Source organism: Macaca mulatta, chromosome 20 (assembly GCF_049350105.2).
Source record: "Macaca mulatta isolate MMU2019108-1 chromosome 20, T2T-MMU8v2.0, whole genome shotgun sequence".
Lineage (NCBI taxonomy): Eukaryota > Metazoa > Chordata > Mammalia > Primates > Cercopithecidae > Macaca > Macaca mulatta.
Genome location: NC_133425.1, coordinates 59,811,420 through 60,388,135, shown reverse-complemented (window position 1 = coordinate 60,388,135; position 576,716 = coordinate 59,811,420).

Below are 576,716 nucleotides of genomic sequence, written 5' to 3'. Positions count from 1 at the left end.
ACTAGGTACTGACTGAAGTCTTCCTCTGTGTCCTCATCAGGGTTATCAATTTCAGTTTCCTATGTTTACTAGGTACTGACTGAAGTCTTCCTCTGTGTCCTCATCAGGGTTATCAATTTCAGTTTCCTATGTTTACTAGGTACTGACTGAAGTCTTCCTCTGTGTCCTCATCAGGGTTATCAATTTCAGTTTCCTATGTTTACTAGGTACTGACTGAAGTCTTCCTCTGTGTCCTCATCAGGGTTATCAATTTCAGTTTCCTATGTTTACTAGGTACTGACTGAAGTCTTCCTCTGTGTCCTCATCAGGGTTATTAATTTCAGTTTCCTATGTTTACTAGGTACTGACTGAAGTCTTCCTCTGTGTCCTCATCAGGGTTATTAATTTCAGTTTCCTATGTTTACTAGGTACTGACTGAAGTCTTCCTCTGTGTCCTCATCAGGGTTATTAATTTCAGTTTCCTATGTTTACTGGGTACTGACTGAAGTCTTCCTCTGTGTCCTCATCAGGGTTATTAATTTCAGTTTCCTATGTTTACTGGGTACTGACTGAAGTCTTCCTCTGTGTCCTCATCAGGGTTATTAATTTCAGTTTCCTATGTTTACTGGGTACTGACTGAAGTCTTCCTCTGTCCTCATCAGGGTTATTAATTTCAGTTTCCTATGTTTACTGGGTACTGACTGAAGTCTTCCTCTGTGTCCTCATCAGGGTTAATAATTTCAGTTTCCTATGTTTACTGGGTACTGACTGAAGTCTTCCTCTGTATCCTCATCAGGGTTATTAATTTCAGTTTCCTATGTTTACTAGGTACTGACTGAAGTCTTCCTCTGTGTCCTCATCAGGGTTATTAATTTCAGTTTCCTATGTTTACTAGGTACTGACTGAAGTCTTCCTCTGTGTCATCATCAGGGTTATTAATTTCAGTTTCGTATGTTTACTAGGTACGGACTTAAGTCTTCCTCTGTGTCCTCATCAGGGTTATTAATTTCAGTTTCCTATGTTTACTAGGTACTGACTGAAGTCTTCCTCTGTGTCCTCATCAGGGTTATCAATTTCAGTTTCCTATGTTTACTAGGTACTGACTGAAGTCTTCCTCTGTGTCCTCATCAGGGTTATCAATTTCAGTTTCCTATGTTTACTAGGTACTGACTGAAGTCTTCCTCTGTGTCCTCATCAGGGTTATCAATTTCAGTTTCCTATGTTTACTAGGTACTGACTGAAGTCTTCCTCTGTGTCCTCATCAGGGTTATCAATTTCAGTTTCCGATGTTTACTAGGTACTGACTGAAGTCTTCCTCTGTGTCCTCATCAGGGTTATTAATTTCAGTTTCCGATGTTTACTAGGTACTGACTGAAGTCTTCCTCTGTGTCCTCATCAGGGTTATTAATTTCAGTTTCCGATGTTTACTGGGTACTGACTGAAGTCTTCCTCTGTGTCCTCATCAGGGTTATTAATTTCAGTTTCCTATGTTTACTGGGTACTGACTGAAGTCTTCCTCTGTGTCCTCATCAGGGTTATTAATTTCAGTTTCCTATGTTTACTGGGTACTGACTGAAGTCTTCCTCTGTGTCCTCATCAGGGTTATTAATTTCAGTTTCCTATGTTTACTGGGTACTGACTGAAGTCTTCCTCTGTGTCCTCATCAGGGTTATTAATTTCAGTTTCCTATGTTTACTGGGTACTGACTGAAGTCTTCCTCTGTGTCCTCATCAGGGTTATTAATTTCAGTTTCCTATGTTTACTGGGTACTGACTGAAGTCTTCCTCTGTGTCCTCATCAGGGTTATTAATTTCAGTTTCCTATGCTTACTAGGTACTGACTGAAGTCTTCCTCTGTATCCTCATCAGGGTTATTAATTTCAGTTTCCTATGCTTACTAGGTACTGACTGAAGTCTTCCTCTGTGTCCTCATCAGGGTTATTAATTTCAGTTTCCTATGTTTACTAGGTACTGACTGAAGTCTTCCTCTGTGTCCTCATCAGGGTTATTAATTTCAGTTTCCTATGTTTACTAGGTACTGACTGAAGTCTTCCTCTGTATCCTCATCAGGGTTATTAATTTCAGTTTCCTATGTTTACTAGGTACTGACTGAAGTCTTCCTCTGTGTCCTCATCAGGGTTATTAATTTCAGTTTCCTATGTTTACTAGGTACTGACTGAAGTCTTCCTCTGTATCCTCATCAGGGTTATTAATTTCAGTTTCCTATGTTTACTAGGTACTGACTGAAGTCTTCCTCTGTGTCCTCATCAGGGTCATTAATTTCAGTTTCCTATGTTTACTAGGTACTGACTGAAGTCTTCCTCTGTATCCTCATCAGGGTGCAGGTACAGTGTTCTGCTCTCCAAGTTAACACGGCCTTAGTTAGCTTAGACGGGAACAGATGTTTTTTCTCATTTCTCATATTCCTTTTAACACTTGAAAATCTCCTTCTCTACCAGACTTAGTTTCTTTTTTAGGTATGACACTCTTTATGGTGCTGCTGACCTTGATATAGACTAATTATGGCAAGACAGATGTTTCTCCTGAGGATATATGAATTAAGCATAGAACATCTTTCTGCAAACATGAATGTAGCATCTTATGAAATCCTCCAGCTCTGCCTATGAAAGGCTGTGTGACCTTGGCAAGTGGCCTGGCTTCTCTGAGCAGCATTTCCTTCCTCTCCTACCCCAAACTTAAATCAGACCTGATATTATTCCCCTTCTTCAGGATTCTGTGAAATAATCTCAAAGGAACCTTTTGGCCATGGAATCTCAAACTGAGTATATCATCAATGTTATCATTCTCCCTTCATTCATCTTTAAAGTTGATTGTTCTCAATTCAGTTTGTCAGAGTGTCCAATGTCACAGGTATAAGACAAAGTTGAGTCTGTTCCTAGCTTTGCTGCTAACCAGCTATGTGACAATGAGCAATTTGAGGATGCTGAGACTCAATTTTCTTTTCTACAAAATAGGTATATAAACAGTACGTTCCATTGAGGAATCGTGAGCTAATGGCTCTAAAACATTCATCTGTATCTCCTGACAATAAAAACAACAAATGAAAAGATTTTTATCATCATCAATTTCATCTTCAAAATTATTATGAAAAAGGCAAGTCCTTCAATAACCTTGGTTAGTGACAGCTAAATGGAATGAAGAAGCCCCCTTTTCACCAAAGAAAAGATTACTGGAGAACCATCAAGTAAAGAATAGTTTTCATGGCCAGGCGTGGTGGCTCACGACTGTAATCCCAACACATTGGGAGGCTGAGGCAGGTGGATCATGAAATTGGGAGTTCAAGATCAGCCTGGCCAATGTGGTGAAACCCTGTCTCTACTAAAAATACAAAATCTTAGCCAGGCGTGGTGGCATGCACCTGTAATCCCAGCTACTTTGAAGGCTGAGGCAAGAGAATTGCTTCAGTCCTGGAGATGGAGGCTGCAGTGAGCCGAGATTGTGCCACTGCACTCCAGCTGCTTGGGTGACAGAGTGAGACTCTGTCTTGGGGCGGGGAATAGTTTTCACAAGAAGACTGGAATGACTTGCAATTCAGTTTTTTAATGTGACTTCTCACCTCTCATCCTGTTCTTTGCTTAAATTTCCCAATGCCCAGTGATATAGTTTGCTTCTCTGTACCCACCCAAATCTCATCTCAAGTTGTAATCCCCACATCAGGGGAGGGGCCTGGAGGGAGGTCGTTGAACCATGGGGGCGGACTCCCCCTTGCTGTTCTCTTGATAGTGAGTGAGTTCTTAGGCGATTTGATAGTTTAAAAGCGTGCAGCAGTCCCCCTCACCATCCACCACCCTCCAGCCATCATGGTAAGACATGCTTGCTTCCCCTTCGCCTTCCACCATGATTGTAAGTTTCCTGAGGCTTTCCAGTTGTGTTTCCCATTAAGCCTGCAAAACTGTGAATTAGTTAAATCTCCTTTCTTCATAAATTACCCAGTCTCAGGTAGTTCTCTACAGCAGTGTGAAAGTGGATTAATACACCCATAAAAGCACCCATAGAAAACCTCCCTGCTACACAAATGGTGTATGTCAGCTGCATAAATTATTCTCCTGATCTGCTGTTTGGGTAGTAGTCAATTTAGACAGTCAGTGTCTGTAAGGAACACGAACTTATGGATGTCTACCAAAGACGCATTGGACAGATATTTTTGTCATGTGCACTCAGACGTACTGACACTGAGAGCCAGTGCAAATTATCCAAGAACCACTTTTTGTGTGATCACTGTGTGCTTCAGAGCAGGAATTCTACATACATCATCCCTTTGAATACTTAGAATGAAACTGTAAACTAGATAATATTCTCATTTTGCATATGAATAGACTGAGCCTTACAAAGGTAAATTAACTTGGTAATTTCAGTTTCCATCACTTTTATAGGAGGATCTGGGATTTGGTTGTAGCTCTGTTTAAGGCTAATCCTTTCTCTATTCTGCTCTTCTTCCTCTAGGACAAGTCAGAAAATGTTGGGGAGAGATTTTCTGTTGAATGCCTGTATATTTCATAGTGAACTGATGAACAGGAGGCATTAAGTATGGCTTTTTGGGGGAACTGAGAATTTAAAGTGAATTCTGCTCTTTCCATGTGATAGACAAAGGGTTATATTCCCAGTGCTAGTGTTAAAGTTAATGGACTGGATCATAAATGAATTAGACAGATGAATAACAAAATAAAAAATAAAAGAGCCTGCGCTCTAGTATGTGGTATTCTCCTAATCTTCACAGTAAAAATATACCCCTCTCTGAAGCTGTAAGTAAAACGCTCTGACATTTGTAAGAGTGATGTGCAGAAGCTTCAAGAATCTTGCATTGTTTAAACGCCTCTCGAATACATCTTCTTATTCCCACGTTATAGATGAGGGAACCGAGGCTGAGAAACGAGTTGCCTGAATGTCAGCCAGAAGGAAAGTGGGAGATCCATTTGGGGATCAGGGTGATCTTTCTGGAGCTCAGTGCATGTGACATATCCTTTTCTAAGCTGTCTTCACTCCATAGGACTTAGTGAGCGGCAAGACTACGAGCTTTCTTCTTACACGGATAGGACCTTGCTAAGCCCTGTCCCCGCACCCACCCTTCGGACTTCCGGTTTCCCGTCTGGAAGGCAGAAATGACACTGTTTGTCCCATGAGGCTGTTGTGACTATTAGATTTAGTAATAGCTGTAAAGTGTGTTTTGTCAGGTTTAGCACACTCTTTATGCTTTTAACAAATGCTACTTCCACTTCTTTCCCTTTGAATAGTCCTTTGGATAAATAAAATAAACATTACTCCATTTCTCAGATTAGGAAGCCCAGATCACAGCTGCTGACAGCTTGCATGGCTTTATGTTCAATAAAGAGGCACACAGAAGATTTATCACCCAGATGTGACAAGTGGGCCCTTTCCCTTTTCATTAACTTGTGTCAGGCCATATATTGACATTACAGTGTGTCATCATTCTTGATGACCTTTGAGCTATTGATTCTTCCAATTTTCATAAATGAATATTCCGTCCATAGGACATGTATCTGCCAATTTCGGAGATCAATACCATCTTTTGCGGTGATCATTACAGGAACTTGTAATGTAACCTCTCAAATAGATGCTTGAGTCAGAAGGAAGCAATTCATTCTATCCAGTATAAACAGACCTCAGCATTTTTGTTGGGAAATGCAACAATCTCAGACAATCACTGTCTCTAATGCACAATTCTTATTGGAAAGGATCCCACGCTCCAGGGGAATTTGAGTCTGTTATTTACACAGTCATTAAATACCTTTTTAATTTTTTTAAACACCAACAATGTGTCATACTCAGTACTAAGCACAGTGTCTATAATCGGTACTACAGGATGTGCATACACAAACATACACATTATGTACATTATGAACATATGTATATGGTAGAACCTCTGATTTGCAGAGATGACATGAAGATAAATAACTAACAAATGACCAAATGTATTATATTTGGAAAGAGAGACATAGCTAATAGGCTATAAGAGTTTAGAAGAAAAAAGAAAACACCAGTTCCACAGTAGATATATCAGAGATGATGTCATAGATAGTGAAGTTTAGATAAGATTGGACAAATGTACACCAGGAAACGGAGGGTTTTGAGGACAGAAAAACAATACAAACTGAAAGAGTGACTATGAAATAGTGAACATATTGTGCTCATTATAAATTAAGTGTAATCACTGTTTCTCACGGATCCTTGTTTTCGTGGCACCTGTGTCAGCATGGAGTTGGTGAACATTAACAGTGTGTTGAATGAGAGTAGCTGTGGACAAATTAAACAAGGCTTGTGGATGACTAATTTTCTGCAATAATGTAAGTATTACAGAGATGATCCCCAAGGTTTAGAACAAAAAGGGGAGATGATATAAACATGAATATGGATATAGAAATTAATCACATACATATTTCTCCCCCCAGTGCTAAAATGCATTCTTGTCACATTTCACACTATGATAATGATTGACCTTAGAAATATGTGGTATTTGAATAACAAATATTACTTCATTCCATTTAAAATATGGCTCAAAATTCATTCTTAGATTGTGGAGAGGAAATTGCCAAGAAGGTCTACCTACCTCTGGAGAAAGAAGCCCATTTCTGATCTGTGAATCTGACTTGTGGGGTTCACTGGCTTGGAAAAGCTTCAATTGTTTCTGGCTGTCCTTTGAATTAGTAAAGATCTCAGAGCTAAAAGGTGCTGAGATCCTCTGTGGCTGACTTCATCAGAATTCATCAATGAGTACGCACTGGACTCCTGAAACAATGTCCTTCCTGGTGTGCTAAGGATGTATGTGGACTGGAGGCGGGGGTGAGAGCAAACACCATTCATGGGCCCTCATGTTTCACCTATAGTCTCACAAAACTGCACACTGATAGTAGCCCTGATCCTTGGAGTTGGGCATGTTATTACTGAAGAGATGTCAAGAATTTGAAAGAAGGCAAGAAGAAAGCTGTCTTTAAATAATCCAAGTGGGAAACAGGTATTTACTTTTTCACATAATTAGAAAGTCTGAGCTTGGAACCAAATATCTCCATTGACTTCAAGAATATCATGTCCCTCTCTTTCCATCTACTTCCCTCTACCTTCTCCTTTCTTTCCCTTTCCCCTGTCTTAGTTCCGCTTCTCTCAATAAGTTGTCCGTGGCCTGTCCTCCTATAGTAAGGCATCCTCCATATAGCTAGCAGAAAAAGGCACAGGCATATCCAGCTCTAGGCTTCCATTAGCTTAACTTTCTGAGCATGAAATAAATAGAAACTTACTTAGCCTACACACAATCCAGAGAAGGTATCTAGTCTAGGTTGGTGACAGACTCATCATTGTGCAGTCACTGTGGCCAGAGGGATGGGGTACCCTGAGTGACCTGACCTGGATCACATGCCCACATTTAGTGGGACAGAACACTGTGATTTGCAGCCTGTGTAGAACCACGTTATGTGGAGGAGGGGCAGTTTCCTATTGACATGTCTGGAGTGGGGAACCAGGACGAAATAGGAGATGAGAAGGAGACCACTGGACCATTTTAGAAATGGGGGAAAGGCTCTTCTCTGCAGTTCACCACAGTGAGCAGTGGAGTGAAAAATAACTTTTGCAGAGTCTTCCTTAATTAACGGGGGTAAAAGAATAGACACAGAGAAAATACAGTAAAGCTCTGGGCGTATCTACAATATTCCACCATGAAGTAGAGTAGCCCATTCTATAATTAAGGGGAAGTGGGACCTTTTGAAATGTTGCAGGCTATCCTCATTATCAGCCTTAAAAAAATCCAAATAATAGAAACAGCTTCCGCTGGATGCCTAGTCTTATGTTCATCACACAAGGAATAATAATGATGACAATGATATCCTCAGGTCAAAGATATGCCGTAAGTCAGCTGGGTTTAGTGATTGATAGATCTGTGCATTTTCAAATTATGTGGTGGCTCAGGGAAGGAGGTAATGGAATTAGGCTTGATAGGCTCAGGGTGGAGGGAAGTGATGTGACTCTTGGAAGCGATACACATAATAGAGTTCCGAGTATCAACTCCATGTCAAACCTCCTCCCTTGCTTTATTTTACCGTCTCATTCAATCCTTCAGCAACTTCCGCTAGAGAGGCAATTATTCATTTTTTTCATTTAAAGAAGAGATTGAAACACAAAGAAGATTTCCTTGTACCAGGTCAGTGTCAAGGTGAACACCTGTTTTTGCTACAGCATCACAAACAAACGAAGGCAGGCCAGCAGCAGCCGCAACACACTATGTCACGATACTTTCTTCCAACGCGGTTAGAATTATTGGAATAGGAAGACAAAGGAGTTTAGAATCACAAAAGAATGAATAAGAAATGTGCTGGTCTTGTATAATGTCAGCCAGAATGAGCAGGGGAAAGGAAAGCTACACATTGGGATTGACACTGCAAAGGACTGAGGCTTTTAAAGATTGAGTATTTCCATTGTGAGCCCTTGACACAATAAAATGGTCTTCCAGAAATGCACATTAAAAGAGTAAATAGATGATACGTGAATGAATGAATGGATGGGTGTTCATTCATTCAGCATTTTTTACTTATAAATTTTCATTATTAATTCACATGATATATTATGTCTGCTTGAGTCTTTGCGGAATTGAACAAATCAATATATTCCTCATCTCATTTCCACAAAGCTTTCCACAAGAATGAAGGTTAGAGGAGGTGTCTATTCCCTGCTCCCTTCCCACTTATTCTCACCCCCAGATATCCTTTCTTAAAGCGTTTGTAAATCTCTGCCTTAGCAACAAACTGCACTGATGTCTGACAAATAAAAATTTCATGTGAATTACAATTAAAAAAAATATATAGGACAGTGAAAATGAAGCTTTGTGGTGGCCGCTTAATTTGGAGGGCATTATTTTTAGCCTTGCAAAGGACCAGTGGCACGAAAACAATTAGGATCTTTTGTCAAGTTAATTAAATTTTACTAAGTGTAGTAATCTCAGTGGGCTTCATACACCAGAGGTAAAACTAATTAAAACGCAAATTCTTCCTAGCCTAATAAGGAGTTCTAAGTTGGATAGCTGAGGAATGTTGTGCATACTGAGAGATATTCAAAACTAATTTATAATGAGATGAGGGCAAACCCTTAAATGGCTCAGTTCTGTTGAAGGCTCACTTGAGAACACCAATAAGTTAAACTGGAGGCTGCCACTTCAGGTAAAAAAAAAAAAAAAAAAAAAAAAAAGGCAGACTGGCAAGCTTTGCTGGGTACAGGAGAAAAATGGATCCAGCTTAGACAAGTAAGGATGGGGAGGCCAGTAGAAATGAGATATCCAAGTTTTCTCTAAAGAGTGCTATTTTCTCCCCAGGTTTCTTCTCTTCATTAAATTCTCCAAGGGCAGGCTGAGCTAATGGCAATTGCTTTTCTTGTAGTAGTCTTTTCTTAGAAAGCTACCTGGAGCAAGATTATTTAGTTCACAAGGAATAAGATCAGTAGTTAATCCACACCGCATCTCCTGTGTGGCACTGACAGCCCCATTTTTAAGATAAAGCCACTGAACAACTAAAAAAAATAAAAAATAAAAAACTCACTCTAGCTAGACATTAGCAGGGTATTAAGATGACAATCCAAAACGGTTCAGTCTTAGCCCTTTCCTAAGAACCCACTGACACCAGTCAAATGTGTATGAATATCTGCAGTTGAGAAACTTGAAATGATTGTTTAATTGCAATGGGCAACCTTCATATAAACTTGGGCACACTTCAATTGACATGCTATTACTCCACCATTTATTGAAAGTGGCATGTGCCTACTGACATTTTCACCGTTTCTCTGTCTCATTTCACACCCTGTGGTCTGGCTCCGGCCCCTGATAGCCCACTGACTTTGGCAGGTGCTGCCAATACCTTTCTAATCACCATACCAAATATGTTTTCTTTGTTGCAACTCTCTTCAACCAGATTGGATTATTTGTCACATTGTCCACCCAGTCCTTCTGACCACCACTCTGTTTTGTTTTGTCCAATAATGTTATAAATGCAACAAGACGTGCTGGGGGAAAAAAAGCAATATTAAAGTTTCTTTCTGAGAAGGCTTCTTGCCTAGTTTTGCTTAATAGGTGTACCAGGGTTCTGCTGGAAACAAAAGATAGCTTCCTTCAAATTTTGTACCTATAATAAAACTAGAATATTCTCCTTTCCTACATTATTTCAATATCTGCATTATGTAAGTAATGTATGCTCACTGTAGAAAAACAAAAGGAAAGTCGGGCGCAGTGGCTCACGCCTGTAATTCCCAGCACTGAGGGAGGCTGAGGCGGGTGGATCACCTGAGGTCAGGAGTTCAAGACAAGCCTGGTCAACACGGTGAAACCCCATCTCTACTAAAAATACAAAAATTAGCCAGGGGTGGTGGCACACACCTGTAACCCCAGTCACTCCAGAAGCTGAGACAGGAGAATCATTTGAACCTGGGAAGCGGAGGCTGCAGTGAGCCAAGATTGCGCCACTGCACTCCAGCCTGAGTGACAGAGCAAGACTCTGTCTCAAAAAAGAAAAAAAAAAAAAAGAAAAAGGAAACCATAAGGAAAAGAAAAAGATGCATATAATCAAATCACAACTTCACTTTTTTCCTTCTTCTTCTCCTCCTCCCATTCCTCTTCCTCCTCCTTCTTTTTCTGTTTTGCCTTCAAGGTCTTGATACAATGCATGCATCTATGATTACCTTTGTTATGTTAACACTCTAGCCTGAGCGTTTTCTTATGTCGCTAAAAGTATTCATAAGCTATTATATATACTGGAAAGAACATGAACTTTTAAGTTTGTCACATCTGACTTGAAGTCCCAGCTCTTACTAGCAGTGATGTGATGTAAACAAGACTACCTGTTCTTTTAGCCTAGATTCCTTGTCTATAAACTAGGGATGATAATAACTATAACATAAACATGGTAAAAGGATAAAACTGTTTACTCTTTAAAACTTGTTTAGCTGTGGCTTTTGTTTTTGGTATTATTAGAAGTATTATTTTAAATTAATAAATACAGTAGTTAGTATTTCCACAGTATTTCATCATGTAGATGTCTTATAATTTGTTTATCTCTAGTATTACATATTTAGTTTCTTCATTAGTTTCCCAATTTCAATAATTCTAGAATAAGCATCTTTTCATCTTTATTAACAACATTTTCTATACACTCAGAAGTTACTTTCTAGAAAGTTTGCATCATGTCCTTGTCTAGCGTCCTGTGCTTGAGGAGGAGGTGTCTCCTCAGCTCCCCCAGCTGCTTTGGTAAGTTCAGCAGGAAGATGGCTGGCCACTCCCCCACCGCAGCCATCTTTAACACACCAATGGTCTCACCAGAAGGCTTCTATCTCGGGCTTCTGCCCAAGATTCAAAGGTCTCTACCTCCATCAGGGTTGATTTACCAGCTTATAATTTTGAGGAAACAACTTTCACTCAAAGCCCCTTTTTAAGATTCTACAAGCAACTCTGATTAATTTTTCTGAGTTCTTCAGTATCACTTCTCTCCTTTCACTCTCAGTACTGAATTCATAAGAGAGAGAGGGATCACATGACTTCATCAGTCTGAAATCGTGCCTGAAATTACATATAGGTAAATAGATTTCAACTCATGTGTGATGTATTTAATAAGATGTAGGCTCTTGGCTATGGAAGGATAAGGAGGCTCAACCCGAAAGAGGGCAACTAAAATAAGAAAATACTTCAACCACTGTTGAAATAGAAGGAGATCAAATTCTCTCTACTCTGTACTCCTCAGCTTTTTTTTTCATTGAACATTACTAAGCAGCAGTGTCCCAGGTGCCATATTAGTCTCTGGGAATACATGATCAATAATAAAAAGTTTTTTTTTTAAGAACTCACTGTCTGATTGGGTGGGGATCCCCAGAAATGGGGTCACCAATAATTACACTCTAAGTTGACAAGTTTCATGGTGGGGAAAACGCTGGAACATGAGGAAAAGAGGTCAAAACTGATGAAACAGAAAAAGTTCTCACTTGAGCTGGGTCTTCAATATTGAGTGTACATTCACCAAGTTGACTACAACGGATAACAAGACATGCTAAGAAATGGATACCCTGCAGTTTGTGTGTCTGGTTTGGACACTGTTTGGAGGAGAGAGGATGGGAGATGAAGCTGAACAAATGGGGAAATCACGTCACAGGGAAAATGCAAATGTTATTCTTAAGACTCTAGATTTTGCCATTGATGTGTGCAAGGATCATTGCAGATTTTTGTGGAATTTGTTTTGCCAATTAATGGCTTTAATTTACCAAGATATTTCTCTCAATCATGATGATTGTGGTGAAGCTAAGAGACTCAGTTCGTACATTTAAAACTAAGAGGAGGGATGTTTTTGGAGAGGCATGTAACTTTCCATGAAAAAAGTGAATGCAAAGCTAAGTATAAGGTAAGATTTCCTTCCAAGAGAGTTACCCAAGGGGGAGATTCCTGTGGAGACTGCCACTGTAGCTTTTTAATAATTGCAGGGCAACAAGCTAATTATTGTGTTTCATCTTCTTCCTTTGTAGACTCTAAACTGAATGAATAAACTTGAAAAATTAATTTAGGGCTATGAACAAACAAAACCACTATCCCCCAGAAGGAAACTAATAGAAGAGACATATTACAGTGTTCAGACTTTGCATGTAAACTCTGCTTTCCCTCCACAAACCCAAAGCTCCTTCTGTTTGTCTCCATGGTTTGGATTGCATCCCTGTGAAAGCCAGTGTGGGGAAAGCTTGTCTGGACTTAAGGTTCTAATATGGTTTATATTTCTACAGCGCAGTCTGACTATGAGATCCTGGCTCTGTAACCTTCGCAAATTGTCTGTCTTCTCTTAGACTCAGTTTCCCTTTCTGGCTTTCGACAGCTTGGATTCAATTTCACTGGTCCAACAGTTGACCTTTTACTCACATGTAGCTTTTCTAATCCTAGGAGCACTGAAAACTGTAGTTATTGGGAATTCTATTGATTTAATGCCTTCTTTTACAAAAAGTATTTTAAAACATTTCCTTTATTATCCTGAAATAAAACCCATTGATAATATAAGTTATCTACATCAATAATTTTAAAAATCAATGCAATGCCCTGATTGTAATGCAGAAAAGAAATTAAAGAAAATAGATTATAATAAAATAACTACTTCCCATAAGTTAAGAATTCTGACATGACATTATAAGAAGATATAATGAAGTAGCAAGATACCTACATTCATATAAAAAAGTCATGAAAAATGAGACTGCCTAAAATATAGACAAACAGATGTACTGTAATGGAAGCATAAACACAAATAGGGATATTTCTGTAACTATGATTTTTCTAAAAGGTAAACAACTTTTGGCAAAAGTTTAAAAAATCTAGTGGTTCCTAATTTAGACTGAAGTTGTATTCCTGGAAATTTCAAAAATTTTCAAACAATGAAATAAATTCCCCATGTTCATATTTAAAATGAACGTAAATCTAGGTACCAACGATTTTAAAGAGTTTCTAGTCTACCTGACTTCCTGATAAAGACTCTCAAAAGTCATGTGGAATGCAGGGTAGGTTTCTTGAACAGGACTGTTCTTTCATGGAAACCGTAATCTCCACCCATTAAAAAAACCAGGATCCCCTCATCCCCACAATTTTTAAAACACATACACCACCTGGGCACGGTGGCTCATGCCTATAATCCCAGCAATTTGGGAGGCCAAGGTGGGAGGATAACTTGAGTCCAGGAGTTCAAGACCAACCTAGGCAACTTGGTGAGACCCTGTGTCTACAAAAAAAAAAAAAAAAGAAAAGAAAGAAAAGAAAAAAAATTAGCCAGGCATGGTGAAGTGTGCCTGTGGTCCCAGCTATCCAGGAGACTGAGGCAAGAGAATCGCATGAGCCTAGAAGTTGCAGGCTGCAGTGAGCTGTGATCATGCCACTGCATTCCAGCTTAGGTAACAGAGGGAGATCCTGTCTCTAAAATAAACACAACACAACACACACACACACGTACACACACACACACACCCCAATCCCTTATGGATTTTCTTAGCATTCACACTAAAGAGGTGATACTCTCTTGGTGGAAGACCACAGGTCCAGTGTCTTGCTCAAACCATTGCACAGGTCATTACTTCTGAAATTGACTGTCCTAAATTCCATGTAAAGTATTCTAAAGGATCCCTGACCCATGGGAAATTCTTATGTGGAACGCCTAATATTAGGAGGTGAACTGTTTTCCCCCGCAAACTCATATGTTGCAGTTCTAACCCCTAGCACCTCAGAATGTTACTACTATTTGGAAATAGGGTCTTAAAAATGAAATTAAGCTAAAATGAAGTCAATAGGGTGGTCCCTAATCCAATAAGACTGGTGTCCTTATTTAAAAAAAAAAGGAGATAAAGATAGATATTCAAAGAGGAAAGACCACATGCAGACACAGGGAGAAGATGGCCGTCAACAAGACAGGAAGAGAGGGCTCAAAATAAATGAACCCTGCAGATACATTAATGTTGGACATTCAGCTTCCAGACTTTTTGGAGAAAATAAATTTCCATTGTTTAAGCCACATAGTCTGTGGTGCATTGTTATAGAATTCCTACAAAATGAATACATTTACTTTTCTACTACGATTGCAACTATAGCTCTTAATACTATTACAACCACTACTGTGATCCTCCCATTACAATTAGTAATATCTCTTGAGCTTCAACTGTGTTATTTTTGTGGTGTTTATTATTCCCTGTGACAAGCAGAAGAGCAGTATAAGCCCCTGCATGGGGCACTCAGCTAACCAAGTGGCAAAATGGGCTTCAGACTCCAAAGTCCATGTTCTCTATTTCTAGTGTATATTTCCCCTCATTTCCAGGTGAATCATGCTTGAGGCATATTATGTGTTTAAATCACAAGTCTAAAACCTCTTGGGCCACCATTAGAGATCAAATTTATGTGTATTTTGATTGTTACTGGCTTGTTAAGAGAACATGGTCAACTCTGCAACCAACAATAATGAGATAGTAGTCATTTACAAATTAGTTATGTTATGATATATTAAAAGCAGTATTGCATAATTGCGAATAACATTGATTTCAGAGTCAAGTTGTCAAGTTACCTTAGATCAAATCCCAGCTATGTCACTTACAAGCCAGATGTGTTAACCTCTCTGAAACTCGGTTTCCTCATTTGTGTAATGATATTTCCTAACTGATACAATTGTGTGGATAAAATGAGTTAGTTCACATAAAGAACTTAGAATAGTGTGTTATGAAATGGCCAATATAAACCACCCAATGTTAGTAAGAACTTTACCTACGCTACCTCATTAGACTTAATAGCAGTGGAGAGCATTTCAGCCTCTCTGATACTCACATGAAAGCTCAGAGAAGGTTAGTAATTTTATCAAGGTCACACTTGTAAATGGAAGCTCTGTGTGACTGTTGAGTATAGCAAAACTCACGTGGGCTAGTTTATCCATACAAACCAGAAATAGATTCCTATGGCATGCCATTTGATATATCCCATAAAAATGTGTAGATGTAAAAGGAAATATGAAATATATCACCTCGTTATTTTTTTTTAACTGTTAGGTGCCAAATGCCTGAAGATATGGAAACATGTATATGCTCAACAAGGAGAACATGTCTGGAAAAATAATCATATTTTTCACTTTCTTTTCAGATGCTGTAGAATCACATGGACATAATCATGGTCCTTAAAGAATTTTAAATGTTTTTTTTTTTTCTTAATCTAATGGCTCCATTGCAGACAGACTTGGCTGTGTCCATACCACAGCATGAGACCCTCACTGCTTTTTGGTTATGTCAGTGAACTGTCTTCACTACCTCTCACCAAGAAGCATAGGAATGTATTCTCCACCAGATTAAAACAGCATCAATTTGACTCTCTGCTCTACTGCACTCTATGTTCTGTGAATATTAATAGAAATTTCTTCGTTGGATGGTTGACTGCTTAAATTCATCTGCCGTTCCTTGGTTGGAGTCATTCGGGCCATTAATGTTGAGCATGCACCCACACAAGTAGGGGCCAAGTGTAGGTCACAGGCAGGCAATCAGTGTGTGTAACTAAAGGTCAGACTTGTAAAATCCAGCACATAAGAGATGGTGTAATATCGCCTAAATTGAAGATTTTGAATATATTTTAGGTGCAAAGTGATATAGCAGCAGCTGATTTTTCATTCACATTCAATAACCTTCAAGCCCCAGGTCTAACAACCACCTTCCTGTGAGTTTCACCTACTGCTCCTATGCTTTCCATGCAGTGCAGGCACCTCTCATGGGTTCCATCATGTCATCTGCAATGGGAGGTGAGGTGCTACCAGGAACATCACTGCAGAAGGGTGTGTAGTTATCTGGTGACAGACTTAACTATCCCATGCAGTCACTGTGCAGTCATAGACCAATTACATAACTTTTCAGGGCCTGTGCTTACTCATTTGTAAGATGGGGATAATAATAACCTTGTAGAGCTGTTTTAGGTGAAATGACTTCAAAGGAAGAGGTAAAGTTTTGGAAAAGTGCCTGGAAGAGTGTAAACGCTGAGTTATCAATTATTGTTTTCAAAAGGGGTTGGACAAACTAAATCACTTCAGCGAGAGCATCAACGATAAATAATCAGGCCAGGTGCAGTGGCTCACGCCTGTAATCCCAGCACTTTGGGAGGCCAAGGTGGGTGAATAACTTGGGGTCAGGAGTTCCAGACCAGCCTGGCCAACATGGTAAAGCCCCATCTCTACTAAAAATACAAAAATTAACCGGGCACGGTGGCATGTGCCTATAATCCCAGCTATTCAGGAGACCGAGGTAGGTAGGAGAATCACTTGAACTTGGGAGGAGGAGGTTGCAGTGAGCCGAGATTACACTACTGCATTCCAGCCTGTGTGACAGACTGAGAGTCCATCTCAAAAAAAAATTAATAAATAAATAAAAAATAAACAAGTAATTTCAAAACAGCACCAAGATCAGAAGTGTTAAAAATATCTGTTTGGTAAGTCTAATATCCATATAAGTTTGCCGGGAGCCAAAGGTACTTTAGCAGAGAGGAGAATGTTGCAGAAAGAGGACAGTCACTGGGTCAGCCTTGGGGTTGAATCTCAGCCTGGTCTTTCATTAGTTGATTGCTCTGGGGGAACTTGCTGAACTTCTGTGGCTCAAATTTCTCATCTATTATGAGAATAATGTCACTTGTCCAAGTGATCATTCTATTTACTTATTTATTTTTGTTATACTTTAAGTTCTAGGGTAAGTGTGCACAATGTGCAGATTTGTTACATTTGTATACATGTGCCATGTTGGTGTGCTGCACCCATTAACTCGTCATTTACATTAGGTATATCTCCTAATGCTATCCCTTCCCGCTCCCCCGCCGCACGACAGGCCCCAGTGTGTGATGTTTCCCATCCTGTGTCCAAGTGTTCTCATTGTTCAATTCCCACATATGAGTGAGAACACGCAGTGTTTGGTTTTCTCTCCTTGCGACAATTTGCTCAGAATAATGGTTTCCAGCTTCATCCATGTCCCTACAAAGGACATGAACTCATCCTTTTTTATGACTGTATAGTATTCCATGGTGTATATGTGCCACATTTTCTTAATCCAGTCTATCATTGATGGACATTTGGGTTGGTTACAAGTCTTTGCTATCATGAATAGTGCCACAATAAGCAAAGCAGCATGATTTATAATCCTTTGGATATATACCCAATAATGGGATGGCTGGGTCAAATGGTATTTCTAGTTCTAGATCCTTGAGGAATCGCCACACTGTCTTCCACAATGGCAGAACTAGTTTACAGTCCCACCAACAATGTAAAAGTGTTCCTATTTCTCCACATCCTCTCCGGCACCTGTTGTTTCCTGACTTTTTAATGATCGCCATTCTAACTGATGTGAGATGGTCTTGATTTGCATTTCTCTGATGGCCAGTGATGATGAGCATTTTTTCATGTGTCTATTGGCTGCATAAACGTCTTCTTTTGAGAAGCAACTGTTCATATCCTTTGCCCACTTTTTGATGGGGCTGTTTGACTTTTTTTTTTTTTTGTAAATTTGTTCTTTGTAGATTCTGGATATTAGCGCTTTGTCAGATGGGTAGATTGCAAAATTTTTCTCCCATTCTGTAGGTTGCCTGTTCACTCTCTGATGGTAGTTTCTTTTGCTGTGTAGAAGCTCTTTAGTTTAATTAGATCCCATTTCTCAATTTTGACTCTTGTTGCCACTGCTTTTGGTGTCTTAGACACGAGTCCTTGCCCATGCCTATGTCCTGAAGGTTTTCTTCTAGGGTTTTTATGGTTTTAGGTCTGACATTTCAGTTTTTAATCCATCTTGAATTAATTTTTGTGTAAAGTGTAAGGAGGGGATCCAGTTTCAGCTCTCTGCATATGGCTAGCCAGTTTTCCCAGCACCATTTGTTAAATAAGGAATCCTTTCCCCATTTCTTGTTTTTGTCAGGTTTGTCAAGATAAGATGGTTGTAGATGTGTGGTATTATTTCTGAGGGCTCTGTTCTGTTCCATTGATCTATATATCTGTTTTGGTACCAGTACCATGCTGTTTTGGTTACTGTAGCCTAGTTAGAAATCAGGTAGCGTGATACCTCCAGCTTTGTTCTTTTGGCTTAGGATTGTCTTGGCAATGCAGACTGTTCTTTGGAACCAAGTGAGCGTTCTTAATTCAATAAGAATTAAGGAAGTAAAATATATGTCCTTAATAAATAGTAACTTAAATAAAGAGCCCAGACCAACCTTTTCAACAATTTTCTCAGTACTCCTAGAGTTGTAGAACGTACTGTTCCCATATTTAACCAATTTCCAGAAACTTCTTGCCCCCTTTTCCAGCTGCACAAACAAGGTCAACTTCCTATAATGCCTTTCCTCTTGATTTGTGCTCAACAGAGCCTAATCACTCTTAAAGACTGTACAGAGTGTGCTTTTTAGAGAGGAAGGGATAATCAGAGAATGCCCCAACCTTCAGCCAGATCCTGTGATATTATAGCCCCAACTATAGAACACAAGGTAGAGCTAACAAAGAGAGGAAAATACCCTGCTAGGAGCAGAATAGTCATCACAGGCATAAAAGGTTTGCTTGTGACTAAATAGCTTAAGGCCAAGTCTGTTGCCTCAACCACCACCCACTGTAGACAAATGTCCTGTGATATGTACACTGTACACCCAGCTGTAGGAAATCTGAATTGGTACAACTTCTCCAGAAAGACATTCAACAATTAGCATAGGAAGCCATGGAAATGCTTATGATGATTGATGCATAATTCAACTTATAAATATTAAAATAAACATATGGATTGATCAATGCAGACCAGATATTCATCAAATTACATGTTTCAGATCCACCTGCAAATCCAACAATGTAAAATTCATCAGATATGTTAGATCTATGAAATGATCTACTTCTCAACCATTAAAACTGAGGAACATTTCATGATGAGACATAACAGTCATAGCACAATATTATGTAAAGATATGAAAGAGAAACCTTTATTTGCAATGCCAATCCATGTTATGTGAGAGTGTGTTTAATAGAGGAAAAAGTTATCTCAAAAATCAGCAGTGACTCTGTTGTGGACTGTTGGGTTGTTCTTGTTTTATATTAAATATTAAATTTATTATCTAAAATTAACTCAAATAAGCAGGAAAGGTATCTCAAATGTTACTTTGGAATTCCTTTGCTTTTGTTTGGGTGGCTCCTTGTACAGTGTAATGGACTGGTTTACTCTCCCCTAGAAGCCCACCAGGTTGCTGTTTGATCTGGGTCTCAGCAGTCCTGCTGGGCCATCAATGGTTGCTTTCTTATGGGTCACTAGGTGGTCATGGACACCCACCCCACCATAACATGGAAGGGAGCCAGGCATAACATCTGGATGTGGTTCTGGCTGCACCAGGCACTTGTGCTTGTGAAATTTGCTGATTAAAGGCCAGCATGGCCCAGGTGCAGTGGCTCACAGCTATAATCCCAACACTTTGGGAGGCTGAGGCAGGCAGATCACCAGAGGTCGGGAGTTCGAGACCAGTCTGACCAACATGGAGAAACCCTGTCTATACTAAGAATACAAAATTAGCTGGGTGTGGTGGTGCATGCCTGTAATCCCAGTTACTCAGGAGGCTGAGACAGGAGAATTGCTTGAATCTGGGAAGCGGAGGTTGTGGTGAGCTGTAATCATGTCATTGCACTCCAGCCTGGGCAAGAGCGAGACTCCATCTCAAAACAAGCTAACAAACAAAAAAACCCAAGCATTTACTAAGTGGCTGTGCTATGTTGTGCAGTAGGTGCTTTAAATGTGTCTATTCCTATGATTCTGAGGCCCAGAGACAGGGACAGTGTGAGGGTGAGGCGAACAAGATGCTTTGGGTACAAAAGTTGAGGATACTCTCAGGGTCCTGCTTGTCTCTTTAAATTTTGCACCCTAGATGCTTCTTTAACACCACCTTAGTCCTGGTACTGCTTAGAGAAACGAAATAATTTGCTCAAAGTCATGGGGTTGATAAGAATTTGAGTTTAGAATCAATGCCAAATCCAGCTTATTCTGAACCCTATGTCTTCTCCATTATACCAACCAGTAGATTTTTAAAAGCTCAGTATATTGTAAAGTACATAGGGCACTTAGATTTGTGGATATGCATGTGTTTACCATAATGCAGTAAAATTCTTCATTTTTCAAAGTATAAAGAGAGTATATAATTGCTCAAACAGCAAGCTCCGTAGTTAAGTGTGATCATCTCCTCCATTTCAAAGATGGATACTGTCAGGCATTTCTCAGACTCCAGCCAGAAACTGACACACATGGCAAGCGCCATACGGTCATCGAGATAGGACACACAAATGGTTCTCCCAGCAGCTCATGGATTCTGTCATTCTGTCACTGGCAGTCAAGACTAATGTAATTAGACAGCACATCCTCCCCAGCTGAGTGGAGCTCTGGGTTCACAGAACAGTCCCAGGCCACTGGAAAGCCAACTGGCAATTAACTAATGGGCCAAATCACCGTGCCGCAGAAACAGAGGGAAAAAGGCTTCTAGCCAATTTCATTTTGTTATGAAAATATAATCATTCTAGCAGAGTCTCCCAGTGCCTGGGAAAGGCAGGTCATTGTTGTCTCCTCCCTGTTTGGGATGGTGTTCTAACACCTGGGAAAACCTAGCCCAGCCTCTCCACTCCACTTCATAGTCTCCAGGGGCTATTTTATAGTGATGGAATCATTTGCTTTACCACAGGAATAGATGGATTCTGGTTTGCACAGTTTCCCAAGTAGAGAAATAACCAAAGTATCTGTTCAGAAACAGATATAATCATTAAAAGGAAAAAGAGTGTTTATTTCAGTTACTCATGCATTAGAAAATACATTTTTTTATTTTTTAGGAAACATTTATTAAACACTTATGTGCCAGGCACCGGACATCGCATGACTTCATTTACTCTTTCCCGCACAAAGCAAAGTCATTATAATTAGTCCTCCTTCTTTTACTGATGAGGAAACTGAGACTCATGGGGTCAGTAAGTACTGAAACCGTGATTCAATATTGCATCGGATGTTCTTTTCTCTTGCTTCCCTTCAAATACTTGTAAAAATGAATTGATTTTAATTGAATTATGGCATGATACGCGCAAGTGATTAATACATGCTGGCAGAATGAGTGGTTGGTGACTATATTTATACCTTGTATCCATAAATGTAATATATGTTGTGCTGAAGGAGATGCCTCAATGGGAAGATGACAGTTAACAAGATCATTTTCTGATATGGAAAATACATAAATGTGTGTGTGTCTCCTGCATTTAATTTTCCCACTGCTTCTGAAATGGATATTTGCCAGTCTTCTGAGAGCTGTTGCTCTTTGTTATCTGAAGGTACCATACCATCTTGGTTGCATATTGTGCAGAATGAAGAGGGGAGATTAGTTCCCTGGAAATTTACTCACGTCTCCCTAGAAATGGAAAATGCCAAGGCAGCCAGAGAAATCACTTCTCTGACTCTCACTTGCTCTGTGAATTTTGATAACTCAATTCCTAACCCTCAGTTTCCCTGCCTGAACAGTAAAAGGTTAAGACTCAAACTTTTCTCCAATTATCTCCACTCTTGAAATTATGTCAAATTTTTAGGATCCTAATATTTAGGGGTTGATTATAAATATTGTGGCCTTACTCTAACCTTTTTGTACCATGAAATTATGTTCTTGTTAAAAAAACAAAAGGGACGGTTTTCAATTTTTTTTTTTTCGAGACTGTGTCTTGCTCTGTTGCCCAGTCTGGAGTGCAGTGGCACAATCTCAGCTCACTATGACCTCCACTCCTTGGGCTCAAGCACCTTCTGGGTTCAAGCGATTCTCATGCCTCAGGCTCCTGAGTGACTAGCTTCCCGAGTGACTAGACATGTGCCATCATGCCTGGCTAATTTTTGCATTTTTAGTAGAAATAGGGTTTTGCCATATTGGCAAGGCTGGTCTCGAACTCCTGGCCTCAAGTGATCTGGCTGCGTCAGCTTCCCAAAGTGCCAGGATAACCTTTTAGACACTGGCTTAGGCAAGAACTTGATGACCACGAACCCAAAAGCAAATGCAACAAAAACAAAGGTAAACAGATGGAACTTAATTAAATTAAAAAGTTTCTGCACAGCAAAAGAAATAATCAGCAGAGTAAACAGGCAACCCACAGAGTGGGGGAAAATTCTTGACACTCTACACATCCTACAAAGGACTAATATCCAGAATCTACAAGGAACTCAAACAAGTCAGCAAGAACAAAACAAAAAATTCCATCAAAAAGTGGGCTAAGGACACAAATAGACAAATCTCAAAAGAAGATATACAAATGTCCAACAAATATATGAAAAAATGCCCAACAACACTCATTATCAGGGAACTGCAAATCAAAACCACAATGCGATACTACCTTACTCCTGTAAGAATGGCCATAATAAACAAAAAAAAAATAGACACTGGTGTAGATGTGGTGAAAAGAGAACACTTTTACACTGTTGGTGGGAATGTAAACTAGTACAACCACTATGGAAATTAGTGTGGAGACTCCTTAAAGAACTAAAAGTATATCTACCATTTGATCCAGATCCAGACTCCTGGGTATATATCCAGAGGAAAAGAGGTCATTATATGAAATAAATATTGGAAACACATGTTTATAGCAGCACAATTAGCAATTGCAAAAATATGGAACCAGTCCAAATGTCCATAAATCGATCAATATGTATGTATACCATGGAATAGTACTCAGCCATCAAAGGGAAAGAAATAATGGCATTTGCAGCAACCTGGATGGAATCGAAGACCATTATTCTTAGTGAAGTAATTCAGGAATGAAAACCCAAAGGTAGTATGCCCTCACTTCTAAGTGGGAGCTAAGCTATGAGAACGCAAAGGCATAAGAATGATACAGCGGACTTTGTAGACTCAAGGGAAAAGGTGGGAGAGCAGTGAGGGAAAAAAGACTACACATTGGGTGCAGTGTACACTGCTCAGGTGATGGGTGCACCAAAATCTCACAAATCAACACTAAAGAACTTATTCACGTAACCAAACACTACCTGTTCCCCAGAAACCTACTGAAATAAAGAAAGAAAGAATATATTCTAATTATGGTAAAGAATATTGCTTCATTATAATCTACACAATATTCAAAGAGACTTGCACAATTTTTTAAAGCATACACATGAATTATTGTTATTTCATTTGTAATTAGCAAAAATGATGATTATAATAGTAAGCGAGGTCTGACAGTCTAAATCATACTCTGTCATCTTAAAATATTGGTCCAATATGTTTCCATACACTTGCATAGAAATATATTATGAAATTATAAAATTGATAATATGCTTTGTCAGTTTTCTATAATCCCAACAGAATTAACATTTTAAGAATTAAATATTTTAAATATTAAATATTTTAAGAATTAAATATTTTAAATATCAAATATTTTAAATATTAAATATTTTAGCAATCAAAAACGGAAGATAAAGTGAAGTAGGAGAAAGAAGAAAATAGTTACATTTGTTCAGTTTAAAATAATTTAAGAATTGCCGATCACCACTTCAACTTTTTGTAACCAGGTTATTGTCATCCCTTCAACCCAGAAGAAGAAAAGATCTTCTTTAGTTAGAAATGGCAACAAACAAAAAAGGATTTCCACATTTTTTTAAAAAAGGTCATGATATTTGATTTAGGGATGTTTAATTTCACAGTGCAAATTTTAGTTGAGAATGTGGTGGAGATATCGTTTGCTACCTTCAGAGGATCCCAACTTGGTAGAGTTTTCTTAAGATTGCCAGCTGCCATGTAGTCACATCACTATCTCTCTGTCCAAGATGGAAAAACCTTTGGGTTTCTTCCCACTGATTTTAGAGGCATGCTAAACCTTGATGGCCTAAAGGCTTAGTTACAATCTGAAGAACTCCACCTGCTTCTCCATCCTTGCTGGTATTATTTACATGGCAGGGCCTTTGTACTTCTGGGCCTTTGACCTAACACACACTGAATCATCCACACCACAGACATGTTTATGCCTGCTCGCTCTTCAGATACTCACTAAATTGTTCTTTCTTCTTTCTTCATTAGAAATGTCTTCTATGGAGATCGAGACCATCCTGGCTAACACGGTGAAACCCCGTCTCTACTAAAAAATACAAAAACCTAGCTGGGCGAGGTGGCAGGCGCCTGTAGTCCCAGCTACTCGGGAGGCTGAAGCAGGAGAATGGCGTAAACCCGGGAGGCGGAGCTTGCAGTGAGCTGAGATCCGGCCACTGTACTCCAGCCCGGGCGACAGAGCGAGACTCCGTCACACACACAAAAAAAAAAAAAAAAAAAAGAAAGAAATGTCTTCTATGAACCTTTGGTCAGCTTTTTACCTGAGTATCTTTCTATTATAGTCAGTTTCTATACATTTGCTTTTGACGTTGTATTGCTTACTACTCCCCTGCACCTTGAAACTCTGACAGTTTTTGCTCAATATAGTATTCCCAGTGCCCAGCACCATTCTAAACAAGTAGTAGGCACTGGCTCCTTTGCTTAGTAAATGAATAAGTGATATATAGAACTATGGTCCAGTACGAGGTAAAGGAATTAAAATGTTGGTGCTGTCTGTGGGCAGTTTTGGTATGAAGTTGTGGCATTTGGCTTCGTGTCAGAAGCTGAGAGTATTGTAAGTCACTATCAGCATCAAACTAGGCAGTCAGTGTAAGTCCCTGGGCCTCTGTTTCATTCTCTAGAGAAGGACAATTATGACCCTTCCTGTGATTTTTGTGGGGACTAATGAAACAGTGAACCCTTAAAAATAAGAAAGCGCTGTAGGAATTTCAGGCATTTCTACTCCACTTCCTAAGGATAACTGTGATTCTGCTTGGTTTTTACAAGCAATTTACATAGAGTACCCTGCTGGAGTAGGGACAATGAGAATCTTATTAAGTGTTTACCAGGTGACTCAGTGCTCAAAAACCACTACAATCACAGGATGGTGATGCAGCCTTTTTTTCTGATTTCCGTAAGTATTTTAGTTCTTTTGGAATTTCATTTATATGTTTCTAGAGTGCTATGAAGTTCTGCCCCAGAGAAAAATAATCTCCCTTATAAATGGATGATTGGTTCCCATATACTTAGGAACTTAAAAGTGGCATCCATAGTAGTATAAAGTTTCTCTGCATTTTGAAAGAATAAATAAGATTTTATTATATTCCAAATCAAAACAAATAATTTAATAGTGTTATCTTGTTAACTAATAACCCTACTATTAGCAGTAAAAGGAAGGAAAAGAAAAAAAGAAAGAGGAAAGAAAGAAAGAAAGAAAGAAAGAAAGAAAGAAAGAAAGAAAGAAAGAAAGAAAGAGAAAGAAAGAAAGAAAGAAAGAAAGAAAGAAAGAAAGAAAGAAAGAAAGAAAGAAAGAAAGAAAGAAAGAGAAAGAAAGAAATAAATGGTGAATATATAATCTTTCTTCCCCATAGTAAATTTGAACTGGCATTTAAGGAGGAATGTCAGACCCTCTTGTTTTAGAAACAAACATTATATATTTATAATGCATACATCCTCAAAACAATAAGTTTACTGAAGAAAGGCATATGTCAAATATTAATAAAATATGAATTATATTAATCCAATGCATTATAGTTTCCTATTTAAAAAGAAGGGCAAGGTTGTTTGTAATATTTCATAAGAAATTATTTATGGAATTAAATTTATGTCTATCAGATTCTGGGTGTACACATTATTAAGTGTTTGCATTGTACTTTTTCTAAATTTCTTTAATTTGTTCCTTTACTGGGAAAGATTATGCCTGAGGAAGCAGGCACTGAATTCCTAAGTCAGAAGTTTAACTCCTAGGCCTTCCTCTTTTTAGGTTTATACGTTACGTACACTTATCCAAATATAGGTCACTCACCTGGAAAACCAGATAAAACTAGGACCTCCCTCATGGAGGTCTTGAGATGATAATAAATGATTAATTCTATTAAACACGGGACACAATATTTGGGACAGAGTAGGTACTCAATAAATGTTGATGTCTTTCAACTAAACATTGCCTCACTCTCTAAAGTATTACAGAGTATTAAAGAAGAGGTTAAACATTCCCCATCCTCATTCTCTTGGCTTCACTTAAAATCATGATTTTTTGTGGATGACCTTTTCCTAAACTATATTATTGCTGGCAAGAAAAGATTTAATTAAAAATTAAAGTCAGGAAAGTTCCCCCTGAGATTCAAAGTGCTCTTGCCCTCTTCAGCATAAAACGCTGGCTTTTAGACAAGAGTATTGATGAAAAGAATTTGTTCTTACTGTTAGAACAACCCAGTCAGGGCAATTCTTCAAGAGCTGGGCTGTAGCCTTTTATTCGTGATTAGATATTTTGGTTTTAAAGTTTCTACTTTGAAATGTACAATTCTGGACTTCTGAAAAATAAAGGAAATGATTGGGAATTTAGGGACATTTCCATTTCCTTAGAAGATGTTATCTGAATGCACTTGACGAAGCCCCTTGAAATCTAGAATTGCCGCTCTGACCCCTGGCATCTTAAAAGAGCAATGGCCAATTAAGATTCCTCCTCTTCCATATATCTGCAGATGGTGCCAGCCTGTGTCTCTCTGGCTCACGTTTTCTAGGTCTCATTGACAGGTCACCTCCTTTTACTTTTTTGGATGGACACACACTGCCTTTGGCATAAGTTATTCCTCTCAACCAGGCAATAATCGTGTCATCTTGCCCAGAGAGCCAGAGGTCTAAATTCTCATGAGTCAGAGAGCCATGCTTAGCTTCTTCCTCGAGATCAGCTCATTTACTTTATTAGTTAGTTCGAAAGCACCTGTGTGTAGTCCCAAGAACTGGTAACAAATAGCAAAACCACTGTACACATCTGTATTAATCTGCCTTCTATTTCTAGGTTCTTTTCATGCCCCAAGCTACCTCTTCGGAGCTCAGAGAAAAAATGAGGGTGTGATCCTTCTTTCGGGACCTATGTAAGACTTTTGGGCCTATGTGAGAAACTGTGGGCTTGGGTGCACCAGGTGGTGGATCCTGAAGTCTGTCTGTTGACCCATTAACACACTCGTACACCAGGTTTCTTTTTAATCTAACACCTACTGCCTTGATAACATTATTATTAATCCTTCTAGATACTAAAAATAATTCTTCAGTCTCTGAATGAGATTTTCTCAGCTGAGAATTTTCTCAGGTCTTTATCTGTTAACAAAGTCAGGACAAAGGGTGTTGCAGTAGTTACATCTAAAGAGAGAATTGCAGAAATTACTCAATTTTCTGAGCACTGCTTCATGGCTTAGCATGCTTTCCTCTTTAAGAGTTTGCAGAAACATTTATTGTTTCCGATTTACATGAGGGATATACCTTTATGGAAAGGTGTTTGTTTCTTTTGCAATAGGATAGATATTGTACCACTTGGATGGAATGTAAGTTTCATCTTAGGTGGCAACTCTAGTTAGTAATGGCTGCTGAAGTTCTGTGTTGTTGAGAAGGGTCCTATTTCAATTCTGGTTCAGAGAGACAGAGTCATAATTAGGATAGTGTGAAATGGATGGTGACGTAAAGAGTTTCACAAATGATCAGCCTGTTATAGCAAATACAGTTCTATTAAACCATTGAATCTTTAAAAAAAGGTTTTAAAAACTATTTTGTATAATTTTTTTTTTCATTTCTCATATCAGAAACCCAAGGTTTCAATTGTGGAGACTGTATCTTCATGTAATACTGAAAGTTTGAAGCAGAAACAAAATTTATACCCACTTTTCCTCACTTTGTATTCCCTCTGTCCTCCTGTCTCCTAAGGTTAATGGACTAATTTGGAGTCATACCCTAGGTCTAAGTTCACAATGATAAATTTTTCCTTAACAAGCAACTTCTTGATGCAAGATTTTTTATGTAAAATAAGCTGGTCTTATCCAACATAAAATGCTAGTAATAGTACTTACCCCCAAAAATTGCTGCCAGGATTAAATAGGTTAATCTATATAAAGTAACACAATGGTTCTGCCACATAAAATTTAGCTATAAAGATCATTACTAGTACTGAAAATTAAGTATTTTTGTGTGTTTTTTGTTTTTTTACTACAAGTATAATATACAGGTAATTTCCACACTCCCAAATATGAATTGGCAGATCTATTCGGGCCAAGAATAAAACATTTTTTGAACAATAAGGCAGGAACTTCCCTACGTATTTTCAAAAACCTATGAGCATGTCCCATACTTTGCTAATAAGAAGAATGATAGCAGCCTGGCTTCTCATCTACACTGGTTTTAGTGGGCTTGTTCTTATTTCTACATAAATATGCTTTCTCACAGATAACACTACCTTTAAGAATTCCTGACAAGGGATGGGACAAGAAAACGATGCAGGAGAGCTTACAGGTATTGTTACCAACCAGATGTATTGATACAATTGTTTTTCCATTATGCCTGAATCCCGAGTCCCATACTTGGCTGTTCAATAAGTCCAATAGTGTTTACCTCCTTCATATGTTTTAAATCTTCTGTCTTCTCCATCTATATTCTTGTCTGTGATTCTGAAAAATGCCTTGTTACTGACCTTTCTATTCTTCCTCCTCTCTGTCTAAGCCATGGTGCCCACGGTCTAATCATCAGGGTGCTATTTCTAAGACACACACTGAACCACATCAATGCTTAAATCTTCAGTTGTTTACCTTACGCTCACATTATGACATGATAAGGCTCCTGATGCCAGCTGCTGTCTGTCATTCTTGCCTCAGATATCTCCATGCACAGCTGGTGTGATCAGATACACAGAACAATTTAGGGTTTTTCAAACACTTCAAACACATGGGATGCAGGGATTGGACGACCAGCTCTGGTTTCAGGTTTTCCACATTCTAGCATCTGAGAAAGTTTAATTACCAGAAACATCAGAGAATAATATATACCACATGTGTGTTACTCTGGGGAGTGCAATGATATAAGTAAAACAGAATAGTACATCATACATCTATGATTAGTAAAAAAAAGTATAGGCAGTAGTAGGTAATACTTGATACAGTGTGAAAGATCTCTTCATTTTTCTTTGCCTGTCTGACCATTTATATTTTCTAGTACTTGTTATTTCTCAGAATGTCAGTTACATGGCTGTTAAAAAAATAAGAGCAAGAGAAAAAAGGAGGTGCTTACTTGTTTGTGCACGTTAGCACAAAAGTACAATAGAACGTTGGATATTTTTAGATGAGGAATTTAATAGATTATTTAACACATTGCATTGGAATGTGTTGTTCTCAGAAAGTAATTAAATATGGAATAGGGCATTAAGTAACCTGAATGAATGTTTGTTAGTGTGTCTACGAAAATATGGTTTCTGTATATTGTATGAATGGGAGCCTTTATAAAACCAACACACATATATGCAAATCACTCACATCAAAACATTTTATAACCTGCTTTATATTTAATTTTGCAAAAATCTTTCCCTCCCAACAAATCACGAACTCTCACTATTTTTATCTCTGCAGTACCCACATCATCTGACATCTTTATTTGTTCACTCAGGCACTTTGAAAATGCTTGGTGAATTGATCTGTTCACTGATTATCAAAAAACCATAGCACTGGGAACAATGGGAATAAAATGGCCCTGGTGGATACCACTGATTAAATCGTGAAATCCCTACATATACAATGTATGTGTGATTAAACCAGGAATTTAGAAGTTTAGAAGTAAAAGTCTGTGAGCTGTTTTGTTCTGACCAGAATAATGTCCCTCGCACCCATCTTAGTGGCATACCGTTTCCATATCTCAACCCTCTTTACATGCTCACAACAAGGCATCGCTTGCCATTTTCCTCCAGAAAACAGAAGCGCATTTTAATGGCAGGAGCAATTATAGAAAGGAAACAAATGTAGTCATTATTAAACATTTATTAAGATCCCACTGGGTAGGAGTCACTGATGCATTTAAAAAAATAGCTTTCTCACCATAACACTTGCACCGTAACCTAGCTTACTTTGCTTTTAATTTTTAAATGTGTATAAAAAATTATAATTGTTAAGTTTCTGCAGTTCCCATGGTGGTCAGAGCACAGGGAAAGAAAAAGACCAAAGTAATATTCTATTAGTCTTAAGAACGAATCCTCTATAGCGGTCATGGATATCAGGCTTCTTCTGACTTTGTGGTGATGGAATGCAAACCTGAGATACCTAGGGATTTGGAGTGGAGGCCCATATCAACTGCTTAGTGTAGGAGAGGTGGACAGTTATTGTTCCAGTAGTAAAAATTCCTATTGGCATAATGAGTGCAGTGTTGTAATGACCACTACATATCTAAGTACTTTCAGAAAATATCTGTTGTTTGTTTCTGTCCTGGTCCATTGAGAGCTACACCTGCCCACTCCGTGTGGTTTATCAGAGACTCTTGTATGCTTTTTCTTGCATGCACATTGTCTTGCATGATTTGTCTGTTGACAGAGATAGGTACAAATAGTGAACACCTGACTCAAGCAGGTTTTTCCATGAAATTAGGAACAGATATGGGAATACAAGGTTGTTGTTTTTTCCCTCCTACATCATAAATTTGTGGATATGGGTTTGTTGCTGGCAACAGCCATCTTTTCAGCTATAGGAAAATGCTATACATGAAGCAGAAAAGAACCAGTCTGTTAGGTAACTAAAAGTAGGGACACATAGAACAGCAAAAGGGAAAAAGAGAGGTGAGAGGGAGAGAGGGTGGCAAAAAAGAATGAGAAGAGGATGAGGATGATGACATCTTTGCATCTCCTGAGTTCATATACACCTACAATCTTCCCAGTTATAGGAGTCAATAAACTTGCTTTCTTGCTTAGTCTTGACTTTTCTTTCCATTGGTCATATCCAAGAATCTCAATGCATTTCACTTCAAAGGTTTTAATTGACAAAAGTGTTATGATTCTACAGCATTATGATTAATTTAAAAAATGCTAAAATAAGTTCCAGGTACTAAGCAACTGAGTTGAATTTATTCAATTATTTCTTTACCCCATGTATTAATTCTACTACTATCATTAGCACGTTATAGATGAAAACACAGAATTGAAAAATGGTGAAGTGACTTGCTGAGTGAGAGATATTCAGCTATGAAGAGATAACATTGTCAAAATTAGGATTCATTTGGGCAAGAGAAACCCAAGTGTTAGGTTCAGCTCTTGAAACTCTGACTTACAGCAGTTACTTCCCAGTCAAGAGGACTTGCCTATTTCCTTCCCTTCTCCATGGGAGATATACATTTCTTACCTTATAAAAGTTGGACTCAGACATATGATCTGCGTTGGCCAATGCAATGTGATTGAGCATAACATATGCCACATCGAGGAGGAGATTTTTAAGTGTGTGTGTGTGTCTGTGTGTGTGTGTGTGTTTTGACTTGCTTCTTGCATATCTGCCTTCTTCCACGGGAAGAGTGCACACTAAACACATTCAGTTTTTGCAGCCTAGGTATTGGAATTAGAAACACAGCGAGAAGACTGACACCCAAGCACAAACTACCTGCAGATTTATTAGTAAATACTTATCATGATAAGTCACTTAGATTTTTAGGGGGATACTTGTTACGTGGCACTGCTTTTTTTTTTTTTTTTTTTTTTTTTTTTTCTGAGACAGAGTGTCATTCTGTTGCCCAGGCTGGAGTGCAGTGGCATGATCTTGGCTCACTGCAACCTCTGCCTCCTGGATTCAACAATTCTGCTGCCTCAGCCTCCCGAGTAGCTGGGACTACAGGTGCCTGCCACCACACCTGGCTAATTTTTTTGTATTTTTAGTACAGATGGGGTTTCATCATGTTGGCCAGGACGGTCTCGATCTCCTAACCTCGTGATTTGCCCTCCCTGGCCTCCCAAAGTGCTGGGATTCCAGACATGAGCCACCACGCCCTGCCCCCATGGCATTGTTTAAGCAGAAGTTGAACCATACAAGCCTGAAAAATTCTGAAAGAAACCACAGTTGGCTTGATTCAAACATATTTGTATGTGCCTACTTTGAGGCAGATGATATTCTAGTCGTTAAGAAATAGATCAGTGAACAACAAAAGTCTCTATCCTCATGGAATTTACATTTATGTGTGTGTGTGTGTGTGTGTGTATGTATACACTATCCACATGCAGGATGATTATTTTCTGTAACATTTTCACAAAAGTCATCGTTTAAGGTAACATCTAAATAGAGAATTGAAGGCTATGAGGCCACTCATGCTAACCAACAGGGTAGAAGTGTTCTAGGCAGAAAGAACAAAAATCAGTCCTGAAAGAATCCTCAGGCTGACTGAGTGGGGAGTGTGTTCTAGAGACGGGTTCTCAGGACTTTGTGCGACCAATTTTCTTTTTCTTTTTCTTTTTGAGGTGGAGTCTCACCCTGTCATCCAGGCTGGAATGCAGTGGCACTATCTCGGCTCACTGCAACATCTGCCTCCCGGGTTCAAGCGATTATCCTGTCTCAGCCTCCTGAATAGCTGGGATTGCAGGCACCTGCCACCATGCTCAGCTGATTTTTGTATTTTTTAGTAGAGATGGGGTTTTGCTATGTTGGCCAGAGTGGTGTTATACTCCTGACCTCAGTCGATCTGCCTGCCTCTGCCTCCTACAGGCGTGAGCCATAGCCTCCTGTCGTGCAACCAAATTTCTATGAGTTTTCCTTGCCTCATCAGCTCTGCAGATGGAAGGATTGAGTGCTATAGTGTATCTACTTAAAATTGTTCACAATTAAATGTGTATAATGATGAATATGGCTGTAGGTTAGTGATCTTTAGCAAATACTTTTGTTATCTTCACTCTACTCTGAATTTTTTTAGGTCATTTATGTAGGACACTGTAGAGTAAATTAGTAGACAAATTACCTACCAGTTGATGGCCAGGTAGATGGAATGCTAGATTGTTTGATTGGTCTTGGGCCAATGTACCATGATTACTGTTCACATGAGAAAAACCTAAGAAATAGACAACCCCTAAAAGAACATTTCTTTAATTGTTATTTCTGTCATCATTTTATGATTTATCCTTTTATGTCCATTATCTCACTGAAACTAATGAGATGCACTTACATGAATTATTATTGTTTATAATCAAGTAACAAGGGCTCATTGAGACCCAGAGTCTAATCCAAGATGTCACAGTGATTGACATATGGAATGTGTGAACCCTGGTTTTCAGTAAGAATGTGCTATTAACACTTGTGTTATCAAATACAGCATCTTCTTTACTAACCCTGGTGACAGAATTCTCATTAATGATGTTTTAGTCTTTCTTTTTCACCTTTTCACTCCTAATTGCCTTTTACTCTAATTTCTGCTCCCCCCCAGCAAAAAAAAATTCTTCATCCTCCATTCTGTCCCTATTGATTTTATTGCAGATGAATTCTTTCTTTCTAGGCTATTTCATGATAGCTATTTAAGAACTTCATATAAGGAAGAGAAGAAAGAATTTTGAGGAGTTTTTATTCTTGTGGTTTTTAAATATTACAGCTAGTAACCAGGAAACATTTCCCAGAGACTTGGCTGGGTCAAATTCCACCTGGAGACGTATGTTTGCATTACTTGTTGAAGATATTCAATAGTCCTCTCTACTAGGTCCCTCTCATAGGACCCTTCCATAGGGCTCCTTCCCGTTGAGTGTACACTTTTAATTGATATCAGGTTTGGTGATGTGAATTGTTTTGGCTTTCAAATCTAAGCAGAAGTGACATGCACCACATTTGGGCAGAAGGTTCAAGAAGTATCATGAGGTTCTACTATTGCTTTTTCTCTCTACTATGAGGTAGTAATATCCAAGGTAGAGGGTTAGGCTTGATCCTGGAATGAAGAAGAAGACATTCGGTGCAGAGTGGCATGCAGCCACAAGGTGTAGCATGAATGAGAGACAGTATTGTGGTTGCAAACCATTGAGATTGGAGGATTCTCTGTTCTGCCCGCAAAAACCCCAGTTCATTAATGCAAACAGTAAGGGCATTTTTTTCAGGGTCTTGCCTGCTTTCTTATGCATTACATTAATATCATTTGGGCCCCATATCCATATTCTAAGCAAGTCAGATTTGTTAGTATTCTCATTTTAGATATAGAGAAGCTCAAGCTTACGTGGCTTACTAAAAAGAAAAAAATTCTCATTCAGGAAATGGAAAAAATAGTCTTAGTGAAGTTCTCTTGATTCCTCTTTTAGCTCTCTGTCCTTAATCATATCCTGCTACATAAATGAGCTAAGTCCAGGCAGTTCCTGGACTCTTTGGAAGCTACATTAAACCATTTGGGATACTAAGTGCACTTACTATGAGAAAGACATGAATTATTGAACATTATCCGAGTGACCTGGAAAGTTCATGCAAAGGGCTTTTCTTATACCACGCTGCAGTTTATGCACCCAAGAGGCCGCCTCTCAAAGTGGTGTTAGGTATGGTGCATCTTGTGTTGCAGAAATGGAGAGGGTCCTTTTCAGCTGTCAGCCTGGTGACAAACGGGACCAGCTGTGTCAAATGCTGGGGAGGGGAGGGCAGTTCAGCAAATTCCTATTTATGAAGAAACAGCAGAGTCAGAGAGATGATAGAGGTGGACCCTGAACTGACTCAAACATGGACAAGCCCAATTTTGGGTAGAGGAAAATTTGAGAGTAGGGTATAGGGAAATAGAGAAAAGCCAAGCTGGGGTGGGACAGAGAAACATACTACCAAGGAAATTGAGAGGTATCTATTCCAAATCCAGAGTACAGGGACCAGAGAGTGTAATCACCAACCCCACAGACATGATTATGACTCTTTCAGCTTAAATTTGATGGTAAGAAAATTGGACTGAGGATTTAGATTTTAGATGTTTTAGTTAAGCTATAATTCTGCTTTTTGCTTTTTATAAAAGCTAATTTTTTTTTTTACTCTCTTAATGTTACCTCAGACAACCACTTCTCTTTTGCTCTCCGAAATGAGATACTATATGAATTCTTGCCAGAAATATCAAGTTAATGCCCAAGCCAGCTCTATGTTCTGATTTATCTTCCACGTTGACTCAGAGTAACAGAGCCATACATTAAGGAACAAAGCTCGCTGCTGGAGTATTTATAACCTTGTCTTTTAAAACATTTGGCAGACGTTCAGACCCTCCATATGTTCACAGTATTAAACTTCACCATAAAAGGAATGGAAGAGTTACATTTGAAGAAAGCTGGTATTGTATGGTCTGAAAGTCTGGCGGTTTAAAAAAAAAATAATCAAGTCCAACTTGAAATAACAGACGTTCTGTGATCCTGCTGAAAGTTTAAATCCCACACAACAAAGTCCTGCTCTCCCTAACACTGAAGATGTCATATTTCAGGAGCATTGTCGGTGACTCAGAGTAGACACACTGAGCTTCTGAGCCTGGTTTAATAAGGATACATTCCTGAGTGATGAGGACTAGAAAGAAAAGCTATGGGGTGGGAGCACAGCAGGCCAGCCCCAGTGTGCACTACTACTTCCTCCCAGCATCATGAAAGTCTTGCAGGAGTAGGGAAGTCTCCTAGGGGGTCAAGGTCCTTCTGGTGGGTACACAAGCAAATCTACGGGGATATGGGCTGGACATGCTAGAACTTACATTTATATTCATGCATATACATGGAACTTATATCCATTTATCCAACAATATGTTGTTGTTGTTGTTTTTTCTGATGTTTAGTCATTAATTGAAACTGGCACCATTAGTCTGTCCATCTTTAAGAGAGTTGCAGATCTTGAACAATCTTTGATGCATCCTGGAAAAGGGTGAAGGTTCCCTAGCCTCACTAGTTTAACAATCATTCTACTGCTTGTGCTGTGAAGTTCTGCTATTTAGAGCTGCTCACTTAAGTGAATTTATGGATTATATAATGGGGGTTTGATTAAATTAACTAATTTAAAAAGAAATGAATTTTATAAATACATGGAAAGAGAATATGGATTGAAAATAATACTAATAAGACATGCAAAATGGAGCCGTAGACAAGAAAAGAAACTGCTCTGAGTATGAGCCTTCATCAGCCACAATTCAAATTAACGTAACAACAACCTAGGCTGACTTATAATGAATGAGATAAATTCCAAAATGGACTAATCTCAATGTAGTACTCCGAATTGGATTCCAGAACAGAAAAAGGGCATTGGTGGAAAAACTAGTGAAATCCAAATAAAATCTATAATTTAGTGAGTAGTATTGCATGGATGTTAATTTTGTAGTTTTAACAAATACTTAAGTATTTAACATTAGAGGGAAGTGGGTGAAGGCTATACAGGAACAGTCTATGTTATCTTTTAAACTTTTTTTGTAAACTTAAAATTATTTCAAAAATAAAAAGCTTATTAAAAGAATTCAAGGTGAATTGAGGACAAATAATTATAGAAGAAACTGAAAATCCTGGCAATGAAGAAAAAAATGCCAATTAACTATTAAAAAAACTTGAGATGATAACCAAAGAAAGCTATTTTAAAGACATATTTTCATTCCCTACATCCATAATAAACCTTATCCTAAGTATATAATTATTAATTCATGAAGAAATAAAAATAGCTTTTTTTTGAAAGAAACATGCTATGGAGAAAACATTTTGCGGATGTTCCCATTGCTGTATGATTTCTTGCTAAAAATGATTTACCTTACCTAAAGATGTGTTAATACACAAAATAATTTAAAATAAATATGGGTTCACAATTTAAGAAAAAAAATAGAGTTTAGTTCTCATCGATTTATAGCAATTCTGTTTCTTGAAATAGGATTCACTCTTCTAAGGCAGCATTACGATTTGGTGATGAGGAGGAGAAAAGGCCAATTCAATCAGCATGAAATGTAACTGACTGCATTACCAGCTCTTTCTTCATTAAGCAAGTAACTTCCTCTAAACCTTGTTTTAAAATTACGATTGTCCACAATATCACGAGTTGCCTCGTTGTGTTTGGAAACTTCTCAAAATTTGGAAAAAGATGTTATGACTAAGACATGTTCATAGTACTATATCTACATCTAGGAATTCATTGAAGGGGATGACCAGATATCCATCCTTTTATATTAAGGGTATTTATAATAGCATTGTTTGCAATACCAGAAAAAAGTGGAAGTGACTTAAATGCCCCCAAAAGAAATGATGATCCATTAATTTGACTGAATATTACTTAATCCTTATAATCTGGTTCCAAATATTATATAAAGAATTGGAAACATCTTCAGCACCTTTTTTTCTTCAAACTAATGTGTATATACAAAATGAATTTAGTATACAAAAACTAACAAACAAAATCCCTACCTGAATGTGAACTTCTCCTAAGTCAGAATTTTGTCATTCATAAAATAGAGATAAATGTATACTGCCGTCTCGTAGGCTATTGTGAGAACTGTACAAGGTTAATGCCTGCAAAGTGCTTAGAAGGGCAGTCTGGCCCAGCCTCTTGCCCATAACAAATGCATGTTAAGTGAAGATAATGATAATAGCCTTTTGAAAACCTCCGTGGAGTCTGAACTCATAGATGGATTATGGATATGTTATTTCAGCTTAAAAACTATTGCTGGTCAGTACTTTCAGGAAAGACTTGCTTAAAGTGGATAAGGCATCCCCAAGATGTAGGTGATTCTTCCCACGAGCTACTTCAAAAACAATGCCTGCCACTAAAACTCTCCACCAAAATGTGTGCCACTTGGGTGCACCTGGTTCAAGTTCCCCCAGAGCCACTTGACTCTGGCAAGTTGGGCTGCATTTGTGGAGATAATTAAAGAGTAAAATTATTTCTCCCTTTATTTTCACACAGCCTTCCATCATCTCTCTGATCTCCTTCTTCCCTCCCGTGTCTCTTACTCCTTCTTCTTCTCACCCTAATTACAACTGCCCTATGTGTCTTGTCATCTCTCTCGGTCTGTTATTGTATCATTCATGTTTATACCCTATGTCTAGCCTATTTATGCTCCAGTCACCATCAAGTCTCTCTACTTACTGTCGAATGCCTCTTCCAAATTCAAATCTGAGAACTTCAGTTCTTGTTTGAAAAACTTTTCTTAGTTTCCTATTTTTCTCAGGGTAAAATTGATCAGCATAGCATAAACATTTATCTATCACTGAGGGCTGGGCGCGGTGGCTCACGCCTGTAATCCCAGCACTTTGGGATGCCCAGGCAGGTGGATAACTTGAGGTCAGGAGTTCGAGACCAGCCTGGCCAACACGGCGAAACCATGTTTTGACTGAAAATACAAAAATTAGCTGGATATGGTGGCATACACCTGTAATTCCAGCTACTCGGGAGGCTGAGGCATGAGAATTGCTTGAGCCTGGGAGGCAGAAGTTGCAATGAGCCAAGGTTCCACCACTGCACTCCGGCCTGTGCGGCAGAGTGAGAATTTTTCTTAAAAAAAAAAAAATAAGAATAATAACAATAAATTCTCTATCATTGAACTTCAACATGCTTCTCAGATACATTTCAAACCAACCTTGCCAGTCCACATTTTGCTCTTCTACTACAGAAAAACTTCCTCTTGACGAAACACACTATTTCCTAAGTCTCTCTCTTGGTTTTTTTTTTTTTTCTTTTTCTTTTTTTTTCTTTTCTGGAGACAGAGTCTCACTCCTTCACCCAGGCTGCAGTGCAGTGGTGTGATCTCAGCTCACTGCAACCTCTGCCTCCCAGGTTCAAGCGATTCTCCAGCCTCAACCTCCTGAGTAGCTGGGATTACAGGTGTGTGCCACCACGCCTGGCTAATTTTTGTATGTTTTTTAGTTGAGATGGGGTTTCACCATGTTGGCCAGGCTGTTCTCAAACTCCTGACCTCAAGTGATCCACCCACCTCAATCTCCCAAAGTGTTGGGATTACAGGCGTGAGCCATAGAGCCTGGCCTTTATTTTATTTTATTTTATTTTATTTTATTTATTTATTTATTTATTTATTTATCTCTAAGTCTCTTGGCTAAAGAACATGGTGATCCTGTCTCTGGAAAATGTTAACCCTGTTTGTCTACGTGGTTGACCTCTTGTTTCCTCTTCCGTTGCCAGAGATGTGTTTTCCTTCAGGAAGCTTTCCGTCTTATCTAGAAAGATGATTTTTCTTTCCTTTTTACCATGACTGCACTTTATGTTATCTTATTATGCAGTCCTACAAGTGATTGCTTTACGTGTGTCTCCAGCACTGGACTGTAGGCCTCTTGAAGGGTTCACTATTATCTATCTATAGCTTCAGGCTAAGGGTATTTCATACAGAGTAGACCCACAGTAAGCAGTTGATGATTTGATCAACCAATACTTTTTGAATGTCTACTATGTTTTAAAGAATCTTATCTTACCATTAATATGCATAAGAAATACATCTAGGCCAGATTCAGTGGCTCACACCTGTAATCCCAGCACTTTGTGAGGCTGAGATGGGTGGATTGCTTAAGCCCAGGAGTTTGAGACCAGCCTGGGAAACATGGTGAGACCCTCCCTCTACAAAAAATATAAAAATTATCTGGGCATGGTGGTGCATGCCTGTAGTCCCAACTACTCAGGAAGCTGAAGTGGGAGGACTGCTTGAGTCCGGGAGTTGGAGGTTGCAGTGAACCATGCTTGCACCACTGCACTACAGCCTGGGTGACAGAGTGAGAACCTGTCTCTCTAGAAGGTCCCAGATAAAATGCAAATAAGTTACTTAAGTAGCATTCACCGTATTAGTGAGGCATATCTATCAAGTTAGAATTTTATTGGTGAGTTTACCTATGGAATATAGATGTATTACTGGTACTGATAGATTCAGATATTTAAAAAGTCATCAAAACTTTCTTTTGTGTTTTCTCTAATCGACTTCATTCTTAGGTGAACCCTCCCTGTATACTGGCACATTGGAACAATGGGCCTTACAAACTTACATCCTCCTAGATAACAAACCCTGAGAAAGTCCTCACTGTCTGACGAATAATGAATACAAAAATGATGGGTGTGATTCTTAGTTGGTCAAACTTGGGCAAGTATAAATCTCTAAATGAATCAATGCCCTACTCTGATTTACTAGGCAGGGGTCAAACACAAATATAATTTATGGAATGAGAGAAGAGGGGTGGTTTTTCTAAAGGATATTTTTATATTAAAATAGGAGAGAGAGAGAAACAGACAGTCATTATATTGGACAAACAAAACAATAATTTCACACCACAGAGAGGTTAACAAAAAAGAAAAGAAAGAAGAGAAAGAAAGAAAGAAAGAAAGAAAAAGGAAAGAAAGAAAGAAAAGAAATTCTTTTAGCACTATAAATTCGTAAAAGGTTCTCTTTTTTTTTTTCCATCTGTCAAAACCCTTCACATCCCATCTCAACTATAATTTGTTTTGTGAAGTTTTATCCCAAACTTCTGGGAAGAGCATGTCATTTTTACATCTGTATTTCCCAATTCTTTGGAGATACTTCCATTTTTTCAAACGCCATATTGTACTGCAATTGTTTGTTTACCACATCTTCTCCAATACACTCTACCTTCCTCAAGGGAGGACCACTCAGTATCTTCTTGTGTATCCTCACATTGAACACATAGGAAACATCTTTAGAAATGTTTACTAATTGCAGGCATGGCTATAAAAGAAGATGCAAACTGAGTGAAAGGGTAGGAACAGTTCAAGACATAAGATGTCCAGGAACTTTCTGTTCACCTCATGAGATTGAGGCCATTCATAGAGAAAATAGATGGCCACTATCTCCTACTACCCCACAGTGGTACAGTAAAGAATGTAGGCCCAGTGTGCTGGCTCACGCCTATAATCCCACCACTTTGGGAGGCCAAAGCAGGAGGATCTCCTGAGGTCAGGAGTTCGAGACCAGCCTGATCAACATGTAGAAATCCCCTCTCTACTAAAAATACAAAATTAGCCGGGTGTGGTGGCGCATGCCTGTAATCCCAGCTACTCGGGAGGCTGAGGCAGGAGAATCGCTTGAACCCGGGAGGCGAAGGTTGTGGTGAGCAGAGATCATGCCATTGCACTCCAGCCTGGGTAAGAAGAGTGAGACTCTATGTAAAAAAAAAAAAAAAAAAAAAAAAATGCACTGGTTATAATTCAGACAAATAAGATCAAATATTATTGATAGAAACTCTTATTGACAGGGGAAGCTATTTAAATTTTCACAGCCTCCAGTTCATCACATGTAAAACAGGGATTATAACATCCATAAAAAAAGCAACTTAAAAATACAATTTAAAAGTATATTTGAAAGGAAACAGTGTCAGGCTTTCAGTGTGTGTTAGTTTTGCTTGCCTTCCATGCATCTTCTTCACCTCATTACCCTTTATTTAGTGACATCTGTCCCTTGAAAGGCTCTTTAAAATTATGCAGCCAACTGCTAGGCTAACTTCTTTTCTAAGTCAGGCTATGATTTCATGACATTGTTTTATTTGAATTCTCTATTTTGACTTTCGGAGCATCACTGTGATTTGCTTCTGATGTAGTAACAGCATTCTTTTGTTTGTTCAACCTGTAAATTTGAAAATTTCTCCTGAACCTGTCTTCTCAGCAGGTTTCCTCCACTTTGCTGGAAACAGAAGTTGGTGACTGTTCTGAGTGCAGAATGCTGGAATGAAATTAGACAGCAGTCCATGCAGATATCTTAGACATGGGAAGAGTTTGGGTAATGATGCACCCAGGGAATATGTACCACCCACTGTATTGCTAGGATTACTGCAGATGACAGAAATACACATCTAGACAGTAACAGACAAAAAAGAGCTCCATGGGCTAATGTGATTTTTAAAATTCAGGGTGATAAAATCATTTTATTTCTTTTTTTTTCTCCCAACACCTCTCTTCTTCCTTTCTCATTCCCCTCCATCCTTTGCCTCTTTTATTAGCTTTATTTATTCAGATAGTCTGTATGAGTAGAAAAAAATGAATGGAGTTGGTAACTCCTTGCTTTCAATATTCTTGCAGCTTTTTAATCTCAGGAAGAGAGCTCCCTCTTCTCCTCTCCCTCATTTCTGCTCCCTGTTTTCTCCCTGTATCCCACTACTCTCAGCTTTCTATATTAAATCTTATAGAAGAGCTATGACTGGCCCTGCTTGGGTCAATGTCTAGCCCCCTGATGAATTCTGTTGCATACAGAAGGAAGGAATGAAGTGCCATGATTGACCAGGCCTGGGTCAATGGCCTTTCTTTGCTGCCAAAGGCTCTATGACAGACAGATCTATTGGAATTCCATGGCATGAGGGAGGACACTGGAGAGAGACATGTATCAGACATCCACTTACCAATGAGAACGCTCAGTGTCCTTGGTGAGGTCACCACACTCATGGGGATTTTTACATAACTGTATTAAGGAATTCAGACCTCTGACAATCTGAGATCTTTCGAGACATACTTCTACTCCAACACAATTCAGCAGCACTCATGGGATGGATCCCTTCATGAGAAGGGTGGTTTAGCCTAAGATGATGCTGCAAGGAAGCCTGATACTTCATAAAAAATCTTTATTATTATTATTATTATTATTATTATTATTATTATTATTATTTTTGAGACAGAGTTTTGCTCTTGTTGCCCAGGCTGGAGTGCAATGGCGCAATCTTGGCTCACTGCAACTTCTGCCTCCCAGGTTCAAGCAATTCTCCTGCCTTAGCCTCCCGAGTCGCTGGGATTACAAGCATGTGCCACCACGCCCGGCTAATATTGTATTTTTAGTAGAGATGGGGTTTTTCCATGTTGGTCAGGCTGGTCTCGAACTCCTGACCTCAGGCCATCTGCCCCCCTCGGCCTCCCAAAGTGCTGGGATTACAGGCATGAGCCACTGCGCCCAGCCAATTCAATGTTTATTTTCACAAATGTATAGACTTTAATTTTTTAGAGCAATAATAGGCTTACAGAAAAATTAAGTGGAAAGTGCAGACAATTGCCATATGCCATCTCAGTCCCTCCCATCCCCAACAGTTTTCCCCGTTATTAACATCTTGCATCACGTAGTACATTGGCTACAATTGCTGAGTCGATATTGTTATATAATATTATTAACTAAATCTGTAGTTTACATTGGGGTTCACTCTTTTTGTTGTATATTCAGTGGGTTTTGACAAATACAGGATGATGGGTATCTACCACCATGGTATCATAGATTTCACTGTCCTAAAAATCCTCTGTGTTCCACCTATTCATACCTCCTTCCTCCACCCCCAAGGCCCTGGCACTGATCTTATTACTGTCTCCCTAGTTTTGCCTTTTCTTAAATGTCATGTAGTTGAAATTATACAGCATGTAGCCTTTTCAGATTGATTTCAGTTAGTAATAGCATTTAATATTCCTCCAAGTCTTTTGGTAGCTTGACAGCTCATTTTTTATTATCATTGAGTGATATTCCATTTTATGGCTATACTACAGTTTGTTCACTTATTGAAGGATGTCTTGGTTACTTTTGCATTTTGACAATTGGGAATAAAGCTACTATACAAATTTTTACACAGGTTTTTGCATGGCTATTAGTTTGCAACTCATTTGGGTAAATACCTAGAGGCATGACTGCTTGATTACATGGTAAATGTATGTTTACTTTTGTAAAAAAAACCTGTTATACTATTTTTCAAAGTAGATGTAATATTTTGCATTCCCAATGGCCGTGAAAGAGAATTTCTTTTGCTCCACATTCCTTCACCATTTGATGTTGTCAGTGTTTTAGATTTTAGCCATTGTAATTGGTGTATAATTGTGAAGACATTTTATTCCAAGTTTTGTCTGTTTTCATTCCCCGTGACTCTGAATGACTAGCTTATCACTTTCTTCAGTGAGACACAATTATTACCTGTGACCTGGCTAAATGGATTCTTCACCTTCATCCCAAATAGTACATCTTGCAACAAGGTAATGTACAACCCTAGACTTCATTACATTCTTATTGCCCCAAAATATCTTATAGGGGCCTTGGAATCTTCATATTTCACAAGCTCCCTCAGTGATTTTTGGGAACATCGGATGCTATTGTGACTTTTGTTTCAAATCATTCAGCTTCATTTCTTGTCCATGGGCTTTCCTGGGAGAGCCCTACATTCTCATCTTTGTGTTCTGAGGCAGCACCACTCTCCCTGGACATAGATTTAAAGCAGTAACTTCAAGACTCTGAGCCCCCAGTTCTTAGTTTGCACAATAGCACTGACACTACCTACCCCGAAGAGCATCTGATAGGATTGAATGAAATAGCTGATATGAAGGCCTTTGGGGCAGAGGGCAGCAGAAATAGCTGCTCAACCAACTGGCTTGTTCCTTCCCAATTCCTTGGTTTTCATAAAACTCTGTTTGTGCAGCTGATCACACCAGTGCCTAATTCTAACAGTTGCATTACCAAGCCCTGATTGAACCTGTTTAAAGCCCTTTTGAGTCCATATGCCTTACCTGACACTTCCAAAATTAAATAAAATGGCATGGAGAGGAGGGCAAAAACTAATCACAACTGGACTTATGTTAAACCTGCCTGGCTTTTTACGTCTCTGTTTGCTTCATAGAGTGAAATTAAAGCAGGCCGAAGACTGCAAAACAAATGAGGAGATACTTTTTTTCAATCACAAAGACTTTCATATGTGTATTTTAACAATGCTTAGGCATAACGTGTACATTAGACAATCCTTATAAAGGGAGATTCAGACTTGTTCTTTGAGTTTACGTGATGTTCTCAACGAGAAGAGACCAGGATAATGATCCACCCCAGTCTTCCTATTTGGGTAATGAATGAAAAAACTGTAGTCGAGAGAGAATAAGCAAGCTCACACTGCCATTAGTGCAAAGCTGGGAGCTAGAACTCCTTAATTTGAGGACACGGCACACATTTACTTATGTAACAAACTGCACATTGTACACATGTACCCCGGAACTTAAAATAACAACAATAAAAGGTAAAAACAAATAGAATAAAGCAAAGTCTTCCCTGACATCTTTTAATTGTGGGTTTAGGTCTAGGCTCTGCATCTGAGGTCTTCCGCTTCCATCTGACCATGCTCCTTTTTGATGTCCCTGTTGTCTGTGCCACCTTTACCCTATCTCTTTGCTTAGAGAATCAACTGTTGACAGTTCAGGTGTCCAGCTCTGCTTCCTGGCTTCTGATTTGATCTACCTTGGTTACCCAAGGGCTGACGGTGGGCAAAGGTATCTTGTTGATGATATGACCACAACATACCTGTGTACTTCTCTCCATTAAGACCCTTGTCTCTCTGAGTCCCACCCAAAATGTTCTCTTCTACCTTGTTGCCTTGGAAGAAAGCACTTCGTCCTCCATCTATGAAAGTGACTTCTCAGGATCATATCCCAACACCGAAGCTTTCCTGTATTACTCCTACTTTATTTTGCAGTTATTCACTTAACATATTTTTATATCTATGTACGATTGAAATATACTCTTTTTGGTGTACAGGTTGTTATGTTGACAAACTCCTAGACATTTGTAACCACCACTGCAATAAAGACAGAATACTGAGGACTGACTTTTAAACTAAGTCTGTTAAATGATATTTAATTCATTTCCACATTTTTTATTACTAGAATTTATCTTCCAATCATGGTTTCTGAACTGAGTGCAATGAAAATGATTTGTTAAAAATTTCCAATAGTAAAGGGATGTGTAATTTTATTTGCCATGGGCAGCCTGTTTGCCCATAAGATATCATTTTTTTTCTATAGGCAATTTAAAATAGTCAAAGCATCTCATGGATTCCTAATACTACCTCAATAATATCTAGATCAGGTCTTAGAGCTTTTAGTGTGTCTGTTCTAGAACTGGATAAAAATGCTTTCTTTAAATACCTCGAGGTTATTCCAAGGGATCTCCCTGTGGGGGCACTTGCAAATTGTCAAAAAGTTTATATCATGGGTCTTGAAGATATGAGGTATTATTCCTGGCACAATATTAGAGTGTTTCTTCTATCAAGTCATTTTGACAGCTAAGTCGGTATTGATCTCTACATTCTCAAATATCAAAACCAACTTGTCAGTGATAAAAAGAAAGTGGCCAGAGACCTCCCAGGAATTTCCTGCTAGAAAAAAGAAAAAAATCTTGCTCTTTGCTGTCCAAATGCTCAGCATGTTAAACCTCACTTTGAATCAGTCTTTCAGACAGATAATGAGGTGGTAACACAATACAAGACTGTAATAAAAACGGATGGAGTGAAAAAGAATTCCTCAGGATATGAACTGAGATATGTATACAAACCAGGCTGTAATCATTAATAAAACTCTTTTTTTTTTTTTTTTTTGATCTCACTCTCAATCTTTCTTTCCTGCGCAGTTGGATACTGGGATTTTTAGGAAGGAATAACACATCAAACAACACATCTGCATGGTTTATGAAGGTGTCAGACTAGAGTTGGGTTTTAAAATGGAACTCCTTTGGCATACTGCAATAAGGAGATAAGATACTTTTTATAGATTGCAAGAATTTAAATACTTTGAGTTGCTTTCACAGAATGCTCTTCAGTTTTAATAACATCCAGTCATTCTTATTTTGCAATGAATGAAGAAGAAGAAAATGAATGTGTCATGCATTGCAATAATTACAGAGAGACTATTTTCAAAATAAAATAAAGAATAAAATCATAGTTTTTCTTATGTTTTTAAATGAGAGGCAATGTGGGGCCAATCTCATCCTATGTCTTCATTTTACAAATGAGAAAACAAAGGTCAATTTATTTGTTCTCTGTAGATATATGACCCATATATTAGGGGGCTGAGCGTCTTTTGACAACCTTGTTTTACCCTAAATGTAAAGAATATGGAAGTTAGTGGTTGTTTAGATCAGAATGGTGGTCAGGAAATAGAACCTTAAATATAACCATAAGTTTGTGAGGCTGTTTTTCCTAGAGAAATTAATGCTGAGAGCAAAAATAATCGCATGAATAGACAGAAAGTAGTAGCAAGTCACTTCTAACATAACCAAGCTCCTCCATACCAGGTGGGCAATCTTGGGCAGGTTTGGCCCTCTTTAGGTTTCTTCTTTTTCTTTTCTTTTATAAAACTAAGGGGAGATATTTACTACACACCATACAAAAATTATTTTATAAAATCTATTCTATTTGAATAGGTTAGCTTTAATATAAAACACTAAAGTTTTTGGAAAAATAAGGGGAATATCTTCATGAACCTAAGGTAGACAAATAATTAAGAGACACAAAATGATGAATGACATACTTGAACACACTAAAATTAAGAACTTCTATTGAAAATGATAACACTTTAGAGAGTGAAAATCCGAGATACACAACTGGAGACTATATTTACATCACATATATCTAACAGGACTTGAATCCAGAATATATAAATGACTGCTACAATGAGGAAAAAGCAGACAAACCAATTAAAAAAAAAATAGGTGAAAGATTTGAACAGGCACTTTGTAAAGCAGGATACTAAAACGTCCAATTAATACAACAAAGAGTGCTTAATTACTCATTAGGGAAATACAATTAAAATCATAATGTGATATTGGTATACCCAATTACAATGGGTAAAATGAAAAAGACAAATGACACCAAGTGAGGGTGTGGAGGATATGGAGCAGCTAGATCCTGATACCCTGCTGGTTGGACTTTAACTTGGTACAATCTTTTTGAAATATAAAAGTCCAGAAAACTAAAGCTGAACAAAAAGATATGTCTTATGACCTAGTAATTCTATCCCTAGTCATATTACCCAACAGAAATATGCACCTATGTGTGCCAAAGGCATGTATAAAAATGTTCGTAGCAGCCTTATTTGCAATAGGCAAAAACCGGAGATAATCTAAATGTCTATGTACAATAGAAAGGATAATGACATGGTATATCCATGCAGTAGACTATTGCACAGTAAAGAACAGACACAAACTACAACTAAACAGAACAGTATGAATGAATCATACAAAATAGCATTGAGGAGAATAAGTCACTTTTCCCAAAGTACCTATTACTTTATTTTACTTATATAGAGTTCAAAAATAGTCAAAACAAACTGATGAAATTATACATCAGAAGAGTGGTTAATCCTTCTTAGGATGCAGCGGCTGGAAGGGGGTGTAAAGGGATTTCTAGGGTTCACGTCTGGTTCATGTTCTGATACAGGCACTAGTTATGGAGATATATTCATTTTCTTAAAATTCATGGATTTGTGTTCTTTTCTGCATGTTACATCTCAACAAATTTGAAAAATAGTGAGGTAAATCAGATTAGAGACTTTCTGACCCAGTAATTATCAGACTTTTTACAAAAAAATTCGAGGGAATTTACTAGAAAGACAGATTTCAGGACTTCGGGGAATATTATTAAGATCACAGTTGCTTGTTTTAAAATATGCAACCTAGATAATTCTAACTCAAGTGGGTTCTTGGACACATTTTGAGAAATGGTGTGATAAGAAGTCTTTCAACTTTGGTATTTCTAAAGTTCTGTGGGCAACTAGCAGATGAAGCTAATCAGAAAGCCATGACATTGTCTTCACTAAAATATTTGACTGTAGAAGTGACCATGGAAAATATCTCGTCTCCGCCACTGCAGAGTTTGCTGTTTTCAAGGGGGCCACCCTTCTTGGGCTGTGCTTAGTTTAACATTTTATAGAGATCTTGGAAGCAGATCTTTAGGGATGGGTAAAGTTCTGACAATGAGTATGAAACACTTTTTTAAAAACATTTTTGGCATTTTATACTTTTAAAATTTTTAATTGGTGCATAAAAATTGTACATATATATGGGGTTCATTAGATATTTCAGTACATGCAAAAAATGTGTAACGATCACATCGCGGTAATTTTAATATTCATCACCTCAAGCATTGATCATTTCTTTTTGAGAACATTCAAAATCCTCTCTTCTAGCTCATTGAAATATGCAATACATTATTGTTAACTATAGTCACCCTACTGTATTATAGAATACTAGACATTATTCTTCCTTATTTAACTGTAATTTTTGTACCCATTAACCATCCTCTCTGTATTTCCCCCTCACCACTCCTCTTTCCAGGCCCTGGTAACCACTATTCTATTCTACACTTCAATGGGATCAGCTTTTTTAGCTACCATATTTGAGTGAGAACATGCAATATTTGTCTTTCTGTGCCCAGTTTATTTCACTTAACATAATGTCCTCTAGGCTCATCCATGTTGTTGCAAATTACAAAATTTTATTCTTTTTTTGTGGCTGAATATTTCATTGTGTATATATACCACAAGTGTTAAGATACGGAACCCATCCACGTGTCCGTCGATGAATTAATGGATGATGAAGCACTTGTTTTTTAAGAGAAGCTTTAGGTTTATAACCAAATTGAACAGAAAGTGCAGATAATTCTCAAATCAAAAGTGCAGATACTTTCCATATACCCCCTGCTGTCACACGTGAATAGCCTCCTCCACTACCAATATCCTCAGGCAAAGTGGTACATTTGTTATAATCAATAAGCTTACATTAGCACATCATTATCAATAAAAGTTCATAGTTTTGGGAATCACTCTTGATGCTGACAGCCTATGAGTTTAGACAAATGTATAATGGCAGGTATCCACCATTATAGTATCATACAAAGTAGTTCCACTTCCTTAAAATTCCTTTATGATCCTCCTATTCATCCCTCCCTCTCTTGTATCCCCTGGCAATTACAATCACTGATGTTTTTACTACCTTCATAGTTTTCCCTTTCCCAGAAGGTTGTATTGTGAAAAACATATAATATATAGCCTTTTAAGATTGGCTTCTTTCACTTTTGTAATATTCATTTAGTTTTTGTAATATATTTTCATGGCTTGATAGCTTATTTTGTGTTTGCAATGAATAGTATTCTATTGTCTGGATGAACCACAGTTTAAGTATCAATTCACCCATTAAAGGACATCTTGACTGCTTCCAAGCTTTGGCAATTACAAATAAAGCTGTTATAAACATCAGGATGCAGGTTTTGTACGGCCATAAGTTTGTAGCTCCCTCAGGTAAACATCAATTAGTGCAATTAATGAATTCTATGGTAGGAATATGTTTAGTTTTATAAGAAACTGCCAAATATCCTTCTAAGGTGGCTTCATCATTTTATATTCCCACCAGCAATGAATAAGAGTTCCTGTTGTTCTGCATCCTTGTCAGCATTTGGCATTGTCTGCGTTTTAGATTTCAGCCATTGTAATAGTGAAGGTATGGATAATTTTTCAGGCGCAAATCATTTTTTCCAATCCAGTCGTTGAAAAGAATGTTACAATTCATTTCAACACAAAAAATTTTATGATATTTTTGAGAAATACGTTTGGAGTCTGGGGGAATACAACATCACTGGGACTGTCTTCACTAAAAAAGCCCCAGAAAGTGTGACACCTTGCATGACTTTCTACAGAGGCAGCAACTGCAGCATCAAAGGATGCTGCCAAGAACATTTATCAATTATGATTACCACTAATAAAAACCTCTACAGTCTAGTGATGGTAGGGAACACTGCATTTTGTTTACTTCTCTTGAGACAATAAGAAGACCTTCAATATATTTTGCAGTAAAGAAAAGCATTTTATGTTGTTTAACATAGAACTATTTTCATTTAATTCCTTAATATGTACATCATGGAATCTACTGGTTTAATACAAATGCTAGCAAAACAAATTTCTCTGCCCTACGTTGGCCAGATAGAAAGGATGGAGACAGGCAAGATGAGAGAAGTAGTAACGGGAAGTGACTTCATCCACCAGGCAGTAATGGGAAGATTCCTTCTTTGGCTGGAATTATATTAAATCAGTGAGATAGCCAGACTCGGTGGCTCGCGCCTGTAATCCCAGCACTTTTGGAGGTCAAGGCAGGTGGATCGCCTGAGGTCAGGAGTTTGAGACCAGTCTGGTGGTCTCAACATGGTGTAACCCTGTCTCTACTAAAAATACAAAAATTAGCTGGGCTTGGTGGCAGGAGCCTGTAATCCCAGCTACTCGGGAGGCTGAGGCAGGAGAGTCACTTGAACCCAGGAGGCAGAGGTTGCAGTGAGCCAAAATCGCACCACTGCACTCCAGCCTGGGCAACAAGAGCGAAACTCCATCAAATAAATAAATAAATACACACATACATAAAATTAAAAATTAAAAATTTAAAAATTTAAATCAGTGAGATAACAGATTATGTATAACTTATCAAGCTCTTTGACCACAGTAATATGTATGCCATAAATTAATTTAAGAAGGAAAATGATTTTTGATGTTTAAAGGAATTAACCAAATTGGTTTCTGTCTCTACCAATCTCTTCTCACTTTCTTGTCTCGGGAGAATAAAATTTCTTCCTTCTATAATTCATCTATCCACAAAATCTTGCATTGTTTTATCTCTTGGCCCCTGAGTGTTCCTGCTTCATTAATAGATCTTTCCCTCTACTTCAACATTTCTTTTTCAATGGCTCTTTCCAGTCAGCATGTAAATATACACAAGTATTTCTTATTGACAAAAAAAGTCCTGTCTATTCTTCTTTTCATTCTTTTGTTCATGTTTGTCTATCCTTCCCTGCTAAACTGCTTGAAAGAACTATGTAGCCACACTGGAATCACTTCCTTGCAATTCAATTCCCAAGTTATTGGCATTTGGTTAATACCACCATTATACCTCTGAAGTTTCTCATTAAAACTCATCAAAGACTTTCTAGTTGAAGAATCCAATAACTAATCTGCAATTGCTATTTTAACTTGAGGTTTCTGGGATATTTAATTTTATTGATCTTGCCCTCTTGTTAAAATTCACTTTCTCTTTGGACTCAGCCACACCAGTTTTTCCTGGTTCCCTAGTTACTTGCAGTAAGGGATTAATTTTCCAGGCCATAACTTTCAATAGAGAAAATGTGCTAGTCACTTTATTTCTTTGAAGATAGTGTGGAGAGAAGGATCATGCAAATGTCCCCCTTATCTTGTGTCTTAGATATTCATAAGGAAAGCACAAAGAACTAATCTACTCACATTGGGGATGACTTGTCTTATTGATGAGAGAGTAAAGATCCCTGATTTTATTGGCCAGAAGGTAAGTTCTTAGTCCTGAAAGGAAGTTCATGGATCCTTCTTTTTCTGCCCCCAGAATTGAGTCTCGTCGACTCAAATTGTGCTCCTTGTCTTTGGGTAGGAAATAGACCTATTCTCTCTGCTCCTTTCCTTCAGTTTCTCACTTTTCTACTACATAAGTACGGCAGATCAAGCCTGTTTAAAATAGAGAAAAATTGACTCTTTTCATTTTTTTTTTTTGGTAGGGAGGTGGTTATTGTCTGAGACTCCTACATAGCTAGTAGGAGGTTTTTAATATTTTGGCTTTAATTTCTAAATAGGTTTTAAAAATATATGGGTGAACATCATCACATCAATTCAAGAAAACAGGGACCATTCTAGGTAATTCAAATTTAGTACAGGTAATTAATTGGTGATGCAAGGGCTGAGAAGCCAACTAAAGCATGGTGAAAAACAAACAAACAAACAAACAAAAAACAACACAAAAGAGACTTTAATAATGTTGAGAAGTTGCTAATCCTCTGGGAATGGAGGGACAAAGGGAGGAAGGAGGTGGTGTTAACAGAACCCATGGGCTAGGTCTGTTTAGCAGGAGGCAGAATCAGAAAGAAGGCTGCCCCATTCCAAAGAGAAAGAGAGCATCCAGTTAGAACCTGGAACCTTGATGGAGACTCAGCCAATATAATAACATGACTACAAGCCATAGAAAAAGACGAAGAAAAATTTGGCTTCTTTCTTTGTTCCTATGCCCTCCGTCTTCCACCAGGGTAACTCATTGACCAAATATAGCCAGAAGCTCATTGGTGTGGTAGCACAGAATCATTGTTTGTAGGAAATATTCAGGGATAGTACTTTAGGTAGACTGAACTTGCTGAGTAGTGTGTTTTAAGCATCATTGGCACATGAATAATGGAATCCATTGATCCCCATGTAGCTGCCTGTGTCTTTTCTCCACTGGCAATAACTTGGAGATCAGAAGGTGATGAATTTGCACTTTAAACTTCTATACCTTCTTCTTGTCAATTTTGAGTGTGTGATTCTCTAGTTCTGCTATATCTAAATATTGATATTCCGAAGACTATCTTCGTGATTTAAATTTCCATTTTGAATTAAATTGTCATGCTGAATCCTGTTAAATAAGCAGGAGGGTATTAGCCTATGGCTGTCTATGAACTTTGAGTTCTTACATAACAAACCATATTCTAAGTATGCAAACAAACTGAAGTTTAACTTAGGAATGTAACAAAGAGCAGAGTTTCCTCCAATCACATGCACCTGGGTTTCAACCAATCACAGGGACCAACTCATCACATCATGCCCACCTAGTTGTAGCCAATCAAGTGTTTCTCTACTTTGCTTCTGTGTTTGACCCATAAAAGCTTGAGGCTCACACTACTGGATGGAGCTCTCTGCACCTCTTTGCTCTGAGTGCTGCCAAATTCATAAATCTGTTTGCTAAAGTAATCGCTGCTAAATTTATCTAAAGTTTCTTTTTTTAACACTCCCAATATTGACATGCCCATCTTTGATCTATTTTCTGAATTTCAGTTCTATAATTTCTACCGTCTGGTTGACTTCTTTCTACAATATCTCACTTATGGGATAAGTTGGTATATTCAACTTAACATATCTCAAACAGAAAGCATGTTGTTCTCTATTTTGTGTCTTTTCTTTTGCTGCTCATCTTAATAATGGCACTCACATTATCCCACTTGTGTGATCCAGGATCTTGGAAATCTCTTTTACTTATCTTCTTTTCAAATTATTCAATTCCTCAAAGGAATTGAATTATATACTCTCTATATACTTATATAATCATAATATATATATGAATTATATAAACAATTATATATAAATTATAAACAATTATATACTCTCAAAGTATCATTTAAGCTCTGACCACTCTACATTCTCATCGTCTCTCCTATCTCTGTTGTTGATGCCCTTTTTCAAGCTCTCATCTTCTTTCATCCATGTTATTGCAATACCTCTAACTCTCTTTTGTATTTCCTATGTTCCCCTCCTTAGTCCAGCCTTGATATGAGCTATCAGCTTATCTTTTCAAACAAATCTTTTCCATGACTTATCTAGTCATTTTCCTTTCATTGTTGAAAGCCTTCTTCAAAGTTTTTCTGTGATTCTTAAAGAGAAAATGTCCAGTCATGTTGCCGTATCATATAGTGCTTTTCCTTCTCTGCTCCCTCAGCAGTAGTTTCATTTCTCATGATTGCTCCATACATGGAATATACGAATCTATGTGCTAGAAGCAGAGCAAGGATGTGAAAAGATAGATCACTGGGAAAGGTTTTAATTTGTGCCATAGTGAAATAAGAAGCCAATGAGGGTTTTGATTATAAAGTTATTACTGTTATAAATAATCAAGGATAGAATCAAAGAGGCCTGTAGTAATCCAGGTGAGATATAAGGGTGGCTCAGACCAGGGCTCTGGTATTAGATATGGTGAGAGATGATTATATTTTTGCTACATTTTGAAGATGGTGCCAACATGACTTCATGAAGGATTAGATGTAGGGCATAAAACAAGGATTAGATGTGGGACATAAAATAAAGATAAAACAAGGATGGGGCATGAAACAAGAGCCATTCCAAAGATTTTGACCTGAACAATTAGTAGGTGGAGTTGCTATTACTGAGATGAGGAAGAGGAAAGGACTGAATCTAAATATGTTAAGCTTGAGATATCAATATCTGCGTGGTGATAGTGGTGATGCTGTGTAGGCTTCTTGTCCTTGAAGACATAGCTGAATTGTCAACTCATCTCAGAAACTACAAGCTAAAATGCATCCTTTTCCACAGGCTCTCGACACCTAAGATAGTTTCACAAATTTTAAATTTTTGAATAATTGTAGATGAATGAAAAAAAATAAGTGAAAGGGAAATGTTTACATTTAATATGAGAATAAATGAGGTAAAGCAACCAGCATAATGTCTGCAGAGAACCACTTTGCCCATAGTTCCACTGTTCCTTAAGTGGCTCAAATCCAGCGATAGTTGAGAATATAACAGTTAGGCTATCTCATTCTTATGTGAGACAACTTTGATGTGCCATTTTAACTACAGAGATCCCCATCCAATCTATCAAGGCTGTCACTGGGTCCGCATTTCAGTTTGAATTTTCCCTCAGCCCAACCCTGCTTCCTTTCTTGTCCTGCCACAGGTGTTAATCCCAAGACTCCCTAACAAAAGTCTGCTTCCAAAAGAAACAAACCTCTGGAGTTGACACTAGGAGTGATCTGGGACAGTAGTTCTTCAGGTAGCACTTTTGGCCTGGGCCATTTACTGGCTAGCTGGTAGTGAACATGAAAGGGTTGTAGGTGGAGAACAGACAGCCCCTGGCAAAATATAGTGGTCCAACTGTTAAACTTTTACTCACTGTGAATTGGGATGTATTGGACAGAAATACAGTAGCTCCTGCAGTGTACTGAATCACCGATTAAAATGGAGGATATAGTAACTACAAAAACAATAGAAGATGTGGCTATTTTAGGATCCTGCCACTCTCTAAATAAATACAGTAAAGGGCTGAGAGTGATTAATGAACGACTGAAAGTCTGTAGGGAAGCCAGAGGGCATCTTTGGCAGCAGACAAATAAGTTCTCCTCTCCTGTGCAAGACAGCAGAGAACGCTAAGCCACAGGACCAGGATTTACTAGTCAGATTAACTTAAAACTAAAGCAGATCTGCTATGCCAAGATCAGAGTCTAGGTTGGATAGAGGAAGATTAGATGTTAAACTTGTAAGAGCAGATTCTGTATGACAGGAAAAACATGGAATGGGAACAGCTAAGTTGATGAACCTGAAAATCTTGATTTTATATATTTTCCTGAATCTACTGAGCCTACAGCAGTGGCCCACACTGCACAGTTGAAAAGCTAGGAAGTTCCTCTTGCTGGAAAGCAATTCCGACATTTCTCCTCTGAAAGATAACAAGTTTCCTCTGGTTGTCACTTCACTCTCATCCTGGACACTAGACCTATAAGAGCTTGAGATGTGCTGAAACTGATAAGAGAGTCAAAAGTCCATTCCCTAAAGGAACTACATGCAAAAAGGAACTACACACAAAGAATAATAGCAAAATTTTTACAGGATGTGTAGAGTTGGATTCTAAGTTTACTCAATCAAGTAAACTGTTTGATTTTAACTGCAGAGCCCCTTGTGGGGTTAGTTTTGTACAAGCAGTACTTCTTGACTTCCTCCTCTTCCTAACCTTTTCCCACTCTCCAACAGGCATTGATTCTAAGAGCATTCCTTAACAAACACTCTGCACCCTAAACTCCATCTCTGAGTCAGGGTTCCATGGAAAACCAATCGATAACACGCATAAGGAAATACTTGTAATGACTCCAAATGACTCCAAACATTACATGCAAGTACAGAATGCACACTGTAGAGATACATATTTGTGTCCAAATCAGAAAAGACCTATTTGAGACCTGTCAAAAAAAAATAGAATTGACAGCCTCAAAAGTAGAAAGAGCCATATCATGTGAGTAACACAGGCAAGGACAAGAGGATCATGTAGAGAGTTGGCTTTGCATTAATATGTATTTCAAAAATTAAATTACAAGCTCATACCTGCAATCCCAGAACTTTAAAAGGCAGAGGTGAGAGGATCACTGGAGTCTAGGAGTTCAAGACCAGCCTGGGAAAAATAGAGAGATACTGTGTTTACAAAAAATTAAAAAATTAGCTGGGCATAGTGGCGCATGTCTGTAGTCTCAGCTACTGGAGAGATGGGAGGATCTCTTAAGCCCAGGAGTTGAAGGCTGCATTGAATTGTAATCATGCCACTGCACTCCAGATGGAGTGTCAAAGTAAGACCCTGTCTCAAAAAAAAAAATTTTTTTTGGAGAAAAATTGAGCTTCTTTAGTAGCTCCACTAGATTTCAAATTCTGTAAAAGGTTTTGCTCAGGTTGAAGTAGGTCAGAGGACTTGTAGCTCTTCTTTCTTGGTCTTCCTTTTCCTTTTTGTGGATCCTTCAGTCATTTTGTTGGAGCCCTAGGGTTCCATGGAACACACTGAAAATTGCTGGTGTAGATGTTCTCACTGCTTCTTTCTAATTCGGTATTCTTTCAACTTATGATTTAATGATTTAGTGGGAAGTAATTCATCAGAAAGATGTGAAACAAAAAGATATCACTCGGGTGTATGTGTTATGTCCTAAGCATTGCAGTTGTCCTAATTAGTAATTCATATATTCAGCATATGAACTATGATATAATCACACGTTTAAATATGCAATCATTTCTCGACTTGATTGTAATAACCTGTCTATCAGAAAAAGACTTTTCCCTTCATTGCTATGTTGACTAAATGTTAAATTAATCATGGACCCTTGCCAAATCTGCTTTTTTAAAAAAAGAACAGCAAATAAATTGCTTTTCCAAGACTGAATCATGCTGCTTCTCTTCCAAGAGCATTTTTGTAATTACTTCTTTGATTACCCAAGTGATAATATCAAGATAGATTCTTAACCTTTATACTAGGCCTTTGTGTGCAAATACATTGGAAAAGATGGCCAATGATTTAACACTCCATGCAAGGGGGCAGCTATAAGTACTCCTCCAGTTCTCTAACAGACTGAATGGCTTCTGATGGAACGAGGAGATAACAAAGGGAGAAATCTTGGCAGGAAAATTACTTTGCTTTGAATCCTAATTGCAAGATATCTTGAAACAGCTAAAATTTCACATTGAGGTGGTTTCAAATGTGCAGAGATTCAAAGTAAGACAAAAATCACTACAACATGTAGCTATAAAGAAATAAAATATGGGAGCCGGGTGCAATGGCTCACACCTGTAATCCCAGCACTTTGGGAGGCGTAGGTGGGTAGATCACCTGAGATCAGGAGTTTAACACCAACCTGACCAACATGGTGAAACCCTGTCTCTACAGAAATACAAAAACAAGCAAGCAAGCAAACAAACAAACAAAAACATTAGCCAGGGATGTGGTGGCAGGTGTCTCTAATCCCAGCTACTTGGGAGGCTGAGCCAGAAGAATCACTTGAACCTAGAAGACGGAGGTTGCAGTGAGTGAGCTGAGATCGCACCATTGCACTCCAGCCTGGGCAACAAGAACAAAACTCTGTCTCTAAATAAATACATACAATACAATAAAATAAAATATGTGGATCTACACCAGGTGCATGAAAACTTATTAAAATCACACTATTTTAGAGACCTCGCAAATTTTTGAAACTTTCATAAAGAAGTTATTGAACATCATTGAGAAATGGAGTTGTAGGTTTTGGAGGAGAATAAGAACTTGTTTTTTAATTTTACTTTAAGTTCTGGGGTACATGTGCAGAATGTACAGGTTAGTTACATAGGTATACATGTGCCATGGTGATTTGCTGCACCCATCAACCCATCATCTACATTAGGTATTTGTCCTAATGCTATCCCTTCCCTAGCCCCCCGATCCCGTCAGGCCCTGGTGTGTGATGTTTCCCTCCCTGTGTCCATGTGTTCTCCCTGTTCAACTCCCATTTATGAGTGAGAACACAGGGTATTTGGTTTTTTATGTAATTGAGTCCATCTACCTATTTTTACAGATGAGAAGACAATTTTATTAAGAAGATAAGTGACTTATCCATGGTTCTCTATCAAGAATAGCAGAACCACACACAACCATCCTTTAAAACTAGTTTAACCCATGTGTTACATTGCAATTTTGGGTGAAAATTGACTTAAATGTATGATTTTGGAATTAAAGACACTTTAACTGTGCTTTTGCTTCAAAATTCTTCACTTTTATTTTCTTTCGAGACTTTTACATTTCCCACAATTGGATTTACTTAAGAAGTGTGCTCAGGATATGAAAAGAATAAGCTGATCTCCCTGGGATGAGGCCCTCACCTTTCGGGTGAGTCAGACATCAGTAATTTCCATATTGTGGTTTGAGGCTTGAACATGGTATCCTGATAACTCAGACAAGAAAGAAACAATTCTGTTCCCCCTGTAACCTAAAAGAAGACACACTAAGAAGGTGTTGAAGACTAAGACAGAACAAGGATCTCATTCTATGCAATGGGGAGGTGATTCTTAGCAAAAGCAGCAGCAAGGACAAAGAAAATTCAGTCCCCTGCCAACATGTTTAGTTCTACTCCAAAGGAGGAGGGTGACTTATCCAATCAGGTGGGAGTTTCAGACACCTCTCAGATGGATTTTCAAGAAAGGACTGTGTACCCAGCTGTGTGGAGTGGGCATTCTTGAGAGGGTCCCTCTGCTAGCCCCTTTAGGATCAACCTCTCCACTTTTAAGCCAAAACCATGCTTTTCTCAAGGTGGTCCTTGGTCAATGACTGAGTGAGGTAGTGGTAGCCTATGACATGCCATTCTTGAGGTAGTCCCCTAAAAATGACTGTGCAAGGTGATGATATAAGGGCTTGTTTCTGCCCCACACAGGACTTTTATACCAGCCATTCCTTGCCACAGAGATCTCCATTGAGCTGGTAGAGAGTTTGTAAGTTCTGCGTCTGATCTGATCACTTTGCCAGAACAAACCTTCCTTACCACATTTTCTTTTATAGATGTTAGTCCCCAATAAGGCTTTCCTTCTTAGCTTTGTCCACTGTCTGCTTCCTGCGGAATCTGATCTGCGACAGTTGATAAAAGTAGGAGGAAGATGAGGTTTTGTACGGGGCCACTGCACCTGTCTGGCAGTGAGGATAGCTTCTTGGGTAGCAGGCGGAGCACAAATAGCCCCTGGTGCAAGGTGACAATCACATTTTTTAAATCTTACTGGTGATGATTTAGGAGAATGTGGCAGTGGAGGAAGTAAACTATCCAGTGTGATGATTCAGACTTTGGGGGTGATAACAACCATGAAGATAATTAATGAATTTGTATAGTTGTTACTAAGTTGCATTGCTCCCATATACATGGATAATAAGATGATGACAAGTAAAACCAAACCAAACCAAACAACAACAACATAAAAACATTTGAAAACTAAGTGTGAGAGTGAGATAGTCTCTTCGGTAGCTTTTAAAGAGGCCCTCCTCTCACACGATGACAGAGCAATAAAAACAGAACAGTATGTACTGCATTGAATAGTTAGCATAGCTTAACATCAAAGAGGGCTGAATGTTCAACCAAAGCAGGCCAGTTATGACAAAATTGGAGGCTCTAGTTGGGAAAACATGCGACCCTGACACATGAGATGGAGAGATCTGAGTAGGAGCCATGTCCCAAGGAATTAACATTTCAAACTTCTCTGAATCTTATGAGTTTGCAGAACTGCCTTCTCTGCACCATCATCCACTAAGAGCTACCACTTCACCTGTGCAGGGAGATAACGCAGAGAGGCATTTCCTCCTCAAGCCAACAGGTGCCTGCTTCTGTCAAGAAATGCCCTTACCACCTCCACTGGCCATCAGGGTTACTACTCACGGTTAAACAGCAACCACAACCCCAACCACTGAGGTGCTGGGATTCCTAAGGGAGGAAAGAGACCATAACCCAAAGGAGCTCAAAGACATAAACAGCATGAACTGACAGTGGCCACAGGAGTACCCAAGAGACTAGATTCTAAGGGTATTAGATCAAATTCAAGGGGCAGGAGCATAGGATTTAATAAAAGAGAGTTTATTGATTAGAAGCCATTCTCTCAGGATTCCAAATCTTGGTAAGCATCCCAGAGGATGTATCAAACTTGCAGCAGACATGGCTTCTATAACCTTGAAAAAGTGATATGCGTACTGAGCAACATTGAAACACTTGAGTTTCTGTAACAGATGGTAGGAAAAGGGATGAAAAGGCTCAAGGAAGAGGGCATGCATGAACGGTTATATTTAGATGATGACAGAAGACTTATCTGAGGATTTTATTTCATAGGAACACACAAGAACAGACTGGTAAGTGAACACCAGCATCATTAAGTTCAATGGTGGCTCTCTCCTCAGGCAAGAGCTGGTAGCAGGGAGATTGTCATCCAGTTTGGCTTATTGGTAGCCATGGAGATGAGAGAGATACAACAATAGATGTCAAGTTAGATGGCTCTTAACTACCAAATCCAGTAGACTGCAATTATCATAAACTTCAACAAGGACAGAGTGGCAGCCAGGGTGAAGTACAGAATTATGGTAATGGCAAATGGAACACAACATCTCTAGAAGCAAAACAGAGGGGTAGACAGCAAAGCAGCAAAAATACTTCTCTCTCCTTCTTTCTCTGTCTTCATTTTATTAATATCTGTATATGTTAAGTATATAGCAATAGCAAGAGAAGGGGGCTGAAGGTGGTTTCTCTGATAAAACATCATAATCTTTTGTTTAAATTTCAGGGCAAGTTTGTAGACCTGAAACCCACTGACTGAAGAAATGCCCAGGTTCCCAGAGGGAAGGCTGCTGTAGGAAAATGACATGCATACATTACAGTAATTACCCTGAAAGAAATCTATGAGTGTTTATCTAAGTGACCGTAGACTTGGTAAAGGGGACTCAGGCATTTCAATGACAAATGTACAAAAACTCCAACTTGACATTGATACTAAGAAACCCAAGGAATCATCATAGCTTCTCTTTTTAAGAGTGAAGTCATTTGAGAATCAAGTAATAGATTAAGTCTCGTAAAAAACTGGACTTGCAGTGAACAGTGGGTCCATTGATTTTTGAACCAGCCTGTGGTCTTTTATTCCAGTCCTCTAATGTATGATGGGATTGACATTCTTGGAAGGTTCAGCAACCATACATTATGGCTTTGGGCTGTGAGATAAGAGCTATCATGCTGGAGAAGGCCAAGTGGAAGACTTTAAAATCGAGTAAAATCAAGACAATGTCTTTATTGAGGAGTGTATATGGTCAATCATGGAGATTATTGTCACTCTTAAATATCTCAATTGATTGGATATTCTGGCTCCTGGATGAATTCTGGATAACATCTGTACACAACTCAATCTTACCCTTGCAGAAACTAGGTGAATTCTATAGAATATTTGTGGACAACTCAATCAAGTAGTAGTCCCAATTGCAATTGCTATGCTGAATGATGTACCTTCTAGAGAAGATCAATAAGGCTTTATGGTATGCAGACATTATTTGGTAAATACCTTCTTTCTTATACTAATTGGGAAAGAGGATAGGAAACAGTTCTCACTCATATTCATTCCTATGGAATGGATACAATGTATATTTATAATTTTTCTACTTGGTAAGTTGAATGACCTATGGACTATTACACTAGTCTAAGGAGATCTGAATCTTCTGGATATCCCCCCAAAATTGTGTTGATTTAGTCAACAGATAACATTATTCTAATTGAACAAGATGAGCAAGAGGTGGCTGGATGGTGGAGATAAACTCTACTAATATTCAGGAACCAGCTGCAGCCACTGTGCAAGGTGGCAACAGAAGGGCTTAATCGTTTCTGCCCAACACAGGACTTTTGTATCAGCTAATCTTTGCTCCAGAGATCCTCATTGGACCTGTAGAGACATTGTCAGATCTGCATCTGATCTGATCATCTTCCAATTAGGTTTTTATCATCCAGTAGTCAGGGATATGCAGGACATCTCCTCCTGCATAAAAGACAAGTTGCATCCCCTACATCAGATATTACATCACCTACATCAGAGAAGCTATCATAGTATCTAACATCCTGTTCTAATTGTGGAGGGAATAATTTCCACAACTAGTAAAATACAAGTATGATCTATATTCTTGATGAAATAGAAGTCTTTGAATAGGGTTAGGATCAGGAAAGGGCTGTAGCAAGTCAGACTAATCATGATCATAGCAAGCCATGGAGTTTGATAGACTCTACAATACTGGACATGTAAATGGTGGAAAAAGATGTGGTGTGAATCAGATGGCAAGCTCCAATGGGAGAATCCAATGTAGACCACTGGAGTTATGGAGAATAGCCATGTCATCTATTGCAGAAAATTAAATTAAACCCATTTTGAAAAACAGCTTCCGAAATGCTACAGAGCCATGGTAGGAACATAATGTTTGACCATGCAACACCAAGTGATCATGGACCCAGAATTGCCCATTAAGAGGTAGTTTCTAGTAAAAAAATTGGCTTGGTTTGGAAAAAATCCATCATGAGATGGAAATGTAGAAATGGTAGGTTAAGGTCCAATCGTAAGCATGAACAGAGGGCATCAGTAACCCAGGCTCCCATGTCACTCACCACTATTGCACCAGTGCCCCTCCCTCACCTCACTCCCATTGTCATCTTCACTTAAGAAAAGTTTGGCTTGGTGACTAAAAATAAATGGCAGCTGCATTATAGCCTCAGACAGAGGTGACTTTGAAAGAGGGGAAGGGCAGATCTTCATGGAGCAGAAGGTGATGACATCAGTCATCTGCCTTGTCGGAAAGGAAATGTGGCACAAGGTAAGAAAATATATGGATTTATAAGCAATGAAAAGGCATATGAAAGTGGGTACAAAGTGTGAACAGTAGATCTCATGTTCATGGCACCACTTTTGCGTGTCCCTCACTGTAAAGTGTCTCTCTCTCAGTCAAATGCTGTATTTTGTGGGAGCCAATGACTGTGGATCAGGTACTCCACAAGCCCTGGAATAATGGTGATGGCTGAGACCCTATGAGTAGAAACACCAAACTCATATCCAGAATATGTGTCTCGCCTGTGTAAATAAATAAACAAACCATCCAGGAAGGAAGCGTCCCAATGCTGCCAACTTTTCTTTCTTTCTTAATTTCTTTCCTTCTTTCTCTCTCTCTCTCTTTCTTTCTTCTTTCTTTCTCTTTTTCTTTCTTTCTTTTCTTTCTTTCTTTCTCTCTCTCTCTTCTTCCTTCCTGCCTGCCTGCCTTCCTTCCCTCTTTCCTTCCTTCCTTCCTTCCTTCCTTCCTTCCTTCCTTCCTTCCTTCCTTCCTTTCTCTCTCTCTTTCTTTGTTCCTCCCTCCCTCCCTCCCTCCCTCCCTTCCTTCCGTTCTTTTCTTCCGGGACAAATTAGCCTCTTTAGGAACTAGAACTCTGCCAAGTGCTCAGAATTGGTCTCTCTTGCTGGCAAATTAGGAACTGAGGCAGCAGTAGATCAGCCTTGGCAAGCAGGAGTCCATGCAGTTGAACCCGTTACTAACCTCTGTCTCTTCCATCACAACCATTTCCTTCATATGTCCATCCTGCCAGTGTTGGGGTGGACATCAGCAATAGCTGTTTAACATTAACTGGCCAAGTCATACTGTCTCCTTAGTTGCTTGTTGCATTTTCAGTGCTGGAAACATGCTAGTTGATGTTCATATGTGATGGGGATACTGACCATGTCGATCACACTTTCCAGAAGCAGCTAGCCTCCTATAGCTTTGAAATGGTCTGTTGAAAGTTTAGTCAAAGTGCCAACTCAAAATGATACTTTAAATAATAATAATAATAATACTCTGCAAAGATAGATTGTCATCTGGAATGTGGTATATCTAAAGCCATTTGTACGGTGCTATGCTTTCTATATGAACATGCCAGGGGTTTGTGAATAAGGAATAGAAGCAATAGTAGATCCACTTATCATCATTTGCAGTGACTCACTGGGGAATTCTGTGCTTCCTATCCAAGAAACTCAGGGTTCTACGAGATCAGAGTTCCCCACGATACCCAGCAAATGTCACATCATTCACAAATTATGACTGTCACCAGGGTACTTTGGGCGAATTGTATCCAGGGACCATCAGGCAATAAGAAAAAGCAATCATCTTGTTAGAGGTAACTCACCCTGATCAGCAGGAAGAGGTGGGCTGCTGATACACAGTGGAGGTGGGAGGGCTATCTGTGGGACTTGGACAACCTGCTTAGGTTTCTCTTGGTTCTCTCCTGCCTATCAGAAACTGTGAATGGGTAGAGAGAAATGATGCTGCATAAGAAGAGTATGGTCAACAGGAGCTCAGTGTCCTCAGGAATGATGTTCAGATTATCAGGTAGCTGAGATTTAGAGTAGATAATTAGGGAAGGAGAGGTGAGAATGAAGTCCAATTATAGCCTTGAGACTAGTTATACCAACAAAGACAGTAATTCATCCTCCTATCTTCCATCTTCTAAATTTCTCCTGAGGAAGACAGGCCCCCAGATCCTTGGATATTGGTGCAGATTTGCTCCATGCAGTACCAGGAACATACAGTGGCAATGACAAAAATGCACTGTTCTGATCCCCTTCAAGAAAGGATTTCCTCCCAGCTGTGAGATGTGTGGCTAGCTGACAGCCCCAACATGTAAAGTCTTGCATTATAAAGATGACCTGTGCATTTGAGTCAAAGCCACACTACATTTGGATTGGCCACCAGGCCATGACTGAGTGGCTGGGGTCATAGGAGCCTAGGCATTTCTGTCCAGTGCAGGAATGCAATCAGTAATTGTTTCACACCTGGGCTTTGGGTTGTTAGGTCCCTATCTTGGTGTAAGGACGCCTCCTGCCCAATCTTGCTTCCTTCTTTTTTCAATCACAGGTGTTACTTCTGAACAAAATATCTGTTACTGGTCCAATAAGTTAGATATGGAGCTATGCTGCAGAACTAAATGTCTTAGAGTCAGCAAACAAAGGATAAGTTTGGAAACCTCAAACGCTATCATCCATTTTGCCTCCATCAGAGTTCTGTCCTGGGGTATATTAGGCACTGCCTAGCCTTCACCAAGGAGATATTTTAAAAGTGGAGCAGAATGAGGGTCAGGATAGATGTGGCAGGATAATAGTACTAAAGCTAAACAAGAACCCACAGAATGTTACACAACTGACTATTACTGGAGAAGAGAGCATAAAGAGAAGTTGCAAGATGTGGTCAGATACTGGGGTAGGCAAGGTTCAGATTATACAGGGCCTTAAGTGGTTTTCTAAAATGCACAGGTAGCTATTGCGTTATGACAGGTCATAAACTGTGGGGGCCTGGTGAGAGAGAAAGAGTGGCAGTGAAAATAGGAGAAAGGGCTGGGTCTGAGAAACGCTTTAAAAAAAAAAAAAAGGTCAATTAGCAAGAATAATGGTTTATTGGATAGGGTAGGAGGGAAGCACAAGAGTATATTCCAGGTTCAAATTTGAAGAGTGGCTTAGATGCTGTTTTCTGTGACGAGGAAACAGAAGAGAAGACTGAATGGAGCGATACTCAGTTTGATTTTATCAGTTAATTTTGAGGGGCTCCTGATATATCTTGGTGGAGATCACCAATGGGTAGAGTGGATCAATCTATAGTTGGGTAACTGCTGGCTCCTCTAAATCCAGAGCAATTTGGTATTCCTTGGGCCCACACCTGGCTGTAGTGTAATATGTGTAGGATTCTCCTGCATAATTAGATCAACATTGTTATTCTGTGTGCATATGTGTATTCCCCATGACCTGGAACACATTTTCTAGCCTTGATTATGAACTCCATAAAATGTGGTGAATTGAAGCAGTTCTCAGAGGTGATGGGGGGAAAAATAAATCTATTTTGTTTATAAGGAGGCCCAAATTCCTTCGTAGAATTAAGGCCAATTTTCTATGCATTTTAGTGTAATGAACCATTGTATATGTTGGCTTCTGGACAGCTGTCTGATCAATTAAAACTCTCATGCATGCTTTTTGAATTGAACTGGACTTTTAGACACCTTAAAAGGAGTGTGAGGTTTTTTTAGCTCATAGATGAAATAATTCTAATTTAAAGGATTGCTACGCTGCCTTTTTGTCCATTTGAAGGATCTCTTAAACATCATTATCAAAAGTGGTTGATCTGAATTCTTTTGAGCTAGTCTGTTGAGGTTTACCACCACACAGGGTAGCCCATTCCACTGGACAGCTATAGTTATTACAAAGTTTCTTTATGTGAAATCCAGGTCGCTATCTTATGGTCTGTGAAATGTTTGCTCCTCCTTCCCTGTTACATATAACCTTGTGTCTGATATTTGAAGTCAGTCCAATTCTTCTCTTGAGTCATGTATTTTAAAGGTCAAATATCTCTCATTTCTTCATTATTGCCTTTGTTAATTTACTTGCAATTATCAACACTTTCATCCTCAAACCAGCCAATCTTTATTTTTAATGTTTAAATTTTCCTAGTTTTAATACAAAATTTGTTTTTTTGACTTTTTAATCAATTCTATTAAAATATATTTTACATAAATTAAAATGTATCCATTTTATTTTATTTTTGAGACGAGTCTCTCTCTGTCGCCCAGGCTGGAGTGCAGTAGTGCAATCTTGGCTCACTGCAACCTCCACTTCCTGGGTTCAAGTGATTCTCCTGCCTCAGCCTCCCGAGTAGCTGCGATTACAGGCATCCACCACCATGTCTGGCTAATTTTTGTATTTTTAGTAGAGACCAGGTTTCTCCATGTTGGCCAGGCTGGTCGAACTCCTGACCTCAGGTGATCTGCTTGCCTCAGCATCCCAAAGTGCTGGAATTACAGGTGTGAGCCACTGTACCCAGCCAACATGTACCCATTTTAAATGTTCATTAGAGAGAGTTTTTACAAGTACACACAGCCAAGGAAGAAATTACCACAAGCAAAATATAGAATATTCTTATTGTTTCCCAAAGTTTCCTAGGGCTTGCTTCTTTGCAATCCACCTCAACCATTAGCCCAGGGAATAACTGTTTTACTTTCATCCCTGTAGGTTAGTTTTGCCTGTTCTTGAACTTCATATACAAGGAATCACTCATTGTACACTCTTTTGCACTTGCTTCTTTTGCTCAACATGTTTCTCTGATACATCTATGCTGTTACATGTATCAAGAGTTCTTTCCTTTTTATTTCTGAATGCTATTTCATTGTACTGGAACAGAATTTGTTAAACAATTCGCCCGTTGGTAGGTATTTGGGTAGTTTCTATTTTAGAACTATTATGAAGAAAGCTGCTGTATTAGACTATTGTCATACTGTTAATTAAGACATACCCAAGAGTGCATAATTTATAAAGAAAAAAGAGGTTTAATGGACTTAGAGTTTCACATGGCTGGGGTGGCTTCACAATCATGGAGTAAAGCAAAAGAGGAGCAAGCACATCTTACATGGCGGCACATAAGAGAGAAGTGCAGGGGGACTGCCCTTTTATAAAACCATTATTTCTCATGAGACTTATTCACCATCACAACAACAGCACAGGAAAAACACACCACATGATTCAATTACTTCCTACTGGGTCCCTCCCATGACACAGGGATTATGGGAGCTACAATTCAAGATGAGATTTAGGTGGGGACACAGCCAAACCATATTATTTCATTCCTAGCCCCTCTCAAATCTCATGTCCCCACATTTCAAAACCAAGTATGCCTTCCCAATACTCTACCAAAGTCTTAACTCATTTCAGCATTAACTACAAAGTCCACAGTCCAAAGTCTCATCGGAGACAAGGCAAGTCTCTTCCACCTATGAGCCTGTAAAATCAAAAGCAAGTTAGTTACTTCCTAGATACAATGATCTCCTTTTACTCCATGTCTCATATCCAAGTCATGCTGATACAAGAAGTGGGTTCCCATGGCCTTGGGCAGCTCCACTCCTGTGGTTTTGCAGGGTATAGCCCCCTCCTTGCTGCCTTCATGGGCTGGTGTTGAGTGTCTGCAGTTTTTTCAGGCACACAGTGCAAGCTGTTGGTGGATCTACTATTCTAGGGTCTGGAGGATAGTGGCCTTCTTCTCACAACTCCACTAAGCAGTGCCCCAGTGGGGACTCTGTGTGGGGGCTCCTACCCCACATTTCCCTTCCACATTGCCCTAGCAGAGGTGCTTCATGAGGACCCCACCCCTGCAGCAAACTTCTGCCTAGACATCCGAGCATTTCCATGCATCCTCTGAAATCTAGGCAGAGGTTCCCAAACCTCAATTCTTAACTTCTGTGTGTCTGCAGGCTCAACACTATGGGGAAACTGCCAAGGCTTGGGACTTGCACCCTCTGAAGCCACCACCCGAGCTGTACTGTGGCTCCTTTTAGCCACGGCTACAGCAGCTGGGAAACAGGGCACCAAGTCTTGAGATGGCACACAGCAGGGGGGCCCAGGACTGACCTATAAAACCATTTTTCTCTCCTAGGCCTCTGGGCCTGTGATGGGAGGGGTTGCCATGAAAGTCTCTGAGATGCTCTAAAGACATTATTCCCATCATCTTGGCAATTAATATTTGGATGCTCGTTACTTATGCAAATTTCTGCAGCCAACTTGAATTTCTCCCCAGAGAATGTGTTTTTCTTTTCTATTGCATCATCAGGCTGCAAATTTTCCAAACTCTTGTGCTTTGCTGCCTCTTAAATGCTTTGCCACTTAGAAATTTCTTCCTCCAGATACCCTAAATCATTTCTCTCAGGTTCAAAGTTCCACAGGTTTCTAGGTCAGGGGGAAAATGTCACCAGCCTCTTTGCATAGCAAGAATGACCTTTACTCCAGTTCCCAACAAGTTCCTCATCCCCATATAAGACCACCTAAGCCTGGACTTCACTATCCATATCACGGTCAACATTTTAGTCAAAGTCAGTTCAACAAGTCTCTAGGAAGTTCCAAACCTTCCCACATTTTCCTATCTTCTTCTGAGCCCTCCAAACTCTTCAAACCTCTGCCTGTTACCCAATTCCAAAGTTGCTTCCACATTTTTAGGTATCTGTACAGCAGTACCCCTACTCCTGGTACCAATCTACTGTATTAGTCTGTTCTTATGCTGCTAATAATACATACCTGAGAATGGGTAATTCATAAAGAAAATAAGGTTTAATGGACTCACAATTTCACATGGCTGGGGAGGCCTCAAAATCATGGTGGAAAGTGAAGGAGAAGCAAAGGCACATCTTACATGGTGGCAGCCAAGAGAGAAGTGCAGGGGAACTGCCCTTTCAAAAAACCATCAGTTCTGGTGAGACTTATTCACTATCACAAGAACAGCACAGGAAAAACCCACACCCATGATTCAATTACTTCCCACCAGGTGCCTCCCACAACATGTGGGGAACTTCAATTCAAGATGAGATTTGGGTAGGGACACAGCCAAACCATATTATCTGCCAAGAGCCAGTATGTATGTTTTTGTGTCAACATATGTTTTTATTTATCCGATTTCAACACCTAAAGTGAAATTGTGAGGCCATCCTTCTTTGGTTTTTGAAAAACAGAAACAGAGGGCAATTGAGTTATACCATTCCAAACTACAAAACAATCTTTCTCTTTCTAAGAAAATCTAAAACTGCTTCTTCTATAAACCTAATAGGACTGCTTATATACACTATATTCAAATAAACAAGTAAAATTCTGGAATCAGATAGATCCGAGTTTGAGGCTCAAGTGTCACTGATTGGGTTTGTGATATTTGACAGGTTACTGGATTTCTCTGAGCCTTAGTTTTTCTCATCTGCAATGTGAAGGGAATAGAAATATCACAATAAATAGTTGTGAGTGTCTAGTGAGATTTGAAAAATGAATGAGAGGCATTAATTTCAATTCTTGAAAAATAGCAAGTACTACACAGATGACTACGTGCACTTCAGCAAGCTACAGAATGGTTTATAAAACGGGTTGTTTATAAAGCAGAGTTGCAAAAGATAGAGACTGGCCTCAGTATTACAAAGAAATTGCTTGTTAAAGGCACAGGAGAGCATAATGACATTTATGCAATGAACCATAAATGAATACATAGGAAGTTAAGGCTTTTCCCCTAGTACACATCACCCCCACTGGAAAATATTCATATTTTTGAGTGTAAATAAAAGATCTCACATTACAAAGCACTTTCTCAATCACTGTATATTGAACAAAGTACTGCATATTGGCCTGAGAGGACCTCAATCAATACTAGTTTGGATTGCTTAAAGAGGTCAGTGGCAGAATCAGTGAAAAAACAAACAAACAAAAAATACAAGGAAATGTAACACAATTTAGTAATTATTGCTGGGGCTCTGACCTCACAACTGCAAGTTTAGATGATGTTGTAAACAAGCCTTCTAAAGATGACTTTTAAAATAAAATACTTACATTGTGGAGGTCACAAAGTTGTGCTTACAAGATGAATTGAGAAGCATAGAAAACAGTAGAGCTTATTATAAGAATGGTTAATTTGGAGAGAGTGGCATCATTGTATAGGATTCAAAGCCTCTCTCACTTAGATAGCTTCGATGGAAATGAAAATGATGTGCTTCAAAGAACAGTGTTATATGACCCAAAGACATTTATCTTAAGGATGAAAAAAGTTTGATGTTTCATTTGAATAATAAAAGAGTCTACAATTAAATTTGTAAATTTAATAAATTAGGTTGATGAGAGACTTTTAAAAAAATTTCCATATTGAGAAAACAGAAGATCGACTTATATTTAGGCATTTATAGTACTTGCTACTCTAGGGAAAGGTAAATATTTATATCTTGGTAGATAGGAGCCTGTGAATTAGAGACCACTGAGACTTGTTTCAAAGGGATAGGAGCTGTCTGTCCGAAGGCTGTGACTTTGATCACATGAAACCCATTGCCAATTGAAGTGAGTAATGCCAGACAGTGTGTTTTCTAGTTTAAAGAAAGTATCCATTTTGTTAGCAGCAGGAAGTAGTGGGAAATTACCCATGAACAATGCTGCATTTTACAGCCTGGGGCAGAAGTAGTGGATAAAGTGGGGATTAAATTGACAGCAGCATCACTATTTCAAGGCTTCAGAAATTACTTCAGTCCTTTGATAATACTGTACATTCAAAATGTAAACCACTGTAAATATCAAAGGCATTTCCCGCATTGCTGGGACGTGTGTGTGTGTGTGTGCGTGTGTGTGTGTATTTATGTCTATATGTAGACACAATTGTGTCTGTATATTATATATCTATATATTTGTATACATGCTTTTATATGTATTTATATGCATTTACTTTGTATAGTCTTCAAGATTACAAAGAAGAAAATAGCACAATATTGGTGTAACTTAAGGTATTTTGTATCATCACCTGAAATCATAATTTAAAATGGTTTGCCCAGATATAAATGTTTTTAAAGTATTAACATATCCAAAACTGATAAAGGTGTAGTGTTTTTGGTGGAGTCAGTAAAATTATTATCAAATATGAACATGAGTATAAACTCTTTTATGGTATAATCTAAATTTGGGAGCCTGAGTTTTATATTAAGTTTGAAAATATGTACCAGATACTGTATTAGATGATTGGAACATGTTATCTCAGTCCTTAGAAGATGCTCAGATCAAACATTCTCGGATATTATTCTCTTTGAATTATAAATAAGGAACCTCAGTATCAGAAAGGTAACTTGTTCAAGGCCACACAGCTGGAATTAAAAGTCGTATATCTGGGTCTGGAAAACCCTGCATTCTTTTTAACAAATTTAAATTTTGAAGGAGAGAAAAAGAAAACGAGAGAGAGAGAAGCAGACAGGCAGAGACAGAAGGAAACAGGGAGAGGCCTAATTTGTTTCATTTCGTCTTTCTATTATATCCCAGAGGGTGGGGGAGTGCTGACCATGTAGTAGATGTTTAATAAATAGTCTCAGTAAATACTTATTTAGTGAATAAATGCCTTCCAAAATGTGTATTTCTCTCCTGTCCACTCCACTTCTCTTCAAGGACATTTTTATTTTACAAACTAGGATATACCTATACACACATCTTTGACTTTAAAAGTAATTCATCGGTTCAGCTTCTTCTTTAACAGTTGTAATCAATGAAATGTGCCCTAACTGTAGAGAGAGTTTTACGGGGTAGAAATAGGACACACATTTTCAAATAAGATACACGCACTGAGCAGTCGTATAAAAATGAAATAGCAATTAGTTTTTATTTCAAATAAATGCAGGCTAATAATGTCTACCAACGTGAAATCATCTAATAGAAGAGCAGGAAAAAATCCTTAGAGATCTGTTGTCAATAGCTTTCTATTGCACTGCATTTGGTCTCCCCAGATCCACCCTGGCTCCCTCCAGTTCTCTCCTGAAGTTGCAGCCAAAGTGATTTTTTTTAATGCAATTTAGTTCATTTCATTTTTCCGCTTGGGACTTCCAGTGGCACCCAACTGTTTTCATAGTAAGATCCTGTTCTTAGCCTATGTGTATCTAAATGGAAAGAGATATATGAATAAGATCATGTTATTTTCTGTTAGCTGCACTACTCAGCATCTACTCCTCAGAGTCTGAGCTTCAATGCACCCTTGGGTCCTTGCTGTTGCTGCCCCCCTTTCCCTCCTTTGGCATGTTGCATACTTCCACCTTGACTTGTCCTTCAGATGTCAACCATAGGATCCTTCTCTCAAACAGGATTTCTCTCTCCTACTAAAGAAAATCATGTTCCTTTGGTTTACAGGCTCCTGGATGCCTGTTCCTTTATTTCAGGCTGTTTATCTCAGTTGTATTTATAAACCCACTTGCGTGGGTATGGCACTGACACTGGTCTCCCCTGCTAGACTGTCAGTTTCATTGCTCACCCTGTATTCCCAGCACAGTGCTCATTATATAGAAGTTCAACATATACTTGTTGAGTTAATCACTTAGCACTGACTCTCAACCTTGTTTCCATGGCAGTGTGAATTAATGTCATGGTGTGCTACGTGAAACACGATACAGGAACCCCTAGGGGGTTTGGAACACAAATGGTATTTGTAGGCTACATTGGACCCAAACCATGACACCTTCATGGACAGCCAGCCCTGAGAGGAAGTGTCCTGTGGCTGGGATGGATCAGATGTAGGTATTAGCGCTGCAAAATGCTATATTAAAAGAGAATGAGTTTAAATTCTATGAGAAAGGAAGCCAGAACTGAAGCTAGAAAAGTGGCATCAAAAGTCAGGTTTTAGAGCGAACACCATAATAAAAATAAATAATAAATTGATCACAATAAAATAGTAAATAATAAAATAAGCTATCATCATTATCAGTAGTAACAGCAGTGGCGGCCGCAGTAGAATCAAGCTCAGAGGGCCACAGTCTGAGAAGGTTGGAAATAGGTAAGGAATTGGAGAGCAAGGTGAGCTGGAACGTGGGATCAGTTACAATTATAATAATGTGAGTAATCTGTAGACTGCGCTGGCCCATTATTTTTGTAGTGGTAACTGTGTGACAGAAACGCAAGACTGCTGGGTGTTAGCATAATTCATTGCACTTCTCAAGATCTGATTTCAAATCTTGCCTCTCCCCTTTATCTGTGATCTTTGACAAGTTCCTTAATATCTCCAAGCCTGAGTTTCATCATCCGGAAATACGATGCTGATACTTCTAATTAACAGTTGTAATCAATGAAATGTGCCCTAACTGTAGAGCTAATTTTTAGAGTCTTTACGATAATTCAATGAAGAATACATGGAACATGTTAAAATTGTTGCTGAACTGTAACAAGGGCTGGATAACAAAAAATAGTAACTGTTATTACTAAGCAGCAAGGTTGGGAAAACGCCACCTCAAAATTGATTTTAAAAGAGGAAGATGTTAACGGGTGCCAAAATAATTAAAAATAAATAAGGAAATTAACATGTAAAATTGAATAAATTCTCTTCATTTGTTCCTCTGTGTCCTTTGGGGCAATGATTACCATTCTTGTTTATGTTGAACACTGTGTCCTACAGAAACACAAATTAAGAATGGCTTGCCCATCCCAGTAGGTTTCAAAGTTTGGTCCAGGGAGGATTTTCAGTCCCTTAAAGTGATCTTGCAAATGAAGTCCATGATCAAAAAAGGGTTTGAGGAAAATCTTAAAGCATCTTAGAAATCCTACAACAACAAAAAAATCTGTCATACTCAAATTACTCAATCAAAAGACTTTTTTCTATGTTATCCTAAGTAGCATGCCAATGAGTGTACTTTGTGAATTGCTTATCTTTTTCATTTTACAGATGAGGAAATTGGGCCAAAGAGAGGCCAGTTACATATTTTCCTTAAGAATTATGTTTGAATTAGAAAGAAAAACATAGTTGTAAATTTCCAAACACAAGGGAGAATGAGGAAATGCATATCATGCAAAAAACCTTAGTGATTCATCAAGGATTTATTACACTTGCTTAATAAAAATCCACTCTTTTATTTTCTAATTTTTAAGGTTAGTCTTGTATATGACATCGAAATTGGAATCAATGAAGATCTATTTCTAACTGAATCTCCCTTTAAAATTTCAGAACATAATTTTGTCAAAATTTAGATGTGCTGGAATACTGGTAAGAGATTAACATAAAAAAAGTTATTTTCCTAGCTTCTTTTTGTAACAAATAGATGGGTTGTATCCATAGGGATTTGGATGTCAGAAAGTGTGGCAGATTATATTCTCCAAAAGTGGCCACAGTAATATTTGCCATCTCTTAGGCTCTTCAAGAGCCTTGCCACCCCGCTTCAAGAGGTGGAGATATTTCTCTTTTCCTTGAATCTGACTGAGAAATGACTGCTCTGACCAACAGAGTAAGCTATGGGACTCTGAAGCAAAGTTATAATACAGCTTCAGCTTCTATCTCTCTCTCAGGATGCTTGCCTATGCAATGCAACCACCATATTGTAAGGAAGCTCAGGTCACATGAAGAGTCTATGTATAGATGGTCGGACTGGCAATCTCTGCTAGATTCTCAAGCTACAGCCAGCATTAACTGCTAGATGGGTGATTTATGGAGCCTCTAGATGAGTCCAGCCCCTGGTCTCCAAGGTTCTAGATACTGTTGAGTAGAAACAACCCATTGCAGCATTGACCCATCCAAGTCTGTGAATCACATATCAAAGAGTATAAAAAATTATAGTTTTATGCCCCTAAGCTTTCCGAGGTAGTTGAAGTAACTGGAACAGGGGGCCAATTGAATATGAAAAGGAGAGAAGAAACCCAACTTGAATTCAACCCTACTATGTTTCTTTGGAGCTACTCATGTGCTTTATTAATTCTTTCAAACTCTACACATCCTACTTCCTTCATATCAGTCGTGTTCCTAAGTGTATTTTATGTAACTATCACAGCTCTGTGAATATCATGCATTATCTCTATTTTTTTTTCAGGTAAGAAATTCCATACATTTGCCTTCCATTTGCCAGTGTTTGTACAAATTCAGTGCCCAGACTATATAGGGAAAGAGCTCATATTTCTTTATTATAATGATGATAGATTTCGTTAGAATTTCCTTCTGTTGGCAATAATTGTCATGTACCTGGTGTGTCCTGTAATATACATACCACGTTAATCACTAGCTTTCAAGGAAAGGCATGAGTGTTCTGTTCCTTTCACCTCTGTGCCCATGCTCCTGACCTGATCTGATAGTTGATGATTATAGGGTCCATCCAAAGTTGATACTTTCGTGTTACCACACTGGCACCTGCAGTAAACACTTGATGGTAAGTGGAAGGAGTGATCCAAGTTGCAGCCACATTTCACTCCTAAATGAATCCATCTAAGAACACCTTGGACTTGGCTTAACTTAAACACATAATCTATCCTCGTAATTCACTCTGCACTAGGTACCATATGTTACCATGACTTTCTCTTTTTCTGATTTGGCAGTTGAACAATAGGTCTTATCCTCTCTCCAATGGCTTTACTTTTCTTAGTTTGATTCATTCTATTCAATCAGTAACCATTCATAAAATGTATCCCATGTCTCACGTAAACATGGACCGCCCTTAACCTGTGGGCATCATTGTATGATGCATACTCTCACCAGACTCAGGCCAATTTCAATGTGGTGCCAAAATAGACTGTACTTCTCCTCTGGGTCAATCCGGCACCCTTAGAACTAGATGCGAAATGTCCTGTGACATTTTGGAACACAAAATCAGCTCCTTGGCACTTAGATCATTAATAATGTTTGAGTTTCTGGGTTCAAATCTCAGAATTGCCTTTTAACTACGGTGGTACCTGGAGCAGGATAAGTCATTCACTCTTAGGCTCTCCATCTATAAACCAGGGATAAGTTTTCTTAGACAAATGATAGAATTTGTGTAATGGGCATAAGTTAGTCTCTGGCACACAATAAAAAACCAATATAGTATTGGTTGACAGTATCTCCAGATGACAGTATCTCCCCTGTATGTCCAACTTCATACTGGCTACTCACAATTCCTACGGTGAGTCTAGAGTCAGACATTACTTTCTCTCACTTTGCACCCTCATCTGGCTCCATTCCACACTTGGCTTCAATTCTCCATGTTATCTTGGCTATATACATCCTTTTTGGTGTCAGTTTCAATTTTCTGCTCACCAGTTTTACATGCCATGCCATAGCAGGGAAATATACTGGGTCACTGATCTGTAAATGAGGGTAGTACATCAGCTGGCAACTGCTCAGATTTGGGCATATCTGAGCTGGTGCAAAGTGAGATTGGATGCTATGGAGACTGGATAAGAGAGCTAAAAATTTCTTGGCATGAGATACATGCAGCATCAGCTAGTGCAGTCTAAAATCAAAGACTCAGGAAAAAGAACTGCTTCTGTTCAAACACAAGTTCTGCAGGTTACTGGTTTTATGACCTTTGGTAAGCTACTCAACCTTTCTAAGCCTTGGTCCCTCCCTGTATAAAATGAGCGTGAGAATAACACCATCCACATGATAATATTGTGAACGTTGAGTTAATGCCTGCAAAGTGCTTAGCACAGTGCCTGGCACACCCTGAGCATTTTTATTCTTTGGGTGTATTTGAAGCCCTGCCACACAACCTCGGGTCCTTAACCAGTCCCACAGAAGCGTATTTGGTGCCAACAGCAGACATCTACTCAGCTGTGAATTCAGCTGTGGCCATCTGGCAGGCAGTATCTGGGAGGGCTGAAGAGTGAGGTGGCTTCTTTGTGGGGATCAGCAGCATCTGCTTCTGGGAGAGAAGCTCTCCATGCCCCCTGGCATGTGCTCCACTCATAAATTCCCAGAAATGGGGACACAGCTGAGACCCACTGCTTGTGGAAGCAGACACACTCCCTCCTTCTCTGCTTTATCTATTTGGAGCTGGGGCTATGGTACCACTTGGATTGACATTCAGCTGCTGCTTTATAATGGCTTTCCCAGCAGAGTCCCTGCAGGCTTCACTGCCATAGTTCCTAGAGAAGAAAAGCCTATTGCTAACAAATACCCACAGAGAAACAAAAACTTATTTAAATGGATTTAGGCAATGTGTTTTAGTTCTTTTAAAATATTCAATGACTCCCACGGTAGGCAGATTGGCTGCCCAAAGGTGTCCCAGTCCTTCATTCTTGAAACCTGTGACATTAAACAGAACAAAGGACATTGCTGATGTAGTTAAGGTTACAAACTTTAAAGCAGTGAGAATAACCTGAATTATCCAGGTGGCCCCAAACTAATTATGCAGGTCTTTAAAAGCAGAGAACTTTCTCTAGTTGGAGTTAGTGTTGTGGCAGAAGAAGCCAGAGAAATTCAAAGCACGAGAGGGACTCCACCTTCTCTTGCTTGGAGAGCATGACCAAATTTGTGGGCAGCACCTAAGAGCAAAGTCAGGCCCCTCATTGATGGTACCAAGGAAACAGACCTAAGTTTTGTAGCCTCAAAGAACCAAATTCAATCAACAACCTGTGGAGCTTAGAAATGAATTCTTCTCCAGAGCCTCTAGATAAGAGCATGGCTTGATTTTGGTCATGCAAGACCCTGTACAGAGAACTCAACTGGATCCACCTGGACTTCTGACTGACAGATCTATAGGATTACACATTTGTGTTATTTTAAGCCACTAACTTTATGGTCATGTATCATGGCAGCAATGGAAAATGAATACAACTTCCAAAATAAATTTCCAGTTCCTTATGATGGTGTTCAGAAGGCCTGTCCTGGTCTAATCCTGATTTTTCCCTAGTGCTGTATTCCACATGACTCCCTGTAATGTCATGTTTCTTCCGACATCACCACCCCTAAGTGCCATTCTGTAGCCCAGGTTTTTAAAATGGAATTATGGGAATCTGGGGCAGGACCATTCTTCATTGGATGGGACAGTACTCCATGCTTCGCAAGACTTTTGGTATCTATGACTCCTTGGGTTCTAAATGCCAGTGACACAGTCTGGTCGTTGTGAGGACAATAAATACAGTTCGCTGGGGTTTGTGAAGTTAGAGCACCACTGTAAGTGAACAGTAAATTGTCAGCCAGTATGTTCTGAATGACTACTAATCCCCAACAAGTCTTTTAATACTGAATAACCTGAGTGAACAAGACAGAATTCCCTGACTTTAAGGGATTCACACTGTAATATAGCAGACTAAAAATATGTAAAGAAACCGATGAATAGTTTTAAAATGCTAAGAAGATAAAACAGAATAATATGGTGGAGAGTGGAGAGAGTGTGCTGTATAATTTATCTGCAGTGATCAGAGAAGTTCTCTCTATGGAGGTTGCTTTGAGGTGAGACCTCATTTGAGAGGAAATGGACACCTCAAGGTTAAGAGAAAGAAATCCCAAACAGAAGGATGAGTGGGTTCAAAGCTCTTGAGATAGGAAGAGTTTGGCATTTTCAAAGTCCAGAAAGGTCAGTGAATCAGGAGCAGAGGGAACAATGGGGTGAAAGAAGCATCAAGAGGCAAGCATGGGCCAGATCACACATGGCTTTGTAGGCTATGGGTGGGAATTTGTGTTGTATTAGGGTTTCAATGGAAGTCCACCAGTTTATTTATTTTTTACTTTTTAAATAAACAACTTGAAATATGAGTTGATAACATAGTATAAGTTGCCTTGTGTTAATGTCATTAATCACCTGAGCTTTTTACAATCAATTTTGTATATTCATATCTGCATCCACTTCTTCCACCCCCTCTGAAGCAAATCCCAGATATTATAAAATGTCATCTCTAAATATTCCTACTTTCAGTATTCTAAATACAACAACTCTTTTTTAAGCACAACTTTAATGCCACTGTTACACCTAAAATGAACAAAACTTACATAATATCTTCAACTATACTGGAGGGTTTTAAGGAAAAGGGTAATGTTGTCTGGGTTACCTGTTAGAAACCTCACCCCACAACCCTACAGAGGGCAAAGTGTGAGGTGAGGTGGTGAAAGCAGAAGAGGGAGACTGTCAGGAGGCTGCACATTCTTGGAAGCCAGAAAGGATTGTAGGTTTGCCAGTGGATTTATGGTGGGTGGCAATGGCTTAAATACAGACTCAAAAGAAAAAAGGAGAAATTGAGAATGACTCCTAAAGTTTTGGTCTGGATGACAAGGCAAATGATTGTGACATCCATAGACGAAGAAAGCTGGTTTGGGGCGAGGATAACAATAATATTATAAACTCCAGCAACACAGGCTTCTTTGTATATGTCAAGCACATTCTTGCCTTTAATCATCACTTCCAATGTCTCCACAGCGTGACTCACAGAAATTCTCCCTGGTGATCAAACCAAGCTCATGTGCTTTCTCTTCCTGGAGGCTTTCTAGATACCCTGTTTAATAGTTTATGTTGTTTCTGTCAATATCTAATTAAATCAAGCATTGTAATGAATGGATTTGGTTAAAGATCTTAAGTGATGGCGAACGACTTCTTACAGGAAACAATGGCATACACACCCTGGATCTGCTATGCTTTTGCTCCCTGGCCTTGGGCAAGTTACTTCCACTCTCTGAACATTACTTTTCTCATCTACAAACCAAGATCATTTCTCATTACCTTATTTACAGTTGGATGACATAAGGATTAATTAATAAAAGGCTTTCTGCTACCTATTTGGCACTAGTCAAAGATGACGAGTCACAATCCTCATTGTTGTTGCAGTTATTATTATCATTGTTGTTGCTGTTCATCATCCTCACTGAAGAAGAAAAAATGATGGTGCCCAACTGGGATTATGCCATTCGTGCTGGGCTCACAAGTTGATATATCAGACTCAGGAATCAGAGGTGAGGATAATACTGAGGAAGACAAACTGCAAAGGTCCAGACACGGTGAATGGCTCTTTGAGGATACTGGGTGGAAAGCTTGAAGAAAAGCCACTTCAGGTTTGAATTGGCAAAAACAGACATTATTTAAAGCTGTAGACTTTCATATTAGTCTAATTTGTATAAACAACCTTTCTCTCCTGCCCCCAACACACACACACTTGCAATTGGATGCATGTTTGACCCATCTATTCAGTCATTGAAGCTATGTTTGGTCATTATTTAAGAGTTCAAGAGAAACCTCAGGATTCTATTATGCAGAAATTTTATCATGGGCACCCATAAATCCCAATTAGGTAGCTTGTAGCAGAGCCATATGAGAAAGAACAATTTCTGTTTGTTCCTGGTGTCTCATTAATGACATGGCTTCACAATGGGGCACAGATTGAAGCAATGTATCCAAGCAGGATGGTTAGCGGACACAGGGTGGGAGGGTGGGAGCACAGGCTGTTCTTTTCTCTGCTACAAAGTTATGTGAAGGCACCAATCTAAGGCTGGAAGTTAGGAGGCATAGATGTCAGCTCACTTCACCTCTCTCAGCATTGATTTCGGACCAAGACAGACCTGATTTTGAATCCAGCTTCCTCTGATCTCTCCAAGTTCTCCAGACTTTCTTTATGCAAAACATGAGGATGGGCAGTGCATTAAGAGCCTGAATATAACGTGCCTAGCACAGTGTTTGAAAAATGGTTTTGTAATTAAAAATAGAAGTAAATTCTATTCTTTCTTCTACTTTCCTCCGTTTTCTTATCTATAAACAGAGGAGCCTGGTTTCAGTAGGATATTATTTTATAAGAAAATCATGGTATGAACAAATGAAATCACACACACACACAGAAAGAGAGAGAGAGCGAGAGAGAGAGAGAGAGAGAGAGAGAGAGAGAGACTCTGTTTCTGAAACAAAGTTTGCTATTTGGTCATCTAAAAAGTCAGTTTAGAACACCAACTTTTTGAAGACGCATAATTAAAAATCTGTCAAATGAGTACTAATGAGTTAATTTAGAAGTTAAAAATCAAAGACAAAGCCTATGAAAAAAGACAATAAACTATTTCCTAAATTGAATATGAGCTTGAAAATAACATTTCCCCAGAATACTGTAATTTCTTACTATGTGTCAAACAATTCGCTCCTGGTATTTATAACATTCTCACCACTATCACACAGTCAATTTTCATAGGAGGAATTTAGGTCACCAAGGGTATAAGCAACTGGCCTATGGTCGCACAGATAGAGGCAGGGATAGGCTCATGGCCCAGCTGTGTCAGATTCAAGACGGTGGATTGGATTTTTAAAATGTGGTACATGTACAGCGTGCAATACTACACATAAAAAAGAATGAAATCATGTCCTTTGCAGCAACATGGATGCAGCTGAAGGCCATTATCCTAAGCGAATTAACACAGAAACAGAAAACCAAACACTGCATAGTCTTACTGATTAGTGGGAGTTAAATATTGGGTACTCATGGGCATAAAGATGGAAACAGTAAACACCGGGGAATTGAAAAGGGCCGAGAGAGAGAGGGACGGCAAGTGTTGAAAAGCTCCCTATTGGGTACTACACTCACTACCTAGGCGATGAGATCAGTCGAAGTCCAAACCTCAGCATCACCCAATATACGCTTGTAACAAACCTGCACATGTACTCCATGAATCTGAAATAAAAGTTGAAAAAAAAAAAAAAAGCAGAATGGCCTCTCTTTTAATGATGTGCTATTTTGTGTTAGTCACCAGAGTTTTCTTACTTTTTATTTTGTATATATTTAATTATGACCTAATTAGCTAATCACTAATTCTGTAAATTCTGAGTCCCAACTATGACTTGGATGCTTGCATGCTCTTTAAGCACTCACAGTAGAATAGGGGAGAGTTAAGAGCAAACTGACTAATATTAAAACGTGATGCAGTAAACCGTGTGATGAATGAAGGGGAGGATGCTGGAGAAACTGTGAAGTGAGGGGACCTGATTGTGTCTGGGAGGGAGAAATCTCAGAGGGATGAGTTGCTGGCCAATGAGCTGGGTAAGAAATGGACTTCTCATTTCCAAACAGACGCAGAAACTTAACAGCCTTGGGACAGAAAAGTTTGGTGGACAATCTACATAAACACCTTTTTTAGTTGAATTTTATGGTGTTAATAGTATTATTTTCCTGAGTAATCTATCTGTGTGTTTCATAGTGGAAAACTTAGAGTAGAAAAAGGAAAATAAAAATTTTTAAATTTCCACTTCCTGTATAGTCACCATTAACATTTTGGTAATTTCCTATCTGTGGTTTTCTTTGTCTATATGTATGTTTATGTATTTATATGTATCATATGTTATCTGTTATATGCAAACACAAACTCATTTACTATCTAACTTCATTGCTGTCTTTTTCCACAGGTTCTTAATCAATGTTATCTAAATATTATTTAAATGTCATTACTTAAAAATTATGCTCTTGTAATGGCAGTGTTCAATTCAGTGAGAAGACCTGACTATCTTAAATATATATGCAGCCAACACAGGAGCACCTGGATTCACAAAGCAAGTTCTAAGAGACTTCAAAGATACTTAGACTCCCACACAATAATAATGGGGACTTCAACACTCCACTGACAATATTAAACAAATCATCAGTCAGAAAATTACAAAGACATTCAGGACCGGAACTCAGCACTGGATCAATTGGAGCTGACAGACATCTACAGAACCCTCCACCCAAAAGCAACAGGATATATATTCTTCTCATCACCACATGGTACATACTTTAAAGTCGACCACATAATTGGACACGCCTCAGCAAATGCAAATACTCATCAGCAAATGCAAAATAACTGAAATCATACAATCACTCTCTTGGACCACAGCACCATCAAATTAGAAATCAAGACTGAGAAATTCACTCAAAACCACAACATTTATATGGACATTGAATAACCTCTGGAATGACTTTTGGCTAAATAGTGACATAAAGCAGAAATAAAGAAGTTCTTTGAAACTAATGAGAACAAAGATACAACATACCAGAATCTCTGGGACACAGTTAAGGCAATGCAGAGGGAAATTAATAGCTCAAAATGCCCACATCAAAAAGTTAGAAAGATTTCAATTTAACAACCTAATATCACAGCTAAAAAAACAAAAGAAGTAAGAGCAAACTAATCCCAAAGCTAGCATAAGACGAGAAATAAGCACAGAGCTGAATTGAAGGAGATTGAGATACAAAAACAACCCAAAAGATCAATGAATTCATGAATTGGATTTTTGAAAAAATAAAAAGATCACTAGCTAAATTAATAAAGATGAAAAGAAGAAGATCCAAATAAATATAATTAGAAAAGGTAAAAAGGATATTGCCACTGACCCAAAGAGTACAAATAATTTTCAGAAAACATTATGAACATCTCTTTGCATATAAACTAGAAAATCTAAAAGAAAAGGATAAATGCCTTGATACATACGCATTCCCAAGTCTGAGCTGGGAGGAAATTGAATCCCTGAACAGACCAACAATGAGCTCCAAAATTGAAACAGTAATAAATAGCCTACCAACAAAAAAAAAGTCTAGGACCAGACAGATTCACAGTCGAATTCTACCAGATATACAAAGAAGAGCTGGTACCATTCCTTCTGAAACTATTTCAAATAATTGAGGAGGAGGGACCCCTTCCTAACTCATTCTATGAGGTCAGCATCATCCTGATACCAAAGCCTGGCAGAGACACAAAACAGCAACAAAACTTCAGGCTAACATCCTTGATGAACACTGATGCAAAAATCCTCAACAAAATACTGGAAAACTGAATCCAGCAACACATCAAAAAGATTATCTATCATGATCAAGTAGGCTTTATTCCAGGGATGCAAGGTTGGTTCAGTGTACACAAATCAATAAATGTGATTCGTCACATAAATAGAACTAAAGACAAAGTCCACATGATTCTCTCAATAGATGCAGAAAAGGTTTTCAATAAGATTCAACTCCCTTCATGTTAAAAACTTTCAATAAACTAGGTATTGAAGGAACATATCTCAAAATAATAAGAGCCCTCTATAACAAACCCACAGCCAGCATCACACTAAATGGGCAAAAGCTGGAAGCATTTTCCTTGAAAATCGACACAAGCGAAGAAGGCCCTCTCTCACTACTCCTATTCAGCATAGTATTGGAAGTCCTGGCCAGAGCAATTAGTCAGAGAAAGAAAGAAAACACATCCAAATAGAAAAAGAGGAAGTCAAATTATCCCTGTTGGCAGACAACATGATCTTAAATCAAGAAAACCACAGAGGTGTGGCCCAAAGCTCCTTAAGCTAATAAACAATTCCAGCAAAATCTCAGGATACAAAATAAACATAAAAAATCACTAGCACTCCTGTACACTAACAACAGTCAAGGTAAGAGACAAATTAGGAATGAAACCAAATTCACAATTGCCACAAAAAGTATAAAATACCTAGGAACACAGCTAACACGGGAAGTGAAAGATCTCTACAAAGATTATTACAAAATAATGTGCAAAGAAATAAAAAATGACACAAATGGAAAAACATCCCATGCTCACGGATAGAATCAATATTGCTAAAATAGCCGTACTGTCCAAAGCAATTTATAGATTAAGTGCTATTCCTATTGAACTACCAATGACATTCTTCACAAAACTAGAAAAAAACTATTTCAAAATTTATATGGAATCAAAGAAGAGCCCTAATAGCCAAGGCAATCCTAACTAAAAAGAACAATGCTGGAGGCATCACGCTACACAACTTCAAACTATACTAAAAGACTATAATAACCAGAATAGCATGGTACTGGTACAAAAACAAACACATAGACTAATGGAATAGAATAGAGAGCCCAGAAATAAGGTTGTACCACCTACTACTATCTGATCTTCTACAAAGCTGACAAAAACAAGCAATGGGGAAAGTATCTCTATTCAATAAATGGTGCTGGGATAAATGACTAGTCATTTGCAGAAGATTGAAACTGGACCCCTTCCTTACACAACATACAAAAATTAACTCAAGATGGATTAAAGACTTAAACGTAAAATCCAAAACTATAAAAATCCTGAAAGATAACCTATGCAATACCATTCTGGACATAGGAATGGGTAAAGATTTCATGATGAAGACACCAAAAGCAATTGCAACAAAAGCAAAAAATTGACAAATGCAGTCTAATTAAACTAAAGAGCTTCTGCACAACAAAAGAAACTATCAATAGAGTAAACAAAACCTATAGAACGGGAGAAAATTTTTGCAAACTATGCTTCTGACAAAGGTCTAATATCCAGAATCTTTAGGAAATGTAAACTAATTTACAATAAAAAATTAAAAAGTAGGCAATGGACATGAACAGACACTTTTCAAAAGAAGACATACATGTGGCCAACAATCATATGAAAAAAAGCTCAACATCACTGATCATTAGAGAAATGCAAATCAAAATCACAAAGAGATAACATCTCACACCAGTCAGAATGGCTACTATTAAAAAGTCAAAAAATAACAGGTACTAGTGAGGTTGTAGAGAAAAAGGAATTCTTATACACTGCTGGCGGGAGTGTAAATTAGTTCAACCATTGTGGAAAACAATGTGATGTTTCCTCAAATACCGAAAAGCAGAACCGCCATTTGACTCAGCAATCTCATTACTGGTATATAGCCAAAGGAATATAAATAATTTTATCATAAAGACATATGCACATGTATGTTCATCATAGCACTGCTCAAACTAACAAAGACATGGAATCAACCTAAGTGCCGATCAATGGCAGGGTGGGTTAAAAATATGTTCCATATATACCTTAGAGCATAAGAAAGAGTGAGATCATGTCTTTTGCAGGAATATGGATGGAGCTGAAGTCCATTATCCTTTGCAAACTAACACAGGAAGAAAACCAAATATCACATGTTTTCACTTACAAGTGGGAGCTGAAATATGAGAAGACATGGACACATACAGGCAAACAACAGATACTGGGACATCCAGGGGGTGGAAAGTGGGAGGAGGGAGAGATCAGGAAAAATAACTAATGGGTACTAGGCTTAATACCTGGGTGGTGAAATAATTTGTACAACAAACCCCTGTGACATGAGTTTACCTGTATAACAAACCTGCACGTGTACCACTGAACTTAAAAGTTAAAAAAATTATGCTCTTGAAAGTCTTCTTTATAATGTGATAGCCATAGTTATCATTCCACATTGTGGGTTTAACAGTACTTACTTGATCAATTTCAAGAGGTACTGTACCCCAAAAAGGTAATGACTACCCTCCTACCTCACTCACTCATTACCACATCCCCAGTACCTACTTTGGGTCTAACACATAGTAAGCATCCAGTAATGCTCAAATGACTAACTGGCTACAGTTGGATATTTACATGATTGTTATCATTTTATTTCACTTATGAATACACACACACAGTCCTACCATGAAAATTTCTCAATCCAGGTCTTAGTCTGACTCTTTACTTTTTTTAGAAAGTACTAATTTACTAGAAATAAATTTTTTTTGCATCCAAGGCCAAGGTAAACTTGCAATTCTTGGTTACATGTTGCCAAATTTGCATTGCACTAAAGGTTGTCAACATTTTTTCCTCCCACCACTAATCTATGACAAAGTCCTTTCCCTGTACTCCTGCCAACAGTGCATATTATTTATTTTTACATCCTTGCTAATTAGAGAGGTAGGAAATTGTATCTTATTTCATTAATGAGTACTAAGGCTGAACATTTGCTTATGGGTCTATAGTAATTTGTAGCTCTTCAATGAATTATGTCCTTTAGTTTTTGTTTGTTTGTTTGTTTGTTTTAACAAAACCTGCCTTTCAGTTCTGGATTATAAATATTAACACAAACAGAACCATGCCTGATATGCAGTAAGTTATGTGTTAGTTATTGGTTAGCAGATGTATTTCGGCTATGGGGAAAAGCTAAATTTGTGAAACGTTGTGTTGATGTGTGCGTTTTAAATAAAAATACAATGACATAATGCATTCATGTATGATAATCCCTAAAATTTTCAATTTAAGTTGTGAGAGAGAAATAATATACAGGGCAAACAGGCATACAGGATTGTAATTAAGAGAAAAGACTCTGGATTGAGACTTCCTAGGTTCAAATCTAGGCCCTTCTACTTACTATCTAGTTATGAGTAATTAACTTCAATGTGTCTCATTTTCTTGGTAAAAAATATGGAGGTTAATTATGTTACCTACTCTATGTTAGTATAATGAAGATCAAAGGTTTTAATAACTGTAAATACTCAGAAATTGGCTGACACATAATAAGTGTTCAATCAGTTTTAACTAGTTAGAAAGTAAACAGATCAACTCATCTTATATAGCAATAATTATACAGAGGAAATGTACAGGGTTGTGTGTAATAGAGTAATTGTTCGATACAGTGGGGCAAGGATTGGGAGAAATGCTCAGGCAGAGGAAGTAATATATGTAAAAGTCCTGCAATAGAAAAAAATAAAAGGAAATCAGTGTTGCTGAGGGAGAATGTTGCTGAGAAGGCAAGTGGAACAACATGACATAGAAAAAGTCACTGAAGGCCAGACTATTCAACGCCTTATGGACCATGGAAAAAGAGAGTTTGATTCAATTTTACCTAGTAGCAGGGTCATATTAACCCTTTCAACAAGAAAGTTAGAATTAAAGTGAAAATAAATGGGAGATAATTTGAATGACATTTATTTTACATCTTTGAAGCAAAATAAAATATTGCATTTCAACACAAAGACCTATGCATGTCTATCAAGCCTTAATGGTGCTACAATCTTGTTGGTAAACTCTCTTTGCAGAGAAAAACTTAAGCCATTTATAAGCAAAATACAAGCAGGAAGCCCCCCAGACTCCATATCCTCTAGGAGAGTGCTCCCAGTCCCCCCAACCCCCAGACAGGCTTGGATTCGTCCCTGTTCTCCTCTATGACACTAAGGGATTGCAAATATTTTACATCCTGTCCATAAATTGGTCCATCTTATTATCCTCTTTCCTCATAGTTTGGCATTTGGGATAACAGCTATTTTATATTGATTGTTTTATATCTTTAGGACCCAAAGGAAACAGCAAGAATGTTTGGCCACCATCAAAGTTAATACTAATAAAAAGAAGACGGTAAAACAAAACAAAACAAAACAAAAACATTGTTCAGTAATAGATGTCTGTATGAGGAGGATCAACTCTAACCAACTTCCTTAACTAAACCCACTCATTAAGCCTGGAGGGAGAGCTTCTCATTTGTTCTCTAATCTAATTTTTGTGTTAGTCATCAAGTAGATAATATAATACACTCATTTTTTATCCCAGGATTTGGGGGAGGTATTAATCAGCATATTTCTTCTTCAATCCTGGAACATCTGTATAACAAAATGTTAATTGACATTGGAACACGTTGCTATTCCAATATACAATGCATCCACTCAGCTTACCATGTAATATTACAAAAGCTTATATCATGTTAAAAACCCCAAGTGACCTCAGAGATATGTATAATATATAGTTCCTTGACCAGAACACTGATATTATGAACTAATATTTAAATGATGGCAATTGGTAGGTCTTTGTGAAATGTTAGATTATAAAATTTAAGAATTCACTTCACTGACCCAAATGTGGAGAGCAGCAGAAAAGAGCACAGGCTTTCACTCACATCCACATGGATCTCAATGTTAGCTTTGCCATTTGCTAGCTGCAAAGAACTTGACTAAGTCTCATTCCCTCTGATTCCCATTCTTCTTCACTGATCTCCTTATATGACATAAAATGAAGATATTGTCAATGCCATTTTTAGTATTGCTTTAAGAATTATATAATATTTAGTTAATGTTTACTAAATGGGAGTTGCTTATGGAAATCTCAAACTTCACAAAAATCCTACGGTGTTGGATTTTTTAGACCCATTTTTAAGGAAGGAAATAATAGTAGATGACTAGCCCCCAAAACTTGGGATTGAACTCAAGTCAGACTAACTCCAAATTTCCAGAACTTTCCAATCCAAAGCATTAACTTGCTGATGTAGCAGTCCTGTACTCCCCTGGAAATCAATCTCAAGAAAACCACTGCTTATAAACAATGTAGAGATGTTCACTCCCAAACACATTTTCCTTGAGTAAATAGCACTCAAAGGTCCATGCTTTTTGCTATCATAAAAGGTGGAGAGTGAACTCAACTTTTACTCCCCCTGGCCAGGACTGCCCTCATCTAAGGAACTGCTAGGCTATCTATCACCTCTGTGTCTGACGTCACTTTCACAACCACTCCGTTTTTCATCTCTGCTACAGCTGTAAAATATATGCTCATAGTCCCTTGTATGGATTAATAACTTACCCTACTCTCAGATTTCCCCCTTAAGTCCAATATTGCCTGGTAGATTTCCTGTTGTACAGCTGAACTTACTCTTTACCAACACCACAGAAGCCTGGCATTCCGTACACTGGCCCCTCCCTTTGGGGATCTTTCTCCTTCTCACACTGTCCCTCTGCAGTAGCAAATGTTTCAGCCTCCTGCTTCTCCCCTACATTGCCATATTTGTTCAATCTACGTAGATTCATCACATGGAAAAATGTATGTCTTCCCACCACATCCAAATCCTACCTAAGCGGAAAGGTTTGGTTTGAACTTTATATATTCTGCCTTCCACAATTTACCCCAGATAAAAGAATGAATTTTACGTAGTAGTTTTTCTCATTAAATTTAAAGTTATTAATGATGTGCATGGTGTTTTTTTTTTTTTTTCTGATGTTAGACTGCAAAGAATGCTTGCGTTTTCTTCAGAGATCTCTCCTGGTGTTCAACACCTGAAACTGTATGTAGAACACACACGCAGAGTAACTGCTACATGATTGACCCTACATTGTAAGTTTTTCAAGGTTAAAGTATCCTGCCCTAGAGTTCCTATCACAGAACGGAGCCTGAACTTCTAAAATCTAGGATCCATTGAGACTTCTGGTAACTGTTTCCTCATATTTATTTCTGTGGGATAAGGATGGGAATACACCTTAGTTCAATCTAATGTCCTTATGTGGAGCTCCATCAATCATCATATCACATTGCATAGCCACAGTGATTATGTGATTGGTTTAGGGATGGGCATTCAAAGTCAATGATACTCAGTTAGAATGGAAGATAATCAAAGCTAGGGGCTGCTTCGGTAATCCTGTTGTCACCACTAGGGGAGATCATCTCCGAGAGTGGATTCAATATCCAGGAAGCAGAGCTGAAACATGGTAGCAGAGAATTCCCAATCTGATTCTATCATTTGTGCCCAGCTATGCTGAAACCTGAGGCTAGCTAGCTCTCCTCCTCATTCTTAATTTACTTGAAAGGATAGGATTCTTCTCTCTGTTTAAACTAGTTTCAATCTAGTTTTCTGTCACTTGCTACCAACTGGGTCTTATGTATTACGTTGGTATTGGTTAATTTTTTGAAGAGATTCTTAAGGCAGTAAACAAAGCTGCCATTGAAAGCCCCTGGAAGAGCCCTTAACAAGGAGCCTTTGAAATTGGAGAGAGGATGTGAATATTAATGGCATTTCTGCAGTGAGGGCAGTGAATCTTGGTTCTGACCTTCAGTAAGAGCTAAACAAACAAGACTCTATCAACTCCTCACGAGTTCCCGTCAGAGAGCATTAAAAACGCAACACTGCAGAGCAATTCATGCAAAGATCTTTTACAGTGCAGAACTGCTTATCAATAATCTACTTAGGACATCATGGGGTAAAGGTCGGGATGAGGAGTGCCAGGTTAGCAGCTCAGGTTGTTTAAATGGCATACAGAGATGGTGAATCAGGACCTAAGCAGACCAAACAATGAGACGATGTTTACTTTCTCTCTGGTCCTCTGTCTTTAGCCTATTGGACCTTGTGGTTAGAATACTTTAGAGTCCTCATTGTACCACTGCATCTCAGCCTCAGTCTTCCCATCTGTACAATGGGAACTGTAAGTAAATACATGTAAACTTTTAACAGTTTGGTACTCTAGGTTCCCTAGTTCAATGATTATCAAACTTTTTTGACTCCAACCCACAGAAAGAAATACACAGAACTTCTTAACCCAGGATGCACCCACAATATACATCTGAAACAGAACTTTCAGACAAAAATTCTTATTCTTGCAATGCAAAATGTTCCTGATATTTTCATTCTATTATTATTTTAACATTATTTTTCTTTTAAGATGGCTATGGTTCACTAAACTAATTTCATGGCCACAATGGGTCTTGACCTGAAGACTGAAAAATTTTACTTTAGGTCAACCTATGGTGCAAAATGCACTTTAGGTCAATATACATTAAATCTGAGAAGAGCTTTAGTTCTAAATCCCTGGGGAGTCACCTGCCCTCATAAACAAGGCTGTGCTACTACTGATTTTTAAGTGCTCCTTTGGTCCCAGGCTTAGACTAGGAGTTGAGGATGCAGCCTGTCCCATACCCCCTTCCCCCGGACACACCTCTTATTCTCATTCTGCTTCTTAAGTGGTTTCCTCCACCTGTTTTGCTTTGTGAGCAAACACCCAAAATGAAAAAAAAAATGCAGAGGAATGAGAGGTTAAGGTTCTCACACTTTTGTTTTTAAAATAATTTTCCAGGGAGTTTTCAAATAGTTTAAGATGCTCAAAGATTATATTTCAGTAGGTTTGGCGTGGGCTCCTGGAGTCTGGATATTTAATAAGCACCCAGGGATTTTGGATGAAAGTGGAGAGACATATTATCCTTGGATAAACACTCATATTAACAGAGAACATAAGGTTTTTCTAAACTCCATTAGAAGCTGGAGATATGGAATCATGCTCTTAGCGGTTAGCAGCAACAATGTGAAGGTTTTCTTCAAACTGAGAGTTGAGCACAGGGATGGAGAAGAAGCAAGTTGCCTCTATCTTCAGCATAATCAGAAAGTCCAGTGGGAGAGACCACACACAGAGTAGTTCCCTGTCTACACTCCCCCTCCAACACCCTTCCACTTTAGACAGGTAGGCTTAAGTTCTTGAGCCAAACAGGTGGCGGTCTTTATTAAATGATAAGGGGATTTAGGGTTGAGGAGGTGGGTGTGATGGGGTAAGTAAAATCAATGCAGCATCTTCAGTCTGTTATTTTTAAATGTGATATTCTATATGTCAGATCCTAGTGAGCACCGGCTTCCTTGTGTCCAGGGGAGCCATGTTCCCATGTTTGCATAGGGGAAGAAGCTTCATGTTCTTTCATTATTTCTCTATCCTCCAGCAACTCTATTCAAGGAGAGCCTGTTAGGCATTTGTTAGAGTCATGTTTAGAGAAAAAACTTGAGTAGTCAGAGTAGTAAGTCAGTCAGCAGAGAACAGAGAAGAGAGGCCATGGTTTTCCACCTTACTTTCTTCAATAGGAATGGTTACTTAACCATAGTTCTCTGGACATGTATTTTAGACTTCATGGCTCTTAAGGTTCCTTCCAGCTGTAGAATGTCTAGAAGTCTATGAGTCAATGGCATACAAATGTTATTTTGTTCAAAGTCTCAAGTAAAAGATTGAAGAACAGAATTGTTGGAAACAAAATGTGGCCAATGAGTCTCAATGGTTTGGGTTTCTGTGAGCTGGCTTTGGAAATAGCAACAGCTTGCAGAAGACAAAGTTGTGGGAGACTGGCAGGAAAAGGCAACATGGGTCCAGAGGTAATTGAGATAAAACCTCAGATTTCTAAACTTTTAGCTGCAAGGTCTCAGGTAAGATATTCACTTCTCCAGATCAGTTTTATTATTGGTAAAATGGGAATAAAACAGTTATAAGTGAAAAGTTCATTTTTTCAGCCAAGCATACATTTATTTATTTATTCTTTGAGAAAGAAATGACTGTTTTCTATTACATATTTGTTATTGAAGCAAGCATTGTTTGGTCTACTGAGGGATAGTATGTGAGAATCTCAGGTTTAGTGAAATGCACTATAAATTACTGGCTGAATACTATATGCAGTTTTCCTTCCTCAATAGCTTTCTTTGTATATTCCATCATGAATCCCCCTTATACTGGATCTCTTCCTGAGACACCTATTATTTTAGCATTTCTAGTCTTATACCCTACTTCTCTTCTTACTACTTCTTCTTCTTCCAAGAACACCACTTTTCTTTGAGAAACTATTCTGCCATCATTCCGGGTGGTTCTGGTAAGACTGTCGATCTCAGCACCCATCTCCTCATCGTAAAGCTGGGCATACAAACCAAGCTGTTCAATGAGTACTCCATCGTTCCTGGCCATAGCAATTGGTCTGAGAAGAACAATTAACCAAAGCAGGGCAAATTATAGTTTTCCCTACGGTGTACCATGTACCTTTTGGGAAATGCTATCTTTTCCTTTAGATATGAGTCATACAATTTTATGCTTGAATACGTCATGATTCTCCCAACACACAGAGGGATTTATAACTCGGAAACAAAAAAGGTATCAGGGTCCTTAAAGCTTCATTTGAATAGCTGGATCCAATTGTGCCTGAAGCCAGATGTGAACCAATATATTCCTTTTTTCAGTTTAACATATTTAGAGTTCAGTTTCTGTCCCTTGCAAATCAAAGAGCCCCGAATAACTATCCTTCAAAGTCTGCCTCAATCTATACTTCCTCACAAGACGTCCTTTGATCTCTTTGGCTAGAGGTCACCAGCAGAGTACATATATTTTTTCTCCTTGTATTGAGATTTTCTATTTTACAGCCTGGTTTTAAAGTTAATTGCATACATATTAGTGACCCTTTTTTCTCCAATATTAGACATCTATTTGTAAAGGAAGTTACTTCAAATATTGATCATTAATATTTTCATAATTAATAATTTAAAATTCATAATAACTATTCGGTGCCAGGACTTACACTAGTAGCTTTAAAAGTGTTATTGAATCATCGTAACGTTTCTAACAGACAGGTTTTATTATTTTTTTATAGAGTAAACATAAAACAGATTCAAGGAAGTGACGTCATTGGCTTGCCCAATTTCCTATAGCAGAAAGCAAGATTAGAACCAGGTCAGCCTTCCTCAATAAGTTGTGATTAATAGTGTGTGTGTGTGTGTGTGTGTGTACATACACATATGTATGCATGTATGTGTGCATATATACACACACTTATATGTTTTATTTTAGATCACGATAAGTGTTATTGTGATCTGTACTCCTCAGTGTTATCCTGTACCCCACATCCTCCTCTCCCAGTTTACTGCTCCTGGGGATATGCCTAATGCAATCACATCAGTAAGTGAATGAATTGATTGCATAAAATTGATACCCAGAGTGGTAAAATTACATGTAAAGGACATTTCCTGCATCATTCCTGGAAAAACATAGATCTGAATATAGATGGCATGGTCTTCTGATCTCACAAGTTAGTGCTTGGCAAAAACTCTATAAGGCTACCAATTTCTGAAAGACAAGCCCATTTAGAGAGGAACAAGTTATGATGGATGCGTAGTCCCAGAAAATGAACAATAAAAGATAGAAACATTGCTACGCATGATTTTTTAATAACTACAAAAATATCCCATGTACAGGATTTCTGAAAATTGATAGCGTTGCCAATGCCGCTCATCTCTTTAAACAAGCAAACTCATCTTCCCTGGTGCTGTTACATCTGTAATAAATTGGCTCCTCAGACATATCTGCTTGCAGGTTAGAACTGAGATTGAATAGATAATAACTTTTGGGGTAGCAACACCTGCCAGGGCAAATAATAAAGAAATTTATGACCTGAGAAGTGCAGGGTGATAGTGTTCCAAAAATATATTTCACCTGGTCCCAAAGTAGGTTCATTAGGTATCCAGGAAGCTGCCGAAAAATATTCAGTACCTAAAGGGAGGTGACTAAAAAAGAACAATCTCTAACGTAGATGAGCCACTAGTTATAAAAACATTTAGGTCAAAGAAAAGCTTGCTGCTAAATGCCTTTTAAAATCAAGACACGAGGGCTGGGAGTTTGGCTGGGGCATGCCTAAATCCTGCGCAGGGAATCAAGCTGGGCTTTTTTGGTGACCTTATGTAGTGTGGCAGCTTTTGCAAATATCACACTGAATACAGATGGCTTTGATAGAGCTTCAGTAAGTGGGTTCTCTGTTTTGGGTAATCATTTTTCTCCCTTACAAAAATAATTAAATCTCACCATTGAGCTGAGTCTACCAACATCATGCAAACACAATTAAACTGAATGAGGGAGGAAATTCCACAGAAAGGTGGCCATGTCAAGTGGACAGAAGCCTACCTGGGAGTTAAGGTCTTCATTAAAGTTCTGACTCTAATATCATAGTTTGTGTGACCCAGATCATAGCACTTAACTGCTTTGAAAGGCAGTTATTCATCCTTAAATATTAGGAAGTTGTAACAGCAAATACTTTTACTCATGAGAAGTGATGATTAAGATATTGTAAGTTGAGGAGGACTTGAAAGTGGAAGTCTTCACACTTGAAGCAGCAGTGGATTACATTTTATTCTTATTATCAAGTAGGCTACTGACCTTTTCTTTGAACGCTAAAAGTCCTAAGGCTGGGTGCGGTGGCTTACATTTGTAATCCTAGCACTTTGGGAGGCCGAGGTGGGTGGATCATCTGAGGTCAGGAGTTCAAGACCCCCTTGGCCAAAATAGTGAGACCCCATCTCTACTAAAAATACAAAGATTAGCTGGGCGTGGTGGTGTGCACCCGTAATCCCAGCTACTCAGGGAGGCCGAGGTGGGCAGATCATTTGAGGTCAGGAGTTCAAGATCCCCTTGGCCAAAATGGTGAAACCCCATCTCTACTAAAAATTCAAAGATTAGCTGGACATAGTGGTGTACACCTGTAATCCCAGCTACTCAGAAGGCTGAGGCAGGAGAATGGTTTAAACCCGGGAGGTGGAAGTTGCAGTGAGCCAAGATGGTGCTGCTGCACTCCAGCCTGGGTGACAGAGCAAGACCCTCTCTCAAAAAAACAAAACAAAACAAAAATACTAAGGCAATAACAGATATTACATGTCTACAAAAATATTAGTGCTTCTCCAACACTGGTAGTGAGTTTTTCCATTGAGTGCCTATTTTGGGACCCACCAGAAAGCCCTGCCCCATGCTATTTATAAGACAACACTAATCAAGGAAGGAGGTACATGAACAAATTCTATGCTTTCAGTGTGTGATCCTTGATACCAGCATTTTTTGTGTCTTTGATTGTTTTCCTCCATGGACCTGAGGTAGGCTGGTTAATGATGAGCCTGCACCACTATTGCGGCTCCCCAAGATAACGACACATGCCCTCTGCTATATTGGCCAAATAAGACAGCCCTTGGAACACCAATTGTGTTCGTCCTGTTCCATGAACAGTTTCTGTCTTCTGTCTTTCATTTGCCACAATCCGAACTCTTCACCCGCTTCCTGTCTGCTCCCTTGCCCTGGTCTGGATCCTGCTGTTGTTCAACTCACCCAGAACTCTGCTTTCCCCACTGACTTTGAGAGTGGTCCAGGAGGACTGTAATTTCTTACTGATGAGCCCCTTCCTTCACATTAGGCAACTGTGGTACTTTTCCCTGGTCTTTGCATATAGGACTAGGACATTGGCCATCTCCGCATTTCTATCCAGGTTCCATTCGTGGGGAAGAATGGATTTGTTTCCCCAGCCCTGATCCCCAGGTTACACATCCCCTCTCCTGAACCCATCACCCATGTTGCTAAGGTCATAGGGGGTTCAGGTTTGAACCTCCTTAACTGTGCCCAAGCCTATCTTTTTTTTTATTTTTATTTTATTTTATTTATTTATTTATTTTAGACAGAGTCTCGCTCTGTTGCCCAGGCTGGAGTACAGTGGCACCATCTCAGCTCACTGCAAGCTCCACTTCCCGGGTTCACACCATTCTCCTGCCTCAGCCTCCTGAGTAGTAGAGACGGGGTCTCATCATGTTGGCCAGGATGGTCTCGATCTCCTGACCTTGTGATCCACCTGCCTCGGCCTCCCGAAGTGCATCATTTTAAAAAATTACATTAGGTGCTTACTTCTATAAATAAGTGAAGAACTCTATTAAAAATATAAACAAGGAAACCTCTTAGCACAACGACTTGAACCTTTGGACTCCTGTATATAGGATGAGTTTTGAAACACATGATGTCAATGTGCATATAAGGTTTTATATAAGAATAAACATCTTTAAATTGGTAAATTAAACATCATGTTAAGCTGCCACATTCTAGTCCCAGAGGATTTTTTCGTTTGCTAAAACAAATGTGTTGATATTTTTATCCATGAGGACCCTGGTGCAGACACACTCACAACAATAACACATAGTACACAACAATAACACATAGTACACAACAATAACACATAGTACACAACAATAACACATAGTACACAACAAAAAAGATTTAATATTCCCATTATTTTTCTTAATAGTCATTAAAAATATTTTTAACATTCTCTCATATTTAAAAGATGAAGTAAGCACTTCTGGGCCATTATGCCTGAAAATTATTCTTCAATTGGCATTTATTATTTTGATGAAAACTCTAGTTATCAAGGTTTATGTTTTATTTTCACCCATGTCCATATTGTGGAAAATTAAACAAAAAAGAGAAAAAATGTCAGCAGGCACAGACCTCAGAGTAACTTCATATTCTCTTTTTAGCTTCTATCTTAGAACGCCGAAGTGAAAACTCACCACAAAATGATTTTGTTCTCCATATATGGAGCAGTGAGGATGGGAGGAAGAAGAAAGCAAAACAAAGCAAACCATAAAGCAGGAAATTTGTGGTGTACTTGCTTGTTTCTTTTCAAAATATGTTTTGGATTAGTTTTAATTACATTAGAAGTATTCATCCATTATCATAATTAAGCAAAATATTAAGATAGAAAGACAGGGTTAGGTCACCCTTTTCTAAGCCTCTTCTAAGAGGTAACTTCTATAATCAGGGAGGTGTCTTCCCAATATATTTACAGGCATTATATAAATATGTGTATATAGAGAAATATAAAGTTTTGTTTTAGATGTGCACTGCAACTTTTGTTTCACTTAACACATATATGGTATGATTGTGTGTGTGTGTATATATAAATATACAGATATATATACAACATATTTTACATTTCATAGGAATGCTAGTTATATTCCTATGAAATATACCTATTAAATTGTGTAAATTTACATACATATATTTATAAAATTAAATATTTATATATCGTATCTTGATACACATATTACATATATTTTTATACTCATATATGTAATATCTACATTATTTTCATAGAATACAATACATTATAGCAGTAAAAGAAAATATGTTAGATACTATATGGAAGATACCATGTTATCCTTTATTACCATAACGTATTTGAGAGAAAGTGAAGGCCAGAGTTTATATAACTTTTCTTTTCTTTTTTTTTTTTTTTTTTTTTTGAGACGGAGTCTGGCTCTGTAGCCCAGGCTGGAGTGCAGTGGCGCGATCTCAGCTCACTGCAAGCTCCACCTCCCAGGTTCACGCCATTCTCCTGCCTCAGCCTCCCGAGTAGCTGGGACTACAGGAGCCTGCCACCACGCCCAGCTAATTTTTTGTATTTTTAGTAGAGACAGGGTTTCACCGTGTTAGCCAGGATGGTCTCGATCTCCTGACCTTGTGATCAGCCTGCCTCGGCCTCCGAAGATGCTGGGATTACAGGCGTGAGCCACCGTGCCCCGCCGTTTGTGACTAACTTGTTAATGATCATTTAAGTTGTTTCGTTTTAACAATGTTAAAATAGTGCTGCAATAAGCACAAATAAAAAATTTGTTATTTTGCTGGTAAGAAACTGAAAATCAGTCAAGTTACCTCATATAATGGGTGGAGGTGTGAAATGAAGCATATGCAAGTGGGAAAACCCAACAAGAGCTGAAAAACCAGGTCCCAGACAGTGAAGAAAAACCCCTCCAGTACAATGATTTCTGGACCGAAATCTGCTCATAGGACTAGGTGGGTAGAAGACATTGCACTTCCCTTTGGGGCTCTTCTTTTAGCCCAGCCTCTCCTTTCACCTCACAATGGATTCCTCACTTTCATGTGTCTCTTCCCCCAGAGGTGCTGTTCACACTCCAGGCCTCTCGGTCCATAGCCTGGTCTCTCAACCTCAGTGCTCATGGACAACTATTTGATTCCTGAATTTCTCAGCTTGGATTCTCTAAGGCAGAAGTTGGTTGGTTGTCCTGGTGTGTGTGTGCGGCGCTGGGGGTGGTGTGTGCACGTGCATTCATTGTTAGGTCATGGCCTAGACAGGACTTTCCTTAATGTAGAGAGGAATGAGAAGAAACATCTCCCTTGTGAAAATAGAAACTACACCTGGTGAACTTCATTCTCAATGTCTGGTGCAGTGCTTGGATCAACATGGATCCTTGTTTACTATACTAGATTCCAGGGGATCATGGAATTGTATTTCCCATATACAGGATGTAAACAGTTATCAGTGGTGCTAGATGATGAGTCCAAAGATCAGATCTAGCTGCTGCATGCACACTGGGCCTCACATTGCAATGTATAAAATGAATCCAATAATGCACACTTTACACAAATGTGAAGATTAAATGAGACAATGTCTAAATAGTCTTTGTAAACTTAAAGCACAACCAATATATAAAGTCAGCTCTAAGAAAAACAGAGTAAATCAAGAACCAGGAGAACTTATGACTTATGACTTATTCGTACATGCAGTAATTTTTATTCACCGTGATGACAAATACCAAGAAGGAGAAAGTGATGGTGACTTGATAATTTCCTGTCTCAAGTACACCACAGCACAATCGTTTTGTTCAGACTCCATCCCTGCTTTGAATAGCCACCTCTCTGCTTGTTAAAGTCCATCTCTTCTTTAGAGACTTAGACGTAAGCTTGACTCAAGAGTTCCTGGTTTAAGCCACTTTGGGACATGAGTGAGACTCAGAAAAGCTTCCTGTTTGCGTGTGACACTTTTGCAGGCTAAAGTACCTTAGAAAATCTCAACACCTATGTGAAGTCAATCTAACTGAGCATTGGATTTATGACATATAGTTTGAGGGATTTTTCTTTGTTTATTAAATTTAACTGTTTTAAGTTTCTTCTGAAAAAAAAACACGGATACATGTGCAGAACATGCAGATCTGTTACATAGGTATATGTGTACCATGGTGGTTTGCTGCACATACTGACCAATCCTCTAATTTCCCTCCCCTCATTCCCCAACCCCAGCAGGCCCTGGTGTATGTTGTTCCCTTCTCTGTGTTCATGTGTTCTCAGTGTTCAATTCCCACTTATGAGTGAGAACATTTGGTGTTTGGTTTTCTGTTTCTGTGTTAGTTTGCTGAGGATGATGGTTCCCAGCTTCATCCATGTCCCTGAAAAGGACATGATCTCATTTCGTTTTATGGCTGCATAGTATTCCATGGTGTATATGTGCCACATTTTCTTTATCCAGTCTATCGTTGATGGGCATTTGGTTTGGTTCCATGTCTTTGCTATTGTAAATAGAACTGCCATATGGTGATTCCTCAAGGATCTAGAACCAGAAATAACAGCTGACCTAGCCTTCCCATTACTGGGTATATACCTAAAGAATGTAAATCATTCTAGTATAAAGACACATGAACACGATGTTTAAATTTAACTTTTGCCAAAAGTTTTACTACATGCATTGCATTAGTTCTCCTTAGGAACATCAGAAAATGTGGACAAAGCAATATATAATTAAATAGCCTTGAAAAATTCAATCAGTCTTACCCACAGTCCTTCTCTCATGATCTGCCCAATAATTTCACAAGAACAAACGATTAATATTCCCATTTGATAGATCTGGAAATGAAGCTTTGGGGAGGCTAAATCACATACCCTAGGTCACAGAGTTAACAATAACTGGTTTCCTGTACTCAAAGCCAGGTGTCCTTTTCCCAGCTGCTTTATTCTAGGTTGAGTCCTGCGACTTGATTAATGAGCCCTGCATTAGGTGAGCTGAAATCTTGCAAGCATCAGCTGCTAGGTAGCACCTGAGCTTTTAGAAACCTTTTCCGTTCACTAAGTAGTGCCATTTATAACCTTCCATTAGAGGTGAATAGGAGAAGACTGTTTTACTGGCATTCTGGAAGTAACACAAGGGCAATCATATAGTGAAACCTCATTTTCCAGGAAAATTAAGAAGTCCACATCATGAAAGTGTAAAACTGGAGATAACCTAAATATCCACCAATAGGGGATTGATTATATGTTATATTCACACCACGGAATATTGTATAATTAATTAAAGTGGTGATGTGGGCACATATTAACTGGCTTGGAAAAAAATATAGGTGATATTGATTAGATATACAAAGCAGGTCTCCAAATATTTTATGTAATATAATCTCATATTTATAATAAATGCATTTATGCATATTAAAATATTGCTAGTGATTATACATTTTTTGCAGTAAAGTTAAATATATATTAGTTTATATTGATATGAATGATTAGTTTGAAAAAAGGGAGTCCTCCTCGTACCCTAAGAACTAAGGAACATGAACTGAGCATGTGACAGTTCTTTCTAATATAGAAGGTACACCAAAAATAATTGTAATTAAGTTCCTGTAATGCATGTAGCAGGAGCAACTTGCATGCCTGCTTGCCATGAAGGAACTGTTTCGTGACTATTACATGTTTTTAACCAATATTAATGAATACATTTTGTGCTGGTCCCAACTCAATATATGAAAGTCTTATCTCATTCTTCTCCCTCATTTCTCCCAGAGTTTGGTTTAGATCCCTCTGTTTACTGCCTTCACCCAGATTCTCATCCCATGGATATATATATGCCTCTCCCATATATATATGATTATGTGTGATTTACTTCTATCTTGCTGACACCTAGCTTAAGAACTCAGTGTAGGCCGGGCGCGGTGGCTCATGCCTGTAATCCCAGCACTTTGGGAGGCAGACGTGGGTGGATCACTTGAGGTCAGGAGATCGAGACCAGCCTGGCCAACATGGTGAAACCCCATCTCTACTAAAAATACAAACATTAACCAGGCGTGGTGGTGGGCACCTGTAGTCCCAGCTACTCGGGAGGCTGAGGCAGGGGAATTGCTTGAACCCGGGAGGCGGAGGTTGCAGTGAGCCCAGATCGACCACTGCACTCCAGCCTGGGCAACAGAGCGAGACTCTGTCTCAAAAAAAACAAAAAACAAAAAAAAAAAGAACTCAGTGTATATATGCAGCCATAAAAAAGGATGAGTTTATGTCCTTTTCAGGGACATGGATGAAACTGGAAACCATCATTCTCAGCAAACTAACACAGGAACAGAAAACCAAACACCACCTGTTCTCACTCATAAGTCGGAGTTGAACAATGAGAACACATGGACACAGGGAGGGGAACATCACTCACAGGGACCTGTCGGGGGGTGGGAGTCAAGGGGAGGGATAACATTGGGAGAAATACCTAATGTAGATGATAGGTTGATGGGTGCAGCAAACCACCATGGCACATGTATACCTATGCAACAAACCTCCACGTTTTGCACATGTACCCCAGAACTTAAAGTATAATGAAAAAAGAAAAGAATACAGTGCATAATGAGAACCTAATGAATGCTCTGAAATGTATATCTTTGTAAACTTGTTGGTGCCTGAGACAGAAATGACCAAGATGCATCAACATATACTCTCTGGAAATTAGCATGTGTGTTTCAGGTCAATGAATAAAGGTACTGGGTAAAGGTTTGAGAGGGAGTAAAAGGCAGTGTGTATAAGTACTGTCTCAAGGGTTTCAGATTGGAGAATTGCTGTCAACAAATGTTAGAAGGTAGGCTCACTTCAGAGAGTCCCATCTTTAGAGAAAGATTCCTTAGATCTCAGGTCTTTTTATTCAGCTCTTCATTTACTCATTCCACAATTACTGAACTCTGTACTTTAGAATCGAGGAAGTTAGGGCAAATTCAGGAAGCTTTCTCTTGCCTTCATTCATCTGGAGTGAAGTTTGTTCTGCCCAAAGCAGGTAAAGGATCCTTTAAAGCTGAATTCTCATTTATTTCTTATATACTTATTTAACCAGGAGTTAGTTTTTCCTGCTCTTGAACTTCACATGAAAGGAAATAGACAGTATGTATACGCTTTTGTGTCTGGTTTCTTTTATGGAGTAAAATGTGTTTGAGATTCATCCATATTATTCTGTGCTTCAGTAGTTTGTTGCTTTTAGTGCTGTGAGAATTCCACGGTATGAATATACCACTTTTTAAATTGATTTACCTGTTGATGGATAACTGGGCTGTTTTCTGTTCGAGGCATTATCAGTAAAACTGCTATAAACTTTGTTGAACAAGTCTTTTCATGGCTATGTTTTCATTTTCTTGGATATATACCTGGAAGTAGAATTACAGGGCCACAGGTTGCCTCTAAAAGTGGTTGGGGAGGACGGACTGAGAAAGAGAATGAGAAAACTCTTGGGGGTGATGTGTTATTCTATATCTTATTAAGGGTTTGATTACACAGGTGTGTACATTTGTCAAAGCTCTTAGAATTGATACACTTACCTTTGTGCATTTTAATATATAGAAATTCTATCTTAAATAAAAAGAACAGTAAACAAATGCTGAACTTTGTTTAATGATATTGTGCTAAAGTATTTGATAGGAATTGGACTACTTTCTGAAATTTAATTTGGAATGCCTCAAAAAATAACATATATTGATAGATGAACAAACAGATGAATAGATATGTTCTAAAATAACTACAGCAAAACAATTACAGAATGTAAGTGATGGATACATGAGGCTATTCACTGTATAATTTATTCAATTTTTTTGTATGCTCGAAATTTTTCATAATAAAATGCTAAGAAATAGAAATATTATTTCTTTTTTCTCTTCCACAAAAATCCTCCAATGGCTTTTTAACCTACCTAGAGCAAAATCTAAGGTAGTTATTTTGGATGATAAGGCACTGCCCAGTATAGTGACGGGAGCCTCTCTGGCTTCATCTGCTCCCACGCTTACCCTCTCTAACTTGTTTCCAGTGATGGTGACTTTCTTGCTTTTCCTAGTGCACCCCTAGCCTGTGCTGGTCTCAGAGGTCTCACACTTACTGGGACCTCTGCATAGGATGCTCCCACCCCAGATTTTGGCATGGCCACCCTCTCTCTGTACCGCTGATTCATGTCTCCTCTGACCCCTCCCCCAAGAGATCTCCTCTTTCTACTTTGTAAATATCTCCTCCTCACTGTTATGCTGTGTTTCTTTGTTCATACAGCATTTAGCAGTACAAGATATCATTTAAAATATATTTACATTTTATTTATCTTCATTTCCTTACTGGTGTACAAACTATCTAACAACCAGGACTTTGTTTTTACTAATTATTATTTTTAATTATTTTATTTTTGTATTTTTACGTTTATTTTTACATGTAGAAATGTATGGGGTACAAGTGCAATTTCATTACACACCCAGATTCCATAGTGGTAAACTCAGGGCTTTTAGGGTATTCCTCACTCAAATAACATACATGGAACCCATTAAGTGACCTCTCATCATTTTATCTTGTTCATTGCTGTATCACCAGCTCCTAGAACAGTGCCTGGCACATGCAGCAGCTACTCAATGCATATGTGTTGGCTAAATACATAAATGGTACTTTATAATGCCATTCAGCAAAATTAGATACACTTTTCACTTTAGAACAGTTTAGATATACAGAAAAGTTGTGAAGATATAGAGTTCTCACATACTCTGTAACTATCATCCCCTGTTGTTAACATCTTACATAATATGGTATATATGCTAAACTTAACGAACCGACATTGATACATTTTTGTTAACTGAAGTCTGTACTTAATTCATATTTCCTTACTTTTTATCTAATGTTGCTTTTCTGTTTCACAATGCCACCCAGAATGCCGCAATGCCACATTGCATTCAGCTGTCACATCTCCTGAGGCTGTTGACTGTGACAGTTTATCACATTTTCCTTGATTTGATGATCTTGACAATTTTGAGAAGTACTGGTTAGGTCTTTCGTGGAATGCCTCAATTGAGAACTGTCCATAGGCTTTTTTTCAAGCTTGAGAAAATCTTGTTCCCTCAGGAATTGTGACATGTACCCAATATCCCAAAACATTTGTACTACTTTAGAATATAGATGTATCATACAGGTCTTTCTTGCTTGGTGTTCCTACAAACCCTGTGATGAGGAATATATTTCTATGTGCATCCTGCATATGAGATAACAGAGCTTCCAAAACGGTATCTGTGCCAGATCACACAGAATCCATGGCCGAGAAGAACCCTAACCTGGGCTTTCTAAGTACAGGTCCGGCTCACTCTCTCTCTGCCTCTCACATCAGCCTAGTCCAGAGCCCACATGCTGTTGACACCATCACAAACTGCCCTTTGCAGACAGCTACCCAAATCTGAAACTCTTCAAAGGCATGCAGTATCATGATTCCTTGCTCTGTTGCTTTCAATCAAAAGACTAGCACTGACTCTAACAATACTGTTAGCCAGAGAAACTAATGCTCTGGAATAATATTTAAATTTAAGCTGGTAGAACTTATCAAAATATCATGTTCTGGGCTTATCAATAGGTGCAATGTTTCTGAGACACTTTCATTTGAAAAGAACCAACGGTCGTTGGGTTGATAGCACCTGTTCCTGCATCTCATTCTGTGCAAGAGCAGAATGATCAGGAACAGATTGAACATGGAGCACTTCCCCCATCACAGTTTACTTCGGGAATCTTGTGGGGAGAGGAACCATCCTGGGGAATTCTCCACAGTGCTAACCAGTGTTATCAGTTGCAAAAATCTTACTTTCCTTATAAATACAGACTCTAAATTGACTTGTTTTATTCCATTATAAAATGCCTCATTCTGCAGCTTACAGGTAACTTATTATGCTGAGTCCAGAAGAAGGAAAAGTACATCAGCTTCATTAATTCCAGTTTCACCCCCCAGGGAGATTTCCTTCACATTGCCATATAGACTCATCACCCCTGGGCTTTGGCTATCATGTCTTTTATGAAAATCTATTATCCATCTTCTCATAATTGTCTGTTTTAAGAGTGGAGCTATGCTCACCTTGTTCATTCACTGAAGCCCACAGCAGGATTACTCCATCATATGTACCCAAAAATTACACCTGAAATAAAATGTATTTGTATGAATGACAGTTGATATTTATAATATTTTTTTCTTTGTGCACAATTGAAATAGTTTATAATTTATATATTTTACAATAAAACAATTTCTCTTAGGACATGGGAATGGAAACTATGTATACTGGTGAGAAATAAGCAGTTTTGAACAAATAGGTGAACGTTATACTCTGAAGAGTGCAATATTCTCAAGGTTAGATGAAAGCAAACCAACATGCAGGTCCATCTTACTGTGGGAACAACTTCCTACAAGCATGGGAGAATCCAGAGGTTCTTTTTAAATACTTACCTTTACTAGAGAAGAAATTACATCATGTACTTTACTTAACAATAAGTATCCCTGTTAAGAGTAGTCCTATTTCTGAACAGGAAATAAAGCTAGTTTCTGACTAGAAAAAAAGGTAACTGTAAGTGAGTATAAAATATATGCCCGTGAAGAAACTGATTGGGGCCATAAATTAGAAACTTTGAATCTTTAAGTCTTCCCCACAAGAGAACATCTCCATGTCTCCACTGGATTCACTTCTAAAGTGAACCCGAAAGAGTCATGTGGAATTGGTCCAGTTGGGGAAGGGGATATCTGCAGAGGTCGTGACTGACATCAATTGGGGTCTTATTTTTGCTGCTACACAGATGTGTCTTTTTGGTTAAAAGCCATGTTTCCTTTATTTTTTCTTTTTTTTGTAAATGACATGCAGTTAGGTAAAAGGCCACTCACCTAGGATTTAATATCTTAATCATTGGTTAACAACCAGAACAGACTTGTGATTTTGAATAGGGGTGCACCTATGGGCTCCCAAACAGACCCAAATAGGTCACATTTGCAAGCTTGCTTTCCATAACCAATGAATGGTTCATGCATTTTCTGAGGACTTTTTCCTCTCTAAATCTAGATCTTCCTTGAAAACCTCTTTAAAGTCTCCTGAGGCTGATTCTGCTATTATATTCTATACCAATCTCTGTTGTTTTGTGGCATCTGTAACAGCTGGGACACTATCTCGTGCAATATTTTTTTTAAATTTTAATTCCATTTTCTTCCCATCTTATATAGTTTGTTGTTTTCTCTGTTTAACTCTTTCTTCCATCTGGATCATAAGCACATTAGAATTTTACTATCCTTCTATGCCATAAATTATACATTAATAGAATAGTTATGTCTTGAGAGAAAAAGTTATTTGTAATTTGCAATTAGAGAGATTTTAATCAAGTTTACCATTCTCAAGAAGTCTGTTTTGCATATAAATAAGGACCCCTAAAAATCGATCTGTTTTGCTCAATTATAAAATGCTTCATTTAGAAGCCTAAGGGTAATTTATTATACTGAATGGGAGGAAAGGAAGATGTATTGCATTATGTTTAATCTTATCAAATGGCTGCTATATTTAATGACAATGTCTGTTTATCATAATTATTATAAGTTGTCTAGGTTAATAAAATCAGAAGACCTATGTGAGATTTTTAAATGCTAAATTTATTATTTACACACTGTCTCGAATACCAGCTGTCCCTCACGGATGTGCCGTCATCCCGTGTGTTTGATTTCTCTGAGGTAGCTGGAGGACTTTGTGTCAGTCAGACAAAGTAGACTATAAATCCAGGCCCTTAGAACCTTCTACAATAAAATATGTAGAAAATAAAAATGTAGAAGAGGAAGAAAATAATACATGTAGGCTTCCAGGTATTTAATATATGCATTACAAATTCCATTCTTTCATCATTGAAGATGTTATTTCCAGACAGACTCAACAGAAACCAAAGCAAAAAGTCTGCTCTCTTATAATCTCATAAGCAATGATGTATGTGTGTATAAGTGATGGGGACAGAGAGTAGCATCATATATCTTACTGTTTCTCCAAAATATTCTGCACATGTGGATCTCAGGCAAATTTAACCTTGAGGAAACTGAAGCTCTGAGAGGTGTGTAAGGAACTGTAGGTCACACTGTTGGAAGAGCTTTGTGTTAAACTCCTCTGCTTTCAAAGCTCACTTTTCCCACAATAAGTTGATGACTCAACACTGATGACTCTAGTGCTGGAGATATAGGGCAGGTGATGAAAAGTTTTTAAGACTCAGAATTAGAAATCTGTAGTTGGGTTCTTGGCTTCCCAGCCTTGTGATCCTGCATAAGGCAAAGTTTTTTGCTTTTTGCTGTTACACCTATGAGTCTTTTTGGTTAAATGCCATGTTTCCTTTTTTGTAAATGACATGCAGTGGAATGCATGTACATGACATTCTAAAAAGACAACTGTTTGTTCTTTGTCTCTGTCATGAGCTTATTGCAAGAATGAAAGTTGACAAAATTACACCTGTAGGTCTACCCAAATCCACTGCTTCTGTGGAAACACACACACAACTATTGAAAGCACCATCCATGAAAATGGGAAAATCCAGTTCAGTTTTTGCAAATGCCATAGTTATAATTACAAGACAATGGAGGTGCATCCTTTTTTCCCCTATACCTTTACACTGGCAGACATCAGTTTACAAAAGGGGAGAAATTTGTTCACTCTTGGTTGTTTAAAACTCCCTTCAGAGACATTGTCTTTTGAGTGGGCCGGTTCCCCATTTCCCAGAAACAATGTTGGTTTGTGCTAGGTGTTTGGCAGCTGACATTTTGATAAATGGAAGTATTAGACCATGCATTAAATTACAGTTAAAACTTTACCTGCTATTTTTCCCCAGATGTAAATGTACTTTAAAATAGAAGGGAAAAGAATCACCATGGTAGCTTCACTTTTAAGTACATGCTTTTTTTTTTTTTTTTTTTTTTTTTTTTGCCAAATGTGCTTCATTATTTGCCATAAAAATATTCTAGTTTTAAACTGGAAGGAAAATTCTATGACACATTGCTCAGGACCTTGATGTTAAGATGATTGCTCTGCAGAGATAACCAGGCCTAGAATACAGGAAAGTAATGTCTTGCTCAATTTGTATCTAGTAAGCAGAACTTGTCCAGCAAAACACTATGGAATTGAAAATAAGGGAAAGCTAAATGAGGTATGGCCAAGGCAGTGACTTGGGGATTCAGTTAGTCCCCTCCATATTCCTCCTCCAACAGTTTCCATCAGAAACCATACTCTGTAAACCCTACTTCTTTGACATCCTGCCTAAAGTTCATTCTTCCCCATTACCACTGAAACTACCAAGTTCAGGATGTATCATCTTTCCAGACCCCATGCAATAACTTCCTAATTGCTCTTCCTGCGTTCAGTTGTGTCCATTCCAATCTATCCTTGAACCTGGATGCCAGAACCATTTTGACTATTAGCAAATATGGTGCTGTAATTCATCCATTCTCACCCATGGCTGAATATAAGAATTACCAGGAAAGTCTCTAAAAATATTGATGCCTTGGGCCCATCTTTAGACATTCCAACTGCATAAATTTGGACGAGAGAGCGGGTATTGTTATGGTATTGTTTTACAACTTCCCAGATGATTCTTTTCTTTTTCGTTTTGAGACATGGTCATTATCTGTAACTCAGGCTGGAGTGCAGTGGTGTAATCATAGCTAACTGAATCTTTGACCTCTAAGGTTCAAGCAATCTTCCTGCCTCAGCCTCCCAAGTAGCTAGGACTACAAGCATGCGCCACCAAACCCAGCTAATTCCCCCAGCTATTGTAACATTAGGACTAGGAACCGCTAATATAAATCCCTGCACGTGGTCTTGTGATATCTGCTTAGCACTTTCACATGGCCCATGAATACCTCCAAGGTAGGGCCTCTGCCTACCTCCTTCATGTCTTCTTTCTATTCATCAAGAAGCATCAGTTTTTGCTGGTTGACCATAGATTTCTCTTCATTCTATGACTTTGCATGTCCTGCTGTTTTCTGGGAGTATTCCCTTTATCTGGCTTATCGACTTATACAACTTTAAGTGTTCATGTTTATAAAGGCTTCTCTGACCTGCCAACATACCCTATGTCTCTATATAGTATAGTGAAAACTCCTTTATTTATATTTCATTGTACTGTTACATAAATATATGGGTATACCAAATAAATGTGTGTGTATATAGGTGATACCATCTGAAACACCAAATCTCTTATTTTTATGTTTGTTTTCTCAGAGTTCAGCAAAGCACATGATCAACGTTTCAAGCATTTCTGATAAATGGGAAATATAATGATTTATGATCATTAATTTAATTTAATGATTTACGATAATTTAATGAATGTCTGGGCAGTAAGAGAAACTCTCCTTAAATATTTGGAAAGAGATACTATGATGAATGTTCAAAGCACTGGTTATCTCTCAGAAAAATATAGGATTTTGAACTAGGATTCATTTCAAAATAAATTTGTCAAATATTGGCAAAACCAACTATGTGAGGTCAAATTAAGGCATGCCAGGTCAGAGGCTGTGGGCTCAATAATGCCCCATAGTGTGCTGTAGAATTGCATTTTTAATATGCATATGCCATTTTCTTTTGCATGAACCTTGCACCTCTCACCCTGCTCTGAAGTAGCTCTCCATTAATGGCTTTCCTCTAGGACAACTGCCATGGATTCTATTGTAGAAGCCTTTTGCAATCAGCGTTTTTATGGGAGAATAAGCTCTAATCCTTTAAGAGTATGGTTCTCAAAGTGTGGTTCCTGGACCAGCAGTACCAGTATCACCAGTATACTCAAAAATGCTAGTTCTTGGGCCCCAATTCAGACCTACTGAACCAGAAACCACTAAGGTGGAGCCCAGCAATCTCCAGCTTCACAAGTCTTCCAGGTGATTCTGATGCATACTCAAGTTTGAGAACTACTGGCCTAGAGTCATCATAGTCAAGCATTTCAACTTTAGAACTACAGAGCCAGCGCAGATGTGCCTCTGTGAGAACCACCTGAAGAGAGTTGTAGTAATACAAGTTCCACGATTTTTACACATTCCGTGGGTCTAAAATAGGACTTTGCAATCTAGATTTTAGCACAGATTTCCTTGGTTATTCTGACCTGCACCAAAATATAGGAATAAAGTGCCTGGATAGTTTCTGAGCTCTTTGTCAATCAGTGGATGTTGCCTTGTTACATTCATTGCTTCCTTCCTTTTTACTTAACTTCTGCTGGAGGCAACAATCTTCTTCCCCATAGATTCTATAATTTGGTTGCACATTAGAATCATTTAAAAAGTAAAGCATAAAAACAAACAAACAAACAGGGCTCACCTCTATTCAGAGTAACTTATTTAGTATCTAGGAGTAGGGTCTGACTACTGGTATTTTTTAAAAGCTCCTCAAATGATGCTCATGTCAGCAAAGACAATATGAGTAGAAAACCAGGCAATATGAACACTGATTTGTGAGCCACAGTTGAGTATGAGATTCTTCAATATTTTGCCAGAGGCTGTGGCTGTGCAAACTCCAAACCATAGTCTTTAGATCCCTGGGTCTCTGATGCAAGCTCAACCAGTCAGATTTTCTTCAGTGGGAATTTGAACCCTGAGTGTGGAGTTGACCACATCAGTAGATGGTGTCCGAGTAGAGTCTCCCTTGGCCATGTTCTAGAAAGGAGGCCTGACAATGACTGTCCCTATACTACACTGGTTTCTCCCCACCTGAGGCTTGGTTGTTAACCTTTTGTTTTTATTCTGTGAGCTACCCTAGCATTTTTCTGACGAGTCCTTACTTTTTCTTGAAAAAGTTGAAGTTGGTTTCTTTAGCTTGCAGCTCAGAAGACTTTAAGGAACACACTCTGCCACTAATTGATGGTAGAACCTTGGGCAAGTCATCTTACATTTTTAGACCTCCATTTCCTTCAGCTGTGCAATGAAGCTAGTGATATAGATCCACATTTATTAACCACTTATAAAATAACACTCATTCTTTAAAAAAATGACTGCAGGAAACTTGGATAAATAAAATGAAGGAAAGTGATAATTGATTTTCCCACGTCAAATCTTTCTTTACTGTTTGACAAAACTTATTTCACTCTGAGCAGAGGCCTGAAGAATCCTCTTAGTAGACTAAAGAGTTCTCTTTCCATGGTTTTGTGATTCTTATTTATTGCTCTATTTTTAATTATTATTATTTTTACATATTTTTGTGGGTAAAAATCTAATAGTCCAATCAAAACATGGGCAAAAGGTTTGAATAGATATCTCTCAAAAGAAGACATACAAATGGCAAACAGGCATCTGAAAAGGTGCTCAACATCATTGACTATCAGAGAAATGCAAATCAAAGCTACAGTGAGATATCATTTCACTTCAGTTAAAATTGTTTATATACAAAAGACAGGTAACAACAAATGTGGAGAAAAGGGAATACTTGTACACTGTTAGTAAGAATGTAAATTGGTGCAACCACTATGGAGGACAGTTTGGAGGTTCCTCAAAAATCTAAACATTGAGCTACCATATGATCTTATGATCCAGCAATCCCACTGCTGGGTATATACACAATAGAAAGAAAATCAGTATATCAAAGAGATATCTGTATTCCTATATTTTTGCAGTACTGTTTACAATAGCCAAGATCTGGAAGCAACCTACATGTCCATCAACAGGCTTTGTGATTCTTGATTCAAAGCCTTGAGACAGAAACAACTGGAGTTTTCCATTTTAGAGCCATATACTGCTAGACAAAAAAGGCCACGTAATGATACTTAATGGAACACACAAAGGGGTAAATGTGATGCAAACTCAAAGGTAAAAAACTGCTTTTCCAGAAGGCCTTTTAAAAGAGAACTGATTGACTAATCTATTTTCTTTTTAGCTATGGAAAATGCTATCTAAAAATAGGAATCATATTATCCTGGAATATTTGGACACCTGTTGAGTGTTGCCTCTGAAGTCTTTTAGGATGCAGAGTTAACACCCATGAAAAGGTCAAGACAGTTCTCTGTTTCCAAATGAAATTGCTTGGAAACACACTTCAGAAGGAAGTTGGGTTTTTGGAGACCTGCTGTGAAAGTTAGCAAATGAAATGTAAAATGTGTGAAGTTTTCAGTTTTAGAAAAAAATACCAATTTTAAAAGATTGTGGCATTTTTGCTTTACCAAATGAGGCTCTTTTGGTGGACTTAAATATATCTCCTGCATATTCTGGGCTTAAATTAAAAAAAAAAAACTTCAAAATATCATTTTATTAAAATCTTCCCACACTGCTAAAAATTAAGAGGTCATAGTCTAAGTTATTTCTAGCAGGATCCATGCATGAAATTTCTGTATGATACACTATGCATAGATTCTACTGCAAAAGACAATACAGGTGAACATAATAATGCCTATGATGACCACACCATGGGCAAGGGCATCTGCTGGGCATTCTTATAATCTTAGCTCACTCAGACCCCACAATCCTTCCCTGCTAACCTATTCTCACTTACTGCAGTCTGGTCCTTCCCCACTCCTAAGCTGCAGTTACCATTGGCAAAGGCTGGAAATGGTCTCTGCCCAATAACCATGATGTTCCCGTCCTATGATTCGCTTCTCTGCTCGATGTTGATGTTGGTGTTGATGTTGGCTATTCTCTTTCTCAAAACGATCGGCCATCCTTTACATAGGTTATTCTGCATTCTTTGAGTCTTCTCCCCCTTCTATTAATGTTACTTTTTGGTCTCATCACTTCAATCTCTCCCCAGCTCTTCCCATGAATGTTGGCATTACCTAGCACTCTGTCTGTAGGACCACTATTTTAACATGCACTTGCTCCTTGGGTAAATCTACCAAGTGCCTAAACCCATTCTTTATGAGTTTTAAAATGCCATATCCAACATATTTTGGGGCACTTCTGCCTATCTTGGCATGAGAACCTCAAACGCAGCATGCCTTAAGGTGATGGTTACTAATAGAGTGGTGTCTGGCATCAAAATGTCTAGCCATGAATTCTGCTAAGTATGTGTTATAGATATGACCATTGGCATGTTTCCTAACTCCCTGGGTTTCCCTTTCCTTATTTCTAATGTTTTGAGGATTAAATAGGACAGTGCATGTAAAGTGTTTAGCAAAGTGTTTGGCACACTAAGCCCTAAATAAATAAAAATTTATCTATATTTAGACAATTCCAGTTGAACTTGCTAATTATTTTATATTATGGATCTTAAACTAGCTGCCATCCAAACCAGAAATTAGATTAATTATTTTTGACTTGTCACATTGGCTCACCTACACATCAATTAATCATTGAATGCTATTAATTTGAAATTTTAAAAAGTTTAGTTTTTTATTTTTATTTTTTTTGAGATGGAGTCTCTCTCTGTTGCCCAGGCTAGAGTGCAGTGGCGAGATCTCGGCTCACTGCAAGCTCCACCTCCCGGGTTCACGTCATTCTCCTGCCTCATCCTTCCGAGTAGCTGGGACTACGGGCACCTGCCACCTGCCTGGCTAATTTTTTTGTATTTGTTTTAGTAGAGACGGGGTTTCATCATGTTAGCCAGGATGGTCTCAATCTCCTGACCTCGTGATCCACCTGCCTCGGCCTCCCAAAGTGCTGGGATTACAAGCATGAGCCACGCGCCTAGCCAAATGTATTATCTTTTCTATGTCACCATTTATATTGCCCTAGTTCATGTCTGTTTATGCTTCTATATATCATCTACCTCTATCTATCTATCTATCTATCTATCTATCTATCAATCAATCAATCATCTATCTATCTCTGTCTGAATGTTATCTATCCTTAGAAAGCAAGGATTGTGTGTGTATGAAAGACAGGGACAGAGAAAGAGGGTGATAGATTTTACTTAACTTGAAAAAAATCTAGGATATGTTCTTACCAGAGCTTAAAGATATGGGGGGAAATACAGAAAAAAGAAAAGCTGCTAATAAGCACACTTGTACATGGTGCCAGTACTTAAAGAGGTTGGCAAGCCAATGCTAATTGAATAGAACCACAGAACCACACTGTTGATGCCACATTAAAATAATCTTTCCTTCCTCTAGGGCTGTTTAATAAAAATGCAGTGTTTTTATGTACATCCTAAATGTTGCTTTATTGAGGAACTTAAAAGCAAGTTAATAACAGCATGCTTAGGGTTTAGGTGGGAGACTACAATAATGGCCTATTTGAAAAGAAAAATTACATAGTAAACCCAGTCACACACTGGAGGTGATTTTACGAATCAGATTTGGAATTCTAAGCAATCAAATACAGGCAATGCTCAAGGTTACAATATGTGGTACAGTTTACTGAATACAAGGAAACACACAAAGCAAACAATATCTTAAACATATTAACCATTGTGGGTCTACTTTCTTATGTTTCCCTGACATTGCCACAAATCAGAAATAAATAGCATCATTTTAAAGATTAAGGAGGTTTAAAACCATACTTTAAAAATGGAATAAAAAACTAAAATAAAATATGTTAACTTTTATAAGCTATTTTTTTCTAAAAGGAAAGTCACAGAAAATGCTCATATTTTGCAGCTTCGTGCACTTTCCCTTTCTTATATAACCAGCCAAATTAGAGCCATGAAATATATTTCCAAGTTCCTAATTTGGTGTCTTTACCTGAGTTGCAAGATTAGTATAAAATAGTTTAGGTTTTGTGCTTTTAATAACGCAGCAAAGTTACTATCTGGAAATATCATTAATTGTACTTTAAAAATAAAAACATATTGAAACAGCTTTCACAATCTGGTAGTTATCACAGATAGAATAAATGACCAATTTCTTTCTGGCTATAAATAATATATCTGCCCATAAAGGAATTGAAAATGCACACTAAGAAAAACATTTTCCTAATTGTGACCTTCATACAACAAAATTACAATAAGAAACCTGATATATGGAACTCAACAACAATTTACAAATTATTAGATTATTTTTACTACCTTAGAGTTTAAATAAAAACAATTTATCTCTCAATAGATTTTATATATATGTGAAGTAGTCATTGTTTGGTTTTTGTTGCCTAAACTTAGAGTACTCTTTCTCAAGTACGTAACACTGAAATTGTGTGGTTAATTTTCAATTAAGGCATTCATTTGTCTAAAAGAGGGACATATTGAATGATCATTGTTATACTTTCTTTACATTTTAATTTACAATCTAGTTTATTAGCATTTACATTACAAGAAAGGAAGAATAAAAGGGAGCAGGATTTTGTTAGATTATATGTTTTTTCATTCTTGTTAAAGAATACATATCTGAAGTAAAATATGAAGTAAAAATATAAATACAATGATCAAATTCTTAAAGTCAAGATTCTATAATACTAAGTGGTGAAGATAAATATGGCATGTTCCATTCCTGAAGTGAATTTTAATTGGACTAAGTAATAGACCCTACCAAAGACATGCTTCTTTCTAAGTGACTCGTAAGTAAGACTATGAGGTAATTTGTGGCCGAAAATAGGCCCTTGAAAATACACCCAATGAACTCAATTTGAAGTAGTTTTTTTATGGCCAAGTATAACTATCACATACAAAATCATTACAAAAAAAAAATCAGAATGTGTTGAGGAACAAGCTTTTTCACTCAGATTAAGAACAAGACAACACCACTCCTTTTAATACTCATACTAAAAATCCTAGTTAATGCAATAAGAGAAGAAAAGGAAATAAAAGGTATACAGACAGGATGAAATAAATAAAACTGTTTATTTACAGATAACATGATTTTTTAAGCATAAAATCTGCATATACAGTCACATTGAAGGTGAGGGTTTCATCTCATGAATTTTGGGGGGAGGGGGCTTAAATAATCAACAATAACTCTCTTGTGACTAATAAGCAATTGTAGCAAGGTTGCAGGATACAAGATTTACATGCAAAAGCCAATCACATGTCTACAAACCAGCAATGAACAAGTAGAATTTTAAATTAAAAACAAAATACTGTTTACGTTAGCATCCCCAAAATAAAATACTTAGCTATAAATCCAACAAAATAGGTGTAATATATGTGAAGGGACCATTGAAACTCTGATGAAAGAAATCAAAGGTAAACTAAATAAATAGAGGGATATTTCATGTTTGTAAATAGGAAGACTCAATATTTTCAAGATGCCAATTCTTTTTAATTTGAACTATCGATTCATTGCAGTCTCAATTAAAATCTCAGCAAGTGATTTTATGAATATTGACAAGCTGATTTTATAGCTTATATGGAAAGGCAAAGGACCTAGAAGAGCCAACACAATATTAAAGTGGAACTGACACTCTCTGGTTTCAAGACTTATTATAAAGCTACAGTAATCAAGACAGGATGATATTGATGAAATAATAGACAAATAAATCAAAGAAACAAAGTAAATACTAACAATAGACTCACAGAAATATAGCCAACTGATCTTTAGCAAAGCAGCTAAAGTAATGTAATAGAGAAATGATAGCATTTTCCAAAAATTGTGCTAGAACAACTGGACATTTACATGCAAAAAAAGTATCTAAACAGAATCATTATAACTGGCAGTAGTCAACTGAGGGCTTCTATGACTGAATATAACTGATTGGGTAGTTTAACCTACAGAAATTTGTATTCTCATAGATCTGGAGCCTGGAAGTCCAAGATCAAGGTGTCAGTAGGCTTGGTTTCTCTAGAGGCCTTTCTTCTTGGCTTTTAGACATCTGCCTTTTTGCTGTGACTTCACATGACTTTTTTATGTGTGTGTACACTCCTTGTATCTCTTCCTCTCCTTATAAAGACACTAGTGCAATTTCATTTGAGATGCACCCTCATGACCTCATTTAAACGTAATTACCTCCTTCAAGACTATTTCTCCAAATAGAGTCACACTAATGGTTAGAGTTTCATCTCATGAATTTTTTTTTGGGGGGGGGTATAATTCATTCTATAATACACTCTCCAAAAAATTAACTCAAAATAGATCACAGAACTATATATAATGCAAAATTTTAAAACTCCTGGAAGATAACATAACAGAAAATCTACATGAGTTTGGGTATGGTAATAACTTTTTTGATAAAAGACCAAAGGTGTGTTCTATAATAAAAATAATTGATAAGTTAGGCTTTACTAAAATTTTAAAAACCCTAACTTCTGCTATGCAAAAAAAAAAAAAAATGATAAGCTAGGTTTTACTAAAATTTTTAAAACCCCAGCTTTTGCTCTGCAAAAGACCTGTCAAGCAAATAAAACAATAAGACACAGATGAGAACATTAGTTGAAAGATACATACCTAATAAAGAACAAAACTATGTAAAAAACCCTTAAAATCAGTAATAAGGAAACAAACAAACAAAGAAACCAATTAAAAACCAGGCCAAAGCCCTGAGAAGACCCTGCACTAAAAAAGATATTTAGATGGCAAATAACTTATGAAAAGTTGCTCAACATCATATGTCATTAAAAAATTGTAAATTAACCAACTGAGCTAACCGGCCATCCCATCAGAGTGAACAGGCAACCTACAGAATGGGAGAACATTTTTGCAATCTACTCATCTGACAAAGGGCTAATATCCAGAACCTACAAAGAACTCAAACAAATTTACAAGAAAAAAACAAACAACCCCATCAAAAAGTGGGCAAAGGATATGAACAGACATTTCTCAAAAGAAGACATTCATACAGCCAACAGACACATGAAAAAATGCTCATCATCACTGGCCATCAGAGAAATGCAAATCAAAACCACAATGAGATACCATCTCACACCAGTTAGAATGGCGATCATTAAAAAGTCAGGAAACAACAGGTGCTGGAGAGGCTGTGGAGAAATAGGAACACTTTTACACTGTTGGTGGGATTGTAAACTAGTTCAACCATTATGGAAAACAGTATGGCGATTCCTCAAAGATCTAGAACTAGATGTACCTTATGACCCAGCCATCCCATTACTGGGTATATACCCAAAGGATTAGAAATCATGCTGCTATAAAGACACATGCACACGTATGTTTATTGCGGCACTATTCACAATAGCAAAGACTTGGAATCAACCCAAATGTCCATCAGTGACAGACTGGATTAAGAAAATGTGGCACATATACACCATGGAAAACTATGCAGCCATCAAAAAGGATGAGTTTGTGTCCTTTGTAGGGACATGGATGCAGCTGGAAACCATCATTCTTAGCAAACCATCACAAGAACAGAAAACCAAACACCACATGTTCTCACTCATAGGTGGGAACTGAACAATGAGATCACTTGGACTCGGGAAGGGGAACATCACACACCGGGCCCTATCATGGGGAGGGGGGAGAGGAGAGGGATTGCATTGGGAGTTATACCTGATGTAAATGACGAGTTGATGGGTGCTGACGAGTTGATGGGTGCAGCACACCAACATGGTACAACTATACATATGTAACAAACCTGCACGTTATGCACATGTACCCTAGAACTTAAAGTATAATAATAATAAATAAATAAATAAACAAATAAAAATAAAATAAAAAAATAAACATACAAGAAAATTTTTTTAAAAAATTGTAAATTAAAACTACAATAAGATACTAGTATGTACCTATTAGAATGTCCAAAAGCTAAAACACTGATGACAGCAAATGCTAGCCAGTATGTGAAACAATGCAAACCCGAATTCATTGCTGGTGTGGATGCAAAATGGAACAACTATTTTAAAAGACAGGCTGGCAGCTGCTTATAAAACTAAACATATACAAAACTAAACATATTTTTACAACATGATCCAACAATCATGCTCCTTGGTATTTATCCAAATAAATTAAAAACTTATGTCCACACAGAAACCTGCCCACTATGTTTACAACAGCTTTCTTCATAATTGTGAAAACTTGGAAGCAACCAAGACGTCCTTCAGTAGGTGAATAGATAAACTGTGGTTCTTCCAGACAATGGAATATTATTCAGTGCAAACAAGAAATAAGCTATCAAACCATAGAAAGATATGGAAGAAACTTAAATGTATTTTACTAAGTGAAAGAAGCCAATCTTTCCAGGCTACAGGTTGTATGAGTCTAATTACATGACATTCTGAAAAAGGGAAAATTATGGAGGCAGTAATAAAATCAGTGGTCATAAGGATTTAGAAGGAAAGAAAGTATGGATTAGGCAGAGCACGGAGGAATTTTAGGGCAAGCTAGGTTTTCATCAAACTAATTCTGTCCGATTCTGTAATTGTAGACCCATGTCATTGTGTATTTTTCCAAACACATACAATATACAACACCAAGAGTGAACCTTAATGCAAACTATGGACTTTGTGTGATAACGATGTGTTAATTTATGTTCATTGATTGTAACAAATGGACCGCTTTGGTGTTGCTTGTTCATACTGAAGAACTCTATATGTGTATGGGGCCGAAGGTATGTGGGAACACTATACTTTCCACTCAATTTTGCTCTGAACCTAAAACTGTTCTAAAAAACTAAAGTCAATTTCAAAAGCTAACAAAATGTCATAAAAACAGCCTCTTCTTTAAGAAGCATACTTCAACACCTACTACAAGCTGGATCCTGGAGTTATCTTCAAGGAATTCAAACTCTATTAGGTAGAAAGAGAAGTTAGACAATGCTTAAATGTCAAGTGAAAGTCCAAAGTTAGTGTTCCTATAAGCCCTGAGCAGTAGATCGAAGGAAAATGATATTAATTAATCTCCCAGGATAATCAAAGATGAATCAATTATCTCCACCTATCTTTTGCTTTTTAAATATTTAAAAGTAAATCTTGTAAGTTGATGAATATTTTCCAGGCCATCTTTACATCTGAAGGTCTTTCAGATAGAAGAAACAGCATGCTCCAAGATTTGGTATTTTAAACAAGACACCATATTTTAATATGTATTAATTTAGTTAATACAATTTTGAAGCACAAATGATACCAATGAAGATGATAACGTTAATAACGATAATTCAATGTGTCAAGTGCTTTCTATGTGTCAAGCTTCATGATTTGCATTTAATTTAATTCTCACACCAACCCTATCATAATTGTTGTACATTTTACTGATAAGAAACTCAGATAAGGGCAGTTACCCGGCTTTGCCAAACTCAGACTGCTACCCTGAAATGTAGACAAAATTCAATTTTAGGTCCCATAAGAGTCTATGTTCTTATCATGTGCATTTTGCTTCAGAGAAGTCAGTAGTCAAGTTGTTATGGTCTTAAACCTATTGTCTAGAATTTGCTTGTTTGCATAAACAGAAAATTATTCTCTTGTTCTTTTTTGTCCTACTGAACAATCAGACCAGAGACATAAAGATAATCCCTCACTCCCCACGGAAAACAGTATCCTAAATAAAAACTATTCATCAAAGATGTCTGAATTGCTGAGAAATGAACAGAGTTATCTGGAATTGCTCACCTATGTTGCACAAAGACAAAAATAAACTTATGTTTTAACAAATTGTGATGGGATGTCAATAAGCAGCCAAATGACAAGTTGTAGAAGTTATTGCATTTCACACTTTAATACTCTGCAAACGTTTCTTTTTTTTTCCTTGAATCTAAATGATACCTTTGGTGACGCTATGGGGAAATAGTATGATTTCTTTGTCACAAAGCTGCTTGCAAAGTGTTCATCCCTCTTCAAACAAAATATATGTTAAAAAGAAAAGCATCACTTCTGTTTCTCAAACAGCAGAAAAACAGACCAGACTCTTCAGGTTCAATCTAAGAAGCAGTAGTTTAACTTGTAAAGATAATATTCTTGCAGTGATTGATTTAGCAATGTCAAGGATAATATGGTTTTTATGGTCACAAAAAGGCTGTAATCTAATTTTGCAGAAATTCTTATCTCACTGGTACTGTGTTATCGCTTTTAATCTCACCGTTTTTATTTGAATTAGGTTAGAAAAAATTCAATGGGTTGCTTTACTGACAGCTCACCCCTCAGATTGGTCTGCTGCACTAAATTTTCTGGTGCCAACATTATGTTTTAAATCATGTTATCATTACTCTCAACAGTCAATTAGGAGTTATTTTTGCAGACTATTACAGGCTGGAATTGCTGGGTATAATTTTCTCCCCACAGTAAGAACTATTTCTTTTAACAATAGGCATTGTAAACTTAATGAGAATGGCATGACTGGTTCCATGACAAATTTCAGCATGGGATGATTTTCAAATATCTAGATATTTGAAATAGAAGACATATATTTTTCTTATTCTCTTGCGTATGCCACGTAGCCAAGCAGCCTCCCAAATGATGAACTCATTTCCCCAAAAGCCTGCAACTTGCTTCATCTCCTTAATTTTGAGGTCTGAAATATCTTCACAACAATGGAAATCAATAGCTGTTCCTCAGTTGGCCCTATTGTGAGAGTTGCAGGACTGTATTCTAGACAATAAATCGTGCACACTCCCCCTTGAACATTCTGTTTAGTTTTATAAACATTTCCACTGGCAGAAGAATACATCCATGAACATCAACCCCTGTCATTCTTGATTTTACTCCACCCACTTTTCAGACCAAACCATACTGGCAGCAGTTTAGAAAAGGAGGTGAGGAAATCAGGTGTTATTTTCTGATAATTCAATTGAATTTTAACTACCTAGTTTTTCCAAGGGGAATAATTCATGTGTTATTGTTCCTTCTGCCCTTGACCATCTAGGTAATGCACTACACAAACAGACAGTTCTTGGAATCAACATGTGAACTCTTTCGTGTAGGTTTCTGTGAAATGGTCCTTGGAAACTCACTGTGACCACCCTGCTCAACACATAGTTAAAGGAAATGGAAGAGCCATTAGTCAGCCTGCTCCACCTCAAGGTAAGATTCAGCATTATATTTGGACATAAACCATTGGCAAATTTAGCTGAAAGATCATGACCTTTCCAACTCTGGTAGAGCCACCACCTGATAGATGAATTCAGTTATTTGCAGAATATATATCAAAAACACAGTCAGGAACAGCAAAGGTCTCTGCCATTCTGAAAAGTGAATAGTATTCGTGATTTTTATTATGATTTTTTTAATCAACAATGGTAGCGGGAACAGCACAGGTGTGACTCTTATCTCTAATCAAATTGATTTGATTAATATCTCAATTAGGAACATGACAAGTGAAGAGGTATGGTCAGTTCAAGGAATATAGACAGAAAATTTAATCAATAATCTTAGATAACCAGAGAATAGTTCAAATACATTAAGTTCAAGGTATATATTAAGTTCGAAGTATAATTCTATGTCATCCACACAGGTAAGTAAACAATTGGCTGAAAAAACTCCATAAAATAAGGATTACTAAAAATGGCACACATATACCTTTATAAAAAAGAAAGAAAATACAGAAACATGGGCTAATTATATGGAGAATTGAAAGTGTTCCTTTTCCAAGTTAAGTGAAGTCCTGACTATAAGAATTTTTTTATCTATGAAAATGGAGGCATGAGCTCAACAGGCTTTTGTAGTTGAGGACAAGTAAATAAACCACTTTTATACTGCCTGAGGCTCACACAGCATTATGACATGTACTTCTTTATGTCTATTTGCACAGATGTAATTTTACAATTATTTGTGCATTTTTACTGTACATCTAACACTTCAGCTAATCTGTAAAGTTCAAAATGACAGTTTCCACTTTTGCTAAACATTGCGTCCCAAGTATGTAGCTCAACCTCTTGAGTGAATGAATACATGAATTAATTAATAGACCTATTGTTCATTGTTTGAGTTTCCATAATCTGAGATTTACTGACTCAAATGCTTGCATTTGCATTTAATGCCCTTTGTCAGTTATAATTCTCATTTTTAGTTAATAAACTGGGACATTTGATTCTTCAATTTTGGGGGGCTGATTAATGCGAAATAGTGGTCCTGAGTCTGATACGTGCATGCACAATGAGATTTTTTTACTTCAGCTTGAGAAGCTGAAGTTGGACTTATGTTGACTTTACCAATATTCCTATCTGGGGGCCTGTTTAGTGACCAACCTGCTTCTAATGGTTTTATCTTTTCCATTCCTATAAAGGCATTATCATAAATAATATCCACCTTTCAGAATGGCAACTCTTACTCAAATCACATGCAGACATCAATAAATGTCTCTCATGTATTTCCCATGGTGAATGTAAAATTAAGTATACAATGCTTCAATACTTTCCACTTTAAGTGAATCAATACTGAATTCTATCCACTATCCAGTTAATTTGTATGATCTAGTAAGAAGAAACAATTTTTCTACATTTAAAATATGTACTTTAATAGAGCTGCATCTGTATCTATATCTATATATTAAGCCCTTGCTCATAACACAAAGATATTGCAAAGCATAATGGAATATGTCTCAAAAACACACATGAGGAAAGTTTATTTTGATTTCGTTAGATGAAAGTCATAGACTAAAGAATTTTAATATTCTTTTTCTTTCTTGCCAAATTCAATTTCAGATTCAGATTAGCTAATAGTACCTACTATGCATCTGGCTCTAAGTGAAAGAATTTTACAAGTGTTATTTTGTTTAAAACGGAGATATTTCATGGGGTACAAACAGGCTCCACAGAAACTGTTTAACTTGTGAATGTCAGAAAATGAGCAGAGTGACAGGATTTAAACAGAAATCTCTCAGTCCAGGTAAGAATATGCCATGTCTTTTTTTCCCTTGCCTTAAATGGGTTGATATTACTATCTACTTCATTTATAGTATTGAGGAGTTATGACATCACTCTCAATGGTGATTGTATTAGGCCATTCTTGCATTGCTATAAAGAATTTCTGAGATGGGGTAATTTATAAAGGAAAAAAGTATAATTGGCTCACAGTTCTACAAGCTGTATAGAAAGCATTATGCTGGCGTCTGCTCAGCTTCTAGGGATGCCTCAGGAAACTTACAATCATGACAGAAGGTGAAGGAAGAGTGGACATGTCACATGACCAGAGCATGGGCAAGAGAGAGAGAGAGGGAGGTGCCACACACTTTTAAACAGCCAGATCTTGTGAGAACTCACTCACTATCATGAGAACCACACCAAAGGGATGGTGCTAAACCATTCATGAGAAATTCACCACAATGAATCAATCACCTCCTACCAGGCTCCACCTCCAATATTAGGCATTACAATTCAACATGAGATTTGGGTAGGGACACATGTCCCAACTGTATTAGTGATACACTGAAAGCTTTTTCTCAAAGATCAGGAACAAGGCAAGAATGCCCACTCTCACCACTTCTATTCAATGTAGAACTGGAAGTCCTAGCCGGAGAAATTAGGCAAGACAAATTAAATACACACACACACACACACATATATATATATATATATGAATCAGAAAGAAAGCAGTAAATTTGTCCCTGTGTGTAAATGATATGATATTACGTGGAAACTTTAGAGACTCCATTATTAAAAAATCTGTTAGAACTGTAGACAAATTCTGTAAAGCTACAGGATACAAAATCAACATACAAAATCAGTTGTAAATTTTATGTACTAATATTAAACTATCTGAAAAGGAAATTAGAAAGACAATTCTATTTACAATAGGACTAAAATAAACAATGTACTTGGAAATAAAGTTAACTGAGGAGGTAAAAGATATACACTGGAAACTGCAAAACATTGATGCAAAAATTAAACAAGACAAATGGAAATATGTCTCCTGTCCATGAACTGAAAGACAATATTGTTACAATTCTATACTACCCAAAAGAATCTATAGATTCAATGCCATTTGTATTAAACTTCCAATGCTATTTTCACAGAAAGTAAAAAAGAAAAATAACACTTCTATGGAATCACACAGAAACCCAAATAACCAATTTAATCTTGAGAAAAAACAAAGCTAGAGATCACACTTCCTGATTTCAAAATATATTACAAAGCGATAGTATTTAAGACAGTATGGTAATGGTATAAAACAGACGTATAGGTGAATGGAACCAAAGAGAGGGCCCCAAAATAAATGCATATATGTATAGTCAACTGACCTTAGATAAGGCTGTCACGAATACACGATAGGGAAAGAATAGTATCTTAAATAAATGGTTTTGGGAAAGTTGGATATGCATACACAAAAGAATGAAATTGGACTCTTAGGCTGTACATAAAAATCTACTCAAAGTGGATTAAATATTTACATATAAAACCTAAAATTGTAAAACTCCTAGAAGAAAACACAGGAGAAAAGGTTTATGGCATTGGTCTAGGCAATCATTTTCATTGATCTGACACCAAAAGCATAACCAAGAAAAGCAAAAGTAATCATCGTGAGGACATTAAACAAAAAAGCTTCTGCAAAGCAAATTAAACATTTGAGAGTGAAAAGATAACCTATGGAATGTGAGAAAATATTTGCAAAATATTATTTGTCAAGAGGATAATTTTCAAATACATAAGATACTCCTACCACTCAGCAGCAAAATAATGAATGACCTGCATTTTTAAAATGCGCTTATGATTTGAATACATAATTATTCTCTAAAGAACACAGCCTAATTGGCAACAGGTATCAAAAAGATGCTCAATATAACAAATCATGAGGAAAATGAAAATCAAAACCACAATGAAATATCAACTCACAACTGTTAGGATGGCAAAGACAAAAGAGAACAAGTATTGGCGAGAATGTGGAGAAACTGCAACCCTGATACCATTAGTAGGAATGCAAAATAGTGCAGCCTCTATGGAAAACAGTATGGAGGTTCCTAAAACAATTAAAAATGGAGCTACCATATGATCCTGCAATCCTACTTCTGACTATTTACCCGAACAAATTAAAATCAAGATCTCCAACAGTTATTAGCCCTCTTGTATTCATTGCAGCACTATTCACAATAACAAAGATGTGGAAACAACTTAAATTTTCATAGAAAGATGAATGAATAAAGAATTGTGTTATATACATGTAATGGGATATTATTCAGTCTTTAAAAAGAAGGAAATTCTGCAATACGTGGCAACACGAATAAACTTTGAGGACATTATGCTAAGTGAAATAAGTCAGTTACAGAAGGAAAAATACTGCATGGTCCCACTTAAAAGAGTTTTCTAAAATAGTCAGATTTATAGAATAAAAGAGTAGAATGGTGGCTGCCGGGGCCTGGAAAGAAGTGGTTGCCAGGGCCTGGAATGAAGAATTGCTAATCAAGGGCATACATTTTCAGTTAAGAAAGATGAATAAGTTATAAAGGTCTGCTGTACAAAATTGTGCCTATTACTAACAATAATGTTCTACACACTTGAAATTTTGTTAAAGGGTAGATCTCATCTTTAACCTTCTTACCACAGTAAAATATAATTTTAAAATAAGTAAATGCCCGCAAAGCACTTAGAACAGTGTGTAGCACATACTCAGTGGTAAGCATAAGCTATTACTATTTATTTTTATTGTCCTGAGTCTATGAGTACATGCACCTAACGTGCTGATAAATGATCTGTGCTTTATTTTGTTTTTATTGTAAATAGACAGCTGAATGTTATTTGCTAGTAATCCACTCAATGTATTCATAATGGCTTCTAAAAGTAAGAATGCCTCATAAAAGTTAGAATTCCCTGAGGACTAGTCAGTAATTTTCTGAGAAGTTTGACTCATGCAATTCTTTGAAAGTTTTACAGCTCCTAATGTGCACACCTACGAATAGATTTTGAGAATTTCATAACTTGAAAAAAAGTTCATCCCTGATGTAACCCCCGTTTTGCCTTGAATTGGTGGAGGAATTTATGCTGGTTTTACTTTATGTTGCAAATTACTATTAGTTTAATTTCCTCATTAGCAATATAGTTTACTGTGTGCTGTTCCAATTGTCCTTAGAGGGAGAGTAATGCATATTTTTAAAACATTCTTATAATCGAACTTTAATATTTGTGTGAACTGCAGTTTAAATATGTTTAAATATAATAGTACCTATACCCATTTCTGTAACAGATGTCAATAATTAGTCCAAATGTGCTTATACACTAGTTTTTGATTGGTAAGAGACTACAACTGAAATTTTGCCACTTAAATAACTTGTGTTACACAATTGATAAAGGTAATTGTTCATTTCAAAGTTTGAATTACTTTGTTTTATAGTTATATATACATAAAGTATCTGAGGAAACAAATAATGAGCAACATATGGATATTTCTCTCCAATTCGGTGTTATAATTGAATACTTCCAAATGAGAATGAGATAAATATGCAGGTCTAGAGGTTTTTTGGCCCTACTGGGTGCACTATGATCAAAAAGTTTGCAAGCCACTGCTCTATTCCCTGCTGAGTCCTTAATGGCAGATACTGTGGGTGACACTTTAGTGTACATATTCTGAAAATGTCTGGCCCATATCTCCTGCTCAGCACTGGACTTCCTAAATAAACCCACTCAGTTTATTATTTTCCATGTAGTGCTCCATTAAGAATTTACAAAATACAAGGAAACTGTGTACCTCAGACTTATTATAAGCTTATTCATTTTCTTTTAATTTTATGGAGTATTTCAATCTCTTTCCTGAACCTAAATCCTACTCTGACCAGATTTGACATTATGTTTTCATTTGAGCTTTGGAACTTTAATCTTATTACTTCCTGTTTTCCTAAAACTGGACTGAATAAGCTACTTACAAGAGCATAAGCCGAATCTGTTCAAAGCTGTTTAGCTGTATTTACTATGCTCTGTGGTTGATCCTGCTTCCCTAGTTCCTCATCTTGTAAAAATTTCAGAGAAATTGCAAAATGGATAAACATAGCCTTGATTGGGACGTGACTTTGCTGGGACATACTTCTCATCGCCAATCAACTTGATTTGTCTTCCCTAAATGTCAACATCAGGCATACACACAAACACGAACATGCACAAACACACACACACACACGTACATGCACAAACACACACGTACATGCACGCACACACATACGTGCACGCACACACGTACATGCACACACCCACAATTATCAGCGTGGGGTTTGATAGAGTTTGGATATTTGTCCCCCTGCAAACCTAATGTTAAAATGTAAGCTCCCATGTTGGAGGTAGGGCCTGGTAGGAGGTGCTTGGGTCATGGAGGTGGATCCCTCATGGCTTGGTATGGTCCTTGCAATAGTGAGTGAGTACTCACAAGATCTGGTTGTTTAAGTGTGTGGCATCTCCCGCCTGCTGTCTCTTCCTCCTGCTTTTGCCATATGATGTACCTCTTCCTGTTTCACTTTCCACTGTGGGTAAAAGCTCCCTGAGGCCTCCTCAGAAGCCAGGCAGACGCAGGCACCATGCTTGTACAGCCTGCTGAACTGTGAGCCAATTAAAATTCATTTCTTACAAATTATACAGCCTCAGGTATTTCTTTTTAGTGTCACGGGATTCTTGGGTTGACACTTTTCTGGCTGGAAACCTCTGTTGCCAGTGGTGCCTTTGCTTGAGTTTTGCTCAGACTTGCTGGGCTCGTTCTACCCACGCGGTGTGGCAGGCAGCACTCAGCTTATGCTACCGGCCTAGATCCCATGCCTGCCAAAAGCGAGTGGAACGGTGAGGGGCGTTGTGAGCGAGTGAGTGTGGCATTCAGACACTGCATACAGCCAGGCACGCTGACTTCAGTAGGGCAAGCAGTTTCAGATGCTGGCACAGGCACCAGCTCCCTGCGAGGCTTCATGTTGGGCTGTGGCTGGACCAAGCATACCACAAGCAGCTTCCATGGCTGGCACCAGGGAATGCAGTAACACTCAGAAGTTTAGAGATGCCAGGAACCACAGAGCCCCAAAGAGGGTGTCACAGCCCTAGCTTAGGGAGCTCCTAGGTGTGGACTCCCTGAAGGGCTGCAGCTATTCTCTCTTTCTTTCTTCTGTCCTTCTGCAATGTGGCAAGCAAGGAGCATGTTTCAGCCCTGTTTGTGTTACAGTTCTTTTAGCCCCACCATTTCGTGAGTCCTGAATTCTTGTCCTGTGTCTAGGAAGAATGAGGTACACAGGCAAGTGGAGAGTGAGCAAGATAAAAAGGAGCTGTATTGAGTGACAGAAGGGTTCCAAGGAGGCCTGCATTGGGTAGCTTCTCCCCACTAGCAGGTTGTCTTGTCTAGTGTTCAGGTCTAAGCAGAGAGGAGACATTGGAGTGGTAGCTGCTCTCTACACCTGGTCATTGTCTCCTTGAATCTGGCTGAGTCCAGGGCTTTCATGAGCCTCACAGGGGAGGAAGTGGGTACCGATTGGTCCATGCGAGGCCATAGGTGGTCCTGGAAAAAGCACCACAAGTTCCCACTCCAGTCTGCAGGACTGGCAGCCAGGCCCCCAGGCTTCAAGCCTTCCCCAGCTTGAAGGTGGAGCTTCACTGGTGACCCACCCTCTTCTACCCAGGAGCCGGTCTGCCTCCTGCTGCTATTCATGGCCCCCAGGCTGTTCATGCTGTGAGGCAGCTGCAGGCCAGCATCAAGCTGCCCTCAGCACCCCCTTGACCTTCCTCCCATGCTTGTTGGTGCCCAAAGTCTGAAGGGGGCTGAGGCAGCAGGGGACTGGTGTGTCAGTGCTTCCCAAAGCATTCACACACTCCCTGGGCTGCTACAACACCTGAGCTCGGCCTCAACCTCACTCTGAGATTGGAACAGGTGCAGGGGCGGGAAGAGACCACACAGCGGGAGCAGACACATCTGAGCCTGCAGGGGTAAGGGGGGCCTTCCCAGGCCCCTGAGACTGCAGAGATGCCTGGGTCCACAGCTGCAGCTTGGGCGGCTGCAGCTGCACTCAGAAGGGTGGGGCTACTGTCTGCTCCCAGCTCACAAGAGCACAGGGAGTCCTGGGTCCACAGCCACAACTGGGTGGTTGCAGCTGTGCCCAGGAGGGTGGACCTCCCACCTGTTTCTGGCTCCTGCTGCTTCCATGGAGTGTCCAGCCCAGCCATGCCTCCCCTGCTGCAGCCAGTGTCTTGGCAGCGGCCTTTCCAGGTGGCCCATTGCTGCCATCAATAGCAATGCATGAATGGCCTAACACAGTGTTCCAGTTTGATTTTTTACTTTTATTTTAGTTAATACTTTCAAAGATCTCAAGAGAAATGAAAAAAAATTTTATTTTATCTATCAAAAACACAAGCATCTGCTCCCAAAGAAAGCCTTTGGCTAGGTGCTAAGGGTGTTATCTTTGGCTAAGCAAGTAGGTTGGGGGTAGAAGTTCTAGTATTGGCTAGGCAAGCAGGTTGAGGGTAAAAGTTCTGGTATTTATGTAGTCCCAGAGGGCAGTGAGTGAGGGTGTGCTCCTGGTGTGCTGTAATGTCAGAAACAGTCAGGTTAAAGGTATATGCATTCTCTGTGTGCTTTTTCTACTGCCCAATCCACAGCTAACAAATTTCTTTATTACAAAGGCATGAAAGCCAATGGATTGCTCTTTATTCCTAAAGAAACCACACTAATGTAATTTCTTTGTTTTGCAATTGCTCATTCAGTAAGCCATTGCTCATTAGACTCCTGGGAGTTTGCAAGCTTGGAACAATTGTTTCTCTGTTGATCAGGCCCCATTTGTCAAATTGCACACAGACAAGTTTATTTGCTTATAACACAACCAAAATAATTAGCTGTTTATCTGGCAGGTTGATGATGATTACATACAACAAATGACCATAAATGAATACATTCATACTTTGTTGAAAGAAAAAGGACTGGGCCATTAGGCATGACTTTCATCATTGATTTTCCTCTCAGACTGAGAGTCTTAAACTAAGAATATATGTTATGATCACGAGAGATGTACCAGGTTTCCTGGGTCGTGTCTTGGCAGAATCAAACAAACCAGGACTCAATGTGTGCCTCTGCCATTTATAACCATGTGATTTGGGGCAAATTTCTCTAACTCTGTGAAACTGTGTTTCCAAATGTGTAAAAAGGATGTGATAACATTTAAGTCATGTGTTGTTTTGATGATCAAATGAGTCAATATGTGCAAAATAACCAGCATATATTAGCTTTTCAATGTATATCAAGTAATCTCTATACTTCCAGGTTCAAATTATTTACACTTGAAGAAGAGCACTCAATTCTGAGATTCATCTTGTTGAACCACACCATGTGAATAATATCTACTGTAAATGGTTCCTAAGAAGATTAAATAGAATAACACGTTAGCAGTGTCTAACACATAGTAATCACTTGCTAATTGTTATTTAAACAGTCATAGGTATTTGGTAAAAAATCAATAGATGGTTTATGCTGATGTTGACAATAAAGTATTTTCTGAAATTATTCGTTAACTTTTTCAACAGTCTGTTTCAGGAAACTTTAGGTCAATTCAATGTTCTTTCTGCTATTCCATATTAAATTATCCTACTAAAGTAACCCCAGAACAGTTGCCATGTTCTCTCTCATCTCCTCAAATCTGTTTGAACTCTATTCCAAACTTCATCTCTCCCTTCCTTTAGGAGCCAATGCTGTAATTCTTTATCTGTGACTTGTGATTACAGTCAATTCTTGATATCCATAATTGCCTTGTTTTCTGCTCTACTGTAAATGCAGAAACATTTTCCATTCATTTCCTAACAAGATTTTTTTTAAAATTAAATACAGTGCTCAACAGCACAGTCTATTTCATTTTTATTCTTTAACAATGCCTCTAAGAGTCCTTATCCTGCTTTAACACAGAAGAAGGAGATGAGAATTCAACAAGTGCCTACTATGTGGCAGGGGCCCTCCCAGAGTCTTTGCAAACACAAGCCTGTGTGTATCCTATTCCCACAACGGGCCTGCAGGGTAAATGTTATCATTCCTTTTATGTATTCTATTTCTATGTCAAGTTCTCAGACCTTAAGTTCCATGCCCTTCTTCCTCTCTGAAAATGATTTAACAGAGAACAATAATATAATCACACTTAAGACACCTGACAATAACAGAATCACACTTTGCATGCCAGGACAGGGGCAGTTGTCTGTTCAACACTGACAAGAGAAAACTTCCATCCAAACCAAATTAAACATTACCCTCCATCCCCCCACTCAACCTTTTCCTATAAGTGAGAGGAAGACAAATTAGAACCTAGACACCAGCAAATACTAAATCACACCAAGATTTTTTATGTCACACGAGGAGCCTGTGGGTCTCACACTTTCTGTGCTGGCTTTTTAAGCTATGTGCTTGTCTATCCTTAGCCCTGATAACTTTCAAGGGAATCTGAGTAAACTAGAAACATCATCATGATTTTAAATGTCGTTTAAAGAATCTAGAGTCGTGGATCTGAATTCTGACTTTCCAAGTGATCTTGAGTAAGTTACTTTGTGCCCCAGTTTCCACATTTCAAAACTAGGGAAAATTATACACATCTTACATGGGGTGAGGAGTTAGTGAAAAAACTCCCTAAGGTACTCAGCACAGTGTCATCATGTTGTAAGCATCTCTTCCTATTAGTAATAAATGAATATAGTTTTTATACATGTCTCCACCCAAATCGCATGTTGAATTATAACCTCTAGTATTGCTGGTGGGGCCTGGTAGGAGGTGACTGGCTCATGGGGGTGAATTTCTCATGAATGGCTTGGCGCTGTCCCCTTGGTGCTGTCCTCACGATAGTGAATGAGTTCTCATGAAATCTGGTTATTTAAAGGTGTGTGGCACCTCTCTCTCTCTCTCTCGCTCCTGCTTCTGCAACATCATGCGCCTGCTCCCCCTTTGCCTTCCACCATGATGGCAAGCTTTCCGCGACCTCCCTAGAAGCTGAATAGATCCCAGCACCATGCTTCCTGTAAAGTCTGCAGAACCGTGAACCAATTAAAACCCTTTGCTTTATAAATCACCCAGTCTCTAGCATTTCCTTATAGCTAGAGGTACAAAGTTATTTATAGCAATCCAAGAATGTCCTTGTACAATGAGTAAGCCCATTTTATTTTTCAAAAGTAAACTCTCCTGTGTCCTTTCTCCCTTGGATGTGAACAGCACTTATCACTCCCTTTCCTATCACCTCTCTTTCTCTTTCTTGTTAAAACGGACACAATGCAAAGGATGGCTCATAACTGGAAATTGTATTATTTCTAAATGTCAGTCAGTGATATTTTCTCAGGAGAAACTATCCTTCAAAATATCCTCCAAAAGAACATTATTTGAGAAGAAAAACAACTGAGGAATGAATTCAGAGTTTTGAGATGATATTTCTGATGATTAGATTTGCCTTCCTTCTCTTTATATAATTTTGGGTGAGATTTTCAGACCAGCTAGGTTTTTCCGGACCTGTGGGCCTGAAGTGGCTCTCTCCCTCATTACCTGTGAGAAGTACTAATATGCATACACTTTTTAATTTTTTTCTCTAGAAAGGGGTTTCGAGAGCTTTTATGAAATCATTATGCCTGTATTGAATGCATTTCTAGGTCCTTGCTGCAGACAATTTTGAACCCAACTCTATTTTTATTTAATTCTGCAGAGAGTTATTAGGGACAGGTACTGAACAGTCCTTAACAGCAGAACTGTGTGGAAAGTCGTGTCTGTCTTGAAGGCAGCATGTGTCCTTGAGTATTGGCCTAGGACTCTAGTAAATCTGCACGTCTGCTCACCTAGGAGTCACGTGCACTTGGAGCCTTCCTTTCCTCTAGCAGAGTTGATTATCTCCATATATGCATATGCGCTGACTCTTGTTAATTTCTCCACGGTGAAACATAAACCACCTATTTGTTTACTTGTTTTCAATCTTTGAATTCCTATACTGCTTCTCACCCTCTCTTCTTAACAACAGTGAACACAGTTTGAACATTTCTGTATGCCAGACACTTGCTAAATGTTTTTCATTCTGCATCTCAGGTATTGAAATCTCATCAAAACTCAACCTCCATTGTAGAGATGAAAAAACAGAGGCACAGTGACTTAAAGCACATTGCTCAGGGTTACAGGACTAGGTTGTGAACTCAAGTAACATGCTTCCTTACCAGTTGATCTTTGTGGCCCCTTCAAGTTATATGACTCCTGGCTGTATGAAAGGTCTTCAGTAAATATGTATAAACTAAACGCACAAATTCAGAACTTCCCTGAATCTGGAGGGTCTCATTTATAAAATGGAGATAATAGTCCCAACTCCTGTGGTCATTATGAGCATTAAATGAGTTCATGTCAGTGAAAACAACTAATAGAGAGAGCTAGGTATACCTTAAATGGTGAGCAAATGTTAGTTCAATCTTATCAACAAGGCACATTTTCCTTTAGGAAAAATGTAAATGGCTTATCTAACCCCCATTCTGTCTTTTTAGGTTATGACTGGGACCCACAAAAGGGTGAGGCATGAAAGGAACTTGGCATTGTGGAATGCACGGATCAGTGGAATGCACCCTGGGGAGTGGGAGGTGGTCCCAGGGGTTATTGGCGGGGTCTGTGTTGGAGGCCTGTACAGAGGAGTAGTGCTAATCTTGTGGCACTCATTCAATTGTGAGAACTCACCCAGCTTAAACCCATTTATGGGATTGGGGATACAGTGGTAGAGAAAGCATCAGTGAAGGCACAGATATTATGCAGTGCCAGGTGTGTGCTGGAATCTCTCATATTCATAATTAAGCTGAAATAAGGATTAATATCACATCTTACAAATGAGAAAAGTGTGACTCTTGGGAGGCCAGTGACTCACCCAGGAGCATACAGCCTGTAAATGACAAGACAGAGTTTCAGCACAGGTCTGCCTGGCGGGAACACCTGTTTCAAGTGAGTGCAGTCCCCACTGCTGATCTTCCCTTTGGAAAGGGCAGGTCACATCGAAGCCAAAGGAAAAGTCAGCATGTTTGATGATAGTTTTACTTTTCTTTAGCTCACCTCCCAATTTCTCACTGGAAAAATAGTGCTCTCTGTTAGAAGGCTTGGGAACCAGTCTGGGGCAACTCCTGAAAACAGAAAGCACCGCGGTACATCGTGGAGGAGTGTGTGAGAAGAATTTATTACCTCACTTACTGATATTTATGGTACCCCTACCCCTTCCATGTCAGGCACTGGGCAAGGCCGAGCTGGGGAAGGTGATCAGGGATCCCTGACCTCCAGGACTCAAGGTCTTGCTATACAAACAGATGGACAACTTCAGAGCCATATAAAGAATGCTGCAAGAGAGTCATACATATAGCTTGATAAGAGTGGAGAAAATAACTCACACAGCTTTGAATTCAGAGAAACCTGGGTTTTAATCATGACTTGTGGTTTTTACTAAAAGTATGAACTCTGGTGAAATTCTTAACTTCCCTGAGGCTCAATTTCTTCTTTTGGAGATTAAAAATAAATTTACCTCCTAGTGGTCTCACAGAATGAGGCTCCCACAATCCTGAAAGTAGCTAATGGAATAAAGGCCGAGATTTTCCCTATCTTTTTTTTAAACCCACATAAATGAAGATAGAAAATACAAAAATTTTAACTAAGCATGATTTATAAATTAGCATCTTTTACTTTTCAAATAGGTATCTTGAATTAGGTATTGTTGCTCTATTTGAAGCATATGGAAGCCAAGTCATAGAGAAGTTAAATAACAGCTAAAAGTGGCCGAGTTGGGGTTTGCATTCAGGATGTCTCACTCTGTGGTCAGCGGCATGAACGTAATCCCATGGTTATACTCCTGCTATTGGGTTGAGTGAAAAGTTTGACCAAGGATTTTCAAATGGAGAGAGGGCAGGGAATGGTGGTTCAGGCTGTAGTGCCTGTGTTGCTAGTGTGTGTCCGAGAAAGGCTAAAATGGTTAAGGTAATTGGTGTTGCTTGCCCAGATGTACGGATGGACATTGTTGCAAGCAGAAGATGGGAAGAGACTACCATAAGCTGACTGTTTTGGCAGATAATTACAATGATCAGAGCCAAAGGAGACCTTCAGCAACTCAAGCTTCTGATGCCAGAAACTCACTCCCTGGAGATCCCATAGGGAGCTCACAGCTCCACCATACTCCTCCTCAGGGCATCCTACTTTCACAGTCAGCGAATCCATGAGAAACCTAAGATGGGCTTCTTTCCTCCTGACAGCACTAATATATAGTGAACATCAGGAAACCTGAGTCCTGAACGAGGAGAAAATGTTTCCTATACTGAATGTGAATCTTCCCAATCTGCCATCTGTTTGGAAAACAAAACATAAATACCAGAAACATTTCTGTGGGTCTTCCACTTTCTTCAATATATAAATCTTCCCAGTATCCAGGTCCAAAGAGTAAAATGTTAAGGACTCACGAAAACAGAAAGAGGAGGCAGGAGAAATTGTGCTATTGGGAATCCGAAGATTGTGCTTGGAATTGGTTTTAAAACAATTAAGGGTGATACTTTCAATTTGCATCTGGGAAGACACTGTAAGGATGTGAAAGAAAATGCAACTGATTCAGTTTCCAGCCTTTCGTTGGGCCACTTCTCTGTGCCAGATGTGATAATAGGCCCTGAGGACACAGGGATAATTTAAGGCAAGCTTTGGATTCCTCAGGCACTCTTTGATGGACTCATCTGAAGTTGTATTTACACATATAAAAAGATGATTTCACAATTACTATCTTACGTGTACCTTAAGGTGCACTGACAGCAAAAAGTGAGTCCTCAAACCAAATCAGAGACTGGATGGCTCCCTGAAACAGGTGACATTATCTTAGAGGAATTTTGAAAATTTTCAAATAAAGTACAAAATTGGAAAGTGTATTACAGGAAGAGGGAAGAGAATAAATAAGGACCCTATCAAATGAAGTAGTCTTTTGTGTTCAGGGACCTATAGGTAGTTCAATATGACTCAGGTGGCTTATATAAGATCTAGAATTTCTGTTCCCTAAATAAATATAAGAAAATTCTCCAACTCATTAATGTGTGAAAAAGAGATAACATGAGAAGAGGAATTTTTTATATACAGAAAGCTCTTCAAAGTGAGGAAGAAAACACATGCATTTAAAGCAGGCTATGCTTCAAGAGTATCTACAGATATATACAGGATAAATTTAGGGGGCATTGGATGATTGAGTCTTAATTTTAACATACTTATTTAAATACATATTAGAACAACATAAAGCAACACAAACCCTGTAATTGTATAAATGTCTTCAGAACAAGGATAAAATCATTAAAGTAAGAATAAGAGTTGATTGAAATAAAATTATGAAAGCTATTAGGTAGGTAATCCAAATTGTGCTTATCTAAAGTATAATTCATTGTGTTGAAGGAGGCAATGGAATCAGTGTTGGTTAGATATAAAGTGAGTTGTTATTAAGTGTATAGTTCAAAGAGAGCTTGGGGAGTAGTAACAAACAAACACACAAACAAGAAAGGATTTCCAGGAGTAGTAGGAGGAAAAGCAACAGCAAAAGGAGAGAAAGGGAGGGTGGAGAAAAAAAGAAGAAAGAGAAGATGAGAACTTATTGGTATTTGCATACTTGCCACCATAAGCAAAAGATGAGACTAAAGCTCAACATGGTTGGTGTTTATCCATTTGACACGGAATTCTCAACAAAAACCAACCCCAGCGGGTTGCTCTGGCAACAACCACCCTCCCTCATTATGTTAATGATATGATGATAAGAAATCAGATATAAGCGAAGGAAACTACAACAGAAGGGAAGCCATTCAAGGTCTGTCTTGTTCCACTTTGAGGGAGGGTTGGTTTGAGGAGGGGTCTTGAATGTAATTGGGCAGCAATATGTGAAATCTTGATGGAAAAAATAAAAGTTGTGCATAAATTTTTATTTTATTTCATTTTCGAGACAGGGTCTTTTCTGTTGCCCAGGCTAGAGGGCATTGGTGAGATCCATGGTTTCTGGATCTTCAGTCTCCCAGGCGTGAATCACTCTCTCACCTCAGCCTCTCGAGTAACTGGGATTACAGATTGTGCCAACATGCCTGGCTAACTAAGAAAAACTGTTTTTGTAGGGATGGGGTCTCGAAATCCTGGGCTAAGATGATCCCCCTGCCTCAGTCGCACAACATGATGAGATTACTGGCATGAGCCACCCAGTCCATACATTTGCTTAATAGAGCCTGTGTGTTTAGGTATTTGGAGTACTACTGGCTATGGAGAAGTTTTGATTAGTATTTGTTGTTATTAAAAATGATATTAATTAACAAAGGCACATATTTACTGTGAACAAAAAATAGAACTGCTGTCAAGTCTTGTTAATGGGAAATAAGCTCTGGAAATAAAATTTGCCTGCCGATCCTGACTAGAGATTTCCTCATTCCTGGACAGGGAGCCTCTCACTCTCTCCTCTCCAGAAAATAAGTCTGCCTGATGGGAGCTTACGGTTGGGGAAGGGAGGTTCTGGTTATTCCAGGCTCTTCATTTTCCCCACCTCCAGAAGCAATCAGCCACATAAAACTGAATTACAGAGAAAGACTCATAATGTTTCTAATTTTTTTGTGGATGGAAATAGGGGTGGATATTGAAGTGAGTGAGTTTCCAATGCTTCTCAAAATCTCTTCTCAAACGTACATTTAAATCTCATCTCCTCCTCTTCCTGCTCCTTTTTCTTCTTCTTTCTTCTTTTCACATCCTTCTCCACCTCCTCCTCCTCCACTTCCTCTTCCTCCTCCTTCTCCTTCTCCTTATCTTTCTCCATCTCGCTCTCCCTCTCCCTCTCCCTCTCCTTCTCCCTGTCCTCCTTCTCTTTCAAGGTATGGAATGTCTTACTGTCCTCACATTCATGGTAAAATAACTGAAGTTCAGCAAGCTTATGTGACTTGTCCAAGGCCACAATGGTAGTAACTATCACAGCCAGCTATACTGACTCCAGATCTGATGTTCTCTCTACTGCACTTTCTCATGATGTTTCTAGATGCTGGGAGAAATCTAGATGCTAAGAAATTAAATGGGATAGATTTTATCCTGCAAGTTAACCTGCCATAGCCTCATGAATAATAACAAAAGACATGCATCTCCTGGTTCAGAGACAAAAGACTATTACAGCAATAGCCCCAGCTAGAGTAACATTTTTATTTTCAGTTCCCATATCCTCAGTCCCCTCAGGATGACTCCTGAACATGCAATAACCTGCATTATAGGAGGTTAACACTAAGTATAGGGAACCTATGACTTTTATAATTGGTATTGTGCATGCATGCTTTTTACGCTGAAGGTAGACATTATCATTATTATACTGGACGGTAAGAAACCTGAACTTCTTTTCAGAGTGATGTTTGCTATACAAACATTCTTTTTTTTTTCTTTTATAAAATAGATTTACACGGTACAGGTGCAGTTATGTTACATGGATATATTGTGTAGTGGTGAAATCTGGGCTTTCCAAGTACCCATCACTCAAATAGTGTATATTGTACTCAATAGGTGGTAATTCATCTCTCACCTCTCTCCTACCCTCCCACCTATTGAACTCTCCAATGTTTTTTATTCTACTCTGTGTGTCCATGTGTAGCCATTGTTTAGCTCTCATTTGTAAGTGAGAACATGCAAGTTTTGACTTTCTTTTTCTGAGTAATTTCACTTAGGTTAGTGGCCTCCAGTTCCATTTATGTCTCTTCAAGAGATATGATTTCATTGTTTTTTATGACTGAGTAACATTCTATGGTGTATATATATATACATATATATATATATAAATAATATTTTAATACAATCATGCATTGTTCATCTACTTCTTTACATGGACTATTTAAACAAATATTGGAGAAAACATAACTCTTGTATACTGTCGATGGGAATGTATGTTAGTACAGCCATTATGGAAAATGGTTATGCAGGTTCCTTAACAAACTAAAAATAGGGCTGAGCATGGTGGCTTATCCCAGAGATCCCAGCACTTTGGGAGGCCAAGGTGGGAGGATTGCTTGAACCCAGCAGCTCAAGACCAGTGTGGGCAAGATAGAAAGACACTATCTATACAAAAATACAAAAATTAGTCAGGTGTATTGACTGGCATCTGTGATCTCAGCTAGTCAGGAGGCTGAGGTGGGAGGATCACCTGGGCCCAGGAATCTGAGATCTGAGGCTGCAGTGAGCTAGGATAGTGCCTCTGCACTCCAGCCTGGGCAACAGAGAAAGATTTTTTCTCTAAAAATAAACATCAAAAAGAAAACCAAAATACTAAAAATATCACTACCACATGATACAGAAATTCCCCTTCTTGGTATATACTCAAAGGACCTGAAATCAGTAGGTCGAAGGGACATCGGCACTCCCATGTTGATTGAGGCATTATCCACAGTAACCAAGATATGAAATCAAGCTAAGTATCCAAAAGTAGATGCCTGGATAAAGAAAATGTGGCATATATACACAATGGAATACTACCCAGCCTTAAAGAAATGAAAATTCTGTCCTTTTTAACAACATCAATGGATCTCAACAACCTGTGCTATAAAGTCATAATATCTATTCCAATGTTGTGTTGACAACCCTGTCTCCTACCATTCTGAAGAACAGCAAAACCCACTCTTCATAAATCTGGAACACAACTCTGGCATTAAGAATATTTCAGTAGGCCAGGCAAGGTGGCTCATGCCTGTAATCCCAACACTTTGAAAGGCCGAGGCGAGCAGATCACTGGAGGTCAGGAGTATGAGAGATGAGAGCAGCCTGGCCAAATGGTGAAACCCCATCTCTACTAAAAATGCAAAAAAAGAAAAAAATTTCCAGGCAAGGTGGGGCACATCTATAATACCAGCTACTCAGGAGGTTGAGGCAGGAGAATCCCTTCCACCCGTGAGATGGAGGTTGCAGTAAGCTGAGATCGCACCATTGCACTCCAGCCTGGGGGTGACAGAGCAAGACTCTGTCTAAACTAATAATAATAATAATAATAATAATTCAGGAAATGAGCATTTAGTAATTTAGTAAACTAACTTCTTACAAAACATTAAGAATCTGCTATGTGTCAGCCCTATTGGTAGGCAACAGGAAAACTCAGTAAATACTTGACATGAGTTAATGAACTATAAAGATTCATTAAGCATATAATAAAAAAGGATTTTAGCATCATTAGCATATATGTGCTAGTCAGAGGAATGGATACAACTATCTAGCAAGAGAAAATAAAGGATGGCATGAGGAGAGAAAACGAAGCAAAGCAAGAGAATAGAGCCTGGGAATACCATTTTAAGGAGTAGTATCTCGAAAAAGTATATCATAGCGGTCAGAAGTTTAAGATAATGAAAGGCAGGGAAGAGATTGACTGGAGAGGGAATAGTCAACCATGTCACGTACTGGATTTTGTCTTTTTGATAAGAATGTGAGCTCCTCACAAGCTTGCAAGCTCCAGATCAGGACCGACCATGCACTGTTTACTAGCATCCCCTTCTCACACATGATCAGACTCAGTAAATGTGTATTGATTTATATTACATACCTTGTATAATATCTAGAGCTGTGCCTGACACATAACAGATGCTTGTCATTGCTGTTCATGAAATGAAAATGTAGTCAATACTTTTAAGAACTGAAAATTGTCTCCTGGCAATTACATATTAATCAGCTGTTTGAGAAAGCTCAATTCTGAATACGAGTGTAGTTACCCTTCTTGTTGTTTGCTTGCCTCTTTGAGAAGCTGAGCACCTCCATTTAATAAGAAAACCCTGGGAAATACACCTGGGAGGATAATCCTGGAAAGTACTTATTTTACAGCAGTGTTTTCCAGAAATGTGTTCCTTAGAACTACTGCTACATGAGATACTAAAAAATGAACAAACAAATAAAACAAAATAAAACAACAACAACAACAACAAACATAGTCAATAATGTTTGGGAAACTGTAGCCCCTGGGGTAGCAACAGAGTAAATGTAGACATCATCCTTACCTGCATGGTGCTTAGCATCTAGCAGGTGAGACAAATTCATCTGTTAATTTCACAAATGAAATATTAAATTTAACTGTGAGGCTAGATGTGGACTAGCAATTCTGTAATGACCTTAGGGTTTTAATGTGCACTTAAGCCCTCTGAAGGCTCTGAGAATCCTTAGGTTGCAGGTATTTCTTACATATATCCACCATGAACAAAGAACTTAGCTCTGACTGAATTTTCAGGCAGCCGAGGAGCTGGCTAATGTGCCTGCATGTGAGCCCTTCTCAGAATAAAGAAACCTGAATTGCTAAGAGGAGCCCAGGTATGATTCTCATATGCAGCCAGACTTAAGAACACTCTTCTTAATCTTTACTGAATTTGACACCGGAATTACCCCTCGGTTAAATTCACGAAGAAGTAACAATATGGGCAGCTCTGCTCTCAGTGCTGGGTCTTCACATATTCCTGTTCTGCGTGCTCAGTGTCCAGCATCCTTCAGAACATTTTGTCAACTATGTCTCCATGGTGGAAACTCAGTAAATATTTGCTAAGTGAAAAATCATACTATTTTTCATTCCTAATGGAAAAAGTATGCATTATCATAATTTTTGAAATTTTGGGCTATATCATAATGTATGACAAAAAGTAAAGTAAAAAAAAAACATGTTATGTCTTACAGGTTATTTGGGCACAGTCCAAACAATGGTATAGAAACTATAGAATAGCATCAATATTAGGACTCATTTAAAAAAATATGAAACTGAAATGAGACTTATCATCATGTGTCTATTTAATGTGGTTATATTTTCAGTTGTCATTAAATTAATGGTGTAGCTTAAATCAAAGGTATATTAGGTTTTATTAAAATGTCACTAGAATCAGTAAATGTTTATTATAGTGACTGACTACAAAATAAGTAAAATCAACTGTTTTTCTGTAAAGAACAGTAATATGTTAGATGATAAAGACAAAAGGTCAATTTTCATTTTCAATCATGTAGAAAAAAAATCATATACTAAAAATAATGGAAAGTATTTGTGAGCTATATTTGCAAACAAAGTGTATAAAAGAGGGCTTGCAAGAAAGGGAAACAATCTTTGTTTCTGCATGAGCAAACCGAACAATATAAAGATGGCTTTCTCAGGTTAATTTTGAAATGTTATTGTCAATGTAGTTGATTGAACTGTATTCATTTATTTACTTATTCATAAAATGTTTTTGAGCCACTAATAGGTATACTATTCTATGCTGAGTACTGACAATTCCATGGTAGAAAACCAGATGGATCCTCATATAGTTTCACATTTATAATCTTAAATATAAAAGCTACAAAGTAAATATATACAATTTATTTTCAAATACTTATGCATTTAAATAATAACTAAAAATATAAGAGACTTGTTTTCTTAGAAGGATCAGCAAGTATGTCTAGCAAATATTATTTTGATAAAGAAATATCAAGCAGAAATTATTTGCAGAGAGTAATAGATAGTAGAGATATGCTGTTCCCTTCAACATACACACAGAATATAGATCACAGGAACACAACAGAAGTCCAAGGAAAATATCTGATGACATATATGGAACGTAATGTATGATGAATTAGGATTTCATAGTGATCAGGACAAGGATGGTCATTTAACAAATGAAGTTGGAAATACTTGTTCATAATTTAGGAGTAAAAATTAATTAATATGCCGTATAGCATATGCCAGAACAAACAATAAATGGATTAATGAAGTATACACATGCACACACAAAATTGTAAAATAGACTTAGATCATATGAAGCATGACAACAGCTAAGCTTTAAATGATTAGGGAAAATCAGAAAGAAAGAGGTGAATTTAATGATGCACAAATCTTAAACACTCATGTATGGAAAATTAAGATAAACATTTAAAAATACAAACCAAGAATAACATTGACACCAAATATAACTGACACTATTTAAAATGAAGGTTTTTGTTTTTGTTGTTGTTTTTGTGTTGAGACATAGTCTCACTCTGTCGCCCAGGCTGGAGTGCAGTGACTTGAACTTGGCTCATTGCAACCCCTCCTCCGGGTTCAAGTGATTCTCCTGCCTCAGCCTCTTGAGTAGGTGGGAATGCAGGTGCACGGCACCGCTCCCGACTAATTTTTGTATTTTTAGTGGAGATGGGGTTTCACCATGTTGACCAGGCTAGTCTTGAACTTCTGACCTCAGGTGATCTGCCTGCCTCCAGCTTTCCAAAGTGCTGGGATTACAGATGTGAGTCACTGTGCCTGGCCTAAAGTTTTTATATCTGATGAGAAACGAACTCACACAAATTGATAAAGAAAAACATCAGATCCTCAATGCATTTAGGTTTAAATATATATTCTGTTTAATAATCATGGAATGTATAATGAATTCATTAATATGCATAATTTATATATTTTAATAGATAAAAGGACATTACTGTAAAATATCTATACTTAAAATGGAGTGGTTTTGGTGTAAACAAAAAACCATTTGAGAAATCTCATTAGCCATTGCCCTCTTTTACTCAGTCTATGGCTTATATTCTTAAGACACATTAATTCTGCTTCCAAAATGTATCTTGGATCTGACCAATTCTCCATTTCTACTTCCATTGCCTTAGTTTAAGCCCTATCAGCTCTTGGTTGGAAGAGTGCAGTGGCATCTTCCCTCATCATCCCATTTTGATTCTTCCTTATTCTGCACTCAGAAGCCCAGAAGACAGAGGGATCCTTTTTTTTTTTTTTTTTTTTTTGAGTGGGAGTTTCACTCCGTTGCTCAGGCTGGAGTGCAGTGGCAAGATCTCGGCTCACTGCAACCTCTGCCTCCCAGGTTTAAGCAATTCTTCTGCCTTAGCCTCCTGAGTAGCTGGGATTACAGGCTCACACTACCACGCCCAGCTAATTTTTGTATTTTTCGTAGAGATGGTGTTTCACCATATCGGTCGGGCTGGTCTCAAACTCTTAACCTCAGGTGATCCACCCACCTCGGCCTCCCAAAGTGCTGGGATTACTGGCATGAGCCACCATGCCCGGCCCAGAGAGATCCTTATAAAACAGAAATTGCACTAAGTTTTCCTCCTGTTTAAAAGTCTCCCTTAGCTTCTTGTTACATATGAAACAAAATCTGTACTGTTAATTGTGGCCCGGGAGCTGTGGCACCACGTGGCCTTCACTGGTCCTCGACTTTATTTTCTGTGGTTCTTTTCTTCTCTACAATGTCCTGGCCGCTCTGTTCTTTCTAGGCTCTTCCCAGCTTCCAGATCTCCTTTGCATGTGCTGTTCCCTTTGCCAGGGATGCTATTCATTCTTTCCTGGACTTTAGAGAGGACTTCACAGGGATAGCTCTAACACCATACTTAAACCAAATCACCTATTGCCCACCTCTATCCCCCTCATCCTTCACCATTTCCTTTCCTTTTTGCCATTCACACAATTTGTGATTATTTATTTGCTTTTCCTTTCTTGGTAGTCTCTTCCCTAAATTCTCAGTTTCATGAGTGCAGAATCAATTCTGTTCTCCATTCTGTGCTTAGAACCTTGCATAGCTGTGTGCATAGTGAATTGGCATGTGATAACTATTTGGAGAATGGATGAATTAGTGAATTATTACATGGATGAATGAATGAAATACCTCTGCCTCCAGTAGTGTCGTCTTCCCATCCTGGCTTTCCAGGCAGGGCGATCTTTTCTACAGGACGATGCTATCTCTAAATGTAAGTGTGTCAATGGCTGCTTACTGCACTCAGATAAGGTGCAAAACTGTTTATGGGTTTATTAGTTGCCTATGGCTGCCATAGCAAATTACATGGAAAGAATGAAAATATTTGCAAAGTATTTTAGGCAAGGAAGAAATAACAATTATACCTGTATTACGAATACAAATATGCAAAATATGCACACATACAGAGAACAACTCAAATGATAAAAAGATAAAAACCGCTCACAGGATAAAGTGAGAGAATTGTTGGGGTGTCATAGTGTGAATTTTTTACCCATTTTCTTTCAGTTTTGCCCAAATACTCTTTGCAAAGTAGAAGCAAATTGGGTCAAAACCCCATGATATGAGGAGCACACCAGTTTGCATCTACCGAGTACGTGCTACTTTAACAAAGAGCAAGATAACATTAGTAATAATATTTTCCCTCAGAAAAAAGTGCTGATGTGAGTCACAGTGGGTTTGGCTTAAAATCAACTGTGAAGAGTGCCCTGGGGGGACGTCTGCTCACCCCTCTCCCTCTCCCCCAAGTTTCTTCCCAAAATCCAACAGCAATAGTCTAAGGCCCCCAAATACTTGCACTTTGCAATTTTATTGCTTTCTCTCTATAAACTATGTTTCTATAATGTCTTAGTTCTGCAGAATTTAAAATGTGTTTCTCCCTTTTAGCCGAAATCAGGTCAATTTTATTGGCCCTTAAAAATAGGTGGGTAGTTGGTTAGCAAGACTATGAAAAGGTATCAGATAACCCCAGGTTTATGGAAATAGCTTTAAATAGATTCCAAGTTTATGGAAGGACTGAATCTCAACCATGCTGACTGCAGCAGAAAGTGGAAATTAAGTCTTCCCTGAGGATGGTCGACAGTTTAATATAATTTTTAATGATGAAACATCTTTAAATTAGGAATGCAGTTATTTTGACCACAGAGGAAAATACATAATGTAAACCCCTGAAAGAATGAAAGTGAATTGAATAAGGAAAGATGAGAAGCAAAATAGCATCTCAACTTCTAAGATGATAAAAGTCTGTCCTCTGGGGACCCACTTTCAAAAGTGTCCTCTACAATAACACCCTTTCCCAAACAGCAGTGGTGTTTGCAGATAGGCCCCAATTACATGCCTCGATTACAGATTCAATCCAGGGTCTTAGGTACCAGCGAGACTCAACGCCCTTTTTCTACCTCTATGCCCTTGCAGTGTTGTATAAAGGGCAGCTCCGCAGAATTGCAAATAATTTTCTCTTGGGCAGGAAAATAGGAAAAACACATCTTTAAAGTGATAAATGTTACAGGAAGTGTCCAAGGGAGTGAGGTTTGCTACTTTCTCTTTCTTTTTCTCTTGCTTGGGCATGACACTGCTCCTGACAATTAGAAGTGTGTGTGTGTGTGTGTGTGTGTGTGTGTGTGTGTGTGTATTTCTGTGTTTGGTTTTGCTTTTGCAGGTTCACCTAAATGCATTTATATCCAAAAAGCATTCTAGGCATATTATTTGTAATACACAGTCAAGGACAGGGTTTACTTTTGTTATTCCAGATCATGTCTGACATTTCCAGAGAAAGCAGGTGAAAACATCCTTGCTTTAAAGAATAGGAAACAAAACCACAGAATTTAGAGTCTTTACTATTTGCCTGAAAGACAAACCGGAAGACCAACCTCCTGACTGGTAAATTGGCGTTCTTTCCATTAAACGGTGCTCAACATGTGTAGAGATAACATTGGAGTCTTCTTTGAGTGCCAGTTCTGGTGAAGCCGGTCTGGAGTGAGCCTGAATTCTGTATCTCTAATGAAGTCCAGTGCTGCTGGTCCATGCAGCACGCTTTGAGAAGCTAAGTATTAAACATAGTAGCTAGTTGGAGCACAGTACTTAATCATACTTTGGGCTGAACATGCTGAGGTGATCTAGTTTTTTCCAGGATAATTTTGTTTTTCCTCTGGTGAGAGGGTCCCAATGAAGGTGAGGAGAAAACAAAGGAATGGTAGAAAGTTAAGGTTTCTGAAGTAGTTAATACGTGCCAAGTACTGTGACAGACATCTGTTCATCCATTACATCACTCAATTCTCGCCAAAGTAATGTATTATTGTCTCCTTTATATCCACCGTGAAATATCCTTGGAGAGAATACGAGGCTTCCCCAAGATAGCCAATCCAAGCAACAGAGCAGGGATCCAACCCAGTTTTTCTGACTTAGAATCCTACCTGCGGTATATATCACAACGTAATAAAGAAAGCATGTTTGCCAGGCACAGTGGTTCATGTCTGTAATCCCAGCACTTTGGGATGCCGAGGCAGGCGGATCACCTGCGGTCAGGAGTTCAAGACCAGCCTGGTCAACATGGTGAAACCCCATCTCTACTAAAATACAAAAATTAGTTGGGCGTGGTGCACGCCTATAATCCAGCTACTTGGGAGGCTGAGGTAGGCGAATTCCTTTGTGAGCTGAGATTGTGCCACTGCACTTCAGCCTGGGCAACAGATTAATAAGACTCCATCTCAAAAAAAAAAAAAAAGAAAGAAAGCATCTTTAAAGTAATTAATACGCACCTTGATGACCTTGTTTATTTTTAATGGATTTTATTATTTCCAGATGGAGTGTGTGCAATGCTTCTCACAGCTGCATTACAGCTGACTGTGGAACCTCACACAGGAGTTCTCAGCTGGGAGGAGAATGTACAGAGATTCCAATTCTAAGATGCAATTTTGGATGGATACCAAAATAACTTTTACTTTCATCCCTTTGGTGTGGAAGATACAAATCTTTTAAAAGCTGCAGCCCAAATAAATGTAAATACAGCTTATTCAGGTCTGACATTTCAAAAGAGGTCACCCCACCGGCAGTATCATCTCTGGTCTATTATCAGGTTTTCTGTCACTCATGGTGATTAAGGGTGATAAACAGTGCAAAGCACTTGGAGTAGGCCAGAGGGCACGAAGAGAGATGTAGTTCACTTGAAAAGGACCACATTTCCTGAGAATAGAAAAGGCCATTCACTCTCTGTGTCTTTGCTTCCAAAGAAGAAATAACGGTTCTTTCAGAGATAAAGCAGTCATCTCCCAGAATTCTGCTAGAATGTCATGGGGGGGAACAGTTAGTTACCCAGGCTATGGAACCTACTGGGTGGAAGAGTCGCTGCTGTGGGAATCATCTGGTTCCCACTGTGATCCCCATTCCACCCTCTCAGACTGCTTTTAGATTGACTTTGAAATTAGTAGAGAAGTGGATTATTTCACATAACAGAATGCTCTCCAGGTTAATCCATGTTGTTGCAAATGACATTTCTTTTTATAGGTTGCATAATATTCCATTGTGTGTATATACCACATTTTCTTTATCCACTTATCCATGGATGAGTACTTAGATTGATTTCACTTCATTTATGCATGGGATTTTAAAAAGTCAAACTCATAGAAGTAGAGAATAGAAGGGCAGTTACCAGGGGCTAGGGGCTGGGGAGACTGACGAGATGTTGGTCAAAAAATACAAAATTTTAGTGAGGAGAAATAAGTCCAAGGGACCTATTGCATGATAGCTAATAACAATGCACTCTCCACTTGAAAATTGCTAAGAAAGTAAACTTTAAGTATTCTCACTAAAAATATGTGAAATAATACATATGTTAATTAGCCTGATTGAGCCATTCCATAATACATGCATAGTTCAAAACATGTAGTACATTATAAATGTATACAATTGTTATTTGTCAACTTAAAAGTAAGACAACTGGGGCTGCATGTGGTGGCTCATGCCCGTAATCTCAGCATTCTGGGAGACCAAGGCAGGTGGATCCTTTAGCACAGGAGTTCGAGAACAGTCTGAGCAACGTGGCAACACCCCATCTATATAAAAAATAGAAAAATTAGCAAGGCGTGGTGGGATGCACCTGTAGTCCTAGCTACTCAGGAGGCGGAGTTGGGAGGATCACTTGAACCCAGGAGGTCGAGGCTACAGTGAGCCAAGATCTCACCACTGCACTCCAGCCTGGGTGACAGAGTGAGACCCTATCTCAAAAGGGAAAAGAAAAGGAAAAAAAAAAAGACAGGGGCTGGGCGCAGTGGCTCAGGCCTATAATCCCAGGACTTTGGGAGCTCGAGGCAGGTGGATCACCCGAGGTCGGGAGTTTGAGACCAGCCTGACCAACATAGAGAAATCCCATTTCTACTAAAAATACAAAACTAGCTGGGTGTGGTGTTGCATGCCTGTAATCCCAGCTACTCGGGAAGCTGAGGCAGAATCGCTTGAATTCGGGAGGCGGAGGTTCCTGTAAGCCAAGATCGCGCCATTGCACTCCAGCCTGGGCAACAAGAGCGAAACTCCATCTCAAAAACAAAACAAAACAAAACAAAACTGGAACACATGAAACCTTTTGAGGGATACAAAACATCCCTTTGTCAGCGCTGTCTTATTAGCTGTCTTATCTTCACTTTTATTCATGCTGAGTCGTATTTCCCAACATTGGAGATAGTCCCATACTCTTGTCCTTGCCTAGAAGAACAGTGTTGTTGGCCAGTCACAGTGGCTCATGCCTATAATCCCAGCACTTTGGGAGCTCGAGGCAGGCGGATCACCTGAGGTCAGGAGTCTGTGACCAGCCTGACCAACATGGAGAAGCCCTGTTTCTACTAAAATACAAAATTAGCTGGGCGTGGTGGCGCATGGCTGTAATCCCAGCTACTCAGGAGGCTGAGGCAGGAGAACTGCTTGAACCCAGGAGGTGGAGGTTGTGGTGAGCCAAGATCATGCCATTGCACTCCAGCCTGGGCAATAAGAGTGAAACTCTGTCTCGAGATAATAATAATAACAACAATAATAATAATAAACCAGTGTTGTTGTAATTGTTTGACTCTTAGGTCTGGCACTCTGCTGCTTCTTTACCAACAGTGAAGCAAGAAAACCCATGCAAGCCCAAGATGCAATGAGTCAGGGGCTGGTTCTGTTTCCTTGTGATTTTGGTAATCTCTGCTTTCTTTCCTCTCTCCCCTTTAATGCATACAGCATTTTCTCTTCAGTGTTTAGGTAGAGACTTTGGGTTCAACAATGTCTTCTGTCTTAGAAAACTTCCTGAGGCAAGGAAATGCAATGGGAGGGGAAATACAGGGAAGACAAATTTGTATCTCAATAAATTATAACTGTGATTAATTTTCTTGATTATTTCCCTCTCCAAGAAACACATTTTCAACATATGGTAAAGCTTTAGGGAAACAAACAAGCCAAAATTCAAAGTCCAGATCTTTAACAGAATAGCCATGTGAATTTGTGTATGTTACTCAAAGCTCAGTTGCCTCTACTGCAAAATAAGTATAATAATACCCCATCAGTTTGGCATGCAAATTATGTCAAAAGTTCTAAATGCTTCACTGGCTCATAATTCCCAGTAAGTTGTATTTATGTTGTCTAGGATGTATTTAGCCGGAGCAATTATATATTCCAGAGAAATAACACAATTCATATCTACAACATTCAGAGAAGTTTGGAAGGAAACTTTACACCAATTTCAAATAATCCTCAACCTATGAAACTCTAAAGTGAGATTACCCCTCAGATTTATACCCACCGATTCTAATAGTTTAAAGAAAAAAGGAAAAAAGAAAAGAAAGTTTCCAGTACGGATTTCATGACTAGATTAATTTCCTGAGCTGTTTCTGCAAAATATGGAGAAAATTCCACTCCAGCATATGAGATTTTAACATTATTCTAATTTTCATATCATGATAAACAGATGACATGATAGTATTTGTACAATATCCTGAATTAAATGGATGAGGCTGTTTGCAGTGGAAAGAAATGGACTTGGGGTCCCAGTCAGCCTCATTTCCCATCTGTCAATCTCTAGGGATGACAGAACCAATCTTTTGGCCTACCTCTAACCTATCCAGAAATACCAGAGGTTGGAAGTTGGTACTCTCTGAACTAGGACACAGAAAACAGTATCATGCATGTATGGAATATGAAGCATGTTACTCTATTTGGAAGTGGAGTTTAAATTAGAATAAATAGTAAATCAATTAATCAATATACCTACCGATTTAGCCAATCATTCACTGCCTCCTAAGCTTCTCACCCATTATTTGAAAAGAAATAAGAACTTGTTTCTGCTCTGTGAGCTTACAGTCTAGAATAGCCCTCTCCAATAGAAATACAATTCAAGCTTTAGATGAAAGTCATATATGTAATTTATAAATGTAATGTAAAAAGTTATGTATAAATAATGTAGTTATATAAAAAGAAATAGATGAAATCAATTCTAATAATATATTTAAATCAATCTATTATACCCCAAATATTTAAGTAACCCAATATCACACAATGAATGAAAAAATAACCCAGCATATTAGCCTCTCAGCACATAATTAATATGAGTCACTGAGCTACTTTGCATTCTGGTTTTGTGCTAAGTCTTTGAAATTTGGTATCCACAGCTCAATTTGGACTAGCCGTAGTTTGGATGCTCAACAGCTTCATGTGGGTAATTGCTACACAATTGAAGATTTCATGTCTAGAAAGATAATTTAGGCATGTAAACAAATAAAGGCACAAGAAAGGCAGACAGAGCTGAGTGAGAAAATGAAGGAGACAAGAGCCAAATCCACCTTTCCAGAGTAATCAGGAGCAAAACATAGAGTTTTACCTCCTACAATGCTCAGGAACAGGCGTACTTTCCTTATTCATTTGTGTAAGAAAATATTATGTTAAAGCCTTCTTTTAACAGCTGTAGAAATTATGAAAAAAAATCACTGTAAACATAGTATACTGTTACCCACAACACTGGTCTCCCCAAGGATGGAATCTCTCTGTTTGGTGTCAGAAAGCCAATACACAAAACTGAAAGGGAATGTCAAGCAGTGCAGGCTTTACTCAATCACCATGGAATTGAGAAACAGGAGCATGGCTCACACATCAACTCCTGGACCAGCGAGGAGTGAAGGGGTTAAAATACAGGGTTTTTCTGATGAAGGTATTGGACATTAAAAGTGAGAGGAAGAACGTCTATGTCTTTTTCCAGAAATGGGTGGTGATATGGTTTGGCTGTGTCCCCACCCAAATCTCATCTTGAATTGTAGCTCCCATAATCCCCATGTGTTGTGGGAGGGACCCAGTGGGAGATAATTAAATCATGGGAGCAGTTTTCCCCATACTGTTCTCGTAGTAGTGAGTAAGTCTGTGATGGTTTTATACAGGGAAACTCCTTTTGTTTGACTCTTTGACTCTATCTTGGTGCTGTCATGTAAGAAGTGCCTTTCGCCCTCCACCATGATTGTGAAGCCTTCCCAGTCAGGCAGAACTGTGAGTTCATTAAATCTCTTTTACTTTATAAATTACCCAATCTCTGGTGTGTCTTTATCAGCAGCATGGAAATGGACTAATAGAGGTGGTGAACTTCCTGGAACCAGAGTGCTGCCTTCCTTTTTGTCCTTTTCTGGCTTATTCTGGTTGTTGTCATGGCGCACATCAACTGTCATGGCGCTGTTGGAAGTGTCATTTAGCATGGAATGTAGCCTAAAGTCTTTTGGCGTCGTTTGGTCCTCTAACTTGGTTTTAACAAGTTTCAACTGGTTTGGTTACAAAGGAAACTTATGATCACAGGCATCCTTTTCCTTCAGGATAAGGGGAGTTAGAGCAGGGTAGAAATTCAGCTAGTCTGGGTTACAAAGAAAACTTTTGATCACAGGCATCCTTTTTCTTCAAGGTAAGTGGAGTTAGGGCAGGGTAGAAATTCAGCTATGCCATATAGGCATTATACCAGGTCACAGTAACATCTTATGTTTATTTGCTCTTTTTTATTTGGCCATTTATAGATTGCACAGCACATGTGTTAAAATTCCACAGGAATTAAAGATATAGTTTTTCATCAGGATGACTTCTGATCCCATCATATTCCTTTCAGTTGATGGGGCTGTGGTCGCTGTCCAGTGTGTGTTTCTCATCCAACCATATAAAATCAGGCAATAAAAGGGTGGGCTTCAGTGAGCTGAAAAGTCAGTGAGGGAGGTGAGAAGAAAGAAAGAGAGACAGAAATAGAGAGAGGTCTAACTTGACAAGATTTTCTATTTTAATAAACATAATCAAGATGGCTTACAAACTATTAAATCCCAAATTCCACAGTCATTTCACTTTCAGATGATTTGCGGCTGTTGCCTCATCTCGGAGAAACTGATTTAGTTATGATCTTTGTGAAGGGACAGCCTCTAGAACCAGACGAGGCAGCAGAATGAAGTGTAATTGACTAAGTGGCTCAAAGGAAGGGGAGAAATGTAATTCAATACGTAAAAGTACTAAAGATATATGCAAAATTCATGGGCTTCTTATGCCTGGCATTTTAGGATAAGACTGTTCCTTATTTTAAAATTGGACTCTTTAGTAGGATTACTCAATATCAGCAGCATAGAAGTTGGCTCTGGAACTGTAATTTAAGGTGTAAATTAAGGTGACCTCAACTTGGATGAAATACCTTTAAAGAAGCTGAGATATAAATTATGAGCCGTTTTCAGGAAATGGAAGATGATTGGGAGTTGTTGAAAATGGACCAACAAAAGTGAAAAGGGGAAATAAAGAAACAGATTACAGGACAAAAGCCTGAGTACCTAATTTAAAACAAAAATGGTTTCCTATGGTTTATGATGAGTGATAAACAGAGTCCACTGTGTGGCCATAAAAATATATCTTTAGCTCAGAAAATATGAGCCTCACTGTCAGCTTAATGTAGTGATTTAAGCTCACAGCCTTTCTCCTTGAAAGAGTTACAAGGCTAAAGTTACCAATCATTCTAAATGATGTGCCTTTGGAAATTATGAACTATGGCCAAGAGACATTAGTTTTTAGTGCAACTTAATCATGAATTTACCTATTTCAAGTTATTGTTTAGTTACATATTTCTTAGCACAGCTGGAGTGGTGGAGTATTAATAGCTATAAAACTCCATTAAACTGGCATTAAACTTCTGAGAAAAACCCATAAAATTCTAAAGAAAGCCCAACACTGGAGTTCTGCCTCCTCTGGCTCCAAGTCAACTTTATTATAATAAAGTCATTCAAAAGACTCAACAAGGAGCCAAGAGGGTCTATTGAGAAATCTCATGGTGTTACAGCAGGAAATCTCTGATTCACCTAGAAGACTAATGCACATACAAACCATAGGAAATTCTGAGATAAAGCTTTCTAAGAAACATTAAAATTGCAAACAGGGCTGTTGATTCCATTAGCATACGAAGCCAAGGCAAAAAACAAAAAGGAAGACAAGAAGAAAGAAAAAACAGTGGTAAAATGACCTTTCACAATTCTTCCATAGAAAGTCTGCTCCCTGCATTTGGGCAGCAGAGTCTCCAATCCCAAGGTCGTCATTTTATAAACATGTTCAGGAAAGAGCAGAATCACAAATCACTGATTGTCAAGCAGAGTTAAACAAAGTGCAGGAGCCGCACTATTTTAAATGAGGAACACAATTGAGACACCATCAGACTGGACGTTTGGAGTAAATAAAAATCCATTTCTGTCTCCTGGAATTTTCCGATAGGAAGATGGAGGGAGGAAGGAGAGGACAACATTTCAGAGTGAGTATTAATATGAGGTGCTTTATAGCGTTGCTACTCAAGCTGTAGCCCATGGGCCATCATTTACCTCCTCTGGGAGCTTGTCTGAAATGCAGAATCTCAGACTCTTTCTTTTAGACCACAGTCCTTTTTACAAGATGCCAGATGATTTTTAAGCATAAGAAAATTTGAAAAGTAAAGCTTTACATCACTTTTGTGATTTTAGACATACAACGCTTTTTACCAGTTGTTACCCTCACTTAAGAGAGAGGAAAATAGAAGCTCTGTAAACTGTTCAAAGTTACCCTGCCAGCCAGCTGTAGAAACGCAATTCCGACTTAAATCATTCAAATTCCTCTAAAGTGAAACATAAAAATATCAGGAAATTCAAATGAACAACAAACGATTCCTGGGGTTGTGTTTCATTTGTTCTAATTTGCTTTCCTTGTTTGCATGGAGTATGTAATAGTTGTGTAATAAAGGGTTGCTGGATGAAGAATTTATTTGGGGAATGCCTGCTTTGTGTGAGACATTGTGTGTGAAAACAAGTAGTATGAGACAAAACCTCATACTTGACTGGAACGTTTGTCTGGGAAGACATGATACACGCTTTTACAAAAAAATATCAAGAGTGGACAGTTCTTTGTGTTGAGTACAGCAGACAAGAAGTGCTACCCAATGGCATCAGAGTGCCCATTGCAATTCACATCAATCAGAGTAGCCCAGAGAGCAAGCAAGTGATGTAAGTGTTTAACAAATATTAAGAATTGATATAATTGTCATTGTTAACTTTCCCAGAGGTGGGAACGCCATATTTATTCTGGAGACAATGGGAGGGGTGGTCTTGCTGGTGGACAGGGTGAATGTGAGGAGAGAAGTTTTGAATAAACTTTAAAGGCTTAGTTGTGAAAAGTCAGGCAGTTCGATGAGTTGAGATGGTATTCTGTAGGCAATGGTGAGAGGGTGACTATCATAATGAAAGAGGAGCCTTCATAAGCATCTTAATATATTAGTCATTACTGGAAAATTGGATCATTCCTAAGATTTTGGGCAGTCTTATGAAAAATAGCTCTTATGAAAAAAATTGTCACTGGGATAAATGCTCCAGACAAAATTCTGATAGGGTTAAAATAGGCATTGAACCTATTCCAGAAGAAATGAAATCTCTGTCCTTGGTTTCTAATGGGTGTTTGCAGAACTTTCAGTAAGAAGATGTTTCTAATTTCCCAAGTCTAGACAAAGCTTAGTTCTTGATTCATTCTTATCATGCTCTGTTTTTCCTTTGACATAAACATCAGCACATTAGAGAGATAAATAGGTAAGGATAGATAGATGGATGGATGGATAGATAGATAGACAGACAGACAGACAGACAGACAGATAGATAGATAGATAGATAGATAGATAGATAGATAGATAGATGATTGATGATGAGACAGGCCCCACATTCATCTTACTGGAGATCCTCAGCACCTACATCAGTGCCTGGTCCATGGTAGATACCAATATATGTTTGCATATTTGGATTATTGAGTAAATAAATACATAGAGTCATTGAGTTGGTTTACTGCAGATAGTCTCCAAGCATAGTGAAATAGGAGGCAATGGAGATAAGAAAGTATTCAAATAGAAAAATAATACTCAATAAACGTTAGTTTGAATGTAAAGAGCTGTTTTTCTCCCACATGTAACCTCAGAAAATCTAACCCCTAACATTCAATTCATAAGATCAATATTATTTATCCTTTTTATAAATAAAGAAGTCAGGACCAAAGAGATGTAAATTATTAGAACAAGTGCTCAAAGCTAACAAGTATCAGACTTTTGTTACTTATCCCCATTTGCTTATATGAGTCTAGTGCTACAAATTCCAAGTCCAGTGCACCATAATGTTTATCTTAGCCTAGGATGATGGACAGACTGAAGGCTTGAATGTCTAATAAAATCAAAATGGAAACAACATTTTGGAAAAAATATTGTCTTCAAACTACTATTAAAAATCACCCAAACAATTTTTTTGTTTATAGAACCATGGGAAAAAATAGTTATTTCCAAAGGATTCTCTCAGTTTATAAAAGGTAAAGGGAGTTATCAAAGGAAAAAAATAAACCATGATAAACTTCTTTCAAAAAATGCCTAATTTTTTTAGGTGAGAAATTACTCATTGATTTTCCTACAGCAGCAGGATTTCTGAGAGTTAAACAATTGCAAGTCCCTTTTGTAGGTTGTCGGAATAATAGCTACTTAACCAATTACTGCTCTTTTAGCCTGACCATGATCTATCTTGCTTAACATTCGAAAACATGTATAACCTTGAGGTGATGGCAGCAGAATGATTTGATAATGGGTCTTGTGAAGAGTCTAAATGTTCTGGAGTGGTAGATTAAAGAAGGATATAGATACAGTGTTTTTCTCTTCTCTATGAGGTAGATTCCAGATTTTCTTACCTTGAGTCTGAGATGACCTGAGTGGTTTGTCCATAAATGAACCTAGTAGCAACTGATACTCTGATAAGAACTGTTTCAGCTTCCAATATGGCCTTTTGGAACTCTCTGAGAGCCCCAAGATGTCAAGTAAGAAGTTTGTCTGACACTGCTTGTTGCAGAGGCCAAATGGAGGTACGCTGATTGACAGTCCCAGCTGAGTCAACTAGACAAGCTTTCCCATCATTCCCTGCATCCAAGGTACCAGGCATGTGAGTGACGGTATATTGGACCCTACAGTTCTTTGATGGCTAAATCTTTTTAAGTTTCCTTTGCTGTTGTCACTCAATTTCAATTTTTGATTTACCAAATTATGAAATATATGTCTTTTGTTTTAAACCAGACAGTTGGCACGGGGGGCGGGGGTTGTTTTTCACAGAGCAGTAGATAACTGGAAGAGCTGGTACATCCAAATCTATTCATTAAGGAACTTTTACTCCAGATCTAGTTTTATCATTATGGTCATAGCAAAAATCAAATGAATTCAATAAGGAATGGATCTACTTTGCAAGCATGTCAAGAAATTTCAGAAATGTATGAATTGATTGTGTAATAAACAACTAGTCAAGAATCCCAACCTTTGGTTGTTGCCAAATTTGCATTTATAGTAGGAGATTATTGCCCTCTCTTCCCAAAAATGGAGCAAAGCAAGATTCGCAGCAAGAAGCTACTAGTCTATGCAGATGATTTAAAGGCTTCTAACACTCCCTATGTGCAAAGAGCACCTTGAGTGTTCCAAAGCAATTACTACAAAGATAACTACAGATGAAAATGAAGCAGAGTGTTGGATTTATCTTCATGTACCGTTTTCTACGTAGTAAAATGTCTCCCATTTATCTCTGTTCCTTTGACATTAGATTGATCAGTTAACCAGCTTTAGAAGCAAAAGATCAACCAACTGACAAATTGTTCCCCTTGACTTCAAAGCACACACAGGACTAAATTTTAGGACTAATGATTTTAAATCACCTTTCTTGTTACAACAAAATGCATAATGCAACTTAATCAAATCTCTAAGCAATTTGTAAAACAAGGTTGGTTTGTGTATGTCAGAACCATTAGGGTAATGAATGAATGTGGAGTGAATGGGGGTAGTAGTGTCTTCTATACGTACCATGTGTAGGATTCTGTTGAATTAAATAGATGTCTTTGTTAATGAAGCAACCACATAAATGGACCCAGCTATAAATTAAGCAGACTTCATTAACCTGCCTTTCTAGGGAAAATGAGTTCCTTTTTGTGGATAAGAGTGAAATAGGTTCTTAAGATTTAATGTAATAAGAAGAAATTGAAACTTTTTACCTGGTGATAGCAAAGCACCCAATGATTTAAATGTGATTCATCCACCAATTTTGGCTCATGTTCAAATAATTGAATATTAATAATAATAATATTATTTGTTTACAGTGAAATATTAGTAATGTTATGGTGTTTGTAATTATTATTATTAACACTAGCAATTATACCTTCTATTTAAGACAGTTTTCTTAAAATAATAGGAAATACAGACAACTTTGAGAATCTAATAAAAGTTAGGAACTTTTCCCTGAAGAAAAGATGCTCATATGCAGAGAAACACTCACAATATCAAAGGGGTTATGCATGCCTTATGTTCATGTAAAGACCACCAGAGCCCATTCAAGGGGTCGTTTGGTTTCCAGATAAAGAATCTTAAGATAAGAGCATAAATGGAGCTAGTCCTATAATACAACATCTATTTCACTGATCAATTCAACAGTGTCCATGTTTGGTGTTACTATCCTCATTTTAATGTTGGGAAAAGTTAACCTCCAGGATGAAGAAGTGAAGAATTTGAATTTCATATTTATCTGCTTTCAAAGCCCTTGGTATGTTCAATAATGTAAATTAATTTCTAACCCTTCCTAAAATTGATATTGAGGTAAGGGTAGGGATGGATAATGCACCCTCTTTTAATTCCCAGGTACCGGAGAACTGTCATGTTTCAACCAGTCAACAAGTGTGTGTGTGTGTGTGTGTGTGTGTGTGTGTGTGTGTGTACATTCCCATCTCCATGCATATGTGTCATCAGTAAACATTTAAGAGAGGACTGTAGTCTATCAATTACCTGTTCAAAGTGGTTAAGTTGTTTCCTTTCTTATACATCTTATTTTTCTCATGTATTAAAAACAAAGGTGTTAAATATTTCAAGCCCTGTGCAAAATTAACACTTCAAGAGTTTACAAGTATGGTGTGGGGCACAGGTGAGAAAGGAAGAAAGTAGAAACAGGAGGAAAGAGTGGGCCAGGGAGTATGTAGAGAATGCAATGGAAAAAAAGGCTTAACAAGGAAGACAACGAGATTTATCCCAGGATTATGCTGTGCTCTTTCTTTCCTTCAGAAATACACCTCTTCTCAGACATCCTTTGCACCATTGCAAGCATCCCTACTTCATTGACAAAATGGCATTCACTCTGAAAACAGAAATAGAGTCAGTCTTCGAAAATGTTTTCTACCTTATGATACTAAGCCTAGTATCTGGACCACAGTAAGCATACTTTCTCCTATATTTTAAAATAGCAATACTAGACATATACAGCTATGTGTTGGTTAATTTCATAATGAATCAGCACTCTCAACCATGGACTTTGCTGAAGAAATTATACAGTATAGTTCCCCCTGGTGATTTACAGTTCATTTGCTTTCTATAAGCTCTTTTCTAAAGCTAGTTTTGTTACAATTATCATAATCATTATAGATATTTGTGGAAAAAATTAGAACACTTCAGAATGGAAATGAATTAAACAATAAGTCACTCTATGAATCTTTTCGCCAGTTTCATTCCCTAGAAGCATGACTATTAAGAGTACCTTGTGTATATAAGCCTATCTATCTATGTGTCTATTTGATCAACCTATTTCTTCTTTATCATCATAGTCTGTAAATCTGACTAAAAATGATGGTTTATTATAAACAAATATATTAGTAAGTAAATATATATTCTCCAACATTTTAAGTTAAATACTTTAAAAAATTCCCATCCGTACACAAAAAGATCTGCTTCATTCTTTTTATTGGTTGCATAAAATTCCATTATATATAGTGTCATCATTTATTTGGCCCACTATTGATGGATACTTAAAACATTTCTTAGAATTTTGCTATTACAGCAAATGCTTCAGCAAACATCTTTGTATGAATACCTTTGTACAGCTGGGTAAGTGAATGTATTGTGCACATTCAAAAAGTTGCTGGGTCAAAAATATGTGGGTGTGAAATGTTGACAGATATTGCTAAATTGCCTTACAAAATGGTTGCATCAATTTTCACTGCATTTAACCATGTTGAGCATTGTCTGTTTCCCACTTGGTCAAAATGCAGCATTACCAACTTTTTCTTTTACATAATCAGTGATATTAGTAAATTATGGCATCTTAACAATTTCTAGCATTTCTTCACATACATTATTAATGCATTCCCCTTTCCCTCACCTCTTAGTAGTTGTCAAAAATCTCTGCTTCTATTTTCAAATCATTGTTTTAGGACAATGAATTACTTCTGAGGCACCAGTTATATCTGCTGATTATAATTTACGGAGGAAGAATTACCCTTTTGGATCTTACAATTTCCATATTACACTCTCTCGTCTCCCATTTATTTATGCTGTTGCTTGCTAATATATTCATTTATATTCCATCCATTTCCAAGGCTGATTTGAAGTGGCATATGATAAAACAGTAGACATAAAGAAAAATAACATTGAAATGGAAGGAAAAATATCCTCAAAAATTAATATTGTGACTTTAGCAGTAAATCTAGCTCTTGGCATCCTAGATATTAAGACCAAAAGGAGCAGTCAATTTTTGATTAATATGTAGCATATAGAAAGAAAAACCATGTCAGTTAATATGGCAATAAGCATTTTTTCCATTCCTCAATTATTTAATGAATGTTTCAGGTAGCTACAAACAGTAGAACATACAGTGTCCTCCAAAATTATTGGCCACAATAAAACAGATATTTTCTTCATAGGATTGCTTTTAAAAAGAGAGAGAACTATAACCTGAAAACACCATGCACAAAAGGTATTGCTTGTAAGACAGAAGCAGCTTAGCTGTCACTGTTAGATATTAACTTGCATATAAATCATTTTATTATATTTAATGTATTCCTTAAATGCACAGGCTCACTGCTATTGTTGTATTGACTTTTAGGTCTGAAGAGAAAAAATGTGAGATATGTTTAATTGTTTGAGCAAAGGAATATTGATGATAATTATGATAAAGATAATTATGATTTATTCTCTTACAAATTTTAGCTGCCCTTTTTGTCCTTTGCATCAGTATTAATTTTTTCCTTACAATGACACAAGAACTTCAGATAAAGCAAGTGCAAGAAATTTGGGAGCACAAATAACCTTTCCCAGCATTTAATTCAGTTCAATCCCATCTACCAACTGAAAGACATCATGGTACCAATTCATCAAGCCCTTTGTGTGTATTATCTTTATGAGACAGATCTTATGTTCTCTAATCACATGGGTCTCAGTGTTCTCTAATGAATGTCCTGATCTGTTTTTCAATATATTTATCTTCTGATACTTTTCTATGCACTGGTTGAGAAAATTATTGATATCACAGTCAATAGCATCTGTAAGAAAAACTGGGGAGAAGCCTAGATAAATCAAGTTCAATCATTTCACTAAATGGGATTTTCTTTTTGAGACAAGATTTTACTCTCACCCAGGCTGAAGTGCAGTGACCCAATCATAGCTCACTGTGGCTTCCAGCTCCTGGTGTCAAGGGATCCTCCTGCCTCAGCCTCCCAAACTGCTGAGATTACAGCCTTGTGCCAAACCCAAACAGGTATTTAAGCTGCACGAATTTCCACCCACCGCACTCACTGGACAGTGTCCAAACTCTGGTCCACCCTTTCCATTAATTTATTTCCATCCTCAGTAGCACTTGAAGACCAATGATTCTGAACTACTTGCCATCTGAATACCCACAACATTCCTTGCCTTCTAGATTTTCCTCCTGCTCACTTTTGAAAGAATTCCCATTGAATGAATTATTGTTCTCCAAAACCATTCTATGCTTAAGGAATACTTTACGTTTTTCACATATGTTTATTGTTTTCCTCACCCTCCCAAGAAAGAAACTGTCTCTTCATTTTGAAAGAATAGGAGGCCTCCTAGCATAGGAACGTGCTTCTGCCTGCCATAGCCCCCTGGATCTGCTGAGTTCAGATGCTTAGGGTGCACTTCAGAAAGGCCTCCAAGTTGCTACAGTGATTGCTGTTCTCACTTCCCGCCCGAACTGTCTACACCTCCTCCTCCATCATTTTCTCTCCCAGGCTGGTGAAGACATGTGTGAGCTCTGCTCTCATGACAATCATTCCCCTCCTTTATTTTTCAGTAAATACATAGAGTTATTTCATATCTTTTGGTGTATGACATAGACTGGTTTTGTAGTTTTTAATGAAGTAAAATAGAGACTTCTAAATACAGCAGTGTCTGTGGGAAAAAAAAGCCATGAGAAAAAATAAGGTAATTGATAGAACTATATTGGCATGAAGGAATTAAATGAAAAGCATGGCATCATGATCAATTGGATAATGGTATGTATCATACCTTGTAAAACTCTATAGACTTAATCATCTCTTCCAACAGATGAATATATATATGTATATACATATGTATATATGTATAATACATATATGTATTATATATATATGTATATGTGTGTATATATATCTGTGCCTTAGTTTGTGTTGCTACAAAAGAATACTTGAGGCTGAATAGTCTATAAAAAAGATATTTTATTTGGCTCATGGTCTGCAGGCTGTACAAATTGCATGGTGCTAGAGTCTGCACCTGGGGAGGGCCGCAGGAAAGTTCTACTCCTGGTGGAAGGAGAAGGGGAGCAGGCATCATATGGTGACAGGAAGGAAGCAAGGCAGAAAGAATAGGAGGTGCCAGGGTCTTTTCAACAACCAGTTATGGGAAACTAAGAGTGAATGACTCACTCTTAGTAGAATGACACCAATCCATCCATGAGAAACCTACCCTCATGATCCAAAAGCCTAATACCAGTCCCCATCTCCAATATCAGGGATCAAGTTTCCACATGAGGCTTAATGGGGTCAAAAGAATCATATCCAAACCATAGCCATTTGTATCTATATACATATCTATATCTGTATCTATATCTATATCTAATTTATATCTTCCTATATAAATCTAAGAATGTAAGAGTGTGTGTGCATATGTGTGTGTGTGTGTGTGTATTTGGCACCATTTTCTTGGATTAGTAAACATTCAGTAAACATTACTTTTCTTTTGTTGTTATATAGTTTTTATTTCATAATCATAAACTTAACTCTGCAATCCAGCTAGAGGGAGAGCAGACGAACGAAAATGTGGAACCCAAAGAACTTCTGCAAGGACACAAAAATTATAGGATATTGTGAGCAAATGAGGTGGAGGAATGTTTTTTTGGCTATAGAAAAATTAGTCTGGTAGTTAAAACAAAACATAAGTGAAATTTATTGGAGTTGTCCACAGTCGTCAATCGTGGTCTTCTTTCTGGTTTTCTCATTCCAGAACGCAAAGTATGCCATGGCTTCCAAGATTTTCAAGCCCTCTTTTGTCTTGCCAAAGACTGCTCTCTTGCCATCCAACCACAGTCTTGGTAGTGCAGATGAAAAACTGGAAACCATTTGTGTAGTGTCCAGTATTTGCCATGGACAAGGAGCCAGGTCTTGTATGCTTCAGGATGGAGTTCTCATCATCAAACTTCTCCCCGTAGTTGGACTTGTACCAGTGTCATCATGACATGTGAAGTCACCACTCTGGCATATAAATCCTGGAATAATTCTGTGAAAACAGGAACCCTTATAGCCAAATCCTTTCTGTCCAGTGCTCAGAAAATGAACATTTTCTGTTGTCTTTGGAACTTTGCAAACAGTTGGAAGGAGACATGTCCCAAGTGCTCACCATTGACTACAATGTCAAAGAGCAAGGTGGAGTTGACCATCACTGGCAGTGGTGACATCAGTAGAAGTGGCAACAAATATTTTAAACAAAAAAACACAATAAATTAATATTTCTTAAACCAATAAATAATAAAACTTTCCAGTCACTCATCAGGCATTTGTTTATAACTACTTGGTGCCGTTCACAGTAAGAGATTTTGCTGATGCAGTGACAGCTATGCCCAATCCCTGCTTTAAGAAGCCTATGGTGCAGTAGGAAAGGTTTGTACACACATTAATGGCCTAGTGATGGAGAGTGTTGGGGCCAGATCAAAGACACACTGAGGCTTCTCTGAAGGTACCCAGAAGGGAGCATCTTCAACTTCATGTGTGTTTAAGAAGGCCTTCATAAAGGAAGTGACAGAAGTATGCAGGTATCTGAAAGTTGAACATACACTGAGGCTTACACTGGGCAGAAGGCAGAAGGGTAGTGTTGTCCCTGACCCTGAGGCCTTAAATCCCTATTAAGAAGTGCACACACTGACAGATTTTCACATACAAAAAGAGATAAACAAACCCACTTAAAACCATGAGTGGTTGATTTATGTGACCACTCCTATGGATGCTTGCATACACACAGGACACACAGAGGGATAATCTGAAATAGAAATATGCTAGATATAAGGATTAACTGCATGATATTTACTAGTAAGAAGCTGAAACACTAACTTAAATTTAAATTGTTAACTCTGAAAAATAATGGAGGGGAGAGCCAATTGGAGAGAAGGTCATGAGCAAAAAAATCCAAGAGCCTCGGGATTAGATAAAATTTAAAAAGTGTCTGACCGGAGAATGACATACTTTTATAACCTCTTCACTTCTCCAAACATCCTCTATTTGTTACAAAGCTATCCCAGTCCCCAGTCTTGTGGTGTCTGGACCCTTGGGGTCACTTCCTAGCTGGTCACTTGCTTACACTCTTGCCTGGCCACACAATTTGTAAGCCTCATTGAGCGATCCTTCTAGACCATTAGCCAGATCATGTAGCTCTCCTTTTCAGAACCTTCCAACAACTTGTTCTCTTGCACATAATTAATTCTGATGTCCTCATCCTGGCTTCTAAAATAGATGACCTGGCCCCTTACTAATGCAGTGGTCTCATCTCCCACCTCTCTTCCTAGGTAACTCTAGTCAATCAACCTGTACTCATTTTGAAATGTCTGAACCATGCTCCCCTTTCAGGACTGTTGCATTGCTCTTCTATATATCCATGTGTCCTGCACTCTCTCTTCATTTAGGCTCTGCTCAAATATCCGTCTTTCAAAGATTGTTTCTCTGAATGCCCTTATGAAATAGCATAATCCTCAATGCTTTAGTTCCTTGCCTGCTTTACTTATCTTTATTCATTTATTTTGTTTCCTCTAACTAAAATGCAAGCTTCATGAGAGTGAGAAATATTTCATAAATAACTATTCCCTGTGCTTAAAACAGTGCCTTAAGCATGGTAGACACTCAATAGATACACACTGAAGAAATGAACAAATACCTTTCAGAGCCCTTACTATGTAATATGCATTATCAAAATAAAATAAATCATAAAAATTCAAGAGAAGGGTATAATATTCAGTGCTTCTCAACAATTTAGACATGCAGCTCTTTCGCAGATTATTTCCCTTTTATCCCTCTCTTCAGCAATGATTTACCTATCATGTTATTACCTGCCTACCACAGAACCTATCATGCTCTGAACACACTTTGGAAATTGCTGTTCTAACAGATACCAAGGGAAGGGAACTACATTTACTTTCAGGCCTGAAATAAGTCAGAGCTAAAGGAGTAAAAGTGTGCAGATCTATCTCAATGACAGTCCAAAATTGTGGATGTGTGTACGCACTTGTGTGAAGAGGGGACTCTGGGCTGTGAGATCTACAGGAAAAAAAAAAAATATGGCTGAAGTCACTGAACAAACTCATCAGAAAAAAGATTAGATTATTACAGAAAACAATGCTTAAACTGCTAAAATGCAAATGGTGATAGTTAATTTTATATGTCAACTTGACGGGGCCATCGGATGCACACATATTTAATTGAAAATTATTTCTGATTCCAACACAAAGACATGAGAAAAGTTTGAGATGATGGATATGCTAATTATTCTGATCTGGTCACTATATATTATATGTACTGAACTATCACTATGTACCCCATGAATATGCACAATTATTACTTGTCAATTTAAAAAATCAAAATAACTTACCAAAACAAGGATAAAATAAAGACATTTTCTAATAATAAATTATTCTTGGATGTGTCTGCAGATATTTCTAGGTGAGATTAACTTTGGGTTGGTAGAGCAAGTAAAGCTGATTTTCCTCCCCAGGGTGAGTGGGCCTTAACCAATATGTTGAAGGTCTAATAGAAAAGAAGACTGAGTAAGAAAAACTTCTTCCTCTCTGCCTGATTGTCTTTGAGTTGGAACATCAGTGCTCCTCTGCCTTTGCATTTGGACTTGGACTAGAATTCTACCATTGGTTCTTCTGGGTCTTCAACTTGCTGACTCCAGATCTTAGGATTTCCTGACCTCTAATGCATGAGTCAATTCCTTATAAGTAAATCCCCCACCCTCTCTCTATATATATGTATGTATATATACACCCACATGTGCAGACACACAGGAGGACTTTAAAAAGGTTCATGGGAGCCGGGCGCGGTGGCTCACGCCTGTAATCCCAGCACTTTGGGAGGCCGAGGCGGGCGGATCACAAGGTCAGGAGATCGAGACCACGGTGAAACCCCGTCTCTACTAAAAATACAAAAAATTAGCCGGGCGCGGTTGTGGGCGCCTGTAGTCCCAGCTACTCGGGAGGCTGAGGCAGGAGAATGGCGTGAACCCGGGAGGCGGAGCTTGCAGTGAGCCGAGATCGCGCCACTGCACTCCAGCCTGGGCGACAGAGCGAGACTCCGTCTCAAAAAAAAAAAAAAAAAAAAAAAAAAAAAAAAAAAAAAAAAAGGTTCATGGGAAATGGAATTAAAAGATAAAGATAAAAAATATAAACTTTATTTCTCAACCTAAGCTCCATCAATTTCAAGACACTTTTGTAAGCAATGATACCAGTTGTGTAGTCCATCCCTAAAGAACTGAGAGTCCTAGGAATTTGATCATGTTAATGTAGTCTTTTTTATATCATTAACTGAAGAAAAATAAGTGTCCTTTACAGATGATTTAAGATTAAGAACAAAAAGATGTTAGAAGGAGAAAAATCAGGACTGTAAGTTGAATGCCTAGTAATTTCCCATTGACACTCTTACAAAATTGTCATTGTTTGATGAGAGGACAAAGCTGGAGCTTTATTGTGGTGGAGAAGGACTCTCTGGGGGAGAATTTTATGGTCATCTTCCTGCTAAATATTTGGTTAACTTTTTCAAAACACTTTCTTCATAAACAGATGATATCATTATTTGGCCCTCCAGAAAGTCGACAAGCAAAATGCCTTGAGCATCCTAAAAACTGTTGCCATGATATTTGGCAACAAGTCTTGACCAAATGACTTCTACCTCTTTGTAGCCATTGTTTTGATTGTGCTTTGTCTTTAGGATGATACCGGTAAAACCATGTTTCATCTATTATAATTCTCCCAAGAAATTCTTTAAGATCTTGGTCGAACTTACTGAAAATTTACATTGAAAGCTCTGCTCTTGTCTGCCGCTGATGTGGGTACAGTAGTTTGCGCACTCAAGTGGAAAGTTTGCTCAACTTTAATTTTTCCATCAGAATTACGTATGCTGAATCAATTGAGATGTCTATGGTGTTGGCTGCTGTTTGTGATGTTAATCATCAGTTCTTTTCAATTAGGGCATAAACAAGACAATTTTTTTCTTGCAAATTGATGTGGATGGTCTGCCATCGCAGGCTTCATCATCAACATAATCTGATTCCTTTATAAAATGAGTTATTGATTTGTTAACTGAAATTGCTAATTTATTTGGGGCATTATTACCATAAACGTTTTGTAAAGCATCAAGATTTCACCATACTTCTACCGCCAAGTTTTGCCATGAATCTGATGTTTGTTCTTGCTTCAATATTAGCAGAATACATATCACTTTGACAGGGGCTCTTCTCAAACTGCTCTCCTATCCTTCTCAGTGCCTCAAAGTAGATCCTATTCAATCTGTTATAACAAGCTAGTATCAGTTTATTTAGGTGCAAAAATATTGAAATTTATAGTTTTTTCATAATATACATTTTCCATGAATTTTTGAAGTCCCATTGTGTGTGCGTGTGTGTGTGTGTGTGTGCTTAAGGATGTGTGTGAATCTATCTCTCTGTCTCTCTCTCTTTCCTATTATTTCCATTTCTCTGGGAAACCCACACTAATAGAGAAATTAAGAAAAGGAGAAAATAGAGCAAAAGGCATCCTCACAATGGATTGAATCCACAACTCTAAGTGAGAACTTTAAATCTCTATCCACTGAAAAGTTGAAAATCCCCATAAATACTCTGTAGCCCATCACTTCTCATGCCAGACAGAAGTGACTTATGAGGGCCATGGTTCTTGCAATATTATCTAGATTCTGGTCAGAGGAGAGATGCTAATGAGATAGGAGAGGGCTCAGGGAATGGGAAAGAAGAAGAGGAAGGAGGGGAAGAGAATGAAGATGGAGAAGGTGAAGGGAGGGAGCAGGACAATCCAGCAAAGGCCAGGCAGTTTCCTGATCGTTTTTCCCCTGTCAGTTTCTAAGCTTACTCTTCCAAAACAAATGATTATTCTCAAAATTTATTTTTTCCTCCTCAGGAGACCCAAATAAAACTTTAGGGTTGGGAAGAGGGAGACTGCCACTTAGTTGGCCTGTAAACACCTCTGATTCCATAGTGGCCCCTCTACCATATTTTAATCATCATGGTGTTAACAAGATAATCTGATGCCAAATTATAAATATGAATGACAAGAGGAAAGCAAGGATTGGTGTTAGGGAAGTAGGTATAAGGGGAAGGCACTTGGCCCAGAGGGGAGCAGGGCCAGATGGATCTGGATGGATCACGTGCCAGGCTCATCATGGTCCCACTGCTCTGTGGAGTGAGATGATCAGAGCAGGGACACCAAATTGCAACCAATCAGACTGTGAATCTGGGTTCTTTCAAATAGACTTGCGACCTTGTACATTTCTTGCATTCTCTGTGCGTTGGATTTTATGTAAGCTTTGAGATGAAGATAATGATGCCTACCGTTTATATTGTGCCACGACTATTAAATAGCATAAAAACATGAGGTACCTAGGATGTGGATGGAGTATATTTCCTATTCAATAAATGTTAATTCATCCTTTCTTTATTGAAAGAATATTTTCATTCACTTGTTCAATAATTAATTTATTCAAAAATATTTACTGACCACCTATAGGCACTGTTTAGAACACTGATGATAAAATGATGAGAGAAAGAAGAAAAGCAAAATCCAGCTGTGTTTACAACATTTCTTATTATTATTGGAGTTGCATCTTCCGTTTTTGAAATTGTTGAGTCTTCTAAAGACCTGGGATTAGGAGATGGTCATTTCACTTTAATGATGAGGAATGGCTCCATACCTTCACATTGCTGTTTCTTTTATCTAAAATACTTCCTTCATTCTTGTTTTTCCTGAATGTTATTCAGAGTTCCTCTCAAGACTGTTATATATACCAGTGCTTGACATTGATAGCCTAGCATAGAACTAAAAACACACAGTCTTTGCCCCCTGAGGTTTACAATCTCTTTTTATATAGCCTAGCACCAAGCAGCTAACGCAGGACCTAGTAAATAATGCAAGCTTATTGAGACAGCAAATAAGTTAATGACTGTTCTAAGGGAACTAAGAATGTCCAGATAATTGCAGTAAATACTGTCATAATAACAGTGTGACGTGGCAAGTCCATATAGTCTCAGGGAGGTGGGGGTGAATGTAGTGGTTCGCAGCCCTTCGAACATGGGCTTCACCTGGAGAACTTTAAAAGTTACTGATTTAATTGTCAGGAGTTTTAGAGACTCTCCACATGATGCCAAAGTGCAGTCAAGGTTAAGAATGGCTATACTAAAAAGGGTCATTGTGAAATTGCCCTACAGTTCTCTCTGAATTCTTCAGGCTTAATAGATGGAGTGCTGCCCTCGTAGACTTTGGATGATTGCTCTTCAGGCCATGTACTATTGACGTGAGATCATTTCATCAGCATAGGGTGATTATGAATGTTGTTATCCAAAATGGGAAACTTAAAATATAAAACAAGTATACTATACATATTCAAGAATGCACCTAAGTATACAATTCAATGCATATAACAAAACAAACACATTAATGATACCAAAGTCCAGCGGCAGAAAGAATGTTAAGAACAACGAGACTCCGCTTCACACTCTGTTTCAGCTTGGTCTTCTTCAAGGGTGACCACTGTTCAAATTTTTAGCAGCATGTGTTAGTTTTGCAGATTTTTATATTTTATATAAATGTATTTATTGTTATGTGCTATTGTATCTGGCTAGTTTCTTTCAGTATTATGTTTGAGAGATGTATCCTTATCATGTGATCAATTGAAGATCATTCACACTTGTTGCTGTATAGTATTTTATGTCATGAATGTATCCCAGTTAATTTATTTATTCATTCTACTGTCGGGCATCTGGGTAGTTTCTAACATTGGACTATGATGACTAATGTTACTATGGGAAATTTAATGCATGCATTTTGATGAACATAAGTGAGTGTTTCCTTTGGGTGTATGCCTAAGTAGTAGCATTGATCATGGGCATACTCATGTATACGCTGAAATTTGGTACAAAACTGCCCCTAATATTTTCAAAGTTGTATCAATTTGTTCTTCCATTTTCAAGGCAAGGGGAGAATTTCACTTACCTCACCAATACTTGGTATCACCAGTATTTAGCATTTAGCAACCGTGATTGACTTTTTTTAAAATTTTTTTATTTTTATTTATTTATTTTTTTTTTTTTTGAGATGGAGTCTCGCTCTGTTGCCCAGGCTGGAGTGCAGTGGCCTGATCTCACCTCACTGCAAGCTCTGCCTCCCGGGTTCACGCCATTCTCCTGCCTCAGCCTCCCGAGTAGCTGGGACTACAGGCACCTGCCACAACACCTAACTAATTTTTTGTATTTTTAGTAGAGACGGGGTTTCACCGTGTTAGCCAGGATGGTCTCGATCTCCTGACCTCATGATCCACCCACCTCGACCTCCCAAAGTGCTGGGATTACAGCCATGAGCCACCGTGCCCAGCCGATTTTTATTAATAGCTTATTGTGGTTTAAATTTTCATTTCCTCAAATATAAAGTTGAAGTTCTTTTTTTTTTTTTTTTTTTTTTTCGTATGTTGGCTAGCCATTTGCAGAGTGTCTTTTATGAAATGAATGTCCAGGTCTTTTGCCTAATAAGTTGTCTGGTCTTTTTCTTCTTGATTTGTTAGGGTTTCTTTTTATACTTTTAAAATAAGTTTTATGAGTTTGTGAATACTGGTGTATTTAGTGTACACAAATTATTTGTTTTATATATATATATATGCACTAAAATACTTTATTTATAATCCTATGGGGTGTCTTTTCTAAATTTTAATGGTATCTTTTGAGAAGCAGAAGTTCTTAGTTTTAATAAATTTCAATTTATCTTAATCTTTTGTAATTAACATTTTTTAAATAACTTGTTCCTTACTCCAAGATCAGAACACATTTGAGGGTAAAAAGTGGTGCTATAATATACCAGTACAAGAGACATAAGCCAGACTCTCCTCAGCATACCAAGACATCTGTTCATTCTAAACACATTCACCCCACTCTGAGCTACTTCAGATCAATGGGTATAGACCCTGGTGTCATATTAAGATAACTTAAAAAGCTTTCAGAAACTATTGCTGCCAGGATCACCATCCCAGAGAAGTGAAGCATAATCTCCAGGATTATGGCAAAGTGTGGTTAATTTTTATTTTTATTTGAGAGCTACTCAGGCAACTTTGTGACTTAGTAAGAGTAGATAACAACCACTCCAACCTACTGCTTCTCAAACTATAATGAGCATATGAATCCAGTGGAGCCTTACTCCAAGATTCTGATTCAATTTTGGGGGAAAGATGAGACAGCGCGTTTCTAATAAGCTTCCAGATGATGCTGATGCTGCCAGTAAACAGACCGTCACTTGGGAAGAAGGGTGGTAGCACAGGTTTTCCTACCGGGTACTATCAACATTTTGGATCAGATAATTTTGTAGTGAGGGCATGTCCTACGCACTTAAGTATTTTTACCAGTCTTCCTGGCACTAACTACTAGATGCCAAAGAATCCTCCAACATGTGAGAGTCAGAAATATTTCCAGGCATACTCTAAAGTCTCTTGGGTGGAAAATCAATCTTAGTTGGAACCGTGTGTCTAAATCTCATAGACGCAGTTCCAAATTACTGAGAAACACAGGAACACCAAGGTGCATCCCGGGTCACATTACCAAATAGTTGAGTAGAACAAATGTTATACAAATATTGTATGTTATTTCACTGTTATGAATATATCACAATCTAGCCTGAAAAAGCCAAATTGGATATGCCACATCTGGATTGGTTGAGCTGCTTAGATAGTTATTCCTCTAAGTAAGATGACAAAACATGGCACTTGATTGGTGGGTACTTCTCTATTTTGGCTCCAGATATAGTAGGTACCCCTGAGAAGTATGGTAGAAGAAGAGAGGCTGGGTGAGAATAACCATTCCTTTCCAATGGCTTCAGAACAAGCAGATCTACCTCCCTCCCCAAAATCTCTGAATGTCTATTCCAAAATGAATTAAAAAACAAATGCATCACTTTGAGTCATCAGCATATGAGATCCCAGAAAGCATTTTTTGCTGTATTTTTTTCAAGGTCCTGTAGACTGAAAACACCACCACCAACATCAAAACTCACTTACATACACATGAAAACACTGCTTTACTTTGAGGACTGAAGAAGATTTACAGGTGCACTATTTTTTCCTACTATTGAAATTGTGTACCATGCGATTCATATCATGACTATTTCCACAGCCACTCTTCCTTCTCTACTTCCCTGTGATGCCGTGGTTGGCTCCTAGTTCATTCCGCCTTCCTTGGGAAATGAGATGCAGTGGTGCACAGAGAAATAATAACCCACTGTCCTTCCCTCCCTGTACTTTAATTTTCCAGGGATGAAAATTCAAGGAAGTTCCAGTGAGGTAGCACAATGAGCATCTTAACGGCCACAATCATTATTATTAGATATCCACCATCCTTTTTTTTTTTTTTTTTTTTTAGGAGCGCTTCTTGCTACATTTATTTTACTTTTTAAAGAAAAAAAATAGTGTGCTAGATACAATAGAAATAATCAGAATTCTGAATGCCAAATGGGATTCAAAATACCCATGAATAATCTGTGCTTTATACGCTCTTAGCTTTGGCTTAGATAAGAGATCCTAGTCATAAAATAATACAAGAAAATTGATGCAAAGAAATTGTTCAAAATGTAAAGCCTATATCTTTGGCATTTGCAAGCCTTCAATTACCCTTACCTTGGTAGTTTCCAAAGATACAATCATTTTTGAAAGATAAAGAAAAGGTCTAAAGAAAAGTCTTTGTGATGAAAACAACTCTAAAGTTTCAAAACCAAATACACCAAGAGCATGGATTGCTTCAGGTTTTATCTACGCATTACTCAATCCAATTCAATCAGTATTGTTGAGCACCTATTATATGCCACTCTACATGCTGAAGAGGAAAAAACCATTAAAATATACTCAGTTCATTCTCCAAGAACTTCACCTTTTAATATTGAAAATAAAACAAGCACCTAAATGATCATTATTATTATAGTCACCATAATCATCATCATTTTTATTATCATCAAATATGTATTAAATATAGTATTTTATATATTTATTAATCTACATTTCAGATATGTATTAATATATTCTGTATACAATAGTCACATATATTTAATATATTTATTAATATATAATTTTATATAAAATATATAAAATACTATATTATATAAATGTAATAATATATTTATTAATATACTAAATATAAACATATTAATAGTTATATGTTATATAATTATAAAATATTAAATATAATATATATTAAAATATGTATTGTTATAGGAAATGAACAGATACAGGGCTTCAGGTTTTATTAAAAAAACAAATAAATACATCCCAGCACTTTGGGAGACTGAGGTGGGCAGATCATCTGAGGTCAGGAGATCCAGACCAGCCTGGCTAACATGGTGAAACCCCATTTCTACAAAAAATACAAAATTAGCCAGGCATGGTGGTGGGCACCTGTAATCCCAGCTACTCAGGAGGCTGAGACAGGAGAATCGTTTGAACCCAGGAGGCGGGGGTTGCAGTGAGTCCGGACTGCACCACAGCACTCCAGTCTGGGTGACAGAGTAAGACTCCGTTTCATTAAATAAATAAATAAGCAAACAAATAATAATGAAAAAAATACAAAATTTAGGGAAAACCTTTAGCAGTAGATGCGATTTTAGGCTGATGTTTATGTATTGCATGACTGCACAAATGAAGGGAGGAAAGACTTTGGGGCGCTTCAGAAATTGTAAACAACAAAACCATGGTAGCTTTTTTGTGAAGTTAACAATGCCTAGGTTAGGAAGGCAAGAAAATCTGATGTGGCTGCAGGTGACAGAAGGACAAAAAGAGACTAAGATGGTTTGGGCACAGTCACTTTGGGCCTAAAACATCAGGATACATGGAGACTTTTACATGGTAGTCCGCCTGAGTGACACACAATCTGAAGTATACAGATGCTTTGGAATGTGTGTGCAAAGTGTCTAACTTGAAAGCCAATCTGTCAGTTATTGTGGCTCTCTGAACGGCAGAGTCTCACCAGAGCTGCCTCTAATAAGCTCTTGGCAGAAAGCCTCTTTGCCACTTGCCTGAAACGCAGTGAATTGGACTCTCACATTTGACAGGAGAAGATGCTGGAGCATGGAGGGACATCAAGTAGGAGAGAGTATAAGCTGGGCAGGAGCCCGGCTACATATGCAGACCCTTTGGGAAACCTGGATGATGTAATCAGGTGAGCCTAATTGAGTCAGGCGTTACCCTTGGAGAAGGTATTTGGTATAGACCTGGATGGAAGAGGGAACTGTCATCATTTCTGTTCTCTTTCTCAATTTTGTTTTTCCTTTTCAAGCAAGCAGTTGAAGCCAGTGGCTAGTTTTAGTTCCCTGTCTGAGGGTGAGTGATAGAGTACATTAGGATGTCGGTGGGGCTGGAGGTAAACTTAAGTGGGAGCCTTGGTATAACCCCATGGAGTTCATCGGGGCAGAAGATTGGAAGCAACATTACAGAGACCAACAAGATCTAGCCCAAATTTTCAGGGCTGTAATTTCAAGCACTGCAGCTCATAGACTCTTACATAAATAGCACTGAGGGAGCACAGGGAGGAAGCTAAGGTCTAGGGCTGATTTCTTTCTGATTCGGATGCATAGGTTCAAGAGATAGCATAAATTGAAGTCAATTTCATAGGCACTAAAGATCCCACTTGATGTACCCAGGCAGTCTTGAGTTTGGTGGACATTTTAGGAGTTGAGCTTATATTTATCAGTCTAAAGAATTTTGAAGTTATTTTCCTCTGTATATCCATTGTGGGGGTGTGTGTGTGTGTGTGTGTATTTTTTTTTTTTTTTTTTTTTTTGAGACAGAATCTTGCTCTGTTGCCCAGGCTGGAGTGCAATGGTGTGATCTTGGCTCACTGCAACCTCCACCTCCCAGGTTCAAGCCATTCTTCTGCCTTAGCCTCCAGAGTAGCTGGGATTAATTTCTGTAGTTTTAGTAGAGATGGGGTTTCGCCATGTTGGCCACACTGGTCTCGAACTCCTGACCTCAGGTGATCCACCCGACTCGGCCTCCCAAAGTGCTGGGATTACAAGTGTGAGCCACCGTGCCTGGCCTTTTTATTTTTTAACACCAGCCTTAAACTTAAGTTCACATTAACTTTTGTCCCAAGAAAATGTTCCTTTTTTCACAGTGAAGAAGAAAGATGACAGTTATTCTTTTGATCAGGTATTTACTGGGAACAGGATCCCACACATACACAATATAATTTAATGATATGTGTGTATTTGATATAATTTACTATTCAATGTAATCCCTCAATGTAGACAATATCCCAAATGTGTGAATGAGTAATGTGAGACACTCGGAGGTTATGATACGATTCAGTTCCTACAAGTTGCAAGGAGCCGAAAATAGGCACTTGAATCCAGATCTGCTTGCCCATGTATCCCATGATGTTTTTCGCGTTTGTTTGTTTTATGCTGTGCTGCCTGTTATGTGCCAGTGGGTTAATCAATACCAGAGGGCTTTTGATATATCAAGGTTCAGAAAGATGACTAGAAGGGATCCTATCAGGGAGCTCTGCTTTAGTGAAAAGAACTAAAAACAGTTCTTTGTAAATGGTTTTCACAACAGCTGTTAAATGATCATCATTTCACATTTTTAAAATAGATCAACCCTGAATACAAGTGGGTTATGGAAAAGGAACATTGGCAGAATGTGATCAATTTACTGTGGCGACACTAACTAGACTCAGCTAAATGCCTTCTAGGCATGAGCTCCAGAGGAGGCTGCTGCATCCAGTAAGCTGCGAACTATGGAATAATATGATTCCTTTCATTAGAAACCTATATTGGTCTAGGAAAATGTACACAGGGAAAGAGAGGCAGAGACAAAGGAGAAATCAAACTTCTTGCTGTCCAGTGAAGGAATTTCACGTAGATCTAGAGATCAATAGCTGCAATATGGTCCCTGAATTGCAATTAATTCTGTAAAGAGAAAACAGCCCTTGTGGATAAGTGGGGCTGGGGCGAGCGCTCATGCTTCCTAGAGAAGCACTTGAAGCTAAACTCGGGAATGGGTTGCCAGTCAAAATCTCAGGAATAAATCAGATGTCAATCAGGTGTCGCAGGAGTGAAGCCCCAGGAAAAGGCAACTCCATCAAACTACTAGAGACGACTGGCCAAAGCGGGACCAGGCTAGTAGCCAAAAGCAGGAGCAACGACCTGGCAGCCAGGACTGTGGCTCTAGTAGAGAGAGTGATGTTTGTGAAAGGTGGTTGTTTGCAGTGGTTGCCTACCCTGAGCCTGGGGATCCACCCTGAGGGCACACTTTCAAAAGCCTTCACACCACCCCCTTAACTTTGCTTTAAAGTAATCCCCCCTGAAAGCGAACAATCTTAAAAATTACATGCCCTTACCACCTCCCTCCACACATGCAAAACATGCATCTAAGACACACCAAAGTTCTCTCTTAGAGATTATAGCCAAAGCAATCTTGAGATAGAGTACAGAGCCATCATATGCCATATGCGTTTGCATAATAAATGCATAAATGGCTGGAAATAGAAAGAACCATGAGCTTGCCGTTGCTGTTGGCTGCTGCATGTGTGTGTGTGTGTGTGCACGCGTGTGTGTGTTTCCCAAAGCACCTTAGTGAAGCAACGTCCTAAGACCTATCAAAACAGAAGGGCCTGCAAGAGCCACCTTTAGTTGTGGGAATATTTGAAGTTTGGGATAAACAAGTTTATATTTCTTGAATAAATCTAGAAAAAAAGATAAATATTCAAAGAAATTCTCAAGTTTAAACACTGATAATAATAACAGCAGTTATTAAACTCTTATTTTGTACAAAGTACTATACGATGTACTTAACGGACATTTTCTTGGTTCATACCATAGTCCTACAAGGTAGGTATTATTATAACCCCTTTCTATTGATGAAATTGAGGTGCAGTTAGATTAAGTGATTCACACAATGTCACTTAAGTTAATAAATGATGAAGCTGGATTGTCCTCCCGTTCAGTCTAATGCCAGAGCCCAAATGAACTGGGGCAAAATAAGACAAATGTTAGGAACATTGTCCTCATAGTTCTACCCTCTACAAGGACAGGAGAGGCAGGAATTTTTTGGAAAAGTCCATTCTTCAGTGGCCTCTTCTTTTTTAACTTCTTATGTGTGGAATAGATCTATTCATGCTCACTAACCCCACTGAATCTGTGCTTGGGAAATCTGGATGTGAGTAAGCTGTTGAATTGAGTAAATGTTCATTACTTCAGGGTCTACCATGTCATTTGGGATAAGGATCCATCATTTCTTCTTGTTTTTCAGAGTGACGTTCATCTGTACAATCCAAAAGGAATTTACACAGAAAACTCACAGGAAACGGAATTTACCTCTCCCTAGCTAAATACCTTGCAAGCTTTTGAGGGTGTTACAAGTTGGGGATGAAAAACAAAGACTGAGCCCTCCCTTCATAGTCACAATGAACTTTTCAATCAAACAAAACCCTAGATGTGTGCAATTCGATAGGAATGCACAATTTATAATGGCTATATGAGTAGTGTAAAAGAAGACTACAAACTTTTCCTCTTTTCTGACTAAATCCTTATGTGTTCAATACCTCAACCATTAGGGAAAATGGATAAGAATAAGAACCAATGGAAATAAATTCTAAATGTAGGCTTACGTGACCGCTTTGAAGCTCTCTTTAGAATTGAGGAGTTAATATCCCAGAAATACATGAGGATGTGTTCAAATCAAAGTGTGTCCCCTGGATGGATTTTAGTTGCAGAAATTTGGACTAATGCCTCCTTTTGTTGGACGGGGAAGGTGACGAATACTTCCCAGAAGCAGCCTCAAAAGATTACTCTATTTTGACCTGGAAAATTACAATGAATTGTTTTGCATTTTATCTTAAGAAGAAAGAAAGATACCCTGAAGTTTATATTTCTTCCATATCCACCCACAGCAGGGACTCATAAATGCCTGCTAATGAAATTAAGGAGAACTATGTGTTCAGGCTCTATTAGCCCTAAGCACTGAAAAATAATTAAATTAAATACTTAATGAGAGAATTTTTTTTAACTTGGTTCTAAAATGTTTAGCTTATGGGAACATTTTTGACCTTACTGTATCTGCTTCATTTGGACTGAAACTTTTGCATTATATTTGCACAATGAATGTTTGATGATGATGAAAGTCAAATAGTCTTGAGTATTTCAACAATAGCAGGAACAGCAAAACACTCATGGTGCATGTTCCATTTTTTTATTGTCAATGCCCGTGAACTATTATCCCACAAAATCAGCAATGTGAACTGAGAAAACAATCTTTGTCTTTGTCTAATAGGTAGGAAACAATGACTGTTTGGGAACTTTTGAATCCAGGGTAAATTTTAGAACCATTAAAATATAACTTTATGTAAGTTTTCAAGTTGCATTGAATTTTATTGACCTTTCTGCAAAATTCAGATGAAAATGTTGAAGATTTTTCAAAAAACAAGTCCTCTGCAACCAGATTTCAGCCTCTAATGCCAGTGGGATCACTGCTTTCCTCAGTCACTGTTCCCTATTATTTCACTTGTAATGAGAGTGAGGTCATTAACCATCAGCAGCCTAGAGTGGAAATCTGGTGAGCAAAACTGTTTTGTGTGGCTTATTTCGTGTTTGAAAATTGAGATATTTTACTTAAAAAACTAGAACTTTGTAAACACTCTAAAGAACTGAAAGATCTGGATGGCCGGGCGCGGTGGCTTACACCTGTAATCCCAGCACTTTGGGAGACCGAGGCGGGTGAATCACCAGGTCAGGAGATTGAGACCATCCTGGCTAATATGGTGAAACCCTGTGTCCACCAAAAATACAAAAAATTAGCCGGGCATGGTGGCGGGCACCTGTAGTCCCAGCTACTTGGGAGGCTGAGGCCTGAGGCAGGAGAATGGCGTGAACCTGGGAGGTGGAGCTTGCAGTGAGCAGAGGATCAGGCCCCTGCACTCCAGCCTGGGCGATTACATCTCAAAACAAACAAACAAACAAACAAACAAACAGAAACTGAAAGGTCTGGAACAGTGGGTTCCTGGATGACAATAATTCGCTGGAACCGAGAAATGACTGAACTGAGAAGAGGAAAGTCTTCTGTTTTCCACAGTCCGAACATCTCTCTATTATCTTACCTTTGGGCCATTTTGCTCATTTACAATACATATTTGGGCCATTGTAGTCATTTGCATTTGGCCACTGTGTACTTCTCTACTTTTCTGTCTTTATTTATGACACCCCTTTGGTCTTCCATTTTGCCTTTTGCTTTTACCCCTCTCTAATAGATAATTTTTCAGTCTTTTTGAAAGATAATGTATTTTTTTGTATCTTTGTGTAAGAAATATTTATACCTTTTCCATTGAATTGATTTTGCCAACTGTCTGCATACATTCAGCAAGCATTCTGGGAGTACGGGGCGTGTGTCAGGCATTCTGCCAAGCATTGAGACTTTAGTGGTAGGTGAAACAAGTACAATTACCCCACGTGTATCTGGGACCTGTTCCCAGTATTATTTGATCACACCACTGTTAAAGCACTCTGATTAGGCTTATAGATTTGAGGACAAATTGATGGGTTCTACGTCACTGAGTCTCTCAGTAATTAAGTTTACTTTCAGGCAGAGGACAGAATTGTAGTTCTCTTCCTCACCAGTGCTGGGTATGGCCATTGGACTTGTTTTGAGTACTACAATGTGAATGGTGCTAATGGGTGTCACTTTTAAGGCAAAACATTAAAACGTAGTGAATCATTTACTGCACTCTCTATCTGGCCATAGTGACCAGCAAAACTGGTGGCCCCTCCATAAACCTAGATCCTACAATAGGATGATACAGAGTTGAGTCCTCCGATGACCCAGGATGGACATGAAGCTCTGAGTAAGAAACAAACCTTGTTATTTTAAGGTCTTGAGATTTAGTTTCCCATAGTGTATCCTAGCCTATCCAGATTGCTACATTAAGTGCATCTTTAAACTGTAGACAAAAAAACTAGTAAGATTAAAACAAATAGTCATAATCCAAGAAATACATTTTATAATTTAGAATGATTAAACTTCTCATTTGCTGTGGTTACATTAATTGAGAACAGGTTTAAATACTAAGATTGTAGTTTCTTAAATTAACTGGTCATTCACACTGGTGTCTATTGACAAATTGAGTCCTTTGACCTTTACTTAAATAGAAATATTTTCCTTTTTATAAAACCGTTCATCTACATACTTAAATTTGAGAAATACTCTTATTGGTGAAAATGTCTTTTTTTTTTTTACCAGCATTTAATTTTATTTTTCAGATAAATTTTAATGGAATATAAAGTATATGCATAAAATTTCATAAATCATAAAAGCCAATAAATGTTTATAAAATGAGCCCAACCTAGTTATTATCATCAGTAATAATCATACAAAATTACCAGCATTCTCTCTCCTTAAAACTTCCCTTTTACCACCTCTTCCAATCAATACCCTTCCTGCTCACTTCTACCCAGATTTCTAGCACCATAGATTAGTTCTGCTAATTTCTAAACTTTATATAAATACATCACACTGTATCTACTCTTTTGTGTTGAATTGATTTTGCTTAATTTTATCTTTGTAAGATTCATTCATCTTGCATTGTATAGCTAGTGTTCCTTCATTCTCAATATTATATTGCAGTCCATTGTGTGAGTGTGTCATTATTTATTTCAGTACTGATGGGCATTTAGATTGTTTTCAGCTTTTTACTACTAAAAACAACGTGTTGCTGGCTGGGTGCAGTGGTTCACGCCTCTAATCCCAGCACTTTGGTAGTCTGAGGTGAAAGGACGGCTTGAGGCCAGAAGTTCCAGGAGAGTCTGGGCAACATACTGAGACATAATCTTTATAAAAAATTAAAAAACAAATGGGTGGGACTGGTGATGTGCACCTGTAGTTCTAGCTACTCAGGAGGCCAAGGTAAGAGGATCGCTGGAGTACAGGTATTTGAGGGTGCAGTGAGCTATGATCATGTCACTGTACTCCAGCCTAAGCAACAGAGTGAGAACATCTCTAATAATAAATAAATAAGTATAATATAATAAAATAAGTAATATATAAATAAAAATGTGTTGCTGTGAACATTTTTGAAAATGTACATTTTGTACATGTCTTTTAGTGAACATATGAACATTCTTATGTATATGTACATTTGAGCTTGGAGTAGAACGACTGGGTAACAGGATATGAGCAGTTCAGCTGAAGAGGCTATTGATGAGCAGTGTTGCAAAGTGGTTGTACTATATAACATTTCTACCAGAAGTGTGGAAGAGTTCCAGTTACTGTAAATCTCGTCAACACTTGCTATTGTCTGTTCCTTCAGATTCTCCTTTCATCTCTTTCTTCCTTCTTTCCTTAGGCCCTTTCTTCTTCCTTTCTTCTTTCCTATTGTTTTGGGTAGGTTGTGATATATATACTTTTGTTTTAATTTCTCTTGAGCATTTATTTATATATTTTCCCCATCTAAAAAATATTCCTTGCCTTTTTCTTATTGATTTGAAAGAGTTCTTTATATATTATGAAAAAGAGTTCTTTGTTAGATATATACATTGTGAAGAACTAAAGAAAATATCATCAACCCCTTATTCAGATTGAAATAGCCTTTGCAAAAATTATAACTGAGAAAATTGTAACAGTGAAAGAGATCTGACCTAATTGACTCCATCTTACTTTTCATCTCCATGCTGTCCTTGTTCATTCCCTGGTGTAGGCTGAACTAACTTTGGGAGAAACTTGCAGTTCACAGTCTAACTTTGAAGCAAAGATGATAACAAACTCCCCTCCTGCTTGAGGGCTACGCTGCCTTTTCAGAACTAACAAATTAGGCACCAGATTAGCAATTATGGCTGAGAAATCCTACAGCTGGAGGCTGCAAGATTCTGAACCTCCCCAAATTGCTCCTGGGGATAACATACTATTGTAAAACCTAGGAGCAGTGCTAGAGATACTTTCCAGACCCTGTACTCGATGGGTCACAACCCAGATTGATAAACTGGCTCATCTGGTCTCGTGGCCCCCGCCCAGGAACTGACTCAGCACAAGAGGACAGCTGCGACTCCCTGTAATTTCATCTCTGATCAGACCAATCAGCACTCCCCACTTTCCTACTCCCTACAAACCAAATTATCCTTAAAAACTCCGATCTGCAAGTTCTTGGGGAGATTAATATGAGTAATAACCCCATCTCCCACATGGTGTGACTGGCCTCACATCAATTAAACTCTTTCTTTACTGCAATGCCTTGGTCTTGGTAAGCTGACTTTGTGCAGCAGGCAGGAAGAACCCATCAGGTGGTTACAAGATTCCCTCAGTATTAACATAACACTAAATATATATATCTATGTTCCTCCCTGCTTCATTTAGACAGACAGATAGCGGTTTTTTTGTTTTGTTTTGTTTTGTTTTTTTATGATAGAGCATTTAAGTTTTATTGTCACCCAGTTTACCTTTTTTCTTTTTTCAATATGGTTAGACCTTTTAGTGTCCTGTGTAAGAAAACTTTTTTTCTGCTCCTGAAGTCATAGATATAGTCTGCTAAGCTTTCTTCTGCTTCAGTTTTTTGGAGAAAAATTCATGCTGACCTTGTTGTTTCAATTCCCAGACATTTGCCAGGTGGCAGTGTGGATATTAGGTAAACTTGTGGATAGAATTATAGACATATATATTATTCCCTTCAGGGTTAAACATTTCTGTTTGATTATTTGGTTGTATATTTTTTGTTTTGTTTTATTTTGTATATACTTTTTGTTCTTGTTGTAGTAACATGTTGTTATTTTAGACTTACTAAAGTGATAAATTCCAAGATGCAACTTAGGGTTTAAAGAGAGGTATCATTAAAAATCTCAAGCGATAGCAAAAAATTATCCACTTAACCCAGCTCAGCATCCTAAGTTTAAGGCTCGAGTCATGAAGTTGTAAATTGACATTTTGCATGTCTTTACCTTCTTTGTGCCTATAACTCTTGTAACAATGGGAAGGAATTAGGGCTAGATGACAGCAGTGTCTGTGTATTCCTAGATCCTATCAACCAAGGACCCCTTATTAGCCTCTGGTCCTCAAGTTCCCAAGAATATGTGTCTTATTGCTCCAGTGAAATTTCTGCTAAATGAAGAAAAATCAGTAAGGAAAAGGAAAATAAAGACTGTTTGATTCACTGGAGAGTAAACTTTATGGGGAAGCAGACAGAATTGAAAAAGGAAGTGAGTAAGAACATTATCTTTGGGGTATAATAACTTATTAATAAAGCATATGGAAATTAAATGAACTAGACTAAACAGTTTTTTCTTTCTACCATATCCCATGAAAAACTTTATTATCTTACACTGGGAGAAAGCCTTCTTGCAATATGCCCAAATATTTACTTTCACATTAGGAACATTTGAACCCTTTTGACATTTTCTACAAACCTCAGAGCATCCATTTAAACCCAACTGCTCACTTCTGCCTTTTAATTTCTTCATGCCGTAATTTAACACTAGAGGTACTTTTCTGATGTATTTGGTATGAATAAATTACATTCTACAAATGTTTCAAACGTTCAATAGGCACTAACCAGTCATCATTTATCTATGAGTACCCTTTAGAAAAGAACAAAATGATCTTCATTTTTTTGATTTGCACAATTTAAATCTTAAAAATGTGTAGTTATATAAGTGCATGATTAAGGAGTTCTCTCATTGCAAATTTCTAATCCTCCTGCTGGGGGATTATACACTCCCATACTGTTATAAAGTTCTTCTGTATACCAGGGTCTTATAACGAACTGGAAGATTAAATGTATTTTTTTTTCTCTCTTTATGTATGTTTGAATCATGGGAGTCCATGAGAAAAATACAGCTTCATTGGAATTAGGAGAAAATATACCCTTTGTTCAACATTTAAGATTGCATTTCCAATTCACATATGATTGCTTATACAATTTTCAGTCTCCCACAACCCAAATAAAAAAAGGTTTTATATTCTATAGCCATGCATTTCAAAAGACAACGTCAAAACATTCAGTAGAACAGAACTTTCTTATCGCTCCCTGCAGACTCTCAGCACCAGTGTGGCATGGGGGAGAAAAGGGCTTAATTATAACAGTTTCTTATTGCAGAAACCTAGGTGGTTGCCACATGTGGCAAAGTTAACAGACATGAAAAATGTGGACCTTGTTTCTTTCTGTTTATTTTTCCAAGATGTTTAGGGAGGGCAGTTGCACCAGGGATCAGAGTTACCACCTTTAGGGTACCCCTTAGTGATCACTAAATTTACAATAAAATGAACTATAATAGAATTAAACAGTCTACATCCTGTGTGCCCCTGTATTTAGTGGGTTATTTAGTAGACCTCAAGTCTTAGTTTAATTCAAGCCATATGTGTGTGTTGGGGTGGAGGGAGAAGGATTTTTTTTTTCCCTGAGCTTGGGCTTAAATGAATAAAGGAGGAGGAGAGAAGCGGCCTCTTCCCTTTTCTGTTGACTAAGGGAAAAAGTACGAGAAGGATCAGTGACTTTGTATGATGAGGACCTGGCTATTTGGCCATGGAAGTGGCCTTGCCACTTGGGCTTGTTCCAGTATCTACAATGCATTTAAAAAAAGAAAGAAAGAAAAATTTTTAAAAAGTTGGAATTTTCTCCCAGTGGTAGACCTGACTCAGGTCAAGCACACCTGGTTCTCAACTTTGATCAAGGGTACCTGGTTCTAGATCGAGCTCTACCATAATGGTTCACAATGTGAGGCTTGGCCATGTCATTTCTCCTCTCTGGCCCCAATTCAATCATTATATTAAAATGGGAGGGTAGGATGATGGTTCATCTTCTGAGGTTCCTTCTGGCAGTGTGCTGCATACTAACAAGGGTCTAGAAAATGCTGGGGACTCGCCTGATAACCAGGGGTGATGACTGAGACAGGGTAGTAGACCAGCCCATATCAACAACATGAGCCAGAGGAAATGCTGTGTGTACAGTGATGTCACGCTGTCAGCAAGCTCATCACTTTTCTCTCCCAACAGTGCCTTATTTGGGCTCAACCAAAAGTGAGCCAATCATAGAGCTGGGCGCAGTGGCTCATGCCTGTAATCCCAGCACTTTGGGAGGCTGAGGCGGGTGGATCACCCAAGGCTGGGAGTTCGAGACCAGCCTGACCAACATGGAGAAACCCCGTCTCTACTAAAAATACAAAAATTAGCCTGGTGTGGTGGTGTGCACCTATAATCCCAGCTACTAAAGAGGCTGGGGCAGTAGAATTGCTTGAACCTGGGAGGCGGAGGTTGCAGTGAACTGAGATCATACCACTGCATTCCAGCCTGGACAATAGAGTGAGACCCTGTCTCAAAAATAAATAAATAAAAAATAAAAGTGAGCTGATGACTACAGTACCCCAGGTTCTCCATTGCCTATGTTTGATGTGTTGGTCAAATTATGCATCAAGCCAGCCAGTATAAAAAGCTTCCCCCAGACCTTCTAAAATACCAGCTCCACATCTAGCTGCATAATAATCTGAATTATTTTTTAATTGGTTGGGCACAGCAGCTCATACCTATAATCCCAGCAATTTGGGTGGTAGAGGCACGCAGATTGCTTGAGCTCAGGAGTTTGATACTACCCTGGGTAACATGGTAAAACCCCACCTCTACCAACAATACAAAAATTAGCTGGGTGTGGTGGTGCACACCTGTACTCCCAGCTACTTGAGAGGACCTTTTCAGCCTGGGAGATCAAGGCTGCAGTGAGATGTGATCTTACCAGTGCTCTCCAGTCTGGGCAACAGAGAAAGACTCTATCTCGAACAAACAAACAAACAAAAGTTTAAAAATTGACGAAAATAGGAGAGAAGGACGGAAACTGCTGCAATGAAAGGAAAAGCTCTAAACGTGGATTTAGATTAGCATGAAACTCCAGCATCCCTCCTTCTCCCACATTTCTGTCTCTCTTTCCCCTTCCTTTCATTCCCTAATGATCACTCTCATGCTATTTCCACCTTATTTTATTTGCTACTTGTGCCAGGTGCTGTCATGGGCAAGATGAGGGCAAATGTTGAACAAGAGAGCTAAGTCTCTGCCCCCATATGACTTACCATCCAGTGATAGAGACAGAAAGCACAGACCTTTCAAAATGATTGCATACTATCTGAGATGACAGATGATCTCAGAGTGAAGTCCAGGGTCTTAGAAAATGGACAGTGTGAAGGAGAACTATGGGATTCTTCAAATTCCTTTAACAAGAAGACTTCATCTTTTCAGGGAGGTCAAGACATCTCTGAGGAAGTGGGCCTTTAAAGGGATACCCACTCTCTAAGGAGGAGCCAGTGTCAACTCTCCAAGCTCATCAAAATCAGGGACAACATTTCAATTTATTTTAGATTTTAATTTACTGTAGGTTTTCTCAATCACTTATGTGAATTTCTTTAGGTAGTCAGCACATATGCAACTGGTTATCATTCCTGATGTAGTTGAATTTTTTGCTTTCTTCTCTCACTGGTGGTGAATGAGGCTTTTACTTCTACAAAACGCTTATATGCTCTGTCCTTTCCTAAATTCATGTCCAAAAGGAAGCTCATAACTCCCATGGCCCATGTTATAACGTGAGGGTGCTTCTAGGCCTCAGAAGCAGGCATCAAGAAACAAAATCTCTCTTTCCGACTTTCTCCTGTCCTCCTTCCACCAGCCCAAGGTAGGTCTCTAATCCAACTTTGGGTCAAAAGATGCTCATTCCAGAGAGGGTCTTGCTCCACACACTAGAGGAAGGAACGCTACACAGAGAGGCCAAGAAAATTCTGGCAGGCCTTGCTGGGTTTCGATCACATGATTTTTGTCCAGTGCCATCTCTATATGGTTGGTGACCATGCCTATATATTGAAGCCTACATAAAAACGAGAAGACAGGGCTCGAGAGTTTCTGGATCGCTAAACACATGGAGGTTCCTGGAGGGTGGTGTGCCCAGGGAGGGCATGGAAGCTCTGTACCCCTCTTGCCATACCATACCCTAAGCATTTCTTCAGCTGTATCCTTTGTCATATACTTCATAACAAATTGGTAAGTGTTCTGTGAGCCTCTCTAGAAAATTAAACCCAAAGAGGGAGTTGTGGGAACCCCAACTTGAAGCCTGTCATTCAGAAGTTCCAGAGACCTGGACTTGGGACTGGTGTCTAAACAGGGGGAATGTCTTGAGACCGAGGCCTCAATTTGTGAGATCTGACACTCTCTCCAGGTAGACAATATGAGAATTGAACTGGAAGACACCCAGTTGGTGCTTGCTGCAGAAGTAACTGTGGTGGTGACAAGAACCCCTCCTCATCCCCCATTTGTTAACAAAAGGCTTCTGTATTGATTATTTTTATGTTGGTGTAGCAGTGAGGGAATAGCACAGTTTTTTTTTTTTCTAAACAGAAATGTACTGAGTATTTAAAATACACAATTTTGTTTAATGTTTGCACAGCCATGCAAGATATTTACTATTGTTTTCCTATTTTGCAGATGACAATACCGTTACAGAGTGATGAAGTCACTTCTTCAGAAGCTAGTAAGATATTGAACCTGGAATTTGCAACCAGAAATTTTTGAAGCTGACATATACATATTTAATTTAATTCATTGCATATTTCTTCATTTTAATCAGCTTTTGTTTTTTTCTGAAGCCCAAGAAGGGGAAATTGACTTGCCTTATGTGGCAGGGCTTTGTGAGAGAATAATGTCCTCATGTCTCCAGTATCCAGTAATCGTGTATGGAAACAAATAAATATAATTTAAAATGTAAGTTTTCTCTCTCTGTATTTCTGTGTGTGTGTGTGTGACTGTCTCATCTAGGTAAAGAGATATATAGATGATGTTTAAGGTACAATTAAGATGTTAAGGTAAATGTTTAAGCTATATTTAAATTTATCATTTGGATAAGTTTACAGATAGATTTAATTATGTATTTTATGCGTGTACATTTTTTATTTTATTGTAGTTCAATTGATCATTTTCTTTTCCTTCATAGTTGGAGCTTTGTTTTCAAGACTGCAATCCAGGCTCCAATGCATTCTAGCTGTGTGACTTTTGGCTAACAGCTTAAAGTCTCTATACCCATTTTCCCATATGTAAATGGAGTGAGTTACATCATGTGTCTACTATGCGGTAAGCAGTTGATGAGATGTACATAAAATAGCCTCTTCTGTGGTCAGCAGACAGACAGTAGACATCAATAAATGTGAAATTAAGTTATGGTGAACTCATGAGGCAGGCTTGAATGGAAAAAGAATATGCAAAGAGAGTCTGAGGAAGATGTGTGGATGGAGGGTGGTGGTGAAGTGAAGGCATAACACTTTTTTTTTTTTTTAACCAGCTGCGCTGTATTTTTTAGTGTGTCTTCCCAAGCTGGAGGAATTGCAGGAACTCTAACAACATAAGACCTTCCCCCAAATTATGAGCAGATTTCCTTGCAGTTGAGTAGGCTGACAATGATGGATCATCTCTGACATCTGTTCTTTCTCTGATTCTCTAAACCAATGTATGTGTACTGCTCTTCCAAAATGTATCTCTTCCAACCTTTGTGACTAGGTGGATGCTCCCCTAAGAAAACGTTAAGTTCCTTAAAGACAGGGTCAGTGTAATCACTTTGTCCCCTGGCTGCCCTGAGCGTAGGGTTATGCTTTCCCACAGAGGAGGTGACTAATAAATGCTGGCTAACTGAATACAGAGTAATTTTTTTTTAATTACCTTTTTTTTCTCTTCCTCTGCCCTTGGCTTAGAGTTACCATCACACTCTTTTTTTTTCTGCAGTTCAACTGTCTTTGCTCCACAGCACCATGACATTGCTTATAGAGTACATATCCAGGTTTTCAGTCATTCAGCTGGCCATGATATGAGCCTCGTGATAACCTTTTGTCTAGTTTATACTTTGTCACAAATTGCCTTGCACGGCCTTCAATAAGCAACTGCCCCTCTCTGAAATTGCAACTTTCTCATCTGCAAAATGAGATAGCATACCTGCTACTTCTTAAGATCATTCATTATCCAAATTCTATGACTTTGGGCCGAACACCTTTACCCCAGAAATAAGTGGGCTCTGAAATAAATAATTTGGGAGGACACAGGTGTTCTGCTGAAGAGGTGATGCTTATAGATTCCTGTGAGACAGATCACAAGGCAGGAGGTCTCAGGGCAACTTTCTGAATTCCTCCATGTCTGGATCTTGCCTGGCTTTTGTGGTTACAGCCCTCTTTCCATAGACAATAGCAAAGCCTCAATGAGTGCTGTTGTGTGCCAGACGACCTCCTCTCTATCCTTATAAAAATAATAATAATTAAAAAACTCTCGGATACGTTCTAAGTGGTGAGATACACATACTATGTAAACACTTAATTTTATCCAGAAAACAAAAGTTTAAAAGGAGAACAAAATGTGTTTTTGACCATACTCATTCCATTCCTCACTTCATATGCCACTAAATTCAACACAGAGAACAATGGGTTAGCTAGCAGCAAAAAATAATCTCCGATCAATGGAAATTTTGGCATACTTGGTTCTAGCTCAGTCACTGCATTAATGTGATATTTTAAATGATTTGCTTAACATTTTTTGACTCAGCTCTCTTTCTGTAAAATGGGGATAATGATGCTTTACTTTGTTCCTGAGGACAGTGTTACATAGGACCACTGGAGAGAAGGGATCTGACTCTGGATTCTGTCTTTATCTCTTGCTCTCCGTGTACTCAGGACTAATCACTTAATTTTTCTGAACCTTCTAAAATGGTGACCTCCATCTCATGGGATTGTTATGAGAATTAAAAACAAACAAAAAACAAACAAACAAACAAAACCTGTAGTTTACTTTTGACCACTGGGCAGGTGTTCAACAAATAGTAGTATTTTTTAATTTTTTGTTGTTGTTGTTTTTTGAGATGGAGTCTCACTCTGTTGCCCAGGCTGGAGTGCAGTGGTGCTTTCTCGGTTCACTGTAACCTCCGCCTCCTGGGTTCAAGCGATTTTTCTGCCTCAGCTTCCCAAGTAGCTGGTACTATAGGTGTGTGCCACCACACCCAGCTGATTTTTGTATTTTTAGTAGAGGCTGGGTTTCACCATATTGGCCAGGCTGGTCTCAAACTCCTGACCTCGTGATCTGCCTGCCTTGGCCTCCCAACATGCTGAGATTACAGGCGTGAGCCACCGCACCCAGCACAAATGGTAGTATTAATTGATACATGGAGATCATGCCCAGCCTGAAAGATTATATTTTCATATTGTTAAGCCCAAGATATGGAGCAAGATGACTGTTGCTTTAAGAAGCAGGGGGAAGGACGCATGATGTGTCCTGTTGCTTCTTTTTTTTGAGATCTAGAAGAAGACATAAAATAGAGAAAAACATTGGGCTAGATCCTAACTATTTTTGCCACCTTTTGACAATTATTTCTGATTCTCTTGGCTCTTTTTTTAAAATTGTAATTTATGAAGTTCCAACTAGGTGACTGCCAATGTTTCCACAGGCTCTGCAATGTTAGGGGTGAAAGATGGAGATTTTCTCTTTTTCCCAGGAGTAGTCATTGGGATTTGATACTTTCAAGATTCAAGTAAATTGTGGCTATGCCTTGGAGGTATAATAGGGAAATTCATGTGTGTTAAATCCATTGTACAGTAGGGAAACCTTAGTTTCAAGGATACCAGCAGCAGTGCTCTATTTGTAATTTTAGTAGTTCATGCAATTTTTTGGCCAGTATATTCACCAAGCCTCAGGAATATTTATGCCATTCTTTATTCTACTCAAAGACCAAAAGACTTAGGCACTCAAAACTACATATGCATTATTTTTTGCTCTAGGGGTTGATAAACAACAGGGTATGCTAATAATAATCATTATGAGAATTTTTTTATGATAAAAGTATATGTATGCCAAATTCTCTAGGCACCTAAGAATGCCAAACTGAATATATTGCCTAATAAAAGGGCAGCCCAGCTCTATAAATCTGAAGCATAGTGAAGAAAAATTCTCCATAACCACCACCAACTGCATAATAAATAAAGCAACTATTCACCCATGTAAAACAAAGTAAAGAAAGAGCTTTAAAAAGCACCAGCACTTTGTATCCGAGGACTTTAAAGTAGAAGCTGAAAACCTAGAAAGATGTTGTATGTTGAAATGGTCTACTAGGTACTCAAAAGTTAAACAAAACCTCTCCTTAGGTACTGGTTAAACCAACCAGCTACTGACATTCTAGCTGCTGAATTAGTTAGAATGGGATATATGTCCTGCAGTAACACAAACACCCGAAAATTCAGTGGCTGAACATGTCAGATTTAATTTCATACTAATGTTAACTTGCACATAGGTTTGGGGCTCTTGGTGTTCCATCCTGTACAGGATGGAGGTTTAACACTCTCATCCATCATCAATTGGGACATCTAGGCTGGGCCTTGGCTGCTTCATTCCAGCAACTCTGGTATTGTGGTGCTCTTCACTTCCAGCCATGAAAATAATGGAAAATGTCTAAGAGGCCATAAAGAAATTACATCCTTTCCTGACTACCTTGGGCCAAGAATAATTCATACCAATTTTGCTCATAGCCCATTGGCCAGACTAGCCACATGACCTTAACTTTACTATGAAAGAGGCTGAAATAAAGAGGGTTGCATGGTGAACAATACTGCTTTGCTATAGCAGTTCTGTTTTTATCCATTAGGGTAGGCATCCTAGTCAGCTTGGACTACTGCAACAAAAATATTATTGACCAAATGGCTTAAAAACAACAGAAATACATTTCTCACAGTTTGGAGGCTGGATGTCCAACATCAGGGTGCCAGGGTACTGTTGTTGAAATTCTGACACAGATACTTATTCAAGCCACTTTCTTCAAGTTACTTGGTTTTCATAAGTTTTAGATTTCCATTATTTAAATGGAATAATGATGTTTGTCCAAAAACCATCAGGGGTAAGTTATGCATTTCTCTTTAGATGATATATGTAGAAATGTGGTCAAAATCATTACACACTTAATAAGTGCAATGCAATGATTGATAGATTGAGTTAAGAGTCATAGGCTACTAAGGATCCTCTTGAAGTCAGATAGAATGCCTTTAGCAGCAAGTAACAGATGACCTTACTCAAAATAGACTGAACCAATAAGGAAATTCATTATCTCCTATAACATCAAGTCCAGAGGTAGGATAATGTGACAGATCCTTAATGACTCACATTTGTATGATGCCTCCACATTGACATTCTTCGTGCTAACTTCATGTTTAACCCAGGAACAAAGACTTTGCAGCAGTTCCAGGTGTTACGTCCAGACAAAAAAGTTAAGGGGAAAAAGAAGGATCATCACTTATTGGTTCTCTTTATCATGAAGAAATGTTTCCCAGAATTCCAGCCCTGTTTCTTCTCAAAATTTATTTGCCAGAATTAGATCATGGGCCCACAATGAAATTTATCACTGGCAGAGGGAATGGTATCACCACAATTGGCTTGGACTAAACCTGTCACATGAAATTTAGCTGCATTCCTTATTTTTTAAAAAAAGGTTTTCTTTGTGTGTGTGTGTTTTGTTTATTTGTTTTGTTTGTTTGTTTTTTATTAGCATCTGTGTATTTTTTGGAATCTAACCAAGAAACTTACCTTTGCTATGGCTGTCAGGGGGTCCACCTGACCCCAGAGTGAGAATCATGGGCAGACCAAAGTAGTATGGCCACCAGATTTTGTGAAAAGGCAAGAGTATTTTAGGCAGACATATTCAGATTCAAATCCTGAGTCAGTCACTAGTGACACGAGCTTTGTTTACATCTCTTATGCTTCAGTCTCCTCTTCTATGAAACCTACCTCACGAGTCTTTTGCATGACTAAATTAAATAATGCAGCATGCCTGGCACATAGTAGGCACTTACATAAGTGTTAACATTGGTAATAATATTAATATTAATATAATGAATAACTACAAGAAAAACTTTTTATTGTATCTTGTCCAATATCTTTTTTCGCCTGGTCATGTTAAGTGTATATTACCCTGTTTCCTTTCCAACAAACCCTATGTCAATATAGATAGTTCTCATGTTTTATGCAAATGTAGCTTGAAAAATATGTCTGTCCTCAATGTTCAAAAACAGGGGCATAGTTAATTAAATCGTGGTAAGACTGCATGGTGAAAATTTAAACGTTAGTAGTGATGTTTGTGTAGCATTTTTAGTAGCATGGGGAATTATTCATGTTATAATATTAAAAATGTGTTTCCAAAATATATTCGTAATATGATCTCAGCTATGGAAAAGAAAAACATTCAGTGGAAAAAAGCTTAAAGGGAAGAGCACCAAATTCAATAAAATTTGCATCTCATTGGAGAAATTATGTGTGATTTTTTTGTTCTTTCATTCTGTATTATTCTGAATACATTTTTTCAGTGTGTAGAACCTATATAATTAAATGAAATGTTATTGAAAACAGAAATATAAATACGGACATATAGATAGATACGTAGATATTATCAGTTATTGAGCTTCTACCACACAAACATAGCTTTGTACCTCATGAATTTTGTGCTAATGTCCCAGAAGGTTGACACCATTATTTCTATTATTATTTTCATATGATGACATTGGGTCTTAAGAGAGGTAAGTAGATTACCAAGATCACCCATTCATATAAGGGAGCTTGGTTTAGAGGTGCTGGGGACTTGGACCACTTCAAATACCTCTTCCATTATAAAGCAGAAACTCTAAGATAGGGAATCTTCTACAGGTGATTTAAATAAACAACTAGGTGACCTGAAAGACATTATTCAGTGCAGCGATTCTTTGATTTCATGAGAGAGTGAGGTGGAATGCATGGTTTGGATCCGTGAGTGTCCAGCAGAAATTGATGTGCAAATAAGTGAGAAATGCATGGTTTGGGTACAGATGAAATAAGGAAGAGCAAGATGAAAGTCATGGGAAGCAGAAAGTGGTATTTCTATTTTCCTGATTATATTGCTGTATATGCATAGTAGACATTGGGTGTTTCTGGTAGAGACTTGTATATTGGACTTCCCATTATACAGCTTTCATTTCACACAACACTGTGGCATGAAGACATTTGCCTTTCAGGGTGTGAAACAATGCTTGGTAAGTAAGAGTGGAAGCTGCTTTGTCTTGGAATGGGAGACACATGTACTTTGTTTAAAAGTCAAATCATTAAATATATAAATTAAGCTGAAACAGCTAACATAGGCATACAATTCACCAGTGCTGGCTATGTCAAGATAAAATTTGTGCTGGCATTTTTATGACCATAGCAACTCCAGCAAGGATCCTAGAGTGGTGAGATAAGTTGAAAGAAGTTACTTGAGTTAAATTCCATAGTCATGGTTAAATCTGATCTTCCACATTTTAATGATTTCCTTGATGTTCACCAATAGGATGATTTCACTGTGAAAAATTGTTCCTTGAATTTGGTTAGACCTTGACTATGTAAGTTGAAAGAGAGTAGTCCCACAAAAACAAAGAAAGCAACGAACAAAACCCATACCATTTGTGCTACTGTCTGTGAATTTTGTCCATGTCATGTTGAAAAAAATACAAATGGAAAGACTGTGTTTGTTGCTAATGGTTATTCATAGATGACTTCATATGAACAGAGCTCAATGTCTTTAATGTGCACTGTGGAACAGATTATTTTAAAATGTCAATCTCAAGCTATAGATGCTGCCTGAAATATGATTTGGGAATGGAGTTGGATATGATCTCCACACAGTGAAATCTACCAGATCTTGATAAGACAGTAAAATACTGAGAGCACTTGCGAATTGGTCATTAGAGAGGTGGAAGTATAAGAATAATATTATATTTGTATTATAATTATAATATGATTTTGGTGTTCCTATGTACTCAGCATCCAATACCTTTTCATCTAGTAAGAGTACCCTGAATCTGGAAACATCTTCTTTAGTCTTTCTGGTTTGGCGAAGCTGACTCCAAGTTTAGTGTCAAGAGTTGAGTATATGACCAGGCTTGGCCAACCAGGCCACAGAGTTTTATTTAGGAATAGTGAGATAGCCCAGACTGAGCCATTCTGAGCCATTGAGTCTCCAAGGCTAAACTCTACTATTTTTTTCTGAATTTTAGAGGAAAATACAATTTTCTGTGAATCTTAAAAATCAGAGGATATATATCTTCAGCAACTAGGTGGTGGGGAGATAAAAATATGTAGAAAATATTTTTATACTGAAAACAAAAATATGGAGGACAACAGAGTATAAAAATGTTGAATAAAAGCCATATCTTAAAACACATGGAAGAGTCCCTGGATCCAGTCAAGTCTGAAATCATACTCACATCTGGACTTTTCAATTACATAAGCTTATAAAGTTATTCATTTTTTATGCCAGCCTGAAATGGGTTATTTTCATCCAAGCATAAGAATATGCACTAGTAAAACATTAGATATATATATACACACATATATGAGTTATATATATATATAGTTTTATATATATATATGAGTTATATATAGTTATATAAATATAGTTTTTTATGTATGAGTAGGAGTGGTGTAGGGGAAAGTTTTACTATAGTTAAAACATTGATAATATTTTTAAAAAGTATTGTAGGTTGTACATTTAAAAAAACAAAACAATTTCCCAATGTTTTACTGTCAAATGGAATGATGTGTTAGAATTAATAAAACTAACAAGCATCACTTGCAGCAGGTTATCGAATACATCAAGATTTGTTCCTTGTGCTTGGGTATTCAACTTGATGAGACAATGACAGCTGATCACCGCATTCAGCTGTCAGTGTTTGTGTACTTCATACAAGAGAAAGTGATCAGAGACAAAGGCTTGTGTTATGAACCACTGCATCCAAAAAGAAAAGACAATGATGTGTTCAAGCTTATCAAAGACTTCTGCTAAAAGCATAAAAACACGTTGTCACATATGGATGGATCTACACCAATGATGCCCTTGCTAAGCTTGGGTAAACCCCAGAATTGCTTTCTAAGAAAGAAGTACCTCACAGCTTCATTACAGATTGTATGTTTCACAGTCATGAAAAGGCTGCAAAACCCATTCATCATAATCAAAGGATGCTTTGCTTACTACAGTGAATGTGGTCAACTTCAGGGGAGGACGTTTTCTCAGTTATCACTGATTTGATTTATTTTATTAATAAATTGATAGAAAGCACTGCTTTTCTATTGCATAAAGAGGTGAGGTGATTTTCATGTAGCTAGATAATTACTCATATATATATATATTTTTCAAATGTGAAAAATGAAAATCTCTTTCTTTACAGCAGAAACAATAGTTTACTTGATAATTTGGAAATAAGCATGCATAGCATTTACACTCACATACTTAAATATAACAAATATTTATTAGATAAAACCAGGATAAACCTAACGATAGCCAGAGTGAAGTTATTTCACATTGTTAGGAAACTCTAAGTGGGTTAAAGGGGCTGGATAAAGTGATGATTTGATTACTGGTTTATTTTTTTCCCTTAAAGACAGATTTGTAGAAAACGTAGAAACAACCTTCACTTGTGAAGTGACAAAGCATTTGTAACATTTGCATTCAAGTTAATTGCTGCTATGTAAGTACTTACTACTGCTATTTTGTCATAGGTTTTCTGGATATTTTGTAGATCCTTTTCTTTCTTTATAATTAGGTGATTTCCTCTAGTGTTTTGCCTTAATTCCTTCCTTTTTTTTTTTTTTTTTTTTGTATCTACTGTAACTTTTCGCTTTGTAATTACGAGACTTATATGAGACTTACATGAAACATCTTGTAGTTATAATAGGCCATTTTAAGTTGATAGCTACTTAAATTTAATTGCATTTAAAAAAACAAGATTTTTATTTCATCTTCCCTAACATTTTATGGTTTTGATTTCACAATTTACAGTTTTTTTACACTGTATATTTCTTTAAAGTTACAGTAGCTATTATTATTAATAGTTTTGTCTCCTAACATATTATCTTAAATATATTTGACTTACACAGTACTATTACAGTATTAGAATATTTTGAATTTGCTTGTGTACTTTTATCAGGTAGTTTTATTCTTTTATATGTTTTCATGTTACCATGTAGTGCCCTTTTCTTTTAACTGGAAGAACTCTCTTTAACATTGAGAAATTCTCTGTTTCAGAAGGACAGCCTTTTCCAGTTACAATATTCTTGACAGACTTTTTTTTTTCCCTTTGGCAATTTAATCTATCATCCCATTTTCTCCTGGCCTAAAATGCTTCATCTGAGACATGAAACCTGTAAGATTTCATTTCTAACCAAGGCTAGTTTCTGCTAGCCTTATTGTAACTCCTTTATACGTGACATGCATCATTTCTCTTCTTTAATACAGAATACTTTTTGTCTTTGATTTTTGACAGTTTGATTATATGTCTTGGTACAGCCTTGTTTGGGTTAAATCTTACTGGAGACCTTTGACCTTCCTATCATCTCCATGTTTGGAAAGTATTCTGTTATTATTTCTTTAAGTTTTATTGTTTTGTGTCTCTTGTTTCTCCTTTCAAGCTCTTATAATGCAAACACTGGCTCTTATCATTTTTCCATAAATCCCATAAGTTTTCTTTACTCTTTTTCATTCTAATTTTTCCTTCTTCTCTGTGTATTTTCAAATAATTTATCTTTGAGTTCACAGATTTTTCCTTCTGCTTGATCAATTCTGCTGTTGACAATCTCTGTCACATTTTTCATTTCCTTTATTGTATTTTTCATCTGCAAAATGTCTGTTTGATTTTTCAAAATAATCTCAATCTGTTAAATTTATTAATTTGATTATTTATTGTTTTCTTGCCTTTGTTAAACTGTTTCTCTGTATTTTCTTGAGTTTTGTGGAGCTTTCTTAGAAACAGTTTGAATTATTTGTCAGACAGTTCATAAATCCCCATTTCTTTAGGGGTGGTTTTGGTGCTTTGTTATTCTTTTGTTGGTGTTACATTTCTCTGATTGTTCTGATCATTGTGGCTGTGCATTGGTGTCTAAACATTTGAAAAAGTAGAGATTTATTTCAATCTTTGGAGACTGGCTTTTGTTCTGGGAAATCCCAAAAACGGTCTGCCTGTCCAGAAATTCTGGGCAGGCCACCTGGAATTGTCTATGGGGAGGCTTGCTGTTAGAGTCCTTGGGTTGATTGGTCTAGTGCCTGGGCCAGTGGGTACGTGAGCCTGGGTTTGTGGGGTAACACCTGGAGCCTGAATTCACTGAGCAAGACCTGTTGATTTGATCTACAGAGATGGCACTGGAGCCTGGGTCTGTGAGGGCAGGCCTGGAGTCTATGTCTGTTGAGACCACCCTAAAGCCTGGGGTCATAGTAACTGAAATGACACTGGGTGGGTCCTTGAGCCTAAGTATTCAGGAGCTAGGTAGGTACTGGGATGGGCCTGGAGACTAAGTGCACTGGAATGGGCTTTGAGGCTGGGTTTTAAGGGATGGACCAGGGTTCTGGGTCCATAGGAGCTAGCCTAGAGCCGGAGTCTGCAGATGTAATCCTGGAACTTCAGTATTTAGCGGCCAGGCTGGCAACAGGGTCCACAGGACTGGGTATGGACCTTAGTTCTGTCGGAGCAGGACTAGATCCTGGATATACCAGAGCCTCAGACTGGCATGGAGCTTGGGACTGGCCTCGTGCTGGAACAGACATGGAGCTTGAGTCCACCAGTGCTGATCTAGAATCTGAGATCACAGGTGCCGTCCTGGAGTTTAAAGCCACAGGAGCTTAAATAATGCCTGTTTGTGGGGACCAGCCTGGATCCTAGGTCAGTTAAAACTGGTCTAGGTTCTGGGGCAATGAGATCCAGTCTGGAGCCTGAGTCCTTGGAGTCGGGCCCAGTGTTAGGATCTACTGGAGTAAGCCTGGCCCCTGGGTAGGATGGAACAGGTCAAAATCCTAGGTCTGCTTGAGCAGGAGCCAGAGGGGCCATTCAGGAGGGTGAAGCCACAGGCACCAGCCTAGCAGTAGGCAGGCCTGGAACCTATGTCTACAGATGCTGACCTGGTACCAGAGGTCTTTAGGTGCTAACTTAGTGCTGGAGTGGTCCTGAAGGTCGATGTTGTGTGGGCTGACTTGGCTCTGGGCTGGTCTGGAACCTCAAATGAACCTAGAACCCGGAGTTGCAGGGCCTGGCCTGGTGTTTGGGTTGCCCTGAAGCCTGGGACCATGGGGATCAGCTTGGCACTTAGAGTGGGCTTAGAGAGAGCCTGTGGGGTAGGCCTCATGCTGGGGTAGCCTGAAGCCTTGGGTCACTTGGCCAAACCAGAACTGGGGCTGATCTGTAGCCCGGGGTCAATGGTTCACTGAACATGCCTGGAGCCTGGGGCTGTAGGATCTCGCCTGGCATCTGAATGCACCTGGAAGCTCAGCCTGCAGGTACTGGACTGGAGTGTGGGGCTCTGGGAACCTACCAGTGCTGTGTTATACTGGGGAAGGCTCAGTTTTGGGGTCTGATGCAAAGTCTGGGGCTCACATACTTCCCCTTCTCCCATTCAGGGTCATCTCCACACTGTACTGCCTGGGGGAGGACTGACATGGGTGATGTACATGAGCCATTGTATTGCTGGAACATGATCTGTCAGCTAGTGGCTCTGTGAGTGGTGCTAAGAGTAAAGTAATGTCCAAAATGAGGGAGATGAAACTTTTACTTTGGGGAACAGTGGCCATTCCACTCCTGGCATGTTGGTTTTCACTCTGGGTACCCATCTGGTTCATTGCCCTGTCCTGCTTCCTACTCTCCTCAATGAATCTTTTCATATTTCTGTGCTACATTCATGTGCTACAATCTATCATTGGGTTTCCTTATCATTTATGAAGGTATTTTTGTACGTGGACAGTTGTTCAAATTGATGTTTGTACAGGGAGATGAGCACAGAAGCGTTCTATTCTGCCATTTTGCTGACATTCAGCCTGACGTTATATTCATTTGCAATATTATAGTTATCCTTCCCATCGATGTTTTCCACCCTGGCGATCTCAGTGTAGAAAAAAAAATTGAGGGTTGGAATCTTTCCTGATAAGGATGTGACAGAGAAGCACATTAAATGCAAGCTTTTACATGGTTGTGTCTCAAATATTAGCATCTAGTACAATGCCTGACACAATGCAAGAGCTCAGCAATATTTTGTGATAGAAAGAATGAAGGAAGAGCGAGTTTTTACAAATGAAGAAAATTATATTCAAGTTGGAGAATGTCTGATGTGCTCAGGTTTCATCCTTTGTCACAATTGTGAAGACAGAGCTGCAGACCTAGGTGCCAGACAGAATTATTGTCACTTTGCACATTAAGCAAAGACCTGGAACCGCTTACGTGTGAGTGATGACACACACAAGTCTATTTCAACAAAGGTGTCTCATTTTTCCAAAGTCATATACAAAATTTCTAACAGAGGAGTGATTGACCTAGCAAAATATGTTAATAAAAAATAAACAAGAGACATTGAATTTGAAAATGTTAAATGTATTCTAAGGACTACTTTGAAAATAAAAATAAAAATAAGGTATAGTAAAACCTTTCTTGCACATTTATGCTCTATGTATAATTTTAATAACTAAACCCTCAAGTGGTTTTAAACCAGAGGCATAAGGACACATTTTAAGAACAAATGGAAGGAGTGTGGAGAAGACTGCAGAGAGGTTAAGCATCACTGATTTATAGCAAGTGAGCACAGTGGTGCCAAATGCACAGAAGCTGTCAGAAAGTAGAGACAGACCACTCTTAGTTTATGTTGTACAATCCTCTTGTATCAACCTCTGACCTTGCAGAGCCAAATGGAAGGAGACGGAAGACTCCACGTTTAGCCTGTATTCTGATCACTGCCCTTTCCTTCTTGCTCTGCCAAGTCCTCCGTTAACCCTGGGTTGTCATTCTCAGGGCTCCTGCAGAGCAAGTCACAGGGTTCCAAATCCACCTGCCTATTACTGAGGAATCCAGGCAGTATTCTAGGTTGGCCGCCTACATTTGAGAATGAAGCTCTCAGAGCAGGGGAACCCAAGTCAGGATAGAGGAAGCATGCACTTGCAGAAAGAAAAAAAAAAAAAAATTCGAGTGTTTGTTAAATTCAGCCTCATAGTTTATTCTTAGACCAATGGACAGATGGATATAACCCCAGTGCTAGAGTTCCCCAAAATAAAGACAAACAACTACTCTTAAGATGAGCTTGATTTAATCTCCCAAGCCAGGCATAGCTGGAAAAGAAATCTGATGTACATTGGTAGCTTTTCTCCAACCTCCTCATGGGCAACACAAAGGTTATAACCCTAATACACAGGACATGAAAACATCCTGTCAGCACACAGACAAGCTTACATTGCTGCCTCTGAAGTTCAGCTCTTTCCCCCAGGAGGCCTTGGGAGCTACTCCTCTGGCCTCCAAGATGCCACCGTACAAAACACCTGTCTTCCTTTCCCACTATTAATTGTAGATGGTATTTCTCTTTCCCACGGCAAACCTCCTATTTTAAATTATCCCCTTGAAGTCTAAATTATTGTTGGCTCATGACTGGTCAAATAATGGGTTTGTGAATGGCGCTAAGAGAAACAGAATGTCTAAAGTGAGAGAAAGGAGACTTCTACTCTGGGGAACAATGGCCATTTCACACCTGGGGTGTTGGCTTTTGTTCTGGGTACCACTCTAAATGAACTTTCACAAGTGAATTGTGTTCAGAGGGAGTTGGCAAGAATGAGGAAGGAATTAAAATTGTGCCTCTTATCTTTGTATAGTAGAGGAACTGGAGCCCAGAAAATAAATGAACAATAGAACATGAGGACAGCATCGATATATTTCAAGAAGCATCCTGCAAAAGTAGGACTTTTTTTTTTTTCAGTAATTCCAGAAGTTTGAATATACATTTATTTCAGTAAATTAAAATGACTTTGTAAACATCAGATAGGTCCTCAAATTAAAAACAAATAAACAAAAGAAACTTTACAGGATATTGTGAGATGCCTGTGTTCAGAGGGTCCATAGAGAACTAGGAAAAGCATCTGAACAGGATTTTGTAGAACACGAGTCAGCAAACTACGATCCCTGTGCCCAATTCAGCCTGTGGCCTGTATTATTAGGACTCAGCACCCCGACCCATTCGTTTATATATTGTCTGTGGCTGCTTCAGCTGTATGAAGCAAAGCTGAGTAGGTACAGCAGGGACTTGGTGGTCCAAACCACCTAAAATATTTGCTAGCTTGCCCTTTAAAGAAAAACTTGCTAATCCCTGTGTTGAAGAAACTCAAGTGAGCATAATAAGACCCCGAGAGGTTAAACTTTTTGACTTCATCTTGCTGACTTGTTAAAAGAGAAAAATCTCCATTTGGAAGCAATGAAGAGGAAAATGATTTAATTTCCAAAAATACTTTGTAGAAACACACCCTTATAAATAAGTACTATAAAGGGAATTATGGCTTGATGGAGAATTTATGGAATACCTCATTAAAATAATCATGAGTGGGAGGCATTAATATTTGGAGTTTAACAGTTCATAATAGCTACTGCAAAGCCGTTTTAATGATCATCAACAAAATATTATTACCTATTTCCTTTTGAAATACATGGAATAATTTCAGATTTCATCCCTGTAATGTATGCATGCAAAGCACATTGAGGGAGGAAGGAACACACTGAAAGAATACAATTTTAAGAAATAAATGATAAATCTCTATGTAATAAAGGATACTCCAACTTTTATAGAACCTTATTCATAGTCTTGAAGTACATTTGAAAGGTTCAGACGTGTTTTTTCTGTACCTGAAGTCAAGTAAGTCTTTTAATTGCAAACATTATGTTCATTTCCATATGCTCATAAACTTCAAAGATGGTGAATAGCAGACATTTTGCAAGATTTATGGGAGCGGTATTTCCTGTAGGCACTCATTTGGTGAGTTTTTATGTGATGAATGCATTTCTAATTGGGATTATTTACATAGGCATCTGGGTCCTGGTTAGTGATGGAAGAGAGGGACAGGGAGACTCAGGTTTAGGTGATGCTATGTTTGATTTAATGTTTTCCAGAGTGGAACAAGGTTCCTGTTTTGCCATTTCTGCCAGAGATTTGATGTGATGTAGGTAGCTTTTATGGTTCCCCCCAGCTCTTAGTATCTACAATTGTATATTCCAACAAAATTTATCTTTACAACTCCCTGGATCTATGTTAAAGGGGAAAAGAGGAGAATATAAAGAGGCCACAAAACACTAGCTTAGACTGAAGATTTGTTGATTTTGTCAGTTGGGTTAGGTTGAAAGGAAAGTACAAATGAATTTTAACGAAATGAGGCTTTTTTTTTTTTTTTTCAAATGCTGACTGTGTGCCATCCTGGTAGGGCTTTGGAATAAAATGAGGATTTAAAATAAAAGTCTATAAATGGATATATTTACTCAAAACTGTTTTGATGCATTTATGATGTTGGCATTCCTCACTTAGTACAGCTATTAAAATAAGATATTTTTCAAAAATCACTGTTAGTCTGAATCTCTCTCTTGCCTAAAATAGTTTCGCCATTTAGACTCAATCAACAGCAAAATCAAGAATAATAACAGAAATTTTTCTCTCTATGTCTAAGTTTGTAATAGCTAGATAGTTCTCATTTGGGGTTTTTATTGACAAAGAGCTCAGAGAAAAGTAATGGAAATTTCTAAAAGGAAGGATATGGACTGGTTTGGAAAAGACATTTGAAAAGGAGAAAAAGGTCAGGCTTACAGAAGCTGGAACTATCCACCCTGGTGAGTGTGCATTTAGGAGTTACGATTAAGACATGAGATTGTTGAACCCTGGCAGAAAAGTAAGCATATAGCAAACATGTGCATCATATCAGAGGAGAGAGGAATCTCCTCCCATTGTTGTGCAATTTTTAACCTTGAGGCCACGCGGTTTTCCAATGTCCATGTACAATCTAAACTGAAGGCAGTAGAAAGTCACAAATATAGAGCCTGCCCTGGATTCTTCCCCATTGCGTGAGATAACTATGTTTTGTTTATTTGTTGCTATACGACAAAATACTCCAGCATGCAGTGGCTTAAAATAACAATGATTTCTTATTGCTCATGATGTTGAAGTTTGGCTGGTTGGGTCTTCTCCACGTGGCGTTGGCTAAAGTTTCTCATGTGTTTCATTCAGGGGGGAACTTGTAAGGCTGGAACATTCAAGAAGGCTTTACTCACATATCTGGGTGCTTGGTTCTAGCTGTAGGCTGGAGAGCCTCAGTTATTCTCCATGTGGTCTCTTGTTGTCTCTACACAGCATCTCTTAATTTTGTATCCTGTATCCAACGTGTTTTACATGAAAGCAAAAGTTGACACTGATGCGATCTCTTGAGGGCTAATTCCAGATCTGAAACAGTGCTATTTCTACCACATTCTATTAGTTACATAAGGCCAAGGTAAATAGACTCAGCCTCTTGAGAGGAGTAGCTGTAAATATTTATATCCTTCTGTGATACCCACAGCTGCCTTTGGAGATAATCTACCCAACCTGATTAGTGGAAGTGTTCAAAAAATACCAAATTAAAATCGTGGAAAATAGCCTATGTCCTATTCAGGGAATGAGTGAAACATGATGTCTAGGTAGAATATCAAACTAGAACTTAGTTCTGTGAAATTTGAACCATGATCATAGAACAAAGTACAAAAATGTCTGTGCAGTCATATACACTTGGAAAATGCTTACTTGAACTTACTCAAGGAGCTTTCTTTACTGTAGGTCTTCTCAGCACTTATATTATGCTAATATGCATGCATCATTGGTATCAAAATAATGAATGTATTAGGCAGCATTCCTTAATGGACTTGATCACTAATTTCTTTTTCAGGGAACACTCTATGGAATACATTTCGGGCAATGCAACAACATAAGAGAGAGCCAGATAAATGATACGTATGAAATGCCCTCAGAGACCTCAGGGAGATAAGGAAAGTAAAGAGAAAACCCACCAAGCATAATGGGATGTGGAGGGAAATGCCAAATAAGTGGAGTGAGGATCCCTAACTTTCATTTCTAGTCCTGTTGGCGTGGGAGTAATTTCATCTATCTGAGCTCAGATCCATAGAGGGGAAATAATAATGTTACCGGTCATGTAGAATGGTTCAACGGTTTGATTATGATATAAATTATAACTTTGCGTGAAGTAATTTCCAAGTTTTTCACAATCAAAGAACAGTGTTTTTTTTTCATTATTTTTCTGTTACTCTCATGATTTAAATTAGCTTACCAAACAGTGGCCAAGGAAAGATTTAAGGGTAAATCTTTGATACACTGTAAATATTTGTGCCTAAGCAACTTAATTTGATTTTTATTAATAACTATTCAAGCAATTGGTTGGCCTCTCTGGTGCCAGCAGTGTCAAAGGATTCTACTACATGGATTTACAGCAGTGTTATTACATCTCCTGTTGGCCATTTCTTTTGTCTCTTAGTTTTACAATGCGCTGTTCCCTTCATCTTCATTCTTCATTCCTGACACTGTGTCTACAAAATAGCACAAAGAGAAAAAAGAGGAAGGGAAGATAATACTCGCCTCAGATGACAGTGATCTTGAGGCGTGCTTTAAAAATGGTGTAAAGAAAGTAAAAACTTTTAAGAACTATGAATTAAGGACATTCAGGAAATTGTACCATGTCACAGTGATTTTTGTCTTTCATATTTCCACCAGGAAACACGGATGTTCTCTCTTTGTGAATCACATATCTACTTATCTTAAATGTTTTGTTTATCTTATTCTTCTAAAAGTGAATGCTTTAAGCTTCTGAATCAAGCTGTTTTACAACTTTGAGCAGTTTTGTTAATATCATCTGGTATAACAGAACCTGTCATTATGTAATTATTGAACAGTACTTTTGGTTGCAAAATCTAAAATTTAAGCTGCATTAAAGCTGGATTCAAAGAATGAGATATATCAAACCTGGGTTTAACATATAACAGGTGTTTAGTACATTTTGTTGATATGTTCACTGCTTTAGTGGAGCTCTACAGTGCAGTAGGAAAAAATCTGATAGAATAATTTATTTCAGAAAACTTGCATTCTTCTTAAGAAGTCTAATATATGTTATCATTTTAATCTCTGACAAGTCCTAGAATAAGAAATAGTTGTCTTTCTTTAATGCATAGTTTTCAAATATATCTGAAGAAATTCTTTTTTTAATTAATACTTAACCATATGTAGGAGAGGGAACAGAGAGCAATGCAGAGAGTTTTGGAAACCAACTTTGAAGTTTCTCTGAATTCTTCAGTCAACTATATGATTACAAATTGGCAGAATCTCTTCATGAATTTGTTTTACTCAGGTTTAATATTTTCTGAAAATTGCATAGCCCAGAAAAATATCTGGCTTACTGGAATCCAATGATTGAGATATATATTATAATCTTGTATAAAGTGGTTTCAAAGTTTTCATGATCAAAAGACTGTAATATTATTATTCTATAAACCCCTGTGATATGAGTTTGCTTATCAGACAGAACTGCATCTATTAACAGCTCCTTTTTTTCTTATGATTATTAATCTGGACACATGTTTCAACCAGAGTGCCTTACCAGCACAAGCTAACCACAGTGACTTCATATAATTTCAACCAAAAAAAAAAAGGAGAAAGAAGTTTGTTATTTTATTTAAACAGGGTAGTATAAATAGGAGTAGATTTTTCTAAACATGAAAAATAGCTCACAAACCCCAATTTCTGCTGTTGAAATATCCAAGGACCTAGAGCAGTTGTTCTTAATTTTGATTGCACATCATAAACACCTGAAGAGGCCTGATAAAGAAAATGCCAATGCTTCAGCCCCAGCCCCAAGCATTTATGTCCGAATTTATGAGACAGTCCCGGATTCCAGTATTTTTTAAACCCTCCAGATTATGCTAATTTATAACAAAAGTTGAGACTCTCAATCCCCAGTATTACTAATTAGATTAAATGATATAAGTGAGATACACATTTTTACAGAGGTAGAATTACCTGTCTGAGACAGAGAGTGAAGGCATTGTCTAATAACGAGACACCTCAGTCAAGGTCATTGTTACTTTTGAAAGGATCACTGGTTTTAGTTTATTTCCAAAGCTGTTGTATGATCTTTGTCATAAATTAAATCTTCCTAAAGCAATCATGTGGGATGTACGTGGACGTTAGAATTTAGGAACTAGGTAAGAACATGGAAAAGAACTCCTCCTACTTAGATTACTTTAAGCAAATTATTTAACTCCATCTCTCTAACTTTCAGTTGCTTCATCTTCATTCCAATGAAAGCACCTGTGTTACAGACTTCTGTAAAGACTCAACAATAAAACACACATCAAAACAGTCTGCACAGTTCTCAGTACTGTTGGCACTCAATAAATAGTAATGGATTCTAGATCATTAATTCCAATACAGCTAATTTTATATTTTTAAGATAAATGCCAAGGATAAACTTCAAAATTAGCCAAAAACTAAAGTAAATAGAAAACTTGCTTTTAATTAGGACCCTAAAGTTGTGGCAATATAATTTGATAAACATATACCATCTCAGCCATCTCAGTCTGCACTGCCAAATATTAATAGTGAAATGCCCTGCCAAGTGTTATTAGACAACTGCATTTGAGAAATACATTTGTGTGCTTTTTTCATGGAAACATTTGCATTATTCAGTCTAAAAAACTAATATTTGTTCCTATGCCCTCCCCCATGATCTCAGATTAGTAGGATGACATTAATGATCTTGGTTTTTACATTTACTGTGCATTTAAAGAACGGCAAGGTGGCTGAATAGGTGCATGGTGTAGAAAAGGTAAGAAAAGAGCTCTCTCGAATTGCATTAACACCTGTAGATCTGTAGTCAATCAATTCAGTTCCTCTTTGAATTGATTATTTTTCAGTATATGAAAAATTTCGAATATTCTGGAGTCAAAACCCTCAATTCTTTCCTATGTTATTTTATTGCATGAATAGAAAAGTCTTGCCCCTCCATGATGTATTCTTTATGTATATTTGCTTTTTAGTTTAAAAAAATATGTTTGGACTGGGTGTGGTGGCTCACGCCTGTAATCCTGGCATTTTAGGAGGTGAGGCAGGTGGATTGCTTGAGCTCAGGAGCTTGAAACCAGCCTGGGCAACATGGTAAAACCCCATCACTATGAAAACACACACACACACACACACACACATACACAAACACACACACACACAATTAGCTGGGCTTGGTGGTGTGTGCCTGTAGTCCCAGTTTCTTGGGGCCTGAGGTAGGAGAATCACTCGTGCCCAGGAGGCTGAGGCTGCAGTGAGCCAAGGTTGTACCATTCCTCTCCAGCCTGGGTGACAGAATGAGCCCCTTTCTCAATAAACCAATATAGAGCATAAATAAATGCTTGAATTGTATATTTAGTAATTTAATATAGTCAGAATTAGGTTTGATATATGTTCTTATACAAATAACAGTATTGATTTTTAATATTGGTATTTAGAAAATTTTAGCATATGAAACAATTTTGAGTTATTTTCATAACATCATTCCATCTCTATATTTAAAGTAGATGAATAAATGTAGCATAAAAACTCATCATGGCACACATGTACTTGAAAATTCAACCCTAACTCCCTTCTCTGACCCACACCCTACCCACTGCATTGGCTTGACTCCTAGGAAACATGCTCATTCACTACAGAGAATCCAGCCAGCCCTGGATCCTACCACATGCTTTCAATTCACAACTTAAAGCATTTACACCCATTGATGCTGCCTCTTCAACTGGTAAGTTTATAAAGATGAGAGAGGGAAAATGAATAATGTCTCTCAGAAATTTCCTGTATGCCTGACTATATCAGCAATTATGTTTGTATCTTTTTATCCCCATAAACTCTTTGGGTGAAACTTGTTTTCTCCCCATTTTCATACCTGGGAGATCTAAAGTTGTGAGATGCAAAGAATGTGACTGGTGTCCCACAGCTGGAAGTGGCTAAAATGGGATTTTATAATCTAGGTACATCTCAAACCAAAGAGCACCTCCTTACAGTCAATACAATGCTGTTTCCAATTTCAAGCTTTCTGCTTACAGTTCAGACTCTAGTTACCTACATTTCAACATATGTCTACATATATTTCTATTCATCACGTATTTCTCATGTATTATACTACGGATACAGTATTTTTGCCCCCTCACTTATGGTCTTATGAGATCTTTGAGAAATCATATATAGGATTAATGTTTGTGTCTTAAGCAGTCAGCACAGGGCAGGATAAGAAGAAGATGTGAAAATGATGTATGTTGGGTTGATGGATAGATGGATGCAATTTGATTTCATAGTATTGTCTATTCTCTTATTTTGCTTTCCATTTTAGTTATATTACACCTTCCAGAATAAAATTACATTATAATATATGTAGCATCCAAAATGGTTTGGACGGGGCTTTTATTTTAATTGAAGACAAAGTATTACAGTTGTATGAGTGATATCACACCTCTGCAAGAGAAAAAGTCTATTTTTTAAATATATACTGAAGACTTTGCATAGGAATTGTTTCCAACCCATAAAATTATTTACTGTGGCAGTAAATAGAAAACAAAATCAATTTCCCTCCAAAAATTTATGAGTGGTCTAGATAGAGCTTTAGCTAATATATCTCAAGGAGCTCTTTCAATAGGCCCTCACTGCTGCTGTTATTTCTTTTAAACTACACTCCACATTTCCTAATCAGCTATATCTAGACATTAAAGTAAAATTTATGATAAAAATAGAAAAGCCTGAAGTCCTTGAATTCCATCGATTTGAATAAAGCATACTTTATAATTGTTCAATAGTTGATTTTTCCCATTATTAGTTTTATTTCAATATTTTTGAGTCAGATAAATAGAAGCACATTTTTCCACATTTTATTCTGTCAAATCTAAGGTAGGGAAAGTTTCCTACATGAATAGTGTTAGAAGCAAATGAACTAAACAACTCTTCTTGTCAGTATCCTTCATTGTCAAGAAGTGGATTTTAGTATATTTTAAATTTCAAAATTAGGAAAATGGAATGAGAATTTATTTTATAGAGACCAAAAGTGTGAAATCAGGAATTTAGTCTAGATTACATCTTTAACACTGCTAGGCTAATTAGATACGTTTGAGCAAACTAGTCTGATCTTACTGTGACTCTAAAGAGTACACTGAAAGGAAGCAAACTATAGTATATAGATAGATATAGACAACTCTTTATAGAGCTGTATATCTCTATCTCCACTGTATATCTCTATATGGAGCTCTATTTATCTCTATATACTTCTATCTATAGATCTATTTCTATCTCTAGATAGATCAACATAGATGTCTATATATATCTGTAGATAGATATGTATAGATGTCTATATTACAATAGAAAGTATAGTTATCTACCTATAGCTATGGAGATACATAGGTAGGTATCTATCTATAAATAGCTATCTATAGATAGTTACCTATCTATATCCATAGGTACTATCTACAGATAGTTATCTATCTATATCGATAGATATAGATAATCTGTCAATCAATCATTTATCTATCTAAACAATTGAAAGTATTCAATGGCATGGTCATTTGGTCCAGTGATTTTCCTTTTTGGTAAAAAAATAAGAGGAAATAAAAGAAACATAGGACCCATTCTCATGCAGAAGGCCACTATGTAAAACAGATGAATGCTGAACTGCCCTGGTAAGCAAGGATGGGGATTTGGGACCTGTCTCTTTCCCTGTCTCTGAAACCTCACTCTAGAAGCCCCTCAATGCCACATGCCACAGATGAAAACCACCCACCAAATTCTATCATTGCCTCCAACATTGTGGAAATGGAGACAGAGAAGTAAGGGACTAGCCCCAAATGAGAGGCCTACTCATATAACAGCCACACCATCTGCATAGTTTTCAATTCAAAAACCTTGAAAATAAAAAAAATTAAAGCATTAATATTATTTTCAATTGAAAGAAAGTTAAAACATGGGAATTATGCAACTATGCAGTCATTTAAGAGTCTTAGGAAGAGAAGAGACATCACGTTTGTTCTGACCTTCTTATTCTCAGTCCAGAAAACTTTCCTTAGAATTAAGACTTAACACGGTTCCCTTTTCCATTCACTACCACCAAATACAGAATAATTTAAAACCTTCTAATTCATTTCTAAAAGGGGCCAGAGGGGATGAGAAGTATCATATTTTAAAACCACATAAGTGAGGCAAAGTCTATTCCTGCCATAAAGCCACTGCTGGACTGAGTGTCAATTACACATGTAATATATCTAGTCTCCCTTCTTCAGTAACTTATTTTATGAACAGGGAAGGCCTGTTCTTCCTCTCATTGGTTCTACAGGATAATATTCTATTTTCTCAATTCCTGCATTGATGTACACATGCCTCAAGCTCATTTTTGATTCTATTGCTTTTATTTTTGACATTTGACAACAGACAGAGGATGTGGATTTATCTTCATCTCCCTGTTCACTTGAGTGCTTGCTGGTCAACCTCATTTTCAAAGTCCATGTGATGTCTCCTGTTACAGAGCTCAACTTTACTGTACAAGAAGTGGTTGGTTGCTGTCCCCAGAACCTGATTTTCTTTTTTCTTTTCTTTTTTTTTGAGACGGAGTCTCACTCTGTCACCCAGGCTGGAGTGCAGTGGCCGGATCTCAGCTCACTGCAAGCTCCGCCTCCCGGGTTTATGCCATTCTCCTGCCTCAGCCTCCCGAGTAGCTGGGACTACAGGTGCTCGCCACCTCACCCGGCTAGTTTTTTGTATTTTTTTTAGTAGAGATGGGGTTTCACCATGTTAGCCAGGATGGTCTCGATCTCCTGACCTTGTGATCCACCCATCTCGGCCTCCCAAAGTGCTGGGATTACAGGCTTGAGCCACCGCGCCCGGCCCAGAACCTGATTTTCTAATGCTCCAAATGGGTGGAGAAGGTGAAAATTGATAGCTGAATCAACTATTAAAAGGGGTTTTCTTTCTCCTTGGGAAAAAAGAAAAAAAGACTTGGACACAGCTTTTACTTCTAATGTCTTGTTTCTGTCTCCAGGAATGAAATTGCCCAGCATTTCCTTTTACTTCTGTCTAGTTGCCTTCTTTGAGTTCTATACTGTCTTTGATGTCGAATGGAAATTTTTACAAGGGGTGGGAATTGAACAGCATTCAGAAAGCCACACATACTTACACAGACACACAGATACACATGCACACACAATCAAATGACAAATTGGCATGGAATGCTGCGGGTAAGATGGATAACAGCTTGTCTGATGTTTGTCACATTATAAAGTATGAACTCATGAAATGAAGACCAAAGAGTGATGGGAGCCATCGGGAATCTTCTTACTTACTTTTTGGGAAAAGAGCATACTCTACAGTTCTAGTGGTTTTTTCCATTTTTTTTCCCTTGGACTCGAGGTTAATCAAACTTCCTCTCAAGTTCTGCTTGCAAAATATTCACGTCTAGCTTTCAAAGATGTGATTTCCTACCTCTGTTGCTGTCTTCACAGGTATTTTGGCAGAAAGGTAGAAGAGATGTCATCAAGGGCTGCTTTCCAAATGCCATTTTAAACCATCTTTGCAACCCTCTTTTAATAAAGGATGAGTAGACGAGGGATGTTCTGTGCTCAGCTCCAGAGAATTTTATTTCCCTCTTATGTAAACCACTCCATGTCAGAATTAGAGTTTATATAAAATTAATGTGTTATATATGCCAGGCCTAAATGACTTAATTTTGAATATATAGACAGTTTCAATGATTAAATATTAGTATGTGGAAACTGAAGGGCCTCTCAGGAATGACAGAGCTCCCAACCCTCCTTTATGTTTTGTCTAAAGCAGAATTTAAAGGTTTTTAATAGAATTTAGAAGGGCTAGAAATCTCCATATATACAGCCTAGTCTGCCCTGATTTATCGGTGGATTTCCTGTGGAATTTTTATGCGACACTTGATTTTCCCTGTGGGGCTTGTTAACTCCTGATTGGGTAATGTAAATTTCCAGCCAAGATTAAGTACAAACAAAGCCAAAATTCATTTATTTTAATAAGGAAAATTGAGGTTCTGAGGTCTGGTGTTTTCTTTCGCAAATAAACTAGTCTGTCAGGCAGCTCATTTTAAAATATTTGGTAGGAATTAAGAAAAAATAAATTTAGTGCTCCAATTTCTGGGTTATCCTTTAAAGTTTTGAAATGAGAAATGATTTTATATACAAGTATTCTGTTTTAGCCCCATCCTTTCTCCTCTTTTGGCTCATAAGACAAACTGCTGGGAGAAATATCTACTTTTCCTTAGACCTCAATCCTTTCCACCTCAAATGCCTTGCAATACTCATCCTCAACATAGAGATGGCATTTCTGCTGGCATTTAGCAGATGAACATGAATTTTCTAGCTGGAGAAAAGCTAATGATATACTTGTACTGGCAATTGTATAAGCCTCATATAATTTTTCTACCATTTATTTTTCACACACAAAAAAGTTTGTTATAATGCAATGAGAGACCTTTGCAAGTGTAATGATGATATGGGATTGAGAAGAGAGTATTGCCCAGAGAGAAGAGACATTTAGCAAATACACTTGATGGTGTGGGAATGCTGATTGGGAATGCAGTAGAAGAAGGAGGAAATCAAAATTCCAGATTTCCTGGCTTAAGTAAGTTGATGACAGATTTACAGATGGGAAAAACATGAAATGGGGTAGATTGTTGATTGAAAGATAAGAAAGTTAATAAACTAGCATTTGGATATGTTGAGTTTAAGACACCTTTGGGGCATTCAGGAGGTAATGCCGATATTTTGAAATACAGATCTGATGCATGGTAGACAGTCTGAAGATATAGTTATCCGTCTTAGAAGAGTTTGCAGAAAAGTTTATTAGACATTCTGGATATTGAGACTATAATGTACAGTGTAGTTTGACTTCTGCTATAATCCTGGCATATAAATGCCTATATCAGTCAATGTATATTTTTGAATACATGAATAAATACAAAAGTGAATCAGTGAAAGAATTAAAATAATATTAGAATGGAGAACTTATATCAAGATGAATGAAGACAATTACTAAATATTTTCAAATGAAATATTTCAGTACTCTATCATTACTTATTTGCTTACAATTTTCTATGCTTTATTATTCAGCAAGTTCGTTTTTTAAAAACAGTTTTCACTCTTATCTTTTTTGGTAATCTTTATCAGTCATACCTTGCCACAACTCTGCTTAAAAAGTCAGTCCAAAACTCAGTGTATTGAAAAAATCAATTATTTATTCTTGCTCAGATGTCTTCACATTGGTTGGGGTTCAGTTGGCTTAGATTTTTTTTTTTTTTTTTTTTGAGACGGAGTCTCGCTGTGTCGCCCAGGCTGGAGTGCAGTGGCCGGATCTCAGCTCACTGCAAGCTCTGCCTCCCGGGTTTTTACGCCATTCTCCTGCCTCAGCCTCCCGAGTAGCCGGGACTACAGGCGCCCACCACCTCGCCCGGCTAGTTTTTTGTATTTTTTAGTAGAGACGGGGTTTCACCGTGTTAGCCAGGATGGTCTCGAACTCCTGACCTCATGATCCGCCCGTCTCGGCCTCCCAAAGTGCTGGGATTACAGGCTTGAGCCACCGCGCCCAGCCCAGTTGGCTTAGATTTAATTCAGCTGGGCTTGGCTTTAGGCTGCAGGTTAGATCCAATATTTCTCATATATCCTTCATCATTCTTAGAACAGCAGCTAAGCTTCTCAAAGCAGAAGCATAAGAGGAAAACCTCTACTTTCCAATCACATTTCCAACTTCTTGCATCCTGTATTTTCTCTTAAAAAGTCACATGACTGGTCCAAAATTAAGGTGCAGAGAAATCCATTCTCCATACAGAATCATGGGAAATGGGTGCATATTTTTGAATAATAATTCTATTTACCACACTTGCCAAAATCAGTACCTTGTGTTTGGATCTTCCCAAAGTGTGAAGTCAATAAATTTCCTACAGGATATCTTTCTTTCAATGCCCCATGTCAATTCTAAGGGGCATCATCTTTGGTATTCCTGCCAAATGGAATCTCTCCACCTTAAACTTTCTATACTTACATGAGTTCTAGGCCAGAAAGCAGAAACCTTTCAAAGTAATCAGTCACTGAATGTTTCCAAATTTCTCTATGATATTTCTCTCCAGCTTTTTTTTATTTGCTGCATTGTTTCTGAGCCCAGTGTACCAAATCCACTATTTTATCTTTCTTATATAGCCACTCAAATTATGTCCAAATTCAAGTCATGCCCTACTCAAATAAGCCTGCATATAATTTCTGCCTGCCTATAAAAAAAGTACATTCTTAATGAAAAACTCCTATTTGACCATTGGTTTGCTATTTTATTAATGCAGGAAGTATCTGTTGAGCAAGTGCTGAGTGCCAGATGCACTGCTATGGGTAGGAACAAAGTAGTGAAAAAGAAGGCAAAGTCTCTTGTTCCTCATGCAGCTTTATTCTAGTGAAGTCAGAGAAAAAAGAAATACAAGAACTGTCTAAGACATATGTAAGAAAAAAGCTTAATAATGCTAAGTACAATGCAATCAACTAAAGGAGATTATTTGATAGACAACAACTGGCCTCCCTCTTTAAGTTGGGCACAGAGAAAGCCTCTCTGAGGACAAAACATTTGTGTTAATGCTTAAATGGCAAGAAAGTGACAGACATGCAAAGATCAAAGGGATTAACATTCTAGGGAGCGAGAACAGCTAGTACCCAGGCCCCAAAGTAGCAGGAATGACTTCAGCAAGCCTGAAAAACAGGAAAATGGCCAGTATGTCTGAAGCATGGAGAGGGAAAATATATGGGTTAATAAATGATATTGGAGAAAAACAGGAAAAACACCATTTAGGGCCTGAGGTCAAGAAATAAGATTCAGATTTCTGACACAGTTTGGCTGTGTTCCTACCCACATCTCATATTGAATTGTAGCTCCCATAATTTCCATGTGTCCTGGGAGGGACCTGGCAGAAGGTAATTGAATCATGGGGGAGGGTCTTTCCCCTGCTATTCTTGTGATAGTGAATAAGTCTTATGAGATCTGATGATTTTATAAAGGAGAGTTCCCCTACAGAGCTTCTCTTTGCCTGCCACCATATAAGACATGTCTTTGCTCCTCCTTCATCTTCTGCCATGACTGTGAGGCCTCCCCAACCATGTGAAACTGTGAGTCAATTAAACCTCTTTCCTCTATAAATTTCCCAGTCTTATTAGCAGCTTGAGAACGACTAATACAATTTCATTCTAAGGATTATGAGAAGACACTGAAAGCTCTTAAAGATGTTGCCTTATGTTTTTTTCAAAGGGCATGTTGGCTATGTTTTGGATAATTGATTGATCAGAAGTAGTCAAGATTGAAAGAAGAAACCCAATTTTGTGTCCAAGGGAGTAGTATAAGCCAAAAAAAAACAATGGTGGTGGTTTGGAGTAATCTGATAGTTCTCGAGATGGAGAAAAATGAAACAGTGAAAAAATTTTAGATGGAATGTGAAGGAAGAGTTGACAGGCCTGTGGATGGATTGGATGCTGAGTGTAATGAAACGACAAATTAATGATGGGTCTTAGGTCTTTGCTTTGAAAAATTAACTAAATGAGTATGGCGCTTGCTAAGATGGGAAAAAACTTGGGATGATAAAGTTTTGTTTTCTGTTTTGTGTTGTTTTGTTTCATGAATAAAATGAAATCAAGAGTTTTATGTGGCAAAATAAGTTTGAATTGTAATGGAGATGTCAAATAGACAGCTGAATTAAAGGTCTGACATTCTGTCAAAAGATCAGGGCTATAAATTATAACAATTATATCAATATCGTGTTATGGTATCATTTTAATGTATGAATACATTTTGGATCAGGTAACCTGCTTGATTACAGATATGTAACGAAGGCTTAGTAACCTGTTTTATAATAGGTATGTGATTGATATGGTTTGGTTCTGTGTCCTCACCCAAATCTTACCTCGTAGCTTCCATAATTCCCATGTGTTGTGGGAGGGACCCAGTAGGAGATAACTGAACATGGGGGCAGGACTTTCCTGTGTTATTTTTGTGATAGTGAATAAGTATCACGGGATCGGATGATTTTAAAATTGGGAGTTTCCCTGCACAAGCTCTCTTTTTGCAGCTGCCATCCATGTAAGATGTAACTTGCTCCTCCTTGCCTTCCACCATGATTGTGAGGCCTCCCCAGCCATGTGGAACTGTAAGTCCATTAAACCTCTTTTTCTTCCCAGTCTTGAGTATGTCTTTATCAGCAAGGTGAAAATGGACTATTGCAGTGATTAAGCTAGAACTAGAACACAGACAATAAATTTCCACCTACCACAAGGCTCTTAACTGGCTTTCTCTAATGCTTGACACAGAATAGGTAGGCAATACATACATAGAAACAACAACATCAATAAAACAAAACAACTAGATGAAGTGAGAGTCAACTGTCTTCCAAGGTTTCACAGGTCTTGAATCTGGCCATGTTCGACTTAATAAGACAGATTCCCTACTACTGCTCTACACAAATTGGCCACTCTGGGCAACCCAAGCTCCCTGTAACCAAGGTGGGCTTTTTTACATCCAACTAATTGCCCCTACCTTTTCCTTGATTTACAATGCCATTTCTATTCTCTGTGTTTTCCAATTTATACTAATTATCCAAGGTCTTAAGCATACTAGTCCACGAAACCTTGGTTTATTTTCCACTAGTTTACATTAACATCTAATATGCTTTTATTTCTTTAAAAGAAAAATTGATGCTCTTATATTGTATTGTATTTATTTAATTGTCCTTGAGTTGTCAAGTGTTTTTTCTTCTCAACTGGACTATGCTGCCATTTTGGGGCTTCATATGCTTTTTATGAAAACATTAATAAAAAAAATATGGGCTCTGGAATGAGAAGATCCAAGCTTAGATTCTGGCTTCATGCTTTATCAACTTTGGGTTGATAGGTTATTGTTTAGTCATTCTAAGCCCTCAGTTTCCTTTTTGGTAAAATAGTCCACCATTTTGGTAAAATGGTTCCACCTCATAAGGATGTTTTAGGGATGATATGAGTGCAATATGCAAAACTTGTCTTACACCTTTGCACCTTCAAAATTCTCAATAAATATTGGATTTCTTTATTTTCTTCTGCTTAACACCTTAGTACCTATGCAACTATTGGGATCACGATAGGAGCTGCCACATGCTCTGTGGAAAAAAAAGCAGAAAAGAATGTAATTCGTTATGAATTTCTATACCAAAGATTTCTGTTTGTTTGTTTTTCCATTTGCAATACCCTACTGTGACTCACTTGATTTTCTGAAATGTCCTTCTTAATCAAAGTGTTTCGTGGACTGCAATTTTGCAAATTAAAGTGGATTAAAATTAGTTCTATCAGAAAATTTCATGACATCCTCAAGCCCCACCTGGAAATATTTGGAGACACCCTGGGGTATCACAGACTTGGTCTCAGGAATCACCACTCTCTATGTTGCCTCACTTGTGTGTTTATAAGAACTAAACTGACAGCAGCAGTTCATTAGGAGAGCGTGATTGAATGTGCATGGTTTGCTGATAAACTTGCAAGCACTTAGAGAACCATGAAAAATGCCTTCTCTCTTACCAAAAAGTTGAACATAAAAGGTCAAAGTGGATGTGTGCATACATTTGTGTTTCATAAAAATGAATTAGAAATAAGATGATCCAGATATCCGGTTCTAATGAGAAATTCGTCAATGTTAGGAAAGGTATTTAGAGATTGCTTTGATATGTTTTACATCTTTTTCTAATATGCTACCTAAGATGTATGCAATTCAAAAGAAGGAAGCAATGAGAAAAGGAGTGTAGAGGGAAGGAGCAATATAAACTCTCAGCACTGTATCTATTTAGTATTCACTAAGCGGCCATGAATAAAGAAGAAAATCCCTCCTCAGTATTTAACTACTTGGGGTGGGTCATAGAAAGTGGCAATTCGGCCAGAGTTGAACAGGTGCTAATCATGGATTTCTGAGGAAGAGCTATCTCTCGGAAACCCACTGGCATGTACAAAGGGTGAATTTCCATAACCTTTCTTAATAACATACACCTAGCTGGGCATGATAACTCACGCCTGTAATCTCAGTACATTGGAAGGCCTTGGTGGGTGGATCGTTTGAACTCATGACTGCAAGACCAGTCTTGGCAACATGGCAAAACCCTGTCTCTACAAAAAATACAAAAATTAGCTGGGTGTGGTGGCATGCACCCGTAGTCCCAACTACTCGGGAGGCTAAGGTGGGAGGATGGCTTGAGCCTCGGAGGTAGAGGTTGCAGTGAGCTGAGATCATGCAATAGGGCGCCAGACCTGGTTTAAAAAAGACATATATGCATATATATGTGTATATATATGTGTATAAATATATGTGTTTGTGTGTGTGTGTGTTTATGATATTTAGATAGATAGATGGATGGATAGATAGATAGATAGATAGATAGACAGACAGACAGACTTTAGGCTGGGTTTGGTGACTCATGCCTGTAACCCCAGCGCTTTGGGTGGCTGAAGGGGGAAAAGATGGCTTGAAACTAGGAATTCAAGGATCTAGAGATCCACGACCCCGTCACTGTACTCCAGCATGGGTGACAGAGTAAGACACTGTCTCTAAAAAATTTTTTTTAAAGAAAGAAAATAATTTACAGTTTAACATTGTTTCCTGAGTTTCCTTTTAGTACCATTGTCTTTCCTAGGACTTGCATTTTGAAATATGTCGCCTTGTTTCTCAGCACACCAAGTCAGGGAAGGCACTCTGTAGAATTATCCCAAATTCTTTGAACATTTAAAGGTCATTCTGTGGCTAAGGCTGTGCTCATTAGCAAATGATCTGCACAGTAATTCCTCAGCCCAGAGGGCTCACAACAAGAAGGGACCTCATTAGGAAGTCCACTGACATCCCCTTCCTTTCTCCTTTTCATCTGTTCACTTCTTCCTGAGAAAAGCATGTGCCCCTCCAGATCTGCCTCCTTTGGCCAACGGCCTAAACTCATGGAAGTCAGCCACACAGGAAAGTGGATTCAGCAGCCTCATTTGCAGTCCCCAGGGACTCTTTCAGTACTAATTACAGCAAACGTATCAGGCAGGCATCATGTCCTCCAGCCAGTGATAATGGGTCAAGGGCCAGAGCTTCAGGGACCTTCTCTCTTGCATTTTCTGAAATATTTTTGATCTTAATGTTTTCTCTCTCATCTTCCCCATGAGAACCTTCGTGCAAGTTCGAACATGAGGATAAAGTTTAGTTTGAAAAATTCAGTCATTGTAATAGATGCACATAATGAAATGGCTTATGTAATAATATTACTAATAGCTAATATTTATGGACTGCTAAATCACCTTGTCTGTATTCTCTCATCGGACCCTCAAGGCAATTCACAGGTATTACTGGATCTGTTGTTTCAGTTAAGAACATTGTGACTCATGATTAGAAGTAACTTGTTCAAAACCAGTAAATGGTAAAGTCAGGTCTTAAATCTTAATCTCTGCTATGTCATACCCTGTGCCCCTTCCACCAACTTAGGCTACCAATAGTTAAGAGAATGAATGAATGAACAAAGGAATGGATTGAATATTTATAAGTACAAAATTGACTTTTAAAAGATCCCTGTTATCTAGCGGAAGATCTTACGTCCTGAGAGTCTTCCCAGAATTCACAATGTAGGAATTTTTTGACTGTTTTCTCCTGGGTCATCCTTGCTGCAGATCAGATTTTCTTCTGCTCCTGAGGATAAATATTATTGATTACCTTGACACAAGCAGTAAGTTCTGAATTGGTTCCTACCTGAGTTGCATCCTTTGATAGTGATTTGTCTTTTTCCTCTGTGTTCATTGGCTTTGGTGGGTTTTCCTTTAAGTAAGCAAATTGTAATTATGCTTGGAGGCATTGCTTGATTTCCATTGCCCAGTGCCTCAACCTCTCTTCCAAATAAACCTAATCACAGAAAATCTTAAAGCTAAAATAAATCGGGAGGTAATTTTTTTAAGATCATAAAATGAGTTGGGTTCTAAGGTTTTGGGTGTTTGCTTTTTTGTTGTTTTGTTTTGTTTTCAAGGTCAGAGAACTTCAGAGAGCTGACTGTGGGCAAAAGGTCTGAGTGAGGATAGAACAGCATAGACAGAATAAATAATGAGGTTCAAGTCCATTCATTAAGTTATCAGTAAAGCAAATGTAGTAATAGTTAAGGACTAGTTGAGTGACATTGGATAAACCTCTGTCAGTCTGTTTTCCATCTGTTTCATAAGTATTTGAATACCTAACTCATGCTTTCTGGAGGTGAGGTTTAATGGGAGTACACTGTAGAAAAATGCACAGAGAGATGCTAGTCACATTGGATATGTGCAGTAAGTGTTTCCATTTATATAAATACCCATCTATCTACCTGTTTGTTTGCATAATCTGAACCCAGCTACTTTCTCTAAGACTCAATTTCCTCATCTGTAATATGAAGACAGTATTACCTGTCTTGTGGTTTTCACTGTGTTGTTCTACTATTTGGATTCTAAAGGCAGGACATCAACTGAATGACTTGAAATTAGACAGAACTGGCTTTATCATCAGTACTTTTCTCAGTAATCATGTATGAAAACTTTAACAACCATTTTAAATTCCATGAGATTCTCATTTTCTTTCTATGACACTGGTATTACCAGTCTTGCAGGATTTTTATAAACATTTGAGCCAATGTTGCCAAGAGTCATACATGTGCTACTCTACTCACTTTTACCCTACCATCAATAGTGAAAATCATTATTATTCTAAAATGGGAACCTAGAAAGTTAAGACAAATTAAATTGTAAGTGATCAGTAGTAAGTAATTAGTAAGCTGGGACCTGTAGTCACATAGGAATCCTAAATGCCTGTTTCTTTAACAAGGCTGGAGAATGCTGTGATGGACCTGAATAAAAACAAGACTGCATCTCAAACACAGAGAGGTAACTGAATTCAAGAGAGGTCTACCACTCTCCTAATGCCAGCCTTGTCTTAGCCTCCTCACAACTACAAATGTCAAAGCAAGGCTTATTTACTATTGTGCTGAAGATGAGTTTACAAGTCGGTTTGAGATGTTGATCCACCAAAGACTCAAGTTGACGCTGTAGGGGTCTGGCACTCTGGTGATCACCTCTGGTCATGGCCAATTCTGTCGTTTTACTCAGTGTTTTCAGAAACATTCCCAACAAACAGATTGTACTATATTGATAGCTTTTTTACACACCTGTCTAGAAGACACCATTAGAACCAATTTCATGATGTCTCTTATCTCTGCCTGCCTTAGTCGCAAGGCCTCTGGTTGTCCACAGAGCCATTAATCTAACTCAAGTTCCCCTCTCTTCCTGATCCCCTAACCCAGTGATTCTCAAAGAGTCATCTTCAGATTAGCAACATCAGCTTTGCCTGGAAACTAGTTAAAATGCACATTCTAAGACCTTACCCAGTCTCACAAAATCCAAAGCTCTGGGTTGGGGTGGAGCTATCTGTGTTTTACATGTCCTCCAGGTGAACGCGATGCACCCTGACATATGACAACCAACGCACAACTCTTCACTGCACCCTTGGGAACTCACAGTCTGTCAGCAGCAAATCTCCACTGCCTTACTTGTCTCCAAATGTTTTCTTCACTGTCTTGCTCTAACTGTAACCTGAATGGACTCTGATGAGGATGCTACTTCATTGTAGCTTTCTCAAGTACTTCAAATATATATTTTCAAGAACTTAGAAAGTATATTTCCATGATAAAATATAGGTCAAGAAAAGCACACAAGTTAAATGCATGACTTAGTGAATTGTTACAAGATGAATACTATCCAGTTCACAGAGAGAACTTTGTAATCACTCCAGAAACTCTTCATACGCCCGGTCCAATTACAAACCCTCTTTCTTACCGTAAGTAACCATTATCCTGACTTTTATAGCAATCACTTTCTTGTGGTTTCTACTTTTATGATCCACATATGCATCCCCAGGCACTGTAATTTTTTATTGCCAATTTTTTCTTAATTTGACATATCTTTTAAGTCTGTCTTTTATGTACAGGTCTCTTCTCCATCCCTTTTCTTTCCCTATATTTTATGTGATTAAAAACCCAGGTCATTTGACATATAATCCAATCTGAATTGTGCTGACCACATACTCATGATACAGCTCAATGTGTTCTTCTGTCCATCGCAGTTAGGTTAATATCATCATGAAAACTCTTATAGTTTTATCTTTGGGCATTGGGAGCCTCTTCAAGTTGGGCCTTAAATCTTTTTGGACATGATTTTAATGGCCTTCCTTGATATCTTGTCATACCAGAGTGTGAGCTGATATTCCCAGTACATCCTGTACATTTTCTGCACCAGAACTGAGATAACATATTTCTTCCAGCTCTAGTTTTTATTTCTGAGAAATAACTTTCAAGAACACAGCCTTATGTGAGGACTATCCATTGCTGTTGTGACAAAGGGTAAAAAGTGATGACTTACAGAGAAAGAAAATAGATCATCATCAGACTTCTTGAAGACAACACTTTATGCAAGGATAAAAGAGAGTAACACATATACTCAAAGGAAAGATGTAAGCTTCAATAATTTTATATCCAGCAAAACTGGCTTTCAGGTATAACAAATACAGACAAGCTGTTATCAACAAGAAAGCACTAAGGGAATATTGTACTCATCTGATCTATTTCTGAGGAATCTACTGGGTAACAAGCTTCAGATAACCAAACAACCAGAAAAACATCAGCATAAGGAGTGGTGTCTTTCCAATTATTTTGGTTGTCTGAAGTTCATTATCTGTAGATTCCTCAGAAAAAATCAGATGAGTACAATATTTTCTCAGTGTTTTCTTGTTAACATTGTATGTATACACAAAGACACACACACATCATACATACACATCATATACACACATACATATGTCACTATATGTGCATCTTCTCTCTATATACTATGATAATATGTAATATATATAGATAATATACATGTGTTTATATATACATGTATATGTATATATACACGGACACATATGTATGTGTATGTTTATATGCATGTATATGTATGCATATGTGTATATAATGTATATATACATTATATACATAATAAGCATTTACACGCATATATGCATGTATATATAATGTATAGATATATACATTGTATGTAGTGTATGTACCTACATACATATACATGCATGTATGTGTGTATATGTGTGTGTATATATACACAGTTTTTAGTATGGAGAAAAGAAGATACAGATCTTACAGAGAAGAGGTTAATGTAAAGCTTTTTAGTCTTTAAACTGTAGACATCAGTGTGAAGTTCTGAGGTATTTTAGCTTATATAGCTCTTATAAACCATTTATCATTTATTTCTAGACACTCAAAGAACTTTTTCTTATTCTTGAAAGTCCAATCATTTTATTAGAATATACCTTGGTGTTGGTGATTCTTGGTTGATATTTTCAACACATCATTTCTATTTGCTTTGTTTTCAGATTTTGTGTTCCAAATTACAGTTTTCAGGATTTATTCTGTTCCTTTGAGTTGATTTTCTTCCTCATGGAATCCTAGTCTCCATGTGTTCAATTTTCTTTGTCTATTTTCAACAGTTATTGCTTTTTCTTTTCTCCTTTTTATCGATTTCTTTAATTTTTTGAATTTTAAAATTGTCTTCATTTTTATTTTTTACTTTTCATATGGCATTTTAAGTTGAGTTTATCCACTCTCCTGTTTCTTCTTGCTTGATTTTCAATATTAAAATATTTTTGTTTCTAATTTTTAAAAATATAATTGTTTATTTTTTATAATTCTAATTTATTTTTGTTTTATGTCTTGTATGACTTGCTAATTAATGTCTTTTAGCTTGCTTTGAAACAGTTACAGTGTCGACTGCTTTTATACTTACTTTTCCTGTTTATTTATTTATTTTCCATAATCTGCAAGCATGTTATTTTTTTTTCTTGCCCTCATTCCTCTTATAATATCTTTGTATAGAATTTTACTTTGACATTTTTGGGTGGCTAAATTTCATGAGAATCATTTTTCTAAATGTTTTAAATGAAGTAGTGTTCAGGGAGGTGCTCTAACTTCACACAGCTACACCTCTCTCTCTTTTATGAATTTTAAAACATACAGAGCCTTACTGTTGAGCTTCTTCTAATTTTTAACCTTTTATCACTTTGCACTTTGGCCTTTCTCTTTACTTTCGTTCTTGTAACTTCCCAGAAGCCTAGGACAGTTTTGAAAGTTCCCAGGGCCAGGGCTGCACCTACCTTTCGGACTTCCCTAGATAGGACCTCTCCTACTGCAAAGGTACAGATCCCCCCTAGTTTCCTGTGCTGCCCTCTAGTGGATATCTGCTGGCTAATTTTTGTTAATGTTGCCTTATTGGGTGTTTTTCTCCTTCCAAAACAGGTACCATGAAGCTCTTGTCGCTGTTGGTGTTTTTTCCTTACTCTATTGAATTTTAGCATTTGTGGTGATGCTTTGTCACCTAATATTTTTGTGAATATTCTCTATTAATTTTGGGTTGTGTATCTAGTTGTTCTGTGTTTAATGTGGTATTTGGAGAGTTTCAAACTGCTTTCTTGTTTTTTGTTTTTTTCTCACCTCATGATTACCATAGCGTCTTTAAGTGGGATGGACCTCTCTCTTGATTTTTGTTACTGGTTCAAACCATTTATTTTCCCTCCTCCTCCAAAGCCTGAGTTCTCTGAAGCTCATAAGATCAGACCATTCTACTTACTATTCCTTTATTTATTAAATACTAATTTCAAGTCACTTCTTCTCATTCATTAAATATTTTTACCATTAGATCTCTATACACCATTATTCACTATTGCTGCTTTTTTCTTCTTAGAAAGTTCAATATTCACATAAATTATTCATTCAATATTCCAATCTTATGACTCTCTGAATATATTCTATCAGCCTATTATTTCCCAGCTCAGCAACACATGCCCATGATCATATTTGAGACATCATTGATAACCACATCATTTGCAAAATCTTAATTTCAAGTGTAGCACTCTCCTCTCAACACTTTGTCTTTCTATATCACTGATGTTATTACCCCCAATCCAGAAATTCTTTGACCTTACTGAGACCTCCAATCCATTGACAGTAATATGTTTCATTGTACATATCTTCATGTGTTTACTATCATCCTTAATATAGAGAACATAGACCACCATTAGTTCACTCTCTTAAATATATCATCCGTTCTCTTTTCCATTCCTCCCATCATTAAACAAGTGTGGTTAAATCCTAATCATGGTTAAATTTCAACCTCTACCTACTGTGTGACAGACTATCACCACTGAACATAACTGGAAAAAAATAGAAAAACAGAACCGTGCTCACTGAGGGAATGTGACATTTGTAAGGAACATTCAGGACTGCCAGATACTTGTACTATACCTCTCTATTTATCTACTCTCTACTGGGGATGTCAAACTCCCCAAGCCCACTTTCTCTCTTCTCTTTCATTTGATGAAGTTAATCACTGTTTCACTGAGGACAAACAAAAACCACTATAATATGTATATGAAAACAACCTCATCTTTCTTCTACCAAATTTAGCTATTTGCATTTATAGCCATATTCACTGCATTCCTCCTGTTACCATGGATCAAATCTTTCTGCCTCTATCCAAGCTTAACTCCAAATTTAATCACTGGATTCCATCCTCATGGACTGTTCAAGGACTTTGTTCAAATAGTTACTTATTTCTACTGCATGGTTATGTCTTTCCTCCCTATACTTGTTAGTGTGCAAATTTGCTTTGCATCTTAAAGGAATATAAAGGAAAAATATTAATTCAATTAATCCCTTGAGCATCTGTCTTTTTTTCTCTGTGTCCTTTTGTGGGAAATTAAAACATCTGAACACGCACCTCCTCAATCATTGTTTCCATTTTCTCACTTCAATGACTCTCTTATCTATTGCAAGCAGGCTTGGGTCCTATTGTCCGTTGGGTCCTATTGTCCCCTCAAAATAGCATTTTCTGCAATCAATGGTGATCTCCATTTTGCAAAAATCAAATGGCCAATTCTCAATCCCCATATTTCTTGGTCTTTCAGTTGGATTGTGCAGAGCCCATCTCTTCTTTTTAGGGTGAGGCTGGAGGGAGTTACAGGACAGTACATTTCTCCTATTTCTTATTCACTGACCACTGATCTCAATCATTTTTTTCTGAGTTTCTTTTTACTTCTTGCCTCTAAACACTGTGGGTCTCAAGGCTTTGACCCTAGTCCTTTTCTTTTCTCCATTGTTATGATAACAGAACCTGAACTTTCAGACTCTGTGTTTACACAAGAATCTCTCCCTTTGGCCTAGATAGCACTTCTTCTTGTTTTCCTGGTTAACTCTAATTCATCAATGGGAAGAAGTGTAAGTCCTCTGTAAACATTCCTGATTCCCATAGGAAGATGAAAAACTCTCCTTCATTTCTCCCAATGGAGAAACATAGTCCCTGGAACACAGGAGGCATTAGATAAAGGTTGTATATTAAGAAATGGCTTTCGATGGTCTTCAAACTGAAGTTCAATTTCAGATGATTAGCAATGTTGGCATGGATGGCCCAGGTGAGGAGGTTTCTGCAATAGCATTTGGGCTCACTGCTAAAAATTACCATGACAAAATAGCAGAGTCTGTTATGGACATGATGGTACAGATACCACATCTGGTCCATCATTTTTAGAGGGAATTCCATTTTCAAAGGCCTGAGGTGAAAGAAGAAGGTACTTTTAAGAGAATAGGGTTTGATGTTTTGAAGGTCAAACTATGTGAAAGAAGTGTTAGGCTGAACAAACACACATACATTCGGTAAAAAGAGCTTCAAAGTCTTGCCAAAGAAAACTGGAGTTCATGTTTGCTTGTTTGTTTTTGTCATAGGAAACACGGTACCATTGAGGGCTGAGTTGTTTGTGGTATTCTGGGTTGTATTCGTTTGCTAGGGCTGGTGTAACATAGCAGACATTTATTGTATCTCTTTTCTGGAGGCTAGAAATCTGAGAACAAGGTGTTGGTGCAGCCATTCTTCTTCTGAAAGTGCTAGGAAAGAATCTGTTCCAGAATTGTCTCCTAGTTTCTGGTAGTTCCTTAATTGAGGGGGCATAAATCCAATTTTCACATGACATTTTTCTGGTGTGTGTGTCTCTGTGTCCTAATTTCCTCTTTTTACAAGGACACCAATCATATTGGGTTAGGGGTCCACTCTATTCCAATGTGACCTCAACTTAACCAATTATATACACAATGATCCTCTCTCCAAGTAACGTCATATTCTCAGTTACTTGGGGTTAGAACGTCAACATAATCTTTGGAAACACAATTAGACCTGCAATGTGAATGTTCATCAAAAATATTTCTGACATCATACGTAAATTCAAATGCCACCTCTCCAAAGAGGACTCCATTTTCACCTATCATTAGAAATTCATTTGTTGTAGAATAGATTGGGAAAACCCAACAAGGGAACTTTTGTAGATTTCTTCTTTCTGCAAGCGGCCTGGTTAAAAGGTGGAGCAGGAATCGCAATATTATGTTCAGTCAGCACTCACTGATCTTGCAGAGGATCTACATAGCAAAAGAGAAAGAGCCGGGGCTAAATACAGAGATGGAAGCCGTACCTCTTTATTTCCGTGGGTGATGCTCAAAAAGGCCTCCTTTTCATGTCTGGTAGCATCACCAAAGTTAGGCCAAAAGAAGTCAAAGTAATTTAGATTCAATCTTCTCTCAGAAATGAAATGAACAGAAGTTTTATTAAAAGGAAATGAAGAGGAAATTGAACTTTCATATTTCATTGTGCAATTGTGATGACAAAAAACAATATTCGTGAACAGAAGTTTGAAAGATTGTTATTTATATGTCTTTCCTCCCCCGTTGAATTCACCCACACTCTACTTGCTCTTGTCAAAACGGGGCAAAGCATTTCTTTTCTCTCCTTATGAGCTGATTCATGTTAATAGCGCAGCTAATCTAAGCAAATGTGCTCTGTACATATTTTTAATTTTTATTTTACATTTTGCTTATAGAACAAATTTACTTAAAGTAAGTAATAGTGGGAAGATAAAATTAAAAAGTCATACATTTTAATAACATTATTAGCTACAATGTAGATAAAATATTTTTGGCTTTTAAAATATTATCTTGAGAAGAGTGTATTAGAATGTGGCTGCAGTAAATAAAATCATAAAGGAGTTGACACTGCTTTAGCAAATTTTCCTTTGGAGAAATCGGAACATTTATTTTTAGGGTTTCGTTTCTAATTGTACCCATCTATATACAGACAGTATCACTGAATTAAGGCTTACTATGAGCAAATTATTTAAAAGAAAGAGGATTTGCTTGCCTTATTTGAGCCACTCTGGGCACTAAAATATTGACTTTGATTGTCAAGTGGTGCCCTCAAGGTGAAAAATCTATAACACAATCTTGAGAGGTCCTTAATATAGGACTTCATGAATATGGAATGGGGCTGTTGGGAATACCTGAAGGCACAATTAGAAATGGGTACTAGAAGCTGCTTTGTCTCTATACCTAAAACTCAGCTCCCTTCTCCATGGCATTTAGTGTGTCTCCTGTTCTTTCACACTATGGAGATGGAGATCATTGTTAACCAATGGAGATTGTAGGATGTATCATCAGACTATGATAATAACTCTGGCCATGATGTCCTAGCAAATAGTTATTTCTCACTCAGCCTACCTGTCCCACCTAGGTGAGTAGGGGGCTCTGCTCTGTGTAGTCCTTGAAGTATCTGGGCTGCAGAGGCTCCACAATCTTGTACCCGCACCTTAAGATGCACAGCAAAGTAGAACAGATCCTAAAGATTTGCATATGGTGTTTTGCAGGTGCAGCTCCCAAATGATACAGATTCGTTCTAACCACACTGACAAGCTAGAATTAGTCCTATGCAACTGATTAACTCCAAGAAGCTGGGAAATCTTGGGAATGTTTAGTGAATAGTAATGTAGGTCCAGTTCTTCTTATGACACACCACAGCCCATCTCACATTTCCCTCCACATGTATTACCCCAGTTTTTTGTTTGTTTGTTTTTTGTCTTGAGATGGGGTCTTGCTCTGTCACTCAGGCTGGAGTACAGTGGCATGATCTTGACTCACTGCAACCTCCGCCTCCAAGGTTCAAGTGATTCTCCAGTCTCACCCTCCTGAGTAGCTGGGATTACAGGCATGTGCCACCATGCCTGGCTAATTTTTGTATTAGTAGACAAGGGGTTTCCCCATGTCAGGCAGGCTGGTCTCTAACTCCTGACTTCAGGTGATCCACCTGCCTCAGCCTCCCAAAGTGCTGGGATTACAGGCGTGAGCCACCACGCCCAGCCTACCCCAGCTTTTTGAGGTATAGTGTGGTTGGTGGCTAACTTTCTTTTGACTGGTTGGCAATGCTTCAGGAGGGAGGTTCCACAAACCTGGACCATCATGCGAAGTAAGGTCAGAGGCTGGGGACAGAAAAATGGAGAGGAGCCTGTAGTTTGTAATAGTTATGTTTTGGAAAGATTTTTCAGGAGTCAGATCATTTCCTTGACTTTTTCAACCATGAGTTTATTACATCATCAACTCTGTCCTTCTTATGGCCATGTTCAAATCCATAGACTGTACAATAAGAAAATTAGGGCTGGACATGGTGGCTTATGCCTGTAATCCCAGTACTTCGGGTCGTTGAATGAGTGGATCATGAGGTCAGGAGTTCAAGACCAGCCTGGACAAGATGGTGAAACCCCGTCTCTACTAAAAATACAAAAATTAGACCAGCACAATAGTGGGCACCTATAATCCCAGCTACTCGGGAGACTGAGGCAGAGAATTGCTTGAACCCAGGAGGCGGAGTTTCCAGTGAGCCGAGATCGTGCCACTGCACTCCAGCCTGGGCGACAGAGGGAGACACCATCTCAAAAAAAAAAAAAGAAAGAAAGAAAATTAGGCCACCAAGATAGGAGAATAGATCTTCTAAGGGATGAAGGGATGCATCGAAGAACTAATACGTATTTGAGAGAATCTGACAGGCGACATTCGTGGCCTTCTAACTAATTAAAGAGGTTATTTCTGATTAGGATGCTGCCTTAGGAGTGGCTCTCAAAGTTCAAGGAGGAGCTAGAAAAGAAGAATGGATTTGCATTAAAGCAGAGGAGACTGAGGTCCTAAGTAGAGGAGCTTCTGCCCTTGAATATAATAAATGCTGAAACTAGTTAGCAGTGCAAAGGAGTGGAGCTGAGCTATATTCTTTCTTACAAAGCAGAGGTCTTGAAATTTAAAACTGAGTGTGTCCTTAAATGTCACCTAGTCCACCATTTTAATTTTATTTTTGAAATATAAACATCAGAAGAATACATTTAATGGAATGTTAATAGTTATTCCTGGAAAAAGAGTGTTCTGTGGATAATTAAGTTTATAAAATGCTGCTTAAACAAAGTTAAGAAGATACATTTGCTGCAGGGCTTATTTCAGTCTTTAATATATAATGCCCATAGCTACTGACCAAGAGAAGGGATACATTAAGGAACATTTCCTGAAGACTTAACCAGGATACATTTTTGTTGTTGTGTTGTTGTTGTTTCTTGTTTTGTTTTGTTTTGAGACAGAGTCTCTCTCTGTCGGCTAGGCTGAGGTGCAGTGGCGTGAATATGGCTCACTGCAGCCTTGGCCTCCTGGGTTCAGGCAATCCTCCCACCTCAGTCTCCTGAGTAGTTGGGATTACAGGCACGTGACATCATGTCCCGCTACATAGTCAAAATAAGCTCTGTAGCAAAATGTACGTGTATTAATACTGAAATAAACAGTCATTTCTTTTTGAGAGTTTAAACACTAACACTTTGGTTAGAAAAGAGATGGACCTGTAAGTGTTTTTACCTCTCAAATTCATCAATGTCAGTAGTTCAAATAGCTGTCCCAGAGATAGTTTTCTTAAAGGCAATCTTAACCATTATCACTTATCAGCTCTTCCCTTTCTTGGTCTTTGGGTTCCCCATGGGAATTCAAATCTCACTGAAAATGCAACATACAGTTGAGCCTTTTACTGCTATCCACCTAGAAACATAGGTAATCTGCACAAGTGCTTGTTTGCGTAGGAGAATGTTCTCGCTGACATCTGCAAAATTCATTTGCTCATTGATTTCATTTATACAAGGATGATTTGGTATTTAGGTGAGCCTAAGCTACAGATAATCACGCAAATACCCTCGGAAAGTCCTTTAGTGCAGGGGTTCCCAACCTGGGTCCGTGGACTTTTAGGAACTCCGCCATACAGCAGGAGGTGAAGAGCCTCGGGCAAGGGAGCATTACCGCCTGAGCTCTGCCTCCTGACGGATCAGCTGCAGAATTAGATTCTCAAAGGAGGGCAAACCCTGTTGCGAACTGCGCATGCGAGGGATCTGGGTTTTCCGCTCTTTATGAGAATCTAATGCCTGGTGATCTGAGGTGGAACAGTTTCATTCTGAAACTATCCATCATGGCCCACCCCCGCCCCGCACGGGGGAGAAATTGTCTTCCACCGAAAGGTTGAGGACCGCTGCTTTATTGTATTACCCAGGCTGTTCACCTGTTTTTCAACTGCAACATTGGTGGAATAGAATCTCAGAGACAAACTTTGCCGCATGTATTTGCTCTGACTTTAGCTTCTCATTCCCGTGTGTATATTTGATGCTTGAAAACGACCAAAATTACAAAATATAATAAACATATGAACACATAGGAATTTGTCTAAGTAGGATAATATCAGTCTCGGTTAAAAAAAAAAAAAAAAAAAAAGAGTGCCACTTTCAGCTTCAGAATTCATCACTGGCACATGGTGCTCATTAATGGCCCTGACGGAAGACCCTGAATGTATAAAAAGGGCTCTGGCATTTTCCAGTTAAGAACACATAAATAAAAACTCAGAATGAAAATCATATTACTCCCAGGCCACAGTTTATTTTCTATGATTGGTTTGAAAAGTCAAAAACAGCAACAGAACCTGCGTTTCTGACTTGTTCACTTAGTGAATTTGTTCTGAGGCATGGAAAAATTGGAAGTTTTAGCTAAAATTAAAATTTGATAAAGGTCAGTTGAGACTATAAGAATAGCTGAGTGGATCCCACTAAGCTGACCTGTGGCCGTTAATAATAGTGATTTCCAAGGCAAGGCATGAGGAAACAAACTACTTCTGTGAACCAAATAATGAAGCAGTTTTAAAATAAAATTGGGGGGAACAAGGGAAAATGAATAGCCTTTGTTAACATAATTAAATATCTTTCTTGCTGGGATCATTGCTAGAGTAATTGTCCATAGTACTTCCATTTTTATTAAGGGAAAGCTTTTATTCATGCTAAGTTAGATCATATTAATGGCATTAGGGACTTTCAAATATATTTCAATAACACTTTTTGCAGGAAAGAAATCCATTTTTGAATCCATTTGGAGAATTAAAATACACCATAGAACATTTTTGCATTTATTGAAAATTCAAAAATCTGGCTGGAATGTGAATGTCAAAATAGCTTACTGGGGCCTGCTTGAATCTGATAACAAAAATCACTACGTCACTTTACATATCATTGAATAATGGACTCCAAAAGGTAAATTTTGCTCTTTTGTTTTGGTTTTGGTTTAGAATGCAGGGATGTAAAACAAAAGGTGTATAAACAAAAGGTATAAAACAAAAGGTGAGCACATGGGTGACACCCTTGTGGTCTGGTACAAAATGAATTTAAGTCATGTAAATACTTCCATGTAAATTTCATTTTAACTCAAATTATGTACAGTACTGAGACGTAGTGGTAGATTATCAAACTGGTAATATTTTAAAGGATTTTTTAAAAAGACATTGAAATATACTTAAGAATATTGAGATGATAATGCTTATAATAAGCCAGCATTTTCTCATTCTAATTCTTATCATGTTTCTATGAAGTGTGTATTATTATATCCTTTTGGAGTTTAGGAAAGTGAGTCACTACATAAACTTTCCTGAAAATTCATAAGAATCTACTAAGTCTTTTAAATCTGCATGATGGATCAGGTTTGTCATTGCACAGATGAGTAAAGAATAAATACCACATATTGCGAAGTAGACAACAGCTTCCTGCTTAAATAGAAAATGGATGCGCTGACATCTGTGGAATTTTGTGGTGATACAGGTTAGTCCTTGCACCCTGCAGAGCTGTGCTTTCTTAATGTTCTCTTGAATACAATATGCACACAGCCATTTTAGCACTGGATTAAGTTTCAATTTGTTTTAGCAAGGGTATCAAAAGCAAACTGCAACACAAAGCAGGAGCCGACACAGGAGAGCTAAGTGTGCCTCTCCCTGGCCCTCAGAGTCCCTGACACGATCAATCAGCTGCTGACAACCCTGTATACTCAACATGGAATTTATGGAATCAAAGAAACAGAAGATTTAGATACAATGAATGAGGTCACCGAAACATATTATTTATTTATTTTCTATTAGAGACAGGCGGGAGTGCAATAATAGCTGACTGCAGTCTCTGACTCCTGGATTCAAGCGATCCTCCCACCTCAGCCCCCCAGATAGCTAGGACTAAAAGCACATGCCACCACACCTGGCTAATTTTTGAAAACAATTTTGGTAGAGACAAGGTCTCACTATATTGTCCTGGCTGGTCTAGAATTCCTGGCCACAAGTGGTCCTCCTGCCTTGGCCTCCCAAACACTGGAACTATAGGAGTGAGCCACCAGGCCTGGCCAAAAATTGATGAGCTTTTAGCAATAGATTTTATTTCTATTGCATTCATAGTGATAACGAAGGTATTTTCTATTATACATACAATGCATCTATCAAATTATTTTCATATCTAATGTCTCCTGACAGCCATTTCTTATTACTTCAAGAAACTCATGTCATGTTAAAATTTCTTTTAAAGCCATGAAGAACTCTTAAACCTGACCACAGTTCTGTTCATTTGAGGTTGGCTCATGGTCACAAACCTGTTAGAACTCTGTGTGCTATGGAAAAATATTATAAATTCAGAATCCATCTTCTTGTTTGGAAAGGTGAACTCCCAGTTATTATGAATCGGTGGGAGCAGATGCAATGTTGTTGATTACTTTTTAAAATCTTTCAGGGTCATTCTACATGATTTCATGCTAAATAACATCCACTTTCAGTCCATTTCATATGGATAATGATTTCCTAGTAAGCAGTCATTTCCTCCTGCAGTACCTGAGAAAACTTCTCGTTTTCTGAATGCTTTGACTTGTTTAGGGAAGCTCACATGTATATGACTATAATGGATGGTAATGGTTATAGAATCAGAGGCAAGCTTTACTGATGGAAAACTGGTTGGAAAAGAAATGTTATCGGCAATTTAAAGCTTAACATAACACATAAAAAACGAGTTCAAGTGCTATGCTTGGAAGCAAAGACAGTGTGGAATTCAGTCCTCTTCAAAGATTATATTTCTTTCAAGGGGTCTGGAAGCAATATTATGAAGGGATTGTAAGCCCAGGCACTGGAACCAGTCTGATCTGACTAAATCTTGTCTTTGTTACCTATTAGCTGGGTGAGCTTGTGCCAAGTGTGCATGATTTCAATGTTTCAGGTTTATCAACTGTTTGGAAAATCACTAGTTTGAGATCATCATAACATGTATTTTATGAAGTAGTTAAGAAGATGCAATGAAGTGACTACGTGCTTTAAATCATGTCTGCACATATCAAGGACACAGTAGGCATCAAGTGATGATAATCATAACAGTTAGTATTTTCCCATCTCACTGGAATTACATATGGTTATGTCTTTGATCTCCTTCCACAAATTCAGCTCACTAATATTCTGGAAAACTTTCCCTGTGATTTTTTTTGTATGTATTTCTTATCCTACTATTTTATCATTCCTTATGTACTCATTCATTTAGTTATTGATTAACTCATTTTCTCAGCACACATTTACTGAATATCTATTTTGTCCAGGTCTTGTGAAAAATACCCCTCCCCGCAAAAAAACAAACACACAAACAAAATTGTCTTCTGATAACTTGTAGTAATTAAATAGCCACATTGGAAGGATTAGGGTAATGAACTTTGGGAATACTTTGGGAACACTAAGAAAGTTACCTATTGAACCGTCTTAACAGTCTTGAAATGCTTCCTGGACAAAATGGCTTCAAAAAAAAGATGCAAAGATGAATAGGAATTAGACAAATTGAGAGTGTGGGGAGAGGTTATGGTGGTGAGAATATGATGGGATGATGGGAAAGCGCAGATAAAGACATTGTATTGGGGCTTTCTATTCCACAGAAACAGAACCAACAGGAGATGACATATACATATAAACATACAACATACATATTTAATATTTACTTATATATACATGTATATGTATATATACACACATACACATTAATATGTGTACACAATAATATGTATATGTTTATTTGTATATATACATGTATATATGCATGTTTATTTTATGTATGTGTATACAATATATGTATTATGTATGTGTATTTAGTACATATATGTACATATGTGTATTATGGTATACACATGTATAAAATATAATATATAATATTGTATATACATATATAAAATACAACACAATAATATGTAATATGTGTATATATATACATGTGTGTATACTTGCATATACATGTATGTGTGTATATAGATGTATATTTATATGTATAGATGTGTGTATGTGTATATATAGAGAGAGAGGAGAGAGAGAGATTGATTTTAATGAATTGGCTAACTGATCACCTGATTGTGTGAGCGTTATGAGTGCTGGCAAATCTCAAACCTGTAGGTCAGCTCAGTGGGCTGGAAATTCAGATGTGAGTTAATGTTACAGTGTTGAAAATTCCTTCTTCCTTGGGCAATCCCTTTCTTTGCTCTTAAGGGCTTCAGCTGATCAAATGGCTAACATTATGAAGGGTAATCTGATTATAAATGTTAATCACATCTAAACAACATCTTCATAGCGGCATCTAGACTCGTGTTTGGCCAGACAGCTGAGAATCATAGCCTAGACAAGTTGACACATAATATCAACTATTACAGAGATCAAGAGAGCATCATACTCTGAGGTACTGAAAGAAATGAAGGGTAACTGGGAAAGAAACAGAAAAGACAGCAATTACCCATGAGAGGTAAATTACGATCAGATTACACACAGACTCTTAAAACAGGAGCTCACTCTCAATCTTAGCTGTTTGGACTTTAATATTCACTCTACTAAAAGAGGAAGTGGCTGAATAGTTTCAAGGAAGAGAGTTATACTTTAAGCCCATAGCAATGCCCCTCTGCCTCCGTTTCATTCCTTGAAACAGTCACATTCTATTTTTTTTTTCTTTAAGGGGCATAATCCTACCATTCTCATATATATCATTGTACTTGAATGGAGCTAGATTTGAATAGTACTAAAGTAAAATAAGATATGGTCTTTATTTTCTATAAAGACAAAGTTCCAACATTAGATAAATTATAAAATTCCTCCTATATCCTAACATACTTTGTCACCTTTTTTCTCAATTCTCTTTAGTATGATAACTTGTCCTAAACCAATAATCTGTGAAGATGGAATTCTACTTCATTTGAGTAAATGTGTTTCAGTAGCATGGCTGTCAAACCAAGCTGCTGGAGATTTGCCTACTTCAATGCTGTCCAAAGGAACTTTGTTCAATGAGAAAGGTGTTCTACATCTGCACTAACCACAGTGGTAGCTATTGGCCATTTTTATCTATTGAGCATTTGAAATGTGGCTAGTGAGACTGAATAACTAAATGTTACATTTTATTCACATTTAATCAATTACAATTAAAATTGAAATAGCCAGATGTAGCTAGTGGCGTCTGTATTGGACTGCATTGCGTTCACCTTTGGCCAGGACCCTGGCATCAGAGACCCTGGCATCAGAAGAAGCATGAGTGCCTTTCCTCTTTAAGAGAAGAATCTGATGGCTTAGGGAATATTTACAACTAGAGCCCATGTACCCTTCTCTTCTAGACCACAACTCAGAGGCTCCAGAATTCCACCCCCAAATGGCCAGAAATGTACATCTGAGACCTATGCTGACAATTTTCTCAAGTCTGCCCTTTGGAGGGAATTTCTTGTAATCAGAGTAGGGAGTTGTGGTTAGAGTTTCCAAGTGTGCTCCTGGTTTTAAATTGATGTGTGAGAGACCACAGAGAATTGAGATGAGGTTAGATATCTGAACAGAAAGGGTGTAGGCCAATTATGTGCGCTTTCTTTTGTGCCAATAAGTTGAGAATTGTAAATCTAAACCTGGCTTTTGAGTCTCAGGTTCCCAAGGCGAATATGGGCTATGAGTCCCTTACAGATATGTATTCATTTGAACTTGGCCAGAGAAGAAGAAACCCAGCAAAAATGGAGGAGGGAGCACTGTGAGCTTATCCTGGACAGGGGGAGAAATTAACTTCTACCGACCCCTCCAAAAAACAAAGAGGAAAATAAAGTAGAATTTTGTCCTGTGGATTTCTTAAGAAATTAGAGGAGAAGGTTAAGGGAGAAAAAGGAACAAGTTAACAAGTATTCATTCTGTTTTTGCTATGACCATGTATTTATCAAGATTCAATATTTTATTGAACTGTTATTAACTATATTTATTACTCTTAAATATTTAGAAATAAGGCAGATGGGCCTGCAGGTGCACGCTTGCCTCAGGCCTCAAACGTCTTAGGGGTGAGCCTGGTGACTACAGTGGAATCTTCCATTTTGATACCCATTATACTGTCTCATTATTAATGTGTATTTTCATTTTTGTCTTACCAGATTGTGAGGCAATCTATTCTTCAATGACTAATAAATAACTTAATAACATAATAATCCTTAATAGATGAGAGTTAAAGGAAAAATATAAAATAAATACCACAAAAACAGCACAGATTTATTCCCTCTGCATCTGCAGATAGGGAGTTTCCCAGTACTGGAATAATTAGACCACCAAACATATATTTTAATCTTAAAACTCAGATAGTCTTACAATGAAAATCACTTCCTCCTTCATCAGCTTAACCAGGAGATGTAAGAATTTTTACATAATTTTACAAATACTTTAATGTGGATGAGGGAAGGAGGGAGAGAAGGAAGGAAGCAGGGAGGGAAGGAAGGAAGAAAAGAAGGAAGGAAGGGAGGGAGGAAGGGAGGGAGGGAGGGAGGGAGGGAGGGAGGAAGGAAGGAAGGAAGGAAGGAAGGAAGGAAGGAAGGAAGGAAGGAAGGAAGGAAGGAAGGAAGGAAGGAAGGAAGGAAGGAAAATAAGGGAAGGAGAAAAGGAAGGAGTGGGGAGGGAGGCAGGGAGGAAAAGAAGGAAGAAAAGTTGGCCGGTTATGTATATGTTTTCTCACTTCAGATCTCAAATCATTAACCTGTGGGCAGCCCTTATTTGTCATGGTCTGGCCTTAGGTAAGCTTGAGACTCACAATTTGATGGAAGAATATATTTAATGGTAAGCATGTCTCAAACATCAGCTGTGTTTTAGATCTGAGTTACACAATATGCAACACGTTCTCTCCTCTCCTATAGTTCTAACATTGTTCATTTATTCAGCAAATGTTAGTAGAGAACCCCTCTAAAAATATCTTCTCCCAGAGGCATACATTTACCTCCTAAACAACAGAATTGGGCTTTTTATAATTTCAGCAATGAATCACTTCCTTATAGTGAGAGGAATTTTGGATTTAGCATGTCATATTTCACTAAAAGTAAATGTAAATGAAATATGTATATTCAATTCTAGGATGTGTCCTGTAGAAAGGTACTAGGTTTACATTTGGAAATAATAGAATAATTAATAGCTCTCTATTTGACTTAATAACAGATTTTTGATTACCATTTTATATTGCAGTAACTTCTTATTTAACATCTTTTATACATTCTTTCTGCCTACTAATCACCTCCATTCTGACATGTCAACTTAAGGTGTCTAAGATGGAACTTATAACATACATACATTTCTTCAAAAATAGCTTTTGCTTTGACTTCTGAAATTTGCCCTATAGAATAACTATTTTGTCCATGTGACTCTAGAATCCTCTGACATCCACATTTGAAAGGAAGAAGTGCAATAGTCTCTGTTTGCAGATGAAATGATCTTATATGTAGGCAATCCTAAAGACTTTACCAAAAGCTGCTAAAACAAATTCAGTAAAGTTGTAGAATACAGAATCAACATGCAAAAATTAGTTGCATTGCTATATAACAACAACAAACTATTCAAAAAGTTTTTAAAAAGATTTTATTTAGGATAGAATAAACAAAAATTAAAATAGAAATAAGTTTAACAAAGTGAGTGATCTATACACTGAAAAGTACAAAATATTGATGAAAGAAATTAAAGACACAAATAAATGGAAACATATTTTGTGTTTATGGATTGGAAGACTTAATATTTTTAAAATGGCTTTACTGCTCAAAGCAGTCTACATATTCAATGCAATCTCTATCAAAATTCCAAATGACTTTCTCACAGAAACAGAAAAATATATTAAAATGTATATGAAACCACAAAAGACCCAGAATAACCAAAGCAATCTTGAGATGGAAGAACAAAGCTGGAAGCATCCCACTATCCAATGTCAAAATATATCACAAAACTATAGTAATCTAAACAGCATGGTACTGACATAAAAACAGACACATGGAGCAATGGAACAGAACAAAAAGCTCAGAAATAAACCCATGCATTTATAATTAATTGATCTTCAACAAAGATGCCAAGAATATTAATGAGGAAAAGACAGTCTGTTTAGCAAGTGATGTTAGGGAAACTGAATATCCACATGCAGAAGAGTAAAATTTGGCCTTTATCTAATACCATATACAAAAATAAAATGAAATAAAGCCTTAAATGTGAGACCTGAAACTATGAAACATGTGTGTCCAACCTCATGGATTGTGGGCTGCTTGTGGCCCAGGACGGCTTTGGATGTGACCCAACACAAATTCGTAAACTGTCTTAAAACATTATGAGATTTTTTTTTAACCACTTTTTTTTAGTTCATCAGCTATTGTTAGTGTTAGTGTATTTTATGTGTGGCCCAAGACAATTCTTCTTCTTCCAATGTGACCCAAGGAAGCTAAAAGTTTGGACACCCCTGCAAAGTACTAGAAGTTAACTCAGGGAAAAAGCTTTTGACATGAGTTTGGGCAATGATTTTTTGGATATGATCCCCAAAGCACAGAAAACAAAAGCAAAACTAAACAAATGGATTCACATCAAACCAAAAGCTTCTTTATAGTGAAGAAAACTATCAGTAAAGTGAAGAAACAACCTATGGAATGGGAGAAAAATATTTCAAACCATACATATTGTATGAGGGATTAATTTTCAAAGTGGGTCATGAACTCAAGCAACTCAATGGCTAGAAAACATATAACCTGATTAATAAATGGACAAAGAATCCGAATCAGTATTTTCCAAAAGAAAATATGCACATTACTAATCATCAGGGAAATGTAAATCAAAACCACAATGAGGTATCATCTTACACCTGCTCAAATGGATATTATCAGAAAGACAAAGATAACTAGTGTTGACAAGGATGTGGAGAAAATGGAACACTGTTTTTCCACTGAACACTGTTGTTAGGAATGAAAATTGGCATAGTAATGGAAAACAGTAGGGAGGTTTCTCAAAAAATTAACATGCTGGGTGCAGTGGCTCACACAGTATGAAAACTGTGTGGAGAACTATGGAGGTTTCTCTAAACAACAACAACAACAACAACAAAAGCTAAGCTGGGTGCAATGGCTCACACTTGTAATCCCAACACTTAGGGAGGCAGAGGCGAATGGATTGCTTGAGCACAGGAGTTTGAGACCAGCCTGGGTAACATGGCAAAACCCCATTTCTACAAAATCAGAACAACTAGCCAAGTATGATGGCACATACCTGTAGTCCCAGCTACTCAGGAGGCTGAAATGGGAGGATCACCTGAGCCTGGGGATGTTGAAGCTGCAGTGAGCCTTGATCACACCACCGCATCCAGTCTGGGCGACAGAGTGAGACCCTGTCTCAGAAAAAAAGAAAGCAAGGAACTACCATAAGATTCAACAATCGCACTTCTTGGTATACATCGAAGGAAATGAAATCAGTATGTCAAAGAGATATCTGCACCCACATGGTCATTGTATGATTATTCACAACAGTCAAGATATTGACTTAACCTAAATGTCAACAGATGTGAGAATAAAGAAAACATAATACATAAACACATGTACATATATATAAATATAATTCTGCCTTAAAAATGAAAGAAATCCTGTCATTTGCAATAACGTGAATGAACCTGGAAGACATTATACTACATGCAATAAGCCAGGCACAGAAAGACACATATGCATGATAGCACTTATACGTGGAATCTCAAAATGTCAAAGTCACAACAGTAGAGAGTAGAATGGTGGTTTCCGGGGCTGGGGTTGTGGAAATGGAGAGATGTTGTTCAAAGTGTACAGTTTCAGTTATGAAACTATGCAGGATGAAAAAGTTCTAGAGGAAAAAAATTTAAAAAGACTCTGGAGTCCTTTATAAGTCTACTCTCCCTTTCTCTCCATTTCCAGTCACCCACATCTCTCTGCTTTGTTTAAATAAACTTACTCATCTAATTTTCCATTGCTAGCTCAAAACCTGGGCAGTTTATAAGTAAGCTATTCAACTAGTATTGGCATCTTTACTCTCTGTTCCTGTTACCATATTAAATGTAAAATCCCAAACAGTCCTAAAATACAGATGTGATTCCTTCACTCCAAAACCCCTAAATCATCCTGTGCTTTCCCTTCCCTCCTAAACCTAAACCTCTAACACTTATGTATTCCTGTATGCTATCCTATTTTTATCTTAATATCGTCCTTCATCTAAATTGCCTTTATTCCCTCCCATGCCTGATGTCTTTCTGTTTCTTACTTGGACTGATGGAATCCTTTCATTTGAAGTACTCTTCTCGTTGTTCTTGTTTCTTAAAATTTTACCTATTCTCTCCTTTAAAACTCAGAACATGTGGCCTAAAGTGTCAGCACATCAATCATTGGTTTTATTCTATCAGTCAATATTTTTCAAATATTAGATAAGTATATACTATGTGTCACTAAATACTAGTTAACTCCCTTTGGAGTTAAAATTAGAGAAACCCAAATTAAACTTCTTCAATGAGAGACTTATTTAGAACATAATGGCTGAATTGCAATAAGGAATAATGGGAAATTATATACATTAGCTGTTCTGTCTTATTGAATACCATGGTAAATTTAGATTTCAAAACAATAAACCCAGAATATTTTAAAATAAATAATTAAGGAGTTTTCTGTAAAGGTAATAAAACCTCTCCAAGAGCCTAATGGCAACATTGCAGTTTAATTTTAGGAAAACCTGGATCTGTGGACAAAACCATCATCATATTTCTCTCCCTATCAAGATCTTTCTGCATGCTCTGTGCCCTCTATCATCAAACTTACTGAAATATTTATTTCCCCTTTACTCATGGACATGACAAAGAAAGTTCCCAAGATCATAGCCTTCCAGTTTCAAAATAATGTGGCTAGACTGAGTTGGTGTTTTTATCCATTCCAGATATCCAGGTGCCTTACTTCATTTGGGCTGTCATAACAAAATACAAAAGACCAGGTATAAGCAACAGAAATTTGTTTCTCATAGTTCTAGAGACAGAAACGTGGCTAAGATCAACATGCCAGCTGATTCAGTGTCTGGGTAGGACCCACTGTCTCGTAGATGAGACCTTCTTGCTTTGTCCTCAGATGGTAAAAGGAGCTAGCCAGCTCTCTGGGCTCTTTTATAATGGTACTGATGCTAATCATGAAGGTTCTACCCTCTTGACCTAATCATCTCCAAGGACCCTCCTCCTAGCACCATCACCTTAGGGTTTAGGATTTCAACATATGCATTTTGAGGAGACACACACATTCTGACCATAGTGCCAGAAAATTATCTGGTTGTTTCTACTTGAAATATTTGCTGATACAGTATTTTTGAGCCAGGGTTTGGGGTTACTTGGTCTCAGCAAGGCTGGGAAAAGTGGCTGCTTCCAGAACACAGGGAGTTCTGGGTATCCCTGATTCATAGGTGCCCATTGCTGAGATTGGTAAAGATGAAGAAGAGGACCAAATCCTGCCTCAATGATGTCAGAATAGAGTAGAGGGATGTGATGCTTCCCTCTGGATATATTTGAAGCCATTTTCCAATTCAGTAAGATATTTGACCTAATCTTAGTATTCTTCTTCCCTTTATTGCATTCATGTGTAATTTTACATTCTTAAAGATTAATCTCAATTTTAGCATTTTGGGGTAGTTACATTTAACATGGACTTTTAAATAACTGTACTTGTGGGGAAACATAAGAACAAATTAGTCTTTAATATACTTTTCATGTAATTGAGTTGCAGCAGTGTGCTTTCACTTCCCTAGCTAACCTTACTTCTCTTCATGACTCTTCTGAACTATTCTCCGTTTAATGGGATTGCTCCAATTAAATTTTACAAAGCCTTATGAATGTTACTATCCAGGTATTTTAAAAGGTTTGGAAAGCACTTAAAATTCTACTGGGGTAACAAAGCCAGCAGCACCTCCTGCAGTATTTATTTCCTTCTTCCCTTACACCTGGGCTACTTTATTTATCTGGCAGAGTTCTTTGCTGCCAAAAATATATTTAGTACACTTACTCCTCTAATTACCAGAGCACAGAGAATCCTCTCAGAGAAACTTGGAGAGGGGTCCCCACACTAAGAGCCAAATGGGAAGACGAGTGAGCTATTTCTAAGAAATCTGTTGAATAAAAATGTGTGATCTACAGTGGGCAGCAACCTGAGTAAGTTTTCAGGCAGCCACATGGTGGGATCGCTGGGCATTGTGTCAAAAGATCAGAGAATGTGAGGAAATTATAATAACAAGTGGATGATATTTTTAGAATCATTTTAACATTCTTTATGTTTCAGAAGAATAGAAAGAGAAGCATAATGATTATAAAATTTACCTAACATTTCCCAGTTTTCCATTCCAACTTGTTCAATAGTTCAGTACCATTCTTTTATTAAAATAATTTACCATTGGACTTTTATAGACAAAGTTTACTTGGGGGTGACTAATCTTTATTTAGAACCCTTCTCTGTACTACCCACTTTTCCCTAGTCTTATTGATTATCACTTCCAAGCAATATATTGAATAGTGATCTCTCCTGAATAATTCCAAATTTCTTAATTTTTTAACATTTCCAGAAAATATGTAAACACCCTCATATAAAATGGAAGGCAATTATTTAAATACTATAAATATGTGCTTTATTTACAATAAAAAGTAGGTAAATTGAGATCCTTGTAAAGCTAAAGTAGTTTAAATTTCAAGGGTTGATATGTGTTTATAATATTTAAGGGGACAGAATCATAAAAGTGTTTCCTTATTGAGATGCAAGATGAAGTAAAAAAGAGTTTTCCAGAAAAAAAATTTAAAAGTACACTATGTTAATCACTAGCTTTGTTGTTGCTACTGAATATGAATGAATTAAGTCATTAATTGCTCATAACCTTTTTCTTAAGTGTCAAATTTACATACCTTTAATTCAGTATTTGTAACTTTTTCTGATTCACTTTTGGTTATAATATATACTGATATGTATGCATATGCAGCTTTCGGTGATACTTGTATTTTTGTTTCTTGTATCTTCAACGACTCAAATTGAAAATATCATTTAAAGAAATATAAGAGAATCCAGGATTTTCATCTGTTTTTCATTTGTAAGTAAATCTATGATCTTATTATTTCCCTTACAACTAAGGGATAATTCAATAATTCAACATTACATACCATTTAAAATTGAAAAACTTACCTCTAAAGTAAGGTGGAAGATTTTAAACTAGTATAAAGGTAAGATTTGATGGTATATATTTTGTTGAAAACAACTTCTGTTAGCTTTGAAGTCCATGGTCTATTCTGAGAGCTTTGACCATTTCTATTCTCTTCAATCACATTGCCTGGCATGTGACTATAAATTATCTATTCACAAAATGATTGTCATTTTAATCTTGCATCTTGTTACAATCTGGTAAAATACATTTTACGTGTCAATTAAAAAATTAAGTTTAAATTAAAATTCATCCCTATGGGGCACCACCACTCAAATGCCTCAGCTTGCCTCAGTCATGTAGATAATCATATAATGAGATACCTGCATATAACACTAAGCTTGTTTGCTGTCAGTATCAATCCCTCATGCCTCTGTGTGGCTTTTGACACCTGTGAAAAGACTTATTCTCATTCCGAAAGTATTAAACACTGGAAAAAAATGTATATCCAACTCAATAAAAGTTCAACAAATAGATATTTCAAAGAAGAAAAAATAAATAAAATCACACAGATTCACCATCTAATTTCTTAGATTAATAAAGTGGATCTAGGTAGACCCCAAAGGGTCATTAGTTTAACACATGTGACATAGCATTGTAAGGGCAGAGACTGCTTATTTTTTACTGATTTATTTTTGCTTCCAGCTTTTATTTTAGGTTCAGGAGATACATATACACATTCGCTACATGGGTAAATTGTGTGTTGCTGGGGGGTGGTGTACAAATGATTTTTGTTATCCAGGTAATGAGCATAGTACCCAATAGGTAGTTTTTTAATCCTCAGCATCCTCCCACCCTCCACCCTCAAGTGAGCCTTGGTGTCTGTTGTTCCCTTCTTTGTGTCCATATGTACTCAATGTTTAGCTCCCATTTATAAGTGAGAACATGCAGTGTATGATTTTCTTTGTTGATTCCCTTAGGATAATGGCCTCCAGCTGCATGTATGATGCTGCAAAGCAAATGATTTCATTTATTTTTATGGTTGTGCAGTATTTCATGGTGTATATGTACCACATTTTCTTTATCCAGTCTACCACTCATAGGCATCCAGCTTGATTCTATGTCTTGGCTACTGCGGTAACATATATGTGCATGTGCCTTAAGGTACAGCAATTTAGATTCCCTTGGGTATATACCCAGCAATGGGATTGCTGAGTCAAATGGCAGTACTGCTTTAAGTTTTTTGAGAAATCTCCAAACTGCTCCCCACTGTGGCTGAACCAATTTACATCCTCACCAGCAGTATATAAACATTTCCTTTTCCAGAAAACTCACCAAGGTGCTATTTTTGGACATTTTTGTAATATCCATTCTGACTGGTATGATACGGCATCTCAGTGTGGTTTCACTTTGCATTTCTCTAATGATTACTGATGTTTAGCATTTTTTCATAAGCTTGTTGGCCTCAAATATGTCTTCTCGACAAGTGTTCTTCATGCCCTTGGCCCATTTATTAATGAAATTGTTTTTGTTTGCTGGTTTGTTCAAGTTCCTTATAGATTCTGGATATCAGATCTTTGTCAGATGCACAGTTTGCAAATATTTTCTCTTATTGTGTAAGCTATCTTTTTACTCTGTTGATTGTTTCTTTTGCTGGGCAGAAGCTTTTTAGTTTAGTTGGGTTGCACTTGTCAAATGCTGTTTCCGTTGCAATTGCTTTTGGAGTCTTCATCATGACATCTTTGCCAAGGCCTATGTCCAGAACTGTATTTACTAGGTGTTGTCTTGTTCTGGTTCTCAAGAGGAATGCTTCCAGCTTTGGTCCATTTAGTACGACGCTGACTTGGGTTTGTCATAGATAGCTCATATTATTTTGACCTATGTTCCTTTGATGCTCAGTTTGTTGATGGTTTTTAACATGAAGAGATGTTGAATTTTATCTAAAGCCTTTTCTGTATCCATTGAGATAATCATGTGTTTTTTGTTCTTCGTTTGTTTATGTGATGAGTCACATTTATTGATTTGTATATGTTGAATCAACCTTGTGTACCAGGAAGTAAGGCTACTTGATCATGGTGGATTAGCTTTTCAATGTGATTTTGGATTCGATTTGCTAGTATTTTGCTGAGGATTTTTGCATTGGTGTTCCTCAGTGACATTTGCCTGAAGCTTTCTTTTTCAGTTTTGTCTCCGCCAAGGTTTGGTATCAGTATAATACTGGCCTCATAGAATGAGTTTGCAGGAGGCTCTCCTCAAATTTTTGAAATAGTTTCAGCAAGATTGGTACCAGCTCTTTAAACATCTGGTAGAATTTAGCTATGAATCCATCTAGTACAGGGCTTTTTCTGGTTGGTAGTTTTATCTTATTATTATACTGATTCAACTTCAAAACTCATAACTGGCCTGTTCAGATATTTGATTTCTTTCTGATTCCATCTTGGGAGGTTGTATGTTTCCAGGATTTTATCTGTTCTAGGTTTTCTAGTGTTTGTGCATAAAGATGTTCATAATAATCTTTGAGGGTTTTTGTAGTTCTGTGAGGTCAGTGGTTATGTCATCTTTGTCATTTCTAATTGTTTTTATTTGGATCTTGTTTTTTTTTCTTAGTATAGCTAGTGGTCTATCAATCTTATTTATTCTTTGAAAGAAGCAACTTTTGGTTTTGTTAATCTTTTTTATGGATGTTCGCATCTCAGTTTTATTTAGTTCAGCTCTGATTTTGGTTATTTCTTTTCTACTGCTTGCATTGGGGTTTGTTTGCTCTTATTTTTCTAGTTTCTCTAGTTATAATATTAAGTTGTTAATTTGAAATCTTTCTAACTTTTTGATGTAGGCATTTAGTACTGTAAACTTCCCTCCGAACACGGCATTAGCAGTGTTCCAGAGATTCCTGAATCTTGTCTGTTGATTTTCATTAGTTTTTGACGAATTTTTTTTCTGTCTTAATTTAACATCAGTCAGAAGCAAGTTGTATTTATCATTATGTAATGTCTTTCTTTGGTTTTCTTTTTGTTGTTGTTGTTGATTGTTGCTAAAGTCTGTTTTGTCTGAAAGAAGAATAGCAACACCTGCCTTTTTTTGTTTGGTTGGTTGTTTTCTCTTTGATCAACAGATATTTCTCCAGCCTTTTACTTTGAGCCTGTGGGTGTCATTGCTTGTGAGATATGTATCTTAAAGACAGCATACTATTGAGTATTGCTTCTTTATCAAACTTGCCACTCTGTGCCTTTTAAATGGGGCATTTAGCTAATTTGTGTTCAAGGTTAGTATTGATATGTGAGTATCTGACCCTATCATTGTGTTAACTGGCTATGTAGACTTTATTGTGTCTTTATTGACACTTTATAGTGTCAGTGGGCTATGCACTTATGAGTGTATTTGTGGTGGCTGGTAATGGTCTTTCATTTCTGTGGCTGGCACTCTCTAAAGAACCTCTTGTGAGGCAGGTCTGGTGGCAACAAATTCCCTCAGAATTTATTTGTCTGGGCTGGGCCTGGTAGCTCATACCTGTAACCCCAGCACTTTGGGAGGCTGAGGTGGGAGGATCACTCTAGGCCAGGAGTTTGGAAATGTGCTTGTCTGAAAAGGATTTTCTCCTTCACTTATGAAGCTTAGTTTGGCTGGATATTAAATTCTTGGTTGGAATTTCTTTTGTATAAGGATGCTGAATGATATGACTTCGCTGTGTCCACACCCAAATCTCATCTTGAATTGTAATTCCAATAATCCCCATGTCTCATGGGAGGGACCAGGTGAAGATAATTGAATCATGGGGGTGGATTCACCCATCCTGTTCTCATGATAGTGAGTTAGTTCTCACAATATCTGATTGTTTTATAAGGGGCTTCCACCTTTGCTGGGCACTCATTCTCTCTCCTGCTGCCCTGTGAAGAGGTGTCTTTCAGCATGACTGTAAGTTTCCTGAGGCTTCCCCAGCCATGTAGAACTGTGAGTCAATTAAACCTCTTTTCTTTATAAATTACCCAGTCTTGAGTATGTCTTTATTAGCAGCATGAGAATGGACTAATACAGTAAATTGGTACCAGGGAGTGGGATGCTGCTATAAAGATACCAAAAAATGTAGAAGTGACTTTGGAACTGGGTAACATGCAAAGGTTGAAATAGTTTGGTGGGCTCAGAAGAAGACAGGAAGATTGGGAAAGGTTGGAACTTCCTAGAGACTTGTTGAATGGCTTTGACCAAAATGCTGATAGTGATATGGACAATAAAGTCCGAGCTAAGATGGTCTCAGATGGAGATAAGGTACTTGTTGGAAACTGAAGTAAAGATCACTTTTGCTATGCAAAGAGACTGGTGGCATTTTGCCCCTGCCCTAGAGATCTGTGGAACTTTGAACTTGAGAGAGATGTTTTAGGGTATACGGCAGAAGAAATTTCTAAGCGGCAAAGTATTCAAGTGGAAACAGAGCATAAAAGTTCAGAAAATTTGCAGCCTGATGATGCAACAGAAAAATAATCCTCAATTTCTGGGAGAAATTCAAGCCCACTGCAGAAATTTGCATAAGTAATGAGAAGCATAAGTAATAAGCAATCTCCAAGACAGTGGTGAAAATGTCTCCAGGGCATGTCAGAGACTTTTACAGCAGCTCCTCCCATCACAGGCCTGAGGCCTAGGAGAGAAAAATGGTTTTGTGGGCCAGACCCAGGGGCCCCCTGCTCTATGCAGCCTTGGGACATGATGCCCTGCATCCAAGCTGCTTCAACTCCAGCAATGGATCAAAGGGGCCTATGTACAGCTCAGGTCATTGCTTCAGAGGGTACAAGCCCCAAGCCTTGGTAGCTTACAGATGATGTTGGGCCTGTAGTGCACAGAAGTCAAGAACTGGGGTTTGGGAACTTTTGCCTGATTTCAGAGGATGTTTGGAAATACCTGGATGTCCAGGCAGAAGTTTGCCACAGGAGCAGAGCTGTCATGGAGACCTTCTGCTAAGGCAGTGTGGAAGGGAAATGTGAGGTTGGAACACCCAGAGTTCCCACTGGAGCACTGTCTGGTGGAGCAGTGAGAAGAGGGCCACCATCCTCCAGACTCCAGAATGGTAGATCCATTCACAGCTTGCACTGTGCACCTGGAAAAGCCACAGACATTCAACGGCAGCCCATGAAAGCAGCTGGGAAGGGAGCTGTACCCTGCAAAGCCACAAGGGAGGAGTTGTGCAAGGATGTGAGAGCCCAACTCTTGTTGGGCCTGTACCTCCAATGTATCTAGGAAATAACCAACTTGCTTTTGATTTTACAGGCTCATAGGCAGAAGGGACTTGCCTTGTCTCAGATGAGATTTTGTACTTGGACTTTTGAGTTAATGCTGGAATGAGTTAAGATGTTGGGGGACTGTTTACAGGGCATAATTGTGTTTTGAAATGTGAGGACATGATTCAGGAGGACCTAGGGGAAGAATGATATGTTTTGACTGTGTAGCCAAATCTCATTTCAAATCATAGTTCCCACAATTGTCCATGTGTCATGGGAGGGATCCAGGGGGAGGTAATTGGTTCATGGGGGTTGATACCCTCATGCTGTCCTCATGATAGCGAGTGAGTTTCCATGAGATCTGAGGGTTTTATAAGTGGTTTTCCCCCTGTTTTACTCTCATTCTGTTCTCTCCTGCTGCCATGTGAAGAAGGACATGTTTGCTTTTCCTTCCATCATGATTGTAAGGTTCCTAGGGCCTCCCCAGTCCTGCAGAACTGTGAGTCAATTTAAACTCTTTTCTTTACAAATTACCTAGTCTCAGATATTTCTTCATAGTAGTGAGAGAATGGACTAATACACTGAATACAGGTTCTCAGTCTCTTCTAGCTTGTAATGTTTCTGCTGAAAGGTCTGCTGCTTGTCTGATGGACTTCCTTTTGTACATAACCTACCCTTTCTTTCTACCTTCCTTGAATACTTTTTTCATTTTCATTGACCTTGGATAATCTGGTGACTGTTCTTTGGTGATAGTCATCTGGTATAATATCTCCCAGGGGTTTTCTGCATTTCCCAAATTTGCGATTTAACCTCTCTAGTGAAATTGGGGAAGTTTTTGTGTATGATATTTTCAAATATGTTTTCCAAGTTGCTTACTGCCTTTCTCTGTCTTTCTTAGATTCCAGTGAGTTGTAGGTTTGGTTTCTTTACATAATTCCATATATCTCAGGGATTTTCTTCATTTTTTAATTATTTATTTTTTATTTTTATCTGACTGAGTTGATTCAAAGAAACAATCTTCAAGCTCTGAGATTCTTTTCTCAAGTTGGTTTATTCTGATGTTAATACTTACAATTGTATTATGAAATTAATGCAGTGAGTTTTTCACATTTAGAGTATCAGTTTGGTTGTTTCTTAAAATGGCTACTTCAACTTTTAGCTTTTGTATCATTTTACTAGATTCCTTGGATTCCTTAGATTCTTTTGATTGTGTTTTAACTTTCCCCTGAATCTTGATGAGCTTTGTTGACACCCAGATTCTCAATTCTGTGCCTGTCATTTCAATTTTTTCAGATTGGTAAATAACGATTGCTGGGAAGCTAGTGTGATAATTTAGATGTAAGTGTCTTCTTACATCCAAATGTAAGTAGAGTTTAGAGTTGCTCGTGTTCTTGTGCATGTTTTTTTTTTTTTTTTCTTATCTAGTGTTTAATGTTTGAAGGTGCTGTCCTTTAGATGGGGCTTTTTGCTTTTAAATTCTTTGATGTCTTTGAGGGTTTGACTGTGGTAAAAGTTGAGGTTAGTTAATTGGCTTTACTTCTAAATGATTTTAGAGGGCCAAGCTCTCTTCCACACTCCTAAGCTGCATTCTCTAATCCTGGAGGCTTGGTACTTGGCCCATGGCTTTATTCCCTGGCCCACTGAGGTTGAGCAACTGCTGTGCTGTAAGGGCCAAAGTGTTCCCAGTCTGTTGGCAACAGCCTCCACTGGGGGTGCTGGCAAAGGTGCTTTGGCTGACTGGGCAGCAGTCGGTCAACAGTAGTTGGGGAAGGCAGCCAGTGGGTGCACAGTGGTGGAATTCAGTCTGCAACAGCAACCTTGTTAGGCACAGTCTGCCAGTGAAAGAGCTATGATGGTGGCAGCTGGAATGCGTTATGACCGGGCAGTTAATGCTGCTCTGAAAGCAAGTACTTTCAGTCAGGAACCCTGGAAGGGGCTGGCATATGGGGGGTGGGCGGCTCAGATCAGATCAGCCTTGTTCCATGAGCAAGATAGCCCTGATTTGTCCAGGTCAGGCAACCAATGAGGCTAAAGCCACCTAGAGGAGCATGACAAGCCTTGGGGAATGTGTGCCACCTCATCCAGCTCTCTGGGCTCCATGCAGTCAGGAGTTTTGCCTTTGCCAACTCTCCAGGCAGTTCTCCCTGACAGCTCAAATGTCCATGTTGGTCATAGGGTCTCCTGCAGCTAGGATTCTGGAGGTCTGTGGAAAGAGTGGGCCACTGCACACCTATTTTATTCCCCCTTTCCCCAGCAGCCACTTGGGGCCAGAAACAACTTCTGGTGCTCAGCAACCCTGTGCAGGGTTACAAACTTCCTCCCCTTTCAGCCCAGGATATGCATCTTCCATCCATCCACTTTCAGTGCCTTCTTTCTCAAGATCTGTTCAGTGTGTGCTTGTCTTCTTCATGGCCTGGTCTCTCAGTAGGGGAAGCTATTCCTAGCTGCATCTAATTGGCCATCCTGGCTCCTCTCACCTGCTTATTTTAATTTTCAGTCTAATGCTCCTTCTAGCATGACTATCTCCTGTCTGAATATAAGAACATGTGACATTTGTATAAATGAAAAATAATAATCCAGAGACATATAGACAAGAGGATTACCTCAGTGGATAGCTTTCCACATATTTTGGGTTTGGAGGTTATCTCAGAGATATAGTAATGAGAGTTAACAGGACAGATAAGGCAACCCACCAGGGGAAAACATTTAAATTTCATCAGGTAAGTAGTTCTAGGAACAGAAGAAATTGAGATTTCTATGAGATTCATCAAATTCCAGATGCTTGAGAGGAAACTCTAGTTTGTAAAATGGATTATATTCCAGAAACTATTAGTAAATTTATAAAATGAAAGTTTTTAAAGTAATCATGCTCCATTTAACATCTATTCAACTGGCAAACTTCAAACAATTAATATTTAATTGATGAGGATGCTGTATTAAAAATAACCTGCCTTATTGGCAAATGATTTGGCTTGCAAACAAAAATATTTTGACCTAATGAATCAAATTCTGGGAAAGGGTACTAAAAATAATCACAAAAGTGGTAATATAATATGCACATTATATTTTACTTTGCATGACTAATTATAATCATAAAAAATAGAAATTCTTAAAATGCCTAAGAGTAGAGAACACCTTAAATAAGTTACTATTTGTCTTCAAAAGAGAAAATAAAACAGACATTCACTATGGTAATTATGAATTGGAAAAACCATGAACAATTCTATTTGTATAATAGTAAGTTTAAAAGGCAGAATGCAAAAGTATTATGGTTTGAACTCACTTTTATGTTGAGAAACATTGGAAGCTATATTTATAAATGTAAATACCAATTTTAGTACCTGGGGAGTATAAGTGAATATCCTTTCTTCTTTGGCTGTCTCTTTAAATTTCTAACAATGTTATCAATAGATGCAATACAAATTCCCTAACTCATTCCAGCTTCAGTGATTTGGGCTACTTCTCGAAGTCCTCCACTGGAATTTTGGGAAATACCTATAGTGTCACATAAGTCCTCTGCAGAGCAGGCCTGGGTATTTTCTTTCTCCTTTCTAGATGGCTTTGTATGTCTACGAAAGAACACCAGAATCATCCTTGAGACTGCTGATGCCTCTCCAGAGAAACTGCCTCTGGAGTTTTCAAGAGAAGACTGCCTCTCTTAGAAACTAACTCTTATTGGTCACAATGCTGCAAGACTCATACTAGGTCCTCCATCTCCTGGGGCAGGAAGATCCTGTATGTTCTGTGTAAACACTGGAAGACCCTTAGAAAACAGCCAAGAGTATTCTGAAAACAGTCAAGAGGAAGGAATACTCCTCTGGATATATAAAATTCAGTTTCATAGACTAGGACAGAATTCCATAGGTGGCAGAATGGAGGACTCCAGAGGATAGAGAAAAGTCCACGTTAGTTTTCTCCCACAATACGCTCTTCCATTCTCCACTATAAATTGCACAATATCCAGAGACCAGCACATTTTTTTTTATTGATTATTTCTAGCATATATTTTAGACCCATAAATGTAATAGATACTCAACAGATATTAGTAAAATAAATGAATAAATAAATGAATATTGCAGATAGATCACTGAGAGCTGCTAGTCACCTGGATATCCATCATAATGAGGTTTAGTTAGTCAAGACACCACTAGATAAAGGGATGTCCATTTGAGTCCTGTATGAATGATGTCCAATATGCAAAATATATCTAACTTGGCCATTTCTAGGGGTATCCAATCTTTTGACTTTCCTTGAGAAGAAAAAAGCAAAACAAATCTCACAATGTTTTAAGAAAGTTTATGAATTTGTGTTGGGCCATATTCAAAGTTGTCCTGGGCTGCCTGTGGTCCGTGGTCTCAGGTTAGACAAGCTGGATTCAGGCCTGTTTTCTAACTATCCATGGTAATTCAGTCCACAAATTTCTAAAATAAGCTTATCCTCCTTTCTGCCTCTTCATGTTTTTCATAGGCTACTGGCTCACTGACCTTCTCTTAATAAGCCTCATATTCTATCCCCCTTCCAGAGGGAAACTCTCATTTCCTTATTCTGACAGGCTCTCTCTCTTACATCTCTGCTTTGTTACATGCTGTTTGTTATTGTAGAAAAGCCTCCTTTAGCACCTAGATCATAGTAGATATTTAATACAAATTTTTGAATAAGTCAACTATTCATCTGTCAAAGACTTTGTTTGAAAAAATATGTAATAACTCAATGATCCCTTTTGTAGATTTAGGATACTTTTATGAAAATAAGTGCTTTCAATTCTTCTTCTATAAAAATATTTCCACATTTATAATTTATGAGAAAAAAATAAAACATATTCTCTTTATCTTTCTCTTATCTTTGGGAAAATGCAAACTCTTTTAGAGGAAAAAATGTATTAATGTCTTTTCTAAAACACAATCTGTTTTATCTTGTAATTCTTGTTCATATATATTGGGTTTTCCACATATTTTTACATTAAAAACACTCTGGCAAACATATTGTGTCATTTGATCTTTAATTAATTTATTCATTTATTTAGCCAAAAAATAATTATCAAACATTTAATAAAATGCACTCCATTAGCCAAAAGGGATTTGAAATGGATTGCATAAGTGTTTAAGGGGAAGAGCAAAAACAGTGGCAGGAAGTAAGCATGCAAAAGTACATAAAATAATGTCATTACAGTTGTAAAAGGGCTACAAAAGAAAAGTTCAGGGTACAATGATATTTTGAAACACTAAGAAAGCTGTCCCAATGTAAATGCTTTACAATTTAATTCTAAATGATGGCAAGGAGTCATCTAAGCTGTAGGAACGGAACATACAATGCCCCCAGAAAGAAGTAGAAATAAGCTTAGACTGTTTGAAAATAAAGGGAAGACCAGGATGACTGAGATACAATGAGATATAGTAGAATGACTCGAAATTATGCTGTAGAGAAAAGTATACTGCAGATTATTTAGATCCATGTAAGCCAAATTTACTATTTTAAGCTGGATTTTTAAAGCAATGGATCTAACAAACACACACAAAACACTCTACTCAACAACAGCAGAATACATAGTCTTCTTAGGCAAACATGAGACAATTCCCAGGAAAGATGACATATTAAGCCATAAAAAAGTCTGAAATTTAAGAAGATTGAAATCATATAAAGTATGTTTTCCAACCATAATGAAATTAATCCAGAAATCAACAACAAAGTAAAAAGTGGAAAATTCATAAATAAATGAAAAGTAGTGCAATGTTGAATAACCATTAGATCAACGAATAAATAAAAAAGGAAATTAGAAAACACTTTGAAGCAAACAAAAATAACAACACAGCGTAATGAAACATGGGATGCAGAAAAAGCAGTATGAAGAGTGAAGTTCATAGTGATAAAGCCTACATTAAAAATGTAGAAAGCACGAATAGTGGGTCAATTGGAAAAAATTCAATAAGGTTTGTAGCACTGTATTAATATTAATTTGTTGATTTTTGCGCTGCAGTTATGTTTTTGGGAAAATATACACAGACTTATTCCAGAGCCAAAATGCACTGTGTCTGCAACATACTGTCAAATATTTCAGAAAAAAACAGACTAAAGTAATCGTGGCAAAATGTTAACATTTGAGGAATCTGAAGTTTATACAGGAATTCTTTGTACCATTTTTGTAACTCCTGTAATTCTAAAGTTATTTCAAAATGTAAAGGCTAGTCAATTCTCTAAAATTAATAAGAAATATCACAAATAACCTGACTTTATAATTCAAGGACTGTAAAACAAGAACAAACTAAGCCCAAAGTTCGCAGAAGCACGTAAATAACAAACGTGTAAGCCAAAAGCAACAAAATATTTTCCAACATCGAAAAAGAAAATAATGAAGCTGAGCTAATTTTTATATTTAATCTTAGCCAAAACACCAAGAAGCAATAATAATTGTTTTTTAGGAATGATAAAATTGACAAACCCTTAACTAGACTAACTAACTAAGAAAGATAGAATACTAAAAAGAATAAAGTCAGAAATAAATGAAAAGGCATTACAACTGATGCCAAAAGAATAAAAAGGATTATAAGAGGTTATTATAAATAATTATATACCAACAACTTACTAAGACAAAATCAAGAAGAAGCAGAAAGTTTGAACAGCCTAATGGCTACTAAAGAGACTGAAGCAGTAATACAAACCTCCCAACAAACAGAAGTCCAGAACCAGATGGCATCACTGATGCATTACATCAATAATTAAAGAACAAATTTCAATCCTTCTCAAACTCTTCCAAAAATTGAAGAGGAAGTAAAACTTCCAAACACATTCTACAAGGCCAGTATATCCTGAGATCATAGGAAAACAAAGACTCCAGAAAAACATAGAACTATAGATCAATATCCATAATTAATACTGATGCAGAAATTATCAAGAAAAGACTAGCAAGACTGAATTCGGCAGCATATTAAAAGGATTATACACCATGACTGAGTGGGATTTATTCCTGGTATGCAAGGATGGTTCAGTATATGAAAAGTCAATTAATGTGATATACCACATTAACATAATAAAGAATAAAATTATACCATTGTCTCAATAGGTGTAGAAATTGCATTTGAAAAAATATGGCAATCTTCCATGATACAAACACTCTAAAACCTTAGAATTAAAGAAACTTACCTCAGTTTAGTAATACAGGCCATATATAAAAAGCCCACAGCTAACACCATACTTAATTGTGGAAAAAATCAGTTTTCCCTCTATGATTAGGCATGAGACAAAGATGCCCACTATTGCCATTTGTATTCACCAAAGTACTGGAAGTCCTATCCAAAGCAATTAGGCTAGAAGAAGAAATAAAAGGCATCCAAATAAGAAACAAAGAAGTAAAATTGTCCTTGTTTGCAGACAATATAACTTCATATAAAGACAACACTAAAGACAAAAAAAAAAAAGAAAAGAAAAAAAGGTTAGAACTAATAAAAATATTTGGTAAAATTTCAGAATACAAATTCAAGATGCAAAATCAGTTGCAATTTTATAAACTAACCAACAATCTTAAAAGAAAATCAGGAAAACACTCCTGTTTAATATAGCACTAAAACAAAAAAAAAAAATACTTAGGAAAAAAACTTGATTAAAGAGATGAAAGACTTAAGTAATAAAAACTGCAAAACACTGATAAAACAAATTAAACAAGACACAAGGAAATGAAAAGACATGTTCATGAATTGTAAAACAGAATTATTAATATGCCCATACTACTCAGAACAACTTACATATTCAATTTAGTCCCTATCGTATTCCAATGATATTTTTTAAAAGACAGAAATAACATTCAAAATCCACATGACCATAAATAGTCAAATCAACCTTGATATAGAAGAACAAAGCTGAAGGTGGCATACCTTTCTTTTTAAAAAAAAAAATTATGAAACTAAAATAATCAAAACAGTATGATACTGGCATAAACACAGACGTAACGATCATTGAAATAAAATAGAGTTCTTGGAAATAAATTTATGAATACAGTCAACTAATTTTCAATGAGGAGGCAAAGAATACGTGTAAGGAAAGAGTAGTTACTTCAAGAAATAGTATTGGAAAAACTGGATATCTAGATGCAAAGTAATGAAATTGTACTTTTATCTTATACAATATGTAAAAACCAACTCAAAATGGATTAAATACCTAATCATAAGACATGAAACTATAAAACTAATAGAAAAAAAACACAGGAAATCTTTCATGACATTGATCTTGGCAATGATTTCATAGATGACACCAAAAACAAGCAACATAAACAAACGTGGGACTACATCAAGCTAAAAATTTTCTACATAGCAAAAGAAACAACCAACAGAGTAAAAAGATAAACCATACTATGGGAGAAAATATTTGCTATTCATACATCCGATAAGGGATTAATATACAAACTATATGGGGAACTCTTAAAACTCAATAATGAAAAAATGTATAACCCAGTTAAAAAAGAAAAAAAAAATGGGCTAAGAACTTGAATAGCCATCACTCCCAAGAAGACATATGAATGACCATCAGGTATATAAAAAATGCACAAGGTCACTAATCTTCTGTTTGCATATCAAAACTACCAGATATTAACTAACACCTGTCAAGATGGGTATTAAAACACATGCACATACACACACACACACACACACACACACACACAACAAGTGTTGGCACAAATGTAGAGAAATTGGAACCCTTGCACATTGCTGATGGGAATGCAAAATGATGCAGCTGCTATAGAAAATAGTATGGAAGTTCTTCAGAAAAGCAAAAAGAGAACCACCATATAATCCAGCAATCTCACTTCTGGTTATTTATCCAAAAGAATGAGAATCAAGTTCTCGAAGAGATAATAGCATTCCTATCTTCATTGTAGAACTGGACAAAATAACCAAGATGTGGAAACAACCTAGATGTTCACTGATACATGAAAAGCTAAAGAAAAGGGATTTCCTATTCAATAAATGGTGCTGGGAAAACTGGCTAGTCATATGTAGAAAACTGAAACTGGACCCCTTGCTTACACCTTAAACAGAAAACACTCAAGGTGGATTAAAAACTTTAATGTAAAACCCACAACCATTAAAAAACCCTAGAAGAAAACCTAGGCAATACTATTCAGGACATAGGCATGGGCAAAGACTTCATGACCAAAAAAAAAAAAAGGAATTTCCATGAAACCAAAATTAATAAATGGGATCTAATTAAAGATCTTCTGCACAGTAAAATAAACTATCATTAGAGTAAACAGGCAACCTACAGAGTGGGAGAAAATTTTTGCAGTCTATCCATCTGACAAAGTCCTAATATCCAGAATTTGCAGGGAACTTAAGCAAATTTACAAAAAAAAAAAAAAAAAAAAAAACCCCATCAAAAAGTAGGCAAAGGATGTAAACAGACACTTCTCAAAAGACAACATTTATGTGGCCAACAAACATATAAAAAAAAGCCCAACATCACTGATCATTAGAGAAATGCAAATCAAAACCACAATGAGATACCATCTCAATACAAGTCAGAATGGCAATTATTAAAATGTCAGTAAACAATACATATTGGCAAGTCTGTGGAGAAAAATAATGCTTTTACACTGTTGGTGGGAATGTAAATTAGTTCAACCATTGTGGAAGACAATATGGTGATTCCTCAAGGGTCTAGAACCAGAAGCACCATTTGACCCAGCAATCCCATTGCTGGGTGTATAACCAAAGGAATATAAATCATTCTACTATAAAGACACATGCACATATATGTTTATTGCAGCACTATTTACAATAGCAAAGAAATGGAACCAACCCAAATGCCCATCAATGATAGACTGGATAAAGAAAATATGGTACATATACACCATGGAATACCATGCAGCCGTAAAAAGGAACAAGATCATGTCCTTTGCAGGGATATGGATGAAACTGGAAGCCATCATCCTCAGCAAACCAGCACAGGAACAGAAAACCAAACACCACATATTCTCAATCACAAGTGGGAGTTGAACAATGAGAACACATGGACACAGGGAGCGGAACATCACACAGCATGGCCTGTTGCCGGGTGGGAGTTGAGGGAAGGAAACTTAGAGGACAGGTCCACAGGTGCAGCAAACCACCATGGTACACGTATTCCTATGTAACAAATCTGACTGTTCTGCACATGTATCCCAGAACTTAAAATAAAATAAAAAGAATTAAAAAAGAAAATATGGTACAATTGAATACTATTCAGCATTAAAAAGAAAAAAGTTTGAAATATGAACTTAAATGAACTTTCAGAACATTATAGATGTGAAATAAGCCAGTCTACATCAAGACAAATATTGCATAATTCCACTTATATGAGGTATCTAAAATAGTTAAATTTATAAAATCAGAGTGGGAGAGTTGTTACCAGGGGCCTGAGATAGGGAGAAACGGGAAGTTATTAATCAATGGTCTTAAAGTTTCAGTCAAGAAAGATTAATATGATTTGGAGATCTTTTGCACAATATTGGACCTATTTACAGTCAGAAATAAAGTATTGTTCACCCAAAAACTTGCTAAGAGTGTAGATATCATGCTAAGTGTTCTTACCATAATATGATAAAAATAAACTGGTTATATTGAAGATCAAAGAATTATTGAAGCTTAGAATATATTTTAAGATTAAACAAAAAGTTTAAGTACGTAAAGCTGGAGGTAAATAAAATAGAACGAAAGGAGTTTTATGTTTTTCCTTTTCTATGAAATTTTTTGTATCAAGAGAGGTATAGATAGCTGCAAATCATAGTGAATTCTGGGAATAATAGCCATTGGAGTTGTAAAAATTACTCTAGCTTTAAGACTTGTCAAAACAATTTCATCATTTCAGAAAGGAATTCTAGCACATATGTCAGTGTCAGCTGTGTGACAGTAAAGAATCCAGTTTCAGTGTAAGTGGGTTTAAATGGCTCTTGCTGCCCCCTTAGCTCTCCTTTTCTTAAGAGTGGTTGTAAGAGAATATCAACATATGGTGTATTTGGCAGTAAAACATCATTAGTGAAAAACACCCGCAACTGCAGAAAGTTGGAAGAATTATGACAATTACAAAGAAACTTAGCGCTTGACAATATATATGGTTTAAAGATGTTATTTTTCTATTCTACAAGGGATATTACGCTGGTACTTCAGCAGCATTCATTTTCCTAGTTATATAGCAATAGCTTTCAATTTTTGTTTAGGAATTGATCCTAAATAAGCATAATACCATTCAGTGGCTGCAGTGATTGTTTCAGGGTTAAATCCACGACACATAGACACATGATCAGATTTGCTGGTACTTCTCGAAAAGTGTCTTTCTGCACTAGATTTCCAATTTTGACAATGTAGAATTGAAGTTTCTTTTGCCACCTTTTTTCACAACACAAGGAGAATAGAGTCAACCTGAATAATTGCAAATGGGAGATAGAAACTGGATCTGTTGATGTTATCAGAACCCTTGTATCCAGTCACATCCTCAACCTGGATCTGTCTGCTACCTGAGCTAAAGAAAATTTTTCTTTTTGCTTAAGCTTATTTGGTTGAGTTTGTTGGTGTATTACTCCGTTTTCACACTGCTGATAAAGACATACCAGAGACTGGGTAATTTATAAGGAAAAAGAGGTTTAACGGACTCACAGTTCCACGTGACTGGGGAGACTACAATCATGGAAGAAGGTGAAAGGCATGTCTCACATGGCAGCAGACAAGAGAAGAGAGATTGTGTAGGGAAATTCCCCTTTACAAAACCATCAGATCTCATGAGACTTATTTCCTATCACTAGAACAGCAAGGAAAAGCCCCACTCCCATGATTCAAATTACCTCCCACCAGTCCCTCCCACAACACATGGGAACTGTGATAGCTACAATTCAAGATGAGATCTGGGTGGGGCACAGCCAAACCATATCAGTTGGTATTGCTATGGGTATAATTATATTTTTTATTATTATTATTATTATTATACTTTACGTTCTAGGGTACACGGCATAACGTGCAGGTTTGTTACATATGTATACTTGTGCCATGTTGCTGTGCTGCACCCATCAACTCATCAGCAACCATCAACTCGTCATTTACATCAGGTATAACTCCCAATGCAATCCCTCCCCCCTCCCTCCTCCCCATGATAGGCCCCGGTGTGTGATGTTCCCCTTCCCGAGTCCAAGTGATCTCATTGTTCAGTTCCCACCTATGAGTGAGAACATGCGGTGTTTGGTTTTCTGTTCTTGTGATAGTTTGCTAAGAATGATGGTTTCCAGCTGCATCCATGTCCCTACAAAGGACACAAACTCATCCTTTTTGATGGCTGCATAGTATTCCATGGTGTATATGTGCCACATTTTCTTAATCCAGTCTGTCACTGATGGACATTTGGGTTGATTCCAAGTCTTTGCTATTGTGAATAGTGCCGCAATAAACATACGTGTGCATGTGTCTTTATAGCAGCATGATTTCTAATCCTTTGGGTATATCCCCAGTAATGGGATGGCTGGGTCATATGGTACATCTAGTTCTAGATCCTTGAGGAATCGCCATACTGTTTTCCATAATGGTTGAACTAGTTTACAATCCCACCAACAGTGTAAAAGTGTTCCTATTTCTCCACAGCCTCTCCAGCACCTGTTGTTTCCTGACTTTTTAATGATTGCCATTCTAACTGGTGTGAGATGGTATCTCATTGTGGTTTTGATTTGCATTTCTCTGATGGCCAGTGATGATGAGCATTTTTTCATGTGTCTGTTGGCTGTATGAATGTCTTCTTTTGAGAAATGTCTGTTCATATCCTTTGCCCACTTTTTGATGAGGTTGTTTTTTTCTTGTAAATTTGTTTGAGTTCTTTGTAGGTTCTGGATATTAGCCCTTTGTCAGATGAGTAGATTGTAAAAATTTTCTCCCATTCTGTAGGTTGCCTGTACACTCTGATGGTAGTTTCTTTTGCTGTGCAGAAGCTCTTTAGTTTAATGAGATCCCATTTGTCAATTTTTGCTTTTGTTGCCGTTGCTTTTGGTGTTTTAGACATGAAGTCTTTGCCCATGCCATCCCCATCAAGCTACCAATGAGTTTCTTCACAGAATTGGAAAAAACTGCTTTAAAGTTCATATGGAACCAAAAAAGAGCCTGCATCTCCAAGACAATCCTAAGTCAAAAGAACAAAGCTGGAGGCATCACGCTACCTGACTTCAAACTATACTACAAGGCTACAGTAACCAAAACAGCATGGTACTGGTACCAAAACAGAGATATAGACCAATGGAACAGAACAGAGTCCTCAGAAATAATACCACACATCTACAGCCATCTGATCTTTGACAAACCTGAGAGAAACAAGAAATGGGGAAAGGATTCCCTATTTAATAAATGGTGCTGGGAAAATTGGCTAGCCATAAGTAGAAAGCTGAAACTGGATCCTTTCCTTACTCCTTATACAAAAATTAATTCAAGATGGATTAGAGACCTAAATGTTAGACCTAATACCATAAAAACCCTAGAAGAAAACCTAGGTATAATTATATTTATGTATTTGTCATTATTGACTAAAACAGTGAAAACTGATGAAGTACTCTCAAGGTAGATTATCTCTAAGAAGAGTATCTTATATTCAATAATAGAAAATCCAAACTATCAATGAAAATATTTTTAAATTGTCAATCCAATAAATATTTTGGAACCGTTTTTGTTTGTTTGTTTGTTTGTTTTTTAATAAAAGGAATGGGCTTGGAGAGAGTCGTACACAGACCTGGCCCTTCATGAAGGCTTTCTTTATCTGGAAAAGGAAATTCAATAGATAATTGCAATGGCAGACATTCATGTCAGAGATATACATATACATATACAAACACACTTGTTCTCACTAAACATATTATTAATTGAAGAAGTGGTATGATACAATTGTGTATGATACAATTACCTACACAAATATATTTGTGAGAGATAGTAGCTTCCATGAGAGCAAATAGGTAACACAATTATGGCTGTTGACATTGAAGGCAACCCAGGGAACAAATGTACTAGTTCTGTTTCTGGGTACAGAAATCAACTCTTGAATTGGGTACTACCTGAGAGCTTGTTGCATCATTTCAGCCTATAGGACACTAGCTCCCTGACTCTTCCAATGGTACCATTTTCTTTCACCGGAGAATCTCAGATTCCCAAGACTGCCCCATTCCCTATGACATGTGCTATTCTTAGTACCCTGTTCAAAGCTACACCCTATAGTCTGAGGTTGTGGAGGCTGCTTTCTCATATAATCACAGACAATTCTTTCCCTTGGAACTACACTGTATCCTAGACCTTCTCCTTTTTAATTTTTAGAGATTATTTTTCAAGACTCTATTCTCCATTCTACAGCACTTGACCTATCTCCCTTCTCCCTGGGTATGAGTGTTGCAGCCCTACACAAGCCTGCTAAGGTGCTGAGGACAATATGGGGAACAGTTAAGGATTTAAAAGTCTTAAAGTATAGGTGATATTTTAAGCAGTAAATGATAAATCTAATGCTTTAAAAATTAAATTCAGAGTGAAAGAGAATCAAAACCAACTGTTTGGAAATATTCCCCATAGTTATGGAATTTTGTTGTTGCAAATGTATGTATTTTCTGTTAAACCTTCATATATGTACATGTTACCAAAAAAAGGATAAGAAACAAGTACACAGAAAATATAATTTCTTCTTAATAAGTATTTCTAAAAGTTCTTTGGATTCTAAAACCAATCATTGTTTAATATCATAGGAAACTGGCATTTATTAAGTGCGGCCCACTCCCAATTACATAAATGGAGAACAGATATCATGAGCTTAGATATCGTATACACACAAACACAAACACACACACAAATGTATCTTGTTGGGCTTACTGTTGACATTAAAGTTAATAAAAGAGAAACTGCAATTGGAATCAGATCTTTAAATATCTCTATCACACACTCAAAGCATTTTAAAAAAATACATATACAAACACACTTGTTCTCACTAAACATATTATTAATTGAAGAAGTGGTATGATACAATTACCTACACAAATATATTCATTATATTAATAGTGATATCAAAGCATGTATAATGTTAATATATAAAACAATATTTTAAAGACAATTCCATCTTACTATGTATTTTATTGCATTTTGGCATATGGCAAATGCTTTACAGAGTATTTATATTATAGGATGTAAATGTATACATTTTCTTCACAAATACATATATATGTATTTTTGTTACCATTTAAAAATATCGTGCTGTTCAGTGTGTGATTAAAAAGTAAAAGATTGTAATCACTGTGTTGAATTATACACTGCCCGAGGATAAAAGTTCTTTCTACTTATTGTTTCATCCCCAGAGTTTAGCAAGTGCCTGGCACAGGAGCCACTAGTAAATATTTGGTAAATGAATGAAAAACTAGATGAAACCATTATTTCTATGTAACCTTGTTTCCAAGAAAATATTACTATTAGAAATTATGTTATTTAGATAATATTTTGATGTTTAGCATTTTGTATTATGTTTTTGTTTGTTTTCATGTTTGTATTTCCATCTAGGTGCTTATCTCTTGTTACTTTTAGACATTAAAAATTGTTTGAAAAATGAATAAGTGAACAAAAAATAGGTGCTAGTATACTTATACTCACATTTCCTATAGGACAGAGAGAGCATCCTTTTATAATAAGCAACTTTTTTGCCTACTGTAAAATGCCAGAGCTGAAATTTGTCTGTTGCATTTCAGCCACACACAGCTGTTAGAGTTCCTGAGTATTTTTAAAACCAGTGACGTGAAGATTTGGATTTGGAAAGCTTAGCAGTCTTAAGGAATTTCATTACCTTATTTTGTTGAAGGGAAAACGGGAATTTTGATCTAGTTAAAAAAAAAATCTTTTATGATATATGTTTAATGTCAGTGCTCCAGAATTTCAGTCAGTGGTGACTGGGAGTAAATGTGACAAATTCTTCTGAAATCCAGGGGACAAACAACGAGGCTGAGGTACTTGGATCTATTTGTTAATGGAGAATACTTGACTAAGATGTATGGCACACTTTTTATTTATTTGCAGTGGCTCAAAGGCAAATGCACAATTCAAGGCTCGTTTTTAATGTGAAGCATTAAATTAAAAGCTTCCCTTGGGGACTTTAAATGGATGTCTAAGAGAATAGTAACTCTTAGGTCTTTTATGATTATTTTGCTTGCTTTTAAATCGGTTCAGATGGGTTGGAGTTTTTGGATGGCATTTTCTCATCATCACACCACTTGGACAGATATTTAGTAACAGGGATTGTGTTAACAGATTTAACACAAAATCATAAAATTTTTGCTATGAGAAATTAACAATATAAATCATTTTAACATAATTTATCTACTTCAGGATTTTTTATATCGGATGTAGCAAGGAATAAATTATTCAATATACTTCTCAAGGGATTTCATATTTAACATCTGCATGCTGTAGGTGGTAGGGGATATTTAGTTTCTCTTCTTTAGGAAGACATATTTCCCCCCCTAGACATTTCTATCCTCTTCTTCCACTTGTTTTTCCTCTCTGTGGACATAGGCAGTCACTCTGTTGGTAGGTACAGTCACTGGTTCACCTTTCTGTATTTGGTGGAAAAAATCAATCTCAAATCCCCAAGGCAAGGAATTTGGTTGACAGTTATACTATTCCCTCTACCACACCTCCAGCCCTGACAACTGGGAGACAGAGACTCTGGTTTTCTGTGTACATTTCAAACATTTCAAAGTTCCTGTTAAGTTGTGTGTGTGTGTGTGTGTTGGGGTGTTTTGGTGATAAAAGTTGAAGAAATATTGAAATACCCAGTGCTGATTGTACTTATAAGCTGTCTTGTACTCCAGCCTTTATTGAAAATAAAACTAATATGTAGTGATCCATTTTAATGTATTCGTTATCTAACCTAATGGTGTCTAATTCAAGAGGAACATAAGAGAGTATCATTTATTGGCTACATCAAACCCCATCTGGTCTTCTTAACGTTACCCACACAAATTCTGTTCTACAGCTAAATCAAATTACTTGCACTGTCCAGATATTCCAAACTCACATAAACTTGTTATTTTGCATAGACTGGCATGACACTCTCCTTTTTGTTGACTGGAAAATGACTATTTGCCTTTTGGGACTTTAAACTCGTTTGCCCCAGGACAGATCTAGTGACCCAGTTTTTCTTGAAACAGGATGTCATACAACCCTGAACCCCAATTCCTGTAAGAGAAGGTTCTGTAAACTACTTCCAAAAGGCCAAATCTGACCCACTTCATGTTTTTGTAAATAAAGTTGTATTGGAACATAACCATGACCATTCACATATGCATTACGTATGCCCACATTCACAGCACAATAGCAGAGTTGAATAGGTGTAACAGATATCATGAGGTGCACAAAGCCTATAATATTTACTATCTAGCCATTTACAGAAAATGTTTTCTAAACCCAACTCAAGTCTACGATTGCCTGATATCAAATTCCAAGTATTCCCTTTATATAGAGTCACTGTTTTCTAATTTATCATAAGCTCTGAGTAAACAATAACTTTATAATTTTTACACCTGCCACCACTGAAACACACACACATACACACACACACACACACACACACACACACACACTCTTTCTGGGAAGGTACCCGTAAGAATAAATCTGTAGGAAGAAACAGCTTTGTCAATATAGTCAAGGGGTCATAAGCCTGGTGATAGAATAAAAATAAGGCCCAAATTTAAGGAAATAACATAATTGAGAGAATAAGAATAAACACTAATGCTGGGTTATTAGCATAATGTGATCTTGTGTATCAGTATGATGAGACTGGGTTCAGCTGTTAATTCCAAGAGTAGATTCAATAATGTATTTACACATATTATGGGAGAGGATTGGTACTTTATGGGAACAATGGGAGACAATAGAATCTCACCATTTATTTGTTTATTCCTTATAGACATATTCCTGATGTTTTATGCTGCCTGCTGAAGATTCATTAGATAGCTCAAGGGATTAGGCCTATTAGCCTCCAACAATAATAAATAGGTCTAATAGTTGTTGACACTCTTTCTCTTTGTTAAACCTCTTTTTATAACATTGTTGAAGAAGGATTATAAGTGGAGTGCATCCAGTTGTCTCAGGGAAAGGCTACTGTGAGTCTCTCTGAGGGAAGGAGCTCAATGAAGCTTTGTATTTCCAATAAAGTTATCTGTATCCTTCCTGCCAGAAGAAACTCCAACATACAGGCAATATATCAGTGCCGCAAGTTTTCTTCAAGCACGGAAGTACAAGGGTGTGGATGAGCATTCTTCTGGACTAAATTCAACATTATGGTTCCTACAAACTTGACCATAAGTAAGAAACATAGAAAGCAGTTGATGCTGTAAAATTGAGGAAGAATTTGCTGAGCAATGGCTGTAGATACTACTTATGCAACTGGCATCTGCTTGAAAAATTGGATGAAGATAAAAGCTACAGAAAATTGCAGAGTCTGAAGTTTATGATGGTGAGGAATCGAATGCATTGCCAACATCAGAGTCCCACTCCTAGGAGATTAAAAAGATCTGCAAAAGCCTCACCCCTTTGAAATCACAAATGGCTGAGACAATGATAAAAATGTAAAGATAGTCAAGCTGTGTTTTCTTACCTTTAGAAAGTGTAGTGCAGACCATTTTAATATCAAAACAAATTTGATAATTTATGCCAGATGGAGCTGTCTCCTAGAATACAATTTCAAGCATTTACCCACAGATTGTGAGCCCTAGAACAAATGATTTCATATCTGTAATCCTCAATGTTCTTACCATTAAAATAAAGATAAACGTAGGTTTACCATGAAGGTTAGATGAGATAATGACTAATAAGTAGGTGATTAGTTTTAGTAAATATTTGTTTCTTTTTTCATCTTATTATTTAGAGCTGAAATATCTTTTTGGAATCTTGAGTTGATTGATCAAATAATATACACACTCTACCAATTAGTAGTTACTACTCTTTATAACAGGCTATAAGATTTTAAATGCACTGCACCATTGTATAAGGCACTGAGATAACTTCTCGATATTTGAAGAGATAGCCTTGTAGAATCTTCTGATTTATAATATTATCTATATTGTGCTTGAATTTAATTGACAGATAGACTAAATAGATCAGTCCTGTTTGGTCACACTCATTTCATATTGGAAATCGAACACAATTTCATGAATTCAGAAGTTACCCATGAATTTAGCCTTTGGAATACTTTTTTTTTTCCAACTTGAAAGCTTATATGCTTTTTTCTTTAAAACTAATATTATAAAAGTAATTTGTGTGATTTGAAGTTGCAAATTTCACTCAAATAAACTGATTAGAGAGTCCTGTTGACATTTTAATTATCTCTTTTAAAAAATTTAATTTTAAAGTTTTCCAAAGTTAGATTTGTAATTTCTTAAATTCCCCACCAATCTTCTGGATGAGGAGATTGAAGCCTGAGAGTTGAAATGAATTCACATTGAATACTGCTGTAGCTAAGAATGCCACAGGTCTTCTCAGTACTAGGTAAATGATGTTTTCCATTCAAGCGTGCTACCATTTCCTTTGCTTCCCTGCAAACTTTGGCAAACATTCTTTTTTTTTATTATTATTTTTTATTATTATTACTTGAATGCACAGATGATTTTAAGGCAAAAGTAGTTTCTGTACCAGTTATTCTGTTGGAAGCCTCCAAATGGCTATCACCTTGCTCCTATGTGAATATACATATGTATTTTTAAGTACAGTTGTGTTATCCTGTGCATGCATTATCTCATGAAACTCTACTCCTTACAAGGAGTTATATTTGTAGGGTGGCAAAGTACCCCCAGGAATGTTTGTTTATAGAATAGAGAAGAATTTGACAGCTGCAATTTGCATTTAGAAGAGTTACTGGCAATATCCCACTAATATGTTTGTCACTTATAAACAAGTTTGGAATGCTGGTCCAAGTGTATCTCAATTTAAAGAATTTCAATAATTAGAAATAGGTTACTTAAAAGAATTAGCAGTTATAATAAACAGAAAACACCCACTATAGTATGAATTTTAATTATTTATAAAGCAGAAACTCAGTTTACTAACTCATTTATGTAAAATTTTAGTTCAACAAGAGAGTTCAGAGTATTTTTAGTTGTTTTATTTTTTAATATATCTCGTAGGAAAGATAGTACATACAATATAATCTCCATGGAAAAGGAATTTACGATTCAAATAAACTGATTAATTTATCTAAAAGATTCAGTGAAGTGTGTGTGTGTCTGTGTGTGTTTGTGTGTCTGTGTGTGTGTGTCTGTGTGTCTGTGTGTGTGTGTGTGAAGAGGAAATGTCAGAGATCAATCCAATCACTTCTCTAGGTTTAGAGTCCTTTCCCATTTCCTATTCTTTCTGATATCTTTGCCATTGGGGTACAGAGCAGCAAAGGTGAGAAACTCTTTATTTATCACACCACGGACATAGTCAACAACACAAGCAGCAGTTTCATTACCCCTTTTACATGTAACTCAAAAAGAAATGTGTTGTCAAAGTTTAAATAAAGCATAATTGATTCTGCTGGAAGACCTTTTGTGTCAAAACAGAGAAAAGATGTAATAGCGGAAGTTTGGACATTAATCCTCTGACTACAGAGACATTTTCAACGAAAGAAGAATTAAAGCAGAATAGGATTGTTTTTGAATTGAAACTTGTGAGAAAACTTAAGACGTGAAAAATTGCTTGCATAGAAGTAGAAAATCCAAACGTTGCTTAGGGAGTGGAAAACTGTACTGATGAAATGACTCTTTAGCAGAACTGACAGGTCTGAAAAGTGTGACTGCAGGAATGACAAATTGTTTGTAATTTGACACAGGAAACTGGGAACCAGAGTAGTATTTTGGCAAAAGAGCGCCCAGAAGATTAGTCATCCCTAGAAGAGCACCCTCTCAAGTAGGCAATGTGAGAAACACAGGTGGTCTCTGAATCAAATCCAGGTTTTTCTGATCATTTTGATGGAGGAAGGATGGTCTGCACAGGAGCTGATGAATGTCTTTGATAAGAAGACAGACCAAAAACAGAATATCCTTTGGTCAAGTCTAGCAATGTCAAGGTCTTCTGGTTTAGGAAAGGATGGATTACTACAAAGAAAGTGTGATGACTTGTGCTGAGTTCTCCTCTTCCTTTCTTTTCTCAGCCTTTCTATCACCTTCACTTCCTTTTCTTTTCTTTTTTAATCTCTGGGTTTTTTTTTTTCTCTTTTCTCTACACATTCATGGAACACTCACTGTAATATAGGTGTTATTCTAGACAGTAGGGACACTGAGATGAACAAAGTATGATTTCACTGCACTTAAGGTGTTCTTAAGTGCAGTGAAATATATTGTAGTGAAATATATTGTAGCACAATCTCTTGAACACCCTTGTTTCCTGGGAGTCACCTCTCTAAGCACCACATCAGCAAAACATACAACCTTCTCCCACTTCTTCTTTAGGTAGCAAAATCCAATGGCTGTACCACATTTTATCTATAAAGCTTCGTCATCCGTGGCAGTCTTCATCTTCACGTAGGTTATTGGTTCAAGGATGGCAATTTCAGAAGGGATACCACAGAGAACGTTGTCAGAGTCCTTACAGAACCACCATTTGCCTCCGCTGGGGCATGTTTCATAGGTTTAGACATCCCACTAAAGTTTACTTAAGTAATGGGGAGGGTGAGTCAAAGCATTCTTTCACTAGTCAAGGACAAAAAACAATTTCTGGAAATCCTGAGAATCAGAGCTTAAGAGACAAAACAATATCTGTTAGATTACTAAATACAAACTATTCATTTTAGAGTGTAAAGACTCTGGGACTAGATAAGAAGGGGACCCATATTAGGATCACTATGATCATAAATAGCTAAGCCAAGGCTTTTATTTCCCTCCAAGAGGTGGATTGGAGGCATTGTTAGTCTGTCTTTTCTACTTGGAAAGACAAAATAGTGTGTAGAGATTCGCATTGTGAACTTTCAAGCCAAAAGCAACCCAGGAACTCAACAGAAAAACTGAAAGAAAACACAGACACTTTGAAAGAAGTGGTGGGCAGCAGCCTACACCGTGAGCGAGGCGGAGAGCTGTGTCTCCAGAGCATGAAAGGGTGAGAGACTGTCTCCATGAGGTACAGTCCTACTAGGGAGCCGGGTAATCCAGGCCACGTGACAGCACCTTGCCCCTGCACCTCGCTGGTGCTGACTTAATCAGCTGTGGTAAGTATATGAGAAGTAGAATAGGGACATGCTTTACATGCATTCCCAGACCCCAGCAGGGAGGGAAACCATTCCTGATACTAACTCACAGTGAAATGGTATGTTCCCTGATCCCCCTCACACGGTGCGCAATGGGGGTGCGGCTAGCTTCTTCAGTGACTCGTTACTCAAACCTCTTGCGGAGCATACAGAAGGGCAGGCTGTGGTGCTCTGACCCCACAGCAGTGTCTAGGGGTGAATGTTTACAGCTGAAGCCCCAGAGGGCGTGTGTCACAGGGTACTGTTTTAGTTTAGCTGTCTGGCAGTGGCTTGTGTTAGCTGAATTAAACCTCTGCCTTATCACAAAGACAGAGAGCTTTCTGTATCCCTGGGTTCTTGCGTTGGTGTACCTGAAGGAGCAGATCACACGTGGGCTTGGAGAATGAGCGCAAGGTTTGCTTGAGTGGCAGTAGCTCTCAGCAGATAGGGGAGCCAGAAGGGAGATGGTTTTCCCCTGGAGTGGGGCCACTCAACAGCCTGGGCTCTCCTCCAACTGCCCCAGCCAAACTCCACGTCATTCTGCCAGTCCACTGCCTGCCAGTGTGCTGGCATCTGTCTGTATGCTCTTCCATCGGTGTGCTCCCTCAATGTCCAGCCACTAAGGTCTTGAGGTTTTTATAGGCACAAGATGGGGACATGGCAGGCCAAGGTCTTGGGAAATGCAACATTTGGGCGCAAAGGCAGGAGTGCCTGTCCTCACCTAGATCCCTGGGCATAGGCCTGGGGTGGAACCCTGACCAAGGACCACTCCCTTCCCTGCCCAGAACTTCCCTTCCCCGTTTCTGTCTCAATAGGAGAACTCCTGGAAGTCTGCCGGCTAACTCAGGTGGTCGTCACAAACTGAGAGAAGCTCCCAACTGAGATTTATGATATGATCTTGAGTGGTGACTAACCCCTTGTCCAAAACGAAGGAATGAGCAAAAAATGTGCTGTAGCCACGCAGGAGCTGGGTGCCCCTGCTTTGCTAGTAAATTAGGAAGGGTGTGGCCTGAAAGCTGACAGTTTTTGTCTCCGTGGAGAAGCCTTGTGGCCTTGGGCAGTTTTGCATTCTAAGCACAGGCTGCCTGGAACCCACCCAGCTAGCTGTTGCTAGCAGAATACCTCAGGTGTGAGACCTGCCTTATTAAATACGTGGGAGCTGAGTGGGGCAGCTGCTTGGTACCCTCTCCTTCCCAGTGCAGAGAATTCTGTGCTGTGCTTCTCCTTGGAATATTACCCCAGCAGCCAAGGAACTGCCCTCTGATCCCCACTGAAACCGCTGATTGTACCCATACATGGGGAGCCAGGACACACCTTGCCTGACCCAGCCTCCACCCAACTTTGCCCCTCCACCTGTCCTAATAATGTTATACAATAGAGAGGGATGTTTGAAAGCTCCAAAGCCCCACCCCTTGCCTAAGACACCAGATTACCTACCCTAAGTAACATAAGGCAAGCACAAATCCCACTGCTACCACTCCAGCTGGCACCCTTTTGCAAGAACCACCTCCTTGCTGAAGGCCAATCAGCACAGCCCATTGCAGCATTGCAGGCACGATAACACAGAGCTTAGGATGAAGAAAACTTCTGTGCAACCTCAGTTACTACAATTGCCTACATCACCCTGGCTAACCAGGAGGTCTTGAGCCTGTCCATGTGCCCAGTATATTACAACTACAGCTGACACTTGAGAAAGCCAATACACTAAGGCTATATAAAACCAAGAAAATCTTTCAGAGTCTACAGCAGTTACCTGCCACCCCCAGCAAAGCTGATGCTGGTACTCACTGCTGGGAGACTAGAGGAAGTGTCAGCTCGGTACAGCTCCACCCAACATTGGAGCTAAGAGTGGAGCCCAAGCCACAGCACATCCTGTAGACCTATTCACAGACTAAGGCATTAGAGAGCTTCTCTAGTTGGCTGGCAAGAGACAAAGATGACCAATTCTCCTAAGAAAGAAAAACCAAAATTAATGGTGTATAATCATAGCCCAAATGGAATGTTACCAGGAGAGTGCTAGAGTCTATTGGAGAGTTCACTGGAAGAAGTTACAGTACGTACACATATGCACAAAAGAAAGTAACATGAAGCTGGCAGAGATCAAACACTGAGAGATTTAGTATTCCATGGAAAGGGTGGGTGGGAGTCCTCTCAGACTCTCTAGCCCCTGTGGCAGACTGCTGGTTTCCAAGATCATGGAGAGTTTCTTGCACGCACAAGCACAAATGCTAAAGTAGGCAATGATTTGGGGCCTCCTTGAGGGCATTACTTGGCTCACAAAAGGTTCTTGTCTTTCCCCCCAGAACTGAGCTGTAGTAGCAGGCATTGTACTGGGTGTGCACTCATTGTGAAACTTTGTTCTGCTCAGGGTCCTTCAACTCTTCTTCACATCACTGGATTCTTTGCAGACATTCTCCAGCACCAATCTGGAGTATGGCAGCCCCATAGGGCAGCTATACACAGAAGGACAGCAGGATTCACAGTAGTCTAGCCCTCAGGGACTGCTACTCATAGGGGAAGTTGGAGTGCAACACATCAAGGGAGCACCCTATGGGACAAAAGAAACCAGACTTAAGACCTTGAGTCCCAGAACATTCTGCTTATGGGAAGTTTCTTTCAGCAGAGGCACAGGTGCAGTGCTGGACTCTGGAGAAAGACTGTAGTTCTATCCCAACAGTCAGGCAGCCCTTGCGGTTGTGAAGGGTCTTGAAAGGGGGGAATTCTTCTTTCCATCACCCATCACTACAGATACAGCTGGGGCTTCTCCCCCAGAAGCTTGGTATGATTGCATCTGTAGACGACCTTTCTTGAAAACTTCAGGGTGACTGCATTCCTGCAGGAGCAGTGCCCTCCAGGTTCAGGCTTGACTGGATGGTAGAGTCACAGTCCATTTCAAAATGGAACATCAGTATTCCTGAAGATGAAAATGGTTGCCTATTCGATCTAAATAGCTATAACACTGGGTCAGGAGTGTGACAGGGAGGTAGATTTCTTTCCTCTTGGCCTGGAGGGGGAGCTGAAGTGGCTCCCCTCCCTTCTGCGTGAAAAGGCCTCAGTGCACTTCAATGAGAGCTTTGCCAGCTCCTGCTGTCAAAGCTGGGACTTCTTCCCATCACTGGTATATTGTATTTACCCTGCTATACCCACAGTCTATTTTTACCTGTGGACACCTCCCGAAGGCCTGAAGCCTAAACTATTCAATCCAATGAATAAAATATTGGGGAAAAGAAGTTTTAAAAGTACACACTACTGGGAACAATGTAAGTTTCATGAGACCTCTGCCATTCTGGCCCCACAGGAGACAGTGCAGCTACTCACACACCCAGAACATTGCTACTACAACCAGTATCTGAGAAAGAAACTGCACAAAGATTCTCTATAACCAAGAAACTCACATTGAGTATTTGTCACTGAATGCACTCAGAGTCAAAACTAGGAGATAAATTATAAAAATTGGTGTCACATCATCAAAAGGAAAAATAATTTTTTAAAAGCAACCCAGTGTAATCAAAAATAAATTTTAAAAAATTTATCCAAATGAGAAGGAACCAGAAAAATAATTGTAACAATATGAAAAATGAGATTATATAACTCCCCCTTAAAAATTACATTAACTCTCCAGCAATGGATAGGAACCAAAATGAAATTTTTTAAATACCAGATACAGAAATGAAAAGAATAATTATTAGGTTATTCAATGAGATACAAGAGAAAGTTGAAAACCAGCATAAAGAAATTAACAAAACAATTCATAATATAAAAAGAAAACGTTTCTAAAGAGGTATATATTTTAACGAAAAATCAATCAGAAGTTCTGCAAGTAAAAGACACATGTAGGAAACTACAAAATGCAGTGGAAAGTTTCAACATTAGACTAGACCAAGTAGAAGAAAGAATTTCAGAGGTTGCAGATAAGTCTTTTGTATCTACCCAATCAGACAAAAATAAAGAAAAAATAAAATAAAATAAATAAACAAAGTCTCTGAGAAATATGGGATTATGTAAAATGTAAAATATCCAAACCTAAGAATCATAGGTGTGCCTGACGGAGAAGAAAAAGTGAAAAGTTTGGAAACTGTGTTTGCAGGAATAATTGAGGAAAACTTTCTTGGCCATGCTAGAGATTTAGACATCTAAAAACAAGAAGCTCAAAGAACTCACATGAGATTAATTATAAAAAGAACATCACCAAGGCCTATAGTCATCAGGCTATCTAAAGTCAACATTGAAGAAAGAATTTTAATTGCAACGAGACAAAAGTATCAGGTAACCTATAAAGGAAAACTTACGAGACTAACAGCAGACTTCTCAGCAGGAACTTTACAAGCCAGAAGAGTTTGGGGTCCTATATTTAGTCTCCTTAAACAGAATAACTATCAGTAAAGGAGTTTGTATTCAGCAAAACTAAGTTTCATAAATGAAGGAAAAATAAAGTCTTTCCTAGACAAACAAAAGCTGAGGGAATTTGTCACCACTAGACTAGCCCTACAAGAAATGTTAAAAGAAGTTCTAAATGTTGAAACATAAGGTCACTACACACCAGTATAGAAACTCTTCAGATCATAAAACAGTAAAACAATGAAGAAAGAAAAGCAACTAGGCAACAATCAACACTATGACGAATGGTAACTCATATCTCAATATTACTGTCAAATGTAAATAGTTTCAATGCCGCATTAAAAGATACAAATTGGCAGAGTGGATGAAAAAAGTCACAAACTGTATATCTACTGTCTTCAAGAAACCCACCTAACATATAAAGATTCTTATAGGTTTAAGGGAAACTATTGGAAAAAGACATTCCACACAGATGGAAACCACAAGTGAGCAGAAGTAGCTATTCTTATATCAGATAAAACAGACTTTGAAACAATAATAGTAAAAAAAAGACAAAAAGGTTATTACATAATAATAAAAGTATCAATTAAACAAAACATAACAATCCCAAATATGTATGCATCTAAATGTGCAGCTCCCAGTGTCATAAAAATAATTATAACTAGATAAATAGTAGTGATTTCTTTTCTCTTAAAATAATAAACAGCAATAAAATAATAAATAAGCAACACAGTAATAATGTGGGACTTCAACACTCCACTGTCAGCATGAGACAAATGAGTGAGGCAGAAAGTCAACAAAGAAACACCATACTTAAATTGAACTCAATAACAAAGGGACCTAACAATATTTACGGAACATTCTACCTAAAAACTGCACAATATACATTCTCTTCATCAGCACATGGAACATCTTTCAAGACAGACCATATGATAAGCCACAAGAAAGGTTTCAATAATGTTTAAAAATCTAAAGTATATCAATTATCTTCTTTTACCATAGTGGAAAAAATGTAGAAATCAATTCCAAAAAGTACACTCGAACTCATACAAAAACATGGAAATTAAACAGTCTGCTTACAAATGATTTTGGGTTTAGCAATTAAATCAAGAGGAAGATTTTAAAAAATTTGAAATTACTGATAACATTGAAAGAAATATCAAAACTTCTGCGATGCAGCCAAATGAGTGCTAGGAAGAAGGTTTATAGCACTAAACACCAACATTAAAAAGTCAGAAAGATCACAAATTGACAACCTAACAGCACACCTCAAGGAACTAGAGAAACAAGAACAAACCAAGCCCGAAATTAGCAGAAGGAAAGAAACAACAAAGATAAGAGCAGAACTAATCAAAATTGAAACAATATAAAAGATTAATAAAATAAAAAGTTGGTTTCTTGAAAAAATAAACAAAATTGATAGAACACTAGCTGTATTAACCAAGAAGAAAGATGATTCACATAAGTCCAATTAAAAAAGAAAATTGAGACTTTACAACTGATACCAGAGACATACAAAAGATCATTTGAGACTACTATGAGTACCTCTACGCACATAACCTAGAATATCTAGAGGAAATGAAAAAATTCCTGGAAACCTACAACTTCCCTTGCTTGAATCAGAAAGAAACAGAAATCCTGAACAGACTAATAACCAGCAGTGCGAGTGAATCAATAACATAAAATCTGCTAAAATAAAACCCCAAGACTGATTCACAACTAAATTCTACCAGACATTCAAAGAAGAATTGGTACCAATCCTACTGAAACTATTCTAAAGGATCGAGAAGAAGAAATCCTCCTCCAACTCATTCTACAAAGCCAGTATCACTGTTACCAAAGCCAGGAAAATATATAACAAAGAAAGAAAACTATAGATCAATAGTCCCAAAGGACGTACATGCAAATATTTTAAACAAAATACTAGCAAACAGAATCCAACAGCATATAAAAAAAATTCACCATGATCAAGTGAGTTTCATCCAAGGAATGGAGGTTTGGCTCAACATATGCCAGTCAATAAATGTGATTCATCACATAAACAGTATTAAAAACAACATAAGATTATCTCAATAGATGCAGAAAAAAACATTCAATAAAATTCAGCATCTCTTTATGATAAAAACATTCAACAAACTATGCATAGAAAGAACATACCTCAGAATAATAAAAGCCATATATGATAAACCAATGGACATCATACTGAATGGGGAAAATCTGAAAGCATTTTCCCTACGAACTGAAAAAAGACAAGGATGACAACTTTCACCACTTCTGTTCAACACAGTACTGACAGTCCTACCCAGAGCCATCAGCAAGAGAAAAAAAAAAAAGAAAAACAACAGAAAATGACCATACTGACCAAAGTAATCTACAGATTCAAGGCTATTTCTATCAAAATATCAATGTAATTTTTTTAAAAATGAGAAAAAAAATCCTAAAATTCATATGGAACCAAAAAAGAGCCCTAATAGCCAAAATTGGAAAATCCAAATTAGAAAATAGAAACTCAAACTACAACTGTTTGCCAATGATATGATTGTATACACAGAAAACCTTACAGCCTACTCCAAAAAACTACTAGATTTGATAAATGAATTCAGCAAAGCCTCAGTTTACAAAATAAATGTGCACAGTTCAGTAGAACTGACATAGACCAACAATGACCAATCTGAGAATCAAATCAAGAACTCAATTCCTTTACATAACTACAAAAAAAAATTCATACGAGGATTCTTAACCAAGGAGGCAAAAGATCTCTACAAGGAGAACTAGAAAACACTAAAGAAAGAAATCATAGATGACACAAATGGAAATATATCTCACACTCATGGACTGGAAAAACCAATATCATGAAAATGACCATACTGACCAAAGCAATCTACAGATTCAAGGCTATTTCTATTAAGATATCAATGTAATTTTTTATAAAATTAGAAAAAAAATCCTAAAATTCATATGGAACCAAAAAAGAGCCCTAATAGCCAAAGCGATCCTAATCAAAAAGAACAAATCTGGAGGCATCACATTACCTGACTTCAAATTATACCACAAGGCTGCATTAACCAAAAAAGCATGGTACTTTTATAAAACAAGATATACAGACCAATGGTTCAGAATAGAGAACCCAGCAATGAAGCCAAATACCTACAAACACCTGATCTTTGACAAAGCACACAAAAACATAAACTGGAGAAAAGATACCATTTTCAATAAATGGCCCTGGAACAAATGGATAGCTGCATGAAGAATGAAACTGAATCCCTATTTCTCATCATATACAAAATTTAACTCAAGATGGATTAAAGACTTAAATGTAAGTCCTGAAACCACAAAAATTCTAGAAGAAAATATAGGGAAAAAGCTCTTCTGTACATTGGCCTAAGCAAAGAATTTGTAACTAGGACCTTGAAATCAAATGCAACAAAAACAAAAACAAATAAATGGGACTTAATTATACTAAAAATCTTCTGCACAGCAAAATAAATAATCAACAGAGTAAAATGATAATCCACAGAATAAGAAAAATATTTGCAAACTGTGAGTCTGAAAAAGAACTAATATCCAGAATCTACAAGGAACACAAACAAATCAGTAAGAAATAAACAAAAAATCCCAATAAAAGGGGCAAATGACATGAATAAACATTTCTCAAAAGAAAATATACAAACAGCCAACAAACATGAAAAAACGCTCAACATCACTAATCAATGAAATGCAAATTAAAAGCACAATGAGATACCACTTTACTTCAATCAGAATGAACATTATTAAAAAGACAAAAAACAACATATATTGACATGGATGTGGTGAAAAGAGAACACTTAACACACTACCTGTGGGAGTGTAAATTAATATAACCTCTATGGAAAATGGTATGGAGATTTCTTAAAGAACTGAAAGTAGATCTATCATTTGATCAAGCAATCCCACCAATGGGTATTTACCCAAAAGAAATTAAGTCATTATATCAAAAAGACACCTGCACACATATTTTAATTGCAGCACAATTCACAATTGCAAAGTATGAAATCAACCTAAGTGCCTATCAAGTGATGAATAGATAAATAAAATATGGTATATATAGGCAATGGAATACTACTCAACCAGAAAAAGAATGAAATGATTTCTTCTGTAGCAACACGGATGGGACTGAGGCATTATCCTAAGTGAAGAAACTCAGGAATGGTAAACCAAATACTGAATGGCCTCAGGAATGGTAAACCAAATACTGCATGGCCTCACCTATAAATGGGAGCTAAGCTATGGGTATGCAAAGGCATACAGAGTGGTATAATGAACATTGAAGACTTAGAAGGGGGGAGGGTGGCAGAAGGGTGAGGCTTAAAAACTACCTATTAGGTACAACACATACTATTCAGGTGACAGGTACACTCAAATCCCAGACTTTACTGCAATACAATTTATCCACGTAACCAAAACCCACATATATCCCCAAAGTTATTGCAATAAAAACAAATTACAATGAAAAAATAAATAATATTCTTTAAAATAAACCAAGGCATAGATATTGGTATTCCAGTATTAATCCAATGCTATTTGACTTGTTTAAGAAAGTAAGAGATAAAAAGCTCTTTTAAATGTGGAGGAGAGGGAGGAAAGATAATTCTCAGCAGTTGTGCACGTGTTAAGTTTATGAATGACCTAGAACAGAATATGGTATTGAATTGAGATAAATATTTCCATCACTCTAAACACTGCGCTTTGATTTTTCCACAATTATTTCACAATGATGTTTTTAAAGTCTGTTAGTTGGAGAGAAAGAAGTAGAATGACTTTCAATGTTTTTACAATTTAGTTTCTTAAGTCACCAAGAAGATGAATCCTCTTTAGCTCTATGTGTTTAGGTGATCTGAGACAGTTCAAGAGTTGTAGCTGTTAACAGCCAGGTCACCCCATTTCTTTAGTTAACGAGGTGACTACTCTTATAACATGGATACCCAGAACAACTAACATCTCTCTGACTGTTGGACTGGAACTGATGACATCAAGTGACAAATAAAGTCATTCTCAGAATAAAGTGTTGGTTATATCACCCAAACCCATCAATTTCTCTCTTACCTAAAATTTTCAAAAAATTATGGCAGCATGGTTTTTTTGGCTAAAATATCCACATAATTGCCTCAATTCTTCACATCATGAGTGTGAAATATTACCTTGTAATTCTTACATTAACTTATCTTCTTTGTGAACCAACATTCGAATACTTTGTCAAATGTAAGGTAGACAGTGTGGCATTCACAGGTTAAATTAAAATGCAATTAGAGAAAGTAATGGTTCTCACTCTGACAGGAGTAGTGTAATAGAGATGGTGCCTTACTAGAGAGCATTAATTTTTAAAGGGAATTAAAAAAAAAAAAAAGACTCCTACTTCTCTAGCAATTCTACTGCATTAGTCTTTACCACATTGCTAAACATTGCTTTAGCTTTCCACTTTAATAGTGGCAAACTCTGAGGTCTGACATGAAATAGGCTATTTCATCTGAGATGGTTTAAGCTGGTCTAAGGAGTGACAGGAGAATACAGCAAGCAGTCAGTGCTAATGACAGCATACCATTTTTATAGACTAAAGGTCAAGCAATGAATTTCAATTATAGAGTGTCAAGATGCCCAAATGCTGGTACCTGATAACAAGTCAGAAGCTCACCATTTCGGTAAGGCTCCTGTAGAATTTCAATAAAGCTCTTAGCCCTCAGTACAGCCTTTTTTAATGCTTTTTTTCCTTTGCCAGAAGCCAAGAGATATAATCTTTTCTAAGCAACTCCATCTATAGCACCCTTCAGCCAGTGTGTTGCAAAAGCTAAATGAAGCATGCCTTTCTAACGTATGGGCTTCCCCTGTGGTTCATCTTCCAATGTGTTTGGGAGTGACATAGAGAAGAGGCATAGATTTTCATCTGCACCATTTAAATGGAGTTTTCAAAAAACGTATTATTAGCTCAGCAATAGTAAAGGCTCCATGATGACCCGATAAGACCATTTTCCACTCAAATATTTGAAAAGGTTGGAATAAAAAAGTAATTGCAAGGGACCACACTACTCATTTCAAATACAGCATGTGAAGATTTATGTTAAAAAAGCAATAAATATCACTGATTCTATTAAGTTCACTTCCTGTATTGCTTGGGGGAATGCTTAGGAAAGCCAAAATGAGAACAATCAATGTATTCCATCATTTTATGCTGAAATAAATGACAAATGGGTTGAGTTTTCCATCCAATTATTTAATATTTTTTTAAATTATAAAATGCCCCAAAGACAACTTCTGATTTTCCTCTTCAAAGTTGCTTCACCTGTGGTGTTTCTCAACACAGCTGTTGGAAGTTCCCTTTAAATACTAAGGCCAGTAAAATTGGATTCCTTCTTGATTTACCATTCTACTCTCACGTTCCACAGACTACTCAGTAGGAAATCTTATTGACTCTGGCTTCAAAAAGTAACTAGAACCAAATAATTTAGCCCACTCTCATTGTCACCATCATAGTTCCAAGCACCAGGATAAGCTGCATGGGTCTGCGCAACTAGCCAACTTCCAGCCTCCTCTGCTTCTATTCTTGTCCCATCCTATCCCTGAATCTTTTCTCAAAATAGAAAATTGGATGATTATTTAAATGTTTAAATAAAATCATGTTGTTCCTTCGTTCAGAATCTTACAACAGCTTCTCATTTCACTCACAATAAAAGCCAAATTCTATCAGACCTTACGTAATTTGGCCCCTTTGTTACCCTCTGGTCTCATCTTCTAGTCTTAATCTCACACTCACTTTGCCCCAGCCACTAACACTTTGGCTGCTCCTCAGAAACACTGCATGGATTACTCCTGTCCACTAGATACCCTCATCATTTTTCAAACATTTTACCTCCTTCAAGTATTGCCCCAAATTACAATGTCACCTTCTTCATGAGGTAATATTTAAAAAGCCTATTAAAAATGGCTGACAATCTCTACCTTCACTTACTGTTTGTGTGACGGAGAACGGACAAGATGGAGGAAGGTGAACAAGAAGGCACAGTCCCTGTTGCTTCCGGGTTCTTCATCACCAACTTACCCCGGCGCGGGAAAATGTAGCCCGCGCCCGGGAAAATGCAGATCAACTGAGCAGGCCCCTCGTGACGTCAATCTGAGGAAACCGAAACCTACCCGACCACACCTGTGGAAACGCCCAATCCCCCCTACTGCCCTCCCCTTTCAGGTAACAACGCATAAACGTCGGCCACCAGCGGGAGTCCGCGTGACTTCTTCCGCCCCTCCTACTTGTAGACCGGAAACCTTCAAACTTCACGAGAGAGCTGCCGGCTTGACTTCCCTGGCCCCATACCTGAGGACCACAGAACCTGCCCGGAGAGTGTGTGCATATTTGCAATAAAAGGCTGCTGCTTTCTTATGTACTTTGGCCTCATGTTTAATTATTTAGCTCTCCTAAATTAAATTAAGACACTTACATCATGACCAAATCCTGCATTTTCTATTTTTCCATACAGTGTTTATCATGTCCTAATATATAGCTTTCTTATTTTTGTGTTTATGTCTACACCTACTGTTTTCCTTTGTTAGAATGCAAGCACCACGAGGGCAGGAATTACTGTGTTTTTCTCAATGATGTATCCTGAGCACTTAGAACAATGCCTGTTCCAAGAGAGTACTCAAATATTTGTTCAATAGGTGAAATGGGCATGATTCTTTATCTCTATACATTTAACCATCCAGAAACTGGTTTACCCCTTAAGTTGAATAAAGTATTTTGAAAACATCAATCTGATTACATTCAGATAACGAGGATACCACCACAATCAACCATAATCATTCATTCTTATGGAATATGTGAAAAAGAAGTATTAATTTGGGCATAAGTTCTGAAGTGGGCTTTGTCTTGAGCTAGCAACATAGACATGAACCACATTTTCCCCAGCGGGATCCTACCTTCAGCCTCCATAAAAAGAAGATAAGGTGGGGGCAGGGCCAAGATGACTGACAAGAAGCAGCCACATTCTGAGGCTCCAATTGGAAAAACAAACAAAAAACAAAAACAAAAAAAAACGTAATAAGCATATGAATCCTTCACCGGCAACCAAGATATCCAGGTTCTCTCATCAAAATTGACTAGAAGGCTGGCCTGACTCCCGGAGAGAAGGAAGAACAGTGTGCTGCCACGGCCCACCTGACAGTCACATGGGGAAGGGAAACCTCCTCCCTCCAGCCAGGGAGGCAGTGAGTGAGCGTGCTACCCAGCCATGGACACTGTGCTTTTTCCACGGAACTATGCAACCCATGGATTGGAAGATTCTTCTCGTGAACCCAAGCCACTGGGGCCTAGCATCCCAACCCTGGAACATACAGATTCTTATAGCCTCTCAGCTACAATCTGATTAAGCCTGCTGAACTCCTGAGGGGAGAGACAACAAGCACCAGCTGTGGCTGCCTGCTGGCTAAGCAGTTTGAGCTCCTTGGGGGAAGGGACAGCAGCCAGCATTGCCACTGGCAACTGCCAACACGCTAAGCTCCCTGGGCGGGGCAAGGGTGGCACTAAATTCTATAGCTCCAGGCTTTTTTTTTTCTCTTGCTGGAGCCAGGAAGGCTGGACAGCTTAGTCCTAAGACTTCTCCCCGGCCGGGCGCGGTGGCTCAAGCCTGTAATCCCAGCACTTTGGGAGGCCGAGACGGGCGGATCACGAGGTCAGGAGATCGAGACCATCCTGGCGAACACGGTGAAACCCCGTCTCTACTAAAAAAATACAAAAAACTAGCCGGGCGAGGTGGCGGGCGCCTGTAGTCCCAGCTACACAGGAGGCTGAGGCAGGAGAATGGCGTAAACCCGGGCGGCGGAGCTTGCAGTGAGCTGAGATCCGGCCACTGCGCTCCAGCCCCGGCAACAGAGCGAGACTCCGTCTCAAAAAAAAAAAAAAAAAAAAAAAAAAAAGACTTCTCCCACACTGGCTGTGGCAGACTGCTACCAGAGTGCCTTTTCAGGCCTAAACTTTACCCATCCTTCCTCACTGGGTGGGGCTTCCCTGCAGGATCTCCAGTAACTCTAGCCAGAGGCTCAGGGACAGAATTCAGATCTCCCTGGGCCTGAGACCCTAGGGAGAGGGGTGGCCACAGTCTCTGTGGGCCAGAGGACTTACCCTCTCCTCCTGTTCTGAGGAATCCAGGCAGCCCAGACAAGTGGGTTTCCCCTCAGTGAAGCACACTCTCTCCACCAAGGAACAAAGTGCTTTCTTAAATGTGTCCTGCTCCCTGTGCAACCCAACTGGGTAAGACCCTCCAACAGGGGTTGTCAGACACCCTATGCAGGAGCGATCCTACTGGCATCAGGTTGGTGCCTCTTGAGGACAGAGGTTCCAGAAGAAGAAGCAGGCACCCATTTTTGTGTTTTCTAGCCTCCTTGAGTGACATCTCCAGGCATGGAAGCAAATCAGATGAATAGGGCCTGAAATGAACCCCCAGCAAACTGCAGCGGCCCTACGGAAGAGGGAGCTTACTATTGAAAGAAACAAACAAACAAGCAGAAAGTGACAAGAACATCACCAACAACATAAAAGGCCCCCACAAAAACCCCATCCAAGTGTCAGCAGCCTCAAAGACCAAAACTAGACGAACTCATGAAGATGAGAAAGAATAAACAAAAAATGTTGAAAACCCAAAAGGCCAGAGTGCCTCTTCTCCTTCAAATGATTGCAACGTCTCTCCATCTAGGGCACACAACTGGATGGAGGATCAGATAGACAAATTGGCAGAAGTAAGCTTCAGAAGATGGATAATATAAAACAACCCTGAACTAAGGAAGCATGTTCTAACCCAATGCAAAGAAGCTAAGAACCTTGATAAAAGGTTAGAGGGATTGCAAATTAGAATAACTAGTTTAGAGAGGAAGATAAACGACCTGTTAGAGCTGAATAACATAGCACAAGAACTTCATGAAGCATACACAAGCATCAACAGCCAAATCGACCAAGCACAAGAAAGGGTATCAGAGTTTGAAGACTACCTTACTGAAATAAGACATGCAGACAAGAATAGAGAAAAAAGAATGAAAAGGAATGAACAAAGCCTCCAAGAAATATGGGACTTCATTAAAAAACCGAACCTACAATTGATGGGAATACCAGAAGAAGATGGTGAGAATGGAAACAAGGTGAAAAACACACTTTAGGATATTATCCCGGAGAACTTCCCCAACCTAGCAAACACACCAACATGCATATTCAGGAAATACAGAAAACACCATTAAGATACTCCATGAGAAGATCAACCCCAAGACACATAATCATCAGATTCTCCAAGGTCATAATGAAGAAAAAACTGTTAAGGGGAGCTGGAGAGAAAGCCCGGGTCACTTACAAAGGAAGCCTATCAGACTTAACAGCTGACCTCTCAGCAGAAACTATAAGCCAGAAAAGATGGGGGGCCAATATTCAACATTCTTAATGAAAAGAATTTTCAACTTAGAATTTCCTATCCAGCCAAACTAAGCTTCATAAGCGAAGGAGAAACAAAATTTTTTCAAGACAACAAATGCTGAAGGGTTTCCTTACCACCAGGCCTGCCCTGCAAGAGATCCTGAAAGAAGCACTAAATATGAAAAGGAAAACCTGGTGCTAGCCAATGCAAAAACACACCAACATGTAAAGACCAATGATACTATGAAGAAACTGCATCAACTAGTGTGCAAAATAACCAAGTAGCGTCATGATGACAGGATCAAATTCACACATAACAATACTAACCTTAAATGTAAATGGACTAAATGTCCCAATTAAAAGTCACAGATTGGCAAACTGGGTAGAGTCAAGAACCATTGGTGTGCTGTATTCAGGAGACCCATCTTACATACAAAGACACACACTAAAGGGATGGAGGAAAATTTACCAAGCAAATGGAAAGCAAAAAGCAACAACAGCAGCAACAACAACAACAAAAACAACAGGGGTTGCAATCTGAGTCTCTGACAAAATGGACTTTAAACAAAGATAAATAAACAAAAAACAAAGAAGGACACTACACAATGTAATGGAAAAGGGAACAATTTAACAAGAAGAGCTAACTATTCTGACTATATATCCAATAAAGGTGGACCCAGATTCATAAAACAAGTTCTTAGAAACCTACAAAGAGACTTAGATTCCCACACAATAATAGTGGGAGAGTTTAACACCCCATTGTCAGTATTAGACAGATCAATGAGACAGAAAATTAACAAGGATATTCAGTACTTGAACTCAGCTCTGGATCAAGTGGACCTAGTAGATGTCTACAGAACTCTCTACCCCAAATCAACAAAATATACATTCTTCTCAGTGCCACATGGAACATATTCTAAAATTGACCACACAATTGGAAGTAAAAAACTCTTTAGCAAAAGCAAAAGAACTGAAATCATAACAGTCTCTTAGACCACAGTGCAATCAAATTAGAGCTCAGAGTTAAGAAACTCACTCAAAACCACACAATTTCATGGAAATTGAACAACCTGCCCCTGAATGACTCCTTGGTAAATAATGAAGTTAATGCAGCAATTGAGAAGTTATTTGAAAGCAATGAGAACAAAGAGACAATGTAGCAGAATATCTGGGACACAGCTAAAGCAGTGTTAAGAGGGAAATTTATAGCACTAAATGCCCACATCAGAAAGCTAGAACAATCTCAAATTGACATCCTAACATGACAATTAAAAGAGCTAGAGAGGCAAGAGCAAACTAATCCAAAAGCTACCAGGAGACAAGAAATAACTAAGAAGAGAGAAAAAATGAAGGAAATAGAGACACGAGAAATCCTCCAAAAAATCAGTGAATCCAGAAGCTATTTTCCTGAAAAAAAAAAAAAAAAAAACAAAATAGATAAACTGTTACCTAGGCTAATACAGAGAGAAGAATCAAATAGACACAATAAATAATGATACAGGGGGTATCACCAGTGACCACACAGAAATACAAACTACCATCAGAGAATACTATAAACACCTCTATGCAAATAAACCAGAAAACCTAGAAGAAATGGATAAATTCCTGGATGCATACACCCTACCAAGACTAAAAGAGAAAAAAAGTTGAATCCCTGAATAGACCAATAACAAGCTCTGAAATTGAGGCAGTAATTAATAGTCTACCAACCAAAACAAGCCCAAGGCCAGATGGATTCACAGCTGAATTCTACCAGAAATACAAAGAGGAGCTGGTACCATTCCTTTTGAAACTATTCCAAACAATTGAAAGGGAGGGACTTCTCCCTAACTCATTTTATGAATGAGTTATGAATGAGAATTATGGCACCACTCTGATACCAAATCCTGGGAGAGACACAACAAAAAAAGAAAACTTCAGACCAGTATCCCTGATGAACATTGATGCAAAAATCCTCAGTAAAATACTGCCAAACCAAATCCAGCAGCACATCAAAAAACGTATCCACCATGATTGCTGCGATGCAAGGCTGGTTCAACATATGAATATCAATAAACGTAATCCACCACATAAACAGAACCAAAGACAAAAACCACATGATTATCTCAATAGATGCAGAAAAGGCCTTGGATAAAATTCAACATCCTTCATATTAAAAACTCTCAATAAACTAGGTACTGATGGAACATATCTCAAAATAATAAGAGCTATTCATGACAAACCCACAGCCAATATTATATTGAATGGGCAAAAACTGGAACCCTTTGAAAACTGGTACAAGACGAGGATGCCCTCTCTCACTAATCCTATTCAACACAGTATTGGAAATTCTGGCCAGGACCATCAGGCAAGAGAAAGAAATAAAGGGTATTCAAATAGGAAGAGAGGAAGTCAAGTTGTCTCTGTTTGCAGATGACATGATTTTATATTTAGAAAACCCCATCATCTCAGCCCAAAAACTTCTTGAATGGATAAGCAACTTCAACAAAGTCTCAGGATATAAAATCTATATGCAAAATTCACAAGCATTCCTTTACACCAACATTAGGCAAGCAGAGAGCCAAATCATGAATGAATTCCCATTCATAATTACTACAAAAAGAATAAAATACCTAGGAATACAGCTAAGAAGGGATGTGAAGGACCTCTTCAAGGAGAACCTCAAACCACTGCACAAGGAAATAAGAGATGACACAAACAAATGGAAAAACATTCCATCTTCATGGATAGGAAGAATCAATATCATGAAAGTGGACATACTGCCCAAAGTAATTTATAGATTCAATGCTATTCCGATCAAACTACCTTTGGCATTCTTCACAGAATTAAAAAAAACTATTTTAAATTTCATGTGGAATCAAAGAAGACTCTGTTAGCCAAGACAATCCTAAGCAAAAAGAACAAAGCTGGAGGCATCATGCTACCTGACTTCAAACTATACTACAAGGATACAGTAACCAAATCAGCATGGTACTGGTACCAAAACAGACACATAGACCAATGGAGCAGACCAGAACAGAGACCTCAGAAACAGCACCACACATCTACAACCATCTGATCTTCAACAAACCTGACAAAAACAAACCATGGGGAAAGGATCTCCTATTCAGTAAATGGTGCTAGGAAAACTGGCTGGCCAAATGCAAAAAACTGAAACTGGACCCCTTTGTTACACCTTAAACAAAAATTAACCAAGGTGTATTAAAGACTTGAATGTAAAACTCAAGACCATAAAAACCCAAGAAGAAAACCTAGGCAATACATAGGCATGGGCAAAGACTTCATGACAAAAACACCAAAAGCAATTGCAACAAAAGCCAAAATTGACAAATGGAAACTAATTAAACTAAAGAGCTTCTGCATAGCAAAAGAGACTATCATCAGAGTGAACAGGCAACCTACAGAATGGGAGAAAAAATTTGCAATCTACCCATCTGACAAAGGTCTAATATCCAGCATTTCAAAGGAACTTAAACATATTTACAAGAAAAAAACAACCCCATCAAAAAGTGGGCAAAGGATATGAACAGACACTTCTCAAAAGAAGACATTTACGCAGCCAACAAACATATGGAAAAAAGCTCAACGTCACTGATCATCAGAAAAATGCAAATCAAAACTACAATGAGATACCATCTCACGCCAGTCAGAATAGCAATTATTACAAAGTCAGGAAGCAGTACATGCTGGCGAGGGTGTGGAGAAATAGGTATGCTTTTACACTGTTGGTGGGAATGTAAATTAGTTCAACCATTGTAGAAGACAGTATGTCAATTCCTTAAGGATCTAGAACCAGAAATACCATTTGATCCATTAGTGGGTGTATATCCAAAGGAATATAAATCATTCTACTGTAAAGATACATGCACATGTATGTTTACTGCAGCACTATTTACAATAGCAAAGAAATGGAACCAATCCAAATGCCCATCAATGATAGACTGGATAAAGAAAATGTGGTACATATATGCCATGGAATACTATGCAGCCATTAAAAGGAATGAGATCATGTCCTTTGCAGGGACATGGATGAAGCTGGAAGCCATCATCCTCAGCAAACTAACACAGAAACAGAAAACCAAACACCAAATGTTCTCACTCATAAGTGGGAGCTGAACATTGAAAACAAGAACACAGAGAGGGGAACAACACACACCAGGGTCTGTTGCTAAGTAGGGGTTGAGGACAGGGAACTTAAGAGTATGGGTCAATAGGTGCAGCAAACCAGGATGGCACATGTATACCTATGTAACAAACCTTTGTGTTCTGCACATGTATCCCATTTTTTTAGAAGAACTAAAGAAAAAAAAAAAAAAAGGAGATAATGGAACTATAGAATTTCTGTTCTGTAACTGACATGAACATGCAATTTAAACTTTTGATTCCACAGCAGCCTATCTGAAAGGACAAGTAGGGATTGTGATGCTCATTTCTAAAATATTTTATAATTTATTTAATTTTTTTAAGAAAGAAGTTATGCAATTTGCTCAAGGTCACAAAATCAGTCTTGAAAAGGATATATGTAGTGTCCCAGTTCCAAATACACAGGCTTTCTCTGGTGTAATGTGATGATACTGTCATATCCAACAGTCATATGCAGCAGTTAATGTCTTCGTTGTATTCTGACAATCTTAGTTCCACAGATTTTTATTGGATGCTAGATATTTTGAATTAAAAACTGTAGATGCTATGAACAACACTACCTACTTCAAAAAAGACTTTTTTATTTTTATTTTTTCCTGGCTGGCAGGGAGAACCAGTTGATTATCTTGCTGCTGCTGTGGGTTAGTTTTGGCTTTATTCAGGCTGGTCTGTTTCCATTTTCTTTCTATTCTTAAGTTGTAGTCACCATGTTCTTGTTACATTTGCAGGGCTTTAATGCCAACCTTCCTCTTCTTGTTGACAACTGAATGCTAACATTTCTGTTAAGTTCTTTGGTCTTCCAGATGCTGGTTTATTCTGAGTTACCTGGTCTTGTCTCACGCTGGAGCAGATTTGGAATTGGCCAGTTCCTCAAGAAGATACTATACACAGAATTTGTACCTCACTTCTTTCCAGTTCTCTTCTATCAAAGATGTTGCAACTATACCCAGCTTATTTGGTATTTTGGAATTCTATTCTCTGTTTCCTCAGTAACCAAGACTGAGCTTTCTCCTTGAGTTTCATTTCATTTTGCGGTAAACTGGCACGAAACCTCATGGAAAGGATGGGGTGAGTGTAGAGCTTACCCGTGTATTTACTTTTTCACAACATTTTAGTCTCTCAAGGCCTGCCTGCTGTCATTGTTCTATCATGTGTTTAGGCAAGTTTGTTTTCAAAATTAAGTTGTATGTAGTACATAGTTAATTCCAGTGTTAGGGTTATTTCAATTCAAATTGCTTACTAATGGCCAGCTTTGGAAATCCAGTTCTTCCTGATTGTATTCTCCTTGAAATTACTAATTATGATCTCTCTATTTCAATGGCGCTTACTGTTTGGGCTCTTGATCTTTTCTTACCTCAATTTAGAAACCATGCTCATTAAAGAATTTTGAGATCAAATCTGTTTCATAGACCCTCCAAACCAACTCTATGTGTATATCTTAACTATTAAACCCATCTCAGTGTTAGTTTATTTCTAGATAAGGAAGTTATGTCACAACAAAATAAAACAGAGCAAAACCTCATCTTTTCACGTTAGTTTTAAACATTTTTTGTAAAGTGTGTTATTAGGCAACTCTGCTTGCTGACTCATACTTTCGGTATTATCTCAGCAATTTTAACATCTTTTACTGCAGGTACAATAGCAAACTTCAACAATGAGCCTGGCATTGTGTGATTGATTTGCGTGCATTGCCAATTTTATCTGCATCTCAGTGTTTTGAGTCTCACTATTAGCATTTTTTAGAGTCCCAGTTTCCAAAAGGCAAATTATAATTATGAATATTAATAGTTTTAGAAACTAGATATCTATCGTGTTTCCTATATAATCTTTGGCTTTTAAAAGCCCAAAGACCTATTTTGTGGTCGAGACATAACAGTCTCAGTCAAAATCTATGTATGAATATTTCCTTTTATTCCCAAATTATTATATAACTTTTGCTTTTTCCATACTACCTATATCTTGAATTTGGAAATTTGATATTTTTTTGTCTAAAGCTTAGCAAAAATATTGTGTAATAGATATAGTCCCCTAGGTATTCTAAACATACTTGTATGTATATAAGACCTCTTCATTAATGGAGAATTTATATGAACATATTTTTCTGAGAAAGGCTGGGACTTTAAATTTGATGGATCTCTACTATATGCTGCAGAAGAAAATTGGAAGATTTGCTGAGGATTTTAATATTTCATTCAAATGAAGAATTTTCTGGTTTGTGGTGAAAGATTAAAAACTAGTGTCTTTACTCTGTCTGGCTGAAATCTTACAATTAAAATTAGAAAAATAGTTTCTCATGTTCTAGTCAGGCTAACTGCTTTCAAATCTCAAATGCCTACAACACACACACATGCACACACACACACAAAGTTATAGGTACTTGGGCACAGATATGTTCATTATAAGAATATTTTTAAAATACAGTTTCAAATGTGTATATGAACTAATGATCAATAGCAGGTAAATGGATGAATAAATCATGTTTCCTCAACAGGATGGATGAGTATCAACTAATAAAAATATATAAATAAAAGACAAATAAAAATTATAAAGTCTGCAATAACATGAAAAACTAATACAAAACAACAGAGTTAAACATACATCTATGTTGATTGTAACTATGGATATACATGTATGCACCTGAAAAAGGTTGATTTTCCAAATTAAAAATCACAAATGACTATTTTAATAAGCTGATGGGATTAATTTGCTTTAATGGGTAAGTATCTTGACCTTTTTAAGCTTTATTTTCTTCACATATATCTGAAAGAAAAATTATTCCTCACCTTTCTAGTTCTAGAAGTTATTGTGAAGATGATATGAAGCAGTGGAGATGTTAAGAGTTCAGTTCATAATTAAGTGTTAGGAAGGTATCAACTTGAAAAATAAGTGTTCAAAGAAGCTTCACTATTAAACTATCCAACCAACCAACATTTTGCCTTGTTATTTCCTTTATAGCTAACACATAGTCTTGATGTTTTACACTATTTATGTTTTGGGAGGTAACTTTAAACAGTTGTTTTGCTGGAATTATTTTTAGATTTAGGACAAGGATTTATAATAAATAATAAGATGAATACAGCTAATTTGTTATTTTCATTCTTTATTTAATTTTGCATTATTTTAGACTAATTCTTCTTAAATTTGGGATATCTGCACTAACATCTCATGAAGACTTTACGGAAATGCAGATTTCTGTGCGTCTTCCAAGTTGTATGGAATCAGAATCTCATGATCGAGCCTGATAATCTGTATTTCTGAGAAGTTCCTTGAGTAATTCCTGGAAGTGTTTTCCTTTGTGAACCAACATAAAATGCAATATGCTGAGGTGTTGATATGCAAAATAAAAAACTTACAGTTTTATCATCAAGAGTCTCACAGTGCAGGAGATGGACAATAATTTAATGAATACTACAAAGTGATGAGCCCATCAGAAGATGAGGAGGAGTGAACCAGGGAGAGAAGTAAGCGGTGACTGACATTCCTGACAGAGCAATCTCATGCTTTCTGACGGGCTTGATTGAGGGTGTTTGGAGGGATACGGAACATGGTGAACTTGGACGGTAAGAAAAGTAGCTTTCCAATTGTCTCATTTTCTGGATTTTTGATTTTAGATTTTGGAAATCTGGATTTTGGATTTTCTGCTTAAGACCAAGAGGGCGTTGAAGAAATAGAGGAACAGACTTTCTTGAATAAGAGAGAGAAATGGTTTTCTGATTAGGTTCATTTATTGGGGGTAGGGGTTGGGAAGGGAATCAAGACATCCTTAGAGCAAGAATAAAAATGTTGATGACTATCCCATAAGGCCCTGAAATAGAGAGTAAGACAACTCGCAGCTGCAGCTTAAGGAGAAAACAAATGCAATAATGTAGGCAGCGTGGTTCCTGTTTTTTTCTTATTATCCTTTATTTGTTACAGGGTTTGTAGTTGTACTCTCTCTTTCACTCATGAAATTGATAATTTGTGTATTCTCTCTCTTGTCTGTTAGGCAACAGTTTTTTCAATTTTATTTATGTGTTTTCCATAAAACAGAACATCAATTCATTGATTTTTTCCTACTGTTTTCCCATTTTCAGTTTCATATATTTTTGCTTTTATCTTCATTATTTTTTTCCTTCTGCTGCTTTGAGTTTATTTTGCTTCTGTTTTGCTGGGACCTTCAGATGCGAGCCTAGAGTTTGTTTCAAGGCTTCCTCTTTTCTAATGTATGCATTTGGTATAATAAACTTTCCTTTCAAGGCAGTTTTAGTTGTGATCCTCAAGATTTTATATACTGCATTTTTATTTTCATTCAGCTCATTGCTCTTGTTTTTTACAGTTTTCCTTGGGACTTCCTCCTTTACCCATGGATTATTTTGAAGTGTGTTGTTAGTTTCCAAGGGTCCATGGATTATTTGAAGTGTGTTGTTTAGTTTCCAAGGGTTTAGAGATGTTCTTATCTTTCTGTTATTAGTTTCTAGTTTGATTTCACTGTGTGTCAAATATTAGTAACATTGTATGTCATTTCAGTTCTTTTAAATTTGTTGGATGGGGTTTTATGTAATAAATGTGGTCTACTCTAAAATACCTTCCAAGAAAAGTTTAAAAAGATGTTTGTTTTGTTGTTGGGTGGAGTGTTCTACGAATGGCAATTATAGCCTATTGATGATGTTGTAGTTGACTTATTCTGTATCCTTGCTAATTTTCTATCTAGTTGTTTTATTAATTATAAAGATAGAAGTGTCGAAGTCTCTCATTATAATAGTTAATTTGTTTATTCCTCCTTTAAGTTATGCCGGGTTTTTTTTTTTTTTTTTAAATATGTTGTAGCTCTGCCACCTGGTGTATGCACATTTAGGATTGTTATATCTTCTTGAGACACTAATCATTTATCATTATATAATTTCCCTCTGTTTCTTCTCAGGTCTACTTTATCTGATATTGATATAGCCACCCCTGCTTTCTTTGGAAAGCATTGTAGGTTGACAGTTTTCCCCCTGAAAATCGATGTGCTACTTTCTTTTGGCCTTCACAGTTTCCAATGAGAAATCTATTGTCATTTGAATTGTCCCCCCAAATGCAAGTTGTTATTTCTTTCTTGCTGCCTTCAATATTTTCATTTAGTTTGCCCTTAGTTTTCACAAGTTTGGGTATGATGTATCTTTGTGTGGTTCTTGGTGGGGGTGGGGTTATGCTGTCTAGAGTTTATTCAGTTTCTTAAATCTGTGGGTTTATATATTTTGTCAATTTTGGTGCCATTATGATTTTTTTTTGAGTATACTGCTAGTGATATCCTCTGTTCAGATGACCTGAAACACATATGGATGTGGTATGATTATCAATGGACAGTGGGGAATATCCTGGCTCTTTACTCAATCTCCTCTGATACCACCTCAATGGGGAGAATGGGTTGCCTCATTACTGCCAGGTGGGAGTCAAAGTCTAGGCTATTACTGCTGGGCAATGGGGAAAACTCTGAAACTTTCTCAAATTTCTCTGCAGAAAGGTTGGAGCATCTTCTTTCAACCTGGAAAGGATGGAAGTCTAGGCTCTTCACTCTACCTTTGTTGATGGGGTTGGGGGTGGAGTCACAGAGTGTGTGCATGGGTTTGTGTGCATATGTGTTATTTGGCTGCAGTGGGGCAATTATTACTGAATGTTTTCTGTCTTCCTTGGCTGCCTCTTTCCTGGTCTTTTTACTGGAAAGGGCAGATTTTTTTTGAGACATTATTTTGTCTATGTACTGACATTTCCAGATTACCTGCATCTTCATCTCCATTTCTGGAATTTATTGGGCAAAAATAAAATCAGGAAACTCACCACCATGTCATTCCTTAAGTCCTGAAATCCCTAGTCTTTGTTTTCTTCCTTTCAGCTTTCAGAATCTTTTCACATTTGTTTTAAATATAAGCTGTAGGGTGAATGTTTATAATTAGTGGGAGGAATAGGGCAAAGTACATCTCTTCCATCTTTCCAGAATTAGAAGGTCACACATTTTGTTTTTACATTGGAATCCCCAGATATCAAACCATTCCACTAGCCCACACTTTTTGCTAATGCTCGTCTTCTTACTCTGGTCCCAGCGAAGTCTCTCTATCAATGGTAGGAACTCTTCCTTTTGCTAGTAGTTTGAATAGCCATTCACTCCTAGGTATGGGGCAAAGGTTAACTGAGATAACATACCTGAACAGTCAAGCTGAAGTCAACATGAGAATGTTTTAAGCTATGCTAATGACACTTGTATTCTCCCTAGATAAGTTATGTTGGTCCACCAGGTATTTTTACACAGGAGAATAATCAAATCACTGTTTAGACAGCTAGGAGTTGATAAGATAGTTATTCTAAGCTTCAAGTATTGGGTGATGAAAATTACTTAGGTATTTCAAGATGCTCATGAGAAAAGATTTAGTTTCCACAGAGCCCACAAAAGCACAACAAAAACAAAATGTGAACATCAAAGTTTATCCTGCTCATTTAATTATTAATAATGCACCAGGCGATAGTGGTGTCCACAATTCATTTGGAAAACATTTTTAAAAGAATAAGTATATACATTTATTTCCTATATAGTTGGATGTATAATTATTGAGCGGGTTTTAAGCTGCATTGGCCAACACTTAGGATCACCTACACTTTCACGGTTGAAAATACAAGTCTATCAATGCCTACAATCATGCGATTCATCTTCATTATTGTCAACATTGTTCCATTATTTTGATACATGAAGGTGCCATGCCCCTGGCTATTGTGGGAACCTCCATGCATGAATATCAGATCCCAGAGCTTCAGTCCTCATTGCATAATGTCATTCTTACCCTTGAACTGATTTAATATCCATTTTACCAAGCTGAAAGTATGAGAAGCCATTTTTACAGCTATTCCAAACATCCCTAAGTGCACAAACTCTAGATAAAAAGTACTAATAATCCATTATATGTATACTATACAGCATTTTTTGCTTTTCAAAGTATATATTACTCGTTTATTTAACATAGTTTTAAAACATATATGCAGTAACAATGTCTGTGTTAGATGCAGGGAATGCAATGTGGAATCATGCTTTCAGAAGCTTTTCTCAATATACGCCCATGGGAAAGAGAGGAAAAGCATTGGTTACCCACACTTTACAGATGAAGAGAGACCCAGAAAGATTTTCCTATCTGCCCAAGGACACCCACAGAACTAACAATAAAGTTATCCTGATTCTTCATGCCCTTTGTCCTCTATTCCACCTCACATTTTAACCATGTGTTTACTTAATGTATTATAATCCATTAGCACTGGATGGCCTTGCTCATCAGAGAACAGTAAAAACATGAACTAGGACATCAAACTTCAGGAGAAATGGAGCACTATCCCATTTCAAAACTTCAGCTTCCTTACTTGACGGTCACAGAAATCACCCTGTACATTATTAGGACAAGTGAAGAAGAATCATAATGGTAATTAGACAAAGTATAGATGACTCAAAGTATGCATTCAGCAGATGATGTAATAGTCATGTCTCAAAGAGAATCCTAGGGTACATGGTGTTGGGGGAAATTGATCGACTTGCAAGGTAAAAAGGTAAAAAAAAAAAAAAAAGGTAGAAAGCCACTCTGTTATTGAATTTATCACATAGTTACAGAGAAATTGATTCTTATGCCTGTGCCCACCCAATACATTATCATTAATATAGTTATCATCACCCTCCCTCCTATCCAACATAGTTCTGCTATTTGGCAGGAATGTACAAATGTCTGATGAATTAAAGAAAGAATAAGAGCAAGAGAAGTAGAATAGATGAAGATAAGAAAAAATATGGATTCAAACAGTGTTTTTCAGATTGGAAAATGAATGAAGACTAGTAAATTCTAAAATACCCCGCAATTCATATCTCTGTGTAATCTGAGCACACTCCTTTAGCACCTCACATTCATCATGATATCTGCTTCTGTCTGATGGCAGCAGAAGTGAACATGTCTTGCTGCCCAGTGATTTCTCAAAAGAGAGAGTCACAGTGGATTCCTGGAATCGCTCTGAAACCTGGAAGATCTGGCACTAACTTTAAACAATGATATAAGTGGATACTTCGCTATTGAGATTTGGCTCTGAGAACATGAAGTGGTCAGGAAGAAAAATTATGTTCTTTATTTAATTTAAACATTTACTATTGTTTTAAAATATATTTAAATACAGAAAAGAAATTGTCAAAGTTTACACTTATGAATGGCACCAAAGAAGATGACAGGCAAAAGATCTTCTGGTGGAAATTAGAATTTCCAATTTAGAATTTGTCCCATTCCAGTTCTTTGCATTCTAGGTATCTGTCATTGAGCTACTTCTTCCTTGAGAGTCCCAAATTCCCCATTTATCATTCAGTCATGTTTTTATATTCATCTGTGCTCAGATAAAGCAGAAACTATGTAAAGAAGACAGCTAAATCAGGGCCGGGGTGTAATGGCTCACACCTGTAATCCCAGCATTTTGGGAGGCCAGCGTGGATGGATCACTTGAGGTCAGGAGTTCAAAACCAGCCTTGCCAAGATTATGAAACCCCTTCTCTAGTAAAAATGCAAAAATTTTAGCTGGGCATGGTGGCGCATACCTGTAATTCCAGCTACTTGGGAGGCTGAGGCAGGAGAATTGCTTGAATCTCGAAGGCAGAGGTTGCAATGAGCCAGGATCATACCACTGCACTCCAGCCTGGGTAGCAGAGTGAGATTCTGTCTCAAGAAAAAAAAAAAAGAAGAAGAGGAAGACTATAAAATCAATAGTTTGAGTCAAACTCAAAAGTTTTAATCGTAAGGGGAAATGTTAAACATATATTTAACAACTTAGCATGGATTTGTTTCCAGGTAAAAAAAACTGGTATCAAATCTATTTGACAATATATTCCACCATTGAATACTGATACTTGTCTGATAAAATCCTCTCATCACACTAAAAATTGTGTGGAACTATCAAAGTTCATATCTAGAAAGATCCTTAGAGATCACCTACAAGCATGGTCTCTAAAACAATGGTTTCCTCAATGCTAGAGAATATATTTTATCTGTATTTATATTTTCAATATTTAAAACAACATAATCATTTATTGAATATATGTTGCATAAGTTAAAGGTATTAAACACTTGCTCTTTAAAAGCCCTTATTTAATAACATCTTACATGGACCATTCAACAAATCATGAAATAAATTTGACTTAGCAAAGTGAGAGAATTTGACTTAGCAAACTTTTATAATAGCAGTTTTAAGAGTAAGAAGAAATGTTAAGCCCATCTTTGAAAGTTGACGGAGATTTTTTTTTTCCTGGTAAGAACATTGATGTCAAATCAATTCAACAGTGTGATAAACTACTGAGAACAGATACTAGACTGATTAAGTCCTCTAATAATTTTGCAGAGTACAGTAAGAAACTTCAAACAACTTCAAGGAAATACAACATTTCTACTATGTCACTAATATCCACCATAGATTCAAGTCAGTTACTTTTCTCCCGAATGTCTTATGAGTCTTCCTGAGCTTATAACAATTCCCTGAATATTCCATAACCCATTCTTTAATTACTAATGTTCCTCTTTCTCATTTGGAAAAATCAAAAGAACCAGCACCACACCAAAACCTTTCAATGTCTATGAAATCATCTCATACTTCCCCAATAAAATGACACATTCTGATATCCCACAACAGTTTGTACCCATTACAATTCATAATCTTGTATTTAAAAATATAAACACCATATTCACCTCCTAAATTATAAGATATTTAAGGAAGATGATGATTCTTATATATTTCCATGGCACTTAAAACATGCTGAATACAATTCTTAGCTGTCTCTCTCATATACGTACACATATACATATACATATGTGTATCTATATATAGGTATCTATATTTGTGTGTGTGTAGATACCTATGTGTGTATCTATATATGTGTGTGTATATAGATACCTGTGTATAGATACATACACATGTATATATTCACAACACATATATAGATACACACATATACATATGAATAATTAATAACTGATATATTTCCTATGTTCCAGGTGATGATATAATCATATGTTTGGATAAGTAAGTATAATCATGTGCAATTATGTATATACATATATGTAGATACATAGATATGTAGATATACACCATGTAGATACATAGATATGTAGATATACACTATATACATGTCTACATAGATATGCAGATATACACCAATATAGATATATAAATGAATATAATAAGGTACAAATGAATATACAAAATATAAAAAACATTATCACTATTTTACAAAGGAGTAATTAAGGTACAAAGAAGTTAAATAATTTTTCCGTGGTCACAACGGCAGAGAAGGTAGCAGAGTCAGAACGTGAAGGCAGGCTTCTGCGTTCTAGGTTTTAGAAAAATGTCACATTGCCTCTCATAGGTGCTATATCCCATTTATAGTTAATTCACCAGTGTCTACCACTGTCCGACCTAGAGTAAAAAAACCAATATATATGTGTTGAATAAATATCATTATATGAATGTTAACATTCCATAAGTTCAATTTCCTGTGGCAGAATCTTAATAAGATGGTTTTCCTGTGAATTGCTTTAATATGGGCTTCCACTGAAGGTAAATCATTTAGAGGTAACTTATACTTAATGGATTTCAGTGTATGTTTTAGATAAAGTCAAAGCATTTATGCTCCAAGAGTTTCCAGTACACACTAATACGACAGAATTAAAATATTATTTTTATGTTGTATGCTGTATGGTAATAATTTTCTTTCCACAATTCATTCCTATTTGTATAGAAAATTTTCATCAAAACTGTACCTTTTGTGACTTTAAAGGCTTTCTTCCTTTAGACTGCAGAAATTTCTCCTACATTTAATGCTACCCTGCCTCCCACATCTTCTTATGGATCCTTAATTAAGTGGGTGCCTATTCTATGGAGGTCCTTAAGCAGAATGGGTGGAGTGGCCTGGCTTTCTCTCAGGTTACTGAAGTTCTCCAGTATAATCTTCCTCTGCCTCCATATGCACAAAACCTCATCCAATTTCTGAGTATCTAGTTTTCATCTCTAAAATGTAGCTTTCCTGGATCAAGAAAAGATCTTCTCTTGCCTTTGTGTATTCTATTGACTGTGCACGAGGAACAATGGGAGTCCATCTGAAATATTTTTTGTTTTTTACTCACTGCTCAAAACCACCAATGCGCACCATTATTGGGTAACCCCTGTCTCAGCCTTGTACCCTGCCTCTACCTTCACATGTCAGAAAGCAATAGGGATATATATCTATATCTATATCTATATCTATATCTATATCTATATCTATCTATCTATCTATCTATCTATCTATCTATCTATCTATATCTAATGAGCTTGTCCTGGAAGGCAAATTCTGCAAATTGGGCTACTTAGAAGCAAATCCTCCAAATTAGAACTTTAATTATTTAGGTTCAAGTACAAACTCTTAACCATTTTTCTTTCTGGGTCCCTATTGTGTCTTAACAATTTAGTTACTAGAAACTGATTCTAGTAACATGATATTCCTAACTCCCAAAATTAGTAGAGCTGTGCATTTGTTCACCTGTGTTGCATGGATATTTTGGTGGAAGGTAAGAAAAGGTGGCTCAGGCATCATTAATTCTCCTTTTCCCAATATAACTATCATGTTGCCTTTTCTTCTGTGTCATTATTTTTTGTGACATTGTATGATAATTTCAAGAAGTTGTCTTCTTGTCTTTTCTTAAAAGTGACAAACATATTCCTACAAAATTCTGTGGTTTCCAGTATGTCCATTACAAAAGCGTATTCACCTGACTATCAATTTCTTTTTCTCTTGTTTTTCAAGTTTTATTTGTCAGGTTTTGTTCTTTTATTCAGTCTTGTTGAATGAGGAAATATATATCCAGATTCATATTTTTTTTCCAATAGGCACAAGATGCAAATTCTCCTTTCATCTGCTTGCCTTTGGGGGCTGGAAAGAAAACCTTTGCCCCACTCGCTAACTGATCCTCTGAATGTGTAGAGTACAAACTAATAGAGAACAGAAAAAAATAAAGATTTAGCATGTTTTCTATATCCACGTCACCTAACAATGTCTTATTCATCATGTGTACTACATATTTCTTAGGAAACCAGTAACCACTAGTCTCACCAAAGTCCCTTTATTTCTCTCCTAATTTTGGTTAATTACTGAATTATCTGATAATGTAGAGAGAAGATCCTTGCTGTTGATAATTTTATTTTTGCTTAATCTACCTTGTCATTACAATGCGCAGACAACTATCTCAAATTTAGGAATAGCCAGCTCTCAATTTTAGTACGTAATGTTATGGTCTAGATTTTGTTGGGTTTCTTTGGAGAATTTTCTGAAGTATTATTTTGAGATGACACAAGAGGTATTTTCAGAATCTACCAGCAAGTTTCAACTTTAAACTGACAGTCCTCTGAAATAGTTTTAAGTCCATAAAGTGCCATATTGCCTAACAGAGAAAAATAGTAAGTTTTCTCATTTTCCTTTTGAACTCTCTAATATTTTGATAATGTAATTCAGGAGACCATTTTGTCTCTCAGTCACCCTCATTATCTTTCTTCTAACCAACATTCCATGCTAGCTAATCACCTCATCCAGAAATTAAGATATAATTGATGATAAAAATGAAATTGCAAAATTATTGAAATGTGTTAGTTTGACTAACAAGGCTTATATCTAATAGTTGATAGCTCCCATTTAAATGCCTTAGCTGGCTGATTTTGGAACTCAGTAAAGTAATTTTATTAAATCGGGTCTTTAAATTTTGCCATAAAATATGTCTCTGTAAGTTATAAAAACTTAGAAACCCTGTTAGCCCTTGGCCTTACTTTAAACAAAAAATGTTTCTGATAATACCAAACTTTTATAATTTAGAAAGTAACAGATCGATTCAAGTTTATAATTCTGAGAGCCAAAACATGAGAAAATGTGTCTGGAGTGCTTTTCACATGTAGAAAAAGAAATTCAATAAACAAACAAAAAACAAGACAGACACACAGCTACAACCTCTTTCTAATAGATCTTGTTAAATACCTCTATTTTTAAAAATAATGTAAAGAATGCTGTCTTTTCCAGTAAAGATATAGGAGAATATGAAAGCTCTTCATTTATATGGTTAAGAAAAATGGCAAAACCAAGATTAAATGAAAACCTTACCCTTCTGCAAGGGGTCTTTTGCAAGGTCTTCCTCCGTCTTCCAGACTGGAGTGCATTGGTGTGACCATGGCTTGTTGCAGACTTGAACTCCTGGGTTCAAGTGATCTTCCCACATCAGCTCCCTGAGTATCCAAGTCTGTTAGCCTTCTTTTAGTTTTCTTTTTTATTTTTCCCCAACAAACTATATTTTACCATGCCTCTAGGTCTTCGTATCTGCTTAACCTATGCTTCATTTAACCCCTGCTACCCAACTAATTTGTCTACTTAATTCTTACTTACTTTACACAACTCACTGCAGAAGTCTTTTCCAGAGAATTCTTTCTGGATTCTCAGACCAGGTCAGGTCCCCAATATATTTATATTCATTTCTCATTATATTTCTACTTGTGGCACTTATCCTCTGCTACTTTGCATTATTATTTTAGTGTATGTTATTATTTGATTACAAACTATCTTTTCAGTGAAAATGTAAACTCTATGATATTAGGAATCTCATTGACTTTAGGGCATTGTTATAACAATCGTGCAGAACATAGTGCCATATATGAAGTAATGTCTAATAAGTATCATTATTTCAAAAATGTTTAGAGAACTGAGTGGAATTATTTTATTCCAACACTATTTCCCTAAAACCAATAGATTGTTATATATATATAAATTGGCTCATGGAATTATGAAATCTGTAGAGTATTATAATTTTCTATGTGCCAGCTGGAGAGCCAGGATGGCTTGTGGTATAGCTCCAGTATGAGTCTGAAGACCTGAGAGCAAGGAGGGTTGGTGGTATGAGTTCTAGTTTGAGTTCAGGAAAAGAGCAATGTCTCAACTCAAGAGCAGTCCGGTAGAGAGAGGAAATTCTCTCTTACCTCACCTTTTGTTCTATTCAGGCATCTATCAGATTTAAGGAGTTCCACTCACATTGGAAAGTAAAATCTGCTTTACTCAGTCTACAGATTCCAATCATCCAAAATCACCCTCACGCACACATCAGAAATAATGTTTAACCAAATATCTAGGTATCCTGTGGCTCAGTCCAGTTAACACATACAATTAACTATCACAGATAGGTAGAGAAAAATTTCTTCTATTTCCTAAAAATGGTATTTATGTTAAAAATGATCAATTCTTTGGCACTGCCACCATTCAAAAAGGATGGACGGGATACAGAATATTTAAATCTAAAATGTTGAAATAAAAAACCAATGATCCCACAGTAGGCAGGCAGTTGATTCCACCGAACAAAGCTCTGAACTTAGAATGAAAAGTTGTAGTTGTGGATTTGCCACTCACGTGATGTATGATTGTGGGCAAGTCATCATCTGGTTTTGAATGGTTGCCATGGATGGGGAGAAGTATGGGAAGAAACAAACATTTATCGACACTCTCCTACAAACTACAAATTCTCCAAAGTGTTCTGCATTTGTTAGGCTACTTTATCTTAAATTATATCTGAAACACCCTAAAGATTAACATTCTCATCTCTTTACACGGAATCTCCCATATGTGAGGTGATGTGGTCAACCTCACATACATCAGCTCGGTGACACTGACTACCAATTCCAAAATTATACAGTATAAAAGGTGTAAGTGATAATACTAGTTAAAAACTACATGTTTTTTGGACTCCAAGAAGATTCTCCTTTTCACTATAAACTGCTGTGTTTATATTTGGGAATAGTAGCATCTTTCTCACACAGTTGTGAGATTTGAATGTGATTATGTATGTGGCCACAACTAACAGTGCTTGACTATTAGTAGATAATTAGTCCATATTCAATGAATACAAATAAATGTATATTCAATGGAATAATTTGTGTCTAATAAACACAAACTGCCATATAGCACAGGCTCCTCACATCAAGGCTTTATTCGTCACTGAGAAGTTCTGCAAATATAGATCGGATTCTTCTACCGTAATGCTCATACAAACTAATTTACATCTTTCTATAAGAACACTTGGCTAGAAGTCTGAATCACTGAATACATATGAGGCAACTTTGAAAATAAAAACTTGCATATCTAAGACATTGTTTCACACAACTAGTAATTAAGATCTACTAGCTGTTGAGAAACAGTAACCTTGAAATACATTTTTGGCTCTGTATATCACAAAGCAACATTTTATGATTGTTCATAAAAACATGCATGGGCCTAGAAGCTCTGGTTATTAAATGAATAAATAATGTGGCAAGTGCACAGGAAAATAATAATTTGAATAATAAACATGAGTTGTTTGGGTATTTCAATTATTTATTTATAATGATAACACTTTAAATTAGATACTGGGATATTCATAATCATTGCACAAACTCTAGTTGACTATTTTAGCTCTGTGGACTTAATATACTATACATTTTCAATGTGAGCCAATTTGTCTAATAAAATGATGAAAAACATCTACCAGTTCAATGAAGCAGCTTTATAAAGACTGTAATTTAAAGACATTAGAGTATTAAGCAATCATTTCATGCTGTTTCCTGCCTGCATGTTGAACAGTAGACACACAAATCTAAAAATTCTGATGCTTTAGAACAGTTCCAAAAAACTTAATATCAAACAGAAACTTCTTTCAGACAAACAGAATACTCCCCAGGTACAAAAGTCAGAACAATACAAATGTCTAATTTGCATCTCTCATAATCAAGCGTGCATTCAAAAGTGCAATTAACCCAAAGTCAAATTCAACCTGAATGGTTATGAGTTTGTTAATATGGAGAAGTTGAGTTTTCTTTTCTTTTTAATTTCTTTTGTTAGTATAAAAATTTAGTTATATTGCTTCACACCTTTTCTAATTCCAATTTACACCTGAGCCCGAGAAATTTAATGTTTGGACTTCTGAAATCAGGCTACTTTTTTGTGAGTTTGTGAAGCAATGAGAGGAAATAATTTTGTCTTATAAAGATTGTTGCATAAACAGAGGACTTTTCCCTGAGTATGGCATATAATAAAAAAGAACTTGTATAATCTCACTGAAAGGTTATAAGGGAATCGAGGGGAAAAAAATCAGTAAATCAAAGTAAGTCTGTGCTCTCGAAGCCTGAAATTATTTATATCTGGATTGGGCTTGGGACCTTTGGGCATGAGAACGATTTTCCTCTAAGGAAAAAAAAGTTCTCTTTGTTGTGATTTCATGACGTTTTCTCTAAAACATTGAGGAAAGAGCACGGGCATGACAACTAGAATAAAATTAGTGGGAATGTAAAACTGAAAACTCAAGGATGCAATTGTGTATATTAAATTTCCCACACATAATTATGTTTGGTGTTATCTAAGGAAGTAAATGAATAGCCACTTATAATTATTTTCATAATCATTTAAACTCAAGGTCTGGCTTTAGGAGATTAGAAGTCAGATTGGTCAGCAGGGCAATGAGAGAATATGTTTCTGGCCATTGAGAATAGTGTTTTCATTTTACGTAGAGACAAACCCAGTGAGATACATAGCAATTTTCTTCAATAGATTTCAATTCAGCAAATAATCTTCAGCACCATACCTGCCCTGGAAGTACATATCTTTGAACAAGGCAGTGTTTCTTCCCTCAGGATGCTTGCAAACTAGTGGATGATTCCCAGATGTCTGGAAATTAATTGCCGCACACTTTTCACTCGGTCTATTATTCTAATTACTATACCTGGTTAATTTAGCAAACAAATCTAAGAAGCCACACTAGCAATATCTAACAGTTTCAAGAGACTCAAAACAGATGTATTTCCTAAATACTCTCTGTATGAATGCATCTTGGGTTGTAGCTTTCCATAATGATAAGTGATAATTTGAAAGGAATTCCTTCATATGAAAATGCACAATGTACTTGTATGAACAAACTTTAACACAGTCCAAGCCCACGGCACATTAGCAAAATGGATTGTGGAAGAGCACAATTGGCAAATAAGTGTGATAAAGTGAAGGGAATTTATTTATTTATGAGGTACATGAACGTATACATACAAATTTGGATTGTTCCCTTTCAAAATTCTTAAAACATATTAATGAACAATCAATTCTGTAGGGAACCTTGAACTATTTACACAACTTCCAGTGCTTGATAGGAAGTCAAATATTTGTTTAAAGGAAGATTTAAAAAATGAATAGGTGGGTGTTTGGATGATGGATGATGCTATTGCTCAAGACAATCAGAAAGCTAATTTTAAGAGAGTTGAACTGTTCTATTCGTTACTGTCATTATTAACAAAAATTTATTACCTGACTGAGGATTTAGTATTTCTGAAGCCTATGAGTAATAAATAAGAATCAATTAAAAAGAATTATCACCACAAGACAATGAACTATCACAAGCTGTCACTGATGATTACCACAACAGGACAGGAATATGAGAGGGGGATCCAGGAAACCACAAAGGAGGGACTTACGGAATTGTAGCTTCCATGTTATCTTTACTTAGAAGAAAATTCTCAGCTCTGTTCTCCTTTTCTTCACAATCTACTAAGGTCATCAGAATCTCTCACATCAGAACTTTTTGACAGACTGTATAAGCATAGGTCATTTCACTCTGAGGGTTTACATAAATCATCCATTCAGTAGTGATTTCTGTCTCCCCAGAAGCTCTAGTACTACAAAAGAATGCTATTGTCTAAGCAACAGATAAATGATTGTAAATACTTTATGTTCTATTGAAAATATCTCTCTATATTAAAGATTAAACCTATGACTAGTAGCTGGAAAAGAAAATGAGATATCTGCAATTATTTATATATTTAGTATGCTTCAACTCAGATTCCTGAAAGTATTCCTCTATCTTTAAAAGCAGAAGTAATTACACCAGGCAGAGAAAGAAGACTAGACTGGAAATATTTTTAAAGCTGTAGATATTGAACAAGAGAGAAAAGAGAATATGAGACAATGAGGACATTAGAATATGAGGAAGTTACTTGAGGGCAAGGACCTATTAGCACTCATTGCTGTATCCACAACTCCTAGAGCAAGACCTATGATTAATGTTTTTTAAATACTGGTTGACTCACTTGCAATGCCCCTCCTAGCAAAGGAATTCACCAAAGCTATTCTGGTTGCAATATTCAGATAGTTAAAAACCAGACCTCTCTCCCTGTAGTCCTAAATTGCTTTATTTGTAGTTTGAATAAATATGTATTCATTAGATTACTCTGCGGTATATTAAACAAAGCTTACTCTGCAGGGAACAGTAACTTCTCAACAAATTCTTCAATTGCTATTAAACATAGAATTAGAATATTTCATTCATTGAACACATATTTACTGAGAACTCCAAACAATAGGCCAGGTTAAAACTAAGGGTTAAAAAATGAATGAGAAAACACAAACTCTTCCCTTCAAGAGCTTATAATTAGAATTATTTTATTATTATTATTATTTTTATTTTTGAGGGGAAGATTCCTTACTGAGGTATTCCTAAAAGCTTTTACAAATCATTCTTTTGGTACCTGGAGTGGGAAGAAGCATCCCATTTTATACTGTGATGCCAGAACAATTATGTAAACTATTATTGTTTGGATGCAACATCGCTAACATTTGTGAACATCTAAAATTAGTCACTCAGAGCCAAGACTGGCAAATTGGGCTTGTTGTCAAGCTAATGTGCAGTCCCAATCCAGTATGAATACAAAATAGCAAAGCACAATTTCTTACGTCTCATAAACTGTGGGAGTAATATCCAGAGATGAGTCTCTAAATACATTGAGTCATAGCTGCGTTGCTGAAATATGTGTAAACTTTGCCAAGGGACTCACTCTGATGGCTTCTGCTTCTTGCATGCACAGATTCGGGTGTAAATACCAGAAACATCCATATCTTTGTGTCTCATACAGAAAAATCTTTTTAAATATTTATTACCAAAGAAACTTAAAATGTATTGTGTGTGCCAAAGACAGAAAGGAGAGATAATTTTAAGTGCCTTGTTTGTCCTTTTTATTTCATAAAAATACCATTTGAGTAATTTTGTTTTGTGCTTTGGATATATCAGCTCAAATATCACCTCTGGAGGCCTCTCCTGAACAGCTTAATGGATGTCATCCTTCATTTTTCACCTTTCATTCCCTTTGACTCACCTTACTTGGCTCATTTTCTATCGTAAGAGTTTATATATAAATACAGTAACTTTAAAATAGTGATATTAGTCTACTTGTTTACTCTCACTGCCCCTCACTAGAATGTAAGCTTCTTAAAAGCTGGAGCCGCCTGTCCAAAAATACTACTTTTTTTCTATTCCCATATCCTAGAATAGTGTTTGGTGTATAAAACATTCATAGTAAATATTTGTTATTGAGTTATAATTAATTAAAGTTTTTCTGTGCAGCAATTTCCTTTTCCCTCACATTCTACATTTATTTGGAATTATTTCATGAATAACTCTAAAATCAAACCAGCGGGTCTCAATTTTGTATAATTTCATTCCGATTAAAGTCATTTTCAAAATTAAACTCTATTCCCATGTAGGGCAGCAGAAATAATATTTCTCAAATGGTGTATTCTCACAAACACCAATGCCTGCTAAATATAACACAAAAATATAAAAACACTAGATTCCAATCTCATCTCTGAACAGGAAATGAAAAATAACCTGTTAGCATATTGAATCCCATAATAGAGTAATATATCATGGCCAATTGAGGTTTAATTCAAAACTGTAAAAATGATGTGGTTTTGGTAGATTTTATAATATCATCATCTTAATAGGAATTAAGACTTTTCAAAAATTTAAAGGTCAATAATCTGCATCATGCATGATTGTGAAATGTTAAAATATTTTTATTATGGTAAAAATAAAGATGCAAGTGTTCATAATAACCACAGTGTTAAACACTAGTTTGAAAGGACTAGAGAAGAAAATAGAAAAGAGAAAGAAATCTAATTGGCATATTTTGGAAAAAAAGTGGGCATGTTTATAATCATTTTGAAATTATAGAAATGTATTATTGGAAAATACATGGGTAATAAATTTTTTAAAAATTGAAATATTAAGAGAATGCACTGATGTTGCTGACTATTAAATGAGTGAAATAAACCAATGGTTTCTTTATGCATAAATCACAGCTGGCTAAAAATATAAAAGAAGAAATAAAATCCTCATAATGATAAAGATCATTCAATAATTAATTACTAACCTCAAGAATTGCATATAGTCTTTATGTAGTGAAGAGCATAACGATCAACTTGGTTACAAATAGATCTAAAATCTGTATAAGGATACTCAACTTATGAATTCTTACACTGATATGTACATTAAATGAATTTGTCATGAATTTTATTGAAAGAAAAACTTCAGAAAAATACATTCAACAGTGTATTTGAGTAAGGAACAACTCATGAATTGGGCAGCAGTCGGAACCAGAAGAGGTTCAGAGAGCTTTGTACCAGTAACATAAGCAGTGAGCCTTAGTAGACTGAACATGGAAGCAAAGGCAAGAAATTACTTGATTGACTATAGCTAGGCTTTTCCCTTATTTGAATATAGTGTCATGATGCATTTACCCTATTTGGCTATGGTCTGATGGGAGGTTTCTTTCTGTAGTTAGTTGACTGTTCATGATTGACTGAAACTCTTTCTTTGCTTTTTGTTTTGTTTTCAAGTCAGTTACAATAAATGTTTATAAGTTAAATTCACATATATTTGTGTAAGAGCTCTGGTACAGAAACAAAAGCAGATTAATGGTGTGCTGCTTATATTGCTTTAACAATAGTATAAAAACATTTGCAGGGGAGACATGAAAAATTAATCTAAATTTAAAAATTTATTTAAAAGGTCAAAATTGTAGAACTAGCTAGGAAGAAAAAAAGAATGAAGGAACAGAATAACAAGGCATTACCAGATATTTTAAATATTTAATAAGTTATAAATCTATAGCACCAAAAAGTACATGATAGATCAATCGAAGGAAGATAATAAAGTCCAAAAATTCAACAAATATGTATGCAAACTTAGCACATGAGAAAATGCTATTTCTCACTTTAAAAAAAGGGAGAAATAATGAATTACTAAAAATTATGTTGGTATACTGGTAAACTCTCATAGGGAGAGAGAATTCTTGTGTCACTCTTTTATTTATCAAAATAAATTATAGAGACAAAAAAATATTTAAACAAACAAACTAGAAGAAGTCTTATCTTCTTATTTTCCTGCAAGTAAGTTTTTCTATGCAAATCATTAAGCCAATAAATTATAAAAGTAAAAATTGATGTCTGACAACATTAAAAGCATTTAAAAATTTTAAAAGCTGCATGTCTTTAAATCCTTTTACATAAGATATAGTTAGGATAAAACACACACAACAAAGAAACTTTTGCTATTTTTAATGTAGAAAGTTTCACTTCAAATACTTAAGTGAAACAATAGAAAAATAATGGAAGCAATGACATTATTATAAGTGCATTCAAAGGGCATTCCTAAATTACAGCCAGAAAAACATTCTAAATTCAGATTTTAAATCCCCATACTGCAGCCAGCACTAAACACACCCTAGCAATTTTATATAAACTATAAAACAGAAATTTGAAAAGACATTGTAGCATTCAACAAGAAAAAAAACGAAAACCACTTCCACAGAGCAGATTAGAACAGAAAGGCAGTAAGGCAAGAAATCTAATAAGGCAAGCAGAGCTAATTCTGGGGTCTTGCATGGCTCCTGCTTCAGAAGCAAACATTTATGGCAGAGACTGTTGGTTTTTGTCAAGCAATAGGGAATAAAGTGACCAACACATGGCTGGGTTTGGAGTCAGACTTATGACTTGAGACCACAGGCTGGAAAGGCACATCTCTGACCCTGAACAGATGCTGATGAAAGCTGCAATTTGCTGCAGCTTTGGCTAATGTAATGTGGAAAAAAAAGAGGATGGAAAGCACCAGCAGCCTCACAGCCAGGAACTGATCAATCCGCATGGGCAGAGTGACAGCATATGTCACATCCCCATTATCAAAGAGGAGTGGAAATGCCATGATTCTGACCTCATAAGCAGGACTGCCATAAAGGGGAGGGGGAAGGAGGAAGATGGATGCCCTGACAAAACCTCTATTAGATAATGAAGATAGAAAGAGAGAGAGAGACAGAGAGAGAGAGAAAAACTGATTGAGTCTTAGTCAACATAAGCCTACAAAAAATATAAACCATACTAACATAAAGAATCACAAATATTAAGTCAACATATATAAAGAATCACAAACATTAAATACATGAGGAAACAAATGAATCCATCAAAAAACAGACACTGATAGAAAAACATAAAATAATTTAAAATTAATGAAGTCCCAAATCTTCAGAGAAAGGGAGAGGTAATTTAATCAAAACAAACACAAAAAAAGAAGCCACAAAAGAACAGCACAAAAGAACATGAATATATGAAGATACGAAAAAGACGAAAACAAAATGCTCTAAATGTTGAATACAGTAATTGAAATAAAAGGCAGAAACAACGTTGATATTGCACAGAACAGAGGATAGAACTAGTGAAAAGCAAACACAGAGTCCACTATGCAGGACTAAAATTAAGGACACATGGAGGAGAGATTGAGATGTTACTGCAGAATTATATTATTTGAGAAAAGAACAGAGGAAATTAAAAGGCATAATATTTAAAAAGCTGATTTTTTTTTCCAGAAATGAAGAAAAACACGCCGGATTGAATTGAAATGACACTATGAGTCTAAAGAGGATTAATACTATATTGTGTGCATCCAAATACATACTAATAAAACTGCAGAATACAACTATAAAGTTAAAATGTAAGGTGCAAGAAAAAATGAAGGTAAAATTAGGGGATTTCTAAGAAGGGGGAGCAGAAATGGAGTAAGAGGAGGAGGAGAAGAGAAAGAAGATGGAGACAAAAGATGAAGATGGGTGAAAAAGGAGGAGGAAGAGGAGGAGGAAAAATAGAATTTACCACCCATAAGGCCTCCCTTTAAAGCACCAATGACAAAAACCGTCAACATTCTTTGGTAAATTTAATTAACAATTGTCTGTAAAAATCATTATAGAAAGAAATTCTAAAAAATGTTATTGTAAACAAATAAAAAGGGAATTCATGGAAGATGACAATTGAATAGTAGTATGTGTTAGAAGATTCTCAACTCTCCTAATAATCAGGAAAACACCCTATTATCAATACAACTACAATGAAATGCAATGCCATGCATGTTGGGTTGGATTATTCAGAAACTATCAATTCCGTATTTGCATGTGATTACTTAAATGCCTGAATTGTCTGTAGAAAATCTTTGCATTTGATAAAGCGCTGAGGTGTGCAGTCCTCGTATGTTTTCTATGGCTTTCTGTATGTGTATAATGTGTTGCTGATACATATGTCTTTTCTAAAATAGTCAGCATTTGTTCAATTTCTAGTGATAATTTACATACACAGTGGTCCCCTCTTATCTGCAATTTTGCTTTCCACACTTTAAGTTACTTGCCGTCAGCTGAGGTCTAAAAATAGGTGAGTCCCGTACCATAAGGTATTTTGAAAAAGAGCGAGAGGCCACATTCACATAATTTTGATTACAGTATATTGTTACAATTGTTATATTTTATCATTATTGTTATTGATCTCTTCCCATGTGTAATTTATAAATTAAACTTTATCATCTTAGGTATATACATGAAGAAGCACCGTATACATAAGGTTTGACGTTTCAGACATCCACTACAGCTGTTTAAATGTATCTCCCATGGATAAAGGCAGAAATACTTTCAGTAAATATTTTACATAGGTCTATGCAATATTGTTAAATAAAAAATGAAAGTTGCTAAAATATATATAATTGTAACTTTACTTGCACACATAAACATACATTTAAAAGAGAAAGAGAAAGGGGCAGAGAAAGAAAGCAAGAAAGAGAGATACAAGGTCAGGCAATTAGGTAGATCAGACATACGCAAAGTGAAATACAGACAGATATAAGAGGGGAAGGCAGCAGAGTGTCAGATACGGACAGACTGACAGGAAAAGATAGACTGACACAGACACAAATGAAGACCTTTGGACAATGCACTAATTCATGTAGTATTCTCCCTGGGGAATTCAGTTGTAGTGTTTTTATTTCTACTTTCTATTTTTTTTTTTTCTGTTCATAACTTTACATTAGATTAGCATCATTTTAGAACAACAATAACGATTTTTTAAAATATTGCTTCTATTTATGCCAATGTCACTTCTTAAGATATACCCTGAAATCCTTAAACACTTCTTATATCATAACCAGAAAAATAATTTTAGAATGTGAATAAGATGTATAATAAGAGTAATTAAATATGTACAACTAATGAATTCATTAATGCCAGCATCTCCCTTTGGAATATATAGTGAAATTCCTAAACACTTCCCACTCCTTAATGAATAAAATGATTATCTCTTTTCACTTTATATTTTTTTAAAGTCCTCATAAGCCTATTTTTAAAAGAAAAATAAGACACATGCACCAATTAAGTGATTTCATTTATTGAAGCTATGACTGATAAACTGTGGAAAATCTTTAGTTTAATTAACAATATTAACTAGTTATGTATGTAAACTCATTTACATTTTCATTAAAATCAGCCATTTATTTATTCAGCCATTTACCTGTTCACAGTAAACATGAAGCTTAGGCAGGCATTACCTTACTGCTACAAATACATCTACTGACCTTTAATTGTACTTTTCACCAGTCATAAATACATGTGCCATGAAGAACAAACCTAAATATTCACCTGGAGATGGAAGAAATAACTGTACTTAACGTCATTTGCAAATTATTATCAACCCCAACAATAATTTCCAACAATAATTATAAGCATGAGGAAATTGAATCTACAGTCTCACTTCACGTTGACCTTCGTGTACTATGCCTCACCATTCACTCTGCATAACATGCATCTATTCAAACCTTTGAGCCAAATTCCCTGAAGTGCATTGTTTAAGGACTAAAACACTTCAAACCAACTCTTCATGGCCTCAAGTTTTCTGGCTCACCAACATTATTAAAGCAGTGCGACATCCCAGGATACGTGCACAGCGACTTGCTCTTCTTCCCACAAAACACAGCTTAGCTACTGCTGAATGTGTTTTAATAGGCAGGAGGAGTAAGTTCTTGTATAATTGCTTCTTGGGTGATGATGAAAAGTTCCAAGTGAAGAAAGGACTGTGACTAAACAAGAAATCGAAGATGAACTACAAAGATGTCCCATTATCAGGGTCATCGGGAGCCCTCTTGTTCAGCAATTAGGAATCAAGGAAGCCAACATTAGGTATGCTGGATGTGAGCCTTATGCTAGGAGGCCTCCCACTTTCTATAAATTTCTGAATTATTTATTAACTTAATCCAATATTAAACAGTGTGTGTATTGGAGAGAACAAGTTTCTAGTTTCTCTTCTCACCACTCTCTCTTCCTTTTGTGTGTGTGTGTGTGTGTGTGTGCGTGAGAGAGAGATACAGTCTCACTCTGTCACCCAGGATGGAGTGCAGTGGTGAGACAGTGACTCGCTGCAGCCTTTGCCTCCTGGGCTCAGGTGATTCTCCCACCTCAGCCTCCTGAAGAATTGAGACCACAGGAATTCACCACCACACCTGGCTGATTTTTTGGCATTTTTTGAAGAGACAGGGTTTTGCCACTTTGCCTAGGCTGGTCTCGAACTCCTGGACTCATGCAATCCACCTACCTATACCTCCCAAAGTGCTGGGATTACAGGCATGAACCGTTGCACCCAGCTCTTCTCACCATTCTCAAGCCCTCCTATATGACTAAGACCAAATTGAAAAAGCAGGCACTGTCATTTCCAAATTTATGTATGTTGAAATCTCATCAGGTGAGAAATGAAATCTATCCAAGGGCATAGAACTAATGATACTTTGTAAACACAACTGTAGAAAATATGTGAGAAATAAAGATTTTTAAAAAAAATCTGTATCAGGATTACTATGCACAGGTTTTGTTGTTTTTGTTGTTGTTGCTGTTTGTTTGTTTTTTAAGCAGCTTTTCTACATTCTTAAGGTAAATTCGAGACACATCCTGTTAGATACAGGGATGCAGGCATCACTGTATAATTTTAGGTTAAACATCATTCTCACCCAAAACATATTTAAAAGAAATTAGATAATGCAATTAAAGTGTATACACATTCCATTTTAGTGATGTTATTTATTTTCCAAGAAGTTTATACATTTAATATTCTGTGATTTGGAACCTATTAAAAAGTATATTAAACGTAAATATTCTGGGAGTCATTTTGGTGGCAGAATAATATTTTAGACACAGCTAATTGAGAGCACAAATCATCCCACTTAAAACTGCGTTAAGTCTAACGCAGTTTTAAATTAAATTGAGAACGAACCTGTGCTTTTCTGATCATCATTCTTTCAAAGAGATAAAGTTGGATAAGGACTCAATTTTTAAGGGAAGGTTTGGAAGTAACCAAAAGAACAAAATATCAAAACTTTATAGATGGACGTTTCCTCATGGCACAATTCTAATGCAAACCCAGCAGAAATTAGACAATATTTGTTAGGCTAAAAGGGTTGTATTTTTAATAATCTTCATATTTAATACCTTTTTATTCTCTCGGGTTCTCTAGAGGCAAGCCCTGACAGATACATGCACTAGATGGGGTGGTGGTCAGTTCTAGAGAGAGGAGCTAGAACCTCACCTTCTGCCTGTACAGCACTAGCACAGCTGGTTGATAAACAGGATCCAGGCGACTCCCAAATGTAAACCCTATCCCCTACTTCTCCTCTAAGTTCTAGGTTCGTATATCTAATTGCCTGGTTTCTTGTTTCCTATCTACTAGAAATCTCAATATGGCCAAAAGAGAACTGCTCATCCTTTTCCAAATTCCAGCCCTCTCCCAACACTCTCTGTTTCAAAAAATGGCATCATTATTCACCCAGTTGCTCAGGACCCAAAGTGACAATGTATGATGGTTTCCTCTGTTTTCTTCACATCTCATACCCAAAACATCAGTAAACCCGCTTGCAAATCATATGTCAGATTTGACCAGTTCTCACCATTGCCTCTGTAATTGCTGGAGTCTTTGGTTACTTTCTATTCTTGCCTCATTTACAAAATAACTAGAAAGATCAGATAACTCCTTGCGACCCCAAAATGAGCACAAAATGCACACTCATTGCAAAATAATTACAAAATACAGTACTCCAAATTCTTACCAAGGTGTAGCAAAGCTTTACTTGATGCCGATCAATCCCTTACCCTCTTTAGAAACATCTTGATATTATTGTTATTTTACTTCTCCATTTACACTTCAGAGTCAAGTAACATCATAAAGCCACAATGTATTTTAATTGAAATGCCACTGAATTCGTGGGATTAAGTCTGTAAAATAGAGGCCTTTATGCTAGAAACTTCCTGTCCATGTACATAGTATTATTTTGTCATTTATTCAGGTCTTTTGAATATAATGTTATACATTTATCTATAGAGGTATGATACATTTTTGTTATATTTATTTTGCATTTGATATCCTCTGGTGCTGTCATACATTCTTATAGTTGTATTTTGTAATCCTTTCTAGCTCTTTGATAGAAATTCAACCACTTCCATTATGTTAGTATGATGCCCACCTACCCTATCCACATTTCCTATTACTTTTTGCAATTACTCTGAATATCTCTTGTAGTCCCTACATAAATAATCATATCTTCTGTAAATAATTATAGTGAAATGGCTGTGTTGTCTGGGGTAGATATTCTGGTTCTTGGTCTCAGTCGAGAAAGAATTCAGGACACAGACACACGTGAAGAGTGGGTTTAGGAGCAGAGAGTTTAAAAATAAAAGAATATAGAGAGAAAAAGCTTCCTCATGCTGAGACAGTGGGTTGCCCAATAGAGGGTCTCTGGTTTGCAGCAGAATGCAGTCGGTTTTGTACAGAGGCTTGAGGAGGAGGTAATTGATTTACATAGAGCCCAGGAGATTGGTTTGACCAGGTGTGCCATTTACATAGCCCGTGAAAAGACTGGCCCTCGCACCCTTGTCTCTTGTGATGCAAATATGGCTTCTACCTGGCTGGTTGCCATGATGCCAGTACATGTGGTTTTACCTAGAGGGTGTCATGACACCTGCACACGTGGTGACAAGGAAAAGAGGGCGAGAGATGCCATATTGAAGGCACCTGGCTTCCAGGTACAGCTGACGGCATTTACATATAAAAGCTTCTAGTCTGCATATCTATGCCTGACATTTCAGGCTGCTTTTTGTAACAGAATAAATGGTCTGGCAGCTGCTTTTTATTAAAGGAAATTTCCACTGAGTACTTTCACCCTTTCTGGCTGCCTAAAAATAATTTCTTAATAACTCCTGTATTAACAGTTTTATGTTTTTTTCCAACCTCAAACATCGAGTTTTTTTACCTTAATTTAATTACTGATAAATGGTAAATACAAGTATTATACTGGCACCCTGACTCATTTCCAATTTTATAGGCAATATTCCTAATAATTTTTTGTTTGAGATTACACTTAATCTTCATATTTCTTTTTTTATTTTTGTCAGATTAAGGAAACTCTATTCTTCCTTTACCAAGCAGTTTGCTTTGTCTGCCACTCCTCCCCCACTAATAATAAATTAATTTTATCAGGCATAGATTCTCTATATCATTTGAAAATAAATTATTGTTATTTTTAACATGTTAATATTGTGAATATATGAATTATTCAAAGTTCCAAGATCAGTTTGTTTATCCATTCAATAAAATGTACTAGAATTTTCTTTATGACCTAGAACATTATCGTGCTTTTAAAACATCCTTATAAATTCTTGGACACTTCACTCATAAGTGTACCTTGGCAGGCCTTTGTGACTACCTTGGAGAAGAGAACATAAAGGGCATAGTCTTTGTGACTTTCAAGATTACATCATAATAATCAATACAACTTATGACTGCCTCTTTTTGTCTCTGTGGACACAAACCTTTGGACCTTGGGTTATCAGGAAAGGAGTCCAGCTATTCTGAGCCTCCATGATGGAAATACAACATGGCAAGATTACATGGAGATGGAGAAGCTTATAGAGCCACTATTGTTCCAGCTCATAGTTGTTGAATTTTCCCAGTGCAAGTGCCACAAATGCTAATGAGTAAAACTTTACATGGTTCCAGCCCTCGGTACCAACTGTAGCATCATGAGAGATAATACAATTATTGTTCTTTTAACCTTTGAAGTTGAGTGATTTAATATCCAGTGATAGATAATTGGGGGAAAAGTTACCTTTTTTTTTTTTTTGGTTAATATTTCAAGTAAACATGAGAACTTGAGAAATAGAAAGCACTGCTCTGTTCATATTATTAAAGTTATTGATTGCTTTGTTCAGAATATTTGTTACATTATGATATTTACATATTGTACATTTGTCTGAAGTTCATTTTATATGATATTAATAAAGTTACAAGTATTCTTTGCTATGATTCCCTATGTTTTTCTTAATTATTTATTTAGTATATATTGTATACCGAGATTTTTTTCCTAATATCTTTCTCTTTTAACTTCTGAGTTTAGTCCATTTATATTCATTGTACTTAGTCCATTTATATTCAATTATTAATAATTTGAAATTAACTTATTACTTCAATATGTAATTTTTTCTCTTAATTTTATCACATGTAAATGGATATTCACACTCTTTAGTAGTAAGAAAATAATTTTATAACAATGTAGGATTTCATGTTATACTCACACTTTCAACTCTCATTGTGATGACATCTTTGAGACCAGAAATTAGGAAACCAATAGCCTGAGTCAAACCCTGACTGCTGTGAGTTTTTGTAAAGGCTTATCAAAATAGCTAGACAATTTATTTAAAAATTATCTATGATTACTTTCTTGTTACTGTGGCAGAGGTTGAGTAGTTTCAACAAAGACAATATAGTTGTTTTTAAAAATTGTTTATTTTAGGCCAGGAGCGGTGGCTCACACCTGTAATCCCAGCACTTTAGGAGGCTGAGATGGGCTTATCACGAGGTCAGGAGATCGAGACCATCCTGGCTAACACGGTGAAACCCTGTCTCTACTAAAAATACAAAAAATTAGCCGGGCATGGTGGCGGGCGCCTGTAGTCCCAGCTACACGGGAGGCTGAGGCAGGAGAATGGCGGGAACCCAGGAAGCAGAGCTTGCAATGAGCCGAGATTGTGCCACTGCACTCCAGCCTGGGCGACAGAGCGAGACTCTGTCTCAAAAAAAAAAAAAATTGTTTATTTTAATAGATGAATAGAAGTTGCATATATTCTATTTGCTTCCTAAAGCCTAAATATTTATCATCTGACTCTTCCTAGAAAAAAAGTATTAATTTATTTTCTAGTCTATTAAAGATACAGTCTCTTCTTATGTCTGTTGGTTTACAAACTTTATTGAGTTATTTGGGCATCTTCACTTCATATATCTCTGGCAGCATCTTTTTAATTTCTGTGTCATCCTATTTTAGTACTCTATAAAATACTTTTGACCATTGTAATCTGATATCATCTGAATTTGGGTCTCTCTGCCCAAATCTATGTCAAACTGTAATCCCCAGTGTTGGAAGAGGGGCTTGGTGGGAGGTGATTGATATCCCCTTTGGTGCTGTTTTCCTGATAGTGAGTTATCATGAGGTCGGGTTTGTAAAAGTGTGTAGCACCTCCCCACTCACTCTCTTTTCCTTTTTCTCTAGCCATGTAAGACGTGTCTGCTTCCCCTTGGCCTTCCATCATGATTGAAAGTTCCCTGAGGCCTTCCCAGCTATACTTCCTATAACAGGCAGCAGAATCATCAACCAATTAAGTTTTAATTGGCTTTATAAATTACCTAGTCTTAGGTATTTCTTTATAGCAGTGCAAGAATGAACTAATACAGTCTTCATGTGACAAAACTTCTGAGGCTTTATCTGGCTGTAAATACTTTTAACGTGACTTCAATTGCATGACCATGTGGGTTAACACATCCCTTCTTTTCCTCTAATTTGTTGAAAATAATTATCTGTTGCTTTATTGTGTTCAATATTGTTATAAATTATTTTAGCCTTAATCTTGTTGTATTGCATGTGATATTTTTTCTATAAAAATTTTAACATGCACATAATTTTTTTAATATTCTTGAATTTCACTCTGAAGTAGGTCTAGGTGTGGCCATTTTCCTTATCACTTCCTTGGTTCTTGACAAGACATTTCAATCTGAGTTGTCTTTTATTTCTTAAGTATTAGTATTCTAAAAAAGTAATTAAATTATTTATTTAAATGTTTCTTTTTCTTCATTTTAATTTTCCTCCGTGATTTTTTTCTTTGAATCACATTCTTTGGATGAGAGAGTTTATATTTCTGTTTCTGTACCTCTAAGTTTTCTTTTAATATATTCTTCATATTTTATTTTAGAGAGATTTCTCAGAAGATATTCTCTCAAATTAATACATTTTGCCTGGGCTCAGTGGCTTGTGCCCGTCATCCCAGCACTTTAGGAGGCTGAGACAGGTGTATTACTTGAGGTCAGGAGTTTAAGATCAGCCTGGCCAACGTGGTGAAACCCTGTCTCTACTAAAAATACAAAAAAAAAAAAAAATAGCCATATGTGGTGGCACATGCCTATAATTTCAGCTAGGAGGGTGAGATAGGAGAATCACTTGAACCCTGGAGGCAGAGTTCACAGTGAGCTGAGATCTCACCACTGTACTCCAGCTTGGGTGACAGAGCAAGACTCCGTCTCAAAAGAAGAAAAAGTAATACATTTTTTGGTCTTGCCTTTTTCTGAGACATTTCTCAGAAGATATTCCCTCAATTCAATATATGTTTCTAATATCTTGATCTGTATTACATTTTTACATGTAAGATTTATCTTTTAATGTTTTTCTGTCTTTGCCTCATATTACTAACATCTTAAATGTTTAATTTAACATAGGTGAATCTTTTTATCCATATGCTCTACAATTTTTAAATTGGTGAAATATTTAATTCAGAATGCTTATTTGTTTTTAAAATGGTTATTGTACTAAATGTCTTGTTTTTGAGTATGCGCTTATTTTCCTTAAGGAGTTTCATCTGTTTAGTGACGTAGTATTTATAAGGAAAACCGAAAAATACTGGATCAAGAAAGTCCCAAGTATTTAATGGGTTTGTAAGAGATGCCCTCTACAGTAAAGAGCTTTAAACACTAAGAAACTGCCATTATAAATTACCCCTCAAAGAACTACTCCCCTTCACCTCCCATCCCCTACTCAACCCATGAGGTAGCTGGGAGAGGAAACACTGTGTTGAACCTTACCATGTAATGCCTGGTACTGAAGAATTTGGAATGTGGTGCTGAAAAGTAACAGTGCAAGGCTAATTAGTTCCTGCCTGTTTTCCTGGCTCCTCACATTAATGGAGCTCGGCTGCTCTGTTTTCATTTTTTCTGAGCCCTCATCACCATCCCTCTAATATCCACATTTCTATCAATAGTTTATTGAAGTCAACCTAGGCTTTTTATGTGTGATATGCCAAAACTCTTTCAACTTCTGTCAATTATCCTGCCCTAAAGACACTTCTGCACATTTATGTATTTGTTGCAACAGCATTGTACCTTTTGGTACCAACATGTGTATTAGTTTGCTAGGACTGCCATGCCACAAGAATACAAACTGTATAGATTGAACAAGTATCTCATAGGTCTGGGCGCTAAAATGTCTGAAATCTAAGTTTTAACAGGACTGGCTCCTTCAGAGGTCTGCAAAGGAAGGATCTGTTCCAGGCCTCTATCCTCATCTGGTAGATGGACACCTTCATGCTCACACAGCCGTCTTTTTGTACCTATATTTGTGTCTCTGTTTTCAAATGTCCCATTTTTATAAGGACACTAGTCATGCTGGATTAGAGTACATCTAATGACCTCATTTAAATGTTGTTACTTCTGTAAACATCCTATTTCCAAATAAAGTAACTTTCTAAAGTACTAAAGGTTAGGATTTCATGAAATGAGTATTGAAAGGACACAATTCAACCCGTAACATACTACAATATGTGGGATAGAAAAAATGTGAATGGCTCTGTAAGTATCTACCTTTGACCCATCTTGTCTCAATTGTTAAGTTTGATGTTCTCAAGACTAATATATGTTAGGTAGAAATACTATCTAGAGATAACCAATCTCCATTCCAATTTATCTTAAATAATGGAAAATATTTGTTTCAGGCACTATGCATAAAAGTGTAGTTTTATCTATTTAATATTAGAAATACCACTTGTATTCTGATTCAACACTCCTCTTAGCCTATACGTCTGTGGTTGGGCAACAGCATCATATTCATCTTACAGGTCCTTAATGACTTTGGGTAAAGACATCTTCACACATTTTAGTCTGTGGAACTCAGGCTTTATCATATGCTGTTTAGTGTATACACCTTTGGAATTATGAAATGATAGCTGAGCCTTCTAAATTACTCCCTACCTCTAATAATGATGAGGGCTGGATTATTTCATCTACAAGTCCATGACCATAATTTTTTTACCATTGGATCACCCCATAAGAACATCAATAAATTTTGTTCTTAGCTAATTTCTCATTTTTATTTCTAAAAAACCCTTTTCCTTTACTTTACGGCCTTTCTAATTCCGCTTCAGAATTTCAGTTAGGTATAAAGTGTGCATAACTGCTGGAGTTGACTCCATCAAAAACTGCAACCTGTGGTCTCCCTAATACCAGAACAAAGAGCAAGCATATGTGAAATCAAAGCCTCACCTAGAAATTCACAGTGTGTGACCGCCTTGGCTATGTGTCATCAAAGTGTAGATTGGAAACATCTTTAAAAGCATTGAAGTAAAACAAAATGCAGTGATATTAGCTAATTTTGTCACCATCAAAAGGTGCTTGAGATGTGACTCTGCCACCCTTGTCAGGGAATAGATGAAACGTCAATCATACTATCCAAATTAGTGCCAGTTATGGCACTACAGAAGAAAATGTTGGGGTGAATCTCTGGGGATGAATAGAATTTTCTTGAAATGAAAAGAAAACTGCTAAGGTAGAATATTGACAAGAGAAATTCTGATTTCCATTACTGTTTCTTTTTCCCTGACTCTTAAATCATAACAAATTTTTTATTAAAATTTCTCAACTTCTGTATAAATCCAACCTAAAACCAGTATGTTCACAGTACTCTATTAAGACATGGGATATAACAATTAATGTAACTGTTTGCATTAAAATAAAAAGTCAGATATACAAAAATTCTATATTGTTTTTTAAATAAAATAAACTTTCCTTTAAGTGACAGTATTAAATTGGAGTACTGGTGTTGTTAAGGATTTCAGAATAGTAATCTCCCTAGTATTTGAATAAGCATTTTAACTTCAGATCGTTGATTGGAAATTATAATTGAATTTGAACTGTAGTATTAGCTAATGACAAAGTTTATGATGCAGATATATTGTCATTCATTAAAAATATTTTGCATTGTAAAAGATCAAAAACATAAAGGCTTACTTGACAAATGTTCATTCAGAAGCATATATTTTCAATAATGTGAACTTTTTACAGCAAAGTGTATACTAATCATGTTTTTTTATAGAATTTAAAATAGTTTAACAGCATTTTGAGACAAATGTCTTACAAAAAATCTGTTGCTACTATGTTTAAATGATCTCATTAAAAAAAAACAGGTTAAAATATACTGAATAGCCTTTTTCTTCTGGTGAAATACGGCAACTTAAGATAACTTTCTCAATATTTTTATGTGTAAAATAGGAAAAAATAATGATATATATTTGAGGAGCTAGGGATGCAGAGTAAGTTAATAGGTATGAGACAGTTATCTAGAATATAGTATGTGCCCAATAAAAAATAACGTGTTTTGTCATTTATTTTCTAAAAATTAAAATGCTATCTTCTAAAGTTATTCAAATTTTCAGACAGTAAGATTTCTTTTTAATAAATCATGCTGCAATACTCAACCACGAAGGACAGTGTGTGCGTGTGTATGTGTGTGTGTGTGTGTGTGTTGTGGTGTGTATATACTGTGTGGGAGTGGGTATGATGTGATGTGTGTGTATGTGCATGTTTTAAATGTTAATAAAAAGAAGTTGGTTCATTAAAGTAAATCACTGTCCAGGTTTGATATAAACTAATAGGTTGGATTTAGAATAAGGACTTTGTAAACAATAACATTTACTATGTTGGGTCCACAAGAATTCATGAGAACCAAAGGCAGATTTTAAAAGGTAGAGTCAAAAAGCAAGCAGTAAACAGAGAATGGGTCAGCATCAGAGATGCAAAGAAACAGAAAGGTGTCAAAAAGCTAAAGCAAGGACAATAATATAAAGTAGAAATTAGTCTAAAACCTATCTTGGGTTGAGTTCCTCAAAAAACAAATGCTGTGACCAGGTGCAGTGGCTCATGCCTGTAATTCCAGCACTTCGGGAGGCCGAGGCACGCGGATCACGAGGTCAGGAGATTGAGACCGTCCTGGCTAACACGGTGAAATCCCGCCTATACTAAAAATACAAAAAAAAAAAATTAGCCGGGCGTGGTGGCGGACGCCTATAGTCCCAACTACTCGGGAGGCTGAGGCCGGGGAATGGCGTGAACCCGGGAGGCGGAGCTTGCAGTGAGCCGAGAACGCTCCACTGCGCTCCAGCCTGGGCGACAAAGCGAGACTCCGTCTCAACAACAGCAGCAGCAACAAACAAACAAACAAACAAACAACCCAAATGCTATGGTGGAGTTCTACAGCAGACAGTGTCTTCAGGGTGTACATCTACAGGGGAGTGAAGGAAGCCGGACTGGCAAGAGGGAGAATTGATCTGTGATACAGTTGAAAGTAGGGTTGCAGCCATTCCCACTACTGGCATGACCCTTCCAAGTGGGACCACATGAAGACAAGCAAAGAGAGCCTTTATACTCCCTTACAATTGACCAGTCATTGGGTACAGGCTGCCCATCAAAAGGGGCCATGGCCTTGGAAGCAATTCTCTTCAGCTGAATGCAATTTTAGGAGTGGCACCAACACGGAAGAGGGGGAATGAGCACCTCAGATTTGAAATGGGGATGGGGGTACATGCAACAACATCCACTGCACCATGAAGACAAATTTTGAAGCGTAATTTTATTAGCCTTTGGTTTTGAGGAGAGAAGGGAATCGCAGCAAGAAGTCAGGAAAAGAATTGGAAGATCAGATAAAATTACACTCAATATATACTTTTCAGTTTTCTTTAGAAAAGTAAAAGTTGACCAAATAATGTGGAAATGGCCAGCATTCAGAAACTCCCTTTTTTGATGATAGAATCATACAATATTATCAGTATTGTGAGTGGAATTTGTCAATGAAGATGTATTAATTAAACTACTTTAAATTATATTTCTGGTGTGCACAGCTGTTTCCAATTACATGATTATAGCTTACATGGCATTATAGCTTAATGCCAACAATAGAAATCATGTTTTTTTTAGCATCCATGGGAGAATACAGTATACTATGTAACTATAAAAATAAGACCTCATTCGGCAAGAACATGGGAAGCAGAATGAGAACTACAGATCAACCGTTGAGGGAACTCATGCAGAAATACGCCCTCTGGCATGACGCTTAGACTTGTCTCAGAGCTCTCTTTTTGCCAAGCAGATCTTTAAATTAACAATGGGTCAACTTTAGAAGCATTCAATTATGGAGTAGTCAACATAGATATATGTTTCCTTGTAGTATTGGCCCACAGCTTTCAAATAAGGTGTCCCAAGATCACTAATTATGTCACATATAAAGTTCAGTGAAGCTCCATCACTCTTGCTTTCAATCATTCTTCCTTGGTCTTATAGACATAGAGCCAAGGAGAATAACTTGTAGCTCATAAACCAGAAGAGCTCAAGATTTAGCCCTCAGGCTTTGTGCTCAGACACATTTGAGTTTAAATCCAAGGTTTTTTTTTTTTTTTTAACATAGTCACTCTGATTTTTAACAGTTAGATGAGGAAATAAAATAATACGCATGAAAAATTCATTAGTAGAGATACTACTTCAGCCTATTAATTGATAAGTTACCATTTATTGGAAACTTCCTGTGTGACAGAACTGTTCTATTCACATGTATTAACTAATGAGTACTCAAGTCACATACACATGGCCAGTACTATTATTATGCCCATTTTATAGATGAATAACTAGGGCTTAAAGAGATTATGTAAGTTGCACAAAGTGACTCTGCTACTATGTGGCAGGGCCAGGATTATCAATTAGTAATAATAATAGCTGATAGTAATGACAAACAAATGTTCGATGCTGTGGTCATTCATCTATAGTGCTGCTAATTCTACTTCTGCTACCATCACTGCCATTACCAGTAGTACATAGTGTTAAGATACTAAGAGAAAGTACAATCTGGCTATAGAATTATTTTATTATGTCTACTTCTGGTTGAAATGTTGGTTCCTTATGGTAATATTTAGCTAAAAATTATGTCTACTTTGTGATTTTTTCAGGTTTAAGTTATTTGCATATTTGCTATACAATTTTTCAACTTAAAATCTCCAATATATTACTTATAGAAAGTATTACTCTATCCACTGTAGATGTGAAAAGGACTGAAGCACAACGGCAGGAAAATAAACAGGCAGGATCTGAAACTTGAGGTGTAGAAGGACTGAAATTAAAACTCTGAGCTCTGAACTGAGATTTTGTCCACTGAGTTTATTATAAAGGACAAGAGAATTAACAATCTTAAGTCTCTCTCTTTCTCTCTCTCTCTCTCTTTCTCTCAATCAGATGGGCAGAATTTCACCCCATTTGGACAGTGTATTTGCAATGGTATGATCTAAAATATGGGCTATGTAGAGTAAACATTTCACCTTTGGAGCCTTGTGTGCTCCCCTTTTGTTAAGTTGTCATGCACAAGAATAGCTAAATCTCAGGAAAAAGAGGGATCACATGATTGACAATGTATAGTCATTGAAGAAAGCATAGAGCCATATAAAATATGGGATCCAGTTTGAACCACAAGACCAACCACTTCAAAAAGCATACTCTGACTTGCCATTCAGCTGCTTCTCACACAGCCAACCGTAGGTAATAGGTTCCAGGGTGAACAGCTATAGGAAATCAATACTCAACAATGGTCAACAATTCTTCAATCAAAGAATGGAAAATAAGTTACAATGGGCATTCCATCAAACCAAATTTCTCCATTTCAGTTCAAAACATAATTTGCTGATCCACAATGTCTGTTTAGGTACCACCAAAAACAGTCTCAAGTCCTAGCGATACGTGTACTAAATGTGAAAAAATCTGCATTTCATTATCCAGGAGATATTTGTCAAATGTTCTACCAGAAAAAGGAGTAAACTCACTTGAATCACAGCTAAACTATGCCTTCAAGGAACTTACGAATTATGAAGTAGAGAAGAAGAAACATATCAGTAACTACAGAGCCAGAATGAAACTATTAAGTACCCTTGGAGCAAAAGGGTGAAATCCTCATCCAACCAGATGGGCCTGGCTTGTCTTGTCTTGTCTTGTCTTGTCTTCTCTTCTTTCTTTTTTTTCTTTTCTTTTCTTTTCTTTCTTTCTCTTTCTTGCTTTCTTGCTTTTCTTTCTTCTTTTTCTTTTTTTAACACTATAGTGGGTCATGGGACCTCTCAAGTAGCTATTACTGCTTTCTGGAAGTACACTACAATAATTTATTTTCAGAACAACAAACTTTCACTTTTTCCAAATTAATCTTCAATATCTTCAGTTCTGAGAATGTCTTCTCATCATCACCATTCCAATGCCTTCTACCTTGTATAAATTATTACTACCTGGTATTTTCTTATCTCCTTATTCAGATATGTTCTTATTTTTTTCTCTATTAGGCTGTTCATTCAGAAGAGAATGACCCTGTCTGATTTGTTCTCACTGGGTCAGTCATGTGCTGGGGCTGGCTTGTATGAGTCATGAGAGTGAATTGTTAAACTTTTGGGAATTTTGTGTTCTGGCTGACATCACACCAGTAGCTTAAAATCGGTCATTTTAGGTGGTATTAGGCTACAAGAATCAACAAAAGCTACAAATATGTTTTTCCTGGAGAACCGTTTGTTAAACACTTAGCAGCACACCACTTGCTGTGTCTCAGTGTCTAGAAACTTGATTACAATATGGAAAGGCCCAATCAATGTTGACTGGATAAGTGAATGCACGTGTGAATAGTTTTCATCTGGAACTGGAGTAAGCTGACCACCCTTAGAAAGCCTGGATGGACATTTCCTAAGGAGAGGAAAACAGGCTGATCAATCGATTTATCTGTCATCTAGATATCTGTATCTATCTAACATACAAAAAGTATTAACCAGTGTTAGTCAATTTTTCTAAGAGCTTGAATAGAAAATATCATTCAACAATATTGCAACAATGTTTCATATTGACAGTCTGACTGTTTAAATACACTTGCATGTTAGAGAGAACCTTTTGACACATTCACCAGCCCTAGTGGGTTGGGGTGTGTGTGTGTGTTTAACTTACTTCTTGTCTATAAACAGTATGCCATCAATTGCCTTAGGGTTTGAAAGTGTTCACTAATTGGGAAGCAGATTTAATCACTACATATTGAGGGGAGCCATATTCAGAAGAGTCTTTGTCACTTCACAAGTACAAGCTAAAGGTAAATATCATATATGTATTGCAGCTTATAAATAGATATCTAGCATAATGTTCAAACACAGCAATGTTTGAACCATTGGGTATGAGTTAAAAATCAGTTATGTGGCGTAGGACAAATTACTTAAACCCTACATTTCAGATTTCTCATCTATAAATTTGAAAACTATTACATTATTTACTGCCAATTTTAAGAATTAAATAAATACTTATGAAGTGTTTGGCCAAGTACTTACAATATATTAATATATTAGTTTCTCCAAAGAAACAGAATGAATAAGATGTATATGTATATAGAGAAAGAGATTTATTATAAGATATTGGCTAACATAATGTAGATGCTGTAAAGTCCCAAGATCAGTAGTCAGTAAGCTGGAGAGCCAGGATATCTGATGGTATAGTTCAGTCTTAGTCCAAAAGGCTGAGAACCAGGAAAGACATTGGCGTGCTTCCAGTCCAAAGATGGGCAGATTCAACACCCAGAAAGAGACAATGGTTCAGTTTGAGTCTGAAGGCAGGAAAACAAACAACAACAACAAAACAGCAAAATAGAAAAAACCCACAGAAGTCCCAGCTCAAAGGTAGTCAGGCAGAGGAGTTCCTTCTTACTAGTGATAAAGGGTCAGTCCTTTTGTTATATTGAAGTTTTTGACTAATTGGATGATGTCCACTGCGTTAGAAAGGTTAATCTTCTTTACTCAGTCTACTGACTCAAATGTTCATCTTATCCAGAATTACTCTCACAGACACATTCAATGTCTAACCAAATATATGAGCACCTCACGGCCCAGTCAACTGACACATAAAACACACATCACAGTTAAATTTCCAATATATGTTATTACAAAACTATTAGTATTTATTATTATTAATATTATTAATATAAGGTGCAAAACAATATGCTGGGCATTTTCACATGTGATATGTCTTGCTGATTTTATTCTTTCACATATAGTATCTCTATTAAGTTTCAAAAAGTGCTGCAATAGAATCTTATCACACTACCATTAGCACTAACTTAAAAAATAAATAAAATAAAAATTCTTGAGAAATCTGCATTAGTCTGCTCTTGCACTACTATGAACAATTATCAAGACTGGGTAATTTATATAGAAATGAGGTTTAATTGATTCACAGTTCTGCATGGCTGGGAAGGCCTCCAGAAACTTACAATCATGGTAGAAGTTGAGGGGGAAGAAAGGCAAATTCTTCATAGGGCAACAGGAAGAAGTGCCAAGCAAAGGGGGAAAAGCCCCTTATAAAACCATCGGATTTCATGGGAACTCACTATCACAAGAACAGCATGGTGGTAATCACCGCCGTGATTCAATTAGCTCCCACCAGTTCCCTCCCACGACGCATGGGGATTATGGGAACTGAAATTCAAGATGAGATTTGGGTAGGAACACAGCCAAACCTTATCATTCCACAGCTGGCCCCTCCCAAATCTCATGTCCTCACATTTGAAAACACAATCATGCCTTTCCAACAGTCCCCCAAAATCTTAGCTCATTCCAGCATTAACCCAAAAGTCCAAGTCCAAAATGTCTTATGAGACAAGACTAGTCACTTCTGCCTATAAGCCTGTAAAATCAGAAGCAAGTTAGTTACTTCCTAGATACCATGGGGGTACAGGGATTGGGTAAATACACCCATTCCAAATGGGAAAAATTGGCCAAAACATACGGGCTACAGGCTCCATGCAAGTCTGAAATCCAATGGGGCAATCATTAAATCCTAAAGTTCCAAAATCATCTCCTTTGACTCCATGTCTCACACTCAGGTCATGTTGATGCAAGAGGTGGGCTCCATGGCCTTGGGCAGCTCTGCCCCTATGGCTTTGCAGGGTGGAGTCGCCCTCCCAGCTGCTTTCATGGTCTGGTATTTAGTGTTTGTGTTGAATGTCTCTATCCTCTACAAAGTACACGGGTTAAGATTTATTTTTCAAATAGTTAGAGTATTTGTGGCTTTTCCACACCTACAGTGCAAGCTGAGGGTGGATCTACCATTCTGGGGTCTGGAGGACAGACTCACTTCTCACAGATCCACTAGGCAGTACCTCAGTGGGGACTCTGTGTGGGAGCTCTGACCCCACATTTTCCTTCCTCACTGCCCTAGCAGAGATTCTCCATGAGGGCTCTGCCCCCTTTAGCAGACTTCTGCCTAAACATCCAGGCATTACCATACATCCTCTGAAATCTCGGTGGAGGTTCCTAAACCTCAATTCTTGACTTACGTGCACCCACAGGCTCAACACCACATGGAAGCTGCCAAGGCTTGGGGCTTGAACCCTCTAAAGCAATGGCCCAAGTTATACACTGGCCCCTTTTAGCTATGGCTGGAGCTGAAGCACCTGGGACCTGCATGCAAGACGATGTCTTGAGGCTGTACAGAGCATAGGGGACCTGGGCCTTCCCCATAAACCATTTTTCCCTTCTAGGCCTCTGGCCTGTGATGACAGGGGCTGCTGGAAGGTCTCTGACAAGTCCCGGAGACATTTTCCCCATTGTCTTGGAGATTAACATTTGACTTCTCATTACTTATGCAAATTTCTGCGGTGGGCTTGAATTTCTTCCCAGAAAATGGGTTTTTCTTTTCTATTGTATAGTTAGGCTGACAATTTTCCAAACATTTATGCTCTGATTCCACTTGAATGATTTGTCACTTACAAATTTCTTCCACCAGATACCCTAAATCATCTCTCTCAAGTTCAAAGTTCCACAAATCTCCAGGACAGGGGCAAAATGCCCTTAGTCTCTTTGCCAAAGAATAGCAAGAGTCACCTTTGCTACAGCTCTGAGCAAGTTTTTCATCTCCATCTGAGACCACCTCAACCTGGACTTCATTGTCCATATCACTATGAGTATTTTGGTCAAGCCATTCAGCAATTCCTTAGGATGTTCCAAACATTCCCACATTTTCCTATCTTCTTCTGAGCCCTCCAAACTATTATAATCCCTTCCTGTTACCCAGTTCCAAAGTTGCTTGCCCATTTACAGGTATCCTCATAGCAGCGCCCCACTCCCTTGGTAACAATTTACTCTTTAGTCCAATCTCATGCTACTAATAAAGACATAATTGAGCCTGGGTAATTTATAAAGAAAACAGGTTTAATTAACTAACAGTTCTGTATGGCTAGGAAGGCCTCAGGAAACTTACAATCATGGCAGAAGGTGAAGGGGAAGAAAGGCACCTTCTTCACAGGGCAGCAGGAAGAAGAATTGCCAAGCAAAATGGGAAAAGTCCTTTATAAAACCATTAGATTTCCTGAGAACTCACTCACTATCACCAGAACGGCCCCATGATTCAATAACCTCGCACTCAGTCCCTTCCATGACTCATAGGGATTATGGAACCTACAATTCAAGGTGAGATTTTGCGGGGGACATAGACCAACCATAACAAAACCCTACCATTTAACCCTATATTCTTCTGCTGTGTGGCACACAGTAGAGCCTTAAGGAGTTCTTTGTTGAATATGCTTTGGGAAAATCTAGGGCAGTACTCAGGGGCTTTATTTTGGGAAATAAAATGGCACACATATCATCAGAAAAAACATACTCTTATTTTAGCAAATGCTATTTGAATTATTTTTTTTTACCTCCATCCTCCACAAAGTCTATGGGTTCAGGTTTATTTTTCAAATAGTTAGAGGTCATTATATTAAAATGACCTCTGAATACAAGAATAGCAACATAGTTAAAAAGTTCATAGTTTGGACAGTCAGCGTTAACACAGACTGGAGAGGTAATTTGGCAATCTCTTCCCTTTCCCCTAGGTAACTTGATGAATGACCATTTCCTTTATTCTCTGTTCAGAAGTTTTATGGGCCATGGAGAGTGCAAGATCAGAGTTTCTGTTCCTAAATCAAAAGAAGTATTATGCAGCCACACTTAAATAAATGAAGTAAAATACCTGAACAAAGCATTTTCAAATACTAAAAATTCCACTTTTCAGAGAAATTTTGATAGTGTTTGAAAATAAACAAGAAGAAAAAAACCTTACCTTTGTGGTTTCAAGGTAAGGTCAAGACTCCTCACATGGCAAATTATTTTAGGAATTGGCATTTATGTAGTGCTGACTTAAAGTAAGGAGTATGCAAGATTGTTTAGAGCTTTGTTTAATCTGGAGAAATTTCTAGGTATTTACAAGGATCATCACAATATTGAGATAACCATCAGTCTGAATAAAACAAATAAGTTTTATTCCAGTTCTGGGAGAAAAACACAAAATATAGAATGGAAAAAAGAGAGGATCTCAAGTCCTATAGTTGAATTTCAAGATTTCCATTTATGATACTCATATAATCAGAGGCAATCTGTTTTTAATAAACATATCTCCAACATTAAACCACATGTGCTGAAAATTACTATCTGAATACTCTATTTTAACAACTCTCCTTAATCATGAGTCCCAAAAGAAAGATACCTCAATTCTTCTGTACTTAAATTTGTCTTAGAAACATATGTATATATTTTGTGTCATCTGTCATTCTTCCTTCTTTTCAACTTCTGTGACCAACATAATTTTGACTACTACTAACTTTGCCTCATAGATTTCTCTTGAATTCACATACTTTGCTTCTTTCCAACCACCATTTGTCCCAAGTGTGGGCTATGCTAAACTTTCATCACAATTTTCAAAATGTTCCCTGTATAATTCTCCCTTCTTCACAGAGAACCAAAGAGTTATCAAATTTAAGAGGCAGTTTGACCGAGTGATTTCTCTGAAAACCTTCTCTTGCTATCAGTATAAACTCCAAACTTCTATCTCTGTCTCATAAGATCTTCCTGAGACGGCCACTGCTTTGATCCCCAAGCACTCATCACTCCTGTGTTCCAGTCTTCACTGCATCATACTACTTCCATCCTTCCAAAGCAAGTTGTATTCTCTGTTGAACTTTGCAAACCCAATCATCTAAAACCTAATTCATTTTCTGTCACCTACTCATTTACCTGGCTGAAAGTCATCAATTCTCAGACTCCATTTGAGTTGCAACTACGTTACCTGACAGGCCAGGAATTGCTCATGTGCCTTCCTTATGTGTCCTCATCATACCTATCAGTCCATTTTTGTAGCTGTGTTTCAGACTGATTCTTAAAGACAAACTGTAGCAGATCTTTCATTATAAATTAAGGCTTTGTCACAGGTTCTGGACATAGAAATGACTCAATATTTGTGGAAGGAAAAAAAAGAACTTTGCTGTAGGGTACAATTATAGAAAACAAGAACAAGGCAGGCCAATTTTCTTCTTCCTCCTCCTCCTCATCCTCTTCTTCTCTCTTCTCTTCTTCTTCTTCTTCTTCTTCTTCTTCTTCTTCTTCTTCTTCTTCCTCCTCCTCCTCCTCTTCCTCTTCTTCTTCATCTTCCCCCCCCTTTCTCTCTCTCTCTCTTACATGGAATCTCATTGAACACTGTATGACTTATTCCACCCTGCTTTTCCATAATCACAGCCATACTGATGAGGTATTTCAATTTATATTAAAGATCCAGATGGATTTATTTTAAAGAGAGAGGAAGAGAGGGAAAAGAGAATATCAAACACCAGTAGAAAATTTAACACTCATGAAGCACTTATTGTGTGCCAGACCCTCTACTAAGTATTTCACCACCATCTATCATTACATCCTCACATCAGTAGCATGTGAGAGCCACCATGATCATTGCCCCTTAACAGAGAAGAAAACTAAGACACAGAAAGAGGGACAACTAAGAATTGAAATACATCCATCCACCAGCCCCCCATGTGCACACTATGTAGCCATGGAACTTTCCTCACTATACATTAAACCGCTGCTCAGATCATTGAATGTATCAGAGCTCTTGAGCAATGCTTTTTGGTTCATCAAGGCCATAGAGCCAGAATTCAAGAATTGGAGATGTTGTCATAGATGTGTGTTTAGGAATGCTGGAAGGAATTAAAGCACATTTCTTTTTTCCCGATTCTTATATTTCCTCCCTCCCTATGCTAATGCTTTCCTTCATGGCCATCCTGCCCAGAGCAGTGCAGTGACAAGGAAATACACAGAAAAAAAAATTGTCCCAGGAGTACCTTCTAACCTTGTCTAAAGTCAAAGCACTTGTTAGTAGAAAAAATCTACTAACTAGGGTTCATGAAGCCCCTATCATACCATGAGTTTCTGCTTTTGCTGCAAGACTCCTGAGTCTGTTTCTCCTGACATTTAGTGTTTCCTACAGATCTCCAGGCATCACTCCCTGTCATAGTCCATTACATTGCTAGCTCCTGAGAGATGAAAGCTGCTGTTAACGCACCTGATGCCCTTTCTCTCCAGGAGCTGCATTGATTTTAGATCCTGTATTGCAATTTCTTTTTCATATATTTCATGGGAACAGGGTCCACCCATTCATTTATCACAGGTGCTACTTCTGCAGTATTTGAAGTTTGCCCTGTGCTCCTCAGGGACCTGTACAAGCCAGTGCTATGCACATTATAGGTGTGTGATAAATTTCAAATATTTACAAATAAATCTAAGCACTTTCTATCATTATTTAGGAAGGGAAAAACTGGTTATCCTTGTTCAGGTTTCTCAAATACACCCACCTATCTGTTTCTTGCATTTACTCCCCTGTCTACAAGGATGAGTTTTCTTTATCCTTTTGAGTTAACTTGCATTAGCTAACATTTGACATTCAGTTCAGAACATTCCCTGTTCTATGGAATCAGACTAAGTCCACATGTCTCTCTCTGTTACAAGTCAGGTTATGATGGTTCATTCACTCATATGTTTATGGTGTCTCCAATTAGCCTCTTTCTTTTCAAAATCAATGGCTATAGGTTCTTCCTATCTAGTATCTTTTATTACAGCTGGAACCAAGAGATGACTCAATATTTTTCTGTTGAGTGAATAAACAGTATTCTAAACATTTTACTAAGTTCAAGAGAAGCATATCAATTCAATCACCTGAAGTCCAACAGTTTGAATAGGACAATGATTCCAGACATCCATTTCATGATATTCAGCCTCTATGTTATGCTAAAGGACCAAATATTGCTCATTTATTGAAGTTTGACACATTAAATAATAATTGTTCTAACACTGCTGCCAAGTTTCAAACTGAGAAAAAGAAGGTCAAGAATTCTTTTCCTCTTCTTCCTCTCTCCACATTGTTCTCCTTCTTCTTCTCGCTCTTCTCCTCCTCCTCCTTCTTCTTCTTATTCTTCCTCTTCCTCCTCTTTCTCCTCCTCATCTTTTTCTCTTTTTTCCCCCTTTCCTTTCTCCTCCTCCTCCTCCTTTTTCTTCCTCTTCCTATTCCTCTCCCTCTTCTTCTTCTTCACCATGAAGGGGTGCATTTGCAGAGATTCAACATTTAACGTTCTGAGAGTCATTCTGAGCTTTGCTATTTCCTAGGGATTGCCATTTAAACGGAAACTCTTGATTTTCTCATCCCAAAAATGGAAGTAATAATAAACACTTTTATATCTTAAAAGGTTTTTTATAAAGGTCAAAATATATTAGTTATTATTCATATTTGTGCTCCCTGGAAGATATTCAAAGTAATATAACCTCTGCTGATACTGTGTAGAAGCTCTCTAATCTATCTATCTATCTATCTCTCTCTCTCTCTCTCTCTCTCTCTCTCTTAAAGTTTCCAAACAACTTCAATTTATTTGCAGTTATTAGGAACCTAAACCCATGCTACTGTACTTTTTATTTATAATTTTCCCTGGGTGCATGTTTTTATTTCACCAAATGAGCCACAGGGGTGAAATGTAAGAGTTAATTCAACTTGAAGTAAACTTAATAGAGTTTCTCATCTAAATACAACGGAGAGCATTTTAACAGGACTGGGTTACAGTGTTGTAACATTATGATTTTCAAATACAGCTGTTTCTCTAAATTATCACCACAGCTTACGGGAAAAATAAAAACATCTTGCCCTTACTGTAGACCCACTGGGAATCCATGTGAAATATCTCCCCTGCTGATTCCGATGATTGGTGCTCATTTTTCTTAGCAAATCTTGTGCCCTAGCAACTGTGTTTTGTTCCAGGACTTTTCACCTTGGCTACAGACGATTGAACCCAGGAAGACCCGTCATTCAACGGAGTCAAAGGCTTATCAGTGATTTGTCTGTTTAATACACGGGCCAGTCCTGTTTGCTAGTAGCAGGAATCTGGTTAGACATGCCAATTCTATCACCCACTTGATGTTTTAACTTAGCCGAGTCACTTAATCATTGTAAGCATCAGTTTAGGATTAGATAAAACAAATAGAATTGAAAATGTATGGCAGAACGCAGTGGCTCATGCCTGTAATCCCAGGACTTTGGGGGGCCGAAGCAGGTAGATCACCTGAGATCAGGAGTTCGAGACCAGCCTGGCCAACATGGTGAAACCCTGTTTCTACTAAAAACAGAAAATTAGCCATATATGGTGGTGGGTGCTTGTAGTTCCAGCTACTCAAGATGCTGAGACAGGAGAATCACTTGAGCCTGGGAGGCGGAGCTTGCAGTGAGCCAAGATCGTGTCACTGCACTCCAGCCTGGGCAACAGAGTGAGACTCCGTGAAAAACAAAAACAAAAACAAAAAGAAGGAGAAGAAGAAAGAAAATGTATGATTTGTCCTTTTGTAAAGTAACAATAGAACTCAACTCACAGGCATTTAAAAATTTAGAAGGTGCATAGAAAATATCTAGATTATGGGTACTTTTCATCCCACATCTCATGGAGTTGTTGAGAGGAGTGGCTTAGCCAAAGTATATAAAGAGTTTAGAATAGCTCCTGGCACCTATAACTATTCAATGGGAGTTAATTATATGTTGGGATTATTATGTTATCTAACTCTAGGTCATGTGCTTTCCTTAGTTTCCTATAACATCCACTTAAAATGTATTAAATCCATGCCTGCTCATGCATTCTTTTGGCAAGATTCCCTGAACACCTCCTGTGTGTAAGCACATGCTGAGTCCCTTTGCCTGGAATGCCCTTTCCTGTGTTCCAGGACTGCCTAACCTCTTCTCATCCTCCACAGTGACTTTCAGATGTCAGATATGCCTTCGAACCTTCACTGACTCCTTGCCCTAGAGAAAGAATCCTTTATCTGCACTTCTTCTGCCCCTTGGGACACACTTTATTGTCTGAGCTCATTACAAAATATTAACATCAGTTGTTTTCATAAATACACACAGGGCTACAACATACAGCTATGAAGGTTGTGCCCTGTATGGAATCTTATGACAAGTCAGGGATGCTCAAATGTAGTCCCGGCGTTTAGACAATGCTCTTTGGCATGAGCTGAACCTAATTAGTACAATAAAATGGCACATGTTTTGCAATGTATTTACCCAAAGAGATTGCATTTTATGATTAATTGGAACCAAGAGGAGCACCTTTTTCTAATCGGCACAATTGGTCATGGTGACCCTGACCATGTCCTCATTAGCATGTGCGTTCTTTGACATCTGGAAGCAGATTCATCTTAAAATTCATTAATTTATACATCCATTCATTTAATCATTAAACAAATATTAATTGAGAACTTACTTTGTTACAGTCACTTATCTTAGATTCTGGTTCTCTTTCCTTTGCCCCTTACGTGGTGTATAATATAAATATGCTTCAGTTTCTGCATGTAATTGGTTGTAATTTTGTTTTCATAAATGCCTGAAGGAATGTGAATAACTAGCATGCTAGACAAAGTCTCCTTCTTCCTTTAATCTTTGTTTTTCCACCACTTACGGAAACTCTGATTTCTGCATCCCTTGCAGATTATGTGAAATCATAATAAAAACTGAAGCCAGCTCACAGAAGCTACAGGTACCAAGTATGTTTATAATATAGATTCATCCATCCAGCCATATTTAATATTGATGTGCAACTAAAACATGCCTGGTTTGAGTCTATGCCTTAGGTATATACAGGTAATTAATTTAGGGCCCCAACTCTGTAAAGTTTTTGAGGTGGAGTTTCACTCTTGTCTCCCAGGCTGGAGTGCAATGGCACGATCTTGGCTCACTGCAACCTCCACCTCCCGGATTCAAGCTATCCTCCTACCTCAGCCTCCTGAGTAGCTGGGATTACAGGTGCCTGCCAGCACGCCTGGCTAATTTTTGTATTTTTAGTAGAGACACGGTTTCGCCATGTTGGCCAGGCTGATCTCGAACTTCTGACCCCAGGTAATCCTTCTGCCTCTGCCTCTCAAAGTGCTGGGATTACAGGTGTGAGCCACCACAGCTGTTCTATAAAGTTTAAAGTAGATAAACAGTACAATTTGTTAAGAAATTGACTTAAACACTAGTAATCAATGGTAATAGAAATTTAAAGAAGGAAAAATTGACACTACTTTAATTGTCTGAAAAGACAAACTTATCTTAGGATTTTGGAGGCTGGATATTCATTGCAAAACCTATAGGAAAGCAGAGTTAAAAATTAAACAACACTAAGAAAATGTGTTTGGAGGAAAACTGAAGCTTTGGCTAGACTTGAAATTTTTATGCAGGCATTGAAGGGAGTGTTTGGCATGAGGGGGAGAATATTTTGTAGAGGCTCCAGAAACCCCAAATATCTGGCCTCCCATTAGCTAAAATCTAGAGGTAGATTGGCATCATTAAAAGGAAGAGTTGGGAACTAGTGTATCAGATAAAGTATGGTGAGTTTTATGCTCAAAGGCCTGGATTAGTCCTGTTGGAATCATATTTTAAATGCAGCTTTAAATCTGTTGTTTTCTATGAAATCTCCCGTATTTAAACATTGGTAACATATTCAAAATTGTTTTTTAACTGTGTAGGCCCAACTAAGCATATCTTAATATATAGATCTCCAATGTATAACGTCTAAGATAACGGTTTTGCCAGTTTTCATTTTAAAAGGTGTTCCCGGAGAAGGGAGGAACAGAATGGATGAGGTGATGTAGACCAGGTTTGCATTATAAAGATAGTTACTGGCCTGGCGAGGTGACCCAAGCCTGTAATCCTAGCACTTTGGGAGGCCAAAGCGGGCAGATCACGAGGTCAGAAGATAGAGACCATCCTGGCCAACATGGTGAAACCCCATCTCTACTAAAATACAAAGAATTAGCCAGGCATGGTGGCCTGTGACTATAGTCCCAGCAACTCAGGAGGCTGAGGCAGGGGAATCGCTTGAACCCGGAGGCTGAAGGTTGCAGTGAGCCGAGATACTGCACTTCAGCCTGGGCAACAGGGAGAGACTCCATCTCAAAATAATAATAATAATAATAATAATTCCCACATAGCTAGAAGTATGGCTCATAATAGGAATCCTCGGAAACGTGCATCCCAACCCTTTGAAGTACTTGTTAAAAAGACTTGGTCTAAGGCTCCACCCAGACTTTTGGAATGAAAGTAGTTTGTGAGTGCCCTGGAGAGACTGAGTACTCTTACACAAGGGGAATCCCAGAGGGACAAAGATCGCACAGTGTGTTATCTCCTTGTTAAAGCAAACTAAATATGGCCTGAGAAGGACTCTGTTCTTCTATATTTGAGTCCTTGAGGATCAACTGTAACCTAGCTTAATTGTCAGACAAAATTGAAAACTGAATTTAATAGTATGCACCCGTAACTATAGCTGAGTGTTGGCCAATCCCAGAGGCCATACTTCAACCACTCACAGACTGCCGAGTGTTCAAACTGCATTCAAATAAGGCAAACACCGAGCTTTAACCAGTCTCACTGTTTCTGTACCTCACATCCAATTCCTGTGCGTCACTTTACCTTTTTGGTCTATAAATTTGTTCTGACTGCGAGACACCCTTGGAGTATCTGTGAATCTGCTGTGATTCTGGGGGCTGCCCGATTCACGAATCATTCATTGCTCAATTAAACTCCTTTAAATTTAATTCAGATGAAGTTTTTCTGTTACCATCCTCATCAGAAGAAAACATGATTTCGTGCTACCTTATTCAGTGTAATAAAATAAATTTTGCTTCTTAACTGCTGTATAAAATGAGATATGCCTCTTTTATGAAAGTAATGGCAGTCTTTGAAATATTAGCGATCATGAGAGTTAACTTCCAATTTAGTGCCAATGCCACTCATTTTTAGAGATTTACCTATTGATTCAATAACTCCTTGGTAATCATTGTCCATAGCACCTGGTACACAAAGGCCTCCAGATTAGTGCATTATTGACCTAGGAGATGATGCTTTTACCATTCCATTCCGGCCAGTGCAAAGTTTCAATGTGCTCACTTCATTAATTTCCACTTAAAAAAAAAACACACACACACACATTACTCTCATTAAAATTGATGACTGTTATGCTTACCCACAAAAGAGAGACTCCATCACTCACTCTGTAGCAGCAAGAGATATCATAAGATCATTTTAATTGGCTGTATTAAGGCATAAGCACTTACTTTTCCATTTATTAAATTAATAAAATTATCAAGTCCTAATTTTAAATCCTTTTACTGTCACTCACAGAACCTTCCCTGTTTTGACCTATCTTGTCCTTTATCTACTACTAAAAATTTTACCACAGAGAACATAATGATAAACTCCAAGGTATATGAAATATTCCTGTAGAATCCAATTGCCTCAAAATCTTAATATTAGGCAACCATGGGCTAAAGATTCTGTTTTCATCGGGTGAAAAATTGGGACGTTTATCTTTATTATTGAATCAAAGTGGGCCTCAGTTAATGGTAAGGGTGAAAGAGATTGTCTTAATTAAGAATAAACATTCTGGGAAATCACATACTGGAAAAACAGATACAGAACCCCAGTGTATATATGTCCAAATTGTATACTTTTCTTACCAACTGAAGTACAGGAAGAGTAAATTTTACAAAAATTATCAAACATCACAAAAGGCCTTTGCAAAAAAAAAAAAAATAGTGTTATAGGCCGGGTGTGGTGGCTCATGCCTGTAATCCCAGCACTTTAGGAGGCTGAGGCAGGCAGATCACGAGGTCTAGTAGATCAAGACCATCCTGGCTAACACGGTGAAACTCCGTCTCTACTAAAAATACAAAAAATTAGCTGGGTGTGGTGGCGGGCGCCTGTAGTCCCAGCTACTCGGGAGGCTGAGGCAGGAGAATGGCGTGAACCCAGGAGGCGGAGGTTGCAGTGAGCCGAGATCGCGCCACTGCCCTCCAGCCTGGGCGACAGAGCGAGACTCCATTTCAAAAAAAAAAAAAAAGTGTTATAACATGTATAGTGGCACAAAATGTGTTCTTTAGCATCAAAGAAACATTCTGACCTCAGAGGAGCCAACTTAGAAATAAGTGCCTGAAGTTTCCTTAAAATGAGAGACCATCGTAATGTAGGGATAGTGCCAGCTTAGAGGCCATCCTTTATTGGCAAAAATCATATGAAAGGGCTCTCAAGGCTGAAAATAGGAAGAGAGCACAGAGTGGAAAGAAAGGCACACGATTAGGAGAGCTTGAGGCTATCGTTATATACTAACTGGTTGTGTGTTTTATTCCATGCGGTGAGCCCGTTTCCAATCCCAATGATTGATCTCATGAATGCTATAAGTTTCACACCATAAATTATAATAAAATGATAATACCAGAAAAACCAACGTCAACTGCATTATTTCATTCAATATTAATTGAAGTATTGGCACACCATTTCTTAATCCTCATAAACACACAAAAAATGCAGAAAACATTAAAACTATTTTACTCCACCATGGGGCTTAACTATAAGCCAATAATTTAAATAAAATTGTGGACAGAAGCCTTTTTATGCAGAAATTTTTGAAGCTGCATTAAAGCATTAAAAGTGTGCCTGGCCAGGCGCAGTGGCTCAGCCTGTAATCCCAGCACTTTGGGAGGCCGAGGTGGGCGGATCATAAAGTTAAGAGATCGAGACCATCCTGGCTAACATAGTGAAACCCCATCTCTACTAAAAATACAAAAAATTAGCTGGGCGTGGTGGCAGGTGCCTGCAGTCCCAGCTACTCGGGAGGCTGAGGCAGGAGAATGGCATGAACCCTGGAGGCAGAGCTTGCAGTGAGCCGAGATCGCACCACTGCACTCCAGCCTGGACAACAGAGCCAGACTCTGTCTCAAAAAAAAAAAAAAAAAAAAAAAAGAGAGAAAAGAAAAATGTGTGCCTAATGAGGAAAGTATTTTAATAGATGTTATTTCTTTACGTTCTATCTTTGTTTTGGACATACAGTTCAGCCTTATTGCATTTTCACAATGTGACTCAAAAATTAGAACAAAATTAAAGCAAAAACTTAGATTGTTTATTTATTCAGTAATCATGGGCTCTCACCTTCTGTGTCTGAGGCTTGTGTTAAAAAATAGGATTACAGATGTGAGTAAAAATGGCGCAGATCTTTAAGGAGCCTATGATGAGCTACTACAAATGGTTTGCCAGGCCATTCACTCTCCTCAAGCCTTAAGTTACTGCAACGTACTTTGAACTAGCTGGATACAATTTTCTTCTGTTCTCTTTTCAGACAGAAACTTTGAGTAACTCAGAAGGCTGCATGGAAAAACTGGCTTGCAAACTAAATATGTGGATGTTCCACAAGTATGCTGGGCAAGGCTGTTGTGCAGATTCATTTTAAATTTCTGTTACCATTGAACAAATCTTGCCTTCTCATCAGTGTAAGATTATAACTTGTGTTTACAGTTTTTATATTCATTACTATTTTATTCCTATTTGCTACATCCTATTGTCTATGTACCAGGTAGTCATTGAACAAGAAACTTTAACTGCATTATTTTGAATTTGATCTTCAACACAATCAAAACACTATTATTATCTATATATTACAAATTTAAAAATGGGACTTAGAGAAATTGAATAACTTGCCCAAGGTCATGAAGGTGTCAAGTGAGGAGAACAGGATTCAAATTCAGAGGACAGATCAATCTCTCAGCCAGATACTCTTAACCTCCCCATTATCATTGCATTGGGTCCTTGTTAAAACAAATAAACAAAAATATCTGCTGTATTCTTTTGTATATATTTCCAGAAATTGGATTGCCGAATTATATGGTAGTTCTGTTTTTCTTTTCTTTTCTTTTTTTTTTTTTTTTTTTTTTTTTTGAGAAGGAATCTCGCTATGTTACCAGGCTGGAGTGCAGTGGCGCAATCTTAGCTCACTGCAACCTCTGCCTCTCGGGGTCAAGCGATTCTCCCCCCTCAGCCTCCCGAATAACTGGGATTATAGGCATGCACCACCATGCCCAGCTAACTTTGGTATTTTTTTTTTTTTTTTTTTTTTTTAGTAGAGACGGGGTTTCACCATGTTGACCAGGATGGTCTCCATCTCCTGACCTCGTGATCTGCCCGTCTCGGCTTCCCAAAGTGCTGGGATTACAGGCGTGAGCCACCGTGCCCGTCCTCATTTTTCATTTTTTAAGGAACCTTAGTACTGTGTTTCATAGTGGCTGCACTGCAGCATTATTTCCAATTAGCCAAGATAAGGAAACAACACAAATGTCCACCAACAGATAAATGAATGAAGAAAGTATGGCATATACATACAATGACATGTTAACCAGCCTTAGAAAAGCCGGAAATTCTACGGTTTGTGACAACTGAGATGAACCTTGAAGGCATTATGTGAAATGAGTGAAGCGAATCTCAGAAGGACAAGTATTTCATGATTCCACTCACATGAGGTCTCTAAAAACACACAAAAGCAGAGAATGGAATGGTGGCTCCTAGGGACGGGAGAGAGGGGGAAAAGGGAAATTGCTTTGCAGTGAGTATAACGTTTCTGTAATACAAGACGTATAAGTTCTAGAGATCTGCTGTATCTCATAAAACCTATAGTTAACAGTACAGTATTGTGAACTTTAAAATACTATATGTTGAGTGGATAGATGTTCAGTGCTCTTACAAAAAAAACACACATGCACAAAAGAACACACAAACATTTCTGGAGGTGATGGATATGTATAGTACTTTGTTACGATGATGATATCATGGACATATGCTTATGTCTAAACCCATCAAAATATTTACATTAAATGTGTGCAATTGCATCTAAAGCAAACTAAGCAAAAGCGACAACAAACTGCTCCATGTCTAGCCATAGCACCATACTAGAAGCCAAGCACTAGCCCCACTAGGGACATAGACTCTCAAACGGTCCACAGTAGCACAGGTGTGATATGCTCTGGATGTATTTCTTGGCATCTCTCTCCAATCTGGTCATAGTGGAGCTCCTCCCTTATTCTTGCTGCTATCCTTGTGCAATAATGTCTGTTAGTTTTATATTCACTTATGTTTCCCACTAGATTTTGACCCCCTAAAACCATTTATGCCATATTTACCTTTATATCTCCACTCTGGAGCACACGATCTGACCATGACAAATAATATATGTGGAATATGTGTTGAATCAACAAACAAATGACCATGTGAGCAAATAAATGCAATATTGCTTATTCTACCCTGCTAACTATAATTAAATCATATACTTTTACTGAGTTGTGAGAAACTATGTTTGAGAAAAGGCGCACAAACCAGGAAAATAATTCACTCAAGTTTTACTGCCATTCAAGGAATTCCAATTAATTAAGAAGAACAAATATTAAATGACAGAAAGGGAAGTCTATGACGGAGGTAGCATTTGTTGCTACTATCCCTAGGTTGTAGAAAGTGTTTCGTGTAAAAAATAAAATAGAGCAGTGGTTTTTTTGTTTGTTTGTTTCTTTGTTTTGAGACAGTCTCATTCTGTCACCCAGGCTGGAGTGCAGTGGTGTGATCTCAGCTCACTGCAACCTCTGCCTCCCAGGTTCAAGCAATTCTCATGCCTCAGCTTCTCAAGCAGCTGGGATTATAGGTATGCATCACCATGACCAGCTAATTTTTGTGTTTGTAGTAGTAGCGGGGTTTCCACCATGTTGCCCCGGTTGGTCTTGAATTCCTGACCTCAAATGACCTGCCTGCCTTGGCCTCCCAAAGTGCTGGGATTACAGGCGTCAGCCAACGCACCCGGCCTGGATTCATATTCTTGAACGAATGCAATAGCACTAAGTGAACATGCTAACAAAAAGCCACTGAACATTTCCATCTGTGAACACAGTAAGCACTCAATAAACATTGCTGACTGATTGAAGAGATGACTTGGATTGAGAACACAGATCATACCTTCATACCAAAGAGTTTATTTTCTGTTAATGGGTTAACATAATACCCTGTCAGAATAGGACATGCAACATTTGAGCCCTACAGATTCTATTAATGGACTCTACGATTCCACTTTCTTTTTCCACATGCAACTGTACAAGCTCTCTTCAGTTGCTTTCAGGAAAATCCATTTAGAATTATCTATTGGATATTACTGGGTGAGCAAAACCCATGTACCTCTTGTTTTTCTTTATTTCTGTGTCATTTTCTCAAACAAACAAACAAGAAAACAACCCAGAAGCACAGAAGGCAGCATCTGGAAAATGTTCTTTGTAGATGGATCGCACCTCTCTCATGTTTGTGGGAAGCTCTGTTGTGCATTGCTGGAATGACTTCGGGGAGAACAGGCTCTTTATCTGCACAAGTGAGAGCTTTTATTTTTCTGTCTTCCTCAAGGAGAAGATGGTACAATTATAGTTCAGCAAAGCAGTCAGGAGAAGGGAGAGGAAAATAGTGTGAACGAAGCTTTTATCTGACAAGGCCTCTTTTCCTTGGCTTCTTTTTTTGGCCTTAAAACTAACACACCCAGTGATACAAACCACCTCAGCCTTTATGTAGATTATCCAGTTCAGAGAATAAGGTGAGTTTGCTCCTGGAAAAGTTGCCAATCCTGAAGTGAAGCCAATCCTAAGGGAATGTCCAACTGCAGCTTTTGGCTGATGGAAGCATGAACTCACTGGTGTTAAGACATTTCAGCGATGGGGAACACTCAATTTTATTTTGGAGCATCAATATTGCAAATGTCCACTTTAGATGTAAAACTGGTTCATGTGTGTTTAATTTATTGGAAACACACTGCAGACTATTGATTTTTTTTTTCTCCTGCAAGAAAATGAAAGAAGCATACCAGTGTGTCCTTGGGCAATTGACGTAAGTTGCATGTCCCTCTCCTTCCTCATCTACATCAGGTACAGAACTGAAAGAAGCTCCTGGCATAGTTCATTTATTTTGCATTCATGTATTGAGTGTATCATATATATCAAATCACATGTAAAGAAGATGGTGGCAGGGGCAAAAAGGGAGCAGAAAGAACAGAGGAAGAGGACAGGTAAAGGTGAGATGCTCTGTGTGGAAAGAGTGAAATACCTCGTCAACACATATTTAAAGAAAATGTACGTGAAGAAATGCATATACTAGGTAGTGGGCCTGTACAAAGAAAGTAATAAATAACTCAACTTCAAGGTCTCAAGGAGTCACAAAGGGAGGGCAATTGAGTTATTGACTAGAAGAGTACCGGCAAGGGTTCTGTAGGAGGAGGAAGGGTGAGAGCTTTTTAAGAAAAGGCTGAACATTTTTGAGAGGGTGGAAACAAAAAAGGCCATTGACAGACCCTCTACTGCATAGAGAGTGATGAAAAACAAGCTGGGAAGTGTTATAGACCATAACTCCATTTTTATTTTAGCACAAAGAAAATGCTTAGAAATAAATGCACCAAAATGTTAGCAGTGATTGTCCCTGCATGCCACAAGTAAGAGTTGATTTTATTTTATACCTTATACTATGTGGTATTTTCCAAATATTCTGTAGCAAGCAAGTATTATTTTAAAATTAGAATAAAATGCTATAATATGTTGTATCTCTCACAAGTTACATGGTGCTATGGATTCTTTTAACCTAATGAATATTTACACACCTACTATGTACTATACGTGCTGCTAATTTCAAGGTCTAAGAAGACAAAAGGCACAATGCTTATTCTCTTGAAGCTCAACAGTTTTACAAGGAAGATGGAAAGCCAACTGGACTAAAGAGAAAGGTCAGATTACACGGAATCACCCAAGAGTATTCCTCGCTTCAGAGCAGTTTCCTGGGACAGTGTACCAGGCGAGGGGAGCCAGATTAGTCTCTGAAGGATAGGTAAGAAAGAGTAGTCTGGATGGAGAAGTCAGAGGGAACAGAAGAAGGATTGAGAAGGGGTGTAGGAAAAATCACAAGCAACTCTGCATAATAATGTAAGATGAAAAGAATGAGCCACCTGCACTGTATGGAATCTTCATGGTCCAGCTTAAAGATCACCCAGATTGGATGGAGTGGAGACCATTATCCGTAGAAAACTAATGCAGGAGCAGAAAACCAAATACTTCATGCTCTCATTTGCAAGTGGGAGCTAAATGATGAGAACACATGCACACATAGAAGGGAACAACACACCTTAGGGCCCATCAGAGGGCAGAGAGTGAGTGGGAGGAAGGAGAGGATGAGGAAAATTAACTCATGGATACTAGGTTTAATACCTGGGTGATGAAATAATATGTACAAGAAATCCTCATGACACAAGTTTACATATGTAACAAACCTGCACATGTAACCCCAAATTTAAAATAAAAGTTAAATAAATAAAACCAAACAAATCACTTCTATGGCAAGAATATATCAGTGGGTTGTTGCTCAGTTCTAACAGTTTCTGTCAAATGCTCCTATCATTGATCATTTCTATATTCTGTGTTTCTATGTTTTGGAAAATCAGCAACTGGAGCTGCTTAAATGTTTATATGTTAAAATGTAACTGGATCAAACAGTGGCTTTGCGAAGAGAAGGGAAGGGTGAGGGGAGATTCCTTTGAAAAAGAATTTGAAAATTTAGGAATTGTGGTATACAAAATTGCTTTAAAAGTAAAAAGATAAAAAGCTGGGATAGTTGGAGAAGTAACCTTTGAAAGCGTTGAGTGATGAAGAGTTCATTTATCATGAAATTAGGTTCTAGATAGCCTGGGACTTTTCTTAAGAGAGACGGGCAGGAGAACATAGGTATAGAAAAACAGAAAACTAAAGAGTTGAGGACATGAGCCTCAATAAATACCAAATGGGATGTAAGGCTGTGTCTGAAGCTGGTTGGATTTTCACTTATTACTTCATGGCCATCTGCTACTTTTTCTGAATTTGTACTGACATTTTTCCTCTTGGAAATCCCCTGCAATGACTCCATGACACTCTCTTATGTCAATCAGTCATGTAACTCAACTGATCAAGGTAGAGGCTTTGCCAAGATTGGCCAGAGAGGAGATTATCCCCTCAGACAAAATAATTCACCCAGAGGTGGTCACATGATGACAGGGTTTGGCTGTCTCCCCACTCAAATCTCATCTTGAATTGTGGTTCTTATAATTCCCATGTATTGTGGAAGGGAAAGATAACTGAAAGATAATTGAAAGATACTTGAATCATGGGGCCAGTTTTCCCCATCCTGTTTTTTTGGTAGTGAATAAGTCTCACAAAATCTGATGATTTTATAAGGGGTTTCCTCTTTTGCTTGTCTCTCATTCTGTCTTGCCTGCCACCATGCAAGATGTGACTTTGCTTTTCCTTCATCTTCTACCATGATTGTGAGGCCTCCCCATATGGAACTGTAAGTTAATGAAACCTCTTTCCTTTATAAATTACCCAGTCTTGGGTATGTCTTTATTAGCAACCTGAGAACAGACTAATAACACGTTATATAACCAGAGAGAAGATAAGTCCTTTACAGAAATGTTTAAGAACAGTAATGAAGAAAAGGTTAGCTTGGGAGATGCAGTAATCCTGGAGTTGGTGGAGGCAGCATTGAGCTATATGGCAAATCTTTTCTTGAGAATGAAGACAATGGAGACAAATGTGGAATTTGACTGGGGAAAAAAGTCAGAGAAAGACAGGAAAAAAAAAGAGAACAAAAAGAGTTGCAGAAACAGTGAGGAGGACAAGTGGGAGGAAGACCAAGAAGAAGACACAAGGACAATGAAGGACAACACGGTGTAAGCACCTGGAACTAGCTGAGTCTGACACCAGCACCCACCTATTGGACTCCTCTATAGAAAAATATTGAAGAAATCAATGATTTTTTTTCTTAAATTAGTTTACATATGCTAATCAGGGATTGAGCATGTGTTATATATGGAATTTCATGTAAAGAATGAAGTTGAGGAGGAGTGAAAGAAAAGCCAGGAGAAGAAGGTAAAGGAAGAGGCAAAGACAAAGAGCTCAGTATCTGGTGAATGAAATGAAGGAGGCAGGAATATAACTAGATGAAAGAGCGGAATCAGGCTTTACGTAATCACAGAAGTGGGTCATGTCAGAATGGAATTCTCTGGGCAAGTTTCCAGAGGACAGGATCCCTGGCTGAGATCTTTGAAGAACAGGTGAGAAGGTGCAGTCCAGGAGGAGAAGGCTGATCAAATTTCTGTTGGTTAACCACTTTCTTGGCTCTGTGGTTCTATTATCAGCAGCCTTCTAATAATCCATAAGCTTTCCCTGCCTTATATAAAGAGCATTATCTTTCTTTTATTTCATTTACTTATTCATTCATTTTTAGAGACAGGGTCTCATTCTGTCCCTCGGGCTGGAGTGCAGTGGTGTGATCATGCCTCACTGCAGCCTTGAAGTCCTGGGCTCAAACCTTTCTCCCGCCTCAGCCTCGTAAGTAGCAAGGACCATAGGCATGCAACATCAAGCCCAGCAAATTTTTAAATTTTCATTTTTGTTGAGATAGGATCTGGCTGTTGCCTTGCTGGCCTCAAACTCCTGACCTCAAGCGGTCTTCCTGCCTCAGACTCTGAAAACGCTGGAATTACATGCATGAGTCACCACATCCAGCCATCTTATTATTTTAATGCTAAGGAAAATCACTTCTCTTTTTGCCTAATTATATTCTGATTTCCAGCATTCCCTGCAAACAGTATACTACACAGAGACTTAATGAAAGAAGTGGGTGTAGCAGCTATCACATGGTCTACAGTTGAAATTATTTTGCGTTTGTATTATCTATTGCTACATAACACATTTAGAGGTTTAAATAAATAATATATGCATATTACATCACAGTTTCTGTGGGTAAGAAATCTGTGCTAACCTGAGTCTTCTGTTGTAGGGTCTGAAGAGACTGCAATCAAGGTGTCAACCAGGCCTGAGATCTCATTTGAAAGCTCACTGGGGGAAGGATCTGCTTACTAGCTAATGTGATTGTTGGCAGGATTTGGTTCCTGCTGGCTGTCAGATTAAGGACCTCAATTCCTTTTTGTCTGTCAGCCAGAGGCTACTCTCAGTTCCTTGCAACACAAACCACTCTATAGGGAAGCTTAAAGCATGGCAGCTTTAAGCTTCATCAAAAGCCATCAAGGAAGAGTCTATAAGGCGAGTCAGCTAGCAAGATGAAAGTGGTAATCTCATATAACATCATCATGGAGTAGCATCTCCTCATTTTTGTTATATTCTTTTAGTGAGAAGCAAGTCAAAACCCTCACCCATTCTCAAGGAGACGGTATTATATGGGAGTATACTATCAGGAGATGGGGATCACAGGCAGCCACCTCCATGTGTGTTCCCAGCAGTCTTCCTGCTTGGTAAACATAAAATCCCTCCAAGCTTTTCCAAAATATTTAAATTTACAGTGTAGTGAAATGAAGGTTGCAAAATATGTAAAAAGTAAAATTGGTAGAGGGAGGTGGCATTTCTAAATTTTTGCTTCAATAATCTCTTTAATCACCTTATAAATATGCATATCATTGTATCATCATATCATATCATATACTCGCAGAGTGAAAATAAAAGAATAATTTAGGATTTGAGCAGCTACAGTATGTTAAATATCCAGCTTCTCTCATTTGACTCACCAACTTTCTACGAGGTTGCTGGTATTATTCTATTTTATTCAGGATTATAGAGGTTTTGTAGGTAGAAAAGAATTATTTTTAACTAGTATTATGCAAACTAACCTCTGAAGTAAGATTCATTATCCTTTGTATCAATCCCAATTATCAAATTGACAAAACATCTCTAAATCTCATCAATTCATCTACAAAATGGGGATAAGGTTATCTTACAGTATTTTTGTGAGGACTCAGAGAGATAAAGAAAGCACTTAGCATAGAGTTTTGCACCTACTAATTGCTCAATAAAATTTAGCTTTTATTATTGTTAAACAATAATTCCCACATAGGGAATTCCAGATGTTGAACCCAATCCTGTCTGACTGTGCTCTATTATATGCATCTCTAATAAACTTTAGGCTGATTTAGTGCATCTCTAATTTAGAAATAAAAACGGGGAGCAAAGAATTAAAGTGGCATTTATGATAATAATACTGCAGAGGCAGAACTTAACTTGGTTTACCTGAATCTAGAGCAGTGTTCTCCAACTTGAGTGTCCATCAGAATCCCTAGAAGGGCCTGCTAAAATACAGATTGCTGGACCCCACTCCCAAAGCTTCTGACTCATTAGATTTGGGATGGAGCCTGAGAATTTGCATTTCCAACAGGTTCCCATGTGGTGTTGACGCTGCTAGTCCAGGTATTGTACTTTGAGAACCTCTGGTCTAAGGTATTGAAGTCATAGCATTATGCTCCAGCTGTTGTGCAAATGTGAAATGGATTCCATTTTATGTGTTCTACTAAAATTTTGAGCAGATGTGGTTTGTGGTTGACTGCATATGACTGTTTCATATTTAGGCTGCCAGGCAGAGCTATTTTTGTTCGTAAGTATGAATATTCCAGGCTAGAGTGTCAAATCACCTTACTATACTGCCTATGGTGGGGCTTGCTGTGGCATAAAGGTGTGCAAACTCAGTAAACTCTTATTAGAGCTGTGCTGTGATGTTTCTCTATTTCCCCTAAACAAGCAACTGGCCAATAAAAATCATGTGAGTAAAAGCTACCTAGGATCAATCTTAACTTGCTTGTATGGAAGGATTCAATATAAATTGGGTCTAGTTGGCAGAAAAATTAATTTCTTGGATTTCTCTAGAAAGCAAGCCAGATGTACTTTATTACATTTGGCTTTTATTCAACATGCTGCTGCAGGAATTCCAAGGTTCTCCTCTGACACTCGACTGTCTCTCCAGACAATCCTCTGTTATATACTAACGTATCATATACATGAAATACATGCATACATTGAATATTCAAATGCCTTCTTTTTCAATAGCATATGCTTATTTTCCTCATACTACATCTACTGTCTAGTAATGGTTTCCAAAGGCTCTGATCCTTTGAGAAAATCCCTATTTAACATTAAATAAGTCACTTAAAATACATCATTCTTAGTCTACAAAAGAGATCTTTATTTGTTTTGTTTTTTGATAAGACATGTCAAAGACATATGTATCCTGACAAACAGTTATAAAACCAGGAACTCCTTCCAAAGGAAATTCTTTCTGGATATTTGAGCAATTTTTAAACATCCATTTCTATGAATTAATTTCTTGGACTTTTGGAGAGAACAAACATAAGGCTAGCCATCAAACACTGACACATAAATAGAGCGTTATGATTAATATCAATCTATTTTAGTAAATAAATACGTATTTTTATTTCTGTCTGAAGGAAAGAGAGAATGAGAAAAAAGCATTAAAAATAAAGAATATAAACAAAAAATACAAATATATTTGTTTCCTTTATTTACCATTATAGACCCAGGTTCCAGCAAATGTCTAGGAATTACTGAAAGACTGAGAAATATCTTGGAAAAAATGAAAGAATAAATGGATAGTTTTAGAATTGAGAAAGACAATTGCCTGCAGACATTTTGAAGAATATAGGATATGTCTTAATTTCTAAAATATTGTTAGTATTTTTTTCTTGTATTCTTTCTTGCAATACCTACTATTTTTCCACTGCATGCTGAAAACTATGCTAGAGGAACATAACAGTGAGCAAAGAGAGACAGACGTAAATCCAGGAGTCACCAAATATGTTGACTACACTGAACTTAGAATTCATATAGGGTAGGGGCTGGAGATTTAGTCAGCCAGATCTGAGAAAGCTTCTCTAAGAAAATGAATAGGAGTTAACTAGGCAATACAGAGAGGAGTGATCAAGGCAATTGGAACAGAACCTGCAAAGTTTTAGTGATGGAGAGAGCATGGTCCTTCAAGAACCAGTACAACTTGCCTTTCCAATTTGACATAAAGTCATAAAGTCAATTACATTATGACATTCACTGTAAATATAGAATGAAGCTTGAACATTTCACTTATTCATTTCACAAGTGACATAACCTGAGGGTTATTTATTTATTTTTTTCATCATAGCATAGGGCACCACTGCCCTTGCAAGGGGAGAAGTAGTACTTTGACTGAGATAAGAGGGTGACTCATGACTGCACTAGTCTAGCTCTTTTATAGTCCATAGTTGCTGGCTTAGCTAGTGGAATATATAAATATAGAGGGCATTTGGCAGTTAAACCCTTAATCTTATATTTCTACATAAAAAATACTCTTATGCAATCTCATGCAAAATACCCTCCTAAGGCAGCCAGATTTATCTTCTCAGCTGAGGAACTAGCGTGGAAGCAATCTCTAATGACAGCACATTGGTGAGAGTACACATAGTGTTTATAATGGTCAGCATGCAGACCTCCAGACCACTGTTACTGACCTGATCAAAGCCATGGGCACCACTGGGAGGTTGTGCTCACACTTCTACTCCATAAATTTAGCAGACCAAGAAGTTTATTACTACCCTGAGACAAGCTGATGATGGAATGGCTAGTTGAGTTAGTGCCTCAGCCTTTTCGATCTATTTCCAATCACTGTTGGAGGAATCAAGTCTCTGTAATGTGTCCATTTTTATTTAGTTCATGTTACTAAGACTATATAATAATGCTCCTGAAAGACAGTGTGTTGGACTTTTAGCAAAATCTCAAAGGGATGGTGAGACTCTTCTGGGGAGTAGGGGATGAAACATGAGCATTAACTCAATAGTCTTTCTGAAAGATGCAAACTAATCAAGAGGCTTGGAGAATTTGGCAGCTGGTTAGACGTGGCTTAATTTTAGATCCTATTGTTCAAAGCATTTTTAAGTAGAATTTCAGTATAACAGAGTTGTCAAGGATCTAGTAATAGCCAAATGTCTTAGTTTGTTTTCTGCTACCATAACAGAATAACTAAAGCTAGGTAATTTTTAATGAACAGAAATGTATTTGCCTCACGGATCTGGAGGCTGGAAGTTCAAGGCTGAGGGGCTGCATCTGTTGAGGGACTTCTTGCTGTGCCATAACAAGGCAGAAGGCATATCACATGGCAAAGGTGCATGAGACAGAAACCAGGGGAGTCAAATGAAACCTTTTATCAGGGACCCACTTTCTTTATAACTAACCCACTCCAGCAATAATAGAATTAATCCCTTCATGAGGGTAGAGAGCCCTTGTAACCTAATCACCTCTTAAAAGTTTCCACCTCTCAACACTGCTGCATTGGGCATTGAGTTTCCAAAACCTAAACCTTGGGGAAAACATTCAAGTCATAGCATTCTGCTCCTGACTCCTAAAATTTATGTTCTTTTCACATGCAAAGTGCATTCATTTTATTCCAATAGCCCCAAAGTCTTAACTCATTCCAACACCACCTCAGAAGTCCAAAGTCCACAGTCTCATCTGAATCAGGCATGAGTGAGACTCAAGGCTTGATTCATACAGTTGCTAATTTCTTCAAGCCTGTGAAATTAACAAGTTAGGTGTGTCCAAAATACAATGGTGGAACAGGAATAGGACAGACATTCTCATTCCAAAAGAAGAAACAGGCAGAAAGAAAGAGGTAGCTTGTTCTGAATAAGTCTAAAACCAAACAGGGAAAACAGGTTCTAAGCTGGAGAATAATCTCCCTCAACTCTGTGTCCCATATCCTAAGCACACTGAGGTGAGGATTGAGCACCCAAGTGTTCAGGCAGACCTGCCCCTAAGACTTTGCTGGACTCAGCCCACCCAGCAGATCTCACTGCTTGGAGTTTCCCACCTGCAGCTTTCCTGGGCTGGAGTTGCACGCTGGTAGCTCTACAGTTCTGTGGTCTTCAGGGCTACCTAACTCCCACTACTCCACTATGCATTTCCCTATTGAGGATGCTCTGTGGTGACTCCACCCCATGAGAAGCATCTGCTTGTGCCCTCAGGATGTCTGATATATCCTTTGAAATCTAGGCGGAGGTTTTCTTGACTCCACAGCTCCTATAATCTATGCATCTGCAGAGTAAGCCCCAGGAGGATGTTGCCAAGGTTTAATGTGCAACTTCTGGAGCTGGGCAGGAGATGCACCTGAGCTCACTTGAGCCATATCTGGGGCAGCCAAGGAGTGCTGTGCCTGGATGTGTGCAGCAGAGTCCTGAGGTTATGGGCATGGTGATGCTGAGGTCCCACAGGTGCCTCTCTGGAAAACTTGCCCTCAGGGTCCTAGCTTGTCTTTAGATCTCTGAAGTGCCTTTGGGATCATTTTCTCATTGTCTTGATGAATAAAACGTGGCTTCCTTCTATCCCTATTAATCTATTTAGCAAGTAGGCACTTGGCCACATCCTTAGTATTCTCCCCAGCAAGTGATTTTTTTTTTTTCTTTTTGAGACGGAGTCTCGATCTGTCACCAGGCTGGAGTGCAGTGGCTCGATCTCAGCTCACTGCAACCTCTGCCCCCTGGGTTCAAGCGATTCTCCTGCTTCAGCCTCCTGAGTAGCAGGCACTACCGGTACATGCCACCATGCTCGGCTAATTTTTGTATTTTCAGTAAAGACAGGGTTTCACCATGTTGGCCAGGATGGTCTCGATCTCTTGCCCTCATGATGCTCCCACCTCGGGCATCCCAAAGTGTTGGGACTACAGGCATGAGCCACCACACCCGGACTTTTTTTTTTTTTTTTTTTTTAATTTTTTACATGGCTCAGCTCAGAGTTTTTAAAATCCTTCCATTCTGCTTCATTTTTTATTTCAAATTTCATCTGTAAATAATTTATCTCTTCTCTCACTTTACTGTAAGTGGCCAAAAGTAACCATGGAGCACTTTGAATGCTTTCCTGTTTAGGTATTTCTTCTGCCATGTTTCCTAATTCGTTGTTCTTAAACTCTACCTTCCATAAGCCCAACGGCATGGAAACAATTCAGCCAAGATTTTTGCCACTTTATGACAAGGATAGTTTTTAACTCCAGTTTCCAACAAGATATTCCTAAAGGAAAATCATGGACACATTTCAGGATTTTGTCCATGCCCTCATGGACACCTCATCAGAATTTTTTTTTTTTTATGTTCCATATTTTTACCAACATTCTGATTACAACCACGTAAGTAATCCCTAAGATTTAGGCTCTCCCTACAGCTCCTGTCTTCACATAGGTCTTCACCAGAAATGCCTTTAATGTTCCATTTGTGGCAATATAGGCTTTTTCTAGCCTACTGCTCCAAATTCTTCCAGCCTCTATTACCTAGTTCCAAAGCTGTTTCCATATATTCAGGAATTTTTTACAGTAACAGACCTGTGTCTCAACAGCAATTTTCTGTCTTAATCATTTTGTGTTGCTATAACAGACTGCCACAGATTGCATCATTTATAATAAATACAATTCTATTCAGCTCAAAGTTCTGGAGGCTGGAAAGTTCAAGATAATGGGGCCTCATCTGGCTTCATCGTAACATGGAAGGGATCACATGGCAAAAGAGTCCTCCAGAGAGAGCCAGAAAGCGGGTATAACTCAATATTTTTATTCAGGAACCCACTGCTATAGTAACTAATCTGATCCACAGCAATGTTAATTCATTTGTGGAGGTAGAGCCCTTATGATCATCTGTTAAAGGCCCCAATTCTCAACACTGTTGCTTCAGGAATTAAGGTTCTAACACATAAACTTGAGGACACATTCAAACCATATTACCAACTTATTTCAAGTCAAATAATTTTGCAGTCAGTAAAACTAGGGATAATTTCTGTGAAGTGGTATAATCATATTTGATTATATGGCTTATAACCTCCAGTTTGATTTTAGCACATTAACCTTTGTCTACAAATAAAAAAAATTGAAATGATTAGGACATGGAACAGTGGTTAACCGTCTATGTTCTGGAGATTGTCTGTCTGTATTTAAATTAAGACTGTGTCACTTACTAACGGTGTGACCCTGGGAAGTTTAGCAATACCCGAACCTCAGTTTCTGTATCTATAAAGTAAGGACTTAGGACTAAAGTCTCACTTGTTTTTTTCTTGCTCAAATTCCTACCTAAGGGGTTTGAGGGGCCATACCCTACAAACCATAAAGTCTCATCAGACGGGTTTATTTAACCCTATATAACGTGGCCTGTTTTCCAACCTGACCCTGCTATAACATCACATAACAAATAAAGAAAGAAATCAAAATATTTTAACCTCAAATATATTTCCTTGTCATATCTTGAAATTGCCCTGCAAAGTTGTCTCTTGTGGGGAAAATCTACATTCTATAAAGAATCCTCTTTCCCCTTTTTTTCTTTCCATATTCAGGAGATAATCACCTAAGAGTCAGACATCTTTTTAAATCCAATAAGAAAACATGTTAGACTCTATTCTCTCTGAAGCCTGCTAGCTAAAAGCTTTCCTCTTCACAATAAAACTTTGGACTCCACAATCCTTTCTCTTACCCCAAACATTTTCCTTCTATTGATCTCAGGTCCTTAGACAACTCAACCAATTGTCAACTAGAAATTTTTAAAATTTACCTATAGCCTGAAAGCCGCCATTTTGAGTTGTCCCTCCTTTCTGAATCAAGCCCGTGTACATCTTAAATGTATTTCATTAATGTCTTATGTCTTCCACAATTGTATAAAACCAGGCTGTGCCCTAACCACCTCAGACACATGTTCTCAGGATCTCCTGAGTGTTGTGTCATGAGCCATGGTCACTCATACTTGGCTCAGAATGAATCTCTTCAAATATTTTACAGAGTTTGATTCTTTTCATTGACAGGATAATAACACCACATGCTTCAAAGCATCGTCATGAAAACAGAATAAAATATTGCACATAAAGTGCTTAGCATAATTCCAGGGTTAATCATCTTCATTAAGATAGAATATAATCCTGTGAGCTCCACCACAATGCCACAGTCCACTGCTGTTTGGGCATAAGAAGTTACGAAAGGGGCTGGGTGTGATGGCTCAGGCCTGTAATCCTAGCACTTTGGGAGGCCAAGGCAGGCAGATCACCTGAGGTTGGGAGTTCGAGACCAGCCTGATCAACATGGAGAAATCCCATCTCTACTAAAAATACAAAAGTAGCTGGGCATGGTGACACATGCCTTGAACCCAGGAGGCAGAGGTTGCGGTGAGCCAAGATTGTGACATTGCACTCCAGCCTGGGCAAAAACATCAAAACTCTGTCTCAACAAAAAAGAAAAAAAAAAAAGAAGAAGAAGAAGGTATGAAGGTCAGAGTCACCACTGCACTGGGCTCTTTCACACCACATAATGTAATCCATTACAGCCTCTCATTGTGCAGATCTACCAGCATAAGTCCATGTATTGAATGCAATACATTTTATAAGGTAGCTATCAAAGAGTGTTAGGCAGGCAAGGGACAGGATCCGGTTTGTATTGCAGAAAGAACAAACTGACAGCATAAGGAATATGGGTTAGCTTGATTGACACAAGGCCAAATTCTACAACAGAGATTGTTGGGAGAATTATGACAGTCTGACCAAGGGTAATAGCAGTGAAGACGGGAGGAGGGAACATTCTTTTTTTTCTTTTTTTTTTTTTTCGAGACGGAGTCTCGCGCTGTGTCACCCAGGCTGGAGTGCAGTGGCGCGATCTCGGCTCACTGCAAGCTCCGCCTCCCAGGTTCACGCCATTCTCCTGCCTCAGCCTCCGAGTAGCTGGGACTACAGGCGCCCGCCACCACGCCTGGCTAGTTTTTTTGTATTTTTAGTAGAGACGGGGTTTCACCATGTTAGCCAGGATGGTCTCAATCTCCTGACCTCGTGATCCACCCGCCTCGGCCTCCCAAAGTGCTGGGATTACAGGCTTGAGCCACCGCGCCCAGCCTGGGAACATTCTTAAAAATGTTAAAATGATAGAATTATTTAGATTTGCTACCTAAGTAGGTTTAGGATTTTGGAAGATCAATTCTTCTGGTGCCCAGCTTTCCATTTCATTTCCCCAATCCTTCTTTACGCTTTCATTTGTTCATGTGTCCTGTTTGTCTCATGTATGAGTCTTCTCTATGCATAACAGAGGAATGATAAAATAGCTGTACTGTTGATTGTTCAGTTTAACGTTGTGGGGATTCCCAGAAAGAAGATGAGAGAGAGAATAGTAGGGGAGAAGAAACCAAATGGCAGAGGAAGAAGATCTGGACCCAGGAGATCTGTATGATAGTACGGTCCTCTTGTGCTCAGCACATTCCAACCAGTCACAGGACTCTTGGAAGAGGATGGTGCACAACTTTTCCAATTCTGGGATTCTAAAAGACCAGGAACACTCTGCTTTGAAATGTTACACCAAGAATTTCCTTCAAGACTAGTGCTCAGAATGGAAAGGCTAGACTGTAGATCATTCAGTTGGACTGAAACAATCACATAAATATGACTGAAGAAACACATTTCAGTTTCTATTTAGAACTGAGAAGCATAATGCCAGTGCATTTGAAAGGGAGTGAGCATTTGCTATACAGTCTAAGACTAAAATACTCAACACGGTCTACAAAGCCTACGAGGGCTGGCCCGTGCCTGGCAACCATCCACCCTCCATTGATACCTGACTGTCATATTGCCCATTTATTTTCTCAACCTCCACCACAAGGCGCTATACTGGGGCCTTCACTCTTGCTGGCCATTTTGATTGAAGCACTTTCCCTACTCCTATTCATCTGGAACGTGTCCATTCATTTTGCACACCTCACCTTGGCTTAGGGAAAGGGGACCTGCTGTGTTATCTCTTCCAGGTCAGCCTCCTTAGAGAATTTTCTATGTGAACAGTCTGTGTTTCCATAATATCTATTTTCATTCTCCCAAACATGTATTCTGATTGTCATTATACAATAGTTGAGAGATATGTGTGTGTGTGTGTGTGTATATATATATATCTATTTATTTATTGTTATTTTTATTTTTTTTCAGCTAAACCACAAACCACACAGGAGTAGGTTCCAGGTTTGCTTTTCCATGCCACTACTTCTTCAACTCACAAAAGGCTTGGAGTATTCTAAATGCTGACAATACTGAATGAAATGATAAACGAGTACATTGGCATTGGAACATTTAATTTTGTGGAATCCAGATTCCATGAAATAATCTGGAAGTCATGAAGGAAGCAGTGATTCAGGAGTCAAGTGAAAAACCCAAAAAGAAGAAAAAAGAAAAAGCCTCAGGAGGCTCCTTGGGAGAATGGAATGGAAGACTCATCTACCTCTTTCTCCAAATCCAAGAAAAAAACACCTTTTTCCAAGGAGGATTTGGACAGTAACTGCATTGGTCTGCTTTCACGTTGCTATAAAGAAATACCTGAGCTGGATAACTTTTAAAGGAAAGAGGTTTACTTGACTCACAGGTCCATATGGCTAGGGAGGCCTCAGGCAACTTACAGTCACGGTGGAAGGCGAAGGCAGAGCAAACCTGAATCTTCTCAGGAGGCTGCAGGAGAGAGAGAAGTGAGCAGCGAAGGGGGAAGGGCCCCTTATAAAATCATCAGATCTCAGATCTCATGAGAACTGACTCACTATCACAGGAACAGCATGGGGTAAACCAGCCCATGGTCAAATCACCTCCCACCAGGTCTTCCCCTAGACATGTGGGGATTATGGGGTTTATGATTTGAGTTGAGGTTTGGCTGGGGACACAGCCAAATCATATCTGCAGTGATCTTGAAGAGGCCACTGGCAGCACAAGTCTTCCTAGGAAGAAGAAATCTTCACCCAAAGAAGAAATAGGTAGGGATCCCAAAGAGGCAAACAACAGGAGCATCTCCCAGAAAGAACAAATTCTCTTCTGAAGAGGTGCCCGTCAGCAGTGGATCTGAAGAGGCTGCTGGCAGCAACAGCAACTCCAAGAAAAAGAAAATGTTCCATAAAACCACTCCAGGAAGATTAGAATGTGAATGGACATTTCATGGGAGGTGGGGCAAACCATACCCCAAGGTGACATTTACCACCCTGTGCCCTACAGCCCACTAAAAACAAATTCACACACATGCAAATCCTTTTCCCAAAGCAAGTATTATCTCCATTTGTATAGACAAAGAAAGTGAGGCCCAAAGTGATTATGCTAACCTTGCTGCGTCACAGATGCTGGATTTGACTCTTACCCATGGCAACTTATACACCAGGGTCTTTTCTATGTGCCTATTTTGCTTTCCACAAAGGTGGCCTCCACATGCAGTATGCACAGAATTCACATAGGCAGTCCTCATCTGGGGGATATTTCCATTCTCAAATCCTTGACGATTTATTTATGAAAGCCACATGGCCCAGCAAATGCTGAAACACAGATTGAATGCCACAAGGAAGGAAATGAAAAACTAAATTGTGAATCCCTATATTTGTTTCTGGTTGATGTTCCCTGAGAAAAATAGGCAACTAAAAAGAACTTACACCCCACCGACCTACCCACCCTCTGACTCTGACTCACACACAACTTACATTTCTCAACCCCTTTTAAGTGGCTCAGAAATGCCGGAAACAGTAAGGCCCATCATAACCTCCACAAAGAAGTGCTCCACAAACTGATAACCAGAAGCAGTAAATAGCAGACAGGGAGAAGAAAGATCAGAGTTTTGTACAGAAAATATAAGGTTATAGCACATAAAGAAAACTATGTGAGTGGTAACTTCAGTTTCCTATTTAATTTTTGTGTTTATACTCTGAAAACTCATTCTTTTTAATATGTATGTGTTTAGTTCAAACTCTGGAGTGCTTGCCATGTACTAACTTTCTGCTACAACCCTGGGAAAATGGAGATGAATAAGGAAAGGTCTTTGGCCACAGGTTCTTAAATTGGTGGGAGGAAAACTTATACCAGAGACTTTTAATTAAGATGATCATGACCATGATACTGGTACATTTTCAATATCCTGGAATTGTGGAGAAGGAAACAATGTGGCTCACCATTTGGAGTTTATTTTATATTATTATTATTTTCTCTTCCTACACAAAAAGTTAGTATCAGAGTCAAGAATGCAACATGTATTACATTGCTGTTTTTACATGACATCTGATTCAATTGACTTGGTTTGAAGCAGGACAGGTTATGACCTGATTTTAAGGTCATAAACCAATTTAAGTTTAAGAGTAATCTGTAAAATGTCAGTGTGCTCAGTTACTTTCTTGGCTTGTCAGGTTTAGGACCTCAAAAGTGTCAGCTTAGGATATTCTACTATTTCTACAAGAGTGGCCTGCACTGTATTCTACCATGCACAGACAGCAAAATCATATTGGAGATGTGAATTTTGAACAGACAGAGCTTCTGTGAGGGAACCATCATGTACCAACGGAGACTCTGCAGGTGAAAACTGCCTTATACCATTAAGGGTTAAGTGTGGTGTCCCCAGCAACAGAGAAATGCATATCTGTTTCTGAGGGCATTGAGGAGCCGGCCTGGTCATTCGTGGAATGAGAAAATGAAGGTTCCATTTAGCTGGTGCATCAGTCTTCAGGAGCAGAGGTCAGTAGTGATGGAGTAGATTAAAACAAGGCAGAGGCATCCGTGGATTTCTCCTGCTATTTCACGAGTGACCTCATTTGACTCTCCTCCCTGCTGCTGACACGTCCTTTCCTTTAAAATTACACATAGTGCTAAACAAATGGGTCTCTTCAGAGTCACTTAGCAGAACTAATCAGCACACCAGCCTGCTTTCAAAATGAAGGGTCCATTCCGCGGTGGAGGAGGGCGATTACTTTTGTATCCTCCATCCAACTTGGGGTCACCTGCAACTCTGAAGGAATTGGTGCTCTGTTCCTTTATTCAAGGCAAGAAATTGTACCCCTGTCACACTGAAATCTCATTCTTTCATCTTAAAACTCATTTCCTTTTATAAAAGTGTTTTTCTTCCAGACTTTTCACATACTGGCTAGAAATTGTGTTCAGCCCCCACGCACATAAAAAGTTAACATTGCCTGTAATGCTGCCAGAGGCGGTGTTTCTCCTGGAGGGAGAATTGCCGGGTAGTGAGAAGAGGTTAGTGAAAAAAGCACATGCTTTAATAAACCTTCATTTGATAACTGAATCTCATTCTAATCAATGGCAGAATGCAGCCACTCTGCTCTCCACCCACAGTGATTAGGGCTCATAAGCGAGTGCCGATGGTTCAAGCACGGGCTTGAAAAGGAAATGCAGTGTGGCAAACAGTTTCACTTTGGTTTGCAAACATTACATTCTGCCCTATTAAAAGCAGATCTCCAAATTGAATCTTTCTTATATAATATCTATTTGAGAGGTTCTTCCATTTTTTTAATATTTGTATAACTTCCAGTAACTACAGTGCACCAAGGAGAAGACAGGTTAATAGTAAACCTAATTAAATCTCCTCACAATGACGTAGTGAGTCCCAGTTTACAATGTGGCTGTAAGCTGAGATCTCATTTTACATCTGCAAATACCTGGAGTGCCTGAAGGAGCTATCTTTATTATATTATTTTTTTCCTTTCTTCCTTTTTTATTTTTAAAAATGATAGATAGATAGATAGATAGATAGATAGATAGATAGATAGATAGATAATAGATAGATAGGAGATAAATAGATCTTTTTAAATAGAGACAGGATCTCTCCACATTGCCCAGGCTAGACTTGAACTCTTAGCATCAAAGGATCCTCCTACCTCAATCTCCCAAGTAGCCGGCACTACAGGCACATGTTGCTGCTACCAGCTCTGTTACCCTCATTTTACAGACGGTGAAACTGAGGCTCAGAAGGGCTAAGTGGATTCATTGTCAAAAACAAAAAGCATGGTAACTCATGAGTAAGAACAGGGACCTCATTTTCTTACTTCCAGCCCTTTGAGCTAAACAACAGTTATGTATGGTTTTGAAATAAATTCCCTGGCCTAAGTGTATCATAGAGCATTGTATCTGTCTCAATCCTAGAGATATTAAGAAAGAACGTCTCTGGAGGACACTTTGAAGTGCCTACGAGGATCTGGAAGACTATATATTATAATAACAGCCTTAAGTCCCATCTCCAATCCCTTTGGAAAGAAAGAGGAAGGGCAGTAGCGATACGACATTCCTCTCTTACTGTTGCCGACTAATATTGTAGAAAATATCTTTATTCATAAAGGGATCCTAGCATTAACTTTTTCACACTTGTAACAAGTGCCTAAATACATTTTTTTTTCCAAGTGACTTACCATAGTGAAGTTTTCAACTACATTTTGGGCATGAATGCAGATTAATGTCTTAACACTGTTCATCTGTGAGAATCACTTGCGGGTCTCTGTTTAGATTTTTATGAGGTGGTTTCCAAATCAGACCCTGTCTATGCTCCTGACTGAGTACCTAGTTGTGCAAGAATAAGTATGATTTCACACAAGCTTGGACAGCGAGGCTAATTGCTCAGACATCTTTAAATAGTGACAAAAAGAAAGTTAAGTGTAGCCCTGTAAAAGACAGGGCAACACTTCGACCTTCAAAAGCAGTAACTAATTAAAAAGAAGACATCATTTACAAGACAAGTTCAGTATCTTTAGTGTAACACATACAGAGAAAAGACATGCCCATTAAAGATTATCTGTCTCCTCTGCACTCATATGAGCAAGGATTTGTAAATAATTTTTACAAAGTAATCTCAGAATCATGTTGCTAAAATCTGGCAGCCAATATATATCTCCCAAAATTTTGTTCCCGTAGAGACTGTCATAGTTCTGGACAGGCAAGAAAGTTCTCTACAAATATTTGCTTGTGTTTGCTGAAAGGTTAATTCAAAGTGAGGATTCCTGGCATAGAGGGGCCATAGAAACAGATCAATGAAGTCGAGTCTATCCATCCCCTAGAATATTGTAGGCATCTGATTCAAGCAACACGTATAGTTTTAAGTTCTGATGTCAAGTAATGCATAGGCCGCATGAGAGTTTACTGGATAAACAACTCTTTTAAAATGTTGCTATACCTTGGAAATGAATAATGAAATATATGAGAATATGCTCAGTAGAATCTTCTTTTTCTCGTAGCTTAATATGATTGACAGTAGCATGTAGTTATTTATCTGGAGGTAAAAACAAATATTAATCTGAGCTGCACTAAAATTCTCTGAAGATTTCTCCCGACACACCTTGATGAAGAAAGGAGAAAAGCTGGTTTTTTTTCTGTTTTAAATCTTTTTATTTTTTATCATCTCCAATGAAGCTGTCAGAAAGGTTTTCGAAGACGAGAGGTAAGTTTTATTGGGGAAAAAACAACAATGGAAATTTTACTCAGGGTTTTGTTTTATAATGTCTATAGCAAATGATTTTATGACTCTACAAGTTGCTATTGCTTAAGTTAAAGTTGAGAGAGTTTGGTTTTTGTTTATGTGTTTATAATATAAAATAAGTATATATTCATGATAGAAATTTGGGAAATATAGAAGAGGGAAAAGATAAAACAAATTACCAATAATTTTGCTAATCCTTGAAAACTGCTGGTAATACTTTGGTAATTACTTCCCATAGTTATGTATAAGCTTCAGATACCTACGTTTATTATTAGGCATACTGATTTTTAAATTATTTTATTTTTATGTATTCACTCTAAATAAACATAAATGATTGATGAAATAATAATATTCTTTATGAGATTAACCAAAAATTATTATTGTTGAATATTTCAAGTGATTTTCAATGTTTTGTTGATATAGTAATACTATAATGAATATCCTTTTATAAAAAGACTCTTCTGTATTTCTTTTGAACAAAGTTTTAAATGATAATTCCTGAGCCAAATGGTCTTCGTTTTTCAAGCTCCAAATGCACATACCAAATGAATTTTCAAATTGAATATGACTTTTCCCTGGTAGAATCCCTTCTTCCCCACTTTTCTTTCCCCTTCTTCTCTTTCTCTTTCTTCCTTACCCCTTCCTTCCTTCCTTTCTTACATTCATCAGAATAAACGAAGGTCACAGTTTCCCCATGAAATAGCAATGCTATCCCTTTTAGAGAGGCATAAAGCCATTCTGCAATATAATGCTATCATTAACTGTTAGTATGTAATTGAAACATTGCTATGGTATCATGAAGCCTATTTTTCAGACTATTTTAATGTGGAATTGCCTTGAAACTCCACAGTAAGAGTATTTCTGACTTCAGCATAAATTTTATTATGAAGTCTACTGGTCTTACTGGTTCTATTTCTTCTCATGACTCTTCACTTTTTGAGCAGCATAACATACTGAAAAATAATAATTAAATTTAGTTTATGCTCTGTATCAGGTATTGTGTTTAGGATTTCACATACATTATCTCATTTAATCTATACAACAGTGGCATGAGAAAGAACTAGTATCTTTTTTTTCTCATTTTACAGATGAGAAAATAAAGACTAAGAAAGTTTAAATAATTGCCCTGGATCTCGTAGTTAATAGGTAGTTGTATTAATCTGCTGGGATTGCCATAATAACATACGATAGATCGGGTGGCTTAAACAACAGAATTTTATTGTTCACAGTTCTGGAGGTTGGAAATCCCAGATGAATGTTTGGGAGAATCAGTTTCTGGTGGGGCCTCTCTTCCTGGCCTGCAGATGGCCACCCTCTTGCTTTATTCTCACATGATCTTTTCTCCATGCCTGACCTCAGAAAGGAATTGAGAGACAGAGAGAGTTCTGACATCTCTTCCTGTGAGGACACTAATCCTATTAGATCAAAGCTCTACCTTTATGACCTCATTCAACCTTAATTACCTCTGAAAGCTAACTGCCCAAATGCAGTCACATCAGGGGTTAGAATTCTGGGGTTACAAAATTCAGTCCATAGCAGTAGTGAAGCAACAATTCAAACTCAGCTGTTCTGTTCACCTATTGCCGTATGTCAAAATATCTCCAAAATTAGTGGCATGAAGCAAATCTCATTTTAGTATGCTTACAATCTTATGGGTTAGGAATTGAGGCAGGGTGCAATAGGAACAGCTTATCCCTTTTCCGCTATGACGAAGGCCTCAGTTGGCATGGTTTAAAGAGTTGAAAATGTCGGAGACGACTCCATTGGGATCATATGCTTAGAGCCCTTGTTCTGACTCTATCTCCAGTTCTTCCCCACATCATATCTGCTAGGTCTCAAATTCCCAATATTTCTTCTTCACTTACCTGTCTGATATCTTGGCTAGGATGACTCTCACAGCCAAGACTTCCAGGGGTGTGTGTGTGTGTATTAATATATAATATATAGTGTATATTAATATATAATATATATCAATATATAATATATAATATATAAATATATAATATATAAAATATATATTAATATATAATATATAAATATATAATATATATAATATATATTAATATATAATATATAAATATATAATATATATAATATATATTAATATATAATATATAAATATATACACACACACACCTGGAAGCCTTGGCTGTGAGAGTATATATATTTATATATGTATATATAAATGTATATATGTATATATAAGTATATATTATATATAATATGTATTATATATATTAATATATATACACACACACACATATACTTTCTTCTCTCTTTCTCTCTCCGTGTAACTAGTCTGGGCTTCCTCACAGCATAGCAATGTCAGAGTAGTCACACTTCTTACATGATGGCTGATTTCTCCCAGAGTAAGAATTCCCAAAGACTTAAGATATAGCCTCACTTCTGCCATACTCTGTTGGTCAAAAGGGAGTCATAGGTCTAGCCCAGAAATAAAATAAGGTTAAGGGATATAGACCCCACCTCTTAATGGGAGACATATCAAACAATGTGTGTACATTTGAATCTATTACGCAGGGTTTGATGGACTCAAGAACCCATACATTTTGATACCGTTCTTGGGTAAGGATATGGTTGGTTGTTTCTCAGTAGAGGGAATTTTATAAAATTGTCAACATTTCTTATATCTTCACCATGCACAAAGTGGAGTTCTGTGGAAAACCAGGGGATGCTTGGGTCGACCTTCTATTGCCTCAACTCTATTTTCCCTCATAGGTCTCTGTATTAGTCTGTTCTCACACTGCTAATAAAGACATACCCAAAACTGGGTAATGTATAAAGGGAAGAGGTTTAATGGACTCACAGCTCCATATGGCTGAAGAAGCCTCACAATCATGGCAGAAGGCAAAAGAACAGCAAAGAAATTTCTTATATGGCAGCAGGCAAGAGAGAGCTTGTGTAGGGGAAGTCCCATTTATAAAACCATCAGCTATCATGAGACGTTTTCATTACCATGAGAACAGTATGGAGGAAACTGCCCCCATAATTCTATTATCTCCATCTGGTCCCACCCTTGACATATGGGGACTATTACAATTCAAGGTGAGATTTGGGTGGGATCACAGCCAAACCATATCAGCCTCCCAAGACAGAAAAGTGGTGAGCTCTCTATGCTTTCAGGCTCTCTCTTTCTCTCCTTCCCATCAGGTGATAAGATGATGAGAAATTCTTTGGGAGGAGCTCATGAGTGATTTTTGTCTTTTGGCTTCCTGAGGTCCTGCCTACCCAGAGGTCAAAGATAAATGTTATCTCCTATACTATTCTGTCAGCCTGTGAGAATGGTCACAGCAGTGGATGGAAGCCAGTATTTGTCCTACTGCTTTGACTATGATTGCAGAGGCAAGTTTCTTTCAGGGAGAAACTTCCATGTGAGTTTAGGTATAAACCAGAACATGTGTTGTTATATATTTGACCCTAGTATCTCCTTTTCAAATAATTTAGAACCCGAAACCCAGTGATGTGAGCAATCAGCCCCCTCAGGTTTCCATACACGGTGAATTGGCCTGGTATTGACGTCCACCTCTATTATGGAGGTGAGAATTTATTGGGTTTATATTTATTTTTCTCTAATTTTCAAGTGAATATAATATGTATATATGTCAACATATATATGGAAATTACATATACAAAATTATATATAAACACATAAATATAATTTTATATATATACATATATAATCTTTTATAAATTCTTATACTTGTCTTTTCATGTTACTCTTTGGTTTCCTTATTCCTTTCCAATTATATTATTAAGAATTTATGCAACAGTGTTAAAAATTGCATTGGCACAAATTTGTTTTTTGTTCTTCTTGATTTGACTGTCACTAATGATGTACTATTAAGTAGGAGTTAACATATTTATCCTTTGACACACGGACACACACAAAAAAACCTTTATGAGAAATATATTACATCAATTGAGATAGACATTGGCCTTTTTATTCTTATTACATCTAGAGCTACATAGATGTTTAGGGACAGATTTTAAAACACTAAAATATTTTGGAGGGGCAGCAAACTTCATCTGGTAAGAGAGAAATCATATAGATGTAGCTGTACCTACAAATGAGAAGGATTTTCTAGGATTTTCTTCATATTAATATATTTGTATTCATGACTGATATTTTACTATAGTTTCTTTGTGTGTGTTTTCTTTTATCTATCCTGTCTTTTCAGTATCAACATTTTGCTAACTTCCTAAAATGTAGCAGATAGCTTTCCACTGAGAAGAACTGCTTTGATTAAACTCTTTAAACATATTAAATTGACACATTAATTTTGGTGACTATTTTACTGATCACAAATTGCTTTAGTCAGAAGGTCAATTAGTAGAAAAATAGAATCTGTAAAATATTTAAATATACAGCTAATGGGCTGGGAATATGTGTTTTAGAAACAGACACAGGCAGTATGTCTTGCATATAAACATTCCACCAAGGAAGGAGAGTTTATATATTCGCTGTTGCTTTTGTAAGAGGAAAAAAAATCAATGCTATTTAGTTCTGAAGGGACTTTCGCCACACAATCCTCATTTGAAGAGACAGCAAGTTAGACCAAACACTGGCTGAATGCAAATACCCTATTTACCATGTATGTCAGAAATTAACAGCATTAGACTTTTCATGACAATAGTATAACTGGCTTGCACTTAATGAACCTAAGAAGAGAAGGAAAATTAAATCCAATCCCAAATTTACTAACTCAGCAAACATTTCGAGTGTGATAGTTACAAGGTCAAGCTAGGCACTGGGTCATAGGCATGAGAAAAGAGAGGAAAATTATTATGTCTCTAATAAAGTGATATAAATGGTTATTGAGCTCTCTCAAATAGAATGGTTTATAATGCTTGCTCACCAAGATAATTACAGTGATGACTTGACTCATAATATTTATACAAAGCTTTAAGAGAGAATTATTTTTTCTCAGCTGTGTCATTTCCTTTCTTCTGTCTTTTTTTTTTTTTTTGTCAATTAAGTGGGGGAGAAAGAGAAAGAAAGAGAGAGAGAGTGAGAACAAGTAAAAGTCAAATATAGGAGATTATACTGCAGCATTCTTGCAGTCTTATCTGGCATTCCACACTAACAACTTATTATGTTAATAAATAAAGAAACTAATAAAGAATCTTGATATCAAACAAGCCTACTGTGAAATCTTTTCCATCAACATGGTCTCTACTTTGAAATCTGACACATGCTTCAAAAACCAATTCAAATGCCTTCTTAGCCCCCCAAATGAAAGAAAGAGATTCCATCTGGCATTTACTGGTCACCTGCTACAGGCCAAGTGCTCTGTCAGGTTCCTTGAAAATAACATCTCTTTAACTCTCAGAATATACATTTTTCTAATACAGTTTTGACTTCTATTTTAGATTCAGAGGGTACATATGCAGGTTTGTTAGATGGGTATATGGCATATATTGCATGATGCTGAGCTTTGGGGTACAACTGAATCCCTCACTCACTAATCGAGTATAGTATCCAATATTAGTAGTTCCACCTCTGCCCCTCATCCTCCTTTCACCCTCTAGGAGCCCCGGTGTCTATTGTTGTCATATTTATGTTCAAGCGTACTCAGTGTTTAGCTCCCACTTGTAAGTGAGAACATGCAGTATTTGGTTTCTTGTTCCTGTGTTAATTCACTTGGAGTAATTTTCTCCAGGTGCATCCATGTCACTGCAAAGGGCATGATTCCACTCCTTTTTTATAATTGTGTAAGTATTGCTTGGTGTCAGTGTACCACATTTTCTTTATTGAATGCACTGCTGATAGGCACCTATGTTGCTTCCATGTCTTTACTATTGTGAATAGTGCTGTGATTAACATATGAGGGTGTGTATCTTATTGGTAGAAACATTTATTCGTATTTTATTTTGGATGTATACTCAGTGATAGGATGGATTGGACTGCTGGGTCGAATGGTAGTTCTGTTTTTAGTTCTTTGAGAAATCTCCAAACTGCTTTCCACAGTGGCTGAACTGATTTATGCTCCCACCAACAATGTATAAGTGTCAGAACAATTCTTTATACCAAACATTGTCTCTGATTATTAAGTTCAGGAAACAGGCAAAGGCAATCATATTGCTCAAAGTTATCAACTAGGAAATACATATCCTGGCTTGAAACCTGTGTTTTATTGACTTAAAACATCGATTTATTCTACAATTCAGGGCAGGATTTCCTCCAAACTCTCATACAATTCTGTCGACCTGCCTTAAAGTGCTTAGCACATTTTCCCTCATTTTATATATGAACACAGGACTTGGCACTTTGCACATGTTATTAAATTTGACTTAGATTTATTTGTATCTGTTTGCTGGAGAACAGGTAAATGTTACATTCAGCAAATGATAAGAGACAAGGACATCTTTTGAATTCATGCCTGTCAGACAGAATAGGTAATAAGAATATTAGAAAAATAAATAAAATGTGACCACTGTAAGAATATATATCTAACAGAATACAATTTTATTTTGCAATATTTCTTGATGCTTGGCTATCTTTAGAGACCTTATTTTCCTTTAAAGGCATAATTTCAAAAATTCCTTAAAAGAGGAATTTACTGCAGGCAAAACAGACAAGGTACCTGTGTATGAATGAATATTCCACTCACCATATAGTTACTGATGGGCTATCTTATTAGTCATTGATAGAGATATTTGCTGGAGCACGTGGCTCATATTGGGCAACAGAACCAATTTAGACTTCTCTTAGAGGGAAAAATTCCCCCTTAGGCACTAAAAGCAGCCCCAGGAGATGAAAATTACAAGCTAATAAGATCATTTATTTTTATGTTTATATTTTCAGCTGAAAGAAACACATTAACCACTAAGGGAAACCTCGAGAGAGAGTGCATAAGAGTGAAAAAGGATGGTTTATTCTCTCATCTTGCAAACCAGACCACGAGCCAAACAACTAAGGTGCGACCCAAACTTCACTACAACACCACCCTGGTAATGCAGGGCAGGAGAGGTGCAGAGTAAGAATCTATTTCAAGGGAGTGACACTGGGTCTGACATTCATTGGAAAAATCATGGAATAGCTTCTAGATGCTTCCATATTTGTTCAGTAATTAACAAATGTTCATTAAGAGCAAATGTGGTAGATACCAAGGAGATAAAGATAGAAAGCTAAATCAATCTCCAATCCAGAATTGGAAACTAACAAGATGCTATAATTCATTGCGGTATTATTCACAATAACAAAGATATATAAACAGCTTAAGTGTCCATTCATGGATAAATTAATAAAGAAATGGTGATTTATGTCATTAATATATGTTTCATCATATTATAATTATCATAGTTATGATATATATCAAATATAATGAAATATGTAGCTTAATAAAGAAGGAAATCCTTCCAATTGCGGCAACGTGGATAAACTTGGATGATATTACGCTAAAATTGTCTACTACAGACAGCACTGGAAGGAAGGACCTGGGAAGAAACCCCTGACTTCCCAGATCTCTACTTAGTCTAAGTCTTTTGATATGTTTGCCAGTCTCTACAACATTATTTAGGGAAAATCTCTGGTTGACAGGAATATGGTTGGAAAATCAGATCCTGTATGTAATGAAGGGTGTTAAGGGCTTCTCAACATTGATTGTCCCTGGCACCACCCCACCCCTAGTTCTACCAACCTCACAGACACCTTCATAAATAGTCTTTCATTAAACTTTACTTAATTACTCTGTTTGAATATGCCATCATTTTCCATAAAAGCATGTATGGATGGGCCAGGCACAGTGGTTCACACCTATAATTCCAGCACTTTGGGAGGCCAAGGCAGGTGGATCACTTCAGGTCAGGAGTTCAAGACCAGCCTGGGCAACACGGTGAAACCATGTCTCTACTAAAAATAGAAGAAAAAAAAAAGAAAAAAGAAAAAGCTAGGTGTGGTGGCGCACGCCTGTAATCCTAGTTACTCGGGAGGCTGAGGTAGAAGAATTGCTTGAACCCAGGAGGTGGAGTTTGTAGTGAGCAGAGATCACCACACTGCACTCCAGCCTGGGCAACAGAGGGAGACTCTGTCTCAAAAAAAATATAAAATAAATATATATATATATATATATATATATGAATGAAGTCATGAACACTGCCCCAAATTAATCAACAAAAGAAAACTTTATTACCTTTCTTGTTCCATTTTTTTCTTTGATTTTTCAATGATTTGTTTGCACCCTCCCCCCAAGATGCTAGACATAGCAGGTGCATATGATGCAAATGCATGTGATGCAACTGCATTAAGTAGAAGACATGACTACTTAAGTAGACAGAGGTTACACGGCTAACCTACCTGGGGATCACACGTATAATTGGTCATCAAAATTTCTTTGCATTTCTATCATTGGAACTTAATATATTTGGTACCACATTTGTGGTGACTGGTCAGGCCTGCCTCCCCAGGGATCTGAAAGCACCCAGAGTTATTCAAGGATTCCAGGAGTAGTATTTGTCCTGTGTGGATGTCCCACTAAAATTCACTCAAATTCATGGAAACATGAAGAGCTTCTTCCTGCCAGAAATTAGGTTAGTTATCCAACATACCAAAATCTAAGTCTATTCCTTGTTATTTTCTTTCTTTCTTTCTTTTTTTTTTTTTTTTCTGAGATGGAGTCTCACTCTGTCGCCCAGGCAGGAGTGCAGTGGCGCAGTCTCAGCTCACTGCAAGCTCTGCCTCCTGGGTTCATGACATTCTCCTGCCTCGGCCTCCCAAGTAGCTGGGACTACAGGCACCCGCCACCACACCCAGCTAATTTTTTGTGTTTTTAGTACAGATGGGGTTTCACTGTGTTAGTCAGGATGGTCTCGATCTCCTGATCTCGTGATCCGCCCGCCTCAGCCTTCCTTGTTATTTTCAAAGATACCATGACTAGAGACTTTTACTGCAATATTATTATATACAGTAGAAGACTTGTGGACCGGAGCCAAAGAATGGGTCCAGGAGTGGCACTAGACATGCCAGGAGACTGGCCCCATGGATGATTGCCTTGAGGAAACTGATCAGACTGACAAGCAGCCAGGGCAGAGCAGAATTCTCCTGTCTCCTTTTGAATAGAATCATCACATTGTTAATACCAAGCCTGGACCACCAGTTTCCACTCAGCTTCTATGTCCAATCGCTGTGTACCATGGACAACCACAACACTAAAGGGGATCTCTGAAAAATCTAAGAGATTAGTCAAACAAGATCCCACACCTATCATGGAAATTGAACTGCACAAGATATAAATTACCCGGTGGAAAGAGTAGAGGATCCTTGAGTCGTGACCTATAACAGAGGTGTCTGTTACCTATAATCTATGTTATAGATAACGACTCAAGTATCTATTGGTGATAGGTGCTTGGTATAGACAGATCTGGTTGTAAGTTCTGGTTCTTCCTCTGTTACAGAGCAGCTGCATGATTTTGAGAAATACATGTATGTGTTTGTTTACACACACAGAGGTATATACATACAAATACATACACGAGAATGTATAAAGAGTGATTAGAATTGGGTTAAGAAATTATTCAGTACTCAATAATTGGCAATTATTATTTTAGCAGCATTCCTTAATATTGCTAATTGAGAGCAAAACATATACTTTTTAAAATTGGTAACATTTTCCCATTTCACTTATAACGTTGTACAAGCCTAAACTTACATTCCATCAATCTTAAATGTCATTTTTCTCAAATCATACCGCTATGAGAGAGAATTTCTCAAATGCATCTCTCCTAGGAGATGCCTATTGTTTTCTACAGACACATTACATTCATTTTATTTTCTAAGATTTTGGCCAACAGGAAAACATCGAAAAAGTTCACTTAATATATAGGTTTAGAGATCTGCTTATCTAGGAAACATTTTAATCATTATCTTGTTTTGTTTCTACCTGGTTCTGAAGAAGACAAGGACTGGATATTTACAATATAAAAATATATCTTTAGTCCATTCAAATCACATGAGTATAGAACTGAATCAATGGTGCTGGATGATAACACTTGTTGCCATCACTCAGAATATCTGAAGAGGATGGAACAATTTCAATTCATGCTTTGAAAGGCTGAAACATTTCCACATACTTTACTGAGGGCTTAGGATATCCCACTCAGCCAAGACCAAATAAAACGATAATTGAATGGATAAACCATCTATAAAATATTTTCTATATCTATATAGGAGAAGTTAATAGAAGGGATAAAAATGAAAGAAAAAGTACAGAGTTTCATAGCAGTTAAAATAAATGAAGATAAAGACATGTAATAAACACACAGTATTTACACTTCCATCATTGATAATAGGTTTATATTTAAAAGTAAATACATTGAAATTATCTCCAGATTGACACATACTCTACTGAAACACCTCCATAACTTGTAATCAGTCTTGACTTTTACTTTGGAAATACTATAATAAATAAGTCGTAGTTGTATCTCTTGTATCTCAATAATACAAGTTTGGCTAAACTAGAATCCCCTTTGTGTTTTTTTGTATTACAATGATTATATTGGTGTCAATCAGAACTAGGATCCAAGTTGGTCTTGTATAAAGAAAATTACAGGGTATTTCCCGTTAGCATGCAGAAATGAGATAGGGTGAGATAGGGCCTACATTGGGCTGTTTGTTTGTTTTGTTTTTTTTTTGAGACAGAGCACCCAGGCTGGAGTGCAGTGCGGCAATCTCCACTCACTGCAACCTCCACCTCCTGGGCTCAAGCGATTCTTGTGCCTCAACCTTCTGAGTAGCTGGAATTACAGGCATGTGCCACCATGCTTTTTGCAGTTTTAGTAGAGACATTATTTTGCCATGTTGGCCATGCTGACCTCGAACTCGTGACATCAAGTGATCCGCCTGCCTCGGCCTCCCAAGGTGCTGGGATTACACGCATGAGTCAACATGCCCGGCCTGGGTGTTCTTTTTTGAATAAATATTTTAACTTTGATTTTAGGTTCAGGAGTACATGTGCAGGTTTCTTATATAGGTGAACTCATGACTCGACAGTTCGTTGTACAGATTAATTTGTCACCTGGGTACCCAACATATTTTTTTTTTCCTGAACCTTTCGCTCCTCCCACCCACTTCCCTCAAGTGGGCCCTAGTGCCTGTTGTTCCCCTCTTTCTGTCCATGTGTTCTCATTATTTAGCTTCCACTTAGAAGTAAGAACATGTGATATTTGGTTTTCTCTTCCTGCATGAGTTTGCTAAGGATAATGGCCTCCAGTTCCATCTACGTTCCTGCAAAGGACATGATTTTCTTCTTTTTTACAACTGCATAGTATTCCTTCATTTTAAAACTCTTAATGACACAGCTTTTGACACATATGCCAATAGTTTACTTTTTTGGGGGTCTTTCCATTCCAGTGAGAGCAAAAGAGAGCCATTCACGTAGGGGTCCACAAATGTGGGACATGTTAGCAACTGGCAGTGTAAACAGTTCACTTTCACGTATCATAAAGTTACAGAGGAGCTCTGTGCCATTGGGGGAATAAACTGAGTCTATGCTGTGATGATTACTTTACTTCCCAAGATATGAGTGATGGGTGTGATTTGAATAAAGTGACGCTATGTTTTATTTCTCAAGAAACTGAAAATGAAATAACTTTTCTATCAGTATCTCTGGATTTAAAGGGATATTTTCTTAATTTTATATCATAATGGTAAACAGGATTTATCAAGTATAACTTTTACTGTTAATAATGGAGAAATAGGAAAGAATATCATGTTTGTAGTTCTGTGCATACTGCTAATTAGTATAATAAATGTCATACAGAATTTATCTCAAGTATTCTTTGTAATAACTCTGTGGGGTAGGAATTAATTTATAAGCATGGAATTTAGTTAACTTCTCCAAATCTTCAGAGTTTCTCTAATGTCTTTCCTATCATTTAAATTGCATTTCCATAAGCAAACCAGAGCCAAAATTTACTTCCCCTATGTGACCCTTTTCCAGAATGAGAGAGGGGGAGAAAACAGAAAATCATCTTTGTGGTTTTATGTGGGATCAGTTAGATTTGGAATAATAGTGCCTGGAATGTGGCAACATATATAATTCAAGTTCAATATTTGTGAGTTGCTATTAGTAGCAATATTGTGGAACTTCATTACAGCAGAATTTCATTTACTTGTTTGAATCTCATAATTGACTCACATGGAATCCCTGAAAACACAGAATCTTTAAATAATATTCATACTCAAAAAAGTAAAAATATGGAGGGGTATGTGCCCAGGCTAAGGTCCTGTCTTCTTTGCATAGTAGGTGCTTTATGGATGGTTTTGTTATTATACAACAGTGAAAAATCATATGTGGTACACCAGAAAGAAAAAGACAGTGTTTGATCCACAAAGACTTCCTACTCAAACAGAAGAAATTCACTATCCTTAAAAGAGTAAGGAAAGCATCTGGGGCACGATGGCTCACATCTGTAATCTTTGCACTTTGGGAGGCCAAGTTGGGCGGATCACTTGAGGTCAAGAGTTTGAGACCAGCCTGGCCAACATGGTGAAACCCCGTCTCTACTAAAAATGCAAAAATTAGCCGGGTTTGGTGGCGGCACCTGTAGTCTCACCTACTCTGGAGGCTGAGGGAGGAGAATCACTTGAACCTGGGAGGCGGAGGTTGCCGTGACCAAGATGGCTCCACTGCCCTCCAGCCTGAGCAACAGGGCAAGACTCTGTCTCAAAAAGAAAAAAAGAATAAGAAAAGCATGGCTTTTCCCCTACCATGCAGTTCACTTTTGCTTTTAAAGCAAATACTATGAACCATCTTGAAAACTGGTCCTTGTTTTTAATGCTTGCTGTTTGTTGAAAGTTTAAATCTGTGTATCTTTTTAAAAACTAGGATTTGCTACCTGAGATCAAGTCAGATAAGGTAACCTCAGGTAGAACATCGTTCACAGAGCTCCCCCTCAAAACATCTTGGTAATAGTCCTCTGCTTTCTGGAGGGAAACGTTCCTGCATATGATGCACTAAAAATTCTAGATGAAGAAGCGTGGTAGAAATGTCTGTTTTACCACATACTTTTTGTTTGGAAAATAAATAGGAGCATCAAATTTTCTATTCCAAGGCAAGAAATATAGATATTGTAATGTTCTATAAGAAGCTGGAAATTGCAGGCCGGGCGTGGTGGGTCACGCCTGTAATCCCAGCATTTTGGGAGGCCGAGGCGGGTGGATCATCTGAGATCAGGAGTGCAAGACCAGCCTGGCCAATATGGCGAAACCCTGTCTCAACTAAAAATACAAAAATTAGCTGGGCGTGGTGGCAGGCGCCTGTAATCCCAGCTACTCGGGGGGCCAAGGTAGGAGAATTGCTTGAACCCGGGAGGCGGAGGTTGCAGTGAGCCGAGATCAGGCCATCGCACTCCAGCCTGGGGGACGAGAGCGAGACTTGGTCTCAAAAAAAAAAAAAAAAAAAAGGTTGGAAATTGCTCAGAGGCTACATATCAACTTGCACTCCATATGCGCAGGAATCTTACTCCTATGGAGTAAGACAAGGAAAAGATTTACAGGCGCAACCATGCCCGGCTGCTTTTTGTATTTTTAGTAGAGACGGGGATTCACCATGTTGGTCAGGCTGGTCTGGAACTCCTGACCTTAGGTGATACACCTGCCTCGGCCTCCCAAAGTGCTGAGATTACAGGCATGAGCCACCGTGCCCTGCCATATTACTTTATTTCTAATCACATGGTAAAAGATTTTTCTTACTCCATGGAAGATCCATACTTCCTGAACCTTGGGCAGATTCCACTTTCCAGATAGGTCTCTTCCCAATCCAGAATGTAAAATCAGAAAATAAAGCCAATTAAAAATGAATGAACACAAACACAGCCATCTCATGAACCTATGAAAACATATTCGTATGGTCATGAAGACTAAGTGGCTAAGGGACTGCTGCTGACTTTTTTAAACTATAGGAATAAGATAAAAACACACAGATCAGTTCGATTATAGAAAAGTGAGATACTGGATTCACTTTAACTCTTGTCTTAGGTAGGGAAAGTGTCACCATGTCACAGTCCAGCCTAGTGGTGTGCATGTGTGTGTGTATGTGTAAGTGTGATCTACTGAGGTATAATTTGTATGCAAATGTAATTCAGACACATTTAGTATACAGTTGTATAGACTAATGTACTTTTCATAGTTGCACATGCTGATGTAACCAACAACTCCATCAAGATAACGAACGATTCAATTGCTGTAGAAAATTTATTCATTCTTTCTCATCCTCACCCCTCAAACCAGGGAAACATTGATCTGATTTCCATCAATATAGATTGCTTTTGCCTGCTCCGGAATTTATATAAATGTAGCCATACAATTTGGAATCTTGTGTGCAGTTTCTTTTGATCAAAGGCATAGTTATTTATGAGATTAATCCAGTGAGTAGTTTTTCTTAGTTCTGCTGAGTAACATCAGTTCAATGGATATACCACAGTTTGTTTATCCATTCACTTTTAATGGACATTTGGGTTATTATTAGTTTGGACTGTTAAACATGTACCTGTTATTTACATTTACATGCAAGGTTTTTATGAATTCATGCTTTCATGTCATTTGGGTAAATACCTAGAAGACATACTACTATGTTTAATGTATGTTTAACTTCACGAAAACCTGTCGAAAATGTTTTCAAAAGTGGTCACACTATTTTACACACCTTCCACAGCACATGAGATTGCAGTTGGAACATACTGTCTAGAATTGGTATTCCATATCTACTTTAATGGTGGTCAGTTTAGCAAGCATGAAATGGTATCCCATTGGGTTTTAATTTGCACTTCCTAGATGACTAATGTTATTAAACATCCTTTTATGTAGTATTTACCATTTGCATATCTTCTTTAATGAAGTGTTTGTTTAATACTTTTGCTCATTTTAAAATTACTTTATGTTTTTTCCATTTATTTCTACATTCAGGGCTTAAGTATTTTTTCAGATATATGTGCTAAGAATGTTTGTCACCTAGTACTTAGTCTTTTCATTTTTAGATGGCACATCTTTTTAAACATAGAAGATTTTACTTTTGGTCAAGCTGAACTTAATTTTTTAATATTATATAATTTTTGTGTAGCATATTAGAAATATTTGTCCAAACAAAGGTTGAAAATTTTTTCTCCTATTTTTTTTTGGCATGTGAGTTCAGTTGTATATATGATATATGGTAGAAGTCAATTAAAGCCAATTTTATATAGTTAGAAATATTCAATTTTTTCAATATAATTTGTTGAAATTGCTAGTATTTTCTACTAAATTAGTCACCCAACTAAACAACAATTAACTATATATTGGATGTCTATTTCTGGACTCTATTCCGTTTCAATTATTTACATGTCAGTTCTTATATTGATATTATTCTATATTGATCATTAATAATTTACAATAAGTCTTTAAGTCAGATGGTGTCAGTCCTTGGGCTTTTTATACTATTACAAAGTTATTTTGACTATTTGAAGTCCTTTGTGTTTCCATGTGAATTTCACAGTCCACTTTGTAATTCCTACAAAAATTCCTGTTGAGATTTCAATTAGTATTGAGCTGAATTTATAGATCAATATTGAGAAAATGTACTCAAGTCTTTTAATCTATGAACATGGCATACATTTGTAATTATTTAGATTGTATTTATTTCTGTAAGTAATGATTTATGTCTTTTTATTGTACTGGTCATGCACATATGTTGTTAAATTTATCTCTAAGTATTTCATATTTGAATAATATATGAATGTTATTTTGAAAAGTTTGCTTCTAATATAAAGAAATAAAATTCACTCTTGAATATTTATTTTATGTCCTGTGACCACGCTAAATTCATTTGCTTGTTTCAGGATTTTTTTTAAAATCCCAAGGATTTTCTATTAAAGAATTGTTTTGGAGTTATCAAGAATAGAAGCTGAGAGTTTTGTCTTTTCAATCTTTAAGCCTTTAACAGTAATAATAGTAATCATCTTTATTTTAAATGATGATAATATTATTATTATTATTACTTTATTGCATAGATAGGTTAAGAGTAGATAGTATTTCTTTCTTTCTTTCTCTTTTTTCTTTTTTTTTTTGAGACCTTTACCTCCCAGGTTCAAGCAATTCTCCTGTCTCAGCCTTCCAAGTAGCTGGGATTACAGGTGCCACCACACCCAGCTAATCTTGTATTTAAGCAGAGAAGGGGATTCGCCATGTTGGTCAGGCTGGTCTCAAACTCCTGACCTTAGGTGATCCACCTAGCTTGGCCTCCCAAAGTGCTGGGATTACAGGCATGAGGCACTGCACCCTGCCATATTACTTTATTTCTAATCACATGGGAAATAATTCATTTACCCTTAAGAATGGTGTTAGGTGTAGACTTATTTTTAATGATCTTGTTCAGGTTTAGAAAGTTTCTTTATCTAGTTTGCTGATATTTTTGATAGTGTATGCATACTGAATTTTGTCAAGAGTTTATTTTTTTAGTATTATTTAATTGATCAAAAGTAACATTTTTCCTCTATTCTGAGAATACAGTACATTTTATTGCTGTCTTTTTGAATATTAGAAAAATTTTGTTATTTTTGATGTAAGTTCCACTAAAAGTCATGGTTCATTTTATATATCTAGATATCTACATGTAGATATTTATTTATTTATTTATTTATTTATAGATTTTAAGAACTAATTTTTTTTAGATTTTACATACAGCTTCTTAAAGAATAGTGGTTTTAATTTTTCTTTTTTTGTATTGTTATTGTCAGACTCGGCGTGTAAGGGTGATGCTGGCCTCATAAAATAGTTGGGAAGTGTCTATCCCTACTTTCTGGAAAGTTTTGAGTAAACTGATATTTTATTCTTCTTTGTTTAAAACATTCAAATTCATTAATATTTATTTGTTGGTAATTTTGTTAAAAACGACTTTGATTTACATAATGAATTTAGGATATTCAGAGCTTTTATTTCTTCTGCCATCAATTTTAGTAATTTGTGTTTAAGGAATTTCTCCTTCCATCTGCTCTGTAGAATGTATTAGCATAGAGTGGTTATAACATTTCTTAACTATTCTTTGACATTGTAGAATAAGTACTGATATTTTTACTTTTATTCTAGTTATTTGTAAGCTGTTCTGTGTTTTTCTTTCTGTATGTTAATTAATTTTATATATCTTTTTTAAAAATCTAGTTTTTTAAATAATTTTTTTTTAAATTTTGTGCTTTCTATAGCATTGTTTTTTGCTATGCATTACTTCTATTGTGCTACTTCAGAAATTGCTATAGGTTCTTTTGACTTTGAAGTTAAGGTGAAAGTATAGGTTATTGCTTTGAAGCATTTGTCTTTTCTAATGCAGACATTTTAAAGCTGTGACTACTATATCTACTACTTAGAGATTTTGATATGCTTGTTTTTTCCTTTTCATTTAATTTAAAATATTCCACATTTCCACTGAAATTTTCTGTTTGACTCATGGATCATGATCACTGAAATTTTCTGTTTGACTCATGGATCATTTAAAAACTTTTACTTGATTGGCAAGTGTCTGAAGATTTGATAACTATTTTTATGTTATTGATTATTAATTTACTTTTTCAGAAAGTATTTTCTAAGTTTTCAAACTTAAAATGTATGGAGATTTGTTTTATTGTCAGGCATAGGGTCTCTATTGAAGAACATTCAATGGGTTCTTGAAAAGCATGTGGATTTTGTGGAATTTGATTGGGATGTTCTATACATAACAATTACATCCAGTGGGTTGATAATGTTGTTTAGTTCTTTTATATACTTCTTAATTTTTTTTGTCAATTAATTGCATTAATTGTTGAAACAAGGATGTTAACATATCTGGCGATCTTTGATGATTTATCTATTTATTACTTTAGTTCTGAGAGTTCAGCAAATGAATTTTGATTACCTTTTTTCTGGTGAAGAGCTATTTAGAAACGGCTTGTCTTCCTGGTGCATTGCTTCCTGTATCACTATGTAATTTTTATCTTTTTCTCCCTTAATACTTTTTGCATTAAGTCTACTTTGGTTTTGACTAATGTAGCCATGCCAGGTTATTTTTTATGCTTACTATATTTGCATGATATGTTTTTTGCACGCTGTTACTTGAAATTCATCTGTTATTTAAGGATAAAATGCATCTCTTGTAGACAGAAAGAGTTAGATCTTGCCCTTTTTTTTTCAGGTGACAATCTTTGCTTTTATTTAAGGCATTTAGTACACTTACTTTATTAATTAAATCATTGATATGTCTGATTTTAACCCAATCAAATACTTTCAAATTGTCCCTTCTTCGTTGTTCTTCTGTTGCTTCCTTAATGAATTGCTTGGTTTCATAAAAAATGTTTTAGTGACCATTTTATTTCCTCTATTGATTTCTTAGCTAGGCTTAGCAATAATGCAGTTTTAACTCTTTAGACTCTATTGTACCTTCTGATGCTTTAGACTTGATCTTGATACTTCCCACATCACAAATGTAATTACCTTATAAGAGTATAATTTACCGATTCAAGACTCCCTTCTCCTCTATGCAATAGTTGCTTATCATTAAAAACCCTAACTGACATTGTTATGCTTTTTGCTTTAAGTGAACAATTTTCTTTTAACTGAATTATAAGAAGAGAAAACAATATAGTAAACCTAAAGGTTTACCGCTTTTGTTAAGTAAATTATGAGAAAAGAAAACAATATAATATTTTAGGTTTATCTACTTTTGTTACAATGATCAGATTTAATAAAAAACAAACAAACAAATAAACAAAAACATGGCAGCGCAGTGGCTCATGCCTGTAATCCTAGCACTTTGGGAGGCCGAGGCGGGCAGATCACCTGAGGTCAGGAGTTCGAGACCAGCATGGCCAACATGGCAAAACACTGTCTCAACTAAAAAGTTGGTTTTTTGAAACGATAAACAACATTGATAAAGCACTAGATAGACAAATCAAAAAAAAAAAAAAAAAGAAAAATCCAAATAAAATCAAAAATGAAAAAGAAAACATTACGATTGACACCACAGAAACACAGGTCATCAAAGCTACTATGAACAATTATAAACCAAAAAACTGGAAAATATAGAGAAAGTGGATGAATTCCTGGACACATACATTCTACACAGATTGAATCAGGAAAAAATAAAACTTGAATAGATGAATACGAAGTAATTAGGTCGACTCAATAATAAAATGTCTTACAACAAAGAAAAGTCCAGGACTAGGCAGCTTCCCTGCTGAATTCTATCAAATTTACAAAGAACTAACACCAATTCTTCTCAAACTATTCCAAAAAATTGAAGAGGAGGAATTTCTCCGTAACTTGTTCTATGAGGCCAGTAATACCCTGATACCAAAATCAGACAAAGACACAACAACAACAAAAGAAACTACAGACCAATATTCTTAATGAACATAGATGCAAAAATCCTCAGTAGAATATTAGCAAACCAAACTTAATAGCACATCAAAAAGATAATACACCATGATCATGTGCAATTCCAGGGATAGATCAACAAATGCAAATTAATAAATGTGATATATCACATTAACAGAATGATAAACAGAAACCATATGATCATTTTGATAGACACAGAAAAGCAAGTGATCAAATTCAGTGTTTCCGTATAACAGAAATTCTCAATAAACTATGCATAGAAGCAACATACCTCAACATAATAAAGGCTAATATACTGAATGGGAAAAATGAAAGCGTTTCCTCTAAGTATTGGCACAAGACAAGGATGCTTCCTTTCACCACTACTATTCAATGTAATACTGGAAGTCCTAGTCAGAACAATCAGGCAAGAGAAAAAAATAAAACACATCCAAATTAGAAAAGAGAAAGTCAAATTACCCCTCTTTCCTAATGATATAATCCTACATGTAGAAAAACCTAAAGACACTACCAAAGCATTCTTAGATTTGATAAATAAATTCAGTAAAGTTACAGGATACAAAATCAACATACAAAAATCAGTAGTGTTTCTATAATCCTATAATGAATTAGCTGAGAAAGAAATCCACAAGGAAATCCCATTTGCAATAGCTATAAACAAATACTTAGGTATAAATTTCACCAAAGTGGTGAAAGAGTTCTACAAGGAAATGGACAAAAGACTGATGGAAGAAATTGTAAAGAACATGAAAAATGGAAATACTTCTCATGCTCATTAATATCTTTAAAATGGCCATACTGCCCAAAGCAATCTATAGATTCAATGCAATCCATATCAAAATGCCAATGCAGTTTTTCAAAGAAATAGAAAAAATAAATCCAAAAATTTACGTGAAACCAAAAAAGCCCTAATAGGCAAAGCAATCTTAAGCAAAAAGAGCAAAACTGGAGGCATCACACTCCCTGTCTTTGAAAGATATTACAAGGCTATAGTAACCAAACAGTATAGTAGTGCTATAAAAACAGAGACCTACACGAATGAAAAAGAATAGATAACCCAGAAATAAATTGATGTGTTTATAGCCAATAGACTTTTGACAAAAGTGTCAAGAACCTACACTAGGGAAAGGACACACTCTTCAATAAATGGTGCCGGGAAAATTGGATAACTATATGCAGAAGAATGAAACTGGACCCCTATTGCTCATTATATACAGAAATCAAGTGAAGATGGAATAAAGACTTAAATGTAAGAACTAAAACTATAAAACAAGAAGAAGACACAGGGAAACACTTTAGGACATTAGTTTAGGTAGAGATTTAATGACTAATGCCTCACAAGCATAAGAAACAAAAACAAAAATAGGTAAATAGAAGTATATTAAACTAAAATGTTCTGCACAGCAATGAAAAAAAATTAACAGAATGAAGAATCAACCTATTGAATAGGACAAAATATCTGCAAACTGTTCACCTCGTAAAAGACTAATATCCAGAATATACAAGAAACTCAACTGTAAAACAACAACAACAACAAAAAACCCTAAATAATCCCATTAAAAAGTGGGCAAGGGGCATGAATAAATGTTTTGCAAAAGAAAACATACAAATTACTAACAAGCATATGAAAAAATGTTCAACATTACTAATGATCAGAGAAATTCAAATTAAAACCACAGTGAAATGACATTTTACACCAGTCACAATGGTAATTATTAAAAAGACAAGAAATATCAGATGTTGGCAAGCGTATGGAGAAAAGGTAAGTCTTATACACTTTTGATAGGGATGTAAATTAATAAAATCTTTATTGAAAACAGTAAGGAGATTTCTCAAAGAGCTACAAATAGAATTATCATTTGATCCAGCAATGCTATGCTGGGTATCTACCCAAGGAAAAAATAAATCATGTTAGCAAAATGCTACCTGCACTCACGTTTATCACAAAACTACTTACAATAACAAAGATAGAATCAACCAACTGACCATCCATAGAAAAATGGATTTAAAAACTGTGAGATGTATACAAAATGAAGTACTATTCAGGCATAAAAAATGAAATCAAGTCATTTGTAGCAACATAAAGAGAAGTGGAGACAATGATCTTAAGTATAACAACTTTGGCACAGAAGGACAAATGCCACCTGTTCTCATAAGTGAGAGCTAATATTTTGTACACACAGATGTAAAGTTTGGAATGACAGACAATGAAAACTCAGAAGAGTGGGTAGGAGGGGGACAGATGATGAGAAATCACTTAATGGGTACAACGTACATTATTCTGGTGATGGATAGCCTAAAAGCCCTGACTTCATCATTATGAAATGTATGCATGTAAAAAAAATTAAACTTGTACCCCATAAATATACATTTATGTATATTATTCTAATTTTAAACAAATGAATAAAATACATGAACAGTCTTTTCTCAAAAGAAGACATACAAATGACAAAAATGTTCAACATCACTAATCATCACGGAAATGCAAATCAAAACCACAATGAGATATTATCTTACCCTAGTTAGAATGGCTATAATTAAAAAGGCAAAAAGAAACAGGTGCTGGTGAAGGTAGGATAAATAAGAATTCTTATACATTGTTGGTGGTAATGTAAATTAGTTCAATCACTGTGAAAAGGATTTTGATTTCTGAAAAAATAAATCTAAAAATAGATATACCGTAGATCCAGCAAGCCCACTATTGGGTACTCACCTAAAGGAAAACAAATTGATGTATCAAAGAAACATCCACACTCCCATGTGTACTGTGGCACTATTCACAATAGGAAATATATGGAAACAACCTAAATGTCCATCAATGGACAAATGAATAAAGAAAATGTGACACACACACACACAGACACACACACACATTACCATACAGGAATACACACGCATGAGAATACTATTCAGCCATAAAAAAGAAGGAAATCATGTCATTTGCCACAACATGAATGAATCTAGAGTTAAGTGAAGTAAACCAGGCACATAAGGTCAAATATTCCATGTTTTCACTCATATGTGGGAGCTAACCAAGTTGATCTCATGAAGGTAGAGTGTAGAATGGTTAATATCAGATCCTGGGAAGGGTATTTATTTGTACAGAATGACTAAAGAGAGGTTGGTTGATGGGTACAAACATACAGTTAGATAGAAGGAATATGTTATAATGCTTGATAGCAGAGTAGGGTGACAGAGTTAACAACAATTTATTGTATATTCAAAATAGGTAGAAGACAGGACTTGAAATGTTCTCACAAACTGATAAATACTAGAGGTGATGGACACCTCAAATACCCTGACTGGATCACTATACAGATTATCCATGTACCAAAATATCACATGTTCACCAAAAATATGTGCAAATACTACATACTAATAAGAAATAAGAAATCCAATGATAAAACATAAAGAAAAAATGAAAATAAAATAATAGTGGTATATTCATTATAATCTTTGTTTAAATTGCTGTAAATATGAATCATGTACAATTAATGTAAATCATGTAAAAATCTCAAGTCCTGAGACTCATATTCAGATCAATTGGGTCTTTGAGAGTTACTTAATATAGTAAAGATCTGAAACTGCTATTTGTAATTTTATAACAAGATGTTAGAGTGCTAAAGAGTTTAAATAAAAATAAAAATGAAACAGTAAAAAAATTGTATATTGTCACGAAATGGCTATTTCTAAACTAAAGAAAGATACATTGCAATGTGTATTGTTTATATTTATGGTAGGAAAAATATTGCAGCTCATTCTGAATGGAAGAAAATTCTCAAATGTATCATATTTTTTATTATTGATAAAGGATTCATGTCCTGTCTCCAAAATAATGAGACTTCCGCTTAAAGTTTTAACATAATCTAATATAGGATAACTGACAATAAAATTATAATGAAGACACTCTTAAAGTAGCTGAGGTTATATCATCTTTCCTCTGATATAAATGTATTGTTTGTTCATGTTTTCCCTTTGACAGAAATAAAAATAATGTAAGCTTATTGTTTTCATTTCCTGACTAAGAAAAATGTTAGAATATAGTACTTTTTGTACTCTACAAGTAAATGAAAATTAAGATTTTTTTTTGTACTTAAAAGTATTATAAGAAGTTACACACTGGTCTGATAAGCAAAATTATGCCTTTAAATTTAATGACCAATTCAAAATCTATAAAATCTAGACTGATAATTTTATAAATTATCAGATTTATGATATAATTTTAGGATAATCAAAAATTCAAATATATATTTTTTGTATTCAACTTTAATCCAAAACACTAAGTTATTTAATATTATTATAATGGATTTGGCATTTTGTATACAAGATTACCTATAAATTTAAACTCTAATAACACAAAGTAAAGCTAACTAATTCAGGAAAATTTTGTGATATGTATATATTTTCTCCTGTCCCCACTGGCAGAAGTCTTTTGCAGATTATGGTTTATTCGTATTTATCTTCTTGTTAAAATGATGGAAACCTACATAACATTTTCTGACATATTTACAAATAATCTACCACCATCCCTTTGTCTTAGAAATAGCCATTAATACACATTTCCTCTCTTTGTTGCTTGTTGTGATCAACACATTTCAGAATGTTGATGAGTGATTATCTTCATGGCACAAATATTTTTCCAGGGTTTACTAGGCATGGTAAATAACCTGATTACATATTTAATTAGTCCAAGGAAGGTGTTTTAAATAGGAAGGTGACAGTGGAGGTGGTGATAAGCCATGAATTAGCGTGTCCTATTGAGGTAAAATTGGTTTGCAGCAGCTTAGCTGCAAGATTCTTTCTCAAAGTTTTGAAATTGTCACATACCCATGTCCTTTGCATTGTTCCTTGGTCCTAGACTTCCTCTTTACCATAAACCAATTGTTTTACAAAGTGTGTGCCATATGACTGGCTGAGCTCAAATGTGTACATCTGAATACATACATTTTGATAAATGGAAAACAGTGCTTTCTGATTATGGTGGATTAAAGTAATCTTTGCGTATGAACAAGTCTCCAGCTACTGAGTCTTTTTCCATTTCTCACTTATTTCTTTCATGGTCCTCTGAGTAAATACATAGTTTTCCACTCATAGTACAATTTTGAATTATGAAGATTTATACTTATAAAAATCTAGTGCATTTCATTTGTTCTGATGAACTTTTTGCAATGTTGTGATGAATGCATTTTACATAAATTGTAAGTTATTGGACATATATATATATATAGACAATGACCTAATGTAGAAAAAACTACATGTAAACATATGTATTTGTTTAATATCCACTGTAAGTCCAGGTGATAAAGATGCTATGCAAAGTGGTAGGAACCTAAATAATACATCTGGTGATCATAGCAATTTACATTATTTAAGCTTATTTTGTGCCGGACTCAGTGTTAAGAACATAGAAAATATTACTGACTTATTTTCACAATAACCTTTTTCAAAATTTTAAGTAATTTATTTTTGTAGAAATAGTTCAGAAAACTGTACTTAAATTCATTTTAAGTTAGCTTATGCAGACACACTGAAGATCGCACACTCACATTTGCATATTAAAAAGAAACAAACGCTGAAAGGGGAACCAAGCTATACCTCACTCAAGGAGGTCACAGTACAATCAAATGCTTCATCATTACAGTATCTCAAGTTAATTGGGATGAAGAATAAAAATGGCTTGTATTTTCACATATATTATTATCACTGGGTACCTGTCCCTACAGATGTTTGATCCCCTTTAGATTACGTTGTGAACCAGTTCCCCATCTCCTCCCCATACACATGTCCTTCAGTAAGATGTGAAACAATGAATTTATCAATAATCAAGGTACAGAGACTCTTGAGAGTCTGCTGACTTATTACCAGTTGTTTTACCATAGCTATTAAGTCAGTACTGAAGTCTAGTAATTATTAATCGCAATAACCTTTTAAGTTATCTACAATTTTTAACCATCTTTGTACAAATGAAGAAACCAAGGTAGAGAGTGGCTAAATACATTTTCCAAGGTGCTACATTTCGGAACCTGCATTGATTTTTGGTCTGTGTGATTCCATGGCGTATTGTTACAACCCACCTGCAATGCTCCTCCTATCAAGTATTTTCCTACCCAGTAAAATGGATAAGACATGAAAAAAGGGGGAAAAAATCTATCTTGCACAATTCACCCGGCCTGCCTACACTTGTGCATCTTGGCTATCTGCAAAACCAAATTGAAGATGTTTCTGTATCACATCGCCAACTTCAGCAAAGGAAATCTGGCCTCCCAGGCTCCTGCTCTGTCTACTGTCTCTTTCTATGTTTTCCTGCTTCATCAATCCCTATTTGATGCTATATCTTCTTGTTACTCACCTCCATGCTTCACCCTCAAATGACTGACCAGATAATTTGGACACCCTGATCCACAGTCTCACACTCTCCAGTGAAAGAACCTTGCAGCATTTCTTAAATGGCTGCCTTTACTGAGCAGGCAGGTCCTGCATTTTGTCCTCCACACAATGTTAATAATATGTCAGACTGATGGTTGGATTCAGAGAATATAAAAATAGTACTAGTTTCCATTCCATTAATTTTAGATTTTTTTTTTTAAGTACTCAAAATCCTTATTCTGAAACATTTAAAGTATAACTACCTCTACTGAACAAATCCAACTTGGCTTGGTAGGTGAATAAATGAAAGGTTTGTTACATGTCTTACAATAATAAGAAAATCTGTCACTGCTATAATCACTGTTAGAATCTATTGAGCAAATGACCTGTTTAAATAAAGCTTCAGGTTCCCCAAAGTGAAGTGTTCCCACAGGAAAGCAGACTTCAAATTCCCTTAAGTGACATCTCTGTAAATCTGCCAAAGTGTGAGGGCAACAAGTGATTTAATTACTGTATAGATTCTCCTTCCCTAAGGTCTCTTTGTGGAATTGTATTCAACAATTGTCTGTAAATTTATTCCTGAAATGTGTCATCACTACACATCTTTTTATTATTTTCCCCATAAGCCAAGAGATGGATTCTTTTCCAAATGTATTTATTTGGGTAAGATTTTGGCAGCTTTTTAAAAATTATTATTAACTTTGATGCTACTTCTCCTTGAAATAAAGCAAAAGTTGTCAATCATTTTTAGAGCTAAACTTACCTGCTTGTGAGAAAGTGTGGTTAGTCTTCCTAATTAAATACGAATCTGTTTTCTACAGTACTTTTTGGTACTCCAGACGACTCTATTTATTCTTCCCCACCTGCTCATTCTCTCTCTTTCTCTCTCTCTCTGTTTCTTCATTCAACATATATATTGATTGTATTCTTGTTCAACATATTTATCGGGTATATACTCTGTTGCAAAAACTGGAGACGGTATGAAGTATGCTAATAAGTTTGTGTAAAAGGAAGATTCTTAGTAATTTACAGATATTAACATTTAACTTATTTTAAAACTATATGAAGTCTGTACCGTTATTATTTCCATTTTAAATATCAGAAGATTGGAACAATGAGAGATTAACCAAATTGTCTAAATTCACATGGCTGACAAAAGAGTGTGAAGATTTGAACCCGCAATATTTGCCTGCAGAGATTGTACTTACAAATGTTACACTATTAAGCAAGTGTATACTAATACCGAAGGAGAAATAAATAAAACCAATGTGAGTTACTTTGAGAGTTACTCTCATGACTAAGATTACCATTTAAAATAGAGGACAGTAAGTTAAATTTCAATTTCAGATAAGCAGTAAATTATTTTAAGGTAAATGTGTCCCAAATATTCCAAGGGACATATTTATACTAATAAGATTTCTATTTCTTGCCTTAAATTCAAATTTAACTGCATGGTCTGGGTGGATATTTTTTCCTTTTGTCTTATTCTAAGAACTCTACTCACAGCAGTTGTTAGAGTTAATTAACATTTGTAATTACATATATTTTATATTATTTATTATGTAGTAAATATAAAATACACTTACAGTATAACAAATACCATTAAAAGATACATATGTAATATACACTACTTATATACTTATATAATATATTCTACTGTTGTATTATTTGCATATTGCTACCTTTACACACTTATAAAATGCACCATTTACATACTTATATAATGTATTCTATGGTTGCATTATTTACATATTATTACTTTTTCACACTTATACAATGTACTATTTACATACTTATATAATTATTCTACTGTTGTATTATTTACAAATTACATTTACTTACTTATATAATGTACTATTTACATACTTATGTAATGTATTATTATACAATTTTACTACTTACATACTATTACATTTACATAATTATATAATATACTATTTACATATTTATATAATGCATTATACTATTGTGCTAGTCACATACTATTGCATTTACATACTTATGTAATATACTATTTACATATTTATGTAATGCATTATTATACTATTGTGCTATTTACATACTTATATAATGTACCATATACATATTTACAGTGTTACAATACTATTGCACTATCTACATACTATTACATATATACTTATGTACTATTTACATACTTACATAATGTATTATACTATGATACTATTTACATACTATTACATTTACATACCTATAAAATGTACTATTCACATACTTACATAATGTGTATATTATATATAATTTCATATAATTTATATTAACATGCATTCCATATGCAAAGAGTGCTGCTCAAAGCACCCATAGCCAAGTACCTAGTAAGTTGTAGGGTAAATTTCTTACTTCTGGCTTTAACATACTATGTCATGTGATCTCTTATTTAATTGAAACTTCAATGTCTTTGTGGCAGAAAAGAAAGAAAAAAATGAATGCAAAACAAAAGCTACAATAATGGTTTTGTAAAATATAATATTAAAAATTATTCTATGATAATATATTCAGCTTAAGGGAGACATAATTTAGTGATTCAAACTATAGACAATGTAGCATCATTTTATAGACAAAACGTAATGACATTACGCTGTAGGTTAGCTGTGGAAGTCATCATTTCCATTTACCAAAACATCTCCAAAATGCTCTATTAACAGACTTTAGCAACTTCAATCTCCAGGAAGTTGAAGATCTCTCCTCATAAGTAAACAAGAGAGAATAATTTATGATTACTGAAGCTTATTCTTCAAAATGTCAATGAAAACAGCATACATTCTGTGGAGGCTGAGATGCTTAGCAACAGGAAGTAAATAACCACACAGTTAGAAGTCCCTCCCTCCTTCCCAAGAAGGGAAGCTCTTAAAACCAAGCTCCGTGAGAGGAACCATGTCTTATGCTGTAGCCTGTTTCACAAGCTCTATGTGGTCTCACCACTGACAATCTGCTAAATTATTCAAACATCTCCATTTTTCAGGAAAACCCTGGCAGTCTCTTTCTTTAAACATACATGAGAATGAATCCATCTTCAGGGACACACTCCTGAGCAAAGCCATGTACTCTTCAATATGTGCCATTTGAGAAAAAAAAACCTGGCACATAGTAGGGTCTTTAAGTCACCCTTGTAAGGGCAAGGGCCTAGGTTTACTTAGTTTGGCTATTACTTTTATTATAAACACTGCCACTACAATTTACAAATGAGTGAAGGGATGAACAAGTAAGATAATCATTCAAGTCAATAAACAAGTTAATCATTACCTACACATACATATGTATATAATGGTCAAATATACATATGTACAATAATATGTAGACATCATTTACACACACACACACATCATTCAGGTACTATTGAAATAGCCTCTGTACCATAATTATTTTAACCTCACAGCATGTGATAAGAGTAAACACTTAGATTCCTAGTCTGTATCCCTATTTCTCAGAAATTTCCCTGCAAATTCAACTTAGGAAATAACTTAGAAAAATAGATTGAGGAGTGGGGAGAATTTTTTCTACCTCGTGAAACTAGCACTAACCTGTTCACCGACTATAGACATGCTTCTAACCATGCCCAAATAAACAAAAGTAATTACACTGACCAAGATGAGTTCTTGCCTGTTTCTTGATGGAGAGACAGAGGCACAATCAAACCAAAACAAAGAATAAACATCCAAAGTTTTCCCATACTTTCAACTACTGAAATCATTATTTAGGTGTATTGGTTCATTTTGCATTGCTATAAGGAATACCTGAGGCTGGGTAATTTATAAAGAAAAGAGGTTTATTTGGCTCACTGTTCTGCAGGCTATACAAGCATGGCGCCAGTATCTGCCTGGCTTCTAGTGAGGCCTCATGAAGCTTTTCCTTATGGCAGAAGGCAAAGGGGGAGCTGGTGTGTCACATGGCTGGAGAGGGAGCCAGAGAGAGAGAGAGTGGGCAGGTCCCAGAGTCTTTTTCACAACCAGATCTCGAAGTAACTCATTACTACTGGGAAGGCACCCAGCCATTCATGAAGGAACCTTTCCCATGACCAAAAAACCTCCCACCAGGCTCCACCTCCCGCACTGGGGATCACATGAAGTATGGAGCAGGCAAACATTCAAAAACTCTGTCACTAGGCTTAGGAGTTTGCTTTTGCTCTGCGCTGACAGATAGTGATGACGGAATTGCACTCAAGCACATGGTTAGATTCTGAATATACCAAAGGAACAACTTTCCTGATAAAAAGACCTGAGAGGAATTCATCCCATCTTAGGTCACCAAGAAAGGGGCACTGGATGGATGGCTCAACCTCATGACAAAGTGTTAAAAATCAGCTGTGCATTAGGTAAGTGTTAAAAATACAGCTGTGCATTTCATTGGGCCTAGTCACTACTCTATAGAAAGGTAGAAATAATAAGCAATTATTCATTTTACTTCCAGCTGTAACTTTACCTTTAGTTGCTGTGAGATTTTCTGCATTAGAAAAAAAGTGGGCTGCTTCTAACACCAAGATTATATCTCAGTTGTTGCCAACTTTGAAATCTCAATTGTTACCAACTTGAATCTTGCTTAAGCAAACATACATAAACTATACTTACCTCTGGATGGACAAAAAGGGCAACTCCCGAGACTTCACTCATGAAGTCTCTGCTATGCTGAATAAATGAGGCTCAGAACAAGCCTCATTTGGGGCCTGACTGCATAGTACATGTTTGTTGGCAAATTTTAAATAATTGCCTTGACATTTTTCTGTAATGATGTTATAGTTTAACAAAATGATACAATGATAGTAAGTAATCATTAAACCTCAAAAAGCCATTTATGACAACGTCTAAGGCAAATATCTTCCCAAAATTTTAAAGTTTAGTAAATATTTGAGATTTTTAAGCTAAGAGAATTACATAGTAATGCTTCTCTAAACCAAAAGTTTACATTAAAGCAAGGCGATGATGCTATTTAATCAGGTGGTGGTGTTTAACTCTCTCTTCTTTCTCTCCTACTTAGTTGATAATATGATTATAAGATTGACAAAGTTGAGCATTTTCTAAAACTGACCTGCTTTTAAAGATTGAAATACATAGATGCTGTCTTTCTAGTTCAAAGTAGAAAAATGCCACTGATCCCAGATAATGGTACAGTATCCCTAGATTTTCCATGATTATCTGTATATGCTTTTCAATAATGATTGAGCAAACTGTTAGCTAAATTTCAGTTAATTTTTCTTTTGTCATGCTAACAATATATTCACAAACAGAAAATCAAAATAAATGCTCTTATGAGATCACTTGCCCTGTTATTTGAACTAGAAAATATGGTAATTGAGAAAAATGTACAATATCCAGGCATTTGAAAGGAATGACATTTATTTTAGAAGCAAAACCACAACAGATAAAAATTTTACTTTTGGTGTTACTAATACCAACGCTAGGAAGGGGAGCTCAGACATAGAATGGCTCCATTCAGACTAATTTGAACTAACAACATTTTAGACATTTTGAACTCTATATCACTACTCAAAATTACATCACGTCTAGATGTGTTTACTTATTTATTGTCTTCTTCTTCCGCAGGGTCTATACCCCATAAGAGAAACTCACAGATTGGCCACATCTATTTTTGTGTCTCCAAATCATCAAAGAGAAACTAGTACATAACAGCCACTTAACTGTTGCTTGAATCAATGAATGAATGAATGAATGCACGACATTAGAGAATTTTGAGTACTGAGCCATAGAAAATTGGTTCATTTGACTTTAGGCAAAAATAAATAAATAAATAAAAAGAAAGAAAGGCAGATTATAGCTAATACTCCTTAGACCAGCACTGTCTAATAGAACATTCTGTAATGTTAGGGATGGTTTACATTTGTGCTGTCCCATATGGTAACCACTAGCCAAATATGGCTATCAAACACTTAAAATAAGCAGCAAAAGTTTTAATTTAATTCAATTTAATTAATTAAAATTTAACTTAAAATTGCTGCATGTGAATAATGACTACGGTATTGGAAACACAATATTATATTGTATTGGGTGAGTTGGCCAACTCATGCTATCTTAGTTCCATACCCATTCCAAAAAAAATGTGTAAAAAGGAAAATGGTCCTGTTTCATAGCTCTCCATTTCCCCACAATTCAGATAACTAATTACTCTGTTAATTACCAGGTCCTCAGTACTTGCCTTACAATCTTCCCTACTAATTTGACTCAGATGAGTCTTAATTATGTAGCCCAGGGATGCTCCCTGGCATCTGTCCTTGCCCAACATCACCCAATTCTCCCTCTGTGCTTTATTTGCCCTATCTCACATTTGTTTTTCTTTCTAGACCCAAGATCCTTGAATAGAGTGGTTAGGCATGGTTTGTCACTGTTTCACCAGAGTCTACTGTGTACAGTGTAGTGGTTGAACAATAAGTGTTCAACGAATAACTGGAAGAAGAGGGTGAAGCAGCAGATCACCTCGTCTATGAGTCCCATCTGGATCTTTTTTCTTTTGTCTGATATCTGAGACTTTTTTTCCTTGTCTCTGAGACTCTGAACTACTCAACATCTCCTGTTCTGTTAAGGCTACCAAGTTATTGACATATAACCCTGCTCTTTCTAGAATTCAAAGCCCAATATCTGGTCAAATTCCCAGTGGGGACTATTCCTGTGAGTGCTGTTCATTCATTTAAAATTTTATCCAAACTCACTACATCAGGCTTCATTTATGGTACTTGGAAGATATAATCAATATGATAGACAAGGCACTAGCACTCGCAAAACTGACTTTCTAATTGGAAAGAAAGAATGTCAAATAATGACATACATGAACAATAAGTTTCTGATAAAGGTAAGCACTGAGAAAGAATAAAACTGGATGAGGTAAGGGAAAGGGGGAAAGGCACATTGAAGAGGGTGTAGAGAGCTCTAAGATAGTTGGAATCATGGAAGAAAAAGAGAAGACTCTCCTTAGTTATATATCTAAGCCCAGGTGGTCATTGGGAGTAAACACCTCTGCCCTTGTATTAATTTTACAGTTAAATTGTAAAATTAATTGTAATCTGTATCTCTCATAAAAATATCCTTTTTATATCTGCATATTTTTCTGTACGTCTCATACAAATTTACCTGACCCTCTTTCTTCTGATGGCATTTGTGTCCCTGCATTGTTTTCCATATCATTTATGCATTTATATCAGAATTCTTTCATGATTTTTATTATAATACAGTATTCTAAACTTTTCATAGCCTTGAAGCCATTGTTCCTTGATTAAGCCCTTGTTCCAGGCCAAAACTGCTTATAAGTTTGACTTGCCAATGGGCAAGTTGGGAATTGTGTGTCCTGTAAGCACACATGCCCATATACTGTCCTCAAACCAGGGGGAAATACTGAATTGGGAGCCCTCCTCCCCTTAACTTTGCTGGCACTGGTCCACAAATCTTATTGCAAGCAGATTTATTTCTCTCGTTCTTTTCCAGTCCACCCTATTATTTCAACCTTTTTTTTTTTTTTTTTTTTTTTTTTGCCCTCAACAGCTGCAGTTAGTCTTATGACTATGCTTCTTTCATTAAAAGCCTATACTTAACAAAACCTGGGGTCCTTTGTAATTAGCATGTTGCACACAATTCGGAGGAACACTGTGGTTAGGGCATGCATCTTTTATAAAGAAATATTTTTTATTGTAAACTGCTAATTTTGCTAATTTCTTTTCAGAGTTTTAAAAATGTAATTTTTATAGCCCAGTGGGTCATAAAAGAAGTTCTGAAGAAAATGAGTGACTAGTAAAAGGAGAGAGGGTACACACCATTCTGCCAATGTCTCCATTCATTAATTTTAAAAGAGTTCTAGGATTGGTTTTGGCTTCATGTGTCTTGTTTCCTCATGAAAGAAGTCTTTATTTGGCTTGAAAGAATGGGAATTTTATTTCTTTTCTTCTTAAAACTATTTTGATAATGATCAGTAGCCTCTTCCAAGTGGATTGTACACATCTCTTTCTCTGATAGTTAAGGTGCTAGAGGATTGTGCAATACTGGAATATCCAGAAAAGTCCTCTTGGAACACCCAGGGACAAGCTTAAGATATTGTAAAGAGGCTCTGCCACTAATTATTTATTCAGTAGCCTAACAAACATCCCACAGAAGAAAGCAACAAAGTAGTTCAGACCACAGGCTCTCGGTCTAGGCTTTCTGGGTTCAAATTCTAGGTCTGCTGTTTACACAACCCTTTAGTAAGATATTCAACCTCTCTGGGTCTAGTTTTTTATCTGTAAAATAGGAGTTATCAAAATAGAACATACTTCATAGATGTGTTATGAGTGAGGATTGGATGAGTAAAGTATAGGTAGACAAGTGCCTAGAACAGTGCCTGACACATTATAAGTTCCACATAAGTGACATTATTGAAGGGCCATTCAAACGTATCATTAACACGTTTGAGTTAGTTCTGTATATGTGGTGTACACAAACTAAAGAACAAACTAACAAAAGGTCGGTAGAAATCTTACGGATAGTCAATTTATTCATGGCACATCACTGATAACACTTCATGTCCTCTTCCATAACCTAAGCATTGCCATTGGGAAACTGAAATTTTCTGAGTCCCACTTATGAAGCAAGAAAGCAGCACAGATTGGGCAAAGATGTTACATGCACACAAATATGTTCCTCCTCCCACTCAACTTATCCCCTGGTCCACTGCAGTCATTATTAAATGATCAGGCACTCACTCCTACAGAGCCAGGACAAAGCCACAGGCCCCTATCCAACATTCCGTCCCAGACAGTCAGGATGGTGAAACCTCTCTGTAGAAGCTGGTCTGCATTATTACTCTGGTCCCTTCCTGCTTCAAAATTCTGAGTCAAAGATTATAATTAGGACTTGAAAATGTAGTTTCAGTTGATCTTTTTGGAAATTAAAGCACAAGGATTTACTATGATTGCAGGAAAATTTGATCAACACTCAACAGACACAAAACCATCAGGCCTGCCTTCAAGACCATCTTGGCATTGAAAGCTTTCCCCTATCATATGGTCGCTCCTCCAGATTGATTCATGAACAATGAACATTTAACTTCTTGCATAACTTTACTGATGGAAGCTTCCTACCTTCTGAGATAGCACAATATATATTTGGATAAGTCTTTCTATTAGAGAACTCTTTTATTAGAATCAATTGACCTCTATTGCTCCTTAATTGACCTTCCAGATTAATATGAATTATGGTTGGATTCATTCAGTTACACGTAGTTGTAGTCAGATCTTTGTTCTTTCTGATTTCTCATCATCAAATTAACCACGCACTGGCCTTTAAATGTTATTCTAATAGTACAAGTATTTTTTTTTTAATTCTTCACTATTTCAGTTGTCCTATTTTGAATACCATTTAATGTGTTGATTATGTCCTCTAAAGCTCATAGTCTCTCTTGTCTATACTTGGTAAAGATCTTCTTTCCTGTTTTTGTCTCATCATAACATGGACTGATTTGGGGAAGAACTGCTGTGTTGTCCATTTGGTTTCTTTTTGTTTGTTTGTTTAAGACAAAGTCTCACTCTGTTGTCCAGGTTGGAGTGCAGTAGCATGATCTCGGCTCACTGCAGTCTCTAACTCCTGGGTTCAAGTGATTCTCCTGCCTCAGCCTCCCCAGTAGCTGGGATTACAGGCGCACACTATCACGCCTAGCTAATTCTTTGTATTTTTAGTAGAGACGGAGTTTTGCCATGTTGGCCAGGCTGGTCTCAAACTCCTGACCTCAAGTGATCCACCCTCCTTGGCCTCCCAAAATGCTGGAATTACAGACATGAGCCACTGCGCCCGGCCCTCTTGGTTTCTTAAAAGGACAATTCAAACAATTCAATGTTCCTAGTCTCCAGGAACATTTTCAAAATGTTTGTTGAGAATTGAAGAAAGCTATCTGTAGGAAACACGGGACTCATCTAGCAGAAGGGTCTACTGTGGTGAGTGCGGGCATTGAACATGGAAGTTCCTAGCCCTTCGCTAACACAAGTCTTTTCTAGGTTGAATTCTCACTTGTTGTGAACCATTGTGCTGGTTTGTGATGGGGCTCCAAAACTGTTTATACTTAGTTCCTTTCTTCTCTTGGGAACTACCCCTAGATATACAGTTGTTCATAAATGGAATTAATAATATCATGTACAGATAATTAATATGGATATTACTACCAGGTCTCTATTACTACTTTTACTACCAGTACGATTTATAATTAAGGAACTTTTGACCAATGCAAGCTTTGTATTAAGGGCTTTGTATTTATGTTTTTGTTTAGTACATCAATTTTTTTAGATAAGTATTATTCACCGTCATTTGGCAGGCGAAATGTTTTGGGAATTTTTTTTTTTTTTTCTGAGAAGGGGATATTGTTCAAAGTAAGGTTTTAAAATACTGGCAATTAACTCAAGGATGTATTGAAGTTGTATCTGGCTTCAAAGTCTGAGCTCCACAGAGCCTGTAGCCATTATAGTTAACTTCCTTCTATAATGCCAGATTACTCAAAAGTACAAAACAAACAAACAAAAAACAGACAAAAGATAAATGGCTTTAGGGCCTAAGTGATGGAGTTATTGGGAGGTTCATGGTGCTTAACTAGCCAGTGGGTCCAGTGCAATTTAAACATTACTGAAATTTTAAAAACACATATGACAAATGTGCCTGAGTCTTTTCAAGGGAGCTAAGCTGTTTCATTTACTCTTTGTTCCTTTTGATGATGATCTTATCCTCATCTTCTCATCTCATGGAAAGACATCATTTCCCCAATCTGTGTTGCCACATAAAGCTCTGTGCACATGTTGTTTAGAAATCTTCAAAGTTTATGGATAATCATAGTCCCATACATTCATATATGCCTTCTGTATAATTATACTGACTGCAAGAATTCAGACTTAATCCAGGAATAGAAGAAAATCCTATGTGCAAAGATACATTTGCCAGGCATTCATATTGCAATTTTAATGAGTCTGGAAAAAAGTTTTACTGCTTAAAATATTTTCAACATGATTGAACCTAGGATTTTTCAAATGACATCAGTAAAGAAACAAGCAATTTTTTTGCACGTGTGTGTATGTGTTTATTTGTGTCTCATGTATCATTTGTGTGGTATTTGCAGTGGTTTCTAAAATATTGTCTTATCTTTCCAAATAAATTGCAAGCAGAGACATCTAATGTGGTAATCGTTTTCACAATAAGCAAATTCTGCCACTACAACAGGAAATTCAGTTTTCCAATGACAAAGACCTGCAGACTATTAAGATGTCAGAGACAACTTCCGAAGAAGCTACTCCAGGGTTGGATAACTTGACTGGATTCCCCAGGCCAAAGGTGCATTTCCAGTGATCTTCAGTGGAGTGATGCTAATCATGATGAAGGAATCAGCATCGTTAACTTATGTTGATGATGATATCAGGATAGGCTTGGTGCTACTGATGAGGGAAATGAAAGAGAAGGCTGGAAGGGGCACCACTACCACATCTGACCAGTATACAAGAATCTCCTCTGTATTACTGCCAAGTCCCCATATGAGTTTCTCATTCAGAGAAGAGCTAATATATTAAATGTATACACTGGTTTCCCATTAATTTCATCAATAAGTCAAAGCCAATATTTCACGACGATTTCATTGCATGACCTAGTTTTGTTTTTTCACCACTGATTGTCACTTATTGGAGGTTCTGTATGATAAGACTAAGCTTAACATTCTGTTTGACTGACAAGTTTTATAGAAGAGGAGTTCGATCCCTGACACTCAAAGGAACAAGAGCATGGAAAGACTGTGGTTTGTAATCACCAAAACTCCCGCTCAAGACTCAGCTCTTTCACCACTCATTGGTCTGGAGAGCCACTCTGGAGCTTTGTTTATTCACTTGTGAGATCTGGAAATTATACCCATCTCACAGGATGGTTGTGATGATTAAGCGAAACCACCACTGTAATGTGTTCTGTTCTATGCCTGGCACATCATGGTTCTCTCTAAATGTCACCCTCCTCCTTTTCTCTAAAGGGTTTACTTTCCATGAATTTGGAAGGAAGAAAATAGATACAGAAAAATGGAAAACAAAATACTGAAACAACTTAATTCTAATTATTAAAGCTGTAAAATAATTTATATATAGATAGAAAACAAGAAAATCAAAACATGAAGATTATGCCAATGTATCAGAACAATGATTTTCAGAGAGCCTGAGTTCTTTGTAAAAGCTTTGAAATTATACCGGATATTTGAAAACTCAATAAGAAATCAGATTATTGCTTTAAAGTACAAGTTCATAATATGCTTCGTAAGAATTGAATAAGTGTGTGTGTGTAAGTGTGTGTGTGTGTCCATGCACGCATGATGTTCAGGTCAGAGACTCAAGATGGTGGTCAACTTCTAAGCCAAGTGTCAGGCCACATTTAAATGAAACTACTGTCCAATACTGTGTTGAACCAAACAGATTTCATGATGGTTGCTCTACTACAAACCTCTAGTTTATTCCTTTTTTCTTCCTTTTTTAAAATAAATTTGAACGACTGCTTCTTTGGTGTATGGTTGATGTCATGTTGACAAACAGAATGTGGGGAATATCGGCCTGGTATTCTGCTCTGATGTTATTCTGAGAACACAAATAGACACCACCCTCAACTTGGAGTCTAACAACTCCCCAGTAGCAATAAGCATTTTCCAAAGAGTGATTATGTATGTACATATGTGTATTCCTATATACGAGCCACACTAATAAAAACCCCAATATGCATATAAAATAATAATACACATATATCTATGTCATAGGTTCAGACATAGATCTCCATATATTATTATTACTTTTTATTAGTGCCACCTGACATGTAAAGAAGCTGCAAATCTCAGAACATCAGTGTATTGGCAAAGATCACACAACCAAACTACCTCATGGTATTTTCATACACTGTTCTGCTTTGATCTCTTTGAAAGAGGATAACCTGCTGGCTGCCATTCAGTTTCAGCTCAGTTTATTCTATGACAATTGTCTGTAACAGGCATGGTTTAATAAAACAGATTTATTCACATGTAACTGTAATAGCTTAAAAATAATGCAATGTTTCCAATTTGGTTAGCACCAATGAAATTACAGCCTGTGAATAAAGTAAATATATTTACATTTTCTTATGTATCAATTGTCTATCTCACCTTTAAGAAGCAGACATAACCAAAGTCCCTGTACCTATAGGTAGAACTGTACTAAATTTCTAACCCACTTGGAATGATAGCTGGCTATATAGCATCATTTTCATGCAAATGTCAATCACAAGGTAATGTAACACCACTCCCTGTGTTGAGTTCCTACTGTGTGAGACATGTATTAGAAACTTACATCAATCACCTTTACCTCACAGTAGATAACTGTAAGGGAGTAAATGCAGTCTCTCTGTAAATTCCAGATGAAAATATTTAGGGGCCCATAGAGATTAACATTCTTACCAAAGGATGAGAAGTTAGTGGAGAAATAAGATTTAAATGCCAGTATCTTGACTTCAAATCAAATGTATTCCATTTCCTTTACTGTATTCTACATGTTTTAGTAAGCCAAATAAGGCCCATATTCATTGTCATAGTCCTATAGTTTCAAATCTGTATTCTCTCTCTCTCTTTTTTTTTTTTTTTTTGGTTGTTTTTTTACCTGGTCACCATCTGAGTTGCTTGAGAAGATTAGCATTTTTCTCTATTTTACTGCCCTTAGTAACAGACACAACTAATAATACACAAATAATCTTGCAATGCTAGGGGGAATTACTGTTGATAAGAAGCATATAATCTCCTCTAAAAACTGAATATTAATAAATGAAAATAAACATGCCTCAATTTAGGTCAGATTTGTGTATATCCTATTTATATGCTTCCTACAAAAGGAACATGACTACAGTCTATTTTTCATTCCTAAAGTAAATCTTAAATCTTGCAAATGTTCAAATGTTAAGATCTATTAAAAAAATTTTTATGTCTGATAAAATCTTATAGTTGAATGTAAGTCGCATTTGGTGTGATTTAATTATCATTCAGGTGATCAGGAAATTCCACGGAGATGAGAGGAATATATAAAATGAAAACTAGAGACAGCTTTTAATATTGATTCCAAGTTAAATCTTAGCAAAGGATACTTTTGCTTTTTTGATACTAGAAGCAACAGTTTAGTTGAATCTCTATCTGAATAGAAATTTAATAGTGCTTATTTCATGCTCATATGGTCAGATTTTTGGTCTAATTTGTTTGTAATGAGTTAGAGTAACTGATATGCTAATCAATGTTAGTTAATTAAAAGTGGAGTTTCCATTCAGTTACAAAACGCATTAGGGTGCTGAGCATATTGCATGCTAGATGACCTGATTCACATATTTGAACTTCTAAAATGAGAAGGAGTGGTAGAAAATCTTTTTGATGTGTTGCCAGAAGTGCCACTCAGATCTTTCTGGAAACAGATTTAGCCTGAGGATGAGAAGACTTGAATTCTAATCCCTGCTCCACTGCCTTTTTACTCTGAAGCTTGAGCATCATCTCTTAAATCCTCAAAAACTCAAATTTCCAAGACCAAAAAATGGAGTAGGATTAGATAATGTCTATGCACACTTTCTTGTGATTCCATGTTCAAAATTCAAAAGTAAATGAGAGTGTTGACTGTCTGCTCACCCCATTTTCTAGCTCTGTAATTTTAGATAAAATTCTTAATCTTTTTGATCTTTGTAATTGCGATGAAGTGAGGAAAAGCATGGTACTCACACTGCATTCATGCTCAAAGAAAGGTTATTGTGGTGATGGAAAAAAAGATAGAGTGTATGGATTTTACAAATATTATAAAATTATATCAAACTCCTAAAAAAGTAGATTTTAAAGGAAGAAAAAATCTGTAAGTATAGGCACTGAAACATACTCTAGTGAAGCTTAGCAAACCCTTATTTACAGGGTTCCATTAGTAGGTGTTAATTAAACATGTATTTCATGTTTGACTAAGTTTTGGGAAAAAATCAGTTGAAACTATCAGCAGAAAGTAGGGACTCTCAGAGCTTTCAGAATAATATTAGCATGTACAGTGAATCTTCAAGACTATTCCCCAGATATTTATTTTTGCTTCTTTATTTTTTAACCTTATTGCAGGTAGGGAATGAAGGTTTGGATGTTGTACAGAACTAGTGTTCTATGGAATAAGCTTTAGCAAGCAATGAAGTGAAGAAAATAACTGAAGATTTGTATCCTAGACCCCTGGGTGGAATCTCACTCCTACCACTTAACTATGTCACTTAAATTAACCTTGTGTGACTGGGGGTGGTGAAGATAATTCCTGTTTTGAAGATTATCCACCTTGCTTTGAAAGTGAGGAACAACACGTGTAAAGCTATCAGCCTGGGATAAAGACTCAATAAACTGATGTTGATGATAGGATTGATTCCAGGCACCCTAGCAAAGCATCGCCTTCCTCCTGTGGAACCACAAAACCGAGGAAACCGTGCATCTTCTCCCGTTCACTATTTGAAACCCATTTGTTGTAAAACATCAAAGAGTGAATCCCATATGTGGAACATTGTGGAAGTAATTTGTTGTTGATTGTTTCCTCCTTGAAACAGAATTACAAGAAAACAGGGTGGAAAGCTAAGGGGAGCTTGATGCTCCAGAAGAAGGAATCTGAAATAAGATTGAGGGGGTGGGCAGGATACACTTCCTGAGGTTAATGCTATTAGAAGTTAACTAATTCTTTCTGGAGGACGGATATCATTTGCAGTAAAGCATCTGCCAACTGTTATAAAATATCAGGATATCTGAACCTGTCATTGAAACAAACCAATAAGAACAGGCCATTTCCTGCAGGGGGCATGATTAAAACCAGAGCCATTTTCACAGATAATCCATTTATAAATCATGGTAATAAAATGGCCATCATGACAGCAGCTCAGTGACATTTTTTTTCACAAGCTCAGCCGTATCCAGGCAACCAACACATCTTAACTCAAATAAAAAGAAAGGCAGCCTGGGGTCCCAGGAGTCAAGAAGAAGATCCCACTGCCTGGTTCTCTTTTCCCATGAGGGAAGGTGATGGGCTGATAGCTATAGGAACTTTATATGACCCTAATGACTGCAGTTTGCTTTATGTACATGTCAGAATCAATAGATATCAGGAATTTAGATGTTTCTCAACTCTTTTATCATTCTAGGAACTGATAAGTGGGGAATTCTGAGGTCCATCTTTGTTCCATATCTTATTGTGAGGTTCAACTGATCAGCAGGAACTGTAGAGAATAATAATACATGACAGAAATCTAGATATTCTGTATTCAGCTCTTTACAAGTGTCATTGAATATCAACACTGGCTCTCATATTGAGAAAAAATTTTAATATGCACCGTGATAGTAACATCATAAGTCATAATCTTAGAAAAGTATGTCTCTTGTAGCCCAGATGAGAGACAAGAGTTCTCTTTGCACTCCTTTGGGACTTTTCCATGCAATTTATACATGCAAACTTTTGATGATTGAAACTGCCTTGACTCAAAAGGGACTTAAATACTTAAAAATACATTTTATCAAAGACTATTCCCCTTTTCATGTAAAGCACTACAGCAAAGATATATTTGTATAACGAACATTAATTAATTAATTAAATGACCTACTTTCATGGTAAAACCAAATATCATGGAATAAATTGTTAAACAGGAAGTTTAAAATATTGATGTCTATGGATGTGTACATATGCATGTATGTTAATTGATATTCACCTAAACCATCTATCAATGGGACTAATAATCCTTACCCAGCAAAATGAGATGATGGCAAAAGTACAAAGGGCAGACTACTATGTTCATGGAAACTTTTTGCTGGGATGTTAATGTCAGGAAAGCAGAAGCCTAGGAAAGCCAGAGTGCCACCATTTTAAAATCAACTCCATCTTAAAACTGGCAAGGCACAGCCTTTGCTAGTCATGACCTATAGTCCTAAGATGTTTCTACCTATGGAGTCAGCTTGGTCATGCCTGTAAGGACAAACTCCTACAAAAACAGAAAGCCTAGATGCCTCAATAACCATAACAACATGTGCTTTCAAGATAATTATAGTTATACTTCAAGGTACTTACACACTAACATGTCACAGATAGTTTTATTTAAAACAATAGAACAAATTTTGTCACACTGTCAGCCCACCCACATGTAGTCACAGCTTAGTTTATTCTTTACATAGATAAGACTCCTGTATAAGAAAATCTTCAAGCAAAGATTTGAATTCCTCCACGTGGTTTCTGAGGACACTCTACTCAGTAATGGAGTAGTTTTCAAGAAACTATCTCTTCTCACTGTGAAGCACTCCTCTTCTTGCATTCTGAGTATGCCCTACTCTGTAATAGGGTAGCTTTCTATGAACCCCCTCCTCTCTCTGCGACTCACCTTGAATTCCTGTCTGCAAGAACACACTCTTAGGGGCTGCATTAAGACCCCTTTTCTGATAACATTAATATTAGCATTATTGTTATGGCAGATGTTGTCAGGGCTCTGCCTATGTTCCTATGATTCCTTTTACACTGTTTTCATGGTCAGTTCCATGTACACCTTTACTCTCAACAGCTGGCACATGTGCTTCTTAGCAGGCAGCCCTTCCCTCAGGCTATCAGTAGCTAACTTGCTTTAATACATGGAGACCTTCAAATTTCTGGGGCAGCCCTCAAATAATAAGTGATGGATGTAGCCAGTTATCTTGCCATCTGTTTGGGATAATTCCAATATTTTCAGGGAGTTAGTTTACCTGCAAACCTGTGTATAATCCATACTGTCTCCAGAGATCATGTGTGGGGCTGCGCCAACATTTACCTCCCTGACACATTGTTTGATACCACACTCTTGTGGGGCCTTCTTTTCTTCCCCCATTCCCTCTTATCATTTTTAAAAAAAACGATTCTTGATTTATTTGTATTCACGTGGATCCTTTTCCTGATACCTACTTCTAAGAAGCCCAACTTAATATACCTGGAAAAAAGGTGAATGTGGTTAGGACCTGAATGGGGATTGAACTTAAGAAAGGTTGGGATAAAGGACTGTTCATATTACATGCATCGGACCTAGGAATCGTTAAATAGCTACAAATGTAGTCCAGGTGAAAGTGTCCCACAAGAGATATCTAGATGGACAAAGATTAGAAAATAGAAATAGCCATCTTGATTAAAATGTAAGTAATTCAAAATTCACAGTGGTCAAAATATTCAGAATTGATCGAGGCTAAGTTTGTGTTAGGTTCCATATTATGTTATGGTTAAGAGTTTTTATACATTTTCCCTCTCATTCAGCATATACAGCATTGAGGTAGGAACTTTTTTTTTTTTTTTTTCCATTTTACAGATGTGGAAACAATTGCTTAACAATGTTTTGCACCTTACTCACGTTCACATAGTTGTGGACTTGAGATTTGTGCCTGTATCTGTCAGGTTCCAAACATTATATGCTTAACTACTATACTGTAAGATCTGCTTACCAGCCGAAAGTAGTTCCTGAAGAAGAATCCAGACAGACAAGTTTAGAGACATGGCTGATACGATCAAGTTGATGTGATAACTGCTTGCAGCAAACTCTGCATTTTAATGCACATCTCTGTGTCTCTTGCGTGTGTCTTTGAGTGCATGGAGACAGAGTAAGCAGGGTTAATATCCATTGTTATAGAAGTCTTTTGTGCTTTGCTCTCAGTAAGTGTCCCCTGTCTGGACCGGGGGAGAGACAAAGACGACTAAGATGGCGCATTTCCGGGTTCTTCATCACCAACTTACCCGCGCGCGGGAAAATGCATCCCACGCCCGGGAAAAATACAGACCAACTGCGCAGGCGCAACATGGCGTCCGATCAAGGAAACCGAAACTTACCTGGCCGCACCTACGGAACGCCCCCGACACGCCCGTGTCCCGCCTATTGCCCTCCCACTCCCAAGCCTTATACAGAAATGCCGCTCCCGGCAGGCGCCGGGCGCGAACTTCCTGGGTCCCTCCTCATATGCGGACCTTAGGAACCTAGCCTGAGAACGCCGGAGGGACTTCCTCGGCCTCCACCTCCGGAGACCGGTGAACCTCGGCCCTTCCTCCTTCACATTGGCTAGCTAATAAAGCTTTTTTACCTTGCCTACTTGCCTCATCTCCGGTGCCTGCTCCGGTGGTCGCATAAAACAAATCATCCCCCACTCCCACCCTACTGTCCTACCTTCTAACCCTCAGCAATGCTAAGTGCCATATTCAAGGTCACAGAGCTAATAAAAGCAAGTTTGTTTTCTGACTCTTAGCCCGAGTAGATTTCTTTCCAACAATATCAGGCTAATTTATTGTCTCATACCCAAAATCTGGGCAAAGTCAGAACTGGTTTAGAGTTAGACTGCTATCCAAACATAAGTTTCCGGTGGAGTTGCCAAAACCAACCCTCTATAAACCTCAGCTTTCTAAAGGAATGTGGAGAGTCAGCTTTCCTCATCGTGTGTCTACCAGCCCTCTGCCCTTTGGACTCAGCTTTATTTAGAAATGCTGATTTAGAGTGCTTTGAGTAAATATGAACTGAAAAATTAATAATAAGTACTTCTCAGGCTCAAGTGTAATAGGCCCCATAGAAGACTCAAAATTGTTTATTCAACAAATTTAAATGTGTCATAAATGAAGTAATTGCTTTCCCTGGGTGTTTTGCCAGATTGGTGGCTTCATCCATACACTGAAGATTGAGAATCTGAAGGAAAGAGGCTATAGAGCATTATGCTTTGTTATCTCTCAGTGCATCCACAGAAAGGGAGGTATTCATGTCAGTAATTTATAGAAGGAAGTAAGGTCAGGAATATACTTTTTGAGCTCTGTTCACATCCAGAGGATGAAAAGCAACTTGTACACAGTCGGTCATCCTAGGCAACTGTATTTCTCCATTTGTGAGATATTATCATGACAACCCCCCTTACTCCTCTGCCATTTTAATTTCCTGACATGCAGGATCATTTCAACTCCATTTCCATATGAATTTGCCCAAACGTTAACCCTTGATTACAGCTGATTTTCTTCCAACAGTGGGCTGACCCTTTGCCTATTTGCTTTCAGATCTGCTTTTTTTTTTTTTTTTTTTTTTTTTAGCTGGTGAATCTTAGGTTTCACTGCGCCCACAAGTTCTGATTCAGTAGGTCTGAGAGGGGGTCTGAGACTGCATGTATAACAGTGCTCCCAGGTGTCGCCAGTGCTACTGGTCTGTGCACCATGCTTAACCACTCTGAGTAGTCAGGATCCAAACCAGTTCTCAAAGCGTGGCCCCAAAACCAAAAATATTAGTATTACCTTGTGGGATCACCTGCATTTCAGATGATCATTCCAGTTCATTCCAGACCCACTGCCTCAGAAACAGGCATGATCCTAATGATCTGTGTTTGGGGTGTGTGTGTGTGTGTGTATGTGTTGTGTTTGAGACATACAGTCTCACTATGTTTCCCAGGTTGACTGTGAACTCCTGAGCTCAAGCGATTCTCCCTTCTCAGCCTCCAAAGTAGCTGGGGATTACAGGCACTTGTCAGCATGCCCAGCTTATGGATGTGCTCTTTTCTTTCCCCTTGCTCTGCTCTGATCCTTGCAATGTATACTAATGTTTTTCCTTATTGGTAAAACTGGTTTCAGCTACTTGTCTTTTTATCAGAGTAGGAATGTGTAGTTATTCTTAACATTGGTGCCTCCCTCAAATGAGCATAGCAGAATGTGTATTCTCATAACATGCATTATAATGTTATTTTGAGGATATTTGAGCTTCATTTCTATACACCTTTACAGTGAGCTTCTATCCTTCATGCACAAAAGTATGACTTTTTGAGGAGTTTCCAACACTTATAAGCAAGACCTCACTTATCCAACAAGAATCCTCAAGGATGAAGAGTTGAACCCTGAGCAGCCAAGAGAGATGTTCAAGGGCTGCTCTAAGAGTCCAGGGACTCACCCATGAAGTCCTCCTTAGGCCTGAACTGAGATTCTGCTCTTCCTTTCTGTGAATGTAGATACCTGATTTACCAGCAGATAAAGAAAGAACAAATGGGAATACCGACATCCACTGGCACACAGTAATAATACTGATGGTTGATGGTGAGGAAGTAACTGGAAGCAAAAACTGAAATTGAAATATAATTATCCTAGGGTAAAATAAATTAGGGCTCTTGGTATAAGATAAAACAAACCTGCTCATAAAAATGAACTGTAATTCAACATCAAAATACGGACAAAGAGAACGCCAGTAGTAGTCATGTTCATGTCTCTGCATGCCAGGAATCATCTTAGGCATTAAATATACATTATTTCAAGATTTAAATACTGATAAAACTGTTAGTTACATAGTATGCTCACAATTTTACAGTTAAGCAAAAACAGGCCCTTAACCCAAATTCCTTCACTGGTGTCACATGTCTGTGACAAGAGTAAGCACAGAGGTGTGAAAACTTAGCCAGTCTCACTCAGAATCTCTTGGCCTAGCCATGGTCCAGGCTGTGAAGCTGTTTATAGTCACGAACCTCACTTTTTTTTAAGAAACAGTTTTTTCTAAATATGCCCTTTTTAAGAAAGTGGTTAAGCATCTAATATATTGTAGAAAAAAATCCACTTACCATGAAGGAAAAAAAAAATGCTTTGGCAAATGACTGTTAAAAGCTTTATAAATCCAGAAAAGAAAAAAAGAAAAGAAAAAAGCTGATGTGAAACAGCTCAGATGCAGGCAGATCTACTGAACCTGACTGCACTTCATGTGGTTACACAGTATCTATTTGTTCCTGGTGACCATTTATAAACCAAGTGGATAAACTCTGGCTTTTGTCTCCCTCTCTCTCCAGAAATATCCACATTGTCTAGGACGGCCAGATTCAGAGCAGCTTCAGACATATAAATACCAATTGCTTCCTCTGCTGGTGAATGGAATTTAATCAGACTAGCAAGCTAAACCAAAGTCACACAAAGGGTAACATTTGATGTGCTTAACAAGAAACCTTTATGCAACTGTTCCCATCAGTCAGACTTAGAATAATATGGTGCTATTTTTACTTCATCTCGGCTTTCCGCAGAAAACTTTAAAAGGCTTATGATGAGTGCCGATTGTCAATAGATGGTCTCTCACCCCACGTCAGGACTCATTGCTGTGTCCACGAGACCTAAGAAAACATCAATACTGCTGTTCAAAACAATTCTACATTTATTTCCTTTTCTGATGAAGTAACAGCTGAGAGCGCTACAGCTTACTGACCTGCTTTTCTTCTTCTCTTTATCCTCTGCTATCAAGTGAGAGCCTCCCGCCTCATCAGAAAGTGTGGCGTTTATTTATTAATTCAATATTTGTTGCTCATTTATTCCACATCCATTGTAGTGTTTGGCTGTGGGGATAATAGGAATGAGATACAGACACAACTTTAAGAAGCTTGCAAAAGAGAGGGAGAGAGTAAGTTTACACAAAATCCTAAGAATTTTCTGACTCCTCCTGATTCCTCAGTGACCAATCATTGAGCCCCTTAATATCCATCGAGTATCACTTGAATCTACTTATTTATTCTTATACCTTCAGGTCTGGGATGTAATCCTCACCTGGCCTGTGGCCATTATTCTTTTTTTTTTTTTTTTTTTTTTTTTGCTTTCTTGGTTTTATTAAACTGTTAATTGAATTATAAGATACACAATGAAAGGGCAAAAATTACAATTGTGCAACTCAATGAATCATCATAATGTAAATTCCCATGTATCCCACTTCTCTGTGGATCAAGAAATGGAACATCATTAGTATCCCGAAGCCACTTCCCCAAGGTATTCCCATTCTCCTCCTCAAAGACAGCCAGATTCTGAATTCAAACACTAAAGGCCTAGATTGAAAATTTATATCATGAAATCACATAGTATGTATTCTTGTACATTTGGCTCCTTTGCTCAATGTCTTGTTTGTCCTAGTCCTCAGTGTTGTGTGTAGCAGTAATTGGTTTATTCTTATTGCTACAAAGTATTCCATTATTTGAATGCGACATAATTCATTATATAATCTACTTTGGATGAATATTTGGTTTGGTTTTAGGTTGGAGATACTACAAACAGTGCTGCTATCAATTTCAAATGTTTCAAATATCAAATGCTGCACATCTGTTTTGGTGCAAATATTCATGCATTTATGTTGGGTAATGTACCTAGGAATGGGATGAATAAGTCACCTGGTTGCATGCATGTTCAGCTTTAATAGTACAGACAGTCAGTGTCGAGTCTTTATATGCCTATTAGCAGCTCAGGAGAGATTTTAACAGGCATCCATGCTCCACAAGATGATCTCGCTTACTCATTTTACAAAATGCAAATATGATCATGTGATGCCCCTGTTTAATACCTTTTAATTGCTGCTCATGGACATTTGGAAAATACTCAAAATCAGAGATTCCTGCAGGATCTGGTCTCACATACTTTTCCAGACAAATTATGCACAGCTCTGCCCCTGATGTTCTTCTGTCTCAGCCTCCCAAGTAGCTGGAATTACCAGTGTGTACCACCACTCTTGGCTAATTTTTGTATTTTCAGTACAGATGGGGTTTTACCATGTTGGCCAGCCTAGTCTCAAACTCCTGACCTCAGGTGATCCGCCTGCCTCAGCCTCCCAAAGTGCTGGGATTACAGGCATGAGCCACCACGCCCGGCCATAAATTTCATTCATTACACAGGTCAGTGCTAGAAACAGCATCATTTTCTCATGTGTTTGTCTTCCCCACTAGAATTTAAGTTCCAAAAGAAGGTGTGCACTCTGCCTTCCTCACCAGAATTTCAGTTCCAAATGAGTTAAAATTTTCTAACTTGTTCTCTTCTGAGTTTCCACTATCTCCAACAGTACTCAGCATCAGTTGGGCACTCAATCAATGTCTGTTGAATAGATAAATAAATGCATGAAGGAGAGTTAGCATATTTGCATATTTTTTTCTCTCCTCAAATTGATTGTCTCCTTTTTCAATAACTGGATAACTTGTACTCATCCTTGAGGTCTCAGCTTAAACATCATTTCCACAGGGACACCTTTTTTTTTTTGAATGGCCAAGCTAAGTTTTACACTCTTGTGTATGATATATAACTTTTCTTAAGCTTTACCTTCCTGGCATTTACTCTTAAAAGATCAGTTGGTGATCTTTTATGTATTAACAAGTTGATGATTTGTATTTTTTGTTTGTTTGTTTATCATTCATATTGTCCCTTAACCTACATGTTCTAGGAGTATCTGGATGTCTGTTTTGTTCACCACTGTTTCCCTTGTGCCTAGCACAGTACTGCAGGTACACTGCGGACTTCTTAATACACAAAGGCAAAAACTCAAATATCGAATAGCAGATCATAAAAATATTGTTCAAGAGTGTTCACAAGGCAAAGAATCTCGTGTTGTGCATAACTAAAGAAGACGTATTCAGGGTCAAGTACGTGAGAATTGGGGTCATATTCACAAAGGCTATAGTAAATATTCTAAGTTTTAAATAGCATAAGAGAATTTGATAGTCACCCAGATACATCAGGACAGAAAACAGTCCTTGTAAAGCAGCAACAGAGAAATGTCTATTTAGATCTTTTGACCATTTTAAATCAGATTATTTTTTTCTACTGCGTTGTTTGAGCTTCTTCTATATTCTGGTTATTAATCCCTTGTCAGATGGGTAGTTTGCAAATATTTTCTCCCATCTTGTGGGTTGTTTCTTCACTTTGTTGATTATTTCCTCTGTTATGCTGAAGCTTTTTAGTTTGATGTGGTTCCATTTGTCCATTTTTACTTTGGTTGCCTGTGTTTTTGAAGGCTTACTCAAGAAATCTGTGCCCAGACCAACAACCTGAAGTGTTTCTCCAATGTTTTCTTCTAGAAGTTTTATAGTTTCAGATCTTAGATTTACGTCACATCTTTAATGCATTTCAATTTGATTTCTTATGTGGTGAGAGATAGGAATCTAGTTTCATTTTTTCTACATATGGATATCCAGTTTTCTTAGCACCATTTTTTGAAGAGACTGTCCTTTCCTCAGTGTATGTTCTTGGCACCGTTGTTGAAAATGAATTCACTGCAAATACCTGAATGTATTTCAGGATTTTCTATCATCTTCCATTGGTCTGTATGTATAGTTTTTATGCCAGTATTGTGTTGTTTTGTTTAATATAGCTTTATATTATAATTTGAAATCAGGTAATGTGATATCTTCAGCTTTGTCCTTTTTGCTCAGAATTGCTTGAGCTGTTCTGGGTCTTTTGTGATTCCATATGCATTTTATAATTTTTTTCTATTTCTGTAAAAATTATATTTGTTATTTTGATAGGTATTGCATTTATTATATAGATTTCTTTGGGTAATATTGACATTTTAACAATACTAATTCTTCCTATCCATAAACATGGGATATCTTTCAATTTCTTGTCACCCCTTCAATTTCTTTTATTAATGTTTACAGTTTTAAATATGGAGATTTTTTACATCTTTGGTTAAATTTAATTCTAAGAATTTTATTTTATTTGTAGCCATTGTAGATGGAATTGCCTTCCTAGTTTCTTTTTCAGACTGTTTGCTATTGACATACAGAAATGCTACTAATTTTTGTATTCGAATTTTATATTCACAATTTTACTGAACTTGTTTATCAGTTCTAAGAGTTTTTAGGTAAACTCTTTAGGTTTTTCTAAATATAAAATCATATTATCTGCCACCAAGGATAATTCCACTTTCCTTTCCAATTTGGATGCCCTTTATTTCTTTTATTGCTTCGTGTGTGTGTGTGTGTGTGTGTGTGTGTGTGTGTGTGTGTGTGTTTGTAATTGCTCTGGCTAGAACATCCAGTGCTTCTATTTTTTTCTTACAATAAAAAACATTTTCTTTAAAGACATCTTTTGTCATTATCCCATCCAGCAGCACCAACTAACAGTATTACATAATTTTCAAAAATCGATATTGAACTGTACATACCCCCAAAACACCAACTCATAAAAAATAAGACATGTTTCAAAATGGATAATTGGGATGGTGGGAAATGACCTAGGAATTTTTTTTTAAAAGATGCAAGTGTATTGGGAAAAGATACATATACATGAACACACCCACACGGAGGCACTTACACAGGTTTTTTTTCACACCTAAAGCTACTTTTATGGGAGTATATATAGTATTAACTGACATTTACTGAGTGTTTACATATCATGTATTCCTCTAAGACTATCTTTGTCTATTTACCTATCTTGCTACCGTGTGGGGACATTAATTTGGCCTAAGCAGACTTATTAATCTAGTTAATTAACTGAGATACATTTGCCTCAATTAACTGCAATTTGGTCTGGAATAATTTTTTTCTTTTCTTGCTGATCATCAGCATCATCATTACTGTACTGCCACTAACTTTTGTTGAACATTTATTATATGTCAAAGTATTCTGCTGGCACCCAGGGAGGGAAATCAAGTCCAGGGGGCGTCTTAACATGATTCTAGCACATAATCAGGGCAACGACGATGATGACGATGATGTGGGGCTTCAAGACCGAACTACAAAAGTAGAGGAGAGGACATCCCTACCAGAGCAAGTGATTATGGCTGAAAAAGAGAGAAGCTCTTCTTCAAGAAATCACTTAAACATTGGCATCACATCTCAAGCAAGTGGAGACAATCAGACTCTTTCTGAGAAATTTGGAATTATGACTGGGGGCCTGTAAATGAGTTTGGTTTTACTCGCATAATAGAAACAATTTAACCTAGAAAATTTGTGTTTTGGACATGAAGCAACCAAGACGAGTAGTTTGTACAAAGGAGAACATACCACAGATTTAGAGAAAAGCATAGAAGAGAAGAATAAGGATTTAGGATTGCCTGGGCTCTTTGTGGCTTTTCTAATTCCAGTTCTGAAGAGGTCCTAGATATCTTCCAAAGACATCCCAACAGCTAACCAACAAGTGGTATTCCATATGGTTTCCCATATATTATGACATCTTTTTTAGGAAATTGTGTTTTAATATATCTGTGAAATTCCTTTATGATTCTCATAGGTAATGGTAGAAAAACTGTCAGAAATGTTTGTTAAAGGAATACACAAGAGAGAGAATGAGAAAGGAGAGAGAGAAAAGGAAAGAAGGGGATACAGAATTGAGAAGGGTGCAACTAACCAGGCTAAGAATATGGAATAAGAAAGATTTTAGAGACTCAAAATTATCCTGGTACTCAACAGTCCATTCCGATAAGCCAGCTCTAATAATCAAAGTTGACTCCCCAGATTCCATATAGGAGGTAGCAACTTAATCTTAATCCCTGTATATTCATAAAAGGGGTGAGAGTAAGTTTAAAGTATTGAGTATCTTCCTCCCCCTGCCAGCAGTGTCCCAAGGAGCAAGTGGTTCTGAGACAGCAGAGAGAGCTGGAGTATAGCCCATAGCAAAGAGCTGTAGAAGCCAGAGAAAGGGAAACCAAGATAGGTCTGTATTTCCAGTGGGGTTAAAGAGTTCTTTATTCCAAAATTAGAACCAGAACTTTACCAATTTAATAGACTTTTTTTTTCTCTGTCTCTCTTTCTCTTCCATTTTTCCTCCAACAAAAATCAAGAGTCAAAGAAACATCAAACAAGCTTACTGCAGACAACCCAAATAAATAAGCTCTTCTTCTTTCAAGAACAGCATCTTTTGTTGTCTGTCAGAAAATAGCTCTCAAGACAGCGTGTACAAATTGGCCTTTGGAAGCTCTGTGCTCTCTCTGGAGCTCACCTTTATTTTTGAATGTTTAGTCTAGCATTTGTGACAAGCTGTGTCTTGCAAGAGGAATCTAGATTTACTTCTGCCCTGAAAATGGGAAATAGGAACTGTTGATATCATAACCTCTTTGCAAGGCAGGCCTAAAAATGCATAATCCTTTTTCATTATGCTTAGCACAAGCTGCAAAAGACCATTTTAAAGAATCTACATAAAGAGTTTCAGATTCCAGTGGTATTCCATAGAATTAATGTCCAATATGTGAAAATGATCTTACAATCCACCTCATAATATACTGTTTCTATACAATTTAGCAAAGCTCCTCTCTACTCTTCCCTTCTTGTTTTACACACAAACACACACACACACACACACACACACACACACACAAAGCAATTCAGGCCCACTGATAACCAGACTGACAGAAAACTGTCTGTAGTTTGCATAAAATTGGTGTTCTGTATCAGTATCCCTCATTTTATCTAAAGAAGCTGAAAGGATACAAACCTATTAAATGTCAACAACACAAAATATTCTAATGAAATATATTAGATTTTGAGTTACTCAAAAGATGGCTGAAAACACTGACTCAGAAGCCAGACCACCTGTGTTCAATCTGAGCGATGCTTTGGTTCTGCCACTAATAGGGTCTGAAATGTCGGACAGGACACTTCACTGTACTCCAGTTTTCAGATCTGTTTCATTTGTTCATATACACAACTACTTAGAACAGTTCCTGACACTGTTTTGTCTTTAAGTATTTTGAGTAATTTGATATTATAAATATTAGTTATTATTATTGGCTAAGATAAAAGAAAGAAACTACATCCACACCTTCCAATCTTTTCATGATTGTCTTTTGGTAACTCAAAACACAACTTTCAGAATTTTTTTTAAAAAAAATTTAAAAATTCCGTTCCTTGTAATAACAGTTTTTGGGGACACATACCATACCATGAAACCACTGTATAGTTTAAAGTGAGAAAGGTTTAAAAGAAAAATAAGTATCTGCCTTTTCAAGTCACATGGGTGCCTAGTGTGGTGGGCATTTTGGAAGGGAATGAGACAGAGGCCAATTTAAATGCCTTGCAATGGTCCAGGCCAAGATGACAAGCCTGAATCAGTGTTTCTCAAAGTGAGGGATCCATACCACTGATGAGGCATGGAATGAGTTACAGGGTGCAAAATAGGTTAAAATTAGCACCATTCACATGATGAGGTTCTTTTTTCAGTGCTTTTTCAGTCCTGATTACATGGAAGAGAAGGTCACAGTTTGATCATGGCTGTTAACACCTCTCTAAAATTTGCTAATCCCCTTCTCAGCAGTTAGAGGTGACCTCGTCATAATGGCTTCCAGGTAGAATTAAACAACTCCTTTTGTTTTTCATTGTAATTGCTTTAAGGTTATCTTCTCTTTCTGTCTTGAGGTTGTTTCTCATTCCTGGATTATTTCTTTCAAAATAAATCCAATTATGTTTGTGATTTTAGATAAATATGTTAGCTGAATAATTTAGATGTAACATGGAAACAGAATATAAAAAATATAGTAGTCAATATCCTAAACTAGTTGTACACTGGAAAACAGAGATTAGGAACAGATTAGTATTTAGATGGTAGAATAAGCAGATATGGGTGACTTGCTTTGAAAGGAAATAGCTACACATGGGCAAGTGGGCAAGTGATTATAAGCCTCAACTAAACCTTTTGGTGATGCAGAGTATCTGAAGAATTATCTACCTGATTAACTCTGGCATTCCCTGCAGGTGGGAAGTCCATTAGAGAAATAACTAATGAAGCTCAACTCCATTCCTTATTCCATTTCTTGCCAAATGTGATTGCTGCACAATTCTATGTTTTCTTGGCAGTTTTGGGGGGTATTCCTCAAATCAATGCTCTTCTAAAGGGTTTAAATTGTCATTGTTAATGGTCCTCATTTATTTGTCGGATTATTATTATTTTTTAATTATTCTTTAAGTTCTGGGATACATGTGCAAAACGTGCAGGTTTATTACATAGGTATACACGTGCCATAGTGGTTTGTTGCACCCATCAACCCGTCATCTACATTAGATATTTCTCCTAATGCTATCCCTCCCCAACCCCTCATCCCTCGACAGGCCCCAGTGTGTGATGTTCCCTTCCCTGTGTTCATGTGTTCTCATTGTTCAACTCTCACTTATGAGTGAGAACATGTGGTGTTTGGTTTTCTGTTCCTCTGTTAGTTTGCTGAGAATGATGTTTTCCAGCTTCATCCATGTCCCTGCAAAGGACATGAACTCATCCTTTTTATGGCTGCATAGTATTCCATAGTGTATATGTGCCACATTTTCTTTATCCAATCTATCGTTGATGGGCATTTGGGTTGGTTTCAAGTCTTTACTATTGTGAACAGTGCTGCAATAAACATACATGTGCATGTGTCTTTGTAGTAGAATGATTTACAATCTTTTAGGTATATACCCAGTAATGGGATCGCTGGGTCAAATGGTACTTCTGGTTCTAGATCCTTGAGGAATCGCCACACTGTTTTCCACAATGGTTGAACTAATTTACACTCCCACCAATAGTGTAAAAGCATTCCTATTTCTCCCCATCCTCTCCAGCATCTGTTGTTTCCTGACTTTTTAATGATCACCATTCTAACTGGGGTGAGATGTTATCTTATTGTGGTTTTGATTTGCATTTCTCTAATGACCAGTGATGATGAGCTTTTTTTCATGTTTGTTGGCTGCGTAAATGTCTTCTTTTGAGAAGTGTCTGTTTATATCCTTTGCCCACTTTTTGATGGGGTTATTTGCTTTTTTTCTTGTAAATTTGTTTAAGTTCATTGTGGATTCTGGATATTAGCCCTTTGTCAGATGGCTAGATCACAAAAATTTTCCCCCATTCTGTAGGTTGTCTGTTCAGTCATGATTGTTTGTTTCGCTGTGCAGAAGCTCTTTAGTTTAATTAGATCCCATTTTTCAATTTCGGCTTTTCTTGACATTGCTTTCGGTGTTTTAGTCATGAAGTCTTTGACAATGCCTATGTCCTAAATTGTATTGCCTAAGTTTTCTTGTAGGGTTTTTAAAGTTTTAGGTCTTATGTTTGTCTTTAATCCATCTTGAGTTAATTTTTGTATAAGGTGTAAAGAAGTGATCCAGTTTCCGCTTCCTGCATATGGCTAGCCAGTGTTCCCAACACCATTTATTAAATAGAGAGTCCTTTCCCCATTGTTTGTTGTGACAGGTTTGTCAAAGATTAGGTGGTTATAGATGTGTGGCATTATTTGTGAGGCCTCTGTTCTGTTCCATTGGTCTATATATCTATTTTGGATTGTATATTTAGAAAACCCCATCATCTCAGCCCAAAATCTCCTTAAGCTGATTAGCAACTTCAACAAAGTCTCAGGATACAAAATCAATGTGCAAAAACCACAGGCATTCCTATACACCACAATTCACAATTGCTACAAAGAGAATAAAGTACCTAGGAATACAACTTACAAGGGATGTGAAGGACCTCTTCAAGGAGAACTACAAACCACTGCTCAAGGAAATAAGAGAGGACACAAGCAAATGGAAAAACATTCCATGCTCATGGATAGGAGGAAAGGTGAAAAAGGCCATACTGCCCAAACTAATTTATAGATTCAGTGCTATCCCCATCAAGCTTCCATTGACTTTCTTCGCAAAATTAAAAAAAACAAAAAAAAAAAAAACAAAAAAAAAACTACTTTAAATTTCATATGGAACCAAAAAAGAGCCCATATAAGCAAGACAATCCTAAGCAAAAAGAACAAAGCTGGAGGCATCACACTACCTGACTTCAAACTATACTACAAGGCTACAGTAACCAAAACAGCATGGCATTGTCAGATTATTTAACTAGGGTATTGTTAAATAATAGAAGGTCTCTAATGAGGTTAAAAAAAATCCAAGACACCTGATACTTAATCACCCAAAAGTGCAACTTTTGGTCCAACAGCACATTATCATTATACCTTGTGAAGAATTTCTGATATTTCTCCTGTCTCTTCATTGCTAGAGTAGACTGGCTTATTTTCAGCAATTATCAGACTTGATGAGCAATGCCATTTACAAACAGTGGTGACTTAGGACTAAGAGGGATATATAAAACAAAACATGATCCCTTTGAGTTTTACTTTTCACAGAAAAATAGTATTTGTTATTTGTTCCATATCCATGACAGAGTAGTTGGGAATATTTAACAAAATCACCTGGAAAAAATATTCCCCAGTAATTTTGGTGAAAATAAACCGAAAAGTATTTTCTGTCATTTGCTGTTTATTCTATAAAGTTTCCAGTTTATAAGAAATCGTGCTAATGTGTAGTGAAGTCCACAATCGCCAACTGAAATGCCTTCTTCTTGGAAAGTCTTTTTTTGACCCTCAAGATGGTGAACCAAACCTTCCTTTTTCACTCATAGCCATCTGCATTTGTCTGTAGAGTGAAGTTCATTTGGGGCACTATTGACATGTGGGGCTGGATGACTATTTGTTGTGGAGGGCTGTCTTGTAGACTCTAGGGCGTTTAGCAGCACTGCTGTCTTTTACCTACTCAGTGCTGGTAACATTCCTCAGGTCTGACAATCAAACATGTCTCCAGACACTACTAAATGTACCCAGGTAGGGCCATATAGTCCATGGTTGAGATCCGCTACTATTGAGTTATGTAACACTTCCCTCACTGCAGTGAAGTTTGCTTTTATGTCTGCATATTTTAGTAGATTCAAAATAATGTATTTGGCACTGAGCTCTATGCATAGTGGTTACTCTTTTGGTTTTCTGGATTTTTCTGGATGACATATACTATACGGTAAGCACTGTATCCTATTCATCTCCTCCCTACATTTCAGGAACTCAGAGAAGGGTTGTCTTATAGAAGTCCCAAAAATATTTTTTCAGGGATTAAATAATGAATGGTTCTTTTAAAGGAAGCAAGTAAGTAATGATGTGTGGAGGCTGAATCAGTGAATGAATGGATAGAAGGAAGAATTGAGAAAGGCAGCTTCACATTCACACGGCCAGACATCTTCACATAGGTGCATCCCTAATCTTCCGCAGGAGTTACTATTACTACAAACATCTCAGCTGCCAACTTGCTGCCTGAAACTCTAAACAAGATTCCAGGTGAGGAAGTGTCCTTGGCAGGGCCCCAGCAGACCAGCAGCAGTTCACAGGAAGAAATCTGCACAGAACTAAGCAAAAATCAGATTCATCCTAGCTGAACTAATCAGTGACTAGCAAAAAATTTAAAAAAATCATTGGAAGTCGCTGTGGTAGGGCAGGGCAGGGATAGAAATGGCTAAAACCAGTCAATTTAATACCAGAAAGTTTCACAGAGAAAGTTATCAGAACTAGAACAGGTATTCACAGAGCCATTGCTTCTAGAAAGTCCTACAACAGGCCTCTCTGTTGAATCAGGGACAGAACATTTTAGCTCTAAAGTATATCTTGAGAGAGATGAATATATGTGACACCACAGAGGTTTTCCTTTTTATTCCTCTCTTGTAGGGAAATCTGACACTTCTGAATGGAGTGAGATTTGGCTGGGAGCTTTATAAACCTCAAGAGATTTGATGGTCTGCATTGAAGAGAAGGGGTCAGAATCTCCGGAAGAGGATCTTCTACCACTATCTACTCAACCTCAAGTTGATTTGGGATTGAGACAGTTTCTTTCACATCTATGCTCAAGAAAGTTTTAATGCTGAGAATTCCTTTTCCTCTACTAAGCTAAATCATACTCAAAATTTAAGATATCTCCTAAACCAAATACTCTAAGACTCATCTCCTGTACTCATAGCACCTCTAACATCTACCAAATTTCTTTCATTTAATGTTTTTATTTGTCTTTATATTTGTTGCTTTCATTAGATTTCAATTCCTGAAGACAGAAATAGAGTCATCATTATCATTATCATCACCATCATCAACAAATAGGAGGAGGAGGAGAAAAAATAAACTCCATGATTTGATAAACATAATCATAACCCAGTCAATGTGCTTAGCATTTTAAAAAATCACATTTAAGTATCAGCACAAATATATGAATTAGATCCAGCTAGGTATTCTTTTTCCTTTGCTACCTCCTATGGGGTCTGGCATGGTGGTGATCATTGTATAGTCTTGCATTGAACTTATATAAAAGGAAATGGAAGAAGAGGGTTCAAGAACAGACTGAGGACAATTGATTGGGTCCCAGTGTTTTCTAATCAACATTGGACCTGAATTTGGGAATTTACTTAATTATCTGAGTCTTTATTTTCCACATTAAAGATTACTGATCATGAAATTTATCAAACAGAATGGCTGAGAGAATGAGGTATGTAGTGAGCATTTAGTTTTATCTATAATTAATACTTTTTTTTTTTGGTGCGATCTCAGATCACTGTAACCTCCGCCTCCCAAGTTCAAGAGATTCTCGTGCCTCAGTCTCCCAAGTAGCTGGGACTACAGGTGCACACCACCACACCGGGATAATTTTTCTAATATGCACTTTTGAATGGTAAATACCATAAATAAAAAGAAATAAAGCTAGAGGTTACCCAGATCAGAACCAGATAATAACCTCCCTGACTATAATCTCAGACTCTATTGATTATGAAGCTAAATTTATTGTCTCTACTCCAAAAACAACAACAACAACAAAACATCTTAAATTATAGTTTTTAAGTCTGGTTATTCCAAAAACATTCTTAAGTTCTTCTGCCCATTTTCCCAAATCCATAGCTTGCACTTCGTATTCAACTTATTTGGAAGGATAGAATGACACTAAGTATTATTAGCTAACACTCAGGGAATTTATGAGATATCCTCACCTTGACAGTCTTGTCATCTCAGGCCAACTCAGAGGCAGTAACTCATACTTCTTTACGTGGCCAAGATGAAGAATCACATGATTATTTTAAGTAAATAGTCACGAGCACTATTTATTTTAAAATGCCATATCTTCTTTACTAAACCTCTGAGAATAAAATTTTAAGCAACTTGTTTTGATGATTTAGGTAATTGCAATTCTATTTCCTTAATACTTTAACATCTAATGAGATACTTTTGATGGGTTTTAATAGCTCCAAGTCCTAGATACATTTTAATCTTGCCAACCAAGTACTAGATAATATTGTTACCATCAATAAAACACCATCACATATTTTATTTTGTTTTCCAGCAGTATTGCTTCATGCAGTTCTATGAGCATTTGTTATTTTTCCCATGAATTATTTTCCAAAACAATTTGAGGACATTTTCAGAATACTTTATAGTAATAAAAGAATAAGCTCCATTAGCATAATATGTGTGTATAACTAAAAGATGCTCTGCTTCTAGACACTGGTTCATCTGCTTTAAGTAAGTAGATTTTTGACGTTGCCAAGGAAAATGTTTCGGTTTACTATGGTTTGGATATGATTTGTTTTCCTCCACTAAAACTCATATAGAAATGTGATCCCCATGCAGTGGTATTGAGAGGTGGGACCTACTAGGAGGTAACTGGTTAGGGGTAGAGATCCCTATGAATGACTTGCTGCTGATATAGTAGTAATGAGTCAGTTCTCACTCTTGTGAAGCTGGATTATTCTTGGGGAAATGGATTAGTTTCCACCAGAATGAGTTTTTCATAAAGCCAGGACACCACTCATGTTTTCTCATTTCACATGAGTCCACTTCCTTTTTGTCCTTCTCCACCATTCTCCACTTGTTGTAATACAGGAAGAAAGCCCTTGCTGGAAGCCAGGGCTATGTCTTTGAACTTCTCAGCCTGAAGATCCATGAGCTACATGAAGCTCTTCTTTGTTTGTTTAAATTACCCAATCTCAGGTATTTTTATAGCAACACAAAGTGTACCAAGATAGTGTTTTACAAAAATACCCCAGTTCACATATACTACTCTTAGTATATTCTTTTTCACCCTGAAATTATGTAGGAATTAATTTAAAAATTAGTAAACACTTTTACTTCCTTATATAATAAACAGATAATAAAGCCACTCGTAAGTTTATTAATGTAAATTCTACCAGGATAAAACTATAATTTTTTAACAATTGTAATTTTCTTTAGTATAGTGGTGCCTCATAAAGCCAATGTAAAAATGGAATGAAATAGCGCATTTAAATTGCTTAAAATTGGTGCATATTAAGGGCTAAATAAAATTAGTGATTTCTATTATGGTGGATATCAATTCATTAATTCAAAATATATGTTGAGTGTTTGCAATATGCAAACATTGTTACTGAAGCTGAAAACATGGTAGCCAATAAGCCAAGCAAGATACTTTATCTGTAGAGTTTCAATTATCTAAAGAATAATATTCACAAGCACTAACAAATAGTATAATGACAAATGTAATAAATAAATAAAAGGTGATATGTTAGGGGAAGATGGGCGAGGTGGTGATTTATATTGGATTGTAAGAAAAAGCCTGGCTGAAAGATAATATTTGGGTACATGTGGGAATATTCAGACTTCCTCCTGGAGAAGATCTGGAGGCTGATCATTCCAGAAGAAGAATACAGCAAGAAAAAATTTCCAAGATAAGAATTCACTTTTATTTTCCCAAAATTAATAGGAATGTCATTGTGCTTTGAAGAATAAACAAAGAAAAGAATGATAAAAGATTTGGAAAAATGAGCAGGGGTCATGCCAAGTAGGAATGTGTAGGATATGATAGGTGTCATTGGTATGTTATAAAATGTATTATGAAAAGATTTTGATGATATTTCAAAAGGGTAATAATGCTACCTAATGATAATATGAAAAGATGACTCTGGCTGCTGTATGGAGACAATATAGGCTTGGAGTTGAGAGAAGAGTGAAAAAGAGGCTAGTTGGGGACAATTATACTACATTTAGCTTTAGGAAGGTGCTGAGGGAGTCATGGATTGAGGTGGTTTTCCGAGTTTTGAGTTGAACAATTTCAATATGGTGGCATTACTTAATGACATAGGGATGCCAGAGAACAAACAGATTTGGAATGATGTGGTAGAGAATAAAAGGTTTGCTTTCGGCTCTGTTAATGCTCGAGTAGAATTTTATGAAATCTAAGTAGAGATTTCAAGCAAGAATTTGAATTAATATATCTGGAGATTAGCCAAGATATTGCAGATGGAGATGTAAATATTGAGTCATCTTCATTGAGTTGGAAGGCAAGGGGCTGACAGAGCTATTAATGACAATGAATTTGATTCATTGTGATAATTTTAAAAATCATGGCTACCTTGAAGGCCAACATTTATATCATCTCTTGCAGTTCCTATGCACAAAACAGTTTTGTTTGGTAGATCCCAGGTTATTACTAGATGAATTTCACTAGCTGGTGATTTATTCCTGGCCACCATCTAACAAGACATTTTAACCAAATTCCCATTTATCCAAAGGCTTCCAAATGATTTTGGATAACTGAGGTTGCTTATGGATACTTAAAATGGCTAAATATCTTACATTCCAATGAATTTACTCCTCTTTCAAAAATTTGTCAACACTCATTCAAAGTCCATTTTAACAACAAAAAAAACCCTAACTCCTCAAAATATTGTTTTTGTTAAAATAGGCCTTCATATACAATTTGCACTTAAGTTGTTATGTGTGTCACATTATCAACATGAATACTTATCATTCATTCAATACACACACACACACACCTGCCTCCCTTGCCCCCATCCACACACACACACATACCGGTAAAGACGGCTTTGCCTTAAGACCAGGAAAATCCTCCCTCTTACATAGCAGTCTTTTCCACAGACTCTAGAAGGTCTGATTCACTTGGTTTTAGAGGAGTATTAATTAATATAATGACCTTGAACCAATCTTCAGAGATTGTTATTCAGTATTCAACATATTCCTAATAGTAGTAGTGTTTCAGAATCACACTTTGAGAAATACTGTATTATTCTTACAGGAAGACCATCATACTGAAATTTTTCTTATGATATATTTCCAAAAATTAGGTTATTAAGACATTTTTACCTATTGGAAGGTTCTTAGACCTTACCAACTATAGGAGCCTATGCAACACTGTCCAGATCTTGCTTTAAGACAGAAAAGGACTTATTCCTCAGCTGCTGGGAATGCTGCCAACAGACAGCCCTCAGTTGTCAAGCATCTTGGAGAAATGCCTCAGATAAAGACAGCTGTCTTGCCAAGATCACATCCTCTCCCCTGGAGGCAGCCTACCTCAAATAACTTTTTCACGGAGACGCATAAAAAGCACCTCATCCCAACTGAGGACAATCTTGAAGACAGCACTCACCAAGAGAAAAAAAAGTCTTGCCCACACATCTCCATCTCAGTATTTATTTCTGGGAACCTAAATTAAGCAGAAGCTATCTGAAAAACAGCAATTATTTATACTTGTTGAAAACAGTTCATTGACTCAAATATCTAAAGAAGAGAAAGAGTGTGAGCTCCAACTATGTCCTACAAAAAGTAGCATGTTTAAGATGCAGGAGTTAAATTCTACATGCCACAACAACATGAGTTCTAGAAGTGAGAGAGACCTCTGAGAGCTCAAGAACTTGTTACGCAGCAGAACTGAGTAAGAGCACGAACCTATTCAGGAGATATTGAGGGGGTCTGGAACTTTGTGATGTAATGCTGGAGATGTAAGTTTAGTTTGTACTAGTTTTCTTCGTTCCACTTCATGCTTATGTGGACTGGATAGATTTAAGAGTATAGGATCAGGCAGACAAAGGCGGCAGCTATAAAATTCACCAGAGTTCATAATCTATAAAAATGTTAGAGTAGAGTTAGGGAGTGATTACTTAAATCAGTATCAAGGACATAATTGCAATATATGTACACCTCTACCCCTCTATTCTGATGCTTGACATTCCATTATTTGAAATTTACTTTAAGACACAAAGAAGATACATAAGTTTGAAGTCATTAGAAATCAATTGTAAGACAAAGTGAACACATTACATTTTTAGGCACAGTAGGGGATACTGCAATATAACGTATTTCCTGATCATGGTGAAGATTGTTCCAAATCTTAGAGTGTACCCAAATGTTTATGCTTCAAAAAGGTTCCATCCACATGTGGCTTCCCTCCTCCACACCTTCTTCAGCCATCATGGAGAACGGATGCAATTCCCTTCATTCAACTTCAGGGTTTGCTGTTTAATAAAAAAAAATGTAGGAAAGAGAGCTAAATAACTGTAATAGGTGGCAGGAAGTAACAGACATTGCAAAGGAGCAGAAAACTCAGTGAGGATTGATTCTTTTACCTGGGATAAATCAATGCAAACATCATGAAGGAGTAGCTTTTGACCCAGTCTTTGATGGATAGGAAATAATTGTACATGCAAAACTATACCAAGATATTTATCTGCTTTCTAGAGAAGATGCAATAAGCTATAATTTTACATACTTTATTGGTATGCCCAATATTTCAGGTATATTATTTGATGCTATGAATGCTTCTAAGAACTAATTTCATAAGATTCCTGTCCCCATAGTGCTTATATCCTGGTGCAATGTAATACCAAACAAAATTAGTAAGCAATAATCAATAATTTAAAAACAATATGGATATAAATTATGTCCTTTATTTCCACAGATTTTTGGCATTAAAATGGATTATTTTAGTGTCATTCAGCATTCCAGTGTTTGGCATATGTATAATTAGATTTCTTGGGAATAATAAGACAGATTTGTATTCAGTGCTCTCTGCTCTACTCTGTGGAAGAGAAGGTGGAAAGCAGAATTGGGCAGAGGTAGAAGATGGGCTGCACTGCAGTCTCAGCGAAAGATTTAGCCACCAACACAAGAAGGTCTGGACTTTGGATGTCATTTCTGAGTTGTCCCATCCATGTAGGAGCCTAGGGGCTAGGCTTTGGAAGCCTATATTGGTGCATCGTTGGATTTGTACTGCTACCTAGCATTGAGCAAGGAAATTGATTTTGGCTTTGGGAAATTCTGGAAAGCAACCTAGCCTTGAACTGTCTCAGCAGGCAACACTTCCAGCAGCTGGCGGAATGAATGCCCTAGTTTTGAAGGGGATGATAGGGTAACACACCACAGCATCCACTACAGTTTCCAATGCTATTGTTTTTCCTGTTGCCAAAAGTCTAGTTTCTGATTGTGCTGAAGATGTTTCCTTAAAGTATAACTCTAGAAGAAGAGTTCTCTTCTTCATCATTTCCTCATCAGGGAAATTTATGGCAGTTATGGAATGAATTGCGTTGCCCCAAAATTCACATGTCAAAACTCTAATTGCCAATGTGACTGTATATTTGCAGGTTGAGGTCAGAGGACAGGTTAGTTAAGACCCTAATCTAATATGTCTGGTATCCTTATAGGGAGAGGAAACGGTATCAGGGAAGCACAGAGAAAAGGCTATGTGGGGACACTGCAAGAAGGTGGCCGTCTGCAAGCCAGGGGAGTGAGGCCTCAGGAAAAACCAAACCTGCCAACACTTTGATCTTGGACTTCCAGCCTCCAGAAATGTGAGAAAATAAATTTCTGTTGTTTAGGCCATTCAGTGTGTGGCGTTTGCTTATGGTAGCCCTAGCAAACTAAGGTAGTAAGATATTGAAGTAAATGTTTTGATGTATCAGAAAGGTGGGCATTCAATCATCAATACAAGGTTTATAGTTCCATGTTTGGATTTCTGACATCATATCTGAAAAAACTAGGGCTACAAAACCTTCTTCAGGTACTCTGTGATCTATTTAATATATATATTTATATATTAATATACATAATATACATTTATATAATATATTAATATATATAATAAATGTATATATTTGATTTATTATATCAATAATACAGGTACATTCTGGTTCATTTAATATCAATAATACGGTACATTCTGGTTCATTTAAAATATTTATATTTATATATATATATATATAAATATATATATATATATATTTGAGGCAGGGTCTTGCTGTTCTGCTCAGGCTAGAGTTCAGTGGCTATTCACAGGCATGATCATAGCACACTGCAGCTTCAAACTCCTGGGCTGAAGCCTCTTCCCAAATAGCTGGAACCATAAGTGCACACCATGGTGCCTGGCTGAAAGTCTTTATGTAATGAAGATTTAAAAGGTTTGATTCTAAAATAAAACATGATGTGGTTTATGTAATTATTATATCTGAATTAATGTTTCTACTTCTACACAACCAAAATATATACTTTTTCATTAACATGTATTATCAAAGTATATGTGTGTTTATAATTTATATTCATATATAAATATGTATATATAACACATTTATACATGCATACCTAGATATGGCATTGTAATTTAACTCAGAGTAAAATTAATGCTAATTTTTATTCAATATGCATTTTTCAAAACATATTATGTCTACTGATAATACAAATTTGAATGAAGTATAAAGCACCAGGCCCAGATATTTATGATCTAGCTGAAGAAAGAGAAGTCTTACATTTCCAACAGTGAAAATGCTGGAGTCCTCCTATGCGATCTCTCCGCAACTAGTTTTGGTTGCTCTGAGACTACCTTCTGCCCAGAAGCCAGACAATTCTTCCAAAATGCTAATCAGTGCACCTTCGTTTCTTGCTTAAGCCTAGTCCTATTGCCTTCAGTGGAATGGCCAACAGCAGTGTACCAAGACTGTTCTGAGCCATCTCATGCTTATGTCTCAAGCCCCATCTTGTACATCTTGATAGCTCAACTCTGTATCCCTGCTGAAATACTTGTGATTCTTTGTTGCTGTTGTTGTTGTTGTTGTTGAGAGAGAGAGTCTTGCTCTGTCTCCCAGGCTGGAGTGCAATGGCACGATCTCAGCTCACTGCAACCTCCACCTCCTGGGATCGAGCCATTCTCCTGTCTCAGACTCCCAAGTAGCTGGGACTACAGGCGCCTGCCACCACGCCCAGCTAATTTTTGTATTTTTAGTAGAGACAGGGTTTCACCATGTTGGCCAGGCTGGTCTCAAACTTCTGACCTCAAGATCCGCCTGCCTTGACCTCCTAAAGTGCTGGAATTACAGGCATGAGCCACGGCGCCCAGCCTACTTGTGATTCTTACACAAAAATATGTTGTTTCATTTATTTGTGCCTAGGTAGAACTGTTCCCTCTCACCTCCCATTGGGTAAACTCTTACTCTGATCTGTTCTATGTAGGAATGGCCACACAACCATTATAAAAGTGATTCTGTTCTTAGAGCCCCTATTATTACACTCTGTTGTCTCACTTACCCCTCACCCCTCCTGCAAGGCTCCTGTTTGCTTGTCTCTTTCCTCCAGAGTCTGCTGGCACCAGAGAAACCACGAGGAGGCCTTAATCTTCCCATCCTCAAGGGCTTCCAGGCACTTTGCACACAGTAGGTTCACGATGCAGGCTCTTTGATGTAAACCAAAGGAGGAAGAGTAAGACACATATGTATTTTATTGGGGAAAACAAAACAAAACAAAACAAAAACAATGTTTTGAGGGATAGTCCATTCCTACTATTTTCAAAACATAACTACTAAATTCAAAATGAATAATTTTTTTGTGCTTTAAAAAAGGATATTCTCTTCCTTCAGATGTTCACATTGAACACTATACAGAGACTCAGGGAAGATTTAAGCAGTTTCATAGTCACTAGGGGTCACTCTTATAATTTTGAATCTTGCAAACCTGTGTAGGTTATTTTCCTTACAAAGATTTAATTTCAACGCTCCCCTGGCCCTGACTCATACATAGAAAGATTCCAGTAATGATACCTGATGGGCGTCTCTGCCACATAAATTACCTAAAAGCTATGTTTACTTTTTTGGTTGTTAACTATCATCAGAATGGTGGTGTTGCATGTGTTTAAGAGAAGCAGCAAGATAAAGTGAAAAGCTGATAGTCAAAGGATTTATTAATGAAAATCTTAATATTTCACCAATTATGTTCTCACTAGAAAATTTCACCTTGGTGTTTTTATGTCAATTGTTACAGACTTTTTAAAAGGTTACGGAGAGCCTTGCTCTTATAATGTGTGGGTGGGCTTCCCATGGATGCATTGCTAAATTACCTGCGGAAATGCAGAAACACTTGGCTTTTCAAACCACCAAGTGTCATCTCAGCAGGATTCTTAATCACAAATATGCTGAAAGAAAACCAACAGACATTTGCAAATGACAGGGGAGCAGCAAAAAGAGAAACAAATCTCTTTTTAACTGTTCTGTGATCATCTTTATTCTTGTACCCACTCCCAATCCTTCCAACCAATTAGTACATGGCAATCAATCATGGCTCTTCAGGCAGGCACCAGTTCAGGTATGTGGTGTTTGATTCACATCTCCCAGGAGCAAGAATTAAGGAGTTAGGAAAAGACAGGACAGGCAGGAAGCTGGGTAGAATAGATAGAAGGCTCAGGACAGGGCAACTTACCCCTTTACCTGGCATCTGAAGCCAGATGACCAGGAGCCTGGGGCATGTTCTCAGTAGAAATAGTTTTGGATGAAGATGGAAAAATTTACCCTTAAAAAATAAGTTTGAGGATATAGGAAGATTGAGAAAAATGACCACAGGCTTTTAAGACAGACTATCAGGTTGGAACTCTATGTCAGCTCCTCAAAAGCAGTATAGCTAAGAGAAATTTGTAGGTTTCAATTTTTCCACTGTTATAATGGGAGCATGATAAGGACAAAACACACACACACGTATTCACTTATGTATACATATGTACACAAGTATATCCTTATGTGTGTATGTGCGTGTATGTGTGTGCGTGTGTGTGTGTGCGTGTGTGTATGTGTGGGTGTGTGTGTCTCCAAGTCTAATTTCTTGCCAAAAATGTTGATGATCAAAAAGGCTTCCTTTCCTTTTCTGCTCTCTGAGGAAAGCGTATCTCTCTAATAAAAAGTCAGCAAATATTGACCTAATATACAAATGGGGGACAAGGTAGGATATTTGAAATTGGATCTATTCCAGAGTGTTTAGTTGGCGTAATACTATGGAAAAGCCTGCTTTCCATTCATTCAATCTCTTTGAGAGGCATCATAAAGCATTTATTGATTTTTAAAAAGAGAAATAAGAAGAAAAATGTTCCAATTGAATATGAAGTCAGGCCATCCAATTTCAGTTATAGACTTGAGCAATGGGTCTGCCAGGCCCTCTAGGTGGGTTCAGCTTTACTGAACATAAAAAACAAAAAGAGAAATTTACAAGTTGGAAATTCCTCAATTCAAGGATAGGGGAAAACCTAAAGCTCTTAAGCCAGCCTGCAGAAGAGATGACTATTGCATGCCCTAATACTGGTCTCTGCTGACTCTGAGTACCTCATGCTAGGGTTAACTTTATATCCAGCCACATGTTTCCCATAGCCTCTAACTACAGATGGTAGGAGGAACATTGCAATGAAAGCCACAAAGCACAGATAGGGCTATTTAAAGATTTTAGTGGCCAATATAGAGAGTGAAACTCCATGAGCAGCTTCAGAGGGACATGCAAGGAAGTGTGCTTATTGCACCTCCAAGGCGTTTGCTTAAGAAGCTTTTAAAAACACTATTGCTTTTAATCTTTATGTTCCAAAAAGAAAAACATTCTATCTGGAAAGTCCATCTCTTGTGTATCTTTCTACAATCTTAACGATTTTGGACAAGCAATGGTGCCGTTTTTGAAATGGAAATTACAATGCTTCTGTGGGTAGCGAGGCATAGAACTCTGTGGTGGAGAACATGACTTTGCATGTACAGAGGTACGATATTGTCTACATTATTTAACCTCTAAGATAACTTTACTATTGTCTAAAATTGGATAATAGCACCTCCTTCTCAGATGTTTCATGGAGATTGAAAACAAACTGAAGGCTGGGCACAGTGTTTCATGCCTGGAATTCAAGCACTTTGGGAGGCTGAGGCGGGCAGATCCCGAGGTCAGGAGATCGAAGCCATCCTGGCCAACATGGTGAAACCCCATCTCTACTAAAATACAAAAAAATTAGCTGGGCATGGTGATGTGCACCTGTAGTCTCAGCTACTTGGGAGGCTGAGGCAGGGGAATTGCTTGAACCCAGGAGGTGGAGATTGCAGTGAGCCAGGATGGCACTCCAGCCTGGCAACAGAGTGAGATTCCATCTCAAAAAAAAAAAAAAAAAAGATAATGCACTTAGATATTAGTACAATGTCTAACATATTGCAAGCACTAAATAAATAGCAGCTACTATTATTAATAGTATAACAATTATCAATATTGCAAAATAAACAATAATTTTTTCTACTCTTGTTAGTTTGTTTCATGAGGAATTGCAGAGCTTTATCTATCTACTCCACTTGCAATTCTAGTAGCAGCCATTGTCAGCAGGGTAAGGGTCGTACCATGCCTGGCCTCGCTTTCCTTTGTACTATTTGAAAGAATTTGCAGAAAAAAAAAAAAGAGTTGTAAATAAATTAATTTAAGTTTAGTCCACAAAGATGATATTAACATGGGGCTGCCCTGCATTTCAACATAGCTCTTATCTCTAGAAACAGAAGAACAGACAGGATGATCTGTAAGATTCTTTAGAATCTAGAGGTCTTAACTTCTTAGCCATTTGAATTTCCTCAAATGATGCGTATTCTGCATGATGCTCTTGGCTGAGTGGATGGAGTGTCTCTCATTGGTGCCAAAAAAGGAATTACTTCTCCATAAAGTGAGAGCAAAAGCACAAACAGAGCAATTTCCTTATTCCTAATTTTTACTCTTGAAATGATGCAAAACTGACCTCATGGACAGAGTTGAATATTTACCATTTGAAAAGATTCTGAAATAACCTATAATTCCCTTCAAATATCCGTATCATATCTCAGTGTCTAGTTTGTTTTTTATCTAATGATATATCTTTACATATCTACATATCGCCTAATAACCCTGGTTGAAATACAATTTCCTCAAAGAGAAGACAAGTATTATATTTTTTGTTAAAAACATCTTAAAAGCAGCTATCATCACAGTATCTAGGGGCAAAACCCCATCCCAATGAGGCAGAAAATGTCATGACAGGGCAGGAAGTTTTTGAAAGGAAAATGTGAGCACCAACAACTGACTTTTCCCATGTCATTAATCCATTAAGCTATTCATCTATGTTTTTTGCTCATCCATTATACTAGAGACCCATTATTGACCATACTTCATGTTAGATATAGATGTAGGGACACGATGTGTGTAAGACTTAGTACATAAATGTAATGCATTTCCAGTTCAGAGGAGGAGACGTACTTGCTCGCAGGCAGTTGTTTGCATAGTTCTATGAGGAATGCTGCAAGATACGCCTGCAGCAGGTACACCAGACGGGCCAAAAAGCTGAGTGATAATCCCCTGGCTGTTATCAAGAAGGTATAAAATAGAAAAATAGGTGATATTTCAGTTGAACCTTCAAATAGGTATAGTTACTCATCAGAAAAATAATTTTGCACTGGGCTGATCTTGGCTGTAGTTTTATTAAACATTATATGATCAGAACAATGAAATTCACTTTAATTAACTTTCATGGGGAGTTTTTGTCTTCTTATTGTTCTGATACATTTGGAAATAAATCAGAATAATATAATCATAGAAGTGAAAGGTACTATATTGTTAAATCTAAAATATAACCACTAACATTATTGAGGAGCTTATTATGTGTTAAGCATGACATCAAATGTTCTACATACAAACATATTCTCATTAATCTGGTCCAAGACAATATGAAAGAGGCAACAGCAATTCCTATTTTATAGATGAGAAAATTAAAGCTCAGAAAGGCAAGCACCTTTCCCAAAGTTACATCTGATAGAAACTCATATCAGGGCTTTCTGGTTTTGAAATTTATGTTCCTAACAATTATGACATACTACGACATTTCCCTATTATCTGGGGCATCGTTACTCAGAGTACGAACCACTGAGCAGCAGTATCAGCATTGCCTAGGAATATGTTAGAACTGAAGAATCACAAGTTTCACCCCAGATCTTCTGAAAAAGAATCTGCATTTAACCCAAATCCTCAATTGTTCACATGTTTGTGAAATGTTGATTTAGTCTCCTCCCTATTACTATAAATGCAATGCAAATGATTGTTCGCCTCCTGCTTAGAGGGCAAAAAAACTCACTATTTTATGTGGCACTTTCACTTGCTAACTTGCTAAGGAAGCCTGTCCCCCTATAACACAGAAACAAGATGACTTTCTTGTAATGAGTGTCCTTTCCTTTTGGTACAATGGGACGTGCATTCCACCGCCCTTTCATGTGTCATCTCTTCACCTAGGTGGCCCCAGTGTGAATACATGGCAGCTCTTTTATTCTTCATGTTCATCTAATTATCTCAATTTATTTTACTTTAATGATGTCATGTCTATCCTCCATCTTTTTGGTTCCTCATTTATGGGCCAGCTGTAACTCAACATTGTCCCTCTCAAAAAATATCCTATGCAGTGAACCAACTAATGCAGATGTATTCTCCCTGAGGGCGAGTATAGTAAAAGATTCGCTTTCTGTGATCTGAATATAACACCAAACATCTACAGCATCTCATTAAGCCAGTGATCATCTCAAATGCTAGATGCTATTCCCAGACACCAAAACAAATCATCTCCATGTTCTCTCTACTTATGGCCGGATTTGGGGAAGTAGACCCTATGTATACCCCTTCACATTTTGCCAGGGTGTAGGGAATCACATATCTGAAACTCATTCTCTCTTGAAAACTCTTCAGTAATTTTCTTCTCTGAGAGCTTCAGACATTTGGACGCTCACTGAGTAATTATGAATTTTCATTGTGTGTTATTTAGGCAGTACTAGCAGGATTCATTTATCCTTTAAAAAATGTTTCCTGAGCATCTAGGCCTTAGGGAAGCAAACGTGAGTAAGTAAGAGTCCTTGCTTTATAAGAGGTCACAGACTGGAGAAAGAGAAACAGGTAAGTAAAACGATTATCACCATAAAAAGATTATGCACAGTTCTAAGGGGAATAAATGATGAATTGCCTTGGGGAGGAGCAGAGGACTTCATAGAGAGATGGAATTTGAGCAGTTGGACCGCTATAAGGATATAGCATAAGGATGATTTTGCTAGTTAAAGAAGACAGAGTCACTCCAGGTAGAGGACCAGGTTGTGAACAGGCAGAGAGAAAATAACATTATTATAGAATATTTAGAGAATGGTGACGAGTCCAGTAAATTGGATTCAGAAGAAGGGAGAGTAAAAGCTACAGACAAATTGTTGTTAAGTAATATTTTAAGAAGTCCTTGTACACTAAACCATGTATTGAGAATTTTATCCTTTACACACAGGGGAGTCACGCAAGATTCTTTTAAAATAAGGGATATTACGATCCCATTTGTGATTAGAAGTAAAACACAGCTGGTAAGTTGGACAATAGATTTTAAGGGGAGAGAAACTGAAGGTTGAAAAGACCTCACTGAAGGTTGGAACCATAGTCCATAAAACAGTTGTTGAAAGTACTATCTGATCAATGCTTGTAAAATGTATCATCCAGATATAAATGGCCAAAGCACATTAACAATAAGAAAAGCTTTGCCAGCACAGTTGTTTTACTCCTAAACAAAACAAATGCTTAAAGCTCCTGGAAATTATAATAGAATTAATTTCAACTCCCCATTGGTAGGGGAAAATCCTGAAGCACATTTTCTGCTGAGCATTTCACTGGATGAACGAACCAGAAAGTCTGAGTACATATTGTTAATGAAATGTATAAATATTCTACCCATTCAGAAGAAATCTGTACTGTAAATTCAAGGATGGAAGAAAACAGCTTTCAGAATAAACACTAAATAGGGGGAAAGTCAGATCATATTCAGAAAGAAATATAAACACATAAACCCCTGTGTATTCTAACCAAGCAATCACTTAACCAGCAGGGAGTGAAAGTTTATAAACCCAACAATCTCACTGGGGTTTTTGAGGATTCTAAATGCAATTCAAATTACTTTACAATTTTCAATATGTTTTTCCACCCAGTGTCTCATTTAATGCACATACCTCTGAAAGATTGCTGCTATTGTCCACATTTAACAGAAAGAGAAAAATTTAGGTTCTAAAAAGTTGAATAACTTATTTAATTTTCAAGTCTCTGTGTTACAACAAAGACTGAAACAAAGGTTTCCCTTAGGGTAGACCATAGAAATTGCCAATTCTTAGGTTAAAATGTTTAAATATCAGTAACTTTGTATGGTTCAACCTAACCGATTCCAGGTACAGTGCTCTAAGATTGATAATCAACAACAAGTAATTTTATTCTGCTTCCATGGTTGCAAAGGCAAATTAATTCAAAATTTCAAATGAAATGTCAAGTAAAATGGTTCTAGATCTCAGTTCAACTGGACCAGAAAACTGGTTCATATTTGTCACTGAAATGCATGTTAAACTGAAAGAACAGATATTTACAAACCTTCCTTTCTCTTATTTTTCTAAGAGCCCCCATGAATATTTTCATTACTCATAGACTATCATCTCTACAATATTATAGTGTGAAGGATAATATGTTAAAGTCATATTCTATGTGATAACATATTTTACACATAACTATTTGTATATATGAATCACACATAACTATTCTATGTTTTGTTCCAGTTCAAAATATCCTTTTTATTAACATGTAGCATTTTATGAGCTATATTTTACCTCCATGTTTCAGGAAATTAAAAAAAAGAAGATGTTCAGTAATATAATTGTAAAGATGAGCCTGTGCCCTATGAATCATGATAGCTTATGCAAAAAAAGTGATATAAGATCCCTTGCTGGTAGGATCCAATCAAGAACTCTTTGAATCATATCCTTTTGCTTATAAGGTGAAGGCCACAGATTTTTAAGGACCTTAACTTTGTTTTTTGCTTCTAATTGAACGAATGTGTCTACGAGTACAAAGAGTTCTCATTATCTGAACTTCCATCTCAGCCCTTGAGGAAGCTTGCTCCCCTAGTGACCTTTAACTAGTTTGTTTCGTCTTTCTAGTGGCTGCATATGGTGACCAAAGCTATCCACATGGGTATACAGTCTTTGCAAAGAACTTAAGTAGACCCAACCCAGTATCCACTGGATATGTGCACTTACGGCATCAACCAGAGGTCAATCAGATGCAAAAGGCAAAACATCCCATCTTGAAACAACTCTGAACATCCAGAGGCAATATAGTTATGCTGAACTGAAATACAGCACCAATAATTAATAGGTTTTTCGGTTTCCAAAAATTTTGAGTAACAACGTTTCTTCCTCTTTCACATGGCATATGGTATCCTACATTGGTCTTATCCCCTCAGATTAAAATCTGCACCAGTTCTATAATCTGTTCCTTATATAATAAAATGTTAATTCCTTCAACAACCTGACATTTTCCTCTGACATCCCCATGTGATTTTAAATGTAGCAATCAGAAGTACCTTCTTTCCCACCTAAAATAATAACCAAACTATGTTGCTCTCTTACTTAAAAGCCAAAATTATTTTCAAGCCACTATCAGAATAAAGGATGAACTCTTGCCTCTCACATTTAGTGCTCATGATGTTATATTTGCCGATCTCTTCTCTGACTCACTGATAGCACCCCTTGACATTGCACCTCTGTAGAAAAGCCTTGTTTTCCTGACTCTCCTGGCCTTTCCACAGGCTGTGTTTTCCCCTTTTCTCATAGAGAAGCCCTACAAGACTCAACTTAGGCCACCTCTCTGAGTAAGTCTTTCTTTATTGACCTAGGGTCAGGTAGGGGCTGTTCCAATGTATTCTACCCTCTCCACTACTGCTACTTACCATACAGTAATACATTTGGAAGTTTCTTTCTTTGTCTTCCTCCCAAACATGCACGAATGGATTAGGACCTCTTTGAGGGTTGGCACTGTTCTCTTCATCTCATCTTCCTTTCTTTTTATATCATTCCTGATAGAACAAAGGCCCGAGTTAAGTAAACAACTTAAAACTAATACAACTTAGCAGTTGGGGAGTGACAAAGACTACATACATAGAGCAGACTTTAATGGGTTGTAAACACTTGGATCTTAAAATGGTTTTCCGATTGATTAACAATACCGGTCTACTGGGCAATTCACTCGCCAGGTTGGACGTGGGTAACTCTATTGCAAAAAAAATGTTTAAATCAGCCAAAAGGTGATTATTTTTAGGAGTTATTGCTCAGGGAGAGGATGTGTTATGGCTCAATGACTAGAGAGTTGTCATTCTCCATCTCTGAGCTCCCACACAGTCCTGGTCCTTACTACCACAAAAAGAAATGTAAAGTCATGCTTAAAACTGGAAGAAATAAAGCTGTATTGAGGATAAGCAAATTACATTCCGGTTTCTTCTCCTTTTTATTTTTACCTGACAATGTCAGGGTGATCTTAACTCCCAGGATTTTCAACAGTTTGAATGCACTTCTTGAATACCCAGCCAGCAAGATAAAAAGTGAGACTTCAGGTCAGGAGGAAAATGGTCTTTCTTTAAATAGGATTAGGATGGCTTCCAGTGAGATGATAATTTGATTATGGAACAACCAAGTCAGAGGGAGTGTGTTTAGATCAACTTTAAGAAATAGAGGAAACTAAAAGCTTCTTTATTGTGAGCCAAAGGATGAGAGCAGAAGCCATCGCTGAAAAGTGAAAATATTTATAAATAAGTGTATAGTAGCCCTGTGCAGAATCTCTGACTAATATTTTCTAGCCCCACTCCCCTACCCAAATGCTAATTCTTCCTGGAATTCAAATTCCTTCATAAACTGGTCCCTTCCTAACTCCAAATCGACTGGTGTGGGAGTGATTTAAAAATGTAAGAATACGCAGATTCCAAACCAAGAGATTCTATTTTAATTGGTCTCAAATGGGACTTGGGTACAGACATTTTTTAAAGCTCCTAGGTGATTCTAATGCCTTTCCAACATTGAGAGATTATGCCACACCCACAACTCAACTGTCTTTTGCTAGTACCATAAACAGCAGTTTTTAATTTAGCATTTAGTTGTGATAAAATTACCTTTATTAAACTGTTTGCTTGAATGTGAATGACACTTGTGTCTGTCAACTGATACTGGCTCCATACTAATTGTTGCTTTAAGTCACTAGGTAGCCTCAGGAATTAATAAATAATAATAATTATAGCCAATGTTTATTGAGGTACTGTTCTAAGCACTTTAAAAGTAATAATCCATTTAGTCCTTAAAATAAAGCTATGACTTAAATACTCTTATCATCTCATTTACATTTTACAGATAAGGAAACAGAGGCTCAGAAAATTTGGAATGATTGGCTTGAGACGACAGAGTTAATGTAAGAGGAGACTGTGTTCTGTGAAAACCAGCAATTTACCTTGATACTTGTTCAGAATGATTTTGATAAGCATTCAATACAGTAGGAGATGTAAGGGCAGGTCCAAGAATGTGGGCAGTGGTGCTAACACATCTGGTTTAAACTTGACCCTGTGGCTTACAGGCTGTGCGATCTTCCATGAAATATCTCAACTCTTTGAACTTCGGTTTTCTCATTTGTTTAAATGGGGATTTCAATGGTTTCAGCTTCATGGTGAGTTTACTAAGACCTGGAATAGCTAGATAACTTAATAATAGGGACTCACAGGGTTTAATGGCAGAAGAATTAAAACTTAGACATTTGGATTTATAGATTCGTTTTCATTTGAGCATAATATCTGTTATTTGAGAGCCTGGTTAGAAGTACCTCTAATACTCAGGTAAAAAAGGATATTTTCTAACTGTGTGAGATATGACCCAGTACAGAGAACACACCAATTATCTATAGGGGGTAAGCCTAAGTGCTTAAACTAGTTAATGAGTTAACTAAAAACTCAACGGGGATCCTCTTTTGTTAGTGCTTTTTTTTTTTTGGAAAAGCACATAAAGCACATGGAGCCTGCCAGTGACCTATCAATCTTCAGAATCTGACATGAGAATCTGCAGGTTATGAGGCCAAGAATCCCACTAGAGTCAGACAGATGTTTCTTCCTGCTTTATACTGCATGCCACTACATAAGGAGGTGAAGCATTACCTGGACCACGAGGAGACCCCATTCTTGCTTCTATGCTTTCTGATTGACCCGCTTTTTGTACTATAAGCACTTGGTCTTCATTATGTTCTGGAAAGCAGTGAACCACAGATAGTACAAGGGGACTTATAAAGGGGACATATGGTTTGTGTGTAACCTCATCTATAGCTCCATTCACCTGCAGGGCATCTGCTCTGAAACTACAGTGTGTAGCCAAATAGAAATTTAATATAAAAGCCAAAACCAATTATCTTATTTTATTAAGCTTGGGACATTTCACTTTTGTCTGAATGAGATAATTTGGCATTCATTACTTCAGTGTGCTAGTAGAACTCGGTCTTATTGAAAATAAATTGAAATTCTATTTTGCTGTATTATACAAAACATGCTGCTCTTCACTGAGGCAATCTGCCATTGATTTTCTAACTATGTTTTCAATATATCCAATTCATGATCTGAAAATTCAGATAATATTTACCTTATGAAGAATTTACATGTCTACTGATAGCTAATATAATTATCTCTAATCATAGTGCAGGTACTATCATGTATGTTCCTTCAATTGTCACAGAAAATCCATGAGATAGCATAATCATCCTCATTTTCAGAGAAGTAATCTAAGCAGGGGAGGGAAAGAAAGTTGCCTAACTCATACAGCTAAAATTCTTTTAACCATTAGACTCCATTAGCTTTCACATAATGATCTTGCTATCAATATGAAACATAAACTCCTTCTTTATTGTTTGTATCTCAGATAGATAGAGTCAATAGAATTGATATGGATTCGTTAGGCTATCTGAGATGTTAAACAGTTTGGGGATGCTCAGAAGTGACTTGCACGAGCATGGTAACTGGACAGAACCAACTTCTTTAGAAATAATCATTAAGGAAATGATGAAGCCAGAATTCTAGTACCCCAGATCAGGACACTGCTATTTAGGCTTTGCTGGAAACATGCTTTACCATGATAGATTCGCTTAAACCCACAGAGTTTTCTTCCTATATCAAGTAGAGAAAATAATCCCTGTCATTCATATCCTCAGAAGTGTGAAAGACCAATTGAAATGTTTACCGTTTCTTCAAGGTATGTTCTGTGAGGCTCTGGAATTGCAGAAGGGGTTTAAGAACGCACAGTGCCTCGCCTGCGATCCCTCCGCTTCAACCAGTACAGTGATGCTTCTATTTCTTTAACATTTTGGTGAGTGAAGATGTGAATAAAAAAACCGTTCTAAAAATAATAAAAACTTCACGACAATTGAGATGGTGCATGTGAAAACATGCTTTATGGTGTACAATAAGTAATGGATTGTTTTTTCCTCCTTAGTATTAGCATAAAATGTGAGCCAGGTTTCATTCGGAGAGGAGCATGCACGTCATAGAAAAAGCACTGATGGTGACATTGGAGAGGATGCTGCTTGTCTTCTATATTAGGGCTCTTGAGTGAAACAGAAACAATATATACCCTATATATTGTATCTTCATCATTATTATTATAAGAAATTGGCTTGTGTGATATGGAGGCTAAAAAGTCCCAAGATTTGTAAATTTGAGACATAAAATATGTGGATGTTTCAGTTCAAGTTAGAAGACAGGAAATATCTGGTGTACTCTGATAGGAGGGGTCCATTTTTTTAGAGGTGGGATCTTGCTATGTTGCCCAGGCTGGACTTGAACCCTTAGGCTCAACAAGTAATCCTCCTGCCTCACCTTCCCTAGTAGCTTAAACTAAAACACACTGGGATCAGGAGGGGCCTTCTTCCTTATGGGAGGGTGATATAGTTTGGATATTTGTCCTCTTCAAATCTCCTGTTGAATTTTGATCCCCAGCATTGGCGGTGGGGCCTAGTGGAAACCGTTTCATCACCTTCATGCATGACTTTGTGCTGAGTCTTCACTCTATTAGTTCCCATGATAAAAAGAGCCTGGCAACTTCTTCTTCTCTCCCTCTTTCTACCTCTCTTGCCATGTGGCATACCTTCCCCTTCTCCCTTTCCCCAGGTGCCATGATTGGAAGCTTCCTGAGGTCCCTTTCCAGAAGCAGATGCTTGTGCCATGCATCTTGCACACCCTGCAGAACTGTGAGCCAAATAATCCTCTTTTCCCTATAAATTACCCAGTCTCACATATTTCTTTACAGCAACACAGAATGGACTAAGATAGTCAACATTTTTTTTTTTTCTATTCAGACCTTTAACAGATAGGATGAGCTTATATCCATTGGGGAAAGCAATCTGCTTTATTTAGTCTAACAATTCAAATGTTGATTTCATCCAGAAGGATCCTCACAGATACAACAGAATAATGTTTGACTAAATGTTGGGCACCCCATGGCTCAGTCAAGCTGACGCATAAAATTAACCATCACAGCTTTCTATTCTGCCACTTCCTGAGAGGAACTGGATAAATCACTTAAACTGTTTAATCAGCAACGCAATGAAGATAAGAAATCATATAATGTAGGGCATTTTGGAGAAATAATTGTGTCATTTTCTATGAAGCGTCTTTTAGCATATGAATTATATCTGTTTTTATTCTGCATCCTTTCAAATAAATGCTCCTTCATCTGTAAAGTGGGAATAATCTTTGCCACATCTACACATCATAAAAGATAATAAATGTGAAAGAATAAAGAATGACATAGGAAGACTTATACCCTGAGTAAGTCCATCTATAAAGAGAGTCTTGATTCTCTTGTTTCCCTATTCTGAGGACAATAGGCATGCCAGAAACATTCTGTAACATACATGTACACACATAAACACATACACAAAGATCCTCGTGGCAATAGGCATCACAGTTCAGGCTTCCCAAATACACAGTTCAGGCTTCCCAGATAATAATGCTTTTTTATCCATCCACCATTTTGTCAGACACGCATTGTATTTTGAAACCAAAATATACATGCATATTAAATAATATATTCTAAACTATCTGCACTGCCAATTTGTTGCCTCCATATGTTGAATCCATACCCTTTTTTGTCCACACTTGCATTTAAGTTAGAAAACTATGTTAGTTATCAATTAACATATAATAAATTCGGCACACTTAGTAGCTTCAAATAATACACATGGATTAGCTCACAGTGTGGAGCAGGAATTTTGGTATTGATTGGCTGCTTCCTCTGTGTGACTGCAGTCATGATGTTGGCAATGGCTGGGTTCTCTTCTGAAGGCTTAACTGAGGATGGATCCATTCCCAAGCTCCCTTAGGTTTTTGATAGAATTGATCATTTATGAATGTAGGACTGAAGTACCCAGGTCTTAGTTTTCTTATAGATCACTCTCCGATTTTAGAGGGCTTCTGCAGTTCCCTGCTAAATGTTCTCTTTAAAAGCAGCTCATACAATTGCAGCTTGCTTCTGCAATGCCATCAAGACAGCAAGAAATCTAATGTAGATCTTCAAAGAAGATTATGTCTCATATGATATCATGTAATCATGAAATGACATCCCATGACCTTTGCCATATAATGTAACACAATGGAAGGAGTGACAGTCCATCTCCTTTGCAATATTGTATGGCTTAGGAACAAGTCATATCGCCACTCTATGGGAGGAGACAACACAGTCCCTTCTGCTGTGAATACTAGAAGGCAAGAATAACTGGCAGTTCTTTCAGGGTCTGCCCTTTGCAGTAATGAACCAGAGATATATGCAGCTATTACAAAAAAAGGTGAGATGGACTTTATTTGTTAACCTATTATTTGTTAAGAGATATGATTTTCTGCAAGTAAGTTTGCAACATGTTCAGAGTACCTATTTGCTAATGTAGACAGTTCAGAGGAGGCTCTATTTCCCATAGTGACACAAATATAATTTTAATTGCCACTCCAAAATACGAATTTATATACATGCACATATATATTCTGTTCTGGCAAAAGTTAAATCATTCAGTAAATGATGTGATGAATTCCTAAAGACACTCAGTTCTCCCAGTGCTGAGGTACACTTCGGCACAGATTCTCTGATTCAAGCATGCTTATGCACTACACGGAATATAAGCACTATGGATTTCTTTCATGGAAAGTTCAGCTTCCCCATAGGAAAAGAAAGCATTCATTCTTTTTTTAAAAAAGTCTCAGCACTATTCTTTTAAAATCACTGTTTGTAGTTGCAGCTGACATGCAATTTTACACTAAAATACTATTGCTTTTGAGAGATGCTGTTCAGCTAATGAAAATAATGATAATTTGGCTTGGGTGGGAGGTATGATATGTGTACATTTTTGCTTTCTTCTTTGTGTTTTTCTGGATGGTTTTAATTTTTGGTAATGAGCTTTTTATTTAAAATCACAAGAAAGTAATCAGCTTTAAGTCATTGTATTGTGAGATACAAGGTAGTTAAAGGCAGGAAAAACATATTCACAACTCACACAGCTGTAAAACAAGGAATATTTGGTACCGCAGACCAGCTTGCATGTGGACTGTAAGACAGGCAATGTTAATATGGATTTACAACCATACCAGCAGGCCTGTGTCCAGCACAGCTTTTGAGGCTCCCTTGTTGCTAGGTCAGTAATGCTACGGATGACTGTGTCTGAGTCATAAACCACATAGTGACATGTAATCCAAATTGAGAGAGCAAAAAGGAATCCTCCAGTGCAAATCACAGTCTAAGATGGAAATAATGAAACTTAATTTGAAAATACTGGACACTTAAAACTGTATTTCTCAATCTCTTTCCCAGAAATACTGAATCCCCCTGTTTCCAATCAAACGTGTGGAAACCCTAAACCAGAAATGTGACTGTGTAGTTACAACCTCTCAGCATTGACATTTCCTGGACCCTATTTGCTTTCTCCTCCATTATGACTTTAACTTGTTACTATTGCCTGAAATATAAGTGGAACACATTCAGAAACAAGCAATAAACTTTGTACACTGAATAAACCGTTAGTTACTAACTGGGAAAGATTGCTTAGGGGAAAGCTGAACTGCACAGAAAATCAAGAAATGTTATGAAGAGCATTTACCAGGTGCTGGATGTCACTTGTCTACAAGTGTAATAAAATCACACTTGGAGGAGTCCTAGATCCTGTGTTGACATTGGATTTGAATTATGAAGGCATGAGAGAGGAGTGTCTGATTCCCTAATAGGGTTCTTCTGCACCTATCAAATTTGCAGATAACATATAATCACACACATAAATGCACACACACAAGGACATAAACACAGAGTTTACATCTTTATTAGAAACATATTCATGGTGTAAGAGGGACATTTCTAACTGATGTCTTTATATTAAACATAAGGAAATATTAAACAATGATGCCTTCTTTGAAATAAGTGGAAGTGTATTGTTTTATAAAATATATACTACAGATAGCTGATATATCCAACTTTGAAATCTAAATTTGTTTAAATCAGTCATTTTGGCTTTATATCGTTTTGAAACACCTATGTACTTCCTGTATTACTAAACATAAATTGTAAATTTAAGTTAAAACCATTGATTATCGTGACCTTCTTTATAGATACCAATTGCTGAAGAGTGGCCAGTTACTTGCTCTGTAGAAAAATGACCCCTAATTACATTATTTATTTATATATCCTTTTGTAGTTACATTCTTACTGTTATTTGTATAACTTTCATTTCTGTCTCATTAATGTCACAGTTTCTTGCTTCTACTTTAATGTTTCTAATATTCCTTTTGCAAGAAAACCAGTCAATCAAGTTAAGGTAAAGAATCAGAGAAAATAAAATGGCCAGAAATGTAATGTATAAGCTTAATAAACCTTAATCAAATATGCCTTTGCCTTAGTGTTAAGTGCTCATGTTTTTTTATCTTCATAATTTTTAGATAAATATAATAGTCTCTGAAAAGTTGTTATACATATCTTTTAAAAACATTATATCTTTAGGGTTGGGCAGGGTGGCTCACGCCTGTAATCCCAGCACTTTGGGAGGCCGAGGTGGGTGGATTACGAGGTTAGGAGATCAAGATCATCCTGGCTAACACGGTGAAACCCCATCTCTACTAAAAATTAAAAAAAAATTAGCCAGGCACAATGGCGGGCGCCTGTAGTCCCAGCTACTCGGGAGGCTGAGGCAGGAGAATGGCATGAACCTGGGAGGCAGAGCTTGCAGTGAGCCGAGGTCGCATCACTGCACTCCAGCCTGGGCGGCAGAGAGAGACTCCGTCTCAAAACACACACACACGTACACACACACACACACACACACACACACAAACACACACAGTATCTTTATGAGATGTAATTCATATAAAATTCACACATTTACATCATACAGTTCAGTTTTTTTTAGTCTATTCACAGAGTTGTACAAACATCACCACAATCAGTTTTATGACATTTCATTACCCCTAAAAGAATCCATATCCATTATTGACCAGTGTCAATTTACCTTAGAAACCCTCAGCCCTAGGAAACCATTAGTTTACTTTTTGTTTCTATAGATTTTTCTAATCCAAACATTTTATATAAATTGAATCATAAAATATGTGGAGGGTGTGTGTGACTATCTTTCTCTTAACATATCTCCAAGATATGTCTATGTTGTGGCATATATCATTAATTAATTCCTTTTAATTGTCAAATATCATTCTGTTGTATGGATATACCAAGTTTTGTGTATCCATTCATTGGTTCAAGGCATTTGGGAATTTTCTACTTTTTGACAATTGTAAATAATGCTGCTGTAAGTATTTGAATATATATGTTTTTTCGTGAACATATATTTTCACATCTCTTGGGTATATACCTAGGAGTGGAACTGTTGGGTTACATGATAACTATGTGTGTAAACTTTGGAGGAACTGCCACATGGTTTTCCAAAGTAGGTGCACCATTTTATATTTGCACAACAGTGTTTGAGGGTTTCAATTTCTCCACATTCTTGTCAATACTTACTAATACTTTTCTTTTTGGTTAGAGCAGTCCTAATGTATATGAAGTAGTGTCTCATTGTGTGTGTGTGTGTGTGTGTGTGTGTGTATGTGTTTTCTTTTCTTTTCCTAATGGCTAATGTTGTTGGTGAGAAACACACTCACCTGTCCAAACCCAAAAAATGGACTTAGAGACATGAAGAACAGCAAAAGTGAGACTTTAATGACCGTCTTGTAAGATTGGGTATCTGGCAAGCAGACACACCCAGTGCAGTTTCAACAAGCAATTTATCCCCTAGTGTGCAAATCCTTCCCCCAGTTCCTCATAGGGGGAGAACTATGGGGTTACGATCTTCCCGGAGGACGCCTAAGTTTCATTATCCCCTTGTAAAGTTATATCTTGTCCCCTTCCCCACTTTAAGTTTCAATTTCCCAATGGCAAAGCTTTCATTCCTTTTATGGATTAGGCCCCCGGCCTTTTTCTCCGTCCCCTCTGACTTCTGTGCGTCTTATCACTCTTCCCAGATGTCTGTACCATGTGATTTGTCATGTCCGCAAGGGAGCTGTCCGGACTTGCCTGGGCCTGTTTTCTGAAAATAGACAATTTTAAAAGTACTTCTTACAGTATGGACCATATTTTTTATGACTTTATTGGCCTTTTGTATTCTGTCTTTGAAGAAATATCTAGTCAGATCCTTGGCCAATTTTTAAATTGAGTTACTTGTCATTTTATTGTTCAGCTGTAAAAATAAGTTTATATGTTATACATAAAAATTTCATACCAGACTTATCAGGTATATAATTTACAATGCACATTTGTAATCCCATCCTGTGGGTTGCCTTTCACTTGTTTGATGGTATCCCTTGAAACACAAACTTTTAAAAATGAAGTTTATCTCTTTTTTCTTTTATTGGTTTTGCTTCTGGTGTCATGTGTACGACAGCTTTACCTAACCCAAAGTAAAAAAGATTTACTTCTATATTTTTTCTAAGTGATTTATAGCTATTGCTCTCACGTTTAGGCCCATGGTCAATTTTGAGTTAATTTTGTGTATTGTGTAGAAAGCACCCAACCAACATTTTGGATGTAAATATTCTTTCACATGTTAATATTCAATTATGCCAGCACTATTTCTCCAAAGGATCAGTCTTTCATATTGTATGAATTTGAGAGTCTTTTAAAAAATACAGGCTAAGCACGGTGGCTCATGCCTGTAATTCCAGCACTTTGGAAATCTGAGGCGAACGGATCACCTGAGGTCAGGAGTCCGAGACCAGCCTGGCCAACATAGCAAAACCCCATCTCTACTAAAAATACAAAAATTAGCCGGGTGTGGTGGTGGGCACCTGTAATCCCAGGTACTCAGGAGGCTGAAGCAGGAGAATTGCTTGAACCCAGGAGGCAGAGGTTGCGGTGAGCCCAGATTGCACCACTGCACTCCAGCCTGTGTGACAGAGGGAGACTCCGTTTCAATTAAAAAAAAAGAATACACTAGATACAGATGTGTTTACCTCTGGTCTCAATTTTATTTCATTGAACTACATATCTTTCCTTATTTCAACAATAGTACTAAGCTGTTTTGACTATTGTAGCTTTGTGGTAAGTTTAAAAATTGGAAAGTGTGAGTCTCCCAAATTTGTTTTTTAAAGGTTGTTTTTACTATTCTGGATTCTTTAATTCATATGAACCTTAATAGCAGTCATATTTCTGAAAAAAGTACAGCTGGTATTATGATAGGGATTTTATTAAATATGTACAACAATTTAGAGAATATCTCTATCTTAACAATAGCTTCTAATAGATGAACATATAGTGTCATTTCATTTATTTAAGCTTTAATTTATTTGATAAATGTTTTGTTGTTCCCAGAATATATTTTTCACTTCTTTTGTTAAACTTAATTCTAAGAATTTTACTAATTTTGGTGCTACTGAAAGTGCATATTTTTCCTTAATTTTATTTTGGATTGCTTATCGATAATTTATTCAAATGCAATTGATTTTTGGATATTTATTTTGTATTCTGCTACCTCATTGAATTCATTCATTACCTCTAATTGTGTCCTTCCCCATCTCTCTCTCTCTCTCTCTGTGTGTGTGTGTGTGTGTGTGTAGATTCCGTAGGTGTTTCCATAGTTAAGACAATGTCATTTGAAAACAGAAATAATTTTACCTCTTTCTTTCCAATTTGAATGTCTTTTATTTCTTTTTATGCCTAATTATCCCAGCTAGAACCTTCAGTATAACATAGAATATAAATAAGAGTGGACATCTTTATCTTCTTTCTTCTTTTTGGTCTTGCTGATTCTTTCCTCTGACAATTCAAATCTACCCTTGAGCTCCAAGATTAATTATTTTATTCAAGTTCAGCCCATTTCAGTTACTTTACTTTTCAATTCCAGAATTTCCAGTTGGTTCTTTTCTGTAATTTCTAACTTTTAATTCATATTTCCTTTTTATTGGGATATTGTCATTCTACCTTCCTTTACTTACTTAAGCATGAGTTCATTTAGTTCTTTCAACATATTTATGTTGGCTTCTTTGAAATTTTCATCTGTTAAGTCCAATATTTGGGCAGCTTATTTTCCAGTATATGGAGAACGCTTTTCTGCTTATTTGCATGTCACATAGTTTTTTTTTTCCTAAGATTTAGGTAACATAATGTAGCAACTCTGGACACTGAATCCCATCCAACATGGATTATTACTGTAGTTGTTTATTTGTTTATTATTTTAGTGACTTAACTGTGCTATTGAATACCCTGGTCTATTTCTCCCAGAGTTTGCATCTAATGTCACTTTTTCCAGTATATACACTTGGGCATGTCCACAGTCAGCCTTGGATGCCAACAGTTTTGTCAGGTCTTTCTTTCTTTTTTTTTTTTTTCCCCCTGATTTAGCGGTTAAGCTGTCTGCCTTGGTTGGGTTGGTATCACATCCAGTTAATCAGCTCCATAAATTACTAGCTGATTGTGCTATTACTTTTGACTATTTCCAGGGATACAAATTACGATAAAATAGGTCCTCTTTGCAGGAGGTGACTTTGAAGCCATTCTTTGAGAACTGTTCTGACTTCAGGAGAGATCGTCTTAGCTGCCCTTTTCTCTGACTCTCTGAAAAACCTCTGGCAAATGACTTAGTTTTTTTTTCTTATGGAACTACCAGTCTCTTCTGAATTTCTTACCACCAAAATATCCATTGTTTGTGAGAATGCTCATTGGCTTGAACTTCTCTGCATTCTGTTCCAACTAATTTCAATTCATTTGAGGGGAGTTTTAGAGCTCTGCATCTTAAGGGCCTGCCTTTCTGCCTGGGCAAAGTATCTAAGAACATGCTCTTCAGTTGAAGTAGGGACAATGGCCCACTACTTTCCCAGTCATATAGCTCTCATCCTCCAGCTCTTTGAGCGGATCTATGGGCAGGAGCCTCTAGTATTTTCAACATGCTTTTCCCACTGTGGAAACTTCACTCTATGTGATTGCTATGCTGAGAGCAATCAAGGACCCTTGTATTTATTCTTGGACTGTTACATCTGGCATAGAGCCTCTGCCCTATAAGTGAGAGCTGGCTGGAATAAGGAAGCACCCAGCCTCTTGACTATACTTGGGGAATTTAGCCTCTGCAGCGTGGAGCTGGTAGAGATAAGAAAGCTGGTGTCCTGTTTCCCTCTGGAAAATATCATAGACCTGGTAGCCTGGGGGAAGAATACAATCTACCTTCTTTTCCACACCTGTCAGTAGAGGCATTTCTGTCCCACTGAGCTGAGGGGTCAGAAAATGGGTCATGGCTCAAGTTCTGGAGACTTTTCCTGTTCATATGGGGATTCAGTATTTTTTATTAAAAAATCTTTTTAAGTTACTTTATGTGCTATATATCCTTATGAATTTAAGTATTGTGTTTCTTTCTTTGTATTATATGTTTTTTAGTGTTTACAAATTTTGGTTGCTTTCCTGTGGAATAGGTCTACAGAGTTTCTCATTTTCTTCTCGAACTCCCTAATCTTCCCCCAACCCCACCATTTGAGCAAGGGAAATGGGAGTACTATTTTAAAGGTCACAAAGGTACATTCCATCAATACCTTGTTTATTGAGAGTTTAGGGCATGAAGAGGGGTTGAATTTTATCAAAAGCGTTTTCTGCATCTATTGAGATACCCATGTGCTTTTTTCCATTGGTTCTGTTTATGTGATGGATTATGTTTATTGATTTGCATGTGTTGAACCAGCCTTGCATCCCAGGGATGAAGCCAACTTGATTGTGGTAGATAAGATTTTTGATGTGCTGCTGTATTCAGTTTGCCAGTATTTTATTGAGGATTTTCCCATCGATGTTCATCAGGGATATTGGCCTGCAATTTTATTTTTCGTTGTTGTGTCTCTGCCAGGTTTTGGTATCAGGATGATGCTGGCCTCATAAAATGAGTTAGTGAGGAGTCCCTCTTTTTCTATTGTTTGAAATAGTTTCTGAAGGAATGGTACCATCTCCTCTTTGTACCTCTGGTAGGATTTAGCTGTGAATCCGTCTGGTCCTGGGCTTTTTTTTTGGTTGGTAGGCTATTAATTACTGCCTCAATTTCAGAACTTGTTATTGGTCTAATCAGAGATTCGACTTCTTTCTGGTTTAGTCTTGGGAGGGTATATGTGTCCAGGAATTTATTCATGTCTTCTAGATTTTCTAGTTTATTTGCATAGAGGTGTTTGTAGTATTCTGTGATGGTAGTTTGTATTTCTGTGGGATCAGTGGTGATATCCTATTTATCATTTTTTATTGCATCTATTTGATTCCTCTCTCTTTTCTTCTTTATTAGTCTTGCTAGCAGACTATCTATTTTGTTAATCTTTTCAAAAAACCAGCTCATGGATTCATTGATTTTTTGAAGGGTTTTCTGTCTCTATCTCCTTCAGTTCTGCTCTGATCTTAGTTATTTTGTGTCTTCTGATAGTTTTTGAATCTGTTTGCTCTTGCTTCACTAGTTCTTTTAATTGTGATGTTAGGGTGTCAATTTTAGGTCTTTCCTGCTTTCTCCTATAAGCATTTAGTGCTATAAATTTCCCTCTAAACACTGCTTTAGCTGTGTCCTGGAGATGCTGGTATGTTGTGTCTTTGTTCTCATTGCTACAAAGAGAATAAAATACCTAGGAATACAATTTACAAGGGATGTGAAGGACTTCTTCAAGGAGAACTACACACCACTGCTCAAGGAAATAAGAGAGGACACAAGCAAATGGAAAACAACAACAACAACAACAAAAACAACACTCTATGCTCATGAATAGGAAGAATCAATATCATGAAAATGGCCATACTGCCTAAAGTAATTTATAGATTCAATGCTATCCCCATCAAGCTACCATTGACTTTCTTCACAGAATTAGAAAAATCTACTTTAAATGTCGTACTGAAGCAAAAAAAAAAAAAAAAAAAAAGCCCATATAGCCAAGATAATCCTAAGCAAAAAGAATAAAGCTGGAGGCATCATGCTACTTGACTTCAAACTATACTACAAGGATACAGTAACCAAAACAGCACTGTACTGGTACCAAAATAGATACATAGAAAAATGGAACAGAATAGAGGGCTCAGAAATAATGCCACACATCTACAACCATCTGATCTTTGACAAATCTGACATGAACGAGCAATGGGTAATGGATTCCCTATTTAATAAATGGTATTGGGAAACTGGCTTGCCATATGCAGAAAACTGAAACTGGACCCCTTCCTTACACCTTACACAAAAATTAACTCAAGATGGATTAAAGACTTAAACATAAGACCTAAAACCATAAAAACCCTAGAAGAAAACCTAAGCAATATGCTTCAGGACATAGGCATGGACAAAGACTTCATGACTAAAACATCAAAAGCAATGGCAACACAAGCCAAAATTGACAAACGGAATCTAATTAAACCAAAGAGCTTCTGCACAGAAAAACAAACTATCATCAGAGTGAACAGGCAACCTACAGAGTGGGAGAAAATTTTTGCAATTTATCCATCTGACAAAGGACTAATATCCAGAATCTACAAAGAACTTAAACAAATTTACAAGAAAAAAAAGCAACCCCATCAAAAAGTGAGTGAAGGATATTAACAGACACTTCTCAAAAGAAGACATTTATGTGGCCAACAAACATATGAAAAAAAGATCATCATCACTGGTCATTAGTGAAATGCATATCAAAACTACCGTCAGATACCATCTCACACCAGGTGGAATGGTGATCATTAAAAAGTCAGGAAACAACAGATGCTGGAGAGAATGTGGAGAAATGGAATGCTTTTACGTTATTGGTGGGAGTATAAATCAGTTCAATCATTGTGGACAACAGTGTTGTGATTCCTCAAAGATCTAGAACCAGAAATAGCATTTGACCTAGCAATCCCATTACTGGGTGTATACCCAAAGGATTATAAATTGTTCTACTATAAAGACACATGCACATGTATGTTTATTGCAGCACTGTTCACAACAGCAAAGACTTGGAGCCAACCCAAGTGCCCATCGATGATAGACTGGATAAAGAAAAAGTGGCACATATAAATCATGGAATACTGTGCAGCCATAAAAAGGAATGAGTTCATGTCCTTTGCAGGGACATGGATGAAGCTGGAAACCATCATTCTAAGCAAACTAACACAGGACAGAAAATCAAACACTGCATGTTCTCACTATTAAGTAGGATTTGAACAATGAGAATACATGGACACAAGGAGGGGAGCATCACACACCAGGGCTTGTCAGGAGGTGGGGGCCTAGGAGAGGGACAGCATTAACAGAAATACCTAATGTAGATGATGGGTTGATGAGTGTTGCAAATTGCCATGGCATGTGTATACCTATGTAACGAGCCTGCATGTTCTGCACATGTATCCCAGAACTTAAAGTATAATTTAAAAAAAAAGTCCCAAAGGAAGGCTCAATGGCTCAAAAAAGGAAATAATTGATTTTCACTGAAAATTAATATCTTGCTTGAATATAAAAATTAGTCTCATTGTATTTTAAATCTATGCCATGCTTAGTCATCATAGAGAACAAGCTGAAATACAAGAAAAATGCTGTGGCTGATGTGACAGTTCTTGAAACTATTTAGAGATATATCATTTTATTATTATTTTTAAATTTGTTGACTTGTATTTTTAAGGAGCAACTAAAATGGTTTCATAAATCTAAAAGAAATTAAGGTTTTCATCCTTTTAAAACCAATAATCTTGGACTCTGAAATTCGTAATCATGACTAGTCTCTTCTTACTTCTTCCTGGAGTTGCATCCTGGCATCACATTCAATTCTATGACTTTTATACTGATGTTGTATAGATTATTTTCTGATCTTAGAAGCTGAACTTAGCCTTGAACTCCGAGTCTTTATTCCTACTTACCAAATATTAATTTTATATTTGTGCATTGATTTTTTTTTCTGGTAAAAGAATCACAGAAGGCTCCTGAATACATCAGATTCTTCTTCCAATACAGCTTCTTAAAATATATTCTAATTTTGGCTTCGCACAGTGGCTCACACCCGTAATCCCAGCACTTTGGGAGGCCGAGGTGGGTGGATTACCTGAGGTCAAGAGTTTGAGACCAGCCTGAGCAACACGGTGAAACCCCATCTCTGCTACTAATAAAAAATTAGCTAGTCGTTGTGGCATGAGCTTGTAGTCCCCGCTATTTGGGAGGCTGAGGCAGGAGAACTGCTTGAATTCAGAGGTGGAGTTTGCAGTGAGTCGAGATTGCACCATTGCACCCCAGCCTGTACAACAAGAGTGAAACTCTGTCTCAAAAAAGAATTACATATACATATACACACACACACATAAAATTTTATATATATATAATTATATATATAATTCTCTCTATATAAAATTATATATATACACACACATATGTATATACATGTACATTCTAAATTTACTAATGACTAGCCAGTAGACCAATTTTTTAAAAACTCATTATCTCTGATTTCTGTTTTATTATGCCATTCAAAAAAACATATAGGTTACAAAGTCAAGCTTATTCTTTATATACAATATATCTCATATCTCTTTTCTCTCCCACTTTGTCATATCTATCACTCTAGATATGCAGTTTATTGCATTTCTTCCAAAATATTGCAAATAATTTTCATCTGATCTTGATGTCCTTTCCCTTTCTCAATGCTTCATGGACACAGTTGCCAGATTCCTAAAATCCCAATACCTGTACAGAGGCAGATATTCACTATTACTTACAGATTTTATTAATTTTTTATTTGACAGGATCATAAAAAATATGCTTTGTTTCTCAGGCAATGGTGGTAACTGATGCATACAAATACGGGGGAGAGGTGGTCTTATTTCCTGACAATAGATGTCCAAAATCTTGCTAAGTATCCTCTACCTATACTTAGGTACACCTCCACAAATTTTCTTTTGTATTTCTTTTTGTAAAATAAAGTCATATTATTCAGTATTTGATTTAATGATGATATTTAGCATTAGTGTTTTTTGAGAAAGAAAAGTAATTCTTGTATATAATTTGGGGAAAAATTCATTCAACCTTTATGCTAGGCAAAAATGCTAATCCAAACAGTAAGGCAACTTCTTAATTCAACCTTTTTAAATGGTAGTTTTAAATATGCATCAATAGCCTCATTCCCTTCACAGAAAAAAAAAAAATTCTAGAAATTAAATTTTGAAATAATCAAAGAAGTTACAATTTTGTACATAATAGTGAACTGCAAATGGACAAAATTTCAGCATTAGGATTTGGACTAAATGGCTTATGGTGTAGCCATATAAAAGAATGAAATTTACATAGCAACCAATGTTCATATTTTCCACCAAATAACAGGTTTGCACAGAATGATGCTATTATACATGTAAATATACTCATATATACATGTATATATACAGTTGTTCCTTGGCATCCATGGAGGATTGGTTCCAGGATCCCTGTGGATAATACAATCAGCAGATGTTCAAGTCCCTTATATAAAATGACATGGTATTTGCATATAACCTACACATATCCTCCTGTATATTTTAAATCACCTCTGGATTACTTGTAATACCTCATATAATGTAAATGCCATGTAAATAGTTGTTACTGAATTTATATTTGTATTACTTTTTACCGTTGTATAATTTTATATTTAATATTTTCAATTCTCAGTTATATCTCTATAGTATATTTTCCCCCAGTAGGCCAGATATCAGACTGAGTCTGATATTATGTCCAACCATAAGAATTTTAATACAACATTTCTACATACTTTAGGCTGAGTTTTTAGATGATATCTTTGCCAGTTTTTAATTTTGTTGATCAGCTGAGCTCAATATAAACAGAAGAAAACATTAGAAAGCTACTTGATGATTTTTGCCTGGCAAGCACTGCTGCTCTGACAATCAGTGTCCACGTGTATAGAAACAAAATCCCATGTGTGTCTGGCTTTTCCATTTTTTCCTGCACATAAAACTTTCTGTCATCTCTTCAGTGCATTCTGCCTGATTTCTTTCATGTTTTGCAATTCAGAAAATTAGTTTTAATGCATCAATGAGCTGCACATGCAAAGCTGCTTCACACATATGCATCATGTTAGCCTCATGGTATCTGATGACATTTCTTCTGGCAATGTGTAATCTTACTCTGGTAGAAAAGACCATAGTTATGGCGGGAATACGACAAAAATCATAGTCAAATTGACATGAAACGGACACCTCTTGCTTGGGAACAAGCCAACATTTCCCGTCTATGAGTAATCACCCTTGAACCCTGTGGTTGATCTTTAGCAGCTGTTATTTGGCCTCATAATCCTTTACTACTCGGTGTTGCTTATTACACCAAGGCTTCACTATTACTTGTTTTGAAAATACGGTCTGAGAAAATAGCCAAGACAATCTCTGCCAGTGGTTAGATCGATATCCTAGAATCAAGAGATGTGAAACAGCCATTTTCTGTTATGTGGACTGGGTAGACAGAAAAGGTGGTTTCTGTGAGAAGAAAAAGTGAAGCAGATTTTCAGAAAGAGCAGAGAAAACACACAAGGAGAGATTGCAGCTGTTTTCCTGGTTTATAATCCCAAACTCTTTTGGAAATCCTAAATTTACCTGATAAATGCAAAAATCCTCAGAATAGATTTCCACTTTTGCTTGGTTAAGTCAGTGTAATAGGCAGAAAAATAATCCACAGAATTGTCTATGACCTAATCCTGAAACCTGAGAATGTATTACCTTACATCACAAATGGAATTTTATAGATCTGATCAAGGATAATACTCTCGTTATGGGGAGATTACCCTGGAATATTGGGTTAGCCAAATCTAAATAAATGAGTCCTTAAAAACAAATAATTATTTAGAACCTTTACAGGACACTTGGTTAAAGAGAGCTGCAATTACAAATGAAGGGGCAGATACACCATGTGAGAAGGACTTGATCTGGTATTGTAGACTTTGAAGATGGGGAAAGGAGACATGAGTCAAGGAATGTGGATAGCCTCTAAAATCCACAAAAGTTAGGAAATGAGTCTTTCTAAAACCTGAGAAAGGATAGGATACATCCCTGATGACACCTTCATTTTAGTCCAGTGAGGCCTCTGTCACATTTTCCACTTTGTGGAATAATAAATTTGAACTTGTAGGATAATAAATTTGGATAGCTTAAGCAACTATGTTAGGGGTTATTTGTTACAAGCTAATACAGTTATATATATGTGGTATATAATCACACACATTCTTACCTAAACAGTGAATCACTCAGTGATATGGTTACAGGTTACAAGCTAATACAGTTAAATTTCATTTATTTCTACTATGTAAGAAATAAAAAACAAAAATAAACAAGAGTCAACAATTGAGTATTTAATTTAGGCTCCAGAAAGCCAAAATATCCTCTCTGCAACTTAACTGAAAGAATATCTTCCATCCTGGGCTGTGACTTTTGCTTGCAATTAAGGAAACACTTGCCTTGGAAGACAATCCATACCACCCTTGGTGAATGCTATGGTGCAGCAGATGAATTTTTTAAAATGGTCCATCAGAGATGTTCCACTTTAACCTCATGTTATGGTCTGAATGTTGGAACCTCCTTTAAGTGTATATGTTGTAATTCTTTTAGATATTAGGAGGTGGGGTTTTTGGAGAACTGATTAGTTGATGAGGGAAGAACCCTCATAATTGGGATTAGTGCCCCTATAAAATAAATGAAAAAGAGCCAGCTAACCCCTTCCACATATGAAGACAGGGTAAGAAGGTGCCATTTATGCAAAAACAGGCCCTCACCAGACACTGAATCTGCTGGTGCCTTGATCTTTGACTTCCCAGCCTTCACAAAAGCCGGAAATTAATTTCTGATTTTTTATAAGGTACATAGTCTTTGATATTTTCTTATGGCAGCTCAAACTGAATAAGACAACTCAGAACTCAGAAATATGATGAACTATCACTTCCATGGCTGTGTATGTTATATAGCACAAGTGATTTGGTTAAAGGGATTAGTTGGGTGGGCCTGAACGAGTAAAAGTAGTGTCAAAAACCACAATTGCTTTTGCACCAACGTAATAATTGCATAGGCTGTTAAAAGCAGGACATTTCATCTGGATAGTGACAGAAAGAGAAACCAAGGAAATTAAGTTTGAGATTAATTGACACACTGTTCCTGATTGGAAGATGGAACAGGCCATCTGAAAGGACCTGGGGATGGCCTCTAGAATCACACAAGGAAACAGGGGACCTTCCAAACAAAGTATTCTGTCAACAACCTGAATGAACTTGAAAATGATTTTTTTCTTCAAGTCTCAGTCCAGCCCTGCACATCCCTTGATCTCAGCCTCATGAGACCTTAATTAGAGAACCCAGTTGAGCTCACATGGACTTCTGACCTGGGAAATGTGAGAAAAGTATGAGTTGCTTTAATCTGATAAATTGATGATAATTTGTGATGTGGCCATAGAAAATAAATGCAGAAATTTCTTTCTTAAAAACTAAAACCCAGTTTCTATTTCTGGCTCTGCTACTTACGGACAATAGAAGTCATTAAGACAGTTCATAACCGTTAAATTTCTTCTAAGCACAAATATTATGGAACTTCCCTATTCACTGATATGAAGTGTGATTTGTGGCTTACCTTGAACAATTCAATGTAAATAGAAGTGAATTGTATCAATCCACTAAGATTTTGTGGCTAGTTGTTAGCAAAATGTAGCCTTTTCTGGCTGATGCAACACATATGTGAACTTAGGCAAGTTCTTAATTACCTTCTTCCTCTGTCCCTTTTTCCTCCTCCTCCTTTTTTTTTTTTTATTTATCATCTTTAGTTTTATGACAATAGTAATTATTATTGTTATAGAAGTTATCATTTTACAGAAGTTACTGAGCATTTATTATGCACTCAGTAAAGGACTCTTAAAGTATGGTAATTCTAACATAGTGGTGAAGATCACGAATCTTGGAGCCAATTTGACTTAGTGGATAAAACCCAAAACCCAAAAATCTTTGCTCTTCCAACTATAAACTCTTTCTTCCGTGCATCAGTTTTTCTGTTATCCAAAAAAAGATAACAGCACTTGCTTCATAGGGTTGTGGGAGGACAAAAATGAATGTACACATGTAAAATGCTTAAAACACCACACAATAAGTGCCTCATGAAGAGTCATTCTTAATATGGTCTAATATCTTTTTCACAGCCACCCTATAAAGTTGTTCTAAGTATTATCTCCATAAGTTAAGTATTATCTCTATTTTACAGGCACAGAAACTGAAACTCAAAAAGTTTAATATTTTGCCCAAAGTTATCCTAGTCACTCTTTCTGATTCCAAAGTCCATGCTCATAACAATTTTCTCATTGGTTCTACCTGTTTCTGCCCTTAAGAGTCAATCAATTCCTTTTTCCTCAAGACAGCTATCATGCTTCCACTATGTTGTATCTTTATGTCAGGATGAAATCTCCTAAGTTTCTTCACAAATCTGTTATTTGTCATAGCCTCAGCATACTGCCTCCCCAGTTTGCTACCTCCCAATATAATCTGAGTTCTCCACAAGCTGAGTTATCATAGCATGCCAAATGGACTCTATATGTGGTAATTATAGAGGACAGTTTAAAATTACCATTTTATTACTTTTTTTCTCCAGAAATGCAAAAATATATATAATATAAATAATATGGTTATTTATATTATATATAATATAATAATATAAATAAGAAAATATAAATAATATGGTTAGAATAACCAAAAAGGTGTGATTGAAGACATCAGGAACCCTGAATTCTAACCTAGGCTCTGTCACCACTGGCTGTGTGACCAGGGACAAGCCAATTAACTTCTCTGGACCCAGGTTTTCTCATTCATCAAAAGAGGGGATTGAATGAATGGGATATGTTTCAGATCCTCTGAGACAATAAGCAATGTGCTTATTGAAAGCTTTGCTTTAGTTCTTGTGTGTTGGTGGCTCATGAGAACCTAATTGGGGAAGATGCTCAGTTTTGTGCTGTGCTGGAGTCAATTGTACCAGAAGGAAGAGGGCATGTAAACAAGAGCCTACTGTGCTTATTTTCCTAACAAAATATCCCAGAGTGTGAGAATTCAGAGACTTGAGCTCTGTTGGCAATCAATAAAACATGAATGCATCTTTCCGAATGCATTTTCCTCATCCCCCTCAGGTTCCCTGTAATGAGGAGATAATGAGCTCTAGACATAGCCAGGGGTGCCTGGGAGCTTCTTCTAACATCCACTTTGTTAGAGAAACTTTCGCAGCTGAAAGGCAAAATATTTTCAAGGGATATTCTACCAACTGTTACACCCTGAGTTTAATATCATGATATTTTCTCAAGAATGTAAAGGTACCTACGGGGGTCTCTCTAATGGGTGCTACTCAGTTGGTGCTAAGGAAAATAAGTTTTTCTGTTGCTTCATTATTTGTTTTTTTAATCAAATCTGAGAAAAATACATATTTGAGAACTACAGGTCTCAACTATATAAAGCAAAGCTCCTGAGGTCCCTATTATATCTCAGATATATTTCTGACATTACTTACTTTTCCTGCCTCTTTGAAGGACTTTTGAGACGCACTGTTCCTTTCCTATTGCTTAGTATTTCTAACAACTACTCTATCTCAGTCATCTTATATACCCAGACTGCAGTTGAAGAACAGCCACAGCTCCCTGCTTGTCCTAACACAAACACATACGTCTAGGACAGTAAAAATATTTTATCTATTTTCTCAACATTAATCAACTCTGGCTGTCTGGAAAGTAATAATTGTAAGAAGAATGCCAGAGTTGCCACAGATCTCAGGGAGACATGAGGCTGTACTTGGTTAGTGATAATTTCCAATGTTCAGAGAGGAAGACCTGTTACGTTCAACATTTGCTATTAAAACGATTGTCCCGAGTGAAACAGGGAGGAGGATGGAGATGAGGGTGTTTAGTGTAGAATATCAAAATATTGCATATGGGGAAAAAACAAAAGTTGGAGACAAGTTAAATAACACATTTCATTTGCTATGGTCACCTGTAGAGGCAGATAAACTCCCACCCAAAATTTATTTTGGATGTCAAGATTAATGACGCTTTCTCTCTCTCTCTCTCTCTCTCACACACACACACACACACCCCAAGAGGGTTTAAAAGGTTTATTACTTATATAATTTAAATCTCTGAGACAATCAGGGCAGGACTTTCAAGAAGGTCAAAATATGGCCTGAGATAGCATAGAAAGAAAATTGGTTTTGTAACCCAGGGTTCCTGGGTTTTAGGGTATGTACTGTGAAAAAGTTTCCACTTGTAATGGTTGAACTTTGAGTTCTTGTTGTTTCAAAAAGTGTCTGGAAGAAGTTCAGCCTGGGAAAAACAAAAAACTTGTTGGACCCAGAGACACCTGAGTTGGAGATGAACCATGGTGAAATTTCTTCACTACAACACTAAAAGCACCTCCCTGGGAGGAGCCTATCTGCTATTTCTTATACACATGACATATGCAGAAGCATGATTGGTGATTGTATCTGCTCTGCCTTTACTCCACCTCTACATACAATGGCTCAGCTCACCAGCCTAATGAAAGCCCTGTTTTCCCTGTTGTTCGAGGTGACATTGCTTTAAGGGACTACCCCGGTGGGTGTCCGTATTACTCTTTACAAGTAACAAAATCTCCTTGTTAAATCCTCCTTGGTTGTGGTCATTGGATTGTCACTGCAAGCAAGTGATTGAATTCACCCTTTTGTGGGTAACAGTTTGGGTTTTTATTGTTAAAGGATGGGTCCCACAATGAGAGTTACAGGTGGGCAGTGATGTGCACAGTTTTAATTTCCTATGCGGGCCAAGGGAGGAAAGCTTGCTTGCGTTTTTTTTTAGATGTGGAGAACAAGGAGATGAGTCTAATAGCTGTCCACAGTCAAACAACAAGAAATAGAATCAGACTTCTCATTCCTACTTCCTGAGATGCAATTTTAAATTGAAATAAGGTTAGAGGTTAGAGAACATGGGTTCAAATCTCAGCATAGCCACTTATAAGCTTTTGACCTAATGAAATGTACTTGATTGGAGCCCAGCTGATTTTCTTCCTCTGTAAAATGGAGACAACATTAGGATCCATGCAAAAGATGGCAGATGATTAATGGAGATGTTGCACTCAAGGTTTTGGTAGTATATTATAGTTGTGTGTAATCCATCATTGCTTCACCATTGCCTTTCTACCACTACTGCTTTGGGTACAACTACCTCTTACCACTGCTATTTTATCTGACTTTTCTTCATAGAATAAAGTTCAAGATCTGCCTTTTTTTTTTCTGTGTATTTGTCCCCAGATCTGACTTTGGGCTGTTCAGATGGGTTTTAAGATCTGGGCTAACAATCCTATTACTAGTGAGAGAGGAGAAAGGAAGAAACCGATCAGGAAGACAGGGTGGGTCCTAGTTTTAGAGCAGGTCCTTGGTTAAATTCTTTCAAACAAAAGAATAACCTGAAAAATCAAGCTTCAGGCACAGATAAGGGAACTTTCCCAGGGGGCTTGCCTAAGACATCCCCACAGGCACATAGATGAGAAAGGCTACACAGAAGACTTTCCCACACATGCCCACAATGGAAAATTTTGTCCCCTGACACATGCACAGTAAAGGGAACAAAGCAACATGAAGTAACTCAAGCTAAGAGCCCACATGCACACTAAGAGGGTGGGGTGGAACTACCAGAAATGCACGCCTTATGCAAATGAGATGCCCAACCCACTATGGGTTTCTTATAAAAGCTCCTGTATCCAAACTTTGAAACAACAACCCATTTTTCTGGAGCCCCTCTCTGTAGCAGAGAACTATTCTCTTTCCTTCACCTATTAAATTTCTACTCTAAACCTCACCCTTTGTTCATCCACATCCTTTATCTGAACCTCTGGTGTCTGCTTCACTAGGTATATAACCAAAGTCTGCTTCACTAGGTATATACCCAAAGGAATATGAGTCATTCTGCCATAAAGATATGAGCACATGTATGTTCACTGCAACACTACTTACAAGAGCAAAGATATGGAATCAATGTAAATGCTGATTAGTGGTAGACAGGATAAAGAAAATACATATACACCATTAATTACCATGGTGTCATGAAAAAGAATAAGATCATGTCCTTTTCAACAGTATGGATGGAACTAGAGGCCATTATTCTAAGCACACTAATGCAGGAATAGAAAAGCAAAAATCGCATGTTCTTACTTGTGATGAAAACATCATCATAAGTGATGAGATGATGAGAAAACATGGACACAAAGAAAATAACAGACACCAGGGTTTACTTGAGGGTGTAGGGTGGGAGAAGGGAGAGGATTAAAAAACTATCAGATACTACGCTTATTACCAGGGTGACAAAATAATCTGTACACCAACTCCCCATGAAATGCAATTTACCTATATAACAAATCTGCACATGTACTCCTGAGCCTAAAAATAGAAGTTAAAAAAAAATCTGGGCTGGATATTCTTATTCCCAATGGCTATGTTGACCTCAGCACTGTCAGAACTTTGCGAGACCTAAATATGTTAACATCTGACTTCTTGTGGCATATTCCTTCCTGGAAAGTGGGGCAACCATGTCATGATACATGTTAAGGGCAGGTCTTTGTTTGCTTGCTGTATTTTACTATTTAGATTTGAGCAAAACATACTCCTTCTTCTCACAGAGCATCTGTGACTGAAATTTCATGATATTTTAGCTGATGAGAAAATTCATTTCTCAATTGCAAATCCTAGAAGAAGTTTACCTGAAAATAAGTATTTTATTATTCAGATATAAAGCTTGCTTTTTGGTTCAGATATATTTTATCATTTAGTCTCGCTCATTTTATTTTTAATTGTATATAACAATTGTCTTTTTCCTAAATACATTCTCAGAATCAGAAAATTAGGACTTTATTTAGGGGTATTTTTCCCACCTTGGATTTCCTAATGCATTTTGTTTATGCTTCTCTTAATGCAGGAATTCATATATGTGTTTGTCTGCATGGATGATCACTGAATAATATCAAACAATTTGTATTACGTGGTTATCTGTTAAACAAGTAGCTTTCTAGCTGTTCCCTAGAAGATTCTGATTCAGTGAATTTTAGAATGGGGCTTAGGGCACAGTATTTTAACAAGCACTCATGGATATTCATAAAACACTGGCCTTCTCCCCATAGATTTTAAGTTATGTGGGATTTATTTTTTCTTCAGTACCACAAGAACCAAGGTGTTCTGGACCCAGTGAAATTCCTAGTGTTGAGTTTGCATTCTTATGCTTATTGGATTTTTCTGGAGTAAAATAACAGTAATAATCATAGCAATAGTTAGAATTCATTATATTTACTATTTACATTATTTTGGCGTATTACTAAATCTTACAGTACATTCTAATCCAGAATGTATGATTCCAAGGTTAGAGATTTGGAAACTGAGGCTTGGGGTAAGGGTAGTAAGTGCTTCAGTTCATGGAGTTGAAAAATAGCCAAATCCATCTTCATATCCGGTACTGACAGCCAAACCCCTGTGACTTGTGAAGTGGATTGGGCATATTTCTCCAGCCACTGCCGCTTGCCCTAGTTAACATTCTCCTTGAACGACCTACAAGGTCTTTAACTTCTCAGTGGCTTAAGTGTCTCTGATGCTCCCGTTTAAAAATCGCAATACACACATAAATAATTCAAGCAAACAACTTGATATAGTGGAGTGCATTAGGGCTAAAATAACCCTCCCCTTTTCAACTAGTTTAGAAAACCATCATCATTTTCTAGAAATACTCTCTGGGCTTCATGTGGTGCATGGTACATTGAATTTGTTAGCATTTTGCCAGCTCTGCCATTCAAAAGAAAAAAAAATTACTCTAGAATCACTGCAAAATCAGCGTAAATGCAGATTTAATTAGCTTTGCCTCACAAATAACCTTCTTCATGCCAGCTTTATTGCCACTGTTGGAGAAGAGCCTATCTTTGTCATCAGTATACCCGTTATGTCTATTAACAATATTCATAGTGAAAATCCAAGAAGTGTTTACTGATAGGCTAAGGTCTGCATGAGTTGTTTTTAAGCTGATTGTTTAATCCCATCAAGGTTTATCTCCATAGAGAAGTAGATGGACAGATTGATAGAGAGATAAATCTGATTTATCTCTAACATCATCTGATAACAACCCCCTTCTCTGTTTGATCATGTCCCCAAGTTACATTGCTCATATCTGAGGACACCAAACAGGCTAAGGCCATTCCAGCCTTTGGCCTTCGCTCACATTATTGCCTGTTCCGGGGTCCCCTCTCTATCTCCATGTGGCTGACTTCTGCTCATCCTTTATACCCTTGCCTAAATGTCACCTGCTTACCAAGGTCATTTCTGGAATCCTGTCTGGCGTGGTCTACTCTCTGTTTGTTTTTGTCTTTGCTCCTCATTTGTTTCATTTATGTTGAGGATTGACAAACTCTTTCTGCAAAAACCCAGGTAGAAATATTTTAGGCTTCACAGGCCCTAAGGTGTCTATCACACTCATTCAACTCTGTCACCATAACCTGAGAGCAGCCACAGACACTACGTAAAGAAAAACCATGAGTGTGTAACAATATCATTTTATTCACAAAATAGGAAGCTGGTAGGATTCAGCAAGCAGAGGTAATTGGCTGACTTTCTGGTTCATAATACTTACTACAAATTATAATTAGAACATTTATGTTATTTTATACCTGTTTATTGTTATAATACTAATTAGAATGACTACTTCAGGAGGACAGAAGGCAGAGTTTAGCTGCACTTCAATTGTACACAGTAGATGCTCAATAAATATTTATTTGAAAGAAGAATGTATTAATCAGCTCAGAGTTTAGTTTGATTTAACATTTAGCCATAATGATCCTTCATATCCTGCAGCATAAAATCCTAAGTAATTATCATAACACATACTCCAACAAACTCCCAACCTACTGAGGTGTGTGTGTGTGCGTGTGTGTGTGCTTGTGTGTGCGTGTGTTTTAAAGCATGGTGTCACTCTATCACTCAGGCTGGAGTACAGTGGTGCAATCACGACTCACTGCAACCTCAACTTCCTGGGCTCCAGCAGTTCTACTGCCTCAGCCTCCTAAACAGCTAGGACTACAGGTGCACACCACCTCACCAAGCTAATTTATTATTTTTATAGAGGCTGGGTCTCACTATGTTTCCCAGGCTGGTCTTTAACTCCTGGCCTCAAGTGATCCTCCTGCCTAGGCCTCCCAATGTTCTGGGATTACAGGTTTGAGCCACTATGCCTGGCCAAAATTTTTAGTTTGAGGACTCACTACCTCTTTCATTATCACAGGACAAAAGCTGTAGTTTAGTCATTCATTTACTCTTTCATTTAGTATTTCATGTCCAATAAAAATATGCTATGCACTGTGCTAGACACATTTAGCTAGGCTAAAATGGAACATGAACTATACACAGCCACTTACTTATGGATTTTAAAGTCTGATGTTGTCTCAAAGTACATGGGAGTTCACTTCTCTATGTTTTGCATGCAGTTCAGCATGATTTCCTGTGTCTGTAAGTCTCTGCTCTCAGATTCCATGAGTAATCTCCCACTGGTGCCTCTCAATTTAACTGAATAATCTCTCTGACTGTCTCTCAGTTCATCCCTCCATTCTCTGCATTCCTGTAACACTCAGTTCCTATTGACTTCTCATTGAGCCTTAGCCACTTCTCTAAGGAACTGCCTCCTTCAATTCACAATGATTTCTGGTAAACCCAAGAAAACAAGTGATACAAGTCTGACATTCTTCTTTGTACCACCAGGGCCAAGCACAATGCCTGGAATACAGAAAGTACCAAATAAATATTTGATGGATGAGCCAGTTTTTACATTCTACCCAGAGACTTAAGTAGTGCCAAGTATTTGTGGGCTGAATTCAGAAGAATTTAACTTGGATCCAAAAAAAAAGTACTGTGTTTGGATTGTTATCAAGTATCTTTTTTCTAAGAGTCAAATATCTTTGAGTTAAAAATATTCAAATACTAAATGATTTCAGATATTGTATTTTACAAATTTTTAAAATGATATGACTTTCAAAATCCAGGGTTTTAATTGGAGCAACAAGTGGAGACTTGACTAAGGTGAAAAATGTAATAAGGGAAAAATTACATATGATGCTTTCCAATAGTGAAACTGACCTGGTGCCATGTTCTCTGGTACAGAAATGGGTCATACTACTTTTATTTCAAATACATTATATTATAAAACTTTCTGCATAGAATCAAAAATTCCACTGATTCTTTTGATGTGTCTATTTGAAGGTTGAAATTCTAAACATGCAACAGTATAAAACTTTTAAAAGTCAAAACGAGCCTTTAGAAAAGCCATAAAATAATAATTCTACATAATGGCTTCAAAATATTTTTGTTGAAAAGCTGTCATATCTGCACGAAATAAGAAACCTAGACCTATGCAAATCATGTCAGCCTTAGAATATGAAATACTTTTACAAACAAAAATGACAGGGTTTCAGAGAAAGCACAGGTTGGTTTTTAAAGTAAGTGATAGAAGGGTTGTATATGGTATGAGAGCCTTCTGAAATGGAGAAGTTTTAATGTATACTCACTGACTTTGTAGCAAAGCATCCCAGGAAGACAAGTATTTTAAAGCAAGTGGCAGGGTTGAAATTTTTCTAACTTTCTTTTATCTATTTTCACTTTTCCCAGAACATATGTTTCACAATAGTTTTATTAGCAAGTGGAGAAGACGTCACTGTCCAAAATCTGTGGTGTGATTAGCGTTATTGAATGGCAGGTTTTGTGTTACTCATGTTTATTTTATGCCTTCCCAAGCCATCTGTCTCCTTGTGCTGTCTTATTCAGATAATGAGAAACAGTGACAGTAAAGGTGCACATTGCCACTACAGTACTAATGGTTCCTGACATTTTGGGTTTGGGTTTCTATTTTTCTGAGTGTCATAGGCAAAACTAAATAACATGGTCACTCTTAGGAAACAAAGCCTAGAAATAATTGATGCATTCATTTGACTCAACTTTATTGAATATTTACTCTGCTTCAGGTATTAGACAAGGAATTGTGGTTACCAACACGTATAAGACACTATCGCTACCCACAACAGTCTAGCGGGGAAAAATGGCATGAAAACAATGTCCTATGACAAGACTAAAACCGAATTAGGATAAAAGTACGATGGCATCAGGAAGTGAAAGTGAAAGCATTCATTCTAAGAATGCACTGGAGTCTTGAATTGAGTCCTGAAGCATTAAATTACAAATATAAGAGGCAGGAAAGCTGCCAGAGAGTACTTCAGGCTAAAGCACCTACATTAACCATGGTATCCATAGAAATGTGAGAGTTTGTTTTTGAGCAATTTTAATTACTTGCATTTGGCTGAAATACAGGGTATGCCTGGGAAAGCAGGCGAGAATGAGACTTTGCAAGTTGGTAACAATAGCTACTACATCTGGAGCTCTTGGTTCGTGCCTTATACTGTTCACCCATTTTCTCATTTCATCTTTCCATTGAATTGTGACACTGGAACAATTTTACTATTTATCCTATTTAGCAGATTAGAAAGCTGAGTTCTAGAGAGTTTAGTGGCATGTCAATTCAGTTGGTGAATTCACAGAACATTCAAACTGGACGATTCTGGAGTGTGTAATAAAGGGACTATTTATCAAGCTGTGAACATAGTTTAAGCCAATGGTCCTCAAAGTTGGGTTCCCTAGACCAGCACTGTCAGCATCACAGGAGAATTTGTAAGAAATGCAAATTCTCAGGCCTTATCCCAGAATTACAAAATCCCAATTTCTGGGAATAAGGTCCAGCAATTTCTCTTCTTAAAATCCCTCTAGATGATTCTGATGCACTCTGAAATTTGAAAACCATGGGTTTAGGGAAGTCAACATGGATGGTACAGTACCATGGGGCTGTGGCAATATGGAAAAAGATGCTATGATCCTCAGTCCATGAAGAAGAGAAGGCAATTATCAGAACCCAGAAAGAAGAAATAGGAGAAGTCTATCTAATTGGAGCTGTGGCCATCAGTAGACAGCACTATCAACCCGTGCAGCCCAGCAGGGAAGGAGTACTCTCTTGGTGTCCTGAGGAGGTCCTGCAGGTGGCTTTCAATGGCCAAATCTGAGTGGCACTGCAGGGCTGGGGAGCTAGGTGGCTCCAGAGGGCAGGGGAGCTAATTGGCAGAGCAGGTGAAGGGTGACATATAGATTCGGAGGGTTAAACAGGAGACGCCTATCCCATGTCCCCAAGATGATGGGGAGGAAGAGGTGAAGGCACATTTTAAACCCAGACAAGATGACTTTGGAGCCCTATTCTTAACAATTATACCATGCAACCTCTAAGTAAGAGTAGGTAGGACTCAGAGCATGACCCTGTAAGCCAGGCTAAGTAGCTGGGAATGGGCCCTATAAGCAATATAGACCCTAAAGGAGTTTTTGATGGGGGAGACACATGATATTAATTATTTATGCATTTTTTACTATAGTTTGGAAAATATTACTCTCATAAGATTGACCTTAGGATAGAGGATGGAGAAGGGTGTGAATGGTTGATAAAATTTTTGTGCTAATCCAGCTGAGATAAGAATTCAAGCTCCAGGAATGAAAATGGAAAAAGAGTCTAATTTATTAAAATCTACAGAATTTCTTTTTGTTAAAATCTACAGGTGAGTTAGATGCAGGCATGGGAAAGAGTCTAAGATGCTTCCCAGATTTTAACACAGGTGGCAGAGTAAATTTATGGTGATTTTCTTATTATTATGTGTTTGTTCCTTGTTACTTATTTTTTAAAATATATTTCATTTTGCTGCTATATGTGCTAGAAGCAGTGGGAGTTGTCTACTAGGCTGTCACATATAAAAGTTTAGAATTTATAGAATAAAATGAAACCAAAGATACAAACTGAGAGTTACCAGAATATACATACTCGTTAAAGATAAGCAAGGGTATATGTACAAGATGAAGAGCCAAGAGTCAACCAAAGGGGAAGCTAAATTTAAGAAAAGAGGAAGAACTTTGGGAAATGTAAAGAAGAATGATAATGGTAACAACAATAGGAGCAATAAAATTGTATTGATAACAGGTGCTTAGGGAATATAAATAAATAAATAAATTGTCCAAGAGTAAGTGGCTGGTAACTTAATCAATGGAAATTCAAACCCAAGTCTCTGCTTACTGAGTTCAGAAAGCTCACTCTTTATTTTCAGAAATAGACAAGAAAACAAAACAAAACAAAACAAAAACATGCAAAGTAAACCACAGTTGGTAAGATTTTCAAACAAAAGGACATTTTAAGAAGACTTAACAGTATTAATGTTTCTGATATAAGGACAAATAGTATTTAGGACTCTGTGCACTGAGGAATAGATTCAGAAGGGTTCTACGAGGGTAATGAAGTACATAGCTAAACAGAGTGAATAGCATGAAAGAACACAGAAACTTCAAGTTTTCCACTAGGCATTCAACAACTTGGCAGTAAACCAAGAGAAGAGATGCAGCAAAAACTACTAGGATTTAGGGTTAAAAAAATCATTGTTTTGTGGATTTTTGTTGATATTAAAATGGAAAAAGAAAATAAGTTACAGGTCAGAGAAAGGAAAAATGAAGAGAGTGAATGAATATATAAAAGAAAAATGGAACAACTTATACCTAAGGTGATAAAGCAAACGAAGAGTTCATGGTTTCTTGGATGAATTTCCTTTGGATCTGGGCACATCCCAGTTACTGAGAGAGGCAGAATGTTGTTTAGGGTAGAAAATCCTCCCTCCCTCCTCTCCTAGCTCCTGTCAGCCTCCAGGGCCTTGTACGATTAGTGAACCATCCCTAACATGGAGTAATCCACAAAGTAGGTCAAATGGTGAAATCCCATGGTTCTAAATAGCACTATCTTCAGAGCAGAGCAGCATTTCAATCATGGCAGGAAACTTCTATTCCTGAAGCGGAATTGTTTTTATAGTTTGGCAAAACAACTGGTCCCACAAAAAATTTAACTGCAAGGTTTTCAGAATATAACTCTCCTGTAAAAGATGAATTAGTACTTTGGTCATGGAGACAAAAGCAGAATCCCAGACCTAGAGAATAAAACAGACTGGCCAGAGATGAGTCTTCCCACCTTAACAACTTTCGCCATTTAGCTATTCACTGTTGGAGGGAGAGTGCCAAAGACATCTTTCTGATGTGTGCCTAACCCTGGGCAAGGTACAGAACAGACCAGAAGAAACCAGAATTAGAAATAAAATGCATTTTTAAGATGTTAGCTTGGAGGCTTGGTTAACATGCCTCAACATGTGGAAAGAGAAAGATAATGTGTAGAGAGTCACATGGTGATCTTTCATCCAAGAAGAACGTGGGAACTCAACAGAAATAGTGAAAGAAACTTTGAATTATTTGAAAGGATCAGTGAGCAGCAACTTGTACTGCGAGTCAGACAGAAAGCTATAAGTCTCCAGAGCCTGAATAGGAGAGAGACTGTCTCAGTGACACACATTCCCACTGGCGAGCTGGCCAACGACCACACTGCCCAAAGCAATCTGCAGATTCGGTGCAACTCCTGTCAAAAAACCAATGTTATTATTCACAGAACTAGAGAAAATAGTCTAAGATTTGTATGGAACCAAAAAAGAACCTAAATAGCCAAAACAATCTCTAGCAAAAAGAACAAATCTAGAGGTATATCACTTTACCTAACTTCATATAACCTAACAAGGTTATAGTAAGCAAGACAGCATGAGACTGGTGTAAAAATAACTCATAGACCAATGCAACAGAACAGAAAAACCAAAAATAAAGCAAAATGCACGCAACTAACTAATCTTTGACAAAGCAGGCAAAAATATCCACTAGGGATGAAATATTCTATTCAATAAATGGTGCTGAGAAAATTGGATAGCCACATGCAGAAGAGTGAAACTGGATCTCTGTCTCTCACCATATACAAAAATTAACTCAAAATGGATTAAAGACTTAAGTATAAGACCAAAACATTAAACATTCTAGAAGAAAATTTATGAAAAACTTCTCTGGACATTGGCATAAGAAAGAATTTATGACTAAGACTCTGAAAGCAAATCCAACAAAAATAAAAGTAGATAAATAAGAGTTAAGTAAAAGGCTTCTGTCCAGCAAAATAAATAAACAACAGAGTAAACAGCCAACCTACAGAATGGAAGAAAATATTTGCAAACTATACATCTGTAAAAGGACTAGTACCAAGAATCTGCAAGGAACTCACATCAGCAAGAAAAAAATTAATAATTAATTTAAAAAATAGGTAAATGACACAAAAGACATTGTTTAAAAGAAGATATACAAATGTCCAACAAACTTATGAAAAAATGTTCAACATCACTAATCATCAAAGAAATGTAATTTAAAACTGTAATGAGATATCACCTTACTCCAGTCGGAATTAAAGTCAAAGAACAATAGATGTTGGTGCAGATGCAGTGAAAAGGGAACACATACACTGTGGGTGGGAAGGTAAATTAGTACAATCTCTATGGAAAACTGTATGGAGTTTTCTCAAAGCACTAAACTATACATTCAATCCAGCCATCTCGCTACTGGGCATCTACCCAAAGGAAAAGAAGTCACTATATCAAGAAGACATCTGCATCTGTATGTCTATAGCAGCACAATTCACAATTGCAAAGACATGGAACCAATCTAACTTTAGCTGAGGAGCAGATAAAGAAAATGTGGTATATGTACACCATAGAAGACTACTCATTTTGTTTTGTTTTGTTTTGTTTTGTTTTGAGACAGGGTCTCACTTTGTCACTCAGGCTGGAGTGCACGGGCACAAACCAAACTCAGCTTAATGCAACTTTTGCTCCCGGGCTCAAGCAGTCCTTCTGCCTAAGCCTGTCAAGTAGCTGGGACTATACGTGCGCCACCATGCCTGGATAATTTTTTTTTGTTGTTGTATTTTTTGTGGAGATGGAATCTCACTATGTTGCCCAGGCTGCTCTTGAACTCCTGGGCTCAAGCAATCCTCCCACCTTGGCCTCCCGAAGTGCTGGGATTACAGGTGTGAGCCACAGTGTGCTGTACCTTGCTCTTTCATTAAAACCAAAATAATGCCTTTTGTAGCAACTTGGATGGAGCTGGAGTTTATTATCCTATGTAAAGTAACTCAGGAATGGAAAAGCAATTACTGCATGATCTCACTGATAAGTGGGAACTAAGCTCCGGGTAGACAGAGGCATACGGAGTGGTATAATTGCCTTTAGAGACTCAGAATCAGGGAGCATGGAGGAGAGCTCAGGTTAAAAAAACTACCTATTGGGTACAATGTACACCATTTGGGTGATGGCTACATTAAAAGTCCAAGCTTCATCACTACACAGTTAATCCATATCACTGAAAACCACTTGTTTACCTAAATCTATTAATTTAAAAAAATTAAAAAGAAATAAAATGCAACATCAGGCCTTCAAATAAAACTTGTGGGAAAAATACCCCATTGGTTCCTTCTCTAGGAATTCCATATTCCCTGTAACCGAACACAAAATTCGACATTTTCAACAGGAGTACTTTGACCATTAACATATAATATATTTGAGGGGGCGGAGCAAGATGGCCGAATAGGAACAGCTCCAGTCTCCAACTCCCAGCGCGAGCAACACAGAAGACCGGTGATTTCTGCATTTTCAACTGAGGTACTGGGTTCATCTCACTGGGGAGTGCCGGACGATCGGTGCTGGTCAGCTGCTGCAGCCCGACCAGCGAGAGCTGAAGCAGGGCGAGGCATTGCCTCACCTGGGAAGCGCAAGGGGGAAGGGAATCCCTTTTCCTAGCCAGGGGAACTGAGACACACAACACCTGGAAAATCGGGTAACTCCCACCCCAATACTGCGCTTTAAGCAAACAGGCACACCAGGAGATCATATCCCACACCTGGCCGGGAGGGTCCCACACCCACGGAGCCTCCCTCATTGCTAGCACAGCAGTCTGTGATCTACCGGCAAGGCAGCAGCGAGGCTGGGGGAGGGGCGCCGGCCATTGCTGAGGCTTAAGTAGGTAAACAAAGCTGCTGGGAAGCTCGAACTGGGTGGAGCTCACAGCAGCTCAAGGAAACCTGCCTGTCTCTGTAGACTCCACCTCTGGGGACAAGGCAATAACAAACACAGCCGAAACCTCTGCAGACGCAAACGACTCTGTCTGACAGCTTTGAAGAGAGCAGTGGATCTCCCAACACAGAGGTTGAGATCTGAGAAGGGACAGACTGCCTGCTCAAGTGGGTCCCTGACCCCTGAGTAGCCTAACTGGGAGACATCCCCCACTAGGGGCAGTCTGACACCCCACACCTCACAGGGTGGAGTACACCCCTGAGAGGAAGCTTCCAAAGCAAGAATCAGACAGGTACACTCGCTGTTCAGAAATATTCTATCTTCTGCTGCCTCTGCTGCTGATACCCAGGCAAACAGGGTCTGGAGTGGACCTCAAGCAATCTCCAACAGACCTACAGCTGAGGGTCCTGACTGTTAGAAGGAAAACTATCAAACAGGAAGGACACCTACACCAAAACCCCATCAGTACATCACCATCATCAAAGACCAGAGGCAGATAAAACCACAAAGATGGGGAAAAAGCAGGGCAGAAAAGCTGGAAATTCAAAAAATAAGAGCGCATCTCCCCCGGCAAAGGAGCGCAGCTCATCGCCAGCAACGGATCAAAGCTGGACGGAGAATGACTTTGACGAGATGAGAGAAGAAGGCTTCAGTCCATCAAATTTCTCAGAGCTAAAGGAGGAATTACGTACCCAGCGCAAAGAAACTAAAAATCTTGAAAAAAAAGTGGAAGAATTGATGGCTAGAGTAATTAATGCAGAGAAGGTCATAAACGAAATGAAAGAGATGAAAACCATGACACGAGAAATACGTGACAAATGCACAAGCTTCAGTAACCGACTCGATCAACTGGAAGAAAGAGTATCTGCGATTAAGGATCAAATGAATGAAATGAAGTGAGAAGAGAAACCAAAAGAACAAAGAAGAAAAAGAAATGAACAAAGCCTGCAAGAAGTATGGGATTATGTAAAAAGACCAAATCTACGTCTGATTGGGGTGCCTGAAAGTGAGGGGGAAAATGGAACCAAGTTGGAAAACACTCTTCAGGATATCATCCAGGAGAACTTCCCCAACCTAGTAGGGCAGGCCAACATTCAAATCCAGGAAATACAGAGAACGCCACAAAGATACTCCTCGAGAAGAGCAACTCCAAGACACATAATTGCCAGATTCACCAAAGTTGAAATGAAGGAAAAAATCTTAAGGGCAGCCAGAGAGAAAGGTCGGGTTACCCACAAAGGGAAGCCCATCAGACTAACAGCAGATCTCTCAGCAGAAACTCTCCAAGCCAGAAGAGAGTGGGGGCCAATATTCAACATTCTTAAAGAAAAGAATTTTCAACCCAGAATTTCATATCCAGCCAAACTAAGTTTCATAAGTGAAGGAGAAATAAAATCCTTTACAGATAAGCAAATGCTTAGAGATTTTGTCACCACTAGGCCTGCCTTACAAGAGACCCTGAAGGAAGCACTAAACATGGAAAGGAACAACCGGTACCAGCCATTGCAAAAACATGCCAAAATGTAAAGACCATCGAGGCTAGGAAGAAACTGCATCAACTAACGAGCAAAATAACCAGTTAATATCATAATGGCAGGATCAAGTTCACACATAACAATCTTAACCTTAAATGTAAATGGGCTAAATGCTCCAATTAAAAGACACAGACTGGCAAACTGGATAAAGAGTCAAGACCCATCAGTCTGCTGTATTCAGGAGACCCATCTCACACGCAGAGACATACATAGGCTCAAAATAAAGGGATGGAGGAAGATTTACCAAGCAAATGGAGAACAAAAAAAAGCGGGGGTTGCAATACTAGTCTCTGATAAAACAGACTTTAAACCATCAAAGATCAAAAGAGACAAAGAAGGCCATTACATAATGGTAAAGGGATCAATTCAACAGGAAGAGCTAACTATCCTAAATATATATGCACCCAATACAGGAGCACCCAGATTCATAAAGCAAGTCCTTAGAGACTTACAAAGAGACTTAGACTCCCATACAATAATAATGGGAGACTTCAACACTCCACTGTCAACATTAGACAGATCAACGAGACAGAAAGTTAACAAGGATATCCAGGAATTGAACTCATCTCTGCAGCAAGCAGACCTAATAGACATCTATAGAACTCTCCACCCCAAATCAACAGAATATACATTCTTCTCAGCACCACATCGTACTTACTCCAAAATCGACCACGTAATTGGAAGTAAAGCACTCCTCAGCAAATGTACAAGAACAGAAATTATAACAAACTGTCTCTCAGACCACAGTGCAATCAAACTAGAACTTAGGACTAAGAAACTCAATCAAAACCGCTCAACTACATGGAAACTGAACAACCTGCTCCTGAATGACTACTGGGTACATAACGAAATGAAGGCAGAAATAAAGATGTTCTTTGAAACCAATGAGAACAAATATACAACATACCAGAATCTCTGGGACACATTTAAAGCAGTGTGTAGAGGGAAATTTATAGCACTAAATGCCCACAAGAGAAAGCAGGAAAGATCTAAAATTGACACTCTAACATCACAATTAAAAGAACTAGAGAAGCAAGAGCAAACACATTCGAAAGCTAGCAGAAGGCAAGAAATAACTAAGATCAGAGCAGAACTGAAGGAGATAGAGACACAAAAAACTCTCCAAAAAATCAATGAATCCAGGAGTTGGTTTTTTGAAAAGATCAACAAAATTGACAGACCGCTAGCAAGACTAATAAAGAAGAAAAAAGAGAGGAATCAAATCGACGCAATTAAAAATGATAAAGGGGATATCACCACCGACCCCATAGAAATACAAACTACCATCAGAGAATACTATAAACACCTCTACGCAAATAAACTGGAAAATCTAGAAGAAATGGATAATTTCCTGGACACTTACACTCTTCCAAGACTAAACCAGGAAGAAGTTGAATCCCTGAATAGACCAATAGCAGGCTCTGAAATTGAGGCAATAATTAATAGCCTACCAACCAAAAAAAGTCCAGGACCAGATGGATTCACAGCTGAATTCTACCAGAGGTACAAGGAGGAGTTGGTACCATTCCTTCTGAAACTATTCCAATCAATAGAAAAAGAGGGAATCCTCCCTAACTCATTTTATGAGGCCAACATCATCCTGATACCAAAGCCTGGCAGAGACACAACAAAAAAAGAGAATTTTAGACCAATATCCCTGATGAACATCGATGCAAAAATCCTCAATAAAATACTGGCAAACCGGATTCAGCAACACATCAAAAAGCTTATCCACCATGATCAAGTGGGCTTCATCCCTGGGATGCAAGGCTGGTTCAACATTCACAAATCAATAAACATAATCCAGCATATAAACAGAACCAAAGACAAGAACCACATGATTATCTCAATAGATGCAGAAAAGTCTTTTGACAAAATTCCACAGCCCTTCATGCTAAAAACACTCAGTAAATTTGGTATCGATGGAATGTACCTCAAAATAATAACAGCTGTTTATGACAAACCCATAGCCAATATCATACTGAATGGGCAAAAACTGGAAAAATTCCCTTTGAAAACTGGCACAAGACAGGGATGCCCTCTCTCACCACTCCTATTCAACATAGTGTTGGAAGTTCTGGCTAGGGCAATTAGGCAAGAGAAAGAAATCAAGGGTATTCAGTTAGGAAAAGAAGAAGTCAAATTTTCCCTGTTTGCAGATGACATTATTGTATATTTAGAAAACCCCATTGTCTCAGCCCAAAATCTCCTTAAGTTGATAAGCAACTTCAGCAAAGTCTCAGGATACAAAATTAATGTGCAAAAATCACAAGCATTCTTATATACCAGTAACAGACAAACAGAGAGCCAAATCATGAATGAACTTCCATTCACAATTGCTTCAAAGAGAATCAAATACCTAGGAATCCAACTTACAAGGGATGTAAAGGACCTCTTCAAGGAGAACTACAAACCACTGCTCAGTGAAATAAAAGAGGACACAAACAAATGGAAGAACATACCATGCTCATGGATAGGAAGAATCAATATCGTGAAAATGGCCATACTGCCCAAGGTAATTTATAGATTCAATGCCATCCCCATCAAGCTACCAATGAGTTTCTTCACAGAATTGGAAAAAACTGCTTTAAAGTTCATATGGGACCAAAAAAGAGCCCGCATCTCCAAGACAATCCTAAGTCAAAAGAACAAAGCTGGAGGCATCACGCTACCTGACTTCAAACTATACTACAAGGCTACAGTAACCAAAACAGCATGGTACTGGTACCAAAACAGAGATATAGACCAATGGAACAGAACAGAGTCCTCAGAAATAATGCCACACATATACAGCCATCTGACCTTTGACAAACCTGAGAGAAACAAGAAATGGGGAAAGGATTCCCTATTTAATAAATGGTGCTGGGAAAATTGGCTAGCCATAAGTAGAAAGCTGAAACTGGATCCTTTCCTTACTCCTTATACGAAAATTAATTCAAGATGGATTAGAGACTTAAATGTTAGACCTAATACCATAAAAATCCTAGAGGAAAACCTAGGTAGTACCATTCAGGACATAGGCATGGGCAAAGACTTCATGTCTAAAACACCAAAAGCAACAGCAGCAAAAGCCAAAATTGACAAATGGGATCTCATTAAACTAAAGAGCTTCTGCACAGCAAAAGAAACTACCATCAGAGTGAACAGGCAACCTACAGAATGGGAGAAAATTTTTGCAATCTACTCATCTGACAAAGGGCTAATATCCAGAACCTACAAAGAACTCAAACAAATTTACAAGAAAAAAACAAACAACCCCATCAAAAAGTGGGCAAAGGATATGAACAGACATTTCTCAAAAGAAGACATTCATACAGCCAACAGACACATGAAAAAATGCTCATCATCACTGGCCATCAGAGAAATGCAAATCAAAACCACAATAAGATACCATCTCACACCAGTTAGAATGGCGATCATTAAAAAGTCAGGAAACAACAGGTGCTGGAGAGGATGTGGAGAAATAGGAACACTTTTACACTGTTGGTGGGATTGTAAACTAGTTCAACCATTATGGAAAACAGTATGGCGATTCCTCAAGGATCTAGAACTAGATGTACCATATGACCCAGCCATCCCATTACTGGGTATATACCCAAAGGATTATAAATTATGCTGCTATAAAGACACATGCACACGTATGTTTATTGCAGCACTATTCACAATAGCAAAGACTTGGAATCAACCCAAATGTCCATCAGTGACAGATTGGATTAAGAAAATGTGGCACATATACACCATGGAATACTATGCAGCCATCAAAAAGGATGAGTTTGTGTCCTTTGTAGGGACATGGATGCAGCTGGAAACCATCATTCTTAGCAAACTATCACAAGAACAGAAAACCAAACACCGCATGTTCTCACTCATAGGTGGGAACTGAACAATGAGATCACTTGGACTCAGGAAGGGGAACATCACACACTGGGGCCTATCATGTTGAGGGGGGAGGGGGGAGGGATTGCATTGGGAGTTATACCTGATGTAAATGACGAGTTGATGGGTGCAGCACACCAACATGGCACAAGCATACATATGTAACATACCTGCACATTATGCACATGTACCCTACAACTTAAAGTATAATAATAAATAAATTTAAAAAAAAAACAAAAAAAACATATAATATATTTGAGCCAGATGATTTTGGATTTCATCTTTGAAATATAAAGCTACTTACTAGTTTGAAATACATCAGTTTGAATTCATAAGAAACAATCATACTTTGAAACAGAAACACTGTATTAAAATATTTGCATAACGTTGGCCCCTAAGAGAGAAAGTAGAAGAAATTTACAAGTCCAATTCCGTATCTGTCATTGACTAATTCTGTGACTCTGGGCAAATAGCATAAACTTTCTGTTTGTCATTCTTATCACTTGTAAAACAGAGATACTAGTAATAGCAATTTTATAAGGACTTTTTTGAGATGAAATAATATAAAATGTATGAAAAGGGCCTGGGCATAAATCTGCAGAAAATAAAATAGGTTTTTGATAAAGATGCATTGGGGTGAATCCCATGATTTCAAAATTCTCCTGGGAAGATGACTAATACATTGACCGGAAGGGGGAAAGAAAGAAAATAAAAGAAAAGAAAGAACTGCCCAAACATCCGAGCTCCCTGAGGGAGAGCTCCTGGGAAAAACATCTATTTATAGTTAGAACCATTCTGTAAAGTAATAAGCTTCTAATGATTGATTAAAAGAAAAAGAAATCATCCAGAGATGAACATTTATTACTAGAATTTAACTGGGTTGACATTTGAATAATTCAGATGGTTAGGGCTGGAGACCTGCAGACCAAACTATTCCTCAAATATCCCTAGAGGAGGAGGCGAAAAAAGGGAAGTCAGTGATACAGCTACTAAGAAGATGAATTGATCTGGCTGGTATTGTATCAAGAACACTCATGACCAAAGGTCAAAGCAGACAACAAACCACAGGAACAGGATTTAGGGTAAAAATTAGAGTGCCTAAGAAGTATGACGAAAGCAAAACATATCACCCTGTTAAGAGAAGGGATAACTAGACATTGTTCTAAGGTAGTGACCCAGTTTTTGCCAGAATACCAGAAAAGACCGGATCCCAGTTACTCAGGCTGAGGAGCAAGATCAGGAGGAGGGCAGACACTCCTTACCGGGAGCTCCTTGAGTTTCTAGTCTGCAACAGCACTAACTCAGTATGTGAAGGTCACATTGCCCTAGATGGGGCAATTAGGCGATCACACTCATCTGAACTTTGTGATGACATTAATTTGTGAGTCCTCCTTATGGTATCGCAACACATTGCTAACAACAAAGGCTACTGTTGAGAGAATTTGGAGAAATTTAGTTACATGGATTTGAGCTATGTGCATTCTCTCATTCCTATTCACTCCTTGTGACTTGTTATTTGTCATATTATGTATTTTTACTGAAACACAAACTACTTTTAACATTAACTGTAATATATTTTCACTCTAATTAAGAGAATGCAAAATAAAACCGGGACATTGCACATCAACTATAATAAAGATCTGGATGAAAACACTCAAGATAAAATAATTATCTTGTTCCTTTCCATGATGAAAACTATATAAATTATAATGCTTAGCTTTCAACAAAATTGAGGCCAACTTGGAGGTGGGAAAGTGGCCATAATGTGGCAGAACACTTAATTTCATTTTTCACCATGATTTTGAATTTCTATTCTCAATAATATTTCCTCTTACTCCTGTTTTCTTACTCTCATTTTGTTTTTCATTATTTTATTATATATATTTTTTGTTTTGTTTTGTTTTTTGTTTGTTAAAATGCACTTTAAATCTTTAGGGGGTAGTATGCAAATAAATGCTACTAAATAAAAAAGATACACTGATAGTTTTCTTTTTCTTGATATTAAAAGCATAGAGACTGAGGGTAGCATTCCCCTGAGTGAGGGAGTGAGGTGGTCATTTGAGCAGCATTTATGTGAGGAAACGATATGGTCCTCACATTGTAAGAACAGTAAAGAAAACAGGGTAAAAATAATCGTGAGGTTGAGGCATTAATACAGCCACAGCAGCTCTGACATCACAACGAAATGTAAAGAAAATGAAGTGGAAAAAAACCAGTGAGTTTTCTTGCAATAATTTTTTTCATTTATTTTCTCTCTAAGCTGTAAGAAGATACCTAATTTCTAGTTAAGTCCCACTGAGAGATCTTCAACTCCAAACCTCAAGAGGGGGTAGTATTCTTTAAACACCTTAAAGTTGTCCTTGTATGAACCTCAGTGACCACTCCTTTTGACACACAAAAAAATCACCAATCTAATTTCAAAGGCAGAAGCTCTACTGAGCTTCATCAGCCACACCTCAGGTTGAAAAGTAGTGCCCATTTCACTCTCTTTGAAAAAGTGGTGGAAATGGCTGAAATGACTCTGTAGGTGGCTGGAAAATTGTAGTCAGGTATTCCTCTGTTGACCCAGGACCCAATGCCCAAGACTTGAATATGAAAATAGGGGGAAAATTATAAAAGAAAGACTCAGCAGCCAACTGAAGTCCTGAGTTAAAGTCATGTCTAGTTTTGAGGAAAAGTAATTAATCTGAAACAACTTCTTATTCTTACCTGACTCCCTGAGTGTGATTCAATTAAATAGGAACTCAGTGGCAAGGTGTTATTAGAACCATCACTTATTCTTCAGAAATTCCATTGGCCAAACCTGAGCATGTTATTTTCACAGGTCACTGACAACAGGAATGCTTCCACAGGAAACAGTCCCAGAGTCTGGGTAATAGGTCTGGTGAAGAACAAGTGAAGGGATTTTGTAATTTTTCATAGAAAATAGAAGAGGAAAGTTCTGCAGCATTGGAACATCAACAAAGAGAGAAGCAAGTTGTACATGGACATGCTGCTAGTGATGGCAAAACTAAAAACCAATTATAGAATTTCAAAAAGAAACATGGAAGTTGTCTTTCATTCAAATCAATGAAAGATAACTCAGTCTATGCACCGTGACATGCTGATAGTGAAATGCACATCTCTGGTGAGTGATCTGAAGCCAGGGATGCAAGAGAACGCTTCCCACCTCTACATGGTGGTTGCAGACTCCAATGGAACTGGGCTGGAGGAAGTCCTCCCCATGATGCCTGCAACAATCTCCCCTTGATTGTCTCAGAAACTAAATATATTCATTAATACAAAAAGGCAAAATTTGCTTTTATCAAAAATACTTCATTATTCACTCAGAAATAGAATGAATCAGAATAAAATGTTTTTTTCTGGTTTGAGTTAGTGTTCCTTATTGTTGGATGTCAATTGACTCCCATTTTGTACGTGAAAATAACTTTCAGGCTCATTCCAGTTGTTCTTAACAAAGAAAATTATGGGCAGCCTCAGTTTGGTAGAACTTTCAGCTTATTCAATAAAGAAATTGATAAGGAAAAGAACAGTACGACTCTGGCGTAGGAGGGAATGTGCCGCTTTCTCTGCACATCCTGACCTTTCATCCACACTACAACTAATTATATTTTGACAACGTTTTACAAATGACCCTGACCATTACTAGCAGCACACCCTTGGACAACTTCCTTCTCTTTGTTGACTTTCCAATGTTGAGAAGAACGTTCCTTTATTTTTCTGCATTGAGTATTATACTATCCATGAAGTACAGAGAAAAATAAAAATAGTGTTCTACCCTTTCCTTTAGAGAGGGCTCTATGTGCAGACACAAAATTTTGCAGAAAATTTTAAGATTATAAGTAATAGGTAGTGCCTTGTCTTCACTGTATCTCTGTTTTCCCATCTGTACACTGAGTGTGGATCACATAATGTTTAAGGTCTTTTCCAGTGCTGATGGAGTCTCTGTGACTAGTCCTTAATCTTCAGCTACCTGGAGCTATCACTTACCCTCCCTTGAAAAGGTGGGTTTCTCAAGACATCAGTGGAATCTCATTGCAGCCTACAGGCACGTGATAGAGCAAGGGTTCTCCAAGGGTGTTGAAAGCTTCCTGTGTGTTCACTACAATAAACATCCCGCCCCAACAGTTGACTTATGTCTGCTTTTTAAACAATTGCAACAGATGGTTGACACTTGAACAGAATGTATAATTAGCTTTGCAATCTAACACCTCATTCTTACTTGCTCTTTCTCAAAGGAGAGAAGCTGTGCCTTATGCCATTGGGTCTAATCTGTTAGTTTAATCAGAAGCAGTGCTATGTAAGTTCTCAGGAGACATGGGTTGTGGGAGGATTCCTAATCCCAGCCTTTTGAGGACATTAAAAAAAGCTGGGAGGGGGTGTAGAGAGAAATCTCAGTACTTTTAAAAAACTCATGCCTCATTCTCATTTGTGTTCCAAAGGAGGAAAGTTTTTATGCCTTTTTCTCTTCTTTCCCCCTCCTCATCTCCCTCAGCCTCTGCTTCTTCATCTGGGATAATGATTCCTAACACGGAGGCTGCTCCGAATACTAAATGAAATAACTCCTCCAAATGCCTAGCAGAGAAGCTGACACAAAGCAGACACTCCACAAGGAACTGATAGTCCCCTCACTATAGAGAAACTCCAGGGACATCAGTTCCTATTGGTTTTGGCACTGTTAGTGTGACTAGAGTCCCTGAATCCATCCACTCAACCTGTCACCTTTCTCAAACCTACTTTCAAGGAGGAGGCTCTGTATGTGTTTGTCTTTCTCTTCCATGGCATCTTCTCTGCAAATGTCACTTCTCCAGTTTCTTAGCCAAGACATCTCCTATGTTGGCACCAGTCCCTGGAAGTTAAGAAATTCTTCTACTTTTTTTTAATCAACCACCCTTTTTCCCTATCAGAACCTATTCCAGGTTCCACTATCTTTACCTTTCTCTGAGTCAAAACTCTTAAATCGAATATGCCACTCCCTACAAAGTTTCAATTTATAGAATAGAGCTATCACTACCCTATTTGTTATTTTTATGATCAATTTATGGGGATTTTCATATGCAACCATCTCCAGCTTGTCAGAGAACTATGTTGTTTCAGAGAAAAAAAGAATGGTCTAAGAGTGGAAGGCACAGAGTTGTCAAAAAATGGAACTTGGCATCTCAGAAGAGAATAACTCTGCTTCACTCAAAGTATAAAGCCACCAGACATGGTGGTGTGTGCCTGTGGTCCCAGATACTCAGGAGACTGAGGCAGGTGGATAGCTTGAGCCCAGGATTTCAAGACCAGCCTGGACCACACAGCAAGACCCTATCTCAAAAAAATCCCGTATCCTAAATCCATCAAATGTGTCATCGTTAGAGAAATACTGCATTTATTGTGGGAAAGATTACATGTCATCACTGACCATGCTAAGATTTGGTAATTCGTTGAACTTTATACCACTCAGAAAGCAAAATGTTCATTCCTTTAAGAAATTTAAAGTCTTTAGGGAAATGCTAACAAAGTACAATCTAAAATAATTTACAAAACCCAAAGAAAAGAAATTAGACAATAGAAAATATGTAGAAAGTTAATTGGAATGGTCTTAAGAATTGAATTGCCATAAAAAAGAAATGTATTTTTATTGAGCTTTATGCTAAGCAATTCATATACTTTGCATACAAGCAATATGGTAACATATGCAATGCTTTTAGCACAGAGAATGTACATAGCAAATGCTTAGTAGGAGCTGACTCTTATCATCTACTTCAATTTCAGAAGCATTTCTGTTTTGCAGATAAAGAAAATTGGACTTGAATATTTGGGCAGCCAGGCAAACTTCACAAAAAGACAATGTGACAAAATCAGGATTTCTTTTTTTTTTTTTTTTTTTTTTTTTTTTTTTTGAGACGGAGTCTTGCTCTGTCGCCGGGGCTGGAGTACAGTGGCCGGATCTCAGCTCACTGCAAGCTCCGCCTCCCGGGTTTACGCCATTCTCCTGCCTCAGCCTCCCAAGTAGCTGGGACTACAGGTGCCCGTCACCTCGCCCGGCTAGTTTTTTGTATTTTTTTAGTAGAGACGGGGTTTCACCGTGTTAGCCAGGATGGTCTCGATCTCCTGACCTCGTGATCCGCCCGTCTCGGCCTCCCAAAGTGCTGGGATTACAGGCTTGAGCCACCGCGCCCGGCCAAAATCAGGATTTCAAATGAATCTGTCAGATGTTAATTCCCATCCCTTATTCTTGCTATGCTACATGACTTGCTATTGAAACTAGGAGGGCTTTTCTTTAAGAGAATGCCTCATTGTTTATTCACTACCTATCTGAGTAGAGACAAACACAATTTCATTACAGGTAAAGGACACTTGAGTTCTGCTTCAAGTTATACTTAAGCTCATTGTAATAATTTTAGTGTGCATGAGATTCATTCACTCATTTAACAAATATTTAATAGGCATCCCACTCTGTGTCAAGAACTATTCTAGCCACTAAGGGTACTATGGAGAAGAAAGTAGACATTTATCCAAAACACAAATATATGAAGTGAACTGAAATATCTATTTCCGCTCAAAACCTCTGACTCAGAATAACAGCTCTATTCCCGGTCAAATAATTGTACTCATTTTTCTTGAGCATAAACTCTGTATAAGACTTCATAGGTATTGTGATACAATGATAAAATCTTTGGCTTCATTTATTAAAGTATATAAGTAATCATAACAGAAAATTATAAAATATATGATATAAAAACATAATTACCCATAACTGCAGCATCTAAGACAAAAAGACCTTTAATATGCTTTAATGTTCTCCAAAGTAATTAAACGCTCCCACACACATATTTAAAATTTATCAGTAACTCTACATATGTATTGTTTTATGATTTATTTTTAGGCATAATTTAATATGCACAAAGCATAAGACCAAAGACATTTGCAGTACCCCAAAAGGCTTCCTATTGACCCTTCCAGTCAAAACCCTTTCCAGAGATAAACCACTAAACTAATATCTATCACCATATATAAATGTTGCTTGTTCTTGAACTTCATAAAATTGAATTACATAGGATGTACTCGATCTTGACTGACTCCTTCTATATAACATTTTGTGACATCTTACTTTTAATCTAGCATTACATAATAAATGGTTTCTTCATCAAATTTCATTCAATAGAGATTCATGTGTTACCAATCAGGTGACAGGCACCGGCTTAGAGACTGTGCAGGGATATTCACTATCCCCATTATGATTAAATAATATAGTGAGACTTCAGCAAATAAAATAAAAAGAACATTTTAAAAAGCTGATATCATGTCATTACAAAGACAAACTAAATCATTGTTTTAAAGGGTTTGATTCAACAAAGTCATTTTAATGTTGGTGGTGGTTGTAATCATTATTATTTCATTATATTGAGAGAGAAAGGAAATTGTGGTGTAACTATGAAAATGCTTAAACAAAGTGTGAGTAAAATAAACAAGTCAAAGCTATGTCAAGTCTATGTGTTAAAACTTCATTCATAGGTGAAAAGCCCTGGTATTTTAATTTCATCACTCCAGACATTCCATTCAATTGTCCATTTCTATAAGAATTTCTTTTGTTTTTAAAATCATGTATTGTTTATATGGTAACATGTATAAGATTTTATCAGATTCATTAGTGTTTTTTTTTTTCTTCTTCTTCTTTTGAAAACATGTGGCTGGGCAGAAATGATTGCAACAGCTATATTGTGGAATTCGGTTATGACTTCAGTTTGTTCTGAAACCTTTTGTAAGAAATCAGCTATCAAACTTGAAAGGAGAACCACAGATAATATAAAAGTGTGATTTTTTTGTTTTATGTTTTTCTAGTAAAGCCCCAGGAATACAAGTGGGAAGAAGCTTAAAAGTTATTATGACAAACCTGCCCCTTTCATTTAGCTCAGTAACTGCACTTGGACAGACAACCTCTTCTACCTGAAAAGTGCTAGGTAGTTTGGACATTCTCATTTTCACCAAGGAACTGTTATGATTTTGATCCCAAAGTTAATCAGTACCCAAAAAAGTATGTTTGAACAGTTTTTCTGGCCTTATTTATTTTTGCTTTCCGCCTCTAAAATGAACGTATTCTAGTTATGAAAATAACCCTTCACTGAAATCAATGGTGATCAACCCCATTTAGTCATTTCCCAGGAGACATTTGCCACCTCTTTTTGTTCCTGCTGCTCCCAACTCAGAAATCAAAACGCCCAGTGTTCTCTCCTCCTACTTCTTTGGTAACTAACATGTGGTCACATGACCTGGCTTCTCTGTGGCAAATCAGCGTTTTTTGCTCAGGACTTGGAATCTTCAGTGAGTAATGAGAAAGGTGTAGACACTTCACAGTTTATTTTGAAGTGGAGGCAGCAGCATCCCTTTCTTGGGAGGAAAGGCAGAGCCAGAAGTAGGGATGGGATCTGTATTTCCTCTGGCCAGCCTCCTCTGGTTCACTCGCCTCCCTGTGCATTTGCTGATATCCTTCTATTGAACTTCTTTCTTTTTGAGTTAATTGATTGTTTCTTATTGTTCACAAAAAAAACCCTTAATACAAATATTTCAACTTTAAAAGAAGAGGCAAAATAGCAGTATATGCTGCCAAATCTTTCTACTCAGGAGGATATACATTTTCAATGTGTTGCTAGAACAAAAATGATTAAGACAGTTCTTGTTCTTGACTTCTAGAATTTTTTTTAAACCAAATTTGTATTATACACATGCACACGTGCACGCACACACACACACACACAGAGACACATATACTGGCCGAGTTGAGTTTAATTTAACCATCATTTGTCGATGTTAACACAGTATTTGCCAAATTTCAAATGCACATGGTGCAATGTGAAATGACATATATAAGTGCATGACAATGATTGCTCTTCATTTAAAAGATGAAAGAATAATATTTTTAAAAAATAACACATGATAGAAATTTATTCTCAGTTATGCAGTTCAAGATGAAAGAATATAAACATCTTATAAAAATCCAAGTATATATTACTACTTGATTGTAGACACTAGCTACCTAAATGTTGATATTATAATAAAAACATGATTAGCACCAGTGATGGAGTTGTAAACATAGAAGTTTTCTGTACATTTTTCTTCCACAATAAAAACAAGTAGTGATTCTAAACCAATGCTGTGCTAAACATCAATACCTATTTAAATCCAGTCAGTGTGTATATCTATATATGTATGCAAAACTCATGCCTTTTGATCAAATAAAAAACATAATTGAATATTTGAATGAAGATGAGTCAATGTGGACAAATGCAGTTCCTCTAGGAGCTAACTATAACCCAATTTAACATTTTTAAAACCCCACTTTGTTATGATAAGCCCTAGGTGTGCTTGGGAAGAAATCCCCATAGCATCTGTCAAGTGGGTGCTTCTGCCCGGAATTGAAATAGTGAATGAGTGACACAAATATACAGAGACTGTGCCAAATCCATAGTAAAGGTTAGAAGCATGTGTCATAACATGACACAAAACATAGATGATTCCTTGGGGCCCAGCTCTGCCCACTTTGATACGATACATCACACACATCTGTCTGGTGTTGCAATTATGATCTTGAGTAGGTTATCCTGTAACCCCTCTGACCTCAGTTTTTTCATCAGTTACATGGAAATACATTACTATTTCTAATTTATATGCTGTTCATGAGGATTAAATGAGGTTTCTGACATAGAGTGTTTAACCCAGTGTTTATCATGTGGACAATGCTTCGGAACTGCTGGATGTTATTAGTATTAGTGTCACTCATTTCTTTGTTGTTATCCATTCTTTTGTCAGTTACTAATCTTATGTTTTCTTACCCTGTAATTTATTATTACAAGAAAATAGTCAGATTTTAGAGAAGCTGAAAGATAGTGAATATCTAAAAGAGAGAGAGTCCACAATTTTATTCAAATAAATGGTGTTACACCTAATTGCAGGGGTTCAAATTTATCATAGTCCAATGGTCATCACTAAATGTGCCAATATACACAAGGGAAATCCATGAAATAAACTAGAGTTTTCAATAGTTAACACAATCCAGATTGATGTATGTGTTAATAATGATTGCTTCTACCAGATGACATCAGTTCTAAGTGAAAACTAAATGAACAGTAGCAATTGAGAATCAACATTTTGGTTCAAATATGATCATATTCTGCAAAAATTTTCTCTTGGGTAACATAGCCTCCAGGAAGGAGTTAAAAATGCAATATTTTATAAGAAGAAGAATTGCTGACAAGCTAATGGGTATTAACATAGAATAAGGTCAAACTTCAATTCTTTTTTTTAAGTAAAATTATATGCAAAAAGAAAATTGGAGTTTTGGACACGTAGGAAAGAGGTGCATTGGTTCTGTTGGACATCAGCATTGTATATCCAACCCCTTCTAAATTCCAGTGATCAAGTGGAGTTTGCTATCTCCTTAAACATTTCTGGAAGGACTTCAAAATAAATAGAACATGATGACCCCAGCAAGGGGGTAAAAGGCACTTGGTAGATAATTAACCATAAAAGGCAAAAATCACCTTGGTAAAAAGATGTTAGAAGCATCATCACTTTTTGTTGGATGACTATTTTTCTTTCAGTTCACCCCAAATGCTCCCTTTATCTATAAAGCTGAAAATACTTTTGATTGGAGCCAAAGCTCCAAATATCAAACCTATGTATGAGATGTTACAAATCCTTCATTCTTATAGAATAGCTGAACATACATATACACACACATCAAGGGATATTTTCAGTGATAAAGTGGACTAAGAAATAAGTGACAGATATTTAAAAATGTTGTCTTTAAGCCTAAAATTATTTTTCTCACTGTTATAAATGAAGACACTGATGGTAAGAGAGGTTAAATAAACAACTCTCCCAAGATCTGGCTGCTACTAAATGTCAGTGAGAGGATTTGAACTGATTTGGGCCTGATTTAAGAAGTGTGACTCATTATTCTATATACCCATTAATATGTACAGATGTGTATCTGCTTGAATATTCTCTAAAAAATATTACAACATTAAGTCAGTTGATAGAATCTCAAGAAATAATATCTACTTAATTATAATTTTAAAATTTCTCTTTTTATGTTAAGCTACCTATAGATAGTTTCTTAATATGTTCCCCTATGCATTAAGGATCCAGGCTTATTTTAAATTCAGTGCTTCTTAATCTATTCTATAACCTGGGAGAAATGAATTGCTAGTGAATTTTAAATTAGTTCTTCAATACTAGTTAAATGAATCCCTCATTTTTTAAAGAGAGACTAATAATCAGAATCGTACATGATCTGTATTCTGTTATTAATGTGAGGGACCTAATCATACACTACAGAAAAAAGTGTATCAATGAGTCTCCTTGGGAAATCAGAAAGAAATTGAGCTTGTCCATTGCTGTCAGCCTGACCTTCAAGATATGACAAGACGCCAAAGGGGGAAAAATTACTTAAGATTTTCAGAAACTCAGAGACATAAGGAGAATATTTTGAAATAGAAAAAAAAAATCCCCTCCTTTCCCAATTCACAAGTAGGGTTGTATAATGATTAAATTCTGTGTTATTTCATGTGCAGACAGTGATGGTTGAAAACCATATACCTACTCAAAAATCGCAGACCAAACATATTTATGCATATATATATATGTGTATATATATATATATGTAGTCTCATCTCTAAATTTATCCTTCTATCCTTGTAAGTAAACCATCAAACTAGAATTCCAAAAAAAAAAAAAAAAAAAAAGACAGAATGGACATGTTCCATTGCTTCTTGTTAAAATGAATGCATATGTGTATATAGCAGGATATAGGGTGTTGAATTTTGTTTCTTTAGTCTAGACATTATATTCTTCTTAAAACTCAATGGTGAGGTAGTTTCTTGCCCAGGAGTGCCTGGGGTAAGGTGTGAGAGCAAACAAACACGTACAGTTCCTCCTGTACTGTGCTCACCACTGTTCATTTAATTCTGATAATAACCCAAAGAGGTACCTACTATCATTGCTTCCATTTTACAAATGAGGAGACTGAGGCAAAGAGCACTTTACTGACGTAAACACAGTGACACAGCTGTAAATAATGGAGCCAGGATTTTAACCCAGGGGATCTGGCTTCAAAGTCTACCTCCCTTCCCTATACTATGCTACTATGCTATATAGCATTCCTCAGAAGATATTCTTTTCTCTGCTTCATCATGATGCTACAAGAGTTGAAAGGCAACCACAAAAAATTGCTCACTGAAATGTCATTAAGGAGAACTTAATTTTATACAGATCAATTTGAATTGAATCCTATTTTACCATTGGCTAGCTCTGTGGTAGTTATCACTTTAATCTTCAGAGTTCTTATTGTAAAATATTAACACTAATATCAACCATAGGCTTGTACTGAATATTACACATAAAAAGTATGAACCAACTATAAAAGGACCTGAAACATACAGCATACTTTAAAACTATAATTGTTTTCCATGAATATTGGTTTTGTCAACTCTTATAGTGGATAAAACAACCTATTTACATTATTCCAAGAGAACAGTACATATCATGAATCACGGATCACATTAGTTGTGAGAAACAAAGCAGTCATCTTCCTTTAGTTCATTCTATAGCTTACAAGAAGAAACTGGTATGGACAGGAAGGAGATAAGACAATGTTCCATCTGCCTTACCTACCATGAGCTCTGAAATACAGCCACCATCAAAGAGCAGCGTGTACAGGTTAGACTGTGAAGCATTTGGAAAACATATCTTTGAGTTTTATTCTAAGAGGAAGAAATGTAGAACTCATTCTTTGTACTGGCAAAAGGCTATATGAATGTGGAAAAAATATTTTAAGAGCACGCGAAACACATGAACATTTTCAGAACATTTTTGCAGATATTCCAATCTCTTTTCAAATGTTAGCTCATGCATTATAGGACAGAAAGAATGGGTCACTTGAGTGTTCACTTGTGTGGAAGTGTGCAAATGTCATTGCAAGTACAGACTCTCCAAGCTTTTATTACGCTCTTCCCTTGGCACAGATAAATACCCTAATGTGCCTTATTCATTGCGTGTGAACTTTTGAGGCACTACGGGGCAATGGGACAAGCATGGAGCTTAACTCATGCTCATACCCACTAGTTAATCATGTGACTTTGTTCAATCTCTCTAAACCTGAATTTTTATCTTTGCCATAGGCAAAGGCATAATAAGGCACCATTTTAAGGAGCACAGAGCTGGACATCAGCATGCAGGGACGTCTAGTAGTGGATCCCTAGCAGTCAAGAAAACAGAATTATTTAGATATTACTGAGCAGTTATGATGCGCAAAGCACTATGCTGCGCAGAGGAAATAGGATAATTAGATAGGCCCCTGTCAAAAAGTTACTCACAATTAAAATCAATGGAAGAGTTTGAATAGGGTTTGGAAGGACTAAGTAAGATTATAAAAGAAATCAGATGAGTTATCTTATTAAAAATCAGTACAGGGTTAAGAGTTTCACAAGCATTTTGAGGTCTTTGGTAATGCCTGAAGATGGATCCAGCCTGCTAGACACATACGATGAGTTCTGAGAAGGAAAATTCAGGAGGGAGGTGAAAGAACTCGGATCATTGGTGGGCTTCATAAAAGAGTTTAGACTGGAAACATATATGCCTTCATGCTAAACAATGCATGCTCTCTGCCTATTCTGCACACATAGTTTTACCTGCCTACCCCTTTTCAACTTTCCCAGGCAGATCCAAGTTTGTCAGGTGACAAAAAAAAAAAAAAAAGAAAAAGCAAAACAAAAAACATAACACATTTCTTGATATGATCAGGCTCTTTTTTCTTCCAAAAGCCATTAACTAAACTATAATGCAAATAAATTGCTTCTGGGGCACCTAGAGTTTTCCTAAGATTCCTCTGTCTTCTGAGAAAATACTAAGAACTGATTCATCCTAATAAGGTGTGAATCAAGTGTTAAAATGTAACTGAATTATACAATTAATTTTACTTTTCCCTGTTTTCTCCATTTCTTCCATGGAGTTATATAAGCTTATAACAGGATTCCTACTGTTACTTAAAATGTTTCTCTTGGAATTACTATCCCATCCTATACTCATAAATTATTTCAGATTTCTTATACTTTTCCTTCTTCTTTTTTTCTTTATTCTATACAGTGGACATGATCCTAAGGTTTATTTTCACTTGTGGTTGGTCTTTTTTATTACTTGAGCAAGATATGCCAATATGAAAATAAGATATAGACTTACTTTCTCAAGGTACTATCTAGGTGTAGAAATAGAGATAGGCATAGATATATAGATATGTGCACACAAAGAAACATTGATAGTGATATGGTTTGGAACTGTCCCAACCCAAATCTCATACTGAAATGTAACCCCAACGTTGGAGATGGGGACTGGTGGGAGGTGACTCATCATGAGGGCAGATTTCTCATGAATGGTTTAGCACCATCCCCCTTGGTACTGTTATCACAATAGTGAGTTCTCATGAGATTTGGTCATTTAAAAGTGTGTAGCACCTCACTCTTGCTTCCTTGCTTCTCCTTGTGATGTGCCTGCTCCTGCTTCACCTTTCCCATGATTATAATTTTATGGAGTCCTCCTCAGAAACCAAGCAGATGCCAGCATCATGCTTCCTGTACAGGCTGCAGTACCGTGAGCCAAGTAAACCTCTTTTCTTTATAAATTACCCAGTCTCAGGTATTTCTTTATAGTAATGAGAGAATGTACTAATACAAATAGATAAAAATACATCATGTGTATTTAGATAACAGATATTTAGACAGGTAGAACAATTGGGCTAAGATCTTATCTCTGTGTCATGGCTCCGGGCATTTTAAGTATTCATTGCAACTCGGCCCCACATTTGTAAATAGGAGTACCCATCTGATAGAATTATCAGGAGGATTACACAAAGTAATACATGCAAGTTTCCTGGGCGATGGACAGGCACTTCACTGGTATTTGAGAAACACTTATCAATCCTTCTTGATCGGTTCTTGAAACCAACATTATAACTGAGTATTTGTATAAGGAATATATTTTAAAACACAAGTATTTAGAAATGCCTTCTATCCCAGAAGTTTACGTTTCTTAATTTCATTAATTATCTGGAATCATTACTTGCCTTTGGCTTAGCCTTCGTTAGTTGTCCTAGCATCTTTAGATCCCAGATTCCAGGTCCTACTACACAGTTCTCAAATTCTGGGATCCTTCTAAACAGTTTCAGATTCACTTACAGACACTGGTAAAGATCCAGTACCTGCATGACCTAGACAGAGAACATGCAAACAGATGTTAAATGACAGAGAAATGTTATATCTATATACTGACATATTTATATATATATGTTAACATTTCAGTCCTCAGGTGTAGTACATCCTACTGACTAACAATGCTAATAGAATCATCAGCAAACATTCACATTTTTAGTAAACAAAACATATATTCATATATACAGCTTCATGTGATTTACCTAAAAACCCTGGAGAAAAGCTGGTATTGGCATAGTTTTATATATGAAAAAACCGAGGATACAAAACCAGATCACAAAGCCGTTTAATGACACACTCAAAACTCAGATCCAAGCCTTTAGACTCCAAATTCCTTGGAAAATCTCTAAACTCCATCAGGTTAACTTTCATAAACTTGTAACTATCAAGCTTCCTTTAGAAAATAACAAGCTTCAGTTCCTTCCTTTCTTCCTTTCTTTTTTTTTTTTTCCCCCCAAACTGGTAAGAAATATTGAGGCCCAAAGAACAAAAGTTATTTATTATATTATATAAAACTAATTAAACATAGAATATTTTGTCTTGGTAATATTTACATTTTATATAAGGAGTTGGCCTCAAGCTCTTTATAAGAAATGTTTACATAATTAGCCTAGACATGTAATAGGCTGTATTGTCTAGGTTTTTGTATGTACATTAGGTCAATGCATGACAAAATCGCTTTAGGATGCATTTATCAGAAAGTATCCCACCATTAAAAGACCATGACTATGTATTAGGTAGGTAGATAGATAGATAGATAGATAGATAGATAGACAGATGATAGACAGACAGACATAGATATCTCTCTATATAAATATGTAGATACCTATATATGTGTGTGTATATATATAGAGAGAGATCTATATCTCTCTTTATCTATAGATATCTAACAACAGATAGGTGATAGGTAGCTAGAGATAGATAGATAGATAGATAGATGATAGACAGACATAGATATCTCTCTATATAAATATGTAGATACCTATATCTACCTATATCTACATATAAATATGTAGATACCTATATATGTGTGTATGTATATATATAGAGATCTATATCTCTCTTTATCTATAGATATCTAACAACAGATAGGTGATAGGTAGCTAGAGATAGATAGATAGATGTGACATATAGATAGATATCTAGAGATAGATAGATCGTTATCACCTTTTCATTATCCATTTATCTATACATGGACTTCGGGGTTATTTCATATATTGGCATTTGTGAATAATGCTAGAATAAACTTCAGACTATAAATAATATCTCTTTGAGATTTTGTTTTCAAATCTTTTGAACACTGTATGATTCCAATTATCTGAGGCATCTAAAGTACTCAAACTCTTAGTAGCAGAAGGTAGGATGGTGATTGCCAGGAGCTGCAGGGAGTGGGAAATAAGGAGTTCTCTGGCTATAGAGTTTCAGTTATGCAAGATGAAAAATTTCTGGAGTTATGTTATATACAATGCACATAGTTAATACTGTACTCTATACTTACATGTTTATTAAGTAGGTTTTTTTTTTTTAAAGAAACTCTATCAGTTCACTTAGCTATTGTAAAAGCTTTCCCTTAGGCTAAAGCTGTGTTTTGTTTGAGTAATATAATTTAGAGGAGATACAGGAGGTTGTTTATGTATCATGTAATTTATGTATTTTCAAAGATTAAATTGTATCTTTAATCATTAAATATGAAAGAACATTTCTACCTCCTTCAGCATCTGTACAATTGTACACCCAGCTTTGTCTTTCCCATCTTTTATTGTAGAGGTCACAGATCATGTGTCTTTTTACGACCATAAGGGCCACAAGCCTCCTATCCAATGCGAATTGTCAGTTCAATCATTCTGGAGTAATTTTAGGCAGACTCTGAACAAGTTGAATAATCATTTTTCTGTTCTCTTCTTCAGCTGGTCTTTCTAGGCATATGTTCAATAAGTTTTCAATTATTGCCAGAAATCCTAAGGAAGTGAAACTTACTTGTTATCTTAATGGTGGTTGAAGGAGTTTTAATGTCATCTGCTGGAACAACAGCTGAATTTGGAAAGTTATATAACAGTCCCAGCATAACATTTATTGGGTAACAAAGTCAGATGTAGGCTGGATATGATAAAAATAAGTGAACTCATGTTGTATCCTCATGTTCAATTTAATCTTTGGTTTGGATCTAGCCGAATCACTTTTATTTTCTTTTGAGTTGTCATTGCTTGCAAATTCTTTACCTGTATTTATATTTTTTATTATGAGATATATGACAAATTTACTCTAAAATTATTTAATCAGTATTATAAGTAGTGAGTATCCATGTATTATAAATATTTACAAGCATACACACAGAAGTTACAAATGTAAGTCAAAAGTATTCTACATACAGTAACCTAAAAGTCAGAAGGTCTCTAATACTAGCTTTCTATCTTTATAAATTCATGTCACTAGGTTTTGATATACTATTTTTAAATTCACGGTGCTTGTGTAAACTACTTTGAAGGCGTGTACAACATCTAAATTTGTCTAATTTAGATTTCTAATAATATAATAATACTATTATTCTAATAATAAATTATGATTTATTTTCCACATTATAATCCCTGCAGCACCCTTGAAAGAAAGATAGCATTACAATATTCCAGATCAAAAACGTAACACGGCTTCTCAAGAAAACATCAGCTGATAAATGATATATTGAGAAAACACAGTCAGGGCCGTCTGTCTTCAATACCTAATTTACAGAGTCAGGGCTGTCTGTCTTCAATACCTAATTGTCTCTATTACACCAAATATCCACTCACGACATGAACCAAGGTTCAGAAAATTCCCTGCTTTTGTTCCTAGCCTATCCTATCATAGAATAAAAATATTTCACAGATATTAGGAGAACATGACACACCTATTTTAATATAAAACTCAAAGTTAAAAATTGGAATCCACAAGTGAGAAGTTCTTAGGCAAGATCCTCTCAGAAATTTCCCCTAACATTCTTGGAGGCAAACTTCTATTCCTAGCTAAATCCTGACCATCAGCATGAGGGTTATTTTCAGTTTTTCTCATTTTAAAAATCCCTTTCCAGCTAGAAATCCAGGCTTGAAAGGCCCCTACTAAAGATCCGAGTCAGATGACGCAGCAGAGAGCAAATATTATTCTATTCCCCAGCACTTCTGTTACCTTTCACTCCCTCGCTTTTCTTGCTGCAGTGAAAAATGATTCATATAAAGGAAACCAAAATAGTAAAAACAGAAAGAAACTCTGAGAAAGACTGCTTAACAATTTCCAGTCGCGGCTGGTGCTTGGAGAAATTGAAAAGAGGCCCAGGATGCTTACTTTTCAGCCATGCCTAGGATATGTTTTAGTTTCAGTATCAAGAGAATCATTTCCATGAAGGAGAGCTAAAGGAGACTGCAAAATCACACGTCTTTTCCTTGATCAGGAGCAGGAGCATTGTGCAGGGATCAGGCAGTCCCTGAAGAAGCACCTGAAAGAAACTGATTAGAAGCAACATGAAATACATGGGCTTCCTTCTCACCCGCCTCTTTGCGCCTCCACCCTCAGCTCCAGGGTCAGCCCAAAAAGGCGTCTGAGTTTTATGAGAGATGTATTCAGTAACAAAAGAACAAGATTGAGCCTTGATAATGCAGGAAAATGTAACGTTGAGAAGGTTAAATTTACCATTTTTGGAAGCAGGCATTCCTTCCAGAATACACATGAAAGGCCTGGGGACTTCTCTGTTTGTGTGATACTAACAGAGAAAGAACTTTGCTTTTACTAAGTCAGACTCTCATTATTATCTTTTTCTTTCCATTCTTTTTCATGATCTCAGGGTGAGGTTGGAAAAAGGCAGAAAAAGAAAACACAAAGTATTTTTTACTTAGCATCATGGGGATTCCTTTTGTGTGTTTGAATCATTATTGCACTGAAAAAAAAAATGCCAACTCCACTACTTAGAGTAATAAAAAGCTGTCTATGCCTTTCCAAGTCACACCACCACCTCCTTACCCACCCGAAGCCTTTGGTGAAACCATAAGTGTATATCGATTTGTTAAATTCAGTTCTGGCCAGAGCTGTATCAAATACAAAATGGTCTTCCTTTAAAAACAGTTCCCCCCAAAGACCAAGCTCTCAGATTCACTGGGTTATGCATGGTTTAGAACAAATACATTCTCTCTGATAGCACTTAAAAGTGCATTGCTAAAGAACCCTGGAGTAAAAGGTTAATGTGTGCAAAAGAACAGAGTGAATTAGGAACATTTGCCAAAATTACTTACTGTAACCTGTACAGTTCCAAACTCTTGCCAAGATCCTATAACCATGTTGTTCTTACTATTGGGGAAGTTGTATTCTTCCACTGGGTTCCAAGTTGAAAAATGCTGGAGGGCCAAGTTAGATGTGGAGCTATTCCTCTTTGACACATCAATAAAGGGACATGATTTATAGAGAATTTAATGAGAAGCATTCACAAGAAAGATCTTGGGAAAAGAATTTTTTAACTGTTACCTATGAGAAGTGTAAGCATGAGATGGTAACGATGAAAAAAAATTGAAAATTATATTAAATATCTGAGGAGTCTGGCTAAACACACTGTGGTACAATCACATAATAGAATACTACCCAGCACTAAAAAGAAAGAAACTGCAGGTAATGCGACAACCTGGATGGATTTCAAGGGCATCACACTGAGTGAAAAATGTCATTCTTTGAAAGTTAAGTGCTAGATGATTCCATTTATATAACATTTTCTAAACAACAAAACTACACCAATGGGAGGACAGATCGATGGTTGCCTGTGGTTAGTGCAGATGAAGAGGGTGTGGCTATAAAAGTAGGTCCTTTGAGTGGCAGAACATTTCTGTTTCTCACTTGTATAAATCTAAGCAGGTGAGAAAATCTCACATAACTATACACAAAATTACAAAAATTAACACACACACAAAGAAAGAGTGCATGCAAAACCTGATGAAATCCAAGTAAACTTGAGTTAATTGTATTGTGCCAATATCAATTTCCTTGTTTTGAAGATGTAAAATAGTTATTTAAATGTTTCCATTAGGGAAAGCTGAATGAAGGTCAAAGGGGAACTTTTTGTACTATCTTTTCAATTTCCAGTGACTCTATAATTGTTTGCAAATATAATTTAAAAATATCTTGGGATACATTTCTGAGAACCTGTACTTACCAATGAATCCATTCCTTAAAAGCATTTTTTTTTCTTGCTAACCATCTATTTCTATGTGAAGATTTTAGATACACAGAGATAAGGCATGATGAGAACATAATGTAATCACAAGATACTAAGTGGGACCAATGGACAGACAAACCCAAAGTTAAACTATACAGTGAAGTACAACCCAGGGTACAAAGTTCTTTGTGAGCACAGTGGAAGTTGTGACATTCTTTTTCTGGGAGATTTTAAAAAATTCATAGAAATGTGATGTTTTGTTTGACCTTCAAGACTGAATTGTCAAGTGAACAGTGGTTGTGACTTTCCTTTGAACATGACTCAAACATTGTATCTTATTGTGGAGATTGTCCCATTTAGGAAAGTGATCAGTAGTTTTTTTAGAGACTCAACCACTTGCTGAAAAGCTGCTGTCCCTGGAGAAATAGCCCATAACTCCAAAGCAATTGAAATGATGGAAATGAAACATGTTTTATTGAAAGATTTTTTTTCTTTTTCTATAATGCCCTTTTGACAGTTTTCCTAGTTTGCCATCCGGCTAAATACAGCACAATAAGCTTCTTTCATCTAAAACAGCAAAGGGATGAGCAGATGCTGGTACCAGTATCAGGTTTATGTGTATCTTATGATCCTATGACTTTATCCCAGGTTCTCATTAAGAAGATCACAGATATCAAGTAAATATATGGGAGAGGATGACAAAAATGCCTCGCTTAATCTGTTCCATGCATACCTGAAGTTTGAGATTATATCGCAATGGAACAATGTCACACTCAAAGACTGGACAAGAGCTCGGTAAACGTCTCCTCCATTTTTTTTCTGTCTGATGATAAAGAGTATCTGTAGACAGAAGACTACGTAACTTTAACTTAAAAGGAAATAAAGAGGACAATGGAAAGGAGGAGTTTTTTTTTTTTTTTTTTTTTGAAACAGGGCCTCAATCTGTCATCCAGGCTGGAGTTCAGTGGCACAATCATAGCTCACCGCAGCCTCAACCTCCCAGGCTTACACTATCCTGTATCAGCCTCCCCAGTTGCTGGGATTACAGGCATGTGCCACCACGCCAACCTAATTGTTTTAATTTTTGTAGAGATTGGGTCCCACCATCTTGCCTAGGCTGGTCTCAAACTCCTAGACTCAAGGGATCCTTCCACCTCAGCCTCCCAAAGCGCTGGGATAACAGGCAAGAGCCACTGCGCCTGTCCCGTGTGATTCTTTAAAGACTCAGTGCTGCCTGGAGATTTGGCTCTAGTTAGACCAGTGCTTATTCCCCACGCTTCTCAGGCATGGATAAAACAAGCATGACAGAAGCAACATACAGTTCCACTCAAAAAAAAAAAAAATTTGGCAAGGCAAGAGCAAATAAGGAAATTAGATATGGGTAGAGAGAAACTAAGGTATAGTACAGGAATTCTATGTCCCAGGCTCTGTATTTGACTCCATTTCAAATCCAATCTGCCCCATTACACCAAAGGGTATCTAAAACCCATTTGCAATAAGCCTAGGCAGTTTACAATTATCATTACCTTTTAGATAAAGAAACATATCTCCTCCTTTCAACACTGCTCTCCTAGCCATTTTTTTCTTTTTCCACAGAGAAGACCAAGTAATTTTAAAAGCAACTTGAGGCTGGGCGTGGTGTCTCACACCTGTTAATCCCAGCACTTTGGGAGGCCGAAACAGGCAAATCACGAAGTCAAGAAATCGAGACCATCCTGGCCAACAAAGAGAAACCCCGTCTCTACTAAAAATACAAAAATTAGCTGGGCGTGGCAGTGCGCGCCTGTACTCCCAGCTACTCACGGGGCTGAAGCAGGAAAATCGCTTGAACCTGAGAGGCGGAAGTTGCAGTGAGCCGAGATCGCACCACTGCACTCCAGCCTGGCAACAGAGTGAGACTCCGCCTCAAAAAAAAAAAAAAAAAAAAAAAAAAAAAGGAACTTAAATATAATCCCCGCTTCTGAAAACTGTTCAATAAATTTCAAAAACCCTTGATAAAGTATAAGTTATTCGGTTGGCAAAGTTTTGCAAGTTGTGGCTTTGCTTACTCTCAGTGTTATCCCTTTCTTCTTCTTCTTTTTTTTTTTTTTTTGAGACGGAGTCTGGCTCTGTTGCCCAGGCTGGAGTGCAGTGGCCGGATCTCAGCTCACTGCAAGCTCCGCCTCCCGGGTTCACGCCATTCTCCTGCCTCAGCCTCCTGAGTAGCTGGGACTACAGGCGCCCGCCACCTCACCCGGCTGGTTTTTTGTATTTTTTAGTAGAGACGGGGTTTCACTGGATTAGCCAGGATAGTCTCAATCTCCTGACCTTGTGATCCGCCCGTCTCGGCCTCCCAAAGTGCTGGGATTACAGGCTTGAGCCACCGCGCCCGGCCCCCTTTCTTCTTCAATGTCTCAGATTTTGTCTTCTCCTAACATTCAGGTTTAATCTCTTTCTTCACCTATTATTCCAAATAAACGTAGACATTTCACATGCATGAATGTGTATGGTCTCTCGGATCTACTCATTTACCTTCCCACATGCAGACCCATTCCTCTGAAAAAAAAGCAAGCCCTATTCAAATACTCTTTTGCCTACCACTAAACTCCTACTTTTTTGTCTGCACAATTTATATTCATCTTTCAGGTCTCACCTCCAAACACAGCTCAGAAGCTCTTCTTAATGCTCTCCAGTTCTTTGTGCATCTCTGTCCTAAACTTATCTGTGAGTTTTCTGCACAGGTAGAAAAGTTGTCTTTGACTATTTTATTTCTAGTGCTTGGAACAATAACTGACCTACAGTAGGTTCCCCAAAGTTGTATTTTCAATCAAAGATCATCAGTTGGTTCAAGAAGACAAACTCGTACTGATATCACACAAACACTAACGTGTCATAGACAGCACATGATTCTGAGTAGTGACAACAGTGGGGAGGTAGCATCAGTGGGGAGGTAGCATCAGTGCCCACACACATGCACACTTACAGGTATAATAACCAGGTGATATGGTTTGACTGTGTCCCCACCCAAATCTCATTTTGAATTCCCATGTGTTGTGGGAGGAAGCTGGTGGGAGGTAATTGAGTCATGGGGGCAGGTCTTTCCCATGCTGTTCTTGTGATTGTGAATAAGTCTAATGAGATCTGATGGTCTTGAAATGGGAAAGTTCCCTGCACAAGCTCTCTTTTTTGTCTGCTGCCATGCAAGATGTGCCTTTTGCCTTCTACCATGATTGTGAGGCTTCCCCAGCCATGTGGAACTGTAAGTCCAATAAACCTCTTTCTTTTGTAAATTGCCCAGTCTCAGATATGTCTTTACAAGCAGCATGAAAATGGACTAACACACAAGGGATTTTCATGATTAAGGGCTTGGGAATCACTAACAACTTCCTAAGGCCGTATGTAAACAAGTGGAAGTATTTTCCATTTACAAGCCAGGAATATATTAATCCATCTATCAATTTGTTTGTTCAACATCTATTCATATGTATTTTGTGATCACATTAAGTGGCCCAAGGACCAAATATAATAATAATGAAAAATTCCATGAACTCACGGTGCTCAAAATGAAGTGAAAAACACATTATAGTTCTGGGCCAAAAAGACACAGGAAAGAAGATGCTAAGAACTTAACCATGTATCACCTTCAAGAAACTATTTCCCAACTATGGTGTGTAGCACACACCCTTTATCTACGTCCAAAAAAAAAAAAAAAAAAACAAAAAGTAATATCAGTATTGCAGAGAATGTCTTCTGTGCAGTTATATTAGTTACATGTTTTTGAAAACTAATTTTCTTTATTCCTCTAAGTATGAATTATCTGTTTTCTACATTCATTCAATATCTCACCCCAAGATATTCTATGAGGGAAAGGATGGGGGAGGATAATGTCAGAAAATACACGTCTAGTCTGACATTGCTGATAATTAACTGGGTGACCTTGGGCAAGTTACCCTTTTTTCTTGGTCTTGGCTATTTAATTTATATAAATCTAGACAATCTAGATGAGGATGATTCAAGATGCCAGACGTAAACAAATGTGATCTTTATTGCCTAAAGAAAGTGTTTCACAAAGTTGGAAGACTTGCTGTTTTCCACTTGGAATAAAATATAGAACATCTATGGCCCTTGGTTGACATTTATATTTGTCTTTTCTTTTAAATTCTTAGGACAAAACGCTCTTTATTTTCTCTTTTCTGTTGTGAATGTTTTGGCATCAATGACTTCGGGATCGTTTGTCACTTATCCATGGAATTTCATGAATTTCCCAGTAATTCTTCAATTCTACTCCATGGCAATTTGCTGGCCAGATGTTTCCTTCTGACCTTCCTATAATGGGGAATATGGCACAATAATCAAAGAAGAAATTTGTCCCCAGTCCAGGGAACTTTTGCATGTTACTTTATTTCAAATTTAAACTTCAAAAAGTTTGGGAGATGCTGGAAAATAGTAGCAAAAATCCTGACAGAACTCAGAGAAGACAATCAAGCTTTATATGTGGAAACATCTAATTCAAGATTCTCACGCCCTTTTGTCTAGAGAACACTGGCATGGTTAAGAGAGAGAAAGAAAGTAAGGGGGGTGGGGCAGAAGGGAGAGAATGTTAGCTACATCTGGCTTTGTTATTCACTATGTAAATTTGTATATTTATTGAGGCCTCAGTTTCCACATTATACCACAAGAATATTGATATAAACCAAAGATTATTAAGTCTATGTTTGTAAGCTTGAATTGTTATGCAAAATAAAATACTTGTTTGGAATATATATATATACACACACACACACACATATAAATAATTGTATGTACATAATAATGTATAAAACAAATATGACAAATTTACAATTAAAACAGGGTGGTAGTACCAAAGCCAGAATTACTGAGCATCTTTCTCCAAATTTCAAGTCCATCCAAAAAACACCTGTGTGAGTATGTGTACACATGTGCAGTCTTTTGCATACACACAATCAGGTTTTATAGTTTATCAAGATTTTTTTGTCCAAAGATTTTTAAATCAGTACTTAAAATGATTTCTATAAAAAGGCTTACAGAGATATAGAAGCGATCACTTAAAATTGTACTTTCAATAAATGTCACTAATGTCACTAGATATTTACAGATTGCTTTAAAAATAGACTAATTGATATTTCCATTAGCAAAGTATATCCTTATATTTTAGCCATCAATTAGAATTATAGTTATTTTCTTCTTAACTTATGCCAGTCTCATAAGTATTTCAAAAGTCACTGTTATTTTAATTTTCATTGACTTCACTACCATAAAGGTAGATAAACTCTCATATGTCTGTTGAACTGTTGGATTTGTTCTTTGTGAATTGCCTTCAACACATTTAACTCATTTTTCTATTTTGCGTAAATTAAAAATGTAGTATATCTTAGGTATGGCAATTAGAATTTTTCAAATCTATGGTTTGTGTATTTTCTTTTTATGGTATTATAACTCAAAAAGTTTTCTAATTTCTATCTTGTCAAATGGGGCTCAACTTTGAATTTTTGCATATAAAGAATGGTTATGTGAGAAGTTATTAAAACAGCCTACAATAGTCTGTATGACCTGATTCCATTTTATCTCTTAATATCCCTCCAGTTCTTGAAGCCAGATACTGATTATGCTCTTCTGTGTATAAACACACACCTTAGAACCTTTACCTCAGTTCCTGACTCTGCTTAGAGCTCTGTGTTCTAAGGCGTCTGCCTGAATTACTAGTCAGTTTCTTTAAATTTTGGCTCAAGTGCGATATTTTCTTTCTTTCTTGTTTTTAGAGACAGGGTCTCACTTTGTCAGCAAGACTGGAGTGAAGTGGTGTGATCATAGCCCATTGCTGCCTCAACCTCCTGGGCTCAAACAATCCTTCAGACTCAACCTCCAAGTAACTAGGATGACAAGAGCATGACACCATGCCCAGCTAATTTTTTTTTTTTTTTTTTTTTTTTTGGTGAAGATGGAGGTATCACTGTGTCATCCAGGCTGGTCTGGAACTGCTGACCTGGAGTGATCCTCTTGCCTTAGTATCCCACTGGGATTACAGGTGTGAGTCAATGCACTTACCAAATGACACATTTTCAATGAGTCCTATTTTATGGTATTACAAAGAATCGTAATCTAGCCTACTCTTTACCCACCCTCTTCGGCCCCAGCATTCACAATCTCTCTTTCCCAGTTTCATTTTATTTATACTTTTTTCCACAGCCCTTGTTATTTCATGGCAAAATAGATTGTACAATTATTTATTTTGCTTGCTAGTTATTGTCTCCTATTTATTCAACATGGAGATCCGTGTTTCATTTAATTGTGTGCCTCAAGCACCCAGAATTACACCTGACTAACAGGATTCAATAACTATGCATTTAATGAATGAAAGATGTATTCACTTTCTAGTTTTCCACAAGAGAATTTTGATATCATTTTTTATTACCATTAATTTTACATCTAGGTTTTCTTCTAAATGAGTTTTATTTTTCTGCTTAGTATGAGAGAGCAGTCCCCTCTTATTTACTTTCAAACGGATTGTTCCAGCTTGATTGAATAAACAGAACATGTCTCATTCCACTGAATTAAAGTAACATCACTACTATACATTAAACTATGATACACTTTGGGATCCAGTTCTGGAAACATTCTGTTTTTTTTTCACGGAATATTTTGTCAATCTCCATACCAATGTCATATCAACTTTATTATGTAGCTTGAGAATATAATCTCTCAATCTAGAACTGCATCCCTTTCACACTCCCAATTTTCTGCTCCCTTGCTTACATTTGTACTCAAACACACTTTTCCACTTGTAGTGTCACAGGGTTCTTGGGGTGTCACTTCACCAGCCAGAAACCTCTGTGGCCAGTGGCACCTTCTGCCTCAGTATTTCTCATACTCAGAGCTGAGCTCATTCTCCTCACTTGGCCTGGCAGGCTGCACTTGGCTCACTTTACCAGCATGGACCCCACACCTGCTAAGGGTAAGCCAGGTGTAGAACAGCACGGGCTGTGTGAGCAAGCAAGCATGGAGTCTGGCCACTGTGCATGGCCAGGGATGCTGACTGTGCAGCAGAGCAGGCAGATCCAGGCACTGACACAGGTGCAGGCTCTGTGCAAGGCTACAGCTGGACCACATGTGCCACACATGGCTTCCACTGTGGGCAACCATGTCTGGAGAAGGGAACACAGCGACACCCAGAAGCCTGGAGATGCCAGGAACTGCAAAGCCCCAAAGAGGGTGTCACTACTCTGGCTCAGGGAGACCCTAGGTCTGGGCTTCCTGAAGGGTTGCTGTGCTTCTCTCCTTCTTATCACAAGCCACATAGTGAGTGGAGGGCATGTTTCAGTCCTGTTTATATTACAGCTCCTTCAGTTCTGCCATTCAGAGGCTCCAGAGCTCTTGTCCTGCATCCAGGAAGAATGAGGTAGGCAGAAAACTGGAGGGTAAGGCGGAGAGGAGCTTCAGTGAGTGACAGAACAGAACTCAGGAGACCTGAAAATGGATAGTGCCTTTCCACAGGCCATGCCAACGAGTGTCCAGCTCTCAGCAGTGTCCAGCTCTCAGCAGAGAGGAGAAGTGCAGTGGTTACTTCCTTTCCACAACTGGTAGTCCTGACATCTGTACAAATCTGGCTGAGTCCAGGGTTTTTATGGGCTCAGAATGAAGGAAGTGAGTGCTGATTGGTCCAAGGATAGCCATGGGCAGGCCCGGAAAAAGTACCATAAGTTCTCACTCTGGGCCAAGGACTCCACCTGGAGCTGGCAGCTCAACCCCCAGGCTTCAGGCTGTCCTGGCTTCAAGGTAGGGTTTCACCTGGGACCTACCCCTTTCTTCCCAGGAGCCTGTCTGCCTCCTGTCCTCAACATGCCATCCACAGCACCCAGGCTGTTCATGCTGAGGAGTGCCTGTAGGCCTGCACCGAGCTACCCTCAGCCCACCCCTGGCCTCTTTCCTGGACTCCTCAGTGCCCAAAGTCTGGATGGGGCCAAGGCAACTGGAGGACTAGCGTGTAGCACCGCCCTGAGTGCACACACTCCCAGCGAGGTCACTACAGCACCTGGGCTCGGTTCAACTTTACTCCAGAATTAGAGCAAGTGCCAGAATAAGGGAGAGGCCAGGGAGTGGGAGCAGGCAATTCTGAGCCTGTGGGGATAGGGGGCTTCCTGGGCCCCCAAGAGTGCAGGGATGCCCAGGCCTGAAGCCATGGCTGAGTGGCTGCAGCTGTGCCTGGGAGGGCAGGTCTCCCCTTGACAGCTCAGTAAGGGGAGAGGCTCCTGCCTGTTTCCAGCTCCCAGGAATCCCACCAAGTCCAACCCCTGCTGTACCTCCCCTGCTGAAGCCAGCATCTTGGCAACAGCTATTCCAGATGGGCCACTGCTGCCATCAGTAGCATACCATACAATTGCATTTATCTCTTGGGTTTACTGATTATATTTTACTTATCCTATCTAGAATTGTACTCAATAAGGTCAAGCGTTTTGTTTCTTTTGTATATTTATTTATACCTATCCACCAACAAGTGGGACAAATGCAGGTTAATGACTAGTAATTCCTTGATAAATGAAGAAATCAATTATGATTTCTGGAAGTACATTGTTGAAACAGAGGAAAACTATTGTTAATTGTATGTTTTCTCCATTAACCTTACTAAATACTGTATTAATTCTAATATATTATTTTAAATTCTCTAGGTAAACAGTCAAATCACGATCAAAACAAAAGATAATCTCTCCTTTCCAAGTGTTTATATTTTAATCTCTTCTTTCCAAGTGTTTATAAATAATTAATGCTTTTCTCTTAATATCCATACTTCTGAATCAACCTAAAACATATGTGTCTTTACCAGCCTGCTGATACAAATAATAGACAAGTCTTACATTTTGATATCCTAGGAACACAAAGAAAAGTCAACAGCAATTTCCAGGGCAATACCTGTCTTGTTTTAGCCCTCGTTCCTACTGCATTTAACTGAACAGCTAGTCCCTGGTTTCATATATTGTTTTTACTTTCTCTCTTTGAACATGGTCCTCATGTTGTTTCTGTGGATCAGTCTTGAATCTCTTTAAGAATATGCATCATGTATTTTTTTGTTTCCATTTCTTGCTGTGATCCCTTGTAAGCAAATCCCAGAAATAAATAAGCTCCAATCCCAACTAAACAACACTGACATCACTCCTAGTGTCCAGATGGGTGGATATTATTATCCCTACTGGAGAAACACAGTAACAGAAACTCAGTGGGTTAAAGCCACTTGCTCCATTACAGCTTTTCTGATATTTTTATATAAAAACCCACCTAAAAATTCCTCAAAGTGAATATAAATGTAGAAAAACTTAAATTTTTATAATCCATACATCTGAAGTCATATTATACATTATAAAATAGAAATAATGTATGAAACAAATTATTAAATAAATTATACTACAGAGAATTTGACATTTAAATTGAAATAATTTAAAAAATTCAACTGATGACCTTATTCATTTGGGATCATTTTCCCTTTCTAAACTACTATCATAATCTACCAACTGATAAAACTATTTCTTGCATGTCTTGATTGTCTCCATCCAATCCATTATTTCCACTTTCTAAAATAAAAATGTACACTCATGTCCCCCTCAAAACACACACATAAAAGGATATGAGTCCCTGCCTTTTGCAGCAAAATTCTAAAATGGGTCCTTTTTGATTAGATTAATTTCAACTTAACTTTCTTTCCATTACTGCTCACCATTTCTAGACATATATATGTGTGTATATAATATATGGTACTTTCTGAAAAGCGCTGGATTGCCTTTGCACATATTGTTTTCACTCCAGGCAATGCCCCAAACCTAGATATCTTCTACAATTCCCCCAGGATCCAGGTCAGATTACTTCCTTTATGAAGATTTCTGTGTAAATGGAAGCCCAAGGATTGCAAGTGACAGGATATCCAAACCTTAATAGATTTGGCAAAGGCAAATTCTCTGACTTTGTAAGTCAAAGCTGACCACCCCATTCTCTACACCCCACTTTACACTGAACTGTGTCTCAAATTTAATCCTTTTCTTGGAAGAAAAATATTAGAAACATATCTTATTTCTTGATATATTGAAATTTCACAGCATGATTTTTGGTCCATGGTTCTTAAATAATTGCATCAATCTACATAAAACTTTAACAAATTGAATTTTAAATTTGAGGAATGGAAAGAAAAAGAGATATAGGAGAAAGAAAGTAAGATATAAAGAAATGGAAAGCAAGAGAGAATTTTGATCAACTCCAAAAAGAAGAAACTTCTGTGCTCTGAACTTGTAAGATGAAGGGAGTGCTATTTATGAAGTACAGTTTTCTATAAACATAGGCTCATATTGATTTTGATGACTTTTCTTTTTTATACTCCAAGCATCTGCTGAATATTGTTGTTGAGTTAAAGCTTGGTGCCTCAGTACTGACAAGTAACTGCAGTTCAGTGGGTGAGCTAGATCTCTTACGAGTCAAAAATCCTAGATCATAAATCTCAAAATAACAAATATTCATCAAAAGTTTTGTGACACATTTTTTTCCCATTTTTAGTTCCAAATGTTCCAGTAAGATCCTCCAAAGACATAGGCCAGCAAAACCTCTCATTGTATTTATCAGACAGTACAATGCACTTTTACATTGTGAGAATATTTATACTACTCTTAAGTCGTTCTGCAGTAGTGCATATCACGGATTTTTAATGTACATTTCCCCTAGAAGTAGAACATATATTCATTTTTTTTTAAAATGTGCACCATGAAATAGCTAACAGTATCTTCTGAGTGGTAGCATACTAGGAATCTTTTGTTTTTACAGAAAACAAAACCTACAAAAATACTAGCAAATACTACAATTCTGAGTCACGTTTAAATTTTAGGGAAAAAAATGTTTCTCTTTTCCCCACTGAATGTGTTGTGAAACCTGAACAGAATAAATGTAGCAACTATTTGAGGACTAAATAGAGAGCAACAGGCAGATTGAGGAAGAAAACAAGAATTTATGTACCATTGAAATTATCGTTTTTCTCCCCTTTTAGTGTCTCCCAGCCTATACTCAAGGCAACCCCAAAACAGAAATTGGGCTGTAGCCTTAGCAGTGAGGGCTGAAAGACAAACTTATAGTTCATACAGGAGATGTAAGAAAGAGGTCTCTTAAGAATCCTAGATAGTAGAAAAAAATCTTCTGTTTTCTATTATTTCTCTTTTCTTCTTTCTATTGTTCCTCGGGCCAGGATAGCCCATAGGCGCTGAACACTGGAGGGAAAACCATGGGTCTCAAAAGGATAAAATAAACTTCCTGATTATTTTTCCTTTCTCTCTTTTTTCTACCACTTGGCCCCAGATGTAGGTGCATTTATAGGAAGTGCATGGGATAACAGTGTAAATAAAGCCCCAGCTCTCTGGGTGAATATTCTCAAAAGGAATCTCAGGGAGTTGTAAAGTATAGAAGAAATGAAGAGAGAGGAATTCAAAAAGGAGACATCATATATTTGTTTATGAACTTCTGGGATCACCCATGAGCCATTCTTGCATGATTCTGACTCTGAGCAGTATTCATTAGCCTTTAAGAAATGACCAACAGGATAGACCACTCTGAAGTTCCCAGGTAGGCCACAGGGTACCGCACACAGGAAACCGTTCTGATTACTTCTGCAAAAACTTTGAAAATAAAACTCCTTAAATATTAATTCAATTTATTTAGTAATTATAGGACTATACCGTTTTCTTTCATTCTTAGTGAACATTTTTTAGTTTATCGCTTCTCAGGAAATAGTTCATTTCTTGAAAATTGTTAAATTTATCTGTGTAGAGTTGTTTGTCGTATTCTCTTAAATTTTTGTAGTGTCTATGTGGTCTGTGGTGATAACCCTTCTTTCATTACTAATATTGATTATTTGTTTCTTTTTCTTGTCTGTCTTGCTAGATGTTTATCAGTTTACTTTTTCAAAGAACCAGCTTTTGGTTTTAGTGATTTTTCCTATGTTCTTTTCTGTTTCTATTTCATTGATTTCTGCTATTATTTCTTACTTGTTTTATTCTACTTGCTTCAAATTCATTTTTTGTCTCATTTCTCTACTTTTCACAGTTGAAAGCCTAGATTATTGATCAGAAATCTTTCTTTTATACAAAATAAAAATTCAATGTTAGGAGTTTTTCTCTGAGCACTGTTTTGTTACATCCCACAAAATTTGATATGTTTTGATATGATTGATTTAACGTTTTTTGTTTGTTTGTTTTTTGAGATGGAGTCTCACACTGTCGCCAGGCTGGAGTGCAGTGGTGCGATCTCAGCTCACTGCAATATCCACCTCCTGGGTTCAAGAGATTCTCCTGCCTCAGCCTCCCAAGTAGCTGGGACTACAGGCGCGCATTACCATGCCTAGCTAAGTTTTGTATTTTTAGTAGAGATGGGGTTTCACCATGTTGGCCAGGATGGTCTCAATCTCTTGACTTCATGATCCTCCCACCTTGGCCTTCCAAAGTGCTGGAATTACAGGCGTGAGCCCACGCCAGACTGATTTCTTTTTTATTTAGTTCATAATATTTTCTATTGCTCAGATTTAGTTTCTTTGGGGTGAGTGAACAGAAGACTGCAGTTTTTCTCTGGTTGTTGGCTGGATGCATCCCCCATTTCCTAACCATGTGGGCCTCTCCATAGAACAGCTCACAAAATGGCAGCTGCCTTCCATCAGAATGAACAAATGGGAAAGTAAGAGACACTGAACAAAACAGAAACCAGACTCTTCTTGTAACTTAATCTGATAAGTTATATCCCATTCCTTTTGCTAAATTTTGTTCTTTAGAAGCAAATCATTAGTTCCAGCCTAGACTCAAGGGGAGGGGATTATAAAGCGCCGGGATACCTGAAATGGGGCATTATTGGTAGACATTTTAAAAGCTGCTGCTGAACATACAAACAAAGCACAAACAAACAAACAAATCAATGATAGAGGCACTGGAAAATGAGATACTGAGGTCCCAGTCACAAGAGATGACCTAACCAGGTAGACGGACTTCTCTCTCAACATGCTATCAAAGGCAATGTCTATTCTAAGTTACAGTGAAGTAAGGACTCATTTAGATATGAACTCAGATTTCTTTGTTACACTTCTGAGTTTCTATACCCAGGGTAGCAATTGAAATATTAGCATTTTCACTTGGCTTGCTTTTGTATTTCATTTCAAGAGTTGGCTCTGCTCCACTTTCTTTCATTTGATTAAAAAACAAACAACAACAACAACAACAACAAACTGCTTTTCAGACTATTTTACTGACTTCCAAACATGGAAACTTTGAGTCAGGGAAAACACATTATACCCTGGGACAGAGAGAGCAGGACAGAGCTGCTGAAATCCAAGGAACATCTCAAAGCAGCATGCATACTGGGCCAAGCCACATTCGCTGAGTCAGTGAGACTGCTCTCCAGAGCCATGCAATTTGGAAACTTCCAGGCGAAGATAAGAATGGCTCCACATTTTTGTGTCCTTCTATCAGAGTCTGAACAAGTGCTGTGCCATGGAATGAGTTCTTGGGATCAGTGTGGATTTTCTGCAAATGCAATCTCATTTTTGAAGTTTATCATATTTCTACATTTAATAAACATAAAGGAAAATTATACATTCCAAGGGCTGACTTCATGCCACAAACTGGGCTAAGGCTGAAAGGGAGGCCTTTTATAGTTGATGTATGAGTTGCAGGAAAGAGGTCTCTTAATGCTCATAGTGGCTGGAATTTATATTTATCTCACGAAATACTTGCCACCACTCTGTGAGGTAAGAAATATAATTCCTCCTTTACAGATGAGGTATCTGAGGTTCGGAGGTTACGTGATTAGCTCACATTAAGTAGAGCAGGGCCGAGGCATGCTTCTCATTCTAGGTCTGTCTAATGTCAAAGCCTGAACTTTTCCTTGAGTTAACTCTCTTTAAAAAGACTTAAAGTGCACAGTTTAACAACAGATCACACCAGTAGATATTCCATCCTTTTTGACAGATTTTGTGGATGTCTGTTATTTTCTAGACAATCGTGTCATGAACTGGGAATGCAAACTAAAAGACTTCAATATCATTTTTTGGAAGTTTGCAATACATGGGAATGTATAACTTGTAAACAAATGTTATCATACAATGCAATAAGAAGTAATAAAACACGATCAAAGCATTAGGGCACTAAAATTTGGAAGAAGCTTTATAAGCAAAGCTAGTTTTGTTTAGTAGGATATATATATCCTCTGGTACCTGTAACTTTTAGCTTTCTGGAGTAATATAGAGGAGACACACATCTCTCAGCTATAATAATCTTAGTATATTTTAGGGAATAATTGGCTTCTGCTGTATCATATTATTGAATGAATAAACGAATAAACAGGTGAGTCTATGGTCATAGTTCTAACAATTATTTGAGTCGTAGATCATGTAGTGTTATGAGTTAATTACGGTTATGCATATGTCTGCTTATCCTTAATAAATAACTCGAAGATTTTTAGAAGCTATCTGATTAATATCTGAACACAAGTAGCTTTTAACATGCTAATTAGATGTCAATTGTTTTGCAAAAATAAATACAAACATTTGTAATGGTAATTGAAGTTGAACTTGCTATGATTATTTATTAATTCTAGTTTTCAAACATGTTAATTACTGCAGCTGAAGGAAACCCCCTCTCAAGATTTAAGAAATCCCATTAACTCATCTTTACCTGCTGAATATGTACTCCTTGTAAGACAGGCTAGTTTCAGTATATTTGCTGTTTACTGCTAGATACGTTGAATGACTTGTTTTTGGAGCAGATAACCGAATAGATGGCCACCTAGAGAATGGAGGGTTTGAAGGAAGTAAAATAAAAGGTAATTGAGCAAAGGGGGTTAAAATCTACTGTCAATAAAACACTCATTATGGGAGAATAATAGCTTACACATCTTTTTACAGCCTCAAGGTAAGACTAGTCTTGCATGATCATCTTTCCAGCTGTACCCAGTCTGAACTAGTCATTTGGTTTTCTGAACTTTCACAGCAGACTTTTTAAAACACCCACATAGACTTACCAGTTTTTCTCTTTTGGGTCTTCCCAAAGAACCTAGGCTAATTTAGATTCTTGAGTGGAAAAAAAGATATTTGGGTTATGCCCTTTTTAAGTATATATTAAAATATTACATAGAGAAGGCAATGTGGCCTGTTAGAAAGAGGGGTTATTTTCTTGTCAACTCTCTTCAATATCAGGTAAATCTTAGCTTCAATCATGATTACGTTATCAACCACACCAAACAGTGAGGGACCTTGGATACAGATTCGCAAGTCCCACCTACTGTTTTTCAGGCACAATTATAAGATTATAAGCCCTCCTTTTTTTGGGGAAGGGAGGGATAAGGGTCTTGCTCTGATGCCCAGGCTGGAGTGCAGTGGCGTTATCATAGCTCACTCTGACCTCTAGCTTGTGAAGTCAAGCCACAACTACACCACACCAAGTTAAGTTGTTCAGTGTTTTGTTTTTGTTTTGTCTTTCTATGTTGCCCAGGCTGGTCTCAAACTTCTGGCCTCAAGCTCTCCTCCTGCCTTGGCCTCCTAAAGTTCGTGGATTGCAGGCATGAGCCACTGTGCCTGGCCTCTAAGCACTCCAGGCACCCCCTTTTTAAATGCCAACATCCTTTAATTGTCCGAGTCTGCATTTCCAACAAAGACATTATCCTGACTTTTCTCCTTGCTTTGTCTGATTTTTCAAAGAGCTATATGGTGGTGTGGGTAAGAGATAGCATTGTACTCATATAGAAGAAAACCTGTCTCAGTTACAGATTATCTGTGTAAAACTGGGCAAGTTAAAATAACGTCTTGAAGTCAAATTTCCCTGTCTATAAAATGAGGAAGACATTAGCCTTAGTTCACTGTATTGATCAGATTAAATGGTGTTCATAAAGCCCTTCATCTAAAATCTAGGACATAAAAATAAAAGCCAACACTTAATTAGACTCTGCCACATATCAGACAACATTCTAGTTACTCACCCTGTGTTTCCCTCACAGAAAAAAATTACATGACCCATAAGGATTCCATATTATGGATGATGAAATTTAAAACATATAGGGGTTAAATGTCTTGCCCAAAGTCATTCTAATAGTTAGTACCAGAAGTAGGACTGTAACACACAGTCTTCAGATTCTTGTTGTTACCTCCATATGCCTCACTGCCTACCTTAGTGTCAGCTGCAGATATTACTCGTAATTATTAATTCCTAATTGTTTTCAAACATCCCTAGCAACACTTTATTGTAATTAATTATATAGCTAATTATATAAATGGATTCCCTATTAAAACAAACAACTTGTAAACTATGGCTAGATCTTCTGTGTATTTCTTTTCCTAAGGTTTTTAAATGGTCCCATATTTGATAGTCATTGACAAATATTGTGAATAATTGAATACATGTGGTACCTCTAGTAATGAATATATGTGGTACCTCTAGGACATGTACTCTGTAGACTCATGCCACACCGTAATTTGTTCATCCTGGCTCATCTGCAGAAACTGTCCCATGTGTCATGCATTGGGCTATGAGAACATCCCATAGGAGCATTGATTAAATGAATTATATCTGAGTTATGATGCTGTAAGCGCCAGGAAGTACTCTAGACTGGCAAATACATTTCATCCAAGGTAAGAATTGTTACTGTCACCGTGTAGCCCAGCAAACTGAGGGTTGCAGAGATTATGTCACTGTCTTCTGTCTAGTAAAGGACACAGTCATAATTTCAAACCAATTATCTGTCTGCTTTCATGTATTTCACATAGAACTGCATGCTGTTAAATTTCAAATCTCAGATGAGGCTTAAACTGAGCTTTGAATCTGAAATAGTCCTAAAAGAGCAATTAAGTCACCTAATTATATCGAATAGAATACCCTTACATGGACTTAAAATTATTTTGCATTGGTTTTATTTTTTTATAGTATATTTTACTGTTTTTGTTATACATGAAAAGGTAATTATACCTTACCTATAAAACCCAAGGAAAGGTACTATTTTCATGTATTGATAACTTAAACATAGACATTGCATGCACAGATATCCACAGAGAGTACTGAACAAAATGCATAAATAACTCTTCTAGGTAAATTGATATATTTAGATGTCCACACACCAAGACAGAACCTGAAAATTTCATTGTCTCAGGCTGTCTCCTCTTCTTTGCATATTTTCTTTCTTTTCCTGGTTAAATAAGTTGACCTGTTTGCTCAATGTAGACATGGCCACAGTCAACACGTGGAACCATAATTCTTTTAGCCTTTTCTCTGGTTCTTACAATTATTTAACAAGATGCTTTGTAATTAATTCACTTCCTCCCTCCTCCTATATGACCTTTCCTTTCCCTGGCGTTAATATACATTTGCTACTTAGTAAGTGGACTCATAATTCATTCTTACCTCTATCCTCACCTTCAAATAAAGCACCTCTATCCCTAGATAAAAGCACTTCAAATATTATTTTACAAGGACTTTCAACATGTGGCCCAGAGACTTGATTGCCTTAAAGCTTAGAGTATCCTAAGAATATTTAAATGGACCCTTTGTCAGCCACCCCTTAAAAGTGAAATATAGCTATGCTTTTCTTTGTGTAGTTCGTTGAGAATGGGCATTGTTAGACCTTTTATGTATGTAATTCCAGCTGATGTTCAATAACACTTTGTGAAATACTGATGATTCTACCCAATGTACAGATGAAGGTAAGAGCAGTTTAAGTCACCTACCTAGTACAGCAAGGGCCCCACCCAGATTCCTCTCACATTCATGTTTCCAATATATATTCATAGGACCTTCCTGCAACTCCCCTAGAGTGCCAGGATGTTAATGGTCTCAGAAGTAACTTCAGGCAATGATCAATAGAAGTGAGAAGAAAAACACCTAGCTTCTTGGCCTACCTGGTGGGAAAACTCTGAGGCATGTTCTATACTGTCTCTTAGAGTTTCCCAATGGGACTGAGCCTCAGTTGCCCATAACTGTAAGCTGCTTATTAAAATATCCTTTGTTAACTACTAATCCTTCCCCGTCTCTCTGGCTCACTAGTAAGCACTCCCTCTTACTAAGTAAGAAGGTACTTCCTGGGATCTTTTTTCTCAAATCCTTGTCTTGGGGTCTGCCAGATCACAAAAGACCATTGCTAGAAGGTGGAACTCGGGTGAACAGTTACAAATTTTGGTTCGTCTGTGTACAAAGCCCACACTTGCACCCACACTTCCTACAGTGCCCTAGTTCAAATTTAGTACCCTTGTTCCTGTGATTTTCTTCCTGGTACAGAATTCACACTGGCAATGAATGCTCCCATCTTAGAAAGCTCTGATGAGGAAGTGGCATCTTAGAATTAATGTTTTTGTTGCTGTTAACATTTGAGCTTAGGCCAGATTCTTGTCCTTGGCAGGAGAAGAAAAATCCCCTTCCTTTAAGCACACCTAGAAAGGTCAGTCTTTGAAGATGCAAAAGGGATATTTATCTGGCCTCCAATTTCTTGTGTCCTTAGGTGACCTCTGTGGAGAGTCACTCAGATGTGTGCCAAGAAAGACTTAGCTGCTCCCTGCTGTGCACTGAAGCCCATAACATGGGGAGAAATGGCCCTGCTATTCCATTTAAATAAGCACTGAGCCAGCAGCAATAGCACTTTGCTAATATTGCTATAGGGGCATTCAATGAAAGCTAGTGTTGCTTTTGAACTCCATGAATCCGATGGCAAAATATAGACGTACAAGCATACACAGATAGAAGTAGATATAAAGGGAGATGTGTGTGTGTGTGTGTGTGTGTGCATGCGCATGTGTATGTGTTTTCTAATAGCTATTCAGAATTGAGAACCTCTTTCAAGTTTTAGATGGTACTTTTTTTTTTTTTTTTTTTTTTGAGACGGAGTCTCACTCTGTTGCCCAGGCTGGAGTGCAGTAGCACAATCTCGGCTCGCTGTAACCTCTGCCTCCCAGGTTCAAGTGATTCTCCTGCCTCAGCCTCCTGAGTAGCTGTGATTACAGGCACCTGCCAACATGCCTGGCTAATTTTTTGTATTTTAGTAGTGATGGGGTTTCACTGTGTTTCCCAGGCTGGTCTTGAATTCCTGAGCTCAGGCAATTCGCCCGCCTCGGCCCTCCAAAGTTCTGGGAGTACAGGCATGAGCCACCGTGCCTGGACTAGATTGTACTTTAAAAACATCTTCAGAGCATATTTAAAATGATAACTTGAAGAATAGCAGATGATGAAAATGATTCTGAAGAATATCTGTATCTTAACTGCATATTTCTCAGCATCTGATGTGTGTAGTCCATAGTAGTAAACCCGAAGAAGAAAATGTAGAAGTATTTTTTAATTGAGTTGAAGAAAGAAAAGAAAAATACCAGGTGCGTTTGGGTCTCCAGATTGACCATGGGGAAGCTGGTTTCAGTGGAACTGACAGTAAAGAGAGGGTGAGATGTGACATGCAGAGATAAAAGGCTGCATGGGACAAGGTCAGAATCTTGACTTCATCTTTAAGGGGACTTAAGAGGCAAGAATGCATAGGAATGGTGAAAAAGTGTATGTAAAGATCAAGGTTCAAATTCAAATTCTGGCATTCTCACCTATATACAACTTATGTAGCTTTGATTAAAGTTGCTAACTTCTCTGTGTTAACTTTGCATTAAAAAATAGAGGTAATAATGCCAACCTCACAAGTAAAAGGCCCTAACAAATTAATTCAGAAACACCTCTTTCTTTTCATCCATTTCCTCTGTGGAGAATCAGACTCATTCATTACTCAGGCTATAATTATAATTATTATTAATCTTAATAGTAATATCATTAATAATTTATATTTTATAATACACTTTTATTGAAACTATAGGAAATATCTTTTTCTGTGTTAAAACAATTCAGAATTGATCAGAAAGGCAATATTATTGTAGCTTTTTTGAACATATGTTTAAAGATTTAAAAAATGTTAAAATGTTCTCAACAGATCTTGTCCAATTAATAAACTGCAAAATGGCCTGATAGCCATAGAGCTGATGTATAAAATTTTGAGTTAAAAGTGATTCTAAGTAAAAGAGAATAACACTAAATAAGATATATTTGGACTTCATTATACAATAACTGGTAAATTTAATATGGTTTTACTGTATTTTTACTGCTTTTTGCTTGTTTTTAATCTAAGGAAAATATATATTCATTTAAATAAAAATATTCTGAAAAGAAATAATATTTAACATTTTCATTTTCTTTTAGGATTTTGTGTAAGTTTGTGTGTGTTAACACATGCATATGTTATATACTTGGCTTTACACTTTATAATAAACAGTGTTTCTTAAATTTGAGTAATGAATCATCTCTTTTGCAAAGGGAAAAATATGTTTTTCTCAGACTGCTACAAATATGTCCTTTTGGAGCCTAGGAATATGCTATTTGAGAAACAATACCTTGAGAAAGTTAAAGCCTATCAAGTGAAATAGTTGTCCACTGCACATTGCCACTGTGAAAGACATGCTTTGCATTTATAACTATTAACTATTTTAGGTAGTAGGTAGTCACAAAATGAACACACACACACACACACACACACACACACATATCATACAACCCTAAGGCCATTGTAAGTTGAATATTTTCTTCTTTCCATTATTTGAAAAAAATACATATACCATTTTCTCAAAAAAGTCTGTCCTTATTTGAGATTGTTTCTTTGAAATGTAATCCTAAAATTAGAAATAAATCATTTAAAGACCTGTCCATTTGTAAGGCACTTAACATATATTCACATATTTACTTATGGCAGTAATATGTAGTGCTACTTGTTACAATCTTTGATAGTGTATCGGTATGTCTTTCCTTTGGGATGCAAAGCCAGACTGTTGTAATTGCCAGGTGTTCAAAGTGACAACTCAATGTGCGATGCTCATAATAACCATTTTTGTAAAAAACACTAGAAATTAGTAAAATCATGTGAGCTTCTTTTAGACTTCAAAAATCAGTGCCTTTCACAGCTAAAAACCCTGGCCCAGCACTTCCCTCGTCTCACACCCATAACTTCAGGAATTCTAGGGACTCTGGGAAAAATCGTTCTCCAAGAGCTCTTCTTATGCTTATGAATCACGTTAAAGAGTTGAGTTCCTTGGGATGACCCCGAGTATCTTTTAGCTGATTCTCTGGCATGAGAATCATGCCAGAGGCTGAGTCAATTAAGGAACTGCTTCAGGTTTACTCATTGAGGTTCCTTAGTCTAAACATTGGCAGTTTAATTGTTGGCATGCAGAACAATTTCTGAAAGAAATTTCTGATAGATATTATTTGTTGTAGCCTTGACTCTGCCACTATTAGATAGGTGAACTTGAGCAAGACACTCAGTCTCACGGAGCCTTGACTTCCAACTTTGGGACATGGATTAATTGAAAGTGATGCCTACCCTATATGCTTTTATAAAAATCAACACACTAGTAGGTCCTTAAAGACGGTGAACAGTTCAAATTCATCTTCGAATTATCAGTGGTAACCTTATGCCTAACATAAAGCTATTACCATTAGAAGTTCTTAGGATTAGTTTCATTGGTAATTAGGTCAATAAACATTTACTGATTACTTACTATCTGGCAGGTAATGTTTCAGCTACTGAAGATATAACTGTGAACAAAATATAAACATGTCATTGCTCTCTTGAAATTTACTTTGTGGTAAATCTTTTTTGGGAGATAGACGGTTAAATAAATTTTAATATACATATATTAGATATACATAAACATATTTATATTTGAGTATAACAGCATATATTTAAAAATAGACAGTTTTATATTGAATAATATTTAATTACAATATATTGTTTATGTACAGAAAATGCATTGCAATATTCTTTTCACTGAGATAAAAATTTTAGGCAGTTCGAACTTTAAATGTTCACCAAATTGTTTTTTGCGATTATACATACCAACGTATGTGTTGTCTCAATATTTAACTTGCCTTTAAGGTAATTCTCTTTTCTACATATTTTTTTCACTGACATAGAAATTCCATGGAGATATTTTACAGAAAGTGTCCTTGGTCATGGTATTAGTTGTGCTCATGATGGTCAAAGGAAAGTATTTTTAGAAGAAAAGTAACCTTGGTGGTCTTGTATTTAATTGGCAATAGCTGGAAAGGACTGTAATATAAATATTGAGATTATATATATGGATATATAGACAATTAAACTACATATTTGTCCCCCCAAAAAGGACAGAAAACATAATGGAAATTTCAGGGGCCAGATTTTGGCTTATAATAAGCTAATCACAAGTAACTTTTTTTAAAAAAATAGATAATAACAACATCATTTTTCCATGTTTGTGTGCATGTGGGTACAGATGCGCCTGTGAAAATGGAATAGACAACATCAGATGCTGTGAGTTCACTGAGAAGGTGTTAAACATGAAACAATCACCTTCTGGATGAGACTGTCATAAACAAGCTTAATAAGTAATTTCAATAACATGACAAGGCAACTGCCCCTGGCTAGACCAGTTTAAAACCTCCAGCCCCATAAAATGGAGTACTTAGGCGGGTATTTGGTGCTATGATGAAAAGTTCATCCACACAGGCAATTCAGCACCTGTTTACTGAACACCCATAATATGCTTGGCACTGAGGCTACAGAGAAGAAGGAGCTTCCCCATCCCCATAATGAAAAGATGAACATTCAGAAGACTCCATTAGGCAGGGGCAGGGGCTGCGGTTTAGAAGCCAGAGAGAAATGGATTTGAGTCCCAAACCCCTGATTTAGAAATCATGGGAACTTAATCATTCTTTCTGCTCTCAAATCATCAGGTTTACGGAAATAAAGATTCACAAGCATTCTCATGGCCCATTCTACTGAGCAGATGCATAGACCGCTCTGTTTTTCTAAATCTGCATTTCTGATAAAGTTCCAGCCTGAGAGCTGAAATTGCACCATTTAGAGAGAAACATGACATTCTCTATTTCATTAGTCAGAAAACCTGAAATCATTATATATTAGCTAAAAGAATTTTTTTCCAGGCCCTCCGACTCTGCATAATGTATTGCTTTTCACTGCATTAGTCCATCATTCAGAAATAAGTATATCCTAAAACTGACCCAGGCTAAGAAAGGAAATTTTATTTATCATAGGGTTAAAGTTTTGATAAAGACAAGTATTGAACTGGATGTTTCCTGACTATGTGGTAAAACAAACAAATACAAAATTTTAGAATGAGTGCAGTTTGATTGGAAATGACATATAATTTTAGTAGATTGTTTCCACATGCCGTCCAGTACTTAATTATAGAATGATGTAAAAGTCACTTGGCATCTCCCACAATCAAACTCTTTATCTTAAAACGGGAGATATTCACCTTTCTTATCAGATTATTGTAAATGTTAAAATAGATAATGTCACTCAAAAGCACTTTATGAATTATAAAGCATATATAAAAACATATATATATACACACACATTTTTTCTTTAGAAGTTAGTATGTATCTAGCACATAATAGACACTCAAATGAGTTTTGAATAAATTAATAAATTTATTCAAGACTGTAATCAAATACTCCATTCAATCCTTACTTCCAACAAGCAATTTTGAGTTTGGAATACAGGCATAAGAATATTTAATTTACTGATTACTTTCTTGTGCCAGAGGAATTAGTCATTTCTATGTCATCAGGCTAGAAATTAAACTTGGAAATAAACCAAGAATGAAGATACTTTAGTAACTGATGAAACATTAAAGTTAACTTTTTAGATAAAACTGAGGTTTTTATAAGTTGGTAACTGAAAGCCATAAAAGAGTAGCATTGGTGTACAAATATTCCCACCACACTTTTTCCACAGATGGAAAAGGACCAGGAAGTTTAGGGGACTTACCTGAATTCTACATGAACAGAGAGAATGTCTTGGATACAAAGTGAGATGATATTACTGGACTAAAGAATGCATCAATTGCAAGGAAAAGATTCCATAGATGTCATCTTCATCTGTGTATCTGTTAAAGAGAAGTAGAAATTTTTTGTGTGTAACTGAGAGCACTGTACTTTTGAGATTGTAAAGAATCCACTCTCTATTTCTTTGAAATATTATCCATATGTGTTTCTGGGAAAAAAAAAAAAACTGTTCTAGTCTGGTGAGACGTCTGTAGCAACTGAAATTTTGTTAAATGCCAATTGTGTGCCAAGCATACCGCTAAGCTTTTTGCACACATTATGCTACTTAATTCCCTTTGCAATCCAGTGACGTAAGCATTATTACTGCTATATTATTAAATAAACTAACAAAAATTATAATCTGAAGGTTTAAAAATAACATGTCTAAGATTACATTGTGACAAAATAACAGAACCGAGGAAGTCTACCTTCAGAACTTACAGACCTTTTAAACTTATGGAGGATGCTATGTTGCCTCCCAGCATGCACTTGTAATCAGCAGCTTATGATTAAGTAAAGAATTTAAATATAGGACTGTGGTGTTGTTGTTGTTGCTGTTGTTGTTGTTGTTGTTAAAGCAAGTTCATGCTGATATAAATTGAGTCAGAGGAGGAATTAGAGAGTGTAAAACATAACTAAAGCATGTTGCCAAGGAAACTCTGTTGGCAAACCAAGTATCATGGAGCTTAGGGACGTAAAGGCATGTGTCTGTAACCACAATTATTTGCTTGATCATTCTACAGATCAAAGAGGAGATATTAGGTGCTCTAACACTCTGGAAAGGCTAAATCATGGGTTGAACAGAAATTTTTTCGAAGCTGATTTTAGATGTCCAGGAACTTAACACATTCCCTTGAGAAATTATAAATCATTAATTGAAACTTTCTTCAGAAATTCTAGAGAAGCTACATTGAGGACTTTTCATGTCAAAACTTCTATGAAGCCCCAAGGTAGCCCTTGACTCAAAGTCAGAAAACAAGGTTCTGACCCTATGAGGTTTCTGAACCAAAGTTCAGGAAGGGATGAAAGTGTCTCTTAAAAACTAACTAGGAAAAGGAATGAATGTATACAATGGCCCAGATATCCATGACCTCTGCACCATCATTCACCTGGGAGCAGCCACTGTACTGGAAACATAACATGTAGAACAATCAGAGGAAATTTATTCAGGTCTGACTTTGCTATAGGCAGTGCTTATCCCATCTAGAAATTCTGTGTCCTCGTATGTTGCTGCAGTGACTTTTTGGATACATTTTTTGTTTATTTTATATGTGTATTTGCTTTAAATATCTTTCTCTGGGAATAAATGAAGACTTTGTGTGTGTGTGTGTGTGTGTGTGTGTGTGTGTGTGTGTGTGTGTGTGAGAGAGAGAGAGAGAGAGAGAGAGAGAGTCTGATGCTATCTTCTCATATCTGGGAACTTCTAAAAATTTTACCTTCCTGTAATTGTGAGAGCTGTTTCTCTTCTGGCTGTACTAATATCCTCAAACTTCTCATTCAATTACCTAAAACTCTTTTCTTCTTCCAATTATCTCATCTCTCACATCCTTCACTTTAAAATGTCCTTTTCTTTCCATCAGTATTTATACTAAATGCAGTCAATTCTTAGCCCCTCTTATGCAATTAGGTGAAGCTTACGTTTCAATTATAGTGTTTAAAGCTATTCCAAGAACATGAGCTATTAGCTGCCCCTATTAGCCACTGTCCACAAACACAAAGTTCTGGAATATAAAGTCTGTCCTTGATCCTGTGATCCTGCAATACAACATTAGCAGCCAAAGGATTCTCTTGTTGTATCGGTGTGTTTCAGCTCCTATCTTGTATTCTGTGTCTCTGGTCACTCAGATAGACTGAATTCTCAAGAGATAAGGCAAGAGCTTTAGATCCAGCGTGATTCTTCAAAAGGTCCATTTTCACCAATATTTTAGTGACTGGGTCCATGAAAATTGTCTATGCTTCATTTCCAGTGTCTTTCTTGGCCATCGTATCTTCAGATTTCCTGTTTAACTGTTTCACATTCATCTCAATGAGTGCTATAAAATCACAAAGCAAAGGAAGAATAGTCTCTTAGTGGCAGCATAAAATTAGAAACGATTGGCAGATAGCACCCAGTTTTAATACCTTTATAGAATGTGTTTCATAGTGCCCACTGAACATTTGCGCATATGAAATCTCAAAGCCCATAGCACATATATCAGCAATAATTTCACGGAAGCAGACTCTGGCTAATATGTGCAGAGTCTTATATTACTTTATCAAACTGTCTTTGTGTAATTAGTCTGTCTGCAAAGCCTGGCATATAAATTAAGCATCTAATTTATCTTGACTGGCCTCCGGATTGCTTGATCAGTCTATTCTGCCTCTGTGGCTCTTTAGTGAATGCCAAGTAAAGTGAAGGACCCTCTGGCAATAGGGAGTGAGAAGAAGCAGAAACTCCCTTCGAGGTCAGAGGCAATTTTACATTTACTCGTCACTGACACACGGGCAGAGAGCGTGGCATTCCTTCCGATGACAGCAATCTTCATTGGGTGGGGAGTTGGGGGGGTCATAATTGATGTCCCTGGTGGCAGGTTACTTTGTATCATGGATGGTGAATAATAAATAAGTACAATGCAAGCTGTAAAGTCAGGTTTACCGAATGAAATCAAATTAAAAGTAAATTATACTTTCCTCCTCATTCAACACCATTTCTCATAAGCCACTTATCAATACAACTGCAATCTGTACAACTGTAAGAGACAAGTTACACAGCTATTCAATCCTGATAAAAACAAAATAACTCCTGCAGCCATAATCATTCCTCAAGAGCATTTAATTTGTGGGCTTTTGCATTATTGCTATCAAAACAAAATCTTGCAGCTTTATTGGAATACATAAATCTCTTTGATTTAAGGACACTTTATCTCTCTTTTTCTCAGATGAATTTGAAATGGCACAGAGCTAAATTTTTATGGAGTGATTTCTGGGGGGAAAGGCTGACATAATTTTCAGCACGGGACATTGTGTTCTGCTGACAACTCAGAAAGTTTGAGGGAAATGTTTAGCTCACTAGATAGTTTTTCTCAGAGTATATTCTCTCTTCTCTGCAGTTGTGGATGCTTTCCCCAGTAGGGTCGTGTGTATCTTTCTATAGAAGAGGAGGCACATCCATTACGAATTTGTGATCTCTCTCCTGACTTTGTAATTGGGTACACAAGAGGGTAACAAGAGGCCTGGATGCATGAAATAAGACTATCTGGGCCTTCATCTTGTGACTTTCTACCAATGAGGATTTTTTCTGCTTTTAGAAACTTGCCATGATTGTCTATGGCAACCATGTTTTACAGTGAATTTACCAGACCTCTGTTTTTGCCCCAACTCTCCAAAGACTGTATGACTTAGTGACACATCTGAGACTCCATGGACCTTCCAGATAGTGGGGGCTGACCAGACACTAAAAATCAACTCTGTCATTACCTGATTTATATTAACATAGCAATTCCACATGCTTTATTTGAACAAAAAAAACCACTCTTTTTTAAAAATAAAAAACAAAATATATATATAGTGACTTTAAATATTCCCTGGTTACAGGTCTACTTGGAGGATATTTCAGACTATAGAACCAAGAAGATTTTTCAAATGGAAGCATGCTCATGTCTATGTTGTTTGATATTCAAATAATAAGCACTTCTCTTTCTAGCATAAGATTATATAGAAGTGCACTATATGTGGAGGGTAAGAGAGGTAAGGGTTTGGACCTGTGTAGATGTGAGCTCCAGTCTGAGGAAGTAAATGCTATGGCTATGTAAAGGTGGTTGATTCTTTTCCAAGGCAAATGCCTCAACAAAGAGTGGCTGTTACTGATTTATTGAAAAACAAAAATGCCAAATTTATCTTCATGGTATTTTGAGTCATTAAAGACTCGACTACAAGGTCCATTTTAGGACTCTAAATGCAATAACCAACTGTGAAGACTGAGGCCCATGAAAGAAAAATGACCTTCCTAAAGTCATACATTAAGTTTGTTTTAAAGGGATTGCTAAAGCATTGGACTCTTAAATCTCAATATTGGGACTCTATCATCTCATCTGTTTGTTTATTTATCTGTATGTCAGGCACTGTGTTACTACTTGGGATTCAAGCAAGATTAATTAAAACAGGTATTTCTGCTCTAATGGCCTCTGGTCAATTGTGGAGCCCAACATTAATCAAATAATCACTCAAATAAAGAATGTAAATTTTACATAATGACAATGAGAATATGTGTAAAGAGAGAAAGCCAAGAACAGAATAATTTATCTCTGCAAGCAGATGGAAGGGAAATAATCAGAGTGCATGTTAATGAAACAGGTTGTTTTCTGTCATGGGCTTTCTTGTAAACATTATTTAAGATGCATCTCAGGGATTAGCCCTTCCCACTTAGCCTTCTCTGACTTTCCTAAGGTGATTTTACAAAAACAGTCTCAGTTGTTCCATTTGCATATCTCCTCCACTACCATTTTGGACTGAATGATCTGCCTTTCACATTAAATCAAGCATTTATGAATGGGAAAGTATCTTGTCTTGCCTATTGTTAGATTTTTACACGGTATGTGAACATATTTTTATTTTCAGGCAGGAAGAAAAAAAAGAACAAATAAGAATAGGATAGTAAGAGAAAGTCACTGGAAGCAGACACTACTTGAGGTCCACAATATATTCCCTTGGCCCCCCTAGTTTCAGCATAGCAGTGGGGGACAGCACTTTGCAAACTTCCAGAATCTCATCTCAAGGAACCCTGTGGCAGCTTTTAGGCTTTCTCCAGTGTTGAGTGACTGCTCTTCTGGTCGCATAGGCACAGCCTGATGGTACAGAGGAAGGGAGCTCACTTAACACCTGGGGCAGGTAGAGGGTAAATCCTCAACCAAAGAGCTGCAGAACTTATTGGATAAATGTCCACATTCTGATCATTTGCTAGAACATTTTTGTGAAACTCTTTCCATGGTTCCATAGGTCAACAACAGGATTGAGTCACAGGTGTCCATGATGGTATATACTTCAATAATGTAAACTTCACTGGCTTTCTTGCTTCCATTGATCGCCTTCTGTTTCTTCACTCTATTTCTTTAGCTTTGTTTTTGTTTTTGTTTTTGAGAGAGAGTTGCCCTCTGTCTCCCAGGCTGGAGTGCAGTGGTGCAATCTTGGCTCACTGTAACCTCAGCCTCCCAAGTAGGTGCCTCAGCCTCCCAAGTAGCTGGAATTACAGGCACGTGCCACTACGCCTGGCTAATTTTTGTATTTTTAATAGAGATGGAGTTTCACCATGTTGGCCAGGCTGGCCTTGAAATACTGACCTCAAGTTACCTGCCCGCCTCGGCCTCCCAAAGTGCTGGGATTACAGGCGTGAGCCACCACACCCAGCCAGCCTAAGATACAATTTTAAAAACAAAAGACGACGACAACAAAAATCACTACTTGTACCCAAGTCTATGTTTCAGGCACTGGGGAAAGCGAAGAGGCAAACTAAGATAACCTTTCAAGTAGGAGTCACAAATTAATATCAGATCCTGCAGAAGGTTCCAATGAACCTATTATTTTAAAACATTAACATTAACTGGACACTAATACTCTCCAAGAAAGCAGGTTTAATTGAATTGTTGGGATTCATAACATAAAGGGTATGAGTTGAAGTATAAGAAATTGTGTAGAGCTGGAACCTACTTTTGATTCTCAATCTTGACTGAACCCCAATATTACAAAGACTTAAAACTTGCTGGTACTCTAGATCTCCAAATGAGAGTTTCCTGGGATGGGCATCTAGTATATATGTCTTACAATAAAAGAAAAACAAATAAGCAAAAATTTCCATAAGATATTTTGATATGCAACAGGATTAATAACTACTTGGATGGTTATCATTAAAAAGTTTGCCGGAGAAGTATACTAGAGGTTCACATCATAACATGAATAGATCTTAAAGCCATAGTGCAAGAAAATTTTTAAAAATCAGGTAAGATCTATTGTATAATACAACTTATGTAAATAAAAAATGCATGTACACAAACAAAACATTTAGCAATTATACATAACAAGAAAAATATATACACCAACATTTTAGAAACATTGTTCATGAGAGGGTGAGAAGGATGTGTGTGGAAAAGGAGAAAAGGAAACCAGTCAAGCAGGAGAGGAAGTCTCGCACAGTCTACTGACAAGAGTGTGCTGAGAACTACTGGACATGATTAACTCATCCTATTACATCCATGTCCCACTCTCAAAAATATTTCCTGAAAACTGGAAGAAGATATTTATCCCAGATTGTGTTAGTTTGAATGCTGTGTCTGTGTGTTCATACAATGATATACACACATTCCAAGAGGGAAATAAAAGCCTAGAGCTCAATTGGCTGCAAGCACCAAATGACCATTGCTGATAATCAATCATTGACATAAATTTTCTTCATCTACTGGCTTCTTAAAGCAATCATATGTGTAGATAATCAGTATATTCTCATCTGCCAATCAAATCAGTGGTAGCCAGAGCTAACAAAAAGCCAAAACTGAATATGGAAGATAAAAATGATATAATTGGATAAATTAAGTGAGGCTAGTTCTCAGTCTCAGAGACTGAAATGATGTGGGAGAAGACTAGTAGAATATATGGTTCTGCGTGGGAAGAAGTCTCCAAGAGGAGGCAGCATCATCCAGTGTACAGGATTCAGTGATATAATATGTACTCTCATGTTCTTAGTCTTGGTGTCTACTCAAAGTTTACATTCCTTTTTTTCCTTCCCTCAATTCAGGGAGTTAGGGACAGAGGGTCTCACCTTTGTTTAGGGGAATTTAGTTTAGTATCTGATGAATTATTTTGCTTCCTATTTACTCTATGGATGATTTTGTTTTTTGAAACAACATAACCTTTTCCCTGGTGAAAACTGAAGAATATAGTTGGGCATGATGGCTCATGCCTGTAATCCCAGCACTTTGGGGGGCCGAGCGGGGAGGATCACTTGAGCCCAGGAGTTTGAGTCCAACTTGGTCAATACATGGAGGCCCCATCTCTACAAATAATAGAACAAAAAATGAGCTGAGTGTGGTGACAGGTGCCTGTAGTTCCAGCTCCTCAGGAGACTGAGGCAGGATCTTTTGAGCCTGGGAGTTCCAGGTTGCAGTGAGCCACGATTGTGCCACTGCACTCCAACCTGGGTGACAGAGCGAGACCCTATCTCCCCAACACCGAAAAAAGAAAAAAATAAAAAAATAAATTAAAAAGAAGAAGAAGAAGAAAACTGAGGAGTATGTTTATCAAACCTCTTTAATGTCTCAACTAGCAATGTGTAATAATAGAATGATAAAGATGATAAACTGGCTATATACTTTTAGTAATAGATTTTCCACGTATGAAGTTACATGTGCATCTAGTTAGATAGGTAGATAACTCTTCTCAGCTCATGCAACTGTCCTCTTTTCAGCTTTGGGTAATTTCAATCTGGATATTTTTAAAGTAGAAAATTAGTATATGAGGTCCAAATAGTCACTAAGTTATTTTGGATCCACTTAGTTTCACTTTATAATGCCAAGGTTATTCACATGCAGGCAATATTCTTAGTTATTATCTCCAACTTCTTAATATTTTCAACATTTTTGAAAAGTAGCTTCAGAGGAATAAGTGATTTGTGTTTTCTTAAATAGATTACACCTACCCAAATGTGTTTTTAGTACCCAGATCCTCAATTAAGATTCCAAATAATGGTTTTAATACTTTCTCCCTAGCTTAGAACAGTATGTTAACTGGTGATGTAAAATTATGTGACAGCAAATTTGAACAAAGAAAAATAAAATGATTTCCACGTATGTGGCCATTTTTCTACCAAGCATATTTCTAAGAAATATTAAATATGATGACATGCTAACTATATTATAAAAACTTTCCTAAATGGACTACATGTGGTAGTAATAGCACTTTTGATTTTAATTCGAATGATGCAATGAAATAAACAATATTACATGATATAGTTCAATTAAAGAGAAATTGGTGGTTTGGACATATTTTGTTTTGAATCTCAGTTTTTCACTTGCTCAATTTTAGTACAATCCACCTCCTACACTGTTCTCGTATAAGTCAAATAACAGGACGTACACTGTCATTTTCTTAAGAACTTTGTAACATTCAGGTATAATACACTAATATAAGCTGTGCATTTCAGTTAACATGAAGTCACTTCTTCCTCTGGTAGCAGTAATGGGGAAAAAGTGCCACTTCAGGTACAATTAAAGCAGGGTTCCATGCGTAGCTTAACATTAAGCAGAACCGTGTGTGGAATTCTGCAGAGAAAGCAAAAAAGAGGTGACTGTGAAATATGCTGATCTGGCCACAAAGTAGTTGGTTCAATTTTCACATGTACAACAGTTTCAGTTGGTTAAAAACTTAGACCTGTAATTCCTCCACAACTTATTATCTTGTGACTCATCTTCCAGGGAAGAAATGTCTCAGACTGTGAAATTGAGCAAAATTCTGGTTTATGGAGGTTGCTCAACCTTCTCACAACTCAGATGTCTCATCTGGAAAAAAAAAAAGTCTCATGCAATGATTGTCAGGAATAAATGAGATGGAACCTAGGAAACACTTAAAGAGAGCTCTGGATAGGATGAGTGTTCAAAAAATGTTAGCAATGATTTCAAAGCAAAATTTTAAAATAAATGAATATGAGCCTGAAATCTGCAAATACATCTGGGATGCACTGGGGCTATGTTTACAAATTTCTTTTATGTCCAGCATATGAAAACAAAGATCTCCTCTGTCCCGTTTCTTTAAGTCACTCTGTAGTTTATTATAACCCAAATAAAATATCATTTAAAAACAAAGAATAATTATGAGGTGGTTTTCCTGTGGTAAATGAGCAACAAAGCTGTATATATATTTTTCTAAACTGACAGTAAATATGCTCATTTATTTGATTTATAAATTGACACTGGATACTGTTATTTAGTTTAGAATATATTATTATTAGACTATTGCAGGACAGGTCCATATTTAGAAACATAGAATACTCTGTTTTTTTGTTGTTGCATAAATGTTCAATTACTTAGACTGGTTACATTTGACTGAAATGTGTGAGGTGTGTCAAATAAATATATAAATAATTTTATAATAAATGTTTTTCTTTAATTTTGAAAGAATTTCCTTTACTCCTTGTGCTCCCCTGTTATAAAAGGATATAAGCACATTCTTCCTTGTATTAATAGTACCTGGCCTTAACATCTTAGCTCCTCTTTTAATCTGTTAGATTCTAAATATATAGACTTTATCTCATGTAGCCTGTGTCTCTCAAGGGCCAGAATAAAACATACTAGGTGCTCAGTACTTGCTTATAGAATAAAAGAAAATGAGAGATCACGTCAGATATATCATGCTGCTCCTGAGCACTTTGCACAGCACCTTTTACCTGGTAAATTACAGGAAATGTTGGGAAATTAATGAATACCGGTATGTCAAATACATAAGGTACGATGCTTTCCATCAAAAATGGGACACAGTTTTTATTAAAGTGCTAACAAATACCATAGAATTGGTAACATAAAATATACTTTTAAAAAAGAAAAAAGCCTATAAACTATTAGAAGGAGGCTCACTGTTCTAATGAACTGTAAATCTATAATCTTGGCAAAGAACAAGATGTCTTTCTACTTGAGCTCTAGAGTACCTACTTTAGGGTTAAAATCAAGTTATTTGGCAGCATGTTGAAGCTAATTTTATGATCCATCAGTTAAACCAAAGCTCAAAATCAGTAGAAAAACTTTGGTACAGCTGCTGTGTACTCATTTATATAATGGAAAGCACTACACAAATATTTGCTGAATGAATTATAAATCAATAAACCAACAATGAATAATTGTTGGACAGATGGCAACTAGAAAATCTAGGTGGGTCAATAGGAGAGAACTCCGCAATCCTGAAATTCCCAGAAAAGTTAAATCACTGTTTCATGTTCACAAAAAAATTTAAGATTCATATCCTACCATCTAAACTTTAAGGGTAGGGCTTCCTCTAACCAATACTCCTGAATCTTTTAAGAGTCATTTATTGCTGAAAAGAACTCAGTGTCATTGGGTATTAAAACTGCATCCTTAGTGCTAAAATCAGACTGAGATTTTGAATAATGGCACTGCCCTAGTAATCATGAAGCAACATTCTCCTTGGAGTCGATCAAATGTTTCCATTAGCAGAAATCAGTGGCAAGACACTGTTCCCCTGGAGTGACATTTCCTGCAATCATTTTATGCTTTAACAAGACAACTTGCATTTTATAACTTTGTAATCCCCAGCTCCCCTCATTCTTTCTTGACTTTGGAAACGTTTCTGAATTTATTGCCAAATAGAAATTGCCCTGGGAAAGAATAGTCATTGTCTATGAGAGAGAGAGAGAGAGAGAGAGAAAGCGCAGGGGGAGAAGGAGAGACAGAGAGATTCTATATCTCATCACTTTCATTGCAGAGTTGATAAAGACATTTTAGAAAAACTTTAAAATACAGAGAAAATATAAGGAGTCTTCAGAAGTTGGTTTGAAATATTTCCCTTGTGCTAGAGAAGAGCAACTCAAATACAAACTTGAAAAATAATCTTTTGTACTTTTTACAATACTTTAAGAAGTATTGCTAATTTTTCAGGTTTCAAATGTAAGGATATGTATTCATCCTGGGTAAGAATGCAAGTCCTATAAATCACAGGATATATAGTCTTGTATTTTTTCATTTTAATGGTAAAATGAGCATAAATCTGTGTGAGTTCAAGTTAGGAAAACACATGAGTAATGATTCAGAGAATCATGAATTTTCTGTCTCATAATCCTGACCTTGGAAAGTTTCCAGAGACAATTCCAGAACTTTTCTGAAGGAATATTGTTTCTTTCATTGTATACTGAAAATATTTTACGTAGGCTTGGGAAATAAATGGATTGTGAGGCAGAAATAATGTGCTGGCTTGTAATGTCTTACAGTGCAAAGGCTAATTGATTTTTATGCAACTGTTTTGCTAATAACTATGATTAGGGTTTTTGAATTCCATAAGTATCACAATTCATATAAGGTAACCGTCAAGCATGTAATAATAGCTCTGATCAATTTATGTAAATACACATTTATTAGCTTTGGCTATGGGAGAATAAGAGGACTGATATCTACATTTGCTAATTTTCCTACCTTTGCCTCATATATTAGCTTGTATTTGATCCCTATCATGGTTTCATATAAGTAAATCCTTACTCATAAAACTAGGTACTTTTTATATGTCCAAACTATTGCTAATGGTTAAAATGCCTCTGCCAATACCACAATTTATTTAGAGTTGATCTAAGTCAATGTGTCAAGTCACTGTGACTTTTCTAAATGTCAATTTTATTTAGACATGCAGAAAAAAAATTAGAATGCATAATTTAAGTGACATGGAATTGGCATAAACAGGATCTGCTACATTTGGGATGACTATTCTTTCTTATACTGTGTCCCTTAAATTGTATGCCACGATATATCTTCTACACCTATGTATCGCATATATTTTTATCTAATTCAGAAAGCTACAAAAATGATAGCAGATAATATTTAGGATGATATGCCAAATTGCAGTCCTAAGAGGTTATATGTGGATTCCTTTTGAATCTCACAATAATCCCAAGAAATGGGTATCATAGTTAGAATTTTGTGCACATGAAGTAACTACAGGTGGGAGACATTTAGTACATCAGTTAATGATAGAGCAGTAATATAAAGCCCCCCAGGGTCTGGGTAGTGATATGAGGAAGGTCCTGAATAATAGCATTAACTAACATCAAAGACTTAGATATGTGAGTAGATAGTTAATTATATTCTGCTTGATATAAAGACGATACTCCGTCATTTACATAAGTTCATCGGTATATCCAGATTTGGCATAAATATCAACATCTAACGTCATTCAGAGGGCAGGTTCTTACTCAAAGGGTCTGTATGTCTCTGTCTTAGTCCATGTGGGCTGCTATAACAAAACACCACAAACTGGGTGGCTTATAAACAAAAGAAATTTATTTCTCACAGTTCTGGAGGCTGGGAAGTCCAAGATTAAGGTACCAGCAGAATATGTGCCTGGTGAGGGCCCACTTCCTGGTTAATGGATGGCTGTCTTTCTGCTATATTCTCACATGGTAAAAGAGGGAAGGGAGTTCTTTTTCATAAGGGCACTGAAATCACTCATGTGGGCTTTACTTTCATGGTCTACTCACCTCCCAACAGCACCACCTCTTTGCATGATTACCTTGAGATTAGAATTTCAACATATAAATTTGGAAGGGGCAGGGTGAAAATTCTTCCTGTGGTCCTCCAAAATTCACATCCTTCTTAACTGCAAATGCATGCATTTTAATCCAATAATACCAAAGTCTTAATTCATTCCAGCATCATCTCAAAAGTCTAAGGTCTCGTGTGAACATTATCTAAATCAGACATGGGCAAGACTCAAAGTATGATTCATCCTGAGACAAACTGCTTTTCAGCTGTCCACCTGTGAAATCAAATGTACTATGTGCACTTCCAAACTACAGTGGTGGGAAAGGCACAGAATAGACACCCCCATTCCAAAATAAAAGAAATGGGGAAGAAGAAAGGAGTAATACATCCCAAGGAAGATGGAAACTTAACAGGGCAAATTACATTAGATCCTAAATCTTGAGAATAATCTTCTATGGGTCTGTACATCCCACGTCCACTAGGGCAGAGGTCTCACCTTATGAAAACAGTGGAGTAATTGTTCTATACCACCCATATTGCCAGGTTGGGCCCCCAAGCCTCTGAGAAGCCTCTTTGTGTTGTCCCACACCAACTATAGCTTCATGCCTGGGTTTTGAACCAGCTCTTTCCAATGGCTGGACTCCCATGTGTGTGGCTTTACTGTTCTAGGGTCATTCATACAGCCCCACCTCCCTGGCTCCACTGCACTTTGCCCTAATGGAGGCCCTCTGCAGTGGCCCCTTACTCACTGGGACCTGGGATAAGAAAGGCAATCTTGGATTATTTTTAATTACCTTTGGAGTCATTCTTTCATTGTCTTGAACAGCAGGTTCTGGCCTCCGTTCCGATGGCTGACTGATCTCCTTAACACATGGTTGTTCGGCCACACCCTTCATGTTCTCTCCTGAATAGAGAATGTTAAGAGGCTCTCTTATTGTTTCCAACATTAATAGACAAGAATATTCAAAATCTTTATATTCTGTCTCCTTTTAATCTTTACGTTCTGCCACTTGCCCGGGCTGGAGCACAGTGGCATGATCTAGGCTCACTGCAATCTTCACCTCCCAAGTTCAAGCGATTCTCCATCCTCAGCCTCCTGAGTAGCTGGTATTACAGGTGTTTGCCACCTCACCCAGCTACTTTTTGTATTTTTTAGTAGAGATGGGGTTTTGCAGTGTTGGCCAGGCTGTTCTCCAACTCCTGACCTCAGGTCATCCACCTGCCTCAGCCTCCCAGAGTGCTCGGATTAGTACAGGTGTGATCCACTGCACCTGGCACCTTTTAATTAATAATTCTGTCTTTAAGTCATTTCTCTCTTCTCAGATTTTATGAGGAGCAGTCAGGTAAAACCAGGCCACTCCTTCAACACTTTGCTTAGAAACTGACTCAATCAAATAACCAATTTTGTTGCTTACAAGTTCTACCTTCCTCTAAACACCAGAAGACAAGCACAATTCAACCATGTTTTTTTTTCCAGTTTATAACAAGAATTGTATTTCTTCCATTGTCCAATAATATGTTCTTTATTTCTGTCTGAGACCTCATCCGATTGGCCTTAGCCATCCATATTTCTACCAACATTCTGTTCAGGATTATTTAGATATTCTCTAAGAAGACTGGGGCTGTGTCTTCAGTGCTCCTCTTTTCTTTCTGGTCTGTCACCAAAAACACTCTTACAGGTCCATTTATGGCAGTGTAGGCTTTTTCCAGCATGCACCTCAAAACTCTTCCAGTCTCTGCCCATTTCCTGGTTGTAAAGCTGCTTCCACCCTTTTAGGTATTTATTGTGGCAACATCCCCACTTCTCAGTGCCAAATTTCTATATTAGTTTGTTCAAGTTATTATAACAAAAAAATACAGTAGTGTCTTATAAACAAGGAAAATTTATTTATCATAGCTCTGGAAACTGGGGAGTCAAACATCAAGGCACCAGCCAGTTCTGTGTCTGATGAGAGTGTCTCTCCTGGTTCATAGATGTCTACATTTTCACTGTGTCCTCACTTTGTGGAAGTGGGAAGAGAACTCTCTAGGGTCCCTTTTATAAGGGCACTAATCTCATTCATGAGGGCTTTGCTCTCATGACCTACTCACCTCCTAAAGGTGTTATTTTTTAATACTATTATCTTGGGGTTAGGATTTCAACATATGAATTCAGACCATTGCAACCTCAGTAATAAAAATTGTTAGGCTGGACAACTCATTTTTGGACCACCCCCTACATACTGCAATGCATTTTCTTTGTTTTAATTGAAGCCCAGTACCTTCAGTGAGGGAGATGATGGTTCCTACTGATTAAGAATGGGCCTGCTCAATTACTACTCAATACACTGATAAACTGAAAGCAAATTGCCAATAAGAAATGATTAAAAGGGCAAGTCTCATGTTAGGTGCTCCGACTACACACACACACACACACACACACACACCCCACATATACAAAAACATGAGAAAACTTTGGGAAGTAAGTCTATTGCCTTGATTGTGGTAATGGCATCATGGGTGTTTGCCTATGTCCAAACTCATCAAACTGTACACATTAAATATGTTCCATTCTTTATATATCAATTATACATCAATAAAGCTGTTAAACAAAAAGAGAAACAATTAGATGGAAAAAATGAATCTGAAATTGAGAGCATCTGCTGAATTGGTAACATAAATTACTCTGAATGATTTGAGAGAGAAAACACACTTTGAGTTGTGGGTGAATTAAGGACATGAAAAATTATACTTTTAACACTTCAGTGGTGCTGTAAGATTTGAGAGTCTCTCTTTTTCGTAGAAGAAACATATCAGTGGAGAGAAGTTTTTGAGTAGTTCTTTCTTGTAAAAATTTCAAACTATTTTTAGCAAGCCTGAGTGTTAGGCATTACTAACCATGATGTCTGAAAACCAAAAAGTTGTTTTATGAGTACATAGACCATTATTAGGACCCCTTAGGGAGAAGAAGAAAAAGAAATCATGTATCATATTGGCAAGTCACTGCATATTATATGAAAAATAAAACATATAACTCTTTCTATAAATACGTATATGTATCATGTCTATTCTAATTTCAGAGCAGCACTAACAGTTAACATTGCCTTCATTTTAAGAATTATATTTTTGCATTTCATTTAACAATTAAAATAAACTAAAGGACTAACAATATGCTTTGTCCCAAGATACCAGAGAAAATTAAAGGCTTATGATAGCATGCTGAATTACATACTTATAAAGTTGCTGTTAACTCTGAGGGTCTACAACTGTCTAGTAGATCAGGCTCAAATTGGATAGTAATTATAACAATTATATTACTCACATTTCCTTCAGTGACTTCCCAGGGAAGTTAAATTATGGAACTGAAAGGAGGTGGAGGAGGAGGTTTTAGGATTCCCCATGGAGAATGCATTACCTATAGGACTCCTTACTCAATCACAATCTCCATAACAATGACTACCCATTCTTTTCCCCATTCCTCATCTGAAATACTGCTTCAGAAGTTACCAAAGTTGACCTCTCCTGGAAATGCAACTGAAACAAATGATCTCAATTCTCATTTTATTTAACTTTTCATAGCATCTAACATACAGAGAGTCTCCTCTTTGCAACTCTCATTGCTGTTGCCCTTAAGTTAGGTTAATAAGAGAACAAATGTTTTTGAGATAAATGATATTTGATATGATTGTTTTAAATTTTTAGACCAAGCGTGTTCCTATCTATTCTCCACTTTATTTCTGACTTTGAAAAGCTTCTTAACATCTCTAAGCCTCAGTTTCCTCTTTGGAAAATTTGAATAATAATAGTGCTTCCATTATACAGTTGTTAAACAGCCAGGCGCGGTAGATCACACCTGTAATCCCAGCACTTTGGGAGGCCAAGGCGGGCAGATCACCTGAGGTCAGCAGTTCAAGCCCATCCTGGCCAACATGGTGAAATCCCATCTCTACTAAAAATACAAAAATTAGTTGGGCACAGTGGTGCATGCCTGTAGTCCCAGCTACTTGGGAGGCTGAAGCACGAGAATCACTTGAACCCAAGAGATAGAGGCTGCAGTGAGCTGAGATTGTACCACTGCACTCCAGCCTGGGTGACAGAGCAAGACCCTGTCTCAAATGAAACAAACAAACAACACCAACAGCAGCAAAGAATAAGATAGCATATATTAAGTATTTTACATGTACACTGGTGTCTTTTAATCCTTTGGCAAACATGGACTAATGTATTCTGTTTTAGCAAAAAAGAATAGAATTGAAATAAGACAGTAAACACCCCAAAATCCTTTGGAGAATGCAATGAGTGGGAACATAGCTGGGATCTCCAAGAGATCGTATGTCAAGTGAGATATTTCACTTATGGGAACTAACACTATGTCTGGTACATTATAGGCCCACAAAAATCTTACGTATTCGCGGATGAAGCAAGGTCTGAGATGGGCTTTAAGGATTGTTGCCTTTGTACGAGCAGAAATGATAGGGCAGTATTTGGATGGCACATCCCTTAAACAAAGCCTCTTCCGTCTTTTGTTGAACACAAACATGTAGCTTCAAAAGACACTTCTACTTTAAGTCTCCAACTAAGTTTCATATAAAGAGGTTCAGTGTTTTTAAATGTTATGTTCATATTTCATCCATCAATTTTCTTTTTGACAGGTTTGCTGTCAGCTGAGTGTAATGTAAAGGTATAAAAAGACTTCTTTTATGAGTGAAAAGATTCATAATTCTTAATTGTTATTATCACAGCAAATCACTCTCCATGAAACCTGGAAATATTTATTGGTGTAAAATAGGATGGTTTTTGTGAAGTTGCATTGAATAAATGTCTACTTGAGAATATTTACTGAATCTGATTTATCTACCCCACCTTTCCCAGTCTATGTCACTGTTTAAATTCAACTATTTATTTCTTACTTGTTTCATGGCAACCAAGTTCCAAATCTTTCTTGCCATCTTCTAACTTCAACATACATTATGTTACTTTTCCTTGAACCCAGTGCTAATCATCTCCTTCCTTTTGTTAATTTGTTCTACAGATCTCACCTTGCCACGCTTAGTGAATTATAGCCCTATCAGTTGGGCTTATTTTTCATGAAACTCCCACACAAACTATATTCTATATCCACAATGTCCAATGCAGCAGCCACTAGCCATCTATGGCTATAAAGCATTTGAAATGTGGCTAGTTCACACTGAAATGAGCTGTGAGTGTAAAATACACACCAGATTTCAGCAACTTAGTACAAAAAAAAGAAAGTATCTTATTATTTTATTATCAATACCATAATAAAATGATACTACTTTGAGTATATTGTATTAGACTAGATATACTCTTAAAATCACTTTTACCTGCTTATTTTCAATTTTTTGATGGGTCTGCTAGAAATTTAAAATGTACATATGTGGTTCACATTGTATTTGTTTTGGACAGAGTTTTCTCCTGATAAAAAGTACTAATGTGTAGAAATCAGACACCTCTCATTTTTGGTCTTGCTCTTGGGCCTTTTCTTCTAAAGTTTACTGCTTACGTTGAGCAAACATTTATTGAGTGGCCACTAGTTACTAAACACTTTTGTCTATATTGGGAATATAGAAAAGTTACAGGTAGATAACTTACGACATTCTTAGAGCTTACATTTCCATTTGAGATATCAAAAAATAAATCAAGGAAATAACAAAACCACAATAATTTCAAATTGTGATAAATGACGTGTGAATAGATGACGGTGACACATTTGATAATTCCTGGGGAGTGGGACTTCTTTATAGTTTCACCGAAGAAAACCTCTATGAAAAGGACATATTTGAATGAAGATGAGAAGAATGAATGTCAGTATTTTTCCAATTTGAGGTATATAGACAGATGTAGATAGATAAAGAAATATGTGATGTATACGTAAAAATAACTACATGAAGATCATTAGTTTTTAATGTAAGTACACATTCTGATTGATTGGTAGTGGCTGTCCAGAGTGCTATCATTGATCAGTGATGTGTACCAGGGTGTATAAAAGATCAATAACACAGACTGTGCCATGTATTTTTCCCTGGCAGATACATAATCACACATATCACATGAGGAAACTACGCAATACTATTTATTTAGTAATAAATGTCACAGGATCCTTGGGGTGTCACTTCATCAGCTGGAAACCTCTGTGTCCAGTAGTGCCTTCTGCCTGAGTATTGCTTGTACCCGTTGAGCTCATTTTGCCCACTCGGCCTGGCAGGCTGCACTTGGCTCATGCTACCAGCCTGGATCCCACATCCACCAAGGGTTGGCTAGGCACAAAGAGATGAGCAGTGTGTGGGTGAACAAGTTCAGGGTCCAGCCACTGCATACAGCCAGGCATGCCAGCTGCTGTAGCGGGGCGGGCAGCTCCAGGTGCAGACACAGGTGCCGGCTCCATGTGAGGCTGCAGCTGAATCAGATGTACTGCACTGCAGCTTCCACAGCAGGCACCTATGTCTGGACAAGGGGAACAAGGTGACACCCTGAAGCTTGGAGAGACCAGGAACAGCAGAGCGCCAAGACGGTAGTTGCAGCCCTGGCTCAGGGAGCCCCTAGGTCTGGGGTCCCCAAAAGGCTACAGCTCTTCTCTCCTTCTATTTGCCTGCAACATGGCAAGCAAGTGGGTATGTTTCAGCCCTGTTGGTATTACAGTTCTTTCAATCCTCCCATTCAGCAGGTCTTGAGTTCTTGTCCTGTGTCCAGAAGAATGAGGTATAGGGACAACTAGAGGGTGAGCAAGGTGAGAAGAGCATTATTGAACAACAGAACAGTTCTCAGGGGACCATAAGTGGGAACTCCTTTCTGCAGGCAGGTCCTCTTGACGAGTGTCCAGCTCTCTATGGAGAAGAGACCCATGGTGGTTAGCTCTTTTCTGCAGGCAGGTCATCCCAAAGTCTGTGTGAGTCTGGCTGAGTCTGAGGGGTTTTATGGGCTCAGAATGGAGGAAGGCACAGATAAAGCACCATAAATTCTCACTACAGGCTGTGGACTCCACCTGGAACTGACAGCTTGGCCTTCGGGCTTCAGGTTGTCCCTGGCTTGAAGGTGGGGTTTCTCCAGTAACCCACCCCTTTCTGCCCAGGAGCCTGTCTGCCTCCTACTGCCATCAACATATCGCCCACGGCACTCAGGTTATTCATGCCAAGGAGCACCTGCAGGCCCTGGCAGAGCTGCCTTGAAGCCCCTGCTCAGCTTCTCTCCCATGCTCATCAGAGCTCCAAGTCCTGAGGGAGCCAAGACAACAGGGGCCTGATGTGTCGGCACTGCCCTGAGTGTGCACACACCCAGCCAGATTGCGACAGTGCCTGGGCTCAGCCATAGCTTTGCTCTGCCCTGGAGTGGGCACAATGAATGGAGAAAGGCCAGGCAGTGGGAGGAAGCACTTTCAAGCCTGCAGGTTCAAGGGGCTTCCTGGGCCTCCAAGAGCACGGGTATGCCTGGGTCTGGAGGGGCAGCTGTGCCCAGAAGTGTGGGGTTCCTGCTGGCCCTGTGGTGCACACAACTCTGGCCACATCTCTCCCACTTCAGCCAGTGTCTTCTCAGCAGCCACTCCAGAGGGACCACCACTGCCATCTTAAACACATTACCAGTTCTTTTCTAAGACTTTTTGTCTATGTTTGGGATCAGGTGAGGTGAACCAGAAATTTATTCTATATAACAAAAAAAGAGACAGTTCATTGTACATAGCCTAAAAATTAATTAAGCTGCAGATCTTTAATAAGTTTTCCTGATTATTCTCTGTACGCATGAAAATTTGCTAATTGCATTCAATATTTTTTTATTCGCCTCAAATTTGGCCAATTCTCTTTTCATCAGTTTTGCATCTGGGTGTCTGGTTGAGCCTTGGAACATCTGTGAGGCAGGTGTTTTCTCATGCCTTCCAAAAGGATGCAAAAAGCAACATGGGATGCAGACCAACAGATGGTGTAAAGTAAAAGAAAATCTAGAAGTAGTGCAGGAGAGAATTTATTCAGGCCTATTATATACTGAAATAGACATTCCCCTGAGTGACTTTTTCCATTATTCCAATGATTGCCCAATTTCTTAAGAGGAAATTCCAATGACATTGGTTTTTCATAACCTGGATAATTTTTCTTAGGTATGTAAAATTTTATTTTATTTTTTATTGCTATATAATAATTGTACATTTTTATAAGGTACATGTTATATATTGATACATGCATATAATAATCAAATCAAAGTGATTAGAATATTAATAACCTCAAAAAATTATTATTTCTTTGTGCTGAGAACATTCCAAATGTTCTCTTCTAGATATTCTAAAATGCACATTAAATCATTGTTAACTATTGTCAGTCTATTGCAAGCCTGCCATGACCAAATAGAAAATTTTACATTCCCAATTGTTCAAACACTAGAACTTATTCCTTCTATCAGGCTGTGGTTTTCTACATATAACCATCTTGTTTTCATCCCCTATTACCTCTACTCTTCTTGGCCTCTGGTAACCATCAGTCTACTCTTTACCTTCATGAGATCAACGTTTTTGACCCCACATGTGGAGAGAACGTGTGATATTATGACATGAAGAATGTTGTATGCCACCCAAAAGAAGCTTCCTCACTGAACTGTGGGACAGAACATTCTGGGCCATTAGTTCTACCTTCCCCAGATATTGAAAAATGAATAATAGAACTCTGCAATACTGTCAGACTTTTTACACATTTTGAAATTCATTCATGACTTTTGTAAGAATTTGTTTTAACTTTTTGCTGATTTGAATATATATTCTTATGATAAAATAATTATTATTATTAATCACTTTTGACATTCTCCTTTAGCACAAGTTACCACTTTCATATTTCATTAAGGCAGATAAACCTTTAGCAAAGTTAGTAAAAACTTTGTACATACTTTATTAATCTAGCAAACCTTTATTTAGCACCTTTGTGTATCAGACGTTGCTCTAACTCAAAGAGAATTAACATTATGAGAGGCATTCTCTTAAAGGTATAGGATGAGGGGAGCCTACAATATAGAAAAAAATTATAATATGAAGCATAAAATTTCTTTAGTAATATCACAGGCAAAATGCTAAGGAAATATAGAAGACATATTTATTCATTTTGCCTGGGAACTTCAGAGAAAACTTTACAAAGGAGGTAACTGATAACTTTTTCTTGATTCATTAATAAGAAATCTGGCCAAGTAGGGTGGCTCACGCCTGTAATCTCAGCAGTTTGGGAGGCCAATGTGGGAGCAAGGCTTGAGGCCAGGGTTTCATGATCAGCCTGGACAACATAGTGAAACCACATCTCTACAAAACTAAAATAAAATTAGCTGGGCCTGGTGATGCACATCTGAAACCCCAGCTACTTGGGGGGTTGAGGTGAGAGGATTGCTTGAGTCCAGGGGGTTAAGGTCACTGCACTCCACTCTGAGTGACAGCATGAGACTATCAAAAAGAAGGAAGAAAAAGAAAGAAAAAAAGAAGAAAAGAAAGAAAGAAAGAAAGAAAGAAAGAAAGAAAGAAAGAAAGAAAGAAAGAAAGAAAGAAAGAAAGAGAAAGAGAAAAGAAAAAGAGGGGAAGGAAGGAAGGAAGGGAGGGAAGGAGGGAGGGAGGGAGGGAGGAAGGAAGGAAGGGAGGAAGGACGGAAGGAAGGAAGGAAGGAAGGAAGGAAGGAAGGAAGGAAGGAAGGAAAGGGAAAAGAAAAAGAAGTCTATCACTATTCACCATCTACCAAGTAGGATGCATTAGGGCATCTCTAGACAGCATGGATAGACTGGTTAAATTAAAGATTGTTTAGGCTAGGTGCAGTGGCTCACACCTGTAATCCCAGCACTTCGGGAGGCTTAGGTGGGTGGATCACCTGAGGTCAGGAGTTCGAGACCATCCTGACCAACATAGTGAAACCTCATCTCTATTAAAAATACAAAATTAACTGGGCATGGTGGCTCATGCCTGTAATTCCAGCTACCCAGGAGGCTGAGGCAGGAGAATCATTTGAACCCAGAGGCAGGGATTGCAGTGAGCCAAGATTGTGCCACTGCACTGCAGCCTGGGCAACAAGAGCAAAACTCTGTCTCAAAAATAAATACATACATACATACATACATACATACATACATACATACAATTCAAATAAAAAGATTAAAGCAAAACCAACAACAAAATGAAATAAAGCAATGACAAATCCTCTGGGTTCTTTTGGGGGACTGGAAGGCAGGTTGTTTGATGCATACTGATAGAAAACTAACAGAAAGGGTAGGTGGGACTAAGTTGTTAAGGTCATTTGAGTACTGAGTGTTACAGATCCCTAGATACTTTTCATAGCCTGAGCCTTTTGGAATCTTAGGTAAACATGGCATGATTATTTTATTAGGAAAATTTTAGGGGGTGTTATTCATTGTCCAGTATTAACAATATCATAAAACTCATCCCTTGTTCTGCTCAAACATTATTCAGATAAGGCTCCTTTAACAAAGATTCAATAATTATGTCAACCCAACTTTCTCCAAATTCTGGTCCTCTTCTTTTTTTCGTAAAAATTTACACAACAAAAGAAACAGAAGACCTTTTCATGTGCCTTGTCCAGGAAACTGCTCTTGGTTTTTGATATTCTTAGTTCTTCATGGCAATCTGTTTTATACATGAGCCAAACAATAGTCTGTAGGTATTAACCCCTAGGTTATTTCTTCACTGTAAATTAATATCTGTTAGTTCACAATCCTGCCATGACCAAATAGAAAATTTTACATTCCCAATTGTTTTAAAGATAATCCAAACAACTGGGTAATGAAACTTACATATACGCCATGGAATACTACACAGCCATAAAAAAGAGCAGAATCATGTCCCTCACAGCAACATGGATGCAGCTGGAGGCAATTTTCCTAGGCAAATTAATGCAGAGCCATTACTCACGTATAAGTGAAAGGTAAACATTAGATACTCATGGACATAAAGATGGCAACGTTAGACACTGGGGACTACTGGAAGAGAAGGAGAAGGAAAGGATTGAAAAAGTCACTATTGGGCTGGGAGCAGTGGCTCACACCTATAATCCCAGCACTTCGGGAGGCCAAGGTGGGCGGATCACTTGAGGTCAGGAGTTCAAGACCAGCTGGGGCAACATGGTGAAACCCTGTCTCTACTAAAAATGCAAAAATTAGCCAGGTGTGGTGACACACACCTGTAATCCCAGCTACTCAGGAGGTTGAGGCAGGAGAATCACTTGAACCCTGGAGACAGAGGCTGCAGTAAGCAGAGACTGGCCAGTGCACTCCAGCCTGGGTAGAAGACTGAGACTTCATCTCAAAAAAATAAAAAAGTAAAAGAAAAAAAACCAAAAACTACCTCACTGTTGGGCACAATGCCCAGTAGCTGTGTGATGGGATCAATTGCACCTCAGCTCTCAGCTCACACAGTATGCCCTTGTAACAACCTTGCACATATACCCCCTGAATCTAAAAGTTGAAATTATTAAAATAAATAACCCAAATAAGTACACTTCTAGTCATTTAGAGACTATTTGCTTTGTGTACCCACAAAATCTTCTACTGTATCTGTTGGCCATTAATAAGAGAGAGGTGGCCGGGCGTGGTGGCTCAAGCCTGTGATCCCAGCACTTTGGGAGGCCGAGAAGGGCGGATCACGACGTCAGGAGATCAAGACCATCCTGGCTAACATGCTGAAACCCCGTCTCTACTAAAAATACAAAAAATTAGCCGGGCGTGGTGGTGGGCGCCTGTAGTCCCAGCTACTCGGGAGGCTGAGGCAGGAGAATGGCATGAAACCGAGAGGCGGAGCTTGCAGTGAACTGAGATCTGGCCACTGCACTCCAGCCTGGGCAACAGAGCGAGACTCCATCTCAACAACAACAAAAATAAATAAATAAGAGAGAGGTTTGTGGTTTTAATAATCTAAGCCAACCATCTGCCAACCTTTTTGGCACCAGGGACCAGTTTCATGGAAGACAATTTTTCCAAGAATGGGGGAAGGGGAATGGTTTGGGGATGATTCAAGCACATTACATTTATTGTACACATTATTTATATTATTATTCCCTTGTAATATATCATGAAATAATTATATAACTCACCATAATGTAGGGTCAATGGGGGCCCTGAACTTGTTTTCCTGCAACTAGATAGTCCCATCTGGGGGTGATGGGAGAGAGTGACAGATCATCAGGCATTAGATTCTCACAAGGAGCATGCGACCTAGTTCCCTCTGCCACTGATCTGACAGGAGGTGGAGCCCGGGCAGTGACGTGAGCCATGGGGAGTGGCTGATAATACTGATGATGCTTCAGGCATCTACCACTCAACCTTGCGTTCTGCAGACTGGTTCCTAACAATCTGGACTGCCATTGGTCTGTGGCCTGGGGACTGGGGACCCCTGCTTTAAGCCACTATTACCCTTCAGAGTTCTCTGACAAAGACAAACTCCGTATTATGCTGCTGAGTATCATCACCTATAATAGGAAGCCCATCTTTCATCCCCCTATCTCACTGGAGTTTCCTTACCAATCTCTCCTTCTGGCCCTGTCACCATAAGCCTCTGGATGGCCCCCTGCCATAAAGTAACACCTCTCTCGTGTGACCCTGTTTGAGTATTGCCCAGTGAAGCTTTTTGTACATAACTGCCTCTTGTGGTCCTATATTTTTTTCTTGATCAGACTCCAAATCCCTCAAATGCCCCACATAGTCTAAGCTTCTAATCCAGTATCAATACCAAAAGTTTATAATTGAGCTTGGAAGAGCCCAAGTTCTTTCAATGTTACTTATCAGTGGGATACTATTTGTCTCAAAGAACAGTAGAAATTAATAGTGGTATGATGAGGCAACTGAAAACATAACCACAGGGAAAGAGTTCTGCAAAATTTACCTAGCTAAGACTGATGACAGACTGGTGCTGAGTTTTCATATCCTCTGCCCCCTTTACATTGTTTCTGTCTTGATATTACCTATCTTACAATTAATATTGCTCATCATCACAATAATATATATGTGTGTGTCTGCACATACAACTATATAAATACAAATATATATATATATATATATAGTCACTAAACAGTCAATAAGAAGGATGGAATGCAGACAGAGTTAGAAATCAAGACTGAGTATATTAGTGGCCATAAAGAAATTTTATGGAAGAGGAATATAGCCAAAATCAATGAAGTGTTCCAGTATCAAACCAGGATGCAACGGACAAGAACTTTCTAACTTCAAAATCTTCTTTTCTGGCAAGAGACCTTCTCTGTCAACCCAAAGTGAAGGTCATTATTCAGGAGAGTAATTTAATTCAACATTTTGAGCCCAAGATTGACCCTGGGCTGACAATCTAAAGCATATTTTATTTTAAGGAAACACCATAAACTGTTACTACTATACTATTTTACTATACTTGGCTGCCTGGAGATTCTTCAGGAAAGCATCAGGAGCTGACAAATGAAGTGAACTAAAAGGTCCCTTTCTATGTAGTCACTTCTACCTATACAGTATGTATTTCGTTCATGAAATGTCTTGCTGGTGACAAATGACAACCAATATGTCTGTCTTCATATTGCCAGACTGAGCTGAAGTATCATAATACAGTGAACTGAATTAACCCGGTATCTCTAAATACCCAGATGAGTTATGCATAGGGAAAATAGAGATATTTTGCCTTGGCACAAATAATTTTAAAAATTTTTGATAAGCCAAAAATTTAACCATCACTTTTTCTTTTTTGTTGCACTTGCCAATTTCTCATCAATCTAATTAATCACTTTTACCTATAAAGTGTTTATTTATTTCACAAAATGTCTTGCAGGTGACAAACAGAAACTTGGGAATTTCTCCAAGCTTGCATCTATAAAAACAATATTCAAACCCCATGGCTATCCACATTCCAAACACTGGCCTTGAAAGAAGTACTAGGTTCCGATTTCCCACCCTTGTCTTCATTACAGGATTTCAAATGGGCCACTTATTTGCTCCTGGTTGTATAAGCCCACTAGCAGGGCTCCAACTGGGGATGAGGGAAGATAGAGGCAATAAAGACAGTCTCTACAAGTTACCCTGTTTATGCTCAATTTTTTACTTTTCTTGCCCCATTGATTCCCAGCTCATCCTCAAAATAGAGCCAACCATTTCTCCAGGTGGCATCCAGGAGTACGGTTTCCCTTGTGGCTAGTGCTTTGATTGTTTTATTTTCCATTCTATGATAAAAACCACTCTCTTAAGTCCTGGAGAAAAGTAGACCTAAGACATAAAAATTTGTATATATAAATAAAATGGCAGGAAAGAGCGAGATAGTGAGTGAAACAAGGAAAAAAGTAAGGAAGGAAGAAAGGAATGAAGGAAGGAAGGAAGGAAGGAAGGATGGAAGGAAGGAAAGAAGGAAGGAAGGAAGGAAAGGAAGGAAGGAAGGGGGAGGGAGAAAGGAAGGAAGAGGGAGGGAGAAAGGAAGAAAGAGAGACTGAGCTTAGAGGTGGCTGTATAATCTAGAAATGCTCTGAGTGTTCACACCATTTTATGGCTTTAGAATTTATCTGTTGTTCTATTTTTTTCTTGATAAAACATCAATTCTGATGCTTATGTTGCCATAGGGGAGAAAACAGAATATGTACCCTTTATCTCATAATTGACATGATTGATTTAAGAATACTGCTTGATCTATTTTAGTCAGTTAGTTACAACATCTCCCTTTGCTGGGAGTTAGGAAATTCTGTTTGGAACAATGGACTGGACAGGATGGGTGCTCAGATGTAGGTGGGGGAAACCTTATGTTTTGATAATAATGTTCCTTCCTCAAACGCACATATAGATATACATTCATGTATGTTCACAAACACATTAAAAACTACTTTGTCTAGGAATATCCTCACTAGCAAGTCTAATATTTTCAAACTCATCTGTAATACTTAGGGAAGAGTAAGAAACCAAAGGACAAAATTGTGTCTTGAGCTTTTAAAAAGGGCAGCCAGTTGGGAGGTGGCAAAGAGAAGAGTCTCTCTGCATATCACACTCCACATTTTAAACCTGAGTGAGGAGGCTCCACAGTGAACAACTGTCTAGTTAATAAAGTGGTGGGAGGCATTGGAGCTTGAAATTATGGATCACTTTTGATTAAATGTAGCTCACAAAAAGTAATCCCTGGCTTTTGGTGGCACAGTCCCCACTATCATATGCAAAAATGTAAATGCCAGCACTTATTAAATCTAGCCGGAGCGATAACTGAGGAACACCCTGGGGATGATTCACTTTAAAAAATAAAAATAAAGAAGACCTACAATTCTCCTCGAAAATAATTAAATCTTCACCAACTGGCCAGGTGGTTGATGGAATATTTTTTGGTGTTTTCTGTTTGTGAGGAGTAGTAGGGTTTATAGGAATGATCATTAAATTTGGAGTTCAAATATAATCTAGATTGCATCATGTATTAACTGTGATTTGGCACCAGTGAATTGATATCTCTGAGCCTCTACTTTCTCATTCTAAAATACAGTCATTAAAATACAGACCCCCCAAGGATTGCTACGATTATTAAATATGATAATTTATGTTAAAAAAGTCAAGTCTCCTGCCTAGAATGCATTAGAATCTAAGCACAATTTGTTCTCCGTGGTAATCTGAGCTTCCATCCCAGCACCTGATGTGCAATGAGTGCTCAATAGGTGGAAGCTGCTACTGTTACTGTTGTCATTATTTACTATTATATTTGTTTTGTTAATTTTTCTACCACTATTATTCTACTACTTTGTTCAGGACCAGGCAATGAGTTGAGGATTTTCTAAAAAATAAATGTTATTACAATGTCCCAAGAAAAAATTGCTTTTGATCTTGACTCATTTTACTTTTCTATATTTTTATTGATTTTTATATTGAAATTCTCCTTTTGATATATTTTAACCATAATCTTTGTTTACAGGAACCAACACCCCAGCATCTGGTAATAAGTTGCTTATGAAAAGGTAACATAATTTTTTTATTAGAAAATCAAAATCAATAAATCACACATTTTGCCCTTAGCAGAGGTTAAGTGAACACATTATCCGTAACATCAGGTTTTTACCTCATTATGAGCTTGTATTTTCAGCAGTAAAATGGACTTTTTTCAGTCTTCAACTGTTAGCATATGCTGGAAAGTTTTATTGATTTAAATCTAGGGCTGTCAGGATGCCAGATCAGAGTACTGGAGGTAATGAAGAGTGTAGCATTTTCTGCAAAGGACTGGGGACTGCTAGGTACAGGCAGAAAGTATTGTCTGGGGATTGCAAAGCCAAGTTTGTGAAGGCGAGCTTCAAATCCCAGTGTGGAGCACTGCACTGAGAACATATTTCATGGGGAGCTGTTTTATATTTGCCCACTGTAATCCTCTAATTAATTTAATAATTCATTCATTCATAAAGTGTTCATTGAACGTTAAGTCCCAGTCATATTAAGTGTGTTAGATAGAGGTTTTCGGTCCTATCTTTCATGGAGTTTATAGCCTTCAAGGTGATACACAAATATATCCATGCCTTCTTTGGAGAAGTGTCTATTCAAGGAAATAGCCCATTTTTAATTATTAAATTTTTTCACTATTGAGTTGTAAGAGTTCCTTATTTATTGCAGAGATTAACCCCTTATCAAATGAGTGATTTGCAAATATTTGCTCCCATCTGTAGGTTGCCTTTTCACTCTATTATTGTTTGTTTCTGTTACTGTGCAGAACTTTTCAGTTTGATATCATTGTACTTGTTTATTTTTGTTTTTATCATATGTGTTTTTGGTGTCTTGTTCACAAGGTCATTGCTAAAACCAACATCATGAAGTTTTCCCTTATGTTTTATACTAGAGGTTTTACAGTTTCAGGTCTTATGTTTCAGTCTTTAATTCATTTTGAGTTGATTTTTGTTTGTGGTGCAGATAAGGATCTAATTCCATTCCTTTGCATGTAGATATCGTTTTCCCAACACCATTATTTTGAAAAGACTATTATTTCCTCACTGGGTGTTCTCGGGCCCTTTATCAGAGAACAGTTGACTGTAAATGCATGAATTTATTTCTGGGCCCTCCACTCTGTTCCATTCATCTATTTGTCTGTCTTTATGCTACTACAATTCTGTTTTTATTACTGCAGTTTTGTAATATATTTTGAATCAGGAAATTTGGTGCTCCTAGTTTTGTTCTTCTTTTTCAAAAATGATTTGGCTATTTTGTGGTCTTTCATGGTTTCATAGGAATTTTAGAATTTTATTTTCTATTTCTGTGAAAAATGACATTGTGGTTTTGAGAGAGACTGCATTGGATTTGTAGATCATTTTCCGTAGCATGAACATGTTAGCAATATTATATCTTCCAATCCATCAACACTGGAGAACTTTCCATTTGTGTGTGCTTTGCCTAATTTTTTTCATCAATATTTTGTAGTTTTCCATATACAAGTCTTTCTTTTACCTATGCTATTGTTTGGCTCTGTGTCCCCATTCAAATCTCATCTCGAATTATAATCCCCATAATCCCCATGTGTCCGGGGAGGGACCTGGTGGGAGATGATTGGATCATGGGGGCGGTTTCCCCCTTGCTGTTCTCATGATAATGCATTATCACAAGATCGGATGGTTATGCAAGTGTTTGACAGTTCCTCCTTCTCACACACAATCTCTCTCACCTGCCGCCATGTAAGATGTGCCTGCTTCCCCTTCCACCATGATTGTAAGTTTCCTGAGGCCTCGCCAGCCATGTGGAACTGTGAATCAATTAAACTTTTCTTTATAAATTACCCAGTCTCAGGTAGTTCTTTATGGCAGTATGAGAACAGACTAATACATACCACCTTAGTGAAGTTTAGTGTTAGGCATTTTATTTCTTTTGGTGCCATTATAATTGGGATGGTTTTTCTAATTTCCTTTTTAGACAGTTCCTTGTTACTGTACAGAAAAAAAAAACTGATTTTTGTATGTTGATTTTGTATCTTGCAACTTTACCAAAATTGTTCATTATTTCTAACTTTTTTAAATGGGGTACTAAGGATTTTCTATATATATAAGATTGTGTTGTCTGCAAAGATGGACAATTTTATTTCTTCTTTCCAATTTATATCACTTTTCTTTCTTTTCCTTCCTAATTGCTCTACTGAAGACTGCCAATATCACATTGAATAGAAGTGACAAGAGTGCGCTTCCTTCCCTTGTTCCTGACCTTAGGCAAAAAAAAAAAAGTTTCAGTTTTTCGCACTTGATTACAACGTCAGCTCTAAGTTTTCATTTTTGATTTTTACTATTTTGAGGTCATGTTTTTCTATATCTAGTTTGTTGAGAGTTTTTATAATGAAAGATTGTTTGATTTTGACAAACTCTTTTTCTGCATCTATTGAAATGATGTAATTTTTATCCTCTATTCTGTTAATGTGGTGTATTACATTAATTGATTTCCATACTTTCACCATCCTTGCATCTCAGAAGTAAATCCCACTTGGTCATGTTGTATGATTCTTGGATTCAGCTTGCTAGTATTTTGTTGAATATTTTTGCATATATTCACCAGGGATACTCGCTTGTAGCTTTCTTTTCTCTTGGTGTCTCTATCTGGTTTTGGTATCAGTTTAATGAGTTTGGATGTGTCCTTCCTCTTCAAATATTTTAGAAGAGTTAGAGAAGTATTGGTATTATTATTATTATTATTATTATTATTTTTAATGCTTGGTAGAATTCATCAGTGACGCTATCTGGTCCTTAGATTTTCTTTGTTGGAACGTTTTTAATTACCAAATCAATCTCCATACTATTTATAGATTTGTTCAAACTCTATTTTGTCATAATTTAGTCCTGATAATGTGTATATTTTTAGGATCTTATCCATTACTTCTATGTTATCCAGGTTTTGGTGTGTAATTGTTCATAATATGAGTCCTTTTCTTTTCTGTGTCTTCAGTTGTAATATCAGCCAGATAGAATCAGAAGCCCTGGAACTCCCCACACTACCACCAACACATCAATTCATCAACGATTCACAGACAAATTCCCTTTGTGAGAAATCAGAAACTAGTTGAAAGGGTCTTGCACCCTGGGAGAATAAAACCAAACTCATCAAAGGAGGCAGTGCGATTTTTCACACCTTCTTGCCATAGATCCTGACCCCAATAAGCATCATATGATCAGGAGGAGACCCCCTCCCCCAGGTCCCAGCTTCACCCAGGGCAGGGAAGGGGTTGGTTTCTGCATCTGTCATCCCACATTTTCCAAGACAGCTTCCCCAAAACTGGCCTCTGTCTTGCCAGTTGGTGCTCTGATTGGTATGGTAGAGTCTAGCATCCTTGGGGAGTACGAAGGCAGTGGCTTGGGCTGGCAAATACCATTGGTCCTCCTGCTCAGCATAGAGTAAGTGAACAAAGAGAACACAGCTGCTTTCTTCTCTCTGGGGAAGAAAAGAGTTGACAGAGGCTCCCAGAATTTCTGCTCAGGCTAATTGGTGCAACCCCTGTTTATTTTTTTCCTCTTTTTTTTTTTCCAAAATTTTAACACTCAGTCTGCAGTAAAAGTTAAATAAAAATTGAATGGATATGAAAAGATAGATTAGTTGTAGTTACAAATCTGTACCTGCGTACCTGTGTTATTTCATTTGTCAGAATGCTTTGGCCTTTGATTATGATAGAGGAGAAAGAGTTTAACCTTTTTAAAGTTTGAACCAGGCTTGCAGAATTTGGTGGAAAGAATTGAGAGAATAATTAGGGTTGGAAAATGAGATCCAAATGGCAAAATTAGAGAGCGCAAAGTATTAAAAAATATCGAGGTCGGTAACACGAATGAGGATACTCTGCGCAATTGCTAATGTGCCTTCCGTGGCAAGTGTCTGCTCCTTTCTCATACCGTCTTTCCTTTCTTTAAAATAAATATCTGCCCTGATGCTCATCTCCTTCTTGCCATCATACCTTGAGCCCTCAGGCTCTTTCAGTGACAACTACCTGGAGTGCATACCTGCCAGCTCCCACAGCATGTTTCCCACCTGCGTCAATCCTCAAAAAATATGTCAGGAGCTATTGTCATTTGTTATTTGCTCTCACCAGTCAAATATGTCAAGAAATTGTGTGCATGAAGTATTGTTTTGGTGTCATCCTTGTGGGAAACTCAGGACAGACACTCGGTCCTCACTTCCATGTTTGTCAGGAAATATTAAAAGGACCTCAGGCATTTTAACTTATATCCTCTGTTTAACCTCTTTTCATCAGTTCTAGAGTCATCTGGATCTCAGGTAATTATGGCCTGGTCCTTGGAGATATAAGAAGTAAGACACTGTTTTCATCAGATCTCCTTCTGTTATTCTACAACTCTCTTTCCATGAACACTTCTATGGTTCAAGAGAATGCACACAAATAAAAGTATCTATTAAGGAATTCTACAGGATACATTATTTACTTGATTTTGCCAACTCTGGGTACCACAGTCTTGACTCTGATGTGATATAAGATTTGAAGACAATTTCCAAAGAACTCAGGCTAAGTAGTTATGCTACTCAGACGCATTTGTACTTCTCCAGTTCTCCTGTTTCCAGCCCCAGGAGAAAATTATGCATCTTTAATTCAGACGTGATCATGGGCATCCTCTTACCACAGAACACGAGTGGACAGCCTATGGGCCTCCTTCAGGTGAAAGTATTTAAGAGAGGTCTCCCACTCAAAGGCAGATCAAACATAATGAGGAGCTGAGCCGCCTACCTACATATCATGATATGAACAAGAAATAGCTGTTTCTGGTTCGAATCACTGATGTTTTATTGTCTGTTACCATTGCATGACTCAGTTTAAACTGATAAATACGGAGGCATTTAAAAGAGGTCCTGAGGCATTGGGAGCCCTTATAGTAAGTTTTTCAATAATACATACTTTACTCACTGTCATATGAATAAAGCAGTACTGAAATGCTTCTTAAAGAGTTGAAAGTTTTATGATGGTGCTGGAATCACCTTATCTCTCTGAATGTTCAGTTTCACATTTGTGAAAAGTGAGGATTTAACTTAATACTGTCTGGAGTTTCTCCCCAATCCATGACTCGATTACTTCTCTGCATGCTTTGAATTCACTGCACATTTCCTCACCCCACACATGGAAAATTACATGCACTGAGTATGTGAACAAGAGGAACACCTTTAAAAAGGGTAAAGTCCTTAATTTCATGATATAATTTTTCAGGAGTATGTTGCCAAAATTATTGTGTTAGCATGGGTAAGCATGAATTAGACTCTTCTATATAAAACAAACTTCGTGGAGCTTTTTTCTTTTTTTTTTTTTTCTTTTTGAGATGGGGTCTCACTCTGTTGCCCAGGCTGGAGTGCAGTGGCATGGACACAGCTCACTGCAACATCCACCTCCCAGGCTCAAGCTATCCTCCCCGCTCAGCCTCCTGAGTAGCTGGGACCACAGGTGCTTGCCATCACGTCCAACTAATTTTGGTAGTTTTTGTAAAGATGTAGCTTGCTACATTGCCCAGGCTGGTCTTGAACCCCTGAACTCAAGGGATCTGACCACGTGGGCCTCCCACAGTGCTGTGATTACAGTCATGAGCCACCGCACCTGGCTGGAACTATTAACATGAGCGTCTGTTTGTTTTTGTCCTTTGAAAGATTAAGCAGTCATTGGGAGAACCCATTTCTTGCCATAAAAAGCCAGTGTTTATTCATGCTGGCATTGGTGTGAACCCTGTAGAGTTCTATCTCTTTTCAGTATTTCACTCTCCCACCCACACACAGCTAATCAATCACCAACTATGATAATTTGACTATTTCAGAATTGCTAGTATCCATGAACCTTTTCCCATCCCCACTGGCAATATCTTGATCCAAGAAAGCTTGCTTGCTGCCACCTGCTCCTAACTGGTATTTTTGATGGCTTCTTTGCTTCAGATATATTTTCCTCCAAGTCTCAGCCTTTCCCTGTGAGATATATATATATATATATATATATATATATATATATATATATATATATATATATAAAATATATATGTATATATATAAAATATATATATAAAATATATATGTATATATATAATATATATATGTGTATATATATATATAAATATATATATATCACCTCTCTTTCCTGCTCTTCTTCACTTTGAAATTTTTATTTTTTCTTAAGGAAATTTTCTCTGCCTGTCTCTCTTCAATTAAGGACAAATTCCCTTTACATCAACAGCAAAACAGTTTTATTTTCATTCTCATGAGACTAAAGTAGATAACTATAATTTCTTGCTGAGATTGTTGCAATTGGTGATCTTACAATTACTTATCCTGCTCCAGTGTGCTCTTCATAATGCTAATTGTATCTTCACACAAGATAAAGTTCAAGTATAGCTTGGCAAAAAATGATCTTAATCTTAGTTATTTCTCTTATTGCACCTCCTACTGAGCTGCAATCTCACCTTAGCTGTTAGGTCCATTGACCTAAGGGAATTTGCCTAATAGAACATTTTTCTCTTGCTTCCAACAATTGAAGCTTTGCTCCTCAGTCTTTAATATTCCTGATCCAGATTATCCCCTGGCTAACTTCTAATGGTTTCTGAGAGCCCATTCAGAAGGACATTTTCAATTCTAAGAAGCATTTTTTTAAACTCTAAAGTGAGTTAATTTCCTGCTATTCTCCACAATTTTCCTGGCATTTACTATCATTTTATTACACTAAATTTGTATTTTCATTTTGCCTACCTGGATCTTCCAGTAGAGTTGATGTTCCTTGAGGGCAAAGCTTAACTTTTATTCATTTTATAGGTCTAAGGCACATCTTTTACCCTCTCTTGAACTTACTCTTCTTGCCTGAAAAGAAACCTCTTGCTCTTTCCTCCTGACAGCTTTGAGGCTTATGAAAACTGACCTAAGGTAACGGATATAAAATTGATGCATTAACAACAAAATACTGTACAGGTGGAATGGACATATTCCAGTTCCTAGCACATGGTAGACTTTTAATAAATGTCAGTTGGTGACAGTGCAAATTGAAATCTAAGCAACATGTGTTACCTCAAAAGGTTAGTCTCTACTCAGTCATTCAGATTCTATCAATATCTAGACAAAGTAATGGCATCCAACAGCCATGCATTTTTGTTCCACAAAACCAACAGAAATAAGCATTATCTTGATGACTTATTGAGGCAGTAATTCAAAATTCAGAAGTTTCTTTTTAGCTTGTTTGTAAATAGTTCAGTGAAGATTTTGGACCCAAGCGTTTTTCTATTTTTTTGCACTACACAACTCATTGTTACATGCTTGCATGCATACATCTATTTACCATTTACTGTGTAGTAGGCAGGAACTTGGGGAAATATTTGAAGATCAGGAACTGCCCTTCCTATCAAGAGTGCTACTGATCAGTGGAAGAGATAGATGGAAAAATGAAACAAAACAATGAAACGTAAACCAAAATTAATGAAAACACATACGGGTAATAAGGGCTCCAAGGTGGGTGCTCCCTGGGTGGAATGGTGTTAACAAAAGAGAATAGTCCAAAAAGCACTGTAGCAGAGGGTCAAAGCAAGATCTTTCAGGGATAAAGCAAAGTTATTTAGATTTAAAAAGAAAGTGATTAGGAAGGTATAGGATTTTTTTTTTTTTTTTTTTTTTTTTTTTGGTGTGTGGGCGGAGGGGGCAGACTCCAGACAGAAATTTTCTAGCATGTAAAAGTAAAGGTGGCGAGAGATATTCCATGAGGCATTTAACATTAAGGGAAGTATGTGCGTTTTAAGAAACCCAGGGCTTGGCATTAATAGGGACCTGTTGTTTTGTAGTCAGAACAAGAAGAATTTCCAAAACCCCTCTAAGTTGGTCACCTATATTTGAAACCGCCCAACGAGTTCACCCTGCCGTCTTCCTAGAGAGCCAGTTTATCAAGACCGGGGAATTCCAATAGAGAAGGAGTAATTCACACAGAGCCAGCTGTTGGGGAGACTGGAGTTTTATTATTACTCAAATATCAGTCTCTCTGAGCATGGGAGGATGAGCTTTTAAGGACAATTTGGTGGGGAGTGGGGAGAGTGAATCAAGGAGTGCCAACTGGTTGGGTTGGAGATGAAAATTATGGGGAGTCCAAGCTGCCCTCTTGTGCTGAGTCAGTTCCTGGGTGGGGGTCACAGGATCAGACGAGCCAGTTTATCAACGGGTGGTGGAAGCTGATACATCAAGTGGAGTGTCTGCAAAACATCCTAAGCACTGATCTTAGGTTTCACAATAGTGATGTCATCCCCAGGAGCAGTTTAGGGAGGGTCGGAATCTTGTGGCCTTTAGCTATACAACTCCCAAACCATAATTTCTAATCTTTTGCCTAATAGGTTAGTCCTACAAAGGCAATCTAGTCCTCTGGCAGGAAAGGTTTTGCTTTGGAAAAAGGCTATTATATTCATTTCAAATTTCGAACTAATTTCCTCCCAAAGTTAGTTTGGCCTATGCCCAGGAATGAGCAAGTACAGCTTGGTGATTAGAAAGAAAATGAAGTCGGCCGGGTCAGATCTCCGTCACTGTCTCAGTTATACTTCTGCAACAGTGGTTTTCATATTCTGTGGCCGAAAAGGAGGCCCATTTCAGCAGAATTATATGACCGAGTAACACGTTAGACAATGACTTAGTGAGAGTAGGGAGGAGCAATGGTAAGTCTAGAAACGGATAAAGAGGCTAGTATTCCTGAGGCTTAAAGAACATAAACAAGAATGAAGGCTGTAGAAGGATTTTAAGTGATTAGTACAGCAGTTTTGTTTTTTTAGTACAGAGCGTTTATTTTTTTCTATGTATTTATTTTGCAAAGGAATCATTTTCTAAGCAAAATCTTATGTCAGGGGTTTCCCAGTATTTTATCTGTCATGCCACCTCTGATCATTTGGGACTAGTTTCTTGTATCACTGTGTCAAGAAGGATTCAAAGGCTGTATCTAGCCTGTAGGGGAAAGAAAATGTGATTGGATGATGATGTATGTCATGGACAAGATAAATAGTGCCAAGATAAACCACAAATTTGGTATCTCTGTTTTCCATGTACATTCAATACAATGGAACAGAGATGTGATGTTCATGCTTTAGTCATGAGATGAGAATTCCAGAGTTCTAATAGGTCATCCCTTTGGTCTTTGCACCATCTTCATCCTGCCTAATATACTGTCCAATGATCTCCTAGAGCATTTATTTATTTATTTATTTATTTAGGAGTTCAATGGCACAGTCATAGCTCACCGCAGTCTTGTCTTTCTAGGCTCAAGCAATCCTCTTCTCTCAGCCTCCTGAGTAGCTAGGACAACAGGCATGCACCTCCATGTCTGGCTAATTTTTATTTTATTTTTGTAGAGATGGAGTCTCCCTTAGTTTTCTAGGCTGATCTTGAACTCCTGGCCTCAAGCAATCCTCCTGCCTTGACCTCCCAAAGTGCTAGGATTCAACAGCACTGCTGGTATAGTAGTATTATGCAAGATTCCCAAAGTGTTGGGATTATAGGCATGAGCCACCATGCCCAGCCATCTCCTAGAACATTTAGATCTTTGAATAATAAAGCTTGCAAACTACTGTTCTAATTAAAACACCCTTATTTCATAGATGGAGAAAGTTTTCTCTAATTGTGGAGCTGCAATAGCTATTTTCACGAAGAATGTTCTCAAAACTGGGGTTAATGCTTTGTTTTTAACAGATTACTTTGCAATAACAAAGAATACAAGGTGAAAAATTCTCATTTCCATAGATTTAAGAACACAGCTTCTGGCTAATGAAATACCTTATAATTTCTAATTGGTTTAGATGTCCCTTGTCCTTCTCAGGTGAATAATATCATTTAAATATTTTCAGTAATTTTCCTTTAACAGGCTTTTAAACTTAATGTTTCTGCCTTGCTTCAGGACAACATCTTTTAATTGCTCTAAATTATCAGTGATGTCTGTAGCATTTTCACTGAACCTGGATTGATTTCAATTAACTTTCTCACGCTTTTGCATAAAAGCAGTCTTTTTCAATTTGCCTAATTGGATCATACAACCTCTTACAGCTGAGGAATGACAGTCGTTTAAAGGTTGAGAAAGGAGACAAAATCAAGGTTGTTTACTGCCTAATGTCTCCTTATGGAGTTTTCAGTTGTGCTTGATCAAGAAAGACCATTGGCTAAGAATGTGGGTTACAATCGAAATAGACTATCCCACTAATGGAGCCCTTTGAATTTCCTAGGAATGCCTTTTAGCTCCAAGGGAATGATCAAAAATAATTTCGTTAAACCCTGTTTAAACAACCCTTCCCCAAAGAGAACACTGTCCTCTTCCCATTTTTATCTTCCTGTGGATTTGATAGAAGTGATAGGCCCCCGATGTCTTCTGCACCTGTGTACAGTGAGGGGCGGAAATAGAGATCTGCTGGTGCTTTTATTCGGGATTATTGTTGGATGATGACATTTGGGACTATTATATACTAGCAAGCAACTTTTCTAGGGAGAACAAAAAGACAAGGGTCTCAGAATATTGGAGGTTACAGAAATTGAAGCTACAAAATATAACGTGAGACAAAGTAGATGGTACAGAACCTAGAGTGAATCGAAAAGAAATAGGAAAAAAGAGAGAGGATGAGACAAGGATGAAGAAAGTTAACTTTTAGTGCCATATCTAATAAATCCAAGAGACCCAACTGAAAAAAGGAGCACTGATAAATCAACAGAATTAGATGACTCACTGCAAAATTACCATAACAAATCCAAGTTTCTTAAAAAGAATAATAGAGTGAGAATAAAGAGATTTTATTTAATCTTCCATGAAAATGTAATATACCTAGGAGTAATCTTTCAAAATGCATGAGATCTATAGAACACTTGGGTCTATAAAGAGTTAGTCATTATTTTGGGGTACAACTTAATATGTTAAAGAAGTCAGTTATCCTTAAGGTAATCTAAAAATTATACACAGTTGTAGAGTAAGTTGTAAGTAGAACTTGATACTTAGAAATAGACTCTAGTTGATTCTAAATTATAAGCAAAAAAATAATGAGGGAAAAACTCATATCCTTAGATAACAACATGAATAATATGTATCATATATAAATATGCATATATAATTTATGTATATATGTGAATAATATACATATTTATATGTATTTTAATTCTATCAAATATAATCAGATTGATCATGGATTTATTTTAAATACAAATCAAAATGGTAGTAATATAATTGTAAATAATGCTCCAAAATTATAAACAGAAAAGACATTTCTAAATAGGAAACAAATGAAACAAATTCCTAAACAAACAAATCACTAAACCAAGACTGATATGGCTAAATCAGAATTCAAGATTTGTTTTTGAAAGACAATCTTGCAGAAAAATAAAGAAAGATTCAATAGGAAGATAAGGAGAGCGTGTCTACTTTTGTTGTTGCTGTAAACAGATGAAAAGATATTTACACTAAGTCAAAATTTAAAAAGTAAAATTTCAACCAAAGAAGAAGATATCTTTTGTATAAAGGTAATCCTATTCAGTGAAAGTGTGATAAGCACCAACATTCTGACAGACTATAATCTACACAAATAATTGTAGTAACCTCATCTAGATTACTAATTTCTGTTTGTTTGTATTGAGACGGAGCCTCTCTTGGCCCCCAGACTAGAGCGCAATGTCACAATCTCGGCTCACCACAACCTCCATCTCCCGGGTTCAATCGATTCTCCAGCCTCAGCCTCCCAAGTAGCTAGGAATACAGGCCTGCCCCAGGCTAATTTTTGTATTTTTAGTAGAGATGGACTTTCACTATGTGGGCCAGGCTGATCTCAATATCCTGACCACAGGTGATCCACCCGCCTCGGCCTCCCAAAGTGTTGAGATTACAGGCATGAGTCACTGTACCTGGCCAATTTCTGTTTTGTTGTAAAGACAAGAGACTATGTATCAATATGCTGATACACATAGCAAAAAGTCTTTCATACCAAAAAAAAAAAAAAATCTCCAATGGAGTGGCAACAGAAATTAATTTTTTTCACATTTCTAGAGCCTGGAAGGCCAAGACCAAGGTGTTCATGGGCCTGGTTTCTTCTAAGCCTATCTTTGGCTTGCAGATAGGGCCTTTTCTCTGAGTCTTCCCATGGTCCTTCCTCTGTCCACAGGCATCCCTAGTGGCTCTTTTTGTCCAATTTTCCTCCTTCTACAAGGAGCCTAGATGGACCGGATTATAGCCCACAGGAATGGCCTCATTTTAACATAATCAACACTTTAAGGATCCTACCTCCCAAATACAGTGACATTGTGAGGCACTGAATTTTCTGGGGGTTACATATTCAAAATATAAATTTTGAGAATGCGAGATTCAGTCTGAAACAGACTAAACAACCTGAGTAGCCATCCATAGAGTATTCATTAAATAAGTCATGGTGCATCTCTACAATAAAAAACATATAGATGTGTTGCATAATCAATCCATTCTGGCTCACATGAAATCCTTTCCAAGATGCATTAAATAAGAAAGTGTATTAATATAAAGTAAGATATGCTAATGTATTAAAAAGACACAGAGTTTGACAAACGCGCGCACGCACACAAACACACACACACACACACAAATAAACATGCTCTTAGGATTATCATATCATAGGAAGGATAGCCAATGGAATGGGATAGTGTTCACTTGTAGAGAGAGAAAGAGACATATCTCATGACCTAGGGATGGGAAGCAGATTATTTTTGATTGCTTATTATTATTATTGTAAATGTATATGCATTATTTTAAATGAAACAGAAAGAAAAAAAATTTAAGAGGAGTGATTCTAAGACTTGTAGAATGTGCAAAAATGATGATGATGTCCTTAACCAAGAAAATGAATGCAGAAATAAAAATAATAAAACAAATGAATTTGTGGAAATCAGCATCCATGACATTCAAGCACTTCTTTCTAAAGACCTTTGCAGTGATATTGTTATAGTGTCATCCTCACCCTTCTGATATTTTAAGTAATTAAATCTCCTTCAATAAGGTCATGCCTATGTAATATTGAACTCCATAGTAATGTCAGTCCTATTATATTGAGCCACCAATGTGTTACTTCACTTGTGAGACTATATTTCCGCTAGACTACACCACAGACACATTAAAATGAGTGGAATATTAAATTGACCATCACTCCACTACGGAATATGTTATCAGTCTCCATTATAATGCAGTGCAGCTTTCTTGAGGGACCAGGAAAACTTTTTGGTATTGTTGGTAAGTTTCTGCTGTCTCTTTCATGTTGGTAGATATTTAATTTAATTATCAGGGTTGAATGAACTTGGTGCAGCTGAGTGATAGCTAACTGCTCTGTGGAACTGGAACTGTCCACAAACAAATTAGTTCTCCAGATGTGGAGACATAAATAATCATGCAGGTGCTGTCTGTGTGTGGGTGTAAAAGGGAAACAGGCATTATGAGCAATCACTGAATATTTTCTGCAATAGTAGGGAGAGCATTTGGATGCAGAGAACAGTATAGTTTTTTCATCTAGAGGAATACCCTTCACATTATTTTCTATTTTAAACCTCATCTCTACCCAGTCATAAATTTATCTGCATCCTACCTTTTCTATATGTCCTGTGTCCACATTCTGACTCACCTGCCTGTGCCTTTGTTCATGCTGCCACATGTAAACCATGGAAAAAGGTTTTATAAACCATCCTCTTTTTTCAGTCTCATCCACTAAAACCTTCCCACCAAAACAAAACAAACAAACAAACAAACAAACAAACAAACCCTATAATAAATACAACCAATCAAATAATAATTATCTTGCTCAAGTTTATTCTGAGGTCGCTTGTTGACTAAAGGAAAGAACCTCAACTCCTCGGATAGCTGTGCCAGAGATTTCAAAATATGGTTCTTATTTATCCCTCCATTCCAATCCCCATGAATTTCCTCTCTTATGCTTTATACTCCAGAAATTCTGGAATATTCCCAGTGCCCTGAATGTGTCCAATATATTTCTGGTCTAGAAAGATCCTAAAGAAATTGCATTTCAATGTAAGTATCTAATGAACCCCCTCATCTAAAGACTAATATATATATTTATCTCTTAAATTTTTGCTGCAAACAAAATTAAAATGACCAATTATTATTCATTTAAATAAGAAAATAATTATAATACTTTAACAAAAGGATGCCTTTTATAGAGGAACTCTATGCATCATAGCAAGGTAGATTTAGCCTGGATTAGCATCCTACTTTCAGCAACCTAGTTAATGTCACCCTCTTCTTGCCATACTGAATAGTTGTTGACAGACTTGACATCCAAGCCTTGAAATACAGGCAAACAGAGAGTGAGGACATGGTTGCTTTAATTTTGAGCACATTGATTCTAAGAATTTCTTTGTTAGGATCTGATTAATGATTTCTGCAGATCTGAAAACTTTATGTTATTTTTTAAAGCTAGAAAATCACTATTGGCCACACATTTACTGACATTCAAAGCATGGGATACCATAGTGATTC